Source organism: Schistocerca nitens, chromosome 2 (assembly GCF_023898315.1).
Source record: "Schistocerca nitens isolate TAMUIC-IGC-003100 chromosome 2, iqSchNite1.1, whole genome shotgun sequence".
Taxonomy (NCBI): Eukaryota; Metazoa; Arthropoda; class Insecta; order Orthoptera; family Acrididae; genus Schistocerca; species Schistocerca nitens.
In genome coordinates this window covers 1061623690-1062043611 of record NC_064615.1, presented here as the reverse complement: position 1 = coordinate 1062043611, position 419922 = coordinate 1061623690, and the positions used below count along the sequence as shown (strand labels likewise).

General features: G+C 40.2%; 3 protein-coding genes across 5 annotated transcripts; 2 read left to right on the top strand and 1 right to left on the bottom strand.

The window, feature by feature from the left end:
* The first annotated feature begins 59357 nt into the window (after positions 1-59357).
* On the top strand, positions 59358-72695 carry LOC126237432 (androgen-induced gene 1 protein-like). Of its 2 annotated transcripts, none has more exons than XM_049947545.1 (5): positions 59358-59803; positions 59887-60024; positions 60147-60364; positions 60582-60733; positions 71304-72690. In XM_049947545.1, exons 1-5 carry the CDS (start codon positions 59627-59629, stop codon positions 71339-71341), a joined length of 723 nt encoding a protein of 240 aa, XP_049803502.1. In that variant the 5' UTR covers positions 59358-59626; the 3' UTR covers positions 71342-72690. The 2 variants fall into 2 exon arrangements, with proteins under 2 accessions (XP_049803502.1, XP_049803503.1); XM_049947546.1 differs by having other exon boundaries at positions 59711-59803; positions 59979-60024; positions 71304-72695.
* Positions 72696-106881: 34186 nt separating this feature from the next.
* On the bottom strand, positions 106882-226128 carry LOC126237429 (smoothened homolog). The gene is made up of 13 exons (XM_049947540.1): positions 225472-226128; positions 199821-199943; positions 195415-195522; positions 185626-185835; positions 177176-177348; positions 162762-162880; positions 148437-148661; positions 140577-140778; positions 129234-129416; positions 128691-128830; positions 128309-128480; positions 114671-114914; positions 106882-108601 (listed from the first exon to the last, which is right to left on the bottom strand). The coding sequence occupies exons 1-13, from the start codon at positions 225889-225891 to the stop codon at positions 107576-107578; spliced, it is 3345 nt and encodes a 1114-aa protein (XP_049803497.1). The 5' UTR covers positions 225892-226128; the 3' UTR covers positions 106882-107575.
* A 318-nt stretch (positions 226129-226446) lies between these two features.
* Positions 226447-379024, top strand: LOC126237428 (dyslexia-associated protein KIAA0319-like protein). 2 transcript variants are annotated; one of them, XM_049947539.1, is made up of 19 exons: positions 226447-226498; positions 226829-227129; positions 250874-251010; positions 259653-259834; positions 276250-276329; positions 291141-291312; positions 303042-303230; positions 308962-309190; positions 317781-318009; positions 330512-330656; positions 342053-342164; positions 342337-342485; positions 342874-343064; positions 343153-343252; positions 356076-356390; positions 359318-359419; positions 361265-361417; positions 367533-367720; positions 377661-379024. In XM_049947539.1, exons 2-18 carry the CDS (start codon positions 226845-226847, stop codon positions 367682-367684), a joined length of 2922 nt encoding a protein of 973 aa, XP_049803496.1. In that variant the 5' UTR covers positions 226447-226498; positions 226829-226844; the 3' UTR covers positions 367685-367720; positions 377661-379024. The 2 variants fall into 2 exon arrangements, with proteins under 2 accessions (XP_049803496.1, XP_049803495.1); XM_049947538.1 differs by having other exon boundaries at positions 361265-361438.
* Positions 379025-419922: the final 40898 nt, after the last annotated feature.

The window sequence follows — 419922 nt, the reverse complement described above, 5'->3', positions numbered from 1 at the left end:
ACTGTACATGTTTTGGAATGAACTGAATTGCTGGTAAACTACAAATGGCATTATATTAATTAATCATTTATACTCATTTACTTACAACACAATTAACATACAAACAGATCTTATCCATGGATCAGTTGGTATTATGGTAGTGTTTTCATAAGGGAAATGAAAACAAAGTAAATAACATGTAGAAGAAATATAAAGCTTCTGTTAACGAATACACTATACTTCTCTTTTCATGTTTGATGGGATATTATTACACAGAATGAAAAGTTCACATTTTTATGGATTGATTGTGAGCACAGTTACAAAAAATGAAATCTTTCTCCATTTCCCATAGTTAATGTACCATCGCATGTATAAAGAAGATTCATATAGATGCTTGTTCTTATGCTGTAATGTAGATGACTCAACAATCCTTCTCCATTCAGCAGAAATATTTTTTCATACAAAGTGCAATAAAATAAACCAGTTACCAAGTGAGGTGGTGCAGTGGGTTAGTTCACTGGTCTCGTATTTGGGAGAATGATGGTTCAAACCCGCATCTGGCCATACTGATTTAGGTTTTCCATGATTTCCCTAAATTACTTCAGGCAAATGCTGGGATGGTTCCTCTGAAAGGGCACAGCTGACTTCCTTTCCAATCCTTCCCTAATCCAATGGGACCGATAACCTTGGTGTTTGGTCCCCTCCCCCCAAATCAAACAACCAAATGAAACCGGTTATGTATTTTCTCACTGTATCACTTGCTTTATAGTTTCAACCAAATAAATGGTTTTATCAGTTCACCTGTATGTATAAAATAACCTAAAATCTGATGAATGTATAGAGCTACATATCAATCTTTGGTGCTAACAGGAATAAGTTTTAGGACTTCAAAGTATTTCAGAGTATGTACAAGATTAAAGTGTAAGCATAAATCTCATATATGATAAAATGTAACAATGATAACATGATAAAGTCACAAAATCTATTCTTTACTGAATTACCTTCTCAGACAAATTTAAAAAATATTCTCATAACTTATTTACATTACTTACAACTATGTCAAAACAATTTTAAGCATAATCCCACAGCAGTTTCAAATTCCCATGACAGAATGTATTTCTCGACAATAGCAGTCCACTGAATTTACTATATTTCCACAAAATTACTATGTAGCAATAAAACTGCTTGGTGTACTTTCAGACAATACAACCATCCCATATATTTTCTATATCAAAAATAATTTTCTAGTTTCATCACAGTTTGAACACCTCCCCAATTCTCCCTCGAGCATTATTTTCTTCAATTAGTTCAGACTTGCTACAAGAAATACTCAGATGGTACTATAAACTAATCAGCAATATTACTTTCTCCCAGGCATTTATCAAAAATAACTGTTGTACTTCTTTCATCATCTCATGACATGTTCTATTTTAAACATATTAGATGTAGCTAATATAATTCCTCATATTATCATCAGACTCACCGTAAACAAAGTACAAAGCTTCCTCTTATTTTCAGGTACAAGCACAGACTATATGACACAACTGATCATCACACACCACAGTACAGAAGAATGTTCCCCAAACCAGAAAGCAACCACATCACAATCATCATCTCCATAATACTACAATACAACCTATACCCCATCAATATCTCATAAAATGTATGAATGATATACTTACAAATCAGTATCACATCATATATAAACCTACCTCATTATATCACCATTGTATTCATTAATCAACTTCTCATATTTCAACATAAATATGAAACCTATCATCTCCACATTATAAAATATTCTGACCATAGTCTATCAGTTTTCAAATCATAACTGCACAACACGTGTTCAGTACTTTCAAAAATGACAATCTCTCCTCTTCTATGTATTTCAACCATAATTCCAGTTCACACACGAATTTACTCGCATAAAGCATAGTTCTCACTTGTTACTGCTGTCAAGAATTACATAATTGGTCTGAAGAACAATCTTCCCACTTTAAGCATCTGTGACAGTATAATGTACTTGAGGTAATGGACAAGTGTTATTAGTTTGAAATTTTCAGTTAATTGTCCTCTTCTCATAACAATTTTTTATCTATCCTTTAATTTTAACAGTCATATTCAAGAGGCTGACTATAGATCTTGAAAATGACAACAGTAAACCAATAAGTCTGATTTCCTATCTTTCCAGTTACAAATGTAGTACAAATCTTCCTCAAAAATTTTCTAAATTTATGTTTATACACTTTCCATGAAACCAAATAGAGCAGTACTTCAAAGTATAGCTAAAGTAAAAAATATTTTTTGTCAAAGACAGACAAAAATGAACCTTCTTAAAATCAGGACAACTTCTTCACTATACAAGCACAAGCATGTGTTTCAACCATAGTAGTGTAAAGGACCTTTAATGTAACCATGTTGCAAAATTGTTTTAACCAGTTGAATACAATCTTCGTTTCAAAACCATACAAGACTTTTGACTTTCAGACAAATAATAAAAACGCTTCTCATTAATATTGGTGTGTAACTACACTTAAAATACTTTGTTATATGTACATCAAATACCTAATGAAGAAGAATAGAATGGCAGTGGAAGATAATCTGAAAAATTTAGAGAGTGGTCACAGGATACATGTGACTCTGGAAATCAAAATTTTTGAAGTAAGATCCACATTAGCACAGGGCTCTGTGTCTGCCAAACACATTGTATAAAAATGGGCGTATACCTCCCTGGAGTCAGTGAAGTTCGGGGATATATAAATTGTCATTATTTTCAATACCATCTGCTGCTACCTGTAACATGAATTTCTTTGAAAGCACTTGCTTCAACTCGGTGCTTAATTTCTAAAATTTTAGGTGCCGATCTGCACCTCTTTAACCACAGAACCCTTACCCCCTGCCATAAAGAATTAAAAGTTGTGATAAAATTGACAATGATAAATCATCTTTTGCAAAATACTGCTCTTAAATTCTGGTTTTTAAACCAAAATTTCTTATAATCAAAACAATAATACAAGAAGACTTAATATAAACTACAGGTGCTACCATCTGTCCCCATAACTGTGTCACTCTGCTCCCTAGTTCTGCTCAATTCATATTGGCACAGGTCAATGGTCTTCGGTACTATGACATCATCTTATACACTCCTCACACTTTTTATTTCTCAATGACACACACAACACAATATGTCACCACGCTACTAGATCACTGAAGTTGCTCACTGTTGTAAACAAAGACAGTTGATGTGAAGATCACTGATATGTAGCACAACTTCAGAATGAGGGTCAACTTAGCTCTCAATCACCACACACACACACACACACACACACACACACACACACAAAGCCCTGAGTATGACACACCATGCTGCTTCAGCTTTGTCCCAGAGATCATCAGTCGTAATGGCTTTTGAGCGATGCTGTTCTAGTCTCTTGGCAATGTGCGACCAAACATTTTTTATGGATGAGAGGTCTAAACAGTGTACTGAGTAGGGCAGATATCTAACAGGATATGTTGAAGCAGGTCAGGACAGCTTGGGAAAAGTGAAGCATTCTGCTGTCATCTTGAAAGATAATGTCACAGAGTCCTTTTGGACATTGGGTGCAGTCACTGGCCTTAATACTTCAGAAATGTAACGCTTTCTGTCCAGATTATGAGATCTGTGGACCACAGGTGATCATGTTGTGTACACAATGGCACCTAGTTCACACTAGATTCTGAGTGTGTATGATGGTGACAAATGTACTCAGGCAACCATTGTTCTTCTCAAAGCATCCATACAGATGCACCTAGTGTGATGCTGTATGTAGAACTGGGTTCCAGCTGAATAGATGATGTGGGACTACACCTGCATCCAGGGTTGTCATGGATGCACCACTTTTGGTGTGCCTCTCTCTGCTGTAGCATCAAGAGGAGTCACAGCAGTCATCACCATGCAGGACTGTCTGGTGTATGCTCCCCATGGATACTTATCTTCCTCCAGCTAATCCAGTTTCCTGACTCAAGTGATGCAAAGTTGCTGTACGATCATATACAGGCAAGCTGAACAATATGTCATCTCGGACGATAGTCACGTGGGGGACTGTTGTGATCCTGTATGGCATTGTGTGCGGCTCTTCTGGATCTATAGATTCCATATTCCCATGACAGTCACAGGATCCTGGCCAAGATATTTAGCAATATCATGGAACTACACTGGTGGAAAAAAAATTAATACACTTGGAATGATGATGTTGATTTTGGTCCGATGATGGTGTAACCCCCGGGGGATAGTTGACTTACCGATAATAGTTTCAACATCATCCGCCAAAAGACAGCATAGTGGCAAAGCTATTAGAGTGTCGTTTGTGTCTACCCTTTAATAGGGAATGCTCACAGCCTGAAGGCTTGGTGTGGTGCAGATGTGTGAGGTGCAGAGGCAACCATGCCATGGAGACACACTCATGCTTCCTACAGCCAACTGAGTCAATTTGAAAGGGTTCAGATTGTGGCCTTGTGAGTGGTGGGATGGTCCTTTCAGAGAAATGCCTCATGAGCTGGATGCCCTGCAATGGTTGTGGAATGGTGCTGGTATCAGTAGCCACGTGAACATTCTCACACCACTGGATGAGGTGATGAAGTTCTGGGTGTCGATGGTACACAGACACCTGGGCAGTATTATCTCTGGACTTGTCTCCAATCAAGTATGTGTGGGATATGTTGGGACGAGAAGTGACTTGTGCAACTTGTTAACCAATAACTCTCGGAGAACTATGTCAACAGCTTGAGCAGATGTGGCATAATTTATCCCAGGACAGTATTCACTATCCACACAATCAACTGGATCCTAGAGTCAGCACCTGTGTTGTTGCCCCTGGAGCCTATACCACATACTAATATGGTGTTTCAGCATGGGTCAAACACTGGTACCTTAGAACCACTTCTGCTGTTGATCTGTAAATGCAATCATTTCATGTATTCTGTATGCCCTGTTGCAACACTTATTCTTGAGTGAATTGGAAACATCTGGGAGGGTGTACTATTCTTTTTCTGGGAGTGTATAAACTGCAGTCTTGATAGGCCATGATCCTCACAAACGAACAACACTCCAATACTGTTTCAAAACCAGATATGCATTGAGCAATCTTTCATTACACACAGGAGGTAGACTGCATTACCTACTCTTTGCAGTTGCAACAAAATGCAAATCATTTGAATATGCAATTATGTAGTGTAGTGATTAATTTATAAAGTTTTAGGATGACAGATACACCTCTTCAACCACAAAATCTCCCCCCTCCCCAGCCATAACAATCACAAGTTTCGATTTTTTTTAAACTTACAATATACTCTTTCAAAATTGAGGTTTTTAAGAGTTAATTTCTTATTATCAAAACAATAAAACTACAAGATTTAATATATACAACAAGTGCTACATTCTGTTTCAGTAGCAGTGTCACTTTCTTCTGTAGTCCCATTGTATACATATTGAAACAAGTCGGTGGTCTCCGTGACTATGACATCATGTTTCCAACTGCTGCCAGTCCTAACATTCAAACCAGTGTTGCCAACACAAAAAGATTTATTCTATTGGCTCTGAGCACTATGGGACTTAACATCTATGGTCATCAGTCCCCTAGAACTTAGAACTACTTAAACCTAACTAACCTAAGGACATCACACACATCCATGCCCGAGGCAGGATTCGAACCTGCGACCGTAGCAGTCGCGCGGCTCCGGACTGAGCTCCTAGAACCACTAGACCACCACGGCCGGCCTATTTATTCTGTTAAACTGGAGTCAAATTGAAGCTAAAATTCATTAAAGGCTTATCATTATTATTTACTCTCCCAAAAATTAAATTTCAACACACTGACAACTTACAAAGAATCTTTTTGCCATCAGCATTGCATATTATTGTTATAATAATAATAATAATTATTATTATTATTATTATTATTATCACTATTACTATTACTGTTACCACAACTTCTAAAAGGAAGCTTGCTAAGTTTAGATTACAGTCATGGCAATAATGTAGTTCAAGCCACAGTAATTGAATTTCCTCCTCATGTAACAGTGTGGTGTCTTGCCTGTCCACTGCTGGAGTATTGGGGCCAGGTGAAGAAAAATCTGCGGGGTATACTCTCATGGTGCTGATCACCATAGTAGTAATTGGCCTGTTCAGCACAGATGTTGCTATCAGATTTGGTTGGCTAAAGGCTCCTGGCAACCCTGTATTGGACTATGGTAAAATCAAAAGAATAATAGCCAGATCTGAAAGTACTTGGGAAAGGGTTTAAGCTGCTGGCATCTTTGTATGACCTAATTTCATTCCAGAATGCCAAAATATTGTTTATTTCTTTCAATTGGACACTAGTGAGCTTCAGCCACAGAAAAACAATTTTGGTTATTGTGCAGTCTGTCAAGCCCATTTCCACAGCCAGTGATACTACTGGTTCTTTTGGCACTCACAGCCATTCCCTTGGAGCAATAGAGAAGACGTTTTGTAACACTTGCACATTTTGGGGCAAGCAATGTTGCAGCTCGGAAGCAAGGGAAACAAGAAAATCTCCACTTCTTTTCATTCAGTAACTCTCTATAATCAATTTGACGAGAGAAAGACTTTGAAAATCAAGAAAACATTTCTTACAGCAAAAACTCCTAATTCTGGGACAAAGTTCCAGCTGTGGCATAAGATACCTTCAGCTGTACAGAATGACAGGCACAAGAAATTAAGACACACCATTATCCCTTGTATCCACCTTGGGTTATCTGGGTAACATTTATAATTGCTAACTATCAGGTGTGTTGAAACTAGCATACATATGCCTTATGTTATTCCTCATTTGCATTTTCATAAACGTCACAATAAAAGCAAAATTTAAATACTTTCAGAGAAGAGCATTCTTTAACATTATTCGCGTAACCCAGGTAAATATAAATCTCCATTAGAACAGATGTAAAGTTGGCAAATGAAACACTTGATTTTAAAGAATATATTAGTAATTTTATTACTCATTAGGTAACCGAGCAATAATACAACATATGCAGTCATAAATATATGCAAAATTTATCAAATGTTTGGTAATTGTGACAATTAGTTACATAGTATTATATAGTTACTAAAGTCTGCAGCTCGTTACACTGGAAAGACAATCTTGGAATTATTATGTATTCACAAAGTCCTCACACTGTTGTTGTAATGTGATGCTCATTACATATTGGGTTATCATGTTTCTTGCAACTTTTTTCTTGTTTTTCCTCCTTCTTTCCTTTGACTAAGCATACAAAAAAGTCGACAATGATTACCAGCTATAGAGAAGCATCTCATTTTGGCTGAGCCTCCACTCGTTCAAGATCTAGAGTTAGAGGCCTCCCATCATGCACTCAATACCCCATTTTGAGGCAAATTTTCACGAGCAGTTAGGATTTGATAATCTAGAGATAATGGACGGCACTGTCAAATGTTTTGCAAGAACTAGTAGAAACAGTCTGCATCTATGAGTCACATTTTTTGTTTGTGGGATGTTCCCCGTGTAAATAATGCATTCCGCTAAAAAACAATATGCAGAATGTTGTAAAAAGTGCTTGGGGACACCTCTGCGTTCTCCTTTTCACACTGCAGTGAGAGCACAACTTGTCTGTATTATCAACGCCCCCATTTGTGCTGTTATACACACATCAAATAAGTTTTGCCTCACCTCGGTTCCCAGAGTTCCGAAACCCATACAGAAAACTGGAATAGAGATCAACATAAACATCATTTCCACCATTTTTATTGCTCATGAAAACCACACATTGCACGTTGTACCACCATACAGCGAGTCCTTCAGAGGTGGTGTTCCAGATTGCTGCACACTGGTACCTCTAATACCCAGTAGCACGTCCTCTTGCATTGATGCATGCCTGTGTTCATCGTGGCATACTATCCTGTAAGTTCATCAAGTCACTGCTGGTCCAGATTGTCACACTCCTCAACTGCGATTTGACTTAGATCCCTCAGAGAAGACTGCACGGTCTAAGGCGCCTTGTCACGGTCCGCATGGCTCTCCCTGTTGGAGGTTCGAGTCCTCCCTCTGGCATGGGTGTGTGTTGTCCTCAGCGTAAGTTAGTTTGACTAAGTAGTGTGTAAGCTTAGAGACCGATGACCTCAGCAGTTTGGTCCCATTGGATCTTACCACCTACCTCAGAGCGGTTGGTGGGTCACATCGTCCATAAACAGACCTTTACAATTTATCCTAGGCATGTTCGATAGGGTTCATGTTTGGAGAACACACTGGCCACTCTAGTCGAGTGATGTCATTATCTTGAAGGGAGTCATTCACAAGAAGTGCACGATGGGAGCGCGAATTGTCGTCCATGAAGACAATGCCTCGCCAATATGCTGCCAATATGGTTGCACTATCGGTCGGAGGATGGCATTCGTGTACCATACAGCCATTACGGCGCCTTCTATGACCACCATCGGCGTACGTTGGCCCCGCCCCCAAAACAGCTGGGAGCCTCCACCTTGCTGCACTCGCTGCACATTGTGTCTAAGGCGTTCAGCCAGACTGGGTTGACTCCAAACACGTCTCCAACGATTGTCTGGTTGAAGGCATATGTGACACTCATGGGTGAAGAGAAAGTGATGCCAATCCTGAGCGTTCCATTCACCATGTTGTTGGGCCCATCTGTACCGCACTGCATGGTGATGGACGTCGGGAGTGAAGTTGTGCATCATGCAGCCTGTTGCACACAGTTTGAGTCGTAACACGATGTCCTGTGGTTGCACGAAAAGCATTATTCAACATGGTGGCGAATCTGTCAGGGTTCCTCCGAGCCATAATCTGTATGTAGCGGTCATCCCCTGCAGTAGTAGCCCTTGGGCGGCTTGAGCGAGGCATGTAATCGACAGTTCCTGTCTCTCTATATCTCATCCATGTCTGAACGACATCGCTTTCATTCACTCCGAGACACCCGGACATTTCTCTAGTTGAGAGCCCTTTCTGTCATAAAGGAACAATACGGACGCGTTCGAACCGCGGTATTGACCGTCTATGCATGGCTGAACTACAGAAAACACGAGCTGTGAACCTCCTTCTTGGTGGAATGATTGGAACTGATCAGCTGTCGGATCCCCTCCGTCTAATAGGTGCTGCTCATGCTTAGTTGTTTACATCTTTGGGCGGGTTTAGTGTCGTCTCTGAACAGTCAAAGGGAGTGTGTCTGTGATACAATATCCACAGTCAACGTCTTTCTTCAGGATTTCTGGTAACCAGGGTGATGCAAAACTTTTTTTGATGTGTGTGATAGTGTATAACATCTGGCTTTGAAACTGGGACAGAAGTGGATGCATCATAATGCATTTTGGATAACGTTAGACCTGCTTCCTTCTTCTCCGGGACATACTATGGACAAATCCCAAGCCATCAACAGCCTTCCTAATGACAGAGTTGTGAAAAAATAAGTCACTGAGTACATTTCTGCCGGTATCTTTGAAATGTTATATAAATCTTTTATACGCTGCCCCCTTCAAATTTCTCTTCCAAAAGCAGATTTACCAGTATAAATTGGGCTAGTCATTGGATAAGAATTTCGCGAATCACAAACCCACGAAACCTTCAAGCCATATGTGGCTCACTTTGAGGGCATGTATTGAGTATACATCATCTTTCCTTTGTAACAAAAAAGCTGCTCATGAGCAGTGAGGCGATAGACACAGATTATTTTGGAAGATTTCTCAGATACTGCAGCAGCTTTGTCACTTTTCAAACGCACAGCACTTGTCGAAACTTATAAATCTGCTTATCTGTCAAAACCTGTTGAGGGATAAGCTTGCGCAATACAACAGGAATGCATTTGTTTTCCACGTATCCTTTGTGTGTTCACTGTTGGAGACTCTTACTCCAGCTGCAATCAGTACACCTAGGTATGAATCGATTTCTTGAGTTGTAAACTGCTTCCACTCTCTCGCTGCTCCTTCTGAAAAGGTATTATTTGTGAATTACTGATTTGCCTTCCTGTTGGTTTCACGTACTATTACGTGTGTTCCATCTGTAAATATACTCTTTTGGGTATCATTAATAGAAATAAATTTTTGCTGCACTTGTTGGACCACAATTTCCAGCAATGCTTCAACAATTTTCTTGTCACAAAAAGTTCTTTATGCTATTCAGTTTCGTCCTTACCACGTAGAATTCCTGCAGAAGACACAATCGCTTCATTGTTTTCTTCAGCTCTGACATTTACATCGCTTCTGTTATCATTCGTCTCTCTTTCAACATCAGTATCATTACAAACTTCAATAGAATCTTCAATATCTGAAGCAGCAGCGTCTTTCTAAATTGAAATTCATTCGTTCGTAGAATCATCTTCACTAACATCAGAAGCTTCAGCCTCTTCTGGATCAACAATAGATAATAACTTTTTAACGTACTCTTTTTTCGCTTCATAACGTTATCTGCTGTATTCAGATTTCGTGTTTTCTGACACACTGAAGTGCCAAAGAAACTGGTATAGGCATGCGTATTCAAATATAGAAATATGTAAACAGGCAGAATACGGCGCTGCGTTCAGCAACGCCTATATAAGACAACAAGTGTCTATCCTAGTTATACACTCCTGGAAATGGAAAAAAGAACACATTGACACCGGTGTGTCAGACCCACCATACTTGCTCCGGACACTGCGAGAGGGCTGTACAAGCAATGATCACACGCACGGCACAGCGGACACACCAGGAACCGCGGTGTTGGCCGTCGAAAGGCGCTAGCTGCGCAGCATTTGTGCACCGCCGCCGTCAGTGTCAGCCAGTTTGCCGTGGCATACGGAGCTCCATCGCAGTCTTTAACACTGGTAGCATGCCGCGACAGCGTGGACGTGAACCGTATGTGCAGTTGACGGACTTTGAGCGAGGGCGTATAGTGGGCATGCGGGAGGCCGGGTGGACGTACCGCCGAATTGCTCAACACGTGGGGCGTGAGGTCTCCACAGTACTCGATGTTGTCGCCAGTGGTCGGCGGAAGGTGCACGTGCCCGTCGACCTGGGACCGGACCGCAGCGACGCACGGATGCACGCCAAGACCGTAGGATCCTACGCAGTGCCGTAGGGGACCGCAGCGCCACTTCCCAGCAAATTAGGGACACTGTTGCTCCTGGGGTATCGGCGAGGACCATTCGCAACCGTCTCCATGAAGCTGGGCTACGGTCCCGCACACCGTTAGGCCGTCTTCCGCTCACGCCCCAACATCGTGCAGCCCGCCTCCAGTGGTGTCGCGACAGGCGTGAATGGAGGGACGAATGGAGACGTGTCGTCTTCAGCGATGAGAGTCGCTTCAGCCTTGGTGCCAATGATGGTCGTATGCGTGTTTGGCGCCGTGCAGGTGAGCGCCACAATCAGGACTGCATACGACCGAGGCACACAGGGCCAACACCCGGCATCATGGTGTGGGGAGCGATCTCCTACACTGGCCGTACACCACTGGTGATCGTCGAGGGGACACTGAATAGTGCACGGTACATCCAAACCGTCATCGAACCCATCGTTCTACCATTCCTAGACCGGCAAGGGAACTTGCTGTTCCAACAGGACAATGCACGTCCGCATTGTCCTGTGCTCTAGAAGGTGTAAGTCAACTACCCTGGCCAGCAAGATCTCCGGATCTGTCCCCCATTGAGCATGTTTGGGACTGGATGAAGCGTCTCACGCGGTCTGCACGTCCAGCACAAACGCTGGTCCAACTGAGGCGCCAGGTGGAAATGGCATGGCAAGCCGTTCAACAGGACTACATCCAGCATCTCTACGATCGTCTCCATGGGAGAATAGCAGCCTGCATTGCTGCGAAAGGTGGATATACACTGTACTAGTGCCGACATTGTGGATGCTCTGTTGCCTGTGTCTATGTGCCTGTGGTTCTGTCAGTGTGATCATGTATCTGACCCCAGGAATGTGTCAATAAAGTTTCCCCTTCCTGGGACAATGAATTCACGGTGTTCTTATTTCAATTTCCAGGAGTGTAGATCTGCTACAATGGCAGGTTATCAAGATTTAAGTGAGTTTGAACGTGGTGTTATAGTCGGCGCACGAGCGATGGGACACAGCATGTCTATGGTAGCAATGAAGTGCTGGGTGGGGAGAAGAGGAAATTTTCCCGTACGACCATTTCACGAGTGTACTGCGAATATCAGGAATCCGGTAAAACATCAAATCTCCGACATCCCTGCGGCCGATAAACCCTCGAACGGGCGCTCTGTTGTAAAAAGTACAACCGCAGCAGTTTTTTTTATGCCTGATCGATGCCTTAACCTTGAGCTACTGCACCATTGCTGCCATGTATTCCATTGTCGACATTTTCTTGACAATGTTAAAGTGGCTTCAGTTCGTTTGGTTAGCTTTCTCAGTTTGTTTTCTGACTGTAAGCAACGACGTGTCGAGTGTTGTAAAAAGTACAACGCGCACTTGCTGGTGTGATAGTTGGAAGTTTTGTTCCAGCTGTCAATGACAAGAGGTAAGTTTACTGAAAAGTTAACTATACTTGCTCGTTGCTTGTTTTAGTTTTTATAGATGCAATTTAAACGTTACTTTGGTTACACCAACATCTGAATGTATTTATTCATTTCAATTCTTCGATGTGTTGTTGAAATGTGTATCACACGAAAAAATTCGCAAACTGCTCGAAGACAGTGATGATAAAGTCTATCCAGACTTTTGAGACTTGGAGGAAAGTAAAGTAGATTTGAGAGATGAAAACACTTAATAGAACCATGGCAGTGAATCTGACAGTGATTATCCCGAAGAGACAGCAGATGTACGAGGGTTCTTTATTGAAAAGACAAAGTATCACGTTGGTGTAAAAGCGAGTGTGCTAAAACATCAAAAACCAACAGAAAAAACATTGTGCAAATTCCACCAGATCCGAAGAGGAATGTAATGGGTATAACTGATGAAGTTAGTGCTTTTTTTAAAGTAACTGACCTTTACTTTATTGATGAAATCGTAAACTATACAAATACCTATATAAATAAACAGCGAGACACACATCAGTTCTCGCGCAAAAGAGGTAATAAAGTGACGAAATAATGACTATGTTCGGGATTTTTTTTTGAAGAAGAAGAAGAAGAAGAAGAAGAAAATGCCATCATGCTAATGTACTGGAACTGTGGGCAGCCGATGGAACAGTAGCCAGCAAGAACTGGAATGGCCAGAGCTGAGTGTTGCCAGCTGTGCCTTACGACAGTAAATTCATTGGTTTACCTGGTAACCTTCTTACAGAAATAAAAGTATATCTCTTTTGGTGTGGACACAAACCTGAAAACATAATTGAGTACAACATGACAAACGATGGAGTTGACGTTGTACTGAAATGTATGCCTGATACTCCATTTCAAGAATTACAAGGAGGTGGGCATGGGATACTTATTCATTTTTCTGAGCATTGCCATAATTCCTTAGCAGCCAAAAAGACTGTGAAAAGTGTTACGAAAGTGAACTTATGTCAGAAAACTGGCTAAATTGTTAGTTAATGAACTAAAAGAGCGAAAGCTTTTGTTATAAACGTTGAAGATAGAGAATATGAACTGCTTTCTTCAGTAAATATAATAGTTTCTGTAAGACAAGTTTGTTTTTGCTGACAAATGACCATGTTGTAAATTTTACAACGCTCGCCTGTCCGTGTAACAACAGTGGGCGCGCCTGCCGGAGGGTTAAAGATCCTGCAAGAATGGGACCAACGATGAATGAAGAGAAACGTTCAGCGTGACAGAAGTGCAACCCTTCCGCAAATTGCTGCAGATTTCAATGTCAGCTTGAGAACCATTCAACGAAACATCATCGATATGGGCTTTCGGAGCCGAAAGCCCGCTCGTTTACCCTTGGCAGCTGCACGACGCAAAGCTTTACGCCTCGCTTGAGCCCGTGAACGCCGACATTGGACTGTTGATGACTGCAGACATGTTGCCTGGTCAGACGAGTCTCGTTTCAAATCGTATCGAGCGGATGGATGTGTATGGGTATGGAAACAACCTCATGAATCCATGGATAGTGCATGTCAGCAGGGGACTATTCAAACTGGTGGAGGCTTTGTAATGGTCTGGCGCGTGTGCAGTTGGAGTGATATTTGACCCCTGATACGTCTAGATACGACCCTGACAGGTGAGACGTACGTAAGCATCCCATCTGAACAGCTGCATCCATTCATATCCGTTGTGCATTCCGACGGACTTGAATAATTCCAGCAGGACAATGCGACACCCCACACGTCCAGAATTGCTACATAGTGACTCCAGGAACACTCTTCTGAGTTTAATCACTTCCGCTGGCCACCAAACTACCCAGACATGATCGTTATTGAGCAAATCTGTGATGCCTTCCAACGTGTTGTTCAGACGAGATCTCCACCCCCTTGTACTCTTACGGATTTATGGACAGCCCTGCAGGATTTATAGTATCAATTCCCTCCAGCACTACTTCAGACATTAGTCGAGTCCATGCCACGTCGTGTTCCAGCACTTCTGCATGCTCATGGGGCCCTACACGATGTTAGGCAGCTGTACAAATTTCCTTGGCTACACGATATTAGGCAGTTGTACGTTTCCTTGGCTCCTCAGTCTATATCGTCCACGAGAATCTAGAGTTGAGCTGCACTGTACGATAATGAATAGTTCATAATATTGTGCAACAGTAGCCAGCAAGAACTGGAATGGCCAGAACTGAGCGTTGCCAGCTGTGCCTGTACGACAGTAAATTCATTGGTTTACCCGGTAACCTTCTTAGAGAAATAAAAGGGTTATTGATGCCTACCATTACTGCTGCATTGTCAGTACCCTGACGTGATTAAATGAATGTTTACGCCGTACTCATTAAGGAAAGATTTCAGACTATTGGTTATTGCCACTACGTTGCTTCCTCCTAATTCTTCCATTCCTAAGATTGTGGAAACAGTGCGACCTTGGGCCTCTGAAAAGCATACCACAAGTCCGCAGATTTATCCAAAACTACGCTGAGATATTACTTTCCAATGTCCTTTTTCAGACTGACTTTGAAATGTGGGTGAAGAAAGTTTCTAATCACACCACTACACTTGTTTCTATGCTAACGCATTAAGAGACATGGTCAGCACCTTTAAAACACATGTTTGAAAGACTGCAGAGGTGATCCACATATCTTACTGCACAATGGTTAGCCGCAAACAAACTTCTGCAACACGGACTTCCTTTGATTGGCTAACTGTATGTGAATCTGGTTTCAACTGCCCCTGAGAAGAAAAGGATGTTTCGGGTTTTTGAGTTATTGAGTAAATCCAACAGTCGCGAATTTAAATTGCACTGGTAAAACGACATTGTGCACTAGAAGTGATGGTGAGGATCTCAAAAAGCTAGTCTTTCTATTGTTTGTTGTTAAGCCACTTTTTCGAAACTTTTGGGTATATTTTTCATCCTTTTGTTCGACATTTTTGGTGACGTAACTAATAGAAAACAACTGCACCACAAAGATTAACAATTTAACACTATGCACCGATCCGACAGCTCAGCTTCGGTCCAGAGTAACTTGTAAATTCAATTCTAAAAGCAAAGACCTAAAACTAGAAAAGATTGTTAAATTGTGTTTAGTCAGGGTAAATGTGTAAGCGAAATCTGATAATTAAACATACCACATAAGCAGTAAGCACATGAATGATAGACTGTAGGGGAGGGGGGAGGGGGCGCTGAACCTCATTCACATCGTTAGTATTAAGCGCTGTCGGAGAATGATATCAAAGCACTGAAAGGTATTCTAATTCATTTGTTAGATCCTGACCTTGTGAGCTGTCATGGTTTAAACTTGAGAGGAATGAACAAGCATGTGATTGTTGAATAGCCTTATAACTTTGGCCCAATCGTATTACGACAATCATTCATATAAACATATTTCTCGCAGGGCAAGATGGTGTGTATAGATGACGTCATATTTCATAGGTATTGTGTAATATGCACGTTTCGTCGAAATGGACGTGTGGGAAGAAGGGAGTTAAATTTCAGTCTCATCATAATTTAATCGTAGAAGTTAGCTCGAGCCGTATTGTTGCAAGTTTACGATTTTATACACTAATTTCTTAAGGGAAACATTGCATTGAACAGAAAAATGTTGTTGCAGACGACAATCCACAGATCCATCAAAAATTCGTTTACCACTAAACGCAAAATTTCACCAGTCGATAGTGTGTAAAATCCGTCAAATTCAGCGGAAAATCCACTAACTTGGCAAAATGTTGCACTGTAGGTGCTCGATGAAAACTTGTCTGAGGGGCGGGGGGGGGGGGGGGGAGATGCTATGTTGGGGCATGTGGCCTTTCCTGCAATCTGGGAATGTCTCTTTATTCATTATAGAATTCTCTCACTTTCTAGCAATAGTCATCAGTTGAGACGGGATTATATTCATTTGCATATTTGGCTCCTTTTCACTGGTTATTGCCTATTTTAACTAGAAACTACTAATAATGCATATTTTTAGTTTTGTTTACAATATTTTAAAAATTTAGACGGGTGGTCTCTAGCTCGATCTAATTTTGATGTCTCACAGATTGACCATGACCTAGAAGTGCCTGCAATCGCTAACCGTGTCACATTGTCCTGCAGGTCTTGTCCAACTCCGTCGGACTGCGCAACGGACATGAATGGATGCAGCTGATCAGAGTCGTATCTAGAGGTATCAGGGATCAAATATCACTCAACTGCACTCGCCCCAGACCATTACAAAGCCTCCTCCTGTTTGAATAGTCCCCTGCTGACACGCAGTGTCCATGGATTCATGAGGTTGTCTCTATACCCGTACACGTCCATCCACTCGATACAACTTGAAACGAGACTCGTCTGACCAGGCAACATATCTGCAGTCGTCAACAGTCCAATGTCGGCGTTCACGGGCCCAAGCGAGGCGTAAAGCTTTGCGTCGTGCAGCTGCCAAGGGTAAACGAGCGGGCTTTCGGCTCCGAAAGCCCATATCGATGATGTTTCGTTGAATGGTTCTCAAGCTGACATTGAAATCTGCAGCAATTTGCGGAAGGGTTGCACTTCTGTCACGCTGAACGTTTCTCTTCATTCATCGTTGGTCCCATTCTTGCAGGATCTTTAACCCTCCGGCAGGCGCGCCCACTGTTGTTACCCGGGCAGGCGAGCGTTGTAAAATTTACAACATGGTCATTTGTCAGCAAAAACAAATTTGTCTTACAGAAACTATTATATTTACTGAAGAAAGCGGTTCCTATTCTCTATCTTCAACGTTTATAACAAAAGCTTTTGCTCTTTTAGGTCATTAACTAACAATTTAGCCAGTTTTTCTGACGTATGTTCGCTATCGTAACAATTTTGACAGTCTATTTGTCTGCTAAGTAATTATGGCAATGCTCAGAAAAATTAAAAAGTATCCAATTCCCACCTGGTAATTCTTGAAATGGAGTATCAGGCACACATTTCAGCTACAACGTCAACTCCATCTTTTGTCATGTTGTACTCAATTATGTTTTCAGGTTTGAGTGTTTCTTCATCCACTGTCGCCATGTCATGCACACCAGACAAAAGTTTGATAGCACAGATTTTAGAAGGAACATTTGAAATTAAGGTCATATCCTACTGAAATCCAAACATTGCACTTCCAAATTCTTTTTTTTCTTTTTTTTTTTTTTGGGAGAAATTCTGGAAGAATTTCACGTTTGATCTTCGTACCAACACAAGTGATAGTCTTCTGCAGCAAATATTTAGAAAGGAGGCAGCCATTGTAGCAATAGTCAGTCGTAAGGATCCTGCTAGAATTTTCTATAGGCACCACATATCTTTTCACTATGTCCTCAGGAGCATTAGATAACCGATATTGCCGCAATAAACCTCCAGATTAATACAATAAAATGTTTTTGCATCAGACAGAGAAAATATTTTTGTCCCATACTTAGCCGGTTGGCCGGGTATGTACTGAATCCATCTACAGCATTTCATCTATCGTGGTGAATTCACCAGGCTGTATGAACATTGACAGTTAGCAGCAAAAAGATCCAATACTGTACGAACTGCAACCACCTTACCAGTTTTTCTCCTGTCATTCCTCGTTCCCATATCAACAAACCGCGTACAGCTTCAAAAAAAACAGAAACCTATTGTAACTCACTTCAGTCCTAAGCAGTAGCATTCATGTTCCATCGGCTGCCCACAGTTCCAGTACAGTCGGCTTTCGGCCGTGTTACCGTGCGGGCGGGCTCGGCGCGCCGGGCAGTGCTCCGCAGGTGTTGTTGTTTACCCGCTAGCGCGCGGTCGCGTCGTTGTCTTGCCGTGTAGTACCTGTACCGACCCGACATGGCGTTCTCATATCGAAAAGCTAAAATCAAACTAACGTTCAACGCATCGTACACGAGACCGAAGGCCCATGAAATTGAACGGTTTCTACGAGACATCATGCACATCGAACCACAAGAACTGATAGGAATTCATCTGTCTATTGTAACCAGCACAGTGTACCTCAAACTGATTGACGAAGCGGCCTGCGACAGATTACTCCAACGATCTGCAAACGGCTTTCGCTTCTGTCACGCAGACGGTAACGTGAGCGTGGTAGGAGTTGACCATGCTGGTCTGGGGGTGCGTACCGTGCGCATCTTTGAACTACCGTTCGAAGTTCCTGCCAACCTAGTCGTTGATGCGCTGCGGCCATACGGCACAGTTCTGAGCCACACAGAGGAGAAATGGAACACATTCGAAACGTACCCTGTCCTTAACGGGGTACGACAAGTGCGCATAGAACTTAAGAAGCACGTTCCATCGTATGTTTTCGTTGGTGGCTGCCGCGCAATTGTTATATATGATGGACAACCGAGGACCTGCTCGGGCTGCGGCCAGGAGGGCCATGTTAGAACTGAGTGTCTGCAGCGCCGCCTCGTTCAGGTGCCCCGCAATGAACTTCCCCAACGATCCACTATGACCTCTCTCCCGCTAACATATGTGGAGGCGGCACGACATGATGTGATGGATGATCAAAACCTGCTACCTCCTCAAGCCGCTGCCAGCTCCGTTGGAGAGTCAACGCCGTCGACGACGCCGCAGCCCAACGGTGCAGAGGTTCCTACAGCCTCCGCCCGCCGCAGCGTCGTGGGCACCCAGCCACCGTCACTGTCGGGATCAGAAACAGGGGTTCCTAGCGACCGAGACAGTGTCGAGCCCCGCCCTCCAGTGGATGTCGAATCTCGGACCCGAAAGCAAAAATCACCCAAGCGACACAAGAAGAGGCGATTGTCAGCTGACGAACAGGACAGGAATGTGAAGCCGGCGGAAGACATCGACTTCGTTGACTCGCCCACAATTGCAACGGACTCCAGTGGCATCATTCACCAGAAGGTGCCTGAAGACAAAGAACACTCTCCTAAATCTGGTGGCCCAGAAAACGAGGCGCACTGCGTCGACTCCCAAAATGTGGGCTCCTGTGAAAGCGTCCAGCCCCCAATGACATCACGATCGTCTCTTGGTGATTGGGCAGACGATATGGAGGCAGATGATGCACAGCAAACATCGATATCTCCACCAGAGCCCATGGCTGACATTGAGCCCGGAGGGCTCTGCCAGTCAGGGACTCCTACGGCACAGTAATGCACAGCATGCAGATGGATGGCTGTGTGGTGTGTGAGATCAGTGTGGGATTGCACCGGCACACTGCCTCCGCCACTTGATATGTCTCAGTCATACCGTGTGGGAACAGTCAACGTAAATGGTGTCCACTCCACTGTCAAGACCCGCATGTTACACGACATGATCAGAGCGGCAGACTTGGACATTGCCCTTCTCCAGGAGGTCCGTCCCGAGCTGTGTTTAGACCTATATGGCTACACCACGTACAGCCTACCCGTAGGTGATGGCGCAGGAGGAACGGCCATCCTTCTCCGAGATGGCATAGACGCGACGGACGCGACGTACTTGCCGAACGGGCGAGGCATCGCACTCACACTTGGCGCAGTGCGCCTCGTTAACGTCTACGCTCCCTCCGGTAATTCGCACCGTGGTGACAGGCATGTCTTCTATTCGGAGGAGTTGGCCCCACTTTTTCAAGGAAATATGGACCATTACATAGCGGGCGGCGATTTTAACAGTGTTCTGGGTTGGTTCTGAGCACTATGGGACTCAACTGCTGTGGTCATAAGTCCCCTAGAACTTAGACCTACTTAAACCTAACTAACCTAAGGACAGCACACAACACCCAGCCATCACGAGGCAGAGAAAATCCCTGACCCCGCCGGGAATCGAACCCGGGGACCCGGGCGTGGGAAGCGAGAACGCTACCGCACGACCACGAGATGCGGGCACAGTGTTCTGCGGCCCGAGGACCAGATACCGCATTACGTCCCATGCCCGGCTCTACAAGGATTGATACGTGACCTCGCGCTCCACGACACATGGCTCTTACATCATGGGACCCAGAGTGGATATACGCACTTTACCAGCCATTCTGCCAGTCGTCTGGACCGGATATACGTCTCGCGTGCCCTCCGCACAGCAACCCGTGATGCAGAACTCTGGCCGACGGCCTTCACGGACCATCTCGCGTACATCTGCACTGTCACCTTGCCCCGACAACTCACAAGTCGCAGCAGGGGCCCGTGGACGCTGAACGTCTCCCTCCTTCGCGAGGAAGCGTGTCGGCGAGCAGTCACTGACACGTGACGTCGACGTATCAGGCGCCTGCCTATGTATGCTTCCACGTTGCTGTGGTGGCTGGGATGTGTCAAACCTGCCCTCCGAAAGACCTTGATGGCCTACGGGCGTGACAGATCGAACTGGCAAAGGGCAACATCGGAATTTTACTATACAGCGTTACGTGAGCTGGCGACGCAACCGCCGTCTCCCGAACGTCAGATGTCCGTACAACGCATCAAAGCTCGTCTACTTCGCATCAGGACAGAGCAGCTAGACGGTGTCCGCATCCGTGCGCGAGTGCAAGACTGTATCCCCAACGAAACAGCGTCAGTGTATCACATTGTGCGCGAGAGGCGCCACCGCAAACGTCAGCTCATTACGGCGGTAAACACGGAGGACGGCGGGCGCGCAGTGACACAAACGGACATCGCGCACACGTTCGCCAGACACTATGGGACCTTGTACATGGAAGATCCGCGAAATGTACGTGATTATGACGAGCTGTTGCTCGATTTTCCCGCCCCTCGGCACGTGGCACCCGATGATAGTCTGCTGTTGCCCATTACACCCGACGAGCTGACATCGGCCTTGGCACGTGGAGCACCGAACAAGTCGTCTGGACCGGACGGTTTACCCCTGGAATTCTACCGCACTTTTTACCACCTTATGGGTGACAAGTGGCTCCAAATGTTTCACGACCTGATCCGCCCTGATTTCACTGTCCCCACAGAATTCACAGAAGGCATCTTGATCCCAGTTCCGAAACCGAATGGTGGTTGTAGGTGGCAGGATTTTCGCCCACTCACACTCCTCAACAACGACTACAAGATCTTCGCCCGTATCCTCCGCGCGCGTCTCCACACCGCTATCGGGAAAGCCATCCACACCGATCAGAGATGTTTAGGTGGTGTCAGCAACATTCATACGTCGTTAGGAGCATACCGCGACGTAATTGCTTTGACGGTGGCCTGCAAAATACGAGGCGCCCTTGTCGCCGTAGATTTTGACCACGCATTCGACCGCGTCGATCTTACGCGCAGTTTTGCAACACATGGGCCTCTCTCCGGAGTCTGCACAGGTGGTCCTTCGACTGGTCCACGGAGCGCGCTTCTGCATGATGGTCAACGGTTATCAGTCTGGTCACATTGTTGTTGGACGGTCAGTGCGACAAGGGTGCCCCCTGTCGGGCATATTATTTGCTGCAGCGCTTGAACCAGCTTTACATGGTCTACGGCAGCGATTAACTGGTATCTCCTTGCGGGACGTGACCTTTTGTTGTGGTGCATTCGCCGATGACGTGGTGTTCCTGGCCAGATCAGAGGATGAAATGCATATGGCGCTATAGTGGCTACGCCAGTACGGGGCGGTCGCTGGGAGCGTCATCAACGTGAAGAAGACAAAATACATGGATGTCGGAGGGGGGATTTCCCACACAACGGCGGTGCCCTTTGACAAGGTGCCCGTACTCAAGTGTTTAGGAGTGCAATTCTATAGCCATGTCCGCCGCACGGCGGCGGCTACGTACCGCCGGCTCCTACACCAGACACGTGCTCTGCTGCAGGACAACAAACTGCGTCGCTTGGATATGCTCCTCAGAACATGTTATGTCAACACCTATCTTGTCTCAAAACTGAACTATTTTGCGCATATCCTTCCCTTGACAGCTACGATGGCCGACAGATTTCAAGCAGCATATGGACATTTCGTAAGCACCGGTCTGGTTTTTTAAGCCCGATACGCCACCCTGACACTGCCGCAGCGGGCGGGCGGTATCGGTTTAATTCACGTATATAACCGTGCGCGATCGCTTTATCTCAACACTATGCGTCGCACGTGGACCTCTGCCCACGCCACTCTGACGGGCACCCTGATAGCGGAAGTGGCACCACACTCTCTGCATCCTCCGGTTTCTGTAGGACACATTTCACCGGCACTCACACACATCAGAGACTTCTTTATTGACTTCAGCTACTTACGGTCAGAACTTCCGACGACACGGAAGCCCAGCACAAAAGACTATTATCGCCTCTATCAGCAACGGCAACCTGTAAATACGGTCACCCACAGACATCCTGAAGTTGCCTGGAACACGGTGTGGCGAGCGGTACACACGCCTTTTCTACCTACGACGGTGCGTTCATTGTGGTACGTGGTTGTGAATGGGAAGTTCGCTACTCGTCAGAGGTTACATTTCATACATCTGACGGACGACCCCTTGTGTCCGACATGCTCAGTCGCTGACTCGGATGCACACCGTCTGACGTGTGCCGCGACCAGCGAGTGCTGGCTACTGACGCAGCGCATGCTGGCATTACTCGTGCGGCGATTGCCGGAGTCTATCTCCCCTGATGACATATTGCGCCCCGACGTCGTATACTTTCCATCAACCAGAACGAACGCTGTTAACTGGCTAAAAGGCATGGCCGTTTACTACATATTTTGCGATGCTCCCAAAGGCACACTCGACTTTTGGTCCCTATTGATGACGACACATGCAGCTTTCAGCCGCCACCCGAAGTACAGAACTCGTTTCGCAAATTATTTAGGTTCATTATTTGCGGATCCTCCTGCTCACTGGGGCGTTCCGGGTATGAGACGCTGAAAATGAAGAAGAATCCTGGAGCATATTGATCCTCTACGGACGGAATAGGGGGGAAACCCTCCCAACAGACGAGAAGACGACTCAGACGCTCGGCTACGGCAGTTGTAGGATCTTTCTTTGTAATGAAACAAAAATAAATCTATAATACAAAAAAAAGTTACAAAAATTAAAGAAATAAATAAATAAAAAGAACAACATCGACAAACCCACTCCATCCTCTTCCTGATCCTTCGATCCTCGAACACGTTACTTGGGCGTGGCGGCGGGATGGCCAGGCTTCGGGTGTCGACCCCTGCCCTACCCGTCCTCCTGCTCCTGCAGCGGTTCATGAAAAAAAAAAAGAGAGAGAGAGAGAGAGAGAGAGAGAGAGAGAGAGAGAGGTTAGAGTGAGCAGCTGCGGATCAAGAGGTCCTTGGTTCGAGTCTTCCCTTAATAAAATAAAAAAAAGTACATTAGCATGATGGCATTTTCTTCTTCTTCAAAAAAAAATCCCGAACATAGTCATTATTTCGTCACTTTATTACCTCTTTTGCGCGAGAACTGATGTGTGTCTCGCTGTTTATTTATATAGTTTACGATTTCATCAATAAAGTCAAGGTCAATTACTTTAAAAAAAGCACTAACTTCATCAGTTATCCCCATTACATTCCTCTTCAGATCTGATGGAATTTGCACAATTTTTTTTCTGTTGGTTTTTGATGCTTTAGCACACTCGCTTTTACACCAACGTGATACTTTGTCTTTTCAATAAAGAACCCTCGTACATCTGCTGTCTCTTCGGGGCCATCACTGTCAGATTCACTGCCATGGTTCTATTAAGTGTTTTCATCTCTCAAATCTACTTTACTTTCCTCCAAGTCTCAGAAGTCTGGATAGACTTTATCATCACTGTCTTCGAGCAGTTTGCGAATTTTTTCGTGTGATACACATTTCAACAACACATCGAAGAATTGAAATGAATAAATACATTCAGATGTTGGTGTAACCAAAGTAACGTTTAAATTGCATCTATAAAAACTAAAAAAAGCAACGAGCAAGTATAGTTAACTTTTCAGTAAACTTACCTCTGGTCATTGACAGCTGCAACAAAGCTTCCAACTGTCACACCAGCAGGCGCGCGTTGTGCTTCTTACAATATTCGACACGTCGTTGCTTACAGTTCAGAAAACAAACTGAGAAAGCTAACCGAAGGAACTGAAGCCACTTTAACATTGTCAAGAAAACGTCAACAATGGAATACATGGCAGCAATGGCGCAATAGCTCAAGGTTACGATCAGGCATAAAAACTGCTACGGTTGTACTTTTTACAACATCCTGCCCGCTCAACAGTTTATCGGCCGCAGCGATGTCGGAGATTTGATGTTTTACCGGATTCCTGATATTCACAGTAGCTACACAAGTGAAATGGTCTTACGGGAAAATCCCCACTTCATCACTATCTCGGAGATGCTGTGTACCATCGCTCATGCGCTGACTATAACACCACAGTCAAACTCACTTAAATCTTGATAACCTGCCATTGTACCAGCAGTAACCGATCTAACATCTGAGACAGACACATGTTGTCTTAAATAGGTGTTGCCGATCGCAACGCCGTATTCCGCCTGTTTACATATTTCATACATGACAAATGTGAAGTTCCTAAAAACTTTGTGCCTATCACCTCACTGCTGATGAGCGGCTTTTTCCTTACAAAGGAAAGACGAGATATATTCAATACATGCCCTCAATGCGAACCACATATGGCTTGAAGGTTTCGTGGGTTTATGATTTGCGATATTCTTATCCAATGACTGGCCCAATTCATACAGGTAAATCTGCTTCTGGAAGAGAAATTCATGAAGGGGACAGGGTAGTAACAGATTTATATAACATTTCAAAGATACCCGCAGAAATATACTCACTCACTGATTTTTTCAAAACTCTGTCATTAGCAAGGCTGTTGATGGTTTGGGATTTGCCCATAGTTTGTACTGTGAAAAGGAACAACCCCTATACACCTCCAGAAATGCAATCTTCCTCTTCACGCCAAGAACTGTTGTCTATATTGGATTCAGACAAGATAACGTTTCTCAGCGTTCATATGTCCCAGAGAAGAAGGAAGCAGGTGTAACGTTATCCAATATGCATTATGATGCATCCACTTCTGTCCCTTTTTCAAAAACAGTTCTTATACACTGTTACACACATCAAAAAAGTTTTGCATAACCCCAGTTCCCAAAACTCCTGATGATAGACGTTCACTGTAGATATTGTATCACAGACAAAATCCCTTTGACTGTTCAGAGATGTCACTAAACCAGCCCAAAGATGTAAACAACTATGCGTGGTCGGCGACTATCAGACGGAAGGGATCCGACAGCTGATCAGTTCCAGTCATTCCACAGGAAGGACGAACACGGCTCTCTGTTTTCTGTAGTTCAACCATGCCTAGACGGTCAATACCGCGGTTCGGTTGCGTCCGCATTGTTACTTTGTGCCAGGAAGTGCTCTCAGCAAGGGAAGTGTCCAGGCGTCTCGGAGTGAACCAAAGCGATGTTGTTTGGACATGGAGGAGATACAGAGAGACAGTAACTGCCGATGACATGCCTCGCCCAAGGGCTACTACTGCAGTGAATGACCGCTACATACGGATTATGGCTCGGAGGAATCCTGACAGCAACGCCAAGTTGAATAATAATTTTTGCGCAATAACAGGACATTGTGTTACGACTCAAACTTGTACAATAGGCTGAATGATGCGCAACTTCACTCCCGACATCCATGGCGAGGTCCATCTTTGCAACCACGACAACATGCAGTGCGGTACAGATGGGCCCAACAACATGCCAAATGGACCGCTCAGGATTGGCATCACATTCTCTTCACCAATAAGTGTCACATATGCCTTCAGCCAGACGATCGTCAGAGACGTGTTTGGAGGCAACTCGGTCAGGCTGAACACCTTAGACACACTGTCCAACGAGTGCATTCAAAGTGGAGGGTCCCAGCTATTTTGGGGGTTTGGCCGACGTACGCTGCTGGTGGTCATAGAAGGCGCCGTAATGGCTGTACGATGCATGATTGCCATCCTCCGACCGATAGTGCAAGCATATCAGCAGCATATTGGCGAGGCTTTCGTCTTCATGGACGACAGTTCACCCTCGCATCGTGCACATCTTGTGAATGTTCTCCAGACATGAACCCTATCAAACATTTCTGGGATAGACTGAAAAGGGATATCTATGGACGATGTGACCCACCAACCACTCTGAGGGATCTATGCCGATTCGCCATTGAGGAGTGGGACAATCTGGACCAACAGTGACTTGATGAACTTATGGGATAGTATGCCACCACAAATACAGGCATGCATCAATGGAAGAGGAGGTGCTACTGGGTATTATAGATACCGATGTGCAGCAGTTTGGAACACCACCCCTGATGGTCTCGCTGCGTGGTGGGACAACATGCAATGTGTGGTTTTCATGAGCAACAAAAAGGGCGAAAATGATGTTTATGTTGATCTCTATTCCAGTTTTCTGTACAGGTTCCGGAACTCTCGGAACTGAGGTGATGCAAAACTTTCTTTGATGTGTGTTTAACAGCACAAATATGGGTGTAGATAATATGGACAAGTTGTGCTCTCATTGCAGTGTAAAAAGGAGAACACGGAGATGTCCCCCAAGCATTTTTTTAAACATTCTGTATATTGTTTTTTTTACCGGAAGACATTATTTAACGGGAAACAACCCAAAAACAAAAAATGTGACTCATAGACGCAGACTGTTTCTACTGGATCTTGCAAAACATTTGACAGTGCCGTCCATTATCTCTAGATCATCAAATCCTAACTGCTCGAGAAAATTTGCCGTGAAATCGGGTATTGAGTGCATAATAGGAGGCCTCTAATTCTGGTTCTTGAATGAGTGGAGGCTCAGCCAAAATGAGATGCTTCTCTATGGCTGATAATCATTGTTGATTCTTTGTATGCTCAGTCAAATGAAAGAAAGAGGAAAGACAAGTTGCAAGAAACGTAAAAACCCAACATGTAATGAGTATCACATTACAACAACAGTGTGAGCAATTTGTGAATAAATCATAATTCCAAGATTGTCTTTCCAGTGTAATGAGCTGCAGACTTTAGTAGCTATATAATATTATGTAACTAACTCTCACAGTTGCTAAACACTTGATACATTTTGCATATATGTATGACTGCACCTGTTGTATCAATGCTTGGTTGCCTAACGAGTAATAACATTACTGATATATTACTTAGAATCAATAATTTCATTTGCCAACTTCACATTTGTTCCAATGGAGATTTGTAGTTACCTGGGTAGCCCGAATAATGTTAAAGAGTACATTATATTCTTTTCTATTGTTAATGTTCTTCTCTGCAAGTATTTAAATTTTGCTTTTATTATGACATTTATGAAAATGCAAATGAAGAATAACCTGAGGCCTATGTATGCTAGTTTCAACACACGTGATAAATTAGCAGTTATAAATGTTACCCAGATAACCCGAGGTGGACACAAGGGATAACGGTGTGTGTTAATTTCTTGTGTCTGCCGTTCTGTACAGCTGACGGTATCTTATACCACAGCTGAAACTTTGTCTCGGAATTTGGAGTTTTTGCTGTAAGAAACGTTTTCTCGATTTTCAAAGTCTTCATCTCGTTAAATTGTTTATAGAAAGTTACTGAATGCAATAATTGACGGAGCTAATCCATTGAAAATAGTTAAGAAGTGCAATACACGTTGAATGTCTATTTTAGAGGACGTTTCACCTGTTTTTTCTCAGTGGCCAGAACTAAAAACCACTTTGAGATAGACAGACTTGTTGAGAAGTGCTATACTGCCCAACTTCTCCAGAACATGTACAGTGATGATGTAAACAAAATTTATCTCACTTTTCTGAAACCTCATTTGGACGAATGTCAACTGGTAGATTCAGCCAAATTTTACAGACCAGTCATCGTCTTGTAGAAGTGATCTTTTTACAGCAGATGTTCGCAAATATAATTGTGTCATTGAGAGTGTACTTAGGTCATGAAGTGGAAGTCTTAATGGAATATATGAATTACTTCCAAGAAAATTTAATCTGTGGTTGAGAATGCCATAAGAAAAGATGAGGACATTTTCTTGTTTCCCTTGGTTTTGAGCTGCAACGTTGCTTCCCTCAAAATGTGAAGGTGTTACAAAACGTACTCTCAATTTCTCCAAGAGAATGACTGCGAGTGATAAAAGAACCAATAGTATAGATGGCTTTGGAAATGGGCTTGTCAGATTGCACAGTAATCAAAATTGTTTTTCATTGGCCGAAGCTCACTAGTGTCCAATTGAAAGAAATAAACAATATTTTGGCATTCTGGAATGAAATTAGGTCATACAAAGATGCCAGCAGCTTAAACCCTTTCCCAAGTACTTTCAGATCTGGCTATTATTCTTTTGATTTTACCATAGTCCAATACAGGGTTGCCAGGAGCCTTTAGCCAACCAAATCTGATAGCAACATCTGTGCTGAACAGGCCAACTACTACTATGGTGATCAGCACCATGAGAGTATACCCCGCAGATTTTTCTTCACCTGGCCCCAATACTCCAGCAGTGGACAGGCAAAACACCACACTGTTACACGAGGAGGAAATTCAATTACTGTGGCTTGAACTACATTATTGTCATGACTGTAATCTAAACTTAGCAGGCTTCCTGTTAGAAGTAGTAGTAACAGTAATAGTAATAGTGATAATAATAATAATAATAATATTCTATCATAGTCATGGCATAGCTGATGGATTTGAATCCCCTTTCGACTGCTTCCTGATATTGCACTCATGTACACATTCAGTGCTATCCACCGCAGAAGGTGCTGTCCATCCACCAAAACTCTTTCCACAACTCAAACAAGCGATATCAGTCAATCATTATGTGGTAACCAGCAGCGTGCCAGTGCAAAGATGGGATGGGAAAGACACCATCGATGTATCTAATAATAAGCATCGCAGTAGATAGTGTGAACAATTTTAGTTATTTTACAGTAACTCCAACACTGGCCAATGATGTGACAACATGGTTCCCTTATTTCAATATCAAAGCTAAACCATCCCTTCTCCACTTTGCGAGTATCATGGCGAACGTGGATAGATGACTGTGCAGTACGTCCATTCTGTGTTTCTTCTCAAGCACGTAAATCATCATAGTATACCAGACAACGCTCCACATATTTCAAACACCTCTAGCATAGTGCTTAATTTACGATCTATCTCTGTGCGTATGAGAGTCACAGGGTAAAATTAGAGAGTGAAAGACCCTCCTCACACTGTCATTGACCAACCCGCCCTGCAGCACCATTATCGAATTAATCTGCAACCGACGAGAAGAAGACCGCTACACTCCACGTCTCGTGAATGAATGGAGCTTTCCGAGTCCTCACCCATCCAAGTGCATGAGATTTCTCGAGATGTGCCCATTTCGAGGAGCTTAGCACTCCTTATCGATGTTTAGTAACAGATTTCAAAGTATCGCAATGCAATAGCATACGGTTAAGAAGAACAAGAAACGAATGATTTTTATGCACGATGGAGCTCCAAATGCATGGAGTTCGACGCATTTTTACGTAAATCAACCAAGCTATCAACTGTAAGGTATTATCCTGGAGTCTAGGATCGGTACCTGGAAGGTAATTGTAAGAGAGTACATAAACACATGCACTCCTAAGGCTACAACGTTCTGCACTTAAAACGGGCTATAATGTTAGATCGCCTGGGTTTCCGACCTATCAGTCATATGGAATGTAGCGCTGTTAATATTCCAATGTAAGAAATATATTTCAAGCGCAGGACATGCATCCTTGTTCCCGGTTTTTTCTACGATAAACTATGATATCGAACCGTAAAACGAAAAAACTACTTCTGTAAAACATTTCCTCTGCGTGATACGAGCACAATATAGCTTTCTGGAGACGTATAATGTCCACTGTTCACATCCGATCACGGTTCAGAAATTATATGATGCCTGCATCAGGCCTATATGAAATGATCGTTAGTAGCGGGGGATACCTCCTACAAGGAAACAGATAAACGCATAGCAGCAGCGTCCGACATGTGAAAATTACAAGTCATTCAGTTACTAACTCTGAAAACAGCGCATCTGTCAGGCAAATGTGTACACGGGAATTGCAGCGCCTCACAACTACCTATTGCTAACTAGTTATGACGCTGAAGTGTCGATTTTACACCCAAGATGCGACATGTGGGTTGGAGCACGTCGCATAAATCAAAGTTCATTAGAGGAATGTGTCAAGTTTCATCACACATGAGATGGAACTCCTCTGATGACCAACAGGTTTACCGTTAATGATCATAAGTAGACAATGTTTTAAACCACATACAGAACAATATTGATTTTTATAGTACGATTGCATTGGTTTAATTCGTGAATGCAACTGGGTTTTAAGACAAACTTTTTTATGCTTCTTATAGTTAATATTGTGGCAGCTATTTATCGCACCACACATAACACGACCTAGGCTATGCATACGTAACTTATGTATTCTGACACAGTTATGTCATATTTTATTGTATTTTAATTTATTTTATTATTCATTTATATTAGTTAATGATTTAAGTATAAAAACATTTTCTTCCACTGGGCACGTGATTGTATGCAGTACACTTGATTGTTGTGATTCATGGCCTATTAAGACTTTGTGGTATGGATTTATGAATCATAGTGTATACATACGTTCATCTATTATGCTATATTAGAGTAAAATAGGGAAAATATTAATAACAGCATGACATAGGTAGAAGCGTGTTTGCCCTAATGTTACATATAGTTTTAATGAGATAAAATATGTCCTTTGTAACCACTTACATAGTTAGCGAAGATACCAGTCAATTGTTTACGTATATTCTATATTTTTATAATAGTACATTTGTTCTAGTCATTGTACACGGGCCTGAAGATGGCATCAATGTAATGTCGAAACTGGTTGCATATAAGAAGTTCATAAAATAAATATCTACAATACATATAGCTGTTAGTAAATTATTGTATCAAGAAGAACAAACAGAACATGTGGCTGTATACGAGTAGAATGCGGGCTATGTCACGCGACTGATGCATCTGGACAGAACAGTGGAAAAATTGACCTGCAGCAACTTCTCCTTCTCTAGAATGCAACAGTCAACCGTTGCAGCTCCAGCTGAATCGATCACCCCATCCACTCTCTGTTATCCTTTAACGCAGGTGCAAGTAAGTGTAAAGGTGAATGATTCTCTGTCTTCCTGAAAAGTATCAAATACAGTAGTCAACTCGCGTGTATCACTGGTACATCAATGGACATACAGTGCAATGCTGCCTGGACGGAAAAAAAAATTGACTGCCTCCCTGGTTCCCTTCATTTCGATGTCGACGTTTTCTCGGATACCTCTTGTTGCCGCATACTTGTTCCCATGTACAGTGTGTAAACTTTTAGATGGCAGACCTCTCCCTAGTCCTGAATCGGTAGAAGTCGGTAAACGTCGGGAGGCTTCGGTAGGCACGCAGTTTCGATTGCTGCCAACATTACGTAGCTGACTGTGTTGTACAAGGTAGCCATTGTCGTCTGCTTCGTTATTGTTTTGCGCTGCACTGTTCTGCGTGTTTTTATTGTGCAGTCGTGATAAACATTATCAAAATGAGTGAAGAGGCAGTTGCTGGCCCATCTCAGGAGTCGCCAACAACCCCTACCGGTAGGCCTACAGTTAGAAGGAAACCAGTATTACGTAGCGATGCTCGCAAAATTATATTGCGTGTGATTGAATGTTGCGAAAGGGAAAGGGAGCAGAAAAAATTGCTTCACCCCATTTACAAATCTTCAGTGAGAGCTGCTACATACACAGGACAAAGCATGCGTAGCATTGGAAGATTCAAACAGTTTTCCAAGAATCATCCTGGCGTATCACCACAAACGCCTGGCAAGAAAAGGTGAGTTTCCATTTCAGATATTTTGTTCGCGATCACTTTGAAGGAGCCCCCTATTTCGTCTGAATTACCTTATATTTCATTTTTCCTTGCTACCGTGTTGCTTTGTATGGAAACACCACTGGTTACTGTATTATTTCGAAACACATTCATATTACAGTACTTTGCAATCAGATGAATGGTTTGTGAGCGCATAGTAGACAAATATATATATATATATATATATATATATATATATATATATATATATATATATATATATATATATATATATATATATTAATGTACATGACGATTTCAGTTTCGTTTACGAACAACATTTAAACCGAGTTTTACTTCCAAGCCTTTCGTCTGCTTTCGTGTAAGCATGACGCGCAATTTGTAGTGCCAGCACTGCAACTGGTAGGCGTGCCTTGTCCTCCCCCCAACGGCTCCTCTCCCCTCGCCAGCCAATGCTTACTTCCTCCTCTCCCTGCACTCCCCTCACAACTCTGCCGTCTTACAGTTAACACACTGCATAAATTGTTCGGCCCGAACCAGAAGATACGCAAGTACTTCCTCAATTTCCCCTCATTTCGGTGTATATTCTGTCAATTTATGCCTATTCCCTCGTAATTTTTCGCATTTCTATCGATTTTATGTCATATCTATCGATGCGATCATGACGTAACCTCTCGTTCTGTGTTCTAAAACTGCTTGTAAATGTAACACAGCTGCCAACACCTAGCCCAAATGCACTGATTGGGAGGTGTAATATAGCACTGTACTCGACTGTATCCAGTCATCTCCACATTTGGGGAGCGTTTGCTCTGTTTTCTCTATGTATAGCTTTCGTGATTGCGTGGAAATTTGAGATTGAATATGGAGGTGCGTTTGCACTGGATCGTTATTCCCTCCTATGTAATTTGTTCAGTTGACTGCTTCTGCACATTTCGCGCCTTTATTTAATTGAGAGAAGATCGATTGTGGTGTGTGCATCTATTATGTGGAAGACACGTTTGCCAGTTCTCTAGACATGAGAATCACTTTAGTTGACCTTGTAAATTATAGGGATGATTTGGAATCTATTACATCACCGATATCGGTATTCGAGAGTGGAAATATTAGTTTCCTCTATTTGTTTCGAGTTGCCGAGTAAATGTCTTTGCAGACGTGACAAGTTTCTATTTAGTCAGTGGTTTACAGCATGCCTCACCTAGCTCAAGTTTCGGGTTTGTAGAGAAATAATTTCCAGTCTATATCTTGTGAATTATGTTGCGTTAGCGGTCGGTAGGACGCTGCCTAGTGCTTGATATCGAGAAGTACAGCGAAAATGGTATAATATTACTGTGAACCATGAGAAAATACATGTGTTCTTGTAATCCCCAAGTCTGGAGATGTGTGTAGAAAAGCGAGCAAGCAAGGAAGCATCTTTGGAGCAGAAACATTAACGTGTTTGTGCCAAGGGGAAACGAGACCGAATTTGTAGAACAGCTCTGAGTGCGACTTCGATCTGCTGAGGCAGCTCTGGTTGCGTGTTGGGGTTGGATGACTTGTGATCATCGGCTGCGGGAAAATATCTAGCGTTGTGAGGAGTATATATATGGTACTGTCTGTCTTAGAGGTATATGTACAAATGATATATTTGGCACAGGATATAAATTGTATGTTTACTACATCGAGACAGTACACAGTGATATATTGCTGGGATGGAGATCAGTTTTGCACACTAATATTCAAGCTCCTGTCCTCGGTGGGAGAGCAGTGTGAGTAGGAGTCTTTCTGTATTTGACGTTATGTCGGGTACGTGGTGATATATTGATGGGTCACAGGTTGGTTTCACGTTCTAATATTCAAGCTCCTGTCCTCAGTGGGAGAGCAGTGTGAATGAGGAAGAGTCTTTCCATATTTGACGACATGTATGGTAGTTTGTAAGATTTAAATGCCAGTGCTATATGGCGATCTGTGTACAATAACCACTGAAAGTCTTCGGTGCTTCGATACCGGCGGCATCAGTAATTCGTCAGGTAAATTCGATAAGAGCCAATCATAATGCTCGATTCATTGACATCCTTTGTGCAGGGATATAGGAGCCTCTACATAGCGGAGGGGACGTTTGTGTGTGTTGAAAGCACGAAGGGTAAAACGTGATGGATGGGGTACCACATTAGGTCCCCGAGGAAGAGTGCATGCGACATTATTCTGCGTTATTTTCGTAAACAGGTTCTGGTAGGGCAAGAATTTCCGTGCATACAAGCTGAGACATCAAGAAAGCGAGTGGTAACTATTTCTGGGACACTATACAATTTCCGCAAGGTCGACTCGGTTTTTATTTTTTACATAGTCATGTGACATCATCATAAGATTAAGATCCTTGTTAGATGTGTCTGCGATGGTTTGTAGCTAGGCGCACGCACTTCACGGTGTTGCATCAGTCATGCTGAGCAGTTAAGCATGGTTAGTTGGTCTCTCATGTCGCACGAGGAACAATGTGCCCTGTGCTACTCTGTCATCAACAGTAAAGACATATGCTGCCCGGAGGTGTCTCACATATGAGACTGGTGTGAGCATGCCTTGGAGTTCTGTGACATTAGTATAACACTGACTGTATACTCGAAAACAGAGGCAACTTTCACCTGCGTCCGGCAGTGGGTCGTGGCCATGAAGCACGCATGACACTGGAGCGTCCGCACTCGTGCCCTGTCATGTCAGCAACGGTGCTAGGTGAAAACATATTTCAAGAGGAATTTCTCAGGTACCAAGTATGAAAGCGATGTCGCCACCTCATGCTTGAGGGCAATGGTGTGTTGTTTGATGGCTGACACTCACGTCACTTCACGGGGCTGCAGGTAGCCTCCTCTGTGGTCTACTGGACAGGGGGTGGCGGATGGTGCTTGTGCATTTGATTGTGTGTCTGTTGCATTATTTTGCAAGCAGGTCTGTAGGCTGTGCTATGCGTTATTTGGACGTTTTACGAGTACTGAGTGTGTCTACACATCAGTGTACTGCATTATTTAGGAGGAGTCTGAATGTCTGTACTGAAATTATTTCGATATACTGTATTAGGAGTTGTTTGAGTGTCTGCAGAGAGTTATTTAGGAGTAGTTTACATGTCTGTGGGCTGTGTGGCGTGACCCTGAGCATGTGTTTTGTATCAGTGTGATAAACATACTCTATCCCTAAATACATTGTTGCAAAATAAGTAAAGTACACTTCTTCCTTACTCTCTCCAGCAACCCAGCGCAGACTGATCATTTTCATGCCATTTTTCCCCTCCAGACCACCATCTTGGATTACATCACAGGAGGGATGACAGCACCCTCTGGTGGAAGTATTGTGTACTAGGTCAGTTGGAGTGTAGATCTTGTGGTGGAGACACTGCATGCAAAATAAAAACTTATGTCCAGCACAGGCAGAGTCGTTTTCCCGCCATTTCCCACCACCATCTTGGATTATGTCACGAAACGGACGACAGCGCTCTCTGGTGGTCGTACTGTGTACTAGGTCCAGACCTCGTGCTGAACACACTGTTTACCACCATCTTGGATAACGGTACTTGCATCATGAGCTGACATCATGGCTGCCATCTTGGCTTTAGTCAAGGAATTGATGACAGCATCCTCTAGTGCTGATACTGTGTACTAATGGCAAACACACTGGATGGTGGTGCTGCCTCTAATTGTTTAAATAAAGACTGGTGCCAAGATTGCGACAGTTGACGATTAGCAAGCATGTTTGCAGAGTCTTTTAGATGGATTATTATTTTGACAATTTATGGAATGTTTGGCTCTCTGGACATAAAAGTATTGCCTTATTTACGAGTGGTTTCCAGGTCTGTAGGCTGTGCAATGCGTTATTTTGACAGTTTACAATTAGCAAGCGTGTGTGCAGAGCATTATACATGAGTTATTTAGGAGTAGTTTGCAGGTCTGTATCCTGTGTGGCATATCAGAGCGTGTGTTCTGTATCACTGTGATAAATGTACGCCATCCCTAAATAAATTGTCCCAAAATAAATAAAGTACACTCCTTGTTCTCTCTACCAGCCCAGTGCAGGCTTAGTCCTTTTCCCACCAATCCCTAGGATGAGGTGGCGGTTGAGTGACTTGGGTTAGTGGAGGTGAGCTTTGCTTCCCAAACTTTTCTTAGGTTGGTAGGGAAACCCCAAGTGGCCTTTCTTTACTGCCAAAATTCAAACTCGGCGCCAGTTCCTAGGAAGAGGTGGCAGTCGGGTGACTTAGGTTAGAGGGGTTAGCCCAAGTGATCTATCTTCCCAGGATTTTCTTAGGTTAGTAGAGGTAACCATGGTGTGATGCATTATCCTGTTGTAATTTGAACTTCCCGCCATTTTTCTGGGGGAGGGGAGGGGGATTAGTTTAGTGGAGATAGCCCAATCGACCTATCTTCCCACCAAAATCCGCCCCCTTCAATGACGTCAAAGCCGCCAATTTGGATGATGTCATGCGCTGTTGCCAAGTCTACAGCCACCATCTTGGATGGCGTCATCGCCGCCATCTTGGGTACATCTGACAAAAATGTGGTGTGGCTCAGAACCCACCTTGCCCTACTACTACTGGATAATGTGGGACTATTATCAGAGATCTTAACAATAGTCCTCTGCCGGGGACAAATTATGGTTTTAATCCCATGGAACACTGCACACAATGGCAGCATGTGGTATTGTACAATGAAGTGCCAGAGAAACTGGCACACCTGCCTAATATCATGTAGGTTTCCCGCAAGCACACAGAAATGCCATAACACAACATGGCATGGAGTCAACTAATGTCTGAAGTCGTGCTGGAGGGAACTGACACCTTAAATACTGCAGTGATGCCCATAGACCCATAAGAATACGAGGGGGCGAAGGTCTCTTCTGAGCAGCGCGTTGCAAGGCATCCCAGATGTGCTCAATAATGTTCATGTCTGTGGTGTTTGGTGGCCAGCGGAAGTGCTTAAACTCAGAAGAGTATTGCTGGAGCCACTGTGTAGCAGTTGCGGACGTGTGGAGGGTGCTGCATTCTACTGCTGGAATTGCCGAAGTCCGTTGGAACAGACATGAATGGATGCAGGTGATCAGACAGGGTGCTTACGTACGTGTCACTTCTCAGAGTCATATCTAGATGTATAAGGGGTCTCATATCACTCCAACTGCACACGCCCCACTCCATTACAGAGCCTCCACCAGCTTGAACAGTCCCCTGCTGACATGCAGGGTCCATGGATTCATGAGATTGTCTCCATACCCGTACACGAACATCTGCTGCATACAATTTGAAACGAGACTTGTCCGACCAGGCAACTTGTTTCCAGTTATCATTAGTTCTATGTCGGTGTTGACAGGCTAGGCAAGGCGTAAAGCTGTATGTCGTGCAGTCATCAAGGGTACACGAGTGGACTTTCGGCTCCGAAAGCGCACATTGATGATGTTTCGTTAAATGGTTCGCATGCTGACATTTGTTGATGGCCCAGCATTGAAATCTGCAGCAATTTGCGGAAGGATTGCCTTCTGTCACGTTGAATGATTCAGTCGTCGTTGGTCCCTTTCTTGCAGGATCTTTTTCCGGGTGCAGCGATATCGGAGATTTGATGTTTTACCGGATTTCTTATATCCACGGCACACACGTGAAATGATCGTATGAGAAAATCTCCATTTCATCGCTACTTAGGAGATGCTGTGTCCCATCGCTCGTGCGCCGACTGTAATACCACGTTGAAACTCACTTAAATCTTGATAACCTGCCATTGTAGCAGCAGTAACCGATCTAACAGCTGCGCCAAACACTTCTTCTCTTACATTGGCGTTGCCGACGACAGCGCCGTATTCTACCTGTTTACATACCTTTGTATTTCAATATGCATGCCTATATCAGTTTCTTTGGCGCTTCAGTGTATATGTCAGTTTGCTGCACAGCAACTTCCCCCACTCTTTTTCAATTGGGGCCACTTTCGTACCTCACTATACATTTTAAATTTCCGCTATAACTCTGAGGTCATTGTCAGCTGCTATCCCGACATTAACACACATAGAAGCATATGTCGTTAAACGTCATGAACTATTGAACAGGTACACTGATTTGACAGTTCGACACTACATACTCGCTGGCTACCAGTTATGTGATCCCTCATATATTCGTGTTACATGGCTGATCAGCGAAACAAGAGAATCATGTGCATGCTGCTACGATCGCAGGGGTTGGCATTCTCCATTCGAATATGTTTGAGAGAGAAAAAAAAAAACACTAGGAAAGACGACGTGTTTCTGACGGAAACATAGGGGTGGATTGGGGAATGTGTGGGAGTGAACCGGCAATTGTTTACGCGAGCAGTTTGTGAGATTGGGATAGATGGGTAATCGATAATACTGGTGTAATGGTCCCTCCAACATGCACTGTACAGTCGCTTACAGTGTGCTTGTTTTGCATGTGGGTTGTTCTTAGATGATGGAGTTGTCTGCAAGCAGGTGGGAAGACCTGTGGTTGTGTTGATAGTAGACCTGAACATAATTTTATCCATTGTTCATTGACAGGATTAGAAATCAATCATGGTCATCGGAATTTTTAAGTACTGTAAAAAGCTTATAAGTAAGCATCTGGAGCAAGCTGAAGTACAGTAGAATGCATATGTCAGGTTCGAATTCATTTGCTGGAATCTTAAGGGAAGAAACCCAAGTATTGAGAACTGACAAATCAGTGAGCTAAAACAGAAAAATATGTCAAGCTCAAATATATCTGCATTTAGTTTTAATGGGGGTGTGATCATCCCACAGGATTCGACAGTGTAGGAGCATAATGATCACAAATCCCATTGGAATGTCACCTAGAGACTATTGCACTACAATTTCGATTGCGGTGAAAGAGGTACTAAGATGACTGCTGCAGCTGGAGAAAACATTGACACTGATTTGGTCTGGCTTGTACTTGTTGGTTAATTTGCTCTCGATTTACTATTGTTGGATAAGTGTAAGTACTGGGTTTGCTTCTAAATAAATAGCTAGCACTAAGCCAGAACGAAAGGAGATCCTGAAAAAAGGTGGTATATTTCTCACGAAACATAATGCTATCAATTAAGACTCTGACACCATTACACTGTCGTATTTCTCGCGTAGTAATCATAGATATGCGATAAAATAGATTAGGACACGTACAGGGCGATATTTACAAGACAGTTATTCGATATCGATGAATTTTAGGTGTTATGCTTCTAAACTTCTTTGTGCAGTCCTCGTGTATTCTGCATAGTTGCAAATTTATCCTGTACATTAGAGTGCTTTTCTTCTCATGAGAATGAGATAGCTCTCTACCCAGTCAGCGACGGATGGAGGACTAGACAGCCTCCTAACTATAGGAACAGTGCTTTCGGAACGTGATGGGATTTCGAGGGAGTGACTTGGCGGAGGACATCTCTTACTCGTCGAAATCAGGTGGATTTAAGTGCTGTATATCGAAAACTGAAAGAATCGTGACTATATGGCAGGTAAGCGATTCTCGGACGAAAGCGGAGTCGAGACGTGAGCTCTATACTGCTTCTTTTAAGTGTTGTGGGCAAACATATTACAATCTGTCACATACGTCTCGCGAGGTGACTGCAGTGAGAAAATTAGGGCCTAATACAAACGTTTTGTACTGAGAAACAATCAGCAGCAGACGTTGCGTCTTTTGTTTTCTCGATGAATAAAAGACAATGTTCTTCTGTGAGTTCTGTATGCCTATAAATGCAAGGACTAACATCTTATTAAGGTAGACTAAACTTAAGTCTACATCTACGCTATGTGATCAAAAGACTCCAGACACCCCCAGGAACATACGTTGTTCATATTAGGTGCATTGTGCTGCCACCTACTGCCGGGTATTCCATATCAGCGACTTCAGTAGTCATTAGACATCGTGAGAAAGCAGAATTGGGCGCTCCGCAGAACTCACGGACGTGGCAGTTGATCGGGTGTCACTTGTGTCATAGGTGTGTACGCGAGATTTTCACAGTCCTAAACGTCCCTAGGTCCACTGTTTCCGATGTGATAGTGAAGTGGAAACGTGAAGGGACACTAAAGAACAAAAGCATACAGGCCGACCTCGTCTGTTTACTTCCAGAGACCGCCGACAGTTGAAGAGGGTCGTAATGTGTAATAGGCAGACATCTATCCAGATCATCGCACAGGAATTCCACGCTGCATCAGGGTCTACTGCTTTACTATGACAGTTAGGAGGGAGGTGAGGAAACTTGGATTTTATGATCGAGCGGCTGCTCATAAGCCACACATCACGCCAGGAAATACCAAACAATGGCTCACTTGGTGTAAGGAGCGTAAACATTCGACGATTGAGCAGTGGAAAACCGTGTGGAGTGACGAATCACGGTACACAATGTGGCGATCGGATGGCAGGATGTGGGCATGGCGAATGCCTGGTGAAAGTTATCTGCCAGCGTGTGTAGTGCCAACAGTAAAATTCAGAGGCGGTGGTGTTATAGTGTGGTCGTGTTTTTCACGGAGGGGGCTAGCACCGCTTGTTGTTTTGCGTGGCACTATCACAGCATAGGCCTACATTGATGTTTTAAGCACCTTCTTGCTTCCCACTGTTGAAGAGCAATTCGGGGATAGCGATTACATCTTTCAACACGATCGAGCACCTGTTCATAATGTACGACCTGTGGTGGAGTGGTTACACGACAATAACATCCCTCTAATGGACTGGCCTGAACAGAGTCTTGACCTGAGTCCTATAGAACACCTTTGGGATGTTTTGGAACGGCGACTTCGTGCCAGGCCTCACCTACCGACATCGATACCTCTCCTCAGTGCAGCACTCTGCGAAGAATGGGCTGCCATTCCCCAAGAAACCTTCCAGCACCTGATTGAACGTATGCTTGCGAAAGTGGAAGCTGTCATCGAGGCTAAGGGTGGGCTAACACCATACTGAATTCCAGCATTACCGATGGAGGACGCTACGAACTTTTACGTCATTTTCAGCAAGGTTTCCGGGTGCTTTTGATCATATAGTGTATATGTATACTTCGAAAGGTACCGCACGGTGCGTGGTGGAGGGTACTCTGTATTACAACTAGTCCCTCCCTTTCCTATTCCACTCGCAAAACAGAGGGAGGGACAAAAGACTATCTATATGCGCACATAGGAGCGTTAATTTCTCGTATCATATCTCTGTCGTCCTTAAGCAAAATGTATGATGCTAGCTGTAGAATCCTTCTGCAGTCTGCTTGAAATGCCAATTCTCAATAGTGTTCCTCGAAAAGAACATTGGCTGGAGACTCTACGTCGTGTTGTAGTTGCAGTTAGCACTATACATCCAACCCGCACCCACTTAAACCTTGCATTGTGCCACAGCCAGCAGCAGCAGTGGACACGAGGCTTAAGTTGACCAGAAGCTGCAGCTTAGCCTCATGCAACCTGTGGATACAAAGAGAGGCTCTGGCTAGTTGATTGTTGCCTACAGTCATTGGGACAAGTCCTGGGAACAGGGACCGCAGAATGCTCTTGATGTCTGAATAGCGAAGTAGCCAGTATCCTGGTTGAGCGGCGACAGAAACGAACATTTGTGTTGCATGTATTCCCTGATCTATAAATGGAGAAGGGGGGGGGGGGGGAGGAGGATATTACTGTTGAACGTCCCATCTACAACAAAGTCATTATACAGGGTGTTCCGTTGATAGTGACCGGGCCAAATATCTCACGAAATAAGCATCCATCGAAAAAACTACAAAGAACGAAACTCGTCTAGCTTGAAGGGGGAAACCAGATGGCGCTGTGGTTTGCCCGCTAGATGGCGCTGCCATAGATCAAACGGATATCACTTGCGTTTTTTCAAATAGGAACCCCATTTTTTATCACATATTCGTGCAGTACGTAAAGAAATATGAATGTTTTAGTTGGACCACTTTTTTCGCTTTGTGATAGATGGCGCTGTAATAGCCACAAACGTATAAGTACGTGGCATCACGTAACATTCTGCCAGAGCGGACGGCATTTGCTTCGTGATACATTACCCGTGTTAAAATGGACCGTTTACCCATTGCGGAAAAGGTCGATATCGTGCTCATGTATGGCTATTGTGTTCAAAATGCCCAAAGGGCGTGTGCTATGTATGCTGCTCGGTATCCTGGACGACATCATCCAAGAGTCCGGACCGTTCGCCGGATAGTTACGTTATTTAAGGAAACAGGAAATGTTCAGCCACATGTGAAACGTCAACCACGACCTGCAACAAATGATGTTGCCAAGTAGGTGTTTTAGCTGCTGTCGCGGCTAATCCGCACATCAAGAGCAGACAAATTGCGCGAGAATCGGGAATCTCAAAAACGTCGGTGTTGAGAGTGCTACATCAACATCGATTGCACCCGTACCATATTCCTATGCACCAGGAAATGCATGGCGACGAGTTTGAACGTCGTGTACAGTTCTGCCACTGGGCACAAGAGAAATAATGGGACGATGACAGATTTTTTGCACACGTTCTATTTGGCGACGAAGCGTCATTCAGCAAAAGCGGTAACGTAAACCGGCATAATATGCACTATTGGGCAACGGAAAATCCACGATGGCTGTGACAAGTGGAACATCAGCGACCTTGGCCGGTTAATGTATGGTGCGGCATTATGGGAGGAAGGATAATTTGCCCCCATTTTATCGATGGCAATCTAAATGGTGCAATGTATGCTGATTTCCTACGTAATGTTCTACCGATGTTACTACAAGATGTTTCACTGCATGACAGAATGGCGATGTATTTCCAACATTATGGATGTCCGACACATAGCTCGCGTGCGGTTGAAGCGGTATTGAATAGCATATTTCATGAGAGGTGGATTGGTCGTCGAAGCACTGTACTATGGCTCGCACGCTCACCGGATCTGACGTCTCCGGATTTCTTTCTGTGGCGAAAGTTGAAGGATATTTGCAATCGTGATCCACCGACAACGCCTGACAATATGCGTCAGCGCATTGTCAATGAATGTGCGAACATTACGGAAGGCGCACTACTCGCTGTTGAGAGAAATGTCGTTACACGTATTGCCAAATGCATTGAGGTTGACGGACATCATTTTGAGCATTTATTGCAATAATGTGGTATTTACAGGTAATCACGCTGTAACAGCATGCGTTCTCAGAAATGATAGGTTCACAAAGCTACATGTATCACATTGGAACAACCGAAATAAAATGTTCAAACGTACCTACGTTCTGTATTTTAATTTAAAAAACCTACCTGTTACCAACTATACGTCTAAAATTGTGAGCCGTATGTTTGTGACTATTACAGCGCCATCTATCGCAAAGCGAAAAAAGTGGTCCAACTAAAACATTCATATTCTTTACGTACTACATGAATATGTAATTAAAAAATGGGGGTTCCTATTTTAAAACAACGCAGTTGATATCCGTTTGGCCTATGGCAGTGCCATCTAGCGGGCCAACCATAGCGCCATCTGGTTTCCCCCTTCAAGCTAGACAAGTTCCGTTCTTTGTAGTTTTTTTGTTTGACGCTTAGTTCATGAGGTATTTGGCTCGGTCACGATCAATGGAGCCCCCTGTAGATGGAGCACAAGCTCAGGTTAGGGAAGATTAGAGAAGAAAAGTGGCCATTCCCTTTCGCAGTAATCATCCTGGCATTTCCCTTAAGTGATTTAGGGAAATCACAGGAAACCTGATAGGGGATGGCCATGCATGGGTTTGAATCATTATCCCCCAAATGTGAGTACAGTGTGCCAACCACTCCTCTGCCCTGATCGGTTTTTATGGAAGTTTGAGAAGAATCAATATGTAGTGTGTTTGCTCTGGACTGTTATTCCCCCTCCCTTCCCTCCCCCCCCCCCCCCCAATGTATTGTTCGGTTGACGTCTGGACGTTACAGTCACAGTGACTCTCTCCATTCCTTGAGCGTCTTGTACAGCCAGTGAGTGGATACCTGGAGATGGACGCAGAACTGCCAGCATGGTCACAGCCTCTGGCATTCCTGCTGTCAGTGGATAGCACGTGTTGTGCGAGCACAAGTTGTTGCAGTTGGAAAGCTTTTTTTTTCAACCGGATATATTTAGTGGAAACGTTGTGGTGGTGAAATGTGCTTCCATCCTCAAACGTCAGCTCATATTAGACCCCACACATATTTATTGTTATGGTCTATTTGTGGCAGAAATTTAATTTCTTGATTTGCAAAATGTTTGTGTGTGATTCTCAAATGTAAAGACCTGATATAAGTATTATTATAAAGAAGAATCATTGTAATGTGTTGGTGAGTATTTTAAACGAGCTATTTGACTCTTATAAGTTGTTCAACAATTAATTTGATACGATAGTATAAATGGATTATTTCCAGCCATTTTTGATATCGCAATTGCGCCTGCTCCTCCCTTTGTCCGGTGACATAATAAGAGCGGGATATTTTTCCCAAATAAAGAGAACCACAGCTCGGTATTTCTCACCATTTTAATTAATTAATGTTTAGATAAATAAGCAATATATTGCTTGAGTTTACCGCCCATTTCGTGTCATGAGATCCTCCCAGTCCTGCAGCTCAACATAGATTGAGTTTTTCGTGCCGATTCTCAAGTTGGGGGAGAGGAGCTGGCAAATATGAAGTAACCACTTAAGAGTAAGGGAGAGAGAGAGAGAGAGACAGAGAGAGAGAGAGAGACAGAGAGAGAGAGAGAGGAAGCAAGACTGTAATTTCCCAGTCAAAGGAATGCAGCCACCTAAGGAGAATACTTGTGTATTTATGAAGAGTTTCACCTGACTAATCCTGTCAAGTTCATGTAGGGCGGCTTCCTGCCGAAGTAACAAACAATATGACAATATGCTTTTGGTGCTGGGTGCATCCGATAACCAAGCTGCTGCTGCTGCTGCTTGTGTGTATGCTGCACAGTATCCTCAAAGGCACCATCCCAATAGAATGTTTTTCTTTGCCTGAAGTGACACATTTGGGAAAATGGTCATCTCCATCCACAAGTAATGTACAGAGGTCGTCCAAAGACTAGACGTAAAGCCTGATTGCTGAAGTTTTGCAGAATGAGGAACTGCATTCATACTATTACACGTTAACTCAGTGGCCTGAAGACTGTATTTGACGGGTACAGCTTTGTGAAGGGCTTTTTACCAAGTGGAAGATAATGAACATTTTACAAATAACATGACATGAACTGATGGACCTACATCAGTTACTGGTCAGAACATGAGCCACATGTCACCTGCAAATGTGGCTTTCAGGCACTCTTTGGCATAAACCTGTAAACTGGTGGGCTGTAATTGTGGAAAGAGTGCTCTTGGACACTTATCTATGTCCAGACAAGTTTAATGCACCCGTGCATCATACGTTTTTATGCAATACATTGCCTGACACATTAGAAAACGTTCAGTGACAGCTATGATTTCAACATTGTAGTGCACCTTGACACTTTGGGATGAACACATGTAACTATTTTAATGAAGAGTTTCCATGGAAATGGATTTGTCATAGACGTCCAACGTTTTGCCCTCCAAGTTCCCTGGAGCTTTATAGACTAGCTTTTTATTTGTGGAGACACTTAACAGAACAAATTTATAGTACTCCACTCATGGATGTACATGACCTAATAGCTCATGTGCATGCTGCTTCGACAATGATGGATGCAGGTATGTTGCATAGGAACCAGCAAAGTATGATCCAGCGAGTGGCGAAGTATCTGCAAATGCAAGGTGGTCGCTTTGAACATTTTCTCTAAAGTGATTGTTACTCGTATGTGTACATATCGGCTCTATGATGATAAGCCTGGATGTCAAACGTACAGGATGGACTTATTGTGCACAGCAGAATGGAAAATCTAGTGTAGCGTACTTATTGTGTGGGTGTTTTTTTGTACCTTATTGGATACAGACTATGTTACTGTATCCACTGTTATTTTCTGTTGGCTTTATTTGCGTTATGGACAAAACAAAGTTGTCATTTATGCAAGTTATGTCTTAATCTTTAAATAAACGTAACAGTAATAGAAAATAGACATTTTTTCCTCGAAACTCAATCAGAGCTTGGAAAGGTATTGAGTCCAAAAATTAACATTCTCATATATGGGAACTTAAATATGAACACAGTGAAATCAGATGATATTAGTAGTACATACTTGAATATCTTCTGCAGCTACGGCTTAATATCACTCGTAAACTGTCCATCTAGAGTGATTAAACAATCGTCCACCATAACAGACCATGTGGGAACAGACATAGAACGATAGCACCATGGATCACTTGTTCAAAATCTAGGCCTATAAGATCATCTCAGGCAGATATTCAGAGCAAATATTTATGTAGAAAAGTCTGCTAAACTGAATGCATACAGAAGGGTCTTCTCAGAACCAAACCTATGTCAGTTCACATTCCAACTACAACATGAAAGGTGGGAGGAAGTGTATGCAGAAACAAATGTAAACAAAATGTATCATTTGTTTTAGGATGAGAGTTTTAACTAATCAAAAATGTTTCTAAACAATGCTGATGATTGTTCGAGATTGTTAAGAAAGTATAAATAGTTACGACCATGTTGGCAGAGTAGGTCAGTACTTTAAGTTTATTTAGACAGAAAGCATGTAGCTTGTTGACCTTGATTTATTTCATTATTGTAAGTATGTTACAACTTATTTCAGATTTGTCAAGATGCTTTTAATTAATTTTAGATTATAATACATGTTCAGTGGAAACAAAAAACAGGATTAATTATTAAATAAATAACTATATTTATTTTTTTACAGTAATTGTCTCCAGGATTTATGCTGCAACAGATTGCCACATATGAAACAACCCCTAAAAATGGTTATACTCCTCACATCCATAAAAAATAACCAGACTGATCCAGCCTTTTCAGGATTTTACAAAAATTACAGAAGAACTTATAGAAAGATATTGGTAGCTGCAAAAAAACTTGCAAACAGTAAAATGTTAATGAAGGCAGATAACAAAAGCAAAGAAAACTGTAACAAAACGAAACAGGAGACAGCAAATGTTGGACCAAAACACCTGGAAACACAGATTAAAAACAAAGATGTTCAAATCAGCAACCCAAACGAACTAGCAAACTTTTGAATGAAAATTTCAGCGACATTGCTAAGATACTGCAAGAGAAATTTCCAGACACATATGCTCTACACCACTAGGACCAGCCACCACACCCAGCAGTAATCCTTCCAACAACAGAGAAAGAGGTGGCACTGGTAATACGCCAATTAAACAATAAAAAATCCACATGGTTAGATGAGACCCCAGTAAGCGTCCTTAAAAATCTATAAACAACATAAAAAAACCTTAACAATAAAAATTAATGAATCTTTCAGATCTGACTGCTTTCCTGAATACCTGAAACAAGCAAAAGTAATACCACTACTACAAAGTGGTGATCCAGAAAATGTAGAAAACCATGGACCAATTTCTTTACTATCTTGCATTTTCAAAACAATAGAAACCATAATGAAAAACAGACCAATGAACTACTTGAATAAATACAACCTTCTATGCAATGAACAGTTTGGTTTCAGGCCCACAAGAAGTACACAGTCAGCCATAGCACAGTTTACCAAAGTTGTAGTTTAAGCAACAAGGGCGAGAATGGAACAGGCATTTTCTTGGATCTATCAAAGTCCTTCAATACAGTTGACAACAGAATTTTACTGTACAAATTAGAAATATTATGAATAAGGGGCACAGAATTGGTTTAAGTCATATTTGGAAAACTGGCTGCAAAGAGTTGAAATCTCAATTTTTAAAAGACTAGTAGTAAAACACTCCTCAAATCCGAAATATACTAATATAGAAGCCACCCAGGGAAGTGTATTGGGTCCAGTTCTCTTCCTTATACATATAAATTATTTCCCACAGAGTGTCAGGTATGGAGGAAAAATACTATTTGCCGATGACAGAACCATAGTGATTATGGACGAAAATTGAACTCAGTTAGCAGAAAATCCTCAGTTATGGGCTAATGTTTTGGGGAATAAGTGCTGGGAACATACAGACTATTCAAGATACACAAAAGAGCTGTACGAATAGTAACAGATAGCTGTAACAGGGGACACTGTAAAGATTTATTCAAAAAGCTGGATATTCTGACAGTTATGTGTGAATACATCTATCAAAACATCATGTACATAAAAAAAATCTTAATCTGTACATCACAAACATCACAATACATGACCATGGAATCAAATCCAGACAGTATTTACATCCAAACAGAAGAAACAAATCAAAGACTCAAAATAATGTATTATATTAGGAATAAAATCGTATAATAGACTGCCACAAGGAATAAAGGATTCAAATGATCCCCACACCCTTAGCCAAAGCCGAAAAAAATATTTACTAAGTAATTGCTACCAGACTGTAAACGAATATTTAAAATAATTATAGATTGTAGGGGAGAGTGGGGCACTATGAACCATGGGGCACAATGAATCAGGTAGCTTAATTTCAGTATAAGGTGGTAAATTATTTTTTCCTCTGTGCATGTGTTGTCAGTACTGCTCTACTGACATCCATTTGTTTTCTGCAGGATCTAGTTCCTGCCATTAGTATTGTGCTGGTGATATGTTAGTTTCGCGACAGTGAGGTAATTTTTAGAGATGTAGATGGATTGAATTTTGTTCAATCCATTGTCACAAAATTTTAGAGAAAATAAGTCACTGTAACAATATCAATACTGTATTTTAATGATATAGACCTTCAAATGTTAACAATGTTCATACATAACCTCACATGAGCTTTGTTTTAAATATGTACTATTGGGGCACATTGAACCAAGCTTCCCTGGGGCACAATGAGCCATGGTTCATTGTGCCCCGGGGTGGTCCATTGTGCCCCAGGAATCTTTTAATTGTTCAATACAAGCACTCTCTGTACTGTGTTTCCTTAGCATGGGTAAAAACATGTTTATAATAGAGGGAAACATTCCATGTAGGAAAAATATATCTAAAAACAAAGATGATGTGACTTACCAAATGAAAGTGCTGGCAGGTCGACAGACACATAAACAAACACAAACATACACACAAAATTCAAGCTTTCGCAACAAACTGTTGCCTCATCAGGAAAGAGGGAAGGAGGGAGAAAGACGAAAGGATGTGGGTTTTAAGGGAGAGGGTAAGGAGTCATTCCAATCCTGGGAGCGGAAAGACTTACCTTAGGGGGAAAAAAGGACGGGTATATACTCGCGCACACACACACATATCCATCCACACATATATGTGTGGATGGATATGTGTGTGTGTGCGAGTGTATACCCGTCCTTTTTTCCCCCTAAGGTAAGTCTTTCCGCTCCCGGGATCGGAATGACTCCTTACCCTCTCCCTTAAAACCCACATCCTTTCGTCTTTCCCTCTCCTTCCCGCTTTCCTAAAAACATGTTTAGGTATTTAAGGCTTTTAAATTACAGACGTTCAGCAGTCCTGTTTTATATTATCAGGTTTGGAGATGGTTCGTTCATTCCACAGGAAGACGGACAGAGGTACAACTGACCACGATGTTATGCAAGAAGCTGTACAGGATGTTCTTAATGAGGGCATGGCAGTTCGCCAAGCAGCTGAATCTCATTCAATACCTTACCTTACTCTTCAACGATATGTTCAAAACATTAAATGAGGTTCCAGTGAAAGATTGACACCAAACTATGACAATCGTAAGATATTTTGTGTGGAGCAGGAGAAAGAACTAGTGGAGTATTTGTTGCATTCTTCTAAGATATGCTTTGGTGTTGACACTAAAATATGCAGGTGCTTAGCAAGTGAACTGGCCTTGAAAAATGGTCTGAAATGTCCTGAAAACTGGATGAAGGGAATGGCTGGTGTAGACTGGTTCTATGGGTTCATGAAACGAAATCAAAGTTTAAGTATCTGAGCCCCATGAGCCCCAGAGGTCTGCAGCTTATCCAGAGCAACGTCCTTTAATCGGTATACTGTTTCGAATTTCTTCAAAAACTTGAAAAACCTTTACCGGAGAAACCCTACTTTCGCTGATGGTACTAGGGTTTTCAGTCTGGATGAAACCAGTATCTCAACTGTACCAGATGGGCTTCCAAAGGTAGTGGCACAAAAGGGAAGTAAAGAGATTTCTCAAGCTACTAGTGGAGAACGTGGTGTCTTAGTGACCATCTGTTGCAAAATCAGTGCAGGTGGTACTTCCCTGCCACCATCAAAGATATTTCCTCAAGTACATTTTTAACAACATACGATAAGTAATGCACCAACAGGCACCCTGGGGTTAGTAACAAAGACTGGCTGGATGAATAGTGAACTTTTTGTGGATGTCATGAAACATTTCATCCACAAATCCAGTAGTAGCCAAGACAATCCAGCGCTTCTAATTTTAGACAATCATGAAAGCCATCTGTCAATTGAGGTAATAGATGTAGCAAAAGCCAATGGGGTGGTTATGCTAACTATACCTCCACGTACCTCAAACAAACTGCAGACTCTAGATGTGGGAGTGTTCTCTTCATTCAAGGGAACTTATTATTCAGCATTAAATTCAAAACTCCTACACAGGAAAGGCACTCCTCTCACTATTTATGATGTAGCTGCATGTGTCAGAATTGCTCATGACAGATCAATGACACCCACTAACATATGTTCAGCTTTCAAGAAATGTGGAATATTTCCATTTGATGAAGACATTTTCACTGACGAAGACTTTATGCTCAGCGAAGTAACAGACAGGGTTGTGGAGGCAAACAGAACAACTTCAGATGTTAATTCTCTCCATCATATCAAGGATGCACAATCTGCAGGACAAGCCTCAGTCGATGTCAGCCAGTCACAAGATCTGCAGCTAGCAGGACCATCTGCAGTGCTTAACACCCAAACAGCTTTTCCGAATGGAGTTCCTCCTGAAATAATTCGAGGATATCCAAAAGCAGAGAACAGAAAGAAGAACAATAAACGTAAGAGAGGACGAAGTTTAATTGCAGCTGATACACCGGAGAAAGATTTGTTGCAAGGCACAAAACATCCCAATAAAATGGTTAACTGGAAGTTTTATGAGCAGGAATCAGATGACGACATCAGTGAGGCGCATTACAAAGAGAGCGATACCAACATTGATGTGTCTGGTGAATCTGAGTACAACATTGAAGACTTGGACAAATTACCAGAAATAGATGATTTCGTTTTGACCACATTTGAACTGAAAAACAAAACATTGGTTTACTATGTGGGGAAGATTTTGAGACCGAAGGATGATGCAGGAGACTATCAGGTATCATTTTTGAGAAAAAGGGAAAAAAGGGGAGGGCAGTTATATTTTCCTCAGGTAAAGGATGAAGCTTTTGTTCCAGCTAGCTACATACTTTACATGCTCCCACGACCTGCTACTGATGGTGTGACAAAGAGACAAAAATTATATTTCAAATTTGGAATTAGCTATGAGTCCATTGATGTTCAGTAATTCCAAAATAAGTTACATGATTGTGTGCCTATAGATTTAATTTTATGATTCGCACATGGAATATATGTTAACATTATGTTTAAAGTACATTTTCACTTACTTTGTATGCTAAATAGGTTCTTTCAATGAACCTGTTTAAAGTGGTTCATTGTACTCCACATGTGGAACACAATGAACCAGTTACCAAATTTTCTTCAAACGTGTGCAGCTAAAAAACAGTTAATGACAATGCAATCATATAAGGCCATTTGATACTTGAATGATTAAACTGTAACATCTGTAAATCACAACTCTATAATAAAATTATTGGACGAGTAACACGGAGAAATATTTTTTATGGTTCAATGTGCCCCACACTCCCCTAACTTAATGTTCATAAACATTGCACTATGTAACAATTTTGTAATATGATTAGAAAAGTAGAACTAACTAAAATACTGTGTTTACATGAATAAGAAATATTGTACAAACATTTGACGACTTCTATCCTATGTATGTAGTTCTATGGATGAATAAAACACTCAATAAACCAAAAAAGAAGTACACCAGATACCGCACTGTGGAGGTGTAAATTGGATACAGTTTGATGTTTTAGCTGAAAAGAAAGTTAGGCATCAACATGACTTGAACATCGGAAAGTTTGCGCATCTTTTCCCCTTGACACTGCCTCATCTCATTAAGCTAAAGCCCACATAACCTAGGATGGCGCTTCCGTGCATAGAGGTGGAGCAGAAAGAAAGGGTGGGGGGGATGAGAACTGCACATGTATGGCAGCAGAGAGTGGGCAAACAAAGTCCACGTTGCCAAACTGTACTGCTGCGGATAACAGTCAGGCTCATTTGCATATGGTACATTGTATTATATGTTCAAATTTATGAGGGAATAATAAATATTAAAACCAATTTCGATCAATGGTCAGGAGAGAAGAATTACTTCACGTCATTAATTCACGTCCACTGCTTCACAGATTTACTCTGCGTGACGTTGGGAGATGAGAACAGCTGACACAGCTTTGTGAAGAGGTGAAGTACAATTTCTCAAAATGACATTGAAGCTGCTTGCAATTATTACCATTCATTGCTATTTGAACTGCATTATAAGTAAAATTTTCATACAGAACAAAATTAACTTCAAGTTTGAACTGGAATCATTATATCTGCTTGACAACTGCTTCTGCTCAATAGAGTTTTTAAAAATGTGTAAGGTGTGTGCGTGTGAGTGTGTGTGTTTGACGATAGTTTAGTGTAATAACTGTGTGTAAAAAAGAATTAGTGATAGAAAAGACTAATGCAAAAGACTATCATGTAATTGGACAGTAAGTTGTCATACTTTTCGTTGTTAACGGGCATTATGAGTATAAAGTAACACACTTGATATTACAGTGAGAGACCATATTTATAATCCATTCAACAAGCAAACAATTAACTGTCATCTTCCAATAACTGCAGGGAATCTGACCGATAACATCGAAAACCACTGATATCTCGACACATAACAGTTACTGTTATTCTAGGGCCTTATCCAGTTCGTGCTTGAAAAATGACAGTGGTTTACAATATGGTGGGAGAACCTTAACTTCTCCTTGGGCAATATGTTGAACATTATAGTCTGCATAATTAAAAGGATACAAAGTCCTAATCAGAAAGGCTAGGAAGTTCTCATTTTATGTATGCAACTGACATGTTGACAAACACATTTTTTAAGCCACAAGTCTGTAAAACTAATAAATATTATTAATTTGTTCCAAAATCTACATTGTAATACCATCGTCACTTCTATTTGAGTCTGTTTCTGAACAATCTGATTTTAAGTTTACGATGATAGGTTCAAGGCTCACATACATCATCACTTCCCTGTCAAATTCTTCTTTCTGAAGCTTTTCAGCATGTCACATAGTCTGTGCTCATACTACAGGTGGGATGTTGTCTGATGCTTCATTGTATATTGCCTCATGCACAACCGATTCACTGTTTGTTATCTTGAATGTTTTTTTTTCTCCCACATAGCCTTAAAACCCGTTGTCCAAATTAATTCCATGGGGCTACGATGACAGTGACATGTGGGTGAACACAAAACTGTGTGATTCCATTCACGTGCAAAGAAGTCAGCTTTGTACATTCTGTCACGTGATTTGTACAGTATAAATTAACGAGCTGCAGGAGGTCGACACGAGTCTGGTTTATACGGAGCTTAATACTTTCATTTTGAAGCCGTGGAAAATTTCCGCTTTTCTGATGTTTGCACTTCATTTTTTTCTCTATAAGAGTTGAATGACCGACTTGGAAGCAAGATATGACAAGAATTGTGAATCACGTCATGAAAGCGACAGCATTCATTGCCGAAAGGTAATCACTGCTGGTTTTCTTGAACTTAAATACAAGTTTATTCTCAGAAATAAAACCAGAAGAAGGGTCAGCATGCAGAATAATTATCTGAAAACTTATTCTTATGAGAACTTTAAATCCGCCAGTACCATCACTCATATGATCTTCTTGGAATGATTTTAATTGACCCATGTTTCATCAAGGTAATACTCTGTTGAACTAGCTCCTTCTCTTGTATCGTGAATCTTTATGTGGGATATAGTTCATATAGTCCCTAGGTCACTTCTTTGAACTAAAAATTCTCTTCTTAACAATCTGGAACCAGCGTATTTCAAAATTTCTTTACCTTGGCGAAGCGCTTACCATTGAAGCCTGCATAACTGTAACATGTTTTTGTTATGTTGGGCATTCATCATTCACATGGAGCACTTTAAAACATCGTTGTTAAAACTACCCATTCGTGTTACAGGTTCCTTACGATTTCGATGCTTTCCAGGCGACACGAAACCAACTGTTTCTATGGTTCCTACAGCTCTGACACTTTCCTTTACAATTCTCTTTACAGTTCTCTTGGCCGGCACCACATGGTTCTAGAGTCCGTTCTTGTGTTTTCCAATGTCAACAGTAGGAGACCTGCTTTTAAATTCACGTTTGAAAAAGTTATAAATGCGGTAAATAAGCCACCTCGTGTGCTGGTAAAGCACTTTATGTTTATTGCCGTCACCTGACCTTTTTTTTTAAATCGCACTTAAAAATTTACAACATACACATTCACAGTTACACTGCTGCAAGAAAAAAAAGGAAACAAAGAAATTGATAGTTGAATGAATAATTCGGTTGTCGCGAAGTGCGGCAACAGTGCAGCATGTAGGAGCGAGATTCTCGCTCTGTAGCTGTAACTCTCTGCTAGGCGCTCCGAAAGAGAATGAATATTATTGGCCGCCAGTAGCTAGTCTAGGGGGATGCACAGAACGGCTGAAAATTGGGCCGCCTTCTTACATGACGCGAACAGTAGTTGAACAGCTCGGACCACCTTGCAGAGTTCGTCCTACCTGTGCAGTTACCTGCTCGCAGTTACATCGTTGCCAGAGCTTCCTTTTTTATATCGGATTTCTATTAAATCTATTGGTGGCACTAGGTTGTGCTAGATACACTTTTGTCTTGAGTTGGGGTGAGGAATCGCACGCCACCCGCCAAATGCGGTATTTTCTCTTCACCTTGTAATTCATTATGCTGCAGTTTCAGCATATCTTAACAGTCTATACTGATGTACTGTATCATTTAATTCATTTAAAATATGTACATTATAATTCTTAAGCAACAAATGTTTTTTTGATCTGATAACCTTTTCATGCTATTCTAGTATACGTTTTTAAAGAATAAGTTTTTTGTAGCTATTCTGCAATTTTTGACACTATTCCATATCACTTGAAATCTTACAAGAGTGCGGTATTTTGGTATTAAATTTATTTTTCCTGAGTATATGGGAACAATGACTAACTTTGATACTACAATTCACAGGCGTCTAAAGCTAGCGAAATGAGGGATACTCAACTACCAGACGTACCGATAGATGGCTCTAGCGCGTGCCGGCAAAAGATCTTATTGAGTGTTCGCCAGAAATCACTGGTGTCCGCCATATCTAAATTTGGCAAAGAACGAAGTGTCAAAACACGGATGAAGTTTTTCGTTCTGCGCCCTCATAAGTCTTTTATATTGGATGTTCTAGACATCTACACATCAACATAATGAAGTGTTTCTGATCTAGCGAGAAAAAACAGTGACAGTTCTGCTATGAAATTCCTAAATTCGAGTGTGTTTTGGAAGTTTGAGAAGCTGACCTATAAATCGTTTACTATTAATTTTATGAGTACTTATTTGCCCATATTCAAACACTATTTAAGATTCAATGGAGGTCAACAAATTACCTTACTTCCCAAAGCTTTTAACTACAGGTATAATTCGGAAAATCAAGTTTGGAAAACAGTGAAGACGTCTCCTTTTTTTTTTAAAAAAAAAGGTGACAGTTTGCTTAGGGGTATCTTTACTGACAACAGAAATTACAATTGAACTATTAAAGTATTACTTACGTATAAACGGAAAAATTGTTATTTTTCTTTATCTGAAGTGATGCATATATGCTGACACTAACTGCAACATGCACTTATGAATGTGGCCCTCTCTTTGATCAGAAATGTAAATGCCATGATTTTATTAACGCCTGTACGTGGCATGGTGTATTTTAACTGAGCAATAAGGTAGAAGCACCAGTGTTTGACAGTGCTTCAGTCTTTGATACGAGACAAGAAATACATTTACATGAGACAAAAATAAAGGCCAACGTTAAGGCTCCTCTTAAATGCACGACTTGCATCATTTGGAGGTTAAGTCTAGTAATAATATGATACTGGACTGATCCATGATGATGTAGAAAGTGAAGGAACTTGTTGAAAATAACATCGATCACAGCTTTTAATTTTAAGGTTGGGGTGTCTTAAAACTGTAATTTTCCAGTCTGACACCCAAACAATGACTGGTACCATGGTTTTATTTTCAAATTGAATTCAAAAATGTCAGTGAGCAAAGTTAATTACACTATGAATTACAATCATGGAATTTTATTTCTGTGAATCTTGGTTCCAGTTTATGACATGGTGTCAATCACGGGAATGACTGGTTGTCAGTATAGGGCCCAAGAAAAAACCAAACCTGAAAGCAAAAGCTGCAGACGCTGGCCAGACAGGCACCCCAATGGCTGATACAATATGTGTGAGACAAGGGTGACATTATATTGCAAATTTAGTGTAAAAAGTTCCATGTTGTCTGAATCTGTCCTATACTGACAGCACATTCTAGTCCAGTCGATTTTCTTCTCTGCAAAAGTACACTAGCCAATATCAGTGGCACAAAGGTAGTACCAAATTACAAACTATCCGGTAACAACAGAAGTATTGCTGGACAATGTACAGTAAATAATATGTAATAACCTGAAAAATTCAGAATTGGTTTGAAGAAATAGAACAGTATTTGGAAAGAGAGAAACATTTTGAAAATAACAAATGACGCAAGTAGAGTTTTCAGTTCTTATAAAAGCTCAAAGTCTGTGCAGCTAGTGAAACATTCATTTTTCTATTTACATAACTTAGGCTATATGTTGTCCTGATAGTTTGTTGGCAAATGTCATACCTTCTTCTTGTTGTACCTTGTTCAATTGCTCAATGAAATGCCATCCAATAATGCCAGTTGGAGACTCAATTACAGATACTTCTGCTAGAGCATTTCTGGCTAACTTAATCATATGACACATGTCCAAGATACAATGAACATTGTATTTTTCCACAAGGAAAGTGGCTTTTAAAATCACCCTTGGAAAAATTTAAAGTACAGCCAAGTGAACATAAAGTGCTTATATTCACCTTGCAGCCATCACATGTAACACACCAAACCCTAATGCCGAAACTGTGCAGCCTCTCTAAAGCAGATTTTATCAGTGTGGCCTGATTATTTGCCTATACAATGCTGATAAATAAATATGCAATTGGGCATTTAAATTTGCCTTTAATAGAGACAAGCATGAAAACCAGAGCCTCAGATGCCTCTATTACTTCTTTTGACTGAGGCACTTCCCCACCAAAGTCCATAAAACCTGTGTATCACTTACTTCCTTGGTCCCAAACTACTTGCTTCCTAATTGCCATACTGTCTACTGTTAGACATGAATCGCTGAACTGGTCCCTTACAATTGGGTTCAAATCAATGAACTTAAAAACATCTTTTAAGAGGCCAGGTTCACAGTCTACACTTGCCACCCATTTGGAAATCAATGATTTATGGGGCAGAGGCATTAATTTTTGCAGGTATGCATATGCTGCTGGTGAATAAAAGTGCACAGTCATCGCAAACATTTTCACATTTGTTGTGTATCTATTACCCTTTGACGAGAGAGAGTTGTTCACTAAATTGCACACTAATTTCACTTGTGTTACTTTCTGATGATTGAGGAAGTTATGTAACTTTTCAGGAAGATGCCCCTCCTCCTTCAATGAACTTATGATGTCATCCATGGAAAACACTTTCTTCTCTCTTCTTCGAAGTTTTTCACGGACGCACTTCAGTTTACGTTTTAATTCGTGCACAATGTCTGAGAAAAAATTGCAAATTTCGGTCGCCTTGTCTTCCATTCCTACTTTCGACTGCATACCACAATCAATTACTGAAGAAGCAACTGCACTCTGAAATAAATAAATAATTTCGTTATATATGATTGAAATAACTCAAGGCATGATGAAAAAATATTATAAGAAAACTTTGGGGGTGTGAAAACATCCTTATACTAACGTTTTAGACACAATTCGCAGCTTCTGCATTGGATAAATGGGTCATGCTTTCCACGCAAGAATTCTCATTGACAACATTCTCCACGCAATCAGTAGCTTCTACAGTGGGCAAATCGAGCACGGATTCCATGACAGAACGCTAAAAACAAAAATATGGACCTGTATTACAACATTGCTTAGACCTATGTAGCCCATTTATGTCCGTACAAAATAAGTTCACAAAAGATAAAAGCACACACATAGCAAGGAATTTAATTAGCTACCTCAAATGGAGAAGCATCGTTGTCACTCAAAATCCTAACAACATGTCGTCGTGGCTGTTTATTTGGTGGCATCAAATGTGTAGGAAAGTCAAAAACTGATGGCACTGCTTGGGGTTTGAGACGTTTCTTCCACGTTCCAGGGCTCACTACGTAATCATCTTGTCGGAAATGGTTTCCGCAAAGAAAACTGTAAGACATAGGATTAAAACCTTTCCGCTTCACGGAAGTAATCCACTTCTTCAGCAGCTCTGGGTGCTTTAGAGGAAACCTGTTCAAAAACATCTAATTAGCAAACGCACAAAGTCTGTATTGTATCAGTAGTCCTATTATCTGTGAAATGGTAAGTCACCTTCCTTACTCCATCGCTTCGTCCAATTGAAAGCGGAACAAGAAATTACCATTTCCATAATCCTTAGTTCCTTATACACCGTACAGACTACAGACCGAGAGAAACTTCTTGCCAAATTCGAATATGGCGGGCAATACAGACGACAGTAATCAGCTGGTAGAGCCATCTATCGGTAGGTCTGGTAGTTGAGCATCCCTCATTTCGCTAGCTTTAGACGCCTGTCTACAATTCTGTTTCTTGAATAAATGAAAAAAATGACTAACTTTGATACCTTGACTTTAAGTGAACTTTACGTGCAGTAGACACAGTAAGCATTTTACATTGTCATGATGTTTCAAGAAAACATCACACTGTGCTTAAATGCATAGAGGATAACTAAACGAGAATCAATGAGATCAATTAAAAAAAATGATGTTATTAAGCTTTCAATTTTTCGATTTCCGAACGCACACTGTATTTCTTACCGCAATTCATCTGTCCGTTGTGAAGTGTGACCAACATTAAAATATGAGGTGTCAATTTGAATCGCTGTTAGTTGTAGGCATTTGGTAGATGTACATTTTTTTCACTGTATAATTATAATTTGAGATTAAAATTGGACTGGTATATTAAAGACAGTTGTGTACTTGCAGTTTTGTTGTCTTTCTTTCATCAACAAATTCTGTCATTCATAAATCCTCCAAACACACTTCATATCTGTGAGTGGCGCAAGATTCGTGTTCTCCTATGCAGACGGTGTTAATTATAACTTTACAGAGTACCTTCGGCACTTGTGTAACAGGAACCGAATTTCCCCATTTAAAAGTTGAAAACAAGGGGATCTAGTGGACATGGCAGACAATCTTACGAAGTACGACTTATCGAAAATAACTTTCCATCTTGTTGGCGCCGCACAATTCTCGTTTAGCGTCTTTTACGACTGGACGTTTGTTAAAATACCGATAGAAGTCAGCAGAATGGGATCAGGTTTTGGAGGAAAACTGCAGTTCTTAACCTTCTGGAATGCGGTGAGTCGTTGATAGTGTATTGAACTGTCTAGTAGCTATTAAACTTCCCTGTTACCGACAAGCTTATGTTTTTTTGCCTATAGATTTTACAATCTGTTTACTTCGTCGTTTGTGTTACGAATGACTGCATAGGGACAAATGAAAACAATCCTAATCGACCACCGTTAATTCGTAGATTGAAAGACTACTTGCAACCGGTACTGGCGTTTCCAGTCGCTCTGGTGAGTGTAGCGTCCATGAATATGAACTTAAAATAAATGTGTTTCCTGCCTATGTACAGTATGAGTTTTAACCTTTTTAGAGTTATAGCAACTATAATTTACGTTGTCGTTTGGCTTAACAGTTTGTTGGTGCCACATTTTGGGGACTCTACGCTATTGACCGAGAATTAGTGCTGCCACGAGCAGTAGATCCCTACTTTCCGTGGTGGCTGAACCATATAATGCATTCCAATATTGTATTGTTTTCATTAATTGAAATGGTGATTTGTTTTCGAAAATACCCAGACCGGATAATCGGAATCGGGGGCCTGACAATGTTCATGGGCTCGTATTTAATTTGGTGAGTTGTGTGGGACTGTTCTTTTGATATTAACCCATTTCACAACCCTAAGCAATGGTTATTGTGTATATTTTATAAAACACACACAGTGAGATCTTTTTCAATTCGTATGCCTTTTTGTTTTCTTGTCTTGAGATGCGTTAGTAATTTATAAACGCTCGTACTTTTATGTAAATATATTTATTCATCCTGGATAAAGTTATTACCTTTCTTGCAGGACCCATGTGGTGTTCTACAAAACCGGAGAATGGGTTTATCCTGTACTGAATAAACTGGGTTTCCCACTTCGCATGGGATTCTTTGGGGGGCTGCTGTGCTTTGCAAGTGTGTGGTATTTCTTGGGTGAATATATCAACAATAAAGTGTGGGGTAAGTAAAGTATTTTATTACACACAGTTGTTTAACATTACAATGTCTCTTTCACTCATAATATCACTTCAGAATTGTTCACCAGGAGGCTCTAAGTTCATGAAGAAATATTCAGTATTCCATACATTGAATTTGGGATATAAATATGTATCCTTGAAAATTCATTCATAGAATTTTATCCCTAAAATTTAGTTAGGTCTAATAGATAGGTGTCAACAATAAATAAATTGCAAAATCAATATCGCTGCTTACTTAGACCTGTGTGGAAACTTAACGGCAAAGTGTCATAGTAAAAGTCAAATAGTTTGCATCACTTGCAATTTTTTGTAGTGTATGCAATAAATTTATGTATAATATGGCTGAAAATATTCGTTGGAGACTTGCCCATTATGTAACATACTTTTCTGAATTTACCTTGTAGCTTTAGTTTTTATAACTGTCTTAAATGTAACAAAGTGCGTTTAAATATGGCCTGAATTTAAACATTAGTTGCAGGTCATTCTGTTACCTAGCCTTTACTTGGCGTTCACATTTGCTGGCTTTATCAACTCTCAAGTAAATTAACACATTTAGGTCTATTCTAGACCTTGAGCTACGTTACAGATGAGCCTGTCACCCCAACTAAGTTTTCAGAGGGGGGAGGGGGGGGGGATGTCTATGGCGCATTCAAGTCATATGTCACGAGCAGACACAATTGAATAAATCCGACTCATCACAGAACGAAATGGTAACCTACACTTGTCAGTTCGTGCCCATTAAACGAACTGTGATTTAAACTGCATATATAATTTGCTATTTGCTCCTGCCATTGCTTGATCCAGCATATGACAATAACTGATGTAAATGGGAGAGATTTTTATGAGAGCAGATTTATTATTTACCCCATGTTATATCTGGCAGTTTCATTGACAGTGGATCACTGAAGCTCTTAGTTCTTTTCTTGTTTTGGGTCAAATGTTTAGTGTGTGAAAATGAAAATGTATCTCGAAGTAATGAGCATAAACAAAGAATATTTATTTGTTCTGTGATGCAGCCACTGTTTAGTATATGTGTAAGACATATGTATCACAAGAAATGAAGATCCAGAAATGAGTTCATTCTGTAATAAGGAAAAGCAGGAATTTGTAATAAGCTTTGCTTTGTATAGTGGAAAATTTTTGTTTCAGTTTAGCACGCTGTCATCAGTCAGTTTATGCCTTTAGTTTTCCATTATTACTGTGGTGTGTTGAGGGAGGAGTGGAATCTGTGGAGATTTTATTGTATTTAATGGGTAGAACTTTACAGATTGAACCATAATATTACTTATTAAGCTCCTGCACAGGGTTTAGTCTTTCTGACATTCGGTTTTGGTTAGTAAGACTCATTTTGGTACACTTTCTTCTGCGGATTGAATGATTACTTCAGCTTTTTCTGATGAACTATCAAATTACAGCATTGTTCTTGAGAAGTTTTGTTCAGTTGCATATCAATATGTATGAATCACATTGATTCAATCATCATGTAGTGTAGGTCCCATAACTGAGGAGAACCTTCAGGAATCTATCAAGGTATCCATTAACAAAAGATAAGCAACTCTTCATAACTTTAACTGTACACCAAATTACCAATAAACTATCGCTATACTACTTCATGTTGTTTGTGTTTATACCCACTAAATTTAATGTAATTAATTATAAAAAGAGACATTACTTTGCAAAAAGCTGCTGCTGCTTCAGTTCTGTTAAATAACTGTCCAGTGTTTTTCCTGCAGTAACAGCAATTTCTTGGGGTCTGTGAGTGATTTGGAAAGTGTCCTCTAAATGGCCCTAAACATGTTGGCTTATGAAGGTGGCAAGGCTATGCTGAGAATTCATTTTGATTTCTTTCTCTTGACGTGGTCAAGAAGGAGCACCTACTCCCCTTCCCCACAATTGCTCATTGTCACTCCAGACAGCAAAAACTTAGATATATCCTTTGCCAGAGCTTTTACTACCTACTGTTGTTCCTGGAAATGAACATCCTACCCATAATCCTTTCCACTCCTCCCACAATGGTATCCTGCTGTCCACCCAATCCATGAAATAACCCAGTCCATCTTCATGCCGCACATACACACAGTTCTTTGCCGCTCGACTTCAGTAGCTGCTTCACAACCCGTACGACCTGAATTTTACATCTTTTGAATACCGGTTTCTCTGAATTACATGGATCAGAATCATACATACATCAAATCCTTCACTTGTGCTATCTTCTTGGCCACAATGTCCACAGGCCCTTATCCCACCCAACCTTCACTTTATCTATCAATCTACTGTCACTCTTTCCATAGTCTCCCACTTCCTCTGCTCTGTATCTCACTCCCAGTTTACTACTCCACTTAGTGTCACACACAACCCCCAATGTCTGCACCAGGTTGAGATCACTATTGCAATAATATAATTTGCTTGCTGCCTCTCCCCCTCCTAGCCTTCAGCTCCAACTCCTTTCTCCTCTGTCACTTTGCATGGTACAGTCCCTCACCTTCTTAGAGTTTTAATGCCAGGAAACTGTGGAAGAATAGGGACCTGTTAAGTGTTGGGAGTTTGAATGTATAGCAAGTAATTAGAATCTGTAGCAAGTAATAGTACGCCTGAAGGAATAACTTCAAGGAATGGGGAATGCCTTATGAACCCAGTGTTGATGGCTGAAGGCCTCATTCAACATGTTGAAGAGACTGTTCCAGCTACCATTAAGGGAGTAAGGTGCAACCAACTGCAGACTGTGGCACATATTGGCACAAACTATACTTGTCATCTGGGCTCTGAGGTCATACTTGGAGCATATCAGCAACTGGCAGAGGAGGTTGAGAAGACCAGCCTTGCCTACTGAAAATCAATAAAACTCACAGTTTGCAGCTTTTCCCCAAGACTGATAATGGGCCCATGGTTCTGAGTTGAGATTAAGCTTTGGACCAGAGATTTCAAAGAGTCTGTGACAAGTTAAGTGGCAATTTCCTAGACTTGTGCCATCAGATTGAGAGACATGGCATCCTCGTAAATGGATCAAGTGTGCACATTGGTGGCTACTACCCAGGTAGAGGACTGCGTGTCAGGTCCACACTAGATTGGGTGACCCTCCATCCAGTCCAGATAATTATAGTTGCAAGAGGCCCAAAGTATTAGTGTACAATCCAGAGAAATGTCCTCACCCACCACCCCACAATGAGCGTATTCAAATCCTAGTGATAAAGTGCCAAAACATTCACAACAAAGTGCCATAGTTTCAGGTGCCCCCAAAAAGCATTGGAGGTCACGTAATGCTGGGTAAGGAAAGCTAGATGAAACCTTAAATTGATAGCAGGGATCTAGGAAAGGCTGTGGGAGATAGAAATTGATACTGCATGTAGCATTGTGTGGGCAAGACTCAGTGTCAAGTGATCATAAACTTATAATCTGATATTTCTATCAACCACCAGACTCATCCCAATATGTAACTGAAAGCTTTATAGAAAACTTAACATTTGCTGGTATGTATGTTCCCCAATCGTACTGTCCTCTGGAAATTGTTCAGAAGCCCACTCATGATGGAAATATATCGGATCCAATGACAATAGAGGTAAATTGTTTCATGGTGCTGGAAAGAATCTATTATTAGTGACCATGAGGCAGTAGCAGTAAAGAATAACCAAAATACAAAGGGCAATCAAAACAAGTAGGTAGTTTTGCATGTTATTGCATAAATATGCAGTAGTGTCATACCTAAAAGAGGAAGTAAAAACATTTAACTCATGGCAAAAACATTGAAACTGTGGCTGCAGTTCAAAAGAATTGTTGACAAAACATTGGATGCATTTGAACCTAGTACTACAGTTCATGATGGAATGGGCCTTTCATGGTATATACAGTCTTTGTAAAGAAACTTGCAAATAAACAGCAACTATTGCATAATAGGTACACAGCAAAGCATGAGAGAAATGACAAATGAAACATTTGGCTGTCAAAAGGGCAATTCATACAGCCTTCGATGACAGTCCTAGCAGAATCTTACCAAAACACCAGCCACAAAAACCAAAGAAATGCTGGTACATGTAAAGGCTTTTATTCGAATTGATGCGGCTTGAAAACAAAAAAGTGTTTCATTCAGACATGCCCCTGTGAAAGACTTAAAGGATGCATATGTAAAGGCTGTCAGTGACACATGAGGTAGTGCCCAGACACTTTCAGATGGGCAGGAATGTTAATGTAGGGAGGCATAGCAAAAGAAAAAGTGCTGAACTTCACTTTCTAATTTCTTTCTACAAATGAAAACTCAGAATTACATCCCCATGTAGCATCTATGTATTAAAGCTTTGGGAAAGGACATACATAAAGAAAATTCTTGTAATAATTGATGATGTTCAGTCATAGTAATAGTGATGTTTAAATGATAATTAGCCTCTAATAGTTGAAATACTTAGGCAATGTTAATTTGATTTAAACTGCTGAGAGTTTATGATTAAATGCCCAAAAACTGTTTAGTGATTCTCTCAAAAAACTAGAAATTAACAATGACTTTATACTGATCTGCATTTCAAGATAATATACTTTCCTTAATGTCTGTCTCTGGAATGTATGTGGACAGCCACAACATACTTACAACAATTGATTTTAAACAGATTAAAAAAACAGGTATAAAATTGTGAGTGCATTCAGTTTCAAGATGTTTGCTGAATAATAACACAGAAAAATATCCTTTTACTTTCATTCTTTAATGTTTCTTCCCAGGACTCGTATTGTGCTATACAATGTATGATTTTACATTAGTGCCTGTGCTCCTGGTCTAGTAGTATAATAATTAGTATTATCAAATTATAACTGCAGAACAGAGGCAATTTATGTCCTGTTCACTCCTTTGCCAGTCCAAGAATAGGAAGAGAGAAGATGGAGAGAAATATGAACACTGAATAAAAAAACTGAGGAACGTAATAGCTGCAATGATTATAAACAAGTTGCTTACTGGCCCTCTATCTCTGAAAAGGAGGCTGTGTATGTAGAAAACTTTGTCCCCCCCGGTATTATACCCATTTTAATTCTTGCACCACAGCAAAAATGAGTGATGTAGATGGGGGAAGTGGTGCTGAGAAGTGGCTGAAATCACTTAAATTGAACAAACCTTTTGAGCCTGTTGAAATGCTGTCAAATTCTGTACAGAATTTTCAGCTGAATTGGGCCCTAGTTTATGCGTAATATACTGTCTACAAAAAAGTGTCGGAAGTGGCCACAAAACTACCATCCAGTATCTGACATCCATATGTTGTAGAATTTTAGAACATGTTCTGAGCTTGAAAGTAATGAAATATGTTGAACAGAATGACCTCCTCCATGCCAACCAGTATGGGTTCCGAAAATGCTGGTCATGCAAAATCCAACTTGAGATCTTCTCATACGGCATCCTGAAAGCCATTGATCAAATCAGTTTGGTAGATGCAATATTTCTTGATTTCAAAACAGAATTTGACTCAGTTGTGTACCAATGCTTATTAATGAAAGAATGGTTGTATGGGGATCAAGCAAAATCTGTGACTAAGCTGAGGATTTCTCGGTAGGGAGGACACAGTATGTTATCTTGGATGGAGAGTCATTGAGAGATGTAGAAATAATTTCAGGCTTGCCCCAGGGATGTGTGCTGGGACACTTGCTGTTCATGTTGTGTACTGTATTTATGGACTATAAAACACACTTCTTTTCTGTGAAAATTGCCTCCAAAATTCAGGTGCATCTTATACTTGAAATTAATATAAAAATGTCTGGCGTTAGATTTAAAATTACCACCAGTCTGAAAAATGGCCATATATTCAATGCAACAGGAAACCTCTCTCTATCTGCCAACATTGGATCCAGCTGGCAGTAGCAATGCACCAATGAAATGAACAAGCTTACAAACTGTCTCCCTCCCACTCTGCCATCACAAATTCAGAATATTGTCTAGCTTATGATGCATCATTGCAGTCTACACTGCCAGAGAACTTGAATTGAACATGATTTGTGTTATTGATAACAGTACAATATTTTTGTTAGTAGCTAATTTCATAATGGAAAAAATAAAAGGTATTCATATGAGGGCTATAAATTGAAAGTAATAGCATATGCAGAAGAACATAGAGCAGCTGAACAGAATTTTGGCCCTCCACCAATAGAAGGGAAAAAAAAAATGTGATTGGCATGCTGGAAGGGAAGAACTGAAAAAAATGAGGAAAACTAAATGTGCAAATAGAGGATGACCAAAGCTGGATGATGATGTATTGAAATGGATTCAAGGACACCATCAAAATGGCATTGGAAATAATAAAAAGTTATTCAAATACATGCCCGTAAAGTAGCACTACAGTGGAACTTAGCTGACTTTAAGGGTGGAATTGGTTGGTATTAGTTTTAAGAAGCATCATCAAACCAAAACCAAAATATCTCAGAAAATGACGCAAGAGCATGAAGAGAGAAAATTACGTTTCCATCGCTTTGTTATTCAACATCAAAAGAAAACCAGGTGTAACTAAGCCAAGTAGCAAATCTGGATGAAACTCCTGACATTTGATGTGTTGACTAACAGATCTATTGCCATAGAAGGTGATAAAACTCTAACTATAAAAACAAGTGAACGTGAGAAAATGCAGTACACTGTTGTCTTTTCCTGTTGCGCTGATGGTACTACACTTCATCCAGTGAACATTTTCAAGTGTAGAACAATTCCAAAACCTTCTGAAATAGTGCCAGCTGGTGGCATTCATGTTCATGACAAGGTTTGGATGGACAAGGCTGGTATGAAATTATGTATTAACAGAGTGTGGGGGAGAAGGAAGGGTGCTTTATTGCAGAAGAGTTCTCTTCTTGGGCTGGGTCAATTTAAAATTAATTTGAAAAATTGTGTGAAAGAGAAATTGAGACAGGGAAATGCAGAGCTTATTGTTATTCCAGGACGACGTACTTCCAATTGCAACCTCTTGATGTCTCAATACATGAACCATTCTGAGTGTGTGTGAGAGAGAGGAGTGGAACAAATGGATAGCGGGTGAAACGCAATGTGAATTCACACAGAAGGGAGCTGTAAAGCAACCTACAATCAAACAAGTGTATCTGTGGATAAAACAGTAATGAGCTGGAATCTTTCAGTGGCAGTGAAGACCACTTATATATGATGATGATGATGATGATCAATCAGTAATCTGGCTTTGCATTCTGGTGATAAAAATGTTACTTTTTAAAACATTGCTTCAAAATCAAGGTGCCTCTTACAGTCTGTAAAATATTGTATTAATAAAATAGTAGTAAAGTAAAGGAACCATCAATATGAAGATTGTTTTTGGCACCCCAGTGCTTTACTACACATCATCCTGTTGGAGGTGGTAAGCCATTACTTTCTTCTGACCTTTGAGCTGACCTACCCAGACAGTTATAGGGATCCTACACTTTTAATGTGGCTTCCACCCCATGATGAAACTGCATTTTTCACAGCAAACATTGCCAGAGGTAAAAGAAGTGATAAGTGTCAAATAAAAATCCAAAGATTGACATGGAATCGAACCTGTGACCTTTGGACTTGTACTTAGGCACTTTACCATTGAGCCACTATTAATGACTTAACAAACAATGTTAATAGCAACTAGACTTTTTGGAGTTTATGCAGTTATCTACAATGAAAAAATTTGAATATCTGTACAAATGTTCAGTCAGATCTTACCAAGGTTTGAAGTTGGTGTAGAGGTTGGCAACTTTCTGTAAATAATCAGAAATCTTAACTTGTGAACTTGAAATGAGGAAAAAAAGTAGTGTCCCATGACAGCATTATCAGTGAGTCACATTTGGAGTCACTCTACTTGTACAAATACCCATGTGTAACAGTTAGTGGAGATACGAAATGGAATGATTACGTAAACTCGGTTGTAGGTAAATGAAGTGGCCAGTTTTGGTTCTTTGTTAGGATTTTGTGTAAATGCAGTTGGTCTGCATGGATGATTACTTTCAAAAGACTCATGAAACCTATCCTAGAATATTGTGGAACACACCAAATAGCATTATCAAGAAAATAATGTAAAGCAACACATATTGTCATAGGTTTGTTTGACCCTTCAAGAGGATGAGAGAGACCTGAACTGGCTGTTACTTGAAGTAGATGCAAAGTATCCCTTGAGAGTGTACTTACAACATTTCAAGAACCATCCTTAATTGAGAAACATAGTAATGTTCACAGGAATCTAGTAATGTATCACTCCCATAGAGACTGTGAAGGCAAGATTAGACTATAGCACATACAGAGGCATCCAAACATTCATTGTTCCCACACTCCAGAAGCAAATGAAACAGGAAGTTGTTGTCCTATAACTGTACAGTGGAAATGATACCCTGCCACATACTTCATAATGGTTTTCAGAGTATAGATGTACATGTAAAACTAGGCCATAAAGGAGTAGTCATTTCGTTTTGACCCTGCATTGTCACCAAGTTAGCCTTGGCATGTGAATCATTTTGTTGTTTCAAGGAAGTGTCTGTGAGAGATAACATTGAAAGTTCAGATTTTGTATGGTCCAGTGTTTGACAACACTTTCACTAATACTGATGCACGACAGATAAATGTAAAAAAAATTGAAAAAAATGTTGTATTCTTGCCAAGGGTTTGTCACCTGGAGATAAGTCAGCGATAATTCATGTTAGACTTGCAAAGAATGAGTTGTTATTGGAGTACTGTGCCTTTGGCAAGTCATAAAAGCTCTTACGGAATTGATGGCATTTCCAGCAAGATACTTAAAGCTTGTTCCCCACAGATAAGTAGGATTCTCAGCCACGTATGTAATAGCTCTTTGGAGCAGGGTGTTTTCCCCGATAGACTGAAATATGCCATTGTAAAACCATTGCATAAAAAGGGGTATACGTCGGATGTCAACAACTATCGCCCAATCTCTCTTCTGACAGCTCTATCAAAAATTTTTGAGAAAGTAATGTATTCAAGAGTAGCCTCCCATATTTGTAAAAATAAAGTACTAACAAAATGTCAGTTTGGTTTTCAGAAAGGCTTTTCAGCAGAAAATGCTATATACGCTTTCACTGATCAAATATTAAATGCTCTGAATAACCGGACATCACCCATTGGTATTTTTTGTGATCTCTCACAGGCCTTTGATTGTGTAAATCGTGGAATTCTTTTAGATAAGCTAAATCATTATGGTTTGAGGGGGGGCAGTGCACAAGTGGTTTGATTCATACTTAACTGGAAGAACGCAGAAAGTTGAAATAAGTGGTTCATGTAATGTTAAAACAACAGCTGATTCCTCAAACTGGGGGGCTATCAAGTATGGGGTCCCACAGGGTTCAGTCTTAGGTCCTTTACTGTTCTTGATATACATTAATGACTTACCATTCCACATTGATGAAGATGCAAAGTTCGTTCTTTTTGCTGATGATACAAGTATAGTAATAACATCCAAAAATCAAGAACTAAGTGATGTAATTGTAAATGATGTTTTTCACAAAATTGTAAAGTGGTTCTCATCAAATGGACTCTCTTTAAATTTTGATAAAACACAGTATATACTGTTCCGTACAGTAAATGGCACAACTCCAGTAATAAATATAGACTTTGAACAGAAGTCTGTAGCTAAGGTAGAATTTTCAAAATTTTTAGGTGTGTCCATTGATGAGAGGTTAAACTGGAAGCAAAACATTGATGGTCTGCTGAAACGTCTGAGTTCAGCTACGTATGCTATTAGGGTTAATGCAAATTTTGGTGATAAGAATCTCAGTAAATTAGCTTACTATGCCTACTTTCATTCACTGCTTTCGTATGGCATCATATTCTGGGGTAATTCATCGTGAGTAGAAAAGTATTCATTGCTCAAAAACGTGTAATCAGAATAATTGCTGGAGCCCACCCACGGTCATCCTGCAGACATCTATTTAAGGATCTGGGGATCCTCACAGTAACCTCACAGTTTATACATTCACTTATGAAATTTGTTGTTAATAATCCAACCCAGTTCAAAAGTAATAGCAGTGTGCATAGCAGGAGAAAGGATGACCTTCACTATGCAGGGTTAAATCTGACTTTGTCACAGAAAGGGGTAAATTATGCTGCCACAAAAGTCTTTGGTCACCTACCAAACAGTATCAAAAGCCTGACAGATAGTCAACCAAAATTTAAAAATAAATTAAAAGAATTTCTAGATGACAACTCCTTCTACTCATTGGCTGAATTTTTAGATATAAATTAAGGGAGGGGGAATAAAAACTAACTTAAACATTAGTGTCGTGCAATATTTTGTGTAATGTAATATCTTGTACAGACATCTTTTATTAACCTGACACGTTCCACATCATTACGAAGTGTCGCATTCATGATCTATGGAACAAATATTAATCTAATCTAAATAACACACTATTAGCTTTGTTTCTATATCAATATATTGCTTGAGTGTCTCATAATAAAATAAAAATTATTCAAACTTCAATGTGTAGTTTTGTCTGAAAATAAGACATTATCTTCGTAAAGAAATTTTATTAATTCATAAAATAATTTTTGCATCTTATGTTTCTTTTTACATGATTGTCATCTTGAAAAAGTAAATAAAAAATTTTATTTCTTGCAGCAAAAGAACTGGAGAAAATTGAAAAGAAGAAACAGTGAGCCTCTGCAACATCTCAGTAGAAAAGTTACTGAATACCCAGCTAGTCATTGAATTTAGACTGAGATCTTTGAAAATAACTTTGTTTATAGAAATGTATTGAAAGATTAGCCTAATCTTGCATGAAAACTTTTATAAGAATTTTGCAGATTCTAAAGACAGGGAACATTTTTATGTATACTGATCTTGTTTGCTTTGGTTTAGCACAAGACTATCTAATACTCCTTTATGCAGCATAACAAAAACTTTGAAATCAGGTTATGAAGATCTAAATCTAGTCGTACATTTATAAAATATTTGCTCCAGTACAAGTAACTGTGCACTATTGAAGTCTACCAAATGTGCAACTGCCAGTACATCTATAGATTCATTCTGTGAAAAAAGACAGGAATTTTGAGATGAAAGAGCCCTCCACAATGCAGCAATAACTTTGTACCTTGCAGATATTATTAGATATCAAACTTAGATGATTAAGATGTTGAATTGTGAATGCTAAATTTTTTCAGGTATATTTCGTGATATGAATTTAAGGTAGCATTACATTGACAGTGCAAATGATCTTAGTGGCCTTGAAATAAATTGAAAACTTTAGATTGGGGATAAATAAGAATTTTGCAGTGTTTGTAGTATTTTGCCCTTGAAATAGTGGCTAAGTGTGGAGGCACATATATACAAAGAAAATTTTGATACTTAATATTCCTAGCTGCCTGACCCACTTTTCTTACTGGAAAGTAACATTTTTTGTACTGTTATTTTTCTGAATGTTGAGATTCTCATTGTATTGAAATTTGTACATAATTATAGAAAGTATATATTTTTTACTTATGTTATGAAAGTAAAATATTACAGCCTAAAGGCCTTGAAGTTAATGTCGTGTTTTGATATGTTAAGTTTAGAAATAATTTGGAACTGATAATGTAGGAACCCAATGTTACTACTGATGCAAGATTTAAAGGCTGTCAAGTCATAATCGCACAAAGTGCAGGTTTATTTAAGAAGCCTGGTAATCAATATAATGTATGAAGTTAGCAATGAGCATTCATATCATACGGAGAAAATGTACACTGTTTATGACTTAATGCACAGATTAATTTAACATAATGTTAGAGAAGGATCTTATGTTAATCATGTTGGTTTCAATGAAAAATTTTCTGAACTTTTATCAGTCTGTTAACAAATGTTTGTAATTATCTAGTCTAGTCAGAGCCACCAAAAGATTTACTCGTGCGTTGTTCCTTGTATGTAATTCATACATACAAATTTTGATATTATTTTTAAATGTAATGTACCTGTTACACAGTGAAGAGATTTTTTGATCTTGTTTTTCCGAAGTTAATAAAAAATTATGCAATTTTTATAATTTCTATATTGAGCCAGTGGTGTACAATGTGATTGTTAACCTTTCAAGTGTCAAAATGGCCTACTCAGCATAACTGTGAAATAAATGTCAGTGTGCACTCTTTGGGAATACTAATCAGTAAAACTGCTCAATTTATTATGTATTTCCACGTCGACCATGAGTGTTTTGTTGTTGTTGTTGTTGTTGTTGTTGTGGTCTGCAGTCCTGAGACGTTTGATGCAGCTCTCCGTGCTACTCTATCCTGGGCAAGCTTCTTCATCTTCCAGTACTTACTGCAACCTTCTGAATCTGCTTAGTGTATTCATCTCTTGGTCTCCCTCTACAATTTTTACCCTCCACGCTGCGCTCCAATGCTAAATTGGTGATCCCTTGATGCCTCAGAACATGTCCTACTAACCGGTCCCTTCTTCTTGTCAAGTTGTGCCACAAATTCCTCTTCTCCCCAATTGTATTCAACACCACCTCATTAGTTATGTGATCTACCCATCTAATCTTCAGCATTCTTCTGTAGCACCACATTTCGAAATCTTCTATTCTCTTCTTGCCCAAACTATTTATCATCCATGTTTCACTTCCATACATGGCTACACTCCATACAAATACTTTCAGAAACGATTTCCTGATACTTAAATCTATACTCGATGTTAACAAATGTTTCTTCTTCAGAAACGATTTCCTTGCCATTGCCAGTCTACATTTTATATCCTCTCTACTTCGACCATCATCAGTTATTTTGCTCCCCAAATAGCAAAACTCCTTTACTACTTTAAGTGTCTCATTTCCTAATCTAATTCCCTCAGCATCACCCGACTTAATTCAACTATCCATTATCCTTGTTTTGCTTTTGTTGATGTTCATCTTTTAGTCTCCTTTCAAGACACTGTCCATTCCGTTCAACTGCTCTTCCAAGTCCTGGAGTTGCGAGGTGGTAAATACTTGTGTCGAATAAGGAACACTAAAATCATACATGGTAGTGTCAGCTTCTGTTAGTAAACACATGCCTTCAGTAGGAAGGCATATCCCAAAGGACTGGTGTTCACAACGAACTTTAGGCCCTGCATATAAGTTTACATTTGCATCCACTTCGGTATCAGTCAATTTCACAACTTCCATAAAATGCTTCTTCAAGCACAGGGCAAGAGTGTATGCTACCTGCTGAATCTGTGACAGACATTTCACACCCATGTCCACACCCAGCCTACCATCAGCTACTGTAGTAGCGGTTAACGGTAGAGATAGTAGCTACATCATCTGCATTGGAGTCTCCTCAAATTTCTGGCTCCTCTGTGTGCTTGCCTGTAACCTCTTCTCAGCAGTTCACAAGATCAGCCAGAACTGCTATGTACCTATGCACCTTCATGATGTCATTCTTATACATTTAAAAGAAATATTCATGAATGCTGGTATACCTCTAACTAAAATGAAAACTGCCCAAAATGAGTGAATAATGTGCCTATTACATTCATTTATGTGCATAAACTGTTCTTGTTGTGTTGAATATTTTCAGTAACCATCCTACATGTGCAATGTACCAGAAATAATTTACATTATCTCAGTAGCTAACATAACAATGTTCATTCTTCATTAGAAGCAGCCTTTAACAGCATATATTGAATGTAACTAGGAACTGAATTCATGGCATGGAAGAAAACTAACTGTAAATATGCTTACACATAAAAATGGCTCCAAGCACTATGGGACTTAACATCTGAGGTCGTCAGTCCCCTAGAAGTGAAGTATCCTGTATAACGTGACTGGCGCTGCCTTTAGTTGGTGGGCCAGTCACAGGGGAATGACCCATGGGGTGCGCTGGGTCAGGAGTAGGACTGGAAACTGAGATGGAGAAGGATATTCTGTAGGTTGGTTGGGTGGCAAAACACTACTTTGGGTGTTGTTGGTAGGATATCGCACATCTCAGGGCATGATGAGAGGTAGTTGGAGCTGTGGAGGAAGATAATGTTAAGCTTTTCAAGGCCTAGGTGATACTGCATGGGCAGAAGAGTCATGGTCAGTGGCCGGTTAATAGGTTTACTGGTATCAGAAGAGCAGATGGCAAGGGGGATTTGTTTATGGCTGAGCTGGTTAGAATCTGTCTGTCAATAAAGGGTGTAGTAAGGTTATTAGTATATTTCTCAATTCCTCCTTTCCAATACAGATGCAGTATCCATGGGTGGCAAAATAGTAAGGAAGGGACTTCTTAACATGGAGTGGGTGACCGCTATAAAAGTGGAACTGCTGTTAGTGGTTGGTGTAGGAACTTGACATGGAAAGATATATTTATGGAGCCTCCTAAGAGGTGGAGATTGACATTTACAAAGGCGGCTCAACGAGTTGCGGAGGACTCGTAAAGCAGATTTAGGAGTAGGTGTTGTTGAGATTATGGAGGAAATAGCAAACATTATCCTTTCTGTGACACCAGATCATTGAAAATGTCATCAGTGAATCTGAATGAGGCATAAGGTTTTAGGTGTTGATTAAACAGGAAAGATTCCTGCAGATGGCTCATAAATAAGCTGGAATAGGATGGTGCCATGGCAGTACCATATACTTGTATTTGTTTATAGATTTGGCCTTCAAAAGTGGAAAAAAAAAAAATTTGGGCCATGATGTGGTTGGCTAGGAGGAGGAAAGAAGTGGTGAGTTTAGTATGAGGAGGATGTTGGGAAAGGTACTGCCTCTCATCAAATCCAAAATAGTGTTCTGCCACCCAACCAACCTACAGAATATCCTTGTCCATCCTGATTCCCAGTCCTACACCCAGTTCTGCACCCCATGAGTCATTCCCCTGTGGTTGGTCCAGGTGCAAGACGTATCCAATACAGTCACCTAGCATCTCCTACCACAGCTTAATTACAGCAATTTCCTACCCAATAAAAGACAGGGCCATGTGTGAAGGCAGCCATGTTATATATTAGCTATGGTGCAGTTACTGTGCAGCATCACAAGTAACCAACTGTCTATTCATATGAATGTCCACCTCCAAACTGTGGCAAGCTGCAAACTTGACCATCCTATTGCCGAACATGCTGCACACCACAGCACAAATGATTTCAACAGTTGCTTCACTACATTGGCCATTTGCATACTCTCTTCCCTCTGAACTTTGCAGATGCTCTCATGTTCTCACAGTCTTCCTGTCCTAAACCTCTGCAACCTGTTGCCACTACCTCACCTTATCTTTTCCCTTCTCTCTTCTGTACACACCACTCTTTCCCCGTGCAGAACGTTCACTGCCTTCTCCCAGCCCCCCCCCCCCCCCCCCATTCTCTAAATCTCTCTACTGCCCCTTTTATTACTCCTCTGACTTCTCTCTCCCCTTCCTTTTTCTCCCTTCATCTCCACTTTCTGCTCCTTCCCCCCCCCCCCCCCTGTCCATCTTGCTATATCTCTTTTTGCTCTACCCTCTACACTCCTTTTGTCTTGTTGTGTGGCTGCAGAGTTGTATGTCCAAAGACCTGCCTCTATCCCATTACCCCATCCCTCCACTTCCATCAGATCACTCAATTGCTATCAATAATGAGTCTCATCGTGGGCACAAGAGAGTGCATTTGGGTGTCTGTGTGTGACTGTGTGCACTTTCCCTAGAGAGAACAAAAACTCAAAAGCTAGTGTGAATGTTGTTTCCTGTTAAATGTCTCTATGCTCCACACATTGACTGCTATAGGTGAGTGGTTGTATTTCCCCTATTTTACCCATCTTTAATATTAGTTTTCCATATTTTTGATTACACAAAGTAAAATTAAAAAAGAAAAAAGGTCCAACAATCGTTCAGTGGCAGGATTAGACATTTTGGTCTACCTTCATCTGTTGACTTATTTAATCAAGAATATACATCTAACCATAATATATCTGAAATTCCAGTGTGAGGCAAGAGATGTTAAAAAATCTGAGCTGAGTAATGTAAGTTATGACTGTTTGTTCCCATCTGTATTTGGCACTTCAGTGTTATTGAACTGTGGGTTTAATTAGTTATTTACATAAAACTGATTTTTGTTTTTGGTATTAATACTAGTCTTGTCACATTTTGGCTTTAATAGGTAATATGAATCAGTCAGCATTTGTTACTAGATACAATATCATGTCTGGAAAAAAGATGATTTGCTAAAGTTGAGCTAAGTCACTATTGCTTTCATTGCTATACATTTTCCTCTGCCCACTTCCCCCTCGGCAAACCAAATCCAATAAGTTGTATTCGGCTTGTTGAGATAAGTTGCCTCTCTCAGGAGCCACTTACTTTCTCTAGCTGTTCAAGTTAATTAATTAATTCAACTCATCTCCCAAGAGTTTGGGTGAATTTCCAGGGCGCACACACTGTCACAGAACTTATACAAGCAGTGTATCAAGCTCTTCTGAAGACACTGTCATTTTCAAAGAAAGCACTACTAACAGAATATATCCATTTATCCAGAGTGTGTTTGTCATAAAAAGTGTGGAAAGCTCATTTGGAAATGCTGTCCCATTTTCATACTTCAAAAGTGTTTGAACAGATAGCTGGAACAATGAAGTATGTCTAAAGACTGTGAAGCAATACTTAACACAGTGACTACAACGAGGTCACTGGCAGAAGCAGCAGAGATTCACACCTCATGCCAAGTGCCCACCAGCAGCCACACACTAGTGTCTGTAGTTCAGTATATTTATACTTGCAAAAACAAAGTTCAAAGCATTGATCAAGATACTGTACTTGATTTGCTGGACATCAGTGTCACATCAGTGAAGAAATACAACTTAATACACAGTACTTCACTGTATAATGTACTGAAAATACTGGAGCATGTAGCCGCCATTGGGCACATGGCATTAGGCAACCTCTGCTGTGTCCACCGGCAGCCACATGGTGGTCGAGGTGTTAACTAACTGAACTGCTAACAAATGTAATGAGAGCAGACATTAGGGGTTGCTTGCAGGTGAAACAGCGACTGCCGAAATTAAGTTTTCAGGACAGCCACAAGTCACACTCACAAGGGGAGGCCACAATGCTGGGATGACGGATTTACTTCGAACTTTACACACCTTCAGTAGACCACTAAAACAACATAATGTGCATGTAATAAGGTGCACTACTCTGGCAATTCCAAGAAAATTGCAAGAGAAGTTTTACACATGTATTATGTATATTATGTAATGGATGTATCTGTGTGTAGGTGCCAGACGTTAGAATTCATGGTGGCTAATTGGTTAGTGTTTGAGCTTTGTAAGGCGAATGTGTATGAGGCGAAGGTTCAACTCCCCCTCAAACCTTTATTTTTGTAGTAAAGGTGCAATATTAAAAAAAATTGCACCTACACTATTCCTTCTTCTTACATGAGCAACGCCTCACTGCTACGCAGGTTAATTGCCTCTGTGTCTGCAGCTCGAAGCGTTGAGGTGCGAAGTAGTTCTGAGTACCTTACAAGATTGCATATTAACAGAATCTTCCATCGGTTCTTGGTAGAGCAACATTATAATAAATGAAAAGCACCAGTTTGCTTTTGTTCTACAATATTACTTTTATTGTTAACCGGTTTTCAGCTTACAAGGCCATCTTCAGACATTTCCTCAATAAATGTCTGAAGATGGCCTTGCAAGCCGAAAACCGGTTAACAATAAAAGTAATATTGTAGAACAAAAGCAAACTGGTGCTTTTCATTTATTACCAGATAGCATTTATAAGGGATTTTGCTCATCATGACAGGCATACATTTTCGGGAAAACTCTGTGCGTTTCTTCATTTACTTGTCAATAGTTGTAAATATTTTTGCTCTAATAATTAAATGTAATTAAAAATTGTAAGTAGTCAAATAACATGAAACTCAGTAAAACTTTGTACCAATACACGTGGTTTTTAAAATTATACTACCTCTCAGATGTCATAACGATTGAATAATATGCCCAGTGATGAAAAAAATGTGGATTAAAAATAGTGTTTCAGCAGGAGTCAAACTGTCATGTCATACCCGTTCGTCTTATGAAGCTTGGATGCTAACCACTTTTTAAAAATCTCATTTTTTTGTTATTGGTTGTTGTATTTGTTCTTGGCAGACGTTCCGTGAAACTTGTTCAAGTTCATCATTGATCCATTCACTCAGTTTTTTATTACAGAGGGCAGCTAACCCTCTGACCGAACACTCTGAGATACGGTGCCGGTCACCACTTGACCACCATGAACTTCAGCACTTAGCACCTGTGTACTGACAGCACTTAGCACCTATGTACTGATACATCCATTCAATAATAGACACGTAAAACTTCTCTTGAGATTTTCTCGGAATTGCCACAGTTGTACTCATTAATACTTGCACATTATGTTGTTTTAATTGCCTGCTAAAAGAGTACAAAGTCTGAACTAAATCCGTGATCCCATCCTCATGGCCTTCGCTTGTCAGCAGGTTTTACTGACTGGTGTTGCTATATAATATTACAAGAGCATCATCAGAATCTCTGGAATTTACAGTTTAAAGTACAGTACATGGCTGATTACATTGCCAGTACCAGAGAATAACTTAATCTCTGGCACTGGCATTGTAATCCGCCAACTACTGTAGTTTAAATTATAAATTATAGAGGTTCTGTTGATGCTCTTATAGAGCAAAACTGGTCAATAAAACCTACTGAGTGTGCCTTGTGGCTACTCTGAAAAACTTAATTGCTGATGATTGTCACACAGTGCAGTTACTGAGTACAAATACTGTAGGCAAATATCATGTAAATTATAAAACACTGAGCTATGATAATATCAACAATGTAGGAAATGATAGACAGCTACGCACTAAGTTGCAGACAGGCACAATTAAGACACTTACATGTAAGCTTTTGCCCACAGCCTTCATTGGAAAAAGAGAAACACACACCGTTCATTCACACAAGGAAGCACACCTCACACACACAGAAGCCAACTCTTGGCAGCTCGGGCCAGATAGAACTATAGTAAAGGTGTGATAACATGTTTCAAGACATCAGTCAACATTATTATGAATCTAAAATCTTCAGACCCTCTACAAAGACTACTTATCTCCTGGTTGAATGAAAAAATGCTTCTTTATGCAGCTCTGCAGAGGTTTCTACGCAGCCAACAGCCTTTTGGATAGTGTAGACAAAATTCTGCTGAATTACTAAGGAGAGCAAGAATAAATTGTTTGAGCTCCTGAATATCACTCCTAGGCATGGTTGAGTTTTCCTGTTATTGGTGTAATGAAAATGGCTGTCTCCAGAACTATCAAGGAGACACAGCTCAGTCACAGAACATTTCAGTAAAGTAACTGCCACCACCACCCAGGACCTATCTTTCTGGCTCCATACAGCCATCATAGAGGAATAGGATGATTTGGTACTTTTATTCCAACAGTGATGAACTTTACAAATTCCCCTTCTCCACATGGGAGCCGAATTTGTTGTCATCTGCTGGCAACATAACAGGGCACTAAAAAATTAAGTACACCATAGTGTGACACTTGTCAGGAGCAGCTAAATAAATCATTTTTACTCTGTTCAACCTAGCTGATAAGAAAGGATATTCCGCTGATTTGTGTAAGGTACTATACGAACACACATCCTGAAACCTGGAGAGGATCGTACATGCCCAAACAGCAGTCTTTCATGTGTACATGTAATATGAACATCAAGACACAAAATATAAGTAGTAATGATTACAACAATGACAACTCTGCAGCAGTAGTAATATACAATACAAGAAGTGGTGTGTTCACTACTCGCTTTGCTTTATCTGTACAGATTAAGAGTCATATTGTCACAGAAGGTTATCAGTTTAGGTGAATCAGTATTAGCTTTCAATGATTAGCTCAAATTCCATTAATGGCATAATAATATTAACTTAATAGACTTTTCCATGAAGTTGTGTGCATATAAGGACTTCACATAAAAAAAAAAAAAATTTAAAAAATTCTGCAAAATAATGCTTCTATAGAGTAAAATGGTATGTATAAGCAGATGCTGCTTGAAATTATTTTTAAACTATGAGTTATTATTTCTTGTGCATTTGATATAATTAAGCAAAGTGAATATTTCAGCACCAGTGGTCTTAACATCCTTTTGTACAAGCACCAAATACTTCAGATCAAAGTAGAGATCGTCTTTCATTCTAGTGAAATGGTCATGATGCAGGCAATGTTTTATACTGACAAGGATTGTTTATGACAAAACACATCAAATAGTATGTGCAATGAGATGTTGTAGTCATTACACTAATTTCTTTGAAATGATTATAACATAGAACTTGAGAAAGTATTTTATTTACTCATTTATGCGGTGTGAAGATAATATTTCATGATAGCATTTATTACTAAAGATTAAGCCAACTGTTTTAGTGTCTGGAGAACATGAAGTTCCTTGTTCAGCTTGCCAATGATATGAACATCTAAGGATTCTGACAGTTACATTTACTTTATTACCTGGTTACTATGTACAATAAAAACTTCTGGGTTCTTCTGATTTGTGTGCAAATTAATGAAATTAGTCTTTATTAGATTAGTCAAAAGAGAGTCCATTGTGAACAAAGCCAGAGCAGAGCATTTTGTTGATGTCATACTCCAATGTAAGAGCTGATATATAATCCACCACAGTGTTTGTATCAGCAGCTGTTGGGCAGAGGCTGATCATTTATATATACATGGATTGGACTAACATATGGAAACACTGTGAGAAATGTATGCTTGAACATGAATTTAAATGCTATCCAGGTTGTGCTGTTGTATTTGACCATGAACAGCACCTGTGCAATGTCCTCAATACATTGAAAATTTCAGTCATGGTCAGAACAGTATTCTGTGTAGTCATGAGTGTGTTATGTCAGAGCTAAGTGAATTCAAACATGGGCAAATTGTTTGTGCTGGTATGGGGGGTTCCACTCACAAATAGAATGATGGAAAAACAACTGTCTACATGCCTCCATATGAGCCCTAATTTCTCATATCTTAGCTTTGTGGCCCTTACATACAGTGTGTGTTGGTTGCAGTAGAATCGTTCAGCACTCAGCTTCAAATGCCAGTTCTCTAAATTTTCTCAATAGTGTTCCTTGAAAAGAATGTCTCCTTCCCTCCAGGGATTCCCATTTGAATTCCTGAAGCATCTTCATAACACTTGCCTGCTGGTCGAACCTACTGGCAACAAATTTAGCAGCTCACCCCTGAATTGCTCTGATGTCTTCTCTCAATCCTACCTGGTGCAGATCCTGAACACTCAAGCACTACTCAAGAATAGGTCACACTAGCATTACATATGCAGTCTCCTTTACAGATGAACCACACTTACCTAAAATTCTCCCCATAAACTAAAGTTGACCATATGCCATCGCTACCACAGTACTCTCATGCTCGTTCTGTTTCATATCACTTTGCACCACTACACCCAGATATTTAAATGACATGATTGTGTCAAGCAGAACACTACTAATGCTGTATCTGAGCATTATGGATTTGTTTTTCCTACTCATCCACTGTAACTTACTTTTTTCTACATTTAGAGCTAGCTGCTGTTCATCACACCAACTAGAAATTTTGTCTACATTATCTGGTATCCTCCTACAATCACTCAACTTCGAACCTTACCATACACCACAGCATCATCAGTAAACAACTAGATTGCTGCTCACCTTGTTCACCAAATCATTTATGTATATACAGAACAACAGTGGTCCTGTCACACTTCCCTGGGCTCTTCTGGGTATACCCTTGCCTCTGATGAACACTCACCATCAAGGACAACATACTGTGTTCTGTAACTTAAAAAGTCTTCAAGCCCCTCACATATCTGTGAACCCACTCCATATGCTCTTACCTTCATTAACAGCCTGCAATGGGGCACCTTGTGCAATGCTTTTTGGGAATCTAGAAATATGCAGTCTACCTATTGCCCTTCATCCATGGTTCATAGTACATCATGTGAGAAAAGGGCACGCTGAGTTTTGCTTGAGCAGTGCTTTCCAAACCATGTTGATTCATGGACATAGGCTTCTTGGTCTGAAGAAAATTTAGCATATTCAAACTGAGAATATCTTCAAGGATTCTAGAGCAAAGCAATGTTACAGATATTGGTCTGTAATTTTGTGCATCCATTCTTTTACCCTTCTTATATACAGGAATCACCTGCGCTTTTTTCCAGTCGACTGGGTATTTTGCTGGGTGATAGATTCATGATAAATGCAAACTAGGTGAGGGGGAGCACTCTTTAGAAAACCAAATTGAGGTTCCATCTGGACCTCGTGACTTATTTGTTTTCAACTCTTTTAGTTGTTTCTCATCTCCAGGGATGCTCATTACTATGTTGCCTATACAGAAGTTTGTTCAATGGGCAAATGATAGTACTTTTGTACTGATTTCTTGAACACAAAATTTAAAACTTTGTTTTTTGTTTTGCAATCTTCAACTGCCACGCCAGACTGGTCAACAAGTGACTGGATGGGAGACTTAGAACCACTTAGCAATTTTACATAGGGCCAGAATTTGCTCAGGTTTTCTGCCAGATTTTTGCCACCGCATGATGGCAGTAGTTGTATGCTTTGCAGATAGATCTTTTCACAGATGCACTAATCTCTACTAACCTTTGCTTGTTGTCATCTGCATGTTCTCTTTTGAACTGAGAGTGCAACTTCTGCTTCCTCAGCATTTTCTGAATTTCGTTATTAAACCATGGTGGGTCTTTTCCATCCTTAATCCAGCTACATGGGACATAATTCTCCAGACCATGATTTACAATCTGCTGAAACTTTGCCCATAATTCCTTTACGTCCGTCTCACTGGCATTAAGTGACACCAGTTCAATGTCTCAGTGGGATGCTAGCAACTGCTTATCTGATCTTTCTAACAGAAACCCTCCCCTACACTTCTTGACTGATTTTGTAACCATAGTTCCTACAATGACCCATGATTGGTAATCCCTGTTTTTATACTGATGTTATAAAGTCTGGTCTGTTTGTAGCTGTGATGTCCAAGAGATTTCCATTGCATGTGGGCTGCTAAACTAGCTGCTCAAGACAGTTTACAGAAATCGCATTCAAAAGTACTTCACACTACCGTCTGTCTGTAACCACCTCCTCCCCGCCCCCCCTCCCCCCCCCCGAATCGATAGATATCCCAGTCTATACTCAGTAGGTTAAAGTCACATACAATTAGTATTATATGATCTGGGCATTTAAGTGCTACTGACTGTAGACTTTCTTTAAATGACTCTAGAACCATCACAGTGGCAGGTAACATCATCCAGCAATTGACTTGCTTTCATTTATACCTGCTACATGCAACCAGATAGCTTCACTGTCACACTCAACTTTGACTTTCGACATTTCATGAGGCACTGTATCTAATATTTGTACCACGTACAAGAAAAGCGGAAATACATCATCCACTAAGTCACAATGTGGAAAGTAAGTGTTTAGTGACCGTGACAGATGGTCATTGAAGAGGATTTTAATGAAAAATAAAGACAATGACAGCTGTAAAAGTCACTGCAGAACTAAGAGTCAATGAACCCTGTCAGCACCGACACAACACAAAGGGAGTCCCATAAGCAGAAAATTGCAGGGTGAGCTATAATTCCAAAGCCTTTCATCAGTGAGGCAAATGCCCTTAATAGGAAAACTTGGTACTAAAGCCATAAAAGCTGCACTGTGGAACAATGGAAGAATGTCATTTATTCGGATGAGTCTTGTTTCACATTTTTTTGAACTTCTAGCTGAATTTACTTCCCAAGAGTGACTCATGGTGTGGGTTTGGTAACAATTTGTGTAGCCATATCGTGATATTCCATAGGTCTGTTGGTTACTCTGCAATGTAACATTTCTACCAAGGGTTATGGGACCATTTTGGCTGATCAGGTCCATCCCAAGGTACAAATTTGGTTCCCCAATGGCAGTGATGTGTTCCAAGATGACAGGCCCCCTGTTGACACAGCTCACATCATCCAGCATTGTGTTTGTGAACATGAGGATGAATTGTCGCATCCACTCTGGCCACCACAGTTACCATATCTTAATATTATTGAGCCCTTGCAATCAACTTTGGAGAGAAGGGTGCATGATAGCTATCTATCTCCATCATTGTTACCTGAACATGTCACTATTTTGCAGGAGGAATGATGTAAAAGTTCCTTAAAAACCATAAAGGACCCATATTTATTCATTCTGAGATGACAGGAAGATGTTTTGAATGCGAACTGTTTTCCTACACCGTATTAGGCATGATAATGCATTGTGTTTAGGTGTTTCCATATTTTTGACGACCACATATATTTGGAAGATCACAAAGATAAGGGAGATACTGCTATCGACCAATCTTACTGCTCTCAAGGTTTTTCAACAAATGAAATGCTGAGATTGTTAAACATCTTAACGACCATAATATCATCAGTGAAAGTCAGTCTGGATTTCAGAAAGGGTTGGCAATAGACAATGCAATATTTGCATTTTCTGGCAACATTTTGTAGTCTGTCAATAGAAAAAGTGGATATGGTTGGAATAATTTGTGAGCTATTAAAAATGTTTGATTATGATGCAAAAAGAGACAGCCATAGTTACAACTAAAATGGATGTTTATTTAGTCAGTGACCAGTTTTGGGCTATGCCCATTCTAAAAACAATCTGTATACAAAAATCAAATTACTATATATCCAAACACAAGTTTATGTTGAATATAAGCACGAAGCATAAATGGATAGCATATGACAATCACTACATATCAATGTTTACCAAGTAAAATGTCTGTCCAAAATAGCAGTAACTGGAGTGGATACGTAAGTGAATGGTCCCAAGTAATGTTCATTAATGAATGACACTGGTCAGTTTGGAAGCTACTAGAAAACCTTGGAGAGGTGGCTGTGATTCTTTTATTTCAGGAAAGGTGTTTACAAAGCAGTTTACATTTTTAAAAACGAGCAGGGTGCAAAATGATTATATAACATATGTGGCCCATACATATGTTTTGTAAGTGTGCTTATCTACACAAATAAAATAAGATGTAATACTGGGGTCTAACTTACAGATGCACATACTAGGGTCTAACTTACAGATACATACCAAAGACATGACAATGTGAGTACATCATCATAGAACTACAACGCAGCATTGCTACGTTGTAGCTTACATAGTGTTACCATTTTGTGGCACAATTGTGGCAAAGACACCAAACATGATCATAAACTGCAAACGTCTGTTTCAAAAAAGGTTTAAAAAAAGTGTCACTAAACGACATTCACAAGCCTAACCATTTTTACATTTTTTAAAATAAAAACAGACCAATCTATGTCACGCATAATGAGAGATACAGAAGTACGGTCAAATTCAGAAGTAATCAAATCAAATAAATCAGAATTATATAAACAATAGTATCTGAGCAATCAATACACATACATCAAAAAAAGTTTTGCATCACCTCGGTTCTGAGAGTTCCTATCTGAGCAATCAATACACATACATCAAAAAAAGTTTTGCATCACCTCGGTTCTGAGAGTTCCAGGACCTGTGTAGAAAATTGGAATAGAGATCAACATAAACATAATTTCTGCCCTTCTTATTGCTCAAGAAAACCACACATTGCATGTTGTACCACCATACAGTGAGACCTTCAGAGGTAGTGGTCCAGACTGCTGTACATACCGGTACCTCTAATACCCAGTAACATGTCCTCTTGCATTGATGCATGCCTGTATTCATCATGGCATACTATCCACAAGTTCATCAAGGCACTGTTGGTGCAGATTTTCCCACTCCTCAACAGCAATTCAGTGTTGATCCCCAGAGTGGTTGGTGGGTCACGCTGTCCATAAACAGCCCTTTTCAATCTATCCCAGGCATGTTTGATAGGGTTCATGTCTGGAGAACATGCTGGCCACTCTAGTCGAGCGATGTCATTATCCTGAAGGAAGTTGTTCACAAGATGAGCATGATAAAGACAAGTGGCTCACCAATATGCTGCCGATATGGTTGCACTATCAGTCGGAGTCATTACGGCACCTTCCATGACCACCAGCAGCATACTTCAGCCCCACATAATGCCACCCCAAAACAGCAGGGAACCTCCACCTTGCTGCACTCAATGGACCGTGTATCTAAGGCATTCAGCCTGACCGGGTTGCCTCCAAACACGTCTCCGACGATTGTCTGGTTGAAGGCATATGCGACTCTCATTGGTGAAGAGAATGTGTTGTCAATCTTGAGCGGTCCATTCAGCATGTTGTTCGGCCCATCTGTACCGCACTGCAAGGTGTCGTGGTTGCAAAGATGGACCTCACCACGGATGTCAGGAATGAAGTTGTGCATCATGCAGCCCATTGCGCACAGTTTGAGTTGTAACATGACGTCCTATGGTTGCACGAAAAGCATTATTTAACATGGTGGCGTTGCTGTCAGGGTTCCTCCGAGCCGTAATCTGTATGTAGTGGTCATCCACTGCAGTAGTAGCCCTTGGGTAGCCTGAGCGAGGCATGTCATCAACAGTTCCTGTCTCCTTGTATCTCCTCCATGTCCGAACAACATCACTTTGGTTCACTCCAAGACGCCTGGACAGTTCCCTTGTTGAGAGCCCTTCCTGGCACAAAGTAACAATGTGGACACGGTCAAACTACGGTATTGACAGTCTAGCCATGGTTGAACTACAGACAACACCTCTTCCCTGGTGGAATGACTGGAACTGATCAGCTGCCAGATCCCCTCAGTCTAATAGAAGCTGCTCATGCCTGGTTGTTTGCATCTTTGGGCGGATTTAAAGACTTCTCTGAACAGTCCAAGGGACTGTCTCTGTGATTCAATATTCACAGTCTACATCCGTCTTCAGGAGTTCTGGGAACTGGGGTGATGAAAAACTTTTTTTGATGTGTTTAATTACCTGGAAAGGCCAGGGAAGCAAGAGGGTTGGAGGGGGTAAGGGAAAGGGGGAAAAGAAAAGTGTAATGGAAAGGATGTGGATGAGACCGATAGGGTGCAAGAGTTCGAAAGGGGCAGGATGGACCCAGGAGCTTGAGGCAAGGGAGGGCGTAGGTGGCAAGGAGAAATCTAGATTGATGATTGTAGCCAAGTAAGTTGCAATATGTGCACCAGTGATGAGCATAAAATACAAGCTCTGCATTACAATCAATATTTTCCATAAGTATACATAAAATTATTTCTGAAAAAACTGTGTACCACAAACCAACATATTTGAATTGTAATTTATGCTCATTTATGTCCTGCACATTTTAAACACTTATTGTACCCTAGGTGGCTATGATCTCCTTGCTAAATGTTATCTTCTCTAAAAATAGATAGGCTTTAGTAATTGAAATGGACCAGAACCTGTATTTTATCCTCATCATTGGTTTGCACATTTGTAAATAAGCATTACAGCTTACTTTCCTACAATCCTCAATCTAGAATCCCCCCCTGCCATCTATTACCCCCCCCCCCTTTCCCTCCTCCCTTCTTGGGCGTTCCCACCCCTTTTGAACCTTTGCATCCCATTTACCTCAACCACATCCTTTCTGTACCACTCTTGTTTCCCCTCTCCCTCTCCCCTGGTAATTGTACTGATTGCACAGATACTATTGTTTATATAATTACTTTTTATTTTATTACTTTTGTATGTGATCCTACCATCATAGCTCTCTTTATGCACAATGTAGATTGGACCACTTTAAGTTCAATAAAATGTAAAAATGATTCAGCGTGTGGATGTACTTTGAAGGCACATTTTTAAACCTTTTTTTAAACATTTGTTTGCAGTTTATGATCATGTTTGGCACCTTTGCCACAGTTGTGCTATGAAATGGTAATGCTATGTAGGCTACATTGTTGCAATGTTGTAGTTCTATAATGATGTATTGACATTTTCATGCCTTACAGCATTAAGTTAGACCTTAGTATTATTTTCAATTTTATTTTTGTAGATAGTCACACATACAAAATATGTGTATATGCCACATATGTTATGTAATCATTTTGTACACTGCTTGTTTTAAAGACTGTGAATTGCTGTTGAAGCAACCTTTCCCAAAATGAGAGAATCATGGCCCATTCAGGGGATGAACTCTCCTTGGTTTCCCACTAGCTTCCAACCTGACCATATCATTCATTAACAAACATTAGTTGGGACCATACAAATATGTGCTCACTTTATTTACTGCTGTTTTGGATTGAAATTTTACCTGGCGAACATTGGTATGTACTGGTTGTGATGTGATATCCATTTATGTTTTGCACTCATATCTGGCATAAACTGGTGTTCGGATACTCTGTAATTTTGACTTATGCATAGAGATTGATTTGAGAATGAGCATAGCCTGAAACTGGTCACCAACTAAAGAAACAACCAGTTTAGTTGCAACTGTGACTGTCTCTTTTTGCGCCACAATTTAAAATGAGTTGCTGTTCCACATTATCTAGCACACTGGAGTTATGCAGAAGTGTTTGACTACATCAGTCACTAAATATTTTTATGTAAAGCTAAGTACCTAGTTATAAGTGGCAAAGCAGGGAAGTGTCTCAATTCATACCACCAGAAAGCCCTATAGGATAGTGGAGAAGACTTATAATGGGGCACCATCACATGTGGTGTGTGTTAGTGTTCAGTTCTGGATCCTTTTCTTTTTGGTCATTTCATTGACAATCTACCTCTTTGTATAGTATATTTTATATTCACCATCTTTGCTGATGACACTATGGTACTTACTGATAATTCATTAGAAACACTGGAGGTATCAGTTGATAAAATTTTTACAGATATTGTGAACTGGTTAATATAAATGGTCTCCAGTAAAATGAGCTTTATCCAGTTTCACACAGCCTCTGAAGATGGAAAAAAAAAAAAAAAAAACATGAGAAAAACTGGGTGTCAAGCAGGTAGTTAAGAGTGGATGCTTCAAATGTTGATAGTAAGCTAAACTGTTTAAACCACACCCTGGATCTGTGCAAAAGGTTGTGTTCTGCAAATTACGCTTTACACATTGTTTGCTTTCAGAGAAATACAAAAACTATTAAATCAGCTTATTACAATTATTTTCATGACATTATGGCATTTGGAATCATCTTTTGGGGAAGACAGTCATTGGCCAGAAAAGTGCTATTTGCACAGAAACAAGTCATAAGAATCCTGAGTGGAATCCACCATAGAACCACATGCAGAAATCTTTTAAAGGAACTTTAAATCCTCACATCTAGTGCACAATATATATTCTCCGTGATGTGTTTCATGAGGAAAGGCTCCTTTTAAAACCCAAACAGGTCATTGAAAGGAAGAAGGCCCCACTATGACCATAAGAACCTGAGTATGGTACAGAAAGGGCTCCATTTCACTTTGTGTAAGATATTTAATGCCCTCCCTTCACAAATTAAGTGTCTACTGAATGATGAGCTAATGTTTAAAGAAAACTTAAGGCAGTTCCCTTTATAAGGGTAATTCTGCACTACAGAATTTCTGAGCCATAGTATGCATAGCCGAGGTTGCTAACAGATGCCTGTGCAGTGATGCTAGACTTGGAGGTATGCCTGTTTGAATTCTGGTGATGGAAAATTTGCAATGCCTTTATTTGGCCAGCAAGGAAGGAGAGGTGGTGCCATTAAGTTCCTGATCTGTCCTTGCACCATTGTCCTGGATTAAATTCCAAACCTCTCCACAGTGTCTAATGAAATGAAGTCATGTGACACTCTTGGTGGTGATATGTCCTTCAGATGGGTACATTAAGCTCAGAAATCCCCTTTGTGCTATTCAAGCAGTGTAGACTATGTGTTGGCACAGGGTTTCACCCTCTCCCTTCCCTTCATTCATAACACAAACCCAGCACTGCTCTTTCATATTAGTCATCCAGACAAAGTGACACACACTAGACACTTCATAACAGGTTGGAGGTAGACAACAGTGAACCACCTCCAGTAGGACCCTGCCTAGAACAGCGACAAGAGATTACTGCATCTGCTTCCCTAAGCTCCTATCCTGAGTACAGGACTACCTTAACCGTTTTTATTTATTTTTAGCTGTAACACTCAGATACATTCCCATATCCTTACTTGTGTGCACCATTATTTATTATTTTAGTCATATTTAAATACTCTGTTTTTATATAATAGTACTTTTTACACAGTACTGTAGAATGTAATCACAACAAACTTGTGAAACTGACTCGTTCCATATCCTATGATAGATTCACAACATATATCACTAAATAAATAAGCACAGAATCTTGAGGGACTCTATTCTGTATTATGCCCCCCACCCGACCCCCAGAGGAACCAAATCATAGAATATGCTCTCTGAGATATCTACAACTATTTTCTGTCTTCAATGTATCATTTGAAACAGTTACTTACAGGTCATGTAATTCCCCAATAACAGAGCTTCAAGGAGAGTATTTTGTGAGCCATACAATTAAATATCTTTGATAGATTAGCTTACATCTGAAGAGCAAACCACATTTTCCACAATTTTTACTTATTTTTGGAAAAGTTCTTTTCAACTTTAAGTCAGTCAGTTTATAATGTATACTAGGGTCCTGAACAAGGTGGGCTTTATAGTATATTGGTCTATAATTTTGACAACCTGAATTTTTTGTGCTCATTTTTAACTATTCACAAAAAGATTTATGGCAACTGTAAGATATAATAAAGATCCCAATTCTCTGGTGTAATCAGTCTAAAGACTAACGAAATTCTGTAAGGATCCTGTGCTGTATTTGTTTCTGACAGTTTTAGTTGCTTTTATACACCAGTGGTGCTTATCTCTAGGTCACTCATAGACTTTGTGCCAATATTCTTGTGTAACAAATTTTCCTTTTACTTTCCACCATAGCAGGCTCAGTTTTATAGTCCATCTGAAATAAAAATTATCTAGAAACCCCTTTAACTTGTTTGTGTATATTGCTCAGCAGAAGCAGGTGAAGTGATGCTACTGTTGTGACTCGCCGATCTTTCAAAGTGCCACCACACAGTTACGCGCATTCTCTACATGCGGCGCTGTCTGCCAGCCATGCAGCAGCAGCACCACCTAAGCGGCCAGCCAGCCAGCGGCCACTAGACTCGGACTCAGTTATGATTTAGCTGTTAAAGTGACACACGTCTTACTCTGTTTACTTGATCTGTGACTTTCATGTATTGCGTCGTCCTTGAAATATATTTGTTCAACTTGAAGTTATAACAATTGGTGACGATGTAGTGAATTTTTCTTTTTCATCGTTGACCCACGTGATTCCATGGCTGCTTTAGAGCAACTATTGCAGGGTCTCGTACAACAGCAAATGCTTCTTACAAATGCGATTCGTGATTTCGTCGCAGTACAGCTTCATCATCGTCTCTACCTCCTTTTCCTCCTGACGACAAAACAGCGGAAGACTAGTCTGATTACGAAAAACGTCTTCGACAGCACTTCTTGGCATTTCATGTCGCGGATGACCAAACATGTAAGTCTCTGCTCCTTTCATGGATTTCACCTCAAATGTATCAATTGTTGTCGCAATTGGCTCCTTTGAAAGATCCTGCGTCTTTGTCCTTTGCTGAAATGTGCTCACTTATGTACTTTTATTTTCAAAAGCAAATGCATGTGGTAGCCTCTCGTGTTGCCTTTTATCGTTGTCAAAAACAACCAAATCGATCCTATCGCACTTGGGCTGCTGAACTTCACGGCCTCAGTAGAAAGTGTCAATTTGTTACTGAAGTTCACGAAGAATCCTACGCCGATTCCATGGTACAGGATGCTATTATCTGGTCGGCGCCCGACAAAGAAGTTAGGCAATGTGCCCTTCAGTTGGCAAATCCGACTCTCAATGAAGTCCTATCCATAGCTTAGTCTTTTGAAATTTTTCGTGCCGCTGGAGTGCAAATAGAGGCATGGGGTGACGTCGGGGACATACAACCTCTGTGCGCTGTTGACGAAGCGTGTGGCGTGTCCCCGTCGTCCGACGTGGCCGCAGTACGCTCCCAAGCGCAGCCTCGGCCTAACCGTAAACAAACCTCTAAGAAACTGCATCAAAACCCACGGCAACTTCGTTCACGTCCATGGTGTTTTACGAAACATTAACGAGAGGACTGTCCACAACGTTGGGCCGTGTGTCACAAATGCAAAAAAAAGGGTCATGTGTCATCCGTTTGCAAATCCAACCACATACATGATGTTCATGAACATGGCGCTGATTCTGATTCTGTGTTGTCTGTCAATTGTACTTGTTCCCTTTCAGGGAAGTTATTCCTCACTGTGCAAATACTTGGTCGAGACGTTTGCATGCAGTTGGATACTGGTTCCGCTGCCACTATCATCCATTCTCAGACGTATCTTCAGTTGGGTTCTCCAATCCTGTCACCTGTCACTAGGCAATTACAGACTTACAATAAACAGAAGATTTCTCTCTTGGGACAATTTGATGCTGAGGTATCTTACAAATCTGTCATTCGCACTGTTCCCATATTTGTGGTCGACCATAGTAATGCGGAGAATCTTTTGGTTTCGATGCCTTTCGCGTTTTTGGGTTCTCCATAGATGATTCTGTCAATATTGTCTCTGATGCTATTCCTTATGCTCAATTGGATTCCTTGTCGACGACATTTTAGTCCCTTATATCTCCTGGGTTAGGCCGTGCAAACGATTTTGAAGCTCATATCACTCTCAAACCCACTGCTCGGACAAATTTTTTTCGGGCTCGGCCCATTCCTGTGGCCCTTTGTGATCAGGTCAAACAGGAGCTGGATCGTCTCACTGCTTCAGGGGTCTTGCTTCCTGTCACTTCCAGTGAGTGGTCCTCTCCTGTCGTTGTCGTTGCTAAGCCATATGGTGATATTCTTCTCTGTGGCTATTTCAAGGCCACTGTAAATGCTCAATGCCCTATCGACACTTACCCTATGCTTCGACATGAAGCATTGTTCACTAAACTTGCTGGAGGCCAGTATTTTTCTAAACTTGACCTGTCAGAAGCTTATCATCAACTTCCTCTCAACGCTGCTTCCCAGCAGTTTCTGGTCCTTAACATGCCTTTCGGCCTCTATCAATACCAACGATTGCCATTAGGGGTTGCCAGCGCCCCTGCTCTCTTTCAGCAATTCTTGGAACAATTATTGCTCACTGTCCCTGGGTGTATAAATTACAAGGACGACATTGTTGTCACTGGCTCCACCACTGAAGAACATCTTCAGAATCTCCGCACACTTTTTCGTGTCTTACAACTGCCGGTCTTAAGTGTAATCTTCAGAAATCAAAATTTTTTCAGGCATCTATCACATACTTGGGGTTTCAACTCTCTCGCGTTGGTATTCGTCCGCTTCAGCAAACTGTCGCTGCGATTGATGCCCTTCCTCGCCCTACATCTGTTAAGGAACTGCAGGCCTTCTTGGGGAAAATAGCAGACTATCACAGGTTTTTACCGTCTGCTGCTTCGGTGGCTCAGCCGTTGCATAAAAACGTGCCTGTTCACTGGTCCGCGTCATGCGATGCGGCTTTCCAGAAATTGAAGACTATGCAGAAGCTTTGGCCATTAATTATGCTTTTCATAAGTTTGGTGTTTTTCTCTATGGATCCAAATTTCATCTTGTTATGGATCACAAACCACTTGTTTTCTTGTTTCATCCATCAACGTCACTTTCCGACAAGGCTGTACACCGCCTCCAGCGTTGGGCTCTTCACTTGTCTCGTTTCAATTATGAGATTCATTTCCGGCCGACGGCTCAGCATGCGAATGCTGATGCACTGTCTCGCCTTCCCATGGGTCCTGATCTGGCATTTGATAGGGACGAACTCTTGTGTTTCCACCTGGATGTTGCCGAGCAGCGGGTTGTAGACGGGTTCCCCATCACCGGGGACCGGCTGGCGGCTGTTACGGGTTCTGACCCTACCCTCTCCCCGGTTTTACGCTTTATTCAGAAGGATTGGCCAGATTGTCCGTCCGCTAAGACTTCTGACCCGTTGTGGAACTACTACGTTTTGTGTTACCGCCTCACGGCTAGGGATGGTGTTATCCTCCCTTCCACCGAAAATGCTTCACCGTGTGTTGTAGTACCTGCGTCTTTGCATGCTTCTGTCTTGCGCCTCCTTCACCAAGGGCACTGAGGTGTGTCTCACACAAAATCTCTGGCGTGCCTTCATGTGTACTGGCCCGGCATCGACTCTGAAATCGCACACATGGTCACTGCCTCCAGCCTTTGTGCTTCACAAGCCGCCGCCCCGAAGTCATCTTTGTCACCGTGGCCTTTGCCTGAGAAGCCCTGGGAGTGTATTCATGCTGACTTCGCGGGACCTTTTTTAGGTACTTATTGGCTTCTCATTATTGACGCCTACTCTAACTTTCCTTTCATTGTCCGTTGCACGTCGCCTACCACTGCGGCAACCACCAATGCTCTAGCTCGCATTTTCTCTTTGGAAGGCTTTCCCTCTACTCTTGTTACTGATAATGGTCCGCAATTTGCCTCTTCCGATTTTGTGGATTTTTGTGCCCGTCATGGCGTCATGCATGTCACGGCCCCTCTGTTCCATCCACAGTCAAACGATGAGGCTGAACGACTGGTCCGCACATTTAAGGCTCAGATGAGGAAACTCCTGACTTCTTCTGCTGCTGATGGTGCGCTTCTCCAATTTCTGGCTTCTTACTGTTTCACCCCCACGCGCAACCACAGCCCGGCTGAGCTCTTACATGGCCGACAGCCTCGCACGCTACTTCATCTTCTGCGGCCTTCCACCTCACGGCCACAGGTGCCATCGCTTGGCCGGTTCATCGCTGGCGACCTTGTATGGGTACGGGGATATGGCAGGCGGCCAAAATGGAGTCCTTAGCCACATCTTATGACACTGTGGCCGACACCTGTATGAAATCCAGTCGGACATGGGTGTTGCAGTGCGTCATTCAGACCAGCTTCTGCCTCGTGCGCCAGCAACGCCTGTTCCGGATGCCGCTACACCACCTTCGGCTCTACCTGACGCTCGGGATCCTGGAATCTCTCATTACTTACAACGCAGTCCTCTCACCATCATATCGGTGCCAGCACAAGAACTGATGCCAACAGGAGATGTGCCCATGCAGGAACCAGATGACCACCATCTGTCGGAGCAACTCTACTCGCCTCCTCCTCCTACGGACGCGGACACATCGCCCATGTCTCCTGTTATAACAACCGGACTTGCCACAACAGGCAGATTGGTGCACGGGGCCCCAGCAGATTCGACCCCCACGTCTACTGTCATCTCAACCCGTTATCATTGGGGACACTTCCGTCCGTATGGGAAGCCTCCTCCTCGAGACTTTACGGCCAGTCAAACAACACCAACATTTGAGTCTCGTAACAAATAAATACCCCACTCATACGGTTATAGTTGGTGGGGACTTCAACCTTCCCTCGATATGTTGGCAAAAATACTTGTTCAAAACCGGTGGTAGGCAGAAAACATCTTCCGAGATTGTCCTAAATGCTTTCTCCGAAAATTATTTCGCGCAGTTAGTTCACAAACCCATGCAAATTGTACATGGTTGCGAAAACACACTTGACCTCTTAGCCACAAACAATCCAGAGCTAATAGAGAGCATCATGACTGATACAGGGATTAGTGATCACAAGGTCGTTGTAGCTAGGCTCAATACCGTTTCTTCCAAATCCACCAGAAACAAACGCAAAATAATTTTATTTAAAAAAGCAGATAAAGTGTCACCCTAATAGACAATCTCCATTCCTTCCAAACTGACTATGCAAATGTAGACGACATGTGGCTCAAATTCAAAGATATAGTAGCAACAGCAATTGAGAGATTCATACCTTATAAATTGGTAAGAGATGGAACTGATCCCCCATGGTACACAAAACAGGTCTGAACGCTGTTGCAGAGGCAACGGAAAAAGCATGCGAAGTTCAGAAGAACGCGAAATCCTGAAGATTGGCTAAAATTTACAGACACGCGAAATTTGGCACGTACTTCAATGCGATATGCCTTTAATAGGTTCCACAACGAAACATTGTCTCGAAATTTGTTAGAAAATCCGAAGAAATTCTGGTCGTATGTAGAGTACACAAGCGGCAAGATGCAGTCAATACCTTCGTTGCGCAGTGCCAGTGGTACTGTTACCAACGACTGTGCTGTTAAAGCGGAGTTATTGACCGCAGTTTTCTGAAATTCCTTCACCAGGGAAGACGAATGGAATATACCAGAATTTGAAACATGAACAGCTGCTAGCATGAGTTTCTTAGAAGTAGATACCTTAGGGGTTGCAAAGCAACTCAAATCGCTTTATACGGGCAAGTCTTCAGGTTCAGATTGTATACCGGTTAGGTTCCTTTCAGGTTACGCTGATACAATAGCTCCCTACTTAGCAATCATATACGATTGGAAAATTGCGCAGGTTGCACCAGTGTTTAAGAAGGGTAGTAGGAGTAATCCATCGAACTACAGACCTATATCATTGACATTAGTTTGCAGTAGGGTTTTGGAGCATATACTGTATTCAAACATTATGAATCACCTCAAAGGGAACGATCTATTGATACATAATCAGCATGGTTTCTTCTTGTGCAATGCAGCTAGCTCTTTATTCGCACGAAGTAATGGCCGCTATTGACAGGGGATCTCAAGTTGATTCCATATTTCTAGATTTCCGGAAAACTTTTGACACTGTTCCTCACAAGCGACATCTAATCAAGCTGCGGGCCTATGGGGTATCATCTCAGTTGTGCGACTGGATTCATGATTTCCTGTCAGGGACGTCGCAGTTCATAGTAATAGACGGCAAATCATCGAGTAAAACTGAAGTGATATCAGGTGTTCCCCAGGGAAGCGTCCTGGGACCTCTGCTGTTCCTGATCTATATAAATGACCTGGGTGACGATCTGAGCAGTTCTCTTAGGTTGTTCACAGATGATGCTGTAATTTACTGTCTAGTAAGGTCATCCGAAGACCAGTATCAGTTGCAAAGCGATTTAGAAAAGATTGCTGTATGGTGTGGCAGGTGGCAGTTGATGCTAAATAACGAAAAGTGTGAGCTGATCCACATGAGTTCCAAAAGAAATCCGTTGGAATTCGATTACTCGAGAAATAGTACAATTCTCAAGGCTGTCAATTCAACTAAGTACCTGGGTGTTAAAATTACGAACAACTTCAGTTGGAAAGACCACATAGATAATATTGTGGGGAAGGCGAGCCAAAGGTTGCGTTTCATTGGCAGGACACTTAGAAGATGCAACAAGTCCACTAAAGAGACAGCTTACACTACACTCGTTCATCCTCTGTTGGAATATGGCTGCGTGGTGTGGGATCCTTACCAGGTGGGATTGACGGAGGACATCGAAAGGGTGCGAAAAAGGGCAGCTCGTTTTGTATTATCACATAATAGGGGAGAGAGTGTGGCAGATATGATACGCGAGTTGGGATAGAAGTCATTAAAGCAAAGATGTTTTTCGTCGCGGCGAGATCTATTTACGAAATTTCAGTCACCAACTTTCTCTTCCGAATGCGAAAATATTTTGTTGAGCCCAACCTATATAGGTAGGGATGATCATCAAAATAAAATAAGAGAAATCAGAGCTCGAACAGAAAGGTTTAGGTGTTCTTTTTCCTGCGCGCTGTTCGGGAGTGTAATGGTAGGGAGATAGTATGATTGTGGTTCGAAGAACCCTCTGCCAAGCACTTAAATGTGAATTGCAGAGTAATCATGTAGATACAGATGTAGACCTATGGACGTTAGCAATTTACAGGCCACCTCTATCAAGACCTGTGCAAAAACTTCAAAGGGGGGAAAAGTGTTGTGACTCGCCGATCTTTCAAAGTGCCGCCATGCAGTTACGCGCGTCCTCTACATGTGGCGCTGTCTGCCAGCCATGCAGTAGCATCACTGTTAAAGTGCCACACATCTTACTCTGTTTACTTGATCTGTGACTTTCATGTATTGCGCCGTCCTTGAAATATATTTGTTCAACTTGAAGTTATAACAATTGGCGACGATGTAGTTATAACAGCTACATTCAATTTGCATCATTCTGAGTTCATTGTGTAGAGAGAGAGAGAGAGAGAGAGAGAGAGAGAGAGAGTGTGTGACAGGCAAAGAAGGAGGGATCACTTTAGTTTGTCCATAAATCCATCTTCCAATCGATCTTTGGATGACACTTTCAGCTGTATTTATAGGTGTCTTATTTTTATAGAATCAATTTCGGTGTTGCCTTATACCATTTTACGACCCCCTTGCAATGCCGGGTGATCATATGGATACCAGGTAATCATCATCACAAGTTGCTGTTAACTTTGAGTACTTTAAGTCAAGCCGAAAGAATAAACACAATACTGTGGAAGTAGAATATACTAAACAAGTTTCATTATGACCATAGTTCCATTACTTGCAAGTCTGTTCTTAGAATGGTTTCGTATTAATAATACGAGTTTTCATACAAAAATTCTTACTTTTTAAAGATATAAACAGAGATACAACATATGCTTGTCAAATTATACTGCAACTTTCCAGTTTAGGTGGGTCTTTACATTGCTTCATATATCAGTGGTCCTGTGCTCCTACAGGTTAAGACTGTGCTGTGTGCTATTAATTTCATTTTATTAGTCTGTTCAGTATGCTGGGCAGTCAGTGTGTTTTTAATATACTATGGTGTACAAAAGGAGAATACAGAAAGTGGGTAAAGCCTCATTCTTGCAATATAAAAGCAATGCGTGTTTTTTTAAACAAAGAGTTTAACAACAAAGACATGGGTGAAAGTGCACTGCAGGTTCACATGCTGTGTAAAACAGGCCTTTTTTAAATGTTAAATGCACATGTATACTAACCTTGCCATTTACAGTTTGTGCCACTTTTTTTATTGCAAGAAAAAACACCAGTTATAAAGCAGGAAAGAGGGAGAATAAAGCAGTTCTTCATGACTTCAAAACCCAGCATATCAACTGTTTCTGAAAATTCTACATTGTAGAATACAAGAGTGGCACAGACAGATGAGTGCAAAACAACATAAACTATCACAAATGCTTTCTCCTTACATTCCTGAAGATAATAATCTTAAGGCTAAAATTCTGTGGTCTATGAAGTGCAAAAATTTGAATTACTCATATAACAGCTGCAGTAGTATTAATGAACTTTTGCTACTATGTTTCATGATAGCCAAATTGTGAAAAACTTTTTCTGTGGTGAGAAAAAGTGTGCATATTTATGCTGTTTTGGGATACCTCTCCATTTTCAGCAGATTTTACTTCAGTGTGTTAAGTGTTATAGAATTATGTGATTAAATTTCCCCCCCCCCCCCTCTGTCAACCATTTTGTAAAGTTTTAAATAAATTGTGTGTTCAAACTGAGTGATATATATTCATACTATGATCTAACAATCAATATCATTGCACTAGGAGATGTTTATGCTCGAAACTTCAGGTTCAATGAAGAAATGTTTTAATAAATTCATGTATTATTCAGTTTATGCATCTTATGTGAAAAATAATTTGTCGAAGCCAATTATTTATGAAATTGCAGTTGTTTTACTTGTCTAAGATTTTTATGTAACCATGAATTGGTTAATTTTATTTTTCCCCTCACAGAATGCTGCACAGTAAGTGCAGACATTGGGAGTATAACATGACTATTTTCACATTTGAACCTACTTCTTATAGGAGAGAAAATGTCGGTGACTTGACTATGGTAGGAGGTGGTAAGCGACTGCATAGAATAAGTTTAGCATCTGGGTCATTCGCCAATGAACGACCCACGTGGCACAGGACTGTTGACAGGGCTGACTTAAGAGATTGATTAGGATACTGCATAGAATGGGTGGATGATAGAATGCATGATGAAGATATGATTATGGGTGGTAAGATGTGCCTCATCTTGGAACACAACTAGAGGTAGACAATTTCTGGCAATGGATGTGGTTGAGTTCTGGTCAGTGACTGGTTCACAGTGGCTACAGGTTTGATGGTAACACATGAAGAGACAACATAATAAATCTATTTCTTAATTAGCTGGGCAGAATATTGTCAGCTCCCAAAGGCTTGGCTTTTTGTTTTTTTGCTTTTCGGCAAGTGATAGCTGCCACAATGAAAGTGATTTTGCTAGTTTGTATCTTTGATAAGAACAGAGGTTTTTATGCACTCTTCTGAGTGGTGATGATCTTCATCTTGGAAGATGGTTCATTTTTTTAAATTATGTATTTCAGCCTTACGGGTCTGACCGGAGACTGAAATATGTAATTAAATTTTTTTGTTTGAAAGTAGGCCACAGTATTCCCCTACAGCAGTGTGCCTAGCCTGCATAGTTCACTGAGATGAGAAGGACCAGGTAGAGTAGACATGGGAACAGATGTTGGTTGAGGCTCTGCAGGAAAGGGAAGAGACTGTCCTTGCACTGTGTTCAAATAATGAAGACTGGACAAAGGGTTTTAGATGAATAGGAAGGATACCTCTAAGAGCCCCATAAACAAGTTAACACAAAACAGTACAATGTGGATACCCATGGCACTTAGATGGATTTGTAAGTAAATTTGACTGTCAAAAGAATTAACAATAATAAGGGATCAGAATGTGGTTGCCAAATTTTTTTTTTTTTACAGAGGATTAGGTAGGTCTAGTATTAAGAGAACTCTGGGAATGATAAGTGTTCTGTGGCAAGTCCATGGGCAAGGGGATGTTGGTGTAGAGGGATATAGCATTCACAATGACAAGTAATAACTTTGTAAGGGGATATTTAAGTATGGAGACAACAGACAACTGGTTGGAGTTGCTGGACAATGGAGGAAGAGAATCTTTCTGTAGAAGCATTGTAACAAACTAGCCGTAACAGGGGAAACCAGTAGAGATACCAGTGACAATGGTTTTGCGGAGGTTAGATTTAAAGGCAGGTGTATGAGGGGTTGCTGATGTAATAAAAAAGATGGGTTGAGTTGATAACTTTTCAGATGAACCTTCTGTTTTGAAGAGCTGTTGGTCTTCTAGAATGTGATAGTAGTTGTAAGACTTTAAAATAATGGTTTCAGAAGATGGGAAGACACCCTCAGCCAAATAGTCACTGTGATTCCTGACAACAGTGGTACAGCCCTTGTCCACATGAAGAACGATAAGGTCAGTGCTTTAACCATCAATTTAGTGTGCGTGCTGCTTCATAATTTACACATGAAGTTTGTGCCTGATTCGCCCAATAGAGGCCCCTGTCCTGCTAATACAACAGCAGCTGCATGGGTGGCTTTCTGGCTGCTCCCCCTATGAAACTAGTCTACATAGGCTGGAGTGCAAGGCTCTGCTGGCTGCTTGTGTATTGCTAATTGTACTGTACATTGTATGCCAAGTGTGTGTACTGTTCGAGCAATAAATCACAATGTTCTTGGGTTAGAAAAGTCAGGATTAGTTTTAAGGCCACGAATAGTTTCCATCTCATAGATGTGATGTGAGTGACCATTTCTGATTATCTCAACAGGACAGTAAGAAGATAAATGTTGTTGCAGTCCCATACACTGATAACACAGGTTACTTAGTGTGAATGAACTTTATTACTAAGTAGGTACAAAGGAATCAGTTATGAAAAGTTTTGATGGTTTGCGCCAAATGTAGATTAAGGTGTGTTGTAAGGACACTTCTGTCTGTAGATGACCCATGGAAAATATTGTCACATGAATCATTACAGTCTTTTAGATATGCAATCAGGCAGCCTACACCAGTAATGCTTAACAAGCTATGCTCTCCTTCTACATATTAGTAGGCACCTGTATGCTTGCTGAACAGTCCACATTAGAATGAACAAAATCACTTTCGATTATCTCATATGTTGTGTGACAATGTATTAGTTGGAGCTAAAATTTCATTTCCATGTGAGCTATTAAATCATTTACAACTTTTAATATACTTCACCACTAAAATCTTCCCACTGCTTTCACTTTGGCCATATTGACATCATCTTATTCAGCAAAGCCAGTGAAGGAAAGGAATGCAATTCTGCAAAGGACTTTCTCTGCTAGCTTCGTCAATCCTCTCATAAATCATGAAAACAGTTTACTTGACTGGGATAGGATATAAGGTCTACATGCAATGACTTAAATACAAATGCCAATAACTGAAAAAAGTTTTATTAAATTACTGAAAGCAATATAAATTTAAAAGCTGCTGTAGTAAGAATACTTGTGTCAAACATTTTATTGGTGTTTTTTTTTGTAGTTTTTATTGATGCTTTTTGTAGTTTATAAAAAAGTAAGCCTCTATACATGACTTTCTGTATTTCATAAAAATCAGTTTCCTTGAAAAATTACGAAGTTCAGTATAAAATGACTTGTAAATAATAAGAAATCCCTGAGTTAATATATCAGTTTAGAATTATCAGACAAAAATTATCCACACACTGTGTTGAAAGTCTGCTTTTACACCAGATCTTAGTTGATATAGATACTTCATTTCTCAGTTTTCATTCACATTTTGATGACTAGAATTTTAATTTTCCAACAGGTTTACTGTTCAGGAAGAAAATATGAAGAAGGATGTCACATGCTTCATTTTACATCCATCACAAATTTATCTCATCTGCTGTATGAACATGTTGAGTGGTGTATATGTGCATTCCTTTAGAACTAATAAAAGTTTGCACATTATCTGCTCATATCACATTAAAAATAGTATTAACAACAAAATTAATATGTAAATCATTATGAGAAATCTCTACAAGTGCAACAGGCAATGAAAGTCTTGTAAATATAGTAATTCAGTACAACTGGAAACCATAATTAAACCCAACATTTCAATATACAAAGCAGGCATTAGAAAAGTAGTCAATTTACAATCAATACATGTGTTCAGTATGCCACCATACAGGGGCTGGATACAGATTTGTTGTATGTGACATCAATGCCTAAGTATACCAATGGATCAATTATTTAGTTGCAATGAATTAAAATAGAGGGGTTACCAATTATTACCACAGTGCATCATTACCACAATATGAGGAACAAATTTTGGCTTGGAGAACTCTTGTTATCTTACTGTATGATTCAATCTCCTTACACATATCAATTCTATTTAGGGGAACAGCACTTAAATTGATGACAATGAACATAAAACCAATATTATAATGTGACGTGGAGGTACATATTTTTAACTGCAAATCACTATGCTTTGTGTACACTCCACGGTCATTCACATGGTGGGCCATCATTTGCAAGTAATCACTGGGAGGGGGAGGGGGGGGGGAATATTACATGATGCTCAGTACCGTTAAGAGAGCAGTATTTTGTTGACTGGTTGCGTGGTGTAATGGATAGGGTGCAGCTTTCATGTGCAGAAGGTTGTGGGTTCAAATCTCATCAGGCACTACAATTAAAAAGAAAAATCTTTATTGAACAGACTCTGATCATTATTTTTATTCAAATAATTGGTTTAAATATCATTTTTTATTTCTGTTCCATTGTCACATCATTTTAATCATCGTATGAACTTTTTCATTTGTTCTCATTTTTTCTTTACATCATTCGTTTTTCACTCAGAGTTTTTGTGAATGTAAACTTAATTATATTTATATGTTGTATTATTAAAAAATCTGAAACTGCCGATCTATTAGTTAAAAAACAAAAGATGAAACAACCTATTCACCACGTACTGGTATGTAATGGTATGATGTACCGTAGCAGCACATCAAAAGTGTTTCAATTGCATTGATTCTGCATTATTTCTCTTCCCCATTTCCATATCCGCATATGTAATTAGTTTCTGTGTTATAATGTGTTAAATAGGGAAAGTTTAGTTACAACAACCCATATACTGACTGTGCAATGATGTCAAAAATGTATTTTCATTACAAGAAGTGCAATTTTTTATGGTAATCGAAATACAGACATTTAAAACATAGCCCAAACTCCTGCTGCGCTACGGACAAAATAATACAGATGAAGATTTAAATGAAAGAAGGGATTATAAGTAAAACGAAATTCAATGGATGAAGAAATAGAATGATGAAAAAGAAAGAAATTAAACTGAAATACATAAAATTAATTAAAATTACATGAACAAAGATTTCAAGTGTAAAAGAATGATAGGAAGAAAAATGAGAGCAAATGAAGAAGTTGATACGATGATTAAAATGATGTGACACAGGAATATAAATAAAATTACCAAAACTATTTCGATAAAAATAAAGATCAAACAATGAAAAATCCAGGGTGGAATGTAATGATATTATGAGAAGGAAAGCTGCCACTCACCATATAGCGGAGATGCCAAGTTGAAGATAGGCACAACAAAATGATGCTCACAATTATATCTTTCGGCTGTTAAGGTCTTCGTCAACAATACAATGCATATTGTTCATGAAGGCCTTAATGGCTGAAAGCTATAATTGTGAGAATCTTTTTGTTGTGCCTATGTGCAACTCAGTATTTCTGCTATATGGTGAGTGGCAACTTTCCTTCTCATAATATTGTTTAAAAATAAAGAAAATTTTAAATTACCTGACGATTCGAACCAATGACCTTCTACATTTAGAGGCCTTACCCTTTTCATTACACCACACAATCAGTCAATACAGTGCTCCTTTTTTAATGCTAATCAGCATCATGCAAAATTCCGATTTTTTTTTTCATAAATTACTTGCAAATGAGGCCCCATCAGGATGAATGGATGCCGGGTGTTATACTTAGGGTCTTAACCTACATCACTGTGTGGAAGGTTTCAAAAAGTTGATCCCACTTCTGGGGACCTCTCCTTGTAAGTCTCAAATGTCCCTCCTTGATATTAAGCCCCCCCCCCCCCCCCCAACACACACACACACACACACACACACACACACACACACATATATTCTCTGCAATGCCAGCAGGTCTCTCTCTCTCTCTCTCTCTCTCTCTCTCTCTCTCTCTGTGTGTGTGTGTGTGTGTGTGTGTGTGTGTGTGTGTGTGTGTGTGTGTGTGCATGCGTGCTTGCGTGCGTGCGTGCGTGCGCGCCTTCCCAGTTTGGCTTCCACAAAGGATTATGTAAAGAGATATCAACTTACAATCTCATGAATTTCTCACAGAACTAGACAAGAAAAATTATTCTGTGGTATCTTCTATGTCTTAGCCACTGGCCTTCAGTTTTGTAGATTAAAAAAAAAAAAATCTACCAAGAAAAATAAAAGTGTTTGGCATTATAGGTATCCCCCTTATAAGGATCAAGCAATATCTCAAAACAGATGACATTAATAAATGATATCACTCACAAATAGTATATTTATGCTTTATAACGAGAGTGAATTTGAAGATCAATAAAACAAGATGATCAGTAACTGTTCATAGAGCCAAAAACAGAATGACAAAGCAAAATAAGAAACCTTTCAAACTTTCTCTTTCCTCTTTGTCTCCTCTCAACTTGGAATCTGGATGACCCGCCCTCCTTTCCCACCATAGTCAACCAATCACCTTTTCTTCCATCACAGAGGAACACAATAGTTCCAAAACTTGGGATTTTTTGCTTCTTTTTATTCTGAAGTGTTTGTTGTGTCATTATTAGTAATTTAATAGTTTCCTGAATAGAATTTTCCTTTGCATAATACAGCTCAGCTCAGAAATATATTTGTCTTGTCACCTTATGCAACTTGCTGAACTAAAAGAGAGTGACTGCAAATCCTTGTATTTTGCAGTCCATTCAGACTGTGAATTTGGTCTGCTTCAACTTATATCTAACTGCAACCAATGCATTGGTCTGATATCTCCGCATCTGCGAACCTCCCTCCAGACTTGCTTCTTTTTCTAGATTTTCCTCTGTCATTTATCTTCCATTTCATACTGAATTTTACATAATGTTTTTGTATCATTTTGCAATTGTCATGGCATGATTTTGGTCTTTTACTGAAAACAAACATTTGCTGTTTCTTCTTACTTTTTGAAATTATGCCAGTGTTTTTAAACACCCTACATCTCAAATCTTCAGATTAGACAATATTATGAAAAGGATAGATTGCTACTCACCATATAGCGGAGATGATTAGTTACACATATGGACAACATTTCATAATATTGTCATTGTTCCATTCTGGGTTTTCCGTTGTTTGTATCATCAGATTAAGAATTTTTTATTTTGTCATTTTGTGCCTTAATTCCTATATTAGCAGATTTAAACTGAAATTTCACATGTATTAGTTTTGGTTGTCACATGACTATAACACTGTTAAATAATGGTATATTTGAAATTTTTGTCACATTGTGTTGTTGAGCTCCTTTTCTAATCCGACGGTATAAAATATAAATTTGTGAAATTTTTCACGAAGCTCTGGGAGTTCTACCATTTTCCTAAATGTAATGTAACGAAAACAGTGGAAGCAAGTAAAGCGTTGGATACTACTATGTCTTTTGAAATGTTGCAGTTTTAATTCAGCAAATATAATTGGGTGATTTTAATAATAACACCGTTAGTGCAGTTTCTTGCTCCAGAACAGAGCTGTTATGTAGAGGCACCAAGAGATCTAGCAGATTTTTTTCAGTAAGCATGTAAATCTGCTACATAACAGCAACACACTATCACCTGATGAAAGATGACAGTCACTGAATAATACACTAACAAAAATAAATAACAGCTTCTATATAAGAATTTTTTGTCTTCTTAAATCTACTTATATGCATAGTGACATGCATTATTTACACATCACATTTTATGAGCTCCAGTTCATGTATAAGAGCTAATTACAAGTTTACATTGGCATGATAGAGCTGTACAAAAAACTATGTACAAATTACTTTTCAGAACAACAGAAAAATATATCCGTCTTTAAAATATTTCTGAAGCACAATGCCTGTCAAATTTATAAAAGTGTTTTCATTTTCTTCTACAGAAGAAGTCAAATCAATATGAAAAGTATGATTATGGCACAAGGAAAAAGTATAGTATCAAAATAATATGCTATTTGCATTGGCAGTGAAAGGAAGCCCCATAACAGCAGTAAGCAGCAGAATAAAACTTCTGCTACAAAAGGATTCTGACCATTTACATCAGAAATATGTTCAGAACATTTTTATGTCATCCTAATATGTAACATGTTGCACTCAACACGTTTTTCTATGGTCTAATTGTAACGGATGCCCAGCAGCAATTTCAGCAAGTTCCTCAACAAGTTTGCTCATGTTGTAGCTGTAGTTTAATCCCTTAGCTGCAAGACCAGTAAGACTCTCCAGTTTTTCACTGCCCTTGTAGGGCTTCACACTATTCTCACGTTGTGGACCAAAGCTTACCTGAGTGCCTTGATTTACACCAGAGCCACTGCTGTAAGTACTACCACGGCTGTTCAATTCACACATACCAATATCTTCAGAAGGTGTTGTTTGAGTACCAACTTCACGACTTCTCACATGTATCCTAGTATTACCACCCACAGTACAAGGGCCAACACCAACAGTCCTTACCCTACTACCACCCAGTGTGTGGTGTGTGAACACAGATGCATCAGAAAGTGATCCGGCCAACCGCTGTAACTCAGGACAGTACGATGTTGCGTCATCATATGATGCTCCTAAAAAGTTTGCATCGTCATCTGAAATCTCACTTAATTTTATATCATCTGGAATGTTAGTACTCATGTAAAGCTGATTTTTATTGTATGATGAGCTTGTAACAGCACCTTTTGTCCTCATTGTGGTGGGGAGATCACAGAAACTGCTTTGATTGGCAACTGCTATAACACTAGTATCCTTATTTGTAGACAACTCATTATCTTTATTCACAATGCCTGACCCACAAGAACAAGCTTTTTTATCTTGCACTTCATCTTCATTTTCTTTAAACTTGTAGTCTTTCTTATTCTCCGTTTCATCTGTGGTGTCCACAATGGTGTCCTTAAATGCTTCATTTTTGTCACTTTGAACGCCATCTAGCACCTCACATTCTATTTCATCACACTTTTTACAGTCACTTAAATCTTCTTCAGATCCACAACTGCTCTGCCCTAGTAAAGCAGAAGGTAAGGGCAGCATTAGCTTTAAACCATCAAGGCCTGCACTAGCCTCTCTTCGCTTCATAAGGTTGGGGACCATTGATGATATATCAGAATTACCAATTGTTAGAGCAGTTAAAATCTGAAAAAGAAAAGAAAAAAATAGTCAGTTAATGTTCAGAAACAAGTACCACTTCTTTGTCACCTGTGGTAACAATGTAGGCACTTTTTTTAGCACAGCAGACAGTTATCAAAAATTCTAATTTTCATTGTTTACTGCAATTCATGTGCTGTTTCCTCAACTTTAATTATGTTATGGACAAAATATGCTAATTTATGAACTGCAGATAACGGCCTAGACAATTAAGTCCACTTTTATGAGCAACTTACAAGAAATTTCAGATGTAATTACTTTACACACCCTTGTACAAGAAGACATCTGTATCAGAATGGACCACATAAAACAACCACCTGCTGTGATCTTAACTAGGAAAAGCAAGTACTGTTTTGAGAATTTATGCCAGTGTGTTTTATGACAGATAAGGATATACATGTGAGTTATTCAATCACATGAAGTTTGTTATAACAATTTTACAAAGTTACTTCTGTAAGTACTTGTTTTTCAATTCACTTCACCCACCCTTAAATAAGAGCTGCTCACAAGGAGGAGGGAAGAGGAAGAGGAGGAGGAGGAGGAGGAGGAAGAAGAAGAAGACAGTTTGGTGTGGCTTGTAACTATCTTAGCACTGCCTCTGTAACTTCACTGTCATCTGAAAATTTCTGAGCTTGCAAATGTTGTTTCACAAGTTCAAAGCTGATGGTGCCAAGCATGGAGTGTAGACAGATGTTTCAACATTACACATTTCAGATCCTTCCTATGGGCAGCAGCATTAGGGTATGAATTGTTAGATAAGACACTAGTATTTTTAGCATATAGCACGTATCCCATTATGTAAGTAAAATATTACTGTGGTGAATACAAGTCACAGGTTGGCCTCTCTTTTAGACATTCTTCGTAACACACTACAAGAATGACAGTATAACTATTGAAGTTGATGACTGCCTGTGTCTCGCATCCCCCCCCCCCCCCCCCTCCCCTTGACCAAATATAAAGGGTACTTCAACTCCATCAATTGCTCTATAGTTTGTAATGATGCATCTATGACTCATCTGTCACAAGGAAACCATAAAGGTCAAAGTGCTTCTGGGGAATTGCCCGATGCATTCATACCCTCTTACTTCATTTATTACAGCCAAAGTCATCACGAATGAGGCTCTATGCATATCTGTGATCGTTCTGAAACACACAATTTGAACAAATGAAGCACCTGTTTGCAAAAAAACTAGTTGGTGTGCTTTCTGTCTCTCAATTCATTTGCCTCTTCTGTTCTGCTGTTGACAGTACATTTTTTAAAAATCTTTTTATCTTTTCATGTACCCACATACTCTATGGTTATTTTAGTAACTGCCTGCATACTGACCTTTACACCATTGTAAATTTCAGACAGTGCAACACCTCTGTAACAAGAAAAACAAACAACACTTTGTTGCTTTTGTGTGGTGCATACTGACAGTGGCATGGTAATGTAAAATGTATATTTGCACTACTATATCACCACTGCATCTCTGGTCTGTATTACTAATAAACAAGTGTTGGTATTCTAACACAGTATTTGTTGTGCCTGTACCTCACTGGAAGTTGTAGATGTATTTTGGAATTCAATTTTATATTCTACCAATTTTGTACTCAGATGGGTTAGATGTTTGTTTCCAACCTGGCATGTATCCATTCCAAAGGCTTTTATATCTTAGCTTGTGTATTAATCAGTGAAAGCTGTTGTGTGAAAGAATAAGAGCACATGAACACCCTAACTTTTGACACCTTGGGGATTTATACGTTATTCTTCTTTGAGTGCTGTTTAATGTAACGTAGATGTGGTAATCTAAAATACATGACACCAGATTTACCATGTTGTGCTACATTGCTCTTCTAGACTCAGTGAAGCTTGGCATCAGAGTCAAGAGCACACTCTCACTTGTGCATGTTTTAAGGAGCTTCTGGACATGCACAGCTGGCGTGACATAACTGCCTTATGGGAAAAATACATACAGATTTGGTAAACATAGTGCATAGTTCACAGCAAGAACTGCTAGGCCTTACCACTCAACTACAAGTTTTTGTCAATGCCACGAGGTGAAAGGACACTGCAGTAGACTTATCCACAGTCGCTTCGCATAAATCCCACCATGCAGTAGCACACTCCACAGATATGGTATTTCACTCACTACATACTAGAATTTTTTGGAAATCACTATATGTTATGGTTATACTCATCGAGAAACCTATTTTGTGGGATTCTGAATGAGATACAGTATATTAAGGCTTGGATTTTATCATACAGTAATTCATTTGAGGTGCTAAGGACCGTAAACCACATCATTGTCAGTTCAAAACTGACAATGATGTGCTTTATATAGAATGTAAAATTTATTCATGCTACTGGCATCTGTTGACCTTATGATGTGTCATTTTTATCTGTACTGTATGCCCACATTGTACATATGTCCGAACATTCATGAAAAGCTGTCTCACTGGTTTCTCTGCTATTCACTTAAATAGGGGAGGGGAGTCGAAGATGGTATGCTTTTGGTCCTTATGGCTCTCAGCGCCTCATTTGTATTCTAGTTAAGTGACCTTGCTGATACATAAGAGTGGAGAGCAGCTATGAAGGTGGGTGAGGATTGGATGCGCAGAAGCATACAGAATTGTACCACGTGACTCACAGCCAATTGCACATCAATGACTTTCTTGTCTTCGTTATGTGCAGATTGAGCTGTGTTTGGAAGTTCTAACTGTTTATTTTAGTCACAGTGTTCCTTGCTGAGTGCTGACTGCCTTCATAGTGTTCATTATGAGTGATGGTAAGCAATCACACAAAGTATTATACAAATAGGCAAGAGGAATAGTGTTCTATGTGTTCCAATACTGTAAGAGAATCTTCTGCTGAATCCACACTGGCACAAGGCGCAGGTCCCGCCGTTGCCACCAAATGCCGTGAGCCGACAGCTGAAGCCTGTGGTGTTGGTTTGAGGACTGTTCAGTAAATATCCAGTGAAGCTAAGACGTCAATGCAAGCCTGTGGCTCAGATGTTTTCAAATCAGCAAAAAAAACAAAAAACGGGTGGGTGAGCTAGGCGATTTTGTGAAAAACATTTTAAGGCGCATGTATGCTGAAGGCGAGTATCCAACAGCAGAGAAACTAGTTTCACATATGAAAGAAGCTGAAAATTTTAGTGGAAGCAAATGGACCATGTTGAGGATACTGAAAGACATGGGGTTCAGGTATCAGAAAACAAACGATGGTAGGAAATTATTAATGGAACAAAGCAATATTGTAGCTGAAAGGACTGTGTTTTCGAGAACAATGCAGGAGATCAGAGAAGCTGACATATCTCGAATTTATTACTTAGCTGAAACTTTTGATAATCAGAACCACGCAAGGGCTATGTGCTGGAAAACGAGCGATGGGTACGGTGGATTAAAAGTTCCTATTGGTAGGGTAACAGAATTATAGTGCTTCATGTCAGATCAGCAGATAATGGCTTTTTTTCCCCAGGATAAGCTGATTTTTAAGGTGTCAAAGGCTAAGAATTCTGAAGATTATCACTCTGAAATGATGTACAGCGTCTTCAAAAGGTGGTTTACACAACAATTCCTGAACCTTCAGTTATAGTCATGGACAATGCAAGCATCCACTCAGTACAAGTGAACAAAGCTCCAAATATGAACTCCAAAACGGCAGGTGTTATTGCATGGCTGTCATCTAATGGAATACCTTATAACTCGTCACATACCACAGCAGAATTGCTGGTTCTTGCCAATCAACACATGCCTGCATACAGAGTTTATGATACAGATGAAATTGCAAAGCAGTATAGACACTGGATTGTTAGGTTACTCCATACCACTGTCATTACAACCCAATCGAGCTGGTATGGGCTCAGGTGAAAGCATATATTGCGGAATAGAACAATACATTCAAAATTGCAGATGTTGAGAAACTTCCACGAGGCAATAGACAGAATCCCAACGTCTACATGGACAGCTTGCGTAAGACACACAGAAGAACTGCAAGATGAAGATTACAACAGGGAAGTTGGCAGGGACATGGTTGTGGAACCATTCGTCATAAATATTGCTGAGTCTGGTTCATCTACGTCGAACAGCGAAGACAATGGTGTGGATTTCTGGTTGTGAAGTATGTAAGTACCAATTACTGCTACTTATGACTTTATTTGTGAGACTGTGACTGCAGCAGCACAAAAAATTAGTAGAAGCTCAAGTTTCATCATTGACCTTGTAACAATGCTATTTTCTTCATAAAACATATATTAAGTACACATACTATAATGCCGTAGCAGGTTGCACAATGAAAGAAAATTAGCTTTAAGTAACACATCAAATGATCTGTTTCTGATATCCTTATGATCACATTATTAAAACTTGAAAATGCTTTAAAAAGTACTCGATGCTTAATGGAAGCAATGCAAAAATTTGTTTGATTAACAAAACAAATCATTGTCGTTCAAAATACAGAACATTAAATATTGACAGTATTTAAAGAAAGAATGAAGCTACATCATGATTACTGACAAAATAGTGTGTGTATCGTCTTGAGGTTGAAGCTCTTCCGTCTGTGTTTGCTTTACAAATAAACTGCTCTTTTGGAAGGGATCCGCCTTGAGCAAAACACAATTGTTTCTTTTTGTGCTATCACCCAGAGACATTGCATTGAGGTTTCAGCATCATCGCTGGGCTTTCATTTGCTTTCTGTTATATAAAAAATTTTGCATATGTATTTTGTTACCACAGACAGTGGTTTCCTGGTTTTTTTATGTTTTTCTTTACAGCTGTTTTACTTTCAGAGTATGTGGTCTCCAACCATATAGAACTTAATGTACAGAAATTATTTATCTTGATATTTTATACGATTGGGAATGTTGTGATTGAGTTTAATATTAATTAATTCTATGTGCAAGGTTGTGTGTGGGCGTGCACGTAAGGATTCTTGTTACTAAGAATGCAGTTCTTAAAGTTCACTGTGGAACGATGTTTATGCTAGAGTGCCGTCAGCTGTCTCAGTGCATGAACTGACGGAAGGAAATTGGCAGCATTGCAATGTATCTCTCCCCCCCCCCCCTCCCCCTCTGTGCAGAACGTGCAAGGCCTCCATCTTCGTAGCTGCTCAGAGTTCTAGTACTACTTTTTTGAATTTAATAATTTCTGCAGATGGTAGTTTGTGTTTGGAGTTGGTTGTTTACTGTGCAGGAATCGGCTTTCCTGTGCAGTGTCAACATGAACTCTGTTGAACCTGTACTAAGTTCTAACAGAAAAGAGGGGTACCAGGGAAAGTTAGACGCAAAGGAAGTAGGGCCTCCCAGACCAGATCCGTTGTCTGAGAAAGTGTCGAAATCAAATAAGTGTGACTACAAGCAAACATTTAACAAAGAAGTGTATAATAAGTGTAAGTTGTTGAGTGGGTGCAATGTAAGAATGCCTGATTTTCAGCCTCAAAATAAATTTGTTAGGTAATATGTGTATTAGGGATCTTGTACATTTGCCTGAAAACATAAAAAAGCACGAAAACTCCCACTCGCAGACAAATGTGAAATGGAGAGTATTGAAAGCTTATACATTATTTACTTCTTGCCATAAACTGTACTTAATGATGTAAAAGACAACAAAATTCCACAAAACAATTCTTCCCTTTTTTCAGGCATAATTTGGCACTCTCATATTTATCTGGATTTAAGAATGTGTGAACACCCAGAATGTATACCTATGAGCCGCCACTGGTATCAATCACAATTTTTGAGGTTAATGCAAAACTTCAAAATGTAATATCACTGACTGACAATGCATTGCCTTTGGATATGATACTTCGACAGTTGTCCACTTCATAAGCCATCTGCTCAGTGGCAAGTGGGCTCCAAAGGAGCAGTTTGCCTGAAATGTGAGACACTACCTAGTATGCTTTTACTTGCCACTCAGTCCTCCTCAAAACAAAACCAAGAGGGAGGAGGAGAAGAAGAAGAAGAAGCAGAAGATTCACTGTCATTACCTGAGAATGTATCTTTTCTGGAAATCTATTGTAATATCCACAGACATAAAGTAAAATCCATGGACATAAACACAGTGCACTATCCATACCTGAGCACCAAGCTGACTCTCCTGAGATGATGAACTGCCTTTCCTAACCACAAGGGGCCCCATTCTTGTTCCAACTCTGCATCGAGTAAAGTCTCTCCTTCGTCGCTTACTGCGATGTGTTCGTCCTCTTGTTACATTAACTGTAGGAAGTGGTGTTGCTCTTGTTTTCCGAGTTGCTGTTACTTCTGCTATTTGAACCGAAACTTGTGAATCCAACGAATGGCGACGTGACTCTACCGACACCCTGAAAAGTGACATCATAAGAAGAGAATCTTTTCACACATGCTTGAAATTTTTATTGAACAATTAAGAGGCTAATTTATTTATAATTTTTTTCTTGTGCACTGCTTCAAAATTTATAGTACCCAAGCAAAATATTAATACAGTATTCCAATTACAGTATGAAAGACCCTTCAGAAAGCTTTGAGAATGACTGGATTCTTGTCCACTGTCCCACTTCCAAAAATTTTATCAACAGATGCTTTTTTTACTGCTTTTGAGCTGCCAGAACCAGACCTACGCCAACATCATAAGTGGTGATGAAATATTTCTACACTAAGAAGCAAAACTGCAGTAATGTATCTGGATGTTTGCAATGAATCTTGTCCACCAAAAGTGGAAATAACAAGGTACATTGGCAAAAATTGTGTGAAGGTCCTTTGCTGTAAATGGATGCAGCAGCATAAGCACAGTAAAAGAAGGTATGGCAATTGTTATGTCAGAGTAACTTTTGTAAAATCTATATAAAACTCCCGAAGTGGCCTTAAGAGGTCTTGCATGTTATCTCATATGATCATAAAAATGCACCTTCCCAGAGGTCAGCAGCTCACAGAGTGTGACGCAGGCTGAACTATTCAAGGGGTAGGGACATGCCACCCTTTAAAGAAAACTATGCTTGGCACCAATGGCAAAGCATCGTTTTTTGTAGGGTAGGCTCAGAATTACAAATTTTGTAAAACAAAACCTTAAAACAAATCCTCTACAACAGAAACACTTCAAAAGTAACTTTCTACTAAGCTGAAATTACTACAGAAACTATTATAAATAAATGCATAAAAATATTAAACAGCTGCACAGTCATAAAAATATAACACATAGTAACACACCGTTACATCTTCTTATAAATTTGTTCTATCCTCCTGCCCTTGTTCTGGCCATAAACATCGATGACTCAAGATACAAAATCCTGCCGATTGGTTGAAGATTTCTGAATACTTACTTCTGTTTTATTAAAATTAATTTCAGATACTCCTGCTGAATTTATAAGGCTCTTAGCTTCCATTCTGCATTTCAGAATAATTTCCTCACATTTTCATCTTTCACCAGCCTTTTTCAAATTTTCAATTTAAAGCTTACAGGATCTTAGGTCCACAGTTTTATTTTGCAAGATGTCAAACTAGATACTTCTACAGCCAAATTCGGCAAGTTTGACAATCTGTCATTGTGTTGCAAATGTAGGCTTTTACGCGTTTTAATATACTTATGCTTCTTTTGCAAGATGCAGTGGTTGCTGGAATTGCAAGAACCAACAACAGTAATTTTACACATTCAGAGAACATGTTTTTTAATCCATTGCTTATATTGGATGGTCCTGAGGCTCTAGATGTTTATCCTCACTGCTGTAAATAAACATAAGTTCTCTTTTCAGTTTTTCATTGTCAATAAATAATATATTTTAAGTAGTTTTTCAGCTTCAACTTTACATATTTTCTGATATGAATATAATAGAGGGGAACATTCCACGTGGGAAAAATATATCTAAAAACAAAGAAGATGTGACTTACCAAATGAAAGCGCTGGCAGGTTGATAGACACACAAACAAACACAAACATACACACAAAATTCTAGCTTTCGCAACCAACGGCTGCTTCATCAGGAAAGAGGGAAAGACGAAAGGATGTGGGTTTTAAGGGAGAGGGTAAGTAGTCATTCCAATCCCGGGAGCGGAAAGACTTACCTTAGGGGGAAAAAAGGACAGGTATACACTCGCACACACACACACATATCCATCCGCACGTACACAGACACAAGCAGACATTTGTAAAGGCAAAGAGTTTGGGCAGAGATGTCAGTCGAGGCGGAAGTACATAGGCAAAGATGTTGTTGAATGACAGGTGAGGTATGAGCGGCGGCAACTTGAAATTAGCGGAGGTTGAGGCCTGGTGGGTAACGAGAAGAGAGGATATACTGAAGGGCAAGTTCCCATCTCCGGAGTTCAATTAAATTCAATTCAATTTTTATCACCACATAACATGCCTTATACAATCAAAGATTGTGACATAGGTGACTTCTCAGTTTTACACTATATATAACAATACTAAAAATAGACAATAAACTAATAATATACATGGTGTAACATCTTCAAAGAGGTATTTTAATTACAATTATAATGCATTGTTACCATTCATGAAATCTTCTACACTATAGTAACATTTATCTTTCAGATATTTTTCCAGGTCTCTTTTGGTACCTTTTACATTTGGGTCATCCATATCTTTCCATATTTTATTTACAAATTTCATGCCCATATAGTATGGGGCTTTTTCATATGATTTTAAACGGTGGGTAGGTAACATGTAGCTCGTTCTATGTCTAGTATCATATTGATGCAAGAAGAAGTTGCCCTCAAAAAGTTGTGGGTTTCTTTTCGTGAAAGTGAGAGTTTCATAGATTTATATGCTTGGAATGCTCATTAGATCCAGTTTTACAAATAAAGGTTTGCAGTGTTGCTTTGGTTTTGCTCCCACCATTGCTCGGATGATTCTTTTTTGTAGTCTAAAAGCTCTAAGTAAATTTGTTTTTTCAGACCCCCAGAAAATTATACTATACCTAATGACTGAAACAAAATATGCATTATATACAGTTTTTCTTACAGCTAAATCAGTAATACTATACAAGATATTCATAATATATACAAGGCTATTCAGTCGACCCAGTATGTTGTCCACATGGCGACTCCATAACAGGTTTTTATTGACTAACACGCCAAGGAATTTGACACAGTCTGCTGTCTCTAATTTTTTGTCCATATACCTTATTTCACTTACAGACTGTGCAGATTGTTTTGTGGTAAAATGAACAATTTCTGTTTTTGTAAAATTTAATGTCAAGTTATTGTTTTTGACCCATGCCTCCACTTCCCCAAGTGTTTGTTCAATATGACGAATTAGGTCTACCTCATTTTTACAACAGACTACAGCTGTTGAGTCATCTGCATAGAGGATAGTATCAGACTGGACCTGACATGGCATATCATTAATATAATATAGAAAAAGCAGTGGCCCTAATATTGAGCCTTGTGGAACACCTAATTGAGTGTTTTTCCAGCCAGAGAGAAATTTCTTGCTGTTGATGTTAATAAGTACTCTTTGTTTTCTGTTTGCCAAGTATGACGACATCCAGCTAAGAGATTTGCCTTGAAAACCATAGCGTGCCAATTTTTGGAGAAGCAGGTCATGATTTACTGTGTCGAAGGCTTTGGACAGGTCACAAAAGATGCCTGACACACAAATTCTATCATCAAGACATCTGCTGACTTTTGTGACTAATTCATTTATTGCATGGACTGTGCTGCGGCCTTTTCTGAAACCATATTGATTGCCTAAGATAATGCTGTTAGATGAATTGTGATTTTCAATCTGATCACATGCAGCTCTTTCAAATATTTTTGAGAAAATTGGTAACAGTGAGATTGGCCTATAGTTGCCCAATTCATCTTGTTTGCCTTTTTTATGTATGGGCCGAACTTCTGCATATTTTAATCGATCTGGGAAACATCCCTCATCAAATGATTGGTGATTATGAAAGAGAGTGTATATGCAATACTGTGACGGACTATTTTTATTATTTCAGTGGGGACCTCATCCCACCCCGCAGATTTTGAACTTTTTAGGGACATTATGATTTTGATGACATCTGAGATGGAAACATGAGAAAACTTAAAACATGTGCAATTGCTATCTGTCATATTGGGCTTTGTATTTGGTGGTGAACAGTCAGCAAATTTGTTACAGTTTATGAAAAAGTCATTGAATGATTCACAAATGGCACTGGGGTCTGTAACAGCTCTACCATTTATCACTATTTTAGAAGGCCATTTTCTCTCTGCCTCACTGCCAACTTCACTTCTTATAACAGACCAAACAGCTTTTGATTTGTTTTTTTTGCATTTGAAATGAAGTCGTTATTTGCAGTACGTTTTGCTAGTTTAACTATTTTGTCAAATGTTTTTTTGTATGTGCTTACATACTTAAGAAATTCAGGGCTTCGATTTACTTTTGCCTCCATATACAGTTTCCTCTTAGTAGCACTAGACACTCTAATTCCTTTTGTTACCCAGGATCTACTTTTTTGGGACCTGGTCCTCACTGTTACAAAAGAGAAGCATTCATTGAATATACCCAAGAATTCAGTTAAAAAGTTATTGTAATTGTCACTTGTGGAAGTGTGTTTGCTGACTGTCCACTTGGTTTGGCTTAGTTTTTTGCAAAATACTTCCACATTTTCGTGACTGAAATTCCTACATCTTTTTGTTGTGCAGACTGAATTTTGCTTCAGTAGTGATACAAATAGTGCTTTATGGTCTGATACTCCTAAATCTAGAAGAAACTTTTCTTTTACATAATAATTATAACTACTTACAATATTGTCAATACATGTTGCAGAGCTTGCTGTAATTCTTGTATACTGATCGAAATTGAGATTTAGCCCATTTGTGGCTACCAGGTTCTTTAAGTGTGAAGAAAATTTGTCATCAGACCTTACATCTATGTTGGAGTCAGCACATATAACCACTTTCTTGTACAGTTTCTCACATTTTAATTTATGTAGCAATGTATCAAACTTTTCTAAAAATACAGAGCTTATATGGTACCCAGGGGTGCGATATATGCTGATAATTAGTGTGTTATACTCTTTAAGTTCTATACAACAACTTTCAAATGTGCCTTCTTCATTCAGATGGCTAAAATTCTGTCTGATATCATAGTCTACCGTGGAATGAACTAATATGCAAGAGCCTCCATACTCATTGGTCCTACAAAAGCTGGTAGCCACTTTATAACCTGTAAGTTTATTTAGGAGACTGATATTTTCAGATTTTAGCCAATGTTCATTAAGGCATATTACTTTCACAGATTTTTTCACACTTTCTAGCAAAATTTCTATATCATAAAGCTTCCTGATCATTCCTTCAGACAGACCTCTTATGTTCAAGTGCATAACGAAATTACTACTGCATATATTATTAGGTAGAGGATCTTTAAAACTAATTTGACTATAAAGTAACGGAACGTCCACCTGAGTGTTGACTGCTTGTTCTGGATTCGTTGTATTGGGCCAAATTCGGATAGAACTGGCCCCCTTCATCAGTTTCCCTGTGGGTGAGCATCTGGATGATGAGTAGGTACAGTTTTCTTGACGATAATTTCAGTCTTCGCTGTATGTTCTGAGGCTGGTTCTGGGACCTTCTCATCTTCTGGACGTGATGTTCCTGTTTGAGCTGGTGCTGTGGCTGCGATTTTGAAATTGTTTTCTCATTTATCCATTTCCTTGGTCGAAACTGGTTGCACAGCAATTGGTTTTCTTGCAACGTCGTCGTCGTTTGTATTAATTTCGCTAGCATTTTGCCAACGTATGACTTGCCAGCGTTATTATAATGTAGTCCATGTTTCGTAAACAAATCTCTTGCATCTGGAAGATCAAGAAATGTTACATTTTGTTGGGACTTGCATATTTTGTAGAACTGTCTGTTTACTTTTGCAAGCTCCAGATTTACGATGGAATTGTCTTGCAGGTCGTATCTGTGAGGCAAACTAGTAACTATGATGTTCGGAACTTTCAGATCAAGTAATGTAGTTTTTAAACACTGGGTCAAATGTTTACTCTCATTTCTGTATACATCATTACTTCCACCCATTATTATGATGGCATCATTCTTAGATAGCTCATTAAGTGAGTTGCTGCTCTTAATTATCTCAGTCAAAGGTGCACTGGGTTTCGTCATACCTGTTGCCGTGAATAACGTACTGTACTCATTTATTTTTTCGACAATTTTCTTGGCGTGGCTATCACCAAGTACAACAACTCGTCGTTTGATGTTCACTGGTTTATTTTTCGTATTAGATGTTTTCTTGGCTGCGCACTCGATTGGAAGTTTCGTCACTGATTTTTGTTCGTCATTGTTCTTTGTCTTATCACAATCTTCGTCTAGTGTTGTGAATTTATTTGCTAGCAGTATCGCCGGAACTGTACACACTGTCTGTTTGTTTGTTTTTTTCGGCAAATGCCACGTTTTTTGCGCAGAACAACGGTTAACAACGCTGTCTTGTGCTAGACGATGATCTCGCTCTATCTCTTTGTATTTCGTTTCCAGTTCTTGATATTTCTGCTGAAGTTCTTCATATTTCGTATTTATAGTCATTAAATCCTCTGTAAGCACACTTATTATTTTTTCTTTTGATTTTATCGTGTCCATTACCTCGTTTTTCATGACACTCACAACGCACTGATGGCATGTCCAGTCATGTTTGTCTTTTATATATTTTAGATTCACTTTAACACATTTGTCGTGATACCACGACCTGCACTGGATGCATAGGATACCTCTCTTTATCTTTTTTATGCAGATTTTACACACGTCACTATCACTTTTTAAGGAAACTGAGACATCATTACAGAACAAAGTTTCATTCGAGTTCTGACATGTTGGTGTTAGTGGGAAGTATCAAGATAACCCGGACGGTGTAACACTGTGCCAAGATGTGGGAATGACCAGCAACAAACTTTCCATTCGCATGAATGGACACAGGCAGACAGTGTTTTTGGTAATGAGGATCACCCTGTGGCTAAACATGCCTTGGTGCACAGCCAGCACATCTTGGCACAGTGTTACACCGTCCGGGTTATCTGGATACTTCCCACTAACACCAACCTGTCAGAACTCCGGAGATGGGAACTTGCCCTTCAGTATATCTTCTCTTCTCGTTACCCACCAGGCCTCAACCTCCGCTAATTTCAAGTTGCCGCCGCTCATACCTCACCTGCCATTCAACAACATCTTTGCCTATGTACTTCCGCCTCGACTGACATCTCTGCCCAAACTCTTTGCCTTTACAAATGTGTCTGTGTATGTGCGGATGGATATGTGTGTGTATGCGAGTGTATACCTGTCCTTTTTTCCCCCTAAGGTAAGTCTTTCCGCTCCCGGGATTGGAATGACTCCTTACCCTCTCCCTTAAAACCCACATTCTTCCGTCTTTCCCTCTCCTTCCCTCTTTCCTGATGAAGCAGCCATTGGTTGCGAAAGCTAGAATTTTGTGTGTATGTTTGTGTGTCTATCAACCTGCCAGCGCTTTCGTTTGGTAAGTCACATCTTCTTTGTTTTTAGATATATTTACACATTTTCTCATTTACAAGTTCTGAAAAATCTGTTTCATGGAAGTCCTGGAATCTAGTTTTGATGTTTACTAGTACTGTGCCAGTTATTTTGAATATTAGCCTTTTCAATTTCTGAATACTTACTTCTGTTTCATTAAAATTAATTTCAGATACTCCTACTGAATTTATAAGGCTCTTAGCTTCCATTCTGCATTTCAGAATAATTTCCTCACATTTTCATCTTTCACCAGCCTTTTTCAAATTTTCAATTTAAAGCTTACAGGATCTTAGGTCCACAGTTTTATTTTGCAAGATGTCAAACAAGATACTTGTATGCTGCAAAATTGAATTGTACAGCTGCAGTAGAAAAAGAAAAGGTCATCCAGTATACTACTTAGCCCAATTGCTTGATGTAAAGAATTATCATCCCACCCTTCATTGTTTATCACATCATTAAATGTTGCTCTCAGGTCTGTATAGTGAAGAATAATGGTTTGTACAGTGCCTGAATAAAAAGTCCACATTGTTTAACAAGGACCTGGTAGTTTAAAACCCCTTTCCCTCAGAAGTTAACTTCTTTTACTGGAATGGCTAAAAATGCATGAAACCCTGATAGACTTGTCATAAAATTGTCTGCAAAAAAGCTAGCACAAAAGATTTTAGGCATTCCTGCTAGTAGTGCTAGTGCTGAATGCAATATCAGTCTCACAGGAGTTCTTGTTTACAGAGAAAGGCATACAAAAGTCCACAAAATGTGAATGACATTTGGCTTTTTTTTCCTTTTTTTCCTCTTCAAGTACAAGGTGAGTAAATAATGAACTCTTTTCCGCAGGAAACATGAGCTTCCTACATGTGCCCTTATACAAACAGATAGTTTATGTTAGCCAAGTTTGTAATAGCTGTATATTTTTAGTACTTCTCATTCAATCTTTTGTATGGAACTACAGAAGAGCATATGACATACTGTGCACAGCAAATTACCACTGCAACCTGAATTTGACCTACATTCTTGGTTAGGTTGGTTCAAGCTAGATGAGGTAAGTATTGCAGTATAGATGTAGACATAATGGCCTGAGTCTGGCTGTGACTCAAAAACTGTTGGCTGACTGAACTGTACAAGCCATCCTGGAGGACTGCACAGGCTCCTTCGGCTGAGATAGGACTGCAAGCAGACAGCATATCTAAGAAAGGACAGCCCACCTACGGTGGGCTGTGGCACTCAAGCAATCTGGTGTGCATGGCTCTGCTTCAGACATTGATGAATCCACAGCAAATCAAAGATCTGTCACCATATGAGTTTCTTTCTTTCCAAAATGAAATAACTTATTTGAAGATAGCATTTAGAGGTCCTGCAAATGATTATTTCTGCCTACAAAATGGTCTTGAGTAATCTGTCCATGAAGGAATATCATGAATCCTTCACTGAATGATTTGAGGGAATACATCAATATACGTACCAGAAAGAGGGGAATTTCAAGAAAAAGCAGTACATGGAACAGACATGATTTTCTCAAAATCTTTAGCATTCTATTCTTGTCACATATTACCCTATACTATGTGGTAATTACTCTTAGTTCACAAAAAAATCTGAAACTTATTGTATGAAACTCTGTAGTACATCTGAATAAAAGACAAACTGAATTATAAAATCAACATCAGTTATTAAAGTCCTCCAGGCATTTCAAGGTTTGTCACCCTCATCTGCAGGGCAAGGGTGGGACACCACTGAAATGTGTGGTGTACATTTTATAGACAAATGACTGACACAAATAACCTTTAATTTGTTTCATATTTTAAACACACACATACTTTAAGTCCTCAACAGACACAATAAGGAAAAATCTGAATAAACAAAAAAGAGGGAAGAAGGAGAAGAAAAAAGGCATGTAAGTGGTCAATTCTTATGGCAGAGTGCTTCTACCACCACATACAAATTTTTCAAGTTTATTTTCAGTATACGCTATAAAAAACACAGTTTTTCACTTCTCATATCTCCTCTGCTGGTGTCTTATAAACCCTTTGTGGCAGCTTTCACATACACATTGTTGCATGAGCAATCTAATAGTATATAACCTTAAACCAAATGTTTTAACGTATGTTTAGGGTACGAATATTTTCTGAAAGGCCACTGTTCAGCCCAATTACACAACATTATGCAACTGCAGATGACATACAACCACAGTTTCTGTTTTTCTTCTTACAATGCCATTCAGAGTTTATTGGATTTCATCAGTTGTCATAACTGAAACTTCATTTAATACAACAATTTTGGGCTAATTTGAATATATAACTACTAGATTACTGTACCATAAGTACAAAACATACCTGCAAGGTAAATTGAAACAACAAATTCATAATTACTGGCAGAAGAACAGGACAAAATACTGTACATAAAGAAGAACTGTAGACTGTATCCCTAATTATAGTGCTATAATTGTTATAAACTGTATGGTTTGTATAAATTCCCAATTGCAAGCTCTAATGGTTTGTGCTGGTACCACAACCATTTAACTATTGTAAATAAACATCACAGTTTTGCCACCGGAAGACGTGTGAATTCCACAATATTTCCTCGGAGCAACTGTACGACATCTTTATGTGGTTGAACTTTGCTGATGGCTAGGTACAACTGATGGTACCCGCACGTCGATGCCTCTGTATATAGAACATGCACATGAAGAAAGTGCAGCCACAGAAATCGTGCATGTGCAATGAGTTTCAGATAGATGGCACCATACTCAAATGCCCTCTGCTGAATAAATGTGTATAAGATTCCTTATCAGTGTGGGGTAGCATTTATAGACCAGACATGTCTCTCAGTACAGCCACCACGCATTAACAAGAAATCTTATATTATATCTTATATATATATATATATATATATATATATATATATATATATATATATATCTTATATTATATGTATAAGATTCCTTGTCAGTGTGGGGTGGCATGTATAGGCCAGACATGTCTCTCAGTACAAGAATGCTGCGATGAACATCAGTGTCATACACGCTTACGCCAAATGGAGAAGTTGGCAATAGCAGAACACGGTCTGAATACAGGACACTGCATGAACAATGAAAAGACAGAAGTTTCATCTCCAGCATCATCTTTCTGGGATTGCATCATTAAGGAAGAAATACATATCTGCACAGCTGAGAACCTCATCAACAGGGATGTGAGATTTCAAATGAGCACAGCCCGGAATTGGCTGCTATTAAATCATGACAGGAAGATGAAGATTTTTTAGTAACAGCCTCATCATAACATTGGTCTAGGATGATCTTTTAGTGAGTAACATCTGGCCCTACTGTTAGTAAACACCACTTAGGCTGCACTGTTAGTACACATAGCATACAGTGCACATGCAGGATGGCCACTCTGCGATTTTCGGCAGATGGTGTTCGAGTATGGAGCCATCTATCTGCAAATCATTGCGCATGAGCAATTTCTGTGCCTGCACATTCTTCACACGTGTGTTCTATATACAGGGGCATCGACATGCAGATACCATTAGTCGTACTTAGCCACCTGAAGATGTCAGACAGTTGCTCCGAGGAAATATTGTGGAATTTGCACAACGTAATCTGGCAGCAAACCCAATGCTTACTACCGACAAACAAACAAAATTAATAGTATTCATGATTTACATTAAATATCCCATGCTTCTTACTGTACTGATGGTTCATATCCTGTTCCACAACTAAAAGTGTATTTAGCATTAGGCATTACCACTGTTACAACATTAATTAGTTTGTTACATATATTACAAAGACCAAAGCCATGGTGATTTACTATTGTTTTTAAATCCAGCAAATTTGGGAACGTAGAATATACATTAATGAGCCAAAATATTATGACTGTCTGCTTTATCATGTATTGGTCCACCTTTAGAAAGCAATAAAGCAGCAGGTCTGCATGGCATGAATTTCTTGGTAGGCTTCCGGAGGTATGTGGCACCAGATGTCCACTAACAGGGTGTACAATTCCCATAAATTACAGACTGGTTGGTTGTGGGCATGGGGCTGACACCTGATAGTGTACCAGATGATGTGTTCCACTGGGTACAGGTAAGGCGAATTTGGTGCCCAAGACATGAACATCTGTTCACTGTCATGCTCCTCAAACCATTGTAGCATGATCACAGCCCTGTGAAATGTACATTTAAACTGCTGGAAGATGTCATCAACCAAGAAGGAATTCAGGTGGTCCGCATTAATGTTCAGGTAGTCCACAACTGTCTTGGTGCCTTTGATTACTACCAAAAGTCCCATGAATGCCCAGGTGAATGTCCCTCACAGCATAATATTGTCCCCATCAGAGTGAGTATGTGGCTCAGTGCATGTTTCGAAAAGCTTTCTGCCTGGATGACAACACCACCTCAACCCAGTATAACAAGAAATGTGATTCATCTGACCCAAGAAAATGTTTCAGTTGACCTATGGTACAACCTCAATGATTCCACGATCACTACAATCTCAACTGACATCACTGGGACAACATGGGAACATGTAAAGATTTTCTACTGTCTACTGCAAAGCCCCATGTTCAACAATGTGTGCTGAATGATGCTCTCCAAAACACTTGTTGCTGCATCAGCATAGTACTCTGCCATCAGATCTGCCACAGTTTGCCACCTATCCCGCTTTACAGAGCAAGCAAGCATCTGACCTTCATATTTTATTAGTGGACTAGCGGCGCCAACGGCCTTGCCCCAGTGGTAACACCTGTTCCCGTCAGATCATTGATATTAAGCACTGTCGGGCTTGGCTAGCACTTGGATGGGTCACTGTCTGTGTCTGCTGAGTACTGTTGGCAGGTGAGGTGCACTCAGCCCTTGTGAGGCCAATTGAGCAGCTATTCAACTGAGAAGTAGCAACAATGGTCACGAAAATTCAGAGAGTGGTGGATGATGAGCACATGCCCCTCTGCATCTGTACCTGGCACCTGATGATGCCTAAGGGCTGACGATGGCATAGAATTCGGTCAGTACCGTTGGGCCTTCAAGGCCTTTTCAGTTTTTAACTAACAACACCTTTTTGTCTACTACTGGTTTCACCCTTCTTCAACCATTTTCCATAGATGTTTGCAACAGCAGTTCACAAACAGTTGATCAGCTCTGTTGTTCCTGAGTCACATGCGCCTGGGCGCCATGACATAACATTCTGCCCTTATATCATTGGATTTCCCCATTTGTGGTGTTTCACTTGTATACTTTCCTTACTGCATCACGTCTCTACAACACCACCACACTCATTCAGTCTCATGATGTGCAGTGGGCATAATGTTTGGGCCCCAACAGATTATTGATGTATATATCTGCTTCTACAGTAAATAAATAGTGTATTTCTGAACATGATCTCCTGTTCCAAATAGTATTTATTTGGTCCTTATTACAAGCACCATATGTATATAACCGAAATTTGAAAACCCCTATATTATAGCCATAGTTATTTACAACAACATATTAATGATATGAATATAATAGAGGGAAACATTCCACGTGGGAAAAATATATCTAAAAACAAAGATGATGTAACTTACCAAACGAAAGTGTTGGTATGTTGATAGACACACAAACACACACACACACACACACACACACACACACACACACACACACACACACAAAATTCAAGCTTTCGCAACCCACGGTTGCTACATCAGGAAAGAGGAAAGGAGAGGGAAAGACGAAAGGATGCGGGTTTTAAGGGAGAGGGTAAGGAGTCATTCCAATCCCGGGAGCGGAAAGACTTACCTTAGGGGGAAAAAAAGGACAGGTATACACTCGCGCGCTCACTCGCACACTCGCACACACACACACACACACACGCACACACACACACACACACACACACACACACACACACACACACACACACACACATCCATCCGCACATATACAGACACAAGCAGACATTTCTGCTTGTGTCTGTATATGTGCGGATGGATATGTGTGTGTGTGCGAGTGTATACCTGTCCTTTTTTCCCCCTAAGGTAAGTCTTTCCGCTCCCAGGATTGGAATGACTCCTTACCCTCTCCCTTAAAACCCACATCTTTTCATCTTTCCCTCTCCTTCCCTCTTTCCTGATGAAACAGCCGTGGGTTGCGAAAGCTTGAATTTTGTGTGTTTGTTTGTGTTTGTTTGTGTGTCTATCAACATACCAACACTTTCGTTTGGTAAGTTACATTATCTTTGTTTTTAGATATATTTTTCAACAACATATTAAGATATACAATGTGTTTATATACTTACTTTCGGACGCTGTAACTAATTTCAGAATCAAAAGAGTTTCTTCTCTGACTTGACATGGATCCAGTTGTTGCACCAATCAAGGCACCACGTCGTGTCATCAGTTTGGGAAGAGCAGCAGCCCATGTTGAACTTAAGTCCTGGGATGCCATGCTATTCACATCGAAGTTCAAGCCTGTGAGCAAACAGTGTTGTGCAGACTATTTTGGCACTGAGGATTGTCATTAAATATCTTTATTTACATGCAGTGACAGAGAAAAAAAAGCTGTTGTGACAGAGAAAAAAAAGCTGTTGTACCAGAGCAAAAGGAAGTGTTCTTTATACACAAGCCTGATAACTTTTTGTTTCTTACGTATCTGTTTATAAATATAACTGATAAACATACCCACTGGATCTTCATGTGTGCTATGAAAGCTTAATGATAGCCGACCATCATTATTGAGAGCTTTTCGTTTTGCAAAGGCTTGTGCAATGACTTTATGCTTTTTCAGTCTTACTGGCTCCTCATAACCATTATTAAGCACTCTGAAATACAATGTAAATATGTGTGTTTTATTTTATGTATAAAGGTAATGCGTCTTGTGGTTATATATATTATAATCTTTAAGTAACTATTTTGTGAGAAAACTTAAAACGTATCGTAAATATTCAGATAATTTAATGATAAATCCTGAACCCTCTCTTCTTATTTTGACCTTTAACAATTTAAAAAGATTTGTAATTACACAAAGAACACTGGCTGTATACAGTATTATACTGAAATACTGATCATGACAAATTTTTTAATAGTAGCAACAGCGCATATCAAAAGCACAAGAATACTATACCATTCGTCACAAAATAAACAGAGTTTTCCACAATCTCAATCAGATTCCTTGTCAGCCAGGTGTTCTTACTTTATGTCATTAACAAAAACAATTTTTCTTACCTTCTTAGAAATCTCTTCCACGTATGTATTGTAGACCCTGTCCAGATCCATGATGACATTACTATTCCAGCAGCAAACACAGTAAGTACATGAAGTTGCATTATTGCTAAGCTCGGACGGGACTCCATTCGACACTTGTCCTTGTTTCCATTATTGACAGAACCACCACCAATAATCTTGCAGCTTTTTGAAAAAGAACTATTGTCAGTATTATTTTTGCTTAGGAATATATAAAACACAGTTACTTTCAAATCAAACATCACTTGTCAGTTGTATGCTATATGAAACTGAGAAACCAGTAAGCATGTAAATAAGTGTGTAGTGAAACTTATCTATGTCTGCACAATGGCTGTGTGCAGCAAGCATGTTATAGATTTTAATCAATGTATGATCTGCCTCAAAGTAGAAATAATCACAGTTTAGCTCCCAGATTAAGACATTTTATCTGCTATGTCATGTTGCCAATGAAAAGTATCTGCACATTCATCATGAAGTCACAACAACTGTAACAACTCAGTTTTTTCCCTGCATCTCGGACTTGGTGTGTTCTCCAATTCCCAGATGCATTTCTGAACGCAGTAAAGAAGTCCACGTGATCTCGCATTGCCTTTAATCCACATAAACTCTTACGGCGGGCAATTTTGCTAGCTCCTCTACATGAAACTTATTTTTTCTGACAATGAAAATAAGAAAATTCACAATATCCATGACACACCTACCTCTCCTGTTGCCTCCAGCCTTGCAATGAGAAGTACCTCACTGAAAAACTATACTGCTCTTATTGTGTACCTCTTATTTAGGTACCTGTATATTGCTATGGATGTGCTCATCAAACTTAGTTTGCAGGCACAACAAGAGAGGCATTGTGCATCATGCAGAGCTTTATGTTTAGAATTCTGAGAGTGTACATACCAAGAACAGTCAGGTAACCTCTTACTTTCTCCCACAAATATCTCACAAAATGACTACAACAGCAAAGTCAGATAAATCTGAGGTCTTGTGGAGACCAGCTGACACTCATTCTTCTAGCAGTCCATTTGCAAGTGTATTACGACAGGAGGGAAATGACAGCAGTATCAGAAGTGCCCTCTGCCACACACCACAAATTTGATTGCAGAGTATAGAAGTAGACAGAGCTCTGACGGCATATGGCTGTTCTTCAGTATATTGCTTTCAGAAGCCATTATTGATCAGAACCAGAAATATCAATTTTTGGTTTTGTACAAGGAACATTAGAACCTTACTTCAGGTTATCAAGATCTACAAAAAAAAATTGGGCTCTGTCAAAGATATAGACAGAATAAGAAAACATTGTAAGGGAGCATTTATGGCAGTACGTATATTAAAATGAGCATTTCACATTTTGAGGCAATTTTACAGCAAATTATTCACAGGCAGCATAGGACAAAAGCACTTGGTGGAAATGACAGGAAGTAAATCACCAATTGCATTATAATTTATGTTGCCTCATATTCATACAGAAGACACACAATTCTCACAGGAGTAAATTAACTGGGAGATAGCTTGGCAGATATCTTTCATGTGTACTGATAAAACAACACTTTTAAATCAGTGTAAATATAGTGGAAAGTGCAAAAATTGCCTGAAGACTTTATTAATTACTATATATTATTATATTTTATTCTCTTATTTATTTCCTTTGTTAATAAGACTCTAGTTTCCTCCCATTTCCTATTGCTTCTCATAAACCAATATTAATCCTGACACTATTTTTTTTTAAAAAAATTACCTTCACTAAACACTGCAACAGAAACTTTTGTAAGGCAAATCACATTCAGGTCCCTTATTACTCCAGCACCCAGACAGCTGATGAGAAACTCAAATTATTGGCCACTAAATTTACTGAATTCTTTCCAATGATAGCTAAAATTAATGTTAGTAAAAGGACCACGGAAAGAAGATCCATTAGATTTACTTGAACAAACATTGCTTACTCCACCAGCAAATGTCAGTTTTGCCAAATCAATGTTAAAGAGGTCATAAATGCCAATGAGTTCAGTGAAAATCAATAACTCTTCCGGCTTTGATGACATTTTCACCAAAATACTGTAATCCTATGTGCTGACATAATAGTCCCCCCCCCCCTTAAATTATCTTTGTAATAAGTCAAAGTGAAGCTCCTGAAAGACTGAAATATGCAGTGTTAAAAATAATTTATAAATGTGCAGATAAGCAAGTGATCTTTAGTTACAGACACTTCTCTGTCCATCTAAGCGCACTCTAATGCTCATAAAGGATTCCCTAAAGAGAAAGTGATATAAACATCACAACTCTTCTGACAGAAACAAACAAGAAAACAAATCATGTTTGCATTATCTGTGATCTTGCAAACACACTCACTTGTCTTGAACATAAAATTCTACTGGAACTAAAACATACATGGGTAGACACTTTTTAACAACAAAAAACAACGAATTACTCTAACAAATAATACCACGACAATAAAACAAAATTCAAAATTATGAAACATTAAATATGTGGCCCAAAGGTTCAGTGCTTGGCTCACTGCTGTTCTTGACATGTGTAAATGATTCAGCTGGGATATTGGAACAGTCTTAAAAACTGTTATGTTTATGGCTGATACACTTATATTAATACAGAGTTCAAATATATCCATACCACGTAAACTGAGGAGAGTAGGGAATGATGGTAACAACTGGTTCACAACAAACAGTTTAATTCTCAATCTTACAAAAACTCCCTTTATGCAATTACAAACAAATAAAAATTACTTACACATCACAGAAATAAAGATAAATGTCATACACTAGTGGAAATTTTATATGTCAATTTTCTAGGCATCCAGATAGATAACAAACTAAAGTAGCAGTAGAACATGGATAAGTTAACCAAAACACTCAGTTCTGCCTGTTTTGCACTTAGAACTCCCTCTCTCTGTAATGATCTTTCACTTAATATTGCCCTGTGGCATAATCTTCTGGGGCGCAATGCAACTTAGGTTAAAAATTTATCTATTCATCAGAAAAGGTTCTAAAAAAATACAAATGTTACATGAATCACCACACAGAGAAGGTGCTGAGTTACAGACAAGCACAATGAAAAAGACTGCTAAACATTTAATCTTTTGGACAAAAATTCTCCTTGTGAAATAGAATACACACACACACACACACACACACACACACACACACACACACACACACACACACACACACACATTCATACAAGTACAACTCGAACATACATGCCCACTGTCTCCACGGGCTCTGGGGCCCGACTGGGAATGTGTCTGACACCAGCAGCAATTTTCTGGGGTGGGTGCTTGGAGTAAGGAGGAGGCATAGGGTGGGGAGGGCAAGGGGTAACAGGGTAGGAGTGGGGAAAGATGCTGTGCTGCCTGTAGGAATGTGCAGGGATGTGATGGATGTGAGGACAGGATGTGCTGCTAGATCCAGTTGTGTGGGAGGGGGGTGAAGGGATGTGGTCCAGCTGTCTCTTGGCCACAATTTGGCGGTGACTGTTCATGTGGACAAACAGCCTGTTAGTTGTCACACCCACATAGAAAGCAGTACAGTTGTTTCAGCTTAGTTTATGTATCACATGGCAGCTCTCACAGGTAGTCCTGCCTTCAATACGGTGCGAGATGCCTTATCTCTCCAGTCACCTACCACTTCCCATATACTCACTGTCCAGCTGCAAAGGAGCACTCCTTTCATGACTCAGTACTGCCCACAGCCTAAGAAACTGAATCACATTATTTGCCAGGGTTTTGACTAACTCCCTTCATTCCATCAAATAGTGAATATCCTCCACACCCCTCCTACAGTGATATTCCACCACCCACCAAAATTACACAATACCTTCTCCATCCGTAGACCTGCTCCAGCGTTCCAACCCCTTGCCTCATATCCCCGCAATTGACCTAGATGCAAGACCTGTCCCATACATCCATCCACTATCACTCACTCCAGCCCAGTCACAAGCATCTCCTACCCTATCAAAGGCAGGGCTACAAGTGAAAGCAGCCATGTGATCTATAAACTAAGCTGCAACCATTGTGCTGGTTTTTATGTAGACATGACAACTAACAAGCTGTCTGTTGTCTGCATAAATGGCCAGCACCAAACTGTGGGAAAGAGACAGCTGGACCACCAAATTGCTGAACATGCTGCTCAACAAGATGCGCTTCATTCACTTCAATGACTGCTTCACAGCCTGCACCATCTGGATTCCTGTTACACACTCCAGCTTTTCTGAATGGCACAAGTGGGAACTCCCTACAAAACACCCTTTGTTCCTGTAACTCTTCACCCCTGTCCCTGGCCACATCCTTCGCAAGTCTCTGTCCTCCACCTACCTATCCTCTTCCCCGCTTCCATTCCAGCACTACACAAGCCTTCTATCCCACCAATGTGCCTACTAGTATTTACCCCTTCTTTACTCCCCCTTCCCTCCCTCCCCCCAGTACAACCTCTTGACTCTGCATATAGCAGCCCATCCTGTCCCTCTCCCCACCCTCATCATGCTCCTGCATGCTCCCACATGCAGCACAGCATCTTCCCCTACTCCCACCCTATCTGTCCCCCTCCAACCACATTCCATCACCTTACCCCAAGTGTGTATGTGTGTTATGAATTTTCTATTTCAAATGACTTTTTTGTCCAAAAGCTTGAATGTTTAGCAGTCTTTTTCACTGTGCCCCTCTGAAACTGCAAGCCTCCTCTATGTGCTGAATAGCAATCTACCCTTTTAATATTATTGTTATTCCATCCTGGACTTTCCATTGTCAGAATACTACATAAAGTTGATAACTGAACAGCTTGTAGTTAAGCTTCTTAAGGCCCTTTGGGATTATTACCCTCACATTCTAACACAATTACTCCCCTACTGTGTTTGTGATTAATAATACGAATGAATTTAAGGTGAATTCTGAAATTCACAACCACAATACTGCCAACAAAAATAATCTCCATATTGTCTATGTCCTCCTCTGTATAATCTATATATTTCTTTAAAAAAAGAAAAAGTGTTCAGGCGCAAAAGTCTGTAACAAGTTGCTGATAAACACCATGCAGGCACCAGTAAATTTGAAATCCATAAAGATTTGAAACTGAAGTATAACAGTACCTTGTTAGGCACTGCTTATATAATTTGTCAAAATATCTGGATTCCAGGATGTAGATTCTGACTAACACTAATATTCATATTACATGGATTTTTTAACCATGAATCAATGAAGTTACATAAACATCTAAGATGTAGTAGCAGACATAACCAGGAGCCAAGTAGTGAAAGAAGAGGAGTGGCTTTTTCCCCAAAGTAACAGCTTTTCATTTTCTCTTCTCATGTAGGCCTACAGAGGATGAAATGTCAATTTAGATCCTCACATTCTACTGTTTCCTCTTCCCTTCCTTCCAGTATTCCTCTATCCTTTCACTGTGTTGCTTTTTCCTCTCCTCAGTCAATGGTGAACCTGTTTCTTTTCCTTCTTATCCTGGAACCCTTCAATGTGTAACACTTTAAGACGACAATAGCCCCTATATATCTTTTCTTCTTCTTTTATTTATTTATTTATTTATTTTTGTTAACATTTCCTACCTCTTGCATCCAGAAGGTACTCAGACAATTTAAATTTTTTAAATGTTCTTTATGATATGATGAGCTGTTTCCATCTTGTACATTCTTTCATCTAAAGCAGATTTTCTAAACCATTTAGGAAATTATAGAATATTTTATGTTTGGGATTTTTTTACAAGTAAATAGAGATTCTTATGCCTATATTGTTGGTTACCTCCTCCAAGTTTTGAAGCTTCAACATTTTCCTATTTCTCCACATAATTGCCGTTTCAATTGACGCATTTTTGTGTGTAGCAATTTTTGTATGTCCATGTCATACCAGGCCACAGCCATGTTATAGAAGAAGCGCCAGACCTCTTCTTTCACCTAATTGTTGTCACTAAAGTGTCTTCCAGCCATGTGTTCTTTTAACTTGGGAAACAAGTGGTAGTCACTGGGTGCTTAGGCCAGACTGCTGGGTGAATGGGTGGTGATGTCCCAACCAAACCGTTGCAGAAGATCCACAGTTTGATTGGCAATGTGGGGGCAGGCATTGTCATGGAGAAGGCTTACACCCTTGCTCAATATAACTCTTCAGTTCTGAAATGTCTGTATGAGCTTTTTAATGTCTGACAGCACCTGTTGGCATTTGTTGTTGTTGTTGTTCCAGGAACCATGAGGTTGACCGACAATATCCTCTTTCGATGCCAAAATACAGTTGCCACGACTTTGCTGGCAGACTGTGTGCTTTTGAATTTTTGTGGCTTGGGTGAATCAGAATGCCGCCACTTACACAATTGTTGTTTGGCCTCAGATGTGAAGCAGAAAGCCCAAGTTTCATCACCCAAGACTACTGAATCCAAAAGCTTGTCCTTTTCATCTACATAGCATTGAAGAAATTAGTAGTAAGTTTCAACACACTGCCGTTTGTGGCCTTCTATCAGCATTCTAAGGACCCATCTTGCAGACACCTTCTGGAATTTCTACACTTCAGTCAAAATCAGGAGAATGACTCTTCAAGAAATCTCAGCAACAACATCGCAGAGCTCATTGGAAGTGATACGCCGATCTTGTAACAAGTTTTGTTCAACCTTTGTGATTGTCTATTCGGGAATTGGCAGTCTCCCAATTTTTTCCACGTCACAAATTTCAGTACGACCACCTGCCAACTGTATACACCACTTGTGGACATTTTTTGACATCCATGCACGACTCTTAACACACTTCTGTCAACTGTTGATGAATGTCGATTTGTTTAACGCTTTTTTGGCACTCAAAAACCGAATAACTCCGCAAACTTCGCACCTGGTGTTAGTGGCTAATGGGAGCTCCACTGTAACTGGCTGCCAAGCCAAGACCGAAAGCTCCAGCAGATATGCTGTGGTCTCTGTAGAGAGTGGAGGGAGCAAGGAAAAAAACAGCATGCCCAACAGCCACACAAGCAGCTGCCCTGGGCCCCTAGTGTCTTGGAGGCCTTATTTTTGGGATTACGCTTGTATATACAAAGCTCACCAGACAAAATATTGGCCACCTCCTTGAAATCACATACTGATCACTTTGGATTTCTGTAGAAGTGTACGTGCAGAACTGGTACCAGGCAGTCATGTGACCCTCCACTGCTGACGATGTCGTGGCAGTGATGTGACATGTCACTCCTGGTCAGTGCAAAAAGGTGGTCAACATGGAGACGTGACAGAACAGCAGTCGGTAATAGTCATTTTGTTCGTATGGGTCCAAGACAACATAATGAATGTGTAACGTGAATGTCTGTAACGTGGGAAAAAAATCCACTAGTGGTTCCCCTACTAGTGAATGTCGGATGTCCAAGTATGTATGCTTATGTATTTAAGACAGCCCGAACATTCGCGACTACATAATAAATTTCCAGATGTAGAGTAAAGCTTATAGTTCATTTTTGTTTTGTTTATTTAATTAGAGAGTTTTGTGTTACTTAATTTGATGACGTCATTGAGCCTAGAGAAGTGGTTGGTGCTTGCTAAATTTTGGCACGAGCCGCGCCCTAGAAGTGAGTTCTCATTGGTCGTAAGTGCTGACAGCCAATGAGAAGCAAGACGGTTGGCTGCATAGCGAGGAGATATAGTTTGAGTGTGGGGGAGTGACAGGGAGTTGCGATCTATCTTTGATAGGAGGCAGTTATGCTGGATGTGGCTTTTCGGATTATGTGTAAGATGAAGTCTTGGGATGACTTCCACGTTATGGTCCAGTGTTAATGGTATCTGGTAGTGACCAGCAACTGTTTATGAAAACTTTAGAGTGTTGTGATAATTCGTTCCGACGAAAATAACGAGTGAACTTTGAATTATATAGCGTGGCAGTACTGACTATATTCTTACTGAGTATTTTATGGCGAGCATAAACTTTTACTAAAAACAACCACTGAATATCGTGTGCAGAAGTAATTGGCCGATCATTGACTGTGTTACAAGTAATTGGTTTCGGAATTTGGGAAGGTAAAAGTTCTGGCTGTTTTAGGTATGGTGATAACTGTGAGCAGAAACTTTAGTAATTTTCGTAAATGAGGGCTGATGATCTTGCTTCACGGCAATAAAGATCTATTGAAGGTTTAAATTTGAACTTCATGTTTAAAGTACGAGTGACATCCCCTTTCCGAATCATTTCTTTAAAGTACATAGACAATTTTCAGCAAATTTTACTTATAGCGGCCTCCGGCGTGTAGCTATGAGGTTACAGTTTCCTCAACACTGCTTTTCTGTGATCTCGTAAGTAGCTGCAGTCAGGAGTTTATGTGCGAAGATCGACCGCTGTAAAGAGGTAGGTGAACAAAAATTATAAAAGAAATTGCATTGCAGCAGCAACGTATAATCCGTCACAATTGGTGCATCGCACGCACGCACATAAAAAAATCCATCGCAAATGGAGTTGCCCAATTTGTTGGTGCATCAATGCATACTGTCTAACGCATCTACAAGGAATGATGTACCACTCACAACTAGGTAACATGGTGTACGAATGGTGCTAATAAAAATTTCCAAACCGACAGAGATTGGGGATGAGTGCCATGTCTTGTCAATGATAGTCAGTTTCAAACATGACAGAAATTGCTGTTGTCAGTAAATGCACGTCCATCTCAATCAATTACATTACCACGCGAACATTGCCAAGGGAACTGCCTGCAATGGACATTTGGAGTTAGGTTCCTCACAAAGGACCACTATTTACATTTCTTCACTTCTTCATTGGCTCAAACAACGAAGAAACTGAATGATAACTAACTTGAGGTGTGCAATGTGGTCCAACGAATCCCAAATTTGGCTCTTTACAAATTATGCAAAGCACTGAGTGCACCAATGGACTGATGAGGTGTTTAGCTCACAGTGAGTGGATGGTGTAGTTCAGGATGGAGGTGGCTCTGTCACGTTACAAGGGTGTTTTTCTTTCCATGACTTAGGTTGACTGATTCAGGTCCTGTGAACATGAACCGGAATGTATTTTCCAACAGTCATGTTTTGCAGCATGCAGCTGGCTGGTCAGGCCGACTGCTTTGCCCGCAGTGCAGATGACAGGGGGTCCACAGTAAATATAGTATGTTTTGTCGGATAACTTATTTCTAACATACACAACACAAACACTTAAAAAAAAGGTCAACTACTCGTGTATTAAGCATGGAGAAGCTGGAACTGCCTCCTTTCATTGTTCAAGCATTTCTGACACATGCTTTGGAAATTGCTCGTTACGCTCTGCAGTTCCTTCCGAGAATGGCAGCAATTTCTTCACAAATGTTAATTTTAAGTTGATTTGTACACTTACACTTTCATTTTTAATCTCTTCCCCCACCCCCTTTCCATGAGCTAGGAACAAAGAGGCCATATGTTGCTAGTTGTTATTGATACAATAACTCTATCTTGAAACACGGCATGAGAAGTAGGCTGTGTGCCATCTCAGAATCCTGCTGGAAGTCCATGAAAGCACATTCTCTGTCAGTTAATTGGGGGGGGGGGGAGGGGGGAGGCTGCAAAATGTTTTCCACATATCTCTCACTGTTAATTGTTCCCTGGAAAAAAAATTTGGCCTAATATTCTATCATGGCTAATAGCACATCACACTCCTATTTAATGATCCTGCAGAGGTGCCTCATATATTACGTTAGGCTTTTCAGAAATCCATTATTGGTTATTTTGGGGATTAATGTATCCACTTTGGTGGAACCATGATTCATCTGAAAAGTTAGGTCAGGGTTGTTTCTCCATCACGCAAACTATTCAAAATCAAATTACGAAACCATAACCTTCTTGCAGGGTGACCAAGTTTAACTTCTTGCACTGCAGTTATTTTATGGGGCCATAACTTCAGTAACTTTTGTAGCCATTTGAACAGAACCATATGAAATTCCCATTTGCTAAGATGTCAAACTGATTTTGTAGGGACCATTCCAGAGCATGCCCAATGTTATTCAGTTTCTCCAGAGAGTACTGCATGTGGCTATGTTTTCTGTCAAGAACACTTCCTGTTCCATGAAATTTATTTATCAATCAATGAATTGTACTCCAATTCGGAACTTGAACATCAGGAAATATCTCTTAAATGATCTCCTTACCACATGTTCTGATTCTCTAAGCACATGTCAATCATACATGAATACTCTTTGCTAAACAGAATACTTGTATTTTGCTGTTTCATTTGAAACACTTTTGCTCAATATAGTGTACTGCATTGCCTAACAAACACTTGTTACACATTCAAGATTTCTACCCAAATTAAGGCCTTGCAGTGGAGGGGAAATATACTCCCTGCCAGTGCCACCAATGGCTGGAAAAAAAAACAGAGAGAGAGAAATTAATCGCTGCCAAGCAGTTGCATTAAGGATTGTCATCCCCTACAGCATTATGATGGTTATGCTAAGGACATTATTGTTTTCCAAGATGAAGCAGCTGTAATCACAGGGCTGTATGTATATGTTCCCAGTTTGATGTACACACAAACACTTTATCACACCTCAGCTGCTCCACTAAATTACCTGATCTAAATCATATGGAAAATATCTGGGACTATTTGGATCAGCAGGTGAAACATAGCAAACAAAATTCCTGCAATTTAGTAGCTCTATGGGATCTATTCATAAGTGACTTGTAGACACCATTTCTCACCAAACTGGGGTCATTATCAATGCCAGATGCTGTGTTACACAGTATTTATTAGTGTGTTGTCTCCTAGAGGGATGCTTACTTTTGAAGCTTCCTGGCAAATTAAAGCCATGTGCCAGACTGAGACTCAAACTCGGGACCTTTGCCTTTCATGGGCAAGTGCTCTACCTGCTGAGCTACTCACGCACGACTCTCAACCCATCCTCACAGCTTTCCTTCCAGCAGTACCTCATCTCCTACCTTCCGTGCTTACTTTTGCCCAGTATGCTTATTTCCTTCCACATCTCTCTTCTATAAAATGAAATGCCTCTCAAGGCAACACAGTTTATTACTTACAAAAAGACTATTTTACTACCATATTATTTAAGCCTCACATTAGAGAAGGTAAAACTGGGCAAAATTAACGTTGGCAGTCATCTAAAATTGAATGTAATTTTTTTCCTGCAGTGATAAAGACCTGTTATAACATAGCTACGTACAAATTTTTTTTTTTTTTTTTTTTTTTTTTTTTTTTTTTTTTTTTTTTTTTTTTTTTTTGGTGAAGGGTGGTGGTCTTACAGTGGCCATCAACAATATTTACAACCTTTTCTATCATAATCTGCTGACATTGGTCTGAAAGAATTGAACAAGAATACTGCTTGGCAATAAAATCACATAAAATTATATAAAAGAACATACTTACACAATATACTTTCTGAAACTATAATTCCACTTAGCCTGATTTCTGTATTCATAGACATGGCAGGTGAATGTAACTAATACCAGTACAAGAAGGAAGAGGGAAAAAAGTCCCATTCGAACAATGGTTTCCCTAATTTTTGCACTTGCTGTTGGAGAAATTATATCATGGCTCCCAATTTTCAGCCTTATGAGAGTTACCAAACCTGTAAAAGAAATATAACGTAGAGTAAACATCAATAATTTTCTCGTGAAGGAATGAGATATTAGTGTGACAAAATAATTTTTCCTCTAATACTATTGAAAGATATCAGCAACAAATAAGTATAGTTGCATTTTAACTAAATACTCAGTGAATCCATGATCTTTTCTTCCCGTGTTTTTCACACTGACCCATTCAATATTTGATGCTGTCAAAGATTGAAAGTCTGTGGAAGCAACATTAACATAAGATCAAAGTTGATTGTAAGCATCACTGTTATTTAAGATGATAAAAATGGCCCCTCCCACTATCTTCCCATTAATGATATCACGCCTAAATTACTACAGGCCCTGCAATATCTCCATCACACAGGGCTTCAGTTGTACCACGTACATATGACAGGAGACTGATTAAAACCAGTACAAGAAGAAAGAGAGGAAAAAAGTAAATGGCTTCATTGTTCTATTTCATCTGACCCAAGTTCATTAGTGATATAACATTCACAGGTTTTAGTTCTATCACAAACTGTCCAGTCTTCTCCAAAATGCATACAGGAAGTGTTCAACAAAGGTTTTAAAATTTTCTGTTCATCACTCATCACGCAACTAGTTAGATCTACTCACTAATAGTCTCTTGTATGGGGGGAGGGGAGGGGAGGGGGGAGGGGAGGGGGGAGAGAGGGGGGAGGGGGAGGGGGAGGGAGAGAGAGAGGGGGGGGGGAGACTACTGTAACAAACTTTCTTTTTAAAATTTCCAAGTTTCCCATAACCAAGCTGATACTTGTAAATTTAAAAGTAGTTTGTAGGTGCAAGAATGCAGTATGAGAGCAATACATATTTTCTGAAACTTCCTGGCAGACTAAAACTGTGTGCCGGATCGAGACTCAAACTCTGGACCCTTGCCTTTTGTGGGCAAGTGCACATATAGCACTTGCCTGTGAAAGCCAAAGATCTGAAGTTCGAGTCTCTGCCTGGCATACAGTTTTAATCTGCCAGGAAGTTTCACATCAGCGCACACTCGGCTGCAGAGCGCAAATCTCATTATGGGCTTTTCTGGTCTGTCCTACTGTACTCTCTCTTTTGAATTCCAACTCTCTTATCCAAGATGTTCAAGACTTCTGTTCTGCACCAGTTCCACTTTCACAACACAAACTACTACCTTTTGACAAAGTCACCTCACTTACAAAGACTCAACTTGATTCATCATTCAGTAAATTTTATTGTTTAACCAAGGCACTTGTGTTTAACAGAGCTCATTCAGCCTCTTAACAATATTAATTCAAGTGAGACACTTCTTTACATATCATAAAGGTCTTGTACTCCATCACATTTTGACTCTAATTTTTTGTGACTAGAGAAGATATACCTCAGAAAATACACATTACAAAGTATTGTGCTGTTGAAATTATCGAACACTTCACCACAGCTCAGTTAGTGGAGGAATGATTACATTGTTTAGTTTATATTCATTGCGGCTAGATGCTGTTTGCCCTCTGTTTACTTAATTACTGTCACATGTTGCAAAATGACTACACTACTGCAGAAATCATTTTGTTTTCTCGAGTTAGCAAAGAGTAGTTCCGTGATTAGACTGCAAAGGAGTTTCTGGTTGGTGCACCAACTGATCCTCCAAATGGGTGGAACATTCGCAGATGGTATCGATAGTTTGTACACACAGGATGTTAAGGGAACAGTTCTGGGTGCCCTCGCGTTTCCAACAAAAATGATGCGCAAATCCAAACCACTTTCCAACACTGTCCTACAAAATCAACTCACCATGTCAGCCAAGAGTTACAACTGTCTAACAATTTGGCATTTTTGAGTTATCAGTATCAGTTGGTTATAAAGACACACAAGTGCTCCCTGCCGCCGTTGGATAAGCAGCTGCAGCACAAGTCGTATACTCCTAGCTCACTCATTTGTTACATAGTTTAATTCTTAATTTCTTTGAGTGTTTTTGGTACTTGCATTGTTTGATACATAAATTTCGGGCGTATTATAGTATTTGAGAGTTGTAGCATCGCGTTTTAGTACCTGAATAGTGAAAAATCGCGTAGTCTCCTTCCGCCGCCGAGCAGTGTGTCAGCAGTGCGCAAGTAGCAGCATTACTGCATTTACTAGGCAATCTTGTATTTTAATACCCGTTTAAATTTTGTCGATTTGTTTGCGCTCTCTGTAGATTAGTTCAGACGTTCTTTGCAAAACAGTTTTTAGCATGGATAGGGACTGCAACTGCTGTGTTCGCATGCAGGCTGAGTTGGCATCCCTTCGCTCCCAGCTTCAGGCAGTGTTGGCCTCGGTCACACAGCTTGAGGCTGTTGCCAATGGGCATCACTGTGGGGGTCCGGATGGGGGTTTGTCGGGGACGGCCAGCTCGTCCCACGCATCCCCCGATCGGACTAAGACTGTGGTTGCCCGGGATACTGCCCGCATTGAGGCTGATCCCTCACCTGTGGTAGAGTGGGAGGTCGTCTCGAGGTGTGGCAGGGGGCGAAAGACATTCCGGAGGGCTGAACAGAAGGCCTCTCCAGTTTGTCTGACGAACCGGTTTCAGGTTCTGTCTCAGGCTGATACTGATCTTCGGCCTGACATGGCTGCTTGTCCTGTTCCAGAGGTTGCCCCTCAGTCTGCAAGATCCGGGCGGTCGCAGAGGGTGGGCTTACTGGTAGTTGGGAGCTCCAACGTCAGGCGCGTAATGGGGCCCCTTAGGGAAATGGCAGCAAGAGAGGGGAAGAAAACCAATGTGAACTCCGTGTGCATACCGGGGGGAGTCATTCCAGATGTGGAAAGGGTCCTTCCGGATGCCATGAAGGGTACAGGGTGCACCCATCTGCAGGTGGTCGCTCATGTCGGCACCAATGATGTGTGTCGCTATGGATCGGAGGAAATCCTCTCTGGCTTCCGGCGGCTATCTGATTTGGTGAAGACTGCCAGTCTCGCTAGCGGGATGAAAGCAGAGCTCACCATCTGCAGCATCGTCGACAGGACTGACTGCGGACCTTTGGTACAGAGCTGAGTGGAGGGTCTGAATCAGAGGCTGAGACGGTTCTGCGACCATGTGGGCTGCAGATTCCTCGACTTGCACCATAGGGTGGTGGGGTTTCGGGTTCCGCTGGATAGGTCAGGAGTCCACTACACGCAGCAAGCGGCTACACGGGTAGCAGGGGTTGTGTGGCGTGGACTGGGCGGTTTTTTAGGTTAGATGGCCTCGGGCAAGTACAGAAAGGGCAACAGCCTCAAAGGGTGCGGAGCAGTCAGGACATGCGGGGACCAAGCAGCAATCGGTATTGTAATTGTAAACTGTCGAAGCTGCGTTGGTAAAGTACCGGAACTTCAAGCGCTGATAGAAAGCACCGAAGCTGAAATCGTTATAGGTACAGAGAGCTGGCTTAAGCCAGAGATAAATTCTGCCGAAATTTTTACAAAGGTACAGACGGTGTTTAGGAAGGATAGATTGCATGCAACTGGTGGTGGAGTGTTCGTCGCTGTTAGTAGTAGTTTATCCTGTAGTGAAGTAGAAGTGGATAGTTCCTGTGAATTATTATGGGTGGAGGTTACACTCAACAACCGAGCTGGGTTAATAATTGGCTCCTTTTACCGACCTCCCGACTCAGCAGCGTTAGTGGCAGAACAACTGAGAGAAAATTTGGAATACATTTCACATAAATTTCCTCAGCATGTTATAGTCTTAGGTGGAGATTTCAATTTACCAGATATAGACTGGGACACTCAGATGTTTAGGACGGGTGGTAGGGACAGAGCATCGAGTGACATTATACTGAGTGCACTATCCGAAAATTACCTCGAGCAATTAAACAGAGAACCGACTCGTGGAGATAACATCTTGGACCTACTGATAACAAACAGACCCGAACTTTTCGATTCTGTAAGTGCAGAACAGGGAATCAGTGATCATAAGGCCGTTGTAGCATCCCTGAATATGGAAGTTAATAGGAATATAAAAAAAAGGGAGGAAGGTTTATCTGTTTAGCAAGAGTAATAGAAGGCAGATTTCAGACTACCTAACAGATCAAAACGAAAATTTCTGTTCCAACACTGACAATGTTGAGTGTTTATGGAAAAAGTTCAAGGCAATCGTAAAATGCGTTTTAGACAGGTACGTGCCGAGTAAAACTGTGAGGGACGGGAAAAACCCACCGTGGTACAACAACAAAGTTAGGAAACTACTGCGAAAGCAAAGAGAGCTTCACTCCAAGTTTAAACGCAGCCAAAACCTCTCAGACAAACAGAAGCTAAGCGATGTCAAAGTTAGCGTAAGGAGGGCTATGCGAGAAGCGTTCAGTGAATTCGAAAGTAAAATTCTATGTACAGACTTGACAGAAAATCCTAGGAAGTTCTGGTCTTACGTTAAATCAGTAAGTGGCTCGAAACAGCATACCCAGACACTCCGGGATGATGATGGCATTGAAACAGAGGATGACACGCGTAAAGCTGAAATACTAAACACCTTTTTCCAAAGCTGTTTCACAGAGGAAGACCGCACTGCAGTTCCTTCTCTAAATCCTCGCACAAACGAAAAAATGGCTGACATCGAAATAAGTGTCCAAGGAATAGAAAAGCAACTGGAATCACTCAACAGAGGAAAGTCCACTGGACCTGACGGGATACCAATTCGATTCTACACGGAGTACGCGAAAGAACTTGCCCCCCTTCTAACAGCCGTGTACCGCAAGTCTCTAGAGGAACGGAGGGTTCCAAATGATTGGAAAAGAGCACAGGTAGTCCCAGTCTTCAAGAAGGGTCGTCAAGCAGATGCGCAAAACTATAGACCTATATCTCTGACGTCGATCTGTTGTAGAATTTTAGAACATGTTTTTTGCTCGAGTATCATGTCGTTTTTGGAAACCCAGAATCTACTATGTAGGAATCAACATGGATTCTGGAAACAGCGATCGTGTGAGACCCAACTCGCTTTATTTGTTCATGAGACCCAGAGAATATTGGATGGGGGCTCCCAGGTGGATGCTATTTTTCTTGACTTCCGGAAGGCGTTCGATACAGTTCCACACTGTCGCCTGATAAACAAAGTAAGAGCCTACGGAATATCAGACCAGCTGTGTGGCTGGATTGAAGAGTTTTTAGCAAACAGAACACAGCATGTTGTTATCAATGGAGAGATGTCTACAGACGTTAAGGTAACCTCTGGCGTGCCACAGGGGAGTGTTATGGGACCATTGCTTTTCACAATACATATAAATGACCTAGTAGATAGTGTCGGAAGTTCCATGCGGCTTTTCGCGGATGATGCTGTAGTAGTTGCAGCATTAGAAAATTGTAGCGAAATGCAGGAAGATCTGCAGCGGATAGGCACTTGGTGCAGGGAGTGGCAACTGTCCCTTAACATAGACAAATGTAATGTATTGCGAATACATAGAAAGAAGGATCCTTTATTGTATGATTATATGATAGCGGAACAAACACTGGTAGCAGTTACTTCTGTAAAATATCTGGGAGTATGCGTGCGGAACGATTTGAAGTGGAATGATCATATAAAATTAATTGTTGGTAAGGCGGGTACCAGGTTGAGATTCATTGGGAGAGTGCTTAGAAAATGTAGTCCAGCAACAAAGGAGGTGGCTTACAAAACACTCGTTCGACCTACACTTGAGTATTGCTCATCAGTGTGGGATCCGTACCAGATCGGGTTGACGGAGTAGATAGAGAAGATCCAAAGAAGAGCGGCGCGTTTCGTCACAGGGTTATTTGGTAACCGTGATAGCGTTACGGAGATGTTTAATAAACTCAAGTGGCAGACTCTGCAAGAGAGGCGCTCTGCATCGCGGTGTAGCTTGCTCGCCAGGTTTCGAGAGGGTGCGTTTCTGGATGAGGTATCGAGTATATTGCTTCCCCCTACTTATACCTCCCGAGGAGATCACGAATGTAAAATTAGAGAGATTAGAGCGCGCACGGAGGCTTTCAGACAGTCGTTCTTCCCGCGAACCATACGCGACTGGAACAGGAAAGGGAGGTAATGACAGTGGCACGTAAGGTGCCCTCTGCCACACACCGTTGGGTGGCTTGCTGGGTATGAATGTAGATGTAGAAGTAACAGCCGTTACAGGATCTATGTCATAATAACAAGCGCATATGTGGTGTTTTCTGATGAGCTTCAGAATGCTATTGATAATGATAACACTTTTGCACAATGCATCAAATTCATTGACAAAGCGACATTTCATCTTATAGGGAAAGTGGACAAAAACAATGTTTCAATTTGGGGCCTACACAACACTGAATATGTATGAGATTCTCCCAAAGTCAATGTGATTTTTGCAATACACCACTCATCTATCTATGACCCAATATTCTTTGATGGAAAAATGGTTACCAGTCAGCAGTACCTTGCTATGTGACAAAACTGGTTGTTTCTGAGGCTAAACAAGGACAACTTCATTTTTAATCAATACAGGGCACTCCATCACTGGAGTTGCCAAGTGGGTTATTATATATGACTGCAACATTGCCGAACTGGTGGATTGTTCATCAAAGAGCTGGCAACTTAGCACTTCTTAGCTGGCCTCCACGGTCACTGGATTTGACACCCTGTGACTTCTTCCTGTGGGGTTGCATTAAGGACAACAGTGATGCACCAACACTGACATTGACCCTTAAAGAGTTGAAGATGTGGATCCATACTGCCATGTGTCCCAAGACTCATAGATGTATGCCTTACAGTTCAATAAATATATAAGTTTGAAATACATATATTCTTTTTGGAACACTCCTTACTATGATCTTTGATCTTAAAAGAGAGAGAGAATATCTGCTGCAAACATGCAAGAGTCATTTGAATTTGATACATATTATGACAGCCCAATGTGCTGGCACATCAGGTCTCATATCAGTTGTAGAACTGTGGCAGTGTATGCCACAGCATTCCAACAAATCTGTCTGCCTGCCCCCCCCCCCCCCCCCCCCATGCCTCACCCACAGTGGTGTTATTCCCATACACCCTGCAGGGGCACCTCTGGTAATAGCGCTTGGGTATCATAGGTGGAAGCATCAGTGACAATGATAGTTTTGAGTCAGACCAGAAAGTGTCCACAGTTAGGCAAATAGTGAAGGTGACAGCTCACAAAAAGTAGGAAATCAGATTTTGAGATTCAGTCTGGCATGAATTCTCAGATGTCACTAAAAGTTGTAGACTTAATGACATATCATTAAATAACATAATTACATCAATACTGAATGACCTCGTGGCATCACGGAATATAAAATTGGACATTACATAAGACGAATATTTTGAAATTAATTATTACTGAAAAAACAATGAAAATCGTAACATAAAATGTTCAATTTGCTACGTTATGAAAATTATTACATCAAAAGATAGCAATGAAAGAAGCAAAAGCAACACCTACGATATCCAAATGTGTTCTATTGAAAACAAGATGATTATGCAAAGATTATTTACTTTAATCAACACGTAATTAATAGCAAGCAAGATAAACTGCTATATATTTCAAATTGCTTTGCTATTAATTTATGTTTTCTTACTGTGAGGGAAAAACCAATCCACTAATACAAGATCGGCATTACCTACAATTTATAGTTACTATTATTTTATTAATTGAGAGCATTAAATAAACTTAAAAGTTTTTTTGTATTTTGAAATCAAATTAAGTATGTCCAGATAACCTACCTCTACTCAAGAAGTAACCTCCAACCACCACAGCTACCGAAAGTGGAGCAAGAAGCAAACCATATCTTGCAGTATGGTTCAAGTAACCAACAAAGCATATTCCAGCGACACTATTACCATCAATTTCACCAAGAGCCATTGTTGTGATGGTTAAAATTAATGGTAGAGACCAGGCAACCAAATGAAAATAAGATCCTTTCTTATCAATTTTTTCCTTTACTTTACCTGAAACATTTAGTGTGCATTAAAGAGTAAAATTTGACAAATCACAGCAAGAGGATAAAAGCAGAACATATAAATATTTCTGTATTAACAACAGATGTCACAATAAAACAGAATACAATAAGCAAGGAAGCTACATTACTTGCAATATGTTTCTTATAAGCCCAAACAGTTTTGATTTATTTCAGATTCTGTGGGACCATATGAGTCAAAGTAACTTTAACATGGAATGAGCTACAAAATAATTTTCAAATGTTGATTAGAAAATTTATAAACAAGGAATTAAAAAATTATTAAAACATGGAAAAAGTGAAATTGAAATTTAAAGATTTCCTGTCGTATAGATTCTTCTCAAGAGGATGTCGTCGTATTCAGGAGAAAGAAAACTGGCATTCTACGGATCGGAGCGAGGAATGTCAGATCCCTTAATCGTGCAGGTAGGTTAGAAAATTTAAAAAGGGAAATGGATAGCTTAAAGTTAGATATAGTGGGAATTAGTGAGGTTTGGTGGCAGGAGGAACAAGACTTTTGGTCAGGTGAATACAGGGTTATAAATACAAAATCAAATAGGGGTAATGCAGGAGTAGGTTCAATAATGAATAAAAAAAATAGGAGTGCAGGTAAGCTACTACAAACAGCATAGTGAACGCATTATTGTGGCCAAGATAGACACGAAGCCCACGCCTACTACAGTATTTCAAGTTTATATGCCAACTAGCTCTGCAGATAATGAAGAAATTGAAGAAATGTATGAGGAGATAAAAGAAATTATTCAGGTAGTGAAGGGAGACGAAAATTTAATAGTCATGGGTGACTGGAATTCGGTAGTAGGAAAAGGAAGAGAAGGAAACATAGTAGGTGATTATGGATTTGGGGGAAGAAATGAAAGAGGAAGCCGCCTGGTAGAATTTTGCACAGAGCATAACTTAATCATAGCTAACACCTTGTTCAAGAATCACAAAAGAAGGTTGTATACATGGAAGAAGCCTGGAGATACTGACAGGCTTCAGATGGATTATATAATGGTAAGACAGAGATTCAGGATGCAGGTTTTAAATTGTAAGACACTTCCAGGGGCAGATGTGAACTCTGACCACAATCTATTTGTTATGAACTGTAGATTAAAACTGAAGAAACTGCAAAAAGGTGGGAATTTAAGGAGATGGGAACTGTATAAACTGACTAAACCAGAGGTTGTACAGAGTTTCAGGGGGAGTATAATAGAAAAATTGACAGGAATGGGGAAAGAAGAAGTAGAAGATGAATGGGTAGCTTTGAGGGATGAAGTAGTGAAGGCAGCAGAGGATCAAGTAGGTAAGAAGACGAGGGCTGGTACAAAACCTTGGGTAACAGAAGAAATATTGAATTTAATTGATGAAAGGAGAAAATATAAATATTCAGTAAATGAAGCAGGCAAAAAGGAATACAAACATCTCAAAAATGGGATCAACAGGAAGTGCAAAATGGCTAAGAAGGGATGGCTAGAGGACAAATGTAAGGATGTAGAGGCTTATCTCACTAGGGGTAAGATAGATACTGCCTACAGGAAAATTAAAGAGACCTTTGGAGAAAAGAGAACCACTTGTATGAATATCAAGAGCTCAGATGGAAACCCAGTTCTAAGCAAAGAAGGGAAAGCAGAAAGGTGGAAGGAGTATATAGAGGGTCTATACAAGGGTGATGTACTTGAGGACAGTATTATGGAAACGGAAGAGGATGTAGATGAAGATGAAATGGGAGATATGATACTGCATGAAGAGTTTTACAGAGTACTGAAAGACCTACGTCGAAACAAGACCAGGGAGTAGACAACATTCCATTAGAACTACTGATAGCCTTGGGAGAGCCAGTCCTGACAAAACTCTACCATCTGGTGAGCAAGATGTATGAGACCGGAGAAATACCCTCAGACTTCAAGAAGAATATAATAATTCCAATCCCAAAGAAAGCAGGTGTTGACAGATGTGAAAATTACCGAACTATCAGTTTAATAACTCACAGCTGCAAAATACCAACGTGAATTCTTTACAGACGAATGGAAAAATTGGTAGAAGCGGACCGCGGGGAAAATCAGTTTGGATTCCGTAGAAATATTGGAACACGTGAGGTAATACTGACCTTAAGACTCACCTTAGAAGAAAGATTAAGGAAAGGCAAACCTACGTTCCTAGCATTTGTAGACTTAGAGAAAGCTTTTGACAATATTGAGTGGGAATGCTCTCTTTCAAATTCTGAAGGTGGCAGGGGTAAAATACAGGGAGCGAAAGGCTATTTACAATTTGTACAGAAAGCAGATGACAGTTATAAGAGTCGAGGGGCATGAAAGGGAAGCAGTGGTTGGGAAAGGAGTGAGACAGGGTTGTAGCCTTTCCCCGAAGTTATCCCATCTGTATATTGAGCAAGCAGTAAAGGAAACAAAAGAAAAATTCGGAGTAGGGATTAAAATCCATGAAAAAGAAATAAAAACTTTGAGGTTCACCGATGACATTGTAATTCTGTCAGAGACAGCAGAGGACTTGGAAGAGCAGTTGAATGGAATGGACAGTGTCTTGAAAGGAGGATATAAGGTGAACATCAACAAAATCAAAACAAGGATAATGGAATGTAGTCGAATTAAGTCTGGTGATGCTGAGGGAAGCTGAGGGAATTAGATTAGGAAATTTGGGGAGCAAAATAACTGATGATGGTCGAAGTAGAGAGGATATAAAATGTAGACTGGCAATGGCAAGGAAAGCGTTTCTCAAGAAGAGAAATTTGTTAACATCGAGTATAGATTTAAGTGTCACGAAGTCGTATCTGAAAGTATTTGTATGGAGTGTAGCCATGTATGGAAGTGAAACGTGGACGATAAATAGTTTGGACAAGAAGAGAATAGAAGCTTTCGAAATGTGGTGCTACAGAAGAATGCTGAAGATTAGATGGGTAGATTACATAAAGAATTGGGGAGAAGAGGAGTTTGTGGCACAACTTGACTAGAAGAAGGGATCGGTTGGTAGGACATGTTCTGAGGCATCAAGGGATCACCAATTTAGTATTGGAGGGCAGCGTGGAGAGTAAAAATCGTAGAGGGAGACCAAGAGATGACTACACTAATCAGATTCAGAAGGATGTAGGTTGCAGTAGGTACTGGGAGATGAAGAAGCTTGCACAGGATAGAGTAGCATGGAGAGCTGCATCAAACCAGTCTTGTGACTGAAGACCAGAACAACAACATATTCTTCCACAAAAAGCATATTGCAGAGATCTGGCAGTTCCCCCGAAATTTCTCGGGGCAGGGGAGGGCGGACACCTGCGAGAGAATACATTAATAAATATCACAGTACACAGAGAAGTTCTCAACTGCTGTGTAAGTAACTTTGTCTACAGAATAGAAGGAGTGTGCTAGAAGGAAATCTTTCAGTTTGTATTTGTACGTGTATTCATAGTTTACCCCTCCATTTTTTCAGTCCTATTGGAAACCTACTGAAAAATAAACTTCATGAATAGTGCACGTCTTCTCTACAGTACTTAAGGAAGTGTTATCGAAGCACATTTTCAATCTACAGGCTTATTACGAATGATTGAAGCGATTTCACAGCTCTACAATAACTTTATTATTTGAGATATTTTCACAATGCTTTGCACACACATACAAAAACTCTAAAAGCTTTTTAGGCATTCACAAATGTTCGATATGTGCCCCTTTAGTGATTCGGCAGACATCAAGCCGATAATCAAGTTCCTCCCACACTCGGCGCAGCATGTCCCCATCAATGAGTTTGAAAGCATCGTTGATGCGAGCTCGCAGTTCTGGCACGTTTCTTGGTAGAGGAGGTTTAAACACTGAATCTTTCACATAACCCCACAGAAAGAAATCGCATGGGGTTAAGTCGGGAGAGCGTGGAGGCCATGACATGAATTGCTGATCATGATCTCCACCACGACCGATCCATCGGTTTTCCAATCTCCTGTTTAAGAAATGCCGAACATCATGATGGAGGTGCGGTGGAGCACCATCCTGTTGAAAGATGAAGTCGGCGCTGTCGGTCTCCAGTTGTGGCATGAGCCAATTTTCCAGCATGTCCAGATCAGATACACGTGTCCTGTAACATTTTTTTCGCAGAAGAAAAAGGGGCCGTAAACTTTAAACCGTGAGATTGCACAAAACACGTTAACTTTTGGTGAATTGCGAATTTGCTGCACGAATGCGTGAGGATTCTCTACAGCCCAGATTCGCACATTGTGTCTGTTCACTTCACCATTAAGAAAAAATGGTGCTTCATCACTGAAAACAAGTTTCGCACTGAACGCATCCTCTTCCATGAGCTGTTGCAACCGCGCCGAAAATTCAAAGCGTTTGACTTTATCATAGGGTATCAGGGCTTGTAGCAATTGTAAATGGTAAGGCTTCTGCTTTAGCCTTTTCCGTAAGATTTTCCAAACTGTCGGCTGTGGTACGTTTAGCTCCCTGCTTGCTTTATTCGTCGACTTCCGCGGGCTACGCGTGAAACTTGCCCGCACGCGTTCAACCGTTTCTTCGCTCACTGCAGGCTGACCTGTTGATTTCCCCTTACAGAGGCATCCAGAAGCTTTAAACTGCGCATACCATCGCCGAATGGAGTTAGCAGTTGGTGGATCTTTGTTGAACTTCGTCTTGAAGTGTCGTTGCACTGTTATGACTGACTGATGTGAGTGCATTTCAAGCACAACATACACTTTCTCGGCTCCTGTCGCCATTTTGTCTCACTGCGCTCTCGAGCGCTCTGGCGGCAGAAATCTGAAGTGCGGCTTCAGCCGAACAAAACTTTATGAGTTTTTCTACGTATCTGTAGTGTGTCGTGACCATATGTCAATGAATGGAGCTACAGTGAATTTATGAAATCGCTTCAATCATTTGTAATAGCCCTGTAGTCTTCACTGAATGAATGTTGGCACCTCTTCAGAATGAGTCAATATTATATCAGGATGGCACAGTTATATTTCATGGACATGAACAACAGCCTACATGAAGTTTACGAACTGACACTGCAGATCAGTCTGACCTTTTTCTGGGCTAAGAATATTCTTGGTGGTTCACAAAGTTGCTCCACCATGTTTAATGCCAGACCACTGATATAATACATCTAGAAAAGCAAAAGGTCCAGAACAGAAGCCTGTGGCACCTCCCACCTTATATGATCCCAGTCAAATTCAAATTTCATCCCAGTTTGTTGACACTGGATGACAACATCCTGCTTCCTACTTTCAAATATGAAGTGAAGCATTGTTAAGCTTTTCCCCTAATTCCTTAACATTCCAACTTATGGTCCACACAATCAAATACTTCTGTTAAATCAAAGAAAATACCTACTGTTCTTAACTATTGTTTACCCCTGCAAATGACATGCGTGCACAGACCCATGCCCACCCACACACATCACACATACTGACTCCCCCCCCCCCCTCACACACACACACACACACACACACACACACACACACACACACACAGAAGTAATGCCTCTGAATTTTTTATGTGAAAACTCTTTAAAGTTTTATAAATAAAACAAATGTTATTAACATTCCACATATATGTTTTTCATATCTACATAATTGCAGCTGCCTGCTGTTAGATGGCTCCAAACTGTCATGAATATACCAGGGCTGCTGAAAGCCAGGACAGGGCCCAGGGATCCCATCTAAAATTATAGCACACCAATTTTTTTGTTATTTTAAAGAAGGTTTGACATGTTTTACACATAACACCATTCGAGGAATAATGTAGATGGACAAAAGATACTCATTGAGACAGAATACAGAATAAATGTTAATTTCTTATTGAACGCTAAATATATCTTTAAAAATGCAATTGGTCCATGCATGACAGTGTGCAGTACCTATATGTTCTGAAAAGCTGTGCACAAAAATGCAATTTTTCAGGGATCATATCTTGGGCTATACTGATCACAGAAACATGGGGGTCAACTGTTTTGGATAATCCTTGGTCTAGCGGCCATTTGTACACCGGTCGGAAGAATTGGCATACTGCAGCTACCCTACAGAACAGGGTCAAAATTTAAACATTGCCCACCATCTCCAGCCCAGGCAAATTGAGCAGATCGGTTGGTTTCTTTGTATTAGGTGTGGTCCAGAGTGGTCTTAAGGAGGCTTATCAAAGCACCATTTGTTATGTGCGATTCCTGAGAAAATCCCACAAACTACAGTTTTTTGGGTACAAATTGTGGTGATGTCCACTTCTGCAGTTTCTTTCCATGGCAGATCTTCAAAACCTTTATTATATGTTCTTAAGATAATATTCTCAGAGAACCTCAAAACTTTGATCAATATCATTATCAGTTACCGAGATGCAGAGGTTCAAAGTTGTCATACTTGTGTAGTAAAATATGCATATAATAACCAGCCAGACAAGTAAATAAAGATTCACTTGACTGGGTGGAGATATGGCAAAGGTTCTAGGGTCATTGAAGAGTTCTCAGGTCACCAAACTATGTTTTTAGTCAGCATTTTTCACCAGTAAAACTTAATTGTGTGCTGTCTCTGTATAATGGGCACTTCACACCTATACAAATATGCCCATAGTGGTACCGCAGAACAAAAAATAGGCTACAAAGGGTCTTAACACACTTGAAGAGAAAATGACAGCCAAAAACTATGCAAAACTGGAAATTCAGTAAAATATTGCTAAGAACATTTTTACTCTTTTGTGATACAAATCATAAACCACGCATTTTTGATTAATTGCTGTTGATGAGCAAAGTAATGAGAAAAAAGAACCATTGCGTGTTAACCTTATATCATGCATACTTATTTGTTGTTTATACTTGTCAAAGTACATAAATGTGTTGAAGTATATAACTAACTGTCACAACTTTACTGATCTATAGGAACTGTTTTATATAAGCTTCATACCCTACCGTTGCAGGAAAACAAGCAAACGAGCAGAAAAATGCCCCTGTTGGAGCAAAGGAAGGTGAATAAATCCATCTTGAAAAGACTGACAGAAAATTCGGGAACCAGCTGCCTGAGTTCTCATTCTTCCTCCTTTCTCCAAAATTTTTGACATGCTAACACATTCGCACTTTTTTTGTGCTGAAAGAGAGTAGCAGAGAGACAGTGATGATGGAAGATGGAGGAGACAGTGCCAGTTGGAGAGGAGGAGACAGAAGACGGTGATGGAAGGACAGAGAAAGTGTCATTGGAAGAGAAAGATGGATGAAGACAATAGCAGTAGATGCCAAAGAGAGAGGAGATATTAATGGTCTTTCCTTTATGGGGGACCACAGACGTGTAGAATTTTTTTAAACAAATTTCTATCACTTGACTGTTAATTATTCATTTATTTTACACAATAATGATTTTGGCTTTATAGCCATTCTTGAGTACATGTTGAAATGTTAAAATACGTCTGACCTGCCTGTGACACATCATCGTCTGGTCTTGAAAGTCTCTTCTGGTTTGCTGCTGGGATCGCCGAAATATCGAGTCAAGTTGATTTTAGGACCCGGAAGCAAACCTGAAGAGACTTTCAAGACTTATGCCAGGAAAGCCTACGTATTCACATTTTTCTGGTATTATACACCGATTGCGGTTTTTCACTGTGCACAATGCCAGCCATATTATGTGTGGGGTCCCGCCCATCCATCTCTTATAGGGTGCCTAAAGGATACTGCTTTCTCGGATAGCTATACAATTCAAGCAAATCACTTTAATAGTTTTTATTACGATAAAGAAGATTGACAATATTTAACTCTGAATTAAAAGAACGTGTCACAAGCAATTGGTGACATGCAAAGAAGTCAATGTCCATGTAAGCAATGGATATGGATCACTAATAACTGTTCCATGAGTGCTGGTCTACCACTGTGAGGATGAGGCTGGCAGGAGTGGTGCTTATGTTCTCTTCCTGTAGAGGCTGCTCCTGTTGTGGTGCAGTCTGGTCAGCAGGCTATTTATTGGCTGATGTTTCACAGCCTTTCTGCTCTTGTGTTCTTCATGTTCATATCAATATGCCAGAACATTATGCATCTTCAATAGGTACTCATACCCTGCAACACTATTAATCTCAGACCAGAAATACGTCCTTCCAATGATGACACGTCACAGACAGGTCAGACATAGTTGAACATTTCAACATAAACTTGAGAGTGGCTATACAGTCAAAATCATGACTGTTTAAAACAAATGAACAATTAACAGCCAAATGGCAGAAATTTCATGAGAGAGAGACAGAGAGATGTTGATGGTCAGTGAGAGACAGTGGCAGTAAAGGAGGAGAGATGCAGTAAAATAGAAGGAGAGATGCATGAAAATAGGAACAGTAGGAGGAAGAGAGAGAGGAGACAGTGTAGACAAAAAGCGAGATGAGTAGACACCATGACAGGTTTGGGGAGGGGTGGCTGGACCCTCCCAGACCAGCGAACTTTAAATGTAGGCATGGGAGGGCCACATTTGGGACTGATATTTTAAATACGTGGGTATAGGGGAAAAATAATCTGGACGTCCCAAAATTTTTGAGCTACTGAAGTATTGAGGAGACAGTGGCAGAGAAAAAGAAAGAGAAATGGAGACAGTGTCGGTGAGAGAAGAGAGAATGGCAGTGGGATATATGGTAAATCAATGGGAGAATAATGACACAATGAGAAGGCAAATAGACAGTGAGAGTGAGAGGGAGTTGCTGAGTATGAATGCTTCACTATAAAGAGAGACTGGGTCAAAGGATTTAGAATATTATGTATTAAAAAAGTAGGAATACAGTCACATGGCAAAATTTTTGGTGAGGAAGTTGGAATGAAGACTGATTCCCCACTTTTCTGTCAGTTTTTTTTAAGGATGAACATTTTTGCCTTTTATGTGATCTGTCAGGGGCATTTTTCCACTGGTTTATATGATGGTACTATATGTTGTACAAAATGTTGCTGGAAAATTTGAGCGAATTAACATTTGTTTGTTGTGAAATAGGTTGAATCTCAGAATGCAGCATTGTACACAAGTGTATCATCGAGCCACTATTAACAGTACTAACTTAGGTTGCATGATGGATGCAGTGTTACCCTGTATTGCAGAACATGTTAACATCAAAGTTCCTAATTTTCTGATGTGGTAGAAGACAAGAATGTAAACATTACTTATCAGTACACAGTGTCTGCTAATGCTATGTTTTCTGTACAAAAGGCAGTGCTCATCACTCCAATTTTAGATGCTTTTGCTTCAGCTGTTTTTCTTACATGGACACAAGGAACTACTGAATTTTTTCTCTTAGTTTCAGGCATTAAAATATATAACATTGTTTTTCTATGAAAGCGAGGAAACACAGGGTTCCTAATTATAGAATTTAAACTGAATGTTAAATTTTCTGTCTCACATAGGTAATTTTTTCCCAGCACATTTTCTGCATTCACATTTCTGGTTTCCACACACATTTTCAATCAGACTTAGAGTAGACTGGACTATCTACAAATTTAAATGATGTAGAAAGAAAACAGTAGTATACTTGTGTGATGCGCCTTTGTTAAGATCGTGCTCTACATTTCACACTCGTTTTGCAGTGAAGCACTTCCAGCACTATTATTACATCCCAGCGCAAGTTCAAAACAATGCGTTACTGGATACTGCTTTATTAAGAAAAATGGTAAATTTCATGCTCTCCTATTGTTTCAGGAAACTAGTAACAACTATTATGATACACCTTGTATAATGTTCTATAATGCTCAAAATTATTTGGAATGTAGTGAAACAAAAACTAGCCATAAACCATATTTCCAGATTCCCACTGCAGCTTTGAGAGAACAAACACACCAGATAAATCATGGAGGAGTGTATAAAAATTAAATATATCGGGAAAGAATACTAGCACCAAGGCGCTTCCATGGAGTAGGAGACTGAAAGAATAATAACAAATAGGTTTGAAAAGTAGTGACAAAGGCAGTTATCAGAGCCCAAGACCACAACAGCTAGGGAACCAGATGATAGCTCAACCATGACCTACATGACAAGGAAAAGAGAAAACTGATGTGACAGACAAACTTACATGCTCAGCTTCAAATGCTACTCAATAATGAATTATTGTAAAATGTATGTATGCTCCACTTAATTTTATTTTCTAAATTTGTTTAATTACTTTCAGTCCACTTTAAAACAGAAAGTTAAATGTTATACTGATTTATAAAATGATGAAATACCTGGTGCCAGTAATGCTGCAATATAGAGTGTTCTCTGGTGTGCCCACACATTTCTATAAATAGACATCAGTGCATTCTGATGTAAACCACCATTATTCACACACGGGTAACATATTACATTATAAACTATTTGCAGATAACACTGTCAATGGTGTTTTGTGAGCCTTTCTTTCTGGAAATGTTATGTCTAAAATCTTCACTGTTTCATGTCAGGTTTTCAAGTCAGGCACTAGATATAATGACATAAAATATGTTTAACTCGAATAAGTTAGCTCCTGCTTTCAACATGAAATGATTTCCTCTTCTTAGTGTGCACTACCCAAAATTGAGGATTGATATTAATTGCACTGGCAACAAATAGAATGGCGTCTCAATTTTCGCAAAGATATTTTAGGTCACTTACTAAGCTCTCAGAGTCTTTTACCTCAACACCAATAGTACTATTGCGAGCTTGTAGTAATTTGCTTCTCTAATCAACTGGTGACAGATGTGAAAATTACCGAACTATCAGTTTAATAAGTCATGGCTGCAAAATACTAACGCGAATTCTTTACAGACGAATGGAAAAACTAGTAGAAGCGGACCTCGGGGAAGATCAGTTTGGATTCCGTAGAAATGTTGGAACACATGAGGCAATACTAACCTTACGACTTATCTTAGCAGAAAGATTAAGAAAAGGCAAACCTATGTTTCTAGCATTTGTAGACTTAGAGAAAGCTTTTGATAATGTTAACTGGAATACTCTCAAATTCTGAAGGTGGCAGGGGTAAAATACAGGGAGCGAAAGGCTATTTACAATTTGTACAGAAACCAGGTGGCAGTTATAAGAGTCGAGGGGCATGAAAGGGAAGCAGTGGTTGGGAAAGGGGTGAGACAGGGTTGTAGCCTCTCCCCGATGTTATTCAATCTGTATATTGAGCAAGGAGTAAAGGAAACAAAAGAAAAATTTGGAGTAGGTATTAAAATTCATGGAGAAGAAATAAAAACTTTGAGGTTCGCCGATGACATTGTAATTCTGTCAGAGACAGCAAAGGACTTGGAAGAGCAGCTGAACGGAATGGACAGTGTCTTGAAAGGAGGATATAAGATGAACATCAACAAAAGCAAAACAAGGATAATGGAATGTAGTCAAATTAAATCGGGTGATGCTGAGGGGATTAGATTAGGAAAGGAGTTTTGCTATTTGGGGAGCAAAATAACTGATGATGGTCGAAGTAGAGAGGATATACAGTGTAGACTGGCAATGGCAAGGAAAGCGTTTCTGAAGGAGAGAAATTTGTTAACATCGAGTATAGATTTAAGTGTCAGGAAGTCTTTTCTGAAAGTATTTGTATGGAATGTAGCCATGTTTGGAAGTGAAACATGGACGATAAGTAGTTTGGACAAGAAGAGAATAGAAGCTTTCAAAATGTGGTGCTACAGAAGAATGCTGAAGATAAGGTGGGTAGATCACGTAACTAATGAGGAGGTATTGAATAGGATTGGGGAGAAGAGAAGCTTGTGGCACAACTTGACTAGAAGAAGGGATCGGTTGGTAGGACATGCTTTGAGGCATCAAGGGATCACAAATTTAGCATTGGAGGGCAGCGTGGAGGGTAAAAAGCGTAGAGGGAGACCAAGAGATCAGTACACTAAGCAGATTCAGAAGGATGTAGGTTGCAGTAGGTACTGGGAGATGAAGAAGCTTGCACAGGATAGAGTAGCATGGAGAGCTGCATCAAACCAGTCTCAGGACTGAAGACCACAACAACAACAACAATCAACTGGTGCCACAACTTTACCTAAACAGATGCCATGATTAAACAGCCGAATGATCTCACATAATCCAAAACACCCCATACCAAAGAACGTGTTTCAGATGACAAATTTAACTTATGGAGAGTTTCAACAGCAATGGAAAGCTTATCCAAGAGAGCTGCAATTGGTATTGCAGCCTCAACCTGAGCATTCAAACATGTATATAAAGATCTACCGACACATGGTTTCAGTATTTTCTAGCATTGTGGACTGCTATTGGACAGGTCGCAAAAAAAATTTAATCTCTCCAAATAAAGTGTCTGCTTCATGGCAACACTCAGTTGCTTGTATTCCACATAAGGATACAACATGTAAATGGAGGACATTTTACAAGAGGATTTCACTGAAGAAAATGCATCTGATCTCCTACATATGACCCTCTAATATTACTTCTGCTATTATAACCTTGTCTGCTGCATTCACTAATAGGAACTGAATGTTTCACAAGTATTGATCGAATTAAATGTGCAATAGCAATTCTTGTTTTCTGGTTATAATCTGCAAATTCCAAAAATCATTCGTTAATTTAATATTTATCAGTTTCCTTAAATAAATATAACATACGATTAATATTATTTGTTCAATATAATTTGAATCAGGAGTTGCAGCAAAAATAATTAAATAATGATTCTCATTTTCTCTCTGTTCCAAGACAGCACCACTGACATGATGGGCACAACTAGAAATAAATTCATTTTGAGTGTCACATGACAGTTAATGCATCTGTAGATGCTTTCTAGATTCTTGTTGGTCTCTGGCCTTACTAATGTACTGGATCATAGTGGACTCAAGAGTTCTAATATTCAGAGGGAATTTCTATTATTTGGATTTGCAATTTTCTGATGGTGGTGGTGGTGGTTAGTGTTTAACATCCCGTCGACAACGAGGTCATTAGAGACGGAGCGTAAGCTCGGGTTAAGGAAGGATTGGGAAGGAAATCCCAGCATTTGTCTGAAACGATTTAGGGAAATCACGGAAAACCTAAATCAGGATGGCCGGAGACGGGATTGAACCGTCGTCCTCCCGAATGCGAGTCCAGTGTGCTAACCACTGCGCCACCTCGCTCGGTGCAATTTTCTGAGCTGAACCTCTGAACAACTAGCCTCTTTGACCAAGAAATAACTGCACATCAAGTGCTATTCTACGGATCAGCAAAAGAACATTACCTCTTAATTTCCAAGCATCAGCATACCTCTTTTATGCCATTTCATTTCTTCACTTTCAAGATTCTTCCAGGACAGTGTTTTACAAATAGAAATATTTTATTTTGTGGTTACTCTTGAATGCAAAATATTTTGTGTATACTCATTTTTCGTATATATAACCTTGTGATGAAATCAAAAATGCCTTACTTCTGAATGTTTTTGGTGAACCTACCAAATTATAATGATGTTTCACAGCTATCGACATGTACATTTGTTGGGGAAATGTTTCAATTGGATTTCCAGCAACATTTAAAGAAAGCACTTTTTTTACTCCATGACAAAGTGGTTTTAGTGCACAATATCTAAAGAAGATATAGTGCATTCAAGATTAAATATGAAATGGAATTGCATGCAACTGGACTGCGTCACTCATAAAACTGCAAATGAAACATCACGGAATTTGAGTAACACACATCAGTGTAAAAACCTGAAAAGATATTCCTTAGGTATTTTAACAATGACATAGACCGGAAAAATAAACTAGCTTTCCCTCAAATTCTTTGTCGGTAGGTAGTTTGAAGTCACCAACTGAAATTAAAAATTGTGAATTTGTTTCAAAAGGTATTTGACCACAACAACATGAGCATGTGCATTCCACTCTTGTTTTTATTCAGGCTGTTAGTGACTTGAAATGGAAATTACCCTCAATTATTTGTAAGTAGTGGCTTAACTGTTAATTTAAGACTGCAGGATTTCAAAGAGGTTTTTTCAAGAAATGACTCACATGTAGTCAATGTGTAGTATAGAAAAACTGTGGATTAGCCAGAAAACAACATTTTTCTCCCTCTCAAAGGCACTGCCTCAGTAATGATACACTGACAGCTATGCAGTGACAGGCAAGCAAAAGCAAATATTTACTGCCCTGAGAAATGATTCTGGAATTTTATTACACTAAGCATGCTACTTAGTTTAGTACTGAAAGGCTCTTCATATGTATTACTTACCTAATGCTTGGAAACTTAAGTGCCACGCATATGTAAGAATGACGAACCACACCACAGCTGCCATTAAGAAATAATAAACCACCACAAAGATTATTACACATGACAGGTTTTCTCCAGCACTGAAAACGAAAGTTAATCATTATTTTAAAAAAGAAAAAGTAATTACTTCTAATAAAAACTGTTGCAAAAATATAGCTTCAAAAATAAACTGAGATAAATGAATAAAATATAATAATAATATATAAAACTGAAATACATTACGGCAACATAGATATGGGGACAATATATATTAGGTTCTTACAAGTCCTATTATAAGCTCTGTTAATATCGAATAATTAAGAAACAAGTATATGGAAGGTGAGAAGATCAGAATACAAAGATGTAACCACTAATAATCTTTATGACACATACAGTGCAATAGTGAATGGCATGTAAGAGCACCCAACAGCAATACTGTACTTATATTTCTCTTTATTTATCCATCTATCATTGCTCTAGTAACAGTTTCAAAATAAGAATTTGTACTCACTTCTGTGAGGTCCCAGCTACTTTCTGATCATTAAACATATCTTTTAATGGCAGAAATGGTCCAATAGCTACCATTAAGAAATAACACATGATCATGACATTTTGTTAAAGGAATCATCAGTGAGTATTTAATTATTCATGCTTTCAGTACCCCAAAACTTCTCTGGAAACAAGACTGTCTGCCACAGATTGTGTGTTTTAGGAAATGACATCTAATACACTACCTGGATGTTGAACTTTGATCGCGCGCGCGCACACACACACACACACACACACACACACACACACACACACACACACACACACGACCACAGTCTCTGGCTGCCGAGGCCAGCCGAATTTAGGTGAAAGCCTTTTTTGGTGGAATGCTTACTTTTTTGACAGTCTTTTTGTTGCACCTATCTGTGACTCAACATCTCCACTATATGGTGAGTAGCAACCTCATGTCATTGATGTAATGATACCTGACACAATTAGCTATCACAGCTGTACAATACTGTAATACTTCATTAGATGACCCTTACATAACTGTAATAAGTCTTTCTTCAGTGGTATACCCTGACTATTTACCTGCCACCACAGCTACCCTGCAAACAACTGTGACTGATGGGTGGATACATTCCAGTGCTACAAGCATCTCCCACTGGAGTACATGATGGTAATCCAAATACTCATCTGGTAATCCAAATACTGGTCTGGTAATCCAAATACTGGGCACTGTGCTCATTGTGTGTATGGAAGATTCCTGACAATAATATAAACAGAGTAGCCTCCTGCAGCTATGATGGAAACGTAAGATGGGAACTTGATGTACTGGGATTGCCACGAGAGGTGTCACCTCGCCAGCAGCACTGCAGTCACCATTAACACCACTGCAATCTAGAGCAGTGCTGTCCCTCCATGAGTCATGTGCACTCAGAGCAACACACGGATAGCTTTCTGCTTGGCAGGTATTTAAGGTCCTGCTTGAGCACTACAAAAGCAGTTCAGTTTGCTGAGCTGACCAAGCGTCATCTCTCTGAAGCAACTGTACAGACAGACAACAAACAGTTCCAGTGCTGAACAGGACCCACTTGAAGCCACTTCACCTCCTGGACACCAGTGCCTTCAGAGACCTCTGCAAGCAGTGAGCAGTCCATGATGAGCAATGCTCAATGACCTACACCTCAATGGATTCCAGTGCCAGGATCTATTATACAATGGTAATAGACTACTTCTGTGATTGGGCATTTTGGACAGCCGTCCAAACTATGGTCTGTTATGTCATAAAAATTAATTCTGTAAGACTTACAGTGGGAGTGTTTAATGGTGAGCTGCAATTAAGAGTGGTCACTGGTTATCAAACTGCACAACAGCTACCAATTAATATTTCATTCAAAAGTCTTGTGTCTCTGTAACTGATTTAACTGCAATTGTGGAGGTTAACGAGACATTCCTGTGTTTATGTTATTGCTGATGAAGAGTTTGTTATTATTTTTCTACATGGGATCCTCTTATTTCTGTGTGAGCCCATAAGAAAATTATTACCAACATATTAAATTAAAATTATGAAGATGCATTTACTGTATATATCTTGCAGGACATTGACAATTATTTGGAAAACTGCTCCTTAAATCCTTTATCTGTCCCAATGAACACATTTCTCTGTAAAAACAGACACATGTAGCAACCAAAAGTGCAGATTATCTCCCATTAAACTACAGATTTAATGTACTGTTCATCAAAATACATTGTCACATTTGCAGCACATTTATCTCCATAACACTGAGTGGTAACATAAGTGCTGGTGCACTATGTGTCACTTCAGATACAGAGTATATAAAACTGTGTTTCATTTTACATTGGAAACTAGTTGCTCTTACATATGGTAACAGGAGTTTCTACCTTAGGGGTGATCATGTAATTCATTCATAATTTTTATCATCAGTGGTGGCATGCCTGAACACAATCAACTTCATTCAAGGTCTCCATTGTTGTGACAGCAGAAAAGTTTTAGTAAATTCATCAAAGTCCGGAATACCCTCGAGTCCTGAAATGTTTTGCACTAGTTTTGAAGCAATTCATTTTGTTATTTTCCAGTAACCTGGAACTTGTAATTGATTCATATGGATGTAGAACTAGAAAGACTTAGTGATACTGTGTGACCATTGTCTTGTAGTTAGTCAAGAAATAAAACAAGAATCTTTGGCCGGCATGCTCAAATAGCTGCATTCAACATCCAGTTAGCACAGAAATAAATGAATTTAGGTTCCTGTTAAATTTCATTCACATTTGTATTCCTTGACACACAATTCATTGTTTAGACTACTCTTTCAATAAAGTAATTGTTAGTGGAGCGAGTGACATGCGTTGCAAATTAATCTGTGTTATTTTCAATATGTCAGTGCTGCAACTCAGGTTCAAGAGATCCAAAGGAAACTTTGTTTGCTGTTTGCAAGCAATCACAGTTTCTACCCTCACCCCAAGCACTGATGAGACTGAGATGGGTGGGGCAGGGGGCAGGGAGAATTATTCCAAGTATGGGAAGTTAAGGTGGTGCAACTGCATCATACACACATAGGCAATGGTCATTCCATGCTAGATACATCAGTTCTCCACTGACTACTGAAGTTAGGCTGGTTTGCACTTGGATGAGTGACCACCTGGAAACACTGGGTCTATTGCTCAGAGAAATGGCTTACAATAGAAAGACTTTTATCAGACAGCTGAATCATATGACATCAACATTATTATTATTGCAGTATTGGTCGCTATCCAGTCAGCCGCACTTTCAAATATGCGTGCCACCAGTTACGCCCCCATGTTTCCTACAGCCACCACTGCGCCATGAGGGTGCTGCCACGAATGATTACGCCACTGCCAATGAGATGCTAGCATCCCCTGTCCGGAGCTCCAGCGGTGGGTGTACTAAGTTCGAACATTAATACACTGAGCCCATTTTGTGTGTTTGCCTGTTGGGTAACATTTACAGACTTTTATAGTGGCGAGTGCTCATGATCTACTGAATAGGCATTTATGGAAAAAGAGACAGATTTATAAATCTTTTGTATTTCTTTATATTTCTAAATTCAGATCTACTCTTAGCATCTGACACTGCAACTACAGCAACAAAGTTATGTATTATTTTTACTATTTGATATTAGATGCAGTATAAATTAACATCTGAATCCTCTGTTCCTGAACAGCATCGTTCCTTGCTCTTGGACCCACAAAAGAGCCAAATAAAGTGCAAGATAGTTGTAACTACTACTACTACTACTACTACTACTATTATTATTATTATTTCTTTCTTGTCTCAGACGTCATGTCTGGTTAAAAATGGAAGGTGACGCGGACCTTGATCAAGCGTGACTTCCTTTTAACTGTACGGTATATGTTACATTGCATTTAGGAACTTTCGGGTAATTGAACAAGTGTCAATAATTACAGATTTCTGTAGTTGTATATATAAGTTTGGATGTAGCTGTATTGCATTGATGTACTGGTGGATATTGTGTGGTATGACTCCTGTAGTTGATAGTATAATTGGTATAATGTCAACTTTATCCTGATGCCTCATGTCCTTGACTTCCTCAGCCAGCTGGATGTATTTTTCAATTTTTTTCTCCTGTTTTCTTTTGTATATTTGTTGTATTGGGTATGGATATTTCGATTAGTTGTGTTAATTTCTTCTTTTTATTGGTGAGTATGATGTCAGTTTTGTTACGTGGTGTTGTTTTATCTGTTATAATGGTTCTGTTCCAGTATAATTTGCATTCATCGTTCTCCAGTACATTTTGTGGTGCATACTTGTATGTGGGAACATGTTGTTTTATAAGTTTATGTTGTAAGGCAAGTTGTTGATGTATTATTTTTGCTACATTGTCATGTCTTCTGGGGTATTCTGTATTTGCTAGTATTGTACATCCACTTGTGATGTGATCTACTGTTTCTATTTGTTGTTTGCAAAGTCCGCATTTATCTGTTGTGGTATTGCTGTAATATCTGGTGTTTATTGTTTGATCCTGTATTGCAATCATGAATCCTTCCGTCTCACTGTATATATTGCCTTTTCTTAGCCATGTGTTGGATGCGTCTTGATCGATGTGTGGCTGTGTTAGATGATACGGGTGCTTGCCATGTAGTGTTTTCTTTTTCCAATTTACTTTCTTCGTATCTGTTGATGTTGTGTGATCTAAAGGGTTGTAGAAGTGGTTATGAAATTGCAGTGGTGTAGCCGATGTATTTATATGAGTGATTGCTTTGTGTATTTTGCTAGTTTCTGCTCGTTCTATAAAGAATTTTCTTAAATTGTCTACCTGTCCATAATGTAGGTTTTTTATGTCGATAATTCCCCTTCCTCCTTCCTTTCTGCTTAATGTGAATCTTTCTGTTGCTGAATGTATGTGATGTATTCTATATTTGTGGCATTGTGATCGTGTAAGTGTATTGAGTGCTTCTAGGTCTGTGTTACTCCATTTCACTACTCCAAATGAGTAGGTCAATATTGGTATAGCATAAGTATTTATAGTTTTTGTCTTGTTTCTTGCTGTCAATTCTGTTTTCAGTATTTTTGTTAGTCTTTGTCTATATTTTTCTTTTAGTTCTTCTTTAATATTTGTATTATCTATTCCTATTTTTTGTCTGTATCCTAGATATTTATAGGCATCTGTTTTTTCCATCGCTTCTATGCAGTCGCTGTGGTTATCCAATATGTAATCTTCTTGTTTAGTGTATTTTCCCTTGACTATGCTATTTTTCTTACATTTGTCTGTTCCAAAAGCCATATTTATATCATTGCTGAATACTTCTGTTATCTTTAGTAATTGGTTGAGTTGTTGCTTTGTTGCTGCCAGTAGTTTTAGATCATCCATGTATAGCAGATGTGTGATTTTGTGTGGGTATGTTCCAGTAATATTGTATCCATAATTTGTATTATTTAGCATGTTGGATAGTGGGTTCAGAGCAAGGCAGAACCAGAAAGGACTTAATGAGTCTCCTTGGTATATTCCACGCTTAATATATATTGGCTATGATGTGATATTATTTGAATTTGTTTGGATATTAAGTGTGGTTTTCCAATTTTTCATTACTATGTTTAGGAACTGTATCAATTTAGGATCTACTTTGTATATTTCCAATATTTGTAGTAACCATGAGTGGGGTACACTATCAAAAGCTTTTTGGTAATCAATGTATGCATTGTGTAGCGACCTTTGTTTAGTTTTAGCTTGATATGTCACCTCTGCATCTATTATCAGTTGCTCTTTACATCCTCGTGCTCCTTTGCAACAGCCTTTTTGTTCTTCATTTATAATTTTGTTCTGTGTCGTATGTGTCATTAATTTCTGTGTAATGACTGAAGTTAATATTTTGTATATTGTTGGTATGCATGTTATGGGGCGATATTTAGCTGGGTTTGCTGTGTCTGCTTGATCTTTAGGTTTCAGATAAGTTATTCCTTGTGTAAGTGTATCAGGGAATGTGTATGGGTCTGCAATGTAACTGTTAAATAATTTAGTTAGATGTGAATGTGTTGAGGTGAATTTCTTTAGCCAGAAATTTGCTATTTTATCTTTTCCAGGGGCTTTCCAATTGAGAGTAGAATTAATTGCTTGGGTAACTTCATGTTGCAAAATTATCACTTCAGGCATTTGTGGTATCATCTTGTACGTATCTGTTTCTGCTTGTATCCACCGTGCATGCCTGTTATGTTGTACCGGGTTTGACCATATGTTGCTCCAGAAGTGTTCCATGTCTGTTATGTTTGGTGGATTGTCTATTTTAATGTGTGTGTTATCTGTTGTCTGGTAAAATTTCTTTTGGTTTGTGTTGAATGTTTGGTTTTGTTTCCTTCTATTTTCACTTTTTTTGTATCTTCTAAGTCGTTTGGCCAATGCTTGTAATTTCTGCTTCTTTTCATCTAATTGCTCTATCACTTCTTGTTGTGAGATTTTACCTAACCTTTTTCGTTTTTTTCTGACATTTCATTTCTTATAAATTGTGTTAGCTGTCCGATGTCTTTTCTCAGTTTTTCTATTCTGATCTGTAGCCTGTGTTGCCATGCTGGTTTTGTGGGTTTCTTCTGTGTGTTGGTTGGTTCTGATCTCTGCCTAGTGTGTATATTTAGTGTAGTGAGTGCTCCTATATAAACCAGTAGTTGTAACTCTTCCATAGTTGTGTTTTCATTTATTTTGTTGTGTATGATTGTGTTGATAGTTTTTATTGTTGTTTCGACTTGTGGGTTATTTGGCGGTCTATGCAAGAATGGTCTAATGTCTGTATTTGTGTCTTTGTATTATATATATGTCAGCTGAAATTTTTCTTCTATATCTAACATGTGTGTCACTTCGTGTTCTATTTGTGCTTGTTCTGGTGGCTGTCTTAAGATTTCGTTTTCCTCTGACTGTTTAATTGATGCGTGTTGTTCTTTGTTTGTTTGCTCTGGGATGTTTGAGTCCATTACTGTATTTTCTTCTTCTTCCGATTGCACATTATTTTGTTCCAGTATTTGTTGAACTTGTTGTTTGATGTTTTCTAATTCTGACTGGGGTATCCTGTTATTTTTTATTATTACACGGATTAAGAAAAGGCAAACCTACGTTTCTAGCATTTGTAGACTTAGAGAAAGCTTTTGACAACGTTAACTGGAATACTCTCTTTCAAATTCTGAAGGTGGCAGGGATAAAATACAGGGAGCGAAAGGCTATTTACAATTTGTACAGAAACCAGATGGCAGTTATAAGAGTCGAGGGGCATGAAAGGGAAGCAGTGGTTGGGAAAGGAGTGAGACAGGGTTGTAGCCTCTCCCCGATGTTATTCAATCTGTATATTGAGCAAGCAGTAAAGGTAACAAAAGAAAATTTCGGAGTAGGTATTAAAATTCATGGAGAAGAAGTAAAAACTTTGAGGTTCACCGATGACATTGTAATTCTGTCAGAGACAGCAAAGGACTTGGAAGAGCAGTTGAACGGAATGGACAGTGTCTTGAAAGGAGGATATAAGATGAACATCAACAAAAGCAAAACGAGGATAATGGAATGTAGTCAAATTAAATCGGGTGATGCTGAGGGGATTAGATTAGGAAATGAGACACTTAAAGTAGTAAAGGAGTTTTGCTATTTAGGGAGTAAAATAACTGATGAGGGTCGAAGTAGAGAGGATATAAAATGTAGACTGGCAATGGCAAGGAAATCGTTTCTGAAGAAGAGAAATTTGTTAACATCGAGTATAGATTTAAGTGTCAGGAAGTCGTTTCTGAAAGTATTTGTATGGAGTGTAGCCATGTATGGAAGTGAAACATGGACGATAACCAGTTTGGACAAGAAGAGAATAGAAGCTTTCGAAATGTGGTGCTACAGAAGAATGCTGAAGATAAGGTGGGTAGATCATGTAACTAATGAGGAGGTATTGAATAGGATTGGGGAGAAGAGAAGTTTGTGGCACAACTTGACTAGAAGAAGGGATCGGTTGGTAGGACATGTTTTGAGGCATCAAGGGATCACAAATTTAGCATTGGAGGGCAGCGTGGAGGGTAAAAATCGTAGAGGGAGACCAAGAGATCAATACACTAAGCAGATTCAGAAGGATGTAGGTTGCAGTAGGTACTGGGAGATGAAGAAGCTTGCACAGGATAGAGTAGCATGGAGAGCTGCATCAAACCAGCAGATATTCCCATAGGTGGCAATGTGTTGCATGAGAAGGCACGAGATATTGCACTGAGGATGGGTTATAATAACTTCAGTGCATCTAATGGCCAGCTAGATCGTTTTAAAAAACGTCACAATCTCTCAACCCAAAATTTAAGTGGAGAAACTGTATTTGTGAACAATGAAAGTGTGGAGCATTGGAAAAGTTATACTTTGCCACGTCTGATACAAGGGTATGATTTCAAAAACATTTTTAATGCCAATGAGACTGGTGTATTTTATAACATCCTTCCATCTAAAACACTTTCAATGAAAGGTGAAAATTGTCATGGGGAACAAAAAAGTAAAGAGAGAATGACAGCATTATTGTGCGTGAACAATGACGGAAGTGAAAAGTTGCCACCTTTAATTAGTGGTAAATTTAAAACTCCAAGGTGTTTTAAGAACATAAAGACACATCCGTGCAAATATGAGTTTAACAAAAATGCCTGGATGACGACAGATATTTTTATAACGTTTCTGAGGAGCTTGGACTCAAAGATGGGTGCAGCAGGAAGAAAGATTGTACTTATCCTAGATAGATGCCCTGCTCACCCCAAAGGTACCTCATTTTTAAGAAATATAAATGGTGTGTACCTTCCTGATAACTGCACAAGTCACTTGCAACCACTGGACTTAGGCATAATCCATTCAGTTAAAGCTAATATAGAATGGCTCTAGTGCAGAAATCAATTTCATTCTTGCAGAGGAAGCAAGTTATGAAATTGAATATTTTACAGGCCATGCATATGTTTGTTCCCGCCTGGAATGCAGTCACACAGCAGACTGTCATATAAACTGCTTTGCAAATGCTGGCTGTGAAGCAACATCGTTTGTGGAGGAAGATATCCCTGAAGAAGATTGGAATGTTATAGATGTTCCTGAGACTGTGACATTCCAAGATGATAATGTGATGATAATGTACGTATTTCTACACCCACTATGGACATGAGTGAGCTGTTTGCTGCTGATATTGGTGAAAAACCTGGAATTGGTGGTGGCAGTGGTGGTGACGAGGATGATGATGATGATAATGATGATGATGAAGATGTGGACTCACCAACACCAAGTTTTTCTGCAGCTGTGGAAGGAATTGAGACTGTTAGAAGGTATTTCTCATCCTTCTTTGTGGATGAGTCAGTTCTTAACAGCATTAACCAGCTGCAGCGACAACTTCTAGGAGTACGCTGTGCTGGAAGGAAGCAGCAGACTACTCTTCTAGATTTTTTTCAGAAATAAAGACAGTATAGCAGTTTTATTCATTATTGTGATATCCAATTCATTGATTGCCATTAGCTAAATAAAATTTTCTCCTTTTAAATGAAGATACCAGTTGGTGACTTTTGATGTGATATAGCATCCAAAACATCTTGAAAAAAAGTGTTATAAATATATCGAGTAGTTTTAAATTTGCCAAGAAACATTTTCATGTTCACTGTATTTTTGTATGCAGCACACGGTGAGCTTGTGATTATGGAGTATTTATATGGCCCAAATAGCCTAGGTTCCAATTTTGATTCTGGAACACTTATTTAGTGCATTTTGACCTAAACCCTTATTTACGGAAAACCCTCTTCTAAGGCACAAATTTTTTGGTCCCCTGAGATTCGTTAAAAAGGGGTTTTACTGTATATGCATTATACAATCTGTAGGTTGGAATAAGGTCACTCGCTGTTATTTGGATGGAGGAAATCAATCTAGTTTTATCAGTTAAATTCTGACTGAAAGTCTGCACCTTTGAGGCTAGTACTGTCACATCATGTCACACACACACACCACACACACACACACACCACATAGTTGAGCTCAATCTGAGGTATACGTACAATGGTGGTTAAAAACCTAATGTATTGAGAGATCTTACAGATGTACAAATACCCTCTGTGGCTCAAAATCCATATCTAGATAGAAGAAACGATCAAAGCTTTCAAACCGCACCAGTTCATGCAGGTATCTGTGCTGCTGCACTTCAAAATACAGTCACAACGTGAAGACACTGGATTGAAAGAAAACAAGACAACTAGTGGAAGTTTATGGAGCATGTGTTATGTCATGAAAACAAATGTGGTGTTGGTGCCATGAAACTGGGAAAGGAAAAGGCAGAAGAAATGTGAGAGATGAGCAAAAGTTGGGGTGGCCAGCATTCACCTCAGGTAATATATGACATGTCGAAGCATTGAGTCATGCCAACTGTCACATTAATGTTGAATATGGCTGTCATTTGCCCTCTTGTATCTGCCATTTTGCTCCTTTTAGTTTTGTTGCTTTTTTCAAATTCCCTCTTACACTCAGTTCATCATATTCCATAGCGATCGTAATGCCAGCACATATAATGGCAAGTTGAGATTCTTACTCATTTTGAAGTTCAATGACTGTGCTGCTTTTGTTTTGTTTTGTTTAGCATATGTTTTATTGCTTTTGGAAATTTCCAAAGCCCAAATACTTTCCAGAAACTAAAGAAACATCCACAGAACAAAATAGTCCTATGAAACAAAGAGATTCTGCACTGTTGAAGGAATTACACACACCTAATGTCATGGGTAGCTTGAAATAGTGAAGGCAGCAGAGGATAAAGTAGGTAAAAAGATGAGGGCTAGTAGAAATCCTTGGGTAACAGAAGATATATTGAATTTAATTGATGTAAGGAGAAAATATAAAAAAGCAGTAAATGAAGCAGACAAAAAGGAAAAGAAATTTCTCAAAAATGAAATCGACAGGAAGTGCAAAATGGCTAAGCAGGGATGGCTAGAGGACAAATGTAAGGATGTAGAGGCTTATCTCACTAGGGGTAAGATAGATACTGCCTACAGGAAAATTAAAGAGACCTTTGGAGAGAAGAGAACCACTTGTATGAATATCAAGAGCTCAGATGGAAACCCAGTTCTAAGCAAAGAAGGGAAAGCAGAAAGGTGGAAGGAGCATATAGAGGGTCTATACAAGGGTGATGTACCTGAGAACAGTATTATGGAAATGGAAGAGGATGTAGATGAAGATGAAATGGGAGATATGATACTGCGTGAAGATCATAGCGTGTAGGCTTTCACGGCCGGCGTCTTCAGTAATTAAAACTTCCGGGCTAAGAGGCCGTGGTCCAATAGTAGAAATACTTCTCCCTGACATTTCGTTGCCCGCAGCTGGCAACAAAACGCCAGGGAGAAGTATTTCTACTATTGGACCACGGCCTCTTAGCCCGGAAGTTTTAATTACTGACTGCGTGAAGAGTTTGACAGAGCACTGAAAGACCTAAGTCGAAACAAGACCAGGGAGTAGACAGCATTCCATTAGAACTACTGATAGCCTTGGGAGAGCCAGTCCTGACAAAACTCTACCATCTGGTGAGCAAGATGTACGAGACCAGAGAAATACCCTCAGACTTCAAGAAGAATATAATAATTCCAATCCCAAAGAAAGCAGGTGTTAACAGATGTGAGAATTACCAAACTATCAGTTTAATAAGTCACGGCTGCAAAATACTAACGCGAATTCTTTACAGACGAATGGAAAAACTGGTAGAAGCCGACCTCGGGGAAGATCAGTTTGGATTCTGTAAAAATGTTGGAACACGTGAGGCAATACTGACCTTATGACTTATCTTAGAAGATAGATTAAGGAAAGGGAAACCTATGTTTCTATCATTTGCAGACTTAGAGGAAGCTTTTGACAATGTTGACTGGAATGCTCTCTTTCAAATTCTGAAGGTGGCAGGGGTAAAATACAGGGAGCGAAAGGCTATTTACAATTTGTACAGAAATCAGATCGCAGTTATAAGAATCGAGGGGCATGAAAAGGGAAGCAGTGGTTGGGAAGGGAGTGAGACAGGGTTGTAGCCTATCCCCGATGTTATTCAATCTGTATATTGAGCAAGTAGTAAAGGAAACAAAAGAAAAATTCGGAGTAAGCATTAAAATCCATGGAGAAGAAATAAAAGTTTTGAGGTTTGCCTGACACATTGTAATTCTCTCAGAGACAGCAAAGGGCCTGGGAGAGAAGTTGAATGGAATGGACAGTGTCTTGAAAGGAGGATATAAGATGAACATCAACAAAAGCAAAACGAGGATAATAGAATGTAGTTGAGTTAACTCGGGTGATGCTGAGGGAATTAGATTAGGAAATGAGACATTTAAAGTAGTAAATGTGTTTTGCTATTTGAGGAGCAAAATAACTAATGATGGTCGAAGTAGAGAGGATATAAAATGTAGACTGGCAATGGCAAGGAAAGCGTTTCTGAAGAAGAGAAATTTGTTAACATCGAGTATAGATTTAAGTGTCAGGAAGTCATTTCTGAAAGTATTTGTATGGAGTGTAGCCATGTATGGAAGTGAAACATGGATGATAAATAGTTTAGACAAAAAGAGAATAGAAGCTATCAAAATGTGGTGCTACAGAAGAATCCTGAAGATTAGATGGGTAGATCACATAACTAATGAAGAGGTATTGAATAGAATTGGGGAGAAGAGATATTTGTGGCACAACTTGACTAAAAGAAGGGATCAGTTGCAGGACATGTTCTGAGGCATCAAGGGATGACCAATTTAGAACTGGAGGGCAGCATGAAGGGTAAAAATTGTAAAGGGAGACCAAGAGATGAATACACTAAGCAGATTAAGAAGGATGTAGGTTGCAGTAAGTACTGGGAGATGAAGAAGCTTGCACAGGATAGAGTAGCATGGAGAGCTGCATCAAACCAGTCTCTGGACTGAAGACCACAACAACAACAACGTCATTGGAGGGAATTGATGAATTGTTTACTACCCAAGAAATCAAACAGCCTTCATACCCAACAATATTCATAACTCATCTAATAGCCATGTATCACTGGAGAGACGATTAGAAAAACCTAGTACCTTTAATACTGTCTAGGTAAAAGACTGTTTTATCAAATCCAGGAACTTCCTTTTGGATTTAAGTGTTATCTTTTGTTGAACAACCCTTTTTAATCTGATACCTGGACAAGTGTGCAAACTGCAGGAGATTAATCTGAAATGGCAATCAGTGTAGGGAACATCAGCTTTATGTTCAAGTGGGATGTTGTTATACAGTCTATGTGAAGAATGATTTAGTCACATCTGGAGATACAGTGGTTGACGTTACTGCTACACAATACTGCAAAAAGAAAGGAACTTATCCTGAAAATTCGAGCTGATTTGGCCATGGCACAAGAAGATTGCTTCAGTCTAGTTGTCTTGAATAGCTTCAAGGCTTTGGAGATTGCAGACAAAATCATTCAACATCCCCTGAAGTACTGAAACAGTCTGTTAGTACAAAGTATAAGGTGCTGGTTAAATGCAGGAAGGAAAGTTTTAGGATGTACACAAGGTTTTATTGCTGCACAGTAGTCATGGGAGAGGAATGAAAAAATTAGATCAGAAGACTCTGGAAAGTGACAACCAGGGAACCAACGTTTTTAAGCCAAGTCCAGGGCACAGTCAAATCAACAGTAATTTAGGCTCTTTGTGGAAGGATCTTAAAAAAGATCATGTAATAAAATAGGTGGTGCAGCTAATGATTTTATTTGGATTGTAGCTTTATTTATACTCTTGAGGACATCAGACACATTGCTGAGAATGCTCCATACACCAGTGTGAAGATCGTGTTAACCTTTGAATGATACGATCAGCCATGGGTGAAGCATTCTGGGCAATGTGTTAACGCAGAGCTTGGCAAATCAATCAAGGGGGAGGGACATTCACACATGTATCTGATTGATGAATCACACCTTACTCAGGACACGACACAATTGCAAGAGAACATACTACCATAAATTTTAATGAGAAATATTAAAAAAAGGAAGTATCATAATTAAGCAGCCAGTCATTTATTTAGGTAAGACTTGACTTTATACACACATTATGCAGTGATTAGACTGGCAAAGTGGTATTATACAAGTAGTATTGTTGAACAACACATGCTGCTCCTGTCTTAGGCAGTGTCAACACAGAATTTACATAATTCTGGCTCACAAAGACCTGAAAGCAATAATGCACAATGCATCATAGTATATTGTGCTTTCTTTTACATTATTACCAGTATAACTTAACTGTGTCATTGTTAGGCAATATGTTTGCTCGTAGATTCAAAGTAAAAATTGGTGAGCTACATAAAAGAACCAATAAGCATTTTTACAGGAAGTATTCACAAAGTTGGGGGCAAGCTATGCGAGCAATAAAGTCTAGTCTAATAGAATTATGTTGCAGCCATATAAATACAAAATTACAGTACCTCGGCTCAGACATTCTAAGTGTCCCATCTTTACGGCATACAATATCCTTGCGTGCACCTGGAGTGAATTGTGCAAGCCATCCAGTACAGGATACCAGAAAGCAACAGTTGATGTAAAATATTATTAGAGCAGGATACTTGTTTGCAGAACGCCAATCTATTAAAAATGTTACCTGAAAAGAAAAACAGTGTTTACACTGCAACAGAAGATACTACATCTACATGACTACCCTGCAATACACAATTAAGTGCCTGGCAGAGGTTTCATTGAAATACCTTCAAGTTATTTCTCTACTTTTCTACTCTCTAACAGTGTGCAGAATAACAAACACACAAATCTTTCTCTGTGGGCTCTCATTTATTTGATTTTATTACAATGATCATTTCTCCCTATGTCAATGGGTGCCAATGAAATCTTTTTGCATTCAGAGGGGAAAATTGGTGATTGAAAGTTCATGAGACGCTCTTGCTGCAATGAAAAATGCCTTTTCTTTAATGATTGCCACCCCAATTTGCATATCATATAAGTGGCACTCTCTCCCCTATTCCAGAGCTGCCTTAATTTGAACTTATTTGATACAGGCCCCATTCTATACAGCAATATTGCGGAAGAGGACATATAATCATAGTGTACACAGCCTCTTTAGGAGACCTGTTACCTTTGGTAAGTGTTCTGTCAACAAACACAGTCTTCTCTTTGCTTTCCCCACAACAGTACCTATGCTATTGTTCCAATTTAAATGATTTGTGACTCTAATCCATGAGTATTTAACTGGATTCACAGTCTTTAGGTTTAAAACAACAAACAGTTCGGGATGGAATAATGACAATATTATTACGAGGATAGACTGCTACTCACCATATAGAGGAAAAGTTAAGTTGCAGAGAGGCACAACAAAAAGACTGCTATGGATGTGAACTTTCAGCCAAACGGTTTCCTTCTAAAGTAGAAAATATACACACGTTCACACAAGCAGAACTAACTCTCTCTCTCTCTCTCTCTCTCTCTCTCTCTCTCTCACACACACACACACACACACACACACACACACAAACGGCCACTGTATCTGGCTAATGTGGCCAGTGACTTCAGAAAGTTTACCATTTGTACTACCAGTTTCTTCATATGCTTCTTAATGTACAGAACAATGAATCCCGTCTGTCAGTCATTATAATTTGTTGCTCTTTCATTGTCAGCTACATCTTTAAATTCTTTCTGCTTGGTATTGTAATTTCATTTCATAGTATAGACTGTTGGTGCTATTATTAGTGTTGTTAGCAATACTGCAAATGGTTCCTAAACCGATCTTGCATCTCTCCACACTGAATTCCATGTTACATGGCTACAGCATCCAGTCCAAATGATACTTAGGCATTAAGTACTAATTAGTGAAGGTTTAACATGAGGACAAAATTTGTGTAAAACTTTTTTGGGTTTTGTACATTATTATATTAACTTTCATAGGGGAAATTTCACTATAAACCTCTTACAGGCAAGTCACACAATTTCTTAATGACCAGTATGCAGATCTGCTGCAATTCAAAGAATAAACAAAAAATTCAATGTCTCTTGATTCCTTCCACTGGAGATGGATGCAGTAACTGAGTGATCTTGCTATGTTGGATTTCATTATTTTTCCATATAACTGAATTAGTCTATACAATCAAAGATGAACTCTTAGGCTGTTATGCTACAGACTGTTTACCCAAGATACATCTATACTATCTCACAGTGGACAAATGAGAATTTTTGTAGTAATTACTGTTTTAAGGTGGAAAAAGAAAGAGAACTTTATTGTTAAAAGATTAGTGGAGAAGAATTTAACCTTTTATCTTATTGAGCAACTCACTATTAAAGTGAATGTAACCTTGCATAAATGAGAGCAACATGTTTACAACCTTGAGGAGAACCAAATCATTGTGTAAGTGATATTGTGTAACCATGTGAATATTTGTGCATATGACACCTGGATAATTTAATATAAGCAAAGAGTGAGAACAAAAGTAAAAGAGTTGATGCAAAGACAGCAAGTATGCTTGATGGTGGTCTAGTATTTGTTGACTAGAGGTCAATTTTAGTTTTATAGTAGTATATAGTTTATCATACTTGAGTAATGATTTTGATGCTTCTTCATTTATAAGGGGTGGCAGACAAGAGGGTACAAGATTTTCCAAGGTTCTATCAGTAAATATTCTGATTATAGTTAGTGGGCCAATTGGAGTCTCCTTTACCATAGTAGTAAGTAAATGAACAAGAGTGATGAATTGCAAGTTAGTGAGAAGCAGGACAATATCGTCTTCTCGAGAGCAAGAGTTCTCACTCTTTGGAATTGTTGTTTCTTATGTTCTGATGTTGTTCTGTTTGTCTGTCTGAGATATTCCTTTTGGGCTTTGTGCAGCACCAAGTTTAGTCGAGTTGCAACTTATGTCAGAATTGAAGCAAAGAGACTTCCACGCCATACATTGCTCTCAGGAATATCAACAATTTAGAATGTCTGATGGATAATAATGTCAACTGTGTTGATCCTTTTTTCATATAATATTCATTTTCATCACTTAAATGTCAGATTCAGTACAAGACAGTCACTATATGATAAGAGAAGATTAAATCATGCACTTATTTGCAAGTTGTTGCACTACTCCATCAGTAGAGCTGATAACTAAGTAGAGCTGAATAACTAAGGAATATCTGTCAGGACTCTGTCAATTTTTACTGAATGCGAAGTGCCTGACAGCTGCAGACACTCTCAAATGGTTGGACAAGAGCACCTTGTGCAACATGGCATCAATTTTGGTTTCCACACTCTACCCGGTTCACAGCAATGAACTGTCTTGCTTGTACGCAGCTATGAGATACAATAATGCAGATAATTTTGTTTCTGTTTACAATTCTCAGCTCACTACACTAACTTTTTTTCCCATCTCAAGTTACAATCAGCTTACCATCTGCAACATATTAGAACTAACTGTGTCACATATCACAAACCTAATAAATTGCTATTTGCATGAAGATAATCATTATTCATTTACTGAACAGGTTGGGTAGTAGAAAGAAGCACAAACAAAAACAGAAATATTATAACATCTTGGGTTGTCGGGTGTTCTGCCTAATATCAGCGTCGTACTTGCACGATATTTCAGTCACATAGCTCGTAACCTTCATCAGGTGCGACCTGAGACTGCTCCTCGAGTGGACCTGGTCCAGTATTTATGCCTATGGCCTTCCCCCTCCACCAACGGCTGCAGGCGCTTCCTCTGTGGTCCGCGCCCATTCCCTGCGACCTGCTGGAGCATTGCTGCTCCGTTTTCCGTCCGCTATGGTTCTAGGTGTTCCCTCTGCGGTCCGCGCCCACCAACCCCGCTCCTGGGGGTTTCATCTACGGTCTGGGGTACCAAGCGTTCCCCCTGGGGTCCGCGCCCGCTCACCACGACCTGTTGGAGCGTTGCCGCTCCGTTTTTCGTCCACTGCGGCTCTGGATGTTCCCTCTGCGGTCCGCGCCCACCAGTCCCACTTCTGGGTGTTCCATCTTCGGTCTGGTGCTCCTGGCAGTCCGTCAGGGGCTCGTTTTCCATCTCCATGTCTCTGGTTCTTCTGTTTGTGCAGTGTTGCAGCTGGCCCCGTTGCTCCTTTAACAATTCCAGAGCCGGATCCCAGGCTCTGCTTAGCTGGTACCCTGTGTCACGGTTCATAAGATCGTCAGCCATTTTAATTTCTATCGATTCTCTTATAACACTGTCCCAAAATCTGGGTGTTTTTGCTAGAATCCTGGTATCCTCATACTTCATGGCATGATCTAGTTCTAGACAGTGTTCAGCAATGGCTGACTTAGTCACCTGTCTTAATCTAGTGTGCCTCTGATGTTCTTTGCACCTGATCTCCACAGTTCTTGTCGTCTGGCCAATGTAGGACCTGCCACATTGACAAGGTATATTGTAAATCTCTGGTTTTCGTAACCCCAGGTCGTCTTTGACACTCCCCAGCAGTCCCCCAATTTTGTTGGATGGACAGAAAACACACTTGATATTGTGTTTACGGAGGATCCTACTGATTCTGGCAGAAATAGAGCCAGCATAGGGCAGATATGCCACCTTCTTTGTTTCATCTTGGTCTTCTTCAGGAACCTGTGGTATGGTGGCTGGTTGGAGTGCCCTCTCAATTTGTCTGTCCGTGTATCCATTCTTGGAGAAAACTGTTTTGAGACGTTCTATCTCTATAGGTAGATTCTCTTGGTCTGACAGGGCATGTGCTCTGTGGACCAAAGTCTTCAGAACCCCATTCTTCTGTGCAGGGTGGTGACAGCTGCTGGCCTGCAGATATAAATCAGTGTGTGTTGGTTTTCGGTACACACTGTGGCCAATTGAGCCATCTGCTTTCCTCTGGACTAGTACATCCAGAAATGGCAGCTGGCCATTCTTCTCCAGTTCCATGGTGAACTTGATATTAGGGTGGCATGAGTTAAGATGTTCAAGTAACTCATTGAGCCTGTCCATCCCACGTGGCCAGATCACGAAGGTGTCATCCACATACCTAAAGAAGCATGTGGGTTTAAATGTGGCTGTCTCCAATGCCCTCTCCTCAAAACTCTCCATAAACATGTTGGCAACCACAGGGGACAGTGGGCTGCCCATAGCTACACCTTCAGTTTGCTCGTAATATTGGTTTCTGTACAGGAAATATGTGGATGTCAGTGTATGACTGAACAGGTCCAACAGAGCACCGTCAAATTTCTCTGAAATCAGTTCTAGTGAGTCCTTCAGTGGGACCCTGGTGAACAGCGATACCACATCAAAACTGACCATGATGTCCGAATCTGTGATGTGCAGTTGCTTGAGGCGTTGCAGGAAATCTTCTGAGTTGTGGATGTGGTGAATACATTTGCCCACATATGGAGACAGGAGACCTTTCAAGTACTTGGCTGTTGTGTACGTAGGTGCCCCAATATTACTGACAATTGGACGTATGGGCACGCCCTTCTTGTGTATTTTAGGCAGACCATACAGTCTAGGTGGCACTGGCGCTTTTTCCTGTAGTTGTCTGATGATCTTATCAGGCATCCCTGTTTCCTTCAATAGAGCACTAGTCTTCTTGGCCACCTTGTCCGTGGGGTCACACTCCAGAATTCTGTATGCAGGGTCCTACAGAAGTTGGCGTACTTTCTCATCATAATCCACCCACTGCAAGATGACAGTGGAGTTCCCTTTGTCTGCTGGCAGTACCACAATGCTGTTGTCTTCCCGGAGTTTCTTGAGTGCAAGCCTCTCCTCGGTTGTGATGTTCGATTTCGGCGGCCTGGCCTTGGTGAGGGCCCTGCAGGTCTCTCGGCGGACTTCCTCTGCCACATTAGGTGGAACTGTGGCTGCAACTTGCTCTACTGCACTGACGAAACCTGAAATGGGTACATTTCTAGGGGTCGTAGCAAAGTTGAGACCCTTGCTGAGTACCTTTAAGGTTGTATCATCAAACTGTATGCCACTCAGATTCGTCACAGTGCGTGTCTCTTCCATCTGCTGTGCTTTCTTACTCATGCGGTCAAACTTTGCCGATTGGCAAGATGAGGCATTCCTTCTAGCACACTCAGCTAAAGACCAGGAGGCACGGTCTACCCAATCCCAATCTTCTCTTGTTAAGGAGGCTTCGATGTACAGATGAATGTGTAACAGCTCTCTGGCCATAACATCTAACCTGTGGCGCATATCTCGAATCCTCTCTCTCACCAGTGCCATGCTGGCTCTGCGTTTTATCTTGTTCGCCGCTCTGGAGTTGGTGTGATGTTTAATTCTGGCAAATACTGGTACCACTTCTCCATCTCGACACCTCAGCAAAAAACTGAGAGAACTCAGCATCTTCCCTTTCTTCTGCCGAAGCTTGTCCAGCTTCTTGATATTCTGATACATCTCCTCCCCGTAGAGACTTTTGATGTAACTCTTCAGGCTTTCCCGGCGATCTAATGACATCTTGGGTTGTCGGGTGTTCTGCCGGATATCAGCGTTGTACTTGCACGATATTTCGGTCACGTAGCTCGTAACCTTCATCAGGTGCGACCTGAGACTGCTCCTCGAGTGGACCTGGTCCAGTATTTATGCCTATGGCCTTCCCCCTCCACCAACGGCTGCAGGCGCTTCCTCTGTGGTCCGCGCTCATTCCCTGCACCCTGCTGGAGCGTTGCTGCTCCGTTTTCCGTCCGCTATGGTTCTAGGTGTTCCCTCTGCGGTCCGCGCCCACCACCCCGCTCCTGGGGGTTTCATCTACGGTCTGGGGTACCAAGCGTTCCCCCTGCGGTCCGCGCCCGCTCACCACGACCTGTTGGAGCGTTGCCGCTCCGTTTTTCGTCCACTGCGGCTCTGGATGTTCCCTCTGCGGTCCGCGCCCACCAGTCCCACTTCTGGGTGTTCCATCTTCGGTCTGGTGCTCCTGGCAGTCCGTCAGGGGCTCGTTTTCCATCTCCATTTCTCTGGTTCTTCTTTTTGTGCAGTGTTGCAGCTGGCCCCGTTGCTCCTTTAACAATTCCAGAGCCGGATCCCAGGCTCTGCTTAGCTGGTACCCTGTGTCACGGTTCATAAGATCGTCAGCCATTTTAATTTCTATCGATTCTCTTATAACACTGTCCCAAAATCTGGGTGTTTGTGCTAGAATCCTGGTATCCTCATACTTCATGGCATGATCTAGTTCTAGACAGTGTTCAGCAATGGCTGACTTAGTCACCTGTCAATGTGGCAGGTCCTACATTGGCCAGACGACAAGAACTGTGGAGATCAGGTGCAAAGAACATCAGAGGCACACTAGATTAAGACAGGTGACTAAGTCAGCCATTGCTGAACACTGTCTAGAACTAGATCATGCCATGAAGTATGAGGATACCAGGATTCTAGCACAAACACCCAGATTTTGGGACAGTGTTATAAGAGGATCGATAGAAATTAAAATGGCTGACGATCTTGTGAACCGTGACACAGGGTACCAGCTAAGCAGAGCCTGGGATCCGGCTCTGGAATTGTTAAAGGAGCAACGGGGCCAGCTGCAACACTGCACAAACAGAAGAACCAGAGACATGGAGATGGAAAACGAGCCCCTGACGGACTGCCAGGAGCACCAGACCGAAGATGGAACACCCAGAAGTGGGACTGGTGGGCGCGGACCGCAGAGGGAACATCCAGAGCCGCAGTGGACGAAAAACGGAGCGGCAACGCTCCAACAGGTTGTGGTTTGCGGGCGCGGACCGCAGGGGGAACGCTTGGTACTCCAGACCGTAGATGAAACCCCCAGGAGCGGGGTTGGTGGGCGCGGACCGCAGAGGGAACACCTAGAACCGCAGCGGACGGAAAACGGAGCAGCAACGCTCCAGCAGGTCGCAGGGAATGGGCGCGGACCACAGAGGAAGCGCCTGCAGCCGTTGGTGGAGGGGGAAGGCCATAGGCATAAATACTGGACCAGGTCCACTCGAGGAGCAGTCTCAGGTCGCACCTGATGAAGGTTACGAGCTACGTGACTGAAATATCGTGCAAGTACGACGCTGATATCCGGCAGAACAGCCGACAACCCAAGATGTCATTAGATCGCCAGGAAAGCCTGAAGAGTTACAGAAATATTATAGCTCGACTTAAGAACTAGCATTTGTAACAGTCAGAATACAACTGATAGTACATAAGCTAACCTACCATGAGCTCTGAAGAAGAACTGAGTTCACAAACTATCATGTTCCACCTTTTGTCTATGCATTTAATAAAAAGCTCACAGCCTCCATTATGTGGTATGTGGATATTGTTACCTATCTCATTTTTTTGTATTTCCCCCAAGAATTTCCAACATCAAACAAACCACTGTTATTTTCAATTATTACCCTTATCTTGATTTGCAGTTTTAATTGATTCTACTGTCTCTGCCAAAATTCTTCCTCTTTCCAGTTGAAATGATTTATTTGAAAGCCTGCCACCATAAAGATTTTAAATTAAAAGCTTGGGACATAAAATTAATTTTCTGAATGCATAACTCCAAATGTGTGAAGAATTCATTCAATTATCTATATTTTAAACTATTAAAAGTTATTATAAACAAATAATAAACACTTTAGAAATGGATTACAAACAGTCTTGACTGCAAAAACATTTATTTCGATGGTAATGGGTTTTGGTCAGTATTTGACCCTCCTCAGACGAATACTATCATACCTCGATGTTAAGCAGTGGGGATGGAGGTGAATGGAGCAGGTGTTGTAACTTCATGAACATCAACTGCTCGGACAACACCTGGTCCATTCACCGCCACCACCTACCATCACAGTATGAGCGTCTGAGGATAGTCAAATACTGACCGAAACTGGTTACCATTGACACAAATGTTTTTATGATTGAAATGGTTTGTAATCTATTTTTAAAGTACTTTTAGCCAGACTGCTGTTTCTCCATGAGACATGTTCTCAAAAATTATTAAACAATAAACAAATTTAACTTACCACTGTGAATACATTCAAAAATAAGCAACAGCTGCCAGCCCAGCCAATCAGGTTATGTATCTGTTGTTGTTCATCTGTTGTGAAAAGAGGATCCTCACACTGTATTCCACATCCGTCAGTACCATCATAGAATGCTTTTGAATTTTCAGTTGGTACCAAAGGTTCTTGACAATGTCCGGTGACATTAAATTTCAGTTCTCGCACATCATTCTGTTGAAAAATTGAAAGGGAAAAAGGGGGGGGGGGGGGAGGAGGAAAAAGTGTGAGATGCATTTCCACAAAACTGAAATGACCAAAATTCTTAAAAATGAAAAATAAACACACACACACACACACACACACACACACACACACACACACACACACACACATTCATCTGCAAAATCATGCAAGTAAAGCTAAGAGTGAGTGATACCAAAAATGATCACGGGATTTTACACCTTCATCAGCAGAAAAGACAGAGGAGGAGGAGGAGGAGGAGGACAAAGGGAGGAAGAGAAGAATTGTTTGAGAGACACTGTAACACGTGGATACAGAGAGGAGATGATGTAAGCCAACAAATGAGAGAAATTAACGAAGTAATGTTAAAGACAAAAAAGCAAATGACTCGGGAAGTAGATGTGATGGTATAGGTTGTACAGTGAAGGTAATTATGGTCAATGTATAACTACACAAATAATTTCAATCTCATAATTTATTTCATATAGAACAAACTACCTGGCCCTTGAGAATTCAATGGATAATAGTTAAAGATACAATAATGTCAGAATTTGTTTCTAATAAGCACATACTGTTATTAAAAATGGTGGAAATACACTGATGAGCCAAAACACTTGTTTAATAGCATCCCAGATGTTTTCCACTGATTCAGATCAGGTGACTTTCATGGCAAAGACATCAACGTGAGTTCACAATCATGGTCATGAAACAATTGCAGCACAATCCTGCCATAACATGGGGAGTTATCCTGCTGGACTATATCACTGTAGTCAGGAAAGACATCAAGCATGAAGGTGGTGCGTGTCATAAGCAATAATGATCACACAATCCACAGCTTTCATAGTGCCTTCAATTACTACTACAGGTTCCATGGAAGCTCTGATGAATGTGACCCATAGCATGGTAGTGACTCGCCAGCCTGTACCAGTGACGCAGTGCACATTTCGAGCATCCGTTCGCCTCGATGTATACGGACATGACAATCTACCTTATGTAACAAGAAAGTGATTCATCCAACTGCACCACAAGCCTGCAATGCCACCAGGCAGCATTCAATCTTACAGAGGGCATTGGTAATGTTTCGGCTCATTAGTATATGTTGCTTCTGCTAATCTTATTGTTATATACTGGTCTAGTAAATGAACTATGGTATATTTGAGTGAAACATAGACCTTCTAAATTTTATTTCCATTACTGAATATTTGTCATTTGGCACAAAGTGATCAGTTTATCACAATTATAGGAAAAAGTTATTTTTCTGCTTTTCTTAAAAGTTATTTTGGTCAGAATAAATATTTATGATTCAACGGTTTTATAAATTGCTTATTCCTTCCTCTAACTAATTGAGTCAAAACATTTAGAACTGATTGTCACGAAAAGATCTAAGACACTGCCCTCATAAATGGACTGTTTACTTGCTCAAGGTAACACACAAAATAAAGAAACTGCTAACCACAAAGGCGAGCACTGGACTAGTAGTATAAGTGCCACCAACATAAAGGCACTGTTCAAGTACTACACTGGGGTTCAAGAAAGTCCAAAAACTGGTGTACTGCCTTTACAAAAGTATTCCTCCTATTTACAAGTTAGCAGAAGCTATAAACACACAATTATGTGAATAATCAAGTTGTGGAAGAAAACTGCTGAATGGCTAGACACACTGCCCATATAGCCCAGTCACCTACAGAATAAAGACAAATGTTCATAAAAGGTTTAGTAACCACATTATTCAGAGTGAATAAATACAATTACTAGGAATTCCAGGACTTCTGAAAAGTAGTAGTAGTTTTCAATAAACATGTAGACTTCAAATCAATATATATTGAAATTACAGGTTACTGAAATGGCTGAGAATGATTATCTGCTGGCACAACAAATAATTCCAGTGGGAAAAATGCCCAGGTAAGATGAACTGCCAGTGGCGAATTACAGTTTATCAAAGGGAACTTCCACCAGTTACAAGGTACATCTGCCAAAGTCAGTGAGAACTTCAGAGAAAACCTAAGTTGCTAAGGTATTTGTTTCTTTATCTAACTGTTCTCCATGGCATTAGCAGAATTTTGAATAGATTTCAGAAGAGTTAACTCAACATAATAAGTAATACACTTAATATACACATCACTAGGACAGAGAACACAACTGCAAAAGGCTGCTCATGCAGGCAGTAAATCAAGGATTGTCATGTTGAGACACGCATCAGCATTCACATGCAGTTATAGGAATAACAGTTACCAAAGTTCATAGAGAGAAAGACCCAAAAGTTTACAAAATTGTTGAGGCTTTCGTGGTTGCTGGTTCACCTTCCGTGGCCACTTGTTAGCTTCCTTGGCCACTTGTTCATGTACTGACTGTTGGCTTCTGTCTCGGGATCTTTAGTTGACATTTGTTTAACGATATTCCTGACATTCTACCAGCACAAGTGGCTGGCACAGTCAAAGGTTCATGCCCCACTGCTGATGGCAGATATTATATATATGAGGTATGTGCAAAAATTATCAAGAATTTTGTATTTTCGTGGGTTCTATTAGTCCAACTCACACAATTTTTTGATGTGTTGGTAAACATGTCTGAAATGTATCTGTACACTGGTAGCCATATTGGATGTTTTGTCTGTTGTCAGCTGTCAAGAAGGTTACATGTGTTTTCTTATGAGTGACAGATTATTGATTTGTTTAAAATGGACCAGAGAAATTGCATTAAATTTTGCTATAAAATGTAATAAAAGTTTTACACGTGCTGCTTATTGCTTTTGCTAAGTCTGCTATGAGTGAAACAAGGGTTTACAAGTGGTGTAAGCATTTCCAAGAGTGCCATGAAGCAGCTGAAGATGATAAACATTCTGGACACCCCAGCATGTAAGCAACCAGCAAAAAAATGGAAAACGTTAAAGGTATGATTATAAACAATTGCCACACCACAATCAGAGAAGTTGTTCATGATGTTGGCATATCAACTGGCTCCTCTGAAATCATTTGGATGTTTTGGATATGAAATATATGACAGCAAAATTTACGCCATAAAGTGTTGAATTTCGAGCAAAAACAGCAGTGAATTGAAGCTTCTCAGGAGACACTAAATGAAGTCAATACTGATGCAGAACTACTGAAATGTGTCATAACAGGTGAAGAAACATGGGTGTATGAGTATGACATCGAAACTACGAGGGTTATTTTTTAAGTAAGGGCTGTTCGCGCGTATAGTCCCGTAGTTCTCACAGACGCTGCAACAAGCCACCGCGCCACTTGCCGGTATCCATCCCGTTCACACTGATGCAAGTTGCAGCTCTGTAGCTGACGTGTACGCATCGCTGTGCTACTTTATAATGTTTACGATTATTGAATTGCCGCCGCGTGTGAGATATGTTGTGTACAATGATCCACACACCATAGCCCTACACATTGGGGGCTCTGCTCAGTGGGGTTATTATGCCTGTGAAGCCATGCACTAATGGACAGTGCTCAACATGGTGGTATACGCTGCAAAATTTGTTAAGTAGTAAGATGTTATGAACAAAAAGTTTCAGATCTCAACAAATCCACTGAGAAAAGTAATTACAAGTCAAGTGACCAGAAAAAAATTAAAATTTGTGTCACTATAAAAAAGCAAACTGTTTCTGCCAGCAACAAATGAGATCATCCAGTTGCATGCTGTATAAGCTCTGCTTTTGGAGAACTGGTGCTTGTAACAATTGTGAATTTTTGGCTACATGGAGGGGACACAACACTGGTGTACTAGCACCCTCATTTCAAATACATTCATTTTTTCCCTTTACTTTCTCTCTTCTCTTTCTTCATTTGCTGTTTTCACACAGCTTTGACAACAGCAGTTCCTTCATTGTATACTTAATCTCCTCCCCCCCCCCCCCCTTTCTTCTTTGTCCGTTTACCACTCTACTACAATGGCAGCCACTATATCACTCTACTACAATGGCAGCCACTAAAGGAGAATAAGAGTGAAATTGGTCTTGTGTTTTGCTAAGCTTTCAATTTCCTCTTGATCCATTGCTATGATTCTTACTCAAGAGACCATCAGTGTACAGGTTGGTTATAAATACACTTTTGTTACTTGAGAAAAATCACCATGAAAAACAAGTGACTGTAGGACATTTGTACGAACATGCGAAAAAGAAATAATGAACAAACCATTGAAGGAAACATATAATTTCCCCATGGGAGGGTAACATTTGTTAATAGGGTGCCATGTTTATGTTCCAGATTACAAACATTGCTCAATGTGATGACCATCTGGTTTCACAACAGGCTGGTACCTGTAAGAACCCACACATTACTACACCTCTGCCACTACAACTGTGGCACATGCCACATCCAAGTAGCGCATTGTTCAGCTGCTCCAGGCACTTCCACTTGAGATCACCGACTGTGGATGGCACTTCAGTCACCTCCAGCAACCCCTGGTAGTGGAATACCCTTTATACTGTCTGTCACTGGCTCCAGCCAGCCTTTCTTATACATGCTACCAAACCGTAATCTTCTGATTATGTTAAGTATGTCATGCTGTGACTCCAATAAAGGCTGCTGGTTTTCTATAATTGTGTTCTTTATTGTGTTTGGCATGAGAACAAAAGTGATTGTTTTTTCCATGTAATTTTCCCATGAAGGCGGTACTTCAATCACTTCTCCACCAGCAGCAACTTACTGCGGCCACTTTGGATCAACTCCACTGCAATTTCCACCATATGATGACTCTCCTGAAGACTGGGAAGCTTATGCAAAATGGCTCCACCAACACCATTCCATTTTGGTGACAAACAAGGAAGTTGGTAACGCTTTGTTTTTGTCATTGATTCCAGCTCACACGCATAAGTTGTTCTGTCAATTGCCCCCTTGCAGGAACTTGCCTCACTTTCCTTTGATGAAATGTGTAGTTTGTTGTCTGCTTATCATCACAAGCACATCCACATTATCACTACCCGCATAGACTTTTACTAGTGTTGCAAGCAAACACATCAGTCATATCGGACTTGGACGGTGGAGATACGAGGTCTGAGCTATAAGTTGCCAAGATCCCCAAAGAATCCTCGCTGACTACACAGTTTGCAATGCGGTCTTCTCATCCTGTTACATCAAGGTCATCTGGAAGCCTCCCACAATAAACAACTGGCACATGTTTTGGTATGTTAGGGTTCGCAAGGTGGAGTGCCTGACTGCGGCCTGCAGCCACTGTTCCAATCAACAGGCAGCATCACATGTTGCTTCCCACCACCACCACCCCACCCCCCCACCCTCCCCCGCCCGGTCAGCACCCACATTACCAATCCATATAGATTTTGCTGAACATTTTTTGGATACTTTTGGACAATGGTCCTAAATTATACTCAATTCTTTAAATATTTTTGCTCCTGCAATGTCACTTTCCATGTCACAGTGCTGCCCTTCCATCCACAATCCAATGGGTATGTCATGGAATTACTTGTGGAAGATGCCCTTATGTTCTTTCTCAGTTCTTAGAGAATGACTCCAATGTGGGACAGATCTTGGCCAAACACTTGTGCAGCTGGCAGCCACAGATGCTGCTCCACCTCCTGGTCCTGAACAGGCATCCTGCAGCGGCATTGACATCATCACAATTTGCACCTTTCACTCCAGTCTGGGAATGAGGGCTCAGACAGCACCTGTACTGGCTTGCAGACATCATGCACCACCGGTGCAGATGCCGTGTGTTCATGGTGGGCATCAGCGAGCACCTTGTGGTGCACGACTCCAGTCAGCTGCACTCTAGGTTGGGTACTGACGCTTCACGGTGGTCTGCTGCACTGGCGGCTCTTCCAATGGAATCACTGCTTGCTGTGGGCAGCATGCCACCCAGGAAGTGTCCAACCACGCTCCCGACATAGCCTCTTGCTGCTCTGTCGACGGTCCAGCCACACATGGGCGAGGCAGCTCATGCTCTCACCTACTCTTGCAGAGGGCAAGAGGACACCAAGGCTTTATTGGCACACCCACAGAAGCCTCCTACGCCACTGCAGCTGCCTCCTCCACTGACACTGGTGCCACCTTCCCTGCCACAAGTGCCTGCCAGACCCCCCTATGTTGCCTCTGGATGCCACGTCTCCCCAGCACCAGCAATGTGTCTGACGTCAATATGTACTCTGTCTACGAGGAGCCAAGGTCCTCCACCTGCTCTCCAGCAGGGGGAGGAAGACACACTTTTTCTGCCCCAGTGTGCGTGTCTGTGTGGACCAATAGCTGTTTGCGTCCAGGAGAACCGCATATGACACCATGGACACGTCAACTGCCAAAGTGTCATAGAGGAGCCAGCATCTGGGTGCTCTTTCATCGAAGGTGGAAGGAGTGTAGTAACTTACACTTACTACATTGCGGCCACTACAGCTGTGGCATGTGGCACAGTCAAGTGGTGTGTTGTTCAGCTGCTCCAGGCACTTCCACCTGAGGCTGCCGACTGTGGACAGCATCTCAGTCGGGGTGTAGCAGGAAACCAGCAGCCCCTGGTGGACAAATACCCTTTATACTGTCTTTCACCAGTTCTAGCCAGCTTCTCTTATACATGCTACCAAACTTTAATGTTCTGATTATGTTATGCATGTCACACCATGACTCCAACAGAGGGCATTGGTTTTTCGTAAAATTGTGTCTTATTGTGTTTGGAGCTGGAACAGTTCCATTTAACAACTGTTTGCAGCACTTTTTGAATGGTGGACTACGGGATATTCAGCTGCAGAGAAAGAGCTCGTGTACTGCTTGAAGATCGCACACTGCGTCACGCATTCTCAGCCGTGGCAACAGTAACTTCTTCAACAATGTGTGGCACAAATTGACTGTTGGCCTTTCTCCCAGTAGCAACTCCCGAATCACCAGTTACTTCAAACTTCCCAATCATGTTCTTCAATCTTGATGTGGAAACAGCACCTCTTTGTATTCATTTAAATGTCAATACTCTTAAGAGCACCAGCTCTATTGCTGTAGTTTCGATAATGCAACTTTATGAGCAAAACCCTGCTCACATTGTCAAGGCCCATGTTGACTGTCTGCAGCTGTAACGCACACTGGGGCTTGTGTTTCAACACTATGTCATTATACCAGTACTGGTGCCCAACAGCAACAGCAAGTCATGACACTAACGTTACTAACAACACAAATTCTGCAGCACTCCATCTGAACATCATTCCTATAAAGTTGGGTATCCACATGGTAAATAGTTTTCACTCTACACTGCCTCAAGTAGCAACTTTAGACAAGGGGGCAAAGTTAAAATAAAAAATATTTGAGTGCACTGATTATGTGGATCACAATTCAAACTTTTAATATAGGAACAAAAAGCATTAATGAGTAAACTTATTGGAAAGTGAGTGTAAGAATTCCAAGAGTCTTTTATGCAGATTGTATCATTTAGTGTATGACCATTAGTGTCAATTTCTGACAGGTGCAGGTCATTTCTGGTTGCCTGAAATCACATAACAGTTTCTGTGAGTTTAAGAATTAAACTGTAGGCTGTGAATCACTTATAGGTCTGTTCAATTAACATCTGAGCTCTGCCTACTGAGATGGTGTTAGAATCCTTGATCAGTGTAACGGTAGTTCAAAGTGCTGGGCTAAAAGTGCCAAGGAAAGTGCCCCTTCAAGACTCCTTGGCACTTTTAGCGCAGCACTTTGAACCAAGTACAGTCAGCCTCTTCGAACACGCACTAACAACCACCCACTTTCAGTGCAATGGGGAATTCTTCGGGCAGACTGACAGTGTGGCCATGGGCTCCCCACTGGCTCCTGCGACTGCAAAGTTCTATATGGAACATTTCGAGGAAGTGGTCCTTCAAACTGCCAGACAGAAACCAAAGCACTTCTTCCACTATGTCAAAGATGCTTTTGTCATGTTGGGACATGGCAAACAGGTGCTAGATGAGTTTCTGGACCACCTCAACAGCATCCATCTGAACATCAAATTTACAATGGAAATGGAGGAAAATGGATGCCTCCCCTTCGTTGAGGAAAGCAGATGGTTCACTAGGCCATGCAGTACATAGGAAGAAGACACACACAGACCTATACCTTGATGCAACAAGCTGCCAACATCCAGCACAAAGACAAACAGTACTGACCATCCTGGTACATAGGGCACACGCCATCTGCAACAAAGACAGCCTACCTTCCCACCAAAATGGCTACAGTGAAACGCAAATCAACAGAGCACTTAAAAGGAAGAAGGAAGCAGTGAGAACCCCAGAAGAAGATAATGAAGAAGAAGAAGAAGAAGAAGAAGACAAACGACTTGCATTCCTTCTGTACGTAGGTCTGCTCTCAGCCAAAATTGCAAGTCTTCAGGGCAAATACAATATCAAAACCATTCTCCGACCACCACCGAAGACGAGGGAGCTCCTAGGTTCTGCCAAAGATGCGCTGAACCTTAACACACCAGGAGTATACAGCATACCATGTGTATGCGGTAAACAATACTCTGGGCAAACACAGTGCTGTATATCTAAACGCTGCGAAGAACATATCAGATGTGTGCGACTGGGTCACACAGAAAAATCAGCCATCGCAGAACACAGCATAAATGAAGAACACACCTTCAACTTCGAAAACATGAAGGTACTGTGCCGAGCATCTGGCTTCTGGGAAAGCATTATCAAAGAATCCATATAAATAAGGATTCACGACAATCTGGTCAACAGAGATGAGGAATACCAACTCAGCGCAGCATGGAACCCTGCAATAGCGGCAATCCGTCAGAAGCACGCTTGTCAATGTCCTCCATTGCGGACACAGACAAAATGGTTACACCGAGAACCGAACGCAGACGCTGGGGGGCGACCGCTATCCCCACCACCGCGCGTATGTTGCCGGTCCACCGCAGCCACCTGAGGTCTAGTGGAAGGGGGTGACCGCACATATAAACAGCTCGCTCTCCGCAAATCTCGACACTTCATCAGAAGATGGGTAGTATGACACTTCCCGAAATGTCGCGAGATATCAACACTACCACCCAGCTGGAGACCCAAGAAACCTTCAACATCATCTTAGTTTGCAAGAAGAATTTTGTGTTCCATACATTCAAACGACCCAAAATATACCAACAGGATAATTTTTCTTGTTTAGCTCTGAAAGACTTACATTTGTGGAGAATATTTTGTGAAAAACAAGCTTGGAGACAGTTAACTTATACTCAGTTACATGAGTCTGTGTTCTATTACAGGCTATATTCTCAAACATTTTTGAAAATATTGGAAGGAGTGAAATTAGTCAGTAATAGAAATGGTTGCCTTATTTGCAGTTTTATATGTGGATGTTACTAAAGCATATTTAAGCCTGTCATGAAATATGCTGTAATTCACAGATTGATTAAATATAGCTGAAGAGCATTCCTATCAAGTTAACACAGGGTTTTAATGTTATGCTACAAACACAGACACTTCTATGTTATTCTATAATGTTAGGGCTCAATGCAGCCACAAAGATGAACAATACTATGCGATTTGGGTTTTTGTACATAGTTCAAACATCTACTCAATCATCTTCATTAATCTTTTAAATTACATCTTGCAATAAAAATACTGATACAGTATAAACAAGTTAAATACAAAGACAACCTCACCTTGCACATAGGTGGAAATTTGGTCATATTATCACATTTCAAAAATGATGGCCAGATACCTTCCACATCTAGAATTCGGCAGGGGCTTACTGTAACTTTGCACATTTCCTGAAAAATATAATCATTTAAATTGTATTATTCGGTTGCTAGTAGTTATGCTTAGGAACTATTGGATTAAATGTGTACTCAATATATTTGTTAATAACGGGATTCCTAGTCACTTTGTCTATTTTAATAACACATGTAAGAAAATCTAAGCAAGTGCCAAGTTAAATATTTCTAATGACCTGGTTTTAAAAGCAATTAAAGACAATGTTGTCACTTAAAATTTTAACTGAAACAATTCTGGTGACTGTCATTCCTTTCACTCTCTCCACCACCCCTCACTTTTCTACGTTAGTCTTCTGGCTAGTTTGATGTGGCCCACCACCACTTCCTCCCAAGTGCCAACCCATTCATCTCACAGCAGCATTTTCAACTAACGTCCTCAATTATTTGTTGGATATATTCTAATCTCTCTCTTCCCATACAAATTTTACCATCTACAGATACCCTTGGTGCCAAGAGAATTATTCCCCGTCTTAATACACTCCTGGAAATTGAAATAAGAACACCGTGAATTCATTGTCCCAGGAAGGGGAAACTTTATTGACACATTCCTGGGGTCAGATACATCACATGATCACACTGACAGAACCACAGGCACATAGACACAGGCAACAGAGCATGCACAATGTCGGCACTAGTACAGTGTATATCCACCTTTCGCAGCAATGCAGGCTGCTATTCTCCCATGGAGACGATCGTAGAGATGCTGGATGTAGTCCGGTGGAACGGCTTGCCATGCCATTTCCACCTGGCGCCTCAGTTGGACCAGCGTTCGTGCTGGACGTGCAGACCGCGTGAGACGACGCTTCATCCAGTCCCAAACATGCTCAATGGGGGACAGATCCGGAGATCTTGCTGGCCAGGGTAGTTGACTTACACCTTCTAGAGCACGTTGGGTGGCACGGGATACATGAGGACGTGCATTGTCCTGTTGGAACAGCAAGTTCCCTTGCCGGTCTAGGAATGGTAGAACGATGGGTTCGATGACGGTTTGGATGTACCGTGCACTATTCAGTGTCCCCTCGACGATCACCAGTGGTGTACGGCCAGTGTAGGAGATCGCTCCCCACACCATGATGCCGGGTGTTGGCCCTGTGTGCCTCGGTCGTATGCAGTCCTGATTGTGGCGCTCACCTGCACGGCGCCAAACACGCATACGACCATCATTGGCACCAAGGCAGAAGCGACTCTCATCGCTGAAGACGACACGTCTCCATTCGTCCCTCCATTCACGCCTGTCACGACACCACTGGAGGCGGGCTGCACGATGTTGGGGCGTGAGCAGAAGACGGCCTAACAGTGTGCGGGACCATAACCCAGCTTCATGGAGACGGTTGCGAATGGTCCTCGCCGATACCCCAGGAGCAACAGTGTCCCTAATTTGCTGGGAAGTGGCGGTGCGGTCCCCTACGGCACTGCGTAGGATCCTACGGTCTTGGCGTGCATCCGTGCGTCGCTGCGGTCCGGTCCCAGGTCGACGGGCACGTGCACCTTCCGCCGACCACTGGCAACAACATCGATGTACTGTGGAGACCTCACGCCCCACGTGTTGAACAATTCGGCGGTACGTCCACCCGGCCTCCCGCATGCCCACTATACGCCCTCGCTCAAAGTCCGTCAACTGCACATACGGTTCACGTCCACGCTGTCGCGGCATGCTACCAGTGTTAAAGACTGCGATGGAGCTCCGTATGCCACGGCAAACTGGCTGACACTGACGGCGGCGGTGCACAAATGCTGCGCAGCTAGCGCCATTCGACGGCCAACACCGCGGTTCCTGGTGTGTCCGCTGTGCCGTGCGTGTGATCATTGCTTGTACAGCCCTCTCGCAGTGTCCGGAGCAAGTATGGTGGGTCTGACACACCGGTGTCAATGCGTTCTGTTTTCCATTTCCAGGAGTGTACACGTCCTGACATCCTGTATGTGTTTTCCACACATTCATTTCCTTGCTCCAATTGGGGCCAATCAGCTGCTGTGTCATCTTTTGCCAGCGGCAACATCTGGGAGCAGTATGAAGGGGTGTGGGGTCAGCACCCAGCTATAGTTGGTTTTACTGTCCTCAGAGCTGTTACTTCTCATTCAAGCAGCTCCTCAACTGACATCACAAGACTAAGTGCAACCCACTCCAGTTCTCCTACTGATGAAACTCCCTGTCAGCACCGGTATTTGAACCTGGGTCCTCCGTACAAGAGTTGCTGACTACTCAGCAATTGAGGCAGGTACACACACACTTGCAGGTAGAGGCAAAAGATCTTTGACAGTAAAAATTTCAATGATTGATGAAAAAATACCATACACGTGGGAATGTTCTGCCTGTACTTGTGTTTCAGTAGCACGCTGACAGCGAACCATCACCACTGGTTCAGCCACAATATACAAGTGGGGATTACTGGTGACTGCCTCGTGGGACCAGTCATGCTTGCACGACAACTCACAGGTGAGGCATATCTCCACTTCCTGCAGGCGAATTAGCCTCCCCTGTTGGAAGGCATGCCTTTATTGTAGAAAAGGGTAATGTGACTACTACACAATAGGGCTACAGTTGACTTCCACATTTCCATGTGGAGGCATCTCAACACAATTTACCCCAACCACACGTTGAGGCTGAACCGGTGCTGATAATTAACTGCCACTATACCACTAAAACACTATTACAGACAGAGCATTCCCAATTGCCTGGTGTGTTATGTGTGCTAGTCAATCACTGAAACCCACACTGTCAAAGATATTTTATCTCCAATTTCAAGTAGGTTGCCTCCCTCGGAACACCAGCCACATTTCCAAATGACCTTTTTTCCAAATGATGCTCTCAAAGATCATTTCCTATCATTTGTTCCCATTTAGCAAAATCACTACATAGTGCATAGTTCATTATTTCCTTACCCGCACCTTCTCAAATTATACTATTTTCTTTGCTTCCTGAAAAACATTATATCAGGTTTCACTTATACTACAATTATATACAACCTCTGCTGCGAAATCAAAATCATTTGCTGCTTTGTAAATTCAACGCAATTTTGTTCAACCCCACACGTTGTAACAAGCTTGGATTCTCCTTGGCAGCCGAAATGTTGCTAGTGAAGCCTGTCCACTCCTCGATGGCTGCCCTCTTTGAAGCCATCCAGTGTGTGAGGAAGGTTCCTGTAATGATTCACTGCAAGTTTTAACTGGTTGCAAGCATCCTCACTTGGGTTCATGTCAGCAGATATGATTCATTGCTTTTGGAGAAAAGTGTTCACAAGGCAGATGAAGAGTGCCCGTACGTCATCACCTCAAAAGATGAATCCGTCATCAAAATATTGAGTGCTCAGTTGGGCAATACCTAGGAGAATCCAGTCCCAATAATGCACAATTGTCAAATTATCCTAGATAGCGAGGAAGGTGACCGAAATCCCTACATGATACCTGCCCAAAATACAGCTGACTCATCTCTCTGCTGAATCTGTGAGACTGCATGCCAGGAACATCCATTGGCACTTAGCTGCCTGTACATTCTACTAAGATGATAAGTGTGTGTCAGTAAAATAGTGCAATCTTTGATAAAGAGAAACAAATACCATTGTACCACAACCCATTTCAGATGTACCCTTCTCCATCTTCCTCATGCACCATCGTGCTAGAGTGTTTATACTGTTACCCATAATGGATATCTAGAGATCAAATTGATTATGTGGAGATTGTTTCATGTTTTCTGGGCCCGACATTGCCCTTCTAGTTTTCTCCAAAATGGTAGTATGTAGTCCTTTTAAATTCTCCTTGGGGTACCTATGAGCCATAATTTCTAGATGAGACATAATTTCTAGATAGTAGTCATCAGTTGGTGTTTTTGACCATAGTTGACCACTACCAGGCAGATTTTCAACGGTCCACATCTCACGATAACAATGAGTATTTCAATGCAGCATATGTCAATTTGATGGCCAACTTCTGTGCTGACAATCCTTCTTTATGAAAGCTGACAATTCTCATACAGCCAAAATAAAACTTTGATGCATGCTGGCATATAAAACAGTTAACATAAACTGCATTGTCCCTTTAACGACTGGAGGCAAGTGTGCTTTACTGAACTTCATTGATAATGCACGTTTCCTTTTCCTCCTTACACAGGAGGCTGTATACAGCAATTTCCTGTGATCAAAATGACCAAAAGAGTACTGAGAAAGAGGTTATCAACCAATGTGTAAGTTTATACCACAATGAAATGTGAACTGTAATAAAATGTACATAGTATTCTGAGAAGCAAACAACAATGAGAATACAGAGACACATTTTGTCACAATGAAAGAAATTTTACTAACCTGTGATGGCAGGTCCACCATTTCATTCTCACATTTTGGCATATAAAGTGCACACAGAAATGGTTGGATCACAGACCAGCACTTGGGCAGACATCTTAACTTTTGCCACACCTGAAGCCTTTCCTGCAGAAATAAAAATGTGTTTGAACATTCAATGTCATATTCTCATTATGATTATGTTCGGCTAATTCTTTGTTAATTCTGAATACAACATGTAATGCATATTTCAGGACCCCAAAGAAAGAAAGACAAAGGCTGTATAAGTTAGGAATCATACAATTTTAAAAAAGTAGACACACAGATTTAAAAGATTACAAGGTACTGGCAGGGCCTACGTGGAGTTATTACATCCACATAACAATGCTCTGAAATAACTAAGCGCAATCTCCAATAAAAACATAATACTTCATTAGAAGAAGTAACATCCGCCATCAAACCTCCAAACTTAAATATTATACTGGTCGCAATAAAATATGAACAAAGTGGATTAAAGGTGTACCTATGAGTTTAGTGGATAACCACCACTTTATAACTGGAGCATTTCCAACTGCTAGAAATATGTTAAAAATTACACTGCTGTGCAGGAAAATGTATAACCAAATGCTACAAAAGACCACCAAACTTCACTTTTGTCACCATTTTCAAAGTTTTGAAGGTTACATCATACATCGGTGGTGGCTTCTTAAACATCTCAATATTCCTCCAGATTTGGATTTCTGTGGAGGTTAAAAAGATAGGGCTATTCGCACATACAGTGAGAATGTACTTAACTCTTCAACAATGATAAGTAACAGACTACTCTGGAATTTTCTGTGACTTGTAACAAGCATTGGACTGTTTTGTACACAACATTGATTTCAGTATGTCACACATGACGACAACACCAGCGATACTGCAAAATAATTATACTCATATGCAAACGAAGACATAAAAAAGATGTATCACAAAATAATTATTTGAATGGGATTGAAATCCATAGATGTGATGCATGTGCACAGGAAAAAAAAAAAGAAAAAAAAAAAAGGATTACGAGTTCAGAAAAATTGGATGATTTATTCAAGGAAACGAGCTTCACAAATTGAGCAAGTCAAGAATGCATTGTGCAACCAATTATTTGGCTTGGTACTGATTGAGAGAGTTGTTAGATGTCCTCCTAAGGGATATCATGCCAAATTCTGTTCAAATCCTGAACTGGTTGGAGAGCCCTGCCCATAATGCTCCAAATGTTTTCAATTGAGGAGAGATATGTTGACCCTGCTGGCCCAGGTAGGGCTTGTCAAGCACGAACATAGGTATTAGAAACTCTCACTGTGTACGGGCAAACAATATCTTACTGAAATGTAAGCCCATGATGGATTTCCATTAAGGCAACAAAATGAGGCATAGAATATCATCAACATACTGCTGTGCTGTAAGGGTGCTGTGAATGACAACAAAAGGGGGCCTATTATGAAAAGAAATGACACCCCATCACTCCTCATTGTCAGTTGGATGGCAGCAACAGTCAAGATGGACAGAATTTGGCATGGTATCCCACAGGAGGACATCCGACAAGACTTGCTCAATTTGTGAAGCTCTTACTCTTGAAAAAATCATCCAGTTTTTCTGAATTTTCAATGATCTGTTTGCCTGTACATGTGCATCACATCTACTGATTACATCCTATTCGGGTAATTCCTTCGTGATGCAAGCTTTAAAGTGTATTTCCAACAGGAAACAAATAATTTTAATCCATCATCTGACTTGAAAGCTATTGTATGCAGTATCCTCAAGGCTCCATCTTTTAAATATCTCCTTCTTTGTCTCTATATTAATGAGCTTTCATAAATTACACTGGCAGATGATTTTATTGTTTTGTATGTAGCCGATACAAATATTATGATAAACAGCTGTTAATGTCAGTTTTATTTATACTAATAAATGGTTTGCAGTTAACTGTCATAAAACTTTGCAAACACCCACAAAATGCAGCTCAGGATCTGCAAGAAATGCCCATAGCACAAAATACAAGGGTGTTCTGACAGAAGAAGTTGCCAGTGTTAAATTCTGAATATTGCAATTTGATGACAAATTCACGTGAAGAAAAATAGCACAGAACTGCTGACATACCAGTACTACTTTTTATGTGTTTTGTGAATGTCATCAGGCAGATAGAAAATACAAATTAATAAAAAAATAAAAAGGAAATGGTCAAATGATCTGTGAAATGATTTATATAAAAGTGACAAATAAAATATAAAGAAACATTTGAATGATGCTTGAAGTAAATAAGGCAGATCAAATGTTTCTCAAATCTGTTTTATTTCTTAGTTTTACGCAAATCATTTCACAAAACAATATGATTTTTCTCATTGTTTTTAATTTTTTTTTATTGTGAAGTTCTGTTCAGAAATCACGAAATATAATATATTTTAGTGTTGATCAGTATTCTGTTATCATCAAGAGAATATAGGTCAGCAAAAAATAGAAAAGCAGAGCAGCTTCAATTTATATTACAATTAGATATTTATTTTACCTTTTCAACATGAAAGAATTCCATAATTTCTATAACAATGTAACTTTTTATGAGCAAAGTAGCTAGGCCTTGAAGAGAGGAACTTCTTGGCTCTTCATTTACATAGTAGCAGCAGGTCTTTGTGAAATATTTCAATTTTCCCTCAAATTACTGATTAAGTTTTCTTGATTACTCTGATTAATTTCAGACAATTAAATCTTTTTAGCAAAACTAGACCTCAGGCTGGTCACTTTAATTCGATACTCCACCTGTCCATTTCTCACTCCTCATGTGACTATGAAAATTTGGATAAAAACCCATTATCTAATTCATAGGGAGTCATCATGGTTTTGCCACACTCAAACATATGTCAAAAATCCTGGCATATTTTTGTTTTATAATGTTATACACTATCATATTTCCAGATAACTTCTCAAGCCAAATTTCTCTGAAAAAAAGTAATATGACTTACTTCAGACGTGGATACAAAAACATGCTGCAGAAAGATATTCAGTGGACTGGACTCACTAAAAGTTGCTTCAAAATATATTTATCCCCTAATGAACATGCACTAGAGAACATTTTCCTTTTTCTCCACCAAAATCTCAGTCCACAAAATGAAAATGTGGAATAGAAAGGAACTACACAAGGACTCAATTTTGTTTGAAAAGATATTCATTGCTCAGGAATGCAAGGTGTAAATAACTTACTATAAACAATAAAAAACAGATAAAGTACAGTTTGAGATGAGCTAGAAGGACTAATTGATGGACAGTTTCCAATTTATTGATGAATTTCCTTGGGTATAATCTGATGTATGTATCAGTAATACCCCTGTAGACACACAATACATGTAATACAAGTCTCTGTGCATCTTAAGTGAAGTAATACGGTCAGTATAAGTAACTGTTGTAAATTATTGTCATTTGATGCCAATTGGCTAAACAATATGGGAATTACTTTACACATTTTGTGATGTATATATTTAAATGTTTGGACAATTATTTTATTAATTAGTAAAAGAAACTGAGTTAATATGTAATACTTTGTTGAACTCCTTAATGGGTGGTTCTGGTTGAGAACAATGAAAAAATGCATTTCTTTTTTACATTATTTGCATCCCCAAGGAATGTATATTATGCCTGCAAAAGGATTTTTTTTTTGTTTTGAAAGTATTTTATAAGTTACAGCTTTTTGAACAGAAGTTGGCATCAACTGAATTATAGGCACCTGTAGGTGCTCGATGAATTAGTTCAGGAAAAGATTTGACCAATTTCGTCCAATGAAAATTACTTAAAAGATGCACTAATGCTAGTACACAAAATGACAAGAGCTTCAGTGTGTGCATTTGAAAACTGGTACCAAAACATTTTCATTATGGAGCAAAAACTGTTGAAATAGCAGTATATACAGGATGGTCAGAAACAGTCTGAAAAGCTTGTTAGTGTGTTGCAGGGAGGTTCTGCTGAGAAATAATTGTTAAGAAAAAAATTTGATATGTTGTGCCGTTTCCAAGTTAATGAGCACTTAAGTTAGCCAATCTAGCCATTGCATGTACAAATTCAAGCCCCCTACCTGAGAGAAACATGTCCTTTATGTGGTTTCCTGGAACTGAACAAGGGAGTGATAAAAAAGTTGATCTAGGATGGTGGTAAGAGTCAAACCCGAGCAGTCTCAAGCAATATCATCTATGCTATAAGAACAACTGAAACTAATTCTAATTTCTTCCTTAATAATTATTCTCAGAACAACCAACTTCGAAAGACCCTCACAAGATTTTCACACTGTTTATGACCACCCTGCATAGCATCAGGTATATTCACCAAAGGCATTCATCTGTTCTGAAGACTATGAGTGCATCAGGAATCATCATACGGGCAAAATACAAATGCTTTGCGGGGTTATCTGACAGAAAATGCATGGCCACCATGATGCAATAAATGTCTCAGTTTGTTAAAAGAGCCTCGTTGGAATATATATATATATATATAAACAAAGATGATGTGACTTACCAAACGAAAGCGCTGGCACGTCGATAGACACACAAACAAACACGTACACACAAAATTCAAGCTTTCGCAACAAACTGTTGCCTCATCAGGAAAGAGGGAAGGTTTGGTAAGCCACATCATCTTTGTTTTTAGATATATTTTTCCCACGTGGAATGTTTCCCTCTATTAATTTATATCATTAATTTGAACCCAACAATTACGTTTGTTATTGTCAATATATATATATATAAAAGTCTTTCCGCTCCCGGGATTGGAATGACTCCTTACCTTCTCCCTTAAAACCCACATCCTTTCGTCTTTCCCTCTCCTTCCGTCTTTCCTGATGAGGCAACAGTTTGTTGCGAAAGCTTGAATTTTGTGTGTATGTTCGTGTTCGTTTGTGAGTCTGTCGACCTGCCAGCACTTTCATTTGGTAAGTCACATCATCTTTGTTTATATATATATATATATATATATATATATATATATATATAGCGACTTACTGAACGAAAGTGCTGGCAGGTCGATAGACACACGAACAAACACAAACACACACACAAAATTCAAGCTTTCGCAACAAACTGTTGCCTCATCAGGAAAGAGGGGAAGGAGAGGGAAAGACGAAAGGATGTGGGTTTTAAGGGAGGGGGTAAGGAGTCATTCCAATTCCGGGAGCGGAAAGACTTACCTTAGGGGGAAAAAATAACATTCCCACGTGGAATGTTTCCCTATATATATATATATATATATATATATATATATATATATATATATATATATATATATATATATATATATATATATATCACCAAGTTCAGAACCAGAGCATTTTTGAGGAAAAGGAAAGATGGGTCTATTGTTCTGGGATCAAAGATTAACTGTAAGTTTTGAAACTTTTTTTTTTGTTATTTAAACTTTAAATGCGTTGATCTCAAAATAACATCTTTCAATGTTTGAGACACTTCAGAGCCTCCTCAGATTAACTGATCAACTGGATTTTGTTTTAAGTGTAAGAAAATTATATTTGGTGGGCCTTAGCAAGAGCTGCTTTTTGTATTTGAATTTTAAATATATTTTTTAAACATCTGAACTTGCCGGGAAATTGACATGTTTTTCATATAGCTCTTCTCCCTTTACCCTCCGATGTACTTTTCATAATCTCATTACGATCGCCTCAAATTACATTCTGATTCAGGAATTTTCTGTTTTTATTGATTTCAGAAACAGTCATATGTCTATGCAACACTTCGCACAAACCAGGATGTGACGTGAGGCGTATACCTTGACAAGTGCTGCAGCCATCCTTTTTAATTTGTTATGAGACCAAAAGTTTTCATACACAGATGCATGTATAATAAAGTAGTAAAACCCTCATTTTAATAAAAACAATGCTTGTACAAAAAAATTCTAAACTTTACCCATTTTTTATGCTTCTTGATCAGGACCTCCCCATAAGGGCCACTTCACTTAAGATAAGTGAGTAACATTAAAACTGCTGTTGAAAAGTAAGACAAATCTTGTGTAAAAAAATTAAGTCTGTATCATGTTTCTTTGCTATATTCCACATTCTCACAATGTGCTTACTAACTGAAAAATTCATTTAGTTTAATCTTTCTCTGATTCATGTTACTTAGCAGGTGCGCAGTGTGTTGGAAATAGGTAATTCATCAAAGAGCACATGACTTCAGCACTGCACAAGGTAACAACTAATGACGTCAAATACTTACAGGTAGCAACTGCTGTACCATTGTATTTCCAAATCAATTTTTTTATGACACAGTTGTTAAAACATGGTGGGTACTCAACACGAATGGTTTCAATAACTCTTAGATACTGTTTTCACCTAGTTTTTCCAGTTCAGGCAATTACATTCACGCGCTGAAGTATGTACACAAACTTCCACTTCTTTTCCGAGATGACTTACTTGACATGCTCGGCCAACCTTCCTTTCTGGTTAGCCTGCTGCTGCAAACTCTCTTTCACTTCCTCTCTGAAGTATGCTGCTAGGACAGGTATTTCTTAAGACTCTTTCTACTTACAAAAATAAGTAGACATACCAAGTTTCATTTGCTTCAATTAACGATGTATATTTTAACTTCATACATTTTACAAATTCCACACTTCACATAAATAAATACTGTTTTGTAAGCCTCTCGTGTCTCCAAGCATTAGAAAGGAAATAAGTTGCATATGAGAGAAAGTTGGCTTAACAACCATGTCCATTCTCAACGTGAAACAGAAGACACGTCTTCCCTTCACTAAGGCTAAGACAAAAGCTTTCAGTGGTTCTTTTTCAACTGTTCACGTTACTATAACAATGGTCAAAACACAATTAGAACAGAATAGCATAAACACTACATGGTGGTTCTATCCACTTCCACTACACTTTCATGGATCAACCGACATGCACTTGTTGATGCAGTTCGACCGCCACGTCTACATTCTGCTCGCGACTAATTTCCAACCTGCACACACAAAGATGTGACACGCAGAAGGTAGGATTCCACTCTCTTGCACTCATATCTAAAATATCGTGTGTTCAAGACAGTAGAAGGCCATGTGGTTCTAGAGTTTACGCAGAAATTCTCAAATCAGTACAATGGTAGGTTACAGTTTAATGATGTTTACATAAATGGTCACAGTAGATGAGAAACTCAAATCTACTGAGACAGAAACTGAAGCTGCATGTGAGACTGTTTGGGCAAGAGTCAGTATCAGGGACGGGCATAAAATGATAACTGAATCCTCCTATCACCCAGTAGACTCATCTCCTGATGTAACCAAAAACTTTAGAGAAAACTGCAGTTCACTTAAGTTCCCCAATCATACTATAATCATCATAGAACACTTTAATCATTCAACAATTAACTGGGAAAATTAGAGTTTTGTTAGTGGTAGGTGTGGTAAGACGTCCTGTGAAACATTTCTAAAGGCCTTCTCTGAAAAGTACCTAGAACTGATAGGTAGGAATCCCACTCATGATAGGAATATATTCGATCTAATGGCAACAAACAGAGGATGTCCACATCGAAACTGGTATCAGTGACCATGAAGCAGTTGTGGCAAAAATGATGAGCAAAGTAAAAGGAAAACTAAAATATGCAGATATATATGTTCAGTAAACTAGATAAAAAATCAATTTACTGCCATATCTCAATGAGGAACTTGAAACTTTCAGCACAGGGCACGAGTATGTAGAAGAATTCTGGCTCATGCACTGGATTTTATGTACTCAGTAGAAAAGTTCATAGTGGGAGGGAACCTCCATGGTATACAGTCACTGTAAAGAAACTTCTAAAGAAACAGAGTACTGTGTAACAGATATAAAACAAAGTGTGGGGCTGTAGATAGAGAGATGCGAATGAAACGCCTCTGGCTGTCGAGAGAGCAATGCATGATGCCTTCAATGACTACTGTAGCAGAATAATGTCAAATGGTATTTCACAAAACCCAATGAAATTCTGGTCATATGTAAAGGCTATTAGTGGCACCAAAGTTAGTGTCCAGTCCCTAGCAAATGACACAGGAACTGAAACTGGAGACAGCAAAGCAAAAGCTGAAATGCTTAACTCTGTTTTCAAATGTTCCTTTACAAAGGAAAACAGGAGAACTGGCCCAATTTAATCCTTGTACCACTGAAAAGATGAATGAAATAAGTATTAGTATCAGTGGTGTTGAGAAACAGCTGAAATCATTAAAATTGAACACAGCTCCAGGGCCTGATTCAATTCCTGTCAGATTCTAGACCGAATTTGTGGCCGAGTTAGCCCCTCTTCTAACTACAATTTGCTGTAGATCCCTCGAACAAAAAACCATGCACAATTTCTTTGGAAAAAAAAGCACAAGTCACACCTGTCCACAAGAAGGATAGTAGAAGTGATCCAAAAAACTATCATCCAACATTCTTGACATCGATTTGTTGTAAAATCTTAGAAGATATTCTGAGCTCAAACATAATGAGGTATCTTGAAAAGATTTACCTCCTCAATGCCAACCAGCATGGATTCTGAAAACATCGATCACGTGAAACCCAACTCTCACTTTCCTTACGTGACATACTGAAAGTTTTGGATCAAGGCACTCAAGTAGATGCAGTATTCCTGATTTCCAAAAATCATTTGACTCAGTACCACACTTATGCTTATTGTCAAAAGTACAATCATATGGCATATTAAGTGAAATTTGTGACTGGACTGAGAGCTTTTTGGCAGTGCGGACACGGTATTATCTAGTAGGGAGACTCATCATCAGATATAGAAGATTTGTGGGACCCATATCAAATAGGACTAACAGGGGATACTGAACACATAAGGAGAAGGGCATCACGAATGGTCACAAGTTTGTTTCATCCTTGGAGAGTATCACAGCGATACTGAAGGAACTGAACTGGAAGACTCTTGAAGATAGAAATAAACTATTCCGAGAAAGTCTATTAATAAAGTTCCAAGAATGGCCTTTAAATTATGATTCTAGGGATATACTATAAACCCCTATGTACGTCTTACATAGACATCATGAGGAAAAATAAAAATAATTACTGCACGCACAGAGACATTCAAACAATCATTCTTCCTGTGCTCTGTATGTTAATGAAATGAGAAGAAATAATAATAACTGGTTCAATGGGACGTACCCTCTGCCATGCACTCACAGTGGCTTGCAGAGTATACATGTAGATGTAGAATGGTCAAGGTCAGTAGATACAGAGCTGCAGCTCTGTTGGGCAGGGATGGTAAAAGTAATTGCAAATGGTTTGAAGCAATTAACTGAAGCAACCGTCCCAGCATTTGCTTGAAGTGTTTTACGGAAACCCATGAAAACCTACACCTGGATCACCACACAAGAATTTGTATATTGCTCCTGCTGTATACGAATCCCAAGTCTTAATTACTGCTGGTGGTCTGTAATAAACTGAAGGATGCAATTGCAAGCTGCCTCCAGTAATACAACAACAATCTTTGAATTTGCTCTTCTGTCACATTCCAAGAACATGGCTCCCACTAAACAGAATGTTGAAAATGCTGAACCTTGCAGTAGCAGTCATCAGCTTTGATCAATGATATTATGGCATCAAAATGGCAGTTATTCATAATAATCAAAAACGTAATATGTAACTAATGGTTTTTGGAGGTTTATGGTAGGGACAAAACACTGATATGCACCAGCCACATATGAAAAATAACCAAAAGCAAAGAATTTAATCAAACTCTCATCAAATAAAACTTTCAGATTAAAGTTGGTACCATTACCTTCAGTTAAATTACACAGCTAAACTGAACTCTGAAACAATCCACCAACCATGTAACTACACTTATTGCACAAACACAACCAAATAACATGCCTGTGTTGATATAAAGCTGGCATCAATAGCTTTAATTAACCTATTCATTACACTGAACTTTGCATATTGGCCAACCAAGTGACACCAACTATCGCATGTATGTGTGTGATCTGCATATCATCCTAAATCTCTGAATCGATTTCAGCCAGCCTTGGTATACATAATAACTATTGCCTGGAAAGAAGTACTGTGGGGGTAAGAATCACCTCCCATGGGGGACAGGGGGGGGGGGGGGCAGATGAAAACACTTCAGTTTACCTATATAACGACACTACGTGATATTCACTGAAAAAAATAACAAGACATTCATCACAGTTCTTAAGCCTGAATAAAAACAACCATACACAAATAAACATATAGGATTGTTGATGCTCTTCACAAGTATGTAGCTGGATTTCATTGTCCTGACAACACGATATTTCGACAGTCTAACTGTCCACCATCTTCAGGTGAGATTGCAAGTGCACAATCACACCGGGACTGAGATAACATCAGATACAGCAGCTCCTTTCATACCTTGGGAACAGGCTGCTGCACGTACGCAAGACGCAAAAGGGCTGCCCCCTGTGAAGTGAAAAATTGTAGTGGCACCAGTCATAGAAACTAACAAAAGTGGTGAATCTCAAGATGCTGGCAGTCGAAAACCGCACCACTGTTGTTTTATATTTGATAAATAGGATTCTAAATCTTGCTTAAAGGAAAAGCTTTATCTCTGTTAATAATGTCATTGGACAATTTTATTTTGATGGATTCCGTAAGTACACAATCCCAGTAATGGGATCTGGAGCAATAATTTCCGTCTCTTTAAATGAGATATTTGCCGTTCATTCAGGTAATGTCCAGCAATGGCAGATTTTTCAAGCTGGAGCAAATAAGTGACTGACGTTCCACACATCAGTCATGAACCGTATGAATAGTCTGTCCAATGTATGTCTTTCCCCAATGACACGGAATTTTATACACTCCAGGCTTCCTCAATACTAAAACATCTATAACAGATCCAGAAAGGCTGTAGTTTTGACCAAAGCAAAAGGATACTTAATATTGTATTTTCTGAGGACTCTTGAAATTTTGAAGAAATACTTCCCAGAAAAGGTGAAAAAGCAATTTTTTGCAAGTGTCTATTGTTGGTTCACATGGCGGTCCAAATTGAAAAGCACAAAATAATTTGCTAATAAGTGTATCCATTTTGCCTGAAAAGAACCCTAAGCTAATCCAGTTCCTGTGCCAAATTATGAGGATCCAAAATAGCATAAGCTGTCTTGATCAGTGTACATAGAGCTCTCATGCACTGATCTGGCAGACGACCACTAGTAGCTTGGAAGTAGCGGTTCGGGTGCTTTAGTTTACATCATACACTGTGTCCCATTTTCTTTTTTGTGTACTAAAACACCCAAAAAATGTAATTTACCATCTTTTTTAATTTCAACTGAAAATTTGTTGCATGGATGAAGGCAGTTAAAATTACCTAAAAACCGATAAAGAGCTTCCATTCCATGTGGCTGCATACTCATGAAGAGCATCAACATTTGTTACAGGAGAAAAATCTATGTAAACACAAACCCAAAGGATGTTTACAAATCCCAATCTCATAAGAACAGAACCAAACTGATGAACAATAACAAAGTATATTAATGTAACAATGTCACAGATGGCAAGTCTCAATTTTTCAAACCAAATGCAACTCCGAACAGACCTCCAAACATGGTCTTCCCAACACTGTCACATACAGTAAATCCATTGCTCATACAAGATGTAGCAACACCAACAATTTTCATCATCTTCCCACATTTGTAGCATTTCAAATAGTCACTTGACAATCCATAACTTAGAATAAAATCTGTGGAAGACACCCTATCAAATTTCTTTTTTCATATAACATACAACTGTTATTCTTAGCTGTCAGTTCCATGTCAGATAACCATCCACAAATGATGAAATGAAAATTAGGAATAACAACTACTTACTTTGTCTAATTTATGGCCATATGACATTACAATCCACATAATACTCTGAACGTCTTGAAACTGCTGATGCAAACAAATAAATTCAGAAAATTCTAACATGGCTGAGAAAGAATTATTCATTGCCTTTCTAAACTATTTCAGCCAAGGCCTTACACAATCATTATTAGTGAAGAGGAACAGAAAGATTAGGGTTTCACAAACAATCAATGATGTGGTCATTAGTGACAGAGCACAATCTCACCAGGGGAAGGAAATTTTCCATGCCCTTCATAAAGGAACCATCCTGACATTTGTCTGAAGTAACTTATGGAAATTGTGGGAAATCTACATCTGGATGACTAAACAGGGGTCTCTCAAACTCAATTCTACTAGAAATAAACAATAAAAATTACTCTGTTGACATTTCCTATGATGTTACCAAGGCATCCATGCTTTTTGCATGTTTATTTACTGGTACTTATATTTATGTATATAAGCTGCTTTCCGGCTTTTCTTTTCTGTCCGAGTAAAATGAAATGTGCCACCTAAACCCCTTCAAAAACCTAGGTCCTAAAACTTCACAAAAAATGTAATGTGCTTTTTGTGTTAACTGTATCAAAACATGCAAATAAGTATTGATATACTGTGTATTTTTGAACATTAAGTGCTGCAAGAAACATATTTCGTGCAACAGTAAGCAGTTCATGGTCTTGTGGCTAGTGTTGCTGACTCTTGATTGACTCACAGTAAGGTCAGAGATTTTTTCACTTGAGGGACTGAGTGTGTGTGTGTGTGTGTGTGTGCGAGCGGTTTTTTTGTCCTCGTAATTCCATCATCACTGACAAACAAGTTGCCAAAGTACTTTTAAATAAAGTGACTTGTATCATGTGGCTGAACTTCCCGGAAGGGGACTCTTGACCAAAACTGTCTTACGTACATTCCAGTTTTTTTTAAATAGCATCAGTTGCAATCTGCAATTGTGCTTATTAGAATTTTAGCAGTAGTATCCTAATTCAAAAAAGGTGATCACACCAAATTTTCAGTATACATGTTCGTCAATAAACACAATCTCGAGAATTTTTAAAAGTTTTGAATACTGTGCACAGCATATTTTGTAGTATATCAGTGGCTGTGATTTACAGTTACTATAAAACATACTGTGTTACATTTACCTTTCCCTTTAAACAAGAGACTGTATTGTCTTCACTTATAGTAAATTAACACTATTTTCAAATTTGTTAGTGTCCGCAATTTAAGTAAAGTTTCAGGAAATCAGTAACTTTTATATCAGGTTTTTTGCTTTCTTAAAAGAAATCTCTATGTGGGTGTTAATCACAGCAGCTTGTAAGAGGAACAAGTAATACTGGTAGCTCAACAAATCCTGGAATTAAAAGAGAATCTAGAAGCTAAAGTTAGAATTATTTGTCTACTGCTCTGTAAAATTCCATGATTTCGTACAGAGATTACAACACCACAAAAAAGTTGGCACTGCGAATCAACACCACAGACATTAGCGGGGCCTCGCTGCAATCCACAACAGCCAATGGGAGGCACTCCAGAAGGCCATGCCTCCCTCTCACCATAGCAGTGCCCCCATCCGTGGTCAATAGTGCGAGCACTGAAGAACTCTTCCCTGTTCATAACCTCATCTGAAGAAGTCAACATCACAGTGTATTATGGTATTAGGGTAGTCTTTGGAGTTTGGTAACTTTAATTATGTGCCTGTATTTTATGCTGTGCCAATTTTTGAACTCGATAATTTTAATTTTCAACATTACACCGCTTTGATCATAACATAAAGACCATAATTAAAAAAAGAAAGTGTTTGAAATAATTACTGGCTCAGAATCTTCATCTGTACTAGATCTTTGTTATCAGTTATAATGCTAGTTATTAATGTACAAGACCACATCAAAATAGTGGCAGAACTTTTCAGCCATACTTCACAAGCCAACATACAGTGCATGGCAGAGGGAAATTTCTACCAATATTAGTATGTTTCTGCCCTACTTAGTTAGCATATGGATTGTGGGAAACAAATGACCAACTATCTTCCTCCACAGGTACACAGTCGGTCATTTGCTTCCCACAATACATTGCTAACTACATGAGGCAGAAACCATGAAGGAATTATATTAATGGGATGGAAATCGATAGATGTTATGTATCTGTACAGACAAACAAATGATACAATTTCAGAAAAATTGAATGATTTATTCAAGAGAAAGAGCATCATGTATTACACAAGTAAATAGTGCATTGGTCCACATCTGGTCCTTATGCATGCAATTATTGTCTTGGCATTGATTGACAGAACTGATGGATGTCCAGCTGAGGGATATTATGCCAAATTCTGTCCAATTGGCATGTTACATCGCCAAAATCCTGAGATGATTGGAGGGCCCTGTCCATAATGCTCCTAATGTTCTCAATTGGGGAAAGATCCAGTGACCTTGCTGGCCAAGGTAGGATTTGACAAGCACAATGACAAGCAATAGAAATTCTCACCATGTGTGAGCAGGCATTATCTTGCTGAAATGTAAGCCCAGAATCACTTCCCACGAAGGGCAACAAAATGGGGCATAGAATATCGTCGATGTTTCGCTGTGCTGCAAGGGTGCTGCAGATGACAACCGAAGGGATCCTGCTATGAAAAGAAATCATCACTCCTGGTTGTTAGGCCGCATGCGGGTGACAGTGAGATTGGGATCCCACTGCTGTCGAGGGCATCTCCAGACACATCTTCACCCTGGAAGCTCATCGATTGGAGTAGTCTTCTGTGATGAGTCCTGCTTTGAAATGAGCATCAATGACCAGTGAAGATATGCCTGGAGATGCCCCAGACAGCAGTGGCCTACTAGTCTGACTGACACTCACCATAAAGCCCGACAACTGTGGGTGATGGTCTGGAGTGCCACGTATTTTCATAGCCGGAACACTAGTTGTCATCAGCGGCACCCTTACAGCACAGCAGTATGTCAACAATATTGTACGCCCCGTATTGTTGCTATTCATGGCAACCCATCTTGGGTGTATATTTCAGCTAGATAATGCACCCACACACACCATAAGAGTTTATAGTGCTCATCTTCATGCTTATCAAACCCTTGCTTGGCCAGTGAGTTCGTCGGATGTCTCGCCAATTAAGAATGTCTGTAGCATTATGAGCAGGGCCCTCCAACCATATCAGGATTTTGATGAAGTAATGTTCAGTTGGTCATAATTTGACACAATACCCCTTAGGAAGACATCCAACAACTCTATCAATCAATGCCAAGTCAAATAACTGCTTCCATAAGGGCCAGAGGTGGACCAATGTGTTATCTACTTGCTCAATTTGTGAAGCTCCTTCTTTTGAATAAATCACTCAATTTTTCTGAAATTGTAATCATTCACTTTCCTGTACATGTGCATCATATCTACCGATTTCCATCCACCCCCCTCCCCTCGAGTTTATTTAATACGTCATTCACTGACCTAACACATGCAGTAGGCCCATCTGAAAAAAAAAAAAGTGAATGCTCGGTTTTGTGACACCCGATTTATAGCTTGTCCACCAAATCAAAGTAACAATATCTCTCAAAAAAATTGTCCACTGAGTGAGACAGTAAGTGCTTTTTCAGTTATGGCCTTCATAGTATCTTGACTGTGTGTCCTACAGTGAGCAAACATTTCTAATCTGTGATCAAAATTATCGAGATTTCACACTTGAGAGTGATATGTGGGGTCTACTTTACTTTCAAGTACACATATCGACATAATGCCAAACAAAATTACATTTTAACTACTACTACTGCAGCCACTGTTTAATTTTTTTAATATGTATGAAAAATTTTTGCTACATGACTAATCAGTGAAAAGCCTTATCTGTTGCCAAAGCCAGCATTCTGGTCAAGGAACATTAAGTACTCACAGTGAAGCACTCAACAGTGGCCTTATTATTCCTTTTGTCCTAGAGAACAAATAGCTAGCACATCTCTATTATGTTTCACAACTCTCAGTTCTGGACTAAAGTCTAGAGCAGGACCAGTAGCTGTCACAGCACTGTTTCTCTACAGCTCACAGGTTGGCATCACTTTTGCCTTGCCAATGAGATAACAATTTCACATAACTGATGAGAGCGAGAAAATAATTGAATTTCTAGCACTGAAACAGAAATCATTCTCTTCTTCACTGTTGTCATAAATATTTGACTTTTTTTATGAGTATGTCGTGGACTACAAGGTTGTGATTAGGTTGAAATGTGACAGTTTGGTTGTGAGCTGGCAAAGCCAATGAATGTGAAAGCCAAAAAATCTGGTTGTAGTACAAACTGATCCATAATTTAGTCTGAGGTTTAGGTTGCATTGGAATATGACAGTTTTACTTGGAGAAATTAAACTAATAGCCTTTTTTGTCATGTATACTTGGTTCTTCCGAACATAGCATGAATTGCAAGGCTGTGGTTAGGTTGGGACCTAACAGCATGGCTCAAATTAAATTGATAATATTGGCTGTCAAAATATTGGCCCATTTCTTTCAAATGTGATACAATTTCAGAGGTTGTGACACACTGACATGAGAATGTGACAACATTCCTCAGAAACACTTCTTCCGTCCATTTCTCTTTCATTGGCTGCATAGGCCAAGAAGCTGACATGCACTCCTTTTCTTCTCATCGCAACTCACAACATGTGCTGACAATATTGCTCCCTGGAATACATTCACATGCCAATGGCCCTGGTCCAGAATTTTGCCCAATTAAGTTGGGCCTATTATGGTAAGACTGATTTAGAAGAAAGTATTTTTCTGCATGTGAGAGAATACGTAATTCAAGAAGTTTACTATTCAAATACTAAACAACAGCTTTTTCCTAAAGCAATATAATCAGTCATATCATTGTAGCAAAAGATATAAGTTATAAAGAGAGCATGAATTAGGACAGATTGGAAAGATACTAGGGCACTGAAAATGGGGCTACAACAGCACAATTGCCTTATTCTGGCACTTAAAACAAAGGGATGATCAACAAATAAGATAAGAGCTACCCTCATCCCAGAATACAAATAGAATGTAGTGAACTAGTACTGACTTCCATTATTAAACTAGAAATTAAAATGTGATAAAGCAATGTTATGCACCAAAAACAGTATTTATATGAAATAAATCATAAACCTGGCAATAAGTAAAAAATCTATCCCTAATAAAACAACCACAAAAAAAAGACAACATACAACATGCCTATTATACAGGCATCCGCAGAAATGTGCATGCACAGGCACACACAAGTCCTTGTACAGCAGTATCATTTCTTCAAATCTTTGCTTTCAGTTTTCATTAGATGAAAGAAGAAATGTGAGGTTCCAAAACCAGAAAAAAATATCTTTGGGAATAAGCAGCTTTTGTATGCATCTGCCAATATTCTGCTTCCTGTTGAGTCAAAGTTTAGATATACTGATAATTTTTACTTTCATTTAAAGACAATGGAGTCACTGTTTGTCTGTTTGTAAATATTTTGGATATTACTGAACACTGACTAGAAGGCGAAGTCTATCAGTAATGTCTGAGAGTGTTAAGCACAAAAACCAAATATTAATTTCACCTCACAGGTACTGTATACATGAGATTAGAATACTTACAGATATTATGGAAAAAAAAAGAAAAAAGAAAAAGATGGCAACACCCGTAAAGGCCTTGAAGGCACAATGGTACTGACCGGCCGCCATGTCACCCTCAGCAATCAAGTAGCTCCTCAACTGGCCTCGCGAAGGGTGAGTGCACTCCGCACACTAACAGCACTTTTCAGACCCGGACAGTCACCCATCCAAGTGCTAGCCGAGCCCAACAGTGCTTAGCTTCAGTGATATGATGGGAACTGGTGTTACCACTGTGGCAAGGCCGTTAACACGCTTCCAGATTACACTGATGCATTTAAGGATTCATTCTTCATGTGCCCCATGCAGGCGCGTGCACACACACACACACACACACACACACACACACACACAAATCTTTGTTCAGCAATCCCAGTTATTACGTAACATGTACACTGTATCAGAAATCAGTAATTCTGACAACAGTCTTAAGTTTATATCAAATGTAGATGTGGATGATGAGCCACAAATAAGACAACACGATTGACTTATATGGAAGGGCTATAACTTATCAGCCATAGGTAGCAGACACACTTCATAAAAAATTCTTAAATGCAGCAGATAACATAGGGACAAGTATTTTAAGAGAAAAATCAAACCAGTATATTGCACAAGCAACTCTCATAAAATTCAATAATATGGATCTCTCATCCATTTATCCTTCACAAATTAGGAAAATTACATTTTCTGTAAAAAATAGAAGCTTGTGTTGATTTGTTGGTGTTTTCAACAGAGTACTAAAGACTTGTTCCTCCTTAACAAGCACTCTCTTTTCTGACCCATTCCATTACAGACATTATTTTTCAAAATTTTCGACAATGGTGATGCATTCTAGGAAAATACCCCATTTGAGCAATAATATCATCGGTAAATCACAGTTTGGATTTCAGAAGAGATGTTCCACTGAGATTGCACTTAGACATTCTATAACCAATTTTTACAAGTATTCGATAACAAAATATCACTGGCTGGTATTTGCTCTGACCTATCCAAAGCATGTGAGACTCACATTATTCTCCTAAATAACTGTGGTTTTATGGAACTGATGGTATAATCAATCAATGGATAATGTCATATCTAACCAAAAGAGTGCAGAAAGTTGTACTTAATAATTCAATCAATGTGTCCAGTGATTCAACAGGAATTCAAAGGGGTTAAGCTTAATGAGAAGCTAAAACAGGCAGGTGCTAAATATGTTTAAAAAATGTACCATGAAAAATGATGTTAGTATACTGCATCAGAATATCAGGGGATTAAAAAGCAAAGTACATGAGCTTCTTATTTGTTTGGAAGATTTAGACACTGAGGATGTAACAAATGTATTGTAACTGTCTGATCATCATATAATCACAGATACGGGAAAGATAAATGTAAGTGGATATAAGCTTTCAGCACATGTAAGTAGAAACAGTATGGAAAAAGGAGGAGTTGCTACATATGTTAAAAATTATCATAGTGTATAAAAAATAAATAAACAAAAAAATAAAAAAGAATTAGAAACTAAAAATTTTTGTGTACAGCAACACACAGAAGCATGTGTCTGCGATCTTGAACTACATTTTTCCTCAGGAACTTTGATTCTTTGTTGTGCTATTTGTCAGACAGAGGGAAGCAAATTTGAGAGGATCTGAATGTAGATTTTCTGAGCGAGTCTGACAGGAAGAATGAGTTTGAAGTATTACTCAGTCCTTTCAATTTGAGGTCAGTTATTGATTTTCCTTCTTGGATAGTACAGGAAAACAGCACACTGATAGATAATATTTTCATAGACCAAGAAATATTTCATCAAATAAACATATATATTGTTCATAACGATACTTTTGATCATGATGCACAGCTAGTTACGGTATTTGCCATAGCTCCATACAGTAATACAAAACAGCTGGTAATTTCCAAGAATGATTGCCTATCGAAGTCGCTGGGTCCAAACAATACATATTGAACGTGCAATCGTAAATCAATCATGCCACTCTGGTGGCGGGTGTTATGAGTATGTTTACGTTGGTCACTACAGCAATGACAAAAGAAGGGCATTACAAAAATGTGTAATTGCAAAGGAGACGACTTACCTTACTCGTTGTCAGTGTTGTCATGTGAAAGTCCATTACGGTGGTCTGGATGGATAATTTGCAAGAGTTGAACCATGTATTCTTCCTGACACTCGTTCGTTTTCCGCACTGCCCGCAATGAAATTGTAATGGTATTTCAGCATCGAAACTGTTCTTACAAAGTTTTACACACTTCGCACCACCACAGTGTACACAGTCCCTTCTTTCCTCCTCCGGTAGTACTCCATATTTGCGACTAAAAGGTGAACAATTTTCTATGCTGGGTACACATGGAACTAGATTCTTCCATGCGAGAGGATCCGCCGAAGAAATGTCAAGAACACCAGACACCCCACTCGCTAACGACATAAATAGTTGGGTTTCCCTAGCAACTTACAAATAATTCACGGAGTTATGTACTTTAGAGCAAGAAAGCGAACAATGGAAAACAGATAAAAATGATGATCACAAATAATAGATCACAACGCCTGCCACTGGGGTCGCATGATTGACTTCCGATCGCCGCACATTCGATATGTATCGTTGGGACCCAGCGACTTCGATAGGCAATCATTCTTGGAAATTACCAAACAGCCATCCAAAATGTTGCATTCTATTAGGGCCTAGTGATTTAACAATAGCAAATTTTAGGGAAAGTTTGCAGGAGGTAGACTGGGATGAAGTGTACTGGGAAACTGATGCTAATTTAAAATATAACTTATTTCATTATTTTTTGTGAGTAGACCTGAAAACAATTTCTGTTAGAAAACAGTGAAATATAATTTTAAGAAACCATACAAAAAACCATGGCTTACTAAAGGGATAAAAATATCTTGTAACTGGAAAAGCAAAATGTATGTAATAGCAAGAAAAGTAATGACACAGAAACAGTCAAATATTATAAAAACTAATGTACCATAATAAGGAATATTATTAAAAAGTCCAGAAGTATGTGTATTATGTCAGATTAGCACCTCTGATAACACCCTGTAAAACTGAAACAATTTGGAATATTGTTAAAAGGGGAAGAGGGCAAGCATGAGCACAAGAAGACTGTACTGTCATCAAAATGAATGAAAAGTTTACTAACAAAAAGTCAGAAGCTGAAAATATTTTTAATAACCATTTTTTTAACATTGTGGAGAAAATAGTAATTACATGCAGGTTGATATTTTGGAGGACTCCCCAAATGGATTTGAGGTCCTTGTTTGTTTCGATCTAGTATTTGCCCACCTATTAATTGATGTAAGGGGCACCAAGTCATATCTTTTTATTTTTTGATTTTGTATACAACATATGCCCTCTAGGTATTTTATGAGCATTCCTCACATGTTCTTTGTGTACCATTATTCAGTTAGTATTTCTCGGTCATTGGTTTTTGCATCTGGTTGCATTCTTGATGTTGTAACATTAATTCTAATATATCAAAAGCAGCGTTAATACTTAGGTGATTGACAAGAATACTGTTGTGTATTACATAGGTTGTATTGCAATGTTTACTTTGAATGAAGGCAAGTTTTCCTTAGAACTACTGTGTTACTTGTATATAAGAATTATGTAGGTTTTTTTATATTTAAGAAATACATAAAAAATCAAAATAATAAATGTCTATTTTTGGTTTTTTATAATGTTTGGACCATTACGTTACAACTCTGTGATGTCAAAATAGTTTCAATGCTAACCAGCTTATGTATATATTCTACTTGGTTGTGTTGTATGTGTACAGGTATTTGTATTAATGTTGCAGATTGCTTTCTGTCGGTTTTATGACTTTTATTATTACACTTTATTTTCTGTGAAGTAAACAGTGGTATACCTTGATATACACAACATGTATACTTGTTTTTAATATCAGGGGCCTAATGATGGCATTACTGAGGTGCCAAAACTGGTTGTCATCTAAATAAAATAACTTCTCAAAACATACGGCTGTTTGGCAATTTTCCTTGGTATATTTGACCAGCCACTGTCCTGATTCAACAATGGATCAATAGAGAATTATTATGTGGTTCTTTGCAAATGGACTGTCATTAAATTTTGATAAAACACAGTATATACATTGCTGCACAGTAAATGGCATAACACCGTCAGCAAATATGGACTCTGAACAGAAGTCTGCAGCTACGGCAAAATATTCAAAATTTTGGGTATGTGCATAGATGAAAGATGAACTGGACGAAACACATTGGTGACCTGCTGAAATGTCTGAGTTCAGCTACTTGTGCTATTAGAGTTATTGAAAATTTTAGCGATAAATATATCAGTAAATTAGTTTATTTTCATTCACTGCTTCCATATGGCACCATATTTTGGGGTAATTCATCATTAAGGAAAAATGTATTCATCGCACAAAAGCTTATAATCAGACTAATAGCTGGAGGCCACCCAATGTCATCTTGCAGACATTTATTTAAGGAACAAGGGATACTCACAGTAGCTCCGTAATGTATAAATTCAGTTATGGGTCATTCCATGTCAGTTCAACCAGGGGCTACAGCTCATAGTCTCAGATATGACTGAAATTCAGTACATTAATTCTACCATGTGTGGAACACTCGTGTACAAAGTATTAGTTTCCCCTGCCAATTAGTTTCAGAATTATGACATGTGAAAGAAGGTGGCGTAGCCTGGAAATTGCAACCCGCATCTGGCAATCTATCTTCAGACCCAACTTCAGGTCTTAATAACTTTGGAACTATCCCACACAGTCCAGTGAAATGTTTACAACCCAGTAACATCCATTCACAGAACACACTCCATGAATCAAAACACAAACAACATATTTCTGAGGGAAAATAAAAATTCGAAAATGTGATTAAAAAAATGTAATACGTTAAAAGGTACATATTGTAGGTGCCCTTTATGCCAAATATAATTCACACAAAAAGGGTATAATTTTTTTTGTGGTAAGCTTAATGTGGCCTAAACACACACAGAATTCATCATGCCCATATCAGTCACAAAAACTGAGTTACATGCACATGAAAATACAAAAATTTGAAAAATTACATGAAAAACATGGATTTTCGAAGTGTGGTAGCACTAAAGCGACAAGTGGTATCCAAGCCAAATTTCACACACTGCATAAGTAGACCATAATGATATATATCTCAAAATTTCAGCATGTTATTGCAAGACATTTGTGTACAATGGAAGTTGACAGATGTATTTGGTGATGTGGCCATTGTTCCACAACATAATTATGTAAAAACATATCGTAAACTGTTCTGCCTCTTCTTATCCTCTCCCACAACTGTTTAATCACTAAGCAACAACATATAGACAGATTAACACAACCTATCATTAATGTTTACTGCGCCTTAACTGCTAAAAACCATTCGATTGTGCTTCGAACAGAAGTTCTCCCACACTTTAGCTACTGTATTCTGTACATTGAGTGGCAAATTGTACTGCCTTCCTGACACTGTGGTAGGAACTGGAACTGTCATAAGAATATGTTCAAAAGGAATCCAACACCTGTCTGCCAAACGTGGCCAATGAAATAATCTTGCTGGTCCTGCTGGTGCCATGAAGTTCAGAAATACATTACCTTCTGCTTCACAGCACTCTGCAACACATCCTATATACCATTTGTCATCATAAACAGCAATAACATAGCAACCTGGTTGTATGTTGCTGCTTTTGCTTCTGAATCCTGAGTCAGACATACTGTGAAGACACATGATGTGCATGAACCTATAGTTATTACCGGACAGTCTGCTCATCTTCACATTGTCAGAGTCCGCTGGAGAGGAGTGATGATGGCTCCTTGTGCCTGCAACAGTTTTAACATGTTCTAGTCTGCTTTTTAGCAACTCTTCGACTGATTTCACCTCATCTTTAGAAACATAGAATAATTGTATGCCAGAGATATTTTTCTGTACCCAGGTAAATAATTGAAGAGTTGTTAGAATGTGACCTTCTGTAGGGTGCTGCAGACTAGCTCATGATGCCATGCACTTAATGGTAGCACTAATACCATCACATTCATTTTTACCATGACTTGTTGCGAAAAAATTTCATTCTGCGTGAATCTGAAAATCATGGTAATGCATGCATAAATTTTTGAGATTTTTACAGTTTTTGTACTGACTAGCTGCCCCATCACTGAAGTATTTCGCTAAATGCATGTGAGGCACCTTGTCTTTCACATATGCCATGACATTGTGAATGTGGGCATGAACTGCAATGGCATCATGAATTAAACAGTCACTAAAAACACACAGGTTCATGACAGACACATCACGAGATTCACCTCTACAGTAAATCGCAAACGGATGGAGAGTTGCTTGACTGTTGTACCAATGATATCCTTGGATGGCATCTTGAACTATAAATGCATAATTTTCAGAAAAGTCTAGTATTACTATAATTTCATCTTGTTTCAAATTATCTTTACAAAACTGGAGATAAGCCGATTGTGCTGTTGCTGTGAAGCTGTGTGTGGCCAGTTTGTCTGTTTCTTGACAACACATTTCAACAAAATCTTCCACTGTACTTTGCTTTGTTTCAAGACTTGTGCGATCCATGTGTGTCCATTGTTTATAAGAAACAAGTTCTTCATCATCAGCTATAAGGAGTTCACATGCTCTGTAAGATTTGCCTTACAAGGACACTTTCTAAATCTGTGTATCATGCACTGGTAGGAACTGATGTCACACACTAGCAGCTTCATTGCACCTTTGTAATCCAGACCAGAATCCTTCATAGGAGCAAACATCAGCTTAGCATTTTGATGGGCCTCACATACACATTGTGTGTGCCCCTTGCTCTTACAGGCACAACCCATTTTGTCGGAAGATTGAAAAAAGATGGTAAACCTACTTTGGTATTAGGATAGTTTTCCTAGAATTTTACATATAGTTCTGATATGTTTCATAGCAACAGTCTTTTTTGCATCTGCACACGTACATTTCCCATTTTCACCATTACAGAGTCTTTTTTTTCCAGGCATTATTTGGCTGTAGTCATTATTTTCATAAAACTCCGACACTGGCACCTTTATGTCTGAACTCAATTGCTTACCCCGTGCCTGCTGAAGTTGCGGAAGCACTCCTTGGGTTGCTTTTATTTTCCTAGCTTGCTTTACCATATATGTAGAAACTTGAATTCCTTTGCAGTGTAGTCAATAGATCAGCTGGAAGGTGCAAGGGTAAGAATAGCTACTTTTTTCTGGTGTGTGGATATGGCACAATTTTCTTTCAAATCATGCACAATTTTGTCCAAATCAGAGCATTTCTGGCATGATTTCTGTTCCTTTGGTGTTTTGATTCATAGTGTGTGTTCTCTCAGTGGATGTTGCTGGGTTGTAAAAATTTCACTGGACTGTGCGGAATAGTTCCAAAGTTATTAAGACCTGAAGTTGGGTCTGAAGATAGATTGCCAGATGCGGGTTGCAACTTCCGGGTCACACCACTTTCTTTCACAAGCCATAATTCTGGAACTAATTGGCAGGGGAAGTTAAAATTTTGTACAAGAGTGTTCCACACTTGGTAGCATTGGTGTGCTAAATTTCAGCCAAATCTGAGACTATCAGCTGGAACATTTTCTCAGATTGTTTGAATTGACATGGAATGACCCTTATGAAATCTGTTTATTAATAAGCCATCCTAATTCAAAAGCAATATTTGTGATGTGCATAGCTACAACACCAAGAGAAAGGCCAAACAGAAAGCAGAAGGGATTCTTCCAACAAGGCCCTTTATTGTTTCTTGTATATGTAAACAACCTTCAGTCTAATGCACAACAAGCAAAATCAGTTCTTTTTGGAGATGATGCTAATATTGTAATCAGTCCAAATATACATACAGCAACAAAAGATGTGGTTAATAATGTTCTTAAAAGTATTATGCAGTCCAAACTCCAAGGTCAGTTATCATTCAAGAATTGTTTTGTAGTGCTTGTTTAGGAGAAGTTACAGTCTTACAAATGGTGAATTTTAATAATTACAAACAAACACAGATAGGCCTACTATGTTTTGTCAACATAGTTAGTAGTACGACACACTTGCTTGGTTTGACAATTGTCAGTCTGGGGACATCGTGATGATTATACTCGGTACCGAAAACCAAATTGCGACTAGTGATTAAAGCAAATATTTTTTTCTAAACACAGATGTATATGAAAATGTAAGAAAAATATTAACAGCACAGAAACTTTACTCTATATTTTGTGTTCTTTAAATAATACTCTCTTTACCTGAACAGAATCCTGTGAGTCTACATCTGGAACAAGTTCCAATGTCGTCCACTCATATGGGAGCTTCATTCCCATGCAGCTGGTGTAGTTTAATTTTTGACATTTCGCTGGCCGTCGGCAGTACTGTGATTTGCCATTTGCATGCGACATTAGTGATTCTACTGGAGGGAACAAGTCTATCATATTTGATGATATACTACCTAAGGAAACGAATGTTTTTCCATCAGTTTCTCCCTTTCCTTTGAATACTGCAGGAGAAAAATTCCCTGATCGATGTGTTGTACTCAGTGGCTCCGAAGTATTTGCACCAGAATATAATTTTGTTCCTTCATTTTCACAAATAAACGTCGTGAACACAAATAGGATCGAGAGACTAACGTATGTTAAAATTTCCATGATAAGAGTTTTTCTTGGTTCCATTAAAGTAGCCCTTCATTAAGGGTAGCTTATATTTAAACCACATAAATAACAAATCACAAGTCTTCTAGCGTATCTCTCCTTCTACAAAACCGTCCGCGCCTACTTAGTGTCATATAATACAGTACTACTGGTCTGGTCGTTTCCATAGAAAGCACCCTTTCCACAGGTACACTAAACACCTCATTTACTTTCCACAGCTTCATCTCTTATTAGACCACACACATTGACAGTTTGAACAAAGCGGACCACCCACGTTGTCAAAGATGCAAATAGAACACCAAAGACTCGTATATGGCGCCATACAATTGTGTACAAACATGAGGGAGGTACCACTACCTGAGAGTTGCTATTGCTTGTTCAACAAACTGTTTTGTTTCAAGGCCTCAAAAACGGTCTTGGTATATGGTAAGTTTTTTCCAGCTACAAAAATGTTATAAATAGCTTTCTTTTCGTAAACAAATAGAATAAAACGTAAAAAAAGAGCTTACTTTCACTTGTGGGAACTACACACTGAATGTTGGCTCTACTGACACACCGATAACCATATGTGTTTGATTTACATCCGTGACAGGTGGCGAATTGTTATCGTGAGATAGAAGTGATGTGTGTAAGTAAATATTGACTTTATTGGGTTTATTGTGTCTTACTAATGAGATCATATTATTGTTGATACGAAGCCCGAATAGCCTCGTTATCTTACAGAGAATGACAAACAACTTTATTTTATTTGTTTACTGTTCGTCTGTGTAAATACGGTTAATTAATATGCAAGCAGTTAAGCTGCAAGTGGTGGAACAGGTGTTCTAGATAGAGTTCTAATTGCTTATTATGACTCATTCTTGTGGCGTAACATTTTTACTTTGTGATAGGCGACCGAAGTGGTAATTGCAGTACTGTGGCTTCTCGTATGGCGTGTATTATTATTGTGTTTTCGCAGATGAAACTGCCCCGCGATGGTGACGAAGTGGAGTAAACTAGCCGGTGTTGGCATTTTCTTAACATGGATGTGTACACTAACAGTCGCTGCTGGCAAAATGTATCCCTTGGATGGGAAATGGACGTTTGTCTGCCCACAAATCTATCTGGCTGTCTTCACTGGCTTTGCTCCAAAAGGCAATCAAACAGCTGGCACATATACGAAGCAAGAAGACATTCACTCTCTTGACTCCTGTCTAGTTGCCTGCTGTAATTCTGACACATGTAATGTTGTCTTTATGCACAATGCAGAGTGTTTTCATGTAAGTATCTATTTTTAATAGTCATATTATTTTTCACTTTGTACCTGTTGGTTTGTGTGTGTTTTATTTGTTACTGTCTCAATGAAAATAGAGAAATATGAAGCGCTTCATATATCATATGTTGTACCAGTTTGTTATACACCTACAATATTTGGACTTTTCTTCTTGCAGTTGTAACCTGTTTCTAAATCTAACTGTACTTAATGTAAGTTTCAACATTGTCAGCAGACTATTGTAAATTAGTATTTGTTTCAGACACATTTCACAAAATATGAAGAGATTTCTGTACATGTGAAATGTGGTAAAATATGCTTAAGACCAGACCCATTTCAACCATAAATTCCACAAAGGACCTGACAGATCACATAAGACATTGACACATGGCAGATATATGGGGAGACAGTATTCCTAGATTTTTCATTGTGATTGAATATTGAAAATTATGGGGTATAATAATGCATATTTAAATTTTTTTCTTCCATCAACAGCTACTGTAAGGATGCTGATTTCAGTATTGCAGAACATGCAAATGAACTAGTGTGACATTGAACTTACATGTATCACTTCAGCATAAGGCAATGTGAGATGACATTACTTCAAGAATCCATACCATCATCCTATTTTCCTGGAGTTCACGCTGATCTTTGAGGAAGTAATGTGTCCATGAGTAAAACATTTTCTAAATATTCCCACCTAGGACACTCGGATATGTTACAGAAATTATATTTGGTGAGGATAGGGCAGGAAGTTGGTCATAGGGTCTTCAAATGGAACCATCACAGTATTCACTTTGCAACTAGGGGAAACCATGGAAAACCAAAGTCAGGATGGCCAGACAGGGTTTGGAACCCCACCTCTGTATGAACATGAGTCCAGTGCTTTAACAGTGGAGCAGTGTGGACTAAAGGCAACACTGGTACTTCATTTACACCTTCTGAAATTTTGCATTTGAGACTTTTAATCATCTTTATTACTTCATGTACACCTGTTGGAACTAACCTCACACTATATGCAGGTGTAGAATTCTTAAGTTTATCCTGATTTGTAAAATTCATGCTCTTTTTCTAGGAAGCAGGTCTTTTTTGCCAATATTAATGTTCTCAGTGTTTGTAAACTGATTTCATGCTGTTCATGTGTCTTTCCTGTTCTGCTTTTTACAGTTTCCCATACAAATTTTGATTTATTGCCCACAGTCACATAATACTATCATATATACAGTTTTGTCTATGCAATATCCTATTAATATACTTTGCTTATAATTCTTTACATATTCTCTAAAGTGGGGTCTATGGATTTTTACATTTGAGAACTGAGCCTTGTTAGAACCTACAGGAAATCTTAATGTCTCATGTAATCCACGTACTAGATTTAATGCACCACATGAATGGACTCTGGTCAGTTTCTTCCAATATCACAATTCAAAATCAGTCATGAATACTAAACAGAGGGCATTGTAAACACTATTTGTACATGATTGTGAAAGCACTTCGTAGTGGGATTCATTTCTTAGACTATTTATTTTTTAAAAAAAGCACAGTTTACTGCAGGGAAGTTTCTTCTATAGGAAAGATGTACATCCCTTTTCATTCATAGGTATAGCCAGAATTGTAAGGATGAGGGCATTATGGTTAGATATCCCCCTTTTATCCCTGGTGTCAGGTGTCCTGGTGCCAATGTGGAGCCTTCTGCCACCGGTGTTGAGTCCTCTGCTGCAAGTGTAGGATCTTCTGCTGGAGGTGACCTGGCCTCATCTGTGGGTGACCTGGCATCTGCTGTCCTTCAGTATTAATAATTTATTTCTCTGCAGTGTCTACATTTGAAAATATGTCATGCTTTTGTTCTATTTGTTATTTTTGTGGGGCTATTTAAAAGAGTAAATATGTTGAAGCTGTACAGTGCATTAATTGAATGGAAAAAAAAATGAAGTAATCAGAAGATGTGGTCGGAAATTTCATACATGTACACATTATCAGTGGATATATAAATTATTAGAGTCTGTGGCAGGTAGGCTGGCCACCAGAGTGCATTAGTTCTGAAACTTCCTGGCAGATTAAAACTGTGTGCTGGGCCGAGACTCGAACTCAGGACCTTTGCCTTTTGCCGGCCGCGGTGGTCTCGTGGTTCTAGGCGCGCAGTCCGGAACCGCGCGACTGCTACGGTCGCAGGTTCGAATCCTGCCTCGGGCATGGATGTGTGTGATGTCCTTAGGTTAGTTAGGTTTAACTAGTTCTCAGTTCTAGGGGACTGATGACCTAAGATGTTAAGTCCCATAGTGCTCAGAGCCATTTGAACCATTTTGAACCTTTGCCTTTCGCGGGCAAGTACTCTACCAACTGAGCTACCCAAGCACAACTCACAACCTGTCCTCACAGCTTCAATTCTACCAGTACTCAATCTGGCAGTTTTAATCTGCCATGAAGTTTCAAATTAGTGCACATTCTGCTGCAGTGCAAAAACCTCATTCTAGAAACATTCCCCAAGCTGTGACTAAGCCACGTCTCCACAATATCCTTTCTTCCAGGAGTACTAGTTCCGCAAGGTTTGCAGAAGAGCTTCTGTGAAGTTTGGAAGGTAGGAGACGAGGTACTGTCAGAATTGAAGCTGTGAGGACGGGTTGTGAGTCATGCTTGGGTATCTCAGTTGGTAGAGCACTTGCCCACAAAAGGCAAATGTCCCAAGTTCGAGTCTCGGTCCAGCACACAATTTTAATCTGCCAGGAAGTTTCATATCAGCACACACTCTGCTGCAGAGTGAAAATCTCAGTCTGCATTAGTTCTGTTTGTGTTTATTGTTGTTACCGGGACTGGTAGGGTGTATAAGGTGCATGGACAGCTAGATATTGAGTGATCACTGTGAAGGACATAGAGCTGCCACATATTTATGTGAGCTGTCATTGTCAGCACCTGTTAAGAGTTTGAAAGGGGCCTCATTATGGGTATGGGTCTCCATTTGGCCAGCTGGTCAAAGCACGCAATATCAGTATTTGTCGGGCACTTGAATATGACACTGGCCCATTGTTGGGCTGCATGAGAACACGAGGACAGGCAAACTTTTGCCAAGATTCCATGGTTGACCATTGTCAGTGAGTATGGTAGTGACTCGGAGAGGGTTCCTATTCTTCCAAAGCTTTGGAGAGGCACAGCAGTATTATTCTCAGAGTCATGGTGTGGGGAGCCATCGGACATGACTTCAAGTAACAACTTAGTGATTGAGGGAACTCTTGACAGCACTACGTTACAATCCTGCATTCTCACTTGTTACCTCTCCTGGAACAGGATCTTGGTGCTAATTTTCAACAGGACAGTGCTTGTTCACACATCACGTGTGAACTGTCTGCATGGTGTTGGGGTATCCTGTGGACAACAAATCTGCAGATCTGTTCATGATAGAACATGTGTGGGGCCAGCTTAGATGTCAGCTATGTTCTAGTGACAGTATCTGGGATATCAAAGGCCAGTTCCCCCCCCAGGACACACACGGGGCCTTGAGCTATTGCAGCCCATTCTTCCTTTCCTGGCTCCATTTCCTTCACCCTGCTCCTCCCTCCCTATCCTTACTCCTTCCCCGCTGCCTGTCCTTCCCCTTGCTCGGTGTTCTGCTTTATGTTGACCTGGCTGTCCACCTTGTTCTCTATATTGCTTGCACTTTTATTCCTGCTGCCTGCTCTTTTTTATCCTTTATGGCATTTAGGTTCCCACTTAAGGTTTGATGTCCACTTCTAAATTTTCTGTTTTTAGTGTGAGCCATCTGGAGAAGATCTTCTTCCCTAGTGTCTATGGTGTGGATTCCCTCCCCCCTTCCTTTCCCTCTTCCTTCCCTGCCATAGCCCTCCTCCGACCTGATTGGTCACCAGCACGTGTAGCCTCTCTGTCTATTGAAGCTGGCTGACCCCCCTGACAACAAAGGGAACACACTACTGATACGTGAGCTGTTCCCTCACCATGTATGCCAAGGGGTGGTTGCTTGTCTTCCTGGAGCATCGGAACTCGCGGCTGCTGTGCCAGGCAGCCATGGAGAGAGTCCCTGATCGGAGTGCATGGTGTCAGGGCAGATCCTTGGCACATGAAGCATATCAAGCTGCAAAAATCTGACTGTTGTCAAATGACCGTCTCTTCGAATGGTGAAGGATCATTGAATTCTGCTTAGTATGACCCGGCAACCTTCCCTTCCTTGGTTACACCATGGGAGGAGGGCCAGTCTCACCGTCTTGGGATGAAACACTTTCCCTGCTATCTCATATGTACTAGAAAAGACGGAGACACATTCACCGCCATAAAGCCATTGGTTTTTGTGGGTAATATCAAGGACAAGTTTGTTAAAGTGGAGTCTCTCAGTAAGATGCGTTTGGACTCCCTGTTAATTAAAGCTTCTTCTGTCACTCAACCTGCAGCTATTTGCACTTGTGATCATCTTGGCAGTGTCCCAGTTTCTATTACCACTCTCCAATCTCGTAATATAGTCCCCAGTGATTTTTCATGGGGACGTCATCCTGCAAACTGATGAGGAATTCTGGGCTAATCTGGAGTGATGCAGCGTTCTTTTTGTTTGACAAGTGCAGAAGGGTCATAAAGACAACCCCACTGATACCGGTGCTTTCATTTTGGCTTTCAAGGGGGATACCCTCCCAGTGAAGGTCAAGATTATGTGCTACAGATGTGACGTAAAGACCTTTGTCCCACCATGATGAGGTGCCTTTGGTGCTTGCATTTTGGGCATATGTCTTCCCACTGTACAGCGGACCCTCTGTGTGGTGACTGTGGACACCCACTCCATGAGGGACACCCCTGTGTTCCGCCACCTGTGTGTGTGTCAGTTGCATGACCGCCATTCCCCTTGCTCGATAGATTGCCAAACTTACAAAAGAGAATAGGAGATCCAAGAGAACAAGTTACTGGATCGCCTGTCTTATGCTGAGGCTCGCCAAAAATATGTTACATCCTTTTCCCCTCCTACCCTCCCCTTACCCCAGCCCTGTCCCCCTCTCCCGTCCCCCTCCCTTGCAGTTCCCACAACCTCCCCACCAGGAATAGCTCCTCCTCCCTGGCCAAAGAAATGCCCCCCTTGTTCGACGCTTGCTGTTGACTGGCCTTCCCCGCAGGACCCTTCTTCCCGGTGCCGCTCAGGCTGGAAGCCTACTAGCACAACTCGGCCATGAGACACACCATCTGTGTGCACCAAGGTCACCCGCTTTCTTTTGGTTCTGGATCTTGCGGATGTCTGTACTCCCTCTGTATCCTGCCCTGCTCCACCTCCAAAAGAGAAGAAGAAGAAACTTAAGTCCCACGATAAGGCCACCCTGCTGCCCCCTAAGGTGCCATCTCCCCCCTTGCAACCTTTGACATCTTATTTATGGATGTCATCCCATCCGTTTTGGTGACAACCACTGACCAAGTGAAATGACCTCCTCTCGGCCTCTTTATGTCTAACCTAGACTCTTGCCACATGATAATCCAATGGAATTGCAACAGATACTATTGTCACATACTGGAAATACAATGTCTTTTTTCCTCCTATGCTGCCTTCTGTCTTGCTCTTCAATAAATGCACTTCCGTGATGGCCACTCTCCAACATTTTGTGATTATCGGACATTCTGTTGTAACCGTGGTGCCCCCGGGGTAGCATCTGGAGGGGTCTGCACCTCGGTTTGCTTCGATGTCATTAGTGAATGGATCCTCCTTCGTACCATCCTCGAATCTACAGTGGTTAGTAGGCAAACGATGCCTGCATTCACTGTTTTCAGTGTCTCCTCCCACCAGGTAGGCCACTTCATTATGTTGCACTGTCTGTCTTAATACAACAACTCCCGCCGCCATTTCTCCACCCCCATTTCTCCTCCTCGGGGACTTCAACACCCACTGTGGAGGAGCAACTATCAACACCCAATGTGGGAGAGTGCCACTTCAACGGGTAGGGGTCTCTTAATTGATGAACTTATTACAGACTTCGATTTGTGTCTCCTCAATGACGATTCTCCTACCCACCTCAGTGCCACTCATGGTACCTTTATTGCTGTCGGTCTCACAGTCTCCTCCCCTGCTCTCGTGACTTCCCTACATCGGTTGCCTATCTTTGTGACAGTGACCACTTTCCGGTGATTCTGTCATTACCCTGCCGCCACCAGGCAGACAGGCCTTCACGTTGGGCATTCCACAGGCCCAATTGGCCTTTATATACATCTGCTGTGCACTTCGACACTTCCCTCTCAATTTGCTTTGATGCAGCCGTGCTGGGCATCTTTGCCACTATTCTTCATTCTACTGTCACTGCTGTCCCCGTATACACAGGTCTCTGTTGTTATTGACCAGTACGACCTCTCACAAGACTAACTTCCTTGCTTTTAAGTGTCTGTGTGCTAAGGCTCTTTACCTTACTAAGCAGAGTAAAAAGAAATGCTGGGAGCACTATGTTTCCTCCTTGGGAACCCATGGCTCTTCATCGCAGGTTTGGTTCAAGCTCCACAGTCTTCTGGGCCACCACCTACAGTCAACTGTCCAGGTTCTTAATCTCCAAGGTGCTCTGTGCACTGATCCATTGGTCCTTGCAGACACACTTTGTGGCAGCATTAGCATCCTCTTCCTATCTCGCTATCTTTCTCCGGCAGAAATACAGAGTTGTACAGATGTACAGACACTCCCCCCCCCCCCCTCCTCTGTTTCAAACTGTACCATGCTGAACCCTATAATGAACCAACTGAATGGGAATTTTTACAGGCTCTCACCTCTTCACATGACATGGCCTCAGGCCCAGATTCCATCCACAACCAGATGCACCAACACTTGGATGTTACCCAGAGGCAACATCTACTCAGGGTCTTCAACCGCATTTGGCTCATGGGTGCTTTCCCGTCGCAGTGGCAAGACAATATATTTATCCCCGTCCTTAAATCTGGAAATAACCCAACGTCTCTCAGCAGCTACCGCCTGATTAGCCTGACAAACATACTTTGTAAGCTGCTGGAGGGGATGGTTAGCTTCCGATTATGTTGGGTACTTGAATCCTGGGGCCATTTGTCCCCATATCAGCCTTTGTCCCTGTATCAGTGTGGCTTCTGGGAAGGATCTGATGGGCTTTTACTAACCGCCGGCATCTTGTCGCTGTCTTCTTTGACCGACATAAGGCTTCAACACTAGTTGGCACCATCACATTTTAGTTACCCTCCATGACTGGGGCTATCGTGGGCTCTTCCAATTTTCATCCACAAGTTTTTATCCCACCGACTCTTCCGTGTTCAAGTTGGCACTTCACTCAGCACTTCTCGGATTCAGGAGAATGGTATCCCACAGGCTTCTTTGTTAAGTGTCACACTTTTCCTCATAGCCATCAATGGGGTTGTAACCTCTGTTGGGCCTGTGGTTACCCCAGCATTGAATGTCAAAGATTTTGGCATCTGGTGCACCTCCCACTAGATAGCATCTGCTGAGCGCCGGCTCCAAGGCGCCATCTGACGAGCCTCTGCAAGGGTCATCTCCCATGGCTTCCAGTTTTCTCCCTCTAAAATGCAGATTATACAGTTTTCTCACTGACCCAAAGTACACCCCAATCCAGAACTATATGTAGGCAACCAACTGCTCGATATTATAGCACAGTACCATTTCTTGGATCCTATTTTTGATAAAAAGTTGACATAGCTGCCCCATATTCACCAACTAAAGATGATGTGCATGTGGAAACTTAATGCTCTCTGCCTCCTGGCCCACACATCTTGGGATGCAGACCATGCTACTCTTCTCCATCTTTACCGTGCTCTGGTCTTGTCCAGACTAGGTTATGGTAGTCAGGTTTATGGCTCAATGGCTCCTTCCACTCTGAAAATACTTGACCCTGTTCACCATTGTGGGGTACATCTGGCTATTGGTGCCTTTTGCACTAACCACACTGAGACTCCTCACAGAAGCGGGGATTGCCCCTCTCCAAGTACGATGGGACAAACTCTTGGTTTCTTACGCAATCACCATTTGCAGATTCCTTGACCATCCCGTGTCCTCTGTCCTCTTTGCAAACAAGGGCTGTATTCCTCCTGATAACCGCCCGAGGTTGGAACGCATCTCACTTCCCTCTGTCAGGATCTCCATCTCCACTCACTGGAATGTGCCCTGTGTATTTCCTCCCATAACACTCCTTGGATGGTGCCTAGACCACGGATTAGGACTGATCTATTCCAGGGTCCTAAGGTCTCTGTCACCCATGTGGTTTTCTGGCATCTTGTACTTTCGATCCTTGCAGAGTTCCAGGGTACCACCATCTTCTCCACTGATGATTCTAAGACGATAGATAAGGCGGGATACACTTTCACATCTCCTACTGGCTTAGAACACCATTGATTGCCAGGATCATGTAGTGTGTTCACAGCAGAGCTCCTACCCATTCACAGAGCCCTCCATTTTGTTTCTCAGGCCTCCCTCCACAGTGTTTTAATATGTACCGACTCAATGAGCATCCTGCAGGCTGTCGACCAACGCTACTCTTGTCACTCTTTGGACTTTGCTACCCCTGACTGTCTCTCTGCCCTTGGCCATGCTGCCTGCTCAGTTGACTTTCTCTGGGTCCCAAGTCAAGTGGACATCCCAGGGAATGAACTGGCTGACCGTTTGGCCAGAGAAGCAGATACTTACCCCATTCTGTTTCATGATTCCAGCTGCAGATACACAGATCTACATCAAATCTCTCTTTGCCCAAAAGTGGTGTGACTCTGGTGTGCTACTGCTCTCAGTAATAAACTCTGAAACAATCAAGGAGTCTCCTGAGATTTGGCACTCTTTCTTCCACTCCTCTTGGAAGGAGTCCACTGTCTTATGCTATTTAGGCAGTGTTCATACTAGGCTCACTCATATTTCCTCTTGCGTAACAAACCAACCCTACAATATGGTTGTGGAGCCAGACTGGTGGTATCCCATATATTGATGGAATGTCCCTTTCTTTTAGCCCTTTGTGCTAAGTATAGTCTTCCAGATCCCTTAAGTTTAATATTAGCAGATGATTCACGGATGGTTGAACTGGTCCTCAGTTTCGTCCATTAAAGTGGTTTTTATTTTCAGATAAAAGGTTTTGATTTACTCCTGGAGCAGGGTGGTTGTGGTTGGGGCTTCTCTTCATGTTTTTTCAATCTGGGACCCATGACCACTCCCACTTGCAAAGCCCAGTTTTTTATCCCCCTCTTCTCCCAGTTTTTAGATTTGGGCTACCCTTCTACTGTGTGTGTTTTAACTTACTCATTTTATAGTTTGACTCCTCTGCACTTTTAGCAGAGCCTCTCTTTTCCGTGTGTAATTTTGGATTCATGGGACTGATGACCTCGCCGTTTAGTCTCTTAGCCCCCCTAAATTAATCAATCAATCAAGAGCCAGTTAAAACAGTAGTGGCTATCATATCTCTGACGGGGATACAATAACTTTATTATGCCCTTCCCATCTGAATAAGTGCATGCATCCAGACCAAAGGGAATGCAACATTGTCCTGATGAATGGGCTCGTATTGCAAAGTTGTAACTTACCAAACGAAAGTGCTGGCATGTTGATAGACACACAAACAAACACAAACATACACACAAAATTCAAGCTTTTGCAACCAACGGTTGATCCATCAGGAAAGAGGGAAGGAGAGGTAAAGACGAAAGGATGTGGGTTTTAAGGGAGAGGGCAAGGAGTCATTCCAATCCCGGGAGCCGAAAGACTTACCTTAGGGGGAAAAAAGGACAGGTATACACTCGCACACACACACATATCCATCCGCACGTACACAGACACAAGCAGACATTTGTAAAGGCAAAGAGTTTGGGCAGAGATGTCAGTCGAGGCGGAAGTACAGAGGCAAAGATGTTGTTGAATGACAGGTGAGGTATGAGCGGCAGCAACTTGAAATTAGTGGAGGTTGAGGCCTGGTGGGTAACGGGAAGGGAGGATGTACTGAAGGGCAAGTTCCCTTCTCCAGAGTTCTGACAGGTTGGTGTTAATGGGAAGTATCCAGATAACCCGGACGGTGTAACACTGTGCCAAGATGTGCTGGCCGCGCACCAAGGCATGTTTAGCCACAGGGTGATCCTCATTACCAACAAACACTGTCTGCCTGTGTCCATTCATGCGAATGGACAGTTTGTTGCTGGTCATTCCCACATAGAAAGCTTCACAGTGTAGGCAGGTCAGTTGGTAAATCATGTGGGTGCTCTCACACGAGGCTCTGCCTTTGATTGTGTACACCTTCCGGGTTACAGGACTTGAGTAGGTGGTGGTGGGAGGGTGCATGGGACAGGTTTTTCACCGGGGGCGTTACAAGGGTAGGAGCCAGAGGGTAGGGAAGGTGGTTTGGGGATTTCATAGGGATGAACCAAGAGGTTACAAAGGTTAGGTGGACGGCGGAAAGACACTCTTGGTGGAGTGGGGAGGATTTCATGAAGGATGGATCTCATTTCAGGGCAGGATTTGAGGAAGTCGTATCCCTGCTGGAGAGCCACATTCAGAGTCTGATCCAGTCCCGGAAGCAAATTACCAGAACCACTTCCTCATCCCCTCAAACCCAGAACCTCCCACAGAAGAACCCCAAAAGTGCCCCACTTGTGACAGGAACTTTCCGGGACTGTTAGTGGACATTAATATGGGATGTGTCAACCAATCATCTTTATGCGGGCTTGAACTCTTCTGGGGGCACATTACGTGAAGTGTCTGAATGTTGTGGAGTTGCAACCCACTCTTCCTTAAGAGCCAAAGCCACAGAAGGTAGTTATGTTGGACACTAAGTTCTGGAGTGAAGCTGATGTTCTAGCTCATCCCAAAGGTATTCATTTGTGTTCAGGTCGGCAATTTGGGTAGGTCAGTCCATTTCAGGAATGGTATTGTCCACAGACACTTACTTTATGTCAGAGTGCATTGTCGTGCTGATACAAGCAATCACCATGTCCCTTCTTCTGTACACAGAATGCAGTGTTGTAAAATGTACTCCTATCCCACTTTACAATCACATCACTGACAGTCAACTTGGGCAGATTTAGAAGGGTTGAAATGTCCCTGGTGGATTTGTTACTTAGCTGGCATCTGACGACTGGCAATTAGCATATTCATGAGTGCAATAAGGGAACCACCCGCTAACCATGAAAAACACCCACATACCATAGCACCACCTCCTCCATACTTCACTGTTGCCACTACAGATGTCAGGTAACATTTTCCAGCCATTCACTGTGGGATCTTGCCCACTCGTTGCTTATAGGGTGCCTACAGGGTGCAGCATTCTCAGAATGCTATACAACAATTTCAAACAAATAACATTAGTAGTTTTATTTCCAGAAAGCAAACTGCCAATACTTAACTTGACTATAGCAAATATCGTTACCGAGAGCCAACATGAAAACAGTACAATTCTTGCTACACCCAGAGTCTAAGGAAACACTTGATACGGATCACAGTATAGCACCAACATTCGTTGCAGACTCGGGCTGATCTGGGTGGCCAAGGCTAGCAGGAATGTCATTTATATGCACTTGTTGCAGGGGGTACGCCAGGTGCGGTGCAGTCCAATTCCGCATACCATTGGCCACCGTTTTCTCACAGTCTTCTCTGCTCTTGCACTCCACCTCTTTGTTCCGGTGTTCGTGATTACGCCAGAACATTCACCATACCCAACCTTTCCATTTGGATTACCACAGGGTATAGCATGATTCATCACTTGAAATCAGTCGTTTCCAGTCATCTTCTGTGCAGTGGTGTCACTCTTTACACCACCTCAGGCATCAGTTAGCATTGGCTTCAGAAGCGGGTGGCTTATGACCATGGTGCTTATAAAGTATTTGGCTGATTGTTTTGGAAGGTATATGTTGTAATGCCAATTAGTGGAGACTTGAAACAATATTTCCTTTGAGAACACTGACATGAAATGAGAGTTTCCATGAATTGTACAGCTGGAAACCCTCATCTTGGTTGAGCAGGTTGTCTGCTAATTGTATCTCTGTGGCTTCCTTGGCCACCGAATCCCAGTAGGATCAGGCTGTGGCAAGTATTTTAACTTTACTGTACTGCACGGAGTGGCCAGTGGAAGTGGAAATGTCCAGCCACTGCAGATATGTTGGGCTTTATAGACAAGTGTATAGTTGGTTTTCAATGCAGCATTCTTTTACAGTGCTATTGTTTGTTCTATATACCTTTTAGCACACTCAGGGCTTTCTTGTGCACTCACCTCTCATAAAAACAGATCAACCCTCACAGATCGCAGAAGAGATGCCGTCTTAGCCGGTGGAATGAAGACCATATCCGCTTCATATTTCTTCATTATTATTGCAATTTTTGAAGAAATGTTTTGACAAAAGGAAGATGTGTTTTTAGGAGATTGCATGTACTGTAAGCTCAACCATAGCAATTTATACTTGGAGATGTCTAGCTGCCTCCATCCTTTACAAACAATGAGTGTACAAAACTTCAGTACACAGAGCTCGTGCAGTGTCCAATGCTGACAGCCTACAGAGTGAACTGATACACTAGGAAGAAATAGTCCATAAGAATGGATATACAAAAAATTGAATTACGAGATCTCTGCAAGCAAAAATGCCAGACGAACCAAAAAAAAGAGCAAGAAGAAAGAGATATGAAATGTAATTGCTTTCTACAATGTGAGGGAAATATTTATTCAAAACTTGCAAGAATAATAAAGAAACATAAAGTCTATGTTATCTTCCTTCCATCAATAAGATGGCAGTTCTTCTGGGATATGTGAAGGATGATATGCTATTTATCAAAGTTGATATATATAAAATTCCTTATGAGTGTGGTAGAAGGTATATAACAAAACAATACACCCTGTAAAAGAACATTGCATTGAACACCAATGATACACTCGCCTACTGCAGCCCAATAAATCTGCAGTGGCTGAACGTTGTATTTCCACTGGTTACTATATGAATTATGGTACTGGGCACAGCCCCATCCTACTGGGATTCAGTGTTCAAGGAAGCTGTGGAAATACAATTAACAAACACTATGCTCAACTGAGATCAGTCTTTTTGATATATGTCCCATGCCTTGCTAAATATTTCAGAACTTTGTCTTTTCGGTTTCAGCCAGTTCTCGGTTCCAAGAATAATCTGAATTTGACAACATCCCTGGAAGGGCAGTAAATTCAGGAACTTTGTTATGAACAGTTGACAATTAACTGTTAAATTTTTGACAATCTAAGTGTCTTTACTCTGTACATGGCCTGATTTCACTCTCTGCGTATTGTCTGGTGATTGTTCATCAGAGGACCTCAAACTATCGCCCGGTATAAAAGGCCGCCATGTGCACTCCGCAGATACTCTGCCATCCAAGTAGCCACTTCCTTTGTCTAGTGCAGTGTACAGGGTGAGTCACTAACTAGTGCCACCTAGAATAACTCCAAAAAAATGATAGTAGCTGAAAAGATTGTGGGACAAAAGTTGCATGGGACAACGGGGGCTGTAATGTGAAGTTGGTTTTTTGTTGCTAGGTAGGGTCGCTTCAGAGATATGAAGGTCAACTTTGTCAAGTTTGATACTTATTTTCTGATAGCGGCTATCGAGACATATCCAATGATGTGTAACACTAAGGTCTTTGAAGGTCAATGAAGGTCACAAAGGTGGGATGAACGTCCATTTACAGAAGGTGTTCGAAGTGATGACCATTGGAATCAGTGCACTGCTGCAGTTTTCTTATCAGGGATTAAGTGGTATTCGTTATCACGTCAGCGCTTATCGAAGCACATGCTCTGACAATTCTCTCCCACATTTCTTCAGGTGTAGTTGGAATGTCTTTATAAACAATGTCTTTTGCAAAACCCCATAAGAAAAAATCCAGAGGTGTCAAGTCTGGCGAACGAGCTGGCCACGACACATCTCTTCCACGCCCAATCCAACGATTTGGGAATTGTCTCTGCAACTCATTTCTACCCATCAGCAAGAAATGTGGCAGACACCCATTGTGTTGATACCACATTCTGTTCCTTGTTCCTAAAGGTACTTCTTCCAATAACGGACCTAATGTTTATTGCAGGAATGTGGTGTACTTCCTACCATTAAGATTTCCTTCGATGAAATAGGGGCCTATAATTCTGTCCTCCAGAATCCCACACCATGCATTCACCAACCACAGTTTTTGGTGTGCAACTTGCCACAGCCAAAATGAATTTTCAGTTGCCCAACAACGCATGTTATGTAAATTAACATTTCCATGGTTCGTGAATGTAGTCTTGTCAGTAAATAAAATCAAATTAATAAATGTTTCATCCCTCTGAATCTGAAATTGATCCCATCGGCAGAATTCAGTGCGACACATACAATCCGTCCCAGTTAATTCTTGGTGGAGACTGATGTGGTAATGATGATATTTATGGTGATGCAGAACACGAACAACACTACTCTGGCTCATGCCAGATTCCCTTGCGATGTGACGTGAACTAACACAAGGATCTCGAACCACAGTGGCAAGAGTACCGATTTCCGTTTCCTCATTAGTAACTTTCCTTTGTTGGGTATGTTTCTGATGCGTTGAAGAGTCAGTTGTTCTCAATTTATCATACACACATTTAAATGTATGACTTGAAGGGTGAGTACGTTGAGGAAATCTTTCAGTGTATAAGGCTCTAGCTCTCACTGAATTTCATTGGCATTCTCCGTAAATGAGAAGCATATCGACTTGTTCTTCGAAGGAATTCATCATTCACATTCGCTTGATTTGACGATACTAGTCTTACCATTCCTATTAATGTTGTATTTCAAAACCATCGAATGGTGTTTACATGTCAATGGCACGTTAGATGGATATGGTGTATTCAGAAAATATTTACTGTTTGCATGATATTCGAGAGAGTATTGTCAGAGCATGTGCTTTGATAAGTGCTGATGTGATAAGGAATACCACTCGATCCATGATAAGGAGATTGCAGCATTGCATTGATACTAATGGTCATCATTTCGAACACCTTCTGTAAATGGACATTCATGCCACCTTTTTGACCTTCGTTGACCTTCAAAGACATTAATGTTACACATCATTGGATTCGTCTCGATACCCGCTATCAGAAAATAAGTACCAAACTATAGCATCCCATTAAAAAAAAAAAAAAAAAAAAAATGAGTTGACCTTCATATCTGTGAAGCGACCCCACCTAGCAACAAAAAACCAATGTCATATTATGGCCCCCGTTGTCCCATGCAACATTTGTCCCACAAACTTTTCAGCTACTATCATACTTTCGGAGTTATTCTAGGTGGCGATAGTTGTGGCTCACCATGTATACAGCAGCTAGACAAAATAATGTAATTACACACATAATTTTACATAATGGCAGCTTCAACACCCATAACAACAAAACTCTGTATACTGATCAAAGTATGGGTAAATCTTGAATATTGGTCAAAGGGATATTTCACCATTCCTTGCATAGAAGGTTTTCCAACTTCTCGAGAGGTACTAATGGTCGGCCAGCAGTCTCTCTGTTTTTCCAGAACAAACCACGGTCACATTACAGTCCTGTGCATAAGAGACCAAGGAAGGCTCTTATTTAATCATCATGCACATTGAATCTGGAAACATTTTCAATTCTGTTGGAGCATGAACATCATCTTTGAAGATGGACTCCCCTCTCAGGAATGATGCTTGCCCCACATCCATAAATGTACTCCACAATCCACTGTAGAGTATGTGGCAAAGAGTAACTGAGTAGGGTCATCTAAAATTCTTCCATGGGCTTACCAATTACTTTTTGTGATGTTTCTTGTACTGCTCGCGACTACTAAACAAATTCAGTCAACAGTTTTAAATGCATCTTACTCCAAAGTGACGGGTGTGTTGCAATGTCATGAGAGACATCTGAGAACAAATAGCACAACAAATTTTTATTTATCTTTTGTATCATTGATCTCAACAAAAGTTCATTGTAAGCATTCTGTTATAAACTTGAACTCAGCTGTATTTTTGTGTGCTGTTAGTGGAATTGGTGATTTCAGTAATTTTTTGACTGATCTTCTTCTCTCTTTATCAAACACTTTACTTTATGCTCCAACAACAATAAGAGGAGTTGCTGTGTCACAGACAGGCACAATGAAAAAGAATGCTGAATATGTAAGCTTTCAGACAAAGTCCTTTTTCCAAAGCGGAAAACACGTCCAAGTTTTCTCTCTCTCTCTCTCTCTCTCTCTCTCTCTCTCTCTCTCTCTCACACACACACGCATGCACACACACACACACACACACACACACACACACACACACACATACACATACACACACACACATACATGGCCACTCTCCCTGAGTGCTATGGTGCAACTGCATGTGGATCGGGTAGGTAATCGGGTAGCGGGGTTGAGGAAGAGTGGTGAAGGGGGAGGAGGGGATAAACAGGATAGAGGTGGAGGAGGATGCTAATGCTACCTGTGAGAGTATGCAGAGACATGGTGAGGACAGCACAGAAGTGCTAGGTGCAGTGCCAGGAGGCTCTGCTGAGGGTAAGAGGGGCAGGAGGGGGAGTTATGGGAAGAGAAGAGAGAAGTAGAGAAGAGGAGAGCACTATGAGTGTGCATTGTTGAGATATAATGCTTCTTGTAGTGCTGTAGTGGGAACAAGGAAGGGGATAGGTAGGTGAAGGACAGGGACTAGTAAAGGTTGAGGCCAGGTGGGTTACAGCAACAAAGAGTGTATTGCAGGAAGAGTTCCCACCTGTGCAATTTAGAAAAGCTCTTGTTTGTGGGAAGAATCTAGATGGCACTGCCTGTGAAGCAGTCATTAACGTGAAGCACACCATGTTGGGTAGCATGTTCAGCAACTGAGCTACCTCTTAACCACAGTTTGGTGGTGGCAGTTCATGCAGACAGACAGCTTCTTAATTGTCAATTTGACATAGAATGAGGCACAGTGTTTCCATTCTGGAATTTTTGATGTTTAATTTATTCAATGTTAGTTACAATTTCTTTTTCTTTTGTGAATGACTTAATCAGGTCTGATGGTGTTGTGGTAAAGCGCATGAGGTTGCATTATCAAATCGTGGTTGAACCAGAGAAGTTTCTCTGTCTGCCTTTAACCTAGCTTTAACATCTCAATCATGTGAAGATTCACAAGTAACAATCCATAGTTTGGATTCCACTTTAATCTGTAGATCCTCTTTTTCTGATATGATTTCTGGTATAGGCGAGGCACACGAAGTTGCTGAAGTGTCATGCAATTAAAAGACTTGCACCAAGCCATTGTGCCACACAAAATTATAGGCAAACTCCAGCTTGTAACTTCGCAACTGAACTAATTCTAAAATTTTAAACAACTGCCCACCAAAGATAACATACAATCCAAGGATTTTATTGTAAGTGTTTAGAAAAACTAACTTTTTCAAATAATTCATCAATAAATTAAGTGTTTCCATATTAACAATATGTGTTCAGGTGTACATAAATAAAACTGAAAGAAATGTTTGAGGCCTTGTAAATTTGTATTGTGACCAGAAAATCAAAAAAATAAAAATAAAATGTTAATAACTGGTTTGTAAATGATAGAAACACGTGCACAAGCATTATTTAGTCTACTTTTACTTCAAAAAGTAATCAACAATGATATAACTTAACTCTACATACAAAAATGGAAAGGTCAGTATGGCATTACAATAAAAATGATAAGACTGATACCCAACAGAATGAAAGCCCATACCCTTAAAGAAGTTACACTTTCATTTCATTGTGCCTGTAAGATTCACTGACCACCACAACATGATCACCAAAATTATTAAAGAATTTGGACCATGCTTCACAGTTGGTAGAAGATGGTGTGTGTTGTACATGTCTCCTGGTTTTAACAATTTTGCTCTGGGGAATATTGTAAACATAGCCTCCTCAGAGCACATTGTATGTTTTGTTTGCTTTGAATCTCAGGTTTTTTGCTCTTTGCATCACTCAGAGCCTCATCTTTGCACTTACATGTTTTAAAAAACTTTTGTTAGCAGTCTTATCATTGATATTTTGCTTGTACAGTCTGCATTACATTGTTTATGTATACTATGTTGTCTAAATGCTTATCATGCTCGGCAGTCATTTCCCGTGTTGTTATCATTATAAATAACATTTACCTTTGATTCCCTCCCGTATTTCAGAACACTTAGTTTTTTTTTAATCATTGCATGTAGGGAAGAGTTTTTACTTGAACCCTCTTTGGTGTCATGAGACTGTATGCAGTAATTATATGTACACATAGTAGATTTACAGCTGTTTGCGTGGCTCCAACAACTATTACCAACTGACATCTTGCCCCCAGAAGATTATGTGATTTGCGGTGACGTTAAATCAATCCAATGCCCTAATGGTCACAGGCATAAGAGTGACTCGAAGTGCATCTAGCAATTTAATAACACTGCGACGAAACACAAGGCAACATGAGTGGATAATAGATGAGCCAGAGAATAAGTGTAATAAATGAAGTGCTTATATTACATGGCGCAAGTCCTGAACTACATGCTTTGAAATATCTTAAGTAGTTTAAGAACTGTTGCTTCTTTTAAGGGGGCTGGGGAAAGGCAGGGGAGAGAGGCGAGGGGAGAGCTTGGCTGTATAAAAGCTACCCACTAAATGTGATGCGTCAGTGACAAATACAGTCTAGTGTTATTACTGAGGAGGCAAGAGACTTTTTTCAAAATAACACTTTCTTTCTAATTTGCTGGAATTTGGCTAGCCTAAACATGACTAGCATTAAGCAGTATAGTGATAGTTTATTGTCAATGAATTGTACAGATTAAGGTTCTGTATTTTCTTGTCTACCATTTGATCTGCCCAATTCATCTTCAGCGTTCTTCTGTAGCACCACATTTCGAATGCTTATACTCTCTTGTTTAGCGCCCGAAAACCTCAAACACACACACACACCCTTTTATCTGAACTGCTTATCATTCACATTTCATTTCTGTACAAGGATATACTCCAGACAAATATCTTCAGAAAATACTTCCTAACACTTAGATTTAAATTAGATGGTAAAAAACTCTTCTTGAAACTTGCAGAATTGAAGCTGTGAGGACGGATCGTGGGTCATGCTTGGGTAGCTCAATTGGTGGAACACTTGCCCACGAAAGGCAAAGATCCCGAGTTCGAGTCTTGGTCCTGCACACAGTTTTGTTGTGCCAGGAAGTTTCATGTCAGCGCACACTCCGCTGCAGAGTGAAAAATCTCATATTGGAAACTCCTCCTCTGTCTCACTACCATCTCAACTACAGTTTACTTTTCATAGTCTTCAACTCTTGTAACTGCAGCCAGGTTTCTGTATGTGCAGAAAATGACTTTTCACTCGCGTATTTTATTCCTGCTTCCTTCAGAATTTTAAAGAGTGTAGCCTATTCAGCATTGACAAAAGCTTTCTGTAAGTCTACAAATGCTATAATTGTAGGTTTGCCTTGAGTTGTAGGATTGGTATTGCCTCCTGTATTCCTATATTTACCTGGAACTGAAACTGATATTTCCCGAGCTTGGCTTTTATCACTTTTTCCATTCTTCTATAGATAACACCTATCAGTATATTGCAGCCATGATTTATTAAACTGATGGTCCACCAGTATTCCAAACAGTCAGCATCTGCCTCCTTTCTAATAGGAATAATGTATTACATTCTTCTTGAAGTCTGAGGGTATTTCATGTTTCTGACATATCTTGCATTCAAGGTGAAACAGTTTTGCCTTGACTGACTCTCCCAAGGATCTTAATAATTTGGAGGAATTGTCGCCTGCTCCTCAGGGACTTGTTTTGACTTAGGTCTTTCAGAACTTTGTCAAACTCTTCTTGTGGTATTATATCTCCAAGCTCGTCCCTCTCTACTTCCTCTTCCTTTTCTGTTATATTGCCTCCAAGTTCATGTCCCTTGTATAGCACTTCTATATATTCCTTCCACGTTCCAGATGTCCCATCTTTGCTTAGGCCTTGGAGCACTTGATGTTCATATAGCTACTTCTCTATTCTCCAAAGATCTCTTTAATTTTTGTATAGACTGTGTTTATCTTTCCCCTAGTCATGCATGCCTCTAAAGCCCTGCAGTCTTCTAGCCATTCCTGCTTAGTTGTTTTGCATTTTTTGTTGCTTTCATTTTTTAGACATCTGCATTCCTTTTTGCCTTTTTCATTTGACACAATTTTATGTTTTCCCTTTTCAGTAATTAAATTCAGTACTTCCTGTGTTATTCAAGAATTTCTGCTAGGCATTTTCTTCTTACCTATTTGATCCTCTGCTACCTTCGCTATAAGGGGCAATCAAAAAGTTTCCTTCTCATGGCCATGCAGTCCAGAATCGATATGTCAATCAGGAAAAATTGCTGTGAGAATTGAGGCAATCATCCCATCAATGCACCAGGTTGAAGATGCCCATTTGGTAAAACACGATGTCCTGTTCTGTAAAGAAGTCTGTGACTGCCTGCTGCACATTCTCGCCCAAGAGGAATCGTCGACCATTTGAGGCCTTTCATAAGGAACCAAAGGCATGATATTAACATGAAGAAAGATCAGGACTATAGGGTGGGTGCTCGGGTCTCTCCCACTTGAATTTGCATACCTACTGCATTGTGACATTTGTGATAGGGGTATGTGCTTCACTACGAAGCAGCAGCACTGTGCATAATAGTGGTGTTTGACAGACGTGGTGTCCCATAGTAATTCTTCATTCTCCGATGGATGTCTACCATTGTTTGTCCTTTGGCAGCCAAGGAAAGAATAACAGCATGTTATTCCTGTCCGAATGCATTTGTTAATAATGTCACCATAGCTCACATTTTTGTATCTACTACACAGACGTCAGAAAGACATGAATACCACACTGATTCTTTGCTTACATATTGGTGCTTATTTTGATATGTACCAACATCATTCTTACACAATGTTGCCTTTATACCGCAGCAACACTTTCAAATGGAAGCTTTCTGATTACCCCTTATCTGTCATCTCTCAGAGCTACCCATTTGTCTTACACTGTATTCCTTTCCTGTGTTTCAGTCAAATGTTGCCTAATGTTCTCTCAGAATTACTAGTGTTTGAAACAAATGAACCAAATGCCAAACAAATTTTATGTATTTCCTATCAGTGATGTTTTATGGAATGATTTTCTGGGGTAACTTATCACTGACAAAGGAAGTACTGTATGCACAAAAACTAGCAGTAAGAAAAATGTGTTGTATTCACCTGCAGTCATTTTGTAGATGCCTCTATTAGGAGTTTGGAATTCTAGCTGTTTCTTCACAGTACATACATACTCATTAATGAAATTTATCATGAATAATCCATCACAATATGAGAAGAATAGTGGTGCCCATGCTTATAACACTAGAAGAGAAAATGACCTTTATTAGCCATTATTAAAGCTGTCATCTGTGGCTCAGAAAGAAGTTCAGTATGCATCAACAAAAATTTTCAACATTTACACAGTTACACAAAGTGACTGGTGGGTAACAAAACAAGTTTTACATTTAATCTAAAATCATTTCTTTGGACAGCTCTTTCCTTTCCATAGGCAAATTTCAAACCTGTTAGCATAAAAGAATTAGTTTTTAAGTGTAGTTGTGTGGGTAAGATTGAAAAATAATATGTTCATCAATGTTAAAACTAATAATATATAAGTTACATATCGTGTACACTGATTCATTTCACACCATTTCTATAAAAAAAATGTTGAATAATCTAAATAATAAATAAACTCATCCTCTTGTTCCTTCAATTTATCCAGGTACCAGTGCCTGAACTTTCTACTTTTTTGCAATTTCTTCTGTTGTAATCTACAGTTCTTAAACGATAAATTATGGTCAGAGGCCACACCTGCCCCTGGAAATATCTTACAGTTTAACATGTAGTTTTTAAATATTCTTTTCCACAGATACAACCTTCTTACATTATTGTTAAACCAAATGTTATTGATAATTAAATTATGCTTTGTGCAGAATTCTAGCAAGTGACTTTGTTTTTCATTTCTTTCCCCCAGTCCATGTTGTCCTATTATTTTTCTTTCTTTTCCTTTCCCTACTACCAAATCTGAGCTTCCCATCACAATTAATTTGCCATCTCCTTCAACTGTCTGAATAGGTTTTCTTTTTTTTTCTTATCATACAGTCTTTCAATCTCTTCATCACCTGCATAGCTGTTTTACATACAAACTTGTGATATTGTGGTGGTGTTGGCTTCATGTTTATCTTGGCTATGATAATGCTTTCACTATACTGTTCGTAGTAACTTACCAGATGTCCTGATCTTTCTGCCACCCCACTTCACTAATTCCAATGGTATTTCACTTCAGCCCATCAATTTTCCTTTTCTAATTCTCAAACCTGTCTACTGGATTAATGGACATTCCACACTATGACCCACAGAATGTCATCCATCCAACTTAACTAAAAAGTTGTAAATAGTGACTGAAAAATTATGTCACACACTTCATGTGGTAGAAAGCCTCCTTAACAACCACCTAACTTGAAATGAGTGTATTAATTGTCAACTGCACTAACATGTGAGATACAGTGACATCCCTAAGGTAAAAATATGACAAAAAGTCACTCTCCAGTTAATGTGTATATTAAAGCAATGGAAATGTTTTCTTTTCAAAAGCCTGGAATCCTTCTTTGTCCAAAATATTCTTCTTTAAATTTTGTACTCCAGTTGAGCTTAGTGAAAGTTCCACAGTATATCATTTAGTCAATAGCCTAGAAACACTTGATTAGGCGTGAAAAATGGGATCTGATGATTTACTGTTAGTCACAGTGGTCTTTTTTCACTTTTGCAAACAGAAAAAAGTCATATCTGAAAAATGTGGGCTCTAGGATGCATGTGTGAGTGACTGGATTTATCACTTCTCCTCCCCCTACCCCTGCCCCAATTGACAATTGTTTTGTCTACTCTGTGACCATTAAAAGGTACTTTTTTGGAATTTTTGGAAGAAGAAACCACGCTTCAAAGAGCTATTTTTTACTAATTCTCATGGGTCTCATTCAAAAGCAATGAAAATAATACTTGAGAATTTCACCTAATGGTTAGTGTCTGATTTTCATTTGTTGATGTGCTGCTACTTCCATCTGCAGTCCAGAAATTTAATGTTATCTGTTTAGTTGCATTCCTTGCTCTCTGTAGTTTTCTGGCACAATCATCATAGGGGGGATTCGGGTGCAGACCTGCTGCTTTGTGACTGGACCAAATAGCTACAATCATGATGTTCCAGTTATCACAGTGGTGCATTCAGTTTCAAGTTCATGGCTCATCTCTTAAGCATGGCAGTGAGAGCACATCTCTAATTTCTAATATTTGCAGCAAAAGACTGGACATTGTTATCATGCCTCTTTCTTGATGTGAGCAAAACCTGGTCATTCTCCAAGTATTCAGTGACATTTGTATTTTGTCAGTATTCAGGCAGCAGACTTTCTATGTTTAGTTCAGATTTAGAAAAATCACTAATATATTTTATAAAAAAAATTAACATTATAATTTTTTTGTGTGTAACCATTGATAATCATTTTCATGTGACCTACATTGTAGTTGAGAGCATTTTATAACTGTTTTAACCCCATTTGCTCAACTGTTCTGTAACTTCAAGCTTGCTGCATGGGTTGATTATTATGAATAAGACTGGTAATGTCTCAGGTGAGCCAATAATTTTGAAAGCATGACATATCCATTTTACCTAACACTTATTTTAAAAAAGCATGCCACTCTTCTTTCGCAAGATATCCCTCCAGTCATTTGAGATTTTTAACTCCGTTTTAGCCTCTTGTATTTCTGATCTATGTTGGCTCTGCTAATGAAGTACTTTCTTTTGTAGATTGAGTGTGTGAGCAATCAGATGTGTGCTCCATTGTTCCGTCCTGAGCCACAGTTTGGAAGCCATGTTCGCATGGTACTTGTTCAGCCAGTGTCATCTGATACCTGGAGTGACATTGATGTTTTTCAGAATGATATGTAAGTAAATATTCTGATTAAATTATCTGCTGTGTTTTGTTGTTTTTATCTACTATTCACACTTGTATTGCAGCCAGTACTGATAAAGTGTTTAAACCAACAGTGATGGATGTAATCCCACTTGTATTAAATTGTGCTTTTATAGGTTACAGCAATTTACAAACTAACTAACTCTCTCTCTCTCTCTCTCTCTCTCTCTCTCTCTCTCACACACACACACACACACACACACACACACACACACACAGAAAGAGGGGGGGGGGGAGAGGGAGAGAGAGGGGAGGATATTAAAGCTCTATATCTAAAAGTTAAAAAAGATTAGGAATCTTGCCACTCTGTATTTGTACACTATCTGATCAGCAATATCCGAACACACTTCTATGATGCGGAATTGACCTGCCAGTATAAAAGGGCGCAAGGAGTATTGTGTTGTCAGTAGGGAAGCAGTAACACCAGAATGTGGCAGCTAGGAAAGCTCAGTGACTTGTGAACATGGAGAGCAGATCTACCAGGGACATTTCAATACTTCTAAAGCTGCCCAAGTTGACTGTTGGTGATGTGACTGTGAAGTGGAAATGAAGCAACAACCACAACTGAACCAAGACCAGATGATTCCATGCACTGTCAGACAGGGGCCACTGAACATTGTGGAATCTGTTTATAAAAAAATTGCATGAAATCAGTGGCAGGAATCACCCATGAGTTCCAAGGTGCTACTGGCAGTCGATCTTGCACTATGCATAGTGAGCTAACAAGAAAGGGGTACAACAGCTCTTCATTAGTCACTTATTTCAATAATCATTACTAAGTGACACTGGGATAAGGTGAAGATTGATGCCACTGGACAGTGGATGACTGGAGACAAGTGATTTTTGCTTGATGAATCTGATGAAATGTGCTATACCCTGCAGAAATCTGATGGAACGATTTGGGTAAGGCAAGTAGTGGGAGGACATTAACTGCTATCATGTGCAGTGCTAATAGTGAAATATGCAGGAGGTGATATTATGGAATTGGGGTGTTTTTCATCGTTAGGGCGTGGTGCCTATCTTGTGCTTAAGAAAGTGCTTAATGTGGAAAGATATAAACACATTTTACAGTATGGTGTACTGCGTACAGTAGAGGAAACATTTGGTAACAGTGATTATAGCAGCATGCAAATGTACCCGGTCATGAAATAGAAACTCTGAGGTAGTGGTTTGTGGACAATAACATTCTTGAAATGTCCTGGCCTGCCCAGTGTCTTGAACTGAACCCAATGGAACACCTTTGGGAGGAGTTGGATCATCAACTCCACTCCAGACTCCAGTGTCCATCATCACTTCCTTTCTAGGGTTTTGGCTCTTAAAAGAAGAATTGGCTGCCATTGCTCCACAGACATTCATAAACCTCATTGAAAGTGTTCATAGCATAGTTCAAGTCATCATAAAGGCAAAGGATGGTACATCGCATATCAATGTCCACTAATAGGTGTCTTGATACTTTTGATCACATAGTGTGCATAAAATTAAAGTAACTGATATTGTAAAGTCATTGTGACATAAGTATGTGCTTATATATTCTCATTTGTACCCAGGTTATGTTATGTTTAATAGGTTTAGGGTTTTAACAGGCAATGTATGAATGAATAAAACTGGAAATTGATTAATCCTTAATTATACTGTGGATGATAAAAATCAGATAATTTAGTTTTATTGGCACTATTGATTTAATTCTTGTAATCCCTATTGCACAATTCAAGCAAAAATAGGAAACATTTTTATTGTGTACACAAGATTGCTACTCAGGTTGATTATTGTGAATAAAACTGGAAATATCTTAGCTGAGCCACCAGTTTAGTGGTGTCACATATTCATTTGCCTAGCACTATTAAAAGAACCACATTTATTCTTCTTTCACAAGACGTCGCCAAACATTGCCGTGTAACTTTCTGACACTCACTCTTCCATTCTTAGTGCAGCACGTAGTGTGTTACTGAAAACCCATATAAAGAATTTCATGGGAGTCTGAACTATATTTAACTCAGTGCTTCTTTGAGAAGTACAGACATCTGGAAATCATGTGGCAAATAAGTCTGTGGAGTATGGAAATATTCAAATTTAATGTCTGTGGTTGTAGGGGTTGTTGCTTGTTCCTTCTTGGTGCAACAAAACAGCTGCAGACAACTATCCACATCGTTCCAGATGATGATTTAGGAAGTCTGAGTATGAAATGCTAGTGATAGTAGTTCCAAGTTTATCGCATTTTTGTCCCAAAAGAGGGTCAACACAAGCTTCTATGCTAATGGTTGTGTTTGTAATTTTTTCTCCTTGTCCCCCTCCCTGTCCCCCTCCCCCTTTTTAAGAGGAATTGTGTCATTTCTTACCAATTCTTTCTAGTTGATGGCAGTGGACTCTGATTTCATAACCTGTGGTGATTCATGTAAGGAAGGCACCACCTTCTTGTTTGTTGAATAGAAGATGTTTACATGCATCAACATGTTACTGTTTTAATTTGGGAGTACATTGCTGGGGCATGTGTTCTACAGGTGCCTTGTGAAATCATGTCGTATCATGTATAATGTGGTGTGCTGAACCGTGAGTAGTGTTTACAGTTGCTATGCTGTCGACCAGTGTCACTTGGCAGTTGGACATCAAGCTGGTTTCAACAATTGCATTCATTTGTTAAGTGGTAATACGATATGCCTGACCTGAATGCAGATTATATGTCATAGATGTCACATCATTTGCTAACTTTGAACTCCATTTGTATACTTGATGCTGTAACAGATGCGTGTCGTTATAGAGGACATTAACTGTGAAATGAATTTCAATAGGTTTCTCATCATAATAGTCCGTATCTGTAGCTGAATTGTTAGCATGGTTCACTTTGATATGGGGGGCCTGGGCTCGATTCCCAGTAATGCCAGGAATTTTTCCATGGTATGGAGACCGGTACAGTGTGCATTCAGCATTCTGAGGCCAACAGGTGGCTTACTTGACCAATTAGCGGCAGTTCCAATGTCAACAAACCCAACAGTAACCAGGAGAATGGTGTGCTGACTACATGCCCCTCCATGCTGCATGTGATGACGCCATTGGTAGAGGATGGCATGGCGGTCATTCAGACCGGTCTAAGATGAGAATGCAGAACTTTATCTTTTATCTCACCTTAATTAAGCAGAAACTGAATTACAGGACAGTATTCATCCCTGGTCAAAAAGCTAGTGGGGAAGCTACCATGGCACTGCTTAGTCAACGGAGCTTGTGCATCTACACAATGCTGCTACATAGTTACCCTCAAGTAAACTCACAGCTGGTGATACATAAGTTTTCCGAACAACCTGTAGGTAAAGAGAAGCAGGCAATTTTTCAAAGAGAAGCTGTTTGTTGGGGAACAAACATTCAAGAAACATTATTTTTCTACATGATTTTCCTCAATCACTACTCGCATAGAATTATAGTAATTAGTACATCTATGATTAGTTTCTCTCATTTGTACAAGAGGACTATTTTGTAAGTAAACACCATTAAATTACCCAGTTCAGTCATTAGTGGTTCTGTCCTTGTGAACAGAAAGTAAATGAATATGCTGGTGCTGATTAGAGTTGTCAAAACCTGTCAAGTCTTTGTAATTAGGAATGAATTGGTTCGATGATATGAAAACTGAGACAGCAACATCAGTTGTTAATGATTTATGCTTTGACAATGTTAGAAATGGCCTGAAGCGTGTTTCTGTGCCTAACATAAGACATTCTAAAAGGCTATAAAGCTGTAATTTGTTGATTTTCAAACATATATAAGCTCTGCAGAGCTGAACTGTTTATGCTTAACTGCACAATTGTCTGGTCATAATGCCATCTGACAGCTGCTGAAGCTCACAGAATCATACTGATGTGTATTATATAAATTGTACTGCAGAAGAGTTGGTACTATGTGTTGCTTTTTTAAAACTATTGACCACAGCTTGTCTAATTTCAGTCCTTCCCCTCTTCTGTTTAAGTTTTAATTTCAGTGGCCTCTCCATACATCCTAGGAGCATGATGGCCAAGAATAAATTTGCTTATTGGTTTCGTTATGTTGAAGACATTTTCTTTGCATGGCCTCATGGAGAAAATAAATTTCAAAATTTTCTCAATTTTACGAGTGATACTGGTAATTTTTGAGAACATTTCTCATGGAGAACGGCTGTTTTTCTTAGTATTTTAAAATGAACATAAAAAGTCTCGACTGCAAGAAACCTTTATTTTTATGGTTACCGGTTTCGGTCAGTTACTGACAGTCTTCAGCCCTCATACTGCATTGGTAGGTGGTGGCAGTGAATGGAGCAGGCATTACAAACTCAACGAATGTCAACTGCATGACTAGTTCACTGCCACTGCCTACCAACTTAGTATGAAGTCTGAAGATAGTCAGTAACTGACCGAAACTGGTAGCCGCAAAAATAAAGATTTCTTGCGATTGAGACTGTTTATGTTCATTTTGAATAATATTAATTTTGAAATGATGTTCACAATGTAAAATGAGAAAGGAGGCCAAATTTCATTTCTGGATGTACAGTTACTTAGAAAAGTGATGAAATTTTAGGGCACAAAATCTACAGAAAGCCTACTCATGTAGACAGATACCTTAACAAAAATTTCTATTATCACCCTAGGCAAAAAAGAGGAGTAATAAAGGCATTAGTGTGCTGGGCTAAAAGAATCTGTGGACCACAATTTTAGGTGGAAGAAATTGGTCATTTAATAATTATTTTTAGAAGAAATGGCTGCTTTGACAAAAGGCTAAATTAGGTGCTACATCTAAAGAATCTGGTTTTTCTGACAAAAAACAACGAGCTAAATTGAATGTTTTCCTTACATTCTTCCATCAGCAGAATACTAACAGGACATGGTATTGTCACAGTGCTCAAACTGACAAGAATTATGCACAAATACTTGGATACTCCAAAAGACCAACACTCACTGCATGCCATGGCAGGAGCATACAAAACGTATTACACTTGTGGCCGAATGTACTTAGGAACTACTAAAAGAAGTGTCAACAAAGGAGCCATTATCACTTGGGCAGCAAGGATAAATTAGAAGTAGCAGATCATGCACTGGGGCAAGCACTCCGTCTTCAGGCCACAAGTGGCCTACCGGGAGCATCCGACCGCTGTGTCATCCTCAGTGGAGGATGCGGATAGGAGGGGCATGTGGTCAGCACACTGCTCTCTCATATGCACTGGGGCAAGGGAGCCATCAAATTCTTCTTCTTCTTCTTCTTCTTCTTCTTTTTCTTCTCTACTTCATTTACCTTCTTCACCACTTCTTGGAGTAGGCTTACAGCCTGTTCTGTCTTCACTGAAGCTATGAGTGCCTTGGCCATGCTACATCTCTCTTTCCTATTCATTTATAATTGATTACTTGTCTAATTAGTCCATCTTCCCACATTCTGGTGATTTATTGTTTCCATTTTATGGTTCATCGTTTTATTTTTTCATTTATAGAGCAAATATTATGTTCTTCGGTTCTATTCTCCAATACTGTAGTTCTATCAAGATCCAGCCATTACTATGTTAGGATGAACAGCGAAGCAATAGAAACTAAAAAAAACACAAAAAACAACTTTAACAGAACAAAAGGAAGACTGGATTTAGATAAGTTGTGTACATTAGTGCCAAATGAAATCGTGTCACAACACAGTTGTTGTGAAGTAAGAAATAAACAGTGGAAAATTAATGAACGTCTTTGTAGCCTCTTAGGGTGTGTCCAGCATTAGAGAGGAAACATTAGGCACAGAAATGTGCTTTGGACCATCACGTAATACCCATAGAGCAGTAATCACCGAAGATATAAACATTGGTAATGAAAGTCTGCATTGTGCAACCTCGCCAGATTTCCTTATTTTCAATTCATCAGCCAGATGTTACTGTTGGTTTCTGCTCCTTTTTTTGTCAACTGTAACCCTCACTATGTATCAGTTGGCAAGGAGACACATGCAGGAACATTATTGGAATTAACAAAGCAGTAGTTCAACAATTATTCCTAACAATGACAATTTTTTACAGAATTGTGAAACAATGTAACTACAATGAGTCATTATACACTAAGGTGACAAAACTCATGGGATAGCAATTTGTACATATACAGATGGTGGGGGTATTGCATACACAATGTATAAAAGGGCAGTGCAGTGGCAGAGCTGACATTTTTACTCAGGTGATTTGTGTGAAAACATTTCCAACATAATTATGGATGCCCGATGTTAATTATCAGACTATGAATGTGGAATGGTAGTTGCAGATAGATGCATGGGGCATTCTGTTTCAGAAACCCTTAGGGAATTAAATATTCCAAGATCCACAGTGTCAAGAGTGTGCCAAGAATACCAAATTTTAGGCATTATCTCTTACCATGAACAATGCGGCAGTTGACAGTCTTCATTTAACAACCAAAAGCAGCGACATTTGTGTTGAGTTGTCACTGCTAACATGCAAGCAACATCATCTGAAATAAATGCAAAAATCAATGTAGGACATTCACCATCTGTTAGGCCAACATGGCGAAATTGATGAGCTGTGGCAGCAGGTGACCAACGTAAATGCCTTTGCTAACAGCACAACTTCGCCTGCAGTTCCTCTCCTGGGCTTGTGACCATGTCAGTTGGATGCTAGACCACTGGAAAACTGTGGTCTAATCAGATGAAACCTGGTTTAAATTGATAACAGCTGATGGAAGGTTTCACGTGTGACACAGACCCCACAAAACCATGGAACCAAGTTGTCAACAAGGCACTGTCCAAACCGGTGGAGGTTGCATAATAGTGTGGGCTGCATTTACATGGTCCAACTGAACCATTCACTGACTGGAAATAGGTATGTTTGGCTACTTGGAGACAATTTAGAGCCATTCATGAACTTGTTCCCAAACAACTATGGAATTTTTATCAAACAATGGAAAATCCAGGATGGAATGTAACAATACCAGAGAAGGAAAGTTGCTACTCATCATATAGCGGAGATGATGAGTTGCGATAGGCACAATAAAAAGATTCACACAATTAAAGCTTTCGGCCATTAAGGTCTTTGTCAGCAGTAGACACACATACACACGCACACACACACACTCACATAAACGCAACTTGCACACACATCTGCAGTCTCGGAGAGCAGTGTGGTCTCAAGTCTCTGAGACTGCAGATGTGTGTGCAAGTTGCGTTTATGGAATTTTTATGGATGACAAAATTGTTTGCTGTGAGTTTGAAGAACATTCTGGACAATTCAAGCAAATGATTTGGCCACTCAGATAGCCTAACATGAATCCTATTGAACATTGGACATAATTAAGAGGGCAGTTTGTGCTCAAAATTTTGCACCGGTGACACTTTTGCAATTATGGATGGGTATAGAGGCAACATGGCTCAGTATTTCTGCAGAAGGCTTCCAGTGGCTTGTTGAGCCCATTCTATGTCGAGCTGCTGCACTACACGAGGCAAAAGGAAGTCCAACACAATATTAGGAGGTATCCCATGACTTTTGTCACATCAGTGTAAATTAACCAGTGAACACTTTATATTATTTTTTTTATGCTTACTCATTTGTGTTCTTGCACAACACCAACACCACATTTAGTTGCAGAATATGGCTGATGACTGATTAAATATATATTTTGTTGTCAGTAATTGTTTTTCCATTACACGTGGATATAATGAAAACACAGATTTTTGGGTAAAAGTGTACTTACGGTGTCAGCAGCTATCCTGTTCCCTGCTTTGGAAATTGTAATGGTTGGTAACGTTCATGTGATGAATCGTGGGAAGTCAGTAAAACAAATTGTGAGTAAGATACAGGTAGCCAAAGAAATTTATATTCTTAATTTTCTATGGTTTGTAAATAAAGTTAGCTGGTATTTTAGTCTGTTAGGTTAGAATTCAACCACGCCATCAGACTTTTTGGCAAAACTGGTAATAAGATGTACAAGAAGGTTATTGCAGTGATCATTGTATATCTTTGGGTATGCTACACATCCATCTATTATGGCAATCATATTTTTGTGTTGAAATTTGTTGGCTTTGCCAATTTACAAGCAAAATACACATTCCAACCTAACCTAGGCCTCGAGTTACACTATAGGTCAGTCCTTCAGAACATCTAGTTTTCTATTATTCACATTTGGTGGCTTTGTCAAATCACAAGCAAACTCTTGCATTCCAAACTAACGTAGACTTCAGAATATGCTACCGGTCAGTCCTTAAGCACAACCAGTTTTCTTCCATTCACATTTGGTGGCTTAGCCAACTCACAACCAAACTGTCATTTCCTACCTAATTTTTCCAGTCACCAAAGAAATACGAAAATCAGTAAGCGACCTAAAATTTACATATTTAGATCAGCGAACATTATTGCAGCACACTCCATATCGAAAACAAATGTAATCAAGTTATATCGTCTGTCAAAAGAAATCATTACATTCATTGATTCTCATTGATTGCTGTATACTGTCACCTGATTTGCTACAACCAACATCAACAAACTACCAATATCAGCATGCATTGCAAGAGCCACCCACATGGTAAGTGCACTTAAGCCAATTTTTGTAATTCTGTTTTTAAACTGTACATCACTTCTGAATGAATATTGCTTGAGAAGGGAATTTCACCTTAATTGTTCATTTTGAACAGAGACATGGAAGCTGCAGAAACACGGTATGCGGAGCCCGTAGAGCGTAATTGTGAAGTGGGCATTATATTGGATTGTCCAGTTAATGAAGAATGTTTGCCAGTTGGGAAACATTCCCGCAATGGCATGTGTCAGTGCATTGAAGGCTTCAGACGAAATGAGTCAGGTCTTTGTGAACAGTATGGTAAGTATAACAGATATTAGTTGTTATCATCCATGGTGCATAGATTTCAGTGTTGTGTCCTCCTTATATAACTGGATCACATTGAATTTGCATTATGCATGCTTACATACTTGTTATATTACAAAATATTATCAGTCACACTCCTTAAATAAGAAAGGAAGTAAGATTAGGGTTCAACACCCTGTCAGCTGTGAGATAAATAAGAAAGGGAGGGCCCCTCTGCTGCAAGTCAAAAAATAATGTTGTCATTTGACAGGTAGCAGCAGGGAAGTCTCCCAAATTTATACTTGTCATAGAGGCGCATACAGGAGAGAGATGTGTCTTTGAAATCCTCACTAGTGTGTAAACTATTTCTATCGGCAGCTGTTGAGTATCATTGAAAGTTCACAGATAGGATGCAGTAGGTGTGAGTACACTGAATGAGTCGTCTTTATGTTCATACAATGAAACGAGCAATCTGACTGATGGACCACCTTTTGGACTTCCCTGTTTGGTGGTAGCTTCTTGCAATTAACAGCATTCAGTGAGACTACCTGAGGTATTGACATCCGAAAACTGTGTAAATTGGTTAATGTGATCTCCAATGTTTTGGAAATCAGAAACTCTCTGTTATTGCAGAGGTTGTGCCAGTTGAGTCCTACAGGTGCTCACACAGTAACTGAAAGATGTCCTCTAGCAAATAAGATAAACTTGATTCATTGGAATTGCTGGAATGACGTGAGATACAATTTGACATTTTTGTGGCTTTGTCATTGCTGAAGATTGCAGTGTGATGCCACTACACATAGACATCTACAATACATGTATTCTCTGCAAACCAATATGAAGTGCATGGCATGTGGTACATACAGTTGTACCAGTTATTAAGGTTTTTTCCCATTCCATTCATGAATGGAGTACGGGAAGAAAAATTGGTTAAATGCAAGTACATGTATTCTGTAATTAGTCTAATCTTGTCTCATTATCACTATGGGAGTATATTCCTAGTTACAGAAACTTTCTAAGTAAGTTTTCACTTGATAATTTGCATCTGTCTTCAAGCATCTCCCAGTTCAGTTCTTTCTGCATTTCTCCCATGTGTCAAACATATCTGTGACCATTTGTGGTACCATTCTGTGTATCCATTCAACATTCCCTGTTACTCTTATTTGACAGGAGTCCCATACACTTGAGTAATATTCTAGAATGGGTTGCAGGAGTCTTTTCTATGGAGCCTCCTCTGTAGACTGATTGCATTTCCCCAATATTATACCAGTGAACTGCATTCTGTCACTTGCTTTACCTACGACAGAGACTATGTGTTTGTTCCATTTTATATCCTCACAAATTGTTACACACGGCTATTTGCACGAGTTGACCAATTTCGACTATGACTCATTGATGTTATAATCATAGAATTCTACATATTTTTATTTTGTGGTGCACAATTTTACACCTCTGGGCATTTAAAGCAGTTTGACTTTGCACAACTTTGAAATCTTATTATGATATGACAGTATATATACAACTTCTTTCAGACAGTACTTCGCTATAGATAAATACATTATCTGAATCTGAGGTTACTATTAATACTGTCTCCGTGGTCATTAGTATTCATAATGAACAACAAAGGTCCCACATACTTCCATAGGGCATACCCAAGTTCCTTACACGGCTGTTGACAACTGTTACTGCATCCTCCTTACCAAAAAAATCCATAATACAGTCACAGATTTCACTTGATACTCCATGAGCATAACTGAAGTGCACATAAAGGTTCCATGCATGATCAAACAGTTTGTTAACCTATATTATGTTTGCCAAACATTTGACCACGTACAGTGCAGTTTGACGCGTTTGCCAAGAATAGGTCATGGTTGACATGTTTGTGGAAATTTTTATTGACAGAAAGTTTGACAAGGTAGCGAGTGTTGTTTGTGTCAATGTTTTGCTGCATATGTTTAGTGAAAAATTGTTTTATTGCAGTTTATCACACTGTATTGTGAGTTTCCAAACTGTGGAGACTACAATCAAGGATAAAAACAAAATAACACTGACAATTACCAAAATGGTAGAGGGATCATACCTTTCCAAGGCATATATGATAAAGGAAGAGGTTATGAACAAAATCAATATTTTACACGTAACTTACAAGAGGGAGTGCCTTGAAATAAAAGAAACTGACATTTTCTGCTTATGAACCTGAACAACGTCTGCTTCAAAATGAGGTTAAACTGACAAACTCTGTTTGTATGTGTGCAGGCTTGTTTGACAAATCTGTGGCTAGATAAGGGCATGCTTGACAAATAAGTTTGCTCATTTATGGGACCTTGATGGTGCCGAGATTTGAAGGGATAAAGTGCTATAAAGTAAAATTAGACAACACTTGACACTCTTCATTCTGTTGCCTTATACCGCTTATAAGAAAGTGGCTTCACTCAGCACACTATTTGACAATGCTGCTTGCATATTTGATTAGTTATCTGGATGCAGAAACTCTCAATTGTTTCTAGTGGCAGACTGTTTAAAGGATTGCCCTTGCTGTTGGGTTGGGACTGCAGACAGACACACATAGGTTGTATCTGTTGTATTTCTTGTGGGTGCCTTGCAATGTTTATACAGTAAACTTGCACTCTCAGAGTCAGACCAAAAAAGCAGCTTTTCACTCAGAATCCAATAACACGTAGTTGCGTACCCATTTTGTGACCAATGAGCTTACTGTAAAGACTGAATGTGCTTCTTCACTATACACACCATATATTCAAGACTTTGTGCCTTTTTGAGTTATAAGTCTTTGGCTTCCACTGGGATTTATATTACACCAGAAAGTGTTATAATGGGAGTTGGATTTCTTGAGAATAAGAAGTTGGGGCGTAAAGTGAAATGCTATAAATAATTCAGCATTAGGATTATTATCCTCAGAATTATAGCCCAACCAGTGCTGGTAACAATAGTTTAGGTATAAATGGTGCTGTCAGAAGCAGAAGAAGATGAGATGGAGAGAGTATATGAGGGGAAGTAAACTAAATTGCTGCTAGTAATTGCAAACCCAATGCTCGAAAATCACAAGAGGAAGAGGTGTACTTGGAAAAGGCCAGGAGACACAGGCAGATAATTGCTGCTGCAATACATGATTACATAATGGTGAAACAGAGATAGCGAAATCAGTCATTGTACTTTAAGCTTACGGAGGAGTGAGTGTAGACTCTCATCAAAATTTAGTAATCAGGAGTATGTTGAAGTTGAAGAGGATCATCAGGAAGAATCAATGTATAAGTAATTGGGATACTGAAGTATTGATGAATAAAATGTCGTGTGACTAGGGCCTCCTGTTGGGTAGACTGTTCGCCGGGTGCAAGTCTTTCGATTTGACACCACTTCAGCGAGTTGTGCATCAATGGGGATGAAATGATGATGATTAGGACAAACACAGCACTCAGTCCCTGAGTGGTGAAAATCTCCGACCCAGCCAGGAATCAAACCCGGGCCCTTAGGATTGACATTCTGTCGTGCTGACCACAGTCAGAGTTCTCTGTGGCTGAATTTACTGTGAGAGTAAATATGACAGCAGGTAATTCATTTGAGAAAGACTTGACATCTCTAAAAAGGGTAATCACATAAGTTGGGCAGACAAATATAGATATGAGAACGCAGTAGATTATGTCCTCCACGTAGATGCTGTGTTCCTTGACTTCTGTGAGGCATGTAATACAGTTCCACACTGCCACCTAATGCACAAAATATGAGCTTAAGGAGAGTATCAGACAGCTACATGGCTGAATTGGGGAGTTAACAAACAGAAGACAGCATGAGACTTTTCACAAATGATGCCATTTTATACAGAGAATTTGCAAAGCTAGAAAATTGTAGCGAAATGCAGGAAGACCTGCAGAGGATCAGAGCTTGGTGCAGGGACTGGCAGTTGATCCTCAACATAAACAAATGTAATGTATTGCCTATACATAGACAGAAATACCCATTATCATATGGTTACACGATTGCAGTACAATTACAGGATTCATGTACTTCCACAAAATATATAGGACTATGCCTACACAGCACTTTATAAAGAACAACCACATAAAACTAACCGCAAGAGAGGCAGATGTCAGATTGAGGTTCAGTAGAAGAATTTTTAGGAAATGTAGTTTGCCAGCAAGGGAGGTAGCTTACAAAATCCTTGTTCGACTAATACTTGAATATTGCTCATCAGCATGGGATTTGCACCAGATAGGATTGATAGAGAAAAATAGAGAAGAGCCAAAGAAGTGTAATGCACTTTCTTACAGGTTCATTGTGTAAGCACAAAAGTGTCACAGAGATGGTCAGCCAATTACAGAGGCGGACACTGCAAGGGAAACATTCTGCAGCATGGTGTGATTTACTGTTAAAGTTCCAAGAGCTAGAGACTCAAAAAATATAATACGTCCTCCAACATATATCTCGTGAAAAGACCATGAAGGTAAAATTAAGGAGATTTGAGCCCACACCAAGGCTTACCACCAGTCATTCTTCCCGAAAACCATTCGTGACTGGAACAGGAAATGGTGAAAGTGACAGAGTTACTCAAAGTGGTTTTCAGAGTATAGATATAGATGAGAAAAGTAACTGAAGAAATTGGGTGTAACCGAAAAATACTTCAATTGAGCAGCAAAAGAAGGAAATACAAAAATATTTGGGAAAAGAAAGGATTACCCTCACAAGGCATTTATTAATAAAATTGGTAGGAAGTATAAGGGATAGATAAGGAAAGGAGATAAGGAAATTTATTGTCTATAATAGAATATACAGTCACCTGTAATTTTATTTTACTTTTACCATAGCCTACTTTAGCCCATATGAACAGATACTCGTCTGAATTGAGCTGCTTCTTTCTTCTTGTAGACAGAGTAAATGACTTGTCTGTCACCAAAGTCCCATAAGGGACTTTAGCAAGGAGTCCTGTATTCTCTGCTATACTCCACGTCTTCCAGGCCAAAATATTAGTGTCTGGAAAAGCTTCAAAGCCACCATAGTCTGTGTGCTTGCCCCATACAACTGCCAAAGTAAGCTATGTACTGCCTCCAAACACAGCTTCCATGTCACAAGTAAACTGCATTCGTAGTCCACGAAACACATTAGGACCACCCATCAGTTGTTGCTTATTATACTGTCCAGCCAGATCAATCTCAATGGCCCTCAATGTCTTGTAAATAGGTGCTCTGCGCCGCCAGCGACGACAGTAACCACATTGCAGAGGCATTGCTGAGGCACGTTAACAAAACGTGAACGTAGCAAGCCAACATCCAGGCAACGCCCAGAGCTAAGCTTCCACACTCCTCGACGTTTGCAGAGTGATGACGCTCCATGCTGCAGCTCTGACCGCTCCTGTCAGGCCGCTTATTGCTGATGTCACACCTCTTATCACAGCCGGTCACCGACTTTTAGCCTGGGCGAGGCCTAGTGGGTCAGAGAGTGTGTTTGAGTGTGGCCAGAGATGGACCACTCCTTCTGAGGTTGGTGTGGATGAAAAAAGAATTAAGTTAATCAGAATAGATTGCTACTCACCATACAGAGGAAGCATTGAGGGGCAAACAGGCACATTTAAAGTAGACTCTTTGAAAATGTGTTAGTGGTGCCACAGTGCCTGGAGATGACTGTGGCTATGTCTTTATAAGTTCTTCATGTTTAAAGAGTGTGTGTTCCTCTCTCATCTAATGAAGGAGTTTATCTAAAAGCTAATATTTTTCAACAGTCTACTTTTAAATGTGTCTTTCTGCTGCGCAACGCCTCCTCTATGCGGTGAATATTAATCTGTTCTTATTCATATTTTTATCCAATTTTGGATTTTCCATTTTTGAAAAGATTTAGCGATAATTTACTAGCTACTGCTTGGAATTATACTTGATGTGCTGCTCAAGTAAAGAGCTAATGTTGGATCTGTTTGAAGGTCACCACACACCTGAAGTAAAGAATAAAATTGCTGCGTCAAAGACAGACATAGTCGTTACACCTGAAGGTATGGCTTTAAAACTACATGTACTTGATGTCATAAACCAGCCATTTATAGACCATATCAGAAACCATATTTTGATTGGCTTTTAGAAGGAGATCATTCGTTGAAACCTGCTGGTAAGATTAAAATTCTGTCAATTAGCCTTATGTGTGATGAGATTCTCTCTGTTGTGGATTGGCAAGAGAGCCAACCCACTATGAGAGTAAGCCGAAAGGCACGCGTTTTAGCTCACGCAGGCTGGCGTGAGGTCTGGAACAGGACAATGAAATGAGACTAACAAAAAACGTACGTAGCTGCTGGAATACTTAACTTTAATCCATAATTGGTGAACATCGCTCTTGACGGTACATGTTTTACAGCATCAATAGTAACTGGTAATGGCGCCTTGCTAGGTCGTAGCAAATGACATAGCTGAAGGCAATGCTAACTATCGTCTCGGCAAATGAGAGTGTATTTTGTCAGTGAACCATCGCTAGCAAAGTCGGCTGTACAACTGGGCGAGTGCTAGGAAGTCTCTCTAGACCTGCTGTATGGCAGCGCTCCGTCTACAATCACTGTTAGTGGCGACACGCGGGTCCGACATATACTAACGGAACGCGGCCGATTTAAAGGCTACCACCTAGCAAGTGTGGTGTCTGGCGGTGACACACACTCTCTTCATGGCACGTATCACCAGATGCTATCATCAAAGTGTTTAAGAAGGGCTGCATGCCAAATGTGCTGGGTGCTAACAAGGACAATGAACTTTGGAAGGAGAGAGATGAAAATACTGACAGCAGTCAAACAAATACCCATAGTGAAGTTAAGAGTGGCATCAGTAAAGAATACGATTACAAGGCTGAATTTTTTGTGTACTTTATCTACATTGGTAGCATGACATAAAGTTTTCCATTCCAATTTTCTCTCATTTTCCTCTTCAGAATTAAGGGTGCAGCTTATGTTTGGGCCAGTACAGAAGGTTAGTATATAATTTGTACAAGAAAAGATAGAGAGCAGTAGAAATGTAAGGCCAACAGAGAAGTTTTTACCAAGGAAAATCACCAAATAGCCGTATGCTTTGAGTAGTTGTTTTATTTAGATAGCCAGTTTCAGCATCTCAATAATACCGTCTTCAGGCACCTATGCACTCCGTGTACATACAGTCAGATATATTGATCCTTGCATTCTGGAGCCGTCAGTATCTGGATTACATGAATTCATCTTTTGAGTGTTCACTTCGAAGACTTGACAACAACTGAACACATACCTCTTTCGTGTTCCAGTTGTGAATGGTTTACAGGAAGAAACATTGCTGGTAAGCCTCTGTGTGAGCTCGAACCTCCTGAAGTGAAAGAATTCTGTTAGCTTGGAGACTAATAGTATTTGTCAGGTGAGCAAGAAGGTTGTAAGAAGCAGACTAGAATAAGCAAAGAGAGCATTTCTTGCCAAAAGAAGTCTAGTAGTATCAAGCACAGTCTTAAATTTGAGAAAGAAATTTTTGAGAATATATGTCTAGAGTACATTAATGTATGGAAGTGAAACCAGAATGGAAGAGATCTGAAGTGTGATGCTACAACAGGTTACCGAAAATTAAGCGTATAAAAATATGAGGAAATTCTCTCCAGGATTGACGAGAAAAGGACAGGGTAAGACATCAAGGGATAACTTCTGTGGTTTTAGATAGGCCGCAAAGACGAAACATTGTAGGGGAAGACAGAGGCTGGAATATATACAGCAATTAGTTGAGGACACTGGGTGTAAATGCCATTCTGAAATGAAGAGAATGACACAGGAGGAGAAATCATGTCAGTCAGATTCAAACAAGTTAAAAGACTGATAGCCTTAAAAACATACAAGTGTTTGAGATTATTTGACAGTACCTCTGAAAATGCATGCTTGAAGATGCTTCAGACTGTTCAAAAATATTTGATTTTTGTACTATACATTGCGAATGTAAGAAAATTTTTGACTATGTCCTCTCATAAGTTCATCTTATAGAAGTACAATTATTTATTTATCGTTTGATGAACGGAGAAATACTAGACAACTATTTACAACAAATATATACATTTCTACACAGATATACATAATCTCAAGTTCGTAATGGGTTCATGGCTCTAAGTTCAGATTAGAAATCCAGTCAGAAGCTTCTGCAGACAAATTGTGAAGACCTCACATCGTTACTTTGTCCTTTTGAATGCTCCAAGGGAACATTGAAATGTTATGCAATGTGCTGTTTGCTCCTCTTCTTCAAAGTCACATCCAGGTGAAGACTTCCATCCCCAATGGAAGGCATAAGCAGAACAGAGAGTACTACAAAAAAAGTACTGAAATGTCTTTCTACTATATATCCCTTCAAACTTAAAGGTGATATGAAAGACTATGTTGATGAACTAATTTTATTATGAAAAGTGTCTATCAAAAGCTATATAGCATCAGCAATAGGTGGCAAAATATATTATGCACGAGGAAAGTTGTAAAAACCCTAATTAGGAGTTTATAAAAGCATTTTTTATTGTAATGAAATAAAATTCAGATTGGCAGATATGTCTTATGTCATTATACATCATGACAGTTGAAATTAAAGATGCAGATGTTACATGCAAGGTAATTCAGTTGACAAGATACACATTATACAATTTCTAGCTATTCTTTGTTATTTTGTCAAGTTGCATTATCTGTGCAACACTACCAAGCAAAATGCTGAAGAGCAGTTTAAAATCATCACATGCCAGAAAAACCTAAAATTACACAGATATGATATACTGGATGGAGTAATGACAGTAGTATGATATGATAATGAAGTGTTGAGTTGTCTCGAGATGCACACAAAAGACAATGAAAACTTTGCTATCTTTTGGAAGAAAACCTTTGGTGAGCTAGAGAACACACACACACACGTGTGCAGTTACATTGTACATTGTACCGGCACGTACATTGAATTGGCATAATATGTGTGTGTGTGTGTGTGTGGGGGGGGGGGGGGGGGCACACGCATGCACAAACCCATTCAGGATTTCTTTCAAAAGTTAGAAAAGTTTTTTTGCTCTTTCGTGCCAGCATCTCAATGACTCAGTGACACTGCTATTGTGTGAGCAGTCTGCTTTACTCCTAGATATTTACATTTAGCCAGAACTTTCCTCCAAGATACAATATTGATATTTATTATTAATTTGTTTTTGTTCATAAATGTCATACAGAATGAAAATGTGCAGAAGTAAACATACCAGTTATTCAATAAATGAATTTAGCTTATGAGAAATAGTATACAGTATTGGTAAACTAACGCATGAAAATGTGTAGATATTAAGTACCAGTGTTAAGACTAATTTTTTTAAAGTATTTATTTATGTTATACTCTGTCACATTATTTCATGCTGATGTTGAAACAATGGGTGATCTGCCGTCTCTTCTTGTTGCATGTCGCATGTCTTAACATGACTTCCTGCAGTGAGGGTATCTCTCCTCATTGTCTAAAACGAATTCGGTTTTGGCTAACAGTGGTAATTTGGTTTTAATTTTGTGTATCACTATGTTGTAAAGTTCCCTTATTTTCTTGGTAAGTCTGATTGTCTCATTTTGCTTTAAATGTTTGTAATGTGAGAAATAACAGATAAACCTTAAGTATCAATAATGAATGTATGAATTTCATTGTACAAAAACAAGAAGTTTCATGTAATTGGAAAAGTGTGTTGTTTTCAGTTAATTAATAGATTTTACTATTACATGATAGGCTGGCTGTTAAGGGCACAGTTCTATCTTTACTTCTGTATATTTTCTGCTAACATTCAGTAAGATATATTTAGTGTACAGAATGTGTTTGTCTGTGTATGGTTTACTGTTATGGGTCTTATTTCACTGCCAAAAAAAAAAAAAAAAACTATACATTGCATTGCCTTTCAAAAGATATGTGCATTGTTAGTAACCGTATATTTGTCAACCACAACAAGAGCTTAATTAAAAGGCATAATTGCACATGCTATAGTAAAAAGTCTCCTATCAATGGAAATTAGTATTTTTGTAAGCTGGCTAGAAAGTAGCTGGTATGCCCTATTGTTTGAAGCTATCGCCACTAACGATGCTGTCCCTGGTGCACTAGCCTGCTGAGGCCCAAAGAATTGGCCTAGACACATGAACGGTGCTAAACCTAGACAGAACTGTGCTCATAGCTGTCTCCGTTTATACCTGTGTGCTTAAAAATCTCAGAGACCAGTCAGTCTTCATAGGCTCCATAATGCAGTTAGTCCAGAGAGTATCGGACTTTGGCTCACCAGGCCATCTGTAGTGCAAATTGGTGAAAAGTTCATCCATAATTGTTCCTCTTAATGCAATCCCAGGTTATTTACCTTATGAATATTGACAGCTGCATGGAATGAACATTGTATTGACCATTGATATCTATAGTGGCTGTTTTCCTTGTTCCTCAATTAAATGTAATGATGGGCTTTCCTCCCCATTTGTAATAGAGTCATCTATAGCTACATAGTACTCAAATATACCTATTTGAACCAGTAGTAAATAATCAGATTTTAACCTCTATTGAATTCATGTTTAATTCTTTGTAACAAGATGTAACTTTGTTGAGCATGAATTTTAGTATGTGGTGGAAGATGGGTTGTGTGTGTCAACAAAATGGGGACAGTTGGATGCATGACTGACTGACATACAAATCTAAAACATACTGTTGAATGCCTAGATTAAAAAGAAAAAGCTCATCCTGAAGACAAATCTGGGGAATAAATAGGTGTATGCACTGGTGCTGAAGGGAAGAAAATGTCCGTCCAAACATAGTATCAGGAGGAATGTAAGGTTCAGGAAGTGATTAGAAATAATGGAAGGAATAAAGGTAACAACTCACTGAATGCTGCACTAGTTATCTATGGGCATATGAACAAGACCAACACATTACTAGCTCTTAAATGAACCCTTCTTTAGAGCTGTACATATACACCTTCATGGCTGCATTGTCCCAGTTGATTACATTATGTCGGCACAATGTAGTTATGTAAAAGGAAACATTGTAGCCATAATATGTAAAATGACAACACTGTAGCACGAAATATCTAAGTACACTATTGGTCCCCTGCTAGACTTTTACCATATCCAGCAGAAATGAATTCTCTTGTTGAATATTTGTCCAATTTTAAATTCAATTTTCATTACAAATGAATTTAGGAAAACCACAGTTTAAACATGGTAGATGTTCCTAAAAGTCCAAATTACGCAATACAGATTCCCATGGTTGGCCAACACTACATAATTTGCTGCCCGCTCACTATTTCTGCCCCATAATCATCTAGTTCTTCCAATCTGGTGTCCCTGTTACCCCTCCAACCCTTCCATAGTGCTGTGCTTGATCAACTATGAAACACAGACTGCAGTGTCTTCTAGGGTCCAAGTCATGTAACAACAACAACTAATACGTAAATAAAAGACAGCAATCTCGATTCAGTTCAGTTGTCAAATCTGCTGATGTCTGTTGCTACCAACTCCACGGTGAGTCTTGCTGCTGTAACTCATTCTCGTGACAGCAAAATTTTTCTTCTTGTTTCATCTAAATGTGAGCATCAAGTTCTAAATCTGATTGCAAGCTGGTAACAGTTTTATCTGGTACTGTAATACATGACCAGTGACCGATTTACTCATTTGCAACCTGTTGTTGTTGTAGTGTTCAGTCCAGAGACTGGTTTGATGCAGCTCTCCATGCTACTCTATCCTGTGCAAGCTTCATCTCCAAGCCTACAGCAACCTACATACTTCTGAATCATCTTAGTGTATTCATCTCTTGGTCTCCCTCTATGATTTTTACCCTCCACGCTGCCCTCCAATACTAAATTTGTGATCCCTTGATGCCTCAGAACATATCCTATCAACCAATCCCTTCTTCTAGTCAAGTTGTGCCACAAATTTCTCTTCTCCCCAATTCTATTCAATACCTCCTCATTAATAACGTGATCTACCCATCTAATCTTCATCATTCTTCTGTAGCACTGAATTTCAATCTATTCCCTTCTTGTCTAAACTATTTACCATCCATATTACACTTCCATACATGGCTACACTCCGTACAAACACTTTCAGAAAAGACTTCCTCACACTTAAATCTGCACTCGATGTTAGCAAATTTCTCTTCTTCAGAAGTGCTTTCCTTACCATTGCCAGTCTTCATTTTACATCCTCTCTACTTCGACCATCATCAGTTATTTTGCTCCCCAAATAGCAAAACGCATTTACTACTTTAAGCATCTCATTTCCTAATCCAATTCCCACAGCATCACCTGATTTAATTCAAATACATTCCATTATCCTCGTTTTGCTTTATTTGATGTTCATCTTATATCCTTCTTTCAAGACACTGTCCATTCCATTCAACTGCTCTTCCAGGTCCTTTGCTGTCTCTGACAGAATTACAGTGTCATCGGCAAACCTCAGAGTTTTTATTTCTTCTCCATGGATTTTAATTCCTGCTCCAAATTTTTCTTTTGTTTCCTTTACTGCTTGCTCAATATACAGATTGAATAACATCAGGGATGGGCTACAATCCTGTCTCACTCCCTTCCCGACCACTGCTTCTCTTTCATGCCCCATCACTCTTATAACTGCCATCTGGTTTCTGTACAAATTGTAAATAGCCTTTCACTCCCTGTATTTGACCCCTGCTGCCTTAAGAATTTGAAAGAGAGTATTCCAGTCAACATTGTCAAAAGCTTCCTCTAAGTCTACAAATGGTAGAAACATAGGTTTGCCTTTCCTTATCTTCTAAGATAAGTCATAGGGTCAGTATTGCCTCAGGTGTTCCAACATTTCTACAGAATCAAAACTGATCTTCCCCAAGGTCGACTTCTACCAATTTTTCCATTTGTCTGTAAAGAATTCATGTTAGTATTTTGCAGCTGTGACTCCCTGTATTTGACCCCTGCTGCCTTAAGAATTTGAAAGAGAGTATTCCAGTCAACATTGTCAAAAGCTTCCTCTAAGTCTACAAATGGTAGAAACATAGGTTTGCCTTTCCTTATCTTCTAAGATAAGTCATAGGGTCAGTATTGCCTCAGGTGTTCCAACATTTCTACAGAATCAAAACTGATCTTCCCCAAGGTCGACTTCTACCAATTTTTCCATTTGTCTGTAAAGAATTCATGTTAGTATTTTGCAGCTGTGACTTATTAAACCGATAGTTTGGTAATTATCACACCTGTCAACACCTGCTTTTGCAGTTGGTTCTCTTTTCTCCAAAGGTCTCTTTAATTCTGCTGTAGGCAGTATCTATCTTACCCCTAGTGATATATGCCTCTACATCCTTACATTCGTCCTCTAGCCAACCCTGTGTAGCCATTTTGCACTTATATTGTTCTTGAAGTCTGAAGGTATTTCGCCTGTCTCATACATCTTGCTCACCAGATGGAAGAGTTTTGTCATGGCTGGCTTCCCAATGTTATCCATAGCTCTAACGGAATGTTGTCTACTCCTGGGGCCTTGTTTCATATCCTCTTCAATTTCCAAAATATTGTCCTCAAGTACATTGTCCTTGTATAAACCCTCTATATACTCCTTCCACCTTTCCGCTTTCCCTTCTTTGCCTAGAACTGGTTTTCCATCTGATCTCTTGATATTCAGACTGTTGGTTCTGTTTTCTCCAAAGATCTCTTTCATTCTCTTGTAGGCAGTATCCATCTTACCAATAGTGATATATGCCTCTACATCCTTACATTTGTCCTGTAGCCATCCCTGCGTAGCCATTTTGCACTTCCTGTCGATCTCATTTTTGAGACATTTGAACTCCTTTTTGCCTGTTTCATTTACTGCATTTTTATATTTTCTCCTTTCATCAATTAAATTCAGTGTCTCTTCTGTTACCCAGGGATTTCTACTAGCCCTTGTCTTTTTACTTAATTGATCCTCTGCTGCCTTCACTATTTCATCTCTGAAAGCTACCCATTCTTCTTCTACTGTATTTCTTTCCCGCATATTTGTCAATTGATCCCTACTGCTCTCTCTGAAACAGTCTACCACCTGTCCACCTGTGGTTCTTTCGGTTTTCTCCTTAAATTCTTGCCTTTTTGCAGTTTCTTCAGTTTTAATCTACAGCTCATAACCAACAGATTGTGTTCAGAGCCCACATCTGCCCCCGGAAATGTCTTACAATTTAAAACCTGGTTCCTAAATCTATATATTACCATTATGTAATCTATCTGAAACCTTCCAGTGTCTCCAGACCTCTTCTATGTATATAACCTTCTTTCATTATTCTTAAACCATATGTTAGCCATGATTAAGTTATGCTCTGTGCAAAATTCTACCAGACAGCTCCCTCTTTCATTCCTTACCCCCATTCCATATTCACCCACTACTTTTCTTTCTCTTCCTTTTCCTACTATCGTATTCCAGTCCCCCACAACGATTAAATTTTCGTCTCCATTCAGTATCTGAATAACTTCTTTTATCTCATAGTCATTTCTTCAGTCTCTTCGTCATTTACGGAGCTAGTTGACATACAAACTTTTACTACTGTGGTAGGTGTGGGCTTCATGTCTATTTTGGCTAAAATAATGCTTTCACTATGCTGTTTGTAGTAGCTTATCCGCATTCCTGTTTTTTATTCATTATTAAACCTACTCCTGCATTACCCCTATTTGATTTTGTATTTATAACCCTGTATTCACCTGACCAGAAGTCTTGTTCCTCCTGCCCCCAAACTTCACTAATTCCCACTATATCTAACTTTAACCTATCCATTTCCGTTTTTAAATTTTCTAACCTATCTGCCTGATTAATGGATCTGATATTCCATGCTCTGATCCGTAGAACACCAGTTTTCTTTCTTCTGATAATGACGTCCTCCTGAGTAGTCCCTGCCTGGAGATCCGAATGGGGGACTATTTTACCTTGACTATTTTACCTCCAGAATATTTTACCAGAGGGTACGCCATCATCATTTAACCATACAGTAATGCTGCACGCCCTCGGGAAAAATTACGGCTGTAGTTTCCCCTTGTTTTCAGCCGTTCGCAGTACTATCACAGCAATTCTGTTTTGGTTAATGTTACAAGGCCAGATCAGTCAATCATCCAGTCTGTTGCCCCTGCAACTACTGAAAAGGCTGCTGCCCCTCTTCAGGAACCACACATTTGTCTGGCCTCTCAACAGATACTCCTCCGTTGTTGTTGCACCTTCGGTACGGCTATCTGTATCACTGAGACACACAAGCCTCCCTACCAATGGCAAGGTCCATGGTTCATGGGGGGGATTGGGAAATTACTTAGTAAATAATTACTGTCTCTTAGAATAGAATAAAATATTGATCTGGGTTTGGTATCAAGTAATGTGTTTTGAAGGACAATACTTCCATTTTTGGATGTTACCTTGGATTAAAAAGCAGCATGTTTGTACACGGTATCCATACAGGTATGAGAACTTTCAAATACAACAGGAGTTATAAGATGATAGAATTTTGTGCTAGTTCTTCCCATGTTTTACAAAATTGTCAGATTTCGAGCAGAGCAATAGATCGTTGTAGTGGCTAATTCATATTTCTTACACGTCCCTTGCACTAGTGCCACATCAGTCAAATGTCACTTGATTATTCGAGCAGTGTCGATACTGCATCAAATTCTTTGGTATATCAGGAAATGTTGAACCTTTTTGAAGGCAAGTGTCATTTGCCCATATCTGCACTCCTGAATTCTTCAGAATAAGTCTGCATGTGAACTCAACAGCTAAAGCTTCTTCTTTATATTACAGATGACCCCTATATTCTCTGTTAAACAACATAAAAATTTTAACCTTAGCAGCAACAGATTAATCTGTGAATGTAAGATGACCCTGCATATTTCGAATGACGAATTGGGAAATCTCCTCTTATAATTGGGTATATATGGCACTGTACTTTCATTTCTCTGTTCTTCCTATTGATTCTGATGATAAAATTTTAGACACCTTTGAGATTAAAACATGTTGAATTAAAATGTCAGTCAGCTTAGCACTGATTATTCCTGTGTCAGTAATTGGTAAATGGTATTTCTGTTCTTTGACAAGTATTGTGGTATTCACTTTTAACTTTATTTTCAACACATCAGCATATTATGGCTTAGGTTCATACTCAAATTTGATTCAACATGGAATGTTTTCACTTTTATATACCCTGTGGGCACTGTACAAATGCAAAATGCAGTTTTATTTGTGTTTATATGTGGTCCTAATAGAACAATACAGAAGATAACCACATACACACATTGCTGAAGGCTGTACTAATCTCCCAAATCAAATCCATTTACGTACCAGAATGTGTCAAATGGAAGGAGTAAATAAATGGCAAACAGTATGAGCTTTGAGTTCAAATGTCTTTATTTTCATGGGAAAATTTGTGAAAATTTCAGTGCAGTTACCAACATTAAGCTCTTATTGTGGCATTTTGATGGCCTTGTGTGTTATATCGTACTTTAAGTCCAGATGTCATTTCTTATAGGGAAACCCAAGATTAACAATACTGCTGTTGTAAATGATCTGGAGCAGGTGGCTACTTCTGTCTCTGTTCATCCTACAAAGGTGTGTGGCATATTTCTTCAGTAGTTTTTCAATTCTAAAATTGATCTAACCAATGTTAACAGCAATCAAATTATGTGGAAGCTAAAATCAAACAGTGGAAAATCCTGGATGGAATAACAACAATATGGACAGGATAGATTGCTACTTACCACATAGAGGAGGCATTGGGTCGAAGACAGAGCAATGAAAAAGACTGCTAAGATATTAAGCTTTAGGATAAAGTCCTTCTGAAACAGATGTGTGAGTTGCACTTGTCTGAATGCATGTGTATTTTCTATTTCAGAAGAAGGACCTTTTCCAAAAGCTTAATATCTTAGCAGTCTTTTTCATTGTGCCTGTCTGTGACTCATTGCCTCCCCTAGGTGGTGTGTAGTAATAAGTCCTTTCCACTGTGTTATTATGTACAAGGTAAGTTATTTATTACTGCAATGCAGATGTGAAAGTGAACTAAAATTGTCCTACAGTATGAAAAGATTAATTACATAAGTTGTGTATTAAAGAGAGAGTCCTGACAGCTTTATCAGCATATTCTCTCATTGAGTTGATACCACATAGATTTAGGTGTTACTTCCATCAAGAAATTTAAGTAATGCTAGACATGGCCAGAGAGCACCAACTGACACATGCAGTTATCCTAGGTACTCGCCTATCAGACTACAATAAAAGCCAATCTTTGTAAATAATGTGAGTGCAAAAGCAGTTTCGCACCTCATAGTTATGAAGTCAGAAACTGTGACTGACTTCAGCTGTATGCTGCTCCCACCAGATTTTTAGCTGAGGCCTTTGTCAGTGACACCCAAGTGTGACACTGCCTTCAACTCTTAGCATTGTTGTCTGTTCCAGGTGTGTGACTGGGGTTCATATAGCCTCCTTGCACCTTTTCTGGATTTACATTTCTCTCTGCACTATATTTTCATACATTTAATTATATGTCCAAAATTTACTCTTAGTGGAAGTAATCGTTTACAGCCTGGGTATGATTTGTTTCCCAAGACTATTATGTAATAATGAAAAGGTGGTCTTGTACTTCCTACATGGTTTCTTGACAGAGAAACTGTGGTATCCCTGCCCACTGACTTTCTAATGTTTTATGGAGGGCATGGAACTGAACCTTGGCCATGGACAGAGCTGTTACAGCCATTAGTGATATTATAGCTGGCTGTGGCACTAGTGTAGCTGGCTGTGACACCACATACCATTCATCCGACCAATTTGAGCTTGTGGCTGCCCTATAAGTTCAACCGCACTGTGACACAGGACTCGGTAGTGTATTCACTTTGCTATCGTCCTGATGTCATAATGCACCATTGGTTCTTGGTCTCTGCTTTCACTAGGTCTCAGTTTCCCTCTATCCAGATTACTTGTTGGACTTAGTTTATAGGTAGTGCCATCTCTTGTCTGTTTCCTTGTCATTGTCTTTTTGTCTTCTCCATTTCCCCTTGACAAACCACCATTGACGGCTCCTCACTGGGCACTCCAGCCCCTTCGAGTTTCTCTCAAGTCCTTTGTGCAGTTGGGTCAAATCTTGGTTAAAGTAGTTGATGACAAGATAAAACAGGTGGGTACCATAAAAGCAAAGCTTGTGTAGCTTCTAGAACTGCAACAGCCATAACTGCAGCAGCAGTTCCAGCAGCAGTTTCAATAACAGCAGTTATAACATTAGCAGCTAGATGAATTGCTCCATCAAGAAATTCAGATTCTGAAGGACCAACTGCAGATACAGGTGCAGTGGTCACTTCATAAGGCAGAGAACTGCCCACCCACATTAAAGCCATTTGTTGTTGTTGTTGTTGTTGTTGTTGTTGTGGTCTTCAGTCCTGAGACTGGTTTGATGCAGCTCTCCATGCTGCTCTATCCTGTGCAAGCTTCTTCATCTCCCAGTACTTACTGCGACCTACATCCTTCTGAATCTGCTTAATGTATTCATCTCTTGGTCTCCCTCTACAATTTTTACCCTCCACGCTGCCCTCCAATGCTAAATTTGTGATCCCCTGATGCCTCAGAACATGTCCTACCAACCGGTCCCTTCTTCTTGTCAAGTTGTGCCACAAACTCCTCTTCTCCCCAATTCTATTCAATACCTCCTCATTAGTTATGTGATCTACCCATCTAATCTTCATCATTCTTCTGTAGCACCACATTTCGAAAGCTTCTATTCTCTTCTTGTCCAAACTATTTATCGTCCATGTTTCACTTCCATACATGGCTACACTCTATACAAATACTTTCAGAAACGACTTCCTGACACTTAAATCTATACTCGATTTACCAGTGCCAAATAGGATTCTGACACACATTTACAGTGGCTGAAACTGCTTCAGCTTCTGTCAGGTCACTGATAACAGTCTCCAATGGTCACTTTTCCTGTTGTGGTGTCACCGCCAGACACCACACTTGCTAGGTGGTAGCTTAAATCGGCCGCGGTCCATTAGTACATGTCGGACCCGCGTGTCGCCACTGTCAGGATCGCAGACCGAGCGCCACCACAAGGCAGGTCTCGAGAGACTTACTAGCACTCGCCCCAGTTGTACAACGACTTTGCTAGCGACTACACTGACGAAGCCCTTCTCTCATTTGCCAAGAGACAGTTAGAATAGCCTTCAGCTAAGTCCATGTCTACGACCTAGCAAGGCGCCATTTGTAACATTGCATGTATCTTAAGAGTCTCACTTGATTCGTCAAGAGCGATGTACCACAAGGATGGAATAAAGTTAAGTATTTCCGCAGTTACGTACTTTTCTTTATAGCATTCATTACGTATCTTGTTTCAGACCTCACGCCATCCTTCGTGCGCTTATAGCGTGCATTTCGGCCCCCTCAAACACACTGTGTCGGCACCTCTGTCGACACAACACCTATCTTGGGCTTCGCCGGAGAGGTCAGTTCCTCTCTCTCAAATCCAGTCACCTTCAGATTCAAGGACATGTATACATCACTTTAGAATTATTATTTCCAACGCTTCCATGTTGTTGCACAGCGACTCAACTTTAACCAACACCACAAATACCCTGATCTGTCATATCATTTCTGGGTGAGTTATTTACTGTGGGTAAGTTGTCAATGTGATTTTACGTGTGCGAACCCACTAATCAAAACCTCATATGCAAACCCTTTAATTAGAGGTGCAATTGTCCAAGTGGCTCTCTACCCAGAATTATGCACATCAGCCCATGAACTACATTTTTTTGTCGATGTTTGGACTATTATCCACTCTTTCAAAATCGCACAGGCAACAAGCAAGCTCATCATGGCCCAACAGCAAATAGCATCAGTCCAGATGCCACACTGCACTCCAGGAACATGAAATTACCATAAACCACTTCCAAGGTGGCGCCATTGTCATTTCTCCAATTCAGATGTGTCAGTGTCTATTGACGTGTGCAGCTGGAATTTCTGTGATGACAAGACTGCTTTACAGTACATGCACATACAAAGTGTCTGGATCATCAGGCACACTACACTCTTTGCGGGAAAGATGGGCATACCTGAACAGCGTGTCATATACCTTTAAGACGATCAGATTTGAGTTTCCTGCATACATCATAGGACCTGTGTGTGCTTCTGGCAGTGATATCCCGTGTGATCCTTTAGCAAATAAGCCAATTGTGAAGCTCTCAACTGTGAACAAAGACATCTTTTTCCAGGCAAACCTGCAAACATATGCTCATCTAGGTTCCCACTGTCCAGTGTGGTGGTAGCATGTGGTGACAGGTCATTGGGGATTAATTCTCAATCACCACAGCTTACAAGAAGCTCAGAGGGCAGATAATGCTATTTATCATCAATAATTAGTCAGCTGGAAATATTTTTTTGTTTGGATGTCTTTTTGTTGTTTAGATTCCCCAAAAATGATGAAGTCAGGAACTTGGCAACGTCTGTGCCACATTTGTGCCAATGTTCATATGTGGCCTGAGGTACACTGTGGAGTTCCAGGCTCATATCTCCTTCCATCTAGACACAGTGACCCATTTCTGCTAAGCATGTCCCATTCTAGTCTCCTGATAGACAGCCGTTATACAGAAACTTGATCGACTCCACGAGGCCGACATGATTGAGCCATTCAAAACAAGCATTTGGGCTACACCCTTGCTGGTAGTGAAGAAACAAAGTGGCTCCCTTCAGTAATGCGGAGACTTTAAGTCATCAATGCCAAGGACAAGAAGATACCTATCCTACATAATGTTCAGAAGACCTCTTTATGTAGCTTATCACAGGGCAAATATTGTTATAAGGTCAACTTCAATGATGCATATTTGCAAATAGCACTAGATGATAAGTCGCAAAACATCATAGTTATGAACACTTCTTTCAGCTTGTAGAACTTGTCCTTTGGGATCTCTCCTGATTCTTCAATCTTCCAAAGAAACCTGGAATAGTTAATGATGTCCATCACTGCTTGCACTAACTGTCTGGACAACGTAATCATCATGGTAGTTATGCATCAGGAACACATGCGCAACCCTTGCACGGCATTTACCACATTTCGTGATGCGAGGCTAAAATTCTGCTGAGACAAAATCTAGTTTTTTCCAGGAACAAGTTGAATATCTTGGGCGCTTGCTAAACAAAGAAGGAATCCAGCCCGCTGATCTTAATGTTGCAGCTATCGACTCCCTACCCCGACCCCAAAACTTAATGTAGCTGCAAACCTTTTTGGGAAAGGTAAATTAATATTTGAAGTTCCTCTCACAAACAGCCCATAGTATTAGTGCAGTGCTGGCACATAGAAATGAAGACATTACTGAACAACCCATAGTCTGTGTGTTGAATATGCTGACACGTGCACAAAAAAACTACTCCCAGATAGGAAAAAGAGGCATTAGCAAGTGTATTTGCAATTAAGAGGTCCCATGTTTACCTGTTCAGGACAAAGTTCTCTTTAATCACAGCATAAACTACTGGTAGCACTATTCCAGCCACACTACAATCTCCCAGAATGAACAGCCCATTGTCTCCAACATTGGGCACTTTTCCTGACCTTCTACAGTACAAACCAACAGCCCAGCAAGCAAATGCAGATGCTCTATCGCTGTCCCATAGGACCAGAGTCAGTCTCTGGCAGCAAGAAATCTTTTGTTTCCACACAGACACAGAAAAGAGGTGGACTGTCAAAGGATTACTTTAATGGCTGCACCTATAGCTGAAGACACACACTGCAACCTCATCCTGCAGCATGCACTATGTGCTCTGTAGGTGGCCAACATACATTTAAAAAATCAGGAGCTCTGTAGCTGGGGTCTGTCCCCATCTAATAGTCATCAACATTGTCCTCATAATACGTCCTGGGGCAAATACATACTGTTTTGTCAGCCCGGCCACCCTGCAGCCACAGCTGTTACGAGCACTTCATTGCGGTCACTGGGGAATGTTACGGATGAAAGCCATTGTGTGATGACACATTTAGTGGCTTAGCTTAAAGACAGACATGGAAACCATGGTGCTCAGATATTCTACTTGAGCGCAGCACCACCCCAATTTCTCGCCCTCTGGCCCTGCACCTGCCAACATTGAGACCACGTTCATCTACGCCAAATGTCCTTATCTGATAAGCATGGTGTCCACCACAACAGAAGCCACAATATGCATATTAGCTCAGATTCTAACCGTTGGAGGGCACACGTGAAGTGGAGTATGGGACAGTAGGGCCCAGTTCATGGCAATGGCTTTCACACAATCCTGCACATCAAACAGATAAAACACCATTTTAGATATCCCTTTCACCCAAGGGCAAAGTTGAGCGCGTGGTGTATATATTTAAACAGTAACTGTTGAAAGCATTGGGAGCCACCTCATGATGCCAGTGCTCACATTTTCTGAGCATATACAGGAATACCACTATCCAGCACCCCAACAGAACTTCTCCATGGGAAACAACTGCCAGTGCTCCTACATTTTCTGGCCTCACAGTCCCAGGAAGGCTGGACCCAGCACTCAGGCCAATACTCAACAGAAATGTGGAAATGATCATATAGAGTGAAGAATATGTGGACACTGGCAACGGTGGTGAACAGCTAACAGTGGTACGTCATGTCAGTCAACGCACCAGAGTTTGGAATGCCATCACAAAAAGCAACTCCTTCCATAATACCAACTGCACAATCGTTAGTGGTTACCCTGAACTAAAAAGCTCATCATTGATAGTCCCACAACCTCACAGATGTAACGTGCCAAAAAAAGGGGTGGGAGGGGGGGCAGTAGTGATTAGTGATTTCACAGATGAGGAGATGGAGGTCTCCACACAGCCTCTGCAATCACAACAACAACACCCACCTTACCATGTCCCAGCAAGGAGCTGGACATTCCCAGTTCCTCACACCATCTAACCTTAAGTGCCAGGATACCAACAATCATATCAGTTCATCTTCTGAAACATCGTCCAGGACCTTTCCAGCCATGTGTTCCTATTTCAGGAGGAAGGACTCTGGTATCCCAGCTGACTGACTTTGAAAACATGTCAGAGAGCCTGGAGCTGAACGTTAACTGCTAGGAAGAGCTGCTACTTTGACGAGTACTAGTGCAGCCAGCCACAGTACCACACACCACTCTGGCAGCCAAATCTTGGCACCAGTGATTTATTGGTTTTGTTATCGCCTCATTGTCATAACTTATTATTGGTTCTTGGTCTGCACTTTCGCTGTGTCTGTGGCTCTTTTTCTCCAGATTTCTCATTCTACTTTGTTTATCTGTTGTGCCATTCCCACTTGTCCATTTCTTAATTGTCGCTTCCATTCCAACTTGCTGATCTGTTGTTGATAGCTCCTGACTGGTCAGTCCAGCCATATAGGATTTCTCTCAAATCATTCCCAACATTTGACAAAATTTTGTTTACAACAGAAACTACGTAATATTTTTATCTGTAGCTTCCATCAGGCAACTCCAAAACAGCTTTTAGGTTGTTAAACTTGCCTTGTTTTGTAAACAGCAGTCTATACACACAGCCAACACAGGCCCACCCTAATTTATTCACAACAAAAAATATGTACAGATTTCTCCTTGGAAACAGTGTAAGCTATCTTAAGTCTGCGTTTCAAAACAAAGTTTAGTGCACACTGCATCAAAGTTCAACCTATGAAAAATAAGAGTCCACAACATAAACACATTAGCCAGACTGAAAGCACACTTGCCATGACTCTACAGATCAGAATGACCCTGAGCCAGTTTACATGTTGGGTCGTGGCTTGGTCACGCCAGAGGGCACTCCTGATGACAGTGTCCCTCTGGGTAATTTTGGTCGAGAGTAGTGTTACACCCCTTATTTGATTTTCATATTTACGTTGGGTGGCACCACTACATCATCAGTTCCCCTTTGTTTCGTTTCCTGTAGAATGGCAATGTAAATAATGCATGCACAAGTGACACATGCAATGTCAACTTGGCTGTCTCATGCATATACATATGTATATAGCGTTTTCACCTGATTTGAGACCCATTTAGAATATTCTCAATGTGCTGGAGAGGTCTATTGTACCCACAGTCTCGCAGCTGTAAATAGAACGGGGTTACTGGCAAAATTTGAAATGGTATAGCTCTAAATTTTCTCTAGAAGTCTTCCCATAACTTTGTGCTATTAGTGTGTATTGTGACTCAGAGTATGAAATTCTTAGATGTGTCTTAATAGAATGATTGTATCAAAAGGAAAATTTACTTGAGAAAACTATGAAATAACCTTTGTCTCCTCTCATCCTCACAACAGGCAGGTCATTTTTAACCTTCTGTGCCCTATTCCTCTCTACTCCTCAAGAAAGGAACTGTCAGTTTCAAAAGATAGGGTAATGTCATGTATTTTTATATGTGTCTGTTGACAGCACTGAATTTTCATCCCTTGAAGACAAGTATCAGCCAGAAATTTTATACTTAATAGAAAAGGTCATTTTTGCTATTCCATCTAATGGTCCACCCAAGAAAATACTGCTTAATGTAAATTTCGCTTCACTAAATATATCTGTTTCAACTTCTTTCATACTTTCGAAATCTTCAGATTTGTCCTTACTTAAGGTACCATTGTTTCTGTAAAATAATGAAAATACTTTAGAAGCCTCTATGTTTCCATTTGTACAAAAGTGTAGATTGTTACAGTTGAAAAAAGAAAATATCTCTTCAAATTACATTTTGTTACATGTTTCACATCTACCTAGAAAATTGGACACAGCTTATATAAATGCAGCAAGTGAAGGACCGTTTCATTTCAGTAGTTCACAAAATGTGAGCCAGTTGTATGTTAAGTAGTGCATTATGCAATACACAGCTGTAACAATATATTTTATTAGAGATGATCAACAATTCAGGTAATGACTGTTTCTGTCATTGAAGTTACTCGTTTGTACAATACATGTTCTTGTCGGCTGGACATATTACCCATTTGTGACTTTTGGCATGATTGCTTTCGTAACTCAGAACATAATCTACTGTAGCCGATGATGATATATGTTCAGAATTACAGAAAAGAAAACCCTAAATCTGTTTGCGCTCTAACAAGTTGGCCATCGATGATGACAGCAGTGAGATATCCTGTCATCTTGGTGACTGTCGTCTATGGAGGATTTGCATCTATAGTGACCTCACCTCCATAGATGTCACCTTGCTTATAGGTTTCCTGAATCTGGCAGCTAAGCAAGTGGCCGGCACCTCTGCATTGTGTCAGGAAACGGCTACAGCTTGTTGGGGAGCAGGGGAGGGGTGCACCTCATCTGGGGTACAACATTGGGCTCCATCACACAGTTCAACTATAATCATTTACAGTTGACTGGCGTGAATAGAACTGTTGTGGTGGTTGGCAATGTATTTGATGGCTGTGGCCTAAGTCCAAGTTGGGCAAGTCAGTTTTCCCGATTTCAGCTGGTGGCTGAGATCGATGCTTAAGATTGACAAACATCTTCTTCAACATTCTTTATTACCTCCTGTCGTATGGGGTCAACATTTGTGTCCACTCTCTCTTGCTTACTTGGTCTGAAAGTTCTAGTTGCCATAAAATTCTGTATCTCTTCTCTCACTACCTGGCGTACGAGTGAGACAAGGTCATGTTGGTCTTCCAGTACTGCCCTACTGTCCACGTTCAGGAGTGGGTCATACTTTTTTAATTCATCTCTTTTCTGTTGCATTTCCTCAGAGCACTGGCAACGCTTGATGATTTTCTCAGCCGTTGTGACATCCTTTACCAGAAGAGCTTTATATATGTCTCCTGCAACTCTTTCCATCACATGTGAGATTTTGTCAGCTTCTATCATATTCAGAATCACACAAGACCATGACTTTGTGTATGCAGGATTATGTTGTTTCCTTATGACAGCGGACTCGTTTATTCAATTGTTCTTTCACCGAATTAACTTGCTATTGAACATCACCAAATGTTTTCTTCAGTTCAACTTCGAATTTGTCCCAGCTATCGAGCTGCTCTTTGTTGTTCTCAAACTGCTGCTAGGCTGTGGCGTACAAGTACAAATCTGCCCACTCATTTTCTTTGCCGACTCAGTCAAATCTTTTCAACCATTTCATCGGATCCTGATCAGTGTCTCCAAAAACACTGATGGATGCCTGATGTGCAACTGTCTTGTTGATGTTTTAGAATCCCTTAGGTATTCTGAATATAGTAATTTTGGGAAACATGTACTGTTAATATTCCAGTTCCTTCCCATGTAGGTGATGGATCGTACAGTGCCTAATTGTAACCATGATGATGGAGATGCCTTGAAGTATCTGGCATCTCCATCAAACAATGCCATGATGTAAACGCAATAAATGTTCAAGTCTGAAAGCAGGATTTCCTAGGAAGTATATAAACACAATGAATGTTGAAGTCTGAAAGCAGGATTTCCTAGGAAGTATACAGCACATAGCACTGAAAGCATGTTTATTATGAATGTGCTTGTACAACCAGAACAGAACTGAAGTCCTGGATGGAGAGTGCTGCTATTTATACAAACATCGAATATTCCATAATATACAAACATTACAGACAAAATAAATTTCAGGAACCTTCCAGAAATGATAAACGCTTAAAAAAAAGTGGTTGGGTTTGAAAAAGGGACCCCCCCCCCCCGCATGCCAACTAGGAATGCTAATCACTACGCCACTCTGCATGCTCCACAACTCATGGCAATGGGGCAGTGCAGTTGTTGAGAGACTGATTTTTTTTATTTGGGAGAAAGGAGTTTGCACGTCTGGTCATCCTGATTTGGGATTTCCTCTAAATCGTTTCAAGCAGGTTCCTTCAGCAAAACCACAGCCAACCACATTTCCTATTCTCATAAATACGTACTTGTGTACTCTAAATGAAGATGTGAAACAAATACTAACAAAGAGATAGAGGGGCTGGCCAGTACTTACCTCAGCTCAGTATAGCCGATAGATACACAAAAAACAGAACCGAAAATTGACGTTCCTAGCTTTCGGAACAAATGTTACTTCATCAGGGAGGAGAGAGGGGAAAGAAAGGGAAGAAGGGAAAGTGGATTCAGTTACTCACAACCCAGGTTGTGAAGCAACAGGGAAAGGAAAACAGGGAGGGTAGCAAGGATGGAGGCATGGTTGTCAGAGGGAAGCCAAAGATATTCTACTGTAAGTACTGTGCCAGCTTCAAACCAAAGAGGATGCATACAGAAGTAAAGAGGTATATAGTATAAAGATAAACACAACTATGTAGGATGAAAAGATGCGTGAATGGCTAAAGAGGAAAGGGAAAGAGGAGAAGACTGGAGAGTAAATGGGAGTGAGGTTGTTTAACGTAGGTTCAGTCCAGGGGCATGGCGGAGGAAAGGGAAAGAGGAGAAGACTGGAGAGTAAATGGGAGTGAGGTTGTTTAACGTAGGTTCAGTCCAGGGGGATGGCGGGATGAAAGGATGTGTTGGAGTGCAAGTTCCCATCTCCGCAGTTCAGAAGGACTGGTGTTGGGTGGGAGAAGCCAAATGGCACATACGGTGTAGCAGGTTCCTAGGTCCTTAAAATTATGCTGGAGGGCATGCTCTGCTACTGGGTATTAGACATCTCCTAGGCAGACAGTTCGTCTGTGTCCGTTCATGCCCTCAGCCAGTTTAGTTGTTGTCATACCGATGTAAAAGGCTGTGCAGTGCAGGCATGTCAGCTGATAAATGACATGTGTAGTTTCACATGTGGCCCTGCCTTGAATTGTGTATGTTTTACCAGTAGCGGGGCTGGGCCGCATGGAGGCGGCTTTCCTGAAGACCCAACAGCTGCTTCCCCTGGCCTGGTATAGGTTTATATATGACATCTTTGTGGTCTGGACTCATGGTGAAGAAACACTCCTTAATTTCCTCCATAACCTCAACTCCTTTTTGAATCTGAATTTCACCTGGTCCTTCTCCAAAAGCCAAGCCACCTTCCTGGATGTTGACCTTCATCTTGTTGAAGCTCACATCCACACCTCTGTCCATATCAAACCCACAAACAAACAACAGTACCTTCACTTTGATAGCTGCCATCCATTCCACATCAAACGCTACCTTCCCTACAGCCTAGGTATTCGAGGCAAACGTATCTGCTCCAGTGACGAATCCCTCAACAATTACACCAATAACCTGACCAGTGCTTTCCTCTCCCGCAACTATCCTGCAGACCTTGTCCACAAACAGATCTCCCAAGCAATACATTCCTCCCCGTCCAACAACAATGTTCCTACCCCCAGACCACACCGAAGCATCCCCCTTGTCACCCAATATTATTCTGACCTCGAATACATCAACAAATTACTCCTCCAGGGATATGACTTTCTCAAGTCAACCCCTGAAATGAGATCATCCCTTGACAAAATTCTCCCCGCACCTCCCAGAGTTGCCTTTCGTCACCCCCCTAACCTCCGTAATATCCTTGTTAAACCCTACAATATTCCCAGACTACCTTCTCTACCCAGCGGTTCCTACCCCTGTAACTGACCCCGCTGCAAAACCTGCCCCATGCATCCCCCCACAACCACCTACTCCAGCCCTGCTACTGGTAAAACATACACAATTCAAGGCAGGGCCACGTGTGAAACTACACATGTCATTTATCAGCTTACATGCCTGCACTGCACAGCCTTTTACATCGGTATGACAACAACTAAACTGGCTGAGGGTATGAACGGACACAGACAAACTGTCCGCCTAGGAGATGTCCAATACCCAGTAGCGGAGCATGCCCTCCAGCATAATTCTAGGGACCTAGGAACCTGCTACACCGTATGTTCCATTTGGCTTCTCCCAACCAATACCAGTCCTTCTGAACTGCGGAGATGGGAACTTGCACTCCAACACATCCTTTCATCCTGCCATCCCCCTGGACTGAACCTACGTTAAACAACCTCACTCCCATTTACTCTTCAGTCTTCTCCTCTTTCCCTTTCCTCTTTAGCCATTCACACATCTTTTCATCCTACATAGTTGTGTTTATCTTTATACTATATACCTCTTTACTTCTGTATGCATCCTCTTTGGTTTGAAGCTGGCACAGTACTTACAGTAGAATATCTTTGGCTTCCCTCTGACAACCATGCCTCCATCCTTGCTACCCTCCCTGTTTTCCTTTCCCTGTTGCTTCACAACCTGGGTTGTGAGTAACTGAATCCACTTTCCCTTCTTCCCTTTCTTTCCCCTCTCTCCTCCCTGATGAAGGAACATTTGTTCCGAAAGCTAGGAACGTAAATTTTCGGTTCTGTTTTTTGTGTATCTATCGGCTATACTGAGCTGAGGTAAGTACTGGCCAGCCCCTCTATCTCTTTGTTAGTGCTTGTGTACTCTGTATGGTTGTATATTTGAACTATCTTCTTTCATTCTGTTATGATGACAAATTCTGTATCATTGTAAGATGATTCCTACCTGAATAAATAAATAAATATACTAGCTTTCAGAAGCTCTTTGTTTCTCCTTCTCCTCACAACAGGTTGGTTCCTGTCATCTAGTGATCTAAGTCACCTGTCCCTTTTTCACCATCCCAAACTTAGTCCACTCTCCTCACCAAGGAAGGAACTTATAGTTCTACAAGCTAGAATAGTGCTGTATGCTTTTATGTGTGTCTGTTGGCATTATGTCGATGCTGTTGAGTATTTGTGGGACTTTTCTGTTATGCTCTTATTATGTGCTTGCTGTCTGTTAGAACAGTTGTTTCACAATTAATTTTATTGTTTTGCAGCTCAATTATCAAAAAAATTTGTGTTCTTCTTCAGTTAAAAGTACAATCAACATTAACAACCTACTACACAGTTTGGCAAACCCAGTCAACTGTTTTGATGTACACAATGAAATTTCATTTAGCATGTGAGCATGTTGCCACAATACCCATGCTTAGGAGCTTGCTTCTATTATGAAAATCTAAAATCCTCATTTACAAAACAGTTATACGTATGACACTGAGATGTGGACCATGACTGCAAATGAGGAAAGGAACTTTAGCATTTGCTAGAGAAAGGTTCTGCATAAAATATGTGGTCGAATATACGATCAAGGATTTTGTTGCATTCTTACAAATGCAGAACTAGAACAACTTTTTGAAGAACCTGACACTGTCACTACCATTAAAATAAGAAGACTGAAGGGGGCAGGACACATCGTCAGAATGGAGGAAGAAAGAACATGTAAGATGATTTTTGATGGCAAGGCTGGAGACAGACGACAGAAGGGATGTCCCAGAAAGAGATGGAAGGAGGGAACTGATGAAGACATGAAAAAGCTGGGTATCAGAGGATGGAGATGGAAAGCCATTGACCAGGTAGAATGGCAGGATATTGTAATGCAGACCAAGGCCCTTCAAGGGTGTAGAGTTGAGAAGTAAGTATGTGAGCATTTTACCTTGTGTGTGGCCCATATAATGTACACACATTTGGAAGTACATAAATGTTTCAGGGTATGGAACAAGGTTTTCAACAAGTGATACTTTTTATCATACAGTACAGTGAGGCGGCTACGTGTTTTTAAATGCTGATTTTGAGGAGTAAGTGAAGTGTTGGCAGAAGAGCCAACACTGTGTTGCTAGAGGAGGCCGAAATGCACGCGTTTAATTACACGCTGACTGGCGCGAGGTCTGGAACAGTTAAGGGAATTAATAGTAGCAAATAAAGTACGTAGTTGATATAATACTTAACTTTAATCCACAATTGGTGTACATCGCTCTTGACTGTACATTTTAGAATCTCAATATCAAATGCTATGGCGCCTTGCTAGGTCGTAGCAAATGACGTAGCTGAAGGCTATGCTAACTATCGTCTCGGCAAATGAGAGCGTAGTTGTCAGTGATCCATCTCTGGCTAAGTCGGCTGTACAACTGGGGCGAGTGCTAGTAAGTCTCTCTAGACCTGCCGTGTGGCGGCGCTCGGTCTGCAATCACTAACAGTGGCGACACGCAGGTCCGGCGTATACTAATGGACCGCGGCCGATTTAAAGGTTACCACCTAGCAAGTGTGGTGTCTGGCGGTGACACCACAGTAAGAGCACTATGAACCCGCACTTTAGCACTGTTAAATCACAGATAGACTCAATTTTTAAAAAAGTGAAGTGAAATTAGGAATAAGAGAGCTACAAAGTTGCAGATGACTACAATTAAAATACCCTAACATAATTATGCCTGTCTTTAATTATGCCTGTCTTTAATTATGCCTGTCTTTAATTATGCCTGTCTTTAATTATGCCTGTATGCAACTTGGCATGTGTTCTTTATGGTAAGTAGCTGTCTGTCTTTTTGTACATTGTTGATATTCCTACCTGAAGTTCCCACTGTCTGTGTTATCATTGTAACAAAGAAAATTACAATAAAACCATTTTTGTGAACATTTTGTTTTTAAATATAAAAAGCTAATTTGTTCATTTTCTGTTGATTCTTATGCAATAGGTGTATTCAGAAGGGTTAAGTGGCGTGGATGATAAAACTGTATCACCCTCCGTCGAAGTATCTTCACCCAAGCCACTGAAACAACTTGTTGTCTCTGTAATATCGAAGGAAGTACGGTTACCAGAAAATGAAGTTACATTATCAGCTTATACAGTTCCTGCTGAACAGACAGGTAAGCTGTTGAACAATTGAGAAAAATAAAAAAAGCTACAGTGATATTTATATTAATAATATAGACAGTGGCTGCAATTCAGTTGGGAGTCTCAAGAAGCAATTGTGCAAAATAATACTTGTCTCTATTGTATTCTTAATTGGTTTTGATACATGTTGTTGTTGTTGTTGTTGTGGTCTTCAGTCCTGAGACTGGTTTGATGCAGCTCTCCATGCTACTCTATCCTGTGCAAGCTTCTTCATCTCCCAGTACCTACTGCAACCTACATCCTTCTGAATCTGCTTAGTGTATTCATCCCTTGGTCTCCCTCTACGATTTTTACCCTCCACGCTGCCCTCCAATGCTAAATTTGTGATCCCTTGATGCCTCAAAATATGTCCTACCAACCGATCCCTTCTTCTAGTCAAGTTGTGCCACAAATTTCTCTTCTCCCAAATCCTATTCAATACCGCCTCATTAGTTACGTGATCTACCCACCTTATCTTCAGCATTCTTCTGTAGCACCACATTTCGAAAGCTTCTATTCTTTGATACATACATTTTTATAAATGTAATTGACCTACGAATGTTGCAAATGCTATCACAAAGATAAACCTTGACCTAGTCATCTGTCTCTTTCTTTTCGTGAGGGCATGCCAATCTATCAATAAAACAGAGAAACCCTGGAAATTGGTATAGGAGGAAAATATGAAGTCCCTGTAGTAATAACATTGGTAGAATATTTGAGTTTGGATTATGCTGTTCAAGTCAGTGACCACGCGGTTTGAACATTTTATTTTCGAAACTCATTATTATGTCCATGGCTGTGTGCTAAAATAAACTCACTCATAAAACAAAACAAAACAACAAACCACTCTTATCACGAATTCAGTGACTGTTCCTTTTGTATTGACTGCATCCCCTAGATTCTAGCACTCTGGAAATGAATAACTGGATGGTATTGTAACCTTACAGGGCAAAGTTAAACACTTTAACAAGACCCTAAATCAGAAGAGAATGGAATAATCATAGTATGTGATATGAGAAAAAATGAAACAAAAAGAGAACTTGGGTACAATTGATGACAAAGAAGAAGAAAACAGGCTCTTGAGTTATTTCTTTGGAATAAATCACTGTATGCACTGTTGTGTCATAAGGCATGGAATTAATACTTGAGCTAAGTATAACATCGATGATTTCAGAGGAAAGCTTTCATGTAGCCAACACACAACAACTTCTTGCTGGTGAGATTGGAATAATTTGGTATTGATAATGGTGGACATTTTAGTCAAACATGTTACTTTTTGGGAAATAGGGCTTGCAAAGGTTAACTGCTGGTTTTATTTACTTGGTATCACTTTTACAAAGAATCAGTCATTTTACAAGACTGGTTGAGAGCCAAGGATCAGATCAAAATTTTGTAGTTGGTAGATATGTGGTACAAAGATGCTTCTTGAACTGTTAGTTCATCTTTGCATACTGAGAAACTTTATTTCAAAACTTGAAAGATAATTAATAAACTTGAAAGATAATTAAGACAGTATGCCATGACAGTATCTGAAATATTTGAGCTGTGTTTGTGCTCTTGAATGAACTATAGGCAAGGAAATCTGGACATTAAAAGTCATGAAAATTTTATTTAAAAACAAAAAAGAAAAAGATAAAAAAAGGACACTGCAACAAGTGGCTGTATCATTAACCATGCCCTTGACCTAAGTCTTATGTAGGAGATGTATGAATGGAGATTGATGTCAGATGAATGGATGAATTGGTCTCACAGTTGCCATCTTTGACTAATTTACGTTGGAGGAAACGGACCCAGATGGCATAGGATGTGAAGCAGTCATTCTAGTTGAACATGTTGTGCTCAGCAATATTTTCTGCCATTGAATGGTGAACGTCACCCTTGGTCACATTTGGTGGTCAACATTGATGTGTGCGGACAGCTTATTAGTTATTAGTAGTCATACCCACATCAAAAGCCATGCAGTACCTACAACAAATTAGGTATATGACTGGGCTGGTGCTATAGCCGGTATTCTGTCAGTAAGACAAGATACGCCCGTAATAAAACTGAAGTTGCATGTTCTGAATGGGTGTTGAATCCATGTGGAGATTAGGAGTGGCATAATAATAAATCAGGATATTCTAGTTTATCTGCCTATCCACTGCTCAGTGATTTTATTATGTGATGAGTGCTAATTTTAACCCATTCCACTGTTTTCAACCAAGCTAGGATTTTCGAGTATTGTGTAAGAGTGAAATTACCCATTTGTGCTTCACTAATGATAATTGTGTGCTCTCTTACCTTCCATCACATGATTGAGTGCATATACAGGCATTGGAAGACATTCTTTAGCAATGCCTACATCCATTCTCCCCACACATGTAATTTCAGTGAATTTTAAATGGCATGAGGCTCTGTGAACTAGGTTGAGTTGTGGAAAGGTTCACATTTCAGCACTTATTTAGGTTGTTCTCAGCCATTAAGCTCCTCTACCCCTCACTGGCTCTTCGTGACACTGAGCAGTGAGAAGTTGGTAATGATTTGTGTTCTAATGGTTTGAAGCTAATATAGATACATACACCTGAAAGAATAATGTAAAAGAAAGCCATCTAGTTCACTATTCAGCATGTCTTACTGCATGTTATACAGCCAGCAGGTTGTATTTGAACACTGTGACAGCTTCCATGGTACTAGCATGAATCACCGAGACGCTCAAGCTTCTGTCCCAAAATTGCCCAGGTATCTGACATTGTTTGCAGTAAGGGATGCCACATTCCAATTGCGGCTAATCAAGTGACACTGCAAAGGTTTCCATGCAAATCATTAACATGGAATGATAGAAGCATTTCATATCATAAAATAAGAATTCTACAGAGTAATTAAAGACAGAAGAAGGACGTCTGGCAAGAGTTCCTGAATTCAGTGAATCGTTACACTTTGGTAGGGAAGTCATTCAGAAGGATTACTGTCAGAGCATGTCATACTGAAAGTGGAAGTCTTTCAGTCATTCATTGAGTAATGTCCTGGGAAATGATGGATTAATTTTAGTAGCTAACATCTGGTAATTTAAGTGAAAAGTAGAATGTGTGTTATCTGTGACTAATTGTACAGTGCTAAAACCAGATGTCATTCAGTGCAGAATTTTGCAACAACTACACATAAGATTTTAAGGGAGCCTTCTTAATTTTTTCGACGGGAAACTACCAGGACTCATGATGATAAATAGTTTCAGTGCATCTCCTAAACCCAAGGATGATTTTATGTCTAAGGTTTTATTAGTGTGATTGATTTTCTTCACGTGTCATTAGGCTGTGGAAAGTACGCCTCCTTCATCTGTTTGCTCTGATGGACAAGATGACCAGTGAAGTCTTAATAAACTGAGTGCTGGATCTCAAGCATTAATGAAATTACCATGTTGTATTTTTTATTTTTATCTTGTGTACACATTATCTATTTCAAGACAATATTGTCTCGTTTTCTGGTACATGTTAGGCATGCTTTATAAATTGAATGCTGTAAGCACTGTAATTGGTGTTTCCTCAACCGAGACACCTATAATGTGTCTACCACACAGTTTGATAATTCATGACAAACACATTCTACTCTCTGTGTCGAAATGGGGGAGGAGGAGATGCAGAGAATAAAGGGTGTTTAATACAAATTCACAAATTGTGTGGCAAATGCATGATAGGTGCCTCCCTTGATGGATCGACATTTACAATACGTAGGCTGTTCAGTTCATCAAGCATTTCTAGCAGGTACATGAAGATGAGACAACATTGTCTTAAAATCAGTTGAACATATGTGAGGTAAACATTAAAATAAAATAAAAAGTACAACTGTAAGGAAACTGACTTTCATTGAAATAAATAAATAACAGCTGAAAGTTATATAGATATTTGACACATAGCCGACACTGCAAAAATTCATTATGATGTCCTAAAACCTTGAATCCTGCACTACATTGCTAATCTTGTTATTCATATGAAATATGGTATGTGATGTGTTGAAAAATCTAGGTCATATTTATCATTACAGAGCAGGTCTTTTATTTTTGTTGGTGAAGATAAAATGCTTCGATCTACCAATTTTGCCATAGATTGGACTTGCAAAGACCAGTTAAGAGACATTTGATTTTCCTTTCAATTTCTCTGTCTTGATCTTTTCCACAGGAATTGTTTGTTTGTGTGTGCAACTGCTGTTAAGTTTCTCAATTGGAGTAAGCATTCCTTTCGAGCATTTTTTTCTGTGAGCAAGTTCTCCAGAGAGGATCTCCTTGTTTGATAATGTACCAGCTCTATGAGCCATAGTTCTCACGATGGCATTTCTTTGTGACAGCTGCAGCTCAAGGCATGGAGAAATAAGTCATTATCTGTAAATGTTCTATACAGTCCAGGGCCATGGTATCTGTACGTTCATATCTTAGCATTCCAGCCCGAGATGCTGGAGTTGGCAGTCATGTGTGCATGAAGGGTGCTTGCTTGTGTGTATGAATGGTGTGTGTTTCTTTTTTGCTGATGAAGGCTGTGGCTGAAAGCTTTATGTAAGTCTCTCTTAATTGTGCTTGTGTGCAACTTAACATATCTTCTTTATGTTAAGTAGCATATCTTCTTTACGTTAAATAGCAATCTTTTCCTACATTGTTCATATCTTAACTAATATGTTAAAAGATAGTAAGGATCCCTCTTTTTCAAATTATGGCATGAATTTTATATTACAATAGGTTGATTTTAAAAACTGTGAAGGTTCTCCATTCCATATGTCTAGAGCAAAAGCAGATCATCACATACTGATACAATATGTTAAACATATGAAATTCTTGCAACTTAGCTTCGTAATGGTCCATGTATAAATTCTCCAAAACTGGTGATAACGGGCTATGCATAGACTGCCTATCAGTTTACTCATAATATTTCTCATTGAATAGGTAATTGATTGCAATGCAACTGAATCCGAAGACTTTGCTACTTTTTGCTAATTAGTCCCAAAGTTTTCAAATGTTGGACTCTCACAGAGGTGAACAGCACATCAAACTGACTAAAATATCAACATCACAGAGCTGCAGTTTACTGATGCAATGTAACAATTCAACATAGCCAAGAACATAGTTAGTTAATTAGGTAGTCATTTGCGTGTTACATGGGTCATAAATGTGACCTCTTGCTATGATGTGTAACAAGTCAGTTTTACAATTATAGTACACTTCCTCAGTAAAAAATGTGGCAACATGTTGATCATGTACGTAATTCCTGAAGTTTTTTCCCCTCCTAACACACTGTTATTTCCTAATCTTACAAAATTAGTGCTACAGGAATGCCTTCTTGTATCCTTAGAAAGCTTAAGCAGTTACAGTGGCATGGTTATTGTGTTACTGAACCCGTAATTGCATTAAATGCATACTGTTGAAATAATGGTTCACCAGAGCTTTTTATTTATGTTTTATTTACTGTTAACAGTTTCGAGTGATTATTCATTCCTAAGCGGTACATTATATGACCTTAAATGTTAAGATCTTGTAATTTACTGCTTGAGAATGGGCAATCTCTCCAAACCAGCAACAATAAATAAAGTATAAAAAAGGTGTTCTGATGGACTATGTATTTTATACTGTTTGTTGAGGTAGCAGAACAGCATACACAAGAAATATTCAAAGCCCTTAGTGAAATTACATATCAGTACTGATGTCTCCTCAGTTTTGTGTGTGTGTGTGTGTGTGTGTGATTGGCATCAGAAGGCAAATTTATCTGATAGAGCGAAAATATATTTTGTCTAGAAAATAGGAAAGAAAGCTGCATCTCTTTAGTTACTATCACATGATGAGGTATGCTAGAAAGATCCTTGCACAAATGTTAAACTATCTTTTAGGATGAGTTCTTGAACATAGGAGAATGCATCTGCTATAACAGCCCATCACATGTTCAGTTGTGTATGAATACTTTGAAATCTCCAGTTGATGAGTGAAACATGCTTTCAAGAATAATGTGTTGTATCAATTTAATACAGACACCACAATGACACTTTATATATGGCTCACTTATATAGACCATCCGACACCCATCCTAAGTCACTGTGTAATACAAATATGGTTAGTAGAGATCCAGAGATATACACTATCTGATTAAAAGTATCCAAACACCTTATAGTGGACATTAATATGAGATGTGACCACACTTTGCCTTTATGACAACTTGAACTCAAGGGGAAGCATTTTCAATTAGATGTTCGAATGTCTCTTCCGGCATATACAGATAGAATGTCTAGCTGACCCTGGACAAGACCAACATATATGACTGTACAGATAGTAGTGTGAAGTTTCAGACTGTTGTGGCTATATTGTTAACTGCAGAGAATAATTGTACAGTAAACTTCTAGCTTGTGAGCCGCACATGCATGTGCACAAAAAATAAATTGTAAGTTAGAGTATTATGCTTATATTGTTTCTAAATATGTGGTTGGATTTCTGAGAGTTAGCTACACTACACTCTAGGAGCCGACCAACTCATTTGTCATATTAAGCCTAAAAAATTTCAGTCACAAAGTTCAAAGAAATGCAGGCAGGAGTTTGAGGCGAAAAATGATGTTAACTACTCACAATGTTTTAAATTTTTAACAAAATTGGATTTATTTCAAATGCTGTAACACTTATCTCAGGTTGCGAATGTAAGGAGAAGATAGATCGCTACGTACCATAAAGATGACAAGTTAAGTTGCAGACATGCACAGTTAAGAAACACCTACACATTAGCTTTTGGCCACAGCCTTCGTCAGAAAAACAAAGTGAAATACACACTGTTCATTCACACAAGCAAGCACATCTCATGCACACATGACTGCCAACTCTGGCAGTTTGACCAGAAAGCAACTGTCACATGGAATGGAAGCAGTAATCTGAAGAGGGCGGGGAAGGGATTGCAGTGTATGGGTGGTGGGAAAGAGCAGACTTGTCTGGTGGAGTGTGTAGGAACTAGAGTGCCAACAGGTGCAACAACTGAAGGCTGGGGGCAGGGAGGTGGGTAAAATGGAGAAAAAAAGGAGAGGAGCATAGAAAGATGGATGCATGCATTGGCAGAGGGTGGCACACAAGGAGGGTGGAAGATGAGAATAGGAAAGAGGCAATAGAACAGACTGGGTAGGAACAGTTGGGTGGAGTGTGTGGGAACAGTATGTTACTGTAGGTTTAGAACTGGATGATTTCGGGGGCAGAGAATGTTTTGTAAGAATAACTTCCATTTGCGCAGTTCAGAAAATCTGGTGGTGGAGGTAATGATCCAGATGGCTCGGGTAGTGAAGCAGCCATTAAAATCAAGCCTGATATATTCAGTTGTGAGTTGCTCCACAGGGGGTCTGCTTTTCTCTCGGCCACAGTTTGGTGGTGCCCATACATTTTGGTAGATAGTTGGTTGGTAGTCATACCAGTATAAAAAGATGTGCAATGATTGCACCAGAACTGGTATATGACATGCTACTTCCACAGCAGGCCTGGCCTCTGATAGGGTAGGATAAATCTGTGATAGGACTGGAATAGTATGTGCTGGGTGGGTGGATTGGGCAGGTCTTGCACCCGGGTGTTCCACGGGGATATGATCCTTGTGACAAGGGGTTGGGATTGGGAGTGGCATAGGAATGGCCTAGGATATTGTAAAAGTTGGCTGGGTGACTGAAAACCCAGCAACCTCCACAACCTCCTAGTCCATCCCTATGCCACTGCCACTGCTAATCCCAATCCCTTGTCACAAGGATCTTATCCCTGTGGAGCACCCAGGTGCAAGACCTGCCCAATCTACCCACCCAGCACTTCCTATTCCAGTCCTGTCACAGATTTATCCTACCCCATCTGGGTCCAGTCCACCTGTGAAAGTAGCCATGTCATATACTAGTTCTGCTGCAATCATTGCATATCTTTTTATATTAGTATCACTACCAAACAGCTGTCCACCAGGAAGAACAGCCACCACCAAACTGTGGCCAAGAGCAAAGTAGACCACCCTGTGGTGCAATGTGCAGCTGACTATAACATGCTTGATTTCACTGGCTGCTTCATTACCCAAGCCATCTAAATCCTTATCTCCACCACCAGCTTTTCTGAACTGCACAGATGGAAGTTATTCTTACAACACAGTCTCTGCTCCTGAAACTATCCCGTTCTCAACCTATAGACACATACTGTTCCCACACACTCCACACAACAGTTCCTACCTCCTCTGTTCTATCACCTCCTCCCCATCCTCATCTCCCACGCTCTTCGGGTGCCACGCTCTTCGGGTGCCACGCTCTTCGGGGCACCCATCAATCTTTCCGCGCTCATCTCCTTTTTTACTCCATTTTCCCCATCTCCCTGCCCCACAGCCTCCAGACATTGCACCTGTTGGCAACCTAATTCATGCACACTCCACCAGACAAGGCTGCTCTTTCCCTCCACCCATATGCTGCATTCCCATCCCCTTCCCCACCATCTACAGATTGCTGTTTCCATTCAATGTGAAAGTTGCTTTCTGCTCAAACTGCCAGAGTTGGCAGTTATATGTGCATGAGGATTTCTTGCTTGTGTGAATGAGTGGTATGTGTTTCTCTTTCTTTTTATGGTAATGGCTGTGGAAAGCCAATGTGTAAATGTCTTTTAATTGTTCCTGTCTGCAACTTAATTTGTAATCTTTATGGTAGTTGGTGTTCCAATCTGAAGTTTCCATTGTTTTATTACAGGTTAATAATCATTGATCTTTGTACTAGTGCCTGTTCAAGAGAGGGCTTGAACAAAATGAAACAGTGTCTTTTGCCTGCCTAAACTTCTGGAAAGATATTGGAAAGTAAAGTTCATTTTGCACAAGTTTAAAGTTCCACAATCACAAACTAACTAAATTCCAAGTGCAGATCTCTCTCTAAATTAGCCACAGTAAAGTTTTTGTGTTCAGACCAGTTCACCTAGTGTGAAATTTTCATATTCCACACACTGAAAATATTTCAGACTATTTGCTAAGGACAAGTGTAAATATATCAAACCCATGACTGAACATTTAGAATTATTTTGACACACTCAAGAGGCAACCTTCTGCGACTCATACATACTGCCTATTCCAGATCTCAAACCCAACTGACTCTGCATCCAAACCAAAAGTGTCATACCAAACTAAATTCCCTGTACAATGTAGCTGCCGCTTATTTAATCCATTGCTATGACGTGAGTCAAGCACACATAGTTCCAACTTCCACAGTGTACTTAGAAACTGTACATTTAACACTGCATACAGGTATCATTCATAAATTACATTTTGTCAGTTTTTTATTACTGTTCTTTTTTTCCTCTGTGTTAAATAGTTTGCTCATAAATAATTATAAACACTACTTTGTGTTGTCATGTTATTAATAAATACAAACAGTTATCACTAAGAACTTCCATGTATGCCCAACTATGTCTACTTCACAAAGGTGCTGCCACATTTAATGTTTCATTTATTATTTACTAGAAAATTCAGGTTTTTAACTGCACAATGCACATTCTTGCCTATAATTCAAAGCAGGTAATGTTTATAAAAAATCTGCTATGATAGTCAAATAGTGCTCATTGAGACCTACCCGTAGACACTTAGTTTATGAAAATCGCTTAGGGTATTGTCGAGATATTGGTTTTCAAAATTCATTTTATACATAAAGCATTTAACATGTTCAGTTTTTGTTGTATGTAATCTTATTTGATAATTATTCTGGGCTATCAATTCAGCCGTGGTAATGACTCCTTCATGCTAACTGCCCTACACCTGGGTTTCCCTTAACCGTGTGGCCAGAGCATGCATTTTGCTGTAGAAAGTGCCGAAGTTGCAAAACCCGGTATGCTGGAAATCCAGAGCATGCATTTAACTGCTAGCTGCTGTCCTATGGTCTTAGTAATTCTCATACTCAAGAGTGTCTGCCAATCACTGACACTCAAAGAGCACTGCCATCTATTGAAGATACAGCAAGACTTGTGTTGCTGCTGGGCTGTGCTCATCTAGGCCTCCATGCCTCCTCAGTTGTAAAAACATTTGTACCAACTTGGCTGCGCCTGTCTCTCAGCATGACAGAAACGCACGCACAGCTGTGTCTACTTTGTAAAAGTTTCTAGTGGCAATTACTGGGAAGTACTCTCTCACTGTTGGAGAGTTGCAACACGTTTTTCCTTAAGAGCCAAAACCAGAGAAGGTAGCAATGTTGGACACTGGGTTCTGGAGTGAAGTTGATGTTCAAACTAATTGCTCCTCTGGGTTCAGGGCAGGTCTCTGTGTAGGAATATTATTGTCCACAAAGCATTTCCGCACAGGTGCTGCTTTATGGCCCAGTGTATTGTCACACTGATATAAACAATCATCATCTCTGAACTCTCCCTCTACTGTATGCAGTAAGCAATGGTGTAAAATGTGTTCGTATCCTTCTCCATTTAGAATTTTCTTAAGCACAATAAGGGGACCACACACTAAACACGAAAAACACCCCTATATCGTAATACCATCTCCTCAGTACTCCGCTGTTGGCACTGTGTGTGATTGAAGGTAACATTCTCCGTACATTTCCCAAACCCAGACACTTCCACCAGATTGCCACAAGGTATAGTGTGATTTATCATGCCAGATCACATGTTTCCAGTCATCCTCTGTACAGTGGAGTTGCCTCGACCACTGTACCCCATTCTCTTTAACTTCCTACATACAGTCATTGTACCAACGGGACTATTGGTAGCACTTTGGAACTCGTGAGTGATTCATTACACCGATTTCATACAATTTTTGCAATTCCCTCAACAATGCCCAGCAATCCCTTTCTGTCAGCACATTAGGTCTGCCTGACTTTGGTTTACTGTGGTTATTCCTGCATGTTTCCACCTCACAAATATTTTACAAACAGTTGACTTGGGCTGCTTTAGAATGGATGAAATGTCTCTGATGGATTTGTTTCTCAAGTGACCTCCAATGACTAGTCCTCTTTTGAAGTCACTGAGCTCTCCTGACTGAACTATTCTGCTGTTACTGCTTTGCTACTGACAACGCAGTACTCCCTTCCTCTGTCTATGCTGGTGGGTCTACCTCTCATGACATCTAGTAGTCAATTCTGCATGCATTACATGGGGATACATTGATCAGATAGTGTACATTAGTATTGCACAGTTACAGTGACTGGTTGTGAATACACCAGCTTACAGTTTAACAAAAATTACTACAGTAGTTTTGACTTTCTTGTATTTTAACATTTAAGTTTATTATCTGATACAAGTAAAATATATTGTGTTACCTTTTTATACAGGTATTGCAAAATGTTATCAGGCCTGCCAAAAGAATAGTATATGATTTATGAGTGTTTTGTGTACTTGATCATTTTTGTGTGTGTACTGTATTTTTACATTTGTTTCAATAACTTCGTTTTTCATTTCATTACATGTGTCGTTTGACTCTTTCTTTCACTTTCTACCCTGGGAATCACCTTTCTTGTCCAAAACTGGTGTTTCTGCACTGGAAATCACATTTATTGTCCAAAATTGATCCTAAGTATTGGAAAAGTAAGACAGTAATTGCCACAGGCTAGAAGTTATTTTGGTAAATTTTGACTTTTTGAGACTATTGTAGTATACAGTGGATTTCTAAATGTTCTATCTAAACTCCAAGCAATCAAGATCCATATGTACTTTTTTTCAGAATAGAAACCTTTAAGATAACTTAGATATTAGTATTCTCTTTGAACTTCAGTTAATATTAATGTTTGTTGGGATGTGCTTATGCAGGAGAACACTACAAATATGAATGGACCCTCCTTTCTCAGCCAGAGGGTGACAGTAGTGGTACAATGAATGATCAGAATGGAGGGACACTCAAGTTGAGCCATCTCACTGAGGGGCTGTACAGGTTCAAAGTCAGTGTGTCTTCACCTACAGCCTATGGCGAGACATTTGCGAATGTCAGTGTATTACCTCGTGAGTATCTGCTCATCCTAAATTTTGTACTTTTTGTGTCTGTACCATTTTCACTTATTCATTCACACAAAATGTAATATTAAGATTTGCCTAAACTGTTGTGAACTTGTTGAAGATATTGATAGTTCTAGGTTGTTGTTGTTATTTTTTGGAATATTGCACGAGTGGTAAACTGGTGCAAGTCCGATTTCCACATTTCCTACTTAAGACCATATTTATAAAACACACACTGACTTATTTGTGAAAGAAGAGCAGCAGTCCTGCTACAGCCCACAATTGATTTAGGCAATGTTAAATTGGCATGCACCCTTTTAACAATGCTGAAATCGGCAATAGGCTGGAGCAGGACTGCAGCCCTTCTTTTACTTATTATGCAGTGTGTGGGTGTTACAAATATGGTCTGAGGTTGAAACTGCAGAATTTGAACTTGTGTCCCTTATCTCTCAGGTACAGAATTGTTCATAACAGTTTACAAGATGACCACATCATCATTTTCTATAGTCTTGTTAAGCAAGAATATCAAGATGTAAACATAACAATTATGAAAAGGATAGATTGCTACTCACTGTAAATATGATGCACTGAGTTGCACAATGTAAACACTGCCACACACTGAGCTTTCGTCCAGAGCCTTCCTCAGAAAAGAGAAAAAATAAAGAAAGAAAGGAAAACACACACATTCATACCAGCAGACATCTCCTGTACACATGATCGCAATCTCCAACCACTCTAGCCAGATGGCAACTGTTGCATTGAACTAAAGTAGTAATCAGGATTGGTGCAGGGAAGAGGAGGGATATCAGGGTATGGTTTGGGGTGGGGTGGGGGGGGGGGCATCACTATGTAGACGCAAGCAGGAATTAGAAGACAGCACAACAAGGCTGCCTGGTGCAGCATTGGGGGGCTGTACGGGAGGGAGGTAGGGGAAATGGGGAGCAGAAAAGGGGAGGAACAGATAGGGGAAATGGCTGGTGAGTGTGTTGCCAGAGAGCAGCACAAGTGAGGGTGAGGGGAAGTGAATTGGCAGGAGGTGATAGACAGGATGGAAACTGTTGGTTAGAATGTGTGTGGACACTAGGTTATTGTGGGGTAATTTTGGAAGTGGAGAATGTTTGCAAGGATAATTTCCATCTGCACAGTTCAGGCAAGCTGGTGGTGGAGGGGAGCATCCATATGGCATAGGTTGTGAGCAGCCATTGAATGAAGCACATTATGTTCAGCTGCATGTTGTGCCACAGGGTGGTACACTTTGCTCTTGGGCACAGTTTGAAAGTGACCAATCATTCTGGTGGACAGATGGTTGGTAGTCCTACCACTATAAAAGCTGTGCAGTGTTTGCAGGAGAGCTGGTATATCACATGACTGCTTTCACAGGTGGCCTTGTCTCTGATGAAGTAAGATAATGTGACAGGACTGGATTAGGAAGTACTGGGTAGGTGGCCTGGGCAGGTCTTGCACCTGGTTCTTCCACAGGGATATGGTCTCCATGGCAAAGGACTGGGATTGAGAGTGGCATATGGATGGACTTGGATGTTGTCCCAATATCAGCTCTTTACCACAGAGATCATATCACTGTGAAAGTTCCAGGTCCAAGACCTGCCCAATCCACCCACCCATTATGTCCTATTACAATCTTGTCACAGGGTTATCCTACAACATCAGAGGCTGGGCCACTATTGGAAGCAGCGATGTAATATAAAAGCTCTACTGCAATCATTGCATAGCTTTTTATAGTGTATGACTACCAAAAACTGTCCAATGCAAACTGGCCAAGAGCAAAGTGAACCATCCTGTGGCACAACATGTGGCTGAACATAACATACTTGATTTCAATAGCTGGTGCACAACCCCGGCCATGTGGATCCTCCTCTCCACCAACAGCTCTTCTGGACTACGCAGATGAGAGTTGTCCTTACAACACAATCACTACTCCAAAAATTATCCCAGCTTCAACTTAGGATGAACTAATGTCCCCACACCCTTCACTCAGCAGTTTCTGCCTCTGTCCTATCACCTAACCCCAGTTCACATCACCTCACTCTCATTGAGCACCATTGTCTGCCAACACATCACTCAGTCTTTTCCCCTTCTCTGCTCTGCTACTTTTCTGCTCCCAGTTTCCTCTCCCCCCTATGCCACACCCTCCCGAAACTGTACCAGTGGCCTTGTCATGTTGTATTCTGGTACCTGCTTACTCTGCCAGACAACACTCTTCTCCCACCCCCCTTTTCCCTCCCTTTTAAACCCTGCTATGCCTCCCCTGTCCCTGCCCCACTTCCAATTTCTTGTTTCGTTCAACATAGCAGTTGCAGTCTGGCTACCTTTTTATTGCATGACTAGTTTTGGAGGCTTTACAGCTCGATCATCAGGTTCCAGCTACTGTGAACAAGAAAGGAAGGGAATAGTACAAAATGGCGTGAACATATAGCAGGCAGGCCAATTAATCACAAGGGATCAAATTTACACATATGTGACACATGGGACTGTAACAGAAGATGTTAAGGATGGGGAAGAGGCACGATGAACTTGCAAATTACAAAATAAATCTGATGAACATGCACACTCATGTCTTGGTACAGGGAATGAGGCACCTGCCTCACTGCTAGACAAGGAACAAAATAGTGTGCGCAGGTGGCAGGTAAGTAGCGACACTTAAGTGTGCATTTTTGTCATATTTATTTTCTAATTTGCGTGTTAATTGTACCCCTCCCCTTCCCTAAATGTTTTCTGTTGCAGTCCCATGTGTCGTGTAGCCACAAGTCTGATCCTATGTGATTAACTGGCACTCCCGCCATACACCCATGATTTAATAATTCATATTATTAGTGCCATTTATTGTGGCATTACATATGGTTGTTAGAATGTTTATCTCAATTTGTACTGTTCCCTCTTCTCAATGTTCACAGTGGTGACACCTGATGATAGAGCTGCAAAACCTCTGAAATTAGTTGTGCAATAAAAAGATACATTAGCTACAACTGAAGTAAATTTTTAATTCACTTATCATGAGTCTCAGTTGTGGACATTCTCCAAACCAAATGGTGTGCAAATTGTTTCATTTATATGTAATGAGACAGTAAAATTCTCATTTTCATCCCAAGTTGTTAACATTTTGGGGAGCCTGTTTTAAATGTTCAGAGGTTTTCTGAAACCACTGTAGTTGAATGCCAAAGCAATTTATCATGAATAACATACAGGAGTGGCGAAAATAAAAGCCAAATTGATTACATATTATGTAGAAGGAAAAATGGTGGGGAGGTGCGAAATACTAAGGTCATATACGGTGAAGGAATAGCAACACAACATAAATTGATTGTAGCGGATTGTGAGATGAAAGTATGTAAAAGACAGAGACACATAAATCAATGTGAAAGGAAAATTAAGTGGTGGAGATGAAAGGATAAAAAATTGAGAGAGGAGTTTAGTGAAAAAGTACTGGGAAAGGTAAAATTGGCAGAGAGTGTGTAGGAGTGGTGGAAAATAAATAGTGCTGTTATAAGGAAGACCGGGGAGGAAGTGTTTGGGTTAACATCTGGGAAAGGGGTGCCAAAAGATAAGGAAGCATGGTCGTGGAATGAAGAGGTGCAGAAGGTTGTGAAGGAAAAGAAAGATGCTAAGAGGAAGTGGGATATGTCTGGAGGTGCTGAGGATGGGCAAGCATACAAAAGTGCAAAGAAGGAGGCAAAACGAACTGTGGCTAAAGCTAAATCTGAATCAGTAAGGGAGGCATACGAACAACTACAGAAAAATCAGGATATGAGACAACTGATACGGATAGGCAAATCAAGAGATAAAGCTTCTAAGGATCTAACAGCAATAAAACAAATGAAAGATGAAACAGGAATAATTCTGCATGACCATGGAAAAATAATCCAAAGGTGGTTGAATTATTTTGAGAAATTGCTGAATGAAGAAAATGTAAGACTGAAAACTGAGGAAGGAGGGGCAAACGAAGGATTAACAATGGATATAAGTAGAGATGAAGTTGAACGTGCAGTTGAAAAGATGAAAAATGGGAAGGCAGTTGGCCGAGACCAGATCCCCGTTGAGGTATGGAAGTATCTTGGTAAAAAGGGAATTGAGCTCCTTTGGGATTTGATGAAGAAGATTTGGCGACAGGAGGAGATGCTAGATGAGTGAAGAACTAGTGTACTGATCCCAATATTTAAGGGAAAAGGTGATGTGCAGGACTGCAGTAAGTATAGAGGTATTAAACTGGTGGCACACACAATGAAAATTTGGGAAAGAGTTATAGAAGCAAGATCACGCAAGGAGACTGTGGTGTGTGAAGAACAGTTCGGGTTCATGCCTGGAAGAGGAACGACTGATGCAATACATGCTTTAAAGCGGATAGTGGAGAGACATGGGGAGCTACAAGCCAATCTACATTTGGCTTTCATTGATTTGGAGAAAGCATATTACAGAGTCCCAAGGGACGAAATATGGAGAAGCATGAGAGAGCAGTGTGTGCCAGAGAAGTATGTGAGGTTAGTGAAGGAAATGTACAGAGGAGCAATGACACAGGAGAGAAGTAATGTGGGCATGACAAAGGAGTTTCCAGTAAAAGTAGGGTTACATCAAGGGTCTGCGCTTAGTCCCTACCTCTTTGACCTGATTATGGATGTGTTGGTGAAAGATGTGAAGAAGGAAGCACTGTGGAATATGATGTTTGCGGATGATGTGGTTCTTTGTGAGCAGAGCATCGACAGACTTGAGGAAAAGCTGGAGGATTGGAGGAAGGCACTAGAAGAAAGAGGGATGAAAATTACAGCAGGACAAAGTCAGAATATTTAGCACTGAAGGATGTGCAGATGAAGTCTTGCAAGATCCAGGATGATGAGCTGAAATCAGTCTGCAAATTTAAATACCTGGGGTCGTATATATAGAGGGATAGAGGACCTGGAAAGCGAGATACAACACCGAATAAATTGCGGTTGGAACAACTGGAGGAAAATGAGTGGAGTGTTGTGTGACAAGAAAGTGAGCATTGGGTTGAAAGGGAAAGTGTATAAGTTGGTGGTAAGGCCTGCTATGATATACGGGGCAGAGACATGGCCAATCACAGTAGCCCAGGAAAGGAAGATGGAAGTGGCGGAAATGAGGATGCTGAGGTGGATGTGTGGGGTAACAATGAAGGACAGAATTAGAAATGAATTTGTTAGAGGAGCTGTGAAATTGGGACCCATGGGGAAAAAGATACAAGAGAGCAGACTAAGGTGGTACGGACACTTACAGAGAAATGGGGAAGAGTATATCTGAAACAGAGTTGAAGATATAAAGATTGAAGGAGTAAGAAGGAGAGGAAGACCGAAGATGAGGTGGAAGGGTAAGATATCCGGGAGGATGGAAGGGAGAAAGGATGGAAGAAGGAAGAGGCAATGGATAGAAAACTATGATACTGATAGTGATTTATCACCTCAGAATAGTATTAGCATTCTCTGTTACATAAAATGTAGTAAATTTTTGTTTTTCCCACATGCTTGACCATTATTGGAAAGTTTCAGCTCTATATTGGAAACAGCAAGTTGTAATTTTTGTGTTGTCTTATGTGTAGAATCACTTGGAATATACAGCTCCTCTTCCTAGTTAGAACTTGGTGTTCATCCATTCATAACATTTCATTTTGATATACCTCTATTCAACACACAAAAGGTAGTCTATATGATAAAATTGTATTGTTGTCGTGTACAACATTCTGTGTTACTAAATTTATTTATTTTTCATGTTACAGCAAAACGAATAAATCAACCTCCTGCTGCAGTAATTACTCCTCCATCCCAGACTGTGAAGTTGCCTAACACAGGTGCAGTGTTGGATGGTTCAATGAGCAAGGATGATGACCAGATCATTGGCTGGCACTGGGAACTGCAGCAAGGCCCAATTGGCTACCAGCCGCACCTTGTGGACACACCTACGCTACAACTGGATAATCTTGTTCTTCCAGGAAACTACACATTTAAGTAAGTCACTGATGCTAAAAGGGTTTTTCTGAAGACACAAGAAAATGGCAAACCTCTGATTCCATGAAATGAAGTATAGTAAAATAGTCTTTTCTGTGGGACTTTAACAACATATGCATTCGACACATACATTGAACGCACTCCTCCTCCCCCTATCTTTGTCCACCTCTTCCCCCCTCTGTGTCCACCTCATTCTCCCTCTGTCTGACCGCCTCATTCTCCCACCTTTATCTCCTCCTCCCTACTCTCTCTGTCTCTCCACCTCTTCCTCACTCTCTTTTTGTCCATTTCCTCCATCCCCTCTCTCTGACCATATATTCCTCCCCTGTTCCTCTGAACATCTTCTCCTCCTCCTCTTCCTCCTCATCCTCTCCCTCCCCCCCCCCCCACCCCCCTGCCCCTTCCTCATGCAATCTCTGCCTCTCCATCTTCCTCTCCCACCTGCTCACTACCCTCATACCTACAACTTCCACCTGCCTCATGCATCTCTCCCACCTGCACTCTCTGTTCATTTCCTCCTTCCCTTCACTCTATCCATCCCCTCCTCTATTCATCTCAACCAGTCCCCAGCCATGCTCATTGGGGTGTATAGCCTCTGCAATACAGTTCCGTAAAGCAGACTAATAATACTCCCACAACACACCTGTCATGCAGGACAGGCTACACTTTATGGGCTTGAAAATCATTTATTTGCTTCTCATATACAGGCAACCATACAAAGCAGGTCACTAAAGCCGGCCAATGATATTCCAACCCAACACAACACTCCGGTCATGCAGCGCAGCTTACATATCTGGGCCTGGAAAACTGTTTCTTGTCCCTGACATGAAGGCTGCCCTGCAAAGCCAGTTGATTTGGCAGGCTGATACTTTTCACACATAATATGCCTGTCAATGAAGGGCAGCCTATAGGCCAGGGGCTGGGAAAAACATGATGGTATCTCCACTTCTATTGGAGCTAGGAGGCAATTAAGCCCCACAGTGCTGATACTCTTGAGGTCTGCTGTTTCTGTGCCAGATTTGGTTGAAATCAGTCCTGGACATACACACGTACATTCTGCTTTATGTATGTAGTTAAATTAAATTACTGACTTGTGAGGTCATGCACGTCATCTTGAAATATGTGTAGAGAAAAATATATGTTCAGAAATCAAAGGTTCAGTTATGGAAAATTGGATAGAAATATGTGTTCACCAAACCAGCAACCAGCAGGCACTTGTAAAAGACAGAAATATCTAAGGTTTCAAGACTGAGAAGTTCCTTCTCTCATATTTTTAAGATGAGTGAGGAAACAAGATCTTATTTTCATGAAGATACTGTGTTTGCCACATCAAGATGGCCGACACCAACTTAGGATGGAATAAAAATTAATAGTTAAGGTCAGCAGATGAGATTCTGAGAAGTAAGAAGTTAGAGGAATGCTGCAGCTGAAATGATTGTTTTGTAAATCTGAAATTGGGAAAGGGGATATTTTAAGTAAAAATAGAAAAAAATACATAATTTAGAGCACAGAAATGAAAACAGAGAAGTGATAAATGAAATGATGGACACAACACAAAAAGTCGCTTTAAGCAAACAATAAAAGTATGAAGAATATGACAGTGGGGAAAAAAAGATAGGAAAACACAAGAGATCAAGAGTCAGACCAGACAAGAGGTGAAAACCAAACACCAAAAATTCATGGGTCACCAAGAACCAACTGAGCAGGGTGACACGCAGGTTAGCACACTGGACTCACATTTGGGAGGACAACGGCTCTAATCCCCATCCAGCTATCCAGATTTAGGTTTTCCATGATTTCCCTAAATTGCTTAAGACAAATGCCTGGATGGTTCCTTTGAAAGAGCATTGCCAATTTCTTTCTCCATCCTTCCCTAATCCAAATGTGTGCTCCGTCCCTAATGATCTCATTGTTGATGGGACGTCAGACACTAATCTTCCTTCCATTTTACCAAAAACCAAACATACATGGGGTGCCAAGATCCCATTTGTGAAAAGTTGAATGTTGCGAAAAATGCTTTCTTCTCCATTCTATAAATTGAAATCGTGTTCAGTAGCAGAGTATTGTGTTAGAAAAATATACTCTGTTTCCATATACACGTGCTGAACAGCTGAAGGTTATCATTCCAATAAGACAAAATGTGTCTGTATCATTAAGTTGTTGTGGTCTTCAGTCCTGAGACTGGTTTGATGCAGCTCTCCATGCTACTCTATCCTGTGCAAGCTTCTTCATCTCCCAGTACCTACTGCAACCTACATCATTCTGAATCTGCTTAGTGTATTGATCTCTTGGTCTCCCTCTACGATTTTTACCCTCCACGCTGCCCTCCAATGCTAAATTTGTGATCCCTTGATGCCTCAAAACATGTCCTACCAACCGATCCCTACTTCTAGTCAAGTTGTGCCACAAACTTCTCCTCTCCCCAATCCTATTCAATACCTCCTCATTAGTTACGTGATCTACCCACCTTATCTTCAGCATTCTTCTGTAGCACCACATTTCGAAAGCTTCTATTCTCTTCTTGTCCAAACTATTTATCGTCCATGTTTCACTTCCATACATGGCTACACTCCATACAAATACTTTCAGAAACGACTTCCTGACACTTAAATCTATACTCGATGTTAACAAATTTCTCTCTTTCATTAAGTATATATCATATTTTTCCTTATTTTCATTGTGAAACAGTGCGTGTCATTCTCAGCGAAAGAATCTTACAATTATTCATTTAAAAAATTCCATGGTTCAAATTCAAATTTCAGTGCAACTCTGGCAAATTTTGACTAGTTTGTATTGCAGCTCCAGTTAATCTCCACTATGACTTTCAGCAGCTGTTACCAGCAACAAAGCAGATGACTGTTGCCCTAAGAAGTCTACAGTTTTTATTATTATTGTTTTACAAAACTGCTGGTTAATTACTGTAATGTCTTTTGAAACTAAACTGTACAGTGAATGATACTGTGGCAATGAATTGGCCTTTTTCTTATACCAAAATTAGTATCAATTTTCCTTTGAAACACACTCATGAGTGTGGTGCCCAGGGAGAAAAATATTCTCACTGTATGAATATAATATGAAATCAAAATGATGAAATTTGTTAATACACCAATATTCAGTCACAGTTACAACTTATGTCTGTTAAGGTGTAGGTAGTAGAAGCATCTAAAAGATGGGGTGGACAGACAAAATTCTGGTTATGCGAAGACATGAAAGTAGCCAATAAGCTGTTAGGATATAATACCATTTCAAGATTATCACAGATGACTTCCTTGTTACCAATGTATTAGATCAGCATATGCTGTAAAGAAAGCCTGACCTATAGCAAAAATATAGAAATATTAAGGAAAAATAAACCAAAATATGAAAAGTGCCATACCTTAACTCCTTACATAAAAATATCATTGACAATGTTGTTGTTGTTGTGGTCTTCAGTCCTGAGACTGATTTGATGTAGCTCTCCATGCTTCTCTATCCTGTGCAAGCTTCTTCATCTCTCAGTACCTACTGCAACATACGTCCTCCTAAACCTGCTTAGTGTATTCATCTCTTGGACTCCCTCTACGATTTTTACCCTCCACGCTGCCCTCCAATACTAAATTGGTGGTCCCTTGATGCCTCAGAACATGTCGTACCAACCAATCCGTTCTTCTAGTCAAGTTGTGCCACAAACTTCTTGTCTCCCTATTTCTATTCAATACACCCTCATTAGTTATGTGATCTACACATCTAATCTTCAGCATTCTTCTGTAGCACCACATTTCGAAAGCTTCTATTCTCTTCTTGTCCAAACTATTTATCGTCCATGTTTCACTTCCATACATGGCTACACTCCATACAAACACTTTCAGAAAAGACTTCCTGACACTTAAATCTATACTCGATGTTAACAAATATCTCTTCTTCAGAAAGGCTTTCCTTGCCATTGCCAGTCTACATTTTATATCCTCCCTACTTCGGCCATCATCAATTATTTTGCTCCTCAAATGGCAAAACTCCTTTACTACTTTAAGTGTCTCATTTCCTAATCTAATTCCCTCAGCATTACCTGACTTAATTCGACTACATTCCATTATCCTGGTTTTGCTTTTGTTGATGTTCATCTTATATCCTCCTTGCAAGACACTGTCCATTCTGTTCAACTGCTCTTCCAAGTCCTTTGCTGTCTCTGACAGAATTACAATGTCATCAGTGAACCTCAAAGTTTTTATTTCTTCTCCATGGATTTTAATACCTACTCCGAACTTTTCTTTTGTTTCCTTTACTGCTTGCTCAATAAACAGATTGAATAACATCTGGGAGAGGCTACAACCCTGTCTCACTCCCTTCCCAACCGCTGCTTCCCTTTCATGCCCCTCGACTCTTATAACTGCAATCTGGTTTCTGTACAAATTGTAAATAGCCTTTCCCTCCCTGTATTTTACCCCTGCCACCTTTAGAATTTGAAAGAGAGTATTCCAGTCAACATTGTCAAAAGCTTTCTCTAAGTCTACAAATGCTAGAAATGTAGGTTTGCCTTTCCTTAATCTATTTTCTAATATAAGTCATAGGGTCAGTATTGCCTCACGTGTTCCAACATTTCTACGGAATCCAAACTGATCATCCCCGAGGTCGGCTTCTACCGGTTTTTCCATTCATCTGTAAAGAATTCGTGTTAGTATTTTGCAGCTGTGACTTATTAAACTGATAGTTCGGTAATTTTGAGATCTGTCAACACCTACTTTCTTTGTGATTGGAATTATTATATTCTTCTTGCAGTCTGAGGGTATTTCGCCTGTCTCATACATCTTGCTCACCAGATGGTAGAGTTTTGTCAGGACTGGTTCTCCCAAGGCCGTCAGTAGTTCCAATGGAATATTGTCTACTCCCGGGGCCTTGTTTCAACTGAGGTCTTTCAGTGCTCTGTCAAACTCTTCACACAGTATCGTATCTCCAATTTCATCTTCATCTACATCCTCTTCCATTTCCATAATATTGTCCTCAAGTAAATCGCCCTTGTACAGACCCTCTATATACTCCTTCCACCTTTCTGCTTTCTCTTCTTTGCTTAGAACTGGGTTTCCATCTGAGCTCTTGATATTCATACAAGTGGCTCTCTTTTCTCCAAAGGTCTCTTTAATTTTCCTGTAGGCCGTATGTATCTTGGCCCTAGTGAGATAAGCCTCTACATCCTTACATTTGTCCTCTAGCCATCCCTGCTTAGCCATTTTGCGCTTCCTGTCAATCTCATTTACTGCATTTTCATATTTTCTCCTTTCATCAATTAAATTCAATATTTCTTCTGTTACCCAAGGATTTCTACTAGCCCTCGTCTTTTTACCTATTTGATCGTCTGCTGCCTTCACTACTTCATCCCTCAGAGCTACCCATTCTTCTTCTACTGTATTTCTTTCCCCCATTCCTGTCAATTGTTCCCTTATGCTCTCCCTGAAACTCTGTACAACCTCTGGTTTAGTCAGTTTATCCAGGCCCCATCTCCTTAAATTCCCACCTTTTTGCAGTTTCTTCAGTTTTAATCTACTGTTCATAACCAATAGATTGTGGTCAGAGTCCACATCTGCCCCTGGAAATGTCTTACAATTTAAAACCTGGTTCCTAAATCTCTGTCTTACGATTATATAATCTATCTGATACCTTCTAATATCTCCAGGATTCTTCCATGTGTACAACCCTCTTTTATGATTCTTGAACCAAGTTTTAGCTATGATTAAGTTCTGCTCTGTGCAAAATTCTACCAGACGGCTTCCTCTTTCATTTCTTCCCCCCAATCCATATTCACCTACTACGTTTCCTACTCTCGAATTCCGGCCACCCATGACTATTAAATTTTCATCTCCCTTTACTACCTGAATAATTTCTTTTATCTCATCATAATTTCATCATCATCTGCAGAGCTAGTTGGCATATAAACTTGTACTACTGTAGTAGGCATGGGCTTCGTGTCTATCTTGGCCACAATAATGTGTTCACTATGCTGTTTGTAGTAGCTTACCGGCACTCCTATTTTTTTTTTGTTCATTATTAAACCTACTCCTGCATTACCCCTATTTGATTTTGTATTTATAACCGTGTATTCACCTGACCAAAAGTCTTGTTCCTCCTGCCACCGAACTTCACTAATTCCCACTATATCTAAATTTAATTTGTCCATTTCCCTTTTTAAATCTTCTAATCTACCTGCCCGATTAAGGGCTCTGACATTCCACACTCCGATCCGTAGAAAGCCAGTTTTCTTTCTTCTGATAACGATGTCCTCTTGAGTAGTCTCCGCCCGGAGATCCGAATGGGGGACTATTTTATCTCCGGAATATTTTACCCAAGAGGACGCCATCACCATTTAACCATACAGTAAAGCTGCATGCCCTCGGGAAAAATTACGGCTGTAGTTTCCCCTTGCTTTCAGCCGTTCGCAGTACCAGCACAGCAAGGCCATTTTGGTTAGTGTTTAAGGCCAGATCAGTCAATCATCCAGACTGTTGCCCTTGCAACTACTGAAAAGGCTGCTGCCCCTCTTCAGGAACCACACGTTTGCCTGGCCTCTCAACAGACACCCCTCTGTTGTGGTTGCACCTACGGTACGGCCATCTGTATCGCTGAGGCATGCTAGCCTCCCCACTAACGGCAAGGTCCGTGGTTCATGGGGGGATCAATATTAACCTCAAGAAACAGTCTATCATTACTCTTCCTGTATTAAAAAAGGCCAATGCTGTCAAATCTCTACATTATTTGAGATCCAGTTAGTATTTTAGCTGACAGTGGTGGCTCCAATATTGGAAAAATAATGTTAGTGTACTTGTATTATGGATTTATACATAGAAAATTTCAGACCAAACCTGACCTGGAATTTCATAGTTGTTGAAAGACAATATAAGTGAGGATTAAAATATGGAAAATGTTTCAAGTCTAAAGAAGAAAACAAAAGCAGTGCTCTAACTTGGTTACCATATCATTCTTAGCCTTAAAGTTCGTGATCTGTGTAACACAAATCCAGTTGATTTCTATCTGGCTGATCTACAATTCCTCAGTGGTGATACTTGAGCTCATTCACTATCATTCACATTGTGCTCAAAGCATAGCTCACTTTATCTTTTGCCATTTTGTCTGGTCTTCGGTACGCCGTCCATTTTTTCCCTATTCGGTAATGTCATTTTTCTGTGCCAGTTTGCGTTGTACATGTCTAAGCTTCTCAATGTATCATCTTACTCCTACCTGAACTTACCTGTGCCTTATTTGACATTTCCTTTTCTTTTTAATAGTGTTGACTCATTTTCATGTGCTGTTGTATTCTTCATATTCCATATGGAAATTCAGCATTCATATACCTTATGAACTATTGGCAAACTTGTCTCTTTGGTTTCCCACAAACCCTGTACTAAAACCTGCAAGTGTGTGTGTGTGTGTGTGTGTGTGTGTGTGTGTGTGTGTGTGTGTGCTGAGCCCACTGGTTCTTCATCCTTGTCTGTTGCAAGACTTCTATCCAATTTCTTTTCCTCCATCTCATTTCAGATCTACTTAAGCCTTATAGCCTTTGTCATTGTCTTTGTATTTATGGTTCTCATTCAGAAAGTTCTTTCAGCTATCATCTTTCTTGAGGTTCTGAGAAGATCCAGTTTTTCTTAATGCTTCATTAAACTTAACAAGAGTTTGTTCCCTTGAAGCAATTTAGATTAATTGTGCTCTCCATTGCCTGACTTTTAAGTAGGTTTATTGGTATCACACTGTCCAGCCAGTGAATACAAATGAGGTTTTTTTACCTCAGAGTTTGCTTTCAGGTTACTCCTGATGAGATGACTTTGGTAGTTCTTTCTAACGTGGAGTTGAAAAGCTTTTCACACTCTTTATTTTTCAGAAATTTAATTCCTCTTCCACTTTCAGCTGTGTTAACTAGGATTTAATTGTAAACATAGGCATTGGTCTTTGCTGGCTGTTATACACAGAGCACGGAACAAAGTCTCCCCTCCTCACCTCCCCTTGTTGTTTACTGCTTTGTTTCTTCCCTATCAATTGCGAAATAGCACCAAAGTCTTCGGTCCAATCGTGCTACAGTTTTTTTGTTGCAGTGTGCATATTATCGTAACTTTATCTCAAACAGAAATCTGCACACACCGAGAGAAAATGTGAAAATGCAGTGGACGGTGACACAAAAAGTACTGAAATTTCTGTTGTTCAGGGATAACTATTCATACAAAATAAGAGTAGATGTGAAGGAAAAGAGTTATGCCAGTTATGCAGGATAGATGAGTTATTCAGAACAAGGGCTTCCCAAAGAATGCGTGAAGCAATAAGGGAGGGTTTTCTCATCTTTCTGGTAGATAAAACAGCGCTCAGACCTTGTGAACTTCTATTCTTTTAGTTATCATTATCTACTGTTTTTCCAGTTTTTTGGTAAGTACATTGCTTGAACTTTCATTATTTGTATTTTATGAATTTCTTTATTCCAACAACACTAACAAATAAAAAGTACATTTTGGACACATATGACGACATTTTCGTATGAAACTTTTTACAAAAGAATGTGATATTGTGTTTTAATATTGTTAACCTTGATGTGTGAGTGCTCAAATAACATATCCAGGTAAAACTTTTACAACAGGTTGACTGTTGAGGACTCTGACCATGCAATGAATTCAACCACAGCAAATATAACAGTTTTGAAAGTAACTGATTATCCACCAGAGGCAAATGCTGGTCAGGATATAATAATCTATCTCCCACATAACAACCTCACTTTGAATGGGAACCTGAGTACTGATGACCGTGGGATTGCAAGTTGGGAGTGGACAAAGAGTCCCACCGATCAAAATAAGGCTGTCGATATGCAGGTTAGTGAACTCCATTTACTCATGATACTTTCTAAATGAAGAAGATGAAGCCAACAGACAGAAATATAATTGCTTTTTAACACAGCTTTGTTATAGGAATTTGAAGACACGTTTAATCACTTTCAGCATATAATGACTACTGATACCAGGGAAATAGCTAAGATACCTGTCCTCACAATCATGTGAGCATTTGAAAAGAGAAGTTTCTATAGCAGCAAAAGGGTTGGGAGTGTAATCTAAACGAACTGACACTATCATCCTGTATGACACTGGTGTGACAAGTGGCAGATGCTTCTTCATTGTACATAAAATTTGTAGGCACCATTAACTGCAACTTTAGAAACTTGAGCCCCCTTCTTTTTCTTCAAGCAACTTCTCAGTGTCACTGAAAAGGCCGTGTTAATAACATTTTTGCACTAACAAGGAGAAAACCCATGCTGTACCAGGGTGTATACGACCCGGGAGATCCAGGAAAAACCCAGAGTTTTTCCATCCGGGAGAAAAGGGGGAAAAACCCAGGAATTATTATAATTCTGGGAATTTTTCATTGTTTTAGTTTTCAGTTAGATTTTTGTAATTTTAGCTGGTAAGAACCAACATTCTAACAGAGGATTTTAACGTATCCCATTAATACTGAATAGTACTGCAGCAATAAAACATTAATGAGAGAAAAAAAAAGAAAATGAAACTTAAAACAACAAATTGCCTCTGATGAGTGTGGCTTGACAACTGTTTCATTAGATTCATTTGAGCAGTTGCGAGCAGGCTCAAGCACATGCGCAGTTGAATTGCGTACGAGTAGTACCTTCTCCTGCTCATGGCTACAGAAGAGTGGCTGTTAGCTGCATAAGCAATAGCAGCAAGCAGTCAGATGCTACCCTGAAACATTTTACTGGCACGCCCAAGCTGCCAGATTCAAGCGTGTGCAACAGGCCCAGGTCTAAGGGGTGGGGGAAAACGAGTGTATCTGTCCCAGGCAGCAATGTCAGCGGGGAAGGGGGGGGGGGGGGCGGAGATTCACCAAATTCATAGCATCCAGTGCACATTGGTATCGATTACTCATACAATTTTGAAATGCATCCCTGTTGGTTTTTGAACACATTCTAAGTTGATTTCTGAATGAATCATAAGTTGATTTTTGAATGCGTGCATAGTGTAGGTGATGTCTCTGCCAGGGGAATCCCTGTTGCCTCTAGAAATAAACTTTCCTGCAGACAAAAGGGGATGGGGCTATACGAGCTTAGCAGAATGCCAATCGCTGCATGTTTATGTGGTTGACTGGGCTTGCGAATGATCACTGTTGTTATAATTACTAGTGAAAGCCATAGATTCAAACTACCAGAGAAGGAAAAAATGACTAACAGAAATAACAGGTAAGAAAGATTATGTCTTATCTTCTCAGTGTACCCCAAAAAATGACATTTTGACAGAAAGTTTTTGGCCAGACCGCTACACCAGTAAGGGCCAGATGTACAATAACCGGATAGCAGGCGTTTAAGTTCTATTCTGGGAGTAGTGCAGAAAACGAGTTGTATGAACAGGTAATAACACCTGACCAGAGAATAAGTGCAGGATAACTAAACTGGTGATGGTGGCAGACTTAGTGACATTAACCGGAGAATAAGTTTTGACACTGGCAGGAATAGTTACAGAATTAGTGCTGGCAAGATTGTTTGTTAGGACAAGGAAGGAGAAGAAATGGTTGTAGAAGAATGTGAAGATTCTAAATTTATATAAAAATTTCGTACTACTACTTTTCGATCTCATGCTTTAGAAGCTGGAGCATGTAAATGAAATGGGAAACTATTTCCTTACATAAAGCTTTTTGCTTGTAGTAGGCCTAATAGGCATATGATATTGGTACTTCGTGAATTATATTCTGTCGTGTCATAAAAATGACCATTTGTTCCAAAACAATCTTGTTTATTTGGTTTGTATTACAATCACTGCAATATTAGGCAAGCATATTTCATTTTATCTAGCAGACAGTGACAAAATACACGAAATCAGCTCAAGAAACCACACCAGTCTTGGGTACTATTTGTATTAACAGCTTTTTCAGTATCAGACGACATTTTGTTTTTTCATGTAGCAAAACATTTGACGAACTTTGATAAGGTAATAGATTCTTTTCCAGAAAGGAAAGCACGCCATGTAAAGCTGTTGCAAGATTAGAGAGAAAAAAATGCTAGGACTTAAGGATTGAAGAAATGTGTACTGTCTTGCTTGTCTCTTGTCTTTACTGGTTTTATGTATCCTATATTTAATTTTGTGCCACACAAAACAGCAAGTTATTAGCTAATAGGCAATAAAGAGTGCACATTTTCTGAAGCATTCTTGTTCTCCTGGTTACAAATAATCCCATCCAGTATTAATGGTGAGCAAGCTTTTTTTTCTTTCTCTTTTTTTTTATTTTTTATTTATTAAAAAAAAAGGAGAAGAAAAAATAGGGCCAGGGTGCACTGCCAGCCAACTGGGGGCAGGACAGGCACCACAGGGCATTTTAATTTTCACTGTTCTGAATATCATTTGATGGCATCCATTACAAAATATGTACGTTTGAATTCCATAGAGCCAAGTACAGTGACGTGCGATAGAAGAATGCTGTGTGAAGAGGTGTGGCACTGCAGTTTGGCACACTTAAGACCAAATAACATGTCTTATATTTCCTCGAAGACATATGTTTTATGTATCAGACTCTTCAGAAAGATTTGTGCTACAAAATGATTTAATTTTTGGCATCCTATCTCAAACACTGGAGGGAGGGGAGGCACCACTATTTACACTGCTGGCCACCGTAAATGCAACACCCTGAAGGAAGCATCCGAATCAAGTGAAATTTACACCATGGGTTTGCAGCGATGAGATATGCAACTGATTAGAATTTCAGCGCAGACGCACATCACGCGCGCCTGTGGCGCCACCTCATAGCGCCATTTAAGGCTTGGCGATTTCGACGAGTGTACGTTCGGCACGTGTGTTTACCTTGTGGTTGTTTCACAAGACGATCAGTTATGCCTCGTAGACAACAGCGAACATCGTTTGATCAAGTATCCGAGTTCGACAGAGGAAGGATAGTGGCTTACCGAGATTGTGGATTATCATACAGAGAAATCTCTAGTCGTGTTGGACGAAACCAAACAACTGTAATGCGGATATGTGACCGTTGGATGCAGGAGGGTACGACGGACCGACGTGGTCGATCGCATTCACTTCGGTGCACCACTGCACGTGCTGATAGGCAAATTGTGCGCATGGCAGTGACGAATCGCTCAGTGACATCCCGAACCATAGCACAGCACATTGCGTCTGTAACGCATCATCCAGTGTCTGCGCGTACCATTCGACGCCGTTTATAGCAGAGTGGTCTGTCCGCAAGACGTCCATTGCTTCGTCTACCATTGACACAGAACCACAGACGTCTCCATCGCCAATGGTGTGATGACAGACGGATGTGGACGGCAGAATGGAATTACGATGTCTTTACTGACGAGGCACGCTTCTGTCTGCAGCACCATGATGGTCGGATTCGAGTGTGGAGATACCGTGGAGAGAGGATGCTGGACAGCTGCACTATGCACCACCACACTGGTCTTGCACCGGGTATTATGGTATGGGGCGGTATTGGATATTACTCTCGCACGCCTCTAGTATGCATTGCCGGTACTTTAAATAGCCGGCGCTACATATCCGAGGTGCTGGAGCCAGTTGTCCTTCCTTACCTTCAGGGCTTGGCCACAGCCATATTTCAACAGGATAATGCGCGACCACACGTGGCACGCATTGTCCAAAGGTTCTTCGTCAATAACCAGATTGAAGTGCTTCCCTGGCTGGCTCGCTCTCCGGATCTTTCGCCGATAGAAAACATGTGGTCCATGGTTGCTCAATGAGTGACCCAGATTACATCCCCAGCTGCCACACTAGATGATCTTTGGCAACGTGTGGAAGCTGCTTGGGCTGCTGTACCCCAGGAACACATCCAACGTCTCTTTGACTCAATGCCGAGACGTGTGGCAGCGGTGATCTCCAACAATGGTGGCTACTCTGGCTACTGATTCTGGCAGGAACCACATGTCACAGACATCTGTAAACCTAATCATTTGATACTTGGTCAACATGTTATCTACAAAATAAATTTTGTTGTGCTACCTCTTGTCTTTCTTGGTGTTGCATTTACGGTGGCCAGCAGTGTAGTATTGCCCCGGTTTGGAAATATCGTATCCAAAACTGATACACAGAGCATTCTGAGTTGTAGTGGGGAGGTTGGTAGTCTCCACATCACCGGTGTTTACATTTAGTGATTTTGCTGTTTCATCTTCATTTATTGCTCTCACGTCAAATGAAAACAAAACGGATTTCTGTGGCCAGGAGCTATCAAGTGAATTAAAATACAGTCACGTAATTATGGAAGGCTAAAATAAGTTATTAGTTTCAGATTTTATTTTAGTCCCACCATTCTGACAGTCAAGCATTAATCACCTTGCAGAACGATGAAGTTATTTTTGTCAGTTTGCTAAAGAAATTTGGCTTTTAGTACTCTTTTCTGCTGAGGCAGTCCACTTGTGTGAAACAAAGTGTTTAGTTCCGCACTACTTGCTACTTTCAACTGTTCACTGCATTTCTAGTGCACATTTTCATCTTCTAGCATGTATGGCATTATTCCATAATAAAGAACCAAACATGAGATAATACAGTACCGATACTCAAAGAAAATTTACATCCCGAAAACCACACTGAAAGGCCTAATATCAGCTCGAGGGCTACTTCATTTGGAATCTGGACATGCAAATGTGCACTTGAAGCCGCAATATGCATTTTAGTATGGTTCACGAAATTCCGGTGCTCATGGAGTATTCTCTGATGTCTTGTTTCTTTTATGATATAATGTAAGATCTTTTAATGTTTTACATGTACGAACATACGGGCTTCCTGCATCGTCATAGCTGCTTAAACGCAGTGACACCTGTTATACGGTGCTCTTTGGCGCTGCTGAAATGAACCTATTCCTCACAGGTCGCGGGAAAATATTGCGAATGGTGGTTTGAAAAGCGTTACTTTCAAAGTAAATTTCCTTTTATGAAAATGAACTATGTGCGTGAATGTACGATGGATTTCTTAAATCACAGAGAGTTTGACTCTCATTTAAAAATCAACTCTTTGAGGACAACCATTAGAAGAATTTTGAACCCAGATGATCAGACATTTTATGTCGTTATTTAAAATTTTATTGGCACATTTGTGTGATGTATCTTAAAGTGTAACACACGCAAAAAAGATCAACATTATATGTGAAAGCTTAGATTCTCTCGCAGCTTATTAATCTTCGAAACCAATATTACATGTGGAATCTTTTCTTTTCTTTTAGCAACACTATGTATATTAATTTAAACCATTAACTTTTCCTATTTGTTTAGTCATTCTACTTAATAGTGATGTTGCTATTGGCCGACTACATCACTTGTCCTGTGCTCTGAATAACTGCCATTATCGGCTGGCAAGATCATGTGACATGAGCTATGACTGACTTACAAAAGCGCATCACAATCTCAATTTCAATGCCTTGGAAAGAAACATCTGGTGTTTGGTGGAATTCGAGTTTATACTTTTGCAATACAATAATGTGCAGCATACATGTTGCTGCATATTCCAAAGTGTTCTCTTTCCCCCTAAGTTTCGTTTAGTATAACACTGGGAAATTCAACGCCAGTGTATAAAACCGTAACAATTCAATGGATTGATAAGTTTTACAGTTCCGAGGAAAAGTGTACTGTCACTTAACACAGAAAAAGTGTATTTTCACCCGGCAGAAAGTGTATTTTTAACTGGGAAATCCGGGAATTTTTTTTCCTTGTCCATGTATACACCATGAGTACTGAGAATCAGAACTGATTCCTCCGTATGTTAATTAGATGTGCTACACACTCAACTGTGAAGGCCGATGGGAGTAAAAAAAAAAAAAAAAAACTGGAAGAGTAAACATGAGACAGATATCAGAATCTTCCCACTTTTCTCAGTGCTCTATTTTTACATTGTTTTCATCCCCTTTTATAGTGGACTTCATGTCTACTATTATGTAGGTTGCCTGTTCAGCTTATTAGCTACAAATGGAACTGACTATTAAGCACTACCTGTGTGTTGATTTTCTGTCCATTGCTTTATGCAACATAATCACTTTGTTCTGCCCTCCTTCCTTCCCCTTCCACAAATTGATTCTTAATTAGTATATTATATTTCTGTTGATTTGTTCAGTTATGCAGACCAATTACTGTACATCATTATTTCACTGTACGGTGTGCATTTCAAGTCAAACATGCAACCTAAGTAACTTAGAGAGCTAATGACCGAGCAGTTTAAGACCCTAGAACACAACCATCAGTGTCATCTGAATAACTTGTATATGCTATTTGGTCTGTACAGTGTACAAGAAAATCTTAAGTTCTGGTAAGTAAACAGTAATATCATGAAAGTTAACAGTCATCATATACCTAAATGTATCTGATAGTAGTCCAAACAAAAGTTTTATTTCGTGATAGTTTATGCTTACCACTCTGTTACTGCCTTAAGCTTTAGCATTATAATCTTATCAGTTTACACACACACACACACACACTACAATTCATAAATCTTGTCATGAAGAATAACTTTTAAATATACAAAGTGTTGTGACAGTGCCACGAGATTTAAAAGTGCCGCTACGTCAGTACGCGAACACGGCGATAGAGGCGCTCCGCAGCTCGGCCGAGCGTGGGAGCGCCACCTGGCTATGAACGGCGCCGGCCGCATGTCACGGCACGGCAGTTGAGGGACAGATTCTGAGTTGGTAGAATGTAACTTGCTATTGCTCTACGTTGTATATCCACGCAATTTATTAGGATTAAAGGTTATAACACTTTTTGGCGACGAGGATGGGATATTTTTGTTCCTGCGTTGTGGATTTGTGTGTTTGTGTTGGGGCAGACATGAAACAGCTTATGCAAGCGCTCATTGAACAGCAAACACAGCTGACAGCTGCTATTCAGGTGTTGTCGACGTCGCTTACTCATCGTCTGTCTTCCTCTTCTCCGCCTCCGTTCCCTCCTTACGACGAGGCCGCTGAAGACTGGGAGGATTATGAGAAACGTTTGTGGCAACACTTCTTGGCTTTCGGCGTTGTCGACGCTCCTATGTGTAAGTCGTTATTTCTATCTTGGATTTCCCCACGGATCTATCAGCTGCTATCTCAGTTGGCCCCGCTGCGGGAACCTGCCTCTCTGTCCTTCCAAGAAATGTGTGACTTATTGTCTAACTATTACCGAAAAAACACCCACGTCGTTGGCGCCCGCGTGGCGTTCTACCGGTGTCGTAAACAGCCCCATCAATCTTACCGGGCTTGGGCAGCGGAACTACACGGTCTGAGTAGGAAATGTCAGTTTGTCACGGACACTCATCATGAGTCTTATGCTGATTCATTGGTTAGGGATGCTATTTTCCGGCTTGCTCCTGATAAAGAAGTTCGGCAACGTGCCTTACAACTGCCAAACCCGTCGTTGTCGGAAGTTCTAAGCATCGCTTAATCTTTTGAAGTGTCTCACGCTGCTGGTGCGCAAATAGACGCGTGGTGTGATGTAGGCGCTGTACAGACCACTTTCGACACGGACAATTTACCTGTTTCACAGGGGAACGATGATGTGGCGGCGGTTCACTCCCGTCAACAACAACAATGTCGCATTGGGCTGCCACGCTCACAGCGAAAACAGCAACCACAGAAGCAGGTTCGTTCCGCACTTCCTTCTTGTCCACGTTGTTTCGTACAGCATGACAGGGCCACGTGTCCAAAACGTTGGGCCACGTGTAATTCATGTAGGAAAAAAGGCCACATTGCTTCTGTGTGTCAGTCCCCTAAAGTTCCTGTCGACGAGGATGAGGCATCGGGCATGGATGTTAACTGTGTGCTTTCTCAAACAAATAAGTTGTTTGTTACTGTTCGTGTTCTGGATAAAGACATTCGCATGCAAGTGGACACTGGCTCTGCCGTAACTCTCATTAATTCTCGCATGTATTTGGAGTTGGGCTCCCCTTCCTTGTCTCCAGTTACGCGAAATCTGAGAACTTATAATAAGCAGAAAATTCCTGTCGTTGGCCAGTTTGATGCTTCCACTGCCTACAAGTCTGTTGTTCAGCCCCTCACGTTTTATGTGGTGGATCATGCGGTCACTGAAAACCTGTTCGGTTATGATGCTTTCCAGTTGTTCGGTTTCTCCATTGATGATGATGTGCACCTCATATCTGAGGATATTCCGTATCAACAGCTGGATGGATTGTGTTCTGAATTCTCGTCCATGTTCTCTGCTGGTCTGGGTCGTGCCAAGGATTTTGAAGCCCACATTACTCTTAAGCCTACGGCTCGCCCTAAGTTTGTCCGGGCACGCCCTATTCCGATGGCGTTGCGTGCACCTGTCAAGGCTGAGATAGACAGGTTAACAGCTTCAGGGATTCTCCTTCCTGTTACCTCCAGCGAATGGGCATCGCCAATCGTGGTGGTTTCTAAACCAAACGGGAGTCTGTGATTGTGTGGTGATTTTAAAGCCACTGTCAACGCTCAGAGCCTCATTGACACTTATCCTCTTCCCCATCCTGAGGAGTTATTTACCAAGCTCGCTGGGGGCCAGCTCATTTCCAAACTTGACTTATCGGAGGCGTACCATCAGTTGCCGTTGGATGCGTCTTACAAGGAATTTCTCGTCATCAACACTCCTTGTGGGTTGTATCAGTACCAGCGGTTACCATTTGGCGTCGCTAGTGTGCCGGCCATTTTTCAGCGGTTTTTGGAACAGCTCACGGCTTCCGTTCCCGGCTGCATCAACTACCTGGATGACATTGTTGTCACGGGGGCCTCCACTGAGGAGCACCTTCGCAATTTGCGTTCACTGGTTTGGGTTCTGAATTTGGCTGGATTGAAGTGCAATCTGGACAAGTCACAGTTCTTCCAACCCTCCATTGTGTATCTTGGTTTCCACTTGTCCTGTGAGGGTATACGTCCTCTACGACAGCACGTTGCGGCCATTACCGCTCTACCCCGGCCGTCTACGGTCAAAGAACTTCAGGCGTTTCTAGGCAAGATTGCTTATTATCACAAATTCATTCCATCCGTGGCGGCGGTGGCTCATCCTCTGCATCAGCTGTTACGCAAAAACGTTCCTTTCTGTTGGTCCGACGAGTGTGAGCAGGCTTTTGTCCGCCTGAAGTCAGCGCCTTGTCTTGCCACATTCCGTCCGGGTCAGCACTTGGTTCTGGCGACTGATGCGTCACAGTATGGCCTAGGGGCTGTTCTCGCCCATCGGTATGAGGATGGGTCGGAACGACCCATTGCCTACGCTTCCAAGACCCTCAACGATGCCCAGCGGCGTTACTCTCAAATCGAAAAGGAGGCGCTCGCTATCATTTATGCTCTAAAAAAGTTCAGCGTTTTTTTGTATGGTTCTAAGTTTCACCTCATCACCGACCACAAGCCGCTGGTCTCTCTGTTCAGCCCCTCGGCGTCGCTTCCGGATAAGGCAGCTCACCGCTTGCAACGTTGGGCCTTATACTTGTCTCATTTTCACTATGAGATTCACTATCGCTCCACGGCCCAGCACGCCAATGCTGACGCGTTGTCGCGGTTGCCGATGGGCCCCGACCCAGTTTTCGATCGAGATGAACTACTCTGTTTCCACATTGATGAGGAAGAACGTCGTACGGTCGAGGGTTTTCCACTTACAGGTTCGCAGGTCGCGTCGGCTACTGCGCGGGACCCGGTCCTGCGTCAGGTGATCGGTTTTGTTCAACGGGGTTGGCCGGACAGGACCAAGGGCCGGGCATTGGATCCCCTTCGCAACTACCATGCCTTGCACCTTCGTCTGTCTGTTCGTGAGGGTGTTGTTCTTCTGGCCACGGATGGCGCATTTCCTCGGGTCGTGGTGCCAGCCTCTCTTCGCAAAGATGTTCTCAAACTATTGCATGAAGGCCATTGGGGGATTTCTTGGACTAAGTCCCTGGCCCGCAGGCACGTTTATTGGCCCGGTATTGATTCGGGCATCGCCCACATGGTCGCTGCGTGTGGTCAGTGTGCTCAACAACTGGCTGCACCCCGTACAATGCCCTCTCCGTGGCCTGATCCGGCGCAGCCGTGGGAACGGGTGCACGCTGACTTTGCCGGCCCCTTCCTCGGCACTTATTGGCTACTGTTGATTGACGCCTTCTCGAAGTTTCCGTTTGTTGTCAATGTCCGTCGCCCACCACTGCGGCGACGACGCTGGCTTTGTCCAAAATCTTTGCGCTAGAAGGTCTTCCATCCACGATTGTCACGGACAATGGCCCTCAGTTCTCTTCGCAGGCCTTCCGTGATTTTTGTACTGGACAAGGGATTCATCATGTTACAGCACCGCCCTTCCATCCGCAATCGAATGGGGAGGTCGAGCGCCTTGTCCGCACTTTCAAAAGCTAGATGAAAAAATTCCTTAGTGATTTTTCCACAGATGACGCTCTGTTGCAATTTCTGAGTTCTTATCGCTTCACGCCTCTGGGTGATCGCAGCCCTGCAGAACTCTTGCATGGCCGCCAACTGCGCACTCTACTGCACCTGCTTCACCCTGTCAGGCCTTGTACTGTGTCCCCTAGTGCAGGCAAATACTCGGTGGGCACCGACGTGTGGGCGCGAGGGTATGGATCTCGCCCTAAATGGATTCCAGGGGTGGTCAAGGCTCTTCGCGGCCGCCGGCTTTGTGAAATACGTACGGACGACGGCATGGTTGTTCGCCATTACGGCCAGATGCGCCCACGAGTGGTGGCCACGCCGGTGCCACCGCCCCTTCTTTCACCTCCACCAGCCCAAGAAGCCAGTCCTGTCGCTGCTGCCGATCTTCCGTGCGTGTTGCTGCAGCTGACATCGCTACCGCTTCCGAGTACGCCGGAACCAGCCCCAGTCGCGACGCCGCCTTCTCCGGGACCCATCTCGCTGGAGCACACCCCCAGGTCCAAGACACCTATGGATGGTGCTTCGGAGTTTTCACCCATCATCTTGTCCAGGAGGCATGTTCCACGCGCAAGCTTCCGTCCTGGACATTTTCGACCATACTCTCGTGTTTCTCCGCGGGATCTTCTCGGGGCCTCCCAAGAGGCCATGGATGTCTCCGCACTGTCCGTGTCTCCAAGGAAGTGAGAGTTTTTTTTTTTTCAAGGGGGGAAAAGTGTTGTGACAGTGCCACGAGATTTAAAAGTGCCGCTACGTCAGTACGCGAACACGGCGATAGAGGCGCTCCGCAGCTTGGCCGAGCGCGGGAGCGCCACCTGGCTATGAACGGCGCCAGCCGCATGTCACGGGACGGCAGTTGAGTGACAGATTCGGAGTTCGTAGAATGTAACTCGCTATTGCTCTACGTTGTATATCCACGCAATTTATTAGGATTAAAGGTTATAACACAAAGTAAGTTTAAAAACCAGATAACACAAACTATAGAATACTTCCAGTAAGAACTAATATTAATACAATATTAACAATAATATTATAATTGGTTTGTATCCATAATTTTATGTACACTAAAGCCACATGTTTTACCATACAGTAAATAAATATAGCAGTTCCACCAGTGATGAAAGGACAAGTGATGAGAAGTTTATGAATGAGGTTAAATGGAACTGGAAATATTTCAATGGCATAAATTCCAAGTAAATTCCTAAAATAGTAATTGTGAGTAAAACTATGCAACTGAGTTTTAACTTGACTGTGTAATCCTGTGAAATGTACATTTTTTTTCTTTTGCTATGCCTCTAAAATCACTTGACTATTCTGCAAAATCTAGCACAATAAGTAAGAAAGTAATTTCAACGGCATTATTTTCCACTCATGCCTGTAGAAGTTTTTATTCTGCAGAATAAAAGGCTGCAGACCCATATTACAAGAAGTTAAGACAACAGTTGAATACATAATGAAATTGATCTGTCATGGCACTTGGATTTCTGCAGAATTCCAAATGCTGTTATGAAGAATCGGCCAAATGGGAGGAGGTGTATAAGCCAGCTCAGGAATTAGCAGGAATTAGAATAGACAGTACTGCCTAATTCATGATTTAAGTGTTGCTGTTGCTGCTAATGATGATTAGCAGACAAATTAATATACATTTTATAATCTGTTGCTCATTATAACATTCGCCATATGACTAATTTCTAGCCTAGTATACAAATCATAATATTGATAAACCTGTTCATTCTTCTTTCTAATCCCATATTTGTGATTAAGTTCATGTTCCTGTGTGTGTGTAGATGCTTGAAATATGACAGACTTTATTAATCTAGAGCTTTTAACGATGTAAAATTTTTATGACTGAATGACTTCTTGACCACTACATTTTCTCTTTTTTCTTTTTTATTTTAACTGTGGAATTGGGCCTCAGTATTTAAACAGCATGTCATTCACATATGTCACTGGTAACATAATATGAGTAATTATAAAATAACTGTGGTAACTGCTATTATTTTGTTGCTATAGAACACAAGAACACCTTACCTGCAGCTCTCAAACTTAGAAGAAGGAATGTATACATTTGTGCTAAAAGTTACTGACAACTCTGGTCAGTCATCGTCAGCTGAGGTACATGTCTTTGTGAAGCCTCCAACCAATAAACCACCCACAGGTATTTCTTTCTCAGTTTCATTATTTTGCTTTTGTAATTGCAGCATATAGTTTTAGAAGTGAGGTCATTGTTGGGCAGAAATGAAAGGGAGAACAGCAGCTGCAGGAGCCGGTGCCATTTTAACCATGTGTATTAAAGACCTATATACTGATATGTACCGTATGTTCCCTGTCCATGTACATTATGTTCATTCAGTGGAGAACAACAAAACTTTGAGTCCAGAATGAGATTTTCAATCTGCAGCGGAGTGTGCACAGATAAGAAACTTACTGGCAGATTAAAATTGTGCGCCCGACCGAGACTCGAACTCGGGACCTTTGCCTTTCGCGGGCAAGTGCTCTACCATCTTGAGCTACCGAAGCATGACTCACGCCCGGTACTCACAGCTTCACTTCTGCCAGTATCTCGTCTCCTACCGTCCAAACTTTACAGAAGCTCTCCTGCAAACCTTGCAGAACTAGTACTCCTGAAAGAAAGGATACAGTGGAGACATGGCTTAGCCACAGCCTGGGGGATGTTTCCAGAATGACATTTTCACTCTGCAGCGGAGTGTGCGCTGATATGAAACTTCCTGGCAGATTAAAACTCTGTGCCCGACCGAGACTCGAACTCGGGACCTTTGCCTTTCGCGGGCAAGTGCTCTACCATCTGAGCTACCGAAGCACGACTCACGCCCAGTACTCACAGCTTCACTTTTGCCAGTATCTCGTCTCCTATCTTCCAAACTTCCTTTCTTTCAGGAGTGCTAGTTCTGCAGGGTTCGCAGGAGAGCTTCTGTAAAGTTTGGAAGGTAGGAAACGAGATACTGGCAGAAGTAAAGCTTTGAGGACAGGGCGTGAGTCGTGCTTGGGTAGCTCAGTTGGTAGAGCACTTGCCCGCGAAAGGCAAAGTTCCCGAGTTCGATTCTCGGTCCGGCACACAGTTTTAATCTGCCAGGAAGTTTCATATCAGTGCACACTCCGCTGCAGGGTGAAAATCTCATTCTGGAAACATCCCCCAGGCTGTGGCTAAGCCATGTCTCCGCTGTATCCTTTCTTTCAGGAGTACTAGTTCTGCCATGTTCGCAGGAGAGCTTCTGTAAAGTTTGGAAGGTAGGAGACGAGATACTGGCAGAAGTGAAGCTGTGAGTACCGGGCGTGAGTCGTGCTTCGGTAGCTCAGATGGTAGAGCACTTGCCCGCGAAAGGCATAGGTCCCGAGTTCGAGTCTCGGTCGGGCACACAGTTTTAATCTGCCAGGAAGTTTCAAAACTTTGAGTGTTTGTTTATCAACTGTATTGTGAAAAGGATAGGTAACTACTCACCGTAAAGTTGTGGATAGACACAACAAAAAGACCGTTACACATTGAGCTTTCGCCCAAAGCCTTCTTCGGAATGGGAAAACCGCACACACACACTTTTACACCAGCAATTACACCTCATGCACACATGATCACTGTCTCCAGCCACTGTGGCACAAATGCAGCTGTGTCGTGTTGAATGGAAGCAGCAATCCAGAGTGGAGTGGAGAAGGGGGAGGGATAGCAGGGTGCAGATGGATAGAGAGAAGTCAGCATTGCCTGGCAGAGTGTGTAGGGAGTAGCAATCTACCCTTTTCATAATATTTTTGATATTGCAATGTGGACAGTGTTTGTTTATTGTTATTTATACAAATATGAACAATTGAGCCATTGGGACTATTACTGCTTCTTGTTGGTCTTTGCTGCTCATCATTTTTATTAACAGAAATATTTATTTTATTTTGTAATATATCATCATTAAATTTGAAGTCAATCTCTCTTTTTGTGCTGAATCCTGTACTCTTCCCGTCACATTACATTCTTTTCCTCCTCACTAGTCATTCTTCCTCCTCCCACACTCTTTCCACTATTCACTCTACAGTTGCCCCAAATATCCCTTCCTCTCCACTATCCCCCTCTCCCCACCCCCACCTCCAAATGCCAGTCCCCAAACATTCACTCCTTTGCCATTCATTCATTATAAGTCCTCACTCATTCTCTGTGTCGCCACCCTTCTCTTTGTAAGGCTCTCTTATTCACTCAAGGAGATTAATGATTGACAACAAGCACTGCAAATATAATATTTTATCGATCTACAAGTTAGAGAAGAATTTGAGCTATGATTTTCACCTCTTGCTGTAGCTTTCCATTTTATTACATCACTGTCTCTTCTCAAAGTGTCTTCTTTGTAAAATTGTACTCTTCATTAATAAATTAAATTTGTTATCAATCTGTTCATTTTTTTATATCCCTGGAATTTCTAAATTTGGTATATATGCAGGCCAGGGAATTCTTTGCATTTTTTGTGTACACTAAGTTTTTACTAAAAAATGCTGCATTTGTTAAAACAGTCTTTTTTATGATACACTGTTGTATTTACATTTTTATATTACTCATTTCAACTGATCAGTCACCTTCAGATCAAATATGCAGCATAATAGACTTAACATCTTCTAGTGGCATTGTGTTGACCTCAGTAAGGCTAAATCTGCTATACTACACATTGATCTGCAGATAACTGCCTGATACAGTTGAAACTGATGATGTAAAAATATGAATATGACTGTTTTAACAAATACAACAATACTGAACATCTTCACATGATTAAAATGCCATATTACATAAAAACTGTTGTACATTTCACACCAAATAGCACAGGGACTCTAGTAATGAATGCTGCTTCTTAGCAAAACCTTAATTCCTGAAGAAAAAAAAAAAAAATGCAGAGAATTCCATCTACATTTACATCATACTCCACAAGCTGCCTAATGGTGTCTGACAGAGGGTACTTTCGGTACAACTATCTGATCCCTCCAACCCTGTTCCAATTGCGAATAGTGCTTGGGAAGAATGTTCGTCGGTAAGCCTCTGTATTGGCTGTAATTTCTCGAATTTTCTCCACATGGTCAATACGTGAGATGTATGTGGGGGGAAGTAATATGTTGTCCGACCACTCCTGAAATGTGCTGTCCCAAAATTTCTATAGTAAAGCACTCCATGATGCACAACGCCTCTCTTGTAACATCTGCCAGTGGAGTTTGTTGAGCAGCTCCATAACGCTCTCTCACCAGCTAAATGATCCCATGACAAAATGCGCTGCTCTTTGTTGGATCTTCTCTAGCTCCTCTATCAGTCCTACCTGATAGAGATCCCAGGTAGGTGAACAATACTCATGAATCGGGCAAACAAGCGCCTTATAAACCACTTCTTTCATGGATGAGTTACATTTCCTTAAGATTCTACCAATGAATCTGAGTCTGGTGTCTGCTTTTCCCACACTCTGTTTTACATGGTCATTCCATTTAAGGTCGCTCTGGATAGTTACGCCTAGATATTTTATGGCAGATGCTGTCTTCAGCTGTTTGTCATCAATAGTGTAGCTGTACAGTAGTGGATTTATTTTCCTATGTATGCGCAGTATGTTACATTTATTTACGTTCAGGGTCAACTGCCAGAGCCTGCACTGTTCATCAATTCTCTGCAGGTTGTTCTGCAAATTCTGACTATCTTCTGGCGTTGCTACTTTGGTATGGACAATTGTATCATCTGTGAATAGCCACAAAGAGCATTCAAAGCTTTCTACTAGATCATTTATATATATTGTAAACAGAAACGGTTGTATCACACTTCCCTGTGGTTCTCTGGATATTACCTTTACATCTGTTGACTTAGTCCCTTTAAGAGCGACATGTTGAGTTCTGTGTGCAAGAAAGTCTTGAATCCAATCACAGGTCTGCTCCGATACTCTGTAGGCTCATATTTTTTTCGTTAAATGTCAAATGCCTTACAGAAATCAAGCATCAACCTGAGTGCCGTTGTCCACTGCGCTGTGGATCTGATGGAGGAACAGAGCGAGCTGAGTTTCGCAAGATCTCTGTTTGCAGAATCCATGTTGATTTTTATAGAGAAGATGTTCATTTTCCAAAAACATCTTAATTCTTGAGCATAAAACATGTTCCATAATTCTACAACAGATTGGCATCAATGATATAGGTCTATAATTGTGTGGATCCATCTTACGGCCTTTCTTAAAAAACGGGAATGGCCTGTGCTTTTTTCCAGTCATTAGGTACATTTTGCTGCTCAAGCGATCTTGAAGGGGAGCAAGTTCTTTCACGTAATCTTTATAGAATCTTACAGGTATCTCATCTGGTCCTGAAGCCTATCCACTACTAAGCGATTGTAGCTGCTTTTCAATTTCGCTTTTTCAATTTCGCTATCAGTTATCTCAATATATGCCATTTCGAAGTTTGTATGATATTGGAAGGAGGGACAGTGTTACGATCTTCCGCAGTGAAACAACTTTGGAAGACCAAATTCAATATTTCAGCCTTCTCTCTGTTATCTTACATTTCGGTGCCGATGTGGTCACAGAGAATGAATAGATGATTTTGATCCACTTACTGGTTAAACTTATGACCAAAATCTCTTAGGGTTTTTACTCAGGTCGGTTGACAACGTCTTACTTTCAAAATCATTGAACGCTTCTCTCATTGCTCTCCTTATGCTCATTTTTGCTTTGTTCAGCTTTTGTTTGTCAGCTAGGTTTTTACTTCTCCTGAATCTGAGATGAAGCACTTTTCTGACACGGCTATTAAACCATGGTGGATCTTTCCCATCCCTTAAAACCTTACTCGGAACATACTTGTCTAGGGCATATTGAATGATGCCCTTGAATTTTTTCCATTTGTTCTCCACATCATCGTCTTCATCACCAAATACTTGATGCTGACTGCTGAGATATTCTGAAATTTGTATCCTGTCACCCTTGCTGAGCAAATATATCTTCGTACCTTTCTTAACACTCCTTGTAGGACCCGTCGTCATAGATACTGTTACAGCCTTATGATCACTGATACCTTCCTCTACGTTAACTGATTCGATAAGTTCAGGTCTGTCTGTTGCCAGGAGGTCTAAGACATACCCTCTCGATTTTCTTCTCTATCTGCTCAAGGTAAATTTCGGACAAGACATCCAGAACAAAGCCACACGATTCCCTGTCCCTGGCACCAGTTTTGATGGCATAATACTCCCTATATATGCCTGGTAAGTTGAAGTCACCCCCTATTACAACGGCATTATTAGGACAATTATTAATGATATTCTGCAAGTTCTGTCTGAAGCTCTCTATAATAACAGACCCTGACCCAGGTGGTCTATAAAAGCATCCAATCATTATTTTTTACCGTTATTTGATACTAAGTTTCACCCAGATTAATCCACATCCGGAATGTATGATAACCTCGCTAGATTTTATGGAATTTTTTACTGCAATAAACACACCGCCACCATTGGTGACTAATCTATCCTTACGATAAACATTCCAGTCTGAACTTAGGATTTTGTTGTCATTGACGTCTGGTTTCAACCAGCTTTCTGTTCCCAATACTGTCTGTGCTTTATAACCTTCAGTAAGTGATACTAATTCTGGGACCTTTCCTTCGATGTTCCTGCAGTTTACTGAAAATCATATTAATCTTTTCTACCTCTGATATGCGAGGATCAAGATTCTTTGAGGCCGCTATGGCTGATTTAACAGGCAAATTGTCTTTGCTCCCAAGGGAGGAGTTCTCTAGCCTATAAAAAGCCCCATGTGCACTCCACTCGTTCTCCATTACCGTAGTAGCCATTTTCTGCATGTAGTGCATGCCGGACCTATTAAGGAGTACCTTACAATTCTGCACCCGATAGTGGAAGTCCAGAAATTTGCATCCGATACTGTCGCAGAGTCATCTGAGCCTCTGGGTTAGACCTTCAACTCTGCTCCAAGCCAGAGGACCGTTTTCAACCCTGGGTGTGATGCTACAAATATACAGCTTAGCCTGCACCCTATGTGCATTGCTAGTTGCCTTCACCAAATCCGCCAGCTGCCGAAAGGAGCTGAGGATGGCCTCAGAACCCAAGGGGCAAATGTCATTCGTGCCAACATGCAGCCGGTTGCACCCAGTGCGCTCGATAGCCTGCACATTATGAATGAGAGCTTCCGGAAAATGTACCGAATGAACACTGGAATTCTTTCCCACCTTGCCTGCTATCTCCCTGAGGAGCTCCATCACCTGCCTAAAATTGTAGCTCCCAATGACTAGCATACCCAGCCTCTGTACTTGTCCGGACTTGGCAGGAAAGTCAACTGCTGGCCCAAGAGGAGAGGCTTCCTGTGCTGGCTCGGATTTATCAACAACACTGGGTAGCACCTCCTACCTGTTGCTAAGACGCAGTGAGTCAGCCACATGGCCTGCTCCCTCTTTCGTCTTCCGCCCAGTGGCACACGAACCCACCACTGTCTGCCACCCACTCTGGAATGAGGGCAGACCGGTCAGATGTTGTGTGGCCGAAGTGGCCGTGCGGTTAAAGGCGCTGCAGTCTGGAACCGCAAGACCGCTACGGTCGCAGGTTCGAATCCTGCCTCGGGCATGGATGTTTGTGATGTCCTTAGGTTAGTTAGGTTTAACTAGTTCTAAGTTCTAGGGGACTAATGACCTCAGCAGTTGAGTCCCATACTGCTCAGAGCCAACCATCAGATGTTGTGTATCAGAAGACGCAGCAACGTCCGGGTCACCAGGGGATTCCAGTGGCACCAAAGGCGTCGCAGGTCTCGTCACTGACGCCCCGACGTCATCACAACTTTGAGCATTAGCTATAAGCTTGTCGACTGCAGCCAACGAAGCTTCCAACTGTTTATAAGAGAGTAGCCAACTCTCCTAGTAGTATCCGCTCACAACAAGCACTGTCCCTAGTCGTATCTTACTGTGTATAAAATAGATATAAGGTCTGAAATGGCGCTATTGAGTTTGAAAATATACCATAGGAGAATAAAGTAACATTAAAAGCTACTGTGCAGATTTCTCACTGTACTCTTGAGACCACAAGCTATTAAACAGAAATAAATTTCTCTACTGAAGTTAATGAATTTACAGATACCTGTTATTATAAATCCTATTTGCCAAAAAGTTACTGCATGAGACAAACATTCAAACTAGAATGCACTGATTTAAACTGTGTGCTGTCTACTATCACAAAATTAAAACTTAGTGTTGTGACAGAGTTTCTGCCGACGGGAAAATTTACACTAGGAAGCCGCCCTACACAAGGATATTCTCAAGACTTACACAACAACAAAAACTACGATTAATTTTCTAACCACTAGTCTACACTGTATAATACACATGTACAGTTCACTTCTTTGCAGAAGTACATGAACAAAAAACAAAGACTAAATTAATTTACAGTTTATCAGACAAGTGCTGTTGCTGCTCTGCTGCGCGTCCTCTCAGCTTGGCAGGTGCCAGCATATGGACCAAATTCAGAAATTCTAGGGTTATAAACAAAATAAACATGTTGATAACAACCAGTAACATAAATATCAGAATGTCATTGTGTCAGGAAATAATACTTACTCTGACAAATATGACAGGAGTATCTTTGTTTTCCTTGTGCATAAGTCAGTCTTTAATATCTCCATTATGTGAGAAATGCTAGTTGTAAGTTCCACAACTACAGTGTGTTTATAATTGAACTACTGCTACTTGAGAAGATACCTGTGAAAAATGAATGATCATAGGACAGTGAAATTTGTGAAAACATTTGTGAGGACACGTGTAAAAAAAATAACAAATAAACTATTGAAAGAAACGTATTTTAATTTCCACTCGAGATAGCAAAATTTTTAACTGCCTACCATGTTTACATTCCAGATAACAAGCATTGCTCATTGTGACAACCATGTGCATCCACAACATCCTGAAACCACACTAGAGATATCATTCCACAATTGTTTCCAGCACTTTTTGAACAGTGGACGATGAAATGTCAGCTATCATGACACAGCATGTGCACTGCTTGAAGATCGCATAGTGCATCCAGCATTCTCAGCGATGGTAACAATAAATTCGTCAACAGTTTGTGGTGCAATTGCCCATCAGCCTCTTCATTTTTTTCCCATCAACCTCCCCCAGGAGCAATTTCCAAATCACCAGTTAATTCAAACTTCTGAATCATGTTCTTCAACACCTGTGCAGAAAGAGAACATTTCTGTATTCCTTTAATGCATTGATACTCGTGGAGGTCAGCAACTCTGTTTTTACTGTAATAAAACAGCTTAACAAATAAAGCCCTGCACACCTAGTCCAGACCCATGTGGATTGTCTGCAACTGTAGTGCATGTCGATGCTTGTGTTTCAAGCTTATTTTGCCGTACAGTACCAGTGCCTGACAGTAAGTCGTGACACAGACACTACTAACAATGCAAATGATGTCAAACACCAAACAGTTTTACATCTACACTGTCTAAAGTAGCGAAAGTTTACATCTAAAACCATCAGACAAAATGAGGATCTTTTATAAGCGCAAGGTGAAATTTTCTTGACCTGGCAGTGAAAGACTGATTTTTTTAGGTAAAGATTAATTTTTCTCTGACAGAGTACTGTTTTGGGGCAGTGCATTTAGTTTGCTATGTATTTAGTTTGCTGTTTTTACAGTGAGTTGTTATCTATTCATTGGACTTAAATGGCTTTCAGCCATCACTTTCTTTAGCTCTGACAATATGTGGACATCAGAGAGTGCCTAATTAGGGAAACAGCATAGAAGTTTCAACAATTTCTGCTTCAGATCTTGTTGATGCCCCATTCCGATATCAACTGTGTGGGCAGATGTGTAGTCCTGATAGGAAAAGGTGATATTTTTTCCTTTCTGATCTAAGCCTCTACTTACATTTTGTCATCTCTCTAATCCAGAGGACTATTGTAATTTCCAGCACAGGAAACAGACTTTACTGTTTTAGTGCAAGGCCAATAAATTCAGCCACTGTTAATTATTGAAAATTTGGTTCTGACATGATGTGTTCATCCCATGTCTTGATAAGCATTAAGACACTGAAACAAAAATTCATTTGGATTCTCTTTAAAATTGTCCAAACATTACTGAGAAGTTTGTTTGCTTATTCATTTTTGCTCAGCATTCAACAAGTACAGTGCCCACCTTGCACCTAGTTTTCTGATATTTATTTCCCCCTAGAAAATTAATTATTTTGTTTATTTTTATATGTATTTCATTTATACTAAGATTCAAAGACATTGGACCATAGTTCTGTGGATCACTTCTGCTACCCTGCTTGTAGATGGAAGTGACCTTTGTTTTCTGCCAACTACTGGACAAAGTGTTTTCTTTTATTTTGTTTTCCATTTTTTAGGAATTAATCAGTCATTTTCAGTACTGTGTACTTTTTCAGTATTTTCATCTGTGGTTGCAATTTTGGACATTCGTCAAATGGTTGATCTTCAGGAAAAGTTTTGCCACATTTGAATTTAGCTGCCCATTTCTTAACTGTTGAAAATGAAGGAGCAGGCCCCTTATGAACCTTTACAACACTTGGCAGGCTTTCTGTTGGCTTAGATTGTCAAAAATAAATAATTTTATGATGACACTATATTCTGATGGGACACAAAGCCCACACAGTCTGGATACTATAAAACTCTGTATATACAAAATGTATTCCTCAAATCATATTAGTGATCAACTTTTATCATTGCACAATCCGCGACTATGCAGCAGAAATAAAATTTCATTGATATCAGTGCTATCTCTTTTTCCAGACCAGGATCTTATCCCCTTGGCCTCACAGATCTGTCCACTTTCCTGTACACCCTGACACATATGTGTCAAGAAAGTTTTATCATCAATGTTCCTTTAGTTTCTCTCAATATGTGATACACAGATTTTACAGTAGCAATAGTTGCAGTGGTAGAAACCTTGGAGTAGTGATAGTGGTATGGGACTGCTAATGGAGGACTGGATTGTCAAAAGTTAAAGGGAAAGGAGATGGGGAGGGGGACGAGGGGGGGGGGGGGTTGCAAATCATTCAGAATCCAGGTTGAGAGGAACCCACCTCATAGGAAGAGGAAGGGAGGCACAGATAAAATAAAAGATACTGGAGAGAATAGTAAGTTGATTTTAGTACATTAATACACACTGTTCCAGCTTCAGTTCAGAGATAGAAGGGATGGATAGAGTTAGAGCTAAAGATGGATTAAAAGAGAAGGAGAAAATAATAAATGGAAAGAATTATGAAACTGAAGAATAATAAAAATAAAGCACAGAAACAAAAGATCAAAAATGAATAAACAATGGTGGGAAGTAGGATAACTGACTCAGTAAATAAAATAAGATTAAATTCCAAAAAAGATCAAAATAGGAAACAAAGGGAGGTTGTATTAAAGCAGAGGAGGTTGACTTAAGAAATGTTGTGCAGTGGGAGGACATGTATAGAAAATTCTATAGTTCAAAGCAACGGGTTCTAGTATTGTGGCTTTCACAATGTTCCCTTCATTTAATTTTCTTGATTTGCGATTGGTGAGACATAGGGTTTTACGGGAAGAGGAATGCCGTTTTTACAGTAGCAATAGTTGCAGTGGTAGAAACCTTGGGGTAGTGATGGTGGTATGGGACTGCTAATGGAATACAAAAAGTATATTGAAGTGGTTAAAAAGGTGATGGAAGGTAACACTGTATGGGTAATCAATTGAGACATTCTTAACCTGGTTGCTTTAGATAATAATGGGGATGCTTTTGATTTTCTTGGAAAAAAAAGACAAACTGGTCAGACTGGCATAGAGGAGACTATCTGGATGATGTGTTTTGTGTGCAAGGTCAGTAGGTTAATTATAAGAGAGGAAAGTTTGAGAGAGGAATTTGGTGTCCCAGCAGATAAATTCCAAACTAATCAGTCCTTAGTCCCTTCCCTCATTATTCTTGATCTACTCCTTGCCTCTGTCAGCCAACACTTCAGTCTCAGTGTGAAATGCTTTGCTGTCCAGGCCGTGTATATATAAGCACACTCTGTTCCCACTCGCTTTCCTTTTGAAACCTCCCTTGTCATCAACCAGTGCAGTCCTTCCCCACACTAACACTCCAACCTCTCAGCTCTCGGACAGCACCTCTCCCATGCCCAACTAAAGTTTCAGAAAAGCTCTTTCATTGTCGCACTAACAAACTTCAATCTTGTCCATAACTTCTTGACCTTTGGGGGCCAAGCCCACGTACCTGTGAGTACAAACCACCAGTGGACAAGGCAGTGAGGATCAGGATGGCATTGTCCTCTATCACAATCTTCTCATAGGCCACATTAGAAGAGGCATTTCTCAACTCCTCAAAGAATAGGACCTGGTTACTCACGTATGCCTTTAAACATCTCTTTTGCAAATTACTTTCCTCAAAAATATGGCAAGTGAAAATTACTATGGAGCTGCTTTTTGTGTGAGAAAAGATGTGAAGAGAGTAATAAAGCACCTCTGTCTCTTGACCATATATTTGATTTGAAACATTGAGTCTTTCATTTGTTGCCAGTATGCTAGTGATGAAATAGTAGTAAGTGTAAGTATTAATGTTTTACGTTTTCTTTTCAGCAAATGCTGGTTCTGATCAGGTGGTTTCTTTACCTCAGACTTGGGTTACACTAGATGGAACACAGAGTAACGATGATATTAAAATTGTATCCTGGTCATGGGAGCAAATTCGGTAACTTGAGATTTAATTTACTGTATTCATACTTAAGTAACTTTTGCTAATTTTAGACTCAAAATCCTCTAAAAGTCAAATGCTGTCACAGTAGTGTTCTGCTCTCATAATTTAGTAACTGTGTTTTAAGTTATAGTAGGACTGATAACTATTGCTTCATTTTGGTTCACAGGGGTCCATCAAAGGCATTGTTCTCATCACAGAATTCTTCATGCACTAATGCTACTGAGCTTACAAAAGGGGAATATGAATTTCAGCTAACTGTTACTGATGAAAATGGCAATAAAGCCTTGGACTCTGTACAAGTCACTGTAACACAGAGTAAGTGTTTACTTCTATTGCATCTTCCAAGCTACAAGGCTGTGGGCAATACATATAACTATTCTCATCTGTGAAGGGACATTTTCAGAGGTGACAACTTGACAGCTGCATGGAAAACATCTTAAAATTTGGTGCCTGTTCTGCTTTCAGTGCCTTTGTCAGGCTATCATTCGTGAAAATGTACTCCCCAGATAGATGTGACATTTTGGTGAACAGTTTTGTGCATCAACCTCAGTCGCTCACCTCAGAAGTTTTAACAGAAGGGACTACTTCTGTTTTCATTATATTTGAATTCTTTTCTTATTGTTTAAATGTTTTTCATTTAATCTGATATGAAGTGAACATTTTCTTTTTTATTGTTGTTTGAACCAGACTGTATCATTTCCAGATAAAAATGCTTCTCCAAAAGCTAATGGTGGAGGAGACCAAACTGTTATTCTACCTGTAAGTGTGGTTATTGTGAATGGTTCACAGTCAAGTGATGATCTTGGAATTGTGAAATGGCTTTGGACTAGAGAAGACAGTAGCTTAGCCTTAGGCAAAGTCCTTGGAGACTCGGACAAACATCCAGTTCTTATGGTGATTGTGTTTTACTACTCTATTGTCTCATGACTTCCATTACATCAGAGAGCAAGTAAGGTTTATGTATTTATTTTCCTTTGTTTAGTTGATTGATGTTGTTCCTGGACGGTACGTCTTCCGGTTGAAGGTTGAAGATGAGCAAGGTGCTTCTGATGAGGACACTGTATCGATCATTGTGAAAGCAGGTAATGTTCTAGCATTAACAAACACTAGTATTTATGTGGGTATGGATGTGATGTAAAATGTTAAGCTATACAGGGTGTTACAAAAAGGTACGGCCAAACTTTCAGGAAACATTCCTCACACACAAAGAAAGAAAATATGTTATGTGGACATGTGTCCAGAAACGCTTACTTTCCATGTTAGGGCTCATTTTATTACTTCTCTTCAAATCACATTAATCATGGAATGGAAACACACAGCAACAGAACATACCAGTGTGACTTCAAACACTTTGTTACAGGAAATGTTCAAAATGTCCTCCGTTAGCGAGGATACAAGCATCCACCCTCCGTCGCATGGAATCCCTGATGCGCTGATGCAGCCCTGGAGAATGGCGTATTGTATCACAGCCGTCCACAGTATGAGCACGAAGGGTCTCTACATTTGGTACTGGGGTTGCGTAGACAAGAGCTTTCAAATGCCCCCATAAATGAAAATCAAGAGGGTTGAGGTCAGGAGACCGTGGAGGCCATGGAATTGGTCTGCCTCTACCAATCCATCGGTCACCGAATCTGTTGTTGAGAAGCGTACGAACACTTCGACTGAAATGTGCAGGAGCTCCATCGTGCATGAACCACATGTTGTGTCGTACTTGTAAAGGCACATGTTCTAGCAGCACAGGTAGAGCATCCCGTATGAAATCATGATAACGTGCTCCATTGAGTGTAGGTGGAAGAACATGGGGCCCAATCAAGACATCACCAACAACGCCTGCCCAAACGTTCACAGAAAATCTGTGTTGATGACGTGATTGCACAATTGCGTGCGGATTCTCGTCAGCCCACACATGTGGCGGTGAATCGAGGAAGTACAGTACATACTGACGAAACTAAAATGAGCTCTAACATGGAAAGTAAGCGTTTCTGGACACATGTCCACATAACATCTTTTCTTTATTTGTGTGTGAGGAATGTTTCCTGAAAGTTTGGCCATACCTTTTTGTAACACCCTGTATACAATAACAGGTCCAATTTAAGCATAAAAATGCTTGAAATATGTTTCCTGTAAAATTTATTATAGATTACACTGAAAATTAGTGTAACTGTTTGAAAACTTGCCAAGTGTACTAAAGCTGATATTGGCCATGGAAAAGTTCATTTGTCTGTTCCTCAGGGCTTCCATTGCATTGTGCAGAGTCCCATATGAGCTGTGATTATAAGTACCACACCTTTTGAAATGTATGACATGGAGTGGATAAATAAAAAAATCTTCTCATTAACCAGAGGCAGGAGAACACACATGTAAAGGTAATGAAATCTTGAAGCTTTCGGAGGCAGTGGCTCCTCTTCCTCCTAGCTGAAGGATTGAAAGGGAAGAAATAGGGGTGAAGGAAAAGGATTGATGAGGTTTAGGAAATGGGGAGAGTTCAGAAAAGTCGTCCAGAACCCAAAGTCCAGGGAGGTTTACTGGACGTTATGAGAAACAAAGAGAAGGAAAGAATGGACCATCATCTACAGGTTGAACGAAAACCCATTCCACTGGCATTTGCATCCACAATGGGGGACAGGACTACCTGCCACACAAGTATACCCATGATATGGTACATCACACCAGCCCCCATTTTTCAACAGCAGATGAAATTATTCCCAAGGACAGTTAAATATTGCATCTGAAATATGTAGGTAACTTGCAGGAGTAATGGCTAGTTGGTTGGTGTTCTAAGAGGCCACCTATACATATCTCTCAATTATTGTTCAAAATGGAAACTTAGCATACAGCTCCAACTTACATAATTACATATTCAGAAGCAATAATGTCATTAAATAATTTATTTAAAAAAAAGTCAAGTGAAAAAACCGACACCTGCCTGCAGGTACCTAGGACTCCTGCCACGGGTTATCTCTGTACAGGTACATTTTTGAAGTTATCAGCAAACGAGGGTAGGTGGCACTGACAGTGTTGCAGGTGTTAGAGGGACCCTTTGCCGTTTTATTTATGCATGTGTCAGTGTCACACCCCTCCGTGATCACACCACACGAGGACTTGAAACAGGAGGGCTGAAAAAGCATAAACACCCTTTATTGCTTCAGATAGTGTTCAAATTTCCCCATTTGTTTTTGAAAGGCTCCTAGTGTTTCCTCCCTGCACATGAGAACAAAAATTGTGGTTGCACTGCCTCCAAGGGAGTGTGATCATTTTTATTGGGATTGTTGGCCCACAGTGTCCTTAGAGAAGGGTTGAAGCATCCTTGGAGTGTCAGCAGTGTCAAAGATTGTCAGAAATGCCATCCTGTTGTTCATCACCTCGAAATGTGTGGGAGATAACGTCTCAAGGAAAGGGGTGGTTTCCTTGATGCCCCTTACACTACTCCCTGAGCCCATTTCATGTCAATTCTGTGTGACGGCATGTCTAAAATGTTTTTGTCAACCACTCATAAGAAAAGTGCATGATTTTAACATGGGTAACACAGTTCCTCCATCATGGAGGAGTCAAAAGAAGGGGCAAAATGGGATAAGAGGAGGAGTGCTGACCTTCCCATAATGTGACACATCCATGGTGGAAATGAGTAAATTTGTTGTGAAATTTGGTGCTAGTGTAACATCATTAACTCACCTTACACTTCACATGTGGCCTTTTCTTCCACATCTGTCAAGATCTCATTTTTTGAAGTGTCACCGAGCGTAAGGGTGATATTGCAGGACACCATGCATTTCCACCATTACAGATGAAGGTTGTAGGTACCTTTGAGCTGAATTTCAAACTTCTGCATCACAACAGGAAACAATTACTTGGTTGCATAAAAGTGATCTTTTTATTGAATTGTGCAGTGTAGTTTATACTGAGTATATAAATATTTCTACTTGATTTAGTTGCCATGTAACCTTTGATAATCATTGTTGTTACAACTACTTCGTGGTCACTGATACTGATGTTTGTGAGGACATCCTCCAAAATGCCAGATCTGTTTGTTGCCATTAGATCCAAAATATTTCCATCATAAGTGGCATTATGAACTGTGTTGTAGGCAGTTTTCAGGGAAGGCATTTTGTAATGTTTAGCAGGATATCTTGCCACACCCACCAATAACAGCACTGTAACTATCCAAATTGATTGTTAGATGATGTAAGTATCCTCTGATGAGTACTGTATGATTAGGAAACTTACATACCAGTAAACTGAGGTTTTTATCTAATTTTTCTGTAAAATCAGTAGATGAGTTTGGTGGTCAGTAGAAGGATTCAATTATAATTTTATGCTCAGCTCTCAGACTGAGTCTTGCCCAAAAAATCTCACATGCAATTTCAATTCCTCTCTTGGTGGATTTTAGTTTCTTGTCTAATGCTTAAGATGCACCACTTCGTTTTCCTAGAAGCTTATCCTTTTGATTTACACTAAATTTTTTCCCAAAACTCTCACGGCCGTCAATTTAAACTTTTAACCAGTTTTCTGTACCTAGACATTTGAGAGCTTCATTGTTTTTTAGGAGCACTTTAAACTTCGGCACTTTATTGTGAATGCTTTGGCAGTTAACCATCATGGATTGTAATACTCTCTCCAAGGGGGAGGGGGAGGGCAGGGGAGCATCTTATACTGATACTTGTGGGTCTCTTATGGCCATTGTTATATGGACTGAATGAAAAGATGCGTAATCTAAGAAACACTTGTCACACGATCAGATACATAAATAGCAGCCTCTGATGTGTAGTGCACACCTGACCCATTTAGTGGAACCATACAGTTTAAGTCCTCCAACACAAGTCTAAGAAGTTGCTGCCTAACTTGTCACAGAAATTTCGCAGTCTCTGGTTCTAGCCTTCCACTCAGCTCAGAACCAGGGGGCCTCAAATCGATTTGCGGGACATTGCTACAGATTGTGACCTTTATTGAAACTTCATCATTAAGATCTGTTCTGATCACAAAAGCCCACAAGAGATTAATATCATGCAGGAGAGCCAGCTGGTGCAGAGGTTGTTGTTGTTGTGGTCTTCAGTCCTGAGACTGGTTTGATGCAGCTCTCCATGCTACTCTATCCTGTGCAAGCTTCTTCATCTCCCAGTACCTACTGCAACCTACATCCTTCTGAATCTGCTTAGTGTATTCATCTCTTGGTCTCCCTCTACGATTTTTACCCTCCACGCTGCCCTCCAATGCTAAATTTGTGATCCCTTGATGCCTCAAAACATGTCCCACCAACCGATCCCTTCTTCTAGTCAAGTTGTGCCACAAACTTCTCTTCTCCCCAATCCTATTCAATACCTCCTCATTACTTACATGATCTACCCACCTTATCTTCAGCATTCTTCTGTAGCACCACATTTCGAAAGCTTCTATTCTCTTCTTGTCCAAACTAGTTATCGTCCATGTTTCACTTCCATACATGGCTACACTCCATACAAATACTTTCAGAAATGACTTCCTGACACTTAAATCTATACTCGATGTTAACAAATTTCTCTTCTTCAGAAACGATTTCCTTGCCATTGCCAGTCTACATTTTATATCCTCTCTACTTCGACCATCATCAGTTATTTTACTCCCTAAATAGCAAAACTCCTTTACTACTTTAAGTGTCTCATTTCCTAATCTAATCCCCTCAGCATCACCCGATTTAATTTGACTACATTCCATTATCCTCGTTTTGCTTTTGTTGATGTTCATCTTATATCCTCCTTTCAAGACACTGTCCATTCTGTTCAACTGCTCTTCCAAGTCCTTTGCTGTCTCTGACAGAATTACAATGTCATTGGTGAACCTCAAAGTTTTTACTTCTTCTCCATGAATTTTAATACCTACTCCAAATTTTTGTTTTGTTTCCTTTACTGCTTGCTCAATATACAGATTAAATAACATCGGGGAGAGGCTACAACCCCGTCTCACTCCTTTCCCAACCACTGCTTCCCTTTCATGCCACTCGACTCTTATAACTGCCATCTGGTTCTGTACAAATTGTAAATAGCCTTTCGCTCCCTGTATTTTACCCCTGTCAACTTCAGAATTTGAAAGAGAGTATTCCAGTTAACGTTGTCAAAAGCTTTCTCTAAGTCTACAAATGCTAGAAACGTACGTTTGCCTTTTCTTAATCTTTCTTCTAAGATAAGTCGTAAGGTTAGTATTGCCTCACCTGTTCCAACATTTCTACGGAATCCAAACTGATCTTCCCCGAGGTCTGCTTCTACCAGTTTTTCCATTCGTCTGTAAAGAATTCGCGTTAGTATTTTGCAGCTGTGGCTTATTAAACTGATAGTTCGGTAATTTTCACATCTGTCAACACCTGCATTCTTTGGGATTGGAATTATTATATTCTTCTTGAAGTCTGTGGGTATTTCGCCTGTCTCATACATCTTGCTCACCAGATGGTAGAGTTTTGTCAGGACTGGCTCTCCCAAAGCTGTCAGTAGTTCTAATGGAATGTTGTCTACTCCCGGGGCCTTGTTTCGACTCAGGTCTTTCAGTGCTCTGTCAAACTCTTCACGCAGTATCGTATCTCCCATTTCATCTTCATCTACATCCTCTTCCATTTCCATAATATTGTCTTCAAGTACATCGCCCTTGTATAAACCCTCTATATACTCCTTCCACCTTTCTGCCTTCCCTTCTTTGCTTAGAACTGGGTTTCCATCTGAGCTCTTGATATTCATACAAGTGGTTCTCTTCTCTCCAAAGGTCTCTTTAATTTTCCTGTAGGCAATATCTATCTTACCCCTAGTGAGACAACCCTCTACGTCCTTACATTTGTCCTCTAGCCATCCCTGCTTAGCCATTTTGCACTTCCTGTCGATCTCATTTTTGAGACGTTTGTATTCCTTTTTGCCTGCTTCATTTACTGCATTTTTATATTTTCTCCTTTCATCAATTAAATTCAATATTTCTTCTGTTACCCAAGGATTTCTATTAGCCCTCGTATTTTTACCTACTTGATCCTCTGCTGCCTTCACTACTTCATCCCTCAGAGCTACCCATTCTTCTTCTACTGTATTTCTTTCCCCCATTCCTGTCAATTGTTTCCTTATGCTCTCCCTCAAACTCTCTACAACCTCTGGTTCTTTCAGTTTATCCAGGTCCCATCTCCTTAAATTCCCACCTTTTTGCAGTTTCTTCAGTTTCACTCTGCAGTTCATAACCAATAGATTGTGGTCAGAATCCACATCTGCCCCTGGAAATGTCTTACAATTTAAAACCTGGTTCCTAAATCTCTGTCTTACCATTATATAATCTATCTGATACCTTTTAGTATCTCCAGGATTCTTCCAGGTATACAACCTTCTTTTATGATTCTTGAACCAAGTGGTAGCTATGATTAAGTTATGCTCTGTGCAAAATTCTACAAGGCGGCTTCCTCTTTCATTTCTTACCCCCAATCCATATTCACCCACTATGTTTCCTTCTCTCCCTTTTCCTACTGACGAATTCCAGTCACCCATGACTATTAAATTTTCGTCTCCCTTCACTACCAGAATAATTTCTTTTGTCTCGTCATACATTTCTTCAATTTCTTCATCATCTGCAGAGCTAGTTGGCATATAAACTTGTACTACTGTAGTAGGCATGGGCTTTGTGTCTATCTTGCCAACAATAATGCGTTCACTATGCTGTTTGTAGTAGCTAACCCGCACTCCTATTTTTTTATTCATTATTAAACCTACTCCTGCATTACCCCTATTTGATTTTGTATTTATAACCCTGTAATCACCTGACCAAAAGTCTTGTTCCTCCTGCCACCGAACTTCACTAATTCCCACTATATCTAACTTTAACCTATCCATTTCCCTTTTTAAATTTTCTAACCTACCTGCCCAATTAAGGGATCTGACATTCCACGCTCCGATCCGTAGAACGCCAGTTTTCTTTCTCCTGATAACGACGTCCTCTTGAGTAGTCCCCGCCCGGAGATCCGAATGGGGGACTATTTTACCTCCGGAATATTTTACCCAAGAGAACGCCATCACCATTTAATCATACAGTAAAGCTGCTTGTCCTCGGGAAAAATTACGGCTGTAGTTTCCCCTTGCTTTCAGCCGTTCGCAGTACCAGCACAGCAAGGCCGTTTTGGTTAGTGTTACAAGGCCAGATCAGTCAATCATCCAGACTGTTGCCCCTGCAACTACTGAAAAGGCTGCTGCCCCTCTTCAGGAACCACATGTTTGTCTGGCCTCTCAACAGATACCCCTCCGTTGTGGTTGCACCTACGGTACGGCCATCTGTATTGCTGAGGCACGCAAGCCTCCCCACCAACGGCAAGGTCCATGGTTCATGGGGGGTATACTGTTCAAAATACTTAGGTGTCGATATTGTTACTAGGCTTAACTTCAAATACCAAATCCTTTAAACCTTGAAAAGCCAGAGCTCAGGAACATTTGTTGTCTGGATAATCTCCAAATTTGTAGACATCAGTGTCTCAAAATCTGCTTACTTTGACTACCTCTGTTGACTGATGTGTTATAGAAGCATCTTCTGAGGCAATTCACTGCTATTGAAAAAAGTCTTCATCATTCAGAAGAAGATTGTCTGAGTTGTGTGTGGAATGCCTCATATCAATCTTTTTAAGCAAGTAGGGATATTAACCATTATCTCACAATATATCTTTTCAATCATGAAATTGATGCTTCACAATTCTTCTTAGTATGAAATGAATGAGTCATACCACCATCATAACACAAGAAGGAAATGTGACATAGGCTGTGACCTGAAGAATATGTCTCTACATTCCTATGAGGTAATAATCAATTATTTTGAAAGTAATCTAAAGGTGGTTTCCTTAAAAAAAGTTTCTATTTTGTAGTGGTGGTAAGTGGAGACACCTCTACATTGTCAGGATGATGTTGTGGAACCTGTAGAGCATCTTTCGACACTAATGAAACATGATTAACTACAGTAACATCTATTCATTCAGCTGTACATTCTGTGTTTTTTCGTCAGCTGCAGACAATACCTTATGCCAGTGACATGTTGGAATTCCACTGATTCCTGTTGTTGGCTGTGCTGGCCGGTTGCGGAGGCCATAACATCAGTAATTTGGCCCAAGTGTTGCAGGCTGCCCACTGGCAGTGTGCAAGTGAAGCTATAACATGAGTACATGTGCCTCACTCTGTTAGTGTGTTCTCAAACCATTTCCAGAAGATGACAATGACCCATCAGGATGTACTGCGCTGTCAGAAGTAGTGTAGCCGGCTGATCCTGGCTCCACCATACAGATATGCTCTGGCAACCAGAAATGCCTGCATCAATGATTAGGAACAGAGGCACTAGATGGCCCTCTCACCCAGTGGTGATGTTGATCTTAGTGCAATAAGCACTGTGAGATGAATGTGTGTTACGTGGTAGGCGGCAACCAGTGCAAAGTCACACGAGTGGCAGGACATGGTTACTTGAATGTTGTCATTTCAGGAAAAGCAAGCAGCATGTTCATGAGAAGTGCTGCAACATCTATCACATGGTTGTCAGCACACCGCAGTAATCATCGAATCGAGTGCTGTTGGTATGAACGCCATCGGTCCTAAAGACCAACTGAATTTAGACCTGGAGAACTGTGATATTTATGGAGATGGGCAGGAGGTTATGACGCGAGGCTCTGTTCGTTATAACTGAATATTGCCCACTTCATTACTGGTGATCATCAGCCCTCTTTTTGCTGTGTCTGCTTAACAATTTAGTACAGGCTATTAATTGCACTGTCAAGTCTCTGAAAGGTGTTACTCCATCCAAGGTAGTGCCTGTTGCTTCATGTAATAAGAAATAACAAGTATTTCTCTGTCTCAGTCTCTCATCTGACATTTTTCTGAATGTGTAACATGTGCCTGGCAATTCGTGCCAATGTAGCAACATGTGCTCATGTATGCAAGTGGCTTCCAGTGTTGACTGTTTCTTTTTATCATACAGTTATGTCACCACCTCTGCCTCGTGTTGCCCGCAGCTGTGGTAGTAAAAACTCAAGATAAATTTTAATTTCTTCCCCTTTTCTACTCTGTGGCATAACAATTCTCCACATGAATTCTTTGACTAAGACAGGCTAATTCCCATATCTTTCTGTGTTTTCTCATTTAAATATGTCTCACTGCTTTAATTACAACTAATAAAAGACATTGTTTGTGTTCTGAAGTCATGAAAATGGTCTTTGTACCTTACACTCTGCATTTAAATGTTATCTGAAATTTGTATTTCTACCTCTACAGTGATTGTTAATTAGTATTTATTGATTTTGTTTTATTCTTAATTTGTATTTTTGATATCTGTAGGTGATTGTTAGTGACATGAACATAATAATTAATTAAATTTTGACTTGTTCCACATCCGCTCGCTACATGCATTAATGGATCTATGGAAAATGTATCACAATAAAAAAATAACTGCTAATTTTAGAAGAGACCTCTGATATTATGATTTAATATTTTAAACCTTAAAGGTTATGTTACTCCTATGATGAAATTTCACCTGGTATGAAATACTGCTTGTAGTGCATAAAGTAGGGGATGAGGATTTAGAGAAAAAAAGAGAACTTATTCACTTAATTTGCTCTTGATGTTAATCAAGAAACATGCATTTTCTTCTCTGGAAAAGAAAATGAGAAATTTATAATTCTGATCAGTTTTTGTTTGTAAATGCTACAAAACCTGTTCAAATGCATCAAAATGTTCAAAGTATTATGTAATGCTCATTTCATGCAAAAATTCATTTTTCTCTTTAACCACAGAGGAGAATAAAATATTCTCCCAACATATTTCATAACACCTGTAGTTAATGCAGTAATGAAAACATAATAAGAATGCAGTGAGCGCTACTTCATCAAGTGCATTAGCCGTGTGTGGCCAGAGTCTGAAACAAAGAGTACACAGGAAGGTAACATATTATGTAGGTCAACAATTCTTATAAACAGAATAACTATTTGTCATTTGTATAGAAGCATAATAAATATGTTGACACTATTTTTAGAAGTTATGATATCACAAATTCATTCTTCCTCTAATACAACAGAAGAAAGCTCGAAGCACAGATCTATTTGGTAATAGTGCTGCTGGCACTTCTATGCTTGCTTGTTATTTTAGTAATATAACCATTTTTATCTGCATTTACATCAATTTGTAAACTGGAGAAATGATAGCAGGTATATTTTTGTGTTTCTGGCTAGGCTGCATGTTCCTTTTTAGGCTCAGTATTTTGATTATGTGATCAGTCTTCACACAGTGATGCCAGTTGTTAAAATGCTGTCGATAAAATATAACCTACCTGATCGGGTGCTTAAATATATAGTTCCGTCTATTATATGCCAGTTTTTTCACAAGAGGTGGAGCCCCTCCACGCCCACACCAGCATGATGGCCAACTGAAAAGGTCTACTGCCACCTCTGCATAAGGGTTAGTTTTCACTAAAGTGAGGTGTCACAGGATGTGGGTACTGCGATGTTTGCATACATATGGTTAAGGTTAACCATTAATATGCGCTCCTCTCAAGATAGATTGGGTCGAAAGTCGAACAAAGGGTAGTGATTTGAAGGGCAGAGGAAAAAAAGTGCCAAGGCAAGAGCCAAGGGAAAAAAAACCCTCTGTGATGGTTAGGTCAGGTGGTAAGAGCAGTAGCGGGTGTCTTGCTGCGTGCGACAGGCCATGCAAGGGTAGGCTTTGTTAGTAGTGGGTATCATGCATGTCGACACCTTTGACGTTGAGTGGTGCTGTTACTCAGTGGCTGCCGCTGGGTGCCGGTGTTGATCTCTTGGTCAGCATCAGAAAACCTGTAACAGGTTCATCATCGTTTTGTGTCTGATAGGTCATATATCAGATGCACCGTGTTGGGTGATGTTGGTGATTTGTTTGTGCCTAAGTGGGTGAGCTCATCGGTTCCCTGCTGTAGCCTGTTTGTTCGGCTTAATAGCAGCTGGTATTTCCAGTCAACGTTGCTGATACGCAGCGGCTTGCCAACGTTTGTCACTTGTTGGTGTGTGTTAGCTTGCCATAGGTGGTTATGCCCTAGCTAGCAGTGTCTTTGGCCGCTTATGCTTCCACCTATGGTTGTGATCATAGTTTCCCAGAGTAAGGATGAAAGGACTGTTCGAGTGTCTCAAGTTCCTGTGGCGTGTTTTTTGAGTACTTCAATGAGGGTTTCAAGACGGTATTAATTGTGAAGATCCATGCTGTATGTGTAGCGTGGAGCACTGCTAATGATTTGTACCACTTTGCTCTGTATGATCTGCAGGCGGCGCAGTCATGTAGGAGATGCATATCCCCAGACGGGACCTGCATACATCATCAGTGATCTAATCAGTGTCATTTATATGGACCTCAACACCCTCCTATTCAGTGTGCTTTCCCTGTTGAGTATTGGGTACAATTGTTTGATCCTCGTGTGCACTCTGTTGGCAACGTATTGATGTGGTACCCCCATGTAAGTTTCCGGTCCAGCCAGACACCGAGATATCTGACTTTCTCTCGGAAACGTATTGGGCATGTATGTAGTGTTATCTGTCTACTGTGTTGATGTGTAAGCAGTAGTTTCAGTCTGCGTGTAAACAGAACTGCTTTGCACTTGTTGACACTTACTTTAGTACGCCATCGTTCCAACCAAGGCTCAGCAGTTCTGAGTGCCGTCTGTATTCGTGAATTAATGTTTGACGGTTTCCAATCCTGCACAAGGATGGCTGCGTAATCCGCGTAGATGGCTAATGTCATGTTTTGTGTTGCTGGGAGGTCGTTAATCTACAGGTTGAACAAGATGGGCCCTCTTATGCTTCCCTGTGGTACTCCAGCTAGGATACCGTGTTATGTTGATTGTTTGCCCTGCACATCTGTGTTGAAACATCTGTTCATGAGATATGAGTGTACGAGACGTACAAGTCCATCTGGGAAACCAGCTTCGCTTAATTTGTGTATGAGGCCATTGTGTCAAAGACGGTCGAAAGCTTTTTCGATGTCCAGGAACACGGCCCCTGTGGATTTGTTCATGTTGTAGCCATGTGTTATATGTTCGACTACACAGAGGAGTTGTTGTATTGTTGAGTAGTGATTCCTAAAGCCGAATTGCTCCAATCTTAGGGTGTCATTGGCAATGCAGTGCTTAGTGATTCGTTTTAATATTTCCTTCTCAACAATTTTGCTGAGCGAGCACAGCAGACTGATGGGTCGGTAATTTTGTGGGAGGGAGTGGTCTTTCCCTGGCTTACTGAATATCAGGAACTTAGCCACCTTCCAAAAGTCAGGGAAGTGTTGGTGTTTTAGGATGGCACTCGTTATGTGTGTAAAGTATTTTATGGCTCTATCCGTGAACTCCTGGTGGAGGACACAGTTTTGAATGCCATCAGGCCCAGGGGCTTTCCTAGCATTGGTATGCTTGATAGCCTATCTAATTTCATTGCGTGTGGGCTGAGCTGCAAGTCATGTAACCTCCTGGTGCGTTTCACGTGGGAATACTGGATCTGAAGGAGCCATATGCCAGTTATCATCAGAAACCTTATTACTTCACACTCAGCAAACCTGCTGCATTACACAATTTTTTGTCACATTTACAAACACATAAAGGTGCAGTATAAATTATATGTAAGTAATAGGGTACTCACAGCAGAGTATGATTGGCAGAAGATGTATAGGCGTATACAATAAAGAGCGATAGAAGTGTTTGAACCTTACACAGGCATGTCTGTCAGATGCAAAAACTGCATGAGAGTTCATTGTCAGTAAAGCACAATTGATATAGGATGTAATTCCATTAGTTTATAGTTATTCCTTCTTAATGTCGATGTTGCCATGCCATGAATAGTACTGAATTTGGTAAATTTGTCCTGTGAATGCTTTTGTAATTCTTACAAAGAAATGAGAAGGAAGATGGAAATTCATTACAGTAATTAAATGTGTATTTTTGCAGATCCTCACTTGTTGCACCTGGTAGAACTAACACTCAATGTTGAGGGCAGAAGATTGACAGTAGCACAGCAGGTCGCATTAGAGCGGAAGCTCAGTTTGCTCTTACATCAAGAGGCAGTTATTCACGTACGCGAGCTGCGTGAAGAGGACCACACAGGTCGAGCAGTGATCACTTTTTATGTAGAAGAACATGGGGCTGCTGTTGAAGGGCCTTCTGTTGTCCAAAGATTGCGTACTCGCTTGCGCCAAGATGCAGGTCTTCTAGAGCTCTCTGTTGCTGACATCCGGACTGCTGTGTGTCAGAATAACTGTTCAGGTAAGGGCTTGAAATAGAGTTCTGGTGTAACAGAAGGTTTCTTTGATATGGTGCCTCTGTTGGAAGCCTGGTCAAAAATTGAAAAACTTTCTGCCTAGGTTTGTAGCTTATTTGTATGTAAATACTGAATATCTCTGTTAAGTCTGAACATTATAAATGATAATAATTAGTCCTTATTGTGCATCATTTGGATACAAAATTGGTTTTGTTGGTTCGTGTATGATTTTTATTTTATTTCTTGTGTCAGAAGCATCCATACATCAAAGAGCTACAGGCCACAGAGGGTGCATTGCCCAAAGCACTCTCTGATGTGCTGGTCCTCATGTGCCACTCCTGAAGTCTTGCTTGCTTAGGTGATTCTGCAAGTGACTTGGTTGTCCTCAGAAAGTTCTGCCAAGACTTAAGTCTTTGTTGTACTGGCTGGTGTCTGGGAAGGAGGTGGGCTGCAAATATTGTGGATTTGGTCTTCTCTTTCCTGGCTGCCAAAAGCCTTCATGTATCTGAGTGTGCTACTCCAGCAAGGCATTCAAGCTTCTTCAGAGGTGTGGGCCGGAGGCAGCCTGTGATGATGCGACATGTTTCAATAAGAGCTGCATCCACATTTTAGAGCGGCAATACTGATACCACCCTGGGCATGCATGTTTTCCCATGGAGTAGCACAAGGCCAATGCGGATGGTTTTACTGTTTTTGGCTGTGACCCCCCAAGTTGTTCCTGTGATTGTCTATACCACATTGTCTCTTGTGTGCGCTTTCTGCTTTGTATTTGTGAAGTGTTTCTTATGGGTCAGTACTAGGTCCGAAGAGAGACTTCAAGATATTTAGGGGCCATACAGCATTCCAGAAGAATTCATTCCCTGGTAAACTAGTCTTCTAGAAGCCTCCTTGTTCCTCAGATGGAATGCACACACCTGCGTCTTAGAAGGATGTAGCTTCCACCAGTTTGTCTTGTAGTAGATAGAGAGTAAGTCAAGGGCCTTTGACAGCTGTGGCTCGATTCTTTCAAAATATTTTCCTTGAGCTTTGATGGTATGACCATCTGCGTAAATGGAGCTTTGAATTTTTTCCAGTAGGGGCCGGTCATTTGTATAGATGCTGAAAAATGGCCTTCCTTGGGACAGCCCATTTTTCCTCCTCCACCTGCTTCTTTGTCCTAGAAACTCTACAAAGAAACTTCAGTTCTTGAAAAGGTTCCTGATAGTCTGGGTGTAAATATAGTCTTTTGTGATGATGTAGATCTTTCTAAGCCGAATACTTGTATGATGCCTGACTTCTTCTGCTATTATAATTTAATAAGCCTGCTAGATGATTGACAGAACCCTTAGTTAATTAAGAAATTGTTTTTATCACAGTAATATTCCTGAAATTAGATATCACTAGTTTGTTAGAGCATTAACTTTATGAATCGTAGAAGAACCTCCATCCTGTAATTTCCAAAATGCAGCTTCTTCCCCCTCTCCCTGCCCCCCACCATATTTAATCCTTTTAGATCCCTAAAATCATTTGATAAGTAGCAGTAATCCAAAGGATTGTGTTGGGCTTCCTTGATGCCAATGGCCATTTTAAGGGTAAATTCATTATTTATTTCTATTCAAGACCATGCCAGGGCCTGTGTAGTGTACTTTAATATTAAGATGCAAGTGTTGCTTCACAAAGGCTTACAAAAGAAGCGCATGCTCAATTAATGCTTGTGCAGTGAAATTTGAGTACACCATTCATGTGTCACTAGTCTTTAAGTAGAGGAGCTCCATGTACTTTTGAAAATGTACACCTGAAGACAGCCAGATGACCCTGCACCTAAAGATCATGGCAGGAAGTTCTACATCTCCTCCCATGCTTTGTAAACCACTGTGAAGTAAATGGTACACAGTACTTCGCATTTTGCCATGTACTAGGATTTCTTCCCGTTCCATTCACATATGATGCACAGGTAGAATAATTGCTTAAATGCCTATATGTACACAGTAGCTAGTCCAACCTTGTCTCTGGCATTTGACAGTTTGCCAGACATTTTGTGGATGTGTCAGTACATTGGGAAACTTTAAAACCTTACAGTCCAGTGTGTTATCAGTTTGTGGACAGGATAGCTATCCATTTTAATTAATATACTAAACTGCTTGTAATTTAAGCAGCAATACAAGCTCTACTTTCCTTCCGCTTTCGCCTTTAAAAAAATCTAAACGAGTAACACAACTTGTTGTTAGTGTTGAAATAATAAAACTTCTGAGGACTCACTTGTTGATTAAAATATGACCATCTGCAAATTGCTCTGTATACACTTTGGACGCAGCTTTTTCCAGAATGAATACATAATTTATAATTACTCATTATTTTTTGTATTGTTTATTACTGCACTTATTGCATAATGTGAGTGGAAAATGCTTAGAACAGTACAATTAACGAATAACTTTGGCAGAAAAAGTGACATTTGCCATACAGTTTAATGCCACTTGAGTGATCAGTATGTGGTGAAAGTATGTTAATACCTCTTACAGTCTATCATCCCCTAGTTCCATTTGTCTTGGTGGGTTTACTGATAACTTGCCTAGTGTAAGAATCTTGTTAGCCCTGCCTGCACCATTTTAAAACTTAATAGTGTGTAGTAACTGAAATAGTCCCACAAAAACAAACTGATCAACTGAAATGATCTATAAAGCATACATTGTCTACATTGATTAATAATTCCCTATAGTTTTATGATCACAATCGCATATACGTATCTTACTGATAGTTAAACAGAACTGTCTGGTTTCACATTTGTGGCTGGTATCACTACTTATATGTTCAACTTATTATACATAAAACTGAATGTAGAAGTATTGGTGTTCATCTCAGTAATTTGTTTATGCCTGCTTTGGCTTTCACATTATAGTTTGATGTAGAATGTCTATTTACTGCTAGTTATTTTAATTCTATGTTGCTTTTTCAGGACATGGAGTTTGTGACCAGACTACTAGACAATGTCTTTGTGAGGCTTTCTGGATGCAGAATCTAATTAGCCGATACATAGGTGATGGTGAAGCAAACTGCGGTAAGAACACATTACAAATGCAGTTTGTTATCTGTAATAAAATTTTGTAATTTAGTTCTTGCAATATATATATTTTTTTTTTTTTTTTTTTTTTTTTTAAAGGATGTTTGTGTGTTCAGTGTGCTTTGCATCAATTTACTTTGTTGATCTGTTAGCAACAGTGTTCGGCACCAAAGGAACAGATATGCAATCATTGCTTGAATGTTTGTGTACATATCACAAAAAGGACTCTCCTGTTTTTATCATCATCATCATTTGTTTCAGTTCTAGCAATTATTGATATACCATAAGTGAAAAATGCCCTGTTACACTATGGCTCAGTGTCCACCTTAAACTGCAGCTAGCCTTCCCTCTATAACTAGCTGGTTAACTAAGTCTAAAGGTTGGACTAAAGGGAGAACATTTCGTCTCCTATAGCACTGTGCATAGTAAAACATTGCGTTGTTCAAACCAATGTTCAAGTTGAGGATAGCGTAAACTTTTATTGCAGAAAAAGTTATTGATATATGTGTGTTTTTGCAATACTTATTTCTGGTTTCCCTGTATTCTGGAAGTTCAAAATACAAAAAGTGAATGTGCAACAAACAAGTTTTTTTTATTTAATATCATTCATAGAATTAAAGTTCTCATATGTCCTTTTCTACATATTTTCATAGTTAATGAAATAACTTATGACATTCACTCAATACCACATGAAATTTACCAACGAACTAAAATATTTGTAATGTATACAGAAATCTACTCTCCAATCAAATTGCAGCTGTTGGAAATACGTACAGGGTGTTTCCTGTATGATGCAAGCTCTGTGTACAGTATTGGAGTTCTGAAGATCTGTGCAGCTACACCAAGAGCCTCTGCATGACTTGTTACCAGTAGTGAGGCGTGTATCTGGCTAGGACGATAGTTCCAATAATTTTAATTAGAAAAAAATCATAATATTTTCATACATGCAGTGGCCATATGTATTTTTAAATTATCATGCATAAAATAACATTAGATCTCTCCAAAAATGTAAGATAAGACAGATTCCTACTTACTATAAGGAAGAGACAGTAAGTTGCAGACAGCACGATGAAAAGACACTTACATAAAGCTTTTGGCCACAGCCTTTATCAGCAAAAGACAACACACACCATTCATAGACACAAGCAAGCACACCTCATGCATACATTACTGCCAACTCCAGCATACAGAGAGGACAACATGTAACATATTTCATCAGATGATGATAGGGTATAGGTTTAGTAATAAATTTTTAAATGACTGAAGCATTCGTTCATAAGTAAATGATCATTACGTACTTAATTTAAAAGGCGTTGTCTAGAAAGTGTACATAAAATGAAATTATTGGCGCACATATTCTTGAATCAGGTAATTATTAGCAGTTCTTTTAAGTAAATGATCATTACGTATTTAAATAAAGAGGTGTCACATGGAAAGTGAACATAAAATGTATTTATTCCAGAAACAGCTAATCATTTGCAGTAGTTGTAGTAGCAGTAGTAGTAGCATTACTGCTATTCGTTTTTAGTTAGTACCATTATTCCCAATGTCATTGGGTACATTCAGATCTTGATTGAAATAATTTTTAAATTTGTTATTACCATTTTATTGTTATTTATTGCATTAAAATTGTTATAATTCTTTAAGTAGCTTTGTAGTTGAAAATAGTGTTTGTGTAAAATGCTGCTCCGATGTAAGTGAGGGATAGGAGACCTTAACTGATGAGGATAAATAACTAAAAATACAATAATTTAGCAGAGCATATTTCAGGGTCAAAAATTTTGTAACAGTAAAGTGTTCATCCCATTTGATGTATTACACCTATTACTAACTTACTTTCAGATTGGAGTATCTTGTACGTGGTGATAGTGTTGTTTGTGGCAATGCTATTGATTGTGGGTGGCGGCTGGGCCCTGTCATGCCTGTTCCAGAAAGTTTGTGTTCGACGTCCACGTAAAAGGCAGAAGTACTCTCTCCTGGGCAGCGATGGAGAAGGTGATGCCATGATCCCAAGGGGTGAGCTAAACAAGCTTGCCTTTTTTTTATACTTGTATTCCACATAAAATTTATTATATTACAATTTGTAAAATAACCCTGGCAATCATTTGTTAATGTGAAAATGCAAAATTGCACCATGGTTTTGAACCCATATTGAACTGTAGGAACCACAAAAACTGAGTGGCTAAGACAGTTCAGAGGTCAGTGGAAGGCAATGTTGTACCACATACATCAGGATCATGCTGAGTGAAGCTGTACTTAAAATAAGCCATTGACTTTTGTTAATTGCTGTGTAGTCTTTCACTGACTTGTTGTGGTCTTCAGTCCTGAGACTGGTTTGATGCAGCTCTCCTTGCTACTCTATCCTGTGCAAGCTTCTTCATCTCCCAGTACCTACTGCAACCTACATCCTTCTGAATCTGCTTAGTGTATTCATCTCTTGGTCTCCCTCTACAATTTTTACGCTCCACGCTGCCCTCCAATACTAAATTGGTGAACCCTTGATGTCTCAGAACATGTCTTACCAATCGATCCCTTCTTCTAGTCAAATTGTGCCACAAACTTCTCTTCTCCCCAATCCTATTCAATACCTCCTCATTAGTTATGTGATCTACCCATCTAATCTTCAGCATTCTTCTGTAGCACCACATTTCGAAGGCTTCTATTCTCTTTTTGTCTAAACTATTTATCGTCCATGTTTCACTTCCATACATGGCTACACTCCATACAAATACTTTCAGAAACGACTTCCTGACACTTAAATCTATACTCGATGTTAACAAATTTCTCTTCTTCAGAAACGCTTTCCTTGCCATTGCCAGTCTACATTTTATATCCTCTCTACTTTGACCATCATTAGTTATTTTACTCCCCAAATAGCAAAACTCATTTACTACATTAAATGTCTCATTTCCTAATCTAATTCCCTTGGCATCACCCAAGTTAACTCAACTACATTCCATTATCCTCGTTTTGCTTTTGTTGATGTTCATCTTATATCCTCCTTTCAAGACACTATCCATTCCGTTCAACTGCTCTTCCAAGTCCTTTGCTGTCTCTGACAGAATTACAATGTCATCGGTGAATCTCAAAGTTTTTATTTCTTCTCCATGGATTTTAATACCTACTCCAAATTTTTCTTTTGTTTCCTTCACTGCTTGCTCAATATAAAGATTGAATAACATCGGGGAAAGGCTACAACAGTGTCTCACTCCCTTCCCAACCACTGCTTCCCTTTCATGCCCCTTCAACTCTTATAACTGCCACTTGGTTTCTATACAAATTGTAAATAGCCTTTCACTCCCTGTATTTTACCCTGCCACCTTCAGAATTTGAAAGAGAATATTCCAGTCCACATTGTCAAAAGCTAAGTCGTAGGGCCAGTATTGCCTCACGTGTTCCAATATTTCTACGGAATCCAAACTGATCTTCCCCGAGGTCGGCTTCTACTAGTTTTTCCATTCGTCTGTAAAGAATTTGCGTTAGTATTTTGCAGCTGTGACTTATTAAACTGATAGTTCAGTAATTTTCACATCTGTCAACACCTGCTTTCTTTGGGATTGGAATTATTATATTCTTCTTGAAGTCTGAGGGTATTTTGCCTGTCTCATACATCTTGCTCACCAGATGGCATAGTTTTGTCAGGACTGGCTCTCCCAAGGCTGTCAGTAGTTCTAATGGAATGTTGTCTACTCCCGGGGCCTTGTTTCGACTCAGGTCTTTCAGTGCTCTGTCAAACTCATCATGCAGTATCATATCTCCCATTTCATCTTCATCTACATCCTCTTCCATTTCCATAATATTGTCCTCAAGTACATTGCCCTTGTATAGACCCTCTATATACTCCTTCCACCTTTCTGCTTTCCCTTCTTTGCTTAGAACTGGGTTTCCATCTGAGCTCTTGATATTCATACAAGTGGTTCTCTTTTCTCCAAAGGTCTCTTTAATTTTCCTGTAGGCAGTATCTATCTTACCCCTAGTGAGATAAGCCTCTACATCCTTACATTTGTGCTCTGGCCATCCCTGCTGAGCCATTTTGCACTTCACTGACTTATTATTATTATTTGCAGTTATGCAGTACCAAATTAGTTATCTTCTTGCCATTTACCCTTATCCTTGTGTTACAAGCCTAGTTATTCTGATTTTTGCGAGCCTAGTTATTCTGATTTTTACAAGAAATGTCAGCTACACCCATATCAGGTTAGCTGTATGTTTCATTCCATTAGATCCATATTGAGGAGATTCTCCAGGACAGGCACGGCTCATGATTTCCATACTGGGGAAGCGTGCAACATTAATCAATCGGAAGTAACCTAGACCTTGGGCTACGCTGCAGATCTGTGTGTCACCACTACCAAGATTTCAGGGGCTGGGGGGTGGGGCGTGGGGCGTGGGGCGGCAGCAATATCACACTCTAGCCACTCTAGATTACTGAACATAAATATTTGATAAGGTGCAAATATCCTGTGTAGTTATTGCTTTCAGAGCTCAGTAATTGGTACAAAAATAAAACTTCATGTCTCCAGGAGGTGTTTTTTTTATTATTTTTTGTAATTAATAACTATTGGAGAGAGGGGGAAGGAGATCTGCAGAATCTCTTGGTTTCATAATTTCAACATCCATTTGCCCTTTTACTATTGTTTGTACCAAAACTCTTCAAATATATGGTACGAATAATGTTTTCTGTGTGATTGGTGCTTCATGTTTGGTATATATTCTGCTAAAACAGATAATATATTTCACTTACCAGGAAGTCAATTTATATCTCATTTTTGGTTGGAATGGCAGGAATCACTCTCTTGGCCTGGAGGCAATTGCACGGTGGCACATTCATCACTGTTCTCATTTACTATTTTTCCAATCTGTCTGTTGATAATCTTACTCGTTTTTATTTTCTTACAGTCTCTCAATACATGACTCTGTTTCCCGCAACTGTAGCAAATTTGTTTTTCTTTGCAGTCCTGCCATTCGTGATGATCGTTCTTACATCTGCAGCATTCAACAATTGTGATGAAATCTAAACATTCTTGTCTTTCAAAGTCATGTAGCTGCCTTAATGCTTTTACAAAGTTGACAACTTCTCCCACCATTTCCTGAAGTTTGTTACACCATGCATTTCTGCCTGCTTCATTTCTTTCTCCTACAAACCATGACTGAATGTGCCTGTCACTGTTTAAACCATCTAATATGACTGATTGTGATAATCACAATTGTCTCAGCCTAGTTCATGGAATTATTAATGCTCCAAATTCTGTCTGCTTGTGATATGAAGCTTTTCACTGTCTTGATTACATGTGTGTGCACTGGATTACTAGTTTCAGCAAGACTGAACTGCCAACTTCAGATCCACAGAGTTGCTGTTGTGGTCCTCAGTCCAGAGACTGGTTTGATGCAGCTCTCCATGCTAATCTACTCTGTGCAAGCATATTCATCTCCAAATAACTGCTGCAACATACAGCCTTCTGAATCTGTTTAATGTATTCATGCCTTGGCCTCCCTCTATGATTTCACTTCTCTCCAATACTAAATTGATGATCCCTCGATGCCTTAGAATGTGTCCTACCAACTAATCCCTTCTTCTACTCACGTTTTGCCACAAATTCCTCTTGTCCCCAATTCTATTCAGTACCTCCTCATTAGTTACATGGTCTACACATTTAATCTTCAGCATTCATCTGTAGCACCACATTTCGAAAGTTTCTACTCTTTTCTTGTCTAGTCCGCCTCCATAGCGCAGCGGTGGTGTTACCGCCTACCATGCAAGGGGGCCCGATTTCGATTCCCAGCAGGGACTGGGTGTTGTCATCATAATTTTCATCATCATTGACATGCAAGTCACCTACATGACATCAACTAAAAAGACTTGCGATACAGCGGCCGAACCCCAAAAGGGATATCCCAGCCAATAAATGCCATAAAATCATTTCATTTCATTTTGTCTAAACTATTTAACCATAGAGGAACCAGAGAAGCAATATTTGCTCTAAAACTAATAATAGAGAAACGACTAGATAAGAACTTGAAAACATACATAGCTTTCGTAGATGTAGAGAAAGCCTTGGATAATGTTAAATGGGATAAGATGTTTGAGGTACTCAAAAAAGTAGGAATAGACCATAAAGATAGAAAAATGATATGGAACCTGTACAAAAACGAGACAGCAGTTATCCGTGGACGGACAAAACAAGAAGAGGTGCAGATACGGAAAGGTGTCCGACAAGGTTGTGCACTATCCCCTGTTATCTTTAACGTATACATTGAAGAGGCGCTGAAAAAAAGTAAGGGAAAATTCACAGACAGGTGTAGTAATTCATGGCCAACGAATAGATATGATAAGATATGCCCATGATATAGCTGTCCTGGCTGAAAGTGAAGAAGATCTTGTAGTTCTACTGAATAGAATGGATAAAGTTATGGATGAAGAATATAATATGAGAATTAATAAAGCAAAAACAAAAGTAATGGCATGCGACAAAGAAGATCAAGTGAAAGTCCAAGTTCATGTAGGCAATGAACTGCTTGAATAAGTTGATAACTTTACTTATCTGGGCCGTAATATTACCAGGGATGGAAGGAGCAAGGCAGAAGTGAGAAGTAGAATAGCTCAAGCAAAGGCTGCTTTTAACAAGAAGAAAAACATATTAACATCTAAGAGCATCAGCCTTGAAACCAGGAAAAGATTTTTGAAATCATATGTGTGGAGTGTGGCATGCTATGGGTGTGAAACATGGACTCTCGGGACAGAGAAACAGCAGAAGCTAAATTCTTTTGAAATGTGGTGCTATAGACGCATGCTCAAAATAAAATGGATCGACAAGGTCACAAACGAAGTGGTTCTGGAAGGAGCAGGTGAGAAGAGAAGCTTCTGGAGTTTCATTGTTAAAAGAAGAGTGCAATTTACAGGCCATCTATTTAGACATAAAGGACTCCTGAACACAATCATAGAGGGATATGTCGAGGGAAAAAGACCAAGAGGAAGACCACGGCTGAGGTACATGGATCAAATCGTGAAAGATGTGGGATGTAACACCTATAAAGAAATGAAGAGAAAAGCTGAAAGACGCACAGAATGAAGACAAGCTGCCATTGTAGCTGTTGCAAACCAATCCTTGGATTGACCACTACAGAAGAAGAGAGAAGAAGATTTAACGTCCATGTTTCACTTCCACTCCATACAAATACTTTCAGAAAAGACTTCCTGACACTTAAATCTATACTCGGTGTTAAGAAATTTCTCTTTTTCAGAAACGCTTTCCTTGCCGTTACCAGTCCACATTTTACATCGTCTCTACTTTGACCATTGTCAGTTATTTTGCTCCCCAAATAGCAAAACTCATCTACTACTTTAAGTGTCTCATTTCCTAATCTAATTCCCTCAGCATCACTTGATTTAATTCGACTACATTCCACTATCGTTTTGCTTTTGTTGATGTATATTCTCCATTCAAGAACTGTCTATTCCGTTCAACTGCTCTTCCAGGTCCTTTGCTGTCTCTGATAGAACTACAATGTCATCACCCAATCCACAGAGTACAGATTATAAAATCATGCTGTGCAATAAACAGCACATCTGTTTTCATACCATCATAATGGACTCATAATAAAAAAGACTGTAGAACTTAAAAAATGTAGCTTGTCATCATGGACTAGACAGACTCATACAAGTGTGGCACACGCAGCTATACTTTTGAATATCCTACCCTCTCTTGGTAGAAAACAAACATGCAGTTTTTCACACAGCATGATTTCATAACATGTTTCTGTGGATCTGAAAATGGCAGAGTGTGTGTGTGTGTGTGTGTGTGTGTGTGTGTGTGTGTGTGTGTGTGTGAGCGCGCGCGTGTGTGCGCGTGCGTGTGCGCGTGCGCGCGCGCGCACGTTCGTGCGTGCGTGTGCGCGCGCTTAATTCAGAAGAAAGCATGTGGTTACTTGTCTCCATAGGGGAACAAGTAAACCATATTTCAATAAAATCTGTGGTGGTGGGTGGGATGGCATGGATGACTTGACATGGAATGACTACTTTTAAAATAGAAGACACAGTTCTAGTTTTAGAATTTAACATTAATGCCAGATGATTTGCCTAAATATGTTTTCCATTTCTTTAATTTTATAGCTCCTCATGGGAAGGTCATGCTGTCAGAATCAGACTCTGATTCTGATGTTCTCTTTGAGAGCCGCAAATGCAAAATGAATGGAGATTTGAGAAATGGTCATGGAAAGATTCGAAATGGTTTTATAAAAGGAGGCCATCGTGTGAAAACATGAAAAACATTCCACTGCAGATGCATGGTATTATGAAATGTAAGTATTTGTAATATTCATATGTTTCCAGTTTTGACAGAATATTGATTTATTTTATACAAAAATTATTTACGATCTCTTTAATTTTGTAGCGTAACACTTACACATTTTGAGCTGTTCTCAGCAGTTTACATTCAAGCATTCTGTTTCCTTGACGTTCTTAACTGCTATACACTGAGTCATCTGTCCCCCTCTCTATCCCACTGCCAGACAACATGGTGTACAATAGTTAGTAGTAGAATCACTTGATTTCTATTTTGAAATTAACAACCAGTAACTGGTTGTTTTGTTGACATATGCCTTATTGCATTTGTTGTTATCTTTGCTTTCAAAATAAGCTGAAGGAGGCGGTATTTATCTCCACTGGCTATGTGATCAAAACATGGCTAAAATGTAATATTACAATGGTTTTAAGATGAAAAGTAGTTCTCTATATTTTTTTGATTGTTGATATACTTTTCTTTAGGTAGTTGAATATTTTTTGAGTCATTATTCTGGCCAGTACTTATCCTCAGGAGGAAAAGTACTGATGATAGACACAAACAAAAGTACACTCATTATCCTAGCTTTGTGAACTAACAGTTCATTTTTCAAGGGCGGAGAGAGGGAATGGGTGGGAAAGGTTAAAAATGAAGGGCAGGCCTCTCGGATCCCAGGATGAGGGAGTGCACCCAATGGGATGATGAAGGGAAAACAAAGATCTGCCATGTGCATAGTATGTTGACTTGATGAGACAGAGCTGATGAGACCAGTGGCTTGCAATTGGGGAAGTTCATTTTTTACAGCTTTTGTGGTGTGGTGCATCATCTGTGCCACTGAATGCCTAATACACATGGTAGCCAGATGCCCTTTCTTGTTGCAAATATAGAACACTGTATGCTTGCTGTGACATTTGGGACACCTTTCACAAGGCATTTCTGGACCTTGAAAGCCTCTCGCTCATACAATCAGACTTATTGGGTGTCATAGAACAAATTCTCGGTGGTGTAACTTGCCATCATCATCAGGTTATTCTTGCTGACTGACATGCTGGGCTGGAGGGTGGAATATTTATACTTCCCCTCCCACTCCTGACCCATATGTAAACTGCAAAATGTGTCATTTGTGATAGTGTTCTCGCTCTCAGGAATCAAGTGGTGGACCTCAGTCAGCAATCTGTTCAGTATTCTGCCTCAGCTGCATCAGAAGCAGCTTCAGTGCTGGGTTCTGTGCTTGGAGAAGTTGAAATCCAATTTCCTTATTAATTAGGTTCTGTCGTAGCCAGATTTCAGTGGCCTCCTTGTATACACAGTCCCAAAAGAGGGATGCATTTTTCAAAACTTTTGTGTCTTCATACCTCATTTTAGAGTTTGGATCTCAGCAATTTTCAGCAGTTGCTGATTTTGTTGACAGCACCTTTCTTCTACCTTGCTAATGGCTTATCTGACATACACTGTCCTGAAGTTGCATGGTATGTGGTACACACCAAGTTTCCAGAGTCCCAGATCATCTTTTATTGACCAAGAAGTAGTATAATTTTTACCAGCAGGTTGTATGTATACATTTGAGGGCGTTTCAGTGGAAAATTCTGCCAGTTTTTCCCAGTATGTTGCATATGAAATGTAAGCTCTCTGTGTGTGTGTACCTTCCTCAGCTCTCGATTGTGGTGGGGCTTCCTGCCTGTCAACTGGCTTTGGGCTCATTACAATGCTGAACTTCCTTTGTCATAGATCAAATGAGCTCTGTGGACTACCTTGTGTAGCACTCCTTCCTTTTGTGATGGGTGATGACAACTGGAGACATGAAGGTATTGGTTCATGTAAGATGCCTTGTGGAGGATGCTGCGTCCCAGACTTCCATCCAGTTTTCTCTGTACCAGAACATTCAAGAATGGGATTTTGTTCCACCTTCATGGTGGACTTTATTAAGTTGTGGATAGAGTTAAGGTGTTGCAAGAACATTTGTAGTCATTCTTCCCTATGTGACCATATGATAAGTCTAGCAAATTTTCCTCAAAACGTTCCATGTACATATTGGCAACAGTAAGTGGCAGTGGGCTACCCATAAGCAAGTGGATCCAAATTTCTTTCCAGTTAGTTCTAGGGATGTCGTAATTGGTACCCTAGTGAAAGTGACACAACATGGAAACTGCCCATAAGATCTGAGTAGGTCAGTCTGAAATTTTGTAAAAATTATATTAACTTAGCAGAATTCTTAATGTGCTAACATTTGTCAGCTGTCAGAACCAAAACTGTTCTCAGGTGTTTCACAACCGGGTACATTCATGGTCCTGTTATGCTTACTATGGGCCTCAAAGGCTATGCCCTCCTTGTGCACCTTTGGAAGTTCATACAGCTCAGGTGGTGCAGCAGCAAGATGTCAAAGTTTATTCACTGTCTCATCTGTAAAAAATTTCGAAGATGTTCAGTTGTTATATGCTGCATCCAGCTGGTTGTATCTGAAATCATTTTCCTGTAAGAAGTGTCATTTAGATGATTGTACATTTTCCCTTCAATTTTTAGTCTAATTTGATGTGACAAAAAGACAGAACATGTTAGACAATGTGGCCAACCCAAGAAACTTTGTTTCATTCAACCAGATAACTCTAGTTACAGAATATACATATCCCAGACTAAGATTCATCAGAAGGAAGTGTAATTCATCCGCAAAGAAATTTACTTACAAAACTCTCATTCAACTGTACTTGAATACTGTTCAACATTTTGGGACTCCTGCCAGGTTAGATTAGTAGAACAGACAGAGAACAGTTGCATGATTTTTCACAAGGAACACTAGAACACAATGTAGATGCTTAAAAAATTCATGTGGGAGTCAAAACATGAAGGAAAATGCCTTATATTGCAGAAAGGGCTTACCGTTGAAATTGTTTGACCAGATATTCCAAAATGAGTTAACAAAAATGTTTGTTTCTCTGATGTATGTGTTGCATAATAACCAGTGAGAGTGGAATTAGAGAAATTGAGGGTAATTGTTGTTGACCCATCTATCCCCAATGTTCTGCCTTCCTGTCTTGGAATATTCTTTCATTCACCACCTTTTGGCTAAAGTAATTTGTGGTGCCCTGATGGGTTTAACCATCATTTTTCAAATTTTTCTGTAGTGTGGACTGACTGGGGGAAGAACACCTTAAATAGCACACTGCATGAGTGTTAAAGGTCATCTGTTCACAGTACTTCTATAGGCTCATATTTGCGCTTGAAAGCCAATGCAGTTGCCAATCTGACATGTTAGGGTCATTAAGTACCCTTTTGGTTGACCCCATGACAACACAAAGATCACACTGTGGATGTCCTAGCTGCTAGCTCCCAGTGCATGCCCTCTTGCCAGATGGCCTTTGCTGTGTCTGGGTGACACTCATTGGGAGAGCTCTTGAGTGGGGTAAGTGGCATCAGGGCTTATGATTCACACGTGAAATCTGTTAAGTTACACCAAAAATTGGCTGTTCTGATCCAACCATCTCTTCAGACAGGAATTGAAATTTCAGTGCAGGCAGTTATAACCCTGCTGCTTTCCGTATCCTGGCTACCCCATGGGAAGACGGACAGGCCACACATCTGGGACTGAAAAAATGTATCCAAAACTTAGTATGTACCCGAACTAATGGACATACTTTTACCACAACAAATCCATAATTTTTTGTGGAACATACTGAAGATAAGTTTGGAGAAGTTGAGTCATTGGGGAAAATGCACAATGGATCTCTATTGATTGAAGCCTCCTTTGCTGCACGATCTGCAATTCTTCAGGCATGTGACTGTCTGGGTGACATACCAGCCAAAGCAAATGAGGAGCTGCAGGTTAATCTTGAGTGGTAAGGTATGCATTTTGTCCAATGCTTCCAAAAAGATCCAAAGGATAATAGAACAGATACAGGCACCTTTACAGAAGCCTTTGAAGGATTGTTCTCCCGGAAAAAGTTAGTCATGATGTACAGCTGTGATGTGAAACTGCACATAACACTACCCATGAAGTGCTTCTGATGCTTATGCTTTGGTCAAATACATGGCAGACCCAAAATGTGGTAACTACAGATGATCACTGCACAAAGAAACTTCTTGTGAAGAACTACTCTTGCATGTCAGTTGTATGGACTGCCATCCTCCATGTTCACTGGTTTGCCCAGTCTTCAAGAGAGAAAAGAAAATTTAGGAACATAAATTTATTGACCACCTGTGTTACACGGAGGCACATAAAAAGTATGAACACCTACATCCTGTTGATATGACATCTAATTATGTGTGGGTCACACCCATCACTCCCACAACTTCAGTTTTTTTTTCAAAACCAGTTCTCCCACCACCCTCCTCTCTTGTGTTTCCTGTGGCACCGCCTTTGGAAACCACTTCCCACATCTAGCTGGAGGAGCAGCTCCCTCCTCTGGCAGAGACCAGTGACAGGGCTCCCTCTCATACTGTATTTACTCGAATCTAAGCCGCACTTTTCTTCCGGTTTTTGTAACCCAAAAACCACCTGCGGCTTAGAATCGAGTGCAAAGTAAGCGGAAGTTCTGAAAAATGTTGGTAGTTGCCGCCACAACTAACTTCAGCCGAGAATATATGTAGCGCTACACAGGCATGCTTTACAGGCTCAAAGATAAATACTGGCGCCAAAACCTCTGCGTCAGTAAATAAATTTTAAAAAAAAGGTGGAAGACGAGCTTTTTTCTCCGCCCCGAGTTTCGACCACTGCATTTTCATACATTATCCAACGAAGTAAATACAAATTGCATACTGTTCATCTTCAAATGTGGCAGCATTTCAGTGTACTATGAAAATTCGACTGACAGGACTGTTTGGGATGTTTGTCAATATGGCCAACTCTTCGTTCTGAATATTTTCCTACCTGTGAGAAAAGATGGTTGCTAATAGGAACTTCTATGAATTGCGAATCACATGCAGTATTCTCTTCACCATAAGAATAATGCGAATATAAACATTTTGCCATGTATTCTTTCGTGTTTGCTGCTATCTCATTTAAATCCTGTCTGCCTAATAAACTACAAAACTAGAGTGAGACAACAGCAAATGCGGAAGAATATACATATCGTGTCGTGTTTATATTCATATTATTCTTATGCCTAAGAGTGATACAGTCAGAAATGAAGCATGGCAATTGGCTACATTTTTAAATCTAAGATGACTCTAATTTCTGTGCAGAATGTAATGTACAAAAGAGGCATCTGCAAAGATTTTCAAACGGAGAAAATTTTTAGCTAAACTCTCATTCAGAACATCTTCTATCATACGCAGTCTATTATTTGGTTCTTGTTGATCATTATCAAAGAAAGCAGCAGTGTAAGTAACAACAAATAGCAGTCTCTTGCCATTGTTTCGCTAATGAGACAATTCCTCTCTTTTTTTATTGTAAGCGGCGGTAGCGCGCACAAAAGCAAGCCATGCCGCAAGCAGCGACAGGCCGTAAACACTCGTTATCAGAATGCGACAAACAATGCATGACACAGTACAGTAATGCAGTTTCAGCTTATAGTGACGTAAACACCTATAACAAAGAGAACGGAACTTATCAGATCAAAGAAAAATAAGCAATCGATTCAAACCTGAGGAAGCACATGAAAAAGGAAGGGTACCCGTATAAATACGGACGGAACGCCTGACGCATAGCAATGGCTACCTGGTAAAGCTTAACTGATAAGCTTACGACATGAACCAAACTACTATAGCTGTATCGTCATTCATTCGACCTAAATTGTGTCTCATATTACAATGGACCAACTTCGTTTCGATTTGGAGGTGCGCCCTAAAACTTTTCTCTCACCTTGAATTTAGAGTCGCAAATTTCAGGTGCGGCTTAGATTCGGGAAATTTTTTTTACTTGATTTCGAGTCTCATTTTTCAGGTGTGGCTTACATTCGAGTGCGGCTTAGATTTGAGTAAATACGGTAAGCCCCTTTCTAGAAAGTCATATCAGGGGCCCGACACCAGCCAACGGCTGAATGAACTGCAATCTATGGGCCAGGGCCGCCCGCTCTTCATCCGTCCTCATGCTTATCATGGATAGGCCCTTGTCAGAATCGCAATGGCCACAAAGGAGAAGAAGAAGAAGAAGAAGAATTGGGGCAAGGCTACTCCAGTGACCTCAGAGGAGCCAGATCCCCCCCCCCCCCCACTCCATTTGATTCTGAACCATTGATGTTGTTCCACCCCCATCAATGACAGGCAGTGATTTTGAGGCATGACCAGTTCTCCTGAACCCTTCATGCCTAACCTGGACACCCATAACATAATTATTCAGTGAAACTGTAAGGGATATTACAGTCACCTTCCAGAACTACATCATGTTATTTCCTCCTCTTCTGCAAATACTTGTTACTCTACAAGAAACACACTTCACTGATGATGACCATTCCCCAGTGGTCCATGGTTATCATGCATTCTGTCAAATCGTGCTGGCCCTGAGAGGGTGTCTGGAGGGGACTGTACATTGGTTCACACAGGTGTCATCAAAGTAAGGATTGCCCTTCGTACCAAGGTGGAAACAATAGCAGTGTGAATGCAGATGACATCAGAGATCACTATTTGATACTTTTACATACCTTCAGGCAGGTCACTTAATTACCATGACTTGACCACCTTAGTCCAATAATTTTGTCCCCTTTTCTCCTACTAGTGTATTTTGATGTGCTTCAACCCCTCTGAGGGAGTGTCACTTCACTTGGTAGTGGCCTTCTACTGGACCAGCATCTTAATGATCATGATCTGCATCTCCTCAATGACCATATTCCTACCCACTTAAGTGGTATCTTTCCAGCTATCTGTCTAATGATCTCTTTCCCCAGTCTCATGACACCACTTCATGGGTCACTATGTGACGATGTTTGTGACAGTGAGCACTTGCCACGAGTGATCCTGTTGCTGCTTTGCGACTGCCAGACAGGCCGACTAACACATTGGTTGCTTCAAAGAAAGAGTTAACTAGCAATTGTATGCCCTGCTGTTACCTTCACCACCTGTTTGTCAGATTGCATCGATGAAATTGTGCAAGATTTCTCCGACGCAATCACCCACACTGCTGGAATTGCTATTGCCCTTCCTACATGCCCCTCCATTGCTGGCAAGTGCCATTGTTGGCCAATAACTATGCAATAGCTGTTCAGGATCACCGGAGGGCCCTACAACAATTAAAATGACATCGTTTGCTGACCAACCTTATCACTTTTAAGCAACTTCATGCAAAGGCTCATTATCTAATTAAGCACAGTAAGAAGGAATGTTAGGAGAACTACGTCTCCTCCCTAGGAATGTATGGCTCTTCATCCCTGGTGTGGGCCAAGCTATGCAGACTTCTGGACCACCAATGAACAACAACTGTTCCGGGGTGTGTCCTTAGGTTGGTCTTTGTACTGATGTGTAGGTTCTTGCTGATCACCTTGCAACCCAGTTTGTGAAAGCATCACCATCCTCTTCTTAGGCAGCTATCTCTCTACTGCAGAAGTGACAATTTGAAGAGGACCCTCTATCCAACAAAATTGAATCATGTAATGATCCTTTCACTGACAGGGAACTGCTTCAGGCTGTTGCCTTGTCTCAAGATAAGGCCCCAGGCTCTAATTCAATTCATAAACAGATGATCAGACACCTGAATGTTCTTCCAAGGCTTCATTTACTCAGGGCCTTCAACCATTACTGGCTCAAAAGTGTCTTCCATTCACAATGGTGGGGTAGTATCATTGTCCCAATCTGTAAGCCAGAAAAAAGAAAACAGCATCTCTTGACAGCTGCCAACCGATTAGCCTCATTAATGTGCTCTGCAAACTGCTTGAAAAGATCGTTGCCCTCAGATTATGCTCAGTTCTTGAGTCTTGGCAGCCTCTCGTTTCCGTATCTGTGTAGTTTCCGGTGGGGACAATCCACAACCGAGTACGTGGCCTGGTTGGAAACAGCAATCCTGACAGAAATTTTTCTAAATGTCAACACATTATGGCAGTCTTTTCTGACCTACATAAGACATACGACACTGCTTGTTGCCATCACATTTTACTTACTCTCCATGACTGGCTTTTGAGGCTGTCTACCAATTTTTATTCGTTAGTTTTTATCCTGACAATTGTTCTGGGTTCTTGTTCATATTTCTCTACAGGACATACAGAATGGCACCCCACAGGGCTCTGTCATGAGTGTCATTCTTCCTCATTATAATCAGTGGGATAGTGAGCTCTGGTCACCCTGTGCTGTATGGTAATTGCTTTCACATTTGGTATAGCTCCCACTCAGTAGCATCAGCTCCAAGGCTCGATCCATGGGCCTTTACATGGACTATTTCCCGTGGATTCCAGTTCTCTCCTACAAAAATGCAGATCATGACGATCTGTTGTTGTACCATGGTGCTGCTCGACCCAGAACTCTACTTGGGTACCCAGCACTAGGAACTTGTTGCACAGTCCCATCTTTTGAGCCTCCTTTTTTATAAAAAACTGATGTTGCTGCCCCATATTAGTCTACTAAAAACTAGTTGCTTGTGGAAGCTTAACACTGTCTGCTTCCTTGCCCACACCTCTTGAGATGTGGGTCGTGTTACTCTTCTCTGTAGTTACTGGCCTTTGGTCTCATCCCTCTGGAATATGGTTGCCAGGTTATGGCTCACTATGACTTCTGCTTTGAAATTGTTAAACCTAGTCAATCATCGTGGTGTTCATCTGGCCACCTTCTGGATAGACCTGTAGACAGTCTCCTTGTCGAAGTGGGTATCTAACCCCTCAGTTCCAACAGTACCAACTCTTGGTTTCCTATGCTGTTTGTGTTCAACAGTTCCCTGATCATCCTACATATCCCATTCTTTTTTTTTTATATGTGGGCATCAACCTCCTGATACTGCCCTCCATTGGGATTACCAGTTGGAATGTGCCTCATGTCCTCTGGTTGGCTTCTGCCCTGTCTAATAAACTCCAGACTATCAAGGTGAGTGCTGTTGCATGATGCTCTTCCTTCCATTCCTCCTGAAAGGAATCCAGCATCCTATGTCACCTCTGCATTTTTCATACCAGGCTAACACACAGTTTTATTTTTTGTAACAAACCACCCCCACAATGTAATTGTGGAGCCTTATAAACAGTAAGTCATATCTTAGTGGAATGCCCCCTTCTTCTGGCCCTCCATGCTAAGCATGGCCTCCTGAATTCTTCTCCTCGAATATTGGCAGACAGTTCACAGACAGTTGCACCTTGCAGTAACTTTTGAGATTGAAACCCATCATTCATCTGTTGTATAATAATCACATGTTATTCTACACATTACAAATGAGTGTGATGCAGTCTTCCTCTTAGGTAGTCATTCATTGTAGTTCAGTCTATAATGCCTTCAGGATAACAACATTTCTGTAGTAGTAAGCATTCTTAAAAACATTTTGATAATGTGTATATACAGTATGAATACATTCTGTACTATGGGAATGTTGATCACTGGTAAAAACTACTGCTTCCTCCCGCCCCTCCCTCCCCCCTCCCTCCCTCCCTCCCTCCCTCCCTCCCTCCCTCCCTCCCTCCCTCCCTCCCTCCCTCCCTCCCTCCCTCCCTCCCTCCCTGTGTATATGTGGGTGTCAACCTCCTGATACTGCCCTCCATTGGGATTACCAGTTGGAATGTGCTTCATGTCCTCTGGTTGGCTTCTGCTCCGTCTAATAAACTCCACACTATCAAGGTGCTCTTTCAAGGTCCTCTTTCCCCTGTAGAGTTAGTTTATTGTATTGGTGCCACTCCTTTAAAAGTGACGTTATAACTTAGACATGTGTGATATAATAACTACTATGTAAGGACAAATCTACAGTACACCCTTTCATATTCAGTTTGTGCTCTATCAGTACATTTATGTTGGGGAAAAAAGGAGTAGTATGTGGTCAGTAGATCAACTCTAATAAGAAAGCAAAATTAATCAAAATTATTTATTTTTGTTCTGTTGATTGATTAGTTATGTTTATTTCATTTTAGGTGTTGACATTCCTGTATGAGGCTGCATTTTATTACGCAGATTTCTTCGAATAAGTAAATGTTGGCTATGAAGCAACCCTGAATTCTGATTGATGGCTGGTTAAATCTACAAATCTACAAAAACTTCAGTGACAATGTCTTGTTTGTAATTATTATTACTTTGCTTATCGCAAACAATTTTCACCTCTGGGTGAAAATGCATATTCTTAAGTACATGGACAATGTTTGAATGCAAGCTATGAAAAAGCATTTTCTGTTCTTCATTATTGAAAGTAAGTTTTTATTTTATTGCAGAACAAATTATGGCATTACAATTGTACATAATGTAGTGCATGTTTTTTCATAATTTTTTGGCAGACCCAAAAGCAGCTAAGGGAGGCAGAATGTAAAAATTACCTCTTCATGTAATTTACTGATAAAATATGATTTTTGACCTGACAACTGTTATAAATAAGTCAGTATACTGAGAACTTGCTAATTGTGGGAAGGGAGTGTATGGTAATGTAATTTGCCTTACTTTGTTGTAAGTAATATGATCCAATATGAACAGTAATGTTCAATGTTATTTTTTTCAAAATGTGGCCATTGTTTGTTAGAAGAATTAATTTTTCTAGTTGTGTGTCTGTATGTATTCCAAACTATTTTGTTTTTGTTACACAGTTGTAAAATGAAGACTAACTGTTTTAAGAAATGGGAGAAAATGTATACTGCAATATAACATTTAAGTGTGATTTTGTAGTCCAAGAAGAAGCTAATGTGTTCTATATTGCTTATAAGTGTATGTTGTTGTGCCATATTATGGTATGAGCGAACATTTAAATTCGTTGTGATATGATATGTGATACACCTTACAACCCTGTCATTGTGGTAGCCAAACCTAGAATTTTATTATATTTTCATTCACAAGTTATCTTAATAAGAAATTGTGTGTGGCATTCCTTTTGGCTGATGTTTGAAGATTACTAGTTCAGAAAAACAGGAGAGCATTCACCAGATACACATTTTGAAAACAAATCATTTGCTTAATTCATAGGTTTGCACAGAAGAGCCACACAAAAATCAAGAAGCATTATTTTTTTTATTTTCTTTCACTGTTAATTTATGACTTGTGAAAAATATTGCTTCATCTTCAGCTGTGTAACAAACAAATCAGACACACAGGTTTGGTGCTGCCTTTTCTTAAAACAAAGTTCTGCATGTAGTACAATGGCATAAATTGTGCTACAGAGAGCATGTATATTTAGATTAATATTTGATGTAACACACCCAACTGTGATGATCTTTGTTTATTATGTTAATAGCTATTACTACGCACACTAAAAAATATTATTTCATATGTCAATTTTTTTTTTTTTTTTTTTTTTTTTTTTTAAAAGGTTGACTTTAAGATTTTATGAAGCTATTATTTTGATATTCTGTTGCATTGATGCATTGTAATTGTTTCTTGTTTTTACTGTACCAAAAAAATGAGGAGTTGTCTGATATGCATAGTGTTCAGAATTCATATACAATTGTTTTCTGATCATTTTAAGATACTTAAATTGCACACTGTCCAAAAAGATTGGAATTTCTGTAGTGTGACAAATTAATAAGGCTAGTACAATCATTTGTGCAGATTGCAAAAATAAAGAAATAAATATTTTGCCGGAATTAATCACCAGCTGAAATATTAACAAGTACTATCTTCATCTGTCGCATAAAATATTATCTTAATATTGCAAGATTTCATCATATTGTTCAAATGATTTATTTGTTAAAAGATTTTCAAAATACACAAATCACAAAAGAGAGAAAAAATTCAGTTGTGTGAGCCTGTTAATACACTAGCCCCGTTTTCATTGGAGAAAATTATTACAGAGCATTTTATGTGTATTTGAACTTTCACTGTCCAGAATACTTCCCTGTTTGTATCTCGTCTTTTGAAATTGAGTAAGGAGCTGCCATTCACAAAGTGGAAAAAAAGTTTGTCTTGTACCATAATTCAAAAATGTAGACTGATAAGGATGATGGAATAAATAGTGTCCAAATATTTGCCACAAGTGACCGTCCATCACCCAAGAAATATGGTGCTTTGCTTGGAACAATTACATTAGCAACAACGACAGATATATAACATCATGCACAATGTGCAGTGTGTGTATATGACAATAGTTGATGTAGTAAATATGCATTTATTAGCTGATGTCATTTAGGCAACAGAAAATGAAACATAGTGGATCTTTTTTATATATTTTCTTTTGCAACGAGATTCCAAGGCACTAAAATTTTGACTTATTTATTGTGTATTGCACAAAGAGCCTATAATAGAAAAGTGCCATGTGATATTTTTCACAGTGGTAATAGTTGCTGTCATTTAATACAAATTTATCTCTTTATTCTTAGTACATAGTTTTGTAAGAACACCCTGTTTTTCTAGTCATTTAATCTACACAGTTTTCATATATTTGTGTATTGTTTATAATTCTATGAACGAAAATATAATTTTCCTTTATGTTGTGTGATATATGTTCATCCATACCATGTTTTGCGAAAGTAAATTCATCACTTGTTTACTTATTAAAAGAAAGGTTTTTGTAATGTATAGCTTCATATAGGGCAGAGGAAAAAGTTGTCATCTATTGAGAAGACTCTATTTCCCCCCTTTTTTATTTCTTTATCACAACTCATTCCATTTCCTGTAACTTTGGAATAGATTTTTGATTTAAAATGTAGGAGACTATATTGTCATTGTTTTTTATGAAGAAATTTTTCTTTTTTCATGTATTGTATTGCTATGAGCGGTAAGGAATACAAGGCAACCGGCATCACTATGATAAGTTGTAAAAATATATGTTGTTAAAATATAGTTTACTTTTATGTATTTGTTGTAATGATTATTGATGTTAAGTGATATTTGGATTACAAGTCTGAAAAGAAATATTTTATACTTTAAACACATCATGCACATACAGTGTTACAAAATTGTACACCTGGCATGTAATTTAGGAACTGAAACTTTATTTTGGTAAGATGTAATTGAAATATATCATCTTCGTTGCCTGCACAAATCATTGTTTTATTCCAGAGAAAGCCTGTTATGTATATTAATTCCCTCCCTCCACCCACCCCTCTCTCTCTCTCTCTCTCTCTCTCTCTCTCTCTCTCTCTCTCTCTCTCTCTCTCTGGGTGCGTGCACACGAGTGTGCATAAACGCTTGGTTTGAAAGTGCTTGTATGTGTACACACATGTATTTCTTTTAATATCTGTTATGTTTTAATACACTTAGTGCAAATGATACTTATCTCTCAACTATATGATTATGAAAGATAATGGAGGGGGAAAAAAGGGACAGGTACACACACACACACACACACACACACACACACACAGATATATCCATCCGCACATATACAGACACAGGCAGACATATGTAAAGGCAAAGAGATTGGGCAAAGATGTCAGTCGAGGCGGAAGTACAGAGGCAAAGATGTTGTTGAGTGACAAGTGATGTACGAGGGGCAGCAACTTGAAATTAGCGGAAGTTGAGACCTGGTGGGTAATGGGAAGAGAGAATATATTGAAGGGCAAGTTCCCATCTCCGGAGTTCTGATAGGTTGGTGTCAGTGGGAAGTATCCAGATAACCTGGACAGTGTAACACTGTGCCAAGATGTGCTGGCCGTGCACCGAGGCATGTTTAGCCACAGGGTGATCCTCATTACCAACAAACACTGTCTGCCTGTGTCCGTTCATGCGAATGAACAGTTTGTTGCTGGTCATTCCCTCATAGTTGGTAAATCACGTGGGTGCTTTCACATGTGGCTCTGCCTTTGATCGTGTAAACCTTCCAGGTTACAGGACTGGAGTAGATGGTGGTGGGAGGGTGCATGGGACAGGTCTTACACCAGGGGCGATTACAAGGGTAGGAGCTAGAGGGTAGGGAAGCTGGTTTGGGGATTTCATAGGGATGAACCAAGAGGTTACGAATGTTAGGTGGACAGCGGAAAGAAACTCTTGGTGGAGTGGGAAGGATTTCATGAAGGATGGATCTCATTTCAGTGCAGTATTTGAGGAAGTCCTATCCCTGCTGGAGAGCCACATTCAGAGTCTGATCCAGTCCCAGAAAGTATCCTGTCACAAGTGGGGCACTTTTGGGGTTCTTCTGTGGGAGGTTGAGGTGAGTGAGTCCTCCACAACCTTTCCAGCAAACCTCAACCTCTTCTCATTGCACACAGACTCAGTCTCTCCTATCTACTCAATCTTCCACTTCCAGCTCCACTCCCCCCAAAACCTCAAAGTTCTAATCAACACAATCTGGAACGACAACACCCCAATTCAGTAGTTAACCTTTCCTCCAAACCTCTCTCCCAATCCGAAACCTCTGTCCTATCCAAAGGCCTCACCTTCAGCCCGACTCCCAGATTCAACCAAACAGCCCTCGTCAAAGATTTACAGTCCTACACTCGTAGTCTCTGCTGCAAATATCACTTTGCCACGAAGAAAAATAACCCTAATCCTATTCCTAATGATCCAACTCCCCAAGACACTATCCAAATTGAACCCTGTCTGGAACAGTTCCGTCCTTCATCACAGCAGGACCCACCTCCTCTTCCTCAAAATCACCCTCTCCAAACCTTCCAGGAATTTCTCACTTCCAGCCTTGCCTCTCAATCTGTCTTGAAAAACCTTAATCCTACACCCAATAGCACCACAGCTGAACCCCAGGCTATCCGTGATCTGAAGGCTGACCGATCCATCGTCATTCTTCCGGCTGACAAGGGTTCCATGACCGTGGTCCTTGATCGCCGGGAGTATGTGGCTGACGGACTGCGTCAGCTTTCAGACAACTCTACATACAAAGTTTGACAAGGTAATCCCATTCCTGATGTCCAGGCGGAGCTTCAAGGAATCCTCAGAACCTTAGGCCCCCTACAAAACCTTTCACCCGACTCCATCAACCTCCTGACCCCACCGACACACCGCACCCCTACCTTCTACCTACTTCCTAAAATTCACAAACCGAAATATCCCAGCCGCCCCATTGTGGCTGGTTACCAAGCCCCCACAGAAAGTATCTCTGCTTACGTAGATCAACACCTTCAACCCATTACATGCAGTCTCCCATCCTTCATCAGAGACACAAACCACTTTCTCGAACGCCTGGAATCCTTACCCAATCTGTTACCCCCGGAAAACATCCTTGTAACCATTGATGCCACTTCCTTATACCCAAATATCTCGCACGTCCAGGGCCTCGCTGCGATGGAGCACTTCCTTTCATGCCGAACACCCACTACACTACCTAAAACCTCCTTCCTCATTACCTTAGCCAGCTTCATTCTAACCCACAACTTCTTCACTTTTGAAGGCCAAACATACCAACAATTTTAGGGAACAGCCATGGGTACCAGGATGGCCCCCCTCGTACGCCAACCTATTTATGGGTCGCTTAGAGGAAGCCTTCTTGGTTACCCAAGCCTGCCAACCCAAAGTTTGGTACAGATTTATTGATGACATCTTCATGATCTGGACTCACAGTGAAGAAGAACTCCAGAATTTCCTCTCCAACCTCAACTCCTTTGGTTCCATCAGATTCTACTTAATAATTTTCTGAAAGACATTATTTACAATTTCGTCAGCTGATTCTTGCTTGTTGGGTATGATAACTATACTCATATCATCAACAAAAAGAACTAGCTTTGCTTCTGCATGAATATAGAGTGGCAAGTTGTTAATATACATTAAGAACAATAAGGGTCCCAAGACTGAACCCTATGGGACACCATTCTTGATACCTCCTCAGTTAGAGAACTCTGCTGATTTTTACAGACTATCTGTACTGTTAATTTCAGCCTTCTGCAATCTTCCAGTTAAGTGTGAATTGAATCATTTGTGCACTGTGTCTTATTGGTAATGTAATACCTTACATTGGCATTTTTCAAAGAAAATCGTTACTTGGATCTTTAAATACTGAGTCATGTTTACATTACACTACTACTTCTTGTGCTGCTCTACAATGGTCACTTGTCATGTAGATTAGAGAATTTTTCAATCTAGATATTCAGATATTTTGTAGAAAGAGTGTGTGATGAAATATGTTTTAAATTTTCTTTTGAATTTTTTGGATTCTCAATTTCTTTCCTCATGTTAGATGGAAGTTTTGTGAACGCCTTTACGCCAGAGTACTTAACTCTGCTGTGAAGCATTGACAAGGAGGCAAAGGTTACATGAAAATTATTTTTATCTTGTTTTACGATTGTGTACATCACAGTTCAGATTAACCCATTTTTTTGCTATCGGCAACAAAAACCATTGGAGAGCAAATTTACTCGGAAATCGGTGTAAAAATACCAAGATCCTTAAAATGGCTTATGCAAGATGTACAATTATCTACTTCACACAATATTTGTACTGATCACTTCTGATAAATAAATTCTTTATTTACTTTAGTAGTACTGGCACAGAAGATAATTCCATTAGACAACAGGAATCTAGTGTAGAAATCTTTGATAGACTATGTACTCTATGACTGAGAAATGAAGAGTACTCTAATGGATATTAAGGTTCTACCATATGAAGTATTGGATAGTGACCCCCAGCTACTGATGGTGAGCATGAGAATTGTGAAGGAATTGAAGACAGGAAAGGAGAATTAAAGTATGGAAACACAAGGAAAAGGAAGAATACTAGGAAATTATAAGGTAAAGGGCACCAAAGGATGAGCCAAAAACTGAAGATGAGGAATGGGAACAGTTTAAAAGTGCTATGGCAAAAGCTACATATGGAAAGAGAAGTGGCAGAAAACGGTGGAAGGAGACACCATGTTGGAATGAAAGGGTCAAAGAGGTAGTGGTGAGGAAGAACAAGGCCTTCAGACTGTATTTCTGAGAAAGGACTGAATTAGTAAGAAAAATAAAAAAGAGACAAATAAGACAGTGGCTGAGAAGAGTAGAAAGTGGATGGAAGAATGGACAAAGATGAGGAGGAAGACAGCAGAGGAGGTAAGAAAGTTGTATATGGAATGGTCAAAAGTAGGAGGAGAGGATTGAGAGAGGATGAAACAACGATGGATAGAAATGGGAAAGAGGTTAACTACAAGCAGACACTGAAGATAGTGTAGAAGTAGTATTTTGAGCACTTGCTAAATCCAAACAGATTTGGAGATGATGATAATAGACTAAAGGAGGTAGGAATAAGCTAAGGGGAGGGGGGAGTGGATGGAAATGGTATTGTACAAGATGAAAGAAGGAAACGCATCATGTGTGGCTGAAGTATATGTTGAGATGGTGAAAGCAGCAGGGGAGTCTGTATCATGTGATGAAGGTGGTACAGAATGAGACAAGATTGGAAGAGGGCACTAATTGTCTCTATATTCAAGAAAGGGTGTAGGGTGGATTGTAGAAACTAGAGGGGAGTCAGATCTGTGCCAAGATGTAAAAAAAGATCCTGGAGAGCAGAATCTCAACAAGGTATAGAAAAGGCATTTGATAGTGTCTGTAGAGGAATGGTCTGGGAAGCACTATAAAAATGGGGAGTGGTGGAAAAAGAAACAACAAGCTGAGTGGAGGAAATGTACTGCAGAAGTCTCCGAGTCGTGTTAAACTCAGAAATGAAGGGACAGACTGGTGCCAGCAAACAAGTGGTGTGAAACAAAGCAGTGCATTGTTATCTCTCCTCTGCATTGTGGTCTTGGATGAGATGATGACTAAGTTGGCAGAAAAAACTGGAGAAGACAAGATGAAAGCAATACTGTTTGCAGATGACTTTATGATCTGGGGAAACAGAGGAAGAGATTCAGGAACAGCTGTATGTTCGGAAGGAAACAGCGAGACAGTATGGAATGAAATTTAATTTAAACAAATGTGAGATCCTTGTTACAACTAGAAAGAAAGATAGGCCAACTAGTGGAATAAGGATTGGAGGTGAGCAACTGAAAAATGTGGGGAGTTTCAATTACTTGGGATGTGTGACAGAGGAAATTGGAAGAAATGAGAAAAAGGTCAGTGAGCATGACAGAAAGGAAGAAGCGTTCATGTGAAGTGTTAGAAGCTTGGTTTGGAACGAAGACATCCCATAAAAAAAGAAAAGAAGTAATATACAGAAGTTACTACATGTCAGTACTGATATATGCATCTCGAAAAACATGGGTAATCAAGAAAAGAAGTGTAAGCAGATTACAGACATGTGAAGTGAAGCTCTTCAGAAGTAGGGTAGGAGAAACAAGGAGAGAGAGAATGATTTATGAAAAGGAAGAGAAATAGTGAAGGATGAACCCTGGCAGTATATGATAGAAACATCAAGGATAAGATAGAATGTGCCCTTAAAGAGAATGGAAAATAAGAGGATTACCATGAAGATACGTGAAAGGAAGATGGAAAGGAAACAACCAAAAGGGAGACTAAGTGATAGATGGCTGAAAGGTGTGGACAAGTGTGTTGAAAAAAGAGGCGAGCACTGTATCAGAGGGAACACAGAAAAATGGTGGGAAAAGAGGATTTAATGCTGAAGCTTATGATCCAAATAGACCCAGCCTGCGGCTGGAAAGTGTTCAAGATGATGATGATGAACAGGGTTTGAAAATATTGAGAATAGGCGAACCAAGCCCACAGTGTTTGTTTTAGGTCAACTAATGAGAGTTAACTGCCAAAGGCAAAACATTCTAAAATGAGCACCTTGATTTATTTATCTGTGTATTGATTTCAATTTAATTTTCATCCAACTACACCCAAAAGAATTTTAAACATAGTTTTTTCTTTGGTATATGGCCATAAATATCTCTTGCCAGTTCTAACACATCAACTTTGTTATTTGAAATTGGTTAATATGAGCTTTTGAGAGATTAAGAATAAAACTTTTTGCTGTGAAACATTTGGAGACCTGTTCGTCTATTCTCTGAGCTGTGTCTGGTTAAGTTGGATTTGGATTCTTTTTTTACATTAACATGGCATTTTGATCAACCTTTAAAGCATCTGGAAGATCATTTATGTAGGTTGAGAGTATGAGTGTGCCCAGTACAGATGCTTATGAGACCCACAATGTTATATTCTGCCATTCTGAGGTTAGTTTCATGCATAAGAGACTGTCTGCCAAAGAGGCACTCTGCTTTCTGTTATAAAGGCAAGATTATCCATACAAGAGGTATACCATTAATGGCATGACACTATAATTTGCCAAGTAAAATTCTACAGTCCAAAAACTTGAGCTTTGGCAGAGTAACAGAATTCTTTTTCTTGTTTAGCTGTATGAAAGTCCAACAGAGAGAGAGATATGAGTTCCACACAGAAAAACGACATTTTTGGCGGGGAGTCCCATTCTGGTGAGTTCAGCTGACTGGTGCGAACCTCTTTGTTTGATGCCACTTCGGCAACTTGCACTGACACTTACTCCAAAATTCTGGATAGATTGGAAAGAGTAAAATGTGTCCATAATTAGATTTAGTTTGTTTTTGTATGGTTTCAGTGACGGATAGAACTATTACTACAGCATATGTCTTGTCAGGAAATGTGTCAGTAAGTGATTACAAAAATATCTTAAGGCTAGTCCTGTATGATCAGCATAAGATTTTAATACTCTTCTAGAAACTACAGCAAGCAGAAGTACCACTTGATGGCGACCTAATGAATTTGTTGTCTTCTTAGAGTTGAATTTTTTAAACTAATATCTGTTGGTTGCGTATGCAATGCCAACTCAAGTGAATCTAATACATCGAGATTTGATTGTTTATTATTGGTTGCCATATTTGCTGCCACTGTGATGAAGTTCGGCAAGATGGCGCCGGTAGGTTAGTGCAGTGCTGCATCAGTCTCAGTAGAAAAGCAATTTTATAAGAAGTCGTCGTGTAAAAATGTAAAAACGTGTGATAAAGGGTATCCTGTGCGTGAAGTGCAACTTCTGGTAACATGAGAGGTGTGCGAACGTAAACCAGAAGTTTGTAAATGACGATATTTGTTCGAATAGCGGTGATTGCGTGAGTGACGAACGTGAAGATCTTCTCAACATGGTACACACAAAAAATGAAATTATCTAGTTATTAAATAGTGATATTAAAACCCTCAAGAAAGAAACAGCGTTCCTGAAACAAGATAACAATAAACTCTTAAGTGAAAAAAGTTTTTGCTCTAGTGAAAGCAGTGGCGGAAAAGGACTTCAAAAAGTGTCGTATTGATATTGTTAAACATGATTTGCAAACCAAAAAAGTGTTACTTATAACGGAACAAACGTAATGTCGAACTCAGTATACCATATGTTGAAACTACAAATAAATTTGCGTGGACTGCAGTAAAGTCCAAAAACAGAACACGAAACCTTCAAGAACGTGAAAAACAAAGCACTAGAAACGGTGCGCCAGTTACATCGAATAAGTTTTCAGCACTAGACTCAGCCAGCGAAACAACGAATAGTGTAAGCGAATGTAAATATAATGAATCCTCCGATAAAGGACGAAACGGAAAAATTCTAACGCGTGGAAGCACAAAAAAGTTATTACTGTATGCAGACAGCCACGGAAAAAGCCTTTTAGTTCCCCGGAAAAAGCCTTTTAGTTCCCCTTTATGAAGCTTTACACAACAAAAGTTATACCAGGAACTACATGAAGTGCTGTAGTCGAGAATTTATCAGAAACAAACAATCCGAAAAAAGACGACCACGTTGTAATCATTGGCGGCGCCAACGATGTTTACAAACATGAGAGCAAGTCAGCACTCGCAGTTTATGGGAAGTTATTGCCAAAACTGTACAACACAATAAACCCCTTGGATTGGGGTTCACATGCCGAAGAAAACTACTTGGAAGTGAGTACATTGTCATTAAAGTGCAGTGTTAAAGACTTGTGTAATGATTCGACTGATTCAGAATACCATGTCACAAAGTGTTGTAAAATATCTGTGCCCTTTAGGATAATGCAACTAAATGTGCAGTATCCGAGGAATAAACTCAATTTGTTGCAAGCATTTGTGGATGAGAAATCAACAAACCTATTAATAATTACAGAACATGGACTAAGAGACAATGAAATTGAGTATTACAAATTAGATGATTTGTGTTAGCTGATAGTTACTGCAGAAAACAACACAGAGGGGGTGGGGTGGCAATATTTGTAAAGGAACATCTTCCATTTAAGAAAATCTCATTTGTTGAACAATACTGCAAAGAAGAAACAATTGAAATGGCTGGTGTTGTGGTCCACACAAACACTCATTCAAGTGGGTTATCGAAACATAATGTTATTGGTACATACTGCCCACCAAATACAGATGTATTGTACTATCTTGATACACTTAACAGGCCCCACTGACCTTAGCATAGTTGTAGACTTAAATAATGATGTAAACTCGTGTAGTATAACCTACTAGAAAATAACAGGTAAATTAAACTCTGACACTAGAGTAACAGAGTCGTGCTGCAATAAGATAGCTTATGCGATAGTCAACAAAAATGTAAGAGGCAGTGTTAACTTTCAAAGTGTTGGTTTTCATTACTCAGATCACTATAGTCAGATGTTAGAATATTTAAGGTTTGCTGCACCAACAGCAACAAAAATAATTGAGAAGAAGCAGATCCTGAATAGCAGCAACATCAGTGCCTTCAAAACTAAGTTAGCAGAGGAGAAATGGGACACTATTTACCAAACTAAATGGGAAAAATTTTATAGGACAGTGCTGAAGCATTTCGACCGCTGCTGCACCCGTAAAGAAATAACCAGGGTACAAACCAACTCTCATCTTGAAAATAATACTAGGCTGAAACTTAAACCTAGGCTGTTTAACTTAAGGCAGAATATATATGATCTTGACTATTTATACAAGGAAACAAAGCTACATATATATTTAAGGAAAGGTACAATCAAGCCAAAAAAACTTTTAAGACAGACCTTTTACACTTGAGAACACAGATAAACAATGATGCAATAAAGTGTTCAGCCAGCATAGGTAAGACATGCTGAAGACTAATCAGTAAACATCGTAAAGCCACCAGCAAGGGACAGATTAAACCAGTTAGCATTATACATGAGGGCCATCTAGTGAAAGATCCAAATGAAGTACATAATTTATTCAATAAGCATTTTATCTCTCCTTTTGACCACCAGCCCCTATTATAGATCTACAGGCTGGCACACCAAATGATGTTATGGATGGTATAGAGCTAGAATTTATCAAGGTGAATCAGCAGGAAATATTTAACACAATACAAAAGCAGTCATTGGGGTGGGATGGTATCTCAAGTGTGGTGTTAAAGAAATGTGCCAATGAAATAACTAAACCTCCTACCTATCTTATGAACTGTAGTATTAATGAATACACATATCCAAATGCCTTAAAAATAAGTGTAATTCAGCCAGTCCTTAAGAAAAGTAGTAGTTTCAAATTATAGACTAATATTATTCATCCCTACCTTCAGTAAAATATTTGAAACAATTATTCTATCACAACTCACTACATTTTTCTCAAGACACAAAATGCTTACTGAATCGCAGCATGGGCTTAGGAAAGACCTAAGCGTGGCCACTGATGTTGCCAGTTTCTTCCATGAAGTGTACAGCGTGTTACAAAAAGGTATGGCCAAACTTTCAGGAAACACAAAGAAAGAAAATATGTTATGTGGACATGTGTCCGGAAACGCTTACTTTCCATGTTAGAGCTAATTTTATTACTTCTCTTCAAATCACATTAATCATGGAATGGAAACACACAGCAACAGAATGTACCAGTGTGACTTCAAACAATTTGTTACAGGAAATGTTCAAAATGTCCTCCGTTAGCGAGGATACATGCATCCACCCTCCGTCGCATGGAATCCCTGATGCAGCCTTGGAGAATGACGTATTGTATCACAGCCATCCACAATATGTGCACGAAGAGTCTCTACATTTGGTACCGGGGTTGCATAGACAAGAGCTTTCAAATGCCGCCATAAGTGAAAGTCAAGAGGGTTGAGGTCAGGAGATCGTGGAGGCCATGGAATTGGTCCGCCGAATCTGTTGTTGAGAAGCGTACGAACACTTCGACTGAAATGTGCAGGAGCTCCATCGTGCATGAACCACATGTTGTGTCGTACTTGTAAAGGCACATGTTCTAGCAGCACAAGTAGAGTATCCCGTATGTATTCATGATAACATGCTCCATTGAGCATAGGTGGAAGAAACTAAAATGAGCTCTAACATGGAAATTAAGCGTTTCCAGACACATGCCCACATAACATCTTTTCTTTATTTGTGTGTGAGGAATGTTTCCTGAAAGTTTGGCCGTACCTTTTTGTAACACCCTGTATAGCAATACAGAACTGGGTATGCACACAGACAGAATATTCCTCGACCTCAGCAAAGTTTTTGACTCAGTAAACCATGAAATTCTCTTTAAAAAACTGTGGGCATACAATATCAGCGATGCATCAATGAACCTTCTCTCCACCTATCTGGTGAATCGGAAACAGTGTACCTAACTTACACATCAAATTGACAATAATATCTTAACTTTTAAATCCACAAGTGACACAGGGAGTCCCTCAAAGCTCCATTCTTGGACCTTTTCTCTTTTTAGCTTATATTAATGATGCTGTACACCCTATTAACTCACACACTGTAAATTATGCAGATGACACCTCAGTTTTATTTCATGGTAAAGATTGTGAGGAACTGAACTTTTCAACAAGTAATGGGACATCAGAATTAAGTTCATATTTTCATACACAAGAATTGAAGGTCCATGTAAATAAATCTGAGAAGCTAGTATTTACTACTGGCAGCTCGTGCCATTCATGCGTAAATGAGGTATGTGGCATGATGGAAGACGAAGCAAATGAGCGTAAATTTCTAGGGGCCCATGTAGACTCAAACCTCTGGTGGGTTAGCCACATTAATGCTGTATGTAAAAAAAGTCAGTAATGGGCCGTATCTTCTTAGCCAACTGTCCAAAATTGTTCCCACCCACACCCTTAAAACTGTGTATTATGAGACAGTCTATACCCATCTTAGCTATTGTATAGAAATATGGGGTTGTGCTGCAGACATGTACCTTAACAGAGTACTGTTGCTAAAGAAAAGAGGGTTAAGAATTATACATGGGCAAGGCTATAAAGATTCTTGCTGTGATGCTTTCAGACAACACAAGTACTTCACCATATACTCTTTGTATCTTTATAAATTAATTATTTTTGCTGTCTTACAGAAAACTGAAGTAACTAAATGTAGTGATGTACATGACCACAACACCAGGTCCAAAGAAAATTACTACCGACAGAGAACAAAGTTAAAAATGACGGACCGCAGCCCATATACTAATGGACTGATATGGTATAATAAACTGCCAGAGGCCATGAAAAACAGTAATAAAAATCAATTCAAATCAAAACTAAAAGAATTATTAATTGAAAAGTGTGTCTATTGACTCAACGAATTTTAAATGATTAAGTTTAAGAGCTGTAAAATAATGTATAAAAAAATAATTGGCTGTATTAACCTGTGTAAGATATAATGTATTTTGACAAGCACAATTTACTGTTTAACTGCTACCTGTAAGACTAAGATCTAAATGTATTTTATGTTTGTAACTGCACTTGATGTTTGCAAAAGCCATCATATTGATGACTCCATGCAAAAAATCTAAATAAATAAATAAAAGTAATAATTGAATTTGGTGGCCAATGCTCTGAATGTGCCACCATTTGTGCCAGTGCTATTTTCACAGTGTCCAGTTTTATTTGGAGTCTCGTTTTGTAATATCCCCAAGCTCTTGTTTAATATTTCCAGTATTGATTGTGTTTTTCTTAGGTCATAAAAAAAATCCACTAGAATGTTTGGTTGCACATTGTTCTGTTTCAGAATGAGGCAGTTTGTTATCTTCTCTATGGCTATTCATCCCACAGAGTTTGCCTTGACCTTGTGTTCAGTCCGCATGGATTCGGTTTTTATCTGCCTGTAACCTGTTGTTGATTATTTACAATTCAACCTAAATTCTATTTTAGTCTGTGTTGTTTGTTTGTTTGTGTCTTGTCATCACCTAGTGTCAACTGATTCTAGACTTTTTTTTTTATCAGTCTTTCACTTGTTTGTTTTGTCATCCAGCAGCTTGCATAATGGTGTTCTCCAACCATGCTATCATATTGAAAATGATGATTTAATTTTGTCACATTTCTTGTCTAATCTTATTAATATTGCACTTTTGCCTAGCCTTTTTGTATATTCTAATAAATTATGGGACAGGAATGCTGGTCTCTACTTGTGTTCAGGAGATTAAATATTTATTCCTGCGATAGGCACATAAAAAAGTAAAAATGGAGGAAAAATGGCGACACTATCCTAGCATTTGGAACTATTAGTTCCTTCCTCAATGAAAAGAGAGGGTCAGTTTGTGGAAGACCAAAAAGAAGGGCAGTTCACTTACACTTGTGTCTGTCTAGTCTCTCAGTATTATCATGTCCTTTTGTCTAACTTTTTTAGCAACTTTATACTATTGGTGCTTTCTATGCAAGCCAATGTGCACTCAGTATGTCTGCCAGATGGCCCAATCCGAGACATTTAATCAGCCTTGCCTGCAGTTATTGAGTTTGTGGGGTGCAGTCATCTAGCCATCTGCAAGCTATGGCTCATTTCGGCACCTATGATGACTATCACATAGGTTCTGAAGCCATCCTCAGTTCATACAGTCAGCTGATGGAAGTGGTGAAGGCTGCTAGCCTCATGGGCGTGATCCATGCAGAGCTCGCAATTTGCAGCATTGTTCGTAGAATTGATCAAGGTCCTATGGTTTGGAGCTGAGTGGAGGGTCTCAACCAAAGGATTTTTCGACTCTGTCTTTGTTGGCTGCAGATTTCTAGACCTGCATTATCAGTTGGAGATTTGTAGGACATCCCTAGATATGTCAGGGTGGATTACACAAAGGAAGCAGCTATTCGGATATGGTAGCACAGTACTTGCACAGTGCACATAAGGACTTTTAGGCTAGGCAGTAGTCTGAGGTACTCTGATGAACACTCACAGAAAGGGAAGTCAGGCCGCATTCAGAGTAAAAACAGTCCAACTGTCAAAATTTTATCAGTATATCGTCAAAGTATTTATAACAAAGTTCCTGAATTTACTGCCCTCCAGGAAAGTTCTCACACCAAATTATTCTCTGAACCGACAGCTGGCTGAAACTTGAACTGGAGTCAGGCAGTAGTAGTCGACCGAGACAGACGCAGCAACAGGGAAGTAACTGCTTCTGTGACATTTACGAGTTCCTAACCAGGAGCGAATTTTATTATATCATCTGTGTGCTTTAATAGTTTAGTTTCTTGAGTTTCTGCGTGTAAATTTAATATATAATAGCCACTGTTCTCACGATTTCGTTTGCGTCAGACGGTAAACCGATTTTGTGACGTATTATATGTTCCTAATCAGGGGCGAATTATTTAGTTTCACCTGAGTGCTTCGGTAGTTAAGTTTTTTAAATATCTGTGTTACTAGACACAGTTCATGCATTTTTGTCAGGGTCTACAGTAGAGTTGCACAGCACATGCCGATACTCCGTTTATCTGCATAGTTTAGTTTTCCATGGTCTTTAGTATGAACAGGGACTGCGATTGTTGTGTGCGGATGCGAGCAGAGTTGGTGACACTTTGCTCTCAGCATCATGCTGTGATGGCTTTGGTTACACAGCTTGAGGTTGCAGTGGATGGGCACCACTTGTGGGCCGGCCATGGGGATCCAACGGACATCCAGCACGTCCGAGTCCTCTGATTGGTCCTCACTGGTGGCCAACCCAGCTACTGCTTGCACTGAAGTTGACTCCTCACCTGTGATTGAGTGGGACTCCCAGGGCAAAGCAGGTGCTGAAAGACTTCCCAGGTGGCCACACATAAGGCCTCCCCAGTTTGTATGACAAACAGGTTCCAGGTGCTGTCTGTGGCTGACACTATTGGTGAGCCAGATGCTGTCGCCTGTCCTGTTTCAGAGGAAACCACTCAGCCTGCAAGATCCAGGCAATCACAGAGGGGGGGATTATCGGTAGTTGGGAGCTCCAATGTTAGTTGCGTTATGGGGACTCTTAGGGACTTGGCTGACAAGAAGGGAGAGAAAACCAATGTGCACTCTGTGTGCATACCAGGTGGAGTCATTCCAGATCTGGAAAGGGTCCTCCCAGATGCCATGGAGGACACAGGGTGCAGCCAACTGTAGGTGGTTGCTCATGTCGGTACCAATTAAATGTGTCACTTTGGATCAGAAGAGATTCTCTCTGGTTTCGAGCAGCTAACAGAAGTGGTAAAGGTTGCCAGTCTTGCTTGCAAGATGAAAGCCGAGCTGACCATTTGCAGAATAGTCGACAGGACCAACTGCAGACCTGTGGTACAGAGCCGAGTGGAGGATCTGAATCAGAGGCTCTAACGGTTCTGCGACCATGTAGGCTGCAGATTCCCTGACTTGCGCCAAAGGGTGGTTGGATTTCTGGTTCCGCTGAATAGGTCAGGTGTTCGCTATACGCAGGAGGCAGCTACATGAGTAGCAGGAGATGTGTGGCGTGGACTGGGTGGTTTTTTAGGTTAGAGGGTCTCGGGAAAACACAAGAAGGAGTTCAGTCATAAAGAGTGCAGGCTGAACACAGGGAGAACGTAGATGCAGGAACCATTGGTATAACAGTTGTAAATTGTCGTAGCTGTGTTGGGAAAGTACCAGAGCTCCAAGCGCTAATAGAAAACACGGATGCTCAAATCGTTGTAGGCACTGAAAGCTGGCTAAAGCCGGATGTAAGCACAGCCAAAATTTTTGCGAAGAACCTAACGGTGTTCCAACAGGATAGGCTAAACACGGTTGGTGGTGGCGTGTTTGTTGCTGACAGAAGTAATTTAACTTGTCGTGAAATTGCAGTAGATACTTCCTGTGTGTTAGTAGGGGCAGAGGTCATTGTTGGCAACCAGAATAAAATAATAATTGGATCCTTTTACCGACCGTCCAATTCAGATGATACAGTTGCTCAAAGGTTCAAAGAAAACTTGAGTTTGATTTCAAACACTTACCCGATGACAATAGTTGGTGGTGACTTTAATTTACCCTCGATATGTTGGTGAAAATACATGTTTAATTCCGGAAGTACGCATAAAATATCCGAAATTGTGATAAACACGTTCTCTCAAAATTATTTCAAGCAGTTAGTTCATTAGCCCACGCGAATAGTAAACAGTTGTGAAAACACACTTGACCTCTTAGCAACCAATAATCCCGAGTTAACAATGAGCATCAAAACGGATAGGTACAAGGATTACTGAACACAGGGTTGTTGTAGCGAGACTGAATATCGTAATCCCCAAATAAGCGAAAAGTATACCTATTCAAAAAAGCAGATACAAATTCACTTGACGTCCTCCTGAGAGACAATCTCCACTCATTCCAGATTAATAATATAAGTGTAGGCCAGATGTGGCTTAAATTCAAAGAAATAGTATCGGCAGAAATTGAGAGATTTATACCAAATAAATTAAGAAACGATGGAGCTGATCCTCCTTGGTACACAAAACGGGTTAGAACACTGTTGCAGAAACAAACATGCCAAATTTAAACAGACGCAAAATCCCCAAGATTGGCGATCTTTTACAAAAGCTGGAAATTTATCGCGGACTTCAATGCGAGATGATTATAATAGTTTCCACAACGAAACTTTGTCTCGAAACCTGGCAGAAAATCCAAAGAGATTCTGGTCGTTTGTGAAGTACGTTAGCGGCAAGAAACAATCAGTGCCTTCTCTGCGCGATAGCAATGGAGGTACTATCGAAGACAGTGCTGCCAAAGCAGAGTTACTAAACAGTAAACACAGAATGAGATTTTCACTCTGCAGCGGAGTGTGCGCTGATATGAAACTTCCTGGCAGATTAAAACTGTGTGCCCTACCGAGACTCGAACTCGGGACCTTTGCCTTCCAGGGGCAAGTGCTCTACCATCTGAGCTACCGAAGCACGACTCACGCCGGGAGAGTTCGAAAATGCCTTCACAAAAAAAAGACGAAGTAAATATTCCAGAAGTCAAATCGAGAACAGCTGCCAACATGAGTAAAGTAGAAGTAAATATCCTCGGAGTAGGAAGCAGCTTAAATCACTTAATAAAAGAAAGTCTTCTGGTCCAGACTGTATACCAATTAGGTTCCTTTCGGAGTTTGCTGATACATTAGCTCCATACTTAACAATCATATTCAACTGTTCGCTCGACGAAAGATTCATACCCAAGGACTGGAAAGTTGCACAGGTCACACCAATATTTGAGAAAGGTAGCAGGAGTAAAGCCAGGTTCACACACACAACGAAAGTATTGCCACAAGTCAAGTCATTCTGGAGTGGCGCGGTGAGCTACCATTCACACAGGACAACACAAATTCTTCGTAATTGCGCAGTTTGCAAAATGGCACCGCCTGTCTCAGCTGAAATGATTCGGGCCTGCTTCAGTTTCATCACAACAGAGAATGTTTCACAGCACACACTACGACCTGTTTTCCTATACAGATTAAACGGCTGTACATATTACTAAATAAGATGTTTTGGAAACATAATTAATGTAAATTATTACTTACCAAAGTGTTTCTCGTCTCTCTTGTCTCAACTACATGTCTTAAGAACCGGTCTGCAGCTTCAAACCAAGCAAGGCTGGGTTTATAAATACCGTCTGTAGACCACCACTCTGAAGTGTTTTCACTAATTTTTTATGTTCATTCATGTAAGCATTTCGACTGCTTCGAATTTTTAATTTTGTTGTAGCTACATCAATTCCAGGTACATATTCACGCATACTGTTTACTATTTCAATTAATGCAGCAGCTCTCAAATTTATGTCTTTGTATGATTCGCTTTTGTGGTTCCAAGGGCATTCTCATTCTTGATACACCTCCAAGAATCTCATAATTGTCGCTGTCGACCACTTTTTCGACATATTAATAGCAAACACACAAACAAAAGCACTATCTGCAAACGAATATGCATTGAAAGGTTTGAATCCAGCCGCGAGGTATTACAATTACGTACAACTTAAATTGGAAGGAACACATAGAAAATGTTGTGCTGAAGGCTAACCAAAGACTGCGTTTTATTGGCAGGACACTTAGAAAATGTAACAGACCTACTATGGACACTGCCTACACTACGCTTGTCCGTCCTCTTTTAGAATACTGCTGCGCGGTGTGGGATCCTTACCAGATAGGACTGACGGAGTACACCGAAAAAGTTCAAAGAAAGGCAGCACGTTTTGCATTATCGCGAAATATGGGAGAGGGTGTCACAGAAACGATACAGGATTTGGGCTGGAAATCATTAAAAGAAAGATGTTTATCGTTGCGACGAAATCTTCTCACGAATTTCCAATCACCAACTTCCTCCTCCGAATGTCAAAATATTTTGTTGACACCGACCTACATAGGGAGGAACGATCACCACTATAAAATAAGGAAAATCAGAGCTCATATGGAAAGATATAGGTGTTCATTCTTTCCGCGCACTATACGAGATTGGAATAATAGAGAATTGTGAAGGTGGTTCGATGAACCCTCTGCCAGGCACTTAAATGTGATTTGCAGAGTATCTATGTAGATGTAGAAGCTCTGAGATATTTAGCAAGTCATGGATATATATCAGAAAGACAGATTAAAGGCCACAGGATGGGACTGTCTATTACAGTTGACAAAAACATTGCTTCTATTGACGTTGAAGTTGAGTGTGACAGTGAAATTATTTGGTCATGTATAACAGGCCTAGATGAAATCAATTTAATTGTTCCCAGAATAAGATTTTCACTCTGCAGCAGATTGTGCACTGATGTGACTCACTTGGAGGTTATTTGAATCTACTGAGTATAGATTGGGATGTCTATGGATTCATTGCAGGGGTTACAGACAGAGAGTTGTGGGAAGTACTTTTGAACACGTTTCCTGAAAACTGTCTTGAGCACCTAGTTCAGCAGCCCACATGCAATGCAAATATATTAGACATGGCAGCTACAAATAGGCTGAACGTTATCAAAAATGTCAGTAAAGAAACAGGGATTAGCGGTCATGATGTCATTATAACAGTTGTGGTTACGAAAGTTAATAATTCAGGTAGGGGGGGCTAGGGGAGTGTTTCTGGTAGAAAGAGAAGATAAGCAGTTGTTAGCACCTCATTTAGACGATGAACTGACAACACTTAATTCTAGTGAGAGACAGACATAGAGCAGTTAAGGGCAAAGTTTAAGTAGATTGTAAATTGTGGTCGGGAGAATTATGTGCCTAGTAAGTGGATCAACTTTCACGTTCAAGAAACTACCCATGCAGGAGAATCATACAAACATACTGTTATTTGATCACTGAATGGACTCCCACGTGGACGACATAGTAATAAGCATCCCTGGTGTAGAGAAACAACTAAGAGAGTTGAAAACAAATGAGTCACCAGGTCCAGATGAAATTCCAATTTGGTTCTTCAAAGACAGCACTGGCCCCTTACTTAGCTTACATTTGTCACAAATCTCTCACACAGCTGGAAAAAATCTCAGGCAACTCCTGTATATAAGAAGGGCAAAAGAACAGATCCACAAAATTGCAGAGCAATATCCCTATCTCAATTTGAATATAATAAATTTTCTGAAGACTGAGAATCTTATGACCACGAATCAATGTAGTTTTAGAAAGCATCGATTATGCATAAATCAGACTGCCCTTTTGGGACATGATACATTGCGAACTACGCATGAAGGGCAAAGGCAGATTCCATACTTTTAGATTTCTGGAAAGCATTTGGCACAATACCCCACTGCAGGGTTAAAGAAGTTATGAGCAGAGGTTCACAGATATGTGAGTGGCTTGGGGACCTCTTAAGTCACAGAACCCACTATATTGTCCTCAATGGCGAGTGTTCATCAGACACAAGGATACAGACAGGAGTGCCACAGGGAAGTGTGATAGGACTGCTATTATTCTCTATATACATAATTGATTTGGCAAACAGGATGGGCAGCAATCTGCAGCTGTTTGCTGATGGTGCTGTGGTGTACTGCAGGCAGTCAAATTTGAGTGACAGGAGGAGGATGCAATATGACTTAGAGACTTAGACAAAACTTCTAGTTGGTGTAATGAACAGCAGATACCTCCAAATGTAAAAAAAAAAAAAAAAGTAAGAGTAATGTGGATTAGTAGGAAAAACAAATCCGTAGTGTTCTGATGTAGCACATTATTAGTGGCCTGCTTGACATGATATGAAATGGAATGAACATGTGAGGATTATGGTAGGGAAGGTGAATGGTTGACTTTGGTTTACCAGGAGGACCATGAAGATAAGATAAGAGAAATTCAGTCTCATATGGAGGTATATGAGGTCTGTTCAAAAAAATTCCAGAACTTTGTCAACAAAAATTTTCTGCGCTTACATTTTACTTATTGTGCATGGTCCCCTTTGAAATACTCTCCTCCACAACTGATACACTGCTTACAATGCCGCTTCCACTTCCAGAAGCAGTCTTGGTATGATTCACATGAAGTGCCATCTGCAAATTTTCTTTTATCTCATCTATCGTTGCAAATCTTCATCCTTTCAACAGGGTTTTCAACTTTGGAATAAAAAAAAGTCTGCAGGGGCCAGATCTGGAGGGTATGGAGGATGAGGCAGCACAGTGATTTCGTTTTTTGTGCAGTAGTTATGTATCAACAGGGATGAATGTGGGGGTGCATATTATAATGCAAGAGCGATGAACTCTCTTGCCACATTTCAGTCCGTTTCCTTCTCACATTTTCTCGCAGGTGTTGCAACACGTTCTGATAGTACCATCGATTAATAGTCTGTCCCTGTGGCATGAATTCATGACTAAATAATCCTTCAGTGGATTGTAGAATATCTAGGTAGATGTGGATCGCAGATGGTAGGTTTACTCATGAAAGTAACATGCCTAGTATATCGTCTTTGTCATGGGTTTCATGTACATTGTTTTGATGACTTATTATTGGACTAAGACAAAATTCTCCCACAACACTCATCATATTGTCAGAAATATTGCATTCTCTAACAGTTGAATCTGTTCTTTCCTGATCTCAGTTAAGTGACATAAAGGTGATTACACATTGATGGTCATAGGGGTTGGGTCTCATAGTAGGTTTTAGAGTTAATGAAGTGAAGGGGAGTAAGAACAGTGTAAAGAGAAGAAATACTATGAAAGTTGATGAACAAAAAAGAAAGAAGTGAGATTAAGAGTTGGTTATTTGAGATGTATTGCAAGCTTGTATTGGATGGGGATAGGGAAGTAAATCATTTTAACCACATCGCTATCTTGCTAAGTATTGGGTAGCAAAAATATCCACGATTATATTTTATTCAAAATAATATTCACAGTAGCATTGTATGTGAGATGTGACAGAAATTTGATCCTATCCTTGTAATATTAATGAAAGGGACTTAATCATTAATAAAATAATAAATAATTATTGTCAATGACATAATTTAATATTTTGTAAAAAATTGTATTTCAGACAGTACCCACATAAAAAGATAATGAAAATCTCAAGCTTTTCTTATCTATGATTTTTGTAGAAGAAGCTTTCTTCTTGTTTGAACTCTTGTATTGATACAATGTGATCGACATCTCGGAACACAGAGGTCTGTAAAAAAACTGTATTATGTTACTAACCAGTATTTGAAAATAGATTTTATGTTCTGTTGAAATTAATCTTCTTGTTTGGAGTTTTATTTCATTGTAATTCTCGTCTTATACACTCCTGAAAATTGAAATAAGAACACCGTGAATTCATTGTCCCAGGAAGGGGAAACTTTATTGACACATTCCTGGGGTCAGATACATCACATGATCACACTGACAGAACCACAGGCACATAGACACAGGCAACAGAGCATGCACAATGTCGGCACTAGTACAGTGTATATCCACCTTTCGCAGCAATGCAGGCTGCTATTCTCCCATGGAGACGATCATAGAGATGCTGGATGTAGTCCTGTGGAACAGCTTGCCATGCCATTTCCACCTGGCGCCTCAGTTGGACCAGCGTTCGTGCTGGACGTGCAGACCGCGTGAGACGACGCTTCATCCAGTCCCAAACATGCTCAATGGGGGACAGATCCGGAGATCTTGCTGGCCAGGGTAGTTGACTTACACCTTCTAGAGCACGTTGGGTGGCACGGGATACATGCGGACGTGCATTGTCCTGTTGGAACAGCAAGTTCCCTTGCCGGTCTAGGAATGGTAGAACGATGGGTTCGATGATGGTTTGGATGTACCGTGCACTATTCAGTGTCCCCTCGACGATCACCAGTGGTGTACGGCCAGTGTAGGAGATCGCTCCCCACACCATGATGCCGGGTGTTGGCCCTGTGTGCCTCGGTTGTATGCAGTCCTGATTGTGGCGCTCACCTGCACGGCGCCAAACACGCATACGACCATCATTGGCACCAAGGCAGAAGCGACTCTCATCGCTGAAGACGACACGTCTCCATTCGTCCCTCCATTCACGCCTGTCGCGACACCACTGGAGGCGGGCTGCACGATGTTGGGGCGTGAGCGGAAGACGGCCTAACGGTGTGCGGGACCGTAGCCCAGCTTCATGGAGACGGTTGCGAATGGTCCTCGCCGATACCCCAGGAGCAACAGTGTCCCTAATTTGCTGGGAAGTGGCGGTGCGGTCCCCTACGGCACTGCGTAGGATCCTACGGTCTTGGCGTGCATCCGTGCGTCGCTGCGGTCCGGTCCCAGGTCGACGGGCACGTGCACCTTCCGCTGACCACTGGCGACAACATCGATGTACTGTGGAGACCTCACGCCCCACGTGTTGAGCAATTCGGCGGTACGTCCACCCGGCCTCCCGCATGCCCACTATACGCCCTCGCTCAAAGTCCGTCAACTGCACATACGGTTCACGTCCACGCTGTCGCGGCATGCTACCAGTGTTAAAGACTGCGATGGAGCTCCGTATGCCACGGCAAACTGGCTGACACTGACGGCGGCGGTGCACAAATGCTGCGCAGCTAGCGCCATTCGACGGCCAACACCGCGGTTCCTGGTGTGTCCGCTGTGCCGTGCGTGTGATCATTGCTTGTACAGCCCTCTCGCAGTGTCCGGAGCAAGTATGGTGGGTCTGACACACCGGTGTCAATGTGTTCTTTTTTCCATTTCCAGGAGTGTATAAATGTTAAGCTTTCTGCTGTTGATATACAGTGCAGTTTATAAGTAAATTTTGAATATTAAGCCATTAACATTGAGAAATATTTTCAAATGTTAATGCATATAGTAAAGGTGCAAAGAGATTTAATATATATATTATTTATTAGGAGTATAGTCTGAACCATCTTACTGAAATGTTGCTGCGGCAGTTTTAAATTGGTTTTCTATACGGACATAAATGTTGTTGGTCATAATTGTGATGATAATCATATATTGCTGGCTGAGGACGCACTCTGGGGTAATAAATTCCAGTTAGACTGTGAATACATTGAACTTCTATGAATGCAAACAGCATCTTACATATAAATTCTTATCTGCTGATGTATGAAGCCTGCTTATTTCGTAACAACTTTTATGAAATATTTTGATAGGAAGATATATTAGTGTTGTGTAAGTGTGGTATTGTGAGACAAAACTGTTCATTTTGCTTAAAGTGTTGCCACCTCGAACAATAGTAGCATTAAATTCGATAAACGATCTGCAACTAGCAAAGAGTCTTTTAAACTACAATACTGAATTACTAAACCACACACACACACACACACACACACACACACACACACTCTCTCTCTCTCTCTCTCTCTCTCTCTCTCTCTCTACGTGAGTGCTGTTAAGAGTTGCAATTGCAACAGTTCAGTCACAGTCACAGCAGCCTTAAATATCAATGCTCCAGTATTCTGATTGTGAGTGTAATATTTTCAAATATAATTTTTCTGGTAGATATTTTGTGTACACATTTCACCCATTTAGATATTGTTCTTTGTATATGTGTTAGTTGTAAGATATTTTGTGGGATTTATTGTTACTGTCAGTGATATATTTTGGTAAAATATTAGTGTCAAACATGGTTAGATCGAAGAAGCAAATAAAGTCGAATGAGCATGCTGATGCAGAAATGGCATCAGACCCTAAGTAGATCAACCTTTGCACACTTGAGTAAAGTCCTTGATAATGTAAATATAGGTGATAACGATTTATTACTCGATATTCCGAGCAAAAATGTAATTGAGAAGTTGTCAACACAGATGGACATTCCTGCAGTTAAACCTTTAGAAGTGAAAGATAACATTTCTACCGGGCAAGGGACAGAAATTAGCAATTCTCAAACTATGCCACTACCGGATGGGAAATTGCTAGCAGTATTATTTGAAAAGTTCAATATCATGGAACAGGAAAAGGAATAGCATAGGCAAGAAAAGGCTATAAAAGAGCAACAATACGAAAAGCAGGAAAAGGCTATAAAAGAACAAAATGCGAGTTCAGGAAGCAGGAGTGCGATAAGAAATTCAGGAACAAATAAACAATATCTTTATCCAAAGAGATAAGGACACTGTCCAGAGAATTAATCAGGTGTTAGTCGATCATGATACAGCAATTATGACTCATTTCAACAAAGAAATCAATGCAATAAGGACTAGTATTAAACCATTGGCAAACATACCAACTCAAGTGAATAATCTTCAAACCAAAGTAGATAAGTTTGAAATGCACTTCAAAGCTTAGACTACTACTGTGGAGTCAATACAGAATGATATCCACACAGAAGTACAGAAACAAGTCCGAAAGGAAGTAGCTGAGGTACTGAACATGGAAAATCACAATCTTGAAACAATGTCAGCACACTGTGATGGAGACGCCGATACTGATAGGCTAAGGATCGATGAAAATTTGCTGACAACCTCTATTGCAGTGCATAATACACTAAGTTTCAGTAATCGATCTGTATCATTCCAGAAATTTATTTCACCAAGAAACTCAAATTATGAAGCAGAGTGTACTTGCAATGAAGTCAGTACACCGCCTGCTAATGACAACTCCTTGCACTTAAGTACATAAATGCATGAAGAGAGCTTGATTAAACACCACCAATTCCAAGTATTCAATGAGGAGAGTAAAATGAATGTTCACCCCATAGTTTTTATTAGAAACTTTAGAAGTGTTCTTCCGAAGTCTTGGACATAGGAGCAGAAGATCCAGTTTGTGGTTTCACACATTTGCATCGCTCTGGGTGCTGAATGCAGCAGAAACTTGCAAAACATTTAACGAATTTGAGAAGGCGTTTCTCGACCACTTCTGGTCAGAGTCGACTCAAGAATGACTAAGGAAGATTGTATATAACACAGAGATATATAGGTAACTGGAACACAGGCTCTTTGAGAAAATACTTTGAAAAATATATTAATATTGCAAGGTACTGGGATGAACCAGTAACCACACGAGACCTGTTACGGGTATTGAAGGCAAGGTTGCCAATAAATATTAGAGAGAAACTGTTTAACATCAGGGATACTGATCTCAAGGAATTTTTATCTGTGATAGACTTGTTAGACTTAGTCTAAGAAGATGCCAGAAAGAATTCTGGCACAATAAATAGTGCTACCTGCTCTAATGGAAAGGTTTCTGGAACAGAATCAATGGAAATAGGGGCGAAGGCAATCCCAAGAAAAACAAAAACAAAACCCATGGCAATGGAAAGTATAGTAGGAACTAATAGTAAAAATCATTACAACAAAAAGTCTGATCACTTCTATAATAATAATAATTACCAGGAAACCAATGACTACCAGAATTTGAAAGGTAATCAAAGGCAACATAGTAATGAAAATGCCAATAATAATAATAATTCTAATCGTAAAAGATGAAATAAATCAGACAGTCCTTACAAGGATAAACCAAAAAACAAGCGTGGTGACAATGAATATTGGCAACAACTAGAGTCATGTCATTGGCAGCCGCAACAAAATTTTATGAATCCGGGTCAGGCAGTAAATTATGTACAGGCTATACCCATGCCGAATAACCAGTATCCTTAAAGGTGGGACCCGAGCACATCACCTCTGACTGTAGAATAACAAAATGTGAAAATAGTGGAGCTATCCTTGGAGCCGAAACAGAATATACCAAAGTCAACAAACTAATCTCAGTTCCTTAGGACTTCACCAAGAGACTGAGACCAAAAATGAAAGCAATAAGTATATACAAGAGAACGTCAATATTAATCGCTGTCAGGATGGTAAGTAAATCGAAGATGAACTCTGTCAAGAATCTACAGTCGCTGATAGGGAAGTGTCAATGGAACTATCAATGGTGTAGCAACCATTATCCTCCCCAACACAGGTGCGACTGTATTGGTGATGAACGCACAATTTTTCAAAAAGATAACGCAAATAGAAAGATTGCCGATTTTGCCTGTTACGAATTGCAAAGTTATAGGAGCGCTGGGAAAGAAGGCACAAATTATAAAGTACCAGACACAGCATTATATGCATGTTCCTATTAATGGAAAACTAATCAATACCAATGTTACTGGGCCTTGAGTTTTTACGGGACAGAGAGGCTATAATAGATCTTATCCAGGGAACATGGTTACCACAGTCTAACCTGTGATGTGTACCTAAGTACCGGCAGCGACTAATAATGTTGAAGCTGAATCGGGAGTTCAGTGCGAGCCTTCTGGTGATAAAGAGGATTAGACGTATCTGTCAGCAAACAAAAATTGTCGGTGTTAGAGTATGAGCACCCACTAAAGTGTCATACTAACCAAAATAATGATGCACGCAATACCGTGACATCGGCGCAACAATAGAGAAGGTGAAAAAGGCATTTTGCATTGACGCTTCACAGGCTGGACAATTAATAAAATTGCTACCCAGGTACCATGAAGTATTTATAGATCGACCAGGTATCATAAAAGATTATGTTTATGATATGAAAGTCCATCCCCATAAGACCTACTGTAGAGCTTCATACTCAGTCCCCTAGACAATGAAAATGGCAAAAGGGACTGTATTGTCATAGCAACATTAAGAAATATTTGCAGTAGGAAACCACTTTTGGTAGGAAACCACTTTTGTGCCTCTGTAAAGAAAATAGTATGTTCAGTGCAAATGCACAGTTGCACAAATGTAAATAGTAGTTATAGTGAAAATGTTGTCATAAGTAATTTCTTGAATTTATATGCACTAGTCTGTAAGCTTACATGACAGTAATTACACTGTAGTATTCATGAAGGGGAAAATAATGTTTTTATGATAAAAATTTTAATTATTCTGAAAACATCATTTACTTGATAGAAGTTAGTGTAAATGATATATAGGTACTATGTTTAGTCATGTATGAAGGTAAATCAGTCATGAATGTTTCTATGACCCTCAACTATGTAAATGCACACACATGACGGATGTCAGTTGCATATTAGTTTGCGAGTTTGTCTGTTACCTGCATTAGCTCTTTATGAAGCATTTTCTTTTTGTGTGCCATTTTGGGTATGTTTTCCTTACGCGGTTGTCTTTGCCGTTTGCTCTCGTGAGCTTTTCTCTTGCTAGGTGAACCGAACATGGACATCTGTCTCATAATCTGGTAATAATTCTAACAACAATATGAATGAATGAGTATAAATGAACATAAATAAAATTTATGCCATCAAGTATGGAAATGTACTGGTAACTACACAGTTCAATTATGATCTTATGGTCAGAAGAATGTAGAGGATTCTAACAGTCATCTTGACCTTTTTTTTTTGACATTATATGATCTTTGATGTCATGTTATTACAATATGGAACAATGTGAACATGAAGAAAAATCATTACTTTGTAAAGTGTCATTTGTATAGTAGATTATCTGTTGTGTGGTTTATGAAACACTAGCAGTAATCAGGACAGTGAAGCGTGTCTCACAAGAACTATGAAAGTCTAGTGGACGCTTGAAAATCTGTGTTTTCTTTTAAGGAAAGAGATGAACAGTGATTATATCTGTGATCAGCGAACATATGAACGCTCATAGTGTGTTAATGTTGGCAGCAGCGACATGGATGTTGAAAAACAGTTAACAGTATAATTACTGATATAAAATTTCAGACCTCAAGTAAAGCTGTTACGAGTCATCTTCGAATGTCAAATGTTATGAAACAGACTGTACAGCCAGCCGCGCAGCAACGATATAATGCAACGCTGGCTCCGAAAATGTTAGCTTACAGCAGAAAATAAACAAAGCACATGATGGATACCACACTGAAAAACAGTGCAGTGTTGTTCATGTGCATAGCTAATTAAAGTTGACAATGAATCATTACATTCAAATGAACAGTGCTAAGATGCAGAACATCATAAAAAATAAATAAATAAATAAATAAATAAATAAATAAAAAACTGTATGAATCCATGTGAATGAAAGTGAACTTGAAACTAACACTTCTTCCACAGGATGAATTTTATAGTTACCTTGTTACCGATACCTCTTTTCGACATTTCATGTTCCCACCTTGTACGAGAGGTATGTGGAACGAGCGAAGCAGGACCTGCTGCAGTAATACTTCCAAACACCAACAGATCCAGACCAGGCTGTGGCCGACGGCAGCTGACATTCCATCCACGCTGTCGGGGGTGTTCCAGCAGTGGTCTCCACCTGCCTTCGATCCAGCAGCTCAAGGTGGGGGAGGCTACACGACGTCATCAGGGAATCGTCATATGAACTTTTCTTATTTTGAACTACATGAACTTTTAATGTTCTTGTTAAACCTCGGTGAAAGAATCTTTTGGCCTCTGATACAACTAAACATAAATACTCATGTTCAAAATATTTTCTGTTATAATCATATCCAGCCTTACACATAAGGGTAGGTAAGTGTATCCTATTGAAGCCCCTTGAATGGCTTTGTTCCCGGTTTTCCGGATCCAGTGAATCCAGATGGGAGGATAAGTTAATCCGGGAAGTCTCCGCCACACTTTACAAGATTTTACAGTTACTGAAGTCATTTACACAATCACGTCAACACTAATTGTGTCATGTGTTACTCAATGTTATATCTGAACATTTGCGTAATGAGAACTGTGTGTCAATGAAGCGAAAGTGAACATTAAGAAACGTGGACATGATGGTCTGACAAAAAAATTATACAATACATAAACAAGTTTTTTTTCTCAGCCCAGGGGACAACGTAATATGTAATATCCATGCGTATATTTCATTCAAAATAATATTCCTGACAGCATTGTATGTGGGATGTGACTGAAATTTGATCCTATTCTCATAATATTAATAAAAGGGACTTCATTGTTAATAAAAGAATAAATAATTATTGTATATCTAAAAACAAAGATGATGTGACTTACCAAATGAAAGTGCTGGCAGGTCGACAGACACACAAACAAACACAAACATACACACAAAATTCAAGCTTTCGCAACAAACTGTTGCCTCATCAGGAAAGAGGGAAGGAGAGGGAAAGACGAAAGGATGTGGGTTTTAAGGGAGAGGGTAAGGAGTCATTCCAATCCCGGGAGCGGAAAGACTTACCTTAGGGGGAAAAAAGGACGGGTATACACTCGCGCACACACACACATATCCATCCACACATATACAGTCCTGTATATGTGTGGATGGATATGTGTGTGTGTGTGCGAGTGTATACCCGTCCTTTTTTCCCCCTAAGGTAAGTCTTTCCGCTCCCGGGATTGGAATGACTCCTTACCCTCTCCCTTAAAACCCACATCCTTTCGTCTTTCCCTCTCCTTCCCTCTTTCCTGATGAGGCAACAGTTTGTTGCGAAAGCTTGAATTTTGTGTGTATGTTTGTGTGTCTGTCGACCTGCCAGCACTTTCATTTGGTAAGTCACATCATCTTTGTTTTTAGATATATTTTTCCTACGTGGAATGTTTCCCTCTATTATAACCATATCATTAATTTGAACTAAATAATTATTGTCAATGACATAATTTAATATTTTGTAAAAACTTATACAATGTGTACAACTTAGCTTCCGCCGTTTTTTCCCCAACATTTGAGGCTTTAATGAAAAAAATTGGTCACACATGTATGATTCAAAGTATTTTCCATCGCTGACCACTACTTTCTCCCATCTTTCAGGCAGTGTACGAATCCCGCGTCGAAAAGATTGTTCATCTTTTGAAGCAATCCTCGAATCAATCCAATTTGTGACTTCTTCATGAGATCAGAAGTGTTGGTCAGCCAGGTCATGTACCATAGATATAAACAGGTGATAGTCAGAGGAAGCAATGTCTGGAGAATACAGTGAGTGTGGTAGGACTTCCCATTTTAACGTTTCCAAGTACGTTTTGACCTCTTTTGCAAACGTGAGGTCGTTGTCCGGCTGCAAAATCACTTTATCGTGCCTCTCACTGTATTGCGGCCATTTGTCTTTTAATACTCTGCTCAGATGCATTAACTTAATTGCATTTGATAATGAGCACCTGTGATTGTTTCACTTGGTTTTAACACCTCATAGTACACAACGCCGAGCTGGTCCCACCAAAAGCATAGCATGATCTTGGAGCTGTGAATATTCGGTTTGGCCATTGATGTGGAAGCATGGCCGGAATATCCCCATGATTTTTTGTGTTTATAGTTATCGTAATGAATCCATTTTTCGTCCCCGGTCACAATGCGATGCAGAAATCCCCTCCGTTTTTGCCTCTGAAGCAACTGTTAACAAACACACAAACGCTGTTCAATGTCTCTTGGTTTCAGCTCACACAGGACCCAAGTTCCTTCTTTCTGAATCATGACCATAGCCTTGAGACATTTTGAAATGTCTTGCTGTGTCACTCCCACTAATCGTAACAGTTCTTCTTGAGTTTGACGCGAGTCTTTACTTAGCAATGTCTCCTATTCTGCGTCTTCAAAAACCCTTCTCTTCCACCACTATGCCGGTCTATGACATTAAAATCACCATTCTTGAAGCGTTGAAACCATTCAGGACAATTTCTTTCACTAATAGCATTCTTACCATACATACTTGATAGCATTCAATGAGACTCAGCCGCTGTCTTCTTCATATTGAAACAAAACAGTAACACCTCCCGCATATGACGGGAATTAGGCTCGTAAACTGACATTTTCAATCAAGAACAACTTTATGGTGCTGACACAAATCGACTAATGTTTGAATGATGTTATGCTGACCGAGGTCCAAGCTAACTGCCTGACATCTGCGATCTGTTTCTTTCGACCACTACTTATCATTGTCGCCACCTATCGGGAAATGGCAGAAGCAAAGCTGTACGCCTTGTACTTCATGCATTACCCATGTAAAAAGATAATGAAAATCTTAATCTTTTGTTATCTATGATTTTTGTAGAAAAATCTTCCTTCTTGTTCAAACTGTTGTACTGATACAATGTGATTGATGTCTCGTAACACAGAGGTCTGTAAAAAAACTGTATTATGTTGCTAACCAGTATTTGAAAATAGAGTTTGTGTGTTACTGAAATGAATCATCTTGTTTGGAGTTTTATTTCATTGTTATTCTTGTCCTGTATAAATTTTAAGCTTTCTGCTCAGCTACAAAAAAACGCAGCCATTGGCGCTATTGATCTACAGTACAGTTTATTAGTAAATTTTTAATATTAAGCCATTAACATTGAGAATATTTTCAAATGTTAATGGATATTGTGAAAGTGCAATATATGTTTTAAATTGATTTTCTATATGGACATAAATGTTGTTGGTCATAAATGTGTATTGGTGGGTGAGGACCCACTCTGAGGTAATAAATTACAGTTAGACTGTGAATACATTGAACTTCTATGAATGCAAACAGCATCACTAAAAGGTTATTTGAGATTTTGTATTACTAGCTTGTATTGGATGGAGATGGGGATGGGGATGGGGAAGTAAGTCATTTTAACCACACTGTTACCTTTCTCAGTATTGGGCAGAATAAATAAAATAAAAAGAATTCCAAGATATCAGCAAACAGAATCAACCAAATAAATAAGTTAAGGAAGGGCAGTAAAATGTAGATGAGTAGTCAATTTCACAAACTCATATATAGTGTGGGAAAGGTAATGGCAAACAAAAGTGGAAGTAGACACTACAATGATGTTATAAAACAGCAACAGTACTGTCAACACTCAAAAATAATAATGGGATGGTAACAGAAAGCTGGGAACTGTTAGCTGCCCTACTAATGGAAACACTACTTCCTCTTGATGAAGAAGAAGATGAGACAGGAGATCAGTGTGGATTATGAACTATGTTATGGAAGACTATAGAAACAATAAGCTTATTTATACTTTCACACAAGAAGAAATTAGGTAAATAATTCTCAGGCTAAGAAAGAAAAAAAATCAGGACCATATGGGATCCCTGCCAAAGTAATACATGCCTTATGTTACCAAATTGTTCTAAGGCATCAAGGGATCACAAATTTAGTACTGGAGGGCAGCGTGGACGGTAAAAATCATAGAGGGAGACCAAGAGATGAATAAACTAAGCAGATTCAGAAGGATGTAGGCTGCAGTAGGTACTGGGAGATGATGAAGCTTGCACAGGATAGAGTAGCATGGCGAGCTGCATCAAACCAGTCTCAGGACTGAAGACCACAACAACAACAACAACAACAACAACAACAACAACATGTTACCAAATAGATATCTGTTTGTGTGTACTGTACAATGAGTTTTTCTGGTAAGAAAGGGTCTGTGCACCATGAAAGAATGCTAGGGTAGTGATTATTAATAAAGGGGAAGACACAGATCCAATGATACCAAAATCCCATAGTCCAATTTGCCTTTTGAAATTTTTTGGTAAGGTATTTGAAAAACTATTATGCAAAAGATTACAAGATCTCAGGCTACTACAAGGGTTGAGTCTTCACTAGTACCAGTTTAGAAGGCGTAAGTCAACTGAAGAAGCGATTAATAAGGAATTTTCACTAGTGATAGATGCTGACTTTACATTTGCTCTAGCGATGGTGATCGATATTACTGGTGCTTTCATTAACCTGTGGTGGCCACCTTTTATTAGTTGCTTTAGGGAGTCAGAGTATACAGAGACATTGTACAACTGCATGAGAGAGTACTGCACAGGAGGCACGCAACTATAATATGCCCAGCAAAGGAAATATTGAAGACAAAAGAAAAAATGCTGTACGCAGGGATCAGTGTGTGGCTCAGAGTAGGGGATATGGCATTGGAACCCATACTTCAGAAGTTACATGATAGCAATAATGTAAATGGACCAGTATCATTTGCAGATGATGTGCTGCTTGTTGTAAGTGGTGACTCATGAAGAATTGTGGAAGATAAATGTAACACAGCACTCCATGAGCTTGAAGGATGGTGTAGAAGTGTCGAATTGTCACTGGCACCTCACAAAGCCATGTATCTCTTGCTGAAAGGAAATTTAGCAATAAATCCTAAGATAAAATGGAACAAAGTAGCTATTAGAAGAAGATAGGGGTATTCATGGACAAGTGTTGTAACTTTGTACATAATATAGAAGCAGCAAGCAGGAAACAATCTAACATGATGAACAAAATTATAACTATCACGAACAGGATATTCTGACTTCGCTTGAATGCAATTGGAGCATACCACCAATCTGTATTAGCATCAATCATAGAATATGGCATGAGCATTTGGACTCATAGATAGCAGCTTGTGATGCCAACTTTATTAGACACAAGAGTTCAGTGAGGGGTGCTACTAAGATTAACAGACGCCTACTGCACTATCACAAATGCTGCATTGTTAGTAACTCAGGGAATATGCCCACAGGATTTGGAAATTAGGGAAAGGGGAGCTCTTCATTGGTCAAAGGAAGGCAATAAAATGGAAGCCTTAAGTATACTGGGAATGGAGGCCAGTACAAAAAAGTTAAAACAAAATCATATACCGCAGCTGTGGCAACATGGATGGAACTCTTCAGGGACCAGAAGGAGGACATATGAATTTCTGACTGAAAATTATATTTCTTGAGCTGTCGCGTGGAGTGATACACTACATGACTTTCATGAGCTGTATGCTACATACATGTATAAAATCAAAAGGCAGATTAAAGATAGTTGCACCTACAGCAATGTGAGGGACATTGTGGGACTATGCTTGCTATGAAGGTGTGGTGCGTAATGGTCATTAGCCATTAATGATGCTGGATCTCAGAGCAGCACTGAAAGACAAGTCACCCTGGTGCATCTTGGACGATACTGCAGCTAAACTATCCAGGAAGGCCAAAGAAGACTTCACAAGGCACCAAACCACATGGCAGTATGCTACCATCCTGGCTAGAAGAAATACTTTACAGATGAAGAGAAGACAAATGATTTTGGTGACCACTGAATGAAATGTTTTTCCAGGAATCGGCATTGCATTGGTGCAAGTGGTCATGGAAGTGTGAATTTTAAGACATTACAATGAAACTTGGAATCACTTGTAAAGTGAGAACACTACTGATGTACTGTCCTTAACAAGGAATTAAGTAGATGATTACTGTAGATGGGGCAGAATGAGGGGAGATCCAGCAGTGGAAATAACATGAGTAGTTGAGATGCATCCTAATAAATGAACACAAACAAAACAGAATCTGTACAGTAAAGTAGCCATAATACTTGGGTAGTTGGTTAAGGTTTTTTTTTAAAAAAAATTGTAGTGATAACATTTTTGTGGCATTAGCAGTTTTTATAAGTTCCAGAAACAAGCAATTAATACATATATTTATTACTATCCACAAAAATGTTAGCTTCCTAGATGATAGACTGTAATGTGAAAAACAAATAAATAAATGTCCATGTCTGGGGTGGTGATGTCAGTACCATCCCTATGGAAAGATGTATGGGTCGTCCTGTGATAGTGGTAGGAATGGCAGTTGGTATGACTACCATGTGCAGAGCTGGGTCTGAGGATAGTGGAAAGTGTCCTCACTCAAAGACACATATACAGTTGTTCGCTACACGACATGCAGCCAGGTCACCTTCTGAATGATGAAGCCCCACTCTGCTGTTACATGGTGGAATTTAACTGGGTGCTGCTGTGGTTCCTGTAGTATCAATAGCATCACACATATCTTCAGCTGTTGACTGTACTATAATTCTATTGGCCTTTTTTCATTCTCTGCCCTGATTCTGTTTGGAATTTATAGAAAGGGTTAGGGTCATTTACAGTGATCTATTACCTGATAAAATTTTTGCCATGTGTGCTTTGAGTGATCTGATAACTTCCCTGCCCTTCTGTTGCCTTGAGGTTGGAAATGTGCAGATGTTAATTAACATTGTTATTTTGTTGGAAAATTGCTGGGATTCATGGGTGATGAATCATGGGCTGTTGTCAGAGACAGTCACATTAGGAAACACTTCAACTGTGAGAAACTTTAGTAATGCCTTTATAATAATGTTAGCAGTAGTTTTGACGACCATATGGGTAATTGGACAACATGTCAACTACAACAAAACTGATCATCTTTCAAAGAGGGGCTTGCAAAGTTAATATGGAAATGCTGCTATGGCTCATTTGGGACTGGATACGGGGGGGGAAAAAAAAAAAAAAAAAAAAAAAAAAAAAAAAAAAAAAAAAAATTCAATCTGATGTTCTGTTTCTAAATGCTGACTTGCATTCTGTAGACTAATGAAAGAGCATACCCTTGCTGTGAAGGTTATTCAGTGGACACAAAATCTGCGTAGCATTGAAAATGAATTTATTGGAGTAAAAATAGAGTCTCCTGTGCTATTCAAATATAGGGAGGCTGCTAAGTTTCAATTGTTCGGATGTGAGCTTTTATAGGTGAAACACCTTTAACACCCAGCACATGTCCAAGATATTTTACCTATTCTTCAAAGAAGCTACATTTTCTTATGTTAAATTTTAATCCTGTCTCATCAACCTTTTGTCTAAGTTATTCTTCTCAGAGTAGTTGGAACTGTTTCTGTCAGACAAAATCTAAGGGTACCTATTCATCTAACACAAATATGTAATTGTAATCAAATAGTGCACCCACTCCTGGCCTCAAAAAGTGATGCAAACTCTTGACAAAGATCCTCTATTTCATTTAAAGAAATGGTAGAAGAAATTCGTTTTACTGAACCTCAAACAGAGAAACCAAATGTGGTGAAAGTGACTAACCAAGAGGTGTTTTTGGTATGTAGCCGTGGCTGAAAATTTCTCTTTTATTGTACTCTCACCAGCTGAAAGGCTCCAGTTCATGTCTGTAATTCAAAGTGGTCACAGCACCTGTATCAACCTGAAATTTTATATCCTTGCCCTGATTGAGAAGGGAAAGATAATGCTTCTGTGGCAACTGTGTTCTGAGAGCATATTGCATAAACTTTGAGTTTATACAGGGTGCAACTAAATTCCATTCACAGACTTCAAGGACAGGTTCTTTACATCAAAACAAGATAAACATGTCTAGTAAATATGGGCTCTGAAATGTATACCTCAAGAGCTATGTTCAATAGAAGAGATGTGTTTCACAGTAGCAAAGATGAGCAAGAGCTCATAGCTCTTAAAGTATGCATTTTAGAGCCCATGTTTACCATACCTTTTTTTCTTGTTTGGGCCATACTTCCTCCGCTCAAAACATGGAAAGCAAAGAGCTTGCAGTACAAGAGATGTGTTTCACAATATTGAAGATAAGCAAGTTCTCATAGCTATTAATCAGAATACTTTTATTCTGTGTTAAAGAGCCTGTTCACAGTCTGTAAAGAGAATTTTGTTATACCATGTGTTCACAGATTTTCATGCACATTGTGTTCCATGCAAGCTGTCTCTGTGAAGTATATTAACAATAAATTCTTGTTAATCCTAATTTATTCACTGGAAATTATAATAATTACTTCCAGTTTACTTTAAATAGGGTATTTTGGAGAAAGAGCTCCATAATCATACAGTATATAGCACTGGTCTATCCTAGAAGAAAAAAAAAACTGTAAACACGTGTAGGGAAACAAATACTTAACAATATGTATTAGGCCAGATTGCTACTCACCACAAAAAGGAGGCATTCAGTGACAGACAGCTACATTTAAAAGTACACTAATGTGTTGTATTAGTCCTTCATAAGATTTAGAAAACCACACACATATTCATACATGCTCAACTCAAACATACTGATTACTGTTGTCTTCAGGCACTGAGGTCTTACTGTAGGTAGCAGAGCAGTCTTGGCTGGGGTGGGTAATGAGGGTACAAAGAGGTGTGGGGCCAGGAAGGGGAAGGACAGAGGGTTAGGTGTGAGGGAAATATGCTGTAGTTCTGCATGTAGGAATTTGCAGGGACATTGTGGGGTTGTGGGGACAGGATAATGGGCTGCTAAGAGCAGCATTGTGAGATTGTGCTCGGGAAACGGGGAGGGGGGGGGGGGGAGTACAGAAGGAGGAAGAATAATGGAGGTGTGCTGGGAGGACAGAAAGCATTTTTGGGGCTGGAGTAGGAGCAAGGAAAGGCATAGGGGCAGTGGAGAACAGGGTCTGGCAAAGACTGAGGCCAGGAGATTTGCAAGAACAAAGAATATGATGTAGAACAGTTCAGAAAAGCAAATTTTTGTTTCTCTTCTTTTCAGGATTTATTGTTAGTGTTAAGTTCAGCATGATTTTAATCTTGTTTATTCCCTGTCAGTGTGTGGTTTCACGCATACCTCACCTGTGTTCTCCTTGACACCATATGTTATAGGCCTTGGCAGATTCTGTAATACCACATGAGAAGTGGGAGTTAGACGAGCTGTCTACATATGATGGAACAGACACTGGCACTGCTTCATGTCGATGCAGAGTGGGAGGCCATTGCATTAATGAAGGAATCAGTCAACTTGCAGTCTCAGCACCCACCTATGGTGAGATAGTGAATACCATTGTGAGTCAAGAGCAGTCCCAATGTGCCATAGATAATGTGAATGGGGAACAACTTGATAGTGAGGCTGACAATGGAAGATTCCATGCATACAGTACAACGCGTGGAATCGATAGAGTAAGTGGTATTGAAGATGCAGAAGATCAATTGAGCTCACAAATTGGGGGGTTTGATTTCAGCAAGCTGTTTCAGTTCATCTCAGATGTTAACACACACACACACACACACACACACACACACACACACACACACACACACACTGAGGCAGATCATAGGGAACATGGTGAATGAGAACAGAAACAGCAGAAAATAAATGAAGAATGTGACAAAGCATATGGTGCCCCTACTAAAGGAACACATAAAGAAAATAGAGGCCAAAATTAAGAAAAAAGGAAAATAGAGAATAAAATTTAAACAAGCATTGCAAGTGCTACAACATCTACATAAGAACACAGCAGAGATTAAGGAACACAAGAAGATCACTAAAGTTGATACTCAACAGCACAAACAGCAGAACAAAATAACTGTGGATACTGTCCAAACATGAACAGTGTACACACAAATATCTGATGAAATCAAAGAAATACTGGACACAATCAAGAAAACATAAATGGTCGAGCCAGCGGTCAAAGCGATTCCAATGAAAATACAGCACCAAGTGTCTGTGGCTGCAGAAAACATGGAAACAGGGTCCAATAGGAAGTCTCCTGCTCCAATCACAGAGTCACAAGAATTGCACAATCTATTAGAAGTTCAAGAAACACAGGAAAGCATTAATATGGTGCAGAAATGAACTGAGGAGGCACTCATGATGGAACTTGCAAATCCACAGCATGAGCTGTCACAAGCACTTGGTAGCAAGAACAATGTGGGTGCATCTGACACTACCATGTGAGCTAGTTTGAATGCTACAATCAGCAATGTTCAAAACAGGCCATTATCTAGCATGAGAAGTGAACCAGCGTACACTATGTGTAATACACACTCTCAGCTGCATCCACTGATCATGGATGCTACATGTTCAATGAAGGAACAACTCTTTGATCATACCTACTTCTTCAGACAGAACATTTCAGATGTTCAGAGAGAATAGCTCAAATATTCACACAAAAGCCTGAGCCAAAGAATTTGATTATTCTATTCCCTCCATCATGGCCAGTACATGTTCCAATCGATTTTGTCTCCAGTTATTTAGAAGGTGCCACAATGACAAGAATGCAGTTTTCACACATAATTGCCAAACATACAACAAATTTCATACAGAGTTCCTTGTGACCTACTGGTCACAGGAGGTGCAGACAACGGTGAAGGACGAGATTACACTGGGGAGAAACTTTGTCAACTTTGGAATGCAAAGTTCCATAAAATACTTTGAGAAAATGTCTCAGGAAAGCCAATTCTTGAATTGTCCAATTTACAATGAAAGATCTGATGCAGATGTGTTATAGCAAACTTTTATCAAAGTACCAACAGTCACTGTTTGGGCACTCTGAGGATAATGAAGAAATGTTTAAAACCCTGCCCCAATACTTTGAGCATATCAACTCCGATTTCAGCAATGAGAACCCAGCACATAACAATGGGCAACCCACGGTTAGACCACAATGACATTTCACAGGCAAGGCAGAATGACATCAACTGTAACAATAGGTGAGACAGGGTCCAAGATAACCACAATGAAAGACAGAGTGCTCAAATAGTGGAAGTACAATCACTCGACCTCTGATGTAGTCAACCACACATGGCTCGGAACTTGCAATGACAAGAGTCTACTACATGACTGGACCCTACAGACAAAGCTGTGGAAGACAACTGCAACACAGTTCATGACAGTGAAGACATGGCAGACAGGGGTAACCTTTTCTAGTCTGGGTACAGTGACATTAGGGAAGAACCACTTGAAGATAACAAAATGACGGAAACAATAAATCTGCACCCAGCAATTGTAATAACCATAGACGTACATTTAAATGGGACTGGGATTAATGGAAGCCACGTGTCAGTGATAGATGTAGAAGTGCTCAAGAAATGCCTAGAGAAGCTACTTTGCAGTTCTGAAGCTGCAGAAAACCAGAATATAAGGAGACATTGTGGGGAAGATCATGGAAGTCACAAAGTAAGTCCACTTCAGATTTGAATGCCAAATCACTCACTCAAGTGGAATTTTCTGGTCATTCCCCAGCTCTCTGTTAATGTGATACTGGGAATGGATTTTATGAGTGAGAATTGTGCTTTTCTGGACCTCAGCTGTGGTGAGATTACAATGCACAGAGGAGTTCCAGTCAGCCTTCACTTCAAAGAACAAATCCCAACAACTTGCTTGAAGCTCTACCTGGGTTCCACTGGTGCTCATCAAAAGTGTTTGAGTATTGGTCACCACAACCATAAACAAAATAATGTCATGCTAAATAAAGATGAAGTGACACCCATCATCACAAAAAAACTGACATCAGGGAAAAAGGAAATGACGACCTAATGAGTGCACTCAGGGAAGATGCTGAGGTTTTCTCACTCTCACTCAGTGTGATGAGAGGTTTTCAATATAAGTCCAGGGTGAGAGATA

Bases quoted from the DNA above. Each gene is read 5' to 3' on its own strand.
- LOC126237432 (XM_049947545.1), top strand. From the start codon at position 59,627: ATGGCAGACAATCTTACGAAGTACGACTTATCGAAAATAACTTTCCAT. The intron at 59,804-59,886 runs GTGAGTCGTTGA...TTTTGCCTATAG, and splicing joins TCTTAACCTTCTGGAATGCG to ATTTTACAATCTGTTTACTT. The intron at 60,025-60,146 runs GTGAGTGTAGCG...TTGGCTTAACAG, and splicing joins TGGCGTTTCCAGTCGCTCTG to TTTGTTGGTGCCACATTTTG.
- LOC126237429 (XM_049947540.1), bottom strand. From the start codon at position 225,891: ATGGAACCAAGAAAAACTCTTATCATGGAAATTTTAACATACGTTAGT. The intron at 148,662-162,761 runs GTAAGTAATACA...TAAATGTTTCAG, and splicing joins CTTAAGTTTCCAAGCATTAG to GTAAAGTAAAGGAAAAAATT. The intron at 128,831-129,233 runs GTAAGAAAAATT...ATTGTATTTCAG, and splicing joins TGGAAGAGATTTCTAAGAAG to AGTGCTTAATAATGGTTATG.
- LOC126237428 (XM_049947538.1), top strand. From the start codon at position 226,845: ATGGTGACGAAGTGGAGTAAACTAGCCGGTGTTGGCATTTTCTTAACA. The intron at 291,313-303,041 runs GTAAGCTGTTGA...GTGCTTATGCAG, and splicing joins AGTTCCTGCTGAACAGACAG to GAGAACACTACAAATATGAA. The intron at 330,657-342,052 runs GTATTTCTTTCT...TTTTCTTTTCAG, and splicing joins AACCAATAAACCACCCACAG to CAAATGCTGGTTCTGATCAG.